Raw genomic sequence first — 570,413 nt, 5'->3', positions numbered from 1 at the left:
GCCCTGAATCATTAGAGGGCAGCCGTGAAATCCTTAATTCCATGTATGTGCTACATGGTAAAAGTCATTCGTTCAAGGGCTCAGGAGAATATTGCCTGTAGTGGCAGCAGTGTTGACATCAGTGATTAACATGATAATGATGGTGATAGTGGCATTGATGGAGTTATGTCCGTTACAGTAGTAGTGACAGTGATTTGGGTGTTTTTCTTCTTCTCCCAGTGGGATGGAAAGGAGGGAACAGGGTCCTCAGTACCAGTCTGCAGTTTTCTGTTTCCACTCCCATAGGAAGGGGCAGATAATGAAGGAACACTTCTCCTTTCTCCACTGACTGTTCTTCTTACTGGTTTTTGGGTAAAAACAGACCCAGTCCCATTCATGAAAGAAATTGAGAGACTTTCCAGAAAAGAGATCCCAAAAAAAGGAAAGCCAAATTATTATTTTAAGAACAAACATATGAATGAATGGAAGCAAAATGTAAGTCTGAAAGGATGGAAGAAGGATCCTGCACACCTTTTGTAATAATATCTGTTGAGGTTATCCAAAGTAGCCCCTGGACATTGTCCTAGGTGTTGTCTCGATGCTTGGTGTTGGACCTTCTCAGGTACATTCTTCCTGACGGAAACATGATCACACTTTCGACTTTGAGCAAGTGGGTGACATATAGGTGCTGTGCCACCTTATCTGCTGGACAAACATGGTAAAATACACCCTTTGTCACGAACTGGCTGATCTCCTGCTTGGGAGGACTGACCAGGTCCATCCTTCTGTGCTGTGAGAGCACTAGAGAAACATCTCTATCTATACACATGTAGCAATAACTTCAAACAAACTGCTTGGGAAACAGACTCCTGGAAAGAGGCAGAACAATGCACATTGACCTTCAAATGAGACTTGAGTTAATAAGAAGTTGAAAAGTGACAGAACAAAAGACAAAGGAACCCCCAATTTCACTGCAAAAATCCCTAGTGAGTCTGCATCATAGGGACCACGTGCAGCTACAAGCACCTGTTTGATAAAGATATAATAAAAGTAGAAAGAACAACTGAAAATGTGAGCTGTGATCTCACCTATCAGAGTGCATATAAATGAGACAATCAGCCTGAGCTCTGGTCTTCTGACCTAAAATATTGATCCTGAGTGACTTTTGATTTAACCCAATACAGTTGTTCCTATTCTTTTTCTCAGTCATGGTTGGGAAAATAGCAGCAGTTTCCAGCACCTGAATATTCAGATGTTTGCTATTGATCAGATTCTATGGATTTTGAAAGACACACTTCTATAGCAAAATTAATCTGAACAGCCCTCTTTCTGAATACTAGATCTCCTCAGAAATGAGGCCAAAATAATGTGGATTTTACCTAAGCCTATTTTGAACTTTGAATCATTACTTGTCTGTAATGTTCCAGATACAACAATCTCAAGCACATATGTGATAGGCAAATGCCAGCCTAAGTGGCTAAAACTGAAAGAGTTTTAAGCAATTTATGTAAGGCAGTTGTCCTGGGAGATGAGGATACTAAACCTGGGTCTGATGTGTATGGAGAAGAACCTCTGCTTTGTGCAGGGCAGTTGGACATCTCTGTACTGCCTGTAGGAAGTCATATGCAAAACTCACAAGTTTAAATGTTCTGTGTAATAATCTAAGACAACTGAATTTTGAGAACAACTGGTTACTGAACTGCGTCCTCAGGAGTGCAATAAGGGAAACCCATTGCTTATAAATTAGGTATACATTCCTTGAATGTAGGGTAAAACAACTGAAATGTAGTGGAAGAACCAAATATAAACCAGTAAGTACCAATAAGACCAGCCATAATCCCATGTGTGAGGTCTCCAGTCTTCAGGACCAAGATTTACTGTCATTTGAAATACAGTTGTGTACATCATGTGAGCAACCATACCCAGAAGACCTGAAAAGTATAATATTATAATAACATTAGAAAATTTATATTGAGAGTGTTCTTCTATGACAACTGTTTCCAGTTATCCATTGAACTCCTGCAGAATATTTTATGAACTATCTGAATTCCATAAAGCACTCACAAATACTGGACACTAACACTATAATTTAGATGTATTTAATGTGTCATGTATTTGCCACTATATTCATTCATACATTCCCTTAACACATATTCTCTATGGTAGAGGAATCTAGGGGCGCAGTGGGACATGCAACTCATAGATTTTAAAAAGCAACAGACTAGTTGGCTCTCATCCTCTGAAAACTTCTTAATTATATAATGCTGAGCAAGGATCAGCTATTACAGAAAAACATTGCTCAACTGCATTGTGCTGGACACATTTCCCACAGTTTTCTGTCATTCAGTGGAAAGATTTGTCAAAGCTGTATGCCATTCCCACTGCTGTAAATGCAGTCAGATTTATCAGTTATGAAGGTGAATAAAAAAGTGGACAACACTTACTAAAACGTCCTGAAAGTCTAGGTTGTGAAAGAGGCTTATATTGAATAATTTAATTTTCAAAATTACTACTAGGCTACTGGCTGTTTCTAGGAGTATCTGTTTTCCCTAAACATTTTGTCTTCCGGTAGTGAACTTCCCTGTAAACACTGATGTTTTTTGTTTCCAGTTTCATTTACAAATTGATAAATACCCTTGAATTATCAACTATCCCACTGTATAAAACGTATGAGCTTCTCCAAGCAGACGGTCCCATACCAAGCTCGCAAGACCCAATTTGTTAGGTGTTCTTAAAGTAGGTCTCTTTCATGAATTGCACAGCTCGCGCTCTAGCACACAGTATCCCTGAGGCTCCCGGGCATAACAAATCCGTGCAGATGTGGCCTGGCTTCGGTAATTGCTGGGAAATGGCCTTCCCTGAAATACTGGTGTTGACTGAAACACCACCCACAGGCAGTTAGGAGAGCCTTTGGTGTAACACCGAGCTAAGAGGCTTCATGTTTTCAATCTCTGCATCTGGCACTGTATGGCAGACTCCTTACTGAACTGTTTGGAAAAGTGGTTTGACTGTTGATGTGGCTATCAGCATGTGGGATATTCTTTAATGTGGGTTTTTTTTCAATGTGTGGGAATGGAGAGTAGAGGTGGTGTGTCATAGCTATTGCTGAATTACACAAATTTCTGTCCTGATTCCTCCAGTCTGGCTGCCTAGAAATGCATATAACTGGAGTGAGAACATGAGCTCCTGTGCTGGAGCTCTCCTGTTAGTTAGCTCTTGTACAATCCTGAGTCAAGCTAGCATCTCAGCTGTGACTTCAGGGCAGTTTAGTGCCAGAGAAATGGTGAAAATGTTACTAATATAGATATAAAAGGCAAGCATAGTTATATGCTTGCTTAGTCACAGTGCCTGTCAAGCTCCATTTTCATCAAAGGCCACTGAGGGATAAAGGACAGTGTTATCGATAATCTGTATTTCATAGCAGGGTAGTTAACTAGCAGTGCTTATATATTTAAGAGAAAATGCTCACAAATTAGAATAGTAATTTCTGTATAGCCAAGAGCCGCATATGGGACATCATAAATCTACATACCTATGGTCAGAAAATGTCACAGAGAGATTCTTCTTTAATTGACTTCTTCTTCAGTTAGAACATACATTTTAGAATTTAATTTAGTCTGAGCTAAAGACTGAGGGAACTGAGAAATCAAATAGTAGCTTTAATGTGGTTTTTTTCAACAGTTAAATATTGTAACAGGATTTTTTAATTGTATGTTTTCAATATAGCTAATGTTTCCAGTAGCAGAAGTTTAATTTGCATAGTCTGGAATGAAAATAAAAATTATAAAGTTTAAATAATTGAATTAAAAATGGCAAAAGCTATATATACAAAATACAAAATAAATAATATTAAAAAATAATTAATTGAAAATAATATTTTCCCATAATATTTTTCTTCATCTTGTATTGTTAGTGTCTCCATAGGCATTGTAAGAGTTTTGAAACTTGGACACTGTTATTAATTTTCAAATGGAAGATTATTCTGGATGCAATTAATTGAGATACTTAACCGTACCTGCTAATACGGTGACTATTGCAGAGAAGGCGTTGATCTTTAGCCCGTCAATGACAGAACTGTAGTAGCACATTTCTACTGACATAAGAATGTTTCCTGTCAGAAGCAAAATGACGTAGAGAAGCTCTGCTACAATAGACAGCCATAAAACCCCTGGAAACCAAACCAATAGCACTAATATTATAAGCAGTCATTTAGTATTTTCACAATTTCCTTCTTCTTCATTTATATAGTTCATACAACATTAAACAGAAGTTCAAAGGCTGTGAGGATGCCATGATAAGATCTATGGGAAGACTTCAATGTCAATGGACACCCTAAATTATAATTTCTTCTACTGACTTGGCCATTTAGTGGAAGAGCAGTTGCATGTTCCTGTTATACACTTAGAAGCTTACAGTATAAAATGGGGCAGTATGGTTTAATACTCAGCAGCTACCCTAAAATCACAGTGAACCAAAGTTAATATAAAAAGAATTACTATCCAATTGTCTAGCTGTCATGGTTTTGAGTCCAAAGAGAAGTGTACAGGAACAGCGGACCATGTCACCCAGCTAACAAACTGTGAGGTCATGCACATAGGGACACTGCCTGTGGGTCTAGTCATTAAATAAAATCTGCCCCATGGGCTTAACTTTCTGCCAAACAGGATTTTGATTTTCAGACAGAGAAGCCTTCATGAGCCCAGGCACTCTCCAGGTTTCAAGGGGATTCATTTCTCTGCTTATCTGCTAATTCATCTCTTTTTGGATATCTGGTAATTACATCTTATGCAAGAAATTAATCCTGCCATTAAAGTCTCTCAACCAGCTGTTTGACCTTCGGCATGCTGATGTCCCACAGCCAGGAGCTGGAGGCCAGATTCACAGTAGCGAGAACTGGTAAATGACCTTCCCTAAACTTTTTAAAAAACAAATAAATGTGTCCTGACACAATTGGTTGTACATTCAAGTACATTCATTTCATATGAAGATATATACAAACTATCATAACTTAAAAACAAAACATTGCTAAGATACGTCCTTGACTACTAGACACCATTTAGGATAGCAGACAATGTGTGGTGAATAACCTCTACTGCTGGCTTTGACAATGTCTGTGGGACTTCTTTGATTCACTGGCCATTTAGACATCAAATTCTTGGACCAGGCTATGTGTGGGCATTCTTGGGCAAGGTTTATTTCTCCAGAAAGTCTTTGTCTCATTAAAAAATCGTGATTTTCTTTAGAAACTCCAGATGTTACATTTCCCAACAGTTTTGGCTGCTCCAGCTGTGGAACTTGCATCTTAACACTTTTAGTGAGTGAACCATCATTCCATATGCACTGACCAACGGTGATCATCCCTGCGTATGAGACCCACAGGTGATAAATTCAGGAAGAGTGAGCCTGCTGAGTTTTGTGCACACAGCAACCATAGGCATGTGCAGAACACAACATGGCTCTTCTCCTGTGCAGGGCAGGAGCCTATTTCCACACAGGATTTCACTGCCCAGGAAGAGCTTTTAAGTTTGGTGTTTAGGTACATTTAGCTGTCTAGGTCTAACCTGCCAGTGCCTGTGATGCTTGCTGGTGCTGTTCACAGAGTTAGTTTCACCACTGTGTCCAACAGTAGTTTTCCTTGTGAGGATCTCTCAGGGCAGAGCCTAGAATACACCCATCATTTCTGAGGACCATGTCTGTGTGACTACACCCATATCTCATTTATATTTTTTCTCATGCTATGAAACTCTTGAATTATTAATACTCAGTGACAACCTGCAATAGGTGGAAGGAAGACTAGCCTTCAGAGACTGAATATTTCTTCTTGTCCAAGGGGCTGAAGTTGCATATCCAGGAAAATACTCCACTCCCAGTATCCTGGAAAGAAAGCCTTTTTTTTTTTTTTCTGGATCAACCACTTGCAAAGTGATTGGTGTAATCAGACAAGTTTTTACACTGTTTTTACACTGGAGATTGGGCAAGGGAGGGGGCACTTCACAGCATCTGCAGGGATGTTTTATGGGAATATGAGTCCTTCTTTGGAGGAAGAGAATAGAAATGTCTCCTCACAGCTCTTTGCAAGGCATGGGGAGGAGATTCTGACTGTCATCAGAGAGCATAACTCCCTCAAGTCCCCTCAGCATACAAGAGCGAATGTTCACACACTGCCTGTCCCTCTGCCCTCTCAGTTGTGTGGTGCAGGCCACAGAATTCTTGCCTGGGAATATGGAGTTATGATGAAAAAGAGTGCAAAATTTACAAATTTATTCAAAGTAATTTCAAAAGCAATTCATATTCAAATGATGTGTCTTCAAAAAGACATAGATTGATATTTGAAGTCATATGGACCTCATTTTGAAGTTGGAAAACTAAATAAAGGAAAAAAAAATCTGTGTAGGATCAAAGCTAATATTTTTGAAAGTAAAATGCAGAATACTTATATTGGTAAATGTGATCAAGAAAGTTTTGATTACACAAAAAAATATGCATACCTACCTCGATCAGAAGCTGGAGTCAGACTGATAAAGCTTCTACATTTCTCACCTAAAAAAAATCAGGATTACTTTGTATTCTGTAATGATCTAAAGAAATAGATTAATAGAAAGAGGAAAATGCAAAATCTATCAGAAAAGCAGAAACTGGGACGATCAGGAAAAGCTATTTTTGATGTATATTTGTACACAGAGTGCCTGGTACATCAATCTACTTCTGGGGCTTAGTTAGAGAATCCTTACAGGCTTTTTCAAGGTGGAATCAGAGCCTAGAAGACAGAGAAAGGCTATGAACTGAGTTCCAAAAGGTGGTACCTGTGAAAGCCAGAATAGGAAAATTATCAATTCCTTTGGAAGATTGTCAACCTGGGTGCAATCTTCCCTGTGAGAGGAGAGCTGCTGTCCTTACAGCAACAAGGCTGCTGCTCACTCAAATTACTTCTAAGCTTCATTCCAATTTCTTTCTGTAAGCTTTGATTTTCAAACCCACGTGACCCCCTGAGCCCCACACAGATGCTGTGAACAAAGCTCTTCGAATTAATTCCTCTCTGCTCTGGAAATGCTGGGTGTTTTTTTCGAGCTCCTAACTGCACCAAGTTGGAAAATATGGACTGGTCATAGCAGATGCACAAATTACACAACCTGGTATTCATAGCAATCACCACTTGAAAGGTATCTTTTGGACATGTAGTTTGCTCTGATCTTTGAAATTTACCCCATTAAAACTGCATAATTTACAAGACCTTCTGGTAGAACTGGATCTTCAGGACAGGTGACTGTGAAAATATTTGCATTTTATAGCACAGGTGACAGCTGATTTGATTTCTCTGAAGTTCTGTTCTAGTTTTCATTTGTACAGTGATCAGGACAGCAAGGGAAAAACTTAGTGTTGATCTGGATTTACAATAAATGTTTGAATTCTTGAACCAACAATCCCCTTATACAAAGATCCAAAATTGACTGGAAAGTTTCTGTAATTGCAAGCTAATTTCATTCTACAGATATTTACATATGCAGAGTGAGTCTCAATTACATGCTACCATTTTTGACAGGTAAGTCTTTGAATCATGTTTTATCAAGGTGAAAAGAATCGTCTTCTGCTTTGATTTATGAAAGGTGAGATGACAGTAAGAAAGTAGAAATACTTGTGGTCAAGAGGAAATCCAGGAAATAACTGAGATCCCACAGATTTAATAGTGCAAATGATTTTTAAAACAAAAAAAGTCAGTTTGTGCTTTTTATGTTGCCATAAAAGCAAGGATCAGAAGCAATTATTTAAGGAAAGTATGTTCATTTTAACTAAGGGAAAATGGAACACTTCCCTGTTAAAGTAATTTAACTTACTGTTATGTTTAAAAGAATAAAAAATAAATAAATCTTCATCTGTACCACAACCTATCACTAAACCAGAAAGACAACCTGTCACTCTAATGTACTTTGCAGAATTCGTTACAAAATCTTGACTAGACAGTACCCTCTACGGTCCCCTTTGCCAGAGAAGAGCAACTTTTTAAGGATATGAGCACAACAAAATACATACATGATAATGCTGCAGATCAGAAGAGGACACCAACTAAGTAGGAAGAACTCTGATTGCTTTCTTGAGTAAATTTGCATGGTTTTACTCACCTTCTTCATTTATCATTTCTTCACAGGAATACCAAATCCCAGCATGAAACTTTCGCTCAACGAATTTATCATCTCCTGTCTCCCAAATATACTGCACAGCTTGGCTGTTGTTGGCATCAGGGCTGTTGAAGCGGATGCAAAGATCCCCCTTGCTCTCTCCTGTACAGAAAGGTTTGGCAACTTTTCTTGTCCCTTCACACCAGTAACTGCTACTGAATGCTGTAATAGAGAAGACTAAGGAGAGAAAACTGAGAGAAAATGCTGCTGAAGCTCTGTGCCGTCTGTCTGTCTCTGGGAATGAGGCTGGCATCCTCCAGGACTGCACTAGCAATTATTCTAGAAAAAAACCTTTTAGAAATTTATGCATCTATCTGCCTGGTGAAACACCTACCCGTCTTTACCATCATATTCTTCATTCCTCTCAGAAAATTGTACCAGCTTAGGAGTTAAGACAGAGAGCAGAGGCATGACCAGAAATCATGTGGCAGGAAGGATTAAGGATGTAGGACAGTGTTGTTTGGCAGTAATTTGTTGTGAAAGAAATATGAGGAATAGGGGCAATAAATTACAGTTTGCCCCACGAATCACAGGAGTAAAAATACACAGAACACAGAAGCATTGGAAGTACCCCAGGATGCAATCAGAAAAGTTTTATTTATACAAAAAATGATGCCTTTTTACCTTGGTTGGCAGATGGAGTCAGACTGATGGAACCCTTATATTTCATAGCTAAGAAATAAATAAAACAAATAAATGCTCCTGTTACACAGTGTTTAAATTGAATACAGTTGTGACTCTTACTGTAAAGAAATTATTAAGGAGCTAAAGCCAGTTGCTAAGCATTTCACAGCCATTGCAGCACTGCTCAAGAACACTGGAAAGGCAAATGCATAATGTCGAAAGTTCCACCAGTGACAAATGAAAGTCATAAGTTACCTGACTTTGCTATTGACAGGTTCCTGGGTGCTGTCCAGTCTGCCTCCATGAACACATAATACAAGTTTTGCCCAAGTTAGGTGAAACAGTAGAGAAAATGCTGAATTATTCTCATTTTGGCTGTGCATCTGCTCTCTCTGGAACAGCATTTCTTTTCTCTTCATCTAGGAAACATGTCCCACCTTGACATGTTATATGTATTGTTTTTTCTGCCTGTTTGATGATGCAAATAAGTGATGCAAAGAACCAAAAGGAGCAGGAGTGTTGGTAAGTGACTATTTCATTTTACAACTGTAAAGTCAAAACACACACCATAGGGGAGAATGATACCAGAGGACAGTGAAATTACATGTATATCTTTTAATGAAAATCTTTTGGATTTTTAAGACAACTCTACCCAAAGATATCAGAGTTGGAGAAGCATGTGACTAGATAAGTCCCCTCATGAAACTCAAAGGAACAGGATAAATTCCTGCTTTAGGTTGTTACGAAGAGCTCAGTTTATAGGGCTGACCAGCAACAGAGTGAAAGACCAAGCAGGTCTGGACTAAAAAGGCAGAGCAAATCTCACAACCCTGAAGTCAGATGTAGATTGAGCCAGGAGTTATTATTTTCTACATATTTGTCTTACTGCATCTTCACAAGGATGTAACATTTGTGAACCACTGAATCCACTGAGCATTGACACTGCTTCTGGACAGCTTTATCAACTGCACAGCAAGTATGAGGGGAATGAAGGAGGGAAGTCCTCCTAAAAGGATTACACATTTATCTATTTTTCCTGTAAATAATCTGCATATGGCTGTATTCAAACATATTTTGAGACCTGTGAAACCACTGATACCTTCTGGTTGACAACTGCAGTCTAAGATGTTTCACGGAGAAAATTTTCTGCTCATGCCCTAGCAATGCTGGTACCACAACTTTCAAATCAATTCTTCATATAAGAATGCTCTATGTAATAGGAGAAATATATTGCACAAGCATTTATTGGTTAGTTTTGTCAAACTGTGAAAAAAGAAAGAAAATAAGAGAGGAGCAAATTCATTACCTGGACCCTCCTTCAAAGTGTTATATGCAGTAATTTTTGCCAAAGTTGAGAGGGCACAAGGGTGGGCAGCTGTGGTGAGCATTCAGCAGTATGACTTTCCTTGCTTACAGTGTTCTAGTAAAAACTGTAAACAGTAGCTCAGAAATTCAAACTTCAGCTCTACCTTCTGTCTTTACCACTTTCTAGGTGGTATTAGTGGCCTTACAACATACTGTGGGTCTCCTGCTCTGACCTAGTCCTGAGGAGCATTAATTCTAGACAGGGACCACAGAGTTCCTTCATGTTTAAACTTCTGATGATTTTAAGAAGTGAGCATGTAAAAACCAACAACTCGTAGATGTCAATAACTAAAGAACAGACTCAGCTGCTGAGTGATAGCTATCAGTGGAGAAAATGAGGGGACTTGCATGCTTGTATGCAAGTGGTGCAGTGCAGTTCATGCCCTCACTGAATCACAGAATCATAGAATGTCCTGAGTTGGAAGGGGCCCATAACTACCAGGCTGCTGGAGTAGGCTGGATGCATTTCCACTGTGAAGAGCACTTCCACATCCCATGTCCAGGTACTCTTTTTTTTTACCACATTCAGACTTTATGTAAAGATGAGACATGGGTGTACATCACGCCCTTCCCCACTCCTGGATTCCTGCAGAAGAGAGTTTTGTCACATGTGTAGAGGAGGGAGTGGGGTCACCCTGGCAGTCAGGCTGATGGGGTGTGTTGCAGGGTGTATCTGCCACACCGTTTGGGTTTAGCCTAGGTCTGTCTTCGAAAACTGAGCTCCTGCTGGCCTCCACAGCCCCAGGGTGACACCTCTGCCTGTTCTCCAGCTATGTTGCTCACACCTTGAGGTCTTGACCAACAGCAAATTGAATATGAGTCAGCAGTGCCCTGAAGGTAGCGCCACATGAAGGTGGTGAAGAGCCCAGAGGAGCCTTATCAGGAGCTACTGAGGGAGCTTGGGTTGTTTGGCCTGAAGGAGACTGAGGTCAAACCTCACTGGGGTCTGCAGCTTCCTCCTGAGGGGCAGCAGAGAGGCAGCTTCATCTCTGCTCTCTGTGCCAGTGACAGAATTGGAGGAAATGTCTGGAGCTGTGTCAGGGGAGGTTTAGGTTGGATATTAGGAAAAGGTTCTTCCCCCAGAGGGTGGTTGAGCACTGGAACAGGAAATGATCACAGCTCCAACCCTGCCAGAGCTCCAGAAGCATTTGGACAACACTTCTATGATTCTCTGATTCTGAAAAGGACACGAGCATTCCTTCAATAGCCACAAGTTTCATTTCTCTTGGAAACAAATGACACAACATCCTCTTGACTCTCCATATTCCCAACTCAAAATATGACAATTATAAACTAGACCCTAAAATTATTGTATTATAAATTATTTTATTCTCTAAAACTAGATTTATTAATGTATTCAGGGTTTTTCGACAACTGGAAAAATTTTTTGAAAATTTAAACTGAAATTCATTGTCAGTTTCTACAACCTGGCAACTGAAGCTGTGAAGAAAACACTAAATGTCACAATAATTGTAGCAAAACTTTAACTGCTGGTCCCAAATTTTTTTGCACATTTAGATTCTCCCTGATCCTGCACTGGCATATTTACAAAACATAACAGTTTGCACATTTGCAAAACATATTTGACAAAACATGATCAGAAAGCATAAACCCAGCTATTATTTAGTTGCTTTCTAACAACCAACTAGAGTCAACAAGCTTCCTACAAAAAGTTTTTCTTGTGTTCTTAAACATCTTTTAATGATTTCGTGTGTGTAAGTATACATGTGAATTTATGGAGCTGGATTTCATTCTGGCAAAACCACTGGCAAAATTCCCATGGAGCTTCAAGGGAACAGCATCAGCCCCTTAATGTTTTAATAGTTTTCTGACTTCTTATTGGCTAACGGACAAGCTACAGTAAGCAAAATTGCTGTGAAGTTTAAAGTAAGCTCTCTCTGCCTTTAATCAGAAAAAACCAAAACGTAGTTGGAGTCTGGCAAGCCTAGACAGTTTAGGACACTTCCTCACTTATTTGTAGAGAAGATTCATGGAACAGTGGCACTCATAAAAGAAGACTTTATTTTTATTTTTATTTTTTTGTACAAGACAGAGTGAAAAAATTGACCTACAGTAGAGTGAAATACTGGGACAAATTTAATAGAATGGGCATGGTGACACTTTTTGGTCTTGATTCCAGCATGGGACTCTGGACCAGAATATCTCCCACATCTGCCAGCTCTGTCATGATATTCTTTCTCGTGAAACAGGTAAGCTAATTCAATAATTAATAATGGACAGTATGAAAGCAGATTTCTACCTTATAACATTTTAACCTTCACAAACAGCATGTTTGTTTCAAAAATCCTTCTGATATAATAACTTATTTTTATTACAAATTAGTCATGAGAAATGTTAGCTGCAAAGCTGTAGAGTTTTATATTAGAACTCAATTCTACTAGGTCATTTATTACAATTTACTTCTATTAATACTCATTCACACTGTGAATAAATTGTGTTTACAACCATTTATATAATCTCTTTTCCTACCAAGATTGATCAGTATTGAATTATATTTGTTTTTCAGTTTTCCTACCAGATATCATTACTATTGTGAATCATGTTTATTTTCTACTGTTTTTACTCTGTTCTAAAACCAGCTTTGCTTTGTTTCTGACACTACCTTTTAGCTTTTCTCTTGTATGAGGGGTGAGCATTGAATCTCCCATTTGTGAAATGTGGCATTACTGGTTTCATTCAGCACCTCCCTCTCCTACGGAGGGCTAGTAAATCTGTGTACGAGTTCTACCTTTATTTCTTGTAGAGGTCCACTAAACTCTTAATTTCCTTTTTTTTTTTTTTTACTAAATAAAAAAAATTCGAATTCTTACTTCTTTCTTCTATACTGTCTTATAATTTGGAAGAATTTTAGGTATTTAATGATAAAACATCTCAGTGTAATTCACTTCAAGGAAATTTTCAAGTAGGTTTTTAATAATCATTATTTATTAATATCAATCTTGATTTGAATAAATTTTCAAAATAATTAATAATATGTGGTAAATTTCAATTCAACAGAATAAAATTCATATATAGATTTAGGGTACATTTCTTTGAAATGAGTGTATATAGGCATTAGCACAACCGACAGATTTACTCTAAACTGAAAACAATAAGGTATTTCTATTCACTCCTTCTCCATTCTTTTGACTTTCTAAGGAAGTGGGTTTGCATCTCTATGTGCTGGAGAGCTGATAACTGTGTTTCTAGCTGTTTTGTGAAGAAAAAGCTACCAGGAAACTCAATTTATTTTTTTAAAAAGAAAATATTCCTAATGCTTTTCTATAATTCAAATCTGGGGCTTCTCTGTTTGGAGCTTCTGTTTATAGAACTGAAACAACTCTTAGGCTTGTGAAACACCTCGACCAAAGCACTGGTTCCATCAATGTTAATAGAAAATCTCCCAAGTACTTCTGTGAGATCAAAACTTCACAAGACTATAAATCATAGTGAATTATTTTGTCATAGTGGTTCTTGGAACTTGTTTAAAGAAATATGTGCTATATTTCTTTATATTTTATTTCATAAGGAAGAAAAATTTAAAGGAATAAGAGTCATACATCACTATATCTATATTTTCTAGCAAAAACTTCTATAAATATGAAAAATAATAAACCAGGACCATGGCTGAAAGAATAAGAAAATATTTAACCTTCTATTTCTAGTTTACACATACACTGAAGGATTTTTTTCTGTCCATTATAGCCTAGTCTCAATAAACAGAAACATTTCATTTCACCAGTAGCTTAGTACAAAAAATTAAAAGCATGAAATCCTGATTATACTGTGGTCAGTTATGAAAAATTTAAACTTAAACCAGTCTGCAAATCATATATAATCCATTTCCTAAATGAAAACTTCAGGCAGCACTTTCTGCTGCTTCCAACATATTTTTAAACAGAGGTGTCATTTTGGTGCAGTTTGTGGACTCTGAGCAAACTAAATAAATTGCTGATTTCTTTTGAGGTATGACTATCAGACTTAGTCATATTATCCAGACGGAGTTGCACCAGGGGCAAGTACTACTCATTAATGTTGTCCTGTACTCCTTCTCAACATCCTCTCTTGTATGTACAACTCCAGAAATGTCAATATTTCCCCATACTGCAACATTTAGGACAGTAGGAAGAATTTCTTCACAGAAATGGTGATTTGATTTTGGAATGGGCTGCCCAGGGAGTGGTAGAGTCACTGTCCACAGAGGTGTTTAAGGAAAGACTGGATGTGGCACTCGGTGCCATGGTCTAGTTAACGTGATGGTGTTTGGTCACAGGTTAGACTTGATCATCTCAGAGGTCTTTTCCAGCCTAATTGATTCTCTGGTTCTATGATTTTCAACAGATGGTTCATGTAACTTCATTTCTACAGCTAAATACAAATTTTCAAAAAGTCCTGACATATATCCTCCAACTGTGGCTCCTACAAGCAAAACATTGCATTAGGTTTATCATGGTGCATGCTCTGCCAAAGGATTCATGTTTCTCTGTGATCTAAATGACCCTTATTTTCTCCTGCCATGTCCAGGGACACCTTCCACCAGACCAAGTCACTCCAAACCCTGTCCAACATGGCCTTAAACGCTTCCAGAGGTGGGGCATACACAGATGCTATAGGAAACCTGTTCCATTCTGATTAGTAATTTAAATCTTTTATATGTTCTTCTAAGTATATTTAAAATTGATTTTTCAGATCAGCTGACAGCTCAACTTTTTTTTCAGCTGCAGCTCTGGTTTTACATAGACTTGATGTTTTTTCATGAGAAAGTTTCATGGTAGAAAACCAAGCAACTCACAAGTATTTACATCAGTAGTGACCAGGTATTGGCTATCTGACCATGCCTGCAGCTTAGAAGAAATGGACAATTCCATAAGGAAGTGATGTGGTTCATTTAGGCTTAAACTGCTCCTCACTGTGGTTGAGTGAACTTCTTCACGACTGTCTGTCAACCTTGACTCCAGGAATGGAACCAAACAAGCAGTCATGTAGCAGTGAGGCTTTCTTTGTATTTCCTTGTCTGTTTAATGCATTTGTTTATCAGAAATTGAAGTGTTCTCCCTTAAACACTGTCTTAAAGTCCTGTCTCCAAATGCATCATCTCCATGTCTCTGCCTCTTCAAATGAGGTTCACCGACCTCTGAGTGTCTGAAAAATCTCCCATGGTTCCCAGCATTTTGAGGCCTGCATGAGGGAAATGTCAAGATGCTTTTTATTTTGGAAACATGCATTCCTTTCTCATGGCTGTTGTAAATATTCTCTCCTTATCTTACAAGCCCATCAGAGGAAGAATAATTATAGTCTTTCTACTCCCTGTAACTTAAGGTAGAATGTCTGGAAATTAGCTGAGAGACTAAAAGCAGAGCACTGAGTGGGTAACATTTTACACAGTAAAAACATGCATGAAATAGTGGTCCTAAGGAAGACCTAGCTCACAGTCTCCATTGTTCTTGTTTTGAAAGTAAATAAATATGGTTTTCTTTTCTTTCTTTAAAAAAAAAACACTCCATAGGTTCAAAGGAACAAATACAGGTGAAGTTCACAGCCATACATTGTTCTGGTTATAAATCTCAGCCCTTAGCACATCACAAAGCTCAGACAAGTTCCGGACAACGATGCATGTGGGAAAGGTAGTTTCAAAAAAAAGAGTCTAGTCCTGACAAAAGGAAATTGATTTTTCCTGGAGAACAGAAAAGCATTCTTTTGGTAGAAGGATTGTTTTAGAAAACTTACATTTGGTTTGGTCACCAAAATTTACTGACTACAATTGGTAACATTTTAAATTTTCATTTCAATTTTCATTTTCGGTAACTTACAGTGACAGTGTTTTTTGACTGTTGGCCTGCCTCTGGCCTCTCAAAGCCCTGGTTTCAGGAGACCAGGGTGCTCATTGCACAGAGACTTCTTAGGCTGGTGTTCTTTTCCCTGGATAAAAAATGATCAAGTCATTGTGCTAATATTGGACTGTAAGCAGCATCTAGCATTATCCTTTCTCTGCTGCTTGGATCCTAATTGGGCATTTCTTCATCAGACCAAACTACCAAAATTATCAATTTTGCATTTAATTCTTCTATTTTTAGCCATTGCTTTTCTAAACAGTTATTATCAGCTATGGCCCTCTTAAAGGCCTCTGCAGTCAGTGTTGTAGGATAAAGATGTGCCAGAAAATATGAATATCCATATATTTAGGGAGGGTATGTTAAAGTATGAGAGTCTCCTTGGGAAAACTGCAACCCTTACATTGCTAAAGGTATATGCCACAGATGTCGACACCGTCCTAAACATTTCAATCACTGTATATAAAATCATTACTAAAATTTGCCTATAACTGGGAATTTAAATTTTTTTTTAAGAGTATAGTAGATTTGATATCAGAACTAATTTTATCATTGGAGATAAATTTAATTTTTTCCTCTCTGCTAGCAGCTGTTGATTTACATCCCTGACTTCACCTTTTCATGCTAATGTCTAGGTCTCTTTCCTTTCTGCCTACAGGCTTCCCAGTGCTAAGGGGGTAACTCAAGCCAGCACATCCAAGCAGGGCTCCTAAGACTCTACTCTCAGTCCCTTTATCAATCAGCACTGACAATCCCCTCAAGCCCTGTCATCTGTGGCCACAGAGTTATCCACATCTTATAAATGCTGCAACTCTCTCCCATGCAACATGCCAGAATTTGTCTGTCAAAGCAAGTACCTGTTCAGACATCAATGTCCTTTTTTGCTTTACTTGCGGTCTCAGCCCATCTTCACCCAGAGAAGAAAAGAGTGGGTGATAGGCCCAGTATGACCTTGTGGGTTGAGGGTGGATTGTTCTTGCTTTTAGGAGCAGCTAAACATGTTTGGGCACGGAAGATTCCAGAGCACAGCACAGGGTGAGCAGGCAAAGAGAAAGAATCAGAGCAAGTGTTCTGGTTCCAGCCATGGTAGGGACAAAGAGATTATTCCATGACACCTCACCTCATTGCTGGGGGAGGGGGAAGGGACTCTCTTCCAGGGGGAAGGGGTTACTTCCAGTCAAGCAAATGTGGAGGAAGGACCGGTTTGGTACTGTCTGTTTTCAGTGGTTGATTTCCATGTGAGTAATTTCTTCTCTTGTACCCTCTATCCTTAGTACTGATGGTGTTGCTGTTCTCTTTCTTATCTCATTGCTGTTTCCAGTAAATTGTTCTTATCTCAACTTGTGATCTTTGCCTTTATGCCTCCAGTTAGAGAGGAGAGGGGAAGTTGCTCATGGTTTTATTGGGAGTACTAAACTGGAGAATACCATTCCTAAACCATGACAGCCTGGAGCCAGGAGCCTGCCAGCATAGGAGCAGCCAAGCAGTGGAGACTGCTCTTGTAATCACAGGATGGTGGCCTTCCAGAAGGGACTCAGTAGAGTCTGCTATCATTAGACTGACTAAATACGAAGTTAAGACTGTCTTCAAAGCTTCACTACTAAAAGGGAGATTTTTCTTGAGGTGCTTTTATTTCTATTCTTTCTAAACAGATCACATCAACATATCATATTCCAGATTAAACTGTCTTCAGAAATGTAGCTTTTCAGAATTTAAAAATTCTTGATCTCCTCTGGAAGAGGAAGATCAGACTGGAAGGTGTAGAAAAAAACAGCTTTGAAAATATCTAAAACATAGATATTACATAGTAATACTAGATATTATATATTGATATAAGGTATTAGATATAACATTAGATATTGAAAATATCTAAAACAAAAAAACCCCAACGCCAGTAAAGCCCCCCAACCATGCAAAAACATCTCATCCTAAAAAAGAAAAAAAACCCAAATAAGAAAAAAGGAAAATAAATGTACTTATAAAAGTTCAGAACATAAGAAAATCCATTTGTGTGAGATGTTTTATATGGAGAAAATTTTGAAAAGGGGAAAAACAATTCTCCATTTTATTACATGGATAATCTTGAGGGCAAAGACTCTTCTCACCTATGGACACAAGAGGAAAGCAAATTAGTGTCCTGTCCAGGCAAAAAAGGGCAGCACGGTGCAGATGGGAGAGTAAAACTAAAATTTACAAAAGTGTTTCTTAAAAAAAAAATAAAAAAAGAGGAAAAGAAATATGTCTAGGGCACAATTGTGCAGCTGCTAGTGAAATAAGTGGTCTTTGAAATGCTGGACAGGAGTACAGAACACACCAGAGGAAAGGTGGTAGTAGTTAAATAACAAAACTTATTCATTACTCTTATATTCTTTTTTTCTTTTTTTTTTTCTGTACTACTCAACCAGGTGTGCTTGATTATCTTTAAAAAACTGTAAAAATAAACAGCCATCAAAATTGTCGTCAGTCAGATTCCTGCATTAAACTAGCAGAAACCTAAATCCATGGCTGACCTTGGCATAAGTTAACTATAAAAAGACTAGAAAGACTGTGAAGTTAGTGAAGATCAGCACACATTTTCTACAGTAGAGGAATGAAATGACAATATTTTTAGTGCACCCTCACAATTCCTGGCATTTAAATGTCCATGTAGATTTTTTAAAAGGGACTTTACAGAAGTTGAAAAAAAAATGTGGTAATATAGCACTATGGCAATACATTACTTGTTTGGGCAGAGAGAGCAAATGAAGAAATTTCAATAATAGTGTGGTGAGGCCCTGGCACAGGTTGCCCAGAGAAGCTGTGGCTGCCCCATCCCTGGAAGGGTTCAAGGCCAGGTTGGACGGGGTTTGGAGCAATCTGGAATAGTGGAAGGTGCCCCTGCCCATGATGGGGAGTTGGAACTACATGATCTTTAATCTCCCTTCTAACCTCAAGCTTTCTGTGTTTCTGCGATTCTATAATTTCCAGAGAAGGAATGTCTGTCTTTATCTCCCTTTTTATCTACCCTCCATTGTCCTCTCTGTCCTCTTCTTTCCTCTTCTCTGACATTTCTTATAATGGAAAGAATCCTGCCATTAAAGACCACAAGACTCTAACTGATTTTCCTCATGTACAGTATTTTCACTCCCAGGCCAAAGGATCTCTGCTGGAAAAAACCACTACTGAATGGAATAAATATAAACAGGAATGCTTGAAAATGCTACAGGAATCAACTATAGATACTGGTAAGGAATTAAACAGCACAATAAAGAATCATGTTAAGTAACATAAATGAATATGCAAATCATGAAATTAATGGCTCTCTTATTCCTGAAACATATTAGGTTCCTACACATAAAACCAGGTCATATAAAGAAAGGAAACATTGAACAGATGATACCACTGTGGTGTGTCATTGAGTGCCTGGTCCAGAGGTATCTGCTAGCCATTTTTTGTAAGAACCTGGTAAGACCAGTTTTCACTTCCTGTTTCAGCCTGAAGGAAGTCAAACCTGATTCCTGGAAACTATGCTAACCACAGGAGAACAGAGCACCCAGGGAAAAGAATATGTCTCCCATTTCTGTACTTTGAAACCTGAACCATGGCAAAAAAGGACTCAAAACACTTGGGACATGACAGAGGACAGAGTCTGTTTTCTGCCTGGTCAAGGCAGCTGAGGAGCTGCTACCTTCTCACAGGACTGCTTGTGCATTTTGGGACACAGTCATTAGGATAATAAGCTGAGATACAGAACCAGGTTTCCCCATGTTCGCTTGACACAAACATTAGCTTTATGTCCCTTGTTTATTCTCTTGTGTCTATGGCTCTTGGATTCTTGGATAAAGAGCAGTATAGCTTCAGAGGACAGTGTCTTGTCCTGAGTCCATACCTCCCACCTTTGGTTAGGTGCTCAAAGTTTTATGCTGTTTGGCAAAAAAGGATTTTATAATCTGTCATTCTTTCACTCTGCTCATGTGTAAACTCTGCTCAGTAGAGTATAAACTCGGCTCAGCTAGGTGTTTTGTCTTAAAGAAAAGATAGAAAGGATTTGGTTACAGTAGTTGGAGAAGTCCAAGAAGCAGCTGGGAGAGAGGTGATTGCAGTTCACCAAGGAAAGATTAAAAGTGAATCTGGCTATAGGTAGGTATTGAAAGCACCCTCACCAAATTTGATGGGGACTCCAAATGAGGAGGTGAGGTGGATGTGTCAGAAGTCAGAGTCATCTGTGGAAAATAGGACAGAAAACACAGAAAGGTCAGAGAAAGAAGCTTGCATAAGTTACACACTATGTGACTACAGTCAAAGAGGCAAGAAAGTGGTGAGGACTGCAGAGAGGACAAGTGTTTTTCTGAAAAGCAAGGGAAGCAAAGCACAGATCAGCTCAACCAGTACACGTACAGTATGGTTTACAACTAACACTGACAGGAAAGAAAGAGAAAGAGTAGTGAGCAGCTAGAGATCAATGACCAGTGGTGACCTTAGTGTGCAGAAACCCTCAGCATGATGCAAAAGAAGAGTATGTTTTCCTGCGAAGGCAGAGAATGGTGTCTTTGGTGGCAATTACAACTAAGCCAGATGACCCTGGCAAGATATTAGAGGGAAGTAGTTTGTAGTAGGTGATGAAGAGAACTATGGGGACTCAGAACTCCAGTTTTCATGAAATCAAAAAAAAAAAAGAGGTATTTATCTGGCAACCTACCCAATCTACACTTGAACAAACCTTGATCAGAAATTGGGGAAAGGAATAATAAAAATGCAGCTGTAAATGTTAACAGCTACACAGGTCATAACACAGATGGTGCCACAGATGTTGAGCCTCAAAGATAGAATGGAATTTGTAAAAATGCACATACTGTGCTCTGTATTTGAGCAGAAGCACCCCACAAAATATGCTAGTGAGATAGCACACAATATATTTTTGCTAAGTGAGAAGAACTTCAGTGTATCCCAAAAAGAAAGACACTAGGGAAACCATTAATGCATTTTATTTTTTGTTACCGTCACCTGATTGCACCATTTCAATTCTGCATTATCAAATGTTTTATCTTTACCTTAAGTCCTGGGAGTGATATGATACCTATGAATCTTAAAACTGAGTTAGTCTGAGATATTACCAGTGATACCACCTCTGTTAATATCTCTTGTAATATGAGGTATTGCCTAAAGACTAAGAGAAGTCACTGTGAGAAGCTGGCAGAGGTCTGAGCTAAGAACAGTTGTCACAGGGTTTGGGAAAGGTGAAATATCTTCCATTTACCAGTCTGCTGCATGTACCAAAACCAATGAGTGATAGCATGCCCAGAATCTGACTGTTATATTTGGACCACAGAGGCCTCAGGATCATAATCTCGTAAAATCACAGACACATAGAACTTCCTGAGTTGGAAGGGACCCACAAGGATCATCCCATCCAACCCCTGACCCTGCCCATGACACCCCAACAATCCCATGATCTCCCTGAGAGCATTGTCCAAATGCTCCTTGAGCTCTGGCAGCCTTGGTGCTGTGCCCACTGCCCTGGGGAGCCTGGCCAGTGCCCCACCACCCTCTGGAGGAAGAACCTTTTGCTGAGATCCAACCTGAGCCTGCCCTGACACAGCTCCAGCCATTCCCTCAGGTGCTGTCACTGGTCACAGAGATCAGAGATCAGTGCCTGCCCCTCCACTGCCCCTTTTGAGGAAGTTACAGACCACAGTGAGGTCTGACCTCAGTATCTGTGAAGAGCAATACCCTTATCTCTTAGTAAAGTGTGTAAAACCTGCAGCTGTTGTGTGGATCCAAGGAAGAAAGGCAGCAGCTGTTTCTGCCCTGTGCATGGAGCACTGCACAGTGAATGCACAATGTTTATCTGCTACATCTTGTTACTCTGGAGTAGCTTGCAGGTTACCTGGAACAGCACACTGGTTTGTCCATTGTCTGGACAGCTTTTTGTAAAACTTTTATTTGCTTCTCTCACCAGGAATACATTGCAATGGGACATTCGATCAGTTTGTTTGCTGGCCTTACTCACCCCCAGGAAATGTCTCTGTTCCTTGTCCTTCATATTTGCCATGGTTGGAAAATGGTAATGTGAAAGTGGTAACTTGTCTTCGAGTTTGTGCTGGGAATCCAGCTAAAGGACAGGTGATGCTTGTCTACCTTGTCCCTGTGTCCTCTGAAGTGTCTGAGTGCTCTCTTGGCTCTTTCTACCCCTTTTCTGAATTGAGGTACAAAATCATTGTTGATGTTTATTTGCTGTTTTTTCCATTTGTGCTTACCACATCTCCATATTGTCTGCTCTAAAGCAACATTCGCAAGGTCACATAAAGATATTGTCAGGACTTTATTGATAGTAACTGATCAGGGGCTCAGCTTCTGAAGTTCAACTTCTGGAGTCCCCACTGACCCCCAGACATGAAGTTCTCTCCCAGAAAACTGTAAGAGCCAAACCAAGCAGCAGACCAAGCAGTCAGCCCTCCAGTAGGATATAGCACATCAACAGCAAGTGGTGTGGTGAACAAACAAGCCTTCCAAGTAGTGTTTTCCTGGCAGGAGTGGAGCAAGGAAGTTCTTAAGAAGGGAAAAATAAAAACATCTTCAGAAGCAAAATTGTTGAAGAGCAAACAACATTACATTTCTCCTAAAGAAATGAAAAGCTATTCCTACCACCACAGACCAGCATTTGTGAATCCTGCTACACAGCCTTTCTTAGCTGCATTTCTAATACCACTTGGAGGGACCAATTCTGCCTGAGTTTTTTAACACTTGGGAGACTACTATAGGTTGCTTATCTCAGCTTTCTCGAGCTCACACCACACATAGTTTGTTCTTTAATATCATTTATTCTTTTTTATGCTGATAAGCAGAAAGAGATCAAGCTTCTATCTAATCTTCCAAACAACCGCTTCTACCAACAATTTAGAACAGATCCAATTCTTCACAATAAACACAAAAACATCTTCCCTCCGTGTAACAGAGACTCTTTTTTCTCTTTTTCTGTCTGAATTTTCACAAAAACTAGGACAATGCAGTGAAAACCAAGAAAGATTCACCAGTTCACTCCAGGTGCTGAAGGGGCCCCGTAGCACAGAACTGAAACGCCAACCTGCAACACTTACCATACCAGGTGTTTCAGGGAAATATTATTCCTTAATCAAATTCTCCTACAGTTTTGACTGCACAACCTGGGCAATGAATTACCCATATTTGATGGAGCTTAGGAGCTTAATGAGGAAAAAGAATAAAGTGAGATTTAGGCTTTTTTTTTTTTTTTTTTTGGATGTAGTAACTGTGTGGAGTTGTTTGTAAAAATCAGGTACTTTCTGGGAATTTATTTCTACTAGATTACATTCCTACTTTGTCCTATGTAAATATGGAAAATATATTGTCCAAGACAAAAGAAAAGTGGAGTTTATTGCTTTTTTGAGTGGGGGTGGTGTGGCATCTATTGTGGTGGTACAAGGAAGAAATCTTTCCAACGTGTATGAAAAAATGAAATCTTTATTTTGATCTTTCTGACTAAACCTCTGTTTACTTTCAGGAAGCATAGGACATGTATACAGAGTCTGCTTGGATGAAGGGATTTGGCAAACAAAGGAAAATTCCACAGACATTTGGCGAGATAGTTCAGAATGTTCTGAGCAAAATCATTTCAAAAAAAAAGTAAGTATGTTTTATATTATGGTTGAATACTTTAATCTTCTTAATCCCTTCTTGAGTAACTGACAAAACATTTCCACTGAATACCTGAAATGAATGTTCAAATTTCGTTTAAATTACCAAATAGAAAGCTGTTATTTTATTTAGAAGCAGCAGAAGAGGAAATATTAAGGAAGGGGATTCCTGCTTTAGATGCCACAAATTATTTTCTCTTCAGAGTCTAGTGTTCACATATGCTGTTTTTCCCTAATAAAATAGAAAAAGACTGCAACCTGTCAAGCAAATAAATGCAAACATCCCAGCATCTCCACAAATCATAATAGTCTATCAAGTTCAGACAACTTCCTCTTGAGCCCTTCAACATTTAATAAGCCTTTTAGCACTTAATGAACCATTAATTGGTCATTTCAAGTTTAGTTGATCAGAGACTGGAGGATTCTCTCTAGTGCTGATGCCTTCCATCCTGTATTTTCCGTATTGCATCAGCCCAAGAGCTGGACTTTGTCAACAGAGGGGAAACTTCTTTTGCCATGGAATTCAGCTTAGCTGATGTAAAAATTAATCTTTTAGATGAGCACTGTTATTTTTTACTTTATTGGATGAGTACTGTTTATTACTTTATCTAGTAACATTGCTTTATTGATTAGTAATGAAACACTATTAGTTCAGTATCTCCAGGCACTACAACTACTAAGTTTTTCATAAGTTCTTTATATAGTGAGTACATGAATTTATAAACTTTCAGTTTATTTAGTGACTAATGGCTGGGAATCTCCTGCAACCACACTGCTCTGCCTGGTCATTTTCACCCTCTTCGAGAGGCCCAGCTCACAAGCATAAAATCATTAAGGACAACTACTAGCAGAAAGACCGTGCTAAAATCCCTGGTGCTGAGAAGGAAAACAAGAAAAACAGCAAACTCACGGAGGAAAAGACACAGGTTCCAAGAAAATCTCTGCAGACCAGATATGGATTATAAAAATTGCATATATCTCACATTCCCTCTGCAGAGAAGCTTTCATTGAGCTAGAAAAGGAGTATGAATAGTTGAGAGGTAGACATAAGCAGCTAAAATGGAAAAACCTAGCAAAAAAAAAAAAGTTAAATGAAGTAAATTGGAAGGAAATTTGTGGTGCAGGGCCAGGAGCTGAACTTGGACTCCTTGTGGGTACCTTTCAGCTCAGGATGTTCTATGATAATCTATGAAAATGTAAGTGCTTTTCTTCCTCCTCTGGGGTCTTATTTGTCACTTGAAGACATTCTATAAAGCTCCAATTTAATATTTTTTATTTTTTTTCTTTGAACTCGAGGCTGAAGTCAGGCTATTTCAATACCTCTCGACAGAGCTAACTCTCAAAATTGTACAGCACAACTGATCTATAACTGTGTCTCCAGGCCACACACAGAGTAAGTGTACTTGTGTGTGCAGGTTGAGTGTGTTGATCTCTGCAACTGTTAACCCACCAGGATCTATTTGGTGCATGGAATCATGGCAATGAGTAGCTGTGATTCAGACTATGAATGGTGTTTGTGCAGGAGAAATTTGAAAAGAGTCTGAGAGTGCTTTTGAATTTATAAAGAAACTAAGGCTGGCTGCAAATGTCTCTGTCATACACTGGTTTCACAAGGCAGTGCAGAGGGCAGGCACAAGAACTCTACCCTGGCTCCTTGCAACTCGAAGGTGAACATGAAAGTTTCTGAGCTGTGTTTGTGATCTGCCTGCCTACCTACATAACATATTTTTCTTCTTTGTTTCTAGGAAGAAGAACATAAACTACTTACCATATTACAGCTGTTATACACTATAGGATATTACTTTTCTCTGATCTCACTTGTATTAGCTCTGCTTATACTTTCTTTACTCAGGTTAGTACAAATTTACATGCATTTTAGAAGTACAGACTCCTGTACACACATTCTCCTTTTTATGTAATTGAATGTATGACTTAGATTGCAATGCTCTGGTACATTCCAGCCTTCCAGTACCTAAAGGGGTTACAAAAAATGCTGGAAAGGGACTTTGGACAAGGGCATGGAGTGACAGGAAAAGGCTTTAAGATGAAGAGGGTATATTTAGACTAGATATTAGGAAGAAATTCCTGTTAGGCCGTGGCACAGGTCATCCACAGAAACTGGTCTCCCCATCCCTGGACGTGTTCAAGGCCAGGTTGGACAGGCCTTGGAGCAACCTGTTCTAGTGGAAGGTGTACCTGACCATGGTAGGGGGTGGAATGAGAAGGGGATTATGGTCCCTTCCAACCCAAACTATTCTGTGATTCTATGTAAATAACTTGTTTTCCTAATAAGCAATACAAAAGCAATTCCTAAGCAAAATCCACTCATGACAACAATATGAATACAACAGCTGTTTTGTTACTTTTTTGTTGATTTTTTAAAATTTTATTTCTGCAAATTAAATATATTGCAGAGGATTCATACATTATTTTTTCTCCCACAGAAAACTTCACTGCACAAGAAACTACATCCATATGAATTTATTTGCATCTTTTATCTTGCGTGCCACAGCAGTTCTTATAAAAGACACTGTATACTACAATATTTACTCAAAGAGACCAAATGATGAAACTGGATGGATACTATACCTCAGTCCAGAGGTAATGAGTTATTTCATAGCTAATAGTAAATATGTGCTGCTAGTGGCCATAACAGTTACAGTTTTGGAAATTTACCATCATCAGGTTTTGAGGTATTTGTTGATTGAACTTAGGATGTTGAAATTTTGCTGATAAAATTTGGCATAATCAAGATAAAATTCTGATTTGACAAATTGTAATAGATTGATTTTATAGGAAGGTTCTTATAGAAAGAACATATTAATGGAGTGCTATATTTAGAAACAGACACCTAAGTGAAACAACTCACACCTGCAACTTTCAGGAAGAAATCTCGGTATTTATTTGGCACCTATTTAACACCACATTTATTCACTCCTCTTATGCATAGCATAAAGCAGTGCACACAAATCTTGCTTTTCCGACAATAGTAATTGTAGTGATTTAGGAATGGTATTCCCCAACTTGGTGTTCACTGAAACACCACGTGCCGCTCGCTCACTCCCCCCATCCCCCTGCGGTGGGAAGGAGAGGAGAATTAGAGATACAGAAGGCAGAGATCGTGGGTTGAGAAAAGAGCAATTTACTGGAAGAAGCAATAAGATAATAAAATGAACAGTAATATCCACAATACCAATGACAGAGGTAGGCAAACGATTCACACCAATCACTCACCATGTGGAACTGATGCCACCTGACTGCTCACCCAGCAAACCGGAAAAATGCAACTGCCCTGTGCAGGGCTGGGGTGGGATCGAAAACCCTGGGGTCCTGCTGTACATCTCCTGGCTGCTGCAAAAGTTACTCCTGTCTGGCTGGAACCAGGACAGTATCACACAGTGTATTTCTTCCCTGTGAGAGTGGTGAGGTCCTGACACAGGCTGTCCAGAGAAACTGTGGCTGCCCCATCCCTGGAAGTGTCCAAGGCCAGGTTGGATGGGGCTTGGAGCAACCTGGTCTAGTGGAAGGTGTCCCTGTCTGTGGTTGGGGGGTGGAACTAGATGATCTCTAATGTCCCTTCCAACCCAAACCACTCTGTGATTTTCTATGAAACAGCACTAAGAGAGAGGAAAAACAGTATAAAGGCTTTTCTGTACTAGGAAAATGTATTAATTTTCTTACATTTGTTTAGAAAATGGAATAACAACACCTCATTTGTGACCACTGTGAATAAATTATACTTGCAGAATGTTGTAAGAATAAAGCTTACCCATGTCAACAAGCAAAATTAACTGCAAGATGTTAATGGTGACTATTATTTTAATAGTTCATCAGTAAAAATTCTGATATGCGGATTATGACATCTATATTTACAATGATTCCTGATCTCTCATTCCTACAGATTGTAATAATTTGCAGGACTGCCCAGTTTTTCATGCATTACTTTGTTGGGGCAAATTACTTTTGGCTATTAGTAGAAGGAATTTATCTGCACACATTATTGATAACTGTGGTACTCTCTGAAAGACGACTGCTGCAGACATACATTGTGATAGGATGGGGTAAGTCCTTAACTATTTCTAAGTACTTGATTATGTGATGCTTTGTTGAGTCAGTGGAGGATATTTTGTAAAGAAGAAAGTAAAATCTGAACTCTGCTAGTTTTGAAGCCAGCAATTGTAAATGAGAGTATGCCAGTAGTGGTACATTCATGGCAGCTCAGCTGGACCTGCACGTAGAGGACTTAGTAAAATTGGTTCATAAGAAAACAGGAACCTGGTGGGCAGAACAAGAAGAAATTTTACTATATTTGACTGTATATTCTGTCGTCACTGAATATTATGGTACCACCAGCAACTTCATTTCCTTCTTTTGTAATAGAGCACCTACGTAACAAAAAATGTCAAAACATAAGCAATTTTCTTTTAAATGTTCCCCTTCCAACCTCACCTGAAAGTTCTACAGTGTGCTTTAAGGTAGAGGACAATCTGAAACACTGCATGAGTCAGGTCTTACATTTCAGGCATTTTTCGTGAAATAAAGACAATGTAATGTTAGTTACAAGCATTTAAACAATTTTGTATATACTATGTCCTGTAGTCTGACAATTTTTTATTTTTTTTTTGCTTACTCAGTGAGTGTAATTCTGTATCTTGCCTGGACAAAGGAGAAAATCAAGGTTTCCCAATTACAGATAATCATCTAAAAGCTACCTGTACAACTTGCTGGCCTCTGAAAGTTTAAAATTATGATTAAAAGTGTCCTCTTAAACAGTATCTAAGTTTGTTGCAAGAGCTTTTCATTCAAATCTGGGGGCCTGAGCTAAGAAGTAGGATAGAAGGGTTGGCCATAAGAAGTTCTGACTATAAAACTTTTATCAATGTATGATTTTACAAGATGGTTCACTGTCACTCCCGGAGTGCGTCCTTCACAGCACCGCGGCCCCGGCCTGGCCCCGGGCGTGTGTGCACGGCTCGGCCCCGCGTGCGGAAAGGAGCGAGAGAGTGGGAGCTTTGCCGGTGCGGACAGTGCCATCGTGGGACATAAGAGGGGGAGCTTCGGAGCGCACAGAGGAGAAGGACAACTCTAAACCCGGGCAGATGGAGCTCGATCAGCCCTGTAAGGTCATCCATCTAAGAGAAGGTCATTCTAATTAAACCTATGTCCTGAGGACCTCGCTGCCACCGTCCAAGCTCGCTCGGCCCTGGCAGATGAACCTTAGGATTAAAGGGTGGGTTCAGTCCAGCGCATGCTGCGTCTCACCTAAAAAATCCACTGCGCAGGCTCGAAGGCCTTACCCGCATTTGCAAAGCCCTGTAGTGACATCTTCTACAAATGCAGTCACACAAAGATCAAAAAACAAAGGCATACACCTGCCTCCAAAGGTGTACCCAAATTAACTCTAGCATGCTGGAACATCAGAACCATGCTCGATTCGGCAGATAGGGGATGTCCTGAGCGTCGGTCTGCCCTAACTGCCCATGAACTGTCATGTCTCAACATTGGCATTGCTGCTCTCAGCGAAGTTCGCCTTCACGAGGAAGGCAGCCTCAGAGAACATGGTGCCAGTTACACACTCTTTTGGTCAGGTAAGTCCAGAACTGAAAGGCATCTCTCAGGAGTCGGCTTCATGATCAAAAACTCTATTGTTCCTAAACTCAAAAATCTGCCAACAAGTCATTCTGACCAAATTATCTCCCTACATCTTCCACTACACAACAAGCAACACGTTGTCCTCTTTAGTATATACACCCCAACTCTCCAAGCTGACCCTACTGAAAAAGATAAATTTTACACGAACCTGCGCCGCCTTACCCAGGAGGTTCCTGCAGATGATAAGATCATTATCCTTGGTGATTTCAACGCCAGAGTAGGAAAGAATTTTGAAGCCTGGAAAGGAATATTAGGCAAGCATGGTGTTGGAAACTGCAACGATAATGGTCGACTTCTGTTAGAATTCTGTGCGGAGCAACAGCTCACCATCACTAACACTATCTTTCAGCAGAAAAATAGTCTGAAGACAACCTGGATGCATCCCAGATCCAAACATTGGCACCTCGTCAATTATGTCTTGGTGCGTCGGAGAGATGTCCACGATGTCCACCACACCCATGTGATACCCAGTGCAGAATGCCAAACAGACCATGGGCTGGTGCACTACAAACTTAACCTCAATCTTAAATTCAAACCTAAAAGGGGCAGTATCCCAAGGAGGAGACTCCAAGTTAACAATCTTCAATCAACCACAGTGAGAAACAAATTCCAGACTAATCTTCAAACTAGGCTCAAAAACCATTCCATGGATTCTACAGATACCTCTCCTAAAACACTTTGGCACCATATTAAAAACAGCATCCTGCAGTCCTCTGAAAAATCCTTAGGGTTTTCCCTCAAGAAGAACAAGGACTGGTTCGATGAAAACAATCAAGAGATCCAGGAATTGTTGAGGAAGAAGAGAACTGCCCACAAGCACACCTTGCACTGCCATCGTGGCACATAAGAAAAGGAGCCTTTCGCCTTGCATGCAGCAAGCTCCAACAGAAACTCCGTGACATCCAGAACAGTCTTGCTGAAAAAACCCAATTATGCACAGACACAGGTGATCACAGAGGATTCTATGAAGCCCTGAAAACAGCATACGGGCCTACATACCAAGCCCAAAGTCCTCTACTCAGCACTGATGGTCAAACTCTTCTGACACATAAAACCTCCATTCTGAATCGATGGTCTGAACACTTTCAGACTCTTTTCAGTACTAACCGTGTAGTCCAAGACTCAGCTATTCAGTCCATCACACAACAACCGGTGAAGTATGAATTGGATACTGCCCCCACTTTAGGAGAAACCCTTAAGGTCATACAGCAGGTGAAAATCGGCAAGGCAGCTGGGGTTGATGGAATTCCACCTGAAGTCTGGAAACATGGGGCCTTGCACTCCATGCTAAATTTCACGAGTTTGTGGTGTGCTGTTGGGAACTAGGCGAACTACCAGATCTGTTCAAATTACCGTGGTATTACTCTGCTCTCCATTGCTGGCAAAATCCTGGCAAGAATACTCTTGAACAGACTAATACCCACTATAGCAGAAGGAATTCTACCTGAAAGCCAGTGTGGTTTCAGAGTCAACAGGAGTACCACAGACATGGTATTTGTTCTCAGACAACTGCAAGAGAAGTGTAGGGAACAAAACAAAGGTCTCTATGTAACCTTTGTTGATCTCACCAAGGTTTTCGATACTGTGAGCAGAAAAGGTCTGTGGCAGATTTTGGAACATTTAGGATGTCCCCCCAAGTTCCTTAAAATGATCGTCTCACTCCATGAGGATCAACACGGACAAATCAGATATGGCAATGCACTTTCTGAGCCCTTTCTAATAACCAATGGTGTGAAACAAGGTTGCGTTCTCACACCAACCCTATTCACAATCTTTTTCAGCAGGACGCTCCAAAGGGCCACTGCAGACCTTGATGATCAGGATGGTATCTACATTCATAGAATCATAGAATTGATTGGGTTGGAAAAGACCTCCGAGATCATCCGTACTGATGGAAACCTTTTCAACCTAAGGCGACTGAAGGCCCACATTAAGACCTTAAACCATCTTGTCCAGGAGCTGCTTTATGCTGATGACGCCACCCTCGTGGCTCACACAGAAGCAGCTCTGCAGCGTTTAGCATCCTGCTTTGCAACGCTGCTGAGCTCTTTGGGCTGGAAGTCAGCTTAAAGAAGACAGAAGTTCTCTATCAACCGGCACCTCAGAAAGTCTTCCATCATCCCCATATCACCATTGGTGAATCAGAGCTCAAATCAGTCCAGCAGTTTAATTACCTAGGCAGCCTCATCTCCTTGGATGGTAAGATTGACGGGGAGATAGACAACAGGTTAGCAAAGGCATACAGTGCCTTCGGAAAGCTTCATAAAAGAGTTTGGCGAAATAAACAGTTGAAGAAAAGTACAAAGATCAGTGTTTACAGAGCCATAGTGCTGTCTACTCTTTTATATGGATCTGAATCTTGGGTCATCTGCCTCCACCACCTGTGACTCCATCAACGTTGCCTTCGTACAATCCTAAACATCCACTGGTCAGATTATGTGACTAATACTTCTGTTCTAGAACAAGCAGCAGTCACAAGCATTGAGGCCATGTTGCTGAGAACACAGCTGCACCGGGCAGGGCACGTCTCAAGGATGAAGGACCAACCACCGCCTCCCTAAGATCTTGCTTTATGGTGAACTTGCCACTGGTTGCCGCATGAGAGGAGCCCCGAAGAGGAGATACAAGGACTCCCTGAAACAACATCTCAGCCTTGGCCATATTGATCAACATAACTGGTCTACTCTGGCCTCCAATCGGGAGGTCTGGAGACACACCATCTATAACGCTGCTGCTTCCTTTGAGAACGCATGCAGGATCACCCTTGAGGAGAAAAGACAACACAGAAAGAATCGTGCCCTGCAGAATTTACCACCTAAGGAGTCCTTCTGCTGTGCCTTTTGCAACCGGACATGCCTGTCTTGTATTGGCCTTTTTAACCACCAGCATGCTTCTAGCAAACGTGGGTAAAGCCCTTTCCCAAATCTTCGTTCACAAAGCCTGGCCATGATGATGATCACTGTCACTACATCTGTGTCTATTAAATTGTGCTGAAAAAAGTAAAACTGTGTGTCCAGGACTGTGGGACTATAGTGTACAGCACACTTGAAAAAAAGGAAAAGTGATTTTTAAAAGGATGGTGGATAATTTTTCAATTGTAAATGAACTATTCCATATTTACTGTGCTGTACTTCTTGCTAAAATTATCTAATAAATTGAGGTCTGATTTTAAAGAGGTGTTCAAACTTAAATGTAAATTGATGAAGTTGAAATTATTGAAATTTTAATCATTAAGTTGGAATGTTACAACATCTAAATATTTGAAGGAAATTTTTGGTTCTTGTTATCAAGACTGTGACAGTCTCTCTGTCACTTTGACAGTCATTCATGTAATTTAGTTTCAGGTATCTAAAAGCTGTACTGAGCTTGCTTTGCAAAAATCACAGGGAATGAATACAGGTAGACTCTTTGATGTCTGCCTTATCTCAAATTTACTTAATTCTAGAAATTTCTGCAGTAGCTTGATTTAGATGCTATCCAATTTTCATTTTAAAATTCAAGGGATAAGACCATTTTTATGCTCTTCTAATATGACTATTCATTTATTAATAAAGAACCCTTGTAGAAAAATGTCAGTGCTTAAGGCAAGATTCGAAACAGAACTTCAAGCATCCAAATAACCACACAGGGCGAAACCTCAGCGAAACATAAAGTCCTCTTGAAGTATACCAGATGGTTTTGCTTTAAATTAACTATCTTGCTGGAAAGAATAATGATCCGTTAAAGAAAACCCAGAAGATTTAGATGTCTCTTACAGAAATGGCATGTGTTTACTACTACTGATCAGATTAAAAGGTACCTAACTTATGTCTCTTAGAGTGTTTGAACCAGGTTTTGAACACACATGAGATAGTATCGTATGTATTGTTCTGAGGATGTCAGTAGAATGGACACTTAATCTTGTGCATTGTGTAATCTTGTTATTGGGCACCAATAAAAAGTATTTGGACCCAGCAATGTTAGCAGTGGCACATTTAATTAGGAGCATTAAATCAGTTAGTTATCAGTGAACATAAAACTTATAGTTGGCATTGTGTCAATTTTTCCTTTTGTTAACAATTAGAACACTTCTGTTCTTTTCTCCTTGTTTTGCAGTTTTAAATCCCAAATAAGATTTTATTTAGCCGCTTGTAACAATAGAAGAGCTCTAACAGACTGTTTCACATCTCATGCCTCTTAGTTCTTCAAAGACCAACTAAAAACTAGCTTATCTCCAGACGTTAAGAAACTCAGGTTGTTTTAGCGAGGCCCATGAGAAGCAAAGGAGTTCTGAGGTTCAGATGACAAATGCAGAGTCCTCACTACTGAGCACCATCACAATTGAATAAAGTGGAAAAGCTGAGAGGACAGAAGGAGGATTAGACAGAGGTGTTTGCATTTTGACATCACATGAGAAGGGAGCTTCAGGGAAAAAAATCATTACTTTTTATTGAGGAATCATGTACAGTGGGGAAAGGGGGGTTTACTGCATAATTGCAAAAAAACTGATTTTTTTTTTTCACATTTGAAACACGATGACTGTTCTTCAAGTTAAGCTGAAGCTTACCTTAATCAAGTCAACATAGTAAACAATTTGATGAAAATTGTTATTTAATACCTATGATGAAGAGATAAGGAAAGCCTAAGCAAAGCAATCATCAATCATTTGGAATGCAATTCCGCAAAGTTAATATTAAAGTTTTTCCAGGTTCCAAGGCAGAAATTTGATACATGAAATCTTTTTTCACCAAATATACTCATGTATTTAAGCTGAGAAGGACATCTACATCTATGGCACTATATTACAACTCAGACTTGGGGACTAAATCTAAGTACATATTGAGACATCTCTGTGGAGGACAATGTTTTGTCAGGACAAATACTAAGAATAAACTGGAATATTCAAATATTGCATTTTGGCGCATGGACAGAAATTTGATGGTTAAAATTGCCTCAGAAAGTTGGTCTTGCCCCAAAACAACTGTAGTTTTTTAGAGTAAAGGCACTTGACAAAAAAGAAGATAAAATACATTCCTGTATCCTTTTCTGCACAGTCGGTACTGAGTCCTGTGTTCCAGACCAACTTTCTTATGTTTACAGGGAAATCAAATAGTTAATATTAAAAAAAAACCTCCAACTTTTCTGATTATCTAACTATGAAGTCAAGTTTCATATGATTAAAGCAGAATTCCTAATTTTTTCATCCTCGTTCCATCTCCCACCCTCTGTGCCTCCTCTGCTCCCCCAGTATGATTTCTGCTGTGTTCATCAAGTGCTCTGAGGGGTGTTTTCAGATCACAGAGTTCCTGTGTGTTCTTAGAATCAGGAAGAGCTTAAATCTTTAGTTTAGTCTACCTGTGGAGGAGTACGAGGGTCCAGAAAGCTAAGATGATCCCAGATATGGAGGTAGAAACTGGAATACTTTATTGAACACATGAGTGCAATTTAAGGGTCTTGGGGGTTGGATATGTTAATGAGGAGGATGGTTTATGATAATTAGGGGACTGACTATGGTAACTAGGGGATTACACAGGTTTCTGCTATAGTTACACAATTGATTAATATTTTCCTTAACCAGGATTACATGGGGGAGAAGAAAACAAAGGGGTTTCAACATGGTTTGATAACTTCATCTCAAAGTCCTTCCTTATCCTGCTGCAGGAGCCAGGTTAATCCACATGACTGTATATCAACAGGTCTCGTGAGGAAGGTCCAGTCCTTCAGATGCAGGGATTTCTCTCAGCCTCTGTCGCCCAAAGTTTACTGCATAGGCCCACCAAGCTCCTTTCTGCTGACAGCTGGGTTTCAGATCCTACAGAGGAGGGATTTAATTTTATCTAACAAGGTTAAATTCAGGTCACTAATACTGAGATTCTCTCTAGAACCAAAGTAAGAAGAAAAGTACCTTCGTAGACTGAATTATTTCAATGTTTCAGTGAAGTGGGATATTACCTTAATCTTTTATGCAACTCTATATATAGGCACATTAGAACTTGTCTTATTTCCTACAGCATTTTTTTTCTCTGTCTTTCCTGTATTCATCCATTATGCTGCTGCGACAACTATTTCTCAGGCTTGTAGTTTTGAACATGCTACCCCATTTTTGGCATCTCTTCTTTTGCTCTTTTGCTTCTTCCTTATCAGATATAAAATACTTTCCTTCACTTTCACACTAATTCCCATCCTTCCTCATCTATCGAAAGTTCCTGTCAAAGCCTAACACCACACTCCATTGCCCGTTGCCAAGCCTCTAGGCTTTGTCCTCTGTTGTGCCCTACACTTTTGAGGGTCCTTCTCACCACCCATGCCCTGATTTCTCTGCTCCCCTTCAGATTCTTCTTTAAAGGACCCTTGTGCTCTACCAGTATGGCCATATGAGCGCACAGGTTGCTGATGCACCAAGACCACTGTCTTTCACGGTGCTTAGTGTTGTTTCACCATACTTCCGTATCTCTCTAAATCACTTTGTTGCTTTGATCACCAGCTTGTTGGATGAGTGGTGACTAGTTATTTTATTCCTTGTTCAAACTGCAATAGACAAGTTTGTTAGGAAATTTTCTCACTAGAGTATAAGTAATAATGATCCTCCTGATTATTATTGTTACTATTATGCCTGTTGGTCATCCTCTATTGCACTCCTATCTGCACCATATTCACTGATTTCCTAAAGGCTTTCCTCACTAATTAGTTTAATCTCTTATTTATATTTATTACCATCACTACTAAGATGGGCCATCTGGCAAGTGTCTCACAGACATGCGTCAACAGGGCTGAACTGCACTCACACTGACTGAGACATTTCCTCAGCTACTGTACAGGAACTGCCTTTTGATAACATCCCCTCATCATCCTTGGTATCACCTTTCCTCATGAGACCACGTCATACTCCCCCGGATCTATTGCTCCGTTAGCAAGTTCTCCATGCCCTGATTGTTCTCTGAGACCCGCTTGTTGCACCAATGCCATCTCCCACCGAAGTGAGACCCCTTTCATCTCTTTCCCCCTTTTTACCTGCTCAGAGATCTATTTTTTAGAGAGTATTTTGGTTTTGGACCTTTCCCTGCATCGCCACACTCCAGCTTTCCCCCTGACCTTAGCTAGTGTCCCAGAATACTGAATAATCCCTCTTCTGGCCCCGGCGACCCACATCTCCTTTCATTTCTGCCACATCCACCACAGACTCTCCCATGTGTTATTGGGCTGAGAATGCAGTGGAACGCCTGCTTGTTGTAGCTCACATGCCTTCTGCTTCTGATTGAGACTTGTGCCCGGACATATGTAGACCATTGCAATAATGCACTAATCCTTTATTTCAGGGTGTTTTTTTTTTTTTTTTTCCCAACCTGAAGCCTATGACTTCCATGAAGGAGTGAGGGTAACAATGGGGGAAGGGGGACCACAGATCCTCTTGATCCAGGACAACAATCCTTTATCAGCTCTTTTGATTAGGCAGAGTTTCATGCCTTCACTGAAAACTCTTTTAAGGTTCAACAACTGTTGCCTAAGGTAGTCTACGAGGCCTCATGTGCCAGTTGCTTTGAATTCCCAGGGTCAGAAATTTAGAAAATTTCAAAAGGCCGGCAGTGTGTGTTTGTGTGTGTATGTATATGTCAGTCTGAAAATGAAAGATTCAATTACACAATGAAGCTTCATTTTGTATTTGAACTAGAAATGGGGAAAGCCAGGATTAGGTTGATTTTTGTACATTTCTAAATAGAAGACTGAAAAGCACATATCTCTGCACCACACACTTCTGCAAACTTGGCTGTAATTGATGTTTTTTCCTTTCAGTTGTCCCGATCCTGTTTGTGGGTCCTTGGGGAATAAGCAGATCCAAACTGGAGAACACTGGGTAGGTTACTAAATAAAAAGAACCTTAGCACACTGTCTTTCTGTTTACTTAACTTTTCTGAAAGCCCTTGACAGTACTTGACACAAGTACTGATTACTAGATTATAAAATACATACAGCACCTATAGATACTTGTTACATTTTTCAGGTTCCTTTTAGTACTTTTACATTAAACTACTTCTAGGAATTCTCAGATTCACTTATGCATGAATCAAGAAGTAGAATGAACCTTCACTGTTCCTGAGAGGAAAGGTATCACATCCAGTGTTCATCCACTTACATGAAGCAAGTTGTCAGCACCACCATCTTTATGGAGAGCATCCTTGGAGACCATCTACACTTTGCATTTAATTACTAACTATTCCCCGTCATTTTGTAAAAAAACAATTATTATGAATTCTAATGGCAAAATCTTATAGTCACTGAAAGCTGATACTAATGAATGTGTTCATATTTGGTGGAGGAATTAGTGACAGTAATGTGCACTAGTAAGCATCACTTTTCCAGTCTTCTGGTCTTCAATGATGCTGTTAGTAGCATCACATAAACTTTGTGAGTTTTGTATGATTTCTCTTGTTCTCTTTTTATTATTCATGACTTCTAGAGAATTTAATGTGGAATGCCAATATAGATAATAAGCAGCAACCAAATAATAATTACAGGCTCATAGAGTTAGATGTTATCTAAATCGTAAATGACAAACCAAGATAGTACAGAACCTCAGGCAAGAGAAAACATGTGCATAGGACAAATTAGAAGGCTAGAGCAGGATAAAAGGACATAGATTCAAGGAAACAGTATGCATATTTTTTAGCAAGACATGAAGCAATTCCTGTTTACTACACAATTCTTAGTTTACTCATTTATAGTTTCCGACAGGTAATTTAAGTAGGATGAATTTCATTATGAAGGTTTGATGTCATATACAGTTATTTTGTGGATTTGAAGATTGAGTTTGCCAGATAGTTCTGAAGTTTGTGGTCCAGGGAAACAGCTCTCAACATTCACGTGGAAAGATCTTCAGAATAAATACAACTAGAGTTGTTGATGAGACTCTTCATAGTTTTACTCTGTTTCTTCTGAGGACCACCTGAAAAACTTGTACTGCATCAACTTCCTTTTGAAATATATACACAGGTTATGTAAGCTTCCTAATTTTTCTATGAAAAATTATATATTCAATTATTATTAAAATTATGTATTATATGTACATATATAAAATGTAAATAGATAAATATACAAAATGTATATTATATAAAATTACATATTATATTAAATTATTAGTAAAATTATATATTAAATATTAATTATACTTCAAATTATTCTCCAGGTGCTGGGGAACAAATGAACACATGGGAATCTGGTGGATCATCCGAGGACCAATGTTGTTTTCCATTACAGTAAGAATTATATAACCCATATTTTTTCCCCTCCTTGGTCTTTTTAATTAGTACCTGTTTTGTCCTTCGATATTTTGGAACAAATAAGATACAGTTTCCTACTACAGAAATATCATGGGGCTATAAAGTGACATAAGGGATAAACTACTGTTCAAATAATGAGGAAGCAGAGTTCTATGTTAAAAAATTAAAATATAATTTTGTACTGGAAGATCATGTATCACAAATTATACGCCAATCAGGCTGAATAAGGCAATGCAAAGTTCCTCAATTTTGCAACTTTAGTAACTTTTTTGCATAGGGCTTTTGGTCTGTGAAAGATAAATAGTTCATGACTCATAGGCATTGGCAGGTCTCATTAGAAAGAATTATTTGCAAATTTTTCTGGCTCAAGTCAGGACAACTTAATTAACAGAGGAGATAATCAGTTGTAAAAAGAATGCCCAGGGCTTTTTGGTCTGCCTACATCCTCTTTATCTGAAGAATTGCGATCACTGTGGATTTTTACTACATCCTGCTTACCTGTCATGGTTTGGCGAAGCGTTGCATGACCTAAAGGTAAATAAACTGTTAGCTGCTTTGTTTGGAGAGAGTTGATACCAGCAGAGTCTGTCACTGCTGCTCTGTACGCTCTGCTGCAGATGTGGCAAAAACCTGCTTGAATTCCAGCCTCATCACAACTGCATTCCAGTTATTTGGTGGCAGGTTTTGCAAGTGTTTAATATCAATTTTGCATTTATTTAATAGTTATATGATTAGTGCCATAACATTTATATTAAGTAATCCATATGTATTTTTGTTAAAGGTTAACTTTGGCATCTTCTTAAAAATTCTCAGGATGCTGATTTCCAAACTAAAAGCTCAGCAAATGAGCTTTCATGACTACAAATACAGGTATGTAATAAGTAACACAGAAATCTAGGCCCTTTCTTTTTATTTTCTCATAACATCAGAAGATTGCCTGTTTGTCCTTAAATATTTACCTACCACCACCAGGCGTAACAGATACTTAGAGTATGATATAGGAAAACCATCTGGGAAAAAAGGCTCCACAGACATTTCCTTATCTGAGAGGTAAAGACAGGTCAGCACCTATGTGCTGAGTTTTGTGGGCATTTTCACAAAGGTTTTGCAATGCAATGACATCCCTGCTCTCAGGTATCTTCACTCACACCTGCGGCCTCTGCTGCTGTGATGCATTTTTCCCTTGAATGTGACAAAAGGTCCTCAAAAGAAAAGGGTGTGAAGATTTGTTAGACACTGAAATGTCTCAGTGTTTCTGATATACCTTCTTCCTTAGCCTGCACTCTTGTAGGCCTTGGTGTGGGCTCTTTTGGAGGAGTCTCAATGGTACATCATATTAAAGTCTCGGAGCTGACATTTTCACAAATATCTTCTCACTTTGTGGGAACTACAAGGGCAGGCTGCTCTGCAAGAAGCTAAGGCTGCAGTGAAAACCTGGAAATGATGGAAACACGAGGATTTAACTGCTTTCCATATGCCAGTCCTTTCCTGTTCTTAGTATCTTTTAGTATCATTGTGAACCCCTGGTTGCTACTACAGTCCTGCCTTACTAACACTAATTAATTTATTGTCAAAAAGAACCAGGTAAGGGGAGGGGGGGGATGGAAATTTTGCTACTGACTTCCTCTTAAACCTAGTATTACATCCCTAACAAAATAATATTTCCATTTTCCTTCAACAGTCAATGTCCAAAGGATCTCAGCTATATTCTGCAGAATGATGCAGGAAGGTGGTTGTGATGTACAGACAGCAATGCCTATATTTAACATTGCCTAATGTTTTGTATTATATTCCACTTTCTACTGTTTATAATTTTGCTAAACTTTTAAAGAGTCAAGCTATTCTTCATAATGCAAATCATCCTCATAATTCACTTTGTTTTGAGAGCTCTTCTTTCATCCATATAAATATGTCCCCAGACTCGTTAAAGAAGATTCTCTTCTAGCAAATTATTCTAGTTGCATTTTTTAGGAAGCAGATGGCTGCTGACAGTACCGCAGGATGTTCTCAATGCAGCTACACAGAGCTTTCAGCAGTGATAGGAAGGTCTAAGGACCCTGTTACTAGACCACTCATATTTAGCTACGTAAATATTTTTCTGTTACCTAACAACATGTTTGATGATAGCAGCCTTCCTGTTCTATTTCTTGTCCCTAACTTTTCACCTGAAACTCAAAACCAAGATTCCTTCCTGTTCATACCTTTATGATAGTATGTTTCAAAACTCATATCTGAGGATTTATTTCCAAAATCACTAAACTGCTAATACCATTCCAGAGTCAGAATATTGGGGGAATGTTTCTGGAATCATTTCTTTGTAGCTGAATTTTTTTATATTTGTACCAAAGATACTTAAAAATATAATAATCAAACATTTTCTTTTTTAAGATTGGCAAGATCTACGCTTGTGTTGATTCCATTGTTGGGCATCCATGAGTTTGTATTTACCTTCATCACTGATGAACAGGTGGAAGGACTTCCAAGACATATAAGACTTTTCATTCAGCTGACAATGAGCTCATTTCATGTAAGTACTGTTTTGCAAGTACTGTTTTTAGGGGTCATAGATCCATGTGCATATGCTGCTCACCTATATATACCACAAATATAGAGAATTCTTATTTAATATTACACTCCAACCTAAAATGTCTCTAAATACACTATTGCAGTGACAAGATAAAACATTCACAAACTGCATATTCAAAATATAGTAGTCCCAATCACCAAAAAAGGAGTCAGACATCTTCAGAAACAGTGTATCCTGTATTCTTTGATAGTAGGTGACAGTTCATCACAGACCCCTGAACACAGGATTAAAGCGATCTATTTAAAGTAATCCCCACCAAAATCATAACTATGAGAATGTCTGTCCTCATCCAAGGTTTGGGTTCCATTTCCCTAAAGGATCTGTTCATTCACCTTATCTGCAAAGTGACACTATGGGCTCCTAGATGTACACTCACAAAAGTACTGTACTCACAAATTTTTAGAGCTAGGAGAAAAATTTTCAGAGCCCTTACATGGATGGAACAGACACACAGACCAGTGTCTGCAGGTCGAAAAGAAGTTTCTTACCTATACGGTCAGCAGCGTTTTACAGATGTTCGCACACTTGACTCCTCTTCAGTCACCCTGCCTTAGTCTTGTGAAAATAGGCAGAAACCTGAGGTAGGAAAGGAAGAGAGTTTGACTGTAGCAAACCTGTGGCAAGCCTGAGGGGGTGAAGGACTCACACTCCAGTTAAATAGCCAATCCTAAGTAGTCCTAATTGTAGAGTGAGCTGTCACTGGAACTCTCAGATGGCCACTTATGCACAGGTATAGGTGTGCTTCCCCATAACTATTTGCTCTTCAGTTTGCAAAGCCAAAGAACTGGACACTGGCACAAAGCAGTGCTGTCTGCTTCAGTCTGAGTTCTGCAGAGCTGCTGAGTAACGGCTCTTCCAGGTAGTAGTAATGAACCTGCTTAGAAAAGTTGTCCTTTACCCTTATCTTCCTGTCTTGACCTTCTTAGGGCAACAGAACAGCGATTTCCAGGCCTCCTCTCTTTACTGAGGAACCCAGCAATCTCTCTGTCTACAAGTCCTTGCTCCTCACTAACTCAGTGCTCTGACACATGCTGCCCACTTCTGCAGCCTGAGGCATGAAGTCATCACAGCATTGCTGCACTTTTCCCACAATTTATGATGATCCTTGGTTTTGACCTTTATGTATGCACCCACACTACGGTGTACGTATGCATCAGTGTTTTGACACTGTTTTTGAGGCTCCAATTAAAAATTTCCACTACAGTTTGAGGGGAAAAAACTCCCAGAGAGTTCCTGCAGAGCCACAACCCTGAGAGGCTCGCTGACATGGTGTTCACAGAATCACAGAATGATTTAGGTTGGAAGGGACCTTAGTGTTGGAGCATGCATTCCTCAGTTAGACGTATCCTTACTTGGAGACGTTGCAGTGGCTAGATGTTATTTTAAAAACACAGAAAACACTTAAAATTAAGTGAAAATTTCATTTACTGGATTGTACAGAGAAATCTGATATATAAACCAGCTTACTCATCCTTGCTAGAGAACACAAACTTCATTCCTTTTAGAGAAACATTCATGTGCTTGGCTGCATGTCATGCTTTAGAAACAAAATGTCTTTACAAAATACCCGAAGTTTATTGCAGACTCTCTCTTTTAGCTATGGCATTATTTGTGAAGGGATTAGCCAAAAAGCGCATCAACTGTACACAATTACATTTGTTTAGTCTGTAAATCTTCTCAATAGTTTTAAAAGACAGTTAAACTGTTTTGTTAAAGAAAAACAATTACCCCTGTGATCTTATCTGGAGGTTTAACTCAAACATTTTGAAGGAGCACAGAATTAAATTCTAAATAGGAGTTCTGCTGTACGTATGATGCTGCTTTGTTTTAGAAAGTGGAGCAATCCAAATACCTTGGCTCCCTGATGCATGCAAACTGCTAGCCACAGGAAAACCTACTGTTTCTGGTGGAGAGAACACGTTATTTAATGAGTAATTTATCATGTTGCCATTGTCAATGGAACTGAAAAACAGTTGTGAGGTTTACGTGTGCATCTATTCTTTTCTATTGGTGTTTATGCTAATGAACATTTCTTCTGAATTTCTGATTCTTCTTTTTCACTCATACTAGGATAATTCTGAAATTGTGTGCTTGAGAAGTCACAGCATATTGGAAAGATTTCTAAGTGTGAAATTCAATTTATTGGGAAAAAATGAGTAAGCATTAAAGAAATCAGGATATAAAATGAACATCAAACATGAATAATCAGCAGAACTTTCCACCTTCTGGTATGATTTCACAGTGCTTCTGCCTGTCACTGCATGCTCTGGTCCTGCAGGAGCAGGGAACTAGATTCACAGAGGGATTTACAAACTGAAATCAGCACAGAGATGTCACTCGTGTTCACACAGGCAGCTCCTAATCTGGTGAGTCTCTGCTTTTCTGGCAGTGGCTATCACCAGGCTTAGCAGTCAAAGGACTCAACAGCACCATGTAGTTCAAATCCTGTTTCTGCTTGCAGTGCCCACGAGGCTAAATTTAGAGCTCATAAATAAAACAAAAAAACCCCCAAACCACCCACCAGGTAAAGACATTTTCATGAACTTTCTACCTAAAATAATGAGAACTATGTCCAGGTGCAGGAGCAGTTCTGCATAAAAAAGTTGCTTTTTAAGCTCTTAAATCTGTACTTAATATCATATGTGAGAATATATTGTAATTATAATAGTTATAAGATACAATTATTATAATGTATTATAATTGGTATTTAATATCATCCATTATTAACTCTAATGTCCACAGTATTTTGTGAATTTTTTTGCATATTTCCATGAAATAATTCAGATGCCAAATATTATTTAAAAGTTACGCTGATAAATGACATGCCAAAATTAACTATATCTTGCTAGCATAACCCAGGTGAAGCACGAAAAATGATAGAAATAAAATACATGGAAAAAGCAATTGTCACTGGTATTTCTCCTGTCCCCGTTTCCACTGGTGTGGCAGATAAACTGCTTGTTTTCATACTTACTGCATATATGCTTAAGGTATTAATGACTCCAAGCCTTTCAGGATTGCTAGACAATTAACAGTGGCCTCAAAATGCTATTGGTTAACGCTAGGTATAATGAAAAATATTGAAGATTCTGGGTATGTGAATTTCTTTTTAAGCTTTTGTCCGAGAAAAGCAGAAACATTTCTGGAAAAGTATGAGTGTGAAACCAATTGAATGCTGTCAGCTGCATTGTATATGGTTATAGTACCTTTGTAGTTGTGATATAAACATTGCCTTGAGACTGAGATTATTTTTCTCTTAATCAGCACTTGTGTCACAGATGCCTTTAGACATACCAAAAGAAGGGCATTTCCTGAAGAACTGGGAATAAATCTGCATGTCTGTGCCAGCCTGTGGAGTTGAGATGCAGCCTGGAAGCTGCTTTGGTCTGAGATCAAACACAGAGAGAAGGCAAATGGAAAAAATAATTTTGGCGTTGGTTTAAAACAAGTTCTATTTCTAGGATTTTTTTAAGGTGTTTATTTATATCAATTTTGAAGGAACAATAACAATTCAAAATAGCTGTAACACTCAATACAGCTGTACTTTGAATTAACACTGATCACTTAATATAGAACTAATTTGTAAAAAGCACCCAAATGAGATCTGTCTCAGTAGTCTCATATGCAAACCCCAATAAACACATAGATGGTATGACAAACCAAGTAGCACTTTTTTGCCTTAGCATGTTTAGAAATAGCACCAGTTATAGCAGTAGTGGTTTGGGAAAAAAGTATTATATGCTAGTGAAATGAAGTTCAAACTGGGTTGTATATAGTCTCTTCTTCTCAGTATCTGCACAAAATGTGCCCTGCATTTGCCAAGGCACTGCACAAAAACAACCGACTGGGTACTTCAATAATAATAATAAGTAAATTGGTTGCCTTTTTGAAAATTAAGCAGCACTGTTTATATTTATGGTTTTAACAATAATGTCATCCTTAAAGTAAAGCTTCACGTATTTCCTGCACGCTGATTTTTTCCTCTCACTTTCTTTCTCTTACAGGGTTTTTTGGTAGCAGTTCTGTATTGCTTTGCTAATGGAGAGGTAAGACACAGTTTATGAGAAAAGTTTTTAGTTTGTTAGTGAAGTATATTAATGACACTCAAAAGGATGAACACACTGACCAGCTCTGCTTATTGAGAACATGTGTGCATTCTTTTGAGCTGGTAAAATTTTGTGAACAGGACAGCAAGAACTCTCACAGCTTTGGGATTCAAATGCAAAGTATTTCCACTGAAGCCTGAGTGGTGTCTGAGATACCATGATATGAGATAACCATACTGGAGGTATGGTTAGCCTGTGGTGTCTGAGATACCACCAGAAACTTATGGTCAGTCACACACCTAAACCCCACTCCTTTATTCAGCTGAAACCCCAGACTGCATGGTTGGTCAGGCTGAACCCCTTAGTTTACCCCTGAACTCCATGTGAAGTGACCATATTTAGGGTTCTATGATATCTTAGACAGCAACATGCTGAAAAAATAGTTTAATAGAATCACGGAATGGTTTGGGTTGGAAGGGACCTTAAAGATCATCTTCCAATCTCCTGCAACAGTCAGAGACACTTTTTAATGTGTGCACATCCCTAAACTTGCTGTAAGGGATTCCTTGTCTGGAAGTTGTCTCCTGCTGTGCCTCAAGGGACAGTTGGGGGTTCAATTTGCTCTGCACCAGGATGTAGACGGAGCAGAGATGACAGCAGAGAAAGCTAACCTCCTGCCAGTATGGGGTGAAGACTGAAATCACACCAGGTTACTCAGAGGTTTGTCCAGCTAAACTTCGAACCCCCCAGCCCAAGGACAGAGGTTCCACCACCTCTCTGGTCCTCTGTTCCAGTGCTTCTCCATACTCAGGAGGGAATATTTTTTCCATATATTGTCATAGAATCGTGGAATTGTTTTAAGTTGGAAAACACCTTAAAAAGATTGAGTCCACTTGTTAACCCAGTACTGCAAGTCTGCCACTAGACCATGTCCCCAAGTGTCACAACCACATAAATGTCTCCAGGGATGGTGACTCAATCACTCCCCTGGGCAGCCTGTTTGATATAGAATATTTTGCTAATGTCTAATATAAACTTCCCCTGGTGCAACTGGAGGCCATTTTTTCTTGTCCTCTCCCTCGTTCACCGGGAGTAGAGCCCTATTTCCCCTAGTTCCCCCATCCTGTCAGGGAGTTGCAGAGCCAGAAGGTCCCCCCTGAACCTCCTTTTCTCCTGGGTGAGCGCTCACAGCTCCCTCAGCTGCTCCTGCTGCTCCAGACCCTTTCTGTATATATTTCAGTTTGTAATCACTGTCTCTTGTGTCCCTACCAAACACCTCTGCAGAGTGCCTGACTCCACCTCCTCCATGATCTCCTTATAGAAAGTATCTGGGCTTTGAAGCGTAAATACATCTCCTCATAGGGCAAGTGCCCCAGTGCTGATCTCTGCCGATAAGTTCAAGCTTATCAACACAGTTCCTATACTGGGGGTTCAAAATTAGTCACGGTATTCAAAGGTGATCTGAGTAAGGGAGAACAACTGCTTCTCTTGAACTACTACTGGCCCTCCTCCTGTCCATACAGTCCAGTGACAGCTGCATGCTACCTCTGCCTTATCACTCTGACTGCACAGAATCATATAATCACAGACTGGTTTGGGTTGGAATGGACTTTAAAGCTTACCTCATTCCACCCACATCTCATCTAAATCTCTCCTCTTGTTGTTTAAAACTGTTCCTCCCTCGTCCAATCACTATCTGCACATGTGAAAAGTGGCTCTCCCTCTTTTTCTATGTCCTGTTTGGGCACTGGAACGGGCTCTGAGGTCTCCCCAGAGCCTTCTCCAGGCTGAACACCTCAGCTTTCTCAGCCTGACTTGCTACAAACTGCCTTGGAAAATGATACTGTGTAGGCTGTGGAATTAATCTCACTTAATTTTAAATGTTTTCTAAGTTGAATCTTGCTGTCTGTACTTCCCTTGTATTTGGCCTGGGTGCAGACTGCCACAATTGGAATAAACAGACACATATCCAGCATCAGAACACTGGCACAGACAGTTGTCATGGGACACACTACACAAACAGGACTACAGGAATTGGACACCTTTCTAAAGACATCAGTGAAACAAATGGATGTGCTTTATACAGAAGGTAGACCAGATGTTCCTAATATCTATAAAGGAAATGTGCTGTAATTTCAGAAGTACTTAAATGAAAAAGAGAACTGGCACTTGTCTGCAATAGAGGAGTGCTTGTCTGACACTTGTGAAGGGCACAGAACTGCTATCAGCTCTCATCAGCAGTTGAAAGTTGCTCTTTTGGCCTTCTACCACCTGGTCCAGCTGAGTTCTCAGGCCAAAGTTCTGCTGGTTAGAGCCAGGGGAAGTCCTGGTCCTCCACATGGGGCTGGAGCCTGCCCTCCAGCTGCAGCATGGGCTCAGGGGGTGCAGGCAGTGGGACATCCAGTGCTGAGGATTTCAGTCAGGCTGCCAGATAAACAGCTTTAACAAAACAAATCAGCTCCACGAGCACAACATTCTGGCAAAACTGCATGGTCTTCATTTCCACAGCGCCTGGGCTTTCCTCCTCTTCACTCTATCAGGCTGTAAACTGAGAAGTCACTTGAGCTCTCCCACACACATGCATAAGATTTGCAGAGGAAAATCCTTCCTTAGAGCGCAGAGGTTGGACTTTTCAGGTTGACTTAGCCAACAAGTCTGTTCCTACCTTAGAAGGACCCCACCAGGTACAAGTGAAGCCCCAAAGAGACAGGAAGCTCAGGACTGCACAGTTCCTCTCATTTTACATCTAGTATTTGTGTTAGTGAACTACAGGGTGGTCACAAGCCATCGCTATGACCAGACTGTTTTCTCCTCCACCCAGGTGAAAGCAGAACTCCAGAAGCAGTGGTCCCGTTTCCTGCTGGCAGATCCCTTTGGCTGCAAACTCTGCTTTCTTGGGGAAAACATAAAATACCTCAGAAAATGTTCACAGAAGCGAAAAAACCAGCATTTCAGCAGCAAACACCGCTTGTGCCTGGAGGTGAGCAAACCCTGGGGCATGCAGCTGCAGCAGGTGCTGGTGAGGCAGAGGACAGACTTCAACCTGGAGCCCTGCTCCGCACTCCCATCCCACCCACGGACAAGCATGTCAGACAGCAGCGAGGGAGAGGTCACCACTGGAGAGACAACTGAGGAAGTCTTTGAGGAAAGTGAGATTTAGAAAGCTGTCCACTGGGACAGCACCTGCCAACAGCCAGTGCTGTGAAAGATCTTCTTTCACCTCCAGACTGTTCAGAGTTCTGGGATGTGCAATGCAAGGAGGAAGGAGTTAATATCCCAGATGTTCCAGTTTTCTTAATCTGAGAAAAATCGTATCTGCATGTTGCTAACCTGTGTGGTTGGGTAGAAGAGGTCTGAATCAAAAAATGCTCTCAGCTGACCAGTCTGGAAGGTAGCTGATGCTGAGAGTGATGTGCACAGGAAAGCAGGATGTACTCTGGAAACAAGTAGACTCTGAACGCGCATTGTGTCCCAGCAGCTTCATCCATACATGACTGCCCTTTGACTCACATAATAAAGAAGTTGTTAATTTTTCTTTTTCATAGGATTGTTTCATAAATAAAGATATGTGTGTGGAAGACTCTTCACAGATTGAAATCATCCCCCATCTCAAAAAACCACCCCAATTTCAGACCAAACCAGACATGTTTTGTTTAAGCAAAATGACATGAGATACTTATATACATTAAATTCCAAAAAACAAACTTGAGTTGAACCAAACTTCTGCTTGCATTTTAATTCTCACATACAACTCATCCAGAGACCTATGAAATTCAATTGTTTGTTAAGATCCAGTTTCCAAAGTGGTGAACACGAGCCAATTGGCATCCTGAAAAGAAAAAAGAAAAAGGTGGCAGAAAGGTTAGCAGGTAATATTTATCTGCAATATAAATGCCTACCCTAGGTCTCACGTGTTCATTCTCTAGCCTGCAGCCAGTTACATAGCACAGTTATTCATTTTCCCTGTACTTTACTGGCGAGCATTCTATTTTAACACAGATGCCTGCAAATGTAAAAATATCCATAACCTTGGCAACTGACTCCAAGTTTGACCAAGTGACCTCTAGAGGATCCTTCCCACCTCAACCAGTCTGTGTTTCAGTGAGAACACCACATGTCAAATAACTGCTTTTAAGGGCTGCTTGTGGGTTCTATTCACATGGCTTGTCCCCATCAGGTGCCCATGCTGTGCCTGCCCTTCTAGCTTTCCCTGCTCCTACACTTCTCTATGGGGAGACTTTGTTCTCTGACCCCTGCTTCTAGCTTTGCAACCCCAAAGGACACTTTTTTAAGACAGGGGGCTTATATCTTCAATGTATTGTTTGAGCAGTATGATTGTATGCAGCTTATGTAACTTACCAACGCTTTCAAAATTATTTATCAGACTTAAAAGGTTTAGCCACGTAAACTTTAGCAGTTACGATATGCTGTTTTGTTGCAAAGAACAGACCAATTAATTGACTACCACTAGGTCAAGAACATATTTGAGCTATCACATTTCTGGCACCTTAAAAAGTATTTCTTTTACTGTTCTATCTGTGTTTAACAATCTATTTAATCAATACAAAGTTTGTATTTCAGTAATATATTAATAAAGTGTAAATATTTGATTCATTTAAAAATATATGTGCAGTTTTAAAATGCTTTTTATTTAAATGTGCATTCTGTTTATATAGCATTTTACTGCAATGGATTTCTTCAGCACCCACTGGAAACACCAGACACCACACGTATGTCGTGTCTTCCCCAATTTAAAATAGACGGATTTCTTCTAGAGCTGTTGTTTAAGATATTAAAGAGCTTGAACTGGTTTAGAATGTGTTTTACTTGGGTTTTTAAAATGTGTGAAAACTGTAAGATTTTACTTCACCTCAGTGAAATAGTTTACTTTTAATTGCATTGTAAAGTGTTTCAGATGATCAAGAAACCAGTTTTCTGTGCTCTCAACAGCAGTTCCTGTAGCTGGATTTTTCCTTTCTATTATGTGTTTGGGCTTTTTGCCTCTTTCAGTTTATTAAAATCAACTGTTGTTATATAAGCAGGCCCTGGAGGCCTGAGGTCTGATAAAAACAATCATCACATGGATTCCTTCAGAAAGCATGTTTTAAGTAGATAAATCAGCAAGATTCATCATAAGATTATAGCATTATTTATTATACCATTAAAGTACAGAAGTTGTTAGATCTAGATGGCCACACACATGAGGTCTTTTTAGAGAATTATTACAAGCTCCTCAGTTCTAAATAAACTATTTCTAGAAGACAGCAGGGAACTCCACAATTCAAATATGTTTAGTACAGTCAATGTCACATCTGTGGAAAGTCTGTAGGAATGCTGACTGTCCTCCTGGGGAGCTGAACGTCTGTATCCAGGTATCCTCCTGGGATCTTCCTTCCAGTCTTCATGGAGCCCCAGAAGGGACAGTACAGCCCAAGGAGCTGATAAAACCAGCTGCAGTGGGTCCCTGGGCTGTGACAGAAGCCAGGGGACTCTCCAGGGATCCTACAAGCGCACAAACTGGACAGTCAAAAACAGTTGGAAGAAAGAACAAGAAATATGATCTTGCTTGGACAAAAAAAGTGGAGGAGACAGACTGACCTAAGCTGGTATTTGTTTACAAGTGACATTTTATGTAAATTACTTATCCAATTTGCACATAGACTAATTATCAGACAACGGAAACTTCAACATTCCCCCAGGGGTTTATGCTTGTGTAGACCCAGTAAGGCCTTTTCTCTTTATCAATTTATTGCTCCCCAGATTTTCACTGCCCTATGAGAAAGCCTGGTGAGAGTCTGTGTTCTTCCCTCTTGGTGAGAGAGCCCATCCTCCCACAGTCCTGTTAAGTTTGGGTTCTGCGGAGTCAGTCCATTAAGTAAGGCAAGTGACATATTAACGCTTAGGTCATCAGAGACAACCCATGCCAAAACCTGATTCCCACAGCTTTGGAGTTGTCTTTGCCAAGGATTTTGCTTTCCATCAAAACTTGCATGACAAAAAACCAAAAAAAGCAAAAACAAACAAACAAAGAAGATAGAATTTCAAGCCTATAATAGCTTATGAGGTTCAGCAGAGTTTTCCCATTAGATGTAATGTGATAATGATCCAAGAGGTGCAAATAAGGTTTATTCAGTCTCAGTCATCTGCTATGAGACATGCTATAAATCTTTATGTTTTAGTACACCTAGAGCATACCCTTCCAGACACAATGGCTCCTCCTACAGCCAGAGATGTCAACTATACGCTAATTATTCATGCGTACTTACATTCTTTGTTAAATATACTGCTTCTACATGACAGAGTCTGTGCCTCAAAGGTTCAAAAGTAAAGCACAAACATTCCAATCTGGAGAGCTCTGTCAGCTCTGCCTTGGAATCAATAATACTGGTCCTTCCTTTCAGGACACAGCTGTTTCTTTTCATTTACTTCTGGAATTTTATCACTTTTTCCTATGAGTCTCAGCTCTCAGTAAAGGAAATCCTATGATCTGTAAAATTCTTCCTGATGTTAGTAACTTTTTTTTTCTTTTAATCAAGTATATTTTACTGACATCATCATTTTTCAGCTTTCATAGCAACAACAGCTCTGCATTTTTAACTATTTCTTTTCAACCTGCCATTCAAAATCTCACAAACTCCCTGCTGAGCTAAAATGTCATCTTGTGTTTAGGTATCTCTGCAGTCATTCCTGGACCCACATAGAACTACAGTGAGAAGCAGCTGCTTGTGAATTGTGTCATTGCAATTAGCTCCAGGAAATTAAAGTTCAGCTGCCACATAACCAGTCCTCAAAGTCTCGAAGGCTTGGTTCCCTTGTGCATTGTGTTCATCACATTGTAATAATTATTTTCTCCCATCACAGCTAAATACTTTCCTTGTTTGCTGTTCAGCTTGTTTCTTTGCCTTCTCTGGAGTCAGATCTGATTTTAAGCCCAGCATCACCCCTGCAGACAGTGCCCAGTAGAGCCCTTGGGCTGCTCACTCACTCCCAGAGCCTGGCCTCTTCCCTGTGTGCATCTGAGTCCCTCATTGACAGCCCTGTCCACCCAGCATTTCATCTCTGCCCCAGATGCCATAATCCTGATGATTTTACCCTGTTCCACATGGGCCCTTTCCTCTCAGGACCCTAGTTTCCCTGCCTGGAGGACCGTATGATTTCCAGAAAATGGTTGGATTTGGAGGGAGTATGGTTTGCCGCCGTGTGGAGACCTGAATCCATGTGATGTGTACCCTAAACCAGAGACACCACATGGGCCACATCCACAGCAGTGATGATGAGGCCGATTGAATGCTCCTGGCTTCCTCTCCTCCTTTGTCTTTAAGGGGTAGTGCTTAGGTCTGGCTCAGTTGTACTGCTCTGGGGTTGCAGTGTGCCCTGCTGCAGTCCCTTCCTCAGGTAGACAGCAAGGCTGAGCAAAGACAGTGTAAAACACTACCTAGAAGAACCTAAGGAAAGCAATGACAACAACAAAAAAGCACTGTGGGAATTCTTTAGCTTTTTCCATTCTTCTTTGTCTCTCAGAGAAGGAAACAGGTGGATTTATTGAACTTTATTTGTAAAAGGTATCACAGAAGATCACTATCTATCTATCATCTATCTATCCCTTTATCTGGTAACTCGAGTACAGTCAGAACATTATGCTGCCTAGAGCACATTAAATGTGGAAATCCCTGAGGTGTCCAGGAAAGACTGATGTTCTGCCTGGGTGCTGCTGCAGCTCACACAGAGGGATAGTCCTATAAGGAGGTAGTGAAAGTCAGCACAGAAACAGCAGCAGTGGTAGATAAGAGTGATGAAGTCTGGTGGAAATGAAGAAAGTGGATTTGCGGACAGGACTTATGGAATTGAACACTGCCAGGAACAAGAAAAGGTGTTGCAGGATAACAAAGCAGACATACCATTTAGAGGGAAAGGGTGCAGAGTGGAGAGGGAGACAGCAACTGTAGGAACTCAGGGAATAACCATTATGAACTGCATCAGCAATCCGGGTGGGAGAAGAGCTGGCTGGAGAAGCGCCTGGATGAGAAGATGCCCTTGGATGACATGTGTGGTGGGAGAGAAAGCAGGAAGAAATGGGGAGGTCAAAAGGAGAATCATTTACTGGAGGCATAGTGGGAAGTTAAGGGTTTGACTCTGAAATGAGGCAATGAGATAGAGGAGTGTGTATGGTCAAGGCAGGAATTGAGGGACCTCAAGGAAGTGCTTGTGTCCAAGGGTAAAGGGGAGATGCTGTCTTTACTGGGTGAGCAACAGGTAGGTGTGATTGTAAAAAAAAAAAGCACAGGTTAAAAGCAGCACAGGCAGTATCTGTGCAAGAAAACCATTTAAACCATTTGTGCTGGAGCCATTGCCTATTGCCATTGCCGATACTTCAGTGATTACTGATAGCTCCACACATGGATTGTAGAGACGACTTGGTATTTTCACTGTTGTAACCACCTCATTTGTAAACCAAGCCTGTGCCCAAACTGCTTCTCTAGGTCTTCTCTCCTGTACCATGTCATAGAGGTAATGCTATGGGAAGGTTATATGAGTTCCAAAAACTCATGGGAGACAAAAAAATCTGTCAATTGCTGTTTAACTACAACATTGACACTGCTGGGGAAGAGAGTACCTCAGCAGAGGGTCAAAGTGTAATCTAGGGATGAATCACAACGTATTTCATGTGTTCCTTACAAAGCTTTCTTCTCCCACCCTTCTCTAAGAAACTGGTGCGTACTGGTCACTGGCATGCCAGGACACAGGACTACATGGACCTTTGTTCTAATCCAGATTTTTACTTTTCACAGACTTGGGAGGTAAGAAATGAGTTTGCTTCAGCAATAGAGAAGACTGAGGAAAAGCATAAAGCAACAAAGACCAAAAAGGCATTGAGCACACATCTGCCTGTGATATATGTAAGCACCACAGCAACCAGACTGTTAACTATGCTCTTAAGCACACAGCTGCACACATTTGCAGGCATTTTCATGATAATGTGAGCCAACATGAAGGATCCCTGGGAACTGTGAGCAGTGCTAAGACGGCATCCTGACTAAACTCCCACATTTTCACATTTCATCACAGTGTCATCCAGCAGCCTTGCTTCCTTTTACATAGACTTGGAGAAATTGAAAGGGCAGTGGGAAGAGCCCCTGAAGCCTGTACCTGTGATCAGAGCCATGAATGGTACTGAGGAACTCAGCTTAAAGAAAGACATACAAGAAGTTGATATAAAAAAAGAGTCCCGGTCTCTGAACAAACAAGCAGACAAATGATACAGTCTTGAAGCATTTGCTAAGTCTACCAAAAAAAAAAAAAATCATAGCTCTGTAAATAAAAAGACTGTAACTTCTGCTGTAGCTCACAGACACTTGAGTGTTTGGTTTTCTACTTTAGAAAACAGTAAGTCAAAATCAAATCAGAAATGGATGTTTTCATCCTCCGCTTTCAGGGACTTGTGAACAAACCAGTGCAAACAGCCTGGAGCACAGACCAGTGAGGCTGGACTGTTTGTGCCTACAATAAATACTTCACTAGAGCATGTTTGTAATTTTTTTTCATTTGTATAAGGACTGAGACAGTAATTTCCAGAAGTGAGATTGAGTAAGAAATGTGACATGAGTATTTCTGTGGTTTGAGTCGAGCTAGAAAATTCTGACTGCTGAAACCTTCCCTGTGCATGAGGTCAGTTCAATATAAGATGTGCAAACAGCATTCCTTGGGCCATTTGGTCTCAACCATCAGTTCAGAAATTGCCATATATAATGAAACCAGATGACAGAAATGGTGGTTGGAACCTGTGTAGCAAACCAGGAAAGATTACAAGAGTTGAGTTAAACCAATTGCTTTAATTTTGCGCATAGCTTTACTTTTTAAGGGCCTCATGCAGGACACATTGACCTCTAAGGGTTCAAAACCACTTTCAGCCCATTCAGCTTGTAGAATAAGTTTAACTTCTTCAACTGACTCACAGTAGTAGCTATGACTTCTCCTATGCCATGACCTTGTGTGAATCCTTCCATGAGCACTGCAAATCATCATAAGCATCTGCGACCTTCCGCAGCCTGGTTCTCTGTCCATCCTAAGCACTGCAAGGCAGTTGTCTCTTCTTGTGTTTGCACAGTGGCCAACACAGATAAAGACAGGCCCAACAGATCATTGTTAGACCTCTAAATGCACCAACAGGACTTACCTGCCCTATGGCTGCCACCCATACTCTCCACCCACGGTTCCAGGAACACTGCTTAACTTCAGCCTGAGCCATGTTGTAGGTGTCTCAGGTATGTTGTAGGTGCAGTTACCTGCAGCTTTTCCTCTTGAATGGACCTCAGACCTTGCTTGTAGCCTTGTTTCTCAGTCCTGTCTGTCTCCCCCTGACAAAATTCCATGGATGAACCATGGATGAATTCCTTGTCTTGGGATGCCGATGAACCCAGTTAACAGTACCCTGTTTTTTCCACACTTTTCAGACCTGATCAGTGAGGGTTCTGCCTGTGCTGTGGTCACTGAGCTCCTAGTTTGTTCCACCCTCACAGAGCAACCCTGACTCTTGCTGCTTCCTGACACCATTGCTGAGCACATTTTTCATCAGGAAACATGACGATCTGCAATGGTTATATAAATGAAACATCAGAAGATGTGAGTAGGAACTGCATTGGATTCCATCAGAGAATTGTCCAGCATAGGATTAGGTGGCCCCTTTCCAGGTTGGTCATCCTGTCATCCATCTGGTAGACATGCTGGTTGCCTTGGTGCTTCCAAAATTGCAGCCTCCCATAGTAAAAAACTTCAGCATTACTTCTTTCTAACTTCAGGTTATGCCTTGCTCTTTAAGCAAGGTGTCATGTGGTGCCTAACCTCTGTTTTGCCCTAGAAAAATGCTGTAAGTGCAAGGCTTTTCCCTGAAACCCCATCAAAGGTTTCAGGTTAGGGTTAAGAAGTAATGATTGAAGTAAGGTAAGTAATGTGGCTGCAAGTGTCATGTTGGCCTCTGATGACCATACATCAAGGTCATATATGAAGAAAATGATGCAGTTAGAAATATGTCACATGGCACATCACAGGACATGGCCTGTCACCTCCTCTTTCCTGGCCCTGTTCTGAATTGGGCCACACTGAGGCACTGTAGACTGACAATGATTAAGAATGAGTCAATTGTGGCAACAAAGTCGGATTTGAAAAAGCAGACGGCTTTCACTTTTGTGGCTGAGGGGATGATCTCTCTGCTGTTGGCTCCATCACCATTCCTGGTAATACACCTTGCTATTTTCAACTGCCACAGATGCAGTTCTTTAACATCCTAATCTGGAGCCCTCTTAAGGCAAAGAGCGAGGCACACTGACATCTGCTGTGGAAGTTTGTCACTTGCACTCCAAAAACTGCACTGTGAGGCTTTGAAGTGTAGGGGAGTGAAAGGGCACTGGACACATAACCTCAGGGTTTCTTCTCAGGGAGCAAGCTGCTTAAAAAAAAAATCATTAAGCTATGTTCTGACATAACACAGAATCACAGAATCTGCTGATTTGGAAGGGACCCACTATGATCATCGAGTCCAACCCTTAGCCATGCACAGGACCATCCCCACCCAGGAGTCACCCCCTGTGCCCCAGAGGATCAGCCAAACCCTCCTGGAGCTCTGGCAGCCTTGGGGCTGTGCCCACTGCCCTGGGGAGCCTGGGCAGTGCCCAATCAGCCTCTGGGGGAAGAACCTTTGGCTGAGATCCAACCTGAGCCTGCCCTGACACAGCTCCAGCCATTCCCTGGCTGCTGTCCCTGATCCCCCCAGAGCACAGCTCAGTCCCTGCCCCTCCTCTGCCCCTCCCCAGGCAGATGGAACTGCAGTGAGATCTCCCCTCAGTCTTCTCTAGCTGAACACACCAAGTGCCCCCAGCCACTCCTCAAGGCTCTTCCCCATCTTCATTGCCCTCCTTTGGAGACTCCCTAAGAGCTTAATATCTTTTTTATATTCAGTGCCCAAAACTGCCCTAATATTGCAGGTGAGGGCCGCCTCAGGGCAGAGCTGGCCCTCCTGGTTGCCAGGGCACTGCTGACTCAGGGCCAACTGGCACCCATCAGGACCCCCACGGCCCTTTCCCAGCGCTGCTTTCCAGCATCTCATTCCCCAGCCTGTCTGTACATCCCAGGAGCAGAATCCAGCACTTCCCCTTGTTGAACTTTCTATGGTTGGTGATTCCCAACCCTCTGATTTGTCGAGGTCTCTCTGCAGGGTCTCCCTGCTCTCGAGGGACTCAGCAGTTCCTCCCAGTTTGGGGTCATCTGCAGACTTGCTCAGTGTCCCTTCCAGTCCTGTGTCCAAGTCATTTATGAAGATGTTGAAGAGCACAGGGCCCTGTGGAACCCCACCTAGTGACAGGTCCCCAGTCTGATGTCATCCCAGTCACTGTCACCCTCTGTGCTTGACCCATGAGCCAATTGCTCACCCACCACATGATGTGTTTATCCACCCATGGGCTGGACAGTTTGTCCAAAAGGATCTGAGAGAGACTGTATTGAAAGCTCTACTGAAATCCAAAAAGATCACATCAACCAGCTTCCCTTGATCCAGGTGGGTTACCCTGTCATACAAAGGAAATCAGGTTGGATAAGTAGGACTTTCCTCTCATGAAGCCGTGCTGGCTGTGACCAATGACTTCATTGTCTTTCAGGTGTTTTTCAATACTTCCAAGGATAACCTTCTCCATAACTTTACCAGGCACTGAAGTGAGACTGACAGGCCTGCATGTTCCAGGGTCCTCCTTCTTGCCCTTTTTGAAAACTGGGACAATGTTCACCAGCTTCCAGTCTGCCAGGACCCCTCTGGATTCCCAAGACCACTCAAAAATCATCAAGAGAGATTTTGCAATGAAATCAGTAGATCTTTGAGAATTCTTGGATGAGTCCCATCAGGCCCCAGAGATTTGGTGGGATCCAGCTGGAGCAGCAGTTCCCACACAGTTTCAGGGTTGACTGGGAGCTGACCATTCTGGTAGTCATATTCCTCCAGCTCAGGGCACTGAGACCCCCTTGGCCCATCATCTGTGTTGAAGACAGAGGTCAAGAAAGCATTAAACACGTCTGCCTTGTCTCTGTCCCTGTTTGTAACAGGATGATGATATTTCTATACTGCCTATTTCCATTAACGTATTTGAAAAAACTCTTTTTATTGTCCCCCATATTTCTGGCAGCTTCAACTCCAGTTGAGCTTTGGTCGCACGAATTTTCTCCCTGCAGTGGTCAGCAGCATCTCTGTGTTCCCAGGCCACTTGACTTCGCTTCCACTGGGCACACACCTTCCTTTTTTGCCTTATTTACAAGAGAAGATCCCTATTCAGCCAAATCGGCCTTCTGCCACCCCTGCTTGACTTCCGACTTTTGGGAATTGTTGCTCCTGTGCCCTTAGGAGGTGATGTTTAAAAAGTGGTTGGCAGTGATGGACCCCAGCACCTGCAAAAAAATTTTCCTAGAGGGCCTTACTTACTACTTACCTGAGCAGCCTGAAGTCTGCTCTCCTCATGCCCAGAGCTGAGGTTTTGCTGGCACTTTTCCTCCTGTCAAGAGATTTTAAACTCGATCGCTTCGTGGTCGCTGTGGCCAAGATGGCCCCCAATCTCCACTTTGCTCACAAGATCCAATCTGTGGACAAGCAGCAGATCAAGGGGAGTATCTTTCTGAGTCGGTTCCCTTAGGACCTGTTCCATAAAGTTGTCATCCAGGTTTTTTTAAGGATCTTCTGGCCCGGGTTGTACCAGTTGTGTGGTGCTCCCAGTTAATTTCTGGCAAGTCTCTCATAAGGACAAGGGCAGTTGACTTGGAAGTGTCCCGTAGTTCCTCAAAGAATAATTCATTGGCATCATCATCCTGGCTGGGAGGTTTATAACCAGACTCCCACGGTGACATCTGTATTATTTGTTTGCCTCTTGATTTTCACCAGAGGCTCCCAACTGTGCCATGGCCAACTGTGAGCTCCACAGATTCTAACCCTTTTATTACACACAGTGCCACCCCTTCACCTCTTCTGCCCTAACCATCCAACAGGGCACTTCACCCATGGGACTCATCCCACCAGGGCTCACCTATGCCAGTGATGTCAAATCTCTGGGATTGGGCCAAAGCTTGGAGCTCCTCTTGTTTGTTCCTCATGCTGTTGCAGTGGTGTAGAAACATTTCGGGAGTGGTACATAGTAGCCAACACCTCAGGAGGCAGATTGAGGATCCCATTAGTGCTGGTTTTCTCAAGTTTTGACATCCCATCGCTCATCACTGGCGAGCCTGGTTTTGCCCCTTTCCCCCTTCCGAGTTAGTTTAAAGCTCTATCAACAAGCCCTGCTAGTTCCTGAGGTAGAACTCTTTTTCCCCTCTGAGAACGGTGCATCCTGTCCTCTCGCCATGATGTTTTTTCTGAGCACTGGCACTATACCAGCACAGCAAATGGCTTGTTCAGTAACTCCCCAACCTGCATTTCAAAGTCATATCAAAGACCTCTACAACAGAAAGCGCTGGTAAATCGCAGTTTAATGTACCACAGCACGTGGAGAGTATTGACCAAGCTGGTCTATACCATGCACCAGGATTTGAAACAGCATTCTGATATTTTTTTAACAGATCTGGGCTACTCTGGGCAAGGTGCAAGACTGCTGTGAAAACCAAGCTTCTACCTGGAATTTTTACAACATCTTGCCTTCGGTGTCTTCTTCTTTCTGAGAAGAGTGTGCAATACCTCTGCCACTCTTCCTACCTCTGTGCACAAGCACTGTGGGATGCCCTTCTGCAGGGGGTTGCAGAAACAAAATTTTTACATGAGTTCAGAACTGGAAAAATTCTTAGAAGGAATCTCCACTGAGGTTTACGAGATGTGTGGATGGGCTATCTCCAAGGTGCCCGAGTCACACTTTGCTGGAAGGTGGGCCTGTGTTCTGCAGAATTGCAACTCCTCCGTGCTCTCAGCTCTGTTTCCACAGCACAGCGCAGCACAGCAGGCTGCCCATGTCAGTCACTGCTGCAGGCAGTTGTAGGATTAGACAGGATTTTGGCAGGGCCAATTTTGACTTTGTCAGAAAACCTGTCAGCATTCATGTTAATTCAAATATTCAAAGGAGAACAATTTTTAGTAACAACATTTTATATCAGCGTTTTCAACTAAGCTTCAAGCTGCACGTGAAACTTGCAGGTAAAGGACTGACTGGTTGAGGAAGACTTGCAGATCACTTAAAGCATGAAAGCATGCCCATTCCATGGCAGCTGCTATCAGGCTGCTCATGGTCAACTTGCCTTGCTTGTTTAAGAACCATTTAACTGAAGGTAGTTTCTGAAATTGTACGGACAGAAGGGACCGAATGCATCTGACTATCATGCAAAGATCTGAAAAGGATAAGTAAAAGTAGATTACACCCAGTGATGTGATTGCAAATTCAAGCTGTGCTAAACTGGTATCAACAAAGCTGTCCGTATGCATGTGGCACCCCACAGAGTGTCTTTGATCAAACTGCACTCACAAAGTGCAGGGCTGTGGTAGAAGAAAAAGCAATTGGGTAAAGACAATTCCATGCTCAATGTGTCTCTGTACAGTTTATTTTACAGGAGATGAGATGAGCACTATGATGCATATAAACTCGCAGAACAATATAGGAAAATACAGTTTAACCATATGAAATTGTTTTACAGTAAGACAGAAAAATTACATATAGGAAATGCCTTCAACACTGAAGGACAAGATCCACAGCTGACATCAAGTAGCTTCACTGAACTCTGGCAGTTTACCCAAGCTGAAGATCTGCCCCTTAAATCTTTTCTTCATTCAACTTAAGTTCAGTAAGTGATTCCTTCATGTATCCTTAGGGAACAAAAGCCATCCTATAATTTCCACAATGATCCAAGGTTTACTACTTACTCAGACAGAGGCTGCATGATAAATAAACTATTTAAGGGGTCTATTCAGCCAAAATTTATGGGAAGTTATAAAATTTTGGTTAAGCATCTTTAAAAACAAGTCATTAGTACTGGCAAAAGACAATTTTCCTAGAAATTTAGAAGTATTTAGGAAAACTTACACAAAAAGGACCAAATAAGCAACTTTATTTTAGTAGAAAACTCTGATTTAGTGTATGACTGGTGATCTGGCCTGCCTGTGAATTCCTGCTGTTACGTCTGCAGAACCGCCCAGTGGAATTCTCACTGTCTTGGGCTGCAGAAAACATGGAAATCATCTAAAGAGGAGAAGAAAATATTTGTCCAGTACTAGTACCTGCTGTTCTCGTAACAGATAGAGGCTTGCTGTCAATGTTTTTGACCTGCCAGAGTGGTAAATGGACATCCAAATTCCTTAGGTTATTCTGATAATCTTAGCCATTCAATCAAAAAACTCCAAAGGAATATGGGACTTCAGGTCAAGCATTCCCAAATTCACATGACTAAGATTATCATGTCAGCAGATATGAGATCCCTAAAATCACTATTCAGCTTTAGAGTTCCAGGACCAGAACGTTTCTTCTCAGCAACAGGTGTAAAAAAAAATGTGGTGGCTTTTTTAATTCTTTTTTTTTATAATTACTATTTTTATTTATTTATTTTACACAATAAAGTGGATAACTACTCGACTCTTTTATTCAGAATTATCACTGCAGAATTTCCTGCTTAGTCTACTGAGATCCCTACACTGAAGGATGGGCTCGAAGATTAGCCCATCTAATGGGCTAATGCAGTTGCCCATCTAATGCAGTTGCTTTTAAGTCTAAATTTTCCTATTCTATTTTCAGCATTGAGAATTTAGGATGCCTGTGTTGGACAGTAAATTATCAGTGAGACAAAGGCAGGTGTCCTGGAGATGTGGATGTCTGAAAAGAGTGAACGACTCAGAGCAAGGAAGGGGGGCTGAGAATCCTGCACAGATTTGTACACACTGGCTGCTCCTGAGACTTGGAAATTTGTAGTGTGAATCTGTGTATTTTACATGCTTGTAGCAGATACTATTTAGAGAGGCACTTCAAGGGGATCTAGTAGCAGAATTTTAATTTGTGATACAAGCCATTACTCAATTACTTGTTACATCAGTAGCCCTAAAAGACTGCGTATACTCAAAACTATAGTCCTATCCAGTCACTGAACCTGAATACAGCAGCTGGAAAGCTTTTGTTCTGAATATCCACTGAGTTTGTTTCTTATGAGACACCTGAAATAGTTCAACTTAATGTAAGTTGAGGGAGTTAAATTTGAATAGTTCAAATTTATACATATTTTTTCTATAATTATTATTATGTGGTTAACCTAAGACTTATTTTTTTAATGGTCTATGAAAGATTTTATCCATGTACAGTTCTTAGATTCAGATGCATCATTAGGCACAAAAGGTTTCTGCCTTGAGGAATGCCTGGGATTAGCAATTTAAGTCAAATTGTGCTATGTGTTGGTCCCTTCAGAAAACAATGTCCAGGAATAAAAACGAAACTGTGGCTAGCACAAAAAAAGTCATTACTTTCAAACCTGGTGGCTGATAGGAAAAATCCAAATTAAAAGACAAAATAACCTCTCCAAAAAGCACTTACAACTCCCAGAAAATACCCAAAAGCATGAAGTTTGGTCAGCATGATGAAACAACAGATATGTTCTATGAAAATTCAAAATTAAAGAAAAGGTTCTGAAAAGTGATGAAGGGCTTGCTACAGTAACAATGGAGAGGGAAAAATAAGAGTTGAAAGATGCACCATTCATATGAATAAAATCTACTGTAAGACAAAGTAATGGATATTATTTACACAATAACGCTTCTCAGGAAAAGACAAGGATTTACTGCAAGGAAAGACTTCCTCACCATTGTGCAACAGCAAGGCTGTGTACTCCAAGCTCCTGGAGCACAGCAGGCTCGGTACACTTGAGCCTGGTGTATGAGCAGTGCAGTGCGAGGGCGCCGGATGTCACTGTGCCGCTAAATGACAGACCCGCTCTGCGGTTCCCAGGGTGGCATTGGTAAGTACTGGTCTCCCACTGGCACAACCAGGTGCAAGTTGGAAAGCTCTGTATGAAGCTATAGATACAAGGGAATATTTCATCACTGATTTTCATGTGCTAAGCAAAACTGGGAGAGTGATGGGTCTCTTACTAGATCCATCGAGGTCTGAGAGAGAGGTCACCCGGGAAGCTAAATATCTTCCTGCCCTATGTGTCTGTTTTTAATCTGAATTAATCCCGTGACTATTGCCCACCTGGTTAAGGTAAATGTGACCAGTAGGCTCCTCTGGTGACGTTAGACACCTCTGCTGCACACAGGATGCCTGTCGGCCGTTCCTCATCCTTGTGCAAGGACGGGAGGAATGTTCACATACCAAGAACCCCTCAGAGCCATGGTTCAGCAATCCCTTGGACCTCATTCTCCTACTTCAACACACACTGGGGAGCAAAAAGCCTACAGGCTTTCTGAAAAGGTCTGTGATCAGAAAAGCTCATTATTTTGAAAACTGCCTTTTTGACATTGTCTTTTGAAGGCATAGTTCTCGCCAAATAAGAAATGTAAGGGTGACCAGGATTGACCCCAGGACACCAGACTGTGCCTGGATCTCCAGGAACAGACACAGCCAGCTGCACTAGTGCACAAGAACATATGAGATACTATGAAACAGTAAATCTGTTTCCAGTTCAGAAGGAAACGATCAAATAATCACACCAAGAAGTCACTACTCATTCCAGGGGGACCTTCAAGGTGCTGGTCTGGATTTCTTAAGGTGCTTGGTAGTGAAGGACCAACCTGGGTAAGCAATGCCTTTTCTCTCCGCGTGTGACTGAAGAAATAGATGGGCAGAGCTACTTTGTCACTGAATTTTGGATTTGGGTTTTCACAGCTGCATCAGCGGGTGACCTGTGCGGTGTGCTCTGACCACAGCCTGCACGGGGACACTCCTAGAGCCGCAGCGAGCTGCACAGAGAGCAGCAACGTCTTATCCATTAAGTACTTGAGGTTCGCGTTTCTTAATGTTTACTTTACCCATGTATTGAGTTCAACTAAGGAAAAAAGAGGCTTGTCCATTTCTGTTTGTTAGCCTGATTTTCAAAGACTCTTATCACCTAACAGCTCCCTGTTATATTCCAAGAAATCTCTGAGTGTTGAGCGGTTCCAAAGAAGAGGTGAAGAGTGCACATTTCTATATAACAAGCCTAACTTGCAGTGAATAGTTAAATAATGACATTAAAAACAGGGACAAATTTAAGGCGGTTCTGACAAAGCTCAAGAAACTACGACTGCTACTGAGCATGTGAAAGTTTCCTGAACAAAAAATTCCAGTTAGGAAAAAAAAAAACCCAACCCGATTGAAAAAAAAAAAAGCAAGCTGCATAAAGGGTAAAGAGAAGCAGAACAAAGTTTGCATGCTGCCTGTTAAAAGATCAAGAAAAAATGTTTCCAGTGCTTACTGTCCCTGTGCAACACAAGGGGGAACACAGCTGCCCCCCAGCAGCTCAGACAGGCCTGCAGAGGGGGAAAGGGAGTCTAGAAACATAACAGGAATTTCCATATGATTTTCACTGCTGTTACAGTACTTTCACATTAAAAAAAAAAAGTGAAGGTATCTCTAAAGATTCCAGCATGCAATAATGAAATAACATTCCTATAAGGGAACAACTAAAGTCTTTCAAAAGATGTTCAAAAGATTTCAAAACAGAGAAGCGATGAACAAATGTGAGTGAAAGACATGACTTAACCTGGAGCAGACTGGAAATCTGCATTAGGCCTTTTTGGATATTGCTCCATGAAAGCAACTGGAATCTTGCTGCTGAAGGAAGAAGGGTGCATTTGGTCCACATGGTAAAGGAGTGACTGCTTTCAGTTCATTAACTCCAAAAAGAATCAGACAACAGCACTGGAACCAGAATGAGTTCTGGTAGGAAATAAGCTGAAAGAATACCACGGAGAAAGAAATCCAACTGTGCCAGAAGATGGCTTTGAAGATGCAGGCAGGCTGGTATGGATGATGAATAAAAAGTTCTCATTCTGTATGGCAGCTGAAGGTACAGTTGGCAAGCACCTCACCAGCTCTGGCACTGGTGTCAGGACATCCAACAGATCCAAAGCCATAGGAATTCAGAAAGCCCTTTTGTTGAGACAAGGGCCAAGAGAGTCTGGTTGGAGATCACCAGAGAGCCATACAGCATGGAACAAGTGTGTGACAGCATTGCTCAGACAAAGAGGGAGCTCCACAGGGGCGGCAGGACAACACCCAAAATACAGGTGGCTTCAATAGACCTGGGTAAGCAGAGCTACCAGAGCTACAAGGACCAGAGGTAAATTTCCACTTGTACCTCTGCAGGTGAAACCATACAGTACTAATCGAGCACTCACCTTCTGCTCTGTGACCCCAGAGCCTATGAAGATGCAAGACAGTCCTGTAAATCTGATACCCATAGTGACTAAACCAGCAAAAACTCACACCAAGTGTGTGAGCCCATCTGCCAGATGAAACGAGATGATGCTTAAGCTCAGCACGTATGCAGGTAAGAGACTCACTTTGCTATTCTATTAACAGTGACATTGCAGCAACGTCATGCAGCATCAACACATGCTAGTTATTTTAACTTAACGCAAAGCTTGATCTTGCTCTGGAGAAGCAGCTGTTTAGGATAAGAACAAGGAAAGACTGGGTTCCACTGCATTTTTGAAACTAGATGGAAGATGAACAGAGTACTGCTGAAACTCCCAAAGTTACATCTTTACCTTCTTAGGAATGAACATGAGGCCAAACACCCATGTTTTCCTTCAAACATGTCACTACCTTCTTTGAAGATGCTGTCACTTCAGAAGCACAGGGGCTCCAGCATTCCCCGATCTCTAAGGTGCAGGATCCATCAGCCAAAGAACAAAGCCAGATAACACTGATCCCACTGTCTACAGTGTTGAGTGTTGTATCATGAAGGAATATCATCTTTTGAAAGAAATATGCTAGAAATTGTCTAGAAGCAACAGCAAAACTTCCTTATCACTTCCACCAATTACAGATGGAAGTGTTGCTGCAGAGGAAGCATCTCACCTGTCACAGAGCAGCACCGTGCATGAGTCTGCTGGAGCTGGGAAAGATCAAGAACCAGGTACCAGTGCCCTCCTCTGGTTACTGAAGTGGAGATACAGACTCCATTAAGAGAATTACTGTTCTGTGCAACTCACACATCCCTAAAACATTTCAAATGGACCAAAAACTAGAATCAGGAAAACTGTCTGGAAAAAAAAAAAAAAGTAAAAAAAGAAAAATTACCAGAAAACACAACTAGGAATTGAGAGCGGCTTAAACACACCTTAGCAGAGGAACCAAAACACATTTCGGTCCTCAGAGAAACCTGTGCTAATGGACAGCATTTCCAGTCCAAAATAACATATATCTTTATGTATAACATACATCTTTAAAGAAAGAGGAAAAATAAAGTGTAATTGATAACAGATTATTTCAGGTATTTATTAAGGAGAATACTGTATAAAGTGCACAACTAGTTTGGTTTTGCAATTGAAACAAGAATGTGCTTAGGTGTTGTCAAGACTGCTCATTTCAATTTACAATACAGCCTAGAACACTGGGGCAACCTGAGATGCAGCTCTGATGTACTCCCATTATATTGGGTCATTGAAGTTTTAAAAGCTCACCCTGCACTTGTGGTTTAAAAAATAAAAAAGTGCCTGTCCTCCAAAGTGCAAGGTAAGAGTTAGGAAAAGTATACACTGGTATGCCCAAAAATTAATAGGACAGCAAGTGAATCAGTAGGAAGACTGAAAATGAGAGCTCATCTGGAAACTATCCTGCTTGAGGGAAGAAGGCAGAATGAAAAGAGGAGTCTAGGGAAGCATATGTACTCTGAGCTCAAGGACTAAATGACGCTCAGGCAAACCAAACACTTCACCGGTGTTGCGATGGTCTCTGCAACAAGCTCTTCCAACACCAAGAATAAAATATTAGTCCAAATTCTGAAGCGTGCAGTGGAAATGGTGTCACACCAGGAACAGTGATCCTGAGCACGCAGTAGTCATGACACTATACCTGCCAACATGCAAAGGTTTATAAAGGTTAATGAGGCAGCAGAGAAGTGGGTAGCAGGAGTATTTGCAAGACAGGAATGAACCTGTACTGATAAAGAGATGGTTGAGAAAAAGGGAACAATAGGAAGAAGCAAGAGAATTCAGTTTGATATAACAAACCAGAAAAATAACCACTGCAGCAATATTATAAACGTGCCTCAGATAAAATTTTACTGATTCCCAGTGATCTAATCACAGCGCTTTGAGGCCGGTGAACAAAAAGTTGGAATAGTAGTGGAACAAAAGAAGGATGTAATTCTGGTGCTGGGGAGAAAAAGACAATAACAGTGAAATAAAGTGGAGCGTAACTGTGGATCAAATGAAAGACTATGGTTTGGGAAATTGCAGCTAACACGCCATTAAACACTGAGTAAAGGCCACAGTGGTGAGAATCAAGGTTTCTGCTGAATCTATATCAAGAATCTGAAGAATCTTTGCATTGTATGAAATGCTGAAAAAAGATATTAACACCAACACTGAATAATCAATCAGAAATAACAGCAGGAGAATAAAATAAGTGTCTGTTCAAAACCAGTCTCCAAACTACATAACACTGTTTGCCAAGAGTAGTATTGAATTCTTGGTGGTTTGCAGTAAGGGTAACAAAGGAAAAACCTCAGGATAAGACTGATAGTACAGAAGTGCTGGCCACCTACATCTAGACTGAGTGCAATCTAGCAATCACAGATTCATGGCACCTTTGAAAATCAGGCTTCAAAAAGATAAAAGCCAAAATTTAGCTGGACAAACTTGGTAATTAGAGATATCTACGTCTGTGATATTCACCTGAAGGAACCAACAAAGGGAAGTTTAAACCTAGATCCCAAGTAAACTATAAGGACTGTCTTTAAGAAGATTCTGTGAAAAAAACATCTTGCATGAGCAGGAAAGGTTTTGAACATCTCATTAATTCCTTGGTATATAACCTCCCGTCATTGAGGGCACTCCAACAGCTAATGAGGTAGGTATAGCACAACCAAGTCTTTCCTGATAAAAAAATTGTGATGGTAACACTTTCAACCTTATCGATTGGCCTACAACAGAAATCATAATAATGGGTTTATGTATCCCTGAGAGGGAGTATAAAACAGGAAGAACAGGAGTCTTCTCCACAGATTTTGGGAGAAGGGCCATCACTTCACTGCCATGGTGAAAAACAGTGTTATATGAAATCAATGTATTCACACAACATTGCTGTGAGATACACGTATTTTATAGATAGGGCAGCCAGGAAAATTAGTTGACTTGCCTGTGGCCATGAAAGCAGCCAGTGATAGACCTGGGATTCATGATCAGGACTTCCTTGCCTCCTGCATCATGTTCAGTTACCTAATCGCTGGCCAGAGGCTCACTGCATGGTTGTTCTAACATACTGTATAAAGATAGTCATGCAAGGGGTGGAGAACAAAGTCACTGAAGAACAGAGCACTTTCTGTACCAGAAAGCAGATTTCTTCTCGAAGCTGCGTGCAATCGGGAGCCTCTGGAGGGAAGCACACATCTGGTTTCTTCACCCTGGAATGTCTGGTGCTTAAGGCTTAGCACAATGAGGACCATTGTAATGACTAAATGGAACAGAGATAGCCCATAGAGGCATAAATTACAAGGTGTCTGGTAGTAAAACCACCTCTTCCCTATGCTCTTCTGAACCTTAAAAAACAAACATTAGCCTGGTTAATTCAGTGGACTCATCACATACAACTATAGATCAGTCTATATTTCCATGTCCACGGGTCGGATATCTCCAGTTTTGTGTTCTTTTACCCACAGTTCCCTGTCTTTGGCAGGATCCACTTTCCGAAGCAACTGATCCACAAGTTCTACTGTCTAAAATGAAGAAAACAAGAATCCAAATGTCAAGGGCACATTTCAAGCAGAGTCATTGCTCTTACACGTAGAGCAGCTATAGGCATGCCAACATGGCATTCACAGACAAGTGAGAGCTGCACATACACGAGACTTGGCGGACAACAGCCAGATCTGAATGTGCAGCCTTGTAGTGGGAAGCAGAGAAGAAGGATATTTAACATCAAGCAGAGACAGGCTTCCTGTGCCAGACATTGGCCAGTCGGTCTATGACTCCTCTCCTGCAATCTGTGCCTTACACCAGATACAACTGTATTGAGGTCAGCATGCATTTCCCATATTTTAATATTTGATAAGTAGCCAGTTTTTAATAAGAAAAATATATCTACTTCCATCTCAGTGAAATCATTTACCATCCTCCTTGCACAAAGAGAAGACCTCAAGCAGCAGTGCTTCATGCTGGGAGAGCTAATAATGGCTCATACTGGCCAAATGTACTTCAAGCAGTTGTATCTCTCCCAGCAGAGCTGTGATCCAGCAGTATGAACTGTGACAAGGATCAGAGTCCTGGAGGAGCAGGACTGCAGGGAGGCAGCACAGTACTGCTGCAGACTAACAAGCTGACTGCAGACGCTTCTCACCTGTCCTTCAACACAGGTCAGTCAGGTCAGGAGGGGCTGTCCTGCTCAGCTGAAGGGCAGTGAAGACCACAGAAACGGAACAAAAAGCAGACTTACACTTTGGTTGAACATGTCTGTCTCATGCCGCAGCTGTGTGTACTGGCACAGATGCTGCCGAATCATCTCCACTCTCTCAACTTCTAGTCTCTCAAGCTCCTAGACATGAAGAAAAACAAGTCCGTATTTTTACTTGAACCTGAGTTTGAAGACCTGGAGAAAGGATGTCACACAAAAGGCTCCCACTGAGTTCAATACTGCCCCAGGGTCATGCTTTGGAGCTGGACTCTGTGGTTGCACATTCCTCTGCTCTGCAGAGAATCAGAAACAGCAAGCAACAGCAGTCATCTCAGCCTGAACCTAATGACAGGTAAAAAAATGTCGAAACCTTTCAAAAGGCTAAAAAACTGAGACAACCAAGGCAGAGAGCGCAGCCACTGCCTTCAGAGAGGGAAGCAAGAGGGAATCTGCTTCTTGCAAGAGGTTCTGCATGCTGCGTTGCTAGCTCTAAAAGTTACAGTGATTCCTTGGGGAAGCAGGAAGCACATTGGGGTGTATGGGTCAGACTGCCCCCAGTCCAACCAGATATTGGTCAGAGCACTTTTATCTGTTCACTGGGTGATGAACTGGGACAAATTTCTCCCTTGCCCAGCTGGCGGTAAGCAGACCCCAGCAACACTTTAGTTGGAAAGGTAGGTGATTTCTATCTTTCCTTCTGACATTTTTTGCCTCCCTCTTCTGGATTCTGGTTATACTATGATTATATCCCAAAATCTGCATTTAGTCCCTCTGGTGTGGCCTCACCTTGAGTACTGTGTGCAGTTTCGGGCACCACAACATAAAAAAGACATTAAGCCATTAGAGAGCGTCCAAAGGAGGGCCAAGAAGATGGCAGAGGGCCTTGAGGGGAAGCCGTATGGGGAGGGGATGAGGACACTTGGTTTGTTCAGCCTGGAGAAGAGACTGAGGTCAGACCTCATTGTGGTCTTCAACATCCTCACGAGGGGCAGCAGAGGGGCAGGCACTGATCTCTTCACTCTTGTGACCAGCACAGGACTCAAGGAAATGGCTGGAGCTGTGTCTGGAGAGGTTTAGGTTGGATATCAGGAAAAGGTTTTTCACCCAGAGGGTGGTTGAGCACTGGAACAGGCTACATAGGAAAGTGGTCACAGCACTAACTCAATCGGAGTTCAAGAAGCATTTGGACAGGCACATGGTGGGATTCTCGGGGTGTCCTATGCAAGGCCAGGAGTTGGACTTGATGATCCTGATAGGTCAGTTTCAACTCAGCATATTCTATGGTTTTATGATGGTTCTATCTATGGTTCTATGATTCTGTGATCTAAGCAGCAGCAGTGGAAGGGAGATGCTATGGAAGTCTGCCTTTAGAGACAGACACTGTGGGGCCAAATCCTACAAACCCCGCCTTCAGAGGGCATTTCTGGTGTCCACTTACTGAGCATTACAGCAGAGTGCAACTGAAACATACAAGCCGGCAGGCTGCTACATGGCCTTCCCAGTGCTATCTGCAACTTGTTAAACTTGGGAAACATTCTTCATTACAGCACAAAAATCTCAGGTGGCAGACTATCTGCTTGGGGACGAGGATGAGCAAAGGAGCTTATGGAATGGATGGGCTCCTATTGCTGTTGCAGCTGATGTACTGCTGTTACGGAAAAAAAATAGCCCACTTTAAACTCAGACTCCCTTTTTTAGGGCACAGATATGCAGGACCATAACACCAAACCCAGTATGCTGGTGCCATATGCAGACCATGCACTGTATCTCCACCAGAAACTTCAGCGAGGAAGCAGAAATCTTAAGACCTTGACACTCTCAACTTGGTATTATTCCATATGAACTAATCTGTGTCTTAGCTGATCAGACAAAGACTGTTTTCAATATAGATTTTATATTCACGTGTATCAAGAGTTGCCTTCGAATGCTTGTCAGCCTGAGTTCCACAAATGACAAACCTGCTGTGCAGCTGCAGGCTATGGCTGCCCACTTGAGCCATCTACTAGTGCACCTGCAAGTTGTGCCTTCTCTGGGAGCAAATACAGAGCTCACATATACAGTGGAGGGAGGTGATCCTCCCATTCTGCTCTGCTCTAGTGAGACCCCACCTGGAGCACTGCACACAGGTCAGGGGGCCGCAGCACAAGAAGGATGTGGAGCTGCTGGACTGAGTCCAGAGGAGGCCACAAAGATGCCTCCTCTGGTAGCTTGTAGTAAGTTAGGCTGAGAGAGTTGGGGCTGTTCACCTGGAGAAGAGAAGGTTCCAGGGAGACCTTAGAGCCCCTTCCAGTGCCCAAAAGGGCTCCAGGAGAGCTGGAGAGGGACTTTGGACAAGGGCCTGGAGTGACAGAACAAGAGGGGGTGGCTTTAAGCTGAAGGAGGGTTAGGTTAGACATTAGGAAGAAATTCTTCCCTGTGAGGGTGATGAGGCCCTGGCACAGGTTGCCCAGAGAAGCTGTGGCTGCCCCATTCCTGGAAGTGTTCAAGGCCAGGCTGGATGGGGCTTGGAGCTACCTGGTCTAGTGGAAGGTGTCCTTGCACATGGCAGGGGGGTAAGAATGAGATAGTCTCTAAGGTTCCTTCCAACCCAAACCATTCTCTGATTCTATGACGTATCTGGCCACAGTGGCACAGATGGTCAGTGTCATTTGCATCAGTGAGAAAATGCCAGTGAAGGTAAAGAGGAAATCAGGTCTCTTATGTACAGGAACAGCCAATTTTTTCTCTCTTCTTCTGTTTTTGGGAAAATATCTGCTTCCTGGTACAACAAAGCTGTATCTTGGTGCCTAAACCCAAAGGTCTATGACAAAGGTCTGTGAAGTGCGTTACCTTCAAAAAAGCAAAATAATAACCAAATGGAGAGTTAAGCATGCCTTGTCTGAGGTGGCAATACTGCACAATAAATTGTAAAATCATGGAATACAAAAATTTATTAAGTGAATTCAGTGATTTATTATGTGTTTTTCCATGTTTTTCTTGTGCATTACTTCATCCTTCCTGAGGACAATTCTAGTGTCCTGGCCCCTAAGCAGTCCTGAACTGGTTTAATGCCTTCTGCAAAGAAACAATTATTTCTTCCTTCCCCTAATAATGAGTTTTTCTTAGCACTGAGAATGGGAAATATAATGGGAGAGATATCACCCAGTTTTCCCCACTGCATTGCACTGAACTAGCTGTGAATGAGGAATGCTGTAGGCCATTACAATTTTGCAATGTTACAGTGTTAGATGCTATGTACCAGAGTGGTGGTCACCATCTCCTCAAACCACTTTGACTGGGCTTGATTGTAAAGATCCACACAGCGCATCAGGTCATCTCCTGAAAGAGTCAAGATAGCAACACGTTAGCCTTCTCTAGCCAGACCTTAGAAGGAAACTGCAGGTCAGGTTTTGTAGAACAGACCCCGAGGGTTTGAAGATCAGCCCTGGTGGAGCTCACGGCAGTTCTGTCACATGACATTTGTTACATGCACCAGAATTTCATCTTGCATGCGCTTGATGTGAGGCAAAAAAGCAGGTGATTGGGGTGAGAAAGAATGAGGGGGAAAGACAAACAAATATGAGCATTAAGTAGTATTTTACAGAATGCCCAGAAATAGGAAAGCAAGTTACTTCAGTTAAAAAAAAAAAAAAGTCATAGACAGGAAGTTATATCTGAAAAATAAAGTAATTAAAATGGGAAATCAATAATAACATGAGTTATGGAGCTGAATGGTAGCACTCTGTAGGTGAGACTGTATTCTAAGAGGTCTCTGTTTCAAAGGGAAGCAATGCATCAGGCTCCAGCTGTTAGATGAAGTGATGCTTATTTGCAGCCTCATGCATTCTCCAGCCTCTGGAGATGCTCGATTCCAGCCGAGCTTTGGCTGCCTCCTGCATTCAGGGCAGTAAGACAAGAAGTTGTTGTTCTTTCCGTTTTTTTCTTTGTTGCAGGACTCTGCTTTGACAGAGGGAAAGGTGGGTGGAAAATCTGGAAGGCGTGTCTCAGAGATTGCTGCTTTTCAGCTAGGAAATTCTCTTAGTTCTTTAAATGAGGTTCAGTTTCGCTTTCCCTAATGGTTTGACGTCTATGTCCAGGGCTCAAATACATCTTACTATTTTAGGTGCAAAATGGTCTTTATACATAAACTGAGGACGAACCAAGCTTTAAGAACAGGACTCCATAGACCAATCAGAGCCAACGATGTAAATGCATCTGGAAGTTTCTCCTGGGCTTAGAACTTTGGGTGGCAACCAAACTCTACGAAGAAGCCAGGATTCAGGGCTCAAAGCTTGGCAATAAGCTCATCCACCCAGGAAGGGGGTGCGAAGTCCAACATGACTATGTCTAGTGGAAAGTGGTGTCCCTGCACATGGCAGAGAGGTTGGAATGAGATGACCTTTAAGGTCTCTTCCAACCCAAACCATTCTGTGATTCTATGACAAGTCTGAACTAACAGTTCCCACACTCTAGGAGGTTCCTCAGGGGCTCTTTGACATGGGGTTACTCTCCACTCGCTCGAGTGAATCTGAGCCACTGAACAGTCAGGAATGAGAAAGCCATGAAACACATGAACAGTCCATGGGAGCAGAAAGGAACACCACCTATCAGTAACCCATGGGATCATAGAAGGGCTCTGCTCTAGAGCTTTCTCTAGTCCTATCACCCACTCGCCAACAGGGCTCCTTTCAAAGCCAAATGACCACATGCTGCTTCTGGGAACCACCACCTGTGGGGGTGGGACAAGACCTCATCTGCCACGTACCAGAACGGTGGCACCAGGTGGAGAGCAGCAATGGGAAGACTCACAGTAAACTTTGATCTTCAGCTCTCTCTTGCTTGTTCAATAAGTATCCATTATAACCAACTTCTAAGGATGCAAGGAACACAGTGTCTGTGAATTTGCAGGTGAATAAAGAACATCTCTCACGGAGCATCCTGTCATGAACTCGTAACTTTTATTTCTCCTCAAATGATTGCCTATACACATGGTCACACTGTCAGTGACTCTCCTCAAAACCCAGACATGCTATCCTGAAGTTTTAAAAACCTCAGAACTCTGAAGGACCACTCTACCAAGGAATAGCTCTATGAAGGGATGAAACATGGAAGCCCTAGTTAAAACCTATTTTCAGCAAAGGTACTAATGGAGCTGGACGTATCAGCTTTGCAGATCTCAAAAAAGTTCCTGAAGGATCATGCAGATGTGGCTTGAGCCTCTGCAAAATATGCACGGGTCACAGCAAGTAGCTGTGTCCTCAGTGCAACACAGCACACACTACTATCTCCTCAGTATTCCTACAACAGAAATTATTTTAATCACTGAGTAGTAGTGGAAAAAAAGACAAAAAATTCACTTTCAAGGAAAAAGACAGCAATGGCAAGTATAATAGGCACTCACATAGTTGTGGGTGACTGTGATTTAGGAAAGAACCAAGGAACAAACTATGATTTAAGGAAGAAACATCCTCAGCTGAGCTTCTCTGAATCTGACTTGGAAAGTTACACAAACATTCTGTAATCTAAGGAACCTTCACAAAACAGAAGGAAAACTCATCCTGCTTTTACTGTTCTCACCCCAGTTATCAACAGTTTGTGACATGTGAGTTGGAAAAACTAGGCTTGTTTCTTCAGAGGATTTAATATCACAAATTTGTAGCATGGTTCACTTTGCCTTTGTAGCTACAATATTAAAAAACAAGAACCACGTGGAGGGATGGGCAGCTGCATCCCATCTTGTTCTCGTGGGGCCATGCTCATTCCCACCGCGGACGGACATAGGTACTCACCTGCCTGAGTGGACTTTCGTCTCGCCTTCTTGATTTCTTCTTCTGTCTTGTTGCTGAGCTTCACCTCTAGCTGCTGTGTTTTCATTTCCAGATCCTTCTGTCTCTCTGTCAAGGCTTTCCGGGCCTTGGAGTAATTAAAGAAGAGCAACGTGTTTTAAAGGAAAAGAACTGCCAGCTGCTTTCAGCCATCTAGGACTCCTTCACACAAGTATTTGTCAATAAAGAGTCAGTGACTTTGCATGAAATTGGATCCTAACTGGGATTCAGGTTCTTACAGCATCATGTGGGGCTCAAAGAAGTGTCCTATGACCACAGAGAAGTCGGCACCAACAAATCACAAAAGCATCTGAACTCATCGTAGATTCTTAGAAAGGTACAGGACAAATGGCATCATCAGACTCTCATGTTTCCTAACAGCTTTCTCACTATTTCTGGAAGAAAGGAGAACTGGAGCTTCTTCCCAATGTCTTAAACAGCATCATCACCAAGACACCTCTTCCATTCACTTTTCTTAGGACCTGAATTGTTGAAATAATTTCAAGTATCTTACAAAATTAGTCTTTAAGCAAGTTCTGGATTCATTATACATCTATCAGAACCTCTAACAATAGGAACTTATTTAGAAAAACTTATTCAGGTTCAGGCCAACAGTTCATGCTGTAGAAATCAAGACCCTGAGGTCTAGTTACAACTGATTACTTGAATTACCTTACTTAAAAGTTCTTCAGGCTGTTAAACATTACAAGCCTCTTAAGGCATTACTGGGTTTTTTTCCATTTGCAGTTCTGCAGGGAGAGGGAGCTGCAGGACAGCAATTGGTGAGGGGCTGAGCTCTTCTCACGCACTGCAGGCATGGCTCCTCCCTGCTCTAATTCTTTCTCCTCAAGGCTACTCTAATTCACTCTTCCCAGTGTCACTACTGAGTTTCTTTGCACATATGAGTGTGAAGAACTTACTGTTTCACAGAAAAATGTCTTCCCTGCATACACACAGCCCAATGACCTTGTGTATCCTGCAACAATTCTGTCCCTGGGCGAACTCCTGCTGATCTTTAATGAAAGCACAAGCAACCTTTGGTTTGACTGAGAATGGTATGTTCCTTTCCAACTTACACCCAAGAGCAAACCACATGAGGATACAATTTGGCAGCCGAGGCAGAAGCATCCCAATTCCTGCCAGCTGCTGCTGAGATCTTTTGTGGGTCAAACTCCCTACACCACAACCTCAGCCACCTCCTGGTTCATGTTGCTACATTACGCAGCCTATTACTGTGTGCTGCTGCTGTTTGGATTTTCTGGGTGAGGATGTTTCCTGTGAAGGATTTGTGATTTGCTGGGCAGGGTTCGAGCTGCCTTCACCAGCCATCTGCTTTTAGCCACCGCATGAGAGGATGTCGAGCCAGGTGAGCATTTTGCCTGACTGCTGCCATTCTAAGGCAAGGTATTTTAAATTTCGAGGGCAGTAGATGTGACTTCCAGATGTACACAAACAAGAAGTATTTGCATCAAATGTATTAGAAATATATCGTCCCAAATTGGAAAGGGGAGGATGAAACAAAAAGCCAGTTCAGCAGTAAGATGGTAGCCCTGCTGTAGCCCCCCATTTCCCAGATCTCAGCTAAGCAGTGAACTACGTCTGGGGCCCAGCAAAGCACAGCTAACAGCAGAAAGCCCTCAGCAGGAACAGCTGTGGTTCTTTGTGGCAGAACAGAAACTTTTCACGGGCAGCTACTTTTCTGCCCAAACCAGCAGTATCTCAGAAACCCTCCAGTTTGTTCCCTGTTCCCACCTTTTCAACTGCTGTGTAGCGGCTGGACAGGTGCTTCCGTAAGTCTGCAATGTGGTGATCACACTTCTTCATGTCTTTCTTAAAGTTCTCTCTGAAGTTGAGCAGGGGTTTCTCTACCTCACTTTGAAGCTGGTAATGAAAATAAAGGAAGAAACTGCAGTAATGAGGAGCTGGGCAGTAAGTCCTGGCTCTTCACAGAATCACAGAATTGTTAAGGTTGGAAAATACCTTCAAGATCATCAAGTCCAACTATGAACGACCATGTTCACCCCTAAACCATATCCTCAAGTGCCATATCCACATGATTTTTGAAAACTTCCAGGGACAGTGACTCCACCACTGCCCTGGGCAGCCTGTTGCAATGCTTTAAAACCCTTTCTGTGAATTTTTTTTTCCCTAATATCTAATCTTAACCTCCCCTGGTACAACTTGAGGCCATTTCCTTCTGCTGAGCAGAGCTCAAGACAAAGAGGAAACAATACACACTCTGCAGCTAAAGGCAATGACAGACAGTAACACTCCTCTTCCCCAAGAGTGCTCTGAATTAAGCTACTACAAAACTCATCCCTTTTTAGGAGACCTCTGTTAAGGGAATATTAACTGAAGGGAGCAAAAGGACAGAAATTTTGTCTTGCCCCCTCTCCAATAGATTCTCTCTTTTTACACAGAACATCAAACAACAGGCAATATCCAGAGCACTGCTTTAGGTGCTTCGATTCTGGCCTAACTGATATAACTTGCTTTAAAAAACCCAATGTACCCAAACTAAAGCCACTAACCCTGGCTGCAGTGAGGCAAGTCCATGGGCAGCGGTGCCACATCTGCATTTCTCGTATGGCGAAGTGAGATCCAAGAAGGCCACATTTTATTTATTTCTGTCAAGTATAAGGGAGCCTACAGAAAAGCCTGATTATTTAGTTGAAGCTTTTTAAGCAGTGGCAAGAAACCACTGCAATGAACTGCATCAAGACCAGACACATGACTTATCTTGACAGCCAGTAATACCCAGCTCTGACAGAGTTTGCATCATGTTCCTCTTTGGCCTTCTGATACACAGTTTTGACAGCCAGAAAACGTGCTCTGGAGGGATTCAGACATTTCATCTCCTGTCACAGTTCAGTACAGTCTTTTATTGGACGGAGGCTACAAAGTCAGCCAAGACACTACAGCACACATTCTAGAAAGGTTAAACAAGTGGAGTCTGTTTAGGCAGATGAAGACTGGCACCTTGGTGATCTAATATGGTCTACAGCTATCTGAAGGTCAGATACAAGGGTTACTGAGCCAAATTCTTCTTCATAGGGCCAGGCAAAGTCACAACAGAAAATTGAGCTTTGAGACGTGCAGGAAGAATACAATTTAAAAAAACCCCAAAAACATCACCAGAATGGTGACTGGGCACTGGAGAAGGCTGACCAGAGAGATTATGAAATCTCTGTCCTTAGAGATACTCAAATCTCAGGTAGACAGAGATGTAGCTGACTTGATCCACTGTGGGTGATAGTCCTGCTCTGACTGGGAGTGCTGGACTAGAAAATTCTGGACAAGGTTTTTCTGACAGTATCATCAGCATGGCCCCAGGCAAAAAAATAAAGACCTGAAGTGGTCATTGCCATGACAGCCTTCTTGAAGGTCTCCTCGTGTGCCTGTATTTATAGCTGGCATGCCAGGCTGTAAAGGTAGCAGTAGTGCAATAATATTTTATGTTCCAAGTACTGTGAGAGTGCTGTCACCTTCTCTGTTCTGTTCCTGACTCTCCATGTAGCAGTGGTATGAAGGACTGTCACAGAGGCTGTTCAGTGTCTTCAAGGTTGGTGTTTGTGTCTGAATACTCTCGGTGTGCTCTGCATTGCACTGCCTGCTTGTGCCAGCACTGACTGGGTTTGGTCGACTATCAATGCGAAACAGAATTACTGCTTCTAAGAATAGCTCCTCTGAAAGTAATACCAAAAATCAATATGTTTAAAAACATATTATGTTAATAAAAGGAAGCCAAAGCTAGGAACTCCCAAACAGGTATGGGAATATAGAATCATAGGATTGTTAAGGTTGGACAAAACCTCCAAGATCATCAAGACCAACCACTAACCCAGCACTGCCAGGTCCAACACTAAACCACGTGCCACATCCACATGTTTTTTGCACACAAACAGTGGGGAGGGTTTACAGGATGCTATTGGAGTTTCTGTGCAAGGCTTAAACAAAAGTAAAATAATGAAAGAGCTCCTCTACATGGCCTGCCCACATGTAAACACCACACCAGGGTGCATTTCTTCCTCTTGGAAAACAATACAGGAGGACAATGGGGAGCAAAAAGTACTTCACTAATTACAGCCCTGATGTCGAAGTTTGAGGCACAGCAGCAGGTTACCAAGGCAGTAGTTAGTTGCCTGAGTAACCTCTGCAGAATCACTTATGAACAGTGCAGAGCTATAATTTTCCTCCAGAACATGGCTGTTGTGCTGAGATATCTGCCACTGTATTGAACTTGACCACCCACAGAGGTTAACATAATGTAACAGGAATCAAGAGTGTGTCACATGTGATGGAAAAAACCCAGATAAATACCATAATTTGTAAAAGAAATCTCCTTGGGCATCACTTGAGAGAAAACCCAAAAATAACATGACATTCCCAGTGTGCTTTTCAGAAAGGCTAACGATACAAAGAAGTCAGAGTTCTGGTTCTCTTAGAGAACTTAGAGCTCCGGTGAACAACCTTTAGAATCAGATTTTCTCCTTTTTTTATGAAAAATTAAGGTTAGATGTGTTCTAATTTTCTCATCAGATAGATTAAATACACTAATTTGGGGAGCAATAATAGACAGTTTCAGTAAGAGTGTTCACCAACTTATTAATTCTTCTAAATTTGTACCATATGCATGGTGTATGCATATGCAAATGTATTTCCCCCACTACATATACTGAAGGGAGATCCATATCAATTCAGGGCAAAAGTCTTTGGAAAAGAAAGAACTACTTACCTTAGAAGAAAATTTGAGATGAACTTCTGCTTCATCAGCTAGACTCTTCTTGAGCTGAGCCCAAGCCTCTCCCAGTGTGCTGGAAGAACAGAGGGACAGCAATCAATGCCCTTTCTCTTACCCATCCTTCCCATGAGATCTGTCAGACAGATCTGGTACAATGCTTCGTACTATGTCTTGCTGAGCAAAATCATGGAAAAGGGATAACAGAAACCTGAGAAGACAACCAACCCTTGTGACCAAGGCAGAACTGTATTGGCACTGTATGTAGCAGATTTTTGAAAACACTGTTCATAACGATCTCCAGTTACAGAGATGCCACAGGCTCCACAAGCAAGATCCTTCAGTATCTTATCCTTACCATAACAAAGTTTTCACCAACGCCGTTTGTCCATTGCCTCTTCTACTTTACACTCTACTTTTGATGAACAGATTATTCTACTCCTCCTCAGAGAAGCTTTTCAGTATTCGAAAATTTCTGAATTGTCTTTTTCTTTTGGACAGATTATTTCCGAGATGATGGCAGCTGAGGTACACTCCTCCAAACCCTCTACAACAGCCTAGACTCCTCTTAAAGCATCATTACCAAAACTGCACTGTCTTCCAGTACAGGTCTTCCGGTTGCTAAACTGGTGACAGATTATTTTGTATCAGACACTCTTTCTTCTACATATCTCAATATGATTGCTTTTTTTAGACAACAGCATGAAGTTGTTGATGAATAAGCTTGTGATTCACTATAGTCAGACCCTTCTCCCACAAACTGTTATGTAACTGTATCTTTCACATCCTGTAAAAGTATAAAACCTGGTGCTTTATCCTCATTAAAATGCATTATTTTTTTTTCCAGTTATTTACTCCAGTTTAACAAAACAATTCTGAGTTGCAATCTTTTCTTCGAACTATACATACTAACCCTCCTAGCTTTGTCTCATCCCTGATTATAGTCAAGCCATTATTTATTCCACCATAGGCCATTCATTAACAAAAACATTGAAAAAAACCCCTGGACTTGGGACAAACCTTATTTGATCTCAGCCCATAGCTACTTTCTCTACTTTACTTTTTGTAAATAGTGGATATTTCTTACCTAGTTTTTTTTACTAGACTTTATTTAGGCCACCATTTCTCGTCTGCCTACAAGAATCTCCCACTGCAAAAATTTACACTAAATTAAGGGCTGTGATGCTTGAGTTACTCTTTTATTCCATCACTGAAGGAATTTAGGTTGGTTTGGCATTGTTCTGTATGCATCTACGACAACTGCTCATCACCTTAGTTTTCCAATAAGTGCTTCTAGGAAGTCTGACGGTTTATTCTACCACTTTGCAAAGGTTAAATAAAGCTGAGTGATCTACAATTCCTGGCTCCTTTTATCTCCTCCCCACACCCCTTTCAACAACAATGATATCTGACCCTTCCTGATAGCCTGAAAAATTGCCTGTCATGTGCAATTTCAAAATAATGGTCTGTCATCTCTGAAATTCCTCCAAGGAGTTGAGTTCTCAAGTATGGTGTTCATCAGCTAAACAACTTAGATTCACCTACAGAAGTGCTCCCAACATTTCCCCTAGACCCACCCTGAGATCTCCTCCCAGTGCCCAGTTATCACTGACAATAACCATTTTATCTGATCTATTTAAGAAAAGGTGGTATTTCAGCCTGATGAGCGTCTTCTACATCTCCTGTCCAGCTCCAGTGACTTCAATGACCATGGATTGTATCACCTCCTGTGCACTGTGCTCACAGCAACCCAGACAGAACCATCCCAGTACCACCAATGGGTCCCATCTAGTCACCCATCACACATACATGATGGAGAGTCTGCTTATCATCAGAGGAGGGCAGATGACCCGGGAGGGACAGCCCATACTTTGTGTCAGTTCCACAGACTGCTGCACAGAAAAGCTGGAAAATGCTCAGTGAAGTGTGAAACCAGCAGTGGTAACTGCTGCTTGCACAGAGCAGTGCATGGGGTCCCCCGACTCATACCTTCTTGTGAATGAGAAGACTTTGGTGAATGTTTACTGAGTATACAAGGCTGCAGTCTCACTTTTGGTTCCTTCAAATCCTCCTGTTGGCTGACCTCCCTCCCTCAATTTTTTAAGTGGAACTTTTCCATTTCCTGGGCCTCATCAATTCCCACAATCTTCTCACTAGCCTCTTCCTGGCCCTAGCCAGTTTGGCCAGGAGGAGAAATTTCAGCACAACCTCCTTCCATTCTATCACCTTACAACCCCTCCGGGCAGAGCACCACTGGACAGTGCTCTCAGCACCCTGCACTCTGCACGGTGTCCTCTCCAATTCCCTACTTCAACATTTCTTATGATTTGGTCCTCATTTGCTCTCTTTTCATCTATTCTCACCTAGTTTCCTTCCCCTTAATTTTTTCAGGCATTCCCTTCTTCTCCTATTAGTGCTAGGAGAAAGTAAGAGGAAGATGTGGAAGAAAGTGGTTTTAGCTTTGCTTGGATCAAGTGAGCATCCACCCCTAAGGGGAAAGAAGGACGGAAACCATTGTCACTGTAGGTGCTTAGAGCAGTAATAGTCTAGTTAGCCTTCAGCAATTTCTGTCCTTGTATCCTGGAAGCTGAGGAAACACCTTGTGGAGCTTCAGTGCCAGCAGAAACACACTGTGTCAAAGCTATGGTGAGGACACTAATTTCCAGCCTTGGCTTTCAATGCTTAGAGGGTTTGTGTTGGAACAGACAGAGCTAACAGTCTCTGATCCTTCAGAAGTGTCTTTTCATTATTACTGAGAACTGCAATCTAGGCTGAATTGCATTGTCTAATACCTTCTTAAGAACTTCCAAAGTGTGAAAATAAGTGTTGTAAATAAGGGACAATCTGCTGCTTTTCTTGAAGGGTCAGACCTCCAATGAGAAGAGACTTTCTGTCCTTCCTCTGTCTGTGCTGCTTGATTGTACTGGCATTGACCTTACAGATCTACTCTCAGCAGTATATGTATTCTACATATTCTTCCATTTTCTAAGTAATTTAGCATGTATACACGCCAGTCCTGAAAGGACCTAGTCCTGGCTACAAGGACAGCATAAATACGATTGGAAATGCAATGTTTCATACATATACTCCTAAAAAATTTATCATTAACAACTCGAAATAATAAAACCAATTCTGAAACAATTCCCCCTTCCCCAACACATCCGGGGTGCTAATCTAAATAAACCTCTACTCGGTGAGAGAGCTGGGGGAAATTATATGTACCTGCGTGGGAGAAATGCCTTTTATGTTAAAATTCATCTTCTGTGAAAGTCACAGAGACACACTTACCCTTCTTCCTGAGCAGCCAAGGAATTCTGAGACAGTTTGGACAGGTTCTTAGCATATTCCTCCTCAATCTTTATCCTACACTCACATACACACAGAGAGAAAATAAAAAGACAGAAGTAAGTAAGCTTTAAGGCAGAAACCCACACACATAATTTGAAGAAATTCTCTGCATTTTAACAGATTTTGCCATAGGAATTTTTCTTTCAGTCTCCAGGGCTTGGTAGCTGTCTTCTCTCCTCCATATGCTAAAATGCAGTGGCAGGAGCAGGGCTATATGCAGGACAGCATGTGCGATAAAATTAGAATAAGCAGCTACAGTTCTGGAGAGCAAATAACAAGGACAGAGTGTTTCTGCTGTGGAACATGGACTGTCTGCAGAACCAGAAGCATGTGGTTCAGTCTGCTGTGAAACGTGAGGCTGCACATCCTTGAAGAAAAGATGAAGGAATGCAGTGATCCAGGAAAAATCCAAATGAGGTTTGGGGTGCTGGATTGCGCCTTTCTTAGGGACACAAAATGCTTCCTGCTCTGTTACAGGTGACACAGCTGGAGAAGATGTGGCAGGGTCTTCTGTCATCAGCACGTGGTGGTACAGCCCCTTCCCCTCATTCATTCCACTCACTGCCCTGTCCTTGTCTCCACTCACTCAGAGGCACCACACCAGGAACAGGACCTGAGCTCGCCAGTGGCAAGGGTGCAGAAGAGGAAAGGTATTGACACACAACCACTGTGGGAGTGGTTGCAGAGAGAATGAGTGCAGTTGTGGAGTGTGGGGACAAGGGTATGTGCTGATGGCCCAGCAGGGTGAAAAGAGCAGCTGCTGGTCCAGAGATGATGTGCATCGTGTCTGAAACCATGTTCATCTCCTCTGAGTTCTTCTTCCAGTGAAACAGTTGCAAGGCACACATGCTCCCAGGCAAAGCAAACATTTGTCTGTTCACTGGTTTTTGACCCAGCTTGCTTAATATAGCATTTTGAGAGAGCTGTGTGGCCCCTAGGTGGAACAACTCCTGATTATATGCCAATTATGTACAAACAGGGGCAAAACCTGGTTTGAAATCCATTTCTGTCCAGTGAGAAGTCAGGAGGTGAGATATTTTTGGCATGTCTGTTTGCAGTAACTAGTTGAGCAAGTGCTCTTTTGTGGAGCACATTTGAGATAAAAGGGGTCCCCCGAGATACCTAAGAGGGATCTGATATTGTGGGCTGCTGAAGTATTCTGGTGGATAGTGTGGGAGTGAAAGTGCCACTCACAGACGTTCAGGAGAGGGAGCAGGTATGTGTCCTGCAGCTGCCAGCCAGCTCCACAACAAAGCAGTTGATTGGGCAGGCACTCTGGGGGATGCAGCTGGCTGAGGCCCAAGATGATACTGAGCTTGGTATGGCACAGTACAACTACAGACCTTACTCAGGAGCTGGGGGTCCTCTTCTTCTCCCTCCCATGAGGACAAAACCAACCAGCTCCCCATGCCTGCTCTAACAAGACCAACAAACTGTCTAGTACCCAAGGCTACGCTTGGTTAGGACCTATGGAAAGAGCTTTATTCAGACACATTTCACCTGACACACTCTAAATATGCTCCTCACTGGTCCCGGCCTTGGCCTAGGCTTCAAGTTTTTCTAGGGATTTCAAGTGTTACTTGCACTGCAAGTGGATTGCACTACTAAAAGGGTAGACTGCCTGGCAAGGAGAAAGAACAATAAAAAATAACAATAAAAAGGTGAATTGTCTATTGCTTAAGAGCCCCAATTATAAGACATAAATTATCCTACCCCAGCCTGGAGTCCTGTCACCATCTGCGGCCAGAAGAGGCTAAAAACCATGATAAACCTCAAAGAGGGGAAAAAAAAATCTGCCCCTTGGCCGTGCCCAATATAAATACTCTGCAAACTCTGGATTGTGGTGACTGTGAAACACCAACATGCCATGACTCCTGAGTCCTGTGAGCCCACCTCCAGAAACTCATGTGGCTGTTTGGCAGTTATCCCACCTTCCCACCAAAAAAGCTCCAAGTTCTTGTTTCCACTAACTTGTTTGAAAACCTTCAGAATTGCACTCCCTGTATAGTCAGAATCGTTACAGGTTATAAATGCATTTTGATCCATACTGTTCTTACTTTATTAGTTCTAGTTGCTATTTGGATGTTTATTTCCTGTTCTCTTATGCTTTTTTTTTTTAAATAAAGTGCTTTGTTTTTCCCCCACTCAAACAATTTTAGTCATGCCATGTTATAATGGATAAAGAAAAATGAGAGAACTATAAAGGGAGGCAAAGATGATCTGACGTGACTGCCATGCAAGAAGAAACTAAATAAATTAAGACAACAGGGGGAACAGGGAGAAAAGGTGGTAGAGGATATATGACAGACAGCTACACAACTGCCGCTGTGGGAAGACCGTGATGATAAGTCTTTTTACACTATTTCTCCAGATTAGAAGGGAACAATGAAATTTTCAGACAACAGAAGTATAATTACTTTTCCTGTAGTGCATAGCCTGCAGAAGTATTCCACAAATTGTTGCAGACAAACAGTGAAAGATGTATACAAGTATCTGCTGAACATGGCAGAAGCTAAATAATCTGCTATTGATTTTGCACTTTCTAAACATAGCACAGCATAATTAAAAGTGAGTGGCCAAAAGCCTAAGACAGTGGCCAAAGCCTAAAACCCTCTTTGCTAATAAAACCACTACTTCTTATACTTGGAGAGACTGGTGCTTCTCAGGGCAGTCTGCAGATTTTCTTGGCTGTTTTGGAGTGCTTCCTTGCATGCAAATACTGGACCTTATTTTCACTTTAGATTTAAGTAATTCTTTCCTTCTTTCATACCCACACTCTTGATCTTTTAGTTCAGTCAATTTATTAATTACTTTCCTCTCTTTCTTGAGGTCTGTCATTAAAATTCAAAGTCTGTATTATAACCCTAACTTTGTCAACAAGAACTGAATGAACATATAATGGCTCAGTTTATGATTGCTATTTACAAGAAGCTCCTGTAAAGCATCTATTTGATAAACTAAATTTCAGTTACCTTGCCTCTTGTTGTATATTTGATGAAGAAATCTGGTTATCAACTCGTATTCCAGTTTCCCATTGAAGGGCTGTTTTTATTAGCTGGCTGAATCTGATCTCCAGCAGGTTGATTGTACAGATGAAGAGAATTTTTCTGGTCAGGAAAACCCCTAGTTTAAATGTGGGTCTTGTATTCCCCAAGGCACCTGGTGGTCATCATGAAAATCTTATCAATAGTTCTGCCCTCTTAGCTGGAGATACAGATGGTCTGAGCTCTATTTCCATGTCTAACCTCTCCAGCTCAACAGCATCCTCCTCCTTTTCCACATAGAACAATCCTGGTCCTTTGTTTCAAACAGATGAAAAATATATTCATCTTTCTATAACTCCCATCTAGACCCTCTTCACACTCAATTCCAAACCTTCTTTGTTTCCAGCACATAGCGAATCTTTTCTGTTTCTCCTCTCTAACATGTCTGCCAAGGACACAAGACATGCCCCTCCCCAGAGTCAGGGCTACTCTCCTTGCTCTCTCTAATTTTACACCAACTTTCCTTCCTCTTGAATGCACTTTGCTTTTATTTCTGTCAAATTTCATTATATATTACTTTCTTTGGAGCAGCTTTCCCCCTATTTTCCCTGGCCGCAGCTATCATAATTCTGCTTGCCTTCTCATCTTCTCCCTTAGCAAGCCTATTTCTCAATTGCATTTTTAATGTGCCAGGTAGTTCTTTCTTCTACCTCTGGTCACACCTTCTCATGGATTACAGAGGTAACTGTCTTTCGGACTGTCTTACGCCAAAGGCTGCAGAAACCACACATGAATGCTCAGCCGTGTATGTGACCACCTTTATTGCCCGTGCTACTTTCCATTTTCCCACTGCTGCCATATCCCTAGTATGAAAAAAAAGACATGAGGGAGAAAGAAAACAAACCACAAATGAAGCAACTATGTGCAAGTTCTTCCCAATCGAACTGCACACCAAACGCCAATAGAGGGGTCTGTTTTGTGGCCTAGTTCTGTTCTTGCATCAGTGTTTATTCTCATCAGCACAATCACACCATGTCTGCAGCAGCAGACAACTCAGCACCAAGTGTCAACAGAGAGACAATAACAGAGGACAGCAGCTCCTTCCACTGGTGCAACTGCATCCAGGAGAGAACATCCATCAGCGTCAATGCCCTCCTCCAGAGAGCAAACACTGTTTGTTCCCTATGGAGTGTTCTCAGGTTTTGAAAAGTCATTCTCAGGATGACTTACACTGGCTTGAACAAATGACAAACCATTTCAAATAACAGTGACTATATTTATGAGTAATGATGTCACATCACCTGCTGTACGTCTTTGAACTGAGCATCTATGCTTGTTTGGTGTTCAGTGCAATTCCCATGTCAGCAGAGCAACAGCCCATGAACAGCACTCCAGCATCTTCTGGTAGCAACATCTGTCTTTATGACTGTGGGTTCAATCTAAGTGGATCTGTTTTAGTGAGTCCAGAGGAGGCCACTAAGTTGATCACAGGGCTGGAGCACCTCTGCTCAGGAGACAGGCTGAGAGACAGACTGGAAAAGCGAAGGCTTCAGGAACACCTTAGAGTCCCTTCCAGTGCCTAAAGGGGCTCCAAGAGAGCTTGAGAGGGTCTTTGGACAAGGGTCTGGAGTGACAGGAGAAGGGCGGGCAGGATTAGATTAGATGTTAGAAAAAAATTCATGGCTGTGAGGGTGGTGAGGCCCTGACACAGGTTGTCCAGAGGAGCAGGGGGTCTGGAACAAGATGATCTTGAAGGTCCCTTCCAACCCAAACCATTCTGATTCTGCAACTAGCTTAAGTCCCAGGTGATGTCTTTTTACATCTTCCTCTAGGAAACTGTGTCTATGCTCCACGTGAACAAATTGCTTCTCTATTTTTCAGACAAAATACTTCCCTTCTAAGTATCATGACCACTCTGGTTCTTCCATGTTCATGTTTTTTCCTTGAAGCTGCAGTTTAAAACCTCGGTTCCCTCTAAACAGACAGCCTGTGTGCAATACAACTGAGACAGACAGAGCAGGAGAGACAAGTGAGAGCTGGGGAAGGCTGGAGAGTGTGGATAGACATTAAAGAAGTATTAAATGTTCATTAAGAATTGGTAGCATACCTTTTATGCAGTTCAAGAGATATCATTAATGTACTGAAGGAATATCTAAATCAGGAAAAAACAATTGCCATAAATATTTGGTAACAAAGTGCTAGTTACCTTTCTCGAACAAACTCTGCCATTTCTTTCTGCATTTGTTTCCCTTTAAGTTGCTTTTGAAGAAGAATTTCAAATCCTGACACAGTATTGTTCCCTTGTGAGTCCTTCTTATCTGCCTGAAAGAAATAAAAGGAGGTTCAACAAAAAGCTATGGGGACTAAACCCAGAAAGACGTGGTTCCCAGCAGCAGCTGCCCAGCAGTGGGGCCTGAGGAACCCTCCTATGAGACCAGCTGATGGCCACAGCACCTCAGTCCCTCTGAAAGGAGTAGCCCAACACTTTCTCTTTCCCCCTCCTCCGATTCCTTTTCTTTCTTTTTTTTTTTTTTTTTTTAATTTAAACAGGGAAGTTTACAGTTATTTTTAGCTAGCATAAAATGATGTGGGGGTCAAAGCAGTAGCACTGATGTCCTTTCTGCCCATGACCCTTCATAGCTGGTAATGTCACTGGGCAAGTGTCAGCCCCGAGGGCTCAGTTTGCAAAAAGAAGGGATCTTGGAGCCAGCACAGGGGAACTGCTGGGGCAGAGGGGGGACACTGCTGCTCCTTCCAGGGGGAACGCAGCCCTAAATGACCTTTAACGACTGCCAAGTTCGACCCTGATTTGTACTCAGAAAAATACAGCCAGTCTGCATGGATCTGCTGTAGAACAGGGTAAACCAGCAACTTGTCCCATAGATTAGCATCATACACCCCATCCTTCACCATTTGTTTCCTACACAGCCCAGCAGACCCTTTGCTCCACTGACTTCAGTGTTGCTACAAGGACCAACAGAGTTTTCTCTCTGCTGCCTCTTTTCTCTCTCCTCTCTATGTTCATATTTCAGTATTTCATTTCCTACCCCCTTCCCAACAAACAAATTCTCAGAGAACATTTCCCTAAGTACTACAGTTTTGCTGCAATCCCTTAGGTGCTGCACAATTGCCTAGAGAAAAATGCCACACTAATCAAAGCTTGAGACTGGTAGGACGCCCCACTGGTGACCAGCCAGCTGAGACAGCAGGAGGAGTGGAGCTGATGGAACAAGGAGGGCGAGCTGTGGGCATACCATGGATGACAAGGCCAAAGCAGAGGAAAGTCCTGGGAGTGGAGTTATGGGAGGATAAAAGTCTGCTGAAGAAAGGCAGCTTTAAGTAGAGTTTCACTGAGAGTGAGATTAACCAACCCAAAGAGCCAAGCAGTGGCTGAGCCCTAATAAAGGCAACCAAGAAAGAGAGGGACTTCTGTAAGACACATGCATAAAATCAGTCTGTATGCCATTAATGATTTAGGGTTCACTGGGATTAGAAGATTGGAAGGAACCGAGGAAGTTTTGTGATAATGTGACCATTTGCAAGTATGACAGTGTATTGTAGCAAGTCCCTGATATCAGCCATCACGCCAGCATTGGGGAAGCCCAACAGGACGTGCTGCTGAGCATCCAACACTGACACTTTTTTTTTAAGACGGAAACGTTTCAATAACTTAAAACAGAAAACATACAAGGAATTCCTAAAATCTTCATTGTTGACTTCTTTTGTAATATTTGTTTATTTGTAGTATTCTTCCCACCCCAAAAAAATATTTTCCAGTAGAAGAAAAGTTTTCCAGTAGAAGCCTTTTTCTATCAGCTCCACACTCCAAGGATTATTGCATCATTTTAATCTGATTTAGGAACCTGAAAGCAGAGCTGAGCATGAGAGGGCACACTCAGAACCAGACACTGAAGACTTCTCATGCTGCAGGCTGTCTTAAAACTACTCAAGTTACAAATAGGCCTGTCCTTCACAAACCTCATCCTTTAAAAACCTCATTTCTTATCTGACCTCCAGAATATCCCATGGGAGGGAGTTTTAGAATTCAAAATACAGTTTGTAACTATCTCCTTGTTTTAGAAGGGACATCCCCTGCTTCCTTGTGTATCCGTAGCTCTTGTGCTCTGGGAAACACTGAAATAATATTCCCTGTCAGCCACCTTGCTATCCCATGGACCTATGGATCTGGTGGAGTGAGCCCGGAGGAGGCCACTAAGTCGGTCACAGGGCTGGAGAACCTCTACTATGGAGACAGGCTGGGAGAGTTTGAGGTGTTCAGCCTGGAGAACAGAAGGTTCCAGGGAGACATTACAGTTCCTTCCAGTGCCCAAAGGGGTCCTAAGAGAGCTGGAGAGAGACTTTGGACAAGGGCCTGGAGTGACAGGACAAAGAAGAATGGCTTCAAACTGACAGAGGGCAGGGTTAGATCAGATATCGGGAAGAAATTCTTCCCTGCGAGGGTGGTGAGGTCCTGGTACAGGTTGCCCAGAGAAGTTGTGGCTGCCCCATCCCTGGAAGTGTCCAAGGCCAGGTTGGATGGGGCTTGGAGCAACCTGGTCTAGTGGAAGGTGACCCTGGCCATGGCAGAGGTTTGGAACTAGACAAGCTTTACAGTCCCTACCAATCCAAACCATTCTGAGATTCTGTGATTCCATCCCCTTCCTGATGCACAACCCTTCTGCCTGAGGTATTTTGAGATGTGTGGTTTGTCCTATATCCTCCCCGTTTCCTGACCCAATCCATCTCCTGACAGATGTGCTTGCCTTTCTGAACACTTCTCTGATGATCGCCCACATCTCAAGACTGGTCAGATGGTTTCCACAAGATCTTCACTGGCATCGCCAGTCTCCCTGGTACTGCCCTTACACACTGTATCTCAGCCCAAATTCTCCTTTACCTTGTGCCACAAATCAAGCTGTTTGTTCCACTTTTGTGGAAGCTCTGGAGCTTCAATATGGCATGTGGCTGGCTGCCTACTTACCCAGAAATAATCACAGTAGCTCCACTCTGAAGGTTTCAGCAACTGCTGCTCTGGCATTACGTCAGGGTGGGGGAAAGTCACACAGTTGATCTGTTAAAAAAAAAAATAAGAAAAAAAGGGAGTTAGACAGCAATGAAATTTAGCTGTTGATGAGAAATATGCAAATGAAAGTTTATATCCATGCACTTCCCATCAGAAAATCCGCAGTGAATGCATGCCAGTGAAGAAAAATTCCTTGTTGCATGGAAACAGCAGCTAAGTATTCCCAGAAAGCTCTTCTATGCAAGCAGGAGCGTCAGCTCAGAGGAAAATAAACTACCCGTTTCACATGAGGGAAACCTACTGGATTTGGAAAGCACCATGTGGGGAGTTCTCCCAGATCCCTAAGAACTGTGGTAAAAAACTTGATGTGAAATACCCTGAGCACACCCTCAACACAGAAACACAGTGAGCATCAGAAAGCACTGCAGGCACGAACGGCGTATCTCAGCAAAAAACCTCGGCTATGCCAGTCTCCTATAGGATTACAAAAAAACAGGTTATTTTTTCAGTGCACAGCCCTTCCATCTATCTCAGAGACTTTTTCAGATGAAAGTGATGGTCCCTGCTACAAGGAACAGGGGCTCTCTGAGGTCAGCGAGCCTTCAGTCTGCAAAAACCACAGCAATCTGTGAGGCAGGACTCATCACATGGTCATTAAACAATGGCATAAAAAAGCCCAAGTGCTCATTAAGTTATCGCAGTGGAACATGCAGCCTGATAAAAGCACAGTGAAGGCTAAGAGCATGACAGCTACTGCAGAACATGCTGCAGAACAACTCTGGACACAGCCAAGCCCTTCAGAGGATGCACCAGTAAGAGTCAGAGCTCACTGCCAGTTTATAATGCTTGCCCCAATTCCCTGCTGAGCAGGTCCCTAAGATCAGTCTCTCTCAGTGCACCCACAGGGTCACAAGACACTAAGAGTACTTGGGTATTAATCAAGGAACCAACAGATACTGGGGATGGGAGACTCACAGATATAATTGTATGGGTGTGGGGTTTTGTTTTGGATCAGTTAATGCTCACAGGAAATCCATACACAAAGCTGTGGGCAGGGTTAGCACAGCTGCATAGGCAGACCCAAAGGCAGTGCTTACAGGCAGTGAGTCTGCCTTTGGGCTATTGAGAGAGGATCAGAAAGGATGCGGGTGCTGACACAGTGCAAACCCCCCATGCCAGAGCAAAGCAGACAAAGCCTTTAGCTGATACAAGGCTGCTCCTACAAACCCACACTGGCTCTGCTGCCATCTGCCCAGGCTGGAGGTTCAGCAGTTTTCCTGTAAGTGATGCAAGAGCTTGCTCTACATAAATCACTCTGCCCAGAGCACGCCAAGTCCACTTCAAAACAGGCTGAGGACCCTGCACCTACACTGTCTTTGGTTGTCACCTCAGCTAGATCCTAAACCATGAGTCTTCCCTTCCAGCTTCCATCAGGCTTCAAAACTGATCTGCAGGAGGTCAGAGATCAAGGCTTTGCAGGCAGCAGCCATGCACTAGTGACCCTGCACCTCCAACCAGAGCCAGCCTCTCCAGCCAGAGCCTGTATCATCTCCAGCCAGAGCCAGCCTCTCCAGACAGCACCGGCCTCCACTGGCCACGGGGTCTCAGCAACAGACAACACTGCAAACGCCCTCCCTGTTCCCACATGTTCCCTGTCAGAAGAGTTACATCAGGAGTTACAGAACATCAGCTCAGTTCAGAGTGAGATGGCCATGCAACAGCAGCGCCAGTGCTCCCCATCACCCAGACATCTCCCTGAAGACAAGCCAGGGGACATACCACTGTAGTCACACTCAGCTGGGCTTGCCTGTGCTGCTGCAATGAGCCTCTCAGCCCCCATGCTGACTTCTGTCACCACTGCAGCCTCTATGAGAGATGTTTCACTGACGACACCTTCTATCTCTGCTGAAGTTTTCCTCTCCTGTCCCTTCCCTGCCAGCAAAGTTCTCTCAGGAAAACTGCAAGCCCATCTTGCCCTGTTTTTTTTTAGATAGGTAGGGTTACCTTCCCTTCTCCATTCAGGGATATCATGACCAGTCTTCGCGAACAAAGATTTGGGAAAGGTCATTACCCTTCGAGCCTGCGCAGTGGATTTTTTAGGTGAGACACAGTGTGTGCTGAACTGAGCCCACCCTTTAATCCTAAGGTTCATCTGCCAGGGCTGAGCGAGCTCGGACGGTGGTAGCGAGGTCCTCAGGACGTAGGTTTGTTTAGAGTGACCTTCTCTTAGATGGATGGCCTTACAGGGCTGACGAGCTCCATCTGCCCGGGGAAGTCCCCTGACCGGGAATCAAACCCGGGTCGCGGCGGTGAGAGCGCCGCATCCTAACCACTAGACCACCAGGGGGCCCCATTCAGGGATAACCAAAAAACTAAAAGCCCATGAGCAGATCTCCCCCAGGAGAGGAGCTGGCATCTGTCCCCCGGGCACAGCTGGTGCAAGCGGGGGGGTGCAGAGATGCCTGCAGGCTCTGCAAAGCTCTGGCATGAGCCAGTAAGCGCTGGCTCAACACCCCATTAGGGGACTCCTCTCTCCCCTGCCAGGAGGCTTCAAACTGATCATCCCAAATGTCTTAAAAATACTGTCTGGATACCTTCAGCAAAACTATTCCTTTCAGGCAGTGTCTGATAAACATTGGCCTGGACCACTACTGGGCTGGTGAACAAGGCCTGACAGAACACAGGCTTCACCTCGCTTCAGAGATCATCAGATCCAGAGAAGCTGTGACTGCCCCATTGCTGGAATTGTTCAAGGCCAAGTTGGATGGGGCTTGGAGCAACCTGGTCTATGTCCCTGCCAAGGGAGGACAGAGAAGTGGAACAAGATAAGCTTTAAGGTCCCTTCTAACCCAAGTCTTTCTATGACTCCTCTTATGATCCTATGAAATCCAGTGCCACTGCTGAGCATGGGCTGCACTGGTACTTGGTCATGCCTCTGTGCTGGCACAACCATACACCAGTTCTCAAATAATACCACATATTGCAGTTAGTTTTGCCTCAAAAAAATGAGATGGCCTCCAGAACCCCTGCACAATCACTGTCACATATCACAGAAGGCAAACTGACTCCCGCGAGTGAGTAATGCTGCAGCTCATCCTCACGGAGAAGGGGAGATGCAGTATTGTCAGCAATGGCAATGTTACAAGGAACCACATTAAGGTACATGGTGTCAAGACAGGTTTACGCAGCTTCTGGATTTGAGGATTTCTGTCTTTGATGCTGTATTTCATATTCACTGAATAAAAATCTGTATGATCTCACGACACCTGCATGCCAGCACTTTCAGCCACTCCAGTCCCTCCTACCTGGCAGCCTGCACGAAACATTGCCCTGAGCACAGCCATTCTGTATGCTTACACAATACAGAGCACCCAGGACAAGATGCTGACTCTCGAGAGCAGACTGCCAAGCTACAGGAACTCAGGATTTAGCTCAAGTTAAAAACAGTTAGCAGCACAAGGCAAAAGAGTTAAGGAGACTGCATGAAGTTTTAGGATGCTGGAAGTGATTCACATCTCCCCACCACAAGCACCAATACAGCACTGGTGAAAGGACAGCTACTCTGGTTTCCACTATCCTCATACTGGTGGTCTCACAAAGAATGGCTGGGATGTCCACTGTGGAAACACAGTGCTGAGTGTGCTTTGTGTTGTCCGAGATGACTTATTTCAACTGGGAAATGACCAAGTGCTTCCCATGAAGACAGCAGTGTTTTCAAGGCAGATTTCTAGGGCCCAACATTTTCACACTGGATATTGAGAAGGGGGAAAACAAGCACCTCCTAAGTGTATTTTGCAAAAGACCAGAAGACCAGGCATCACAGAATCATAGAAACATAAAATATCCTAAGTTGGATCTCTGCATCATGGCACTGTGCACCAGGACAGGGAGGTGATGTGCAGTGGGGAGCACATACAGTGGCACACAAGTTGTTCCCTACAGTGTAAAAATCTGCATAGACAAACAGCAAGGGAAATTCCTATTCTCTGCTAAAGGCAGTGCCTGTTTCACAAAAAAATAAATCTGTGTTAGTTGGAAACTGCTGATTAGTGATATCACAGTGAGTCTTAAAGTTAATTTCCTGAAGCACTAACCACAGAGTCATTGGAAATGCCCAGGTTGGGACTCGTGATGGTGCCCCACTGCAGTGGACTGAACTCCACGCATGCAGCAGGAAGAGGAACAGTGAGTATGCACATCAACAGGTGATGAGAGTAGGATTAATTCATATGTTTCTCAAAGAATGTCATCAGACTCAAAGATTTAGGAATAAATCAAACATTCTTCACTTCTCAGAAGACTATCTAGAAATGATGTTGAATTGTCTGGACAGAGTCCTGAGGCCATTTGGGTCTAGTATCACTTTTAAAAGGGAACTGATGTCAGAATTAGAAAACTAAAATGCAGAAGCTTTTGCAGTCTTACCAAAAAAAAAGAAAGAATTATTTGTGCGGTAAACAGAACTTAACCAAACTTATACCTTTCTACACTAAGTCCTAGCAGGGGCATGGAAAGTTTCAAAACTCTAGAAATATTACTAAAAACTATATATGACTGCATAGGAAATCTCGCGATCTTTCTCTCCTTTCATCACCACAGATTTGTTATATTTAAACAAGAGCTCTTGGATTTGTATTTCCTAACAGTTCTTAAACCTCTCAGGATTTCCCAGCAGGAGGGGAACACCAGGCTGGTAGTGAGCAAGACACAGCCACACACTAGTAGTGGTGAGAGAGCATGGCATTCCCCCTCTCTCTGTTCTCCCTCTGAAATGCTACTTTTCTTTTTTCTAAAAGCAAAGATAGTTGAAAAAAGCACTCTATTTCACCAGCTTAGTCCCACTGATGAGCTTCTTGACTGATGGTAAAGACAGCCAAAGCATCTCACAATGATGTCCCCATGTCTGACAGCACTAAAAAGCTTGATCAGTCCCACGAACAGTGACGTTCCCTCCACATAAGGGACCACTGCCCTTACTAATCGTGAGGGACCACACTCTCACTAGTCACATCCCTGACAGCTGGGCAGGCGCTGTGCAAGTCCAAATTCAAACCCATGGCAGTGCTAATCTCTCAACAATGCTGACTCACCAGCAAGGCCTAACAAAAGCTTGCAGAAGTTGACTATTGCAGGCGTAATTGCCAGTAAAAAACCAAAACAAATTAAAACACATATCTCAGGTAATGATGGAGTCACAGAACATGAAGAGAAAACAAGGTGTGATGACCTGCATTACATTCTCACAGACTCCACCGGGACAGCCAAGGTGATAATCAGCTTCACCATGATATTAAGCTCTCATCCAGCCTCTTCACTAACAAAAATAATGGCTGTTGTCAGCTTGCAGCAAAGGGAAATTTAACAGGGCTAATTCCCAAATATGAGCTGAGCAAATCTTCCCAGCAGCTTGTCCTTCCACCTGCCCCTGGCCATGCTTGGCACCAGAAAATCTGTGAAAGAGCCACTGGATCATGAGGACAGAAAAAGGTACAGAGTTAGAGAAGACATCCTGGTAAAAACATGGTGACAACAAAGCTTGGTGGGACACACACACATATACACACATACACACACAGAGGATCAGAGAAGCAGCACAAATTGATACATTTCTCTTGACAAGCTGTATGCCAAACTCAATGGATTAAAATACTTTTGCCTGTGTACTGATCATAATCAAATGCAATTATACTCTTAACAGCTAAATATTTCAGCTCCTATTCCCATGAGTACGTTGGTAGTCATGGCAAAATGAGCTGTTTACATTGTAGGTGACTCTTCATTATGTTTGAGACACAAAAGGGTGACAGAAGAGGAAAAGACACAGGGAGCCAGGTGAATGCACAGGGTTTGCACAGAAGCAACAAACTTTTTTGGGTTGGACATGCATATTAATCTCCTGGATTTCAAAGTCTCTGGAGGCTTTGAAGTTGCTACCAGCACTCACCAGTAAACGATACATTGCCAAGCAACATGAATAAAACAATAATAATTTGATCAAGGCCTAGATAATCAACTACATGTTTATTACATAAGATACTACATAAATAAATTAGTAGACAGCGGGTAAGCTTACTGTGCCATGGTGAACTGACTAAAGCAGGGCAACATTTTTGCTCATTTCTTCAGCTTAAAAATGCACATTATTTTTCCTGATTTCTGCACATTCACAGCACCTTAACACAGCAAAGCTGTGCCAGATTGCCTCACTTCAGTATCTTCCTTACAATGTCATCTGAGACCCCAAAAGTACAACATCCAACTCCACTAAGTCAGTTCATATTGCAAATGGAACCATTGGGGTAAAACAACCAAATGCAAAGACTGGAAGAGATCTCATAAGAGTTTGGGCACAGATAGAGGCTTGGGCAGTTTGAACTCTCCCCAGACAGGGAAGCCCAGGAATGCCTAGGCTGTGTCTAGGTAGCTTCAACATCATTATTTTGCCTGTGGTTTTAGCGCTGGCAGGGTGATGCTGCAGCTACGGTACAACAGGAGGGAAGAACAGACAACCAAAGTCCTCATTGTTAACAAATGCGTTGATTCCTTCCTATTTCAAAGGGAAGATTCTGCCAAAAGCGTTCAGGAGCCCTCTTTACTTGGTCTGTCTGTAGAAAGGTTCAGAGGTGATTCATCCCCCTGCCAAGCCAAGGGGTTTCTGACAGTATCTACCATGCAGTCAGCCCCAGGGCAGAGGGGAGAACCGTGCTGAATGTGCAGCCTCACCCTGTGCTCATCACAACCTTGCATTCATTAACGTTGTGTCAGATGCAGAGCACAGCAGCAGGAAATCCAAAGTTCCTGCACGTAGGCTGCCCCTCTTCCCATCTGCAGCACGTGTTCATTGATGTGTCCAACACATGCAATCCGAACACCAGCACTTTCCAAGTCTTGCACTATCTTGACAAGGTACTAAAGAATTCTTCAGAAAGAAACCCACACTCAGGAACACCTTATAATCAGGCAAGTTTCTTGCTCTTCAAGCGATACATAGATCTCTTCCTGAGATGATATCCCCCTGCATATTCTCCATTTAACTCTCCCTCGCCTATCGTAAATGATCTCTTCTTCAGAAATCAGCTAGCAAACCATCCAGCCTAAAAGTAGTGAGTGCACCTTGAAACTCACTGCAAAACCAGCAGACCACACATCTGCACTGCTGCTTCTTAAGTAAGCAGCCATATTCTGTGCAACCAGCAGCTTCCTAACACCTCTGATACACCCTGTTGGGGTTTCCCTTCCAAAAAAATGGAAGACTGTGTTGGTAACATTCACTCACCAAAGAGGAAACACCAGATTATTCTTCTTATTGGGTGCACATAGATGGGAAATACTCCAGCTCACACCTGCCTTCAGGATTTCCAGAAGCTGGATGTAGAAGAGGGAGATGCATTCTGAAGAAGATGGGAACGAGCTCCCACTCCTCTGCTGAAGGCAATGACACAGTGATAGTTTGGCTGCAGCCGCTGCTCAGAGTGAACATCACCTGATGTCCACAGCTTGTGTGCCAAAGGATTCCAGTTTGGAGGGAGGTTTGATGGACCAAGAGCCTCAAAGCTAACCATAAAATTCCCCTCTACAAGAAGAGGTTCTGCCTGAGCACAGCTACGGACCAAGGAAAAGCATCTGACAGCATGCTAAGGACATGCCCTGCAGCTCTGCTAACTAGATCATCCACACATCAGCTCGAGAGGCGCTGAGCAAACAGAACCTCCTAGGAGACAGGGGAAAACCTTATATTGTTTTACAGTTTACACTCCATATGAGATTTGTTTTTCACAATGCTGTCTAGATGGAGGCAATGGCTTGGAGCAAACAGCTGTTAAAATTAGCTTATTTTTCTCTGTCTGATGCATTCTACTTGAAAGCTTTGGACTTCTGCTGGAGAAATGCACGCTCAGTGACCCTGACATAACACACACTTTCTTGCTTTGCAGATGTTACCTGATGGCACGTGGGCTAGCAAATATGAAAAACCACCCTCAATGAACAGCCTTGGAAACAATGGGGATTGCAAAAAACCAAGCACTCCTGCACTTGTGCTGTGCCCTGTAGCCCAGTCTAACCCACCCTGTAACGATGTCTAGTCCCTCTGGTCACCATGTTCAGCCTATGATTTGCTCCTACCCCACTGATTTGAGTAGGCAAGGGCTGCATTTGGGGGCTTGGACATGCCTCCTCCTCCAGCCACTGTAGCCCCCAGGAGCAGCTGATTCTCCAGGAGATCTGCGAAAATGTCCAAACCAACAGATTTATACTTATTTCAAACCATACCACTCTCCCAATATGCTAATTACAGTAATAACATTTACAACAACTGATTTTGATAATCAAGTATCAAAATCACTCAAGTGTTTTTTTTCAAAAACTGTTCAAGATTTTTTCTCCCCATAGAAAACTGTACCTGCATGGCAGTGACTGACCCACTCTGCAGTCAGAGACACCTGCATGTGCACCTTTCAAATCCTGGTCTCTGCCACCAGCAACCCAGCCTACTGATGAATAAATCCACAGGTTGAGTGTGATAATATAGACAATTATCTCCTCCTTGTAGTAACATTAACAGGGATGTATAATACTGAATTATTCCTTTTGCTCTTGTGGATCTGATATCCTGACAATGCTTGCAGCTGTAAGTATGGTTATTGCCTCACCTTTATCACTGTAATTAATTTATCTATTCATTTGTTTGGATTTCCATTTAAATAAAACTTTCTTTTCCCAGCCACTTTCATTCATCTATTTTGTTTTCCTTTCTGTTTTTAATCGTTTGTCCTACATTGAGGGGCCCAGAAGTGCAAACTGTGTTCCAGATGAGGTCACCAAGCACAGAAAAGATATTAATGTCTGTAATCATGATACTGAGAACATCTTTATTCATAACATAGAATCATAGAATGGTTTGGGTTGGAAAGGACCTTAAAGGCCACCTTGCTCCAACTTCCCTGCCCTGGGCAGGGACACCTTCCACTAGACAGGTTGCTACAAGCCCCATCCAGCCTAGCCTTGAACACTTTCAGGAATGGGGCAGCCTCAGCTTCTCTGGGCAACCTGTGCTAGTGCCTCACCACCCTCACAGGGAAGAATTTCTTCCTAGTATCTAATCTAAACCTATTCTCTTGCAGTTTAAAACCACTGTCCCTTGTCTTGTCACTATGTGTTCTTGTCCAAAGTCTCTTCATTGAGTCAATTATATTTAATCAAATATTAAAAGCAAATGTAAGATTAACTTCATACTGAAACTTAAAACCTTTTCTTATACTACCTATCAGAAATCTTCATTTGGACACTGGCACACGAAACCTTCTGACACCTCTTTGAGAAAAAAATACAGATTCTTTGAGAAAAAAATAAACCTCCTGCCCTGGCAGAGCAACGATCAACCTCCGCTGTTTGTATTTCTCCAACCTTTCAGTGCTTTTCCCGATACAGAAGCTGTGGTTGTGGGGGAGGTGATCAGATGAAGTTTTTTCAGGACACCTGGTTCACAGTCTGAGGTACCGCGTTCCCTCCCGTTCATCCTAGAACCAACGAAATCAACGGGAAAATGCGCCTGGACTCCTGCCTAGGACACCGATCCCAAAGCCTCCCCAGGTTTCTTAGGGTTTAAACACCAAAATGCCGAGTGAAGGATGCTCTCTCCGCCCGCCTCCCCCAGCCCCACTGCTCGGGGAGCCGCACGGAGCCCCCGGCGGTTCCCCCCGGACCGGTCCCCCGCACTCACCGTCAGGCTGCTCTCCTTGCTCTGCCGCCGCGGTGCCGCCGGGGACCCCGGGCTCTGCGAAGAGAACCGGAGCGCATCATCACGGCCGCTCTCGGAGCCCAGCATGGCTGCGCGGGGCGGGGGAGAGGCGGGTCCCATGGCACGGCCCGGCTCGGCCCGGCTCGGGAGGGGGAGCTGGAGGAGGCACCGGCCGGCGCTCCGCCCCCCGCCCCCGCCGCGCGGGGCTGCGGGCGGCCCGGGCTGAAGCGCCGCGGGGACGGAAACCGGTTCTGCTGTGCCGTGCGACGATGGTACCCGCTGTCGGGGACAGGGATGGAGACAGTGTCCTCCTCTGCTATGGGATGAGGCGGGGACATCACACACCCCTGAGGACAGGGACAGGGGTTCTGGTGTCCCGTGGGATGGCACTTTGCCCTCCTGGATATGGGGACAGGAACAGGAATGGTGGCAGGGTCTTGCCATGCTGTGGGATGGTGACATCCACTGCTAGGGACAGGAATGGTGACAGTGTCCTGCCGTCTCGTGGGATGCCACCGTACCCCCCCTGGAGATGAGGACAAGGGTCCTGGGGTCCACAGGGTGCCATTGTGCCCCAGTGGGGACAGGGATGGTGGCAGTGTCCTGCCATCAGACAGTTCCTGCCTGCCTGTGGAATGGTGGCATTGTGCCCCCCCTGGGGACAGGGACACAAAAGTGCCCTGCAGTCCCCCCAGGCTGACAGTGCCCTCTGTCCCTGTTGCAGGGTACATGCTGGGATCCCTGGTGGAGCTCAGATGCTGTGACAGCTGATCTGCAGCACACAAGTCGCTCCTGGCATCATCACTGGGCTGTGTCGGGGACTCCCACCCCATATCCCACTGCCCAGGCACCCAGTGCTCATCCTGGGACTTGATGCCCAGCAGCAGCATCATGCCCAGCACCACACACATGCAGTTCCATGGCTGTTCTGCTGTTCCCTTGGTGGCAGCTGTGACAACCTGAACAGGCAGCACTTAGCTGCTCTCTAGGAAGCCATAAACAAGGGCTGGCCTTGCGCCCAGCACAGCACAGCTCTGCGTTGTTCTCAGTTGTGGCTTTTTCCCCCCTTGACCTGTTTCCAAGAAATGTAGCTGAGCTTGCCAGAGGGATCTTGCCAGCGTTTGTTTGCATGGTGGCTGCTACCCAGGTCTAAGAAAGCACCCCAGCAAATGCCTGGGAGCTGCTCCACAGTGGGAAACAGCCTGTACTGGGAACACACGAGGCAGTCAAAGTAAAGCAGTTTGGGATGGCCCAAAATACACAAGGAAAGGGACGGGCCAAAAAGACTTTGAGGGTGTAGAGCACAGCTTCTTGCAAGCAAGAGTTTATGATCAGATGTTTTCCCTACTAAGGACTCTTCTGCAAAAGCTGCCACAGCTTCCAGGAAAAGCAGGTTCCCAAGTGGGCGTGGACACAAGCTGTTCTGAGAATTAATGACACCGACAGCCAGTTAAAGATTCAAAACTAGTTCAAAGCAGGTTCAAAGTAGGGATGAAGCCAGGACTTCCATTTGGAAAAACCTGTAATAAAGGACCAATGGAAAGAAAATATCATGGAGACGATGAAGGGAATGAAAAAAGTCATGAAAGGGATTTTTGACAGGTTGATGGTTGAGTCATTTGAGCAAAGCAGTGCATAGCACTGAAGGGCTGAGAGCTGGAGTTGTTCAGCCTGGAGAAGGCTCTGGGGGGATCTTAGTGTGAACTTTCAGTACCTGAAAGCAGCATACAAAAAGTTGGAGAGGGGCTTTGGACGAGGGACTGGAGTGATAGAACAAGGGAGAATGGCTTCATACTGACAGAGGGCAGGCTTAGATTAGTTATTAGGAAGAAATTCTTCCCTGTGAGGCCCTGGCACAGGTTGCCCAGAGAAGCTGTTGCTGCCCCTTGATCCCTGGAAGTGTTCAAGGACAGGTTGGACAGGGCTTGAAACAACCTGGGATAGTGGAAGGTGTCCCTGCCCATGGCAGGGAGTTGGCACCGGATGGTCTTTAGACTCCCTTCCAACCAAAACCATTCTGTGACTCTGTGACTCCCCACATATCTCAGATGTGAATTTGACTAAAAAGATGTCTATGAATTCGAGTGACTCAACATTGTAAAAACAGAAGGTGGCAAATGTTGCTACAAAGGAAGTTCTGGAGGAGTCAGTTAATCTGACCTGTGTTTCAAGCCTACTGAAAAACCATGAGGGTTGGATACCATGAGAATTTTTTTCTGCACAAGGATTAACAAGGGTTTTTTGAAGGAAGTCACACCCTACAAGTTTATTTGGGTTCTCTGAGGGAGTCACAGCAGACATGTGGACAGGGTGTCTGATAAGTTTATAAAATGCTTTTGCCCTAGTTAAGGTGCTCACTCTGTCTCCAGCCTGGGCAAAGTGCTGAGAGAAGCAGCAGCATGGGCAATTAAGTGCAAGATGTTTGATGTGGAACAATCAGGGAGTCAAAGTGCTGGACTGTATCATGAGAGATGCCATGAACCTAAACCAGAAATACTGACCTAGATGAGACAGACCACCTGAGGGCCAGGCTGAAGGCCACCAGTTAGAAGGCAGTGTTCGAGAAAGGGGGTTGAGGCAAAGAGGGGCATTCGGCAGACAACACACGAAACAGGGAACATCAGAAAGACATTGATAGCACCAAAGCCACACCCACGTGGCAGCAGCACACCAGTCAAACATGCATTTCCCCGTGGGTATTTAAGGAGTTGCACTGCAAAGGAACTGGGGGAACGAGTGGGTGAGGAAGCACAACCCAACTGGAGTGCAACCCACCAGCTGTGGTAGTCACATGGTAATATGGTGATGGCAGAGACCGAAAAGTTTCATGGGAGGAGCTGGAAGAGGGCCCTGTGCTGCATCTGCAGACCTGCTGGGAAGACTCTCGCAGGGACATGATGTGGTGCAAGAAAAAGTGCAGAGATATTTATTGGAAATTTGGACAAACAGGCTGGGGGAGGCTGGCTGTCCACGGGTTGTAGGTTAGCCCAGGGTGATGTGGTGGGTGAGGTACTGAGGAGGGGCTGTGAAAGGACAGGCCGGAGTAGATGAAGTCATTGAGAAAAAAGCTTTGGACAAATTCTTTCTGTATACTGTCTTTGGGACAGAAAGCTGGAGCTGCAAGAAAATACAATGAGGTACAGACATGGGCAGACGTGGGAGTGTAGAGAGAGGACTGTGCTGGACACAGGCCCAGGCTTCAGGCTGGAGCGGCAGGAAAATTTGTAGGGTTGTTACTAGTGACTGAAGTGGCCTCGTGGATTTTTCAGAAAGGAGTCATGGGACAGAAAAATCCAAAGGGTCTTGGCATTTTTTACTGTTTTACCAGCTGGACACAAAGACTAACTATTCCACATGCAACAAATCTGTCTGATCTGACAGGTTCTAAAAGAAGATGGCTCTTGACCACCTGCTCTGGGTGGATTCCTAAACTACTTAAGTGAAGACCCATTTATTCTTGGATACTGTTGTTTGGCTTTTTCCCAAAAACTTACCTGGGGATCCCCACTGGCTTTTCGGAGGCTCATATGACCAGAGTCAAGCTGGTGTACCGGAGTCCCAGAAATGTAGTAGCCATTCACTGTAAGAACAGATGGAGAGTCATCAGGATTGCTGCTGGTAGCAAATAAAAAATTGCACATTTTAAAAACCTATCTCATAACTCAATATGCAGATCTAGATCACAGTGCCTTTTCTGATTCAACAGTGTTCACTGCCTCCAGCCTAAGAAACTATGGATGCTTCCCCCCATCCCAACAGGCTGGCAATGTGAGCCAGACAGACCCCAGAACCAGACTCTGCAGAAGGACAAAACAGGCAGTTGCCCATGGGCCCACTCTGTGCTCAGGACCCTGCAGTGGGCTCTTATCAGAAGTTATGACAGGAGTTACTGAGCTGGAAAAAACCAAGAAAAAGACACCTCCAGACTCAAACCAGTACCCATGGCACTGTTTGGTAAAATGATGTGTTTGAACAAATGGGATATGTTGCGCTGGTTTTGTGCAGCCATGTTTTGCTAGGGGGCATGCTACAGGGACAGTGTCTCTGAGGAGTTGAGGACCCATGGAGAGAGGAGTCCACACTGGAGATGGTTTGCTGGCAGGACTTGTGACCCATGGGAGACCAATGCTGGAGCAACTTGTTCCTGAAGGACTGACCCCATGGGAAGGACCTATGCTGGAGCAACCTGTTGCTGGGGGACTGCGCCCTGTGGGGACCAGTCTGTGAAGAACTGCAGCCTCTCACTTTGGAGAAGTTTGTGGAAGACTGTCTTCTGTGGGAGGGACCCCATGTTGGAGCAGGGAAGAGTGTGAGTCCTCCTCTCCTGAGGAGGAAGGAGCAGCGGAGAAAATGTGTGATGAACACATCCTCCATTCCCCAACCCCCTGCACCACTGAGAGGGGAGAAAGGAGAGAATTGAGGAGTGAGGTAGAGCCGAGGAAGCAGGGAGGGGTGTGAGTGAGGTGTTTTAAAATTTAGTTTTATTTCTCATTACCCTACTCTGATTTGATTGGTAATAAATAGGATATTTTCCTGAGTGGAATCTGTTTTGCCCATGACAGTGATCAGTGAGTGATCTCTCTCTGGCCTTATCCTGACTGACAAACCTTTTCTCATAGTTTTTTCCCCCATTCAACTGAGGAGGAGAGTGACAGAGTAGTTTGGTAGGCACCTGGCATCCATAAAAGGCACTAGTTTAATGGATTTGGGTTTTCACATCAAGGTGGCAAGCCTTGTAAGATGTTTATGTTTCATGTATGCAGCTGTAGGTTGCCATTTCTTTTTTAATATACTGAGCAAAGAATAATGCTCAAAGTACAGTTAAAACAAGATACTCAACTACATTACAGATCCTTTGTTTACAGCAAACTGCACAATTTTCAAGCAGATTTTCCACTCAGATCTGCTGATAAAGAGGGACATCGATTTGAAAATTTCTATGGAAAACATCCTCTCGCCTGCATTATTTACAGTCAGCTGGCAGCAACGAACTTTACATATAATACTTTTTATTCCAGAGTAACTTTTGCTTTGCTCTGTCATTCTGCAGTACCCAGAGCTTTTCAGTACAGTTATGCACCTGATTCTGTTACTTGATTTCCTGCAATCTCCAGTCAGAACAGAGGTGATGTGGTCAGCCCTGTTGCTATCACATGCTAAAACACTTCTCTGTGTATGGAAGAGCATCAGCCAGCCCACGTGCCTCTGCTGCTATTTAATTTCCCTGCCCCATCAGAAAGCAGGACTGGGAAAGGGCTTGTTGGGCTACCTTTTGCCTCTGTGTTCTGAGGGGGAGCCACCTCAGCTCTTAAGCAGACACTTCAGACACCCAACCAGAAGATGGACTGGCACGGAAACAGCAGTCAAGAAGACATATCAGAAGGGAAAGCCCCACCATGTTTGCTCTGCTACACTCTCATGACCATGTAGCCTGGAGAAGAGAAGGGTCCAGGGAGAACGTAGAGCCCCTTCCAATACAGAAAGAGGCTATAAGAGAGCTGGAGAGGGACTTTGGATAAGGGCCTGCAGTGATAGGACAAGGGAGAATGGCTTTAAGCTGAAGGAGGGTAGATTTAGATCAGATATTAGGAAAAAATTCTTGGCTGTGAGGGTGGTGAGGCCCTGGCACAGGTTGCCTAGAGACACTGAGGCTGCCCCATCCCTGGAAGTGTCCAAGGCCAGGTTGTATGGGACTCGGAGGAACTGGTCTAGTGATAGGTGTCCCTGCCCATGGCAGAGGGGTAGAACAAGATGGTCTTTAAGGTCTCTTTCAACCCAAACCAGTCAATGATTCTATATGTACATCAAGTCTACATCCCACTGTATCACAGCATTTTCTTTTGCTTCGCTGAGTAGCAGAGAAGCAGATTCACATATTGCATAGTGGTCAAGCACATCATCAAACACTACCTGCAGAACTCTTCTGTGACACAGGGCTCTTTGGAGTCCCAGGCACACTACTTGGCCGCTCCCAGGTTGTTTCTGTTGAAGGGAAACATCAGCGTAAGGGTGATGGAGGCCTTGCACACATACCAGAATTATGACAATTACATACATACCTGTGAATCTGACCCTTAGTGTCCTCTGAACCAGACTCTCACCCTGTGAGGAAGATGCCTGCACCTCCCTGTACTTCCTATCTCCTCTCATCTCTTCCTGCTGTAGCTGCCAGCTGGGATGGGTGGAGACAGAGCAGACTGGAAGCTGCATCACTGGTTCTTCCAGTGCAGGAATGCCCAGGGCATCACTGCACTGACAGCCTTTCCAGGTGGCGTTAAATCCAGCCCAGAGTGGGCCCTACCTGGGGCCTACAGCAGCATCGTGATGTGTGGCTGCAGCAGCCGCAGCACAGTCAACCTGGTCCTCAGCCTGGGCACAGGGACCAAGTAGTGGCACTGCCTCTGCCTGCTCTCCACATGAAAGGCAGGTGTGAGTGACTCACAGATGTGGTTTCAGTGACATATACACAAGCCGAGATGCTTTCCCCCCAAAAAAAACTATTTCCTGTAGGAGGCATGTCCAAGGCACGAGGGACGTGCCAGGGCAGAGAAGCCCAAAGGAGCATGCGTCTAAATGGATAACGCTACTGGTTAAGAAAGTCACATGATACCAGGGTATAAAGGGAAGCGCCGAATTTGAAATAAACCTCTTTGTTTCACCACCACCACGAAGAGTGTGTGTTTTCCTTATTACATAAGGACCCGTGCCCCTACATATGGCGCACCCAAACTTGGGACTTTGGACTTATATTAAGTCAGTTTAGCATATCCTGAATCAGGTAAAAAACTCAGTAATTCCAGTATCATCTCACTTATTTCGAGACGGGAATTTTCACCGAAAAAAACACAGACATCTTTAAGTCGTTGTCTCAGAGCGTCTGAGAAACCCAATCCTAGTTTAGTGAGCTCCAAAAATATTAGGAAAAGTGCACAGGAATGAAAAGAAGAAAGAAGAAAAGAAAAAACCAACAGATCGAGGCAGTCAGAGAGGCAGAGTGGGGTCCAACATACACCGGAGCGGTGAGTCAAGCTGAGAGGCAGCGCCAACATCCCACGCGGCAAGGACGTTTCCCTAAGCGGTGCCGTGTCCGCAGCTCGGAGACCCGGGCGGCGGAACACCTTAAAACTGCCGGGGAAGCTCCGCTACCCACTTCTTGCCACGGCTCGACCATGTGCATAAAAGCGGCTCCGCCGCTGCCACCTTCTAACATCCTCAGCGCCACCACCAGAAACTGCTGCAGCTCACTGCTGCAACCTGCTGCTTCCTGCCGACCCCTGCCTGTCTGTGACGACAACGTAGACCCTCCAAGCCGAGGAAAAACCACTCAGAAGCAGCGGAGACCCCAAAGGAACTTTTCGCTGCTTTTCGCCGCTTTTTACTGCCAGACCAGCGCTAGGACCGCCCGCCGCCACGCACCCGCCACAGCCACCCGTCGCAGACGCCACGCGCCCGCAGCCACCGCAGCCCGCACCGACGAGCCTGCCGCAGCCGCCAAGAAACAGCGCCTCCGCCACCCACGCGCACCCAGTCGACCAAGAACCGGGAGAAGCCAGCAAATAGACAAAGACTTTCCAGCAGAGTACGTCTACAGCTCCGAGACTTAAAGGTAAAATGGGAAATTTTTTCTCCACTGAGATATCACAGGACACAGATGCACTGGCTATCCTGCTAAAACCATATCATATACAAACCACAAGGACGGAATTAACAGAATTGTACGCTTTATTAAGGCAGCTGTCCCTGAACTGCCATTAGTTGAAGCCCTTCACATAGCAATATGGGACAAAATAGGAAACCTTATAAAACTGAAAGCCCAGGGGGGAGACCCCCAAGCTAACAATGCTTTTCCAACCTGGCAAGTCATAATGTCTGCACTAAGCAGAGCACACGAACGGACAACACATGCATCCAACGCCAACACACACACACCCCCGCTCACACTGCTGGCAGCAACCCGACTTTTAGGTGTAGGAGCTCAAACACACAAAGTCCAGCGAGGGGAGGGAGAAGAGCTGTTCGTAACTTAAGTTTCGGGTCAGGGACCGGGAGCCAAGGGGACGCAAATCGGCAGGAGAGGACGGGGCCTGTGATGTGATATCCCAGCCCATGGGACCAGCGCAGAGGGCCCCGTAATAGCGATGGGGGGGTAACCCAGCATATTTACCACCCCACACCGTGGATGATCGCTGACCACGTGCCCAGGGGTGGGTGCCACCGTCTTGCCCGCCACATGGACCAGAAACTGACTTGTCTCTCCCGGCCCCAGCGCCGCCCCACCCATAGGCACAAAGGGGGAGGTAACCCCGTCCCCTCGCTGCCTCCACCACCCACCACCACCCCCCCACAGGGAACCGGGTTCACTGGGGCCACAGGGGGGGAGGAATGGGGGGATGAGGAGGAGGAATCCAGGATGGTTCTGCCGGGAGGGAGTAAAGTAGCAAACAGGGAAGGATCAGTTGATAAGTATGCCACACGATTGGAAGAAAACGTGTGGCTGGCCGATTTTAGGGAGAATTGCTCTGCTTATGCCAGTGACCCACAGGCAGGTGTAACAGCACATCTGGGGAGGGCTTAGTTGCTTAGCAACCTTTGGTACCCCAAAGCAGATTAACACTAATAATAAATCGGTTTCACTTCCTATCAAATAGGAAAATTCTCACGTCACAAGCATTCCACACTAACCCATAAGACAGGCAATTATTGCAAGAGCACATCACACACTGAAACACATGTTCAATGAACAACAAAAAAGGGGGAGAATCTGTGTAGCCATAGTAAAAAACTATGTATGTTATCAATTTTTTAAATTGTGACAGCACTGAAAGAAGTGGGTATGAAAAGCAACACAGGCCTCAGGCTTGTGCCTCCCCCGAACCACCGATCATGGTAAGAAACTTGAATTCAGGGCAGTGGACAAGACCGTTAGATCTCGTCACTTGGGGATGAGGCTACACCTGCGTGGCTACAGGAAAAGAACTGGTGTGTTAAACCCTATTTAGGTACACAATCCAGCAGCAAGAACCAGAGTAACGCAGAAGTTATAAAAGAGTTATATTTATGTTTCAGGTTTCAGGTTTACATTAAGAGATGACCAATGTGGTAAAAAGCAGTCTGTAAAAAATCTGTGAATGTGTGTGAGATGTATGAGTGGCAGCCGCCAATGAATGAGAAGAGTGAATGAATAAAGAGAGTTGTTTGACTGGAAAAATATTAAAACACAAAACACCTCACAAAATAACATTACCCCCGCCACAAGGTCACTTTAAGAAAATTTAGTTTTGCTAAGCTTATCCTGTTTCTTAAATAAAGTTGAACTCCCCAGTTATTTAAAAACCCTCAGATTAATAAAGGGTATAAGTTCATACATAGTTGGGCTAAGGCCTTTAGGTTAATAAAGTTATTTCTCCAAGTTGCACTACCCTTTAGGAATATAAGAAGGTTTTATAAAGTTTACCATAGAGATATAAGAGGCCAAGTAAGAGATGTGCTGGGTCATTGCAAGCTTTGGTGGTTTACAATGTACTGTTCTAATTGTTTGCACTGTTGTTTTTGCACTGTTTTCGTGACTTCCTTAGATATTTAAGAGGGGGGTGATGTAGGAGGCATGTCCAAGGCACGAAGGACGTGCCAGGGCAGAGAAGCCCAAAGGAGCATGCATCTAAATGGATAACCCTACTGGTTAAGAAAGTCACATGATATCAGGGTATAAAGGGAAGCGTCGAATTTGAAATAAACCTCTTTGTTTCACCACCACCACGAAGAACGTGTGTTTTCCTTATTATATAAGGACCCGTGCCCCTACAATTTCCCTGGCAAATTTCCTTTTTACCACACAGGTCATTTAGCAGCTGGGATATGCAAACGTCTGTCACACCAGTGACACTCCAAAGACTGCTACTGCTTCCCTCCCTCAGTTGCCTCTGTAGTTTAATCGTTCTGCTCGTTTGCTCACTGAATGGAAGGTTATTTTTGACCATATGCTAAAGACAGAAGATTTAATTGCAAATCTTTGTAAAAGTTCTGAACAGCAGACGGTGGAGTGAGAGCAGCAACTTCTGTAGAAGTCCAGCTAGAAAGCCCAAGCCTCCATTCCTTTTGAATTAACATATCAGTTCCAAATCAACTAAACAATACTGACTGCCAGATGGTATCAAATAAGAAAATAAGCAAGTCATTGTAATCAAGTCCAAGGACTACTTTGACCACTTCATGTGAAACATTTGATTCCCCAAATCTGAACCAACGACCATATAACCCTGCCAGCGTCTGAAATCTTGCATCTCTGTCAGTATTTTGGATGGCCATGGTCAAGTGGTGATGGAGCAGGGGAGGCTGAGAGAGCTTTTGGTGGTAACAGTTTAGGACTGGCAGTCAGACCCTCCCTCAAGGCATATAAGGCTTCCTGTCCTGGGTCAGTGCTTATTTGGGCTCCAAAAAGGATGCTAACATGCTTCAAGAACCATAAAAGGCCTATTTTTACATATGCATTCATGCACATATGTATATACATATATGTATATATATGCTTATATATATCTATATATCTACATGTATGAATGTATATACATACATAGAGATGTCCTCAAGGGTTGCATTAGGTTCCTTATTTCAGGAAAGGAGTCAGGATACAGATTCCAAATGGAAGCAGGTACCTTCCCCCCCCATCCATGATGCCCCTGGGATACATGCCCAGCCCTCCCCTCACCCCCTCCCCAGGTCACGGCACACACACAGAGCCACAGCTTGCAAAGAAAAATACTTTGAGCTTTTTTTTCCCCTACAAGTGCATAACCTGGTGAACTAGAAGCTTTAATGAATCATGAAGGAACATTTAAATTTTAGTCTGTTTTTGTGAATTGGGTAGTAAGTAAATAAATTCCATGCTAGGTCAATGAGGAAGAATTGGAATGTGTTTTAACTAAACAGAAGCAAAATCAAATGCTAAGAATTGTCTTTTATGAGTCAGCTTGTCTTGCCTTAAAATCCACAAGTGCATGGTTAAATAATGACAAATTCCAGTTTACTTTTATTGTAATGCAAAGATAAACAATGCAGTATGCTACCCATGTTTCTCATAAAATTTTTCTAATGTAAATTGCTGATTAATGAGTAATAACAATAAATGAGTTGACTTGAAGACAACTGTTTCAAAGACTGGTTTCTGGAGATCTGTGGGGAAGGGCTGTGATGCCCACTGATGCTGTGCCCCAGTGCAGTCAGTAAAGTAATGTGTTTTTGTCAGCACTAACTTTGACATTAGCAGTAAAGAAAGTTACTTTCATATTTGGCTTGGGGCTTTTATGCAAGCGTATCTGCCTACAGTATTTTTGTGACCATACAGATGAATGTACCTAAAAACCTACCAAATATATTTGAAATGTAATTAATCAGTTAAAATTACCAGCTGCTTCTTGTAACTGGTCTCTGTGTTGCCTGCTGTGGAGCTGCTGTGCAGTGCCTCACTCTCCCCCTCTGCCACACAGAAAGCCCAGATACATAACTTGAGGGCAGAAATTTCACACATCAAAGAGCAGTGCCCAGTGGTTAGCAGATTTGTGAATTCAGCGTCTTGACAAATTTTCCAAAATAAAGTGATCGTGGAGTTAAGCACATCAAAAATAAAACAAGAAAGTGCTATAAAATGCATAAAATAGAAATAACATCTTTTATTGGGTAGGAAATGAAAAGAGCGAGAGCGTTTTAACTCTATTTATTTTGGGTGCTAGGAGAAAAAAAAGTCCACTTCTGCGCACAGGGTAACAGGATTATTTCAGCAGCCCAAGCAGGGATAATCTAGATCAGGACTGCACTGCTGGAATGCCATCTACTGGAAGCAGCTAAATTTACCAAGGTAGAACTGCAACATTACAAATTTCTCTGCAGCTTAGTCACGACTAGAAGTGAGAGTGGGGATTACAAGTGAGTGGGGGGATGACTTTCTTCCACAGCAACACAGGAAAGGCTTGTTGAGAGATAATGCACTGTCTGACACAACCAAGGCAGAGACTCATCTTGGAGCCTTTGATCCTGGTGCTTGGAAAATCTGAAGGCTACTTGTAACCCTGTGGTAAAACAATGATCACAGCTATTAGGAATAGATTCAATATTGGCCTAGAATTTTATATCCCTCCCAATTTTCCAGAGAGCATGCTGGAGTCAAGCTAAAGCCTTGTACTCTAAGAGCGCAATTTAGCACTGGCAGACCAACACCAACAAGTTCTGCCCTCTCTAATCAGCCACATGTTAATTAGTTAATTTAGTTGGTGAGGGGAAGGAATGACTAGTAGCTTCTTTGTCACCCTCTGGACTGGGAAGGAGGTTTGTCAACAAAAAGAAGTCCTACAGCCCTGGGAGATATTCAAGGCCAGGGCTTGGAGCCATCTGGTCTAAGTGCAAGGTGTCCCTGCCCATGGGACACCTGCAGCTATCCCCTGCAGAGGCTGGTACAAGGTGCCTTCCAAACCAAACCATGTGGAATTAGGTACTGAACAGTAAGGCAGAAGAAAACCACTTGTGCAAACTGAAATGACGTAGTAAGAGTTAAAATGGTTACATGATCCAAGCTACACTTGCCAATGGAACCAGAGAGGGTTTTCACAGATGTGGTTAAACATTTCCTACCAAAGGAAAGTGAAAACCTCTGGTGTTTGGGGGAAGAAAGTTCACTTTGCATCTCTTTGGCACAATGAAAAATGACATGATGTGTCAGGCCTTCAGAGAGCCACACATTTTGGGATGTCATGTTAGTCAAGAAACACAGTTCGTGAGGAGGTCTTGAGGCAGACGATTTTTGGGATCAAAGTGTAGCATATGAAGTGTGGCAATGGATTTGCCATATGCAGGATGGAAGAAGTCCTCTCAGAGATGGACTAGTGAAGAAAAAGAAAACAGCTCAAATGTTATAGAAACAGAAGTTTTTAATGTGGTTTAAACATGTTTCAAAATGGTTTCTAGTATTTTCTGCAAGATCACTGCTTCTTCTTCCCGACACCCCCTGTGAGGGACTTGTCTCTCATACAGGAGTATCCTGGGAAGGTGTCCTGAGGTGTTTCTCATTGGTCCTTGTTAACCCCTTCCTATTGGCTGTTGACCCCTTACCTGATTGGTTTTTTCTGTGTGCCCTTGAACTTGGGATTGGCCCCCTTTTGACCCTCCCAAAAGCCTTATAAACCCCTTCCCCACAATAAACTTCCTCTTTCGTCCTTCCCTCCCTGGTGGTTTGTGTGGGCTCCTTGCGGGGTCGCCGGCCACGTGCGGGGCCGGGGGGAAGGGCATTCCCCTCGCAGGTAATGGGGCTGGCAGCCTAAGGCCTGGAGGTCTCCCCCATCCAACTAATCTGCCGTAATGAAGAAGAAATTTTTTGTCCTCTTTCCATGAATCCAGTAGGACTGAGGTCAAAGCAGCTGCTTTCCAGTCTGAACATACAACATCAGCCAAACATCAAGGCTTTCTGTTCCAGCACAATCCCTCACAAGTGTGCTTATATTGCTTTCAGGAATGGATTTAGTACCTCTTCCATAGTGTCATGTGTAGTTCTATTTTAGGAGCTAAATGCTCCACAGTTTCATTGTCTAAACTACAAGAATGGGGCAGATCAAGCCAGAGGACCTCCGAGTCTCCTTACTGTGCAGACCTTTCCTGGTCTTAAGGATCTGTAGCAGCTGCCACGTGTCTCCCAACTACTGGTGCTAACTCATGGCTTTGTAAATAGGTTTGGAGCTTGTTTTGGCTTTAAGAGCAATAAATTTGTGATGCTGAGCAGCTCCAAACCCAGTTTCTGCCCTGAATAACCCGAAGCTATGCAGGCTGCACAGGCCAAGGATGAACATGCACAGACAAGGATGAATAACAGCAACAGAACATGTCCCTCATCCATGCCACAAGAAGAAACCCTGCAAACTTCTCCCAAACTGTTCCTGAAAACAAGAAGAACTAGAAGTCACGTTTGCAGAAGGGTAGAACAAGTCTCCACAGCCTTACATCATCTCTTTTGGGTTCACTTTGCTCTTGCCAATGGCAGAGAGGAAACACCTGCATGTGCAATTTGCAAACCTTCCATAGCCCTCCTCTGCTTCTCCACTGCATCTCCATAGGCTCTCAGCAAGGTCTGGGGCCTGCCTGATTGGTTGGCCTTGTGAGTCAGAGGGGAGGGCAAATAGCCCTGCTTTGGAAAGGTTTCCTTTAACAGCACAGTACCACACTCCCAGCCCAAAACCTCCCATTTGCCTAGAGCCATGACACTCCCAACCTCACCTCACCAGCCAGGAGCAGAGACCTGTCAGGGGTCCTGCACCTCATATCCCCTTTCTGGCTAAGATCTTCCTGACATTTGTGATAAACTGGGGTTTCATGACACTTCATCTCTTGATATTGTGTGTGGGAGAAAAGAGCCCAAAGGAATGGCCAGTGGAGCATGGGGGTTTGGACATGTAAGGAGGGAACATCGCTTGCAGTGCCCTGAGACTGGTGTGAACCATACAAAACTTTTGAAGCAGAGGAGAGTACAATGAAAATGTTTTCCTCTTGTTCCAGACGATGAGTAGCACAAGGAGATTTTGTTTCTTGGAATGAGGAGGCCTCACCTCTGCATCAGTTCACAGAACTGACTCAGACCAGACCTGACCTCCTGCAGACCCTATAATATACCATATGGGATTCAGTACTGCAGGGCTCACTGAACCAAAATGTGGGAGCACATTTTTGTCTCACAGCTTCTATGCAATGCCACAGCTGAGAGCACTGGAACATTATGATGTTGCAAGCTCAACTATTCTTTCCTAAGACACATAATACTTAAGCATTGTAATCACATAAAAAGGATTAAATTGAGAAGCACCAGGTGCAAAGGAAACCTCCCTACTGCACCACTGTAAGCTAGACCTCAATCAAGAATATGAAAGCAATTTTCGTAATACTGCAATTCACTGGAGGATTGGAGGAAGATGACAGACTAAGTAGGAGAATTTTCTGCTCTGTGATCACTCAGTGATATTTGCATTTTCACTGGTGCTGTTGTGAATGGGGAAGGCAATTGGGTGAATGGTCAGAGAGTGGTCAGTTCTCCAGAGGAAGTACATCCATCCTGACAGCCCAAGCACAGCCTGGAACAGTTCTAGCTAAGGATGGCACTAAGGCTATTAATTACAGTTGGTCATTTTGTAATTAATTCCAACCTTTACCAACCAAATCTTGAGCTCTTTATTTTCAGAGAATAAACAAGAAATTTTATCTTTGCTTGGTTAGAAAGTGACCTCAAAGTGAACTGAAAGCTATTTCATTGAGAGAGATGACCCAATAATTTGGCTAGACTGGCAAGTTCCTGGAGCTCCTGCCCAGCACACCTCAGAGCTGGGGTGCAGGTGTCAGCCCGGGGCTCAGCAAAGGCAGATGCCTTACAGTGACTCTCTCTGTGAAGAAAACCAGTGCCGTAGTGCTGAAAAGCAGTGAGGAATTTCACCACTTGCAGACAATTCTTGACTCTTTTCGATTACTTGCTGGACCCAATGTGGGAGATCAGTGGATAGAAGGAATACAACCACAGCCTACTGTCTAATATTTTCTATCTCTCTGAGTTAGTTAAGAAACTTGGAAGGATTTGGTCTGTGTGATGATGGGTTTTTTTCATGCCTCACCAGCTACAGTAAACCCCTACTCCAACTAAACTTATGAATTGCAGCTCAGAGTAAGTCATCTATGGAGACACAAAAGAGATGTCAAGCATTTTTATTACATGTTTTTTCTCATACAGATAAAACTTCTAGTAATGGTTTCCCTCTGCTACAGGATGCCCTAGCTAAAAGGTGATATAATAACCTGTCCTGGTAAAGTGGCCTAAAACCTAGAAGAACAAAGTGTGTCTCACAAAGTGCTGGAAATAGCATTATTATCTCTGCTAAGCCTGCAATGAAAGCTTTGCTTTTGTCACATGGTGTTTGCAAAAAGAAGGGCATGGCACAGGTCCCAGTAATCATTTTGAAAGATCAAGTGAGGGCTCTTGCCAGCAGCTTTTCCTGTGCAACAAGCACCTCTATGTTCAACACACAGACAGAAGAATTCAAGAACTCTTGGATGGTGCCTGTCTCCATGGTGTGTCTTTCAGGACTGAGGTTAAAAGCTGTATGGCAGCCTCAGTCTCTTTTTTACTGAACTGCCTGTGGGATGGAACTGCATTTCAGTTCTGACACCGCAACTCCAGCTGAACTAGTTCATGCAGTACCCGGTACTTTGCTTTCAGCACTTGTGAGCTTGACTCTCATGTTTGATGCAGGTGCAGAGAGATTTGCATTGGTCACTTCTGCCCACTTTTCTTGTCTCTTTTCATTAGGTATAAGGATGGAGGTAAAGGCCAGGGTCCTGGGAGGCCCATGTCTGTGAGGCCACTGTGCAGATGACCGTGTTGCAGTTCAGAGGCTCATGCATGAGCTGGTTGTTTGGGCCTTTTGAGATGATACAGCTATAGGTGACCCATATGGGATTCACTACTGCAAGGCTCACTGGACCAAAATGTGGGAGCACAAGGACGAAGGAGCTGCTGTCCTGAATCAGGAGGGCCCTAGGCCTCTAATGGAGAACCTCAAAACATGCAGAAGTCCCTCTGAGTCTCCGTGCATATTCTCTGACCCAGTGAGTGTCCTAATGGCAACAGTGTCACATACGAGCTGACTACAACCACTGTTACCTGCCCAAGCGGTGCCAGGCACTGCTCATGACAGCAGCCATGGACGAGGAAGAAGAAGGATGAAGATTGGTGGAGTTTCCAGCTGTGGATTCCAGAGGGCCTTCGACATGTTAGGGCTTAACCACTCAGACCTGCATGTTTTAGCAGATACTGGTTTGAGAAATTTACTTGCAAGACAAAGACAGCACCATGCTGAATGGAAAGAACGTCCCTGGAAGTGTTTAAGGCCAGGCTGGATGTGGTCCTAAGCAAGTTGGTGTAGTGGGTGGCATCTCTGGCCATGGCAGGGGATTTGGAACGAGATCCCTTTAAGGTCCCTTCAAACCTACACCATTCTGTGATTCTATGACGATGCTCACCAGCCATAGGATGTTAGGAACTTCAGTGAAGAAAGGTGAAGGGTAAATTAGGATATGATGGAAAGGGCACCCAGGAGTACAGAAACAGAAAAGCTGACTGGTGATACCAGGAGGATACTATGTAATACATATTTTCAGGCATATCACGAAAATTTTCCTAAAACTCTGAAGTGCTGGACTTAAGATTCTTTTCAAGGAAATGACCACTTTTAGCTACACATTTCAGGACTGCGCCAGAACTTACTGTTGCAGGTGGCATTTTACTAGTGATATTTGTCATTATAAGAATATATGGACCTTAATTAGAATCAAGGCAACGTGAAAGCAGAATTCCTGCTTTACAGGAGACAGAAAACTGTTTAGTAAATGGGAAGGACCTAACACCACAGACAAGAAAAGGCTGGAAATAAGAACACATCATCTTAGGTTAACCTCAGCTGTGAAAGCAAGGTGGCAGCAAGCCACACACACACTAGTGTCATAAGTACATAAATCATCTTTAATGTGACAGACAAGGTAGTTGGAGTGCTATTGTTTGACTAATGCAAGAGGTATTACAGCTGCAGCCCATCACAGAATTTCTTCAGCATAATCAAATATTTTCCTGATGAATCTACCACCCACACACAATTGTAAACCCCTCCCACAGACACTGAGCAACTTGTTAACCACATAGTAGCTGTGCATTCTGGGCACGTGGTGCTTTGAACTCAGCAGGGCAGTGTGATCCTAGGGTTCCCCTTTCAGAAAACATACAAAGGGCACCCCTGCCAAGCAGGCTTGAAGCTTTTTCTTGTTCTTTTACGATCCAGGTTATGTGCGGTATCATCTGCTCTGTCCGCTCCCTTCAGCGTTACAACAGTCTCATATCTGAAAAGAGGATTAATGGGGTGTCAAAGCAGAGGAGATTGCTCACCCCAGCTGTCTTAAAGATGGGTAAGTATTGTCCATGCTCAGAAGATGGTTTTAAGAGGCTATGTGAAGCACACAATTCTTTACACCTTTCAGAGACTGGAGAGCATCTTCACCTTTCCACCTTGCCTGCTTCCCACCTTCTCTGCCCCTCTACTTGTTCTACCCGAGGTCTTTACGTCCTTCCCCATCACTTGTGCCCATGCATTCATGTATCCTCTCAGTTTCAGTCACTACAAAGAACTACAACTATTGTCAATGAGAAAATGTCATACTAGGGAGTTACTTCTGAAATATGTTTCAGATGATGTCAGTGTAACCCTGGGAAAGGGGAGAGGCTCTGCAGGGAGTTGCCAGCAGTTCTGACACTACCTGAACCAAATATGAAGCCCTGTAAGGAAATGCAGGCAGGGGAGAACAGTGCTATTTTTCTTGCTTTGGGTTAGAAGCCCACTGCCAAACCCCCAAAACAGCAGCAGGCAAGTAAACATAGTTATTTCACAGGAACTGGCAGGTAAGAGATTTCCAGGGCAGAAATGATTTCACCTTACCAGCACCTACCTCCAAAAGACCCACAGATTGTCCAGATGTGCTCAGGGTTGAATGCAGATGTCCACACTCTCTCTATCTTCCCTCTCTCCCAGATAGGATTTCTTCCTGTTCACAATCTTCCCATCAGCTCACTACATGAAAGGTTTTGAAAACTTCCCACATAGTGATTTTGCAACACAGAGCAGCCTGAGGACATTTATTTCTTGAAATTCCAGCAGAACAACAAAGCTTCTCACTGACTTGCTGCAATGGTACCTGTCTTGGAAGGGGACGGACAGGGACACCCCTTTGCACAGCCAGACACAGGCAATCTCAGCTGGATGGTGACAAGGACACAGGCCCTGAGGGGCCCGCAGCACTTCACATAAACACCAGTTGGCTTTTCTTTAGGAAGATCACACACAACATCACCTCACCAGAGTCACAGGTGGAGATGGAGGAGTGTGCAGAAAGCACTGGGACATTTATCAAGGACTCAAGACAGCTCACCTGAAATATGAAGGTCACAAGAAAACTGGCAGCTTCTGGAGGCCTTATTTCACAATTGTTCAAACAGGTCAACATCAGGCCTGACCTGAAAGCCCAAGGAGAGGGTGGTGGGCAGCTGGCCTCAAGAGATGAAGCCCACCACTGTCTGCTGGGGTAAAGTCAACACAAAGGGCAGCAAAGTTCTGGTGAGGGAGGAACAACAAATAGCCTGTGTTCATATTTTTCCTGAGGCAAATAGGGGAATTAAATGGGCAGCCAGCCTGGCTCAAAGGAAGCATGGGAGCTGGGCATAAGGGTGACTTACATTCTCTCCAATCTGTCTGTGCTTTTCTTCCCCTGGCCTGCAAACAGGACCCCTAACCCCCCCCTGTCAGGATGTACAAACCCCCTTTTCCCTCAGTCCATCAGCTGCCATCACGTCCAGCTGCCAACATGCTCCCCCAACCTTGGGAAGCAGGAGCAGCCACCCCTAAAAACCCCTCTTGGCCACGGGAGGGAGTCAGCCAGGGAAGGGTGGGCTGCACACCATGCTCCTCTCACCCAGAGTCACCAGCACCACGGCTACAGCCCCAGATTCCTCTGCAGGACAGCGGGAGCTTCAGGAGATGGGGACAAGGGGGTCAAGCTGCTTACACACTTCAAACAACCAATTCCTCTTCCCTTGGCTATGCAGTGGATGTGGGAAAACATGGACTGAGCACATGTCCTAGAGGGCTTATGGTAGTGCAAGGTGCTGTGTGCCTGTGGGTGATGCTGTGACTGGAGAAAGAACGGAAGCATGGGCTTGGAGAGAGCCAAACACTGGCTAGGAGGAGATTTTAACATCTAAAACTTGATGGGTAAAATAGCTAAGGCAGAGTAGTATTGTTCCCTCCTCAGAGTAACTACTGGTCTCCCATTCATTGCAATAGGAGCAGAAAAGTATCACCCCCCTCTCTCTGCTCTCTGCTCAAACAAACTGCACACAAAATGCATTTTTGCATTTTGGCATAGCTCAGACCTAGTAGTTTCTATCACGTAGAGAAGCTTTCTGTAGGGCTGACAGCTTTGTAACAATGAGCTGCAGCTCTGGCCAGCTCTAAGCCATATGCTTTGGCTACCTTGAATGAGGCCAAATGTGCTATGGGGAAGGTGGTCTCCTCCCTGGGACATCCCCGAGGCTGTACTGGCAGAACCTGCCTCTCCTTTCCATTGCCTCCCTCCAGGCTCCATGGGGGCTCCTGGGTTATTATTAGGACTTATGCAATGCAGGTATCTAAACACATATTTCTTTCCTCAATCATTAGGATGCCAGCAGGTCATATTTCTTGGGGCTATCTCAAACCATGACAACCTGTCAAGACTTCCTGCTTCTGGATAAATACTTTTGCCTTGGTCTTTACAGTGTAAAACAGAAACTTTTGCCTGTGAGGGTGGTGAGGCCCTGGCACAGGTTGCCCAAAGAAGCTGTGGCTGCCCCATCCCTGGAACGGTTCAAGGCCAGGTTGGACAGGGCTTGGAGCAATCTGGTCTACTGGAAGTTATCCCTGCCCATGACAGGGGATTGGAATGAGATGTTCTTTATGGTCCCTTACAGCTGAAACCATCCTGCGATTCTATGACTCTGTGATTTGCAGAGCTGTTGGCCTGGCCTTCCAGCTCCTGCTATTCAGGTAGCCCCCCAGGAACACTGCAGCTTTCCAGACACTGAACCTCCCCCAAAGAGATGCCCCTCTTCTGAAGTAGGAGTACATGTGCAGATGTGTGGATGCATGAACATACAGCTGGAACTGTAGAAATGAGGTGTGGTATTTTACAGGTGTCCCATTCATCCTACACACTGATGGGAAAGAAAACCAGGGTGGATATTTTGGATGTGAAGGGAGGTGTGTTCACCATATGACCTGACACAAAGAGGCTGTTTGTTCAGCCCTCTCTGTGCCTGCTGACACCATCACAGCTTACTTCTCTGGAGCAGTAAGGGGCGATAATCCCATACAGGGAAACTGAGGAAATTTCTTAAGTTCTCCTTCAGTTCTTGGCTGTGAGCTCAGGTCTTTGTTGAGGTTCATGCCAGAGCCAGCTTTACCTGTCTGGGGAATAGGTATTGTCACTGAGGCTCTCCCTAAAGTCAATGAAGAGAGATTGGCACTTATAGGGCAAAGTTCATGTTAGCTATAGTAGACACCTACATCAGGAAAACAATTGAGAGGTAAAGCTAACTGTTTCTTTTCATGGATAAATGGTAAGACTGGAAGATCCTGTTCAAATGGAGTTGTCTACCCTGCAGTTGGTACCTTGTCAGGTGAATCAAACTCCACCCTGCTCAGACAGCAACAGAGACGGTGGAACCTATCTAAGGGCAGTGAGTATCCAAGAGGCCAGTCAGTGCTCTGGACTTTGGTGGCAGAAGCCTGACAGCTCATTATCCTTGCTTGATGTAGTGCCAGTTCTCAAAAGAGAGTGCAAACAGGCACTTAACCCTCCAAATCCCGGTAGAGGGATCCCAACTCTTCTTCTAGACGGCACAGCGCTCCTTGCAGAATTAATGATGCACAATGAGGCCCATAAGTGCTACAGGGAAGGATCTGCCAGACGTTTGAGAGTGGCTCGCCATCTCACTCCTCTTTCTTATGTTTTGACATGACAAGCTGGGATGTCTCTAGATGTTGCACAAGACAGATGCCAGGCATTCAGCTATAATGTAACTGGTGCAGACTCAAACTTCCTCAGCAAGGTCATACTGAGAAAACCTAAAGTATATTGAAATTGTCTTGGGATTCATTGTGCAGATTGTATACAGGTCAGAGGCCTTCACAATGGTTTTAGGATTGAACCTGTTTCAAAGGATAATAAATGTGGAGTGCTTATCTGGTGGGACCACCAAGTGGAGATAGACAGGAAAGTGCTGTTTGTCATCTGGCTTATTTACCTATGGAAATCTGTTTGTTCCACAGTCACCCCAATTCTTTCATTACTGATTTTCCTAACTTCTTTTTCCCACATAAGAACACTGTCTCATAAATTCTTTTTCTTTCTTATTAAAAACCAATTCCTTATGTTTTCCATGTAAAGACAATGAAAATTAGACCACACAACAACTCACATGGTGGAAATATTATTATGGTCAGGTAAGATGTATGGATAACACAGGCAGATAATCATAATGTGGAAAGACACTAACTGCTGGAAACAGCTGACAATAATAGCAATGCCTCACAAGAAGGGAGGGTTCTGTTGTATTTTGAAGGCTCAGAAGAATCAAAATGTTACTTGGTCCTAAAATCCCATTTCCCTCCCTAGGAAAGGGAGCACATACTTGAGTTCAGATTTATGAATAGCTCAAGCACAAAGAGAAAAAAACCAAAACCTATTTCATTCAAAAAAAAGAATTCTGCACTGCGTGACGAAGAAAGGAAATGGTGAGGTAGAGATGATGCAGCACCAGGCATGGTCCAAAAGGTTAGTTGTTGGACAGACAGGTCCCCCAACACCTCTTGTCTATAGGAGGAGGGAGCAGAACTACACACTGAGCTGCTGGGGAGCCGCTCAGAGCTCCACCAAAACTTGTACAGCTTTTGCTTGCTGACCTTCTTCAAAGACTGTGTCCCCTCCCTGCTCCCAGCCACACTCCCATCCCAGCCGTTGGGACTGCATGGTGTGGAGTCTGTCTGCTGCTGCATTCCTGGCTGATCCTGCCTTTCCTTGGAAAGCTCGAGGGCAGGACTGTCCAGGGAGGAGCAGGACCTGTCCCAAAACATAGTGGGAATATTCAACAGAGCTGCACATGAAAAGAAGCAAACTAAATGTTCCTCTGAACTCATTAAGATTCTTCGACTTAGACAACCAGAAAAAGTAAACCAGCAGATGAGTGACAAGAGCCTAGTTAGATGTGTTGAATGTAAAAATTGGGGAAATATAAAGATACCAAATAAAGAACAACTCCCATGTGAGTCCCAGACATTTGTCATTCGCTACATTGATAAATATTTTTCATATAGTTTAGGCTTTACGGACTGAAAAAACAGGCTCGACAGGGATTTCTGTCCCTGCTGTGTGCCCCAGAGCAAGGCAAACATGAATTTTCATGGTTTTGCGTAACCTGCTCTTAGAGACCTCCAGTGATACAGACTCCCAGGCAACTCCCTACTCCCACACTCCGCTATCTCAGAGAGCTTGGAAGGGTTAGTTGTTGCAATTGAAGTGTGTTACTGCATCTTCTAGTGATGACAGGCATTGCATACAGTCTTCTCCCTAACGGCATTTTATGCACTTAAAGCCTGCCTTCACATTCTCATCCACATCTTTGCTTTCCCAGGGCAGACACCCCCAATCTCTCAGCATTTGCCCACAGGCTATGTATTCCACATTTCCCATAATTTTTCTGCTCTCTTCTGGGCTTTATCCAACTGACTACCATCTTTCCTGAAGTGTAGAGTCCAAACAAGATAAAATATTCCAGCTGAGGCTTTATAATTTCCTTGTAAAGTTGGAGGCTTACTTCATGCCTCACAGACAGCACTCCTATTTATATAATGGAAAATGCTAGCTGGTTTGTACTAGAACAACACTGCTGGCTTGCACTCAGCTTTAGATCCTCCAGAGCCCTGACATCTTTGTCTGTAAACTGTTCCATTGCCTGTCTTTGTCACTTAATTATTTCCGATGAAATCTCTGATCTTAAGTGCATCTTTACTGAACAGCATCCTATTCCAGTGTGATTGTGAATTCTGAGCCTGTTCTGTGCAGCACACCATGTTCTTCCCAGCTCCAGCTAAAAGTTATTGTTTGAGTAAGTGCTCTCAATGTCAACATGCCATTCATTACTGGAAATACTGACTAGAACGAATTCTCAGGCAGATCACTGCGGGGTTCCCTTCAGTACCAACTACCCTTTGACAAGGGACCATTGATAACTATGCTCTGAGAATGATCTGCCAAACAGTTTTGCATGAGTTTACTATAATTTAACTATGGTCCCCTTTTTGTTTTCCCTCCAACCAGCTTTCAAACTGCCTTTGCTGCTTTTAAGACCTTTTTTCCTAATCAATGAACTGTCCTTCCTTCATGCAGGGCCCTGCTCACAGACCCTGGCCAGAGGCTGGATAAATGTTTAGCCACAGTCCTGCCCCATGAGAAGGCCCATACCTCCTCTCACCCTTGCTTTTCAACGATGGAGGTGCTAAAACTACCACGAACCTGCCAAGAAAGGCTGCTCTTGATAGCATCCCCTCCGTAGAAAGACAGTGGGTGCCGGCAAGGCCCCAGATTGGGGTAGAAGGATGTTGTGCTGTGCTCTCACCCAACCCAGGGCTCCACCACAGTCCTGAGCTGGATGAATCCCCTCACTCTGCACCGGAATATGCCTCCCACTGACTGGCAAGGCAACTGGTTGGGCACCCAGGACAGCTGGAGTGCTGCATGTGAAGGACATGCCACTCTGAGGATGTCCAAATACATCATTTACATGAACAGACAGTGAACCCAATGCCTAGAGCTTCCACATATGCTTACCAAACCGCTGTGTGACTGTCTTCCACCTCACGCATGAGAGGCCTATGATGGAAGGGACAACCAAAGAGAGGATGCATGATAGCAATGCCTAAGGGATATGTATAAAAAGAAAGCAAGAGTATGGATCTGTGGGTTCTAGGAGACCTTGCAGAGTGCTGTTCAACCTAAAATGCAGTGCTATGTTTGCTGTCTAACAGTAGCCCTAAAGGAAAAGCCAGAGTGGAACACTCCAGCATTTACTGCACTAACTGCATTTAGTGGCAGGTCCAGACTGGGGCCATGCCTCTGGACTCTAGAAAAAGTGGAATCAGAAACAGCGGGCAGTAGGACGCTGTTAGTGGGGGCTCAGCAGCTGCATCCATGGATGGAAGCAGCTGGACAGGATCCCCAGGGTGCACACAGCACATGCGCAAGGCAGAGCACGAAGGAACTTCTGGGGAGGCTCCAGCTGAGAGCTGAGGATACTGCTGGATGCTCTGTCATGGAGAGGAATTCCTTCCTTCCTTCCTGCCTTCCTCCCTCCCTCCCCCTCAGTCCACTGGACAGCTCTGTGCTGCTTCTAATTATTATTAGTTTCTCCTCTCAAATTTCCACATGTTAGAGTAGAAGTAGAGCGCCTCCTACCTCTACTTCAGCTCCACTGCCTGGCTTAGCCTCAGTAGGGAGGAGAAGCACAGAGAAAACAATACAGAAAAGCTTTGATAGGAAGGATATTCTAAGTTATTTAAAATAAGAAGGGAAAAATGCATAAAACCAGTCTCCACAGCAGCTAGAGAGACTTGCTGTAAGCTAGAAGAATAAACAGTCATATTTATTAAAAAAAAGGCTACTTAAAGTACAAGCCACTGTAACAAAAGCTGAAGTTGTACAGTCTCTTTGGACAATTTGGTACTTCAGCACCTGGAGAAGACACCCTTGATTCGGCACAGTGATTCTGATCCACATTCAGATTCTGCACCTGGAAATGGATGCAAACTCCGTAGAGCATTTCAGAGGAGCCTGGGAGGAGCTTTGGTCGATGACAGATACAGGACCCTTCCACGACAGTTTCATGTCTCTTCTTGCTGAATAGGAAGTTTTCTAGATCCTGACAATGGGAGCCAAGATATACACAGGGACATGCCTAATCTGCTCTGAAGTCAGAACCTCCTTCCACTTTGGAACTGAAAACCAAAGTCCTCTTTGACAGAAGGCTCCAAATGGAGAAGAAGAAAACCTCATTTTTCAGTGTACAGCAGTGTAACAGGGTCCCTGGAAACCCTTACAGCCCAGTGTGTCCCAGTGTTTTGCGATATGTCAAAGTGTTCACCCCTCTGAGCCACTGCTCCTGCTACTCAACGCAGCAGAAGGCCCTGGTAGGGATGAGCAGACAGTGAACTGTCTGAGGTCCCTCCACTGAAACATCTACCCTAACCTTCATGAAACAGTGCCTTGCTGTTATCTAAGTTGCCCTGAACTCACCTTCCAGTGCAGCTATGTTACTGTACAATTCTAATAAAATACTTTATACGCAACATCTGTTTTCAGCAAAGCAGATACAGATGCTTGTGGAAGCCAGAAGTGAAAAAAAAATAAGAGAACCACAATTAAACAACTTATACTGAAAATAACCAGAAAGTTCTTTCTCGTTCCCTTACTGCTCTGAAGTGCAATCATCTCCTGGCAGGGTGTTACACAGAGCTTCCTTCTCCAAGCACACCTTGTGCCTTGTTGCATCTGCTAAGGGGAGCCCTTGCATGAGAACACATATTCTTGGCTGGAGAAGGATACTTCTCAAACCCTTTTAAGGGGCTTCAGACAGATTTAATCTTTCACTCTGAATCTCACAGTATTCATTCCTTATCTAAGAGACAGTCTGGTCATTTGTCTTCATTAAAATAAGGATGCCTTCACTCCCTTGGAGATGCAAATAAGTCTTCCTCAGATAGGAGGAGAAGGTCTAGAAACACTTTTCGATCAACCCTCTCAGTAAAAGAGTTGCCTGGTTCCTGGGAGATCTGAGAAGTGGTTGTGACCTTACAAACTGAGAGTTTTGCATCAACTGCTGTTGGTGGGTAATGATGAGCAGCAGACCTTTAACTGCATGGATCACACTGAAGGCTAGCCAACTGGCTTCACCTGACCTCTGAGTGTCACTAGACAGTGATACCTCTCTAAAATGCTTCAGCATACTTTCATCATCTGGTGATAGCTATGGTAAAGAGAAAGCATCCTAGGAGTACATCTGCACCTTGAAGGAGAAGAGACCTGGCTCCTGCTGCTGAAACAATGGTGCTATGGAGGCAAAGCAGGATGGAGGCCCATGAAACCCTGGGACAGAGATGTCTGCTGGCACCATATCCTTGTGCCAAACATTGCCACTGTTTATCTTGGTACTCCCAGCAGCAGCTGCAGCAGTGACAGGACAAATAAGCAGTTCAGACAAGTCAGCAGGTGCAGTCAGAGAGCTGTCCAGTCTTTGAGACTGGCAATAAACATTACCCATGCCAATGCAGCTCTACCACAGGAAAAATGGGGACTGCAGGTTTATAGTGTATTGTCTTTGACTTAGAATACATCTTGAGTGTCAAAGTGCAATCCCACTGTTAGCCTCACATGCCAAACTTGACTTTAAGGTGACTGCATGTCTCAGTAGGTCCAACTCTGCAGCACAGTCAAGGAAGAAAGTGCATCAACATGAGATTTGACCAACATGAGCCTACAGATAGTCCTGAACTACAAGTTTTGCAGGATCAAAAGTCAAAGCCAATTAGTCAGATTAAATCAAAACAGTGTCCAGACAGCTGCCCATGGCAGGACTGGATAAGGCTTCATCACACACTTCAGCAGAGAGGTCTGAAGGTTGCATTCTGCTTTGTCTGAAGCCTAGATGACACCACAGGTGATACTTTTTTGGCATATAATCCACTTTGAGGAAGCACAGGCATTTGAGATCCGTCTGATCATGCCATACAGCCCAACTAGAGCAAAAATACTCTCAAGTGATATCACCAAGCCGATAAACTAGCACAAACCAGTCTCTACACAACTAGAAGACTTTGAGGCAGCAGCATATTCTAACTGAACAGGCTGAGAGCAACTGAGCTTGCCAGGAACGCTAACTAAGCTGGAAGTAGTCGAGGGGTCAGAGTGCCCCTGTACATGCTGCAGGAGATTCCTATTGTCTCGTGAAATGCTACAGCCCTCGCGGAAGTATGGGAGGCTCAGAAATGCTCAGAAATTCCCTATGCCCAGAATAGGAAACAAGAGCACGCGATAACTCCAAAGCCAGTTGGGCTGAGGATTACTCTAGTGAGAAGATTCTCATCTAAACAGGATTTGAATAGGTGCTCCCTAAAGCAAAGATCAGAATACAGAAATCCCACTTCTACCCTCTCTTACATGCTGTTATTCTGAGAACCATATTTCCTGCTGCACAACAATTCCATTGTAGTAGCTGAGACCACAACCAAAGGTTTGGGCTGAGACCACAACCAAAGGGAAAGACTGGTTGGAAGTGATCTCTGGAAGTCTTCAGCCCATCTATTCATTCTGAGCAGGTTCACTGCTAACAACAGATCAGCCACAGCTCTGTCCAGGCAGCTTCTGAGATTTCCCAAAGATGGAGATTCCACCACCTCCCTAGTCAGCCTGTGCCAGGGTTATCATCCCTTCCTAGAGAAAATTGCTCTCCTGATTCCTGGCCTGGAGCTCCCAAGCACAATGTGGCTATTGGCCCTTGTTACATTTCTTGTAACTTTTATGAGGAAAGTACAAAGCTACCTGACGTTATGGAGAAACTTAGTCCAGGCCACCCACCTTTCTGGGGTAGGGTCCCTGTGGCAAGAGCTCTTATCACATAAAAAAGTCTCTGCCTCTCACTGCTTTTATCTGGCCTCAACCCAGTGAGTAAGGGTCCATTCCCATGATGTCTTAGGACTGAGTTTAATCACCTCCTCTCCTCACCCACCTCTGGATTGCAGTGGGGATGGGGTATCTAACTCCTGCTGATCTCCTCAGCTGTGCAGAGGATGCTGCCCATCAGCCAGAGCAGACTGTGCTTGAAAACAAAGGTAGGGTTAAATTGAAATGTGCTTTCTGGAGGGAGGGTCCTACAAGATGTTCATGCATTGAAATCTGGTAAATAATGACTTGGCCAAGTTCCAGGCCAAGGGCTTCTGAAATAAAACACAGTCCCAGAACAGACCATGAGGTGCACTGGGACAGCCCATGGCTCTCCTTGTAAGCCAGGAAGAGTAATGCGAATGTCATTTCTGATGGCTGTAACTCCGTTGTTAACAACTGTCCTCTTCTTCCTTGTCATTCTGGCATTCTTTTTGCTAAAGAAACCTGGTTTTTGCTGGTCACAAGTCCCTGTTTTGCAATGCTGCTTTGAGCTCATAATGAGAAAAGCAGGTAGACACAGAGTCTTAGGTAAGCCAGAGGTGGTACAAGTTTGACAGGTCTTGAGCAGTTGATAAGATCGTGAGTTAAGTCTGCTTCTCTACCAACATGACAGTGAATAAAACACACAAGTACAGAACTGAAGACTCTGTCTGTGCTGTCCCATTACATTTGTTTTTCTTCCCTTGTCTTCATGGGCAAGCTGAGTCTGACCAGTTCACTATTTCTGTTTTGCTCAGTGGTGCTTTAGTGCTAGTGCTTTAGTTCTATCAAGCTACTTCACATGTATGTATCTATAGACACAGAAATATCTCCAGCTAAAGGGAAAGAAAATAGGGAATGTGGAAAAAATTATATCCTCAACAGTGTTTCAAATTCTAAAACATTAATGATGGGGGTATTTCTACTTTACATTCTCTGTCTTTTGTAAATGCTTCAGATGTCTTCTGATGGTCAAAATTAAGATGACAGATGATCATAAAACTAGATCTTATAATTATTTTCTTCCACATGGTGCCAGGGTCATATTAATTCCTTTGGCTCTGGGCCTACTTTGTCATCAAAATCAACTTGAAAGACGATTTCCTGCAGCAGATTTGTCCTGCTAGGCTGAAACATTTACTGAACCCCCACCCTCACTTACCATTTGTGAAGGTGTTCACATAGTACCTGCGGCCCTGGGGAGACATGTAGCTCTGCCAGCCGGGGGGAAGGTGGCCATTCAAGGTATCTTCTCCTGGCTGAGGAGTTGCCTTTCCGGGTTTCTGATGAGAAATGAAAAAACCCAACCATTAAGTCAATATGAAGATAATGTAAAGTCTAACCAGACACACATCTGGAAAGGGACCACCATGTGGTTTGGCATTCTAGAGATTCCAATACATTCAAAGACTTTCAGTCCATTTCTCCCCTCATCTGTCTTAGCTTCACCCAGAACATGAAGCAACAGTCCCTTGAAGCACTGACTACACAGACCACCCTTTGGGACAAAAATGAACCCCTCTGTATTTGATGTCCCAAGAGCACCTGGACTTGTCCAAGAAAATGGCTCTCATTAAGCAGTAAAATGCAAAGCATAAAATGATCAAGTGTCTGAGAGAGAGAGGCAGGCACCTGGTCCTCATTTACCTTCATGTGGATATACCGGTGGGTCAAAAGCACTGGTCATGGAAGTGCATTCCCAATTTATTTTACAGGGGCACCATCACCTTCAGACAGTTCCAAGACTGCAGAGCCATTCAGCCTACAGGAGTGCTGAAGTAAATTTATCAGGATGCTGACTGTATACTAATAATGCATGTAATTAACAATGATCTAATGTAATTTGGATCCATATCATCCAGATACAAGACCATTAGGATCCAGATTACTAAGAGTGATCCATATAATTAGGAACAGCAGGAGATGAGCACCAGGCTGCCACCTGTTCTCCAGGCACACACACACTGCTACAAGGGTTCAGGTGCCACATCTCAGCTGTACATCTCTTCATCAACTCAGCTTCAAGTTTCAGTTTAGCTTCAGGGTGCGGGAAAAGAAAGAGGTGAAGCTGAAGTGCAGGTAATCGTCTGCACTACATCGCATCACTTGGATTATTCCCTTTTCCAAGTAATTCTACTGGTTCCTTGGTAGCTTGGGATTTAAAGCAGCTGCTTGATATGAGACTGGCAAAGAGGGCTTCATTACAAAGGAAGCGTGAACCCGGTCTCTTCACCCAGGAGATAAAGTGGATGGCCAAAGATTGCCAATTGCAACCCCACAGGGCTGCAGCTATGGAGACAACAGCCTGCTCCTGGTTCACACCCAGGGAGCTCCAGTTCACCTTTCTATATTCCCTATGGCACACCAGGCATGTGAGGCACTCTCTTTTGTCTCTCTGTTTGTTTCCATTGTCTTCAAAGGAAGAAATGCAAAATAAGAAGGAAAAATATGTTAAATTGAATATTTATCCCACAGAAGCTAGTCTCTATCCAGGAAATGCCTTCCGACATGGTGGGAGGCAGGTCTGAAGCAACTGCATTACATTCACAGTCTCTCTCCATCTTTCTTGCAGGTTCCCTTCCTGGAAGGCCACAATGAGGTCACCCCAAAGCTTCTCTTCTCCAGGCTGCTAAGATATGCAGAGAAAGTAATATCAGAGGGAACAGGGTAGCCCCAAGCTACTTTTTGAGCCATAAAACTAGTCTCTCTCCTAGCATGTTCCATTGGATAGCAGAGTGCTGGAACAAATCCTGAACTCCTGAACTCTCTCCATCACAGGGCTAATGGTCCTCTGTTATTGTCTGCTAAAGCACACTGAGGAAAAGTAAACTCTGCAGTAGCAGTATACCAGCTCTTGAAGGATATGGCAGCAGGTTGGGTCCCTTATATTCCCTGCATGGATCTCTGGCCTTGAAAATAACAAAGTTATTCCAGAATATCTCTGTTCTGCATGAAAGCCTCCTAAAGAAGAATTTGGGATAATCCAACCCTGGGTTCTGTTTCAGAAGATCTAGATTTCACACATTTTTGCTGCACACTCACCATTTCTGTACTTAACACATATTTTCCCTTCTGGAACTGAAGTCCCTCCATTCCCACTACCCTTACTTCTTAATGTGATCCTAGAGCAATCCCATGTGCCCAGGAGGTCACAGCTAGGCTCAGCTCACTTTAGGGGCCCATGGTATTCCTCCATTTTGCACAGTCAGCACCAGTGTCCTGCAAGGACAGACACTACCAGTATGCTTAAGGGAAGCTCTAAATTGCCCCTACATCCTTTGAGTCACATTTTCAGTGTTGCTTCATGTCTCCCTGACCGACTGGAGGAAAAGCAGAGGTCTTTCACAGACAGGTGCCATGGCTACAAATGTTGGATGGAAATAGTGTAAAGAGCAATGTTTTAGCTGTAGTCCCTGCCAAAATGTGTATCACTTGAAAAAGCACACAAAGCATTATGTTTTGCAATTGATAATACTATATTTTTTAGTTACTAATACTTTTACCTTTGCTTCTGATTCACCAGTCAAGAAGTGCCATGAGCACAGCGATCTCTATCAATGATGGTCAAGAGAACTGAATATATAAGGGAAATATCAGCACTGCCAAATGCTGAAGCTCTTGAAAGCAATGGGGAAATAGTTTGCTTGTATGTGCGTGTGTTGTGGTTTAACTCCAGCCAGCAACTCAGCACCACGCAGCCACCCACTCACTGCCTCTCATCCCTGGGATAGGGAGGAGAATCAGAAAAAAAGGTAAAATTCATAGGTTGGGATAAGAACAATTTAATCATTAAAATAAAAGACGATAATGAAAAACATAATAATAATAATAACAATGATGATGATAATAACAAAGAACAGACAGATAAGAAAAAGAGAGAGGAATCAAAACCTAAGAAAGACATGTGATGCACGGTACAATTGCTCACCATTTGCTGACCCGTGCCCACCCTGTCTGCCAGCAGCATTCAGCCCCTCCCAGCTAACCCCCTCATTTTATACACTGGGTATGATGTGCCCAGTGTGGAATATCTATGGTGTGGAATATCCCTTTGGCCATTTTGGGTCAGCTGTCCCAGCCATGCTCCCTCCTGACTCCTTGTGCAGCTCCTTGCTGGCACAGTATGGGACACTGGAAAGTCCTTGACTTAGGAGTCATCACTACTGAGCACCAACTAAAACATCAGTGTGTTATCAACATTATTCTCACACTAAATCCAAAACCCAGCTACTAGGAAGAAAACTAACTTAGCTGAAGTCAAGACAGCATGGAGTATGGATGTGTGAATCTCTTCTCTTTGATTTAGAAAGGAATGTGATCCTAAATACCAGCTCACTATTAGATTGGACTTTATCATCCCATGGAGACTGCAGAGGAAGATCCACTGAATGCTGGGACCACTTCTGTGTTAGAGCCCCTAACTTGTCCCAGTGCAATACTCTCTCAACAACAGTTGAACTCCGATTCCTATAGCAGCTCTGGGGGGGAAAGAGGAACTGAAAATGGCATAGGGGAGAAACTGAAGAAGAAACAAAACTTGGCTTCATGCAGGTCTTCCCACCACCCTGCCTGTAGACAATCATAGAATCATAGAATGGTTTGGGTTGGAAGGGATCTTAAAGATCATCCCGTTCCAACTCTCTGCCATGGGCAAGGACACCTTCCACTATCCCAGGTTGCTTCAAGCCATGTCCAATCTGGCTTTGTCCACAACTTCTCTGGGCAACCTGTACCAGTGCCTCACCACCCCCACAGTAAAGAATTTCTTCCTAATATCCAATTTAAATCTAAGTTTAAAGCCATTCCCCCTTGTCATATCACTATAAGCTCTACGCTCATTGTGTAGGAGCCCAGGGGATAGATAATGTGGGATGATGGGATTTGGGATAGATGCATGTAGGACTGGGCTCTATAATGCATCACAGACTAAGTACCTCATAGTTATGGCACACGCATGCATCCTTTCAGGCGTGAGAGTGCCACAGAGGCCATAGAGGCAGCACACTGTCCCTTCTCTGCCAAAAGAGGAGATCTGAGGAAAAGGAGAGACTTTCTTGCTCTGTTTTTCTCGGTAGATACAATCATCCCAGCCAGACTATCTGCAGTTCCTTCTTCTTATATCAGCACAGTAAACTGGAACCATGTTTGTACACCCATATGGGAGAAGTTTTGGCTAAGCTGGCATGTGATAACAGGCAATCCTGTTGCAGGGACACACCAAGGACAGGGGCCATGAGACTGCACAGGGAGGGGAGGTAACTGGGAGATGGTGTTCAAGAGCCCAGTTCCACATCTGGCACAGCTCCACATCCAGCACAGCTCCACAGCTGGCACAGCACCACCAGACAGGCTTCAGAGCTCTACCAAACCCAGCTCCTACCAGGGTACACCCTGTGCCCAGCCATATATAACAAGAAAGTGCTTAGAGGGACCTGTGCATAGAGACATCTCTTCCTTAGACAGATCAGCAAGACTGGGCTATTACTTCTATTTATTGCTCCTATTTTAGGAGAATTATTGCCAGGATAGTTTATGAGAACAGTAAATCCCAACAGAGGACATCTGTATGGAGAAGAGGTTCCCTATCAGCAGAGAGCATTGTGAACCAGCAAAGAGAGACCAGCAGACAGGCACTGGAAGTTGAAACTAGACAGGGTTGGACTGAAAAGAATCTGCTGATCATGAGGGTAAGTATCAAGTGGAAGAGTTTACCAGGGAGCTGTGCACTTCTAGTTCCTCCATCGAGATTAAGTGACTCTTTCTGTAAGTTCTTCTCTATTCCAATAAGAGAAAAAGTCAGGACCCTGAAACCCCTGCCCCAGCTCAGGCTGGGTGAGCTTGCAATCTCTTCTGCTTTCCAAACCTTCCAACTCCCACAGTGCCTTTGAGCTGAGAAATGCTCAGAGCACTCCTCTCACTGTCACTTCTGGGAGTGTCACCAGCTGCTCTCACCGTGGTGGTGGACAGGCAGATCTGGACACAAAAAGGATGTCTGCAATACACTGTTGAGAAAACAGGAAACTTGAACAACGTGAGAGCAGAGGACATGCAACCCCAGTGAAATCCTCCTGCATCTGTGTTTGATGCCTGGAAAAGGGATCAAAGTGTCTCTCAAAACATTCAAATCCAACAACACAAGCACTTCCCTCCTACAAGATTTCCTAGAATCAGAATTCCATGTATCAGGGGTAAATGCAGGGGTAGACAAGAGCCAGCCACCCAACAGGTCGCATTCTATATGACAAACAATGGTTTTAATTTGCTGTCTTCAGAAACACAGGCATAGGATTCTTCTGATAAATGCACAGCGGAGAAGAAACAGAAATGAGCAGTAAATGCAAAAGACATCTCAAAGCAGAAAGGCACTGGAGCTCTTCAGCACGAAACCATGCAACAGAGAGGTGGCAAAGGTAAGCATGTGGAATAAGAACAGATCTGTGGGATTAACTCACCTAGTCCAGGTCAGCAGCACTGACAAGAGGCAGAAGGATGGGCTGCTTAGGGCAGGGCACATGAATCTGACCACTATCTGTGCCCCTTCCCTTGCATCCATGGGTACTGGATTAGGATGTCAGGAAGAGGGGGACAACCCATGTGGGCAGGAGAGCCACCCCACAGCATCACAACCCTGACCAGGGAACAGCGTTTCATCTCTGGGCTGCTAAAAACAGATGGTCTAGAAGCATATCTGAAGAGAAGGACAACTGAATCAGACATCCCAGATGTTCCATGCAAAGAAGAGCAGCAGCCAGGGCCTGCCTGTAGGAGCCCTGACACCTGCTGCCTGGTTGGGCTGGCTCAGAAGAGGGCAGAATGGCCAGTAGGGAGGCAGTGGGGTGCCTCTCCCACTCCTCCTCTTCTGACTTTCTGACTGTTTTCTTTTTCTTCTCTTTCTTGGTCTTCTTAAACAAGTTTATAGCAGCCCAACTCATCCTGTTCCTTTGGAAGACCACCTGGCAGTGTGATCCCCTCCCAATGGTGGAAAAAAGCCAAACAAGATTTTATGCAGCGAAGTGAGGCAACAGGGGATTCCACACATCAGTTCAACGCAGGCTGACTTGACCCCCTGAGGCAAGTTCTGCCTTGCTCAATAGAGGAAAATGACTTCCCATTTTCAAACTGCAGGAAATCCCCCTTCTCCTTCAAAGAGGGGTCCTGGGGAGGAAACATCTGTGCTAAGCTCCCTTGAAGATGTGTCAGCTTTCACTGTGCTCCAGCAGAGCTCAGCCCAGGGTCACTTTCCAACACACAACCCAAGGAAAAGTAAAACAATCCCAAACCCAAATATTCAGGCCCTGAGCAGTCTGATCTAACTCTGAACAAGGGGTTGGACCAGAGACCTCCAAAAGTCCTTCCAATTTAAATACTCCTATGATTTTATGATCCTGTTTCAGCAGAGCATGCAGCCTTGGAGCAACTGAAGAGGAGTATCTGGGTGTGGGAAAGGACTGGAGTGCAGTGTCAGCACACTCACCTGCTGCTGGCACCGGCTCAGTCACACTTGCTTCTGCTGCAGACCCAGAAGCACAAGGAAAGGCCACATAGCCCAACTGAGCAGCTGCCCTGCAGTGTCCTGCCCAGTGCTGGAGGATCATCTTGGACAGAAAGCTGGGCAAAATATGCAGGGGAAACTCCCTCTAAGGAACGATACAAGGACAAAGAAGGTAAAAACGACCACAGCATGAACCTAGCCCAGAACAGCCTCTGTCCTGTGGGGAAAGGCTTTCTCTGCACTGATATTACTGAGCTTATGTTTCTGTCTAGCTGCCATTTGTATGAACACTGAACCTGGAAAAGGTGTGTGTCAGTCCCAGGGTATGGAGCAGAAAAGGTAGACATAGAATCATAAATCACAGAATGGTTTGGGTTGGAAAGGACCTTAAACCAACCTCATTCCATCCCCCTGCCATGGGCAGGGACACCTTCCACTAGACCAGATTGCTCCAAGCCCCGTCCAACCTGGCCTTGGACACTTCCAGGGATGGGGCAGCCACAGCTTCTCTGGGCAACCTGTGCCAGGGCCTCACCACCCTCATAGGGAAGAGTTTCTTTCTAATAATTAATATCTGTCAGTTTGAAGCCATTACCCCTTGTTAATCCAGGCCCTTGTCCAAAGTCCCTCTGCAGTTGCCCGGGAGCCCCTTCAGGTTCTGGGATGTGCTGTATGGTGCAGTAGGGTCTGTCTTTGACCTCAGCTGATGCTGCAAACAGGATTTGCTAAGTGAAAGATGTGCACGAAGACCTTTGGTGACAGGGATGCCAACACCAACACTCATATCCATCCCAAGTCTGGCATAAAGATCTCAGCACTGAGAAGTTCTCAGAGACCCTTCCAAGGCCGGGCACGGGCATGCCCCCACCAGCCTGTGTCCTGGCTCAGGGGAAGGCCCGGGGCCCCTCACAAACCCCTCAGCACTACCCGCAGCCTCTCTCTCCCTCATACTTTGAGTCATTCTGTATTTTTTTCATTTTTATGCAATCTTTCTTGCTCAACATTTGGTTTCCATGGAGTCATATAAACTGTGAAACAGATTTATATATAGAAAGTGGAACAGGCCATATGACCAGTCTCTGTTGTCATGGCAACCAGCACGGCTCCCCTTGGGCTGAATTGGATGGCACATGGTTGATGGGGACAAGTCACCCCCCCTGGGTGGCCCTGCGGGCACCACACTGCCTGTGCCATTGCCCTCCAGCCCTGCTGTGCCATTCCTCTGCTCCAGGCACTGGCCTTGGCTCCAGCCTCCTGTGACACCAGCCCTTGTCCCCACAGAGGACAGTGCTTGTGCCTGTGCCAAGTATCAGGGCATCTCAGAGCACTGCCAGGTTGAAGCTGTGGGCTGAGATATGCCCAGCACATACCCACATGCCAGTCTAGCAGGACAGCTCTCATATTTCCCAGTCTTAAAAATCTCCTTGCCCTAATAAGTCTCCTCTGTGCCATGCAAGTCTTCTTCACTCCTTCTTCCTCCTAAAAAACTTCAGCATCTCCATGCAGCTGCTGTTTCCTTGGATGCCATCTCTGCCACTTTTCTACCAACCCACTGTGGCTGTGACCAGGAGAACCTGATGGCCAGCTGTCCCAGAGCTTGCACCCCTTTCTCTTCCATTTAGTTCTGGAATACAGTGTGTATGCTTCCCACCCAGCTCTGCCTGCTCTCCAGCCAGATCCACAGCTGCCAAAACCCTCCCTCCTCTCCCGCCCAGGTCCCTGGCTGTGGTGCAGGCATGTGTCCAGGACTTTGCTTTAAGGTAATATCCATGAATAGCACCGTGTTAGCAGAGAATAAGCCTTCTGGGACTTGTATACTTTTCTCTGCCAGTATCCTAAATGAGAGAAAAACAAACTGTTTCTGAAGCATACGTGACCCAGGGAGACAGACTGGGTGATGTTTTCTGCCTTGGTGCTGTGTGAGAGACCAAAATGGGTGGGAAGAGAAATTCTCTGACCTGTGAATCCCACCTAGACCCCTTCAAAACAGGGGCTGTCAAGCCAGAAATTAAAAATCTGAGTAACTCCAGTGCAGCTCAGTCCTCTCCCTTCCTTCCCAACGCATGTCTGGTACACAGAGTCATGTGCCAGACTGGGAGAAGCCACAGTGCTGAGTTGCAGCTGAGCCTGGCCCATGTAGTGGCTAGTGTGGGACTCGTGGCATCAGGTCTGGTCCAGATCCTACCCAGACGATGCTCACTCCCTGGCAAAGCAGCAGCTCAGGGAGTGCTTGGCAATGGCTACCAGCGGGTTTTGGCTGAGGAGGGAAGCTATAAGAAGTAGGAAGGGTAAGAAAGATGGGCGAGTTTTTAGATTCAGTGTGGGGAAAGAGCATGGGAGTAGGGCCCTGATGAGTGGTTAGCAAGAAAGAGAATAAAAAGCCTTTGACAGCAGGGATTTGCAGAGTGGCAGCTGTGAGAACAGTCTGCAAAGGACAGCCCAGCTGCCAGCCTTCTTACCTCTCACTCTGCCTGAGCTCTGCATGGTCCCAGTGAGTTTACCCCTTTCCTGTGCTCCCTCCTCTGTGTGCTCTCAGGGGTGTGCAATCCTGTGACAGCATTCAGCACTATCTGACAAGGGTGCAGAGACCTGGTGCTGAAAGAGCAACCAAGAAAGGGGAAATGAAATACCACCCTCCCAGCAGGTGCCAAAGACTGTGGGTAGCCAGCTGGAAGTAGTGTCTGTTCTGAGTGAGAAAGTCCATCTAGAACACATGGCTGCATGCACATGGGCATACCTACAAGGACAATACACCCACAGGGAGCCCAGGAATCACCCTCAGAAAAATACACATTTGTTTTCCCTTTCTGTGCTAATAGACAACAAGTCATTTAATGTACAAATCTGTCTAGTTCCCTTTGAGCAGCCCCTCTCCTGTTATCCAACTGAGCCATGCATGGACAGGTGATGGCCAAAGTGAGACTGGACAGGAAAGAAGCTGCAGGTGACAATATATGGCAGCAGCAAGGAGCTGGCACTGCTGGGTGGATCTTCTACAGCATGGCCTGGGAAGGCCAAGGAGAGGTCAACTAGACAGATTGCTGTGATATTAGGAAAATTTTCTTCACTGAAAGGGTGGTCAGGCATTGCAACAGGTTGCCCAGGGAAATGCTGGAATCACTGTCCCTGGAAGCGGTCAAAAAATGTGTAGATGTGGTGCTTAGGGAGATGGTTTAGTATTGGACTTGGCAGTACAGGTTGGACTTACAGGGCTTTTCCATTCTCAAGGAATCTGTGATTCTATGAAGGGCCCAACACAAAGGAGCACAGAGGAACAGCAACAGAATGCAGAGGGAGGATGGGAATTGAGATATCCTAATCCCCCAAACACAGCACTCTGCCTGGAGCCACCCCTGTGATGAGAGCCATCAGCCCCATTGTCTGGGGTGAAAATCATCACAGTGAGTCACAGAAAATACTCTCTAGAACATGCAACAGACTGATACTGGAATGCAGGGAAAGAGTGTTTTGGTATTATACAAGACAAGGGATGGTTAGGGGTAAAAACAAAGGCAAGGGAAGGGAGGAAACCAGAGAAGGGTAAGAGGATTCAAGGAGCCAGTCACACGTAAATAGGCAGTTGGTGATCAGATTCCTCTGTCCATGCCCTGACTGATGACTGTGGTCCGTCCTGTCTAAGGCACCATGTACTGAGAAAAGGCAGATCTCAGCATCAACACCTGGCCTTGGAGATCTCTGTGGGATGCCAGCACATGAACCATACAGAAGTTAAGGGGCCAGTGCAAGAATGCCAGGAAGGACTGGGTTGGTACCTTTTACCCGTTCCCAAGCACATCTGTGTCCAAATGCCCCCCTCAAACCTGGAGTAATCCCTCCCAGCAGCCAGTTTCTCTGTAGCAGTCAAGGAGTTTTTTCTGAATTCTCTTCCCAAAGAGAAATACAGGAGTTAGCACTCTCCCATTCCTCTGTTTTCCTTTCAGCACCACTGTTTCTTGCTGTTCAGAAAGTTAACATTTGGAATCTGATTTGCTAACTAGCAGAGCAGGTATAGGCTCTGGAAGCCTAGGAAGGTTCATGTGCCAGAACACAGTCAGCTTGGGTTACCAACAAGCAGCACACTGAGTGCCCTGCCCTGCTACCTTTCTATCATCAGAAAATGAAGCCATGCTGTCTCCCTACCACAATGTCTTGAAATAACAGGATGTGGCCAGCTGAGACAAAACTGATTTCTCAAGAGATCCAGAGCTGCCACGAGCACAGTTTCATGTTTCTATGCCAAAGCTCTGCATGCTGCTCTGTACAGCCCACTCGGATATGACAGTTTGACATTAACTACATGAGTCATAGCCCCAACCCCTCAACGGGAACGGAGACCCAGAGCTCTGTCACAGGCTGCCATGAGCTGGTTCTCCTGGACACTAAGAATTCCCCAAGCAGGACTTATCATGTCATGGCTTGGTAGGGTAGGAATGGGCAGAAGAAGGTGAACGGCTGGGGATGAGGCAGCACCAGGCCTCCAAGAACCCTAGGCTGGATGTGCCCTGTGCCAGGGCAGCCTGGGAGCAGGCAGGAGCCTCCTCCCCTTGTTGTGGGACCCCTGTGCTCCAGCTCAGGGGGCAACTGCAGTGTGCGATGCAGGTTGTGCCCAGGGAGGGGCATGGTTGGAGGCCCTGGCAAGGGGGGACCCTGAGACTCTGCTGGAGCCAGAGAACAGCAAGAAATCCTGGACCCAAAAATAACCATGGGGTATGTGGACTGTAAGGTAATAAAAGCCCAGGGATTCCTTTGTTCAGGGTCCCTCCCCAGATCTGTTCCTGTTGCTGTACCCCACTCAATTATAAAGTTATTTTTTTCCCCGAAATCACATGCTTGGGACTCTGCTGTGGAGAACCCGGGGTAGAGAAATTTCTTTACAAGCCTCAGCCTGCTCAGAGGGAATGTCTCTGACACCAGGATCTGGTACGAGGCAGAGCACCAGGGCCAAGCACTCTGAAGGGCTGTGTTGTGCTGGGCATCTGGGGACAACAGGGCCATTGTTGAGCAAACCTTGTACTGTCAGAGTCACCCACAGAAGCACAGAGAGTCACAAGGCCAGATCAGGCCAGCTGCAGCATTACTGCTTGTCTCCAGTTTGAAATGACCTGCTGTGGGGACAAATTCCTCCCTAAGTGACTGTGGAGTGTGGCACACTAGCAAGATGGGTCAGAGGCCCGAGAGGTAGCCAAGAAGCTGCTTGCTCTAGGTGCTCTGCCCTGGAAGGGTGACTGGAAGCAGTTAAAAAAAGAAACTTCCCACAGACACTTAAATTCACTGTCTGACCCCTCTCCCTGGGCTGTGGCATGGAAAAGGTGGGCAGAAAAGTCACCCGCAAAAGGTTTGGGGGCAAGCAAAGAGCTGGGCAGCACTGCTGCCTTCTGGAATCCTCACGTCTATGAGTGCAGCTGGGTTTGCAGAAATGGAACATCTGGGAATAATGCCAAATGTTTTTCTGTGGGGCCTCCAGCCCATGCGCTGCAGGAAGCTGGGCCTAGCTAAGCGCTCTCTCTACCTGCACTGACACAACACACTCTCACTAGCCCAGGACGAAGACCAAGGCCCCCCACACTCACCTGCATGCAGGAACATGTCCCCTCCCTCTGGCCAGGGCCAAGAAGCACTGATGGCTTCTTGGGATTAGATGCAGTGTCAGGCTTGGGTATTTCACGAGACATTGCAGTAAGCTACCAATCACATGCACAAAGAACTGCAAGGGAGCCCCAAGCCACTCTGGAAAAATTTCTTCACTGAAAGAGTGGTTAAGCACCGAAACAGGTTGCCCGGGGCAGTGGTGGAGTCACCATCCCTGGAAGAATTCAAAAAATGAGTAGACATGACACTTCACGATATGGTTTAGTGGGTACGGGGGTATTAGGTCAAAGGTTGGACTTGATGATCTTGGACGTCTTTTCCAACTTTAATGACTCTGTGATTCTAAGTATCTGTTTAAATAGGACAAAACTTGAACAGAAGCCTAGCAGAAATGAAAGAATGGTAAAGAAACCTGTGCCTTGCTTGCTTTGCAGGTCTTTCAAGTCCACTCATGATCTCATGCATGGATCTTCTGTGTTGTACCACACCGCGCATTGCTCTCCTGATCCCTAGAATAAATCCCTCCTGGACGTGTGGGCAGGGGGCCCTTGCCCCCGCCCCCGTGAGCTCCTGTGGGCTGCCTAGTTGTTTGCTGACCCCTCTGCCAGCCCTGGCACTCCTGGCAACATGGCAGCCTCTGGCGTTCTCCACAACTCCCAGGAATCACAGCATCTCTTTCTGCAGCATCCTCTGCGATTCCAGCAATTGGATGCAATTCCAAACAATGCAATTCCAGAATCCTCTCTTCCTGGTTGTGCCAGTGCGTGCCTTTACGTGCTTCATTTCTCATACATCACTGTGGTTTTAAAAAGCCCAGTTCTACTGATGTGTTCTGCAGTTTCCCAGACACAATAAAATCACTTTATAACAACTAATAATTAGTATTCTTTTAGGAAGGAAGGGATTCTCCCTCAAATTATAGAGACTCTCCCACATGCACACACATGCATGCATAGCAGAGCTAAGGTGCAGCAACCTCCACCCTGCTGCAGACATCTGCAAAAAATGTCTATTTACAGAAACATTCTGGAGCAAGTAACATATCTGTAAGTTAGAAAAGCAAGTAAAAGCATAATAGATAAGTTTCTGGTCAGCTCTCTAGAGCTACTGTGTTCTCCTTCTCAAGAGAATTTAATGAAAGTACATTCTGAGATTGTCCAAATAATGATCTCGGTTTCTTGTCTGTACTTATCATAAAATCACAGATTGCTTTGGGTTGGAAGGGGCCTTAAAGCTCATTCCATTCAAACACTGCTATGGGCAGGGACACCTTCCACTAAACCAGTCCACTCCAAGCCCTGTCCAGCCTGGCCTTGGACACTTCCAGGGATGGGGCATTTAATTATTTATCTTTAACTACTTTTAATATTACTTTAAATATCATTCTATCTTTTAGGAAGAATGTTAGGACAAGGTGCCTGAGAATCAATGATCTGCATTTATGATAAGATAATTTTATTATAAATATTATCTCAAAACCTATGCAATTAAAAAAAACTGGAGTAGTTAACTCAGATTCTGTTTCTGGGCCCAGGTCCTAAGCAAAGCAATTAATGTTTTGGCATATTACAGCTACATTTTCCTCTACTTTAAAATGAAATTTGCTTCCCCCTGTTGCTGTCGTAGGGCAGATTCCCAAATAACACTCCTTGCTGCTTTTGCAGGCAGCCTGGATGGGAACCTTTTACTTACAACCACCCTCAGTTTTTCCTGAATGATGTTTTCCTGCAGAGGAAATATGTCCTGCAGGCCCCAACCTGATATTGCCTGGATTCAGTGGCCCTCCATGACCAAAACTTTGGGAATGTCAGATGCAGAGAAAGCAATGAAACAGCCAAGATACTAAGTGCTGCCAGATGCACATTCTTGCGCCCTCCCTCGTAATCTCTCTCAGGCATGGGGAATGTGACTGTTGTGCCTGTAACTCCGCAGCACAGCATACTCACACAGACATACCACCGTTATTTTCTAGTTTTGCTGCTGCTACAAATCTTAATAAATGAGCAAAAAAACCAAACAACAAAAGGAAGCATGGGCAGAAGGCTATTCCCACAAGTTGGCAAGGCTGAACAAGGCTGCAGGAGCCCCTGTGTGGAGGCATGGCTCACCCTGGATCTCCCCCCGCCCACTGCTGTGGTCAGATGGACAGACAGTCAGATGGACAGGTAGATGGACAGACAGCCACCACTGGTCCAAAAGCAGGGCCATGTGCCCATCCCCGCTGGCAGGACAGGGTGGCACGGGAAGGACTGGGGGCTTTAGGAGCAGTGCAGAACACTTGCTCCCCCTTGCAGCTGGGACACAGACTCCTGTTGGGCTCAGCATCCTGCAGGGTGAGCTCTGCTGACACCTACACTTGCTGCGTGTGCAGCATTTTTCCAGTGGCCCCCTCTGTAAAAATGCCTTTGTACCCCAACAGAGGACTGAGATATTGCTAAGGAAAATCCTCCTTCTGCACCAGGCTCAGCAACTCTGGAGGTTGCTCAGGCAGGACATGTTGAGCATGACCACAAGCATCTTTGCTTGGCTGCCCCAACCCTCTCCGACTGGAAGGAATGGAGAGCCACACCAGAGCTGCCTGCTGGCACCACTGAGACCAACTGGAATGCGACATACAAGTAATGCAGCACCCTGAAGATGCCCTTAGTGGGCAGAGCAGCAGACGGTCTCCAATGCTCTGCAAGAACCACATGGTGCCCTCTCCCCCCTGCTCCTGGAAAGGACCAAGCTGGTTCACATCAATCCAGCAGCACCAAGTGCTGTCTGCAGCTGCTGCTCCCTCTTCAGCACTCCTGCACAATGGGTCTGCTCCTTTTTCTGGCCTTTCTGTCTTGGAGGAGGACACCTGCAGAGGACACCTGTGTGTTTCTCCCTCATGGAACCTTCCCAGGACTGTAATGTGAGCAGTCATCTCACAAGACAGGCGGTCCTCGGTGAAGTGGATGCCTCTTATCTCTGGTGTACATTAAAGGGTATGTTCATTTTTACCTTCTAATTAGTGGCCTACCTCTGAGCATTTGAAAAACTTCCATTTCTTGTCCTCATAGCTACTGCTCCCGGCACTCTGCATGCTGAAGGGAGCTCAGGTCTCATTTGCCCAGTTTACCTCTTTTTAATGAAACTCCACCATACAAACATTTCATCTGAGAAGAAGAATATCCAGGTCACTACATCTGTGCAGTGAAATTCATTCAGTCCTGGGATGGCCCATATACAAGAATAACACCTAAAGCAGCACACTGCCAGTGGAGAGCAGGACTGAGACAAGGGATGGCAAAGGCAGACCTCAAGGAAAGTGGTAGGAGACAGCGGCAGCTGAGCAGGTCCAGGTTAGGGAGACCCACTGGTGGGAGATGATCAGCTGCAAATGGGACAGACACGTGCAGAAAAATGGAGCAGTCAGAAACATACAGGAAATATCAATTCAATATTCAGCTTGGAAAAAATGCAAGTAGGAGAAAACCCAGAGAGCAGGGGCAAAATCCCTGGTAACAGTTATTGATGAATTTTAATTCACTCCATGCGGTAACTGAGCATCCTCGGAAGAACACAATGAGTTTCACTGGGTCCTCTCCATCCCCTCTCTTTTCCCAGTCCGCCTCCTATCCCACTAACAGTGGTTTAAGGAAAATGAATAAATTGGCCATTTTAAAACTGCCACATTTCCCTTCTAGATCCTCTGTTCTCTTCTGAACTTTACTAGACTTCAAACTCCCAATTGGATGTTTATGAGGATGCATTTTTGCATCACCTCAAATTTGTTTATGCAGCAAAAAAGGATGGAGGAAGTTTTATTAAAAAGTTCAGTGTTAAAGCATGGTTATACCAACGGTCAGTTAGTAGGTGAGTGGTGTGCCTAGTAACGTGGAAGTTTTGTAGGAGGTGGTGGTTGCTCCTGGCATGACTTCCATGGGCCCCGGGAACAGCAGCCCAGATTGTAAACTGCATTGTGGACACATCACCTAAGGTTGCCTTTCTTTCTCAAGCCCAGCTTTTCTGTTGGTGACCTGCTAGTCAGTGACGTGCACCACTGATGAAATATGTGACTACACTATAACCCTTTGACACAGGATGAGACACACAAGTACAGAACTCAGTGCTGAACTCACCTCCAAATATCATGTTTTCTGTGCAATTCACAACTTTTGCTGTTAGAAGATAAGTGAGCTCCAGCCTAAGCGCGCTACCTACAAAACCAACAAGCAAAGAAACTGCCTATTACCATAACAACAAAGCAGAAATGTAATTCTAGCTTTGAGTTTCTGCAGCTATACCAAGGGCACCAGAGACACCAAGCCTGTGGGACTTAATTTCTATTAGAGATAAAGCTCATCACAGAGCAGAGACCAGAGTGTACTCGTTTGGAGGAAGGCTGGCAACTGAATCCCTGGGACTATCCTGCCGTGAAGATGCATTTCCAACATGGTCCAGACACTGTGACCTGCTGCATACTCCAGACTCATCAAGCCACAATGTCTCTCAAAGCAGATAATCTATTTGTTTGATTGCTCTACATCTAGCAAGTAAATCTTGTTTATGGAATTGGGCATTTCAATATCTATCTTCCTCTTACATCCATTACAGGACATTCCTTCAGCACTAAATCTGAATAATTATAATATGGAAACATCAGAATTCATTGGGACCGGGAAGCCCTTGTGCCTGGTGCTATGCATGTAATGGAATGAACCTTTTAGATTGTTTTCAAATTAAAAAAAGCTGTCAGTTATTCTTATAACAAGTACGGAAGTGTAGGTACAAATGCAGACAAAAATCAGCAGAAAAGCATTAACAGTAACAGGAAATATTCTGTAAATGTGCATTAAGAGGAAGACCAAGTAAAGGAACCAGTTGTAGCTCAGCAGAGAAGGAGAGTACCCATAGATGTTCAGGATATTAAAAAAAAGTCGTCCGTTAATAAAGAAGTCATCCATCCATCATCAAGTGGCTGTCACAGTTAATATCATCAACAAAGATCTTAGCCTGCAATAGGGAAGGAATAAGTTGGAGAAGTCTGAGATTGATAGATTCATTCTAAGACTTGTGAAGAATTGGCTAACAAATCTCAGAGCATTTGCTCATCATCTCTGAGAATTCATAGAAAATCGGAGAGGGAGAATTCTGGCAACACGGATATTGTCTAGCTTGGAAAAATGGGAAAAGAAGGACACAGTTGTGGAACAACTACTTGAACTCCAGTTTCTAGAAAAATAACTGAATAAATTATTTAACAACATTTTTAAGGACCCACAGCAGGTAACAAGGATATAATTAAAAGCCTACATCATTTTGTCCAGAATATGTGTATTAAACCAATCTGATCACCTGCATGTGGTTGAACACCAGCCCCCAGGTGAAGATGGGGCTGTAGAGGCGTCAGTAGTCGTACACTCTCCTAAGGAGACACAACTTACTGGGAAGGAAAACAAGGCAGCAGCCCGAGAAACATGGACTGGGTGAGACCTCAGCTGGAGCTACCTGTCAAGTTTTGAGCTTCACTCTATAAGATATGAAAAAACTGTCTAGTCCGGATGAGAGTGAAAACCAGAGATCTAGAAAAAATACCTGAAAGGAAAAAGTTGTTTAGTACAGGCCAGGAACGAGTAAGAGGGGAGTATCTCAGATATGTCATCAATCTGCTGAAAAGAAATGGGGTGGTTTATTTTCCCATCCCTCATAGGAGCAGGAGGGAAGGTTCAGGATGGAGGTGATACTGAAGCCACGCTATAGGTTGAACTTCCTTAAGAAAATACCAGATAACTATTTATAAGAAATGATCTAAGTATTATTGAGCCTTTCTGGAGCAAAGGAGTGAGCCTGGGACTATGGGATGAAGAACATCTATGTTCCCTAGGCAGTTGTTTCCAAAGATCACACTATGCTGACATTCCACTGTGAGGTGCTTGGAATAGATGCATTTGATATGAAAATAGAAATATCATTTAATGTATGACATCTTGTATTAAAAAGAAAACAAAATCTAATCTGAGAAAATGCTACTTAGCAAGGGTCAACACCTGGAGCTGTAAGTTAAGAAGAACTGGGGTGGGGATGATGCAATCTTTCTGAAGGCATTCCCAATTAAATCTTTAATAACAGTATCACAAATCATTTTCATCCACAGGTCTCTGATGCTTGACTTATATGATTACTGAGAAATGGCTTAACTCTACCTCATTTCTGCTCTATTGAGGGGAATTTCTTATGATGGTAATGGGCTCCGATGTCAGAGCAACAATTTAGACTGGCAGTGATTGGGAAAAAGGTTCTAGAGACCCCCGTGATGTGGTGATCCTGGTATTTAAGAACAAATACAAGTGATTCAATTACCACCAACTAAATCAGTAACAGCTCCCTGCAGACACCCAAACCAGACTATTTCCAAACGGGTGTGGAAGACCTGTGTTTGGTTTTGTTCATCAATCAGTTCTCAGATCAGCCGTGTTTCCCTTGCATCCAGACAATTTTCCATACATAACACAAATGCAAGAGGGTTTTTCCAACTCACTCTAAATCATGAAGTCAGACAACCTTCTGGGCTTGTCCTGCAGCCCTTCAGAAATGCCAGTACTTGACTCACACAGATGCAACGATACTGTTTTTGAAAAGACCTGAAAGAACTCAGACAGAGGTCAATGGGGTCACAAATAGAAGCCTGTGCTGGATTATTCAAAGGATTCTGTGGATCAATGACCTTGGATCCACACTAAGTATGCTGGGCAGAGAGGTCTCTGTCAAAGCCCCCAGGTACTGCAGCACACATGTGCCTGCAACATCTGAGGGTTTCTGCAAGAGGCTGAGATGTGGAGCTGCCCATGTCCCCTCCAGCCCAGTGAAGGCACTGTCCTGCTGCCCTGCACTCCCCCATCATGCTCCTCATCTCAGCACTTGGCACTGCCTCTGGCCTCACATGCACTTACCTGGACATCATCACCTCAAAGAGGCATAAAGAAATCATTCCTAGACTATAAACCCTCTCCACATGAACTGCTGCAAACTTTCACATGTGAAGAACAGCAGCATTTGCAGTTGAGGTATTTTGCAGTCTGGGACTGCAAAAAAAAAATTAAACCTAGGCAAAACAAGAAAGTTCGATCGAGTCTGCTGATTACATCCCACTGCTTTAGATGGGATTTTTAAGGCCATGGGATTTTTAGTTCATGTGCTTTGGTGAAAAAACCAGAAGCCCATTTTTAACCTAGATCTGATGCAGAAATACATGGTCAGAAATTTCCTGGTAACAAACTGCTACCCTGTGGAGAGCAGAACAAAAACAGAGTATTGCAGCACAGCTTTTGGTACAGCTAATCCAGGAGTCATGGAAACACCCTCTCAGTATTATCCAATGCACCAAACTCCTATGGGGTCCCCTCTGTCAGGAGCCTGTCCTGCTCACGACACCTCACCCTCTGTACCACTTCCCCTCCGAGACTTCCTGCAAAGTCCCCAGGCCAACCTCTCTATGGCATCCGTGGGACTGCACCCTGCTGCCTGAACACTTGTGTTGGGCTCAAGCTGGGGAAAAAAAAGCTTTTAATTCTGGGAAAATCATTTTAATTCAAACCCAAGAGCCACTTTCTGTCTTGTAAAAACGTATTTGCACCTTCCTGCTCTGTTGCAACAGTGTTGTTTGTGGAGGAAGGAATGGGGAGCCTGAGCACAGCCTTGCATTTGCAGGCAGGTCCCACCTCCTGGACACCAAACCTTGGCCTCATGTCTAGGAAAGAAGCAGGATGACGCAGAACAGATGCTGGATTCAAACTACAGATTGATAACAACACCCCCAGGCTCCTGCTCTCTGACTTAGCAAGAGAAGAACGGTTTGGCAAGACATGAAAACTATATCTCAGTGCAGCTCCTTGTGAGGATTGCCATACAGCCTGTTTGAGCACAAGGCTCTTGCCTCCACTCAGGACTGCAGACCTCACCTGAGCAGGTGCCCACAGCCAAGCCAGATGGGCTGGTGCTCTGATCACTGGGGAGAAAAAAAGGACCCATCTCCTTCAGCCTGGATATCTGAAAAAGCATTGGGAGACTCTGATCTCAGAAGTTCCTCCTCCTCAGTTGGCTACAAAGGAATCGAGTGCTTTGTCTTTTTGAAATAAAGATGAACTTGTTCTTCAGTGTTTGCATGTTGGACTGAGAAGTTCCTGCTCCAGGACTGCTCACCTGTCCACACTGGACCATCACAGCGGAAACAACCCTTGAAGCTTATGGGAAACCTGCTGTCCCCCTGGACACTCTGTGCTGGCTCTTCCCCTCTCTGACAGCTCCCTAAGGCAGCAGGACAGTCATGGCACAGCCCAGCAGTTCCCATGCTCCCTGAAGAATGGAGAGGTGGTGCTCGACTCCACTCAGAGGAAGAGAAAACTGAGGCCATGTCTATCAGCCTTTGAGCTGCTCACCTGCCCCAGGAAGTTGGTGGTTAATCCTTCTTTCCCATTAACTATAAACGAGTTGGTGGACATCAAACACATACAGCCCTCCTACACAGCCCCATCAGGAACAGTGGCTGCCAGGAGGAGTCCTTGCCCACATCACCCCCAGGACTTGGCCTTTTCCACGGGTGAGCACTGGGCAGCTCCTGCTAGGTTTAAACCAACTCTCATCCCCTTTGGAGAAATCAGCATCTCTGGCATCATCTGTACAGAAGGGCTGGATAACTCTCTCCCGAGAAGTGGAGATGACCTGCCTTAGTAGAACACCTACATGTTAGAGACCAGGTAGAGGTCTGGCTCTGATGCCATCTGCAACACCTTCCGATCCGTGTGTCCAAACTGCTTCAGCCCCCACCCAGAGAAGAACAGGACATATTCAGCATCCTGGCTGCTGTAGCCACAGGGGAAAAAATCCCAGGGGAGTCACTGAGGTAGCTGACAGCAGTTCCTGTCCCCACCCTCAACGTTCACTCTGAACAGGCTCTGGTGCTCAGTGTCCCCATGAGCTCATCCCACACAGAAGCCACCCCAGGAAAATATCAATGCTGAGAGCTGGACTGGTGCCCAAAGGGAGGTTCAAAAGGGCCTTCATGGGGCTGCTGCTGAGTGCGGATGGGGTTAAGGAGGCACAGGAGGGTTGAAGGGGAGGCCAGAGCAGCTCAGCTCTCCACCATCACCATAGGCCTTCACCTGTCACATCCCAAACACCCTTCACATGGCTCTAAATATCACTGTGCCTGTTGCTGAACGGTAAAAGTGAAAGCTTCCTGACAGCCTGGGATCTGCAGGATCACTGTGCCTGTGGCATCTGTACATGAGCTGCCCTCATGTGCAGTCCCCACAGACCAGTGCCTGTCTCCCCCACCCTCACTGGCACTTCAAAGGTGTCAGCAGTGCAGCGGTGCTTCTGCCACAGAAGCTTTGTGTTGTTCATTCCAAGTTTCTGTAATTGACTGGATTAAGGAAAAAAAGTTGGTCTCATTGTAGAAGTAATTTTTTTGGTGAATTTTGCACAGCTGCAGGATCTCACTATGTGAAGAAAAATAAAACCTGCTTTATGTGTGGGAAATGTGGGAGGTTATCCTGGTTTTGGCCTGATTCTAGTAAGTTGCCGTGCATACTTAAACGTATTGAATCCATGGCCTAACTACTCAGTATGTTCTGAGTACAATAATGAATGTAACATTTCGTGATCTCCAATGAAAGAGAAAAGTCTTCAGACACGAAACAGGGCTGAGATCAAAATTAGTGTTACAGGAACAACTTCCAGATCTTGCTTGCTCTTTTCCGGAGTGATATATTTAACTCCTTCAGCTGAAGATATTGCCTTCCTACTGCTGGAGCTGCAGCCTAGCAGAAACAGGGGAAAAAATAAACAACAATGAAGATTCATAAATTTTATATACTTTAATTAGCTATTAATACGTTTCTCACCTTGAGAATAAAATGTGGAAGTTGTCAAGGAAGGCATCATCATAAATAAAGGAAAAAGCTTACAAAAGAGGAAAAAATTGTGTCCTACATTCTGATGATCAGTAATTCAATCATACTCCTTGGAAATACTCTCACAATCACCACTCCCCGTGGAGCAGAATAAGACATCTTAGAGGTACAGGCTATCAAAGGTCAAGCTGCAACCTTATTTGTTAAAATTAGCAAGAAGAAGGAAAAAGTAAGCATTTTTAAGGATTGCAGTTGCACTGCATTTCAGATCATAAGAAGCTGGAGGATGTCTGCCCTTCAAGCTGCATGCCACCCAAACACAGAGACAATGACAAACTGTTACCTAAAAACATGCTATGACCCCGTCCCTGGCAGGCAGAACCCCTCATGGCAGCTGTCCGATGCATCTAAGCCAAACAGTCGTGGGGCTATAATGCTGCGTTTCTCTGGGAGGGTACAGGTGTGCACTCCAGGCAGGTACCACCAAGAGGTGCACTGCTAAAACGAGCAATGCAAGAACCTCCAAGGCCTCCCTCACTGAGAGCAATGCAGAGGTCAGTAGCTAGCATCACTGCTATTTCCAAGCAAAGGACTAATGACTCAGATTCATTTTGACTCTTCCAACGGTGGGATGTGTTGGCGGATGAAGGTGCACAGTGGTTATAGTGTGAATCCTCCAAGAAAAGACAAAAACAGCAGAAGACTTGGTGGTGAGGAGGAACCATCCCATCCCAGAACAGGGAGCAGAAAGCCTGGACTCAGTAAGTCACATCAACCTCCCCAAAACACTTCCCTCCCATGGGGAGGAAGGAGTAAAGAAAGGGCTTTCAAACTCTCTTTAACCATAGCTGAACACTGGATCCTCCAACACTGAAAGCAAAAGCAGAAGTGAATGTTGGGATTTGTTTGTTCCAGGGCCTGACTCTGGGCTGGAAACAGGCTGGAGATTATGAGCATCTCTGTAAAGGCTGCCAGGACACACACTCTGACCCCAGTGAGGAAATTGGAGCTTGGAGCACTCTTGCCCCTAGAAGGCAGCAGAAGAGCCCTCTGGCTCTAACAACATTGCATAAATCAGGAACACACACACAAAGCACTAATCAGTGCTAACACAGAGACTACAGCTATCCCTGCTAGTGTGTTTCTGATCCTAGAGTCACAAAAGAGGCATTTCCAGAGATCCACATCTTGCCTAGCAAAAAGCCACTTTGTTCAGTGCAGCTAGCTTTGTTCCACATGTCACCAAAATCACTGTCTTTCGGCTGTAAGTCTGAGAGCTGTGATGCTGCACTAGACCCAATGCCTGCCACTCAGTGTTCCCCTCCCACCAGCCCTTCTGGCCAGTACCAGCAGAAAATCCCACCTCTGAGATGTCCCACCTCCAAACTGACAAGATTCTTGAGTGGGCTATCATGGACATGGTGGAAGATGCCCTGTTCTATCCTACCTCCTATGATGAGGCAGGCAGTATCCTGCTTGGTTCGCAGCGGGCAGCACAGAGCACTGGCCACAGTGATCACAACATGCTGGGAATGGTGGTTTGCACCAGCAAAATCTCCTCACCAACATTTTCAGCACTGCCAGCAAGATGCACAGCAGAAGAATTTGCTATGGTCCCATCCCTGAGATGAATTAGAGCCCATGATTATGTTTCTGGCAAGCACCGAGAGAAAGCTTTGTCCCTCACCAAAGATATTCAGCCTCGGTAAATGGTGCTGGCCAAGAGCAGAGGAGTGAGCTGGACTGAGGCAGTCCCCCAACCCTGGGGCAACACAGCTCAGAAGAACTGTGCACAGGGGCTCACTGACTCATAGTCACTGCAAAATTATTTTTCAAACGAGACCCATTGATAATTTACACATGATTTCTTTTTGGAAATATCTGAAGTTCTATTTTTCATCCCATAACAGACTGAGGTTCAACTCCAGTCTTCATCTGGTGCCAGTTATCACTGTGATCATCAGCAGTTGCAGTGCAATGCGACAAGTCACAGGCTCTCCTCTATATCTTGCTATTGAGAATGATTACTTGGCCTTGGGTAATGAATTAGTCCTATTATACAGCAGCTGGTACAGGAGAAGCAAATCTGCTGCTCAGGCAGCTCATTACATGGGCAGGGCTGGAACTGCTCAGCCGTGTGCTGCACACACAGACCTCAGCAGCATTTTTAAACTGAATTCTGCACACAGTTCTCCAGGACTGCAAAACAAACTACATCCATCAACCCAGTTTCTGTCTGTTACTTTCTGAGTTAAGCATTTGCTCACCCCTTGGAAATACAATTCCTGTTCTGTGCAATTTCTGCACAGCACTTTGCCATATCCGTATCAAATCCAAACTCTGTTAATTCTTCATTTGCTGTCACCCTTTGCAAACTCCATCACTTCTCATCTACATTTTTTCTCCTCCAAACTCCTCCATACCAATTATTCCTTCTACCCCACTACCAAAATCTTGCCAGATCTTGACACTGCCTCTTCTGTGACCAAACCTCACTTCTGTAGCAACTGGAACTGCTCCTGTGCTGCACCAGCTTGTTGCTGTGGGTCAGGCTTTGTGGCAATGGCTCAAGGAGGAGCATGTGGGCACACAGCAGCTGCAGGGTTTTGTTTTGGAAACATGACTAAAGTGCTAAATAAGTGAATTAGAAAGGATCAGGAAGACAAAGCAGATCCAGTCAGCCAATTTAAAAGAACATTCTGAAAGTGCTTATAGAGACCACAGTAAAACTAAGCAGAATGACAGAATATACTCAATTAGCAATGCTATAGCCGTGGTGGCATAAGCATCTGTGTTCGGTACTCTTGGGAGTGCTGGTGATACCTGCTGTTACACCAACTATCACAGGTATGCTTGTGAAAGTATAAACTCCTTTCTGTGAAGACTGTCAGGAGAAAAGAAGCAGTCAAGGAGTGAGAAAACTACTGTGCAAAATAAGAAATAGGTAAGCCAAAAAGACAAGGAGCAGAAGCAAAAAAGAGTGAGTCTTCCTCTAATCAAAGGTCAGCCACAAAGGTCAGATGATGGCACTTGCTCCTCAGACAATTCAGGAAAAGGAAAGTGAGGTGTGTTGAATATATGTTCAAGTTATACATGACTATTTACATGAACTCTGGTAAGTCTTCAAAGAAGAGGTAACAACACAAGAAACAAAATACACTAGTAATAAATGTGAAATATTACATATGGAGGTAATAGTTGGAATCTGACAGGTACTTTTTATGTCCCAAACAATATCCACCAGCCCAAAGATTCTTGTTCCATCCCTCAGTCTTCCACAAAAGCCAGTCTCTTGTAGCCCAGGTTGCTGCTCCACATTAATCCCTTCCATGCTCCCCATTCCACTGCTGCATTTTCTCAAGCAGTCTCAGGTCTGTCCCTGGCTGAAGGGCTCTGAGGACCAGGAGCAGTGCCGAACTGCCAGAACTACACTGCAGGTGCAGTAAGCAACTGCATTTAATCCTGAGCTAACAGATATTAAGGAAGTTTTTATCGGGATTCCAAGTAAAAGATAGGGGCAAATCTTGGAAGATGAAAGGAGCGGCTTGGGACTTTTAATTATGTTGTGATGTGCCTCTGATCCCTCCTCACCCTCACACCTTTCTACCTTTTTCTCATTGCTGGGCTCCCCGAGAGTGAAAGAGCATTTCAAAGACCAACATTCAGTGCTAATGGGACAGCCTGACAATTCCAGGCTGCATATCCAGCCCAGAGGAGCTCCTGCTTTTCCTCTCTGTGATGTGCTAAAGCCTTGCAGATTGTCCCTGCTCTGGCAGCATCACCCACCAGTGCTACCCAGCTCTGGATTCAGCAGCTGGGCTGGGCAGATGCTCTGCAGCTTTACATCAGCTGTGCCCCCTCCTTGCTTAAAATCATAGAATATCTCATCAGAGCACTCTGTAGAACAGCCATGGAAAACTCACATACCTTCATTACAGACCTTGCTCTGATCCATTCTATGATACAAAATCCCAGGTGCTCCCGAGACTTATTATTTCTAATTACCTATTACTGAGGGTTTTTTCCTCCATGGAAAACCAACTTACAGGGCAGAAGAGAGGCACAGAACTGATCAATAGGGCATAAGAAGTGATAGCAGGCAAAAGAGTTAATGTTGAAATGATTCTGTTCCCAGGGACTGCAGAAGCAGAGGTCCAGGAGGCCACTGCAAGTGCCATAGACCTGGGAAAGCCCCGGGAGATCTGTGTGATAAACAAACACGGTGCTCAAACAAACACTGGAAGATCACAGTGCTTTTGCTGCCAGCATCGCAGCAGGAATATCTGTGGCTCAAGAATAGTCTGCACAGTCTACTCTTACCAACTATGAATGTAGGAAAAGTGCCAGATAGGTCTCAAATGATGTCAAAGACAGATTTTTCAACCTTTGGGTCTGCACTTGTTGAGGACCGCAAAGATCAGTGACCAAAGACATCTAAATGTACTCCAAATGAGCCTAAATGAACTCCAAAGTGCCTCTACTGATGACTGAGTACTGAGGGGACTGCTCACAAATGCTGACAAAGGTGTATGTGAAAAGACACTGGCCTGTTCCACTACCAGATATGTTCTACAAAATGCAGAGTGGCAGATTCTGAGCAAGCCATGGCACCCCTTTCCAGAATTTATCAGCAAAAAAGCAAACCACAAATGTACTAGGCTAATACAAAAGCTATTTTGATAACACGATGTGGAAAACTGGATTACTAGTACAAGCAAAAAGCTTTCTCTGCTATTCCATACACCTGTAAAAGGAGTGCCTCCCAGGGTGGTCACCGTGGCAGGTACAGAGAAGGTACCATGGCAGGCAGTGCTGCCAGGGAGTCTATATCCCAGGGAGCATACAGCCTGCTCTCCCTCTCAGTCACAAGCGCACTTTTGCAGGTATGGCAGGTATGCAAGGTGCTCTCCCTAACCTCTGGCTGCAGGAGCTCTGCAGGTACAGTGCAAACCTGCTTACAGCCCTGCCACATACCAACCCTGTACAGCAGGTCCTCTCAAAAGGTAATGTTTTACACAGTGGTGTGACATAAAAAATTCCAAATACACTAAAGCATACTTATATTTTTCAAGATAAACACTCGTTGAAGCACACTGTTCTTGGAAAACAGTGGCTGAGCAAACAGTTGCCCCTGGTTTCACGCTGTTCTGCACACTAAGGGGCTCATACCAATAAAAGGAGTGTGACATGTAATTAAATACGGCCAATGACACTTTCAAGTAACATGAACTGATGACAACATGCAAAGCACAGTGTGGGGACCACCAAATCCATTATGCTGCTTTCAGGTTTCCCCAGGTCCTCTGTCCCTGCCTGCTAACATGAGCCATGCAGGATTACTTGAAATGAGCACACAGGGAGCAGCCACCGTGCCACAGCCCCAGATTTTGGGAAGCTTCCAGCAAACCTGCCATGTGTGCTCAGGGAGCGAGGCACAGCTCAAAAGTGCTGGATGCTGAAAAAGCTGCCCAGAATGAGTGCTCCCTGGAAGCACCAGAAATCAAAGACAGAAATATCAGCGCCTTATGTCAAATATTCCAAGACACAAGTTAGCAGTGCCTGGCTCCCTGCGCTCTGCTGAGAGTGGGAACAGGATGAACACAAGCAACGTGAGAAACTTCCACGGCCCCAACTTGTAGTGTGGTCACAGTGAAAACAACCACAACAGTCCCAAACACTTCCAAAGACAGATACTATCTGCAATGCTGCAGCACCACATACTTGCTGCTGTTGTTGTGGGACTTCTCCAAAACAGAAGAATGTCCTATCTTTGGGATTGCACTTGGTGTCAGCAGTCAGTGAAGTAACGAAACCAACTCCTGAGCCCATAGTCAGACACTTCAGATTCTGAAAATGCAGCACCAGGGTGCATTACCGATAATAATGGGTTCCATATGCATAAGCAATCATGGAAGATAAGGTATCATAGAAAATAAAACAAAGGTTTAATCTGGTTAGTTAAATGACCAATTAATTCTATCTGATCATTTATTATCACAAAAGTAAAAGTGAAATAAATAAGTAGAGAAAATCAAATCCCATCAAACAGCCAGAACCTTCTGGTCTTGTTTCAAAGCCAAATTTTCCATACTGGACACCTAAATAAAGTTTTGTTTTTAGAAAATAACAAGTATCTGGCATCTTCTCATTATTCCTATTGTGTCTTTTTAAACTACATTTAGTATAAAGTGCTGTGTTTGTGGCACAGTACTCAAGGCACTAAAGGTGCATTTTGCACCCAAGCTGGAAAGGGAGACTAGAATTTCCTGCACACATCGCTGTGTGTTTTTCTACGGGACATGTGCCCCATTCAGAGCACAGAATGAACTGGGAATTCTTTAGGAAACTGAGAAATCCTCAGGTAAGTCTTCAATGATCCACATTTTTCACTGTCGCTCTATATCCACCCTTTCCATGCAGGTGCACAGTAACTCAATCTTTCACATTAGAAGGCAGTCATTTGCAGGAAGATTGTGTTTAGACTCTCTTTGAAACCACCAGGCTGTAAGATGTCCTCCAGTTTAGGCCTCCCATGAGGATATCTTTTAGCTAAGGATAAAGAAAAAACATCTTTATAAATTCTGTCCTGTGCAGTTTCTGTAAGGCCAACAGTGTGACTGTTCTCACCTGCTACAGGTGCGGCATCCATGAGTCCAGTTTCTGCAACACCCCAACTTATGCAGCAGACAGAAGAGCTCACAAAAAGTGCCACAACTATCTTTGTAAGACCCTTCCGTTCACAAATTTTGGCTATTTATGGCACTACTCAGTTTTTATATTCTACTATAACTTCAACAGTTTGAGACAATTATCACCAGATACATAACAGACATCACTCTTATAGGAGAGGGATTGTGAACTGCAGCATCACATCTCCTTCACATTCTCCTGGGGCTTTAAATTCCCCCAGAAAACTTGATTGAAGAGTGATTTTCTGGCAGCACAACATAATTTCCTCCCCCTTTTATATTTGATTTCATTCACATTTGCCAGAAATGTCAATGGTCAGATGACCACAAGTTTCAAACTCTGAAAAATACAGTTACAGAAAGTCAGAGATACAAAAAAGACACCGTAAAATTAAACCGCAAGGCAATCCCACAGGATTCTCACTGTCACTCCTGTCTCACAAACGCCTCACTTTAGACAAAGATTTGCTTTTAAATCAGGCAGAGCAAACCACCTTCAGCACCTTTGAGTACTGAACTTTGAAAACTTCGCCTTTCCCTTGAGACAAAACCCACAGCAGCCTGCATCTACAACAATGCCAATCTCCCCCTCTGCCTTCCTTAGGGAGTCATCCCTGCACCAAAAGAACAAAAACCATCCTTCTGCACACCCACGGGAGATGCCATCCCCACTTCAGCCATGGTTGCTGCCCCAGCACCATCTCTCAGGGGCAGCAAAATGGCCAGAACACTCAGGAGGGTGCCACAAGCGTCCCTGGGCAGGAGACAGAAGTACCAGTCCCACCTTAGCAGTGATGCTCTTCCCCAGTGCCACCTCTCAGGGGCAGCAGAACAGCCAGGATGCTCAGGATGGTGCCACAAGCATCCCTGGGCAGGGAACACCAGTTCCAGGCAGCACCAGTTGCTTAGCTTGTAGCACCAGAACAGGTGTCCTGAGCACAACACCGTGTGCACTCCCTGGTTGCAAAGAAGGGTTCAGCACCCACAGCCTTATCCCACTGGATTAAAGACCAGATTTCCCTCCCATCAAACAAGACTACAGATATGAACATTACTTCCTCCATGGAGTATCCTTAAAAAAAAAGCATCCCCTTGGTCCTTGTGGTTCTCCATGAATTTTATGTTAAGCTGATTTTTGAGTGGGGAGATGAAGGAATGAGAGAGCCTGAGATAACAAACTCCAAGAATGTAGAAGAACCTTCTGAGAAAGCAAAGTACCATCACTGTGTGCAGAGGATACGGGCATCCAGGTGCTCTCCATACTGTCCTTTGTACAGTCACCAGGAAAAGCTGTTGCAGCAGCTACCAACATCTCCTCCCTTTCAAGTGTATTATACACATTATACAGCTCCCATGATGGCAGACCAGCTCCAGCAGCTGCCTGTTCCAGCACTTGCTGTGGCAGCACAGCCATCCCATCACAACACTGGTGCAGCAATGCTTGCTTCTGGGACTGGTTGGATATTTTCAGACAAAATGGTTTGGGTTTTTTCTTCATGAAAATATGCTTCCATCACTAAGGTGAAGAAAAAAATCTCTCTAAAAATAGGGGTTTCTTCATAACAGTGTTTCACAGAAATGTTCAGAATGTTGTCATGAAATGGAATTCTCCCTGCTCATCAGCTGGCAGGTTCTTGTTTCTCCCTTAGGACACTGTCTCCTTGGATCCTATCAGCATATGACAAGATACAATTTGGCACAGAAATCCTCTACACATTATCTGCTATTACAAAATAAATTAGAGGCATTATAATTTCTATGTATTCCCATCACCCTTTTTCTCTGACTCCCTGGGCACAACGAAGGAAGCAGTCTGTGCTATGGCAGGCCATGCCTCCTGCAGCTGGATGTGCCTCAGCCTCCAGGTTCAAATGTTTGCGCATCTGCGCATCTGCGCATCTGTCCATGTGGCAGCTGTCCCAGGCTGGGTTAGGTGAGGTGCATTACCCCTCGAGCATTACACAGTCGTGGAAGCAATGAACACTCTGTAGAACATGCACAGGTCAAGCACAGCACAGGGAGAAGGGCACAATTCCTTCCTTCCTAAGTGCCTCATGGTTCTGGTAAATCAAGCTGTGTAAAGTGCAGACAAGATCAGTGGCAGCTTGCAGTCCTACTCAGTCCAGCATGTCCAGTCAGATTCCAAAGCCACCTTCATCCATGCTGGAAGTGCACGCTGTACTTCGTACAGAGACTTACATCTGTGGGATGACTGAAGCTATAAAAAGTGCTGACAATTTCCAGCAAATTTGCATGTGTTCCTGCTGCTGCTTATGTAAGTGATTTCTAGCTAGCTGCAAATACAAAAAGCAAGGCCCAAAATAGCTTTAAAACAAACCACTTGCAAATGTGACTGAATGACACATCTCCCCAGCCCTCCAAAAATCACTTGTCTAGAAAAGGCAGCCGCAACAGAGATTTCTCCAGAGGGTCCCATGCTGGTCCTCCTGTAATACACACCCCGGAGGTCTAACACCACCTCACTCTCTTGACATCTATGTTGCCCATAAAGTTTGTCACAAACTGAAACAACTGAGCTTTGCCCTAGGTTGCTTTTAGGTCTGGATCTTTCTACACGTATCATCATCCCAAGCATCTGTGATGCAGGTGGGGTAAGGAGGCAGCCAGTCTTGGGGTAGGAAGCATGAGCTATCAAAAAATCCCTCAGTGTATTACGCACCACACTCCATTGGCTCTACATCAGTGTTCACCACAGCAGTGCTGGCTTCTCGCCTGCATCTGCACAGATTCCCTCTTGCACCAGGCTGGGAAGAGCAACTACTTAACCTGGGACTGCTGACAGTCTGTAGCTGTTAATCACCAAAGGAGGGGTGAGTGTTGAAGCTGATGGTATCTACTCAATGGGATTCCAAGCATTGCAGATCAGCTTGCACAGACCAAGATCAGTCAAAGCAAAACCAGCTGAATTTGGCAGCAGTCTTCAGGATTCCTCTGGTGTCCACAGATTCTCATGCTCAGGAAATACTGGTTAGGGACCATTTCTCCATTAACCTACTATCTGCAAGAGCACAACAGTATAAGGAACAGTTACTTGGTTTCCCAACACAAGAAAGACAAGGATATACTGGAGAGAGTCTGGCAAGAGGCCACAATGATGATTAAGGGACTTGGAGCATCTGTCATACAAGGAAAGGCTGAAAGAACTGGGACTGTTTAGCATGAAGACAAGAAGGCTCAAGAGGGATATTTTGAATGTGAATAAAAACCTATAGGGGGACACCAAAGAAAGCAGAGACTGACTGTTCTCAATGATATCCAGTGAAAGGATGAGATTCAATGGGCACAAATTAAAACACAGAAAATCCCTTTAGAGGGACACAAGAAAAAACTGTGAGGGTAGTCAAACACTGGAACACATTATCCAGAACAGCTGTGGTGTCCACCCTTGCACACATTCAAAACCTGACAGACATGTCCAGGGAAGCCAGACTAGCTGATCTCTGAGGTTCTTCCAATCCAGTGATTCTGTGAACAAAACCACAGCAGCCTCCCCAACTTCTCCCAACCAGCCCAGCCTCAGGGAACCCATTCGGAACCCCACCATGGAGCTGATACCCTCCCTTGCTCACTTTGCTCTCTGTTTTTGATAGTCTTTTGATTTATGCTAGCCCTTTTGCTTCATGACAACAGTATCCTCTCCAGAGCTCACAGAGACATGTCGTTTCTGGCTCATCCTTACCACATGGTCCTCCAGCTCTCATTGTTTCCATCACTGCCCTGAGCACGAACCTCCAGCCATCATTGTTTTCCTATAACCCATCACTGTGGGCTTGCAGCAGCCACAGGAGCAGGAACCAAAGGATGCCAAATGTCTTTACCTCTCTGTGTCTTGCTTGCACCACACTTCCAACATTTTTGGTTCTTTTCTTGATCTTCTGTGATGAATGAATTGAAAACACATTTTTGCTAGCAAGAGAACTCGGGAGTTGGCAAAGGTAACAGCTCTCAGGAACACCCATCTCTGACACTGGGTTTTGTTTCCTGCAAGCCATCTTCACGGTTTTCTCAGAGCTGCCCAACTCTTCATTTGCTATTACAGCCTCTTCAGGTTACCCACCAGCCATGCCTATCCAGTTGTCTTTGCAAGAGCCAAGAGCTACCACTCACTGTGAGGGTACACAGTGGAGTTGCCCCATCCTCAGCTCCTGGAGGAACCAGCTGGATGATCAGTGCTGACAGCTCCAAAGCCTGGCTGCCTGTGAGGAGACGCAGGTGCTGTTGGTGCATCAGGTTCCTCCCAAATCAGTGATAGCATCGGGAACAGTCATTTCTCCTCCTTCATCCGGCAGGAACCAGCACGTCTCAGACTGGCTGCTGAGCCACCACTCGAGGGTGGGAGAGAGTCTGCTCTCTGCTGTTCTTCACACCTTTCTCACTTCCCTCTTTCAGCTCCGGACCAAAACTCAGCACAGACTTTAGACCAGCTTTGTCAGAGGAGATGCCAGTGCTGATAAATGTGAAGACCTATGAATGAGAATATCCAGCCTTTCTGTCTAAACGCAATGCACACTTCAAGTCACAAAGGCTCCAGAAGGCCACCTCCTTTTGGTAGCTCCCAGTCACTCAACAGACTTTACCGAGAGTAGAAAGGGTGTGTGCCATGTAGGGCAAACACTATCAGCCCTGGTAAGCCTTGGACAATGCCGCAAGCCACATTCAGTCACTGCTGTGGCAGAAAATGCAGCTAGTTCTCCTTTGGGCTCCAGAGAGAGCACAGGTACCTTCTGGAGTGAACTGGGTGTAGGGAAATGATGGCAGGACAAAGGGAGGGAGTAACATCTTCCTCTTTCAACAACAATGTATGGTTAAGTTCAGCTCAGGACATAGCACGGAACCTTACTGAAGGGCCAGGGCCACCCAAAGCCAATGCAAGGGCTGGCTGGTACAGAAGGGAGACTCATGGCCATGGCTCCATCTGAACATGCACTGTCATCACCTCCCTGAAGCCAGCTCCAATGTCAATGTGACTGGGTAGGGACTCGGATCAGAGAACAGAGAAGAACAGTATTTCTATTGTGGTGTCTTTCAGCTGGATCAGGTCCCTGAGGAAGCTGCATACCTGCACACAAGGGAAAGGCCACCTGTACACAAGGGAAAGGCTACCTGCACAGAGCCATGATAGACAGACATACACAGAGCTTCCTTCTTCTATGTGCCAAGTACCTGTGATCTACTGTGATGTGTGCCAAGCACCTCTGATCCCATAAATTTGATAAATTTGGTTAATTAGCTGTCATTTGACATACTTATTAACTCCAGCTTATAGTCCTTATTAGGTACCATCTCCGGAGTAAAGGAAAACATGACAGAGCGAACATACTCAGCACTTGCCATCTTTCTTGCCTTCTTCCTGAAGGTTTGCTCAAGAGAAAAGAGGCCAGGCTGTATAGACAACTGGTCTTCAGCAACGTTTTCACTGGTACCTGAGCCAAGGGTCAGAAGGGCACATGTGCGGGACTGCAGGCACTGATCTGAGAACAGTAGAACTTGCTCAGACTTAAGCAGGGAAAGGGGAATTTCCGAGAAGATGAGAAAAAAGCAAAGTTATGGTGTTTGCAGAAGTGATTCCCCCCTGCCTTTGCTTAGCAGAGTTTGTCACATCTCATGATACACTTTGCCTCAAACAATTCCTAAATTCCTGGTTAGATGTGCAAATATTTCATCATGGCCAGGCTTCGCGAACGAAGATTTGGGAAGGGCTCTACCCACGTTTGTTACAAGTGCGCTGGTGGCTAAAAAGGCCAGTACGAGACAGGCACGTTCGGTTGCAAAAGGCACAGCAGAAGGACTCCTTAGGTGGTAAATTCTGCAGGGCACGATTCTTTCTGTGTTGTCTTTTCTCCTTAAGGGTGATCCTGCATGCGTTCTCAAAGGAAGCAGCAGCGTTATAGATGGTGTGTCTCCAGACCTTCCGATTGGAGGCCAGAGTAGACCAGTTATGTTGATCAATATGGCCAAGGCTGAGATGTTGTTTCAGGGAGTCCTTGTATCTTCTCTTCGGGGCTCCTCTCATGTGGCAGCCAGTGGCAAGTTCACCATAAAGCAGGGCCTTCGGGAGGCGGTGGTCCTTCATCCTGGAGATGTGCCCTGCCCAGTGCAGCTGTGTTCTCAGCAACATGGCCTCAATACTTGTGACTGCTGCTTGTTCTAGAACAGAAGTATTAGTCACATAATCTGACCAGTGGATGTTTAGGATTGTACGGAGGCAGCGTTGTGAATTTGTCAAACTACAAACATTCACATATCTCAGTAAATGATCTTGTAGGTGGCAAAACTGCCAAACAAAAGGACTCCCACATTCTAAAACTAACAAAAGAAATCCCAAGTGCTTCAGTGGTGCGGGAAATCCCTGGACTCACTCTTGTAGCACTAAGTGGGCAAGTTTTACTCCTACTTTCCTGTCTGTCCAGGTAATAATGACAAACAGGCACCCAACAGAAACATCACAGATTTTTTAATTTATTTGGACATGAGAAACCAAAAGACAATGCCAGATCTGTGGGCAAAACGTCCTTTTGCACAGAATCTTTTACTCAAAGAACATTGCTCTACATGCAACTGGTGGGCAGGTTCCTGCCCCTCTGGATTCCCTGGAAGGTATGCATGGAAAATCTGGGATGAGCACTGCCAGCCTTGCATACAAGCAAAGCAGGCTGGTCCTTAGGAACCTGGAGGACAAACAGAAGCTGACCTGAGAAACGCTGTGCTGCTAATGGCTTCAGCCCAGTCACTGCATGGAGATGCTCCCAGAGACTGTTGCCATACCCATATCCTCCAAATGACAACAGGGCATGGCCAGTGAGGGAAGGACTGAGGGGATCATGGCAGGTTCTTGCTTTGGTGCACAAGATGTTTCAGATTTCACATGCAGAGATCATGAAGGCACCCTTCATGGACATATATTTTACACTCTCATTGTGTCTTGTTTGCATGGGACAGAAAACAATAAATATGTTCAGGTACAAGCAGTCCTGAGGTGGGAATCCAACTGTCACCCCAACTGTTAGGGCCCTGAAAACAACTAAAACCAATAGAACTTCTCAGCATTGTGACAGAAAGTCCATGACTTTTGGGTCTGAGTGTCTGACCCTAACTCTGCTGGGGCTCCCTGAGCCATGCCACACATATGGTAGCAAGGTTTCTGCAGCCAGCTGGGGAACTGCTGCAACAGAAGGGGAGAAGAAAATAAGAAGACTCCACAGAGATCTTAGAGCATCTTCCAGTACCTAAAAGGGCTCCAAGAGAGATGGAGAGGAACTTCAGACAGGGGCATGGAGTGACAGGACAAGGTGGAATGGCTTTCAACCGAAGGACGGTAGATTTAGATTAGATATTAGGAAGAAATTCTTTCCCATGAGGGTGGTGAGGCCGTGGCACAGGTCGCCCAGACAAGCTGTGGCTGCCCCATCCCTGGAAGTGTTCAAGGCCAGGTTGGATGGGGCTTGGAGCAACCTGGTCTAGTGGAAGGTGTCCCTGCCCATGGCAAGCAGGGTGTAATGGGATGATCTTTAGAGTCCCTTCCAACGCAAACCATCTTGTGATTCTATGATTCTATATCTGAATTACCTCTTCCACAACATAAAGCCATGAGACTTTCAGTGAAAAGAAATGAAAGGGAGCGGGCGGGGGAGAGAGAGGGAGTGTAACTTGCCCAGCATCTGGCCCTCGTGAGTGACTGGCAGGGGCTGCCTCACCGCAGCCACTGACTTCTGCTGCTCTTTACCGATTGTGAAAACCCAAGTGTCCGGACCATCCCACAGCTCGCCACGCACCTGAGCCCTGCTCACGGCTACGACTGCGGGTACCAAATGCTCTACCTGCCGGAGCGGGACCGGGCAGGCGGCTCCCCCTCCGAGCGCCGCAGATTCTTACAGCACCCAGCAGCCTCAGCCGGGGCACCTGCCCGGGGCACAGGGCACAGCGATGCCGAGGGGGTCCCCAAGAGCAGCGCCGTGTGGGCCGCGAGGGCCCCCCCAGCACTGCCGGCACCCCCGCGGGACATCCCCGGGCCGCCGCTCCCCGCCGCCCGCTCGGCGCGGCCCCGGTCCCGGCCCCAGTCCTACCTCCAGCAGCTGGACGTAGCTGGCCGGGAACCAGCCTCGCAGCCCGTCCTCCTTCTGTCCTTCCCACCAGCCGCCGTCTGGCACCTGCAGCACCGTGATCAGCTCCCCCGCGGCGAAGTGCAGCCCTTGCCGGTGCCGCTCCCCGGAGAAGGGGTACAGCGCTTGGCAGCGGGTCCCCGACATCCCGCCGGGACGCCCCCGCCGCCCGTACCCCGCAGGGCTGCGGGAGGGTCCGGCCCCTCCGCTCCGGAGGGCCCGCTCCGCCTGGGGCCGCGGCGGGCGCGGGCAGCGCGGGCAGCGGGAGCGGAGCAGCCTCGGCGCCCACGGGCACCGCCGGCTCGGGGTGGGGCGGGAGAGGCGGGACGGGAGGAGGGGGAGGGGGGAGGAGAAGAGAGGGAGAAGGGGGAGGAGGGGAGAGGGGGAGGAAGCAGGGGGAGGAGAGGCCACGCGGGTGCGCAGAGCGATCCGCGGTTGTGACATTCGTGTCGGCAGGACAGAGAGAGAAACCGTGTATGACTCTGAGAGACAAGGGAGAGACACCGTGTGTGTGCGAGTGCACAGGAAAAATCTCATGCGTGTGTCTGTGTGTGACAGATACTGTCCGAGGACCACTCTGTGCGTCACCGGTGTGCTCGACACACCTCTGTGTGTGTGCGCGCGCGTGTGTGAGGGATACTGTGTGTAAGGGACAGACGCTGTTTCATCCCGTGGGTGCGTTGGTGATACCCACGTGTCTGTGAGAGGCACCCGTGTGTATGACAGTCACCATATCTGTAACAGTAAGACACTTGTGTGTCCATGAAAGGTGCCACGTGAGACACTGTGTCTGAAGAGTGTGAAACACTGTGTGCCTGTCTCCTGTCTGTGAGAGATGGTGTGTGAGGCACCATGCGTGTCATAACACCAGCGGTTATGACCCCCTGCGTCTGAGACACTGTGTCTGGATTTGTAGAGACTCATGTCTGTGTGAGACATCTCTGAATGTCTGAGACACTGTGTGTGCATTTGTTACACGCACTCAAAGGCGTGAAATCCGTTTTGCCTGAAAGACATTGTGTGACACATCCAAGCATGTGTGAATTGTGTGTGTGACACATCCTCAAGTGCATGTGTCTCTGCAACACTCGGTTGAGTGCACAACTTGCTTCATGTGTGCATCTGACTGCAGCACATGAGACACCTCTGTGTGGCACTTCTGTGTCTGTGAGAAATGCACTGTCGGGGGATGTGTGACATCCTCATCTGGGTGACACTTGTACATATGTGTGTGTGAGTCACCATCCTGTGTGAATTTGTTTATGAACACCCACTGTGCACAACCTGCTCTGGGTGTGCCTGCCTGCCTCACTCTGCAGCATGTGTGACTTGTGTGTTTGTCTGGGTAAGTCACATCTGTGTGCGTTCACGTCCTGATTTTGCTCTTTACCAGTCCTGTGTTTAGGTGTGTATGAACACGTGTGTGTGTCTGTCCAGGTATGCACATGTGACTCACTGCATAGATGTAATCTATACCTGTACAAGGACAGGTATAGATGCGTGTGTATGAAGCCCAGGCACATATGCATGTGTGACCTGCTGCAGGGTGGGCTGCCTGACCCACTACACTTCCTTGTGTGTGTGAGAGAACATGTGCATGTTGTGAAACTTGCCCACAGAGTTCTTGAGGTCTCCATGTGCGCAAAGGCATACCTGCAAGGCAGAGTGCCTGGGCTACATCTGGTGTGTTCTTTATGGGATATGTACCTGTGTGTTTGTGTATGAGAGTCTCACAAAACTTTATGTGAGAAACTCAACCTTGTATGAAAGTGTAGAGATGTTTGCTTGTGCAGGAGACACCTGTGTGCATGTGAGAGACTCCTTTGTGAGTGTGACTCACAGGGGTGCATGTAAGCACACACCTTGAGGCTCAGCTGCCTGTGCCATCTATGTGTGGCTTTCCCTGAATGGGTAGGATTTGCTCACACAGGAGACTGACCTTTATGTGTGCTTATGGGACAGCCATGTGAGATCCAGCTGCATGTGTGCATCTGTGTGGTTGTGTGTAAGCTGGCTGTATGTGTGTCTGTGTACACCTGTGCACAAGACACTTGCCCCTGATCTGTAAGTATCAGTGACTGGTGTGACTCACTGCACCACAAGTGTATATGAGGGTCTTATCCATGTTAGTGCAACCTGCTGCACGGTGACCTGCACACATGGAACCCATCAGTAGTATGTGTAGCATGTGGAGGACAGGGAGAGTCTTGCTTCAGTATGTGCAAGAGTGTCGTGACATACCATGACATAAATGGTAGCAGAGGATGGTTGCGAACCATTGGGGGAAAGAGATAAGAGCCATGAGGCTTGTGATAACAGAATTTTCCAGACAAAACACAGACTGTACCATTGTAGTGAAAGTAAGGCTATAGTAATGTAAGTTAAGTATTAAGAGTAGAGTTAAGTTTGTGATAATACTATATTGATATGTAGTAGAGAGATTTTGGTTATATTTTAGTTTATTGAAGATTGCATGTTGATTAGAATTTTTTTTTCAGTTGTTGCGATATGTTGACATTTCGCAGGAGCGAGGGGTGGAGTGTTGTCGTGGTTTGAACCTTGTTTTCCCCCAGAGGCTAAGAAAAGTGGTAGACCCCAAGGGGTGGAAACCCCTGGAAGTTTTGGAGTTCTGTCCAATGGGCACTCCTGCAAAAATGTCAACGTCCCACAAGCTCACCGGAGGAGCTGAGTTGTAGTTTTGATTGTTGTTGTAGGAGAGGTGGCCATGCTGTAAAGCCACGAGGAAGGGGCTCTGAGCCCCTTGGGCCCTCTGGGGCCTCCCAGCCCCTGGCTGGGGGGCTGCGGGGACCTGGAACAGCATAAAGCTGGGCTAGGTGCCTGTAGTTATGCCGGGAGATGTTTTCTCCATGGGCGCAGAGCAGCAGCCGGCACTGACCAGAGAAACGGTGGCAGAGAGCCAGAGATAAGAACCTGAACTGAAGGAGCAGCAGAAGCAACATGCAGCACCAGAGAAAGGACTCCTGGAAAGAGAGCTGGGAAAAAAGAGAGCCAGCAGCCTGAGAGACAGAGTTCTGGGGGTAAGACTGTACCAGCCCCCCAAAACTCCTTTGAAACCTCCTGGAAGTAGGAAGATGATGGACTCTTACTTGAAAGAGCCTTGAAGTGCGACATGCACTGCAGAAAGGAGCTAGAGAACTCCGAGAGGAATGCGAGGGGAGTTGACCTTGGCTCCCCCCCTTGCACTGCTGCCACGGTGGCAGCCTGAGGCAGGGCACAGAGGCCCTGCAAGGAGCTGAGTCTCCTGGAGATACCAGACCGTCACGAAGACCCTCCTGTGTCTTCGTGATATGACGTGGTGATACGACCTTGTCTGGGGTTACGAAGCCCACGGAAGACCCCTCGGTTGGAGGCGATGGGGCCGAGAGAGAGGCTTGGATACCTCCCTCGTGAGTGCTGGCAGAAATCCAGCTATCAGCTGCCTCATGCATGTGAAGAAGACAGGCTGCTGCCTCAGAAGATGCTGCTGTTCAGAGACTGAAAGGGATCTGTCCTTCTTTCCCTCCTGCACTTTTATTTGGAGGGGAGAAGAGATCTGATCATTGTAAATACATATGTCATGGTAGAGATAGTTTGTGATCATGTGTATAATGTGATATGGTATTTATTTGTCATTGTAATATATTCCCTTTCCCCCACTTTGAGTCTGGTGTGTTTTGTCTGGAAAAACCCATCTCACAATAGGTTGAGATGTGGGAGGGGGGAATGGAGCTAGGGAATTGGATTTTGGGGCTATCTCAAACCATGACATAAAGTCACACCAGCATACGTGTGGCAGGGATGGATCTGCCTGTCTGACAGCCTGCCATCCATCATCCTTTTGTAGTCAGTTAATGGAGAGGGGAACAAACCTTATGTTGAGTTCCAACATCAGTGAGATGAATGGGTCCTTCTCCCTGCTGACTGATGGGAGCCAGCCATGCCCAGCAGATAAGTCCATGTCTCCTCTAAAGCTCACTCTGTAGATTGCCTCCAGGCACTGTGTGTCTGTGGAGGAGCAGGAAAACATGTGTCTCCTTCCAGTGCATTTATGAGACCCTTTGGAGCATCACAAGCGCATGAGCACTGAACTCAGTGTGCATGTGTTTGAGAACCTTGTTGGTCCACAGGAGAGGCTGACTGCAGTGCAGGGGTTGTGACTGACTCCAGAATACACATGGGTAGGACGACACTTGTCTGTGTACACATCACTCACTTCACTGTGTGTGACAGTCCACTGGAAATGTGACAAAACCTAACAATGTGTGCAGCTCACGAAACTTGGGATGCATCATTTGCCTCAGTCCAGTGTGTGTACCTCCCGACAACAGCAGGCACTTCTCTGCAGGCTGGGGAGATCCTCCATTTGACAATGTGTGCTCCTGTACAAGCTACAGTGTATTCATGCATGCTGCTCTGGAGAGCGTGAGGTCTGTGCCAGGTATTCTCCCTGTGTACATTACAAAACGGTCTCCATATTCCATCATGGAAACCATTCAGTTGTTGTCCCGTTCTATTACCTGAGAGTCCCGTTTGTATGCTGCACATTTGGGTGTACAGCTGTTCACGTGACTGCAACCTCTGTGTGATGCTCCTTGCCCATCTGTAACTCTGTCACCTTACACGTGTCCATGACCTACTGCAGTGCGTGACAGTCAGGTGTTCACCTGCCTGTGGCTGTCTGTGTCTGTGCAACTCACTTCAGGGAGCAGGTGCTGGGGCAGGTCCTGCATTTTGAGGCACCTGCATCAGCTTCTGTCCCAGTGGAAAGGTCACAGGTGCCTCTGTGAGCCACTCCACAAGTTCTGCAAAATTTTGTGGTGTTGTGCTGGGAGATCAGTCCTTTTCACAGACCCCATCTGGCCACTAACTGCTGTTCCTAAGATTCAGATTTGTTTCTCTTTCACCTTTTTTTTTTTTTTTTCCATGGAGGAAGAGCCTCCAGTTTCTCCTTTTGATTTGTTCTTGCTTTGCAATCACTAATGAGGTGTGAGTTCAGAATTACCATCTTTGTGCCCATAATGTATTATCATGTGTGTATCTCCCGGCTTGGGGCTGTACAAGCTTTTTATTAATGTAACACTTTAATGAAGTATTTTTATCTCTATCTCCTTCTGGAATTTTAGAAATTCACAATACCTGTTTCTCTGAAATGAGCACTCAGGTAGCCTGACTGTAGCCTTTCTCCTATATCTTTCAAAAGGTGACTTTCAATGTAGCTGTCCTTCATTTAGACAGCAGCAATCTGAGCTGAGCTCTTCAAGGTTTTTTCTTTCAACAATTTTCAGACAACTTTCCACAGTTCTATTTTTGATTCTCTGAATTGTGGTAAATTGTTTAAATCATCCCCTTTTGATAAGCATTTAAGCTGATAACTGCTGATCTATGATCCATTATGTGGTATTATCATACCAGCTGTGCCTTGCTTGGCAAAACCTCACACACCTGATATCATGGCACACATCCAGGTACATCTATCAGCGGTATTCTTAACAATGCCATTTACAGAAGGCAAGAACTGAAACCAAAACAAAATCTCATATTTTTCTTCAGCATATACAAACCCAGCTTTGTTATATTGCAACTCGGATCCAAATAGGTTAGAGCTTTCACGTAAAATAATGAAGTTTAGTTTAAATTTCGCTTTTCTTATGTTTGATGTTAACAGTTGATATGGTTTGAAGCTGGCTCCCTGCCAAATCTCCAAACCTTACCACCAGAAGTCCCCCCCCCCTCCAAACCTCAGGGAGAAGAGGGAGAAAAAAAAACTAAGAAAACCCGAAACGAGAGAGAGACAACCAAAGTGAGATATATAAATATATTTACACTTATATACAATTAAAATATACAATTTCACAAGGGAAAGGGAAGGGGGAAGGGAAAGGGAACAAAACTAAAATAAAATATATATATATATATATATATATATATATATATATATATATATATATCCCAATTAGTGACCCAATATCTAACAACTAAAAAGGTTAGCAAAGAAGATAGCTCACTACTCCCCTGGGACAACCGAGAGTCACTCCAGAACGATCGCCGGCAACCTCTGTCTCCCAAGGTCGGCAAGGCCTAACCAGGCCTCGCTCCCCAACACGGCAGACCCGACAGCAGGGAACCTGCCCCTCCAAACCGCCAGAAGGAAAGAGAGCGAAGGCCTCTCCTCCTTTCTTCTTATAATCTGGCTTACGTAAAAATCGTAGGGAATACTGGGTAAATCTGGGCCCTTCCTTGGTTACAAACTGGTCACCAAGGAAGGCCTAGCCCAAATCACCACAACAGAATACTTCAATGATGTTTTCTTCAGTTTATTCTCTGATATTTTTTCCTCTGCTTCCAACTTGTTGTTTTTTCTTACTGTCTCCCTTTCTGATATCTTTGCAGGCTCCTGTCCTGCTTTGCTTAAACTTTCTTGTTGAGAAAGCCTCTAGCAGAGTTGCAGTCCTAGTCCACTCCCTGAAGCAACTACAAACTTCAGCTTTTCAGTAGGCAAGCCCAAATGTAAACACTAACTTAATTTTTATTTTAAAATTTCTTTCTAAACCTGTTACTACAACTTCACTTTGGCTTGTGTATGAATGTCCTGTCTGTAGGAAGAAGGGCTCTGTTCCTCTCAGAGGATGCCTTTTAGCCACTGGAGGTAAATATCTCTTGAACAGATCCTTATTTCATTGTGCAGATGATTACAGCTGTTGGTTTCTCTTGAGTCACGTCTGGTCCTTCTCCTCAACTTGCAGGATGGCTTTACTTCCTGCAAGAAGACCAGCTCTTGCCAAAGGCTTGGATCCATGTTTGCTTCTGCAACATGAAATGTCTGTATTGTGAAGGATGTTAGAGGGGGAGAAGTTTGCTATCTATGAGGAAAATTATTTCTGAGCATAGGCAGCTTTTTTATCTAGCATAAGATACCAGAGCCAGAGTCATGATGGGATGTAGAAGCCATCCCAGAAATATGGAGATTTACCACTTCAAGGGTACCAGGCACTGGGACGGACTGGTCTGCTTTCAGTCTCAGCCTTGTTTCCTACCTTCTGTTTCAGCTCAGCTAAAGCATTCAGCGGGATGCAGGTGTTCCCTGGGCAGTACACAGCAGGTCTGACTGGATATTCAAAACAATCCCTCTGTCTGCAAAATCTTTCTGAATTTATTTCCTGAGCCATCACAACTGTCATACTCACTCTGCCATCTGTTCTAGGAGGGTATTCCACTTAGCAATAAGAAACCAGTTCTGAATTATCATATTCTGTTTTAGGGTGAGATCTTGAAAGGGCCATTTTCTTCCTGTCTATCACCAAAGAGCCCTGGGTGAAGACCTCAGTCTTGGCCATCTAACTTTTTAACAAACCTTAGTGTCAAGAAATGGTTATCTATGAATGAGAAAGAGCCAACTTCATATAACACTGCAGAGAGCCTCTGCTATGGTCATCCAGTCAGAGAGAGCCTATTCCATGATTTCACAGCTTGTACCTGGGGCTTAAAATGACACCACTAAAACAAGCCCTGTACAGATGGGCAGATTCCCTGAGGAGGGACCTAAGAACATCTTGGGAGTACCAGAAGAAGGTTCACACCTGACAGCTGTAGGAAAACATTTGACAATCTGTCTAGCCCATGAAAAAGATCTGAATTACTCCAGCTGTCTCCACTGAACAGATCCTGCAGAGTGCACAATGAGAGAGGGTTAGCATAGGTGCACGGAAAAACTTTTTAACCATGATGAACTGGAGATTCGCATGAATAATTGACAGGCTATACCTGTTTGCAAGAGACAGCAGCTTCAGGTCTCATGAGGCCAGCAACAAGGAAAGAAAGAGACTAAAAAGAAACCACATGTAGCACTGGATCTTTAAATTACCTTAAAAGTCTAAATGAGTAGCAGAAATTAGTTCCATTGTTGGAGAGGAAATGTTCTGAACCTGTACACAAAGCATACTTTCAGTTGTTAAAATTCTTAAAAGCTCTAGCTTTTGGGGGAAGGGGCCATTTCGATGCTCTGAACGGCCAAGATACAAGAACGGATACAGGAGCTCAGAAGGAAATTTCATCTGGTGTCCAGTCAGCGACTCCTAGAGAATGCATGGGCTGAATGAGAGCAGGACAGCACACAGCAGTGCTTCCTGTGGATATTCGCCAATCATCCACAAATTGCAGGTCAGGGATTTCCTAAACAGATATCTCGGGTATCACACTTGGAAATTTAGGCATCCAGGACCACAAATATTCCAAGTAGAGGACTCAGATTTATGAGTCATGTTCATATGATCAAATATGTGATTCAAACATGAATTTTAAAAAGTGCTAAAGGATACAGAATGGTTTTACCTTTGACTTCTGCCTTCAGAAGTTTTTCAGGTGGCTTTGCTGAACTTGGAACTCCCCCAGTACACAATCAACTCTGAAAATGAGATCAGACGCACGGCATCCTGCCTGGCTGCGGTCATAGTAAAACTTTGTGGTATTCCAGGGCAGATTTAGTCATCTTTGTCTTAACAGTGCCCAGAGCTGTATCAACTATTTTAGAGTCAGACATAAATGTAGTCTCTGTCTATAAATGGACAGTGATATTACATGAACAGCTTGTGGTGATTCACCTGAGAATAAACTGGATTTGCCTGCCAGGATAATTCACCTGGAGAGATGACTGCTTCCATTCACTTCCTTTCTTGGAAGTAGGTTGAGAATAACAAACCGTTCCAATAACATCAGCCTACTTCCAGTCAACATATTTCCTACTGAGAGGCAGGGCAGGTCCCACCCTGTTACGTGACAGGCACATACTTGGTCATAGAAATGTGACTCATAACTCTGACACTTCGCCTCAGAGTTAGGCGTCAGCAACAGCCAGTTGTCACAAAACCCTGTTTGAAAGGGTGATGCCAAGCCTTCTCTCCAGCAGTTCAGTGTTCATCTCTCTTTCCTTGAGGCTCTGAACAGCCTCAGTTACAGCTGTTACAGCTCCTATTAGCTACCTACAGAATTTCAAATGAGAGCTTCCCTCTGTCCATCTCGCTGCTATTCCTCTTGCTGCAAACTAAACATGCAGGACACTTCATGGTGGTCAGGATGCTCACAAAGAAGAGGACAAGCCTGACTTTAGACCACCTCAATGATTCCTAAACATTTATTTTTGTTAGAGCAGATGCTGTGGCCTTGTCATCTCTTCTTCCAGATCTATAAACAGTAGGTCATTGAATGTTTAAGGTTTTTGGGTTTATTGAATGTTTAACTTTTTCATGCTAAATGGAAAAGTCATTGAAAGGAAGAAATTATCTATAAATTGTATAATTACAGTATAAAATAACAAGCAAACCGTGACCACTTGGATTTCAGCTTCTAAGTGTTATACACCAGTGTAAGACAAATAGTTCTGGATAGGACTGTACAGTTTATTATCCCGTTTCCAGCAATATCTTATAGCAGAAGTCTAGGGACAAGGACAGTTGCAGAGACACATTTCTGAGAACATCCTCTTTATTTGCAGCAAATGATAGCTCAGGTCTTCTGCCATTAGAGGAGGTATCATTTACACTATTTAGGGTAGTTATTTTAGGTTTTGAGCCCATGCAAAATTTTGGCACCCATAAAATTCTGTAGCAAGGGTTTCCAGTGCAGGTACTATATTTTAGAACCTGTCCCTTGCCTGTTTTATCTGTTCAACCCACCCCCAATGACCTAAGAGTTGCATTGATGTCCAAACCTAAACCATTGAACAGAAAATTATGTGCATATGAAGATGTGGGCATGACCTACTTTCAGGTCCCTTTTGACCTGTCCAAGATTACATGGAGAGGCACTGGAAAAGCAGGAAAACATCCTAAGAGGACTCTGATGAAAGCACCCAAACCAAACATCCTTCTCTCTGGCTTAATATCAGTCTTAGTGGGATGATCTGGGCTTGCCATATAATCTGCAACAGCTCGCTGGGTCCAGAGCATCTGATCTTCTCTTTTGATCTCATGGAGAACTAGGCTTCTGGCCATTTAAGAAGAGCAATCCAACCAGGCAGCCCTCTGGCCAAACTCCTTCAGGGTGTGCTAGTTTGGACATTGGTATTTCCCTGACACTAAGCTTTCCTCTTCGGCATGAATTGCTCATTACTTGAATTCCATCAGGGATTTCTTATGTCATGAAAGAGTAGAGATTCTGCCTGACCGCACTGAGCAGGACTGACTGCTTTCTGTGGATAAAGTTGTTGATCTGTGTGTGTGTGCGCGCCTGTATCTGCAGGACATAGATGTCTCCGTGTTTGCCTCTCAATGGTGTCTCTGTTCTACAACCATCTGTGTATAAAGCTGCTATTCTCTCATGAACAATAACTCATACAGGAAAGTCTCTAAGAATTAGGCAAGAACTATGTTCATCCCAAGTAGTACTGAAGATGAGGATCCAATCTCATAAAGTCTTGGAAACTCAGCATTAGTTTTCCCTTGAAAGCTTTAATCTTTAAAGTCTGCTGTTGCTGACACATTTAGAATCAACAGATTGGCAGCAAACTGTCTCTGTAAAGGGTGTTGCACATCCACCACTTGCCTCAGACAAAGACCCAGCAGAGCCCTGTTCACTGTGGCCAACCTTTTCCTCACTCCATTTTCCAATGAGGATCCAACTAGCAACTCGTCCATCTCCCACATTCTTCTCAGCCTGCACAGAGGACTCTCTCCAGTCCCTTTGCTTATGTTTCCAGTATACTCTACTTCTCTGCCAACAGCAGTGGATCAGTGGGAAAAAGTAAGGTCACTATTCCTGACCCCCTGCAAGCTACACCTGGACCTTGGGCTGCCCAGAAGACTCTGAAGCTGGCTGTAGGGAATATCTGAGGCAGGGATCCATACTGGTATCAAAAAATCACAATGATATTCACTTCAAATATCTAGTGAGGTTTGGGTACTCAGTTGAGAGGAAGGAAGTATCCAGAGGATTTTATCAGACAGTCTCCTGTGGTCAGAATAAGTGCAGAAAGAAGAGTTTCTAAAAATTAAGTGTGTTTTTCTGACTAATAGGGATGGTTCTAATTTGTGGCTCCTTGTCCAACATCACAGAAAGAAAAGATAACAGGGTTCTCATACTCCAGTGCCTCAGAAGGGCAACAATCTGGGGCTGAAGATGACCAAGAAAATTTAAAACAAATGGTGACATATCCTAATAATGTAATTGTAAAAAAACTCCAGATATGTAAACCGTACATAGAAAAAATACATAAAATAAACAGTTTTTCAATTGGATTAAAATTTACTGGAAATTTTATTATCAGATATTGAAATTTCTCAAGGATTTTGGGTGTTTAAGCAAGGGTCAGAAGTACCAATAGATGAAAGGAAGCATGCTCCTGTGAGTGAAGCTGAGTGGTTGGAGATGGACAGAATATTAAAATTAACAGATAAAATAAGAATCACAGAGTGGTTGAGGTTAGAAGGGAATGCTGGAGATGACACTGCAGGTGATCTGGTACAAATACCCTGGACAAGCATGGCCTCCTAGAGCAAGTTAGCCAGGATCATGTCCAGACAGCTTTCAAATGTTTCCAGTGATGGAGATTACAAATCTATGCTGTAAAAATGTCACGGAAAAAAGACGTTGACACTGGAATCACCACTTTGAGGACTTACAGGCTGAAGTAGGTGATTTGAAGTAGGTGGCTCACTTGGACAGTGTGTGAAACAGAGGCTTCATTCCCATGCTGTCCTTCCCTGACCACCACCCTTCCCGCTCCCTGCATGGTCCTGACCTTCATGTGCCTTGTACCACATCAGTGGCCTTTCCAGTGAATTGATCAGTCCCTAAACAGCAGAATGCAACTTGCTTCCTGCTACATTAGTGAGTCCAGCTGAATGAGTGAAAAATGTACATTGAGGTCCCATCTCCTACTCCAAGCAGGGCTGACTTCAAAGCTGGCTGAAGTCGCTCAGGGCTTTGTCCACATGTATCCTGGAAATCCCAACGATGGAGATTTTACAACTTCTCTGGGCAGCCTCTCCCAAGGCTGCAGCACTCTCCTGGTAAATAATGTGCTCCTTTTGTTGAAAAAGAATTTCCCTGGTTTGCAGCACGAGACCATTGCCTCTCATTCTTTCACCTGCAGGAGAAGCTTGGATGCATCGGAATTCTCACCTCCCTTTTCAGTAGTGTCTCTGCAATGAGATCCCCCAGCCCTCCCTTCTGCAGGCCAAACAAACCTAACCCCCATCTCATCTCCTCACACGGCACATGCTCCTGCTCATCAATACTGGGGCTGTTGTTGGAGCCTCTCCAGTGTGTCAACATCTCCCATGTAATGGGGGAGTTTTCTAAAAACTGCACAGAATACTGCAGATGCAGCCTCACCAGTACCAGGCAGAGGGGAATAATCACATCCTCCATTTGCTGACCACTTGTTAATGCAATCCCATGACTGTTGTTGCTGCAGGGAAGCACTGCTGACACAGGTCCAACTTGTTTTCCACAGGAATCCCAAGGCCTTTCCTGCAGGGCTGCACCCTACAATCAATCCCCAGTTTGAACTGACGCATGGAGTTGTTTTGTTCCAGGTAGAAAAAATAAAGCGATTTTATTTTTCAGAGAATAAAAACAAATATATGAGGTGAATTAGACCAAATTTATCATGTCATTAAACAGTTAAACCCTCATTCCTCTCATGCTGAATGTGATACTAATACAAATATGGAGCAGTGGTGGTACATGGTAGCCCTGTTTCATACCTGAGAAATCTTAACTTTCTGCAGGAAGTTCTGATGTCAGTCACAGACATAAGCAAAGGGGCTGTAACTCAGCACAAATTACCCTTTTCCTAGCAAAAGGTCCTGCAGGCTTGAAAGAGAAGCTGGTAGGCCACTGGAATGAATCCCACTTCTATCTGTTCCCCTAGGACCTCAAAGGAGGAGCAGGCACCATTCCTAGAGGGGATGAGCTCTGTGTGTGCATGGTGTGGTTTTAAATCAGCATTTTAATCCTTCTTTTGACTTTGCAGATAGGCATACTAGCAAGAATTATCCTTTGTATACATTGAGGTAGGACACAGCTCCAGCTCTTGTAATCAACTAATTTGTTACTGTTCTAAAATAAAGAGTTTTTTATTTCCTACAAGAAGAGATAATTTATATCTCATGTTACCTCTGGTTCAACTAAATGAAAAATGGTACATTTCTTGTTCTTAAAGAAATAAATAAAGTTTATTTTGAAAACCCACCAGTTATCCTATTTCAATTTCCTTCCAGCTTTCCATGTTTTTTTTTGAGACAGACTCTTTTTTTGTCCCCTTCTGTTTTCCAGAATTGCCTGCTTCTCTTCAGAATGTTAAAACACACCTGCATATCCTATAAAGTGAGTGCAAAGAACTAAGCAGAGAGATATAGAAAAAAAAACCACTGAGCTGGGTACAGTCTAGAGTTGCTACTGGAACAGCTGAGCACAGACCTCTGTTCAGGCCCTTGCCAGGCTCTGGAGGCTCCACACCTCTCTCCTGCCTTCTCATTGTCTCTGTGTGGAGATACATGGCTGAACAGGGAGCAGTTTCTGAAGAACAGATGACACGAGTGTGTGCTGTCATTTTTAAGGTGGCATGGTCTGTGGTCACAAAAGGAAGCCAATGAAGCTAACAGGCTTCTATACTGAAACACTCCTACAGTGAGACAAGTGATCCCACAGACTGCTCCTTCCTCCTGCTGCCCAGTGTGCCAAGGCACAGCCAGTGCTGGCTCCTGGGCCATGCTCATGCATCTGGGCACCCCACTGCCTCTCCCTGGGGTAGATATACTGGGACAAGCAAAGGACTCAGAGGGCTCTGTAGATCTCATGACAACTACAAAGCACATCTAGAAGCTTCTGGGAATGCAAAGAAATTTTCAGACAAAGGCTTTTCTTTCAGCTTTATAAATATGTTTTCAGCCATCATCATAATGGATCAAAAAATAGCCCCAAGAACACTCCCACAGAACAAAACTCCCATGCAAGAGCTGTTTCTCATTCTTTCCATTTTTTCTTGCTTTATGTACAAATAAGATTATTGAGAACAGGTCTGTACTTAACAAAAGGATAAACCCTGCTAATCTACTGATTTGTCAGCTAGCATTTTGCTTATCACAGCACTGTTTGTTGGCTGGGGCAGACGTGGCCCCAATGTGCACAGCTGCGCAATGAAAACTGCATCGTGTCATGTGAGAGTGTGGGCAGAACATGCAGTTTGGGGGGCTGGAAAAAACGACTGTTCAAATCACAGACTGCTGTGTTTGTGATCTGGCTGTCCACATCCATCTCTGACAGCACACAATGCCATGATGGAGAACATGTAAGCCAGAGCCAGTGATGGCAGGTAGCCACGCAGCTGGGAAATGAAACAATGGGATGATTTTTGTTAGCTTGACAGGCAGAGATGGCAGACCACTGTCTGATGGGGCGTCAGCAAATAACACACCGGAGAGCCTCGACCAGCACAAAGGACTCTGAATGCGAACAGGACGAATGGCCACTCAGGATGCACATGGACTACAGCCAGCAGTGATGACAGGGTATAAAACACAGGAGGATGACAGAAACTCAAATGGAACACAGTGTAGGGGAAAAACTGATGCAGATCCATACACTAGGAGAAAAGAATGACACAGAAGGAAGGGCCACTGAGTGCTGAATGTGAATGGGAGAAGACAGGAGCCTTGGCTGGGGTGACCAGTGGGTGTGGGGTGATGGTACTGGTGCCTGGAGACAGAAATGGGACCGAGAGCAGCCAGAGCCACTAGCTGTCACTTGGGCCACCCAGCTGAGCACAGCCACCCGGCACAGCCCGGCATGACCACGGCCCTGGAGCCAGCACTGGCTGTGCCTTGGCACGCTGGGCAGCAGCAGGAAGGAGCAGTCTGTGGGATCACCTGTCACAGTTCAGGAGCGTTTCAGGACACTTCACAATGAGCCCCTGGAGCTGTCGGTGTGCTTCGAACACTGTGTCCTCTCCGGGACAAGGAGGAGCACCTCAGCAAAAGCCTGTGCTGGGCACCGCGGCCAGACCATCCCCTCCCTCCCTCGTTCCGCTCCCGGGGCGGCTCCGCCCATGGGGCGGCAGCGCCGGGGCCTCCCGGCGGCTCCGGGGGCGGGCGGAGGCTCGAGTCTGACCCCGCTTCGGGCGGAGCCGCCGGCTGCGACCCGGGCGGGCCCACACCCCCCTCATCCCGCACACACCCAGCACACCCCTTACCCTGCACAACCCTCACCCCACGTTCCGCACACACCCTTCACTCCGCACACTCCTCCCTCACGGCCTCGGGCCGGCGGTGCCGCAGCGCCCCCGTCGCCGCGCTCGGGCAGAGCGGTTGCTCCTGGCGGGGCTCCCGCCGCGTCCCGTCAGCCCCCGGGGCGGCTCGTGGGGGGCTCGGCCGGGCCGAGCCGCGCTTACGGCAAAGCCCTCCCCTCATCTGCGTGTCGAGCAGGTCGCCTGACTCGCACTGTATGGAGGAGATCCGCTCCGTGCCCCCTTCTCCCGCCCCTGCATGGAGCGGGTGCTCTCCACTTCCCTCCCTTCCTCAAACACACCACGGCCCGCAGCGCGTACACACACGCATAAGACACACAGACACACACACAGACATACAGAGACACACGAACAGGCGCACACAGACACACACAGACACACACAGACACACAGACACACACATACACACACAGACACAGACACACACACACACACACACACACACACACACAGACACACACACACACATACACACACAGACACAGACACAGACACACACACACACACACACAGACACACACACACACACACACACACAGACACACAGACACACACACAGACACACACACACACACACACACACACACACACACACACACACACACACACGCGCGGTGTCGGGCGCTGATCCCCACTCACACCCTCCGCTCCTGCCAGATCCTCAAATACGCGCTGCCCGGAGGAGCCGCTGTCCCAGTCCCCGCAGGGTTATGCCAGGGACTGCTGCAGAGGCAGCAGGACAGAGCAGCTCAAGACCCTGGTTACAGCTTGACAGAGATCTTCTCTGTGTTTTCCCTAATTCACCGTTAGCTTCCCTCAACCAGGAGAGTCAAAACTGAGGAAAAAAACCAGGAATGGGCTCCCCATGCCCTAGTGAACCACTGGCAATCCTGCTGCATCCAGTCACAAACTCTCACTGTCCATCTTGTAGTGAATCAATACTCCTTACAGTCACCTGAGCATTACTCGGGTTTATTTTTATTTCTCACAACTTCTACTTAGGGTTGGCTAAATGTATTAGCTACACACACACCTGGTTACTTGAAGAAAGTAGTGAATTACTTGAAGAAAGTAATGGGTATCTGCTGGATACACAGAAGTCCATATCGGGAGGGAGCCTGCCACAGCTCTGGTCATGGACCTCATTTCTCTGATTTCTAAATATAAAAAAAGGAAAATAATGTAGAGGATATTGGAGCAACTGAATTATTTGTGGACTTGTTTCAGGTTTGTGGCTATTGCAAATGTACTACCATTTTCCTGATGAAGAGCTATTATCTCCCAATTCTGCTGAAAGACCTGAATTCTTAGAGGTGATCATATTTGGTCTGACTCTTGGGAGTCACCAAAAGGACTTTCAAAACACACTGGTTTTGAATAAGTGCCAGTTTTTGGCCTTGAGGTCACTCCAGTGAAAGAGTGGGAGGAATACAGCTATGGCTGCATTCAAGGTGTTTGGGCAGAGGCCTTTGTGACACTGGCTGCATAGGAATGGTCCCTTTCTGCATCTCTACAACTCACCGGGCCTTCAATGTCACGACTTTTGGCTCGTAACTTGTTAACCTGACATTCGGCAATATCAGCTCGTTCTTCGGCCTCTTCCAGCTCGTGCTGGGCCTTGCGGCATCGCGAGAGATTGACGTTTGCCTGTTCTTCCTGGAAGTCAGACAGCACTGTCGGTGACACAGACACAAATGACATTGCCTTGTTACCATTAACACCCGTGGCTGTGCCACAGAAATGTCACCTGGTTTAGCCTCACAGGTACATACCTGCATGGCCAGTACCCTGTGCATTTCTATGTAGTACCCGTTGGAGGGCAGGCAATTAGTCCTGCTCAGTTCCAGCTGGGAAAATTGGCTTGTGTGGCTCCAAAGGTGCAAGAGTTCCAAGATAATTATAGCTACGCCCACTCTGTTCTGAGCTGTCTTTATAAAATAAAGGATATTCAAAGGCAGTGGCCATTGTTGCCCTGTCAAACTGAGTATTCAATTATTTTAATGAGCTAGAGAGCCCAGACCTTTTGGAAATCTGTACCCAAGGCCACTGAAAAAAGACCTGCACTCACAGCTTCCTCAGCCTGTTTCTTGTATGCTTTCACTTTTAACTGCAGCTTGTCCACCAGGTCCTGGAGCCGGAGAATATTTTTCTTATCCTCTTCAGACTGTAGGAAGTGAAAATCATGTCAGCTTTGGAACATGGACTGAGGTCATCCACATAAGAGGGCAGAGGATTTGCAATACCTGGTAAGTGAGCTCCTTCAGCCTTCGTTCGTACTTGCGAGCTCCTTTCAGAGACTCTATTCCTCGTTTCTGCTCAGCATGAAGCTCATTTTCTAACTCATTAATCTGAAACACAGAATTATGGTGAAGATAGCAAGCTGCCGAGAATGGCTGCTGATCCTGCTGCAGGATCCTGGGAACCAGAGTTTTGCAGATGAAGGCTGCAGAGAAAGTGGCAGACAGAGCAGGGCAGATTCCCATAATTGCTTCTTGGGTCTAGACTAGCTAAAAAATGCTCACCATGCTATGTTAGTTGTGACATAGTGTATGAATCCATAGTTATTTATAAAAGGATATAGAAAGGTAAATTGTGCATACTTAGAGCATTTATAATCACAATTAGGCTTAAATCTGTCAGAGAAGAGGAAATTGAAACAGAGAAGGGAGGATCTATCAATATTCACCAGGTAAATGGTGAAAATCTGTTTCATTTGTTATCTTTGACTCCAGCTCATCCTCATGAATAGTCCTTAACAACCTCCCAATGCTCCATCCCTCTTCTGCAATGTGTATGAGAAAAACCTGAATTCCAGTGTTTTTATTTCTGTGTGGATGTTTCCTTTCAAAGCCAAGAGCACCAAATTCCCAATCAGTTGTGCTATATTTTGAAACAGAAACAGCTGAAGAGCACAATAAGTGGGTCAGGCAAGTAGTCCACCTAGCCTAATGCTCTACTTCTGAGAGTGGCAGCAGCATATACTATTTAGGGACAGCATGGGAACCTGGCTGCTGTCTACTCCCTTCACACTTGTCCAGTTTCCGTAGCCGTTAGATTAGAAGTGTAAAGTGTGGCATATCTATGCCTGTTCCCTTAAGTATGTCTGTAAACCTGCTGATTTCTACTCCCTTTTTGAGCCTTTTACCACCTGCCTCTATAGGCTCTCATGGCAGCACATTCCAGAATTTCACTGCCTACTTTGTAAAGTACTTCCTTTTTTTTTATTTTAAACTAATCTCCAGGTGAAGATGTCCTGGTCTCTTCAAATAGCAGTCCTAGTCTTGTTTGTCAATACTCATAAGGCTTCACCCCCAGATCCTTCTTGAGCTGCAGAGAACAAAACTACACATGGTATATTTAATATAGTGGCAAGGATGCTCTCTGTCTTGTTCTCAGCACCTTTCCTAATGAAGCCCAAATTATTTTCTCTTTTAGGTCTTTGCTTCTACTGCACATTGAACAGTTTCTGAGACCTGTCTTGGATGAGACTGCAATCTCCTTCCTGTCTGGGCAGTATTTTTTAGTTCCAAGTTCATTCCCAAGTAAGTATGCTTTAAATTATTTTTCCCTAGACAAAAGTTACTGTCTATGTCCACCTTATATTTATCTGCCCCCATTTTTGCCCACTCAGTGTTTATGAGGTCATTCTCAAGTTCCTTGCCCACAGTGCAATGTTTTTCTACTCGGCGTAGCTCTCATCAAACCTGCTGGGAATACCTGGGGCTGTCCCTGTTGCCACCCTCACAAGAGGTTCCAGCAATCAAAAGCCCAGTCAGAAACTTCACCTCAGGCTACCCAAGTCTTCACCATACCCTTGCTTCTAGTTTCTGGAGTTGCTTCTTTCCACCCTTCAGAGCCAACTGCTCGGCTTCATCCAGACGGTGCTGCAGGTCCTTCACTGTCTGTTCCAGATTCCTCTTCATCCTCTCCAGGTGGGCACTGGTGTCCTGCTCCTTCTTCAGCTCTTCTGCCATCATGGCCGCCTGGTTGTAGGGCACAGTTGTGTTACAAATACGCCTCCCCATCCTGGCAGTTCTGTGTCCCTGGAAGCAAGACCCAGCTTCTCACTGGTGTGTGGCCCTGCAAGTTCTCAGTCAGGGCCCACAGCTGTGCTAAGGATCTGTCATACAAAGAGGATCATTGTTCCTCAAAGTCTAAAACCACTTCACCTTGGAGAAAGGCAGGGTTGACATAAAGAAAAAATTAATTAAGGCATGCAAATGGCTTGGTACCAAAGTTTTATTTTTTAAGTCATTGAAAATTAGGGATTTTGTGAAGTATCACCAGCTAGCACTCTGTGTCTCTGGGCTCCCAAGTGATTATGAGTGTCTGGCTATTTGGTGCCTAAATTTGCCAGAGGCAGACTACTAAGCAGTTTTTGCCAATGAAATGACCCTGAGTACCTCAAACTGCACTGAAAAGCTTGTGCCTGCTGAGATCCTCAGGACCCAGGATGGGTAGCTGTTCCCAGTGTGGCAGAGCAGAGAGGTCAGGGGGACATGCAGCACTGCAGGACTAGACACTGGTGCACCAGGACTTGATGCAATAGTGTCACTATTTTCTGTTTCATTTTCATATACCTGTCCTAGATGGTCCTAAACGTTGGTAGTTCTGATGCTGTGAAACTGTAGTCTTATTTAAATGAAACATTTATATTCTCTCTTTTTATTTCTTACATGTCTAGCATTTGTATAGAAGTGTGTATGATTTTTGTCTTAATTTCTGCTTTTCTGTACTGTGTCTAAACAGGCCTCAGTCCAAATAACTCTTTTCCTATTGCAATTTTGCCACCATCTGTTCTATCCTGTCTATTACATTTATTCTGGAAGCAAAAGTGAATGGGTTTGGGAAAGGGGAGAGGAGATGCCTCTTCAATACAGACTGCTAGCAGGACATGAGGACCATTTCTGAAGGGATGTTCTGTGGCAAGCAGTGGGGCAGGGCTGTCCATGTGGGAGGAATTGTGTGTCACAGATACTTTCTGTTGAAGAATTGGTTCTCCTCCACGTGATTCATACCTTTCTAAAGTGTAAAAGTGACTATGGTAGTATAAAATGAAAGGGAGGCAAGCAAGAGGACTCACATCTGTGATCGCTTTCTTTGCTTTCTCCTCTGCATTTCTGGCTTCCTGAATGCTGTCTTCGACTTCATTCTGTAAATGAGTAATGTCCACTTCCAGTCTTTTCTTGGTGTTGAGGAGGCTTGTGTTCTGTTGGGACAGTCAGAAGACAGGTCATTCCCACGCCATTTGTGCCACTCCCATATGCCTATGGTAATCTCCTTTACTAGGAGATGCCAAATACCTGCGAGTGGAGCAGCTGCACTCGCTCACTGGCATCTGTCAGCTCCTGCTCAGAAACCTTCCGGGCTCGCTCGGTCTGCTCCATAGCAGCTCTCATCTCCTCCATTTCTGTTGTCATCAGATTGTTCCTACGCTCCACCATGGCAAGCTGCTCTTTCAGGTCATCATTCTCTCTCAAAGCATCATCTAAATGGAGCTGGGAATCCTTCAGAGGGGAAAGCACCATGAGACTGAGAGGCAAGCAGAGTGAATGGCAAAGACCTGTGGGACAGAAGCCTTGTGATCCCTACCTTGAGTTGCCCTTGCACGGCTTTAAGGTGCTTCTGTGTCTCTGCTACCTGACAGTTGGCATGCCTCAGCTGTATTTCCATGTCATTCAGATCTCCCTCCATCTTCTTTTTCAGCCTCAAAGCATCATTTCTGCTTCTGATCTCAGCATCCAGCGTGGTCTGCATAGACTCTAATACCCTCTGGTGATTCCTCTTCAGCTGTTGAATTTCCTCATCTTTCTCTGCAATCCTTCTATCAATATCTGACTTCACCTGGTTCAGCTCCAGCTGAACACGTAAGATTTTTCCCTCTTCGTGCTCTAAAGAGCCCTGTCAGGGTTGAAATATCATTTGTCTCTGCAGTGTCCATTGGTGGGAAATGCCCTTGCAGAAATGTGACTCTTTGCAGCCAGCAGGGCAGGTGTATTTGCCTTACTGTGGACCTTTAGAAAAGGCCAAGTACTGAAAAAACTGCTATCACATACTCAAGAGTCACTGTACCTCATCTGGATATTAAATGGTAATTTAGGAATAATACTCCTTAGGGAAATGCCTCCAATACCACAAGGTCTGGGCACTGAGGGCTATTTTGACACTGCAGAGATAACAAATCGTATGAAAACATAAAATAGGACAGCCAAGCCTCCTGCCAGAAGCAGCTTGCCTTCTCTTGCACCTCCATGATGAATTCTGCTTAGGGACTCTACCCTTAGTCCCATTCCAGTGACTGTGTGGGCATGTTCCCCTTCCACACAGCCTTTTCCCTCTGGTACTGGTGTCATCTAGCTTCAGCTAAAAGGAGTTAAAAGCCTGAAACTGGCTCTTTACAACCAGTGGACAGAAATAAGACATCCAGAGAACGAAACAGTTGATGTAGCCCTGGCATCCCTTTTAAGAAGAAACTCTCCAGAGATGCCTGTTTCTCCTTTTTGCTTCTAGAATCAGCCTATGGTGACTAATTCAGGATTAGATTGATGACATTTAGATGCATAAATTAGAGCAGATGGATTTCATGCCCAATACCTCTTTCTCCTACTGCCCGCCCATCTAGTGAGATCTAGAGATGTGCCAGTTGTTTTATACTTCTTTTTCTACCTAAGGGAAGTTACAGAGAAAATAAAGTGAGGCTCTTCTTAGTGGTGGACAGCAAAATGACAAAAGGCAACAGTCAACAGTTGGTACAAGGGAAATCCTGACTGCATATGAGGATAAAAGTGTTTTCCCATGAGAATGGTGTTGCACTGGAGAAGGCTGTCCAGCAATAGTATGACATATTCATCCTTAAAAATTATAAAGATCAATTACACAAGGCTTTGAGCAACCTAATGTAAATTCAAAGTGGGCCATGTTTTGACCAGGAAGTTGGACTAAAGACCTCCAGAGATCCTGTCCAACTTAAGTTAATTCTGTTTTTGAGGTATGCCGTAGGCATACCGTGGACAGCTCATGAAGTGCTCTCAAAGACATTTTGTGGAGAATCAGATGTGGTCATGCAGAAGTATAAAATGTTTTCCAAGAGACAGGCAGGGCAGATAGGGAATAGAAGGCAGAACCCAGACAAGAGGGAACTGAAGGAGCTACAATGTGACCTGGAATGGCAAAAAAAAGTAAGATTTGAAGCAATGGAGAACTGAGGGATAGCCAAAGACAGTAAGGAAGACAGAAATCATGGAATTGTGGGACCTGGCATACAGCCTGTGCCAGCAAAGCATGACAGTGTACCAGTGTACTCCAAGATTCAGCTGATCCCCAGCAACCTCTTCATGTTCATCAGAACGCATGTCCTGTGAACTGACTCCTCTTTAAACATGTTACTGACTCCCACTCATTCGAAGTGGAGGAGCTCAAGAAATATTGTCTTAATTTTCTTCAACATTCAGCTTGCTTTGAGCAGGGGGTGACATTGAGAAAACTTGAGTATTGGTTAGACCTTCTTGGAATACATCCTTGATTAATCTGACTAGAAAACAAAAATTATCAGTGTTTTGAAGTACAAATTACTTTTCTTCAGCTTTCTATGGGAGCAAATTCAAACAGATGATGTAAAATGAACTCAATTTTAGACTGGGACTGAGGTTTTTTGTGCATGGTAGTACAGCAAGGAATGCCACATTAATATGGAAGAGAAGCAGATCCTGAGCTATTTGGTCTGTCTGTGCTTTCTTGCTGCACCTTTGGGACAGTTTAAGGATATCAGGAATATAAAATATATATTTAAATTTTCCCCATTCTTGATTTCTTTGAAAGCAAGCACCTTATTGAGGACACTTACCTCTGCTTCTTCTAATGCTGCTTGTAGGTCACACTTTTCTTGCTCAATTTGCTTCTTTGCTTTCTCCAGCCCATGATTTGCTTTTCCAGACTCAGCAATCTGTTCAGTCAGATCAGAAATTTCCTCTGCAACCAGAAAACACATACTCATCTCATCTTAGATAATGTTATCAGTGGCACCTGCAATTGTTCTTTGGCAACGGGAGTGACAGAAGAGAGCTGATGTAATGGGATGAAGCAGTGAGGAGAAATCACAGAATCATGAAATCACAGAATATTCTGAGTTGGAAGGGACCTACAAGGATCGAGTCCAACTCTTCAGTGAATGGGTAGGGTATTGAACCTGTGACCTTAGAATTATTAGCTCCAAGATTTAACCAACCGAGCTAATTGCACACTTCTCTCATGTGCAATCTTTATTTCTGATAACCTGCTCAGTGTGCAATTTGAACACAGTTCAGTGTGCAGTTTGAAAATGAGAGGGACCAACTGGAATGAGCTCAGAAAATAATGTCAACTTCCTCTGGGTAGTGAAATTACATCTCCAGAGACAGTCCCCAGTGACCATTCAGCTCACAAAAAGGATCTGAGTTGTATTTCCTTTGTATAGATAGTTTGCTTATTAAATGCCAATCCCCTGTGCCACAGCTGCATAAACCTCCAATAATCAGGAGACAGATAACAGCCCTCCAGATTTTTTCTAGTGGCAGTGACTGACTGAAGTAATCTGAAAAAACTTAGAATCATCATAATTTCTGTCTATTCAGTTAATTTGGTCCCTATCCATGTGTGGGATCATGACGGTGTGAAGGAGGAGGAAGTAGGATGCTGTAATGAGCTGTAGGCATGTGTTTGCAGGTGACTTTATGATCAACTGAACAAGAAAGAAACTTGCTACCTTTATGGAAAATTATAAGGAACAAAACCTTGGGAAGAGGCAGAGTTCTGGTAGTCCAGAGATGTGGAAGCACCTTAGGGCTCATGGTGAATTCCTGGTGACAGATATCTGAACTTACGCTGGAGGTTCTTGTTCTCTCGTCTGACAGTCTCAGCCTGGTCAAGCATTTCTTCATAGGCATTCTTCATCCGAAAAATCTCAGTGCTGAGAGAGCGAGACTCCTTCTGGGCAGCTTCCAGCTCAGCCTGACTCTCCTGGTACTTCTGCTTCCATTCAGCCACGACCTGGAGTAACAGAAGCATAAGAATGACCTGTTCTGCAACACTCCTGTCTCTGCACCTTTACAAGAACTCAAGAGGCATGACCTATCTTGCAGTCTTTGGCTTTAGACTGTTCTCTGCCTGTGACAATCAACTCGCTGTGATACATACTCTGGCTGTTTTGGTGGAATCTACTTAAATGTGCCTCTTCATCCAGCACTAGTGCATGCCCCAGACTCTCAGGCAGGAGTTTGATGGGACACCAGACTGGACACTGTGGTTGGTCTGAATAAGGATGTGTGAGCCTTTGTATTACTGCAGGAGCCAGTGGTCCTGTACTCAGGAGAAGACTCCAACAAGAAAGGCTGGAGTCTACTGGTTCTCTCCTGAGTTTGATACCATGGCTCTGTAAGACATCCTTTTTAGTACAGTCACTTAATTCTCTCACACAAGGCTAGACCAAGGCACAGGGGTATGCAACATCCGTAACTTGGTCCAACAGTGTAGATTCTTTTAAATATTAGTAAAGGCAATGCAGGCTGGAACATTACATGACTGAAGCTCTGCCTCACCCAAATACAAGGCTGGCAGACTAGCACCAGGCAAAAGTCAGGGCTTGATAGCTGACGTGTGAGTACTTGCTCAGTCTGCTTGACCAAAGACTACATATGGATCCTGCCAGTCTCCCTTGCAAAGATTTCATGCTTTCAAAAAGCTATCAGAAGGCTACTTCATCATTTGTTGCAGTCATCTGGGTTTACTTACACAGTGACTTTATCTTTACCATATGTCATATTATGTGGTCCTTACCATAACTTTGCTTTGGGTAAGATGCAATTTATCTTACTGTTAGTGTAGAACTTTGATAATTTCAGAATTTGTCCTGGCCTATCAAATATCTAATGATGTTCAGATCTGGCATGGTCTTTTGAATGAACCTTGTCAAAATTCTTCTGCTTTTTATCAAATGCTGCACAGACTGCATTTGACCTCTCCAGGTCAATCATCAGGTCATCCACTTCCCCCTGCAGCCTCTGCTTTGTCTTCTCCAGTGAAGCACACTTTGCATTGACAGCCTCAATCTGTTCCTCTGAGTCCTGCAGGCGCTGGGCCAGCATCTTCCTGCAGAACGAGAAAATCACCACTGAGAAAAGGAAAATTCTGACCTCAGAAAACGGACATGAAAGGCATTGGAAATGGGAGAGCAACATAGAACGCTGTGGTGCTAAGGGCCTGGGGTGACACAGCACTCTGGAGTGGTGCATAGGAAGGGAGAAAACGTACCCAAGTACATACTGTACCAATGTGGAGAGGGACCAGAAATACACTTTCGATATTGGCAGTGTAAAGAATGTGATTTTTCAACTACTATGGTTAGTTCAATAGTTAATGCATTGGAATTCTCTTATGTAGACACTCTTGAGCCTCGACCTCTACTCCTCCCTTAAATGTCTACTCACTCTGCTTTTCACTCCTAATACATTACAAAGCACACTGCTCTACATATTCCCACTACAGGTGTATTCTGTATTTCCTTCAGTTATACTCATTTATACTTAAATATCCTTCTACTTGTTCCAGGCCATCCCACTCCCCACATACTTGGCCTCCTCGAGCTCCTCCGTGCGCTGAATCGCGTCCGTCTCGTATTTGGTTCTCCACTGGGCCACTTCGCTGTTGGCCTTGGACAGGGCGCGCTGCAGCTCCCCCTTGGCTTCCTGCTCCTCCTCATATTGTTCCCGGAGCAAGTCACAGTCGTGGCGAGCGGACTGCAGGGCGTGGGCCAGGGCGTTCTTGGCCTTGATAGTTAAAATGATACAAATTGTCAAAACGCTAACAATGTGTGACTGCATTTTTTTTACTACAGTTTGATCAAAGCTTCGCTTCATATCTCCCTGCTACAGTTGCTAGAGCAACAGAAGGAACAACATGAATAGCATTAGGGACTCTGTGTTTCAAACTTGATGCTATTAAACAAGGTCAGATGCTTGTCCATCTTTTCCTGGGACACCACCTCTCAAACATATCTGCACCAAATGCTTCAGGAAAAGATAGAATAAATCCAGCGACAGATAAGGTGAAAGCACTCCTGCTCTATTTCCTTTTTTTGGCTGCTGCTGTTTGCTTTGCCTCAAGGATTTTCCAGTAGCAGTAAGGCAGACACACAGAGCTGATTTTATTCACTTCTCTCATGTTTTTGAACTTCAGAAGTCTTGATGAGAAGGACTTAAACTTTCTTCCTTATTTAATTTCTGATGTCTCTTCTCTATATTATACCACAAGGCACAGTTCAAAATTTTCACTGTTCTGATGTCACCACCTTTCTCTGAGGAGAAATCTAATTTGTTTTTTTAGTGCATTTATTTATTTTACAAGTTGTCGGTCCAAATGAAAGCAAGTCACCTTATTTTCTTCCTCTAGTTGCCTCTTCAGCTCTTCAATCTGCTGAGTGAAAGCATGTTTGCCTCGAGTCAACTGAGAAATCAAGGACTCCTTCTCCTCCAGTTGCCGAGTAAGTTCACCTAACGAGAAAAAGTTGATTTTTTTAGACAGAGATATGAGACATAAAACAAATGAATGAGAGCAGCTAGCCGTGTGGAAAGTGATTACAAGATATAATGTGGTAAATTGAAGGGTTAGAAGCAATATCATTCCCACCGATAGGAGAATCTGTCAAAGAGAAATGCTGTGCTGGCATCAGAGGAAAGAAGATAAACTGATCACAAACTCACACATTCATTTTGATTGACAGTTCTTCTTTTGGTTTGGTTTTATGTTTCCTTGGGTGGCATTTGTATGACTGCCACCAGGAGGAAATTCTACATTGTGAGTTTTGTTCAGATCACTGAGTAATGAACATGTTACAAAATACACAGGCATTCAGGCAGCATATTTAAGTACTTGACACGGGAGTATTACATCTCATCAGGGGACATACCATTCTCAGTCTGTAGGCGTGTTTTCTGTGTGTTCAGATCATTAATTAGTCGCACATGTTCGTCATCTTTTGTTCTGACTTCACTGAACTGGTCTTCGAGAGCTCGGCACATCTTTTCCAGATTGCTCTGTGAAGAGACAGAAAGCATCTCCTTCAGCTCATCCAGTTGTTCAGAACAACAATGGTAATGATGAGAAACATTTCTTCCCGTGCAGCAACCTTGGCTTTGGAGACAGACTCCACGTTACTGGCCAAGTCATCAATCTCCATCTTGAGCTCGCTCTTCTCCTTCTCCAGCTTCTGCTTGACGCGCTGCAGGTTGTCGATCTGCTCCCCCAGCTCAGCTGTGCTGTCCGCGTGCTTCTTGCGCAGGGCGGCAGCCGTGGCTTCGTGCTGCAGCGTGGCCTCTTCGAGGTCCCGGCGCATCTTCTGGAATTCTGCCTCCCGCTTCTTGTTCATCTCCACCTGAGCTGCCGTCGCCCCTCCTGCTTCTTCCAGGCGCTCGCTGATCTCCTCCAGCTCCCTGGACAGGTCAGCCCGATGCTTCTCTGCTTTAGCGCGAGAGGTTCGCTCGGCCTCGATTTCCTCCTCCAGTTCCTCAATACGGGCCTGAGAGAGTTAATTGGTTAAAAGAGGACTTCTGAATAAACAGATTTGAAATTATTATTAAGGAATAAAGAGCAAACATTCACATCCATTTATAGAAGCGTAGAAAGAAAAGCACCATTAGAAACTTCACTGAATTGGGTCCTAGGACATGCAATATTCAGCTTTGGAACAACAGTGAATGTAAAATCTGATACTTCATTTTATGTTACAGCTCAGAATGGATTTATTGTTTTGTGAAGAAATTAGAATTGCACTTTTCTGAAGAAATAGATGTGGTGTCACTGGAAAATGTAAACCAATGCAAATTTCTTGAAAATTTTCCGAAGGGCAAGCCAGAACAAAACAGTGTCCCTTCTCCATCAGCAAACAGGATGGAAGAGACTTTGAGATGAGCAGTCATGGCATAATAGCACTGAAGAGAGCTGTCTTCTGGCTCTGCATTTAGAAGGTGATCTTTGTCCTGATCATGACACATTATGTCACAATCTGTTGTTTCCTTAGAAAAGCCATTCTCAGTGGCATTTTTAAAGCCTATAACAGTCTTCACCTAAAACATTTCCTACCTATTTATGTATGATTAGAGACCAGAGTCACTGTAAAAGTGCCCTGAGATGGGAACAGCACACAGAGTCCATATTAATGGTTATTCATTTGAGAGAAAATATTTTTGTAGAATGGTGTAAGAATAAATATCAATTAATTCTAAGAAACTTGTTCTTGCTATTAGAAGTATTAATAACTCTTTAGACTTTACCTGAAGCTCCTTAATTTTCTTTTGCAGCTGAGAACTTTGAGCCTGTTCATCTTCAATTTTACTTTGCAACTGGCTAATTTCAAAATCTTTTCTGTTAAAGAACAAGAGGGCAAATGCAATACAGTTAAGATAAAACCTGAATTTCAGAATTCAGAGCATAAGAAGTCAGTGCAATACTTTTTTAGCCTGTCATCCATCTGTTGCTTGTCATTTTCCAGATCCATGACGGAATCCTGAAACATTTTCAGATCACCCTCCAGTTTTCTCTTTGCTCTCTCAAGGTCCATTCGCAGTTTCTTCTCTTGTTCCAGAGATGCTTCAAGCTAAAACACATATAATATACTTTGAAACACATAAATTTTACTTTGAAAGTAACTATTCTTGTTTTAATAATCTAACTAAGTTGGAAATCGATGCATAGAGAAAACAATCAGATTATCTCCACCTGTGCTACACTCTCATTGTGAGATCAGAGCTGCCATGGTGATTTGATTTCAGTCATTGAGCTGTCCACAGCTTGGCTGTGCACAGTAGAAATAAAAGTTTTTTAAAAAAACAGAAATTAAAATTTTCCAGTGGCTGCAGTCTCTAGCATACAGACCGCTAAATATGGACGAATTCCCAGTATTCATAACTTCCTGGAGTATATGCACACACAAATAACTGTGTAGCAACTTTCAAACTGTCACAGGTGTCCTGCTCCAGCTAATGGTTTAAATCAGGTTACAGAAGTCTACAATGCTGAAATGCCCAGTGATGAACATGAAAAATGTACTGCATTCTACAATTCCCTGTTAATTAGCTGAAATTATTAGAGCTGGCTCAATTACTTTAGGTGTTGCTTATACTCCCAATTACAGATTTCTAGTCTCTTCTAATATGTTAGAGCATCTATATACAGGAGTTGAAAACTTTTACTTACATCATCTACTTGCTGCTCCAGTTTGGTCTTGGCTTTGGTGAGTGTGCTGATTTTGTCTTCCTCAACTTGCAAGTCATCCAGCGTCTGCTGGTGGGCTTCCTGCAAGGCCTTTTTCTCCTTAGTGAGTTTAGAAATATTTTCATCCAGAGTTGCCATCTCTTCAGTAAGATTCTTAACCTGTCAGACAGCCAGCATCCATACTATGAAGGGATGCCTTGAGAAATGGCACACCAAGAACACAGTGAGTGCATCCTTGCAAGCTCTTGCATGAATGTAGTCAACTCTCCACAGTATGTTTATATTGATTGTGATGAGGGCAGCAGCAAGTGTCATGCCTGAGGGTCTGACCTCTCTGGTTCTGCTTGTAGGAATTCTTGCTTTAGTTATCTTTGACTCCCAGCCCTATCCTACTGAATTCTGTAGTGGAACATGTTCTGGATCTTCACTTGCCTCTGAAAGCATTTCCCACTGGGATTTACAAAAGCCCTCTGAATTGCTCTTGCTCAAGAAATGTCTCTCCTGCATGTGATATTTTGCTATGAAAACAGCTGTAAATTCTCAGCAAGTCAGGTTCTTTAAAAAGATATGATCAAGTGGCAAACATAACCAAAGATATGTTAAGTTTTCTGTAAAACTGAAAGAAACACAATGACGTGACAAAAACCCTTATGCCTGTGGAACAAGCAATCACATGTTTAGGGGAGGGGCTTCTAACTGGGCTTTGCTAGCTTTATCTTGGAAATTCCTTGTACTTCAATAGAGCCTTGCACATCAGCAACCTTATCTCAAATGCATCAGGTCTGTGCATTAGCCTGCCTAATCCTTGCTTCCCATTTGTCACATTTGAATGGGAAAGCCTGACAGTAAAGATAAGGAAAATCCATGCTGCTAAGTGTGGAAATGGCCCTGATATCCTATAGGACACTCCCTCATCCTAATACACACCACTAGCTAGATTTTCTCTAGGCATTAGTGTAGCAATGTTCAACACATCTGTAATTGCAAACAAGATCTGGTATTGATCTCAGTAATGGCAGTGGAGGGAACTCAACATTGTAGCTACAGCTCTGCCATCATTGTTTCTACAGCAGGGCAGAACACTGTCCCCACACACATGGACTTTTGAATTCTAACATATATAACTCAATTCTGTTTCTTCATATTGATTGTAGAGATGTACATGTGCATTTCCTGGGAGATAAGTGAGTTAATGACCACTTGATATAGACCGTCCTTGCTACACTGACAGTATGAACACCACAAATCAGGAAGGACTCTCGTTGTATCATCAGGTCAATGGAAGGGAAGGATATCCTAGCTGAAACCTGGTCTTCTTAAATACATCATAAGAAAACATTTAACATCTGCAAAATCAGTTCTTGTGCATGTGAGAAAGAACCAGCATAGCTGTTCTATGCTGAGTTGCTCACAAGCATTGTAGTCCTCCATTATGCACAGGAGACACAAATATACTGATTCCTTAAGACTGCAAATAGGCAAATATGAAAATTCTCTATAAAGCACCATAACAACCTCTTAACTCTTTTTGAACTGTCACAGAAAATACATTGTTCCTAAGAAAAAATTAAAATTTTAACAGAAAAAATTCTGGCAGCTGATTTAGTGAGAATACCTCTCACCCATGCCTTGGGCGCATCTCACTTCTGTTCAGAACACTTAAGAATGACTACAACTTTCCACAAAACTGACAACTGTCTGTGAAAACTGTCTGGGGAAGAATAATTCCCCAATTTCTCTGTCACCTTATTCTCTGTTGCATGCTTCTCCTTTTCCACTTTGGCCAGAGTCATTTCAAGATCATCAATATCTTTCTTCAGCTCGGAGCACTCATCTTCAAGTTTCCTCTTCTTTGCTGTCAGTTCAGCATTTGTCTCCTCTTCATCTTCCAATCTTTCATTCAGTTCTTTAATTTTAGCTTCCAGCTGGATTTTACTTTTAATGAGTCCTTCACATCTCTCTTCAGCATCAGCTAGATTTTCACTCTCCTGTCAGAACATATTGAATGCTCATTATATTTATCATAACAATGACAAAAGGCAACAAGTTCAAGTTCCATATCCACAAAATTGATTGCACAAGTCAGGGCAGTAATGCCTGTGATTCAATCATGAGGAAATTATCCTGTTCAGCCATGGCTAGGAAAGAGGAGTATAATCCCATGGTAGAGACACTTCCTTTTAGCTGGTCAAATAGTTTGACTACAATATCATACAATAGACTCACAGGGTTCAGTCGTAACAAGGAGCTTGCAAGGATTTAGTAAGATAAATAGGTGGACAGAAAACTGGAATACTACCATCATGGAACCATCGTCTTAGATGTGGATTTGTATAACATACAGCATTCAAAGTCAACTTTCATAGAACAGTAGATGAGTCTGTCTTTAATAAGCTCCTTTAACTCTAATGATATGTCAGACTGTCTTTCCCCAGTTTATTCACATGAGCCTAATCTGGTTCCCATCATTCTTTAATCTCTCAGCCAAGATGGGTCAAGCTCAACCTAGATTGTAGCCTGCAACTTTCACTATAGCTAACATTTTGTGACACATGATTAACAGATAAAATTTTGTCTAAATTAATGCTACTTTGATGTATTCTAGGCAGAATACGAGGACAGGTATCTGCTGTCTCCTAGGACGACAGAGGGCACCTGCAGCAAGGTCACAGATGATATCAAGTTGTGTGGGAGTGTTGAGCTGCTGGAGGGCAGGAAGGCTCTGCAGAGGGATCTTGACAGGGTGGATCGAGGGGCCAAGGCGTGAGCTTCAACAAGGCCGAGTGCCCGGTCCTGTTCTTGGGTCACAACAACCCCACAGAGTGCTCCAGGCTAGGGGCAAAGGGGCTGGAAAGGTGGAAAAGGACCTGAAGGTGTTAGTGACAGGAGCTTAACATGAGCCCAGGTGTGCCCAGATGGGTATGAAGGCCAGGAGCACCTGGCTTGTGTCAGCAATAGCGTGGCCAACAGGACCAGGGCAGTGACTGACCGCTGTGCTGGCACTGCTGAGGCATCTCAGATCCTGGGGTCAGTTTTGAGCCTCTCACGACAAGAAAGGCATTGAGGGGCTGGAGCATGTCCAGAGAAGGGAATAGAGCTAGGAAAGGGTCTGGAGCACCAGGAGCAGCTGAGGGGGCTCAACCTGAGGAAAAGGAGGCTCAGGGTGGACCTTATTTCTCTCTCCAGCTCCCTGATAGGAGAGGGGAGCCAGGGAGGGTTGGGCTCTGCTCCTAAGTGACAGGACAAGAGGAAACAAGCCTCAAGTTGCGCCAGGGAAGGTTCAGACTGGATCTTAGGAAGAATTTCTTCAATGGGGTGGTCAGCATTGGGACAGACTGCCCAGGGAAGTGGTAGAATCACCATTTCTGGAGGTGTTCAAAACTTGTGTGGATGTGACACTGAGGGACATGGTTTAGGGTTGAACATGGCAGTGCTGGACTTACTATTGATGGACTTATTTGATGATCTTACAGGTCTTTTCCAACCTCAACAATTCTATGAATTAAGGTGTTAAATTGAAGTCCCAAATGCTTGTAAACTGGGTGGGTTTGGGAGAACAGAGCACTGAGTACCAGGAAAGGTACAAAGAAACTCAGAAAACTCAGTGAGGTTAAGTTCTGAAGAAGGATTCAGATAATGAATCTGATGTTTAGCAGATACAGGTAAAAGCTTTGACATGTGAAACAATATAGGACTCTTGCTGAAACTCAACTGATTCAAAAGCACATGACAACAAGTGACAGGTCCACTTGCACCAGACTGCCTTTGGCCTTGGTATTACCTATTAGAACCTGACATGTGCAATTTCAGTCTCTGTCAAGCAGTATTCCAGAGAAAAGCAGTTTGCACAGATTCAGTCCTGCCTTTGACAGAAAAGCACCCCTGTCCTGGCTCCATGTTTAATGATCAGCAGATGTGGAAACAGCATATATTTCATCCAGAATCAGACACCACTGTGAGAATCACATTGTATATACTGTGGGACGTCTGATTCTTCCACTGGTGATTGCTTAATGGTAAAGTAGGTTTATCTAGGAGTCCAGTTGGAACTTCCTGTAACTGGTGTTAATTTATGTGCTTTGTGCTCACTTTGCTTAGATGTAAGTGAAAAGACCAGATACAAAGCATTGTTCCTTTTACATGTCTATTTATGAAGGACAATGGAAAAGGGAAGGGAAAGAGCAGCAGAGTAAGAGGAAATGGGGTGAATCTGAAAATGGAAGTTACTCACAGACTGGACCTGAAGCTGTAGATCATTTTTCTCTTGCAACAGGGTCACCATTTTTTCCTCCAGTTCTTTCCTTTTTGCCTCAGACTTTGCAAGCTCCTCCTTGGTTTTCTCAAACTCCTCCTTCATGTTGGCCATCTCCTTCTCAGACTCTGCACTCTTCAGCAAGGGCTTGATCTTGAAGTACAGCTTCATCCAGGGCCAGTGTTTGACATTCATGAATGCACGAATGTTGTACTGAATGATGTAAATGGATTCTCTGAAAACACATGAAAACAGTTCATGAGAGTGTGAGACTTTAACTGGAAACATACTCTCATTATTTACCACAAAGACTTTTCTTCGTCACCTCCCTCGCTTTTATTAAAGAGTCATTTCTAGGCCCTTATTGCAGAATGGCTGGTTTGGTAACTTGAATGACAACTATGTCATGATACATGAAGGAGAAATACTCCAAAACAGACAAACTTCTCTGGCATATTGGCTGGCAGTCTCTGAGACTTTCCTCAGTCTTAAGGAAAATGCAAGTGCTCAGGTATATACCAGAGTGAAAACTGAATCCTTGAAGTACTCCTGCTGAGATTACAAATCTAGCAGTTTCTGTCAATTGTAGAAACAGTAGCTTGATGCTTTTGGGGTTACTCAAAATAGCAAATGTCATATTAGAAATTATTAACAGAAACTGAAAAAAAGAAATTTTTTAATGGTATTGAATGCAAAAAGATGTTGATGCTCAAAGTTCAAAGGGAGATTTGACAAATCCTTGCAGGGAAATTCAGTAAGTTATTGAAATCTTAGAAACTATGTGTGGCTCAAGAAACATCTGAGCTAAATATATGCTGCACAGTATTACAAATAAAAGCAGCTGGTTGGCAGAGCATCCTGTACATTTACGCAAGCCTTACTCCCCCTAAAGCTTTCACTTGTCGACAACATTTGAGAAAGTTTGCTTGACTTGCCTAGTGCTGCCGCTCCTGCACTCTAAATTTTGCATGTGGAATAGCTGAAAGTATGGAATTGAAAGGATGAAGTACCTTCTCTGTACAAGGTAGAATTGTTCATCTTAGATGATGGAGACAGGAAAGGAAATTAAAGAAAAGTAGAGCAGAGTGGTCGTATGTCATTCCTTACAAAACCAATGTGATCCAGTGAAATGATGAGACAACATGTTCAAATCAGACAAACCTTAGCCCTTGTTCAGTTGTCTGTTTCTGTCACAGGGTTCTTTAAATGTTGAAAACAGTAAGTGCATTTCTGGAGAAAAGGTTTCTAGTTAAATACTAAGTATCATGGTCCAGCTGCATGATCTAATTGCTAAACAGCCACTGCTAGAATTTGTGAGGCTGTTGTGAGGAAGCTGTTAGTTTATAATTGCTTTGTTCCCACTTTCTAAGGTTCTTCTCCAATGACAGTTTTTTGTCTGAGACCATACACTGCATTGATGGACCCTTGGTCTGACACAGTATGATCGTTAGTGTTTTCTTATATTACCTTCTTGAATTCATCTTTTTAAATTCAATTCTCATGAGGTACCCTCTGCACATAGCTTGTGTGTGAGTGATCAGGCTCACGAGCTTCTCATCTCTCATCTCTTCTAGGAGTCCCAGAAGACCTGCCTTGAAAAACACCTATAACATAAAAGAGAGTCAAATAGTTTGAGGCTTGGGTGGATACGTGGCTATTGACAGCTGATGCAGGGTAGTACAAGTCAGTTTTGGAAAAGTAAAGGTTTAACAGCTGGAGAAATTTTGTGTCAGTATTCAAATCCTCAGTGTTCCTGTGATTCATGACAAATCGCTCTGTATGATCTAATCACATTATTGCAGTGTTGTTTAGTGGCTGCTCCAGTGTAAGTCATGAAGATCTAGCTCATCAATAGTTATTAAATTAAAGAGTCAACTTTCAGCTTAGTACTATATCCTACTCTGTCTCTTTGCTGTACTCCACCCTTCTCTGTCAGGCTCAAGATTTGGTCTGTAACTTTCTTAGAACTGGCTTGAGAAGCATACATGGTGATGCCATCTAGAGGGATCTGGACAAGCTCAAGCAGTGGCCTATGGGAATTTCATGCAGTCTAACAAGACCACCTGCTGGTGCTGCACTGGGGTTGGAGCAACCCCCGGGATCAATCCAGGCTGGGGGATGAACAGATGGAGCCCAGCCCTGGGAGAAGGACTTGGGGGTGCTGGGGGGAGAGAGGCTGGACATGGCCCAGCCCAGAAACCCTCCATGCCCTGGGCTGATCCCGCAGTGTGGGCAGCAGGGGAGGGGGGGATTCTGCCCCTCTGCCCCTCAGGTGAGACCCCCCTGCAGAGCTGCTCCAGCCCTGGGGAACAGCACAAGAAGGACATCGACTTTTGGAGTGAGGCCAGAGGAGACACTGAGATGATCAGAGGGGTGGAACACCTCTGCTTTGAGGAAAGGTTCACAGAATTGGGTAACCTAATTGTGGCCTTCCAGGACCTGAAAGGAGCCTACAAAAAAGATAGAGAAGGACTTTTTACAAGGGCCTGGAGTGACAGGACAAGGGGGGAATGGCTTCAAACTGAAAAAGAGTAGCTTTAGAGTCGATATTAGGAAGAAATTCTTTCCTCTGAGCATGATGAAACACTGACACAGGTTCCCAAGGGAAGCTGTGGCTGCCCCTTCCCTGGAAGTGTTTGAGGCCAGGTTGGACAGGGCTTGGAGCAACCTGGTCTAGTGGAAGGTGTCCCTGCCCATGGCAGAGGGGATGGAACCAGATGACCTTTAAGGTCCCTTCCAACCCAAACCATTCTATGATTCTGTGTGTGTTTAGTAGCGGAGGTGGTTGGGTTTGTGTCCAGAGATAGCACTGCCTTGGTTGTGCTGACGAGAGAATCAGTGTCTCACCTAACACTGCTTTGGATATGGAAGATAGACTTTGTGTACCTAAATCCCCTGAAAAATAGGACTGTCCAAACTTGTCTGAGCCTGTCTAACATGCACTGATATAAATGTGTTCAACTGGCAGGGGAAAATCTAGTTGCAGCCATGCTGGATCATTCTGGTAGTGTGTTTCCGAGGGCTGGCATTACTGCCTCTCACACAGGAACCAGACAGGTTTTCTGTACTCCTTCTTGCTAGTGGTGTACTTTGTTTATAATCATCATGAAGGCTGGTTTTGTATTCAATAAATACTTTCAACAAACAAAATATTTTGCCATTAATTATACCTACTCTTCAACAAGGGCTTTACCTTGGTGTGGCCAAATTTATATTGGTTGTGGTCAACATCAATGGAGGAAAGAAGCTTTTCTGAAGCCTTTTTGCTGTCAATGAATTGGCCTTCTGGAATGGCTGAGGCATTAAGGATCCTGTACCTATAATGAGAAAGGTTGCAAGAATTGGTTGCAAACAGGGTGAGGAAAATAGGATTCATTGTATAGCATGAAATATACGGAAACTGAGCTATCTCAAAGCAGCTGAATATGTCATCTGAAATCTAGACCGTGTTTGCTGGCTAAACAGAACGTGATGAAAAGGGGACACATCTATAGAGGAATCTGTCGGGTGTGTATGCTGTTACATATAAAATTAAGGCACATACTTAAAAGTGTCTGCAGATCCAATTAGGAAGAAATTAGTGAGAACTAGTCAACCTCTTCTCAACTTGTTTTATTAATCAGAGGAATGCTACTCAAATTAGAGTTGAAGATGAATTAAAATTACTGACAAAAATCAACTATATTGCAAAGAGAATGCAGATTTGCACATCTCACAGCCTCTACAGTTGTACCAATGAATCCTTGAGTGGACTGAAAATGACACAGTATTGTTTTCTAAATGCTAACAGCAGTCAGCATTTTGCAAGGTAACTTAATGATTAAGGTAATCCTGTGTCATAGACAGGACCACCTAATCCTTTTAAAGGGGTTTCTCAGATACATCAGTATGGATTTGTGACTGTACATGGGAGCACTTATTCTCAAGTCTACCTTGAAAAAAATATGTAAAATCACGACAAGGATAATAGTGCGGTGAGTTTATTCTCCATTTTAGGCTTCCATTGTCATTCCTAAAGTACTTTGTCATTCTGGACCATAGCCATTATGGATAGATTCCTTCATTTATCACATCAAATTGAGATTTGACAGTTGAGACCAGCTAATCCCTTACTAAATATCAGGGTGAGGGCATTTTCAGAGAGATCTTGGGTCCTTTTCACACCAGTGCAGCATAGAAGATTCTACTGTTACATTTAATTATAACAGCAGTCAGTTCTGATTTAGCACTTTATAGCAACTGAGCCCACACGAACCTGTTTAGTTGTCTCCATTTTAAAGACGAGGAAAACAAGGCACGGGATGCAGGCCAGGGACACAGCACCGGCAAAGCCTTGGGTTTCTGAATGCTCAGTCAGTGGGGTGAGAGGAGGCTACACTGACATGTATTGATATTGTATCTGCATTCTGTGAGACTTCAAAGAGCAGCCTATAATGGCACTTTATTCTTTACACTGCAATTGTTTTGCATCTCTTTGAATCATAGGGCATTGCCTTCAGTTTAGAAATTCTACTGGTTCTGACGTATCAAGAAATCTCTAGTCTGGTCAGAGAGGGAAACGCTGGAGTGACCTCTGACAGTATTAACAACTTGGTTCCCTCCAATGCCACTGATCTAGTCTGATTCAGAGGGTGTCTCTCCTATCATGTCACCTGAGCTGTGTGTTTACTCAGGCCTTATCTTAACAGGCAGTAATAACTGAAGACCTACCGTTGCTTAAAGTCCGCATAAAGGATTCTGCTTGGAAAACCCTTCCTGCAAATTCGGATGCCTTCTAGAACCCCATTGCACCGCAGCTGATGCATCACCAGATAATGGTCCATTTGACCTTAAACAAAATACATCCATCATAATTCCCTTTTGCTTCCAAAAAATCTTCATACGTATTAGCATTCCAGAATGACCTTTCTTTTTTTTTTTAATAAAATTCAAGCAGCTCTTGGTTAAAGATGCAGGAAGTGCAGACAGAACATGCCTTCAATTCATATAAGTTGCAGAGAGTTGCTTCACTGAACTTTACTAAGAATGTGAGGGCTACCAGTGCCTGTGTAAAAGCATAAGGCCACATTTTTTAAAAATGGTATGACAGTGCTTTAGGAGACCAGCTGAAAAATCTTCAACAGCATCAGCCTTCTCACTGGATGTAGGCAAAGATGGCACCGCGTAGTGTAGTGCCCTCCGGACAATTGGCTCTTCATGTTCTTTAAGATTTTACAGCTAGATTCCCACACAGGAGTGGAGAAATAGGTTACTTAAAGCTCTTAGTCCTTCTGTGGACTTTAAAAATGGAATAAAGTTCCTTCTGCTAAAAGATCTATTGAATATAATAATCAAGTGTATTACAAAGTACAACTGGCAGAATAAACTCTCAGAATCACTTTGTTATGTAGAAATTCCCACCAGCTTCATTATTACAGAATGGTCCATACACTTAACTTTATCTTTTCTGTGTAATCAATAAAGTTTTACCCAAAGAAGCTGTTAGAGAAGTCAATCATAAGCAGACTAAAAACAGGCAAAAATCAGAAGATGTCCAGTTTTCTTTCCTTCATGTCACCATCCCTAATTTGAATCAGATAGTACTACTTTTCTTTTAAAAGGCAAAAGTCAAGATTCCCTTTGAGTCACATCTGTCAAAACAACCAACCCAACATTAAAATGATAGATATATCTGGCACCATCATCCATTCAAATATGCTTTTCTATTGTAGTTGGTTTCCTTAATTCCCTCCTTGCACCTTCTTGCCCGTCAAGACCCTAGTGGGATTCCTCTTTCTTCACTTTTGGATATGAAGTGTGGACGTTTCCATTAGGGCTCATTTGTTGTCAGTGGAGTGAAACAGTTTCTTCTAGAATGTGATTCATCTCATCCTAAGATAGATGTATATAAGCAGCCAGATGAGTCATACTTTAAAATGCCAATTTAAAAGGCCAGCTTCTCTCCACTGAGTTTGTATGAATATCTGAAATGTGAATGTTACACATGTGTGTTGCTTAAACCTGCTTGTAGTGTTCAGGGTTACAAAGAGAGACATAAACAAGAAAGGTAGATATTCTCAAATTCATTTTTTGTTTCCTGAGCAGATGCTAAGCTCCTGTTTCGGGCTACTCCTGTTGCATCCACTACATTCTAACAGTGTCTACCTTATCATTCTAACACTATCAGGTCTCATAATGGTTAGGCTCCTATAACTCACCCTGGCAAACTCTTTGCAAGTACTTCAATTTATTGAACCACATGACAATACTCCCAAACTTGACTATTCTCAGAAACTAAATTATTTGTGAGTTAAAAAAAAAATAACTTTATATCAAAATGCTTTCCAAGTGCTAGCAGCACACAGCAGCTTGTACATGGAATTCTACAAATGACATATGATTTCTTTGACAGTTCTCCTGTTCAGTGAATCAGATCCTAACACTGGATAATTAGGAACTGTTAAGTGGTCTTGAGCTGAACCCAACAGTTCTGAATGATACAGTGGTCCCTTAAACTAGGCATTTGTTAGGGATTTTCTAACACTGTTACCCACAATAGACAATTTTATCAGTTGTAATCAAGCCCATCTTTATCACCTTCAGTTCTGTACACACACTAGTAAAGATGGCTAAGTGTTGTGGACCAAAATTTTACAGTCACAGTAGACAACACAAGAAAGTTCCATTGGTTACTGTCTCGCAGGCCAACCCCCACAAGGACTTCACATGCAAAGGAAGCTGTTCAGAAGTTGGTTTGGAAGCTAACCAGGCTATTTCCCATCAGTCCCACATTTCAGAGTATAATGATGGACTTACCAGGTGTCTTGGTCTCATTAGGAATCAGGCAACGCACAAAATGAGGATGGGTGCTTCTCAGGTTAGTCATCAACTTGTTTAGATTTTCCTGTGATAGCACAAAACAAGGGTTTCAGCTTCAAGCTACAGAGCTTTTGCATTCTTATTCAAATGTCAAGGAGTTATAGCATCACAGAATGGTTTGGATTGGAAGGGGCCTTTGAAGGTCATCAAGACCAACATCACTGTCCTAGGCAGGGACATTGTCCACTATCCGAGGTTGTTCCAAACCCCATCCAACCTGGCCTTGGACACTTCCAGAGATCCAGGGGCAGCCACAGCTTCTCTGGGCACCCTGTACCAGTGCCTTACCACCCTGATAGTAAAAAAAATATCTTCCTTCTATCCAATTTAAACTTATCCTCTTCCAGTTTAAAATCATTGCCTTTTGTTCTGCCACTACAGCCCCTGGAAAAAAGTCTTTCTCTGTCATTCTGATAAGCTCCATTATATGTTGAAAATCCAGAATAAAGTGTCCCTGGAATCTTCTCTTCCCCAGGCTGAGCAACCCCAACTCTCAGCTTTCTTTAAAGGACAGATGTTCTAGCCCTCAGATCATTTTGTGGAATCATGGCTCATATAAAAGGAAATTCACATACTCTGAACACAGCAGACACTGTCTGGAAAGAACCTCCTTTCTTCTTAGCACCTTTCTTGCCACCACCAGCAGTATCACCTTGGAAGAAGTAGATGGGAGGTGAACAGTTAGAATTAGCAGCATGTTTTGTAGGCCTCACCTTTCTGTCTTTGGCCATAGGCTGATAAAATACTCTAATTTTAAATACTGAAACATTGCTACATGAGAGTTTAGTGAACCAGTGCTAGCTAGTTGTTGATCAGTGTATGGTGTATTAGATTTCAATGTAAGATTTATGTTGCACCACAGTGTATATGGCTTTGCTGGTATGGAACAGTGCGGCCTGACATAAGTTTTCTAACAGTGTACTCTGTGCTACTAGTCACATTGCTTTTACTATTACCCATAGCCCCATTTTTAAATTTTTTTTTGATTAGGTGAAAGACCACAAGAATGTGACTCAGCAGTGGACATTCATTTATTAGTGCAGTGAAGTCTTCTTTAGAAAAATCTGCTAATCCAATGTTCCAGGTGAAGAATACAGTTCTATTGTGAGTTATGGCAGACCCGAGATGGGAAGCAAATTATAGTCTCAGGAATTCAAGTCCAAGTCTCAGCAATTCAAGTCCAAGCATCTCATATTTGCTACACCCTTGAAGCCAATTAAATTGAGATTTAATGGAATCTTTCTGCTCTGAATTTCACACCTTATCCAAAATTTTATCTGTACAACCTATGTTCTTGTCTTCCTGATACTGATGGTACCTGCAAGGTTCAGAGCTGACTCGTCCCCAGTATCCCCTAGGGGCTCGCTCAGGCACACTATATGTCAGCCAAGCTGTCCCCAGGGAAGCCTCCATGCACTGTTGTCTTGAGTCTCAAACCCTGCTGTACCTGTGCCTGACTTTTTGCTCAGCATCCAGGCTGCCAGAATATTGGGATTTTGTTGTAGAAATCTGGGTGGCCATTTTTGGTAATGCTTACTGACTGTCCGACTTGATAGTCTTCTAAAACAAAAAAAAAAGGCAAGATATTGGACTGCTTTCTTATGCCCATAGAGAACTTCTAAATTATATTCCCCGTCTCTCATTTTCCCTTGCAAAACCAGGACTGCTCAACTGGATATGAAATAGTTCCATGGTCTCCTTTTAGTTCTTCCAGCTCACCTCAAGAAACAAAACTCTGTCTCCAAAGACTATAAAGTGCTTGCACTCTGCACATGTATTTTGCACCTGTCTAGTGGCTGGGTAAACATGATGTGATTCACAATGCAGTCAGGAAACATACACCTCCTGTCACTTGGCGTCGGACTTGCTACACTTTACTTCTCTGCAGCACAGCTGGTGTCTTAGTGTTGGCATATTTGGATAGACACCAGAACAAGGTCACATTAGGGGATGGTAGCCTACGGTATATCAAGAGAGAAGACTTTAGTTGATTCTTCCCTTATTGGTCATCACTGAAAAATCACTTACCTGTTTCTGCACCAGCATAATTAGAAAAAAGGAAAGACAGCAGCTTCAAGGATGATTTCTGATACAGCCCCACCACCGTTTCGTTCAGGGGGTCCTTGTTCTTGTCAAGCCAGCCACAGATGTTGTAGTCCACTGTGCCAGCGTAGTGCACCAGGGAGAAGTGGGCCTCAGCCTTGCCTTTGGCAGGTTTGGGCTTCTGGAAGTTGTTGGACTTGCCCAGGTGCTGGTCATAGAGCTTGTTCTTGAAAGAGGTGTCAGTTGCCTTGGGGAACATGCACTCCTCTTCCAGGATGGAGAAGATACCCATGGGCTGGGAGAAACATGAATACATGAAGCAAATAAGGGTTGGGGAGGGGAGCCATTATTGCAAGGAGTAAGGGTTGAGGTTCACCTTACTGTTAAAGGCAGTCATTAAAGGCTCCAAATTAACATTGTGTTAATGTTAATTTGTGTTCCTTCCAACCCAGCAATGATCATAAAAGAAGTGTGTTCTCCTACAATGAAAAGATTACTTCTACCTTCTCAATGAGCTCAATGCAGGCAGCCAGGTCCATCCCAAAGTCAATGAACTCCCACTCAATTCCCTCCTTCTTGTACTCCTCCTGCTCCAGCACGAACATGTGGTGGTTGAAGAACTGTTGCAGTTTCTCATTGGTGAAGTTGATGCACAGCTGCTCCAGGCTGTTGAACTGCAAATTCAAAATATAAAGAAAAGCCAGTTAGTTTCAAGCAGTCCTCAATAGGCAAGGGTACCTAGGGTAACTCACATCAAAAATTTCAAAGCCAGCAATGTCCAGGACACCAATGAAGTGCTGCCTGGGCTGCTTCGTATCCAGCTGTTGGTTAATGCGAACAACCATCCACAGGAACATCTTCTCATAGACTGATTTAGCCAATGCACCCACTGAGTTGTACACCTGTAAGAAGTGCAGCCATGGCAGTTACAAATGTTGAGTTAGCTTTGAAGTTGAAAGAACTGTGTGAAGAAATTGAGAAACCGATCAGGTGTTTATGTACCTGTTGGACATTTTGCCCTTTAGTTACATATTCATTCCCGACTTTCACCCTGGGATAGCATAAAGCCTTGAGCAAATCAGCAGAATTCAGACCCATCAGGTAGGCAGCTTTGTCAGCCACTAGGATTAGAGACAGCAAATGCATTCAAAAGAGACAAAGAAAGGTGTTGTGGTCTGCTGGGATGTTTCTGTCACAAGAAGTCTACTTTTGGCACTACTCAAATGCACCTATTGTCAAGAGAAGCTCCTCTCCAGTCCAATGGAGAATATTCTCCCTGCTCCAAAGGCAGTGTATAAGCTGCAGATCACTCCTGTTCCATGCCTGGAAGCCTGCAGCAATGCTTACGCTTTATGTCTTTCTGTTTCCTTGTAGAGGATAAATTAAATCATTGACTTTGTGGAACTTGCAATAAACCTAAAAAAACTAGTTTCTGGAAGGGAAAATATCTTTCAAAGTTTTGGGCACTTTATGGGACTGTGTTACTAGCTCTCTCCTGGAGCAGGTCACAAGCAAACTCTGCAGTCAGCTCTACCTTCTGTGCTGTCTGGTTCTGCCTGCTCCTCCCGCTGCTTCTGCTTGAATTTCATGTTCCCATAGTGCATGACAGCCCCTGTCAGCTTGTACATCCCCACCTTCTCATCGGGGCTGAAGCCCAGGATGTCCGCGGCTCTCTGCAGAGGCAATGGGCAAATTGGGAAAGCACAAAGGCTGATGCACAGGTGGGGTTTCTCTCCCTGCCCACACCGAGCGTCCAGCACCATCCCAGTCCCACAGCACTGGGATGTAGGCACTGGGCCCCAGCTGGCCAGGCCTGCCTGGCTGCTGTGCTGGTGGAGGGTGCTTGGCTGAACTCACATCTGTTGCCAGCAGCTCCTCACTGTCGTCAATACTGGCAACTGTGATTTCTCCTTGGCTCACGTAGGGGAAGTCATAGGGGTTGGTGGAGATAAGGAGGAGATCTGCAGGGATATGGGCACCTTTAGTGGAACTGGGGCAGGTCACAGTAGAAAGAGAAAGCACTCACTGAGCCATGTCCAGCACTGCTAGCACTCACCAATGAGCTCTGGCTTCTTGTTGGACATTATCTGGTAAAAAATATGGTAGCTCCTTTCACTGGCCAGCTGAAAAGTCACTCTGGATTTCTCCAGGAGATCTAACCAAAAGAGAAGTGCCATTAGTCTCCTGATAAATTTGAGATTGTAAGTGCACAAGTTCTGCTTGCACTGACTTGCTCGAACTCACAGGTTTCAATATCCGCAGAGGCCAGCTTGCCAGTTGCTCCAAAGTGAATCCGGATGAATTTTCCCTATGAAGCAGTGCAGATCAACCCATTGGTTATGACAACCAAGGAATGAGACTTGTATTAAATATCTGTATTCCAACAAATCTGAAATGAACTCACAAAGCGTGAGGAGTTGTCATTCCTCACAGTCTTGGCATTGCCAAAAGCCTCCAACAGTGGGTTGGCCTGGATGATCTGATCCTCCAGAGTTCCCTAGTTACAGGACAAAATGCTTCTTACCAACTTTACTACTGGTTAATAACGAATATTGCAAAAGAGATATTACAAACAGATAATTTTTACATATCACATGTGATTTTAACCTAAAAATTAGCAGAGTTTTTAAGCACTCATCAGCCAACACTCGTGAATATTGCCATTGGTTTCAAAGTAAAGACTGCTGAAAGAAAGATCTGTGTTTTATTTGCTTCTTGTACCTGATATCAGATGTTGGATATCACATACAGAGTCACTGCAGTGCAGCTCAGGGCCATGACAGCTAAAGAAAATGTGAAGATTCTGGAAATTTTTTTTAAGGTTATTTGAGCCCAGGACACACAGAAAGAGGTACATCCTTTGGTAGGAAGCATCTACCAAGGAGAATGTGAAGTTTTGCAATTGCATTCAAACAACAGCAGCCTTTCAGGATGCAGTAATACATCTCTCAGAATGCTTTGAAAACAGTGAGATATGGACAAAGCCTGACACTCAAACACCAAACTTAGATAAGTAGAGAACAGGGACTCTTTGATTCCGCCCCCCCCCTCCCCGTGTTACTTCTGAAGGAATGTTCAATATGTAAAGTTTTGATACTCTATTGTATCTCTCTTTGCTAACTGCAAAAATATGGGTGGAAAAAAAAAGCTTCTGTGACATTATGTCTCTCCTTTTTTGTGAGATACAGTCCAGGAAGCAGAGTCACTGGTGTGCTTAGTCACACTATTGCTACAGGCATTAGTGCCACAGGCACTAGAGTGTCTCTAGCAAAGTCATGATTGATCCTACATAGTCACAGCATGAAAGTGTTGCCAGGGATAATTTCTGAAACATATGGAAAAAAAGAATGAGGAAAAAAAAGATAAATCGGTTTTTATCCAGATGAAAGAGGAGCAGCACTGCTGCAGTTACTGCATCTTTGTGAGTGTACTGCTCAGTGCAGCCTTGAACAAGTTGCAGTGGAGAGGGAGTGCCATTCTCAGCACTGTCTGCAGATGGCACAGCAGGTTTAAATTAGTTTTTGTTAGTTCACCGTGAAGATGGGAACTATAGAATTAAGGCAACACAGTAGAATATGAAGCTCTGTATCTTTTTTTTTTCCCCGATAAAAAAATCCTAAATCCATAGAGTTAATTTCAGCTTTCTAAGTGAACTTTCTCGGGAGAGGGAGAGGGAGAGGGAGAGGAGAGATGTGTGTCAGTGCAGATGACTACACCAACATCAAACCTCTTTTTAGTTCACAGCTGTTAACCAGGGAACTACCATGGGAGAATTGTAAGTGGATAACAGCATGGAAGAAGACATGGCAATTCTTTACACAATTTCATTCTGGAGTCCTGTGTGATGATATGCTGGAGGCTGAGGCAGTATTCTGGGGAAATGCTGTTACATGCATCCCTTATTCCTATACCCCTGCCCAGCATCTGATTTCAGCCTCTATCTGCGATAGAATGCTGGGCTACAAAGAACAATAACCTGAGTGTTTTGTTTAATGTTCTTATGAAGAGGAACGTACTATTGTCACCGAGATTGGAATACTAAAAAAAAATAGAGTATTCTGTGAATTAACTCAGAAGAGGACAGAACAGGTTGCTGTCAGTCTGAGAGCTAGGTGATATTCCTTATATCAGACATGGTCTGCACATCTCTCAGCTGTCTCAAAGCTTTTCTGAGATCAGTCCTGGCATAGTGAGCAGCTGATGAAAGCTGAGCCCAGGAGATTCTAACATGCTGCTGATGGAAAGACTTCTTGTGATGAACTTGCCTTGGCCATAACAACCCATCAATCACAGACACCTGTCTTTGAGTGCGAAAAGAACATTCAGCCTTGGAATCTCCTTAAGTTCCGCTATGCCCTTGGGTACTCAAATAATGTGCTGACACGTGTCACCCCCTTTGATGCACATACCATCTCACAGGCTGTGGGGTCATACACTTGTGCCATAAGGGTGTTTGTTACTTGCTCGGTGCGGGGGAATGAAGCCTTGCAAATGTACCAGTGGGCTCAGATTGCAGCAGCTGTGCTTGCTTTCTTGCAAGGGTTCTTTCTGAGGTTACTTTCTAACTGTCAGGCAAGTAGTCCGAGCTGTCCCAAATCTGTCCCTTTTCTTATGCTGCCCTTCAGGGCTATTCCATTGACCGCAGGCAGGAAAACAAGACTGTGGAAACTACCACCTGATGCAATTGAAATGATTCTTAACTTCAGCACAATCACTCTGGAGTCCAGAGTTCCTGTACTTCCCTTGTCAAAAGAAATGAACCAAGGCCCAGGAATGACACAACTATGTGTCAGTGGGAACTGACTGCTCTCTCTACACCTGCAGCCACTCAAGTGCTGTGGATGTGGCTGATCTCAGAGGATGCTGATGGGTAGGTACATAGATGGACAGCGCACAGCGAAAGTTGCTGTCTAACATTGTCTTTCTCTCCCTGGTGAAGACTCCTGTGTGTAAATGGAGACTGGAGAGAAACTGAGGCTTTGGCCTTTCCTACGTTGACAAAATGGTCTTATAAGTAGAGTTCAGAGGGATGGAGGTTGGGTAGCAGGGGTAAGCAAGCGTAGGTATGCTCAGGCTGTGCATCCTGACAAAGCTGCACACACTTTCTGGCTTTTGACAGTCCTGCAGCCCCAAAATACACATTGGTACTTTTTGCCTGTGGGCACAGTGTGGGCAAATGCTAGAAGGGGGAGCTGATGTCATACCTGCATTTTGCCGGGCTGTGGATCTTTCTTCTTCTCACCAGTAACTGCAATTGTTGCAAAGTACTGGATGACACGCTTTGTGTTCACAGTCTTCCCGGCACCGGATTCTCCGCTGTTGAAGTAAAAATATTAATTATTACAGGAAATATTTTCACTTTTCTGTCAACTCTGTCACTCATACCAAAATATACTCACGTGATAAGGACTGACTGGTTGTGATGATCTGAAATCAAAATCGCAGAAAGAGCTGTTCAAATGAGATGTGGAGGGCTTCTGTTCCTCTGGTACAACTAACTCACTTCAAGGGAAAGAACTATATTGTATCTGTATTTATCACTTTGTTACATGGTAAGGTAAATTCTGCATTAATGTGCATCTGGATTTCTTTTTGTTCAGAAAAGGTGAAGCAGCTCAACATTTAACTTCAAGCAATGATTGTTTATAAGGCTTCCCACTTAATCTTTGGTTTTTTTATATATAGACCTTGGCTTATTTACTTGAAATCAAATTGTTTGCTGTGTTTCTTCTTTACCATTTCTTTATGTTCCTTACAAGGAGAGGTGGCACAAAGCCATACAGCCAGCTACTGCTTTTCCTTCATTATCTGACAGCTCAGAGGTCCTTAAGATGTCACAGGCAGTCTGATCTTGAGTTGTGTTGGAGGACTATGGGACCACTGAGTAGACTCTAAGAGGCCTAAAATATCAAGTGTTCCTTGACCAAATGCATATCAGGTTTTTCCACTCTTGCCAAAAGACTCACCAGTCAGCATGAACTGATAGGCATTGTCAGAGATGGAGAAGATGTGTGGAGGGGCCTCCTGGCGCTTCTTGCCTCGGTAGCCAGTCACCACCTCCGGGTTGTACACGGGCAGCCACTTGTAGGGGTTGACAGTGACGCAGAAGAGACCCGAGTAGGTCTGCGAGGAAGGGACACAGCACGTTGGCTTCCCCTGGGCCTGGCAGAGCAGTTCCTCCAGCTGCCCAGAGGAAGCTGCTGCTGCCACTTACGTAGATCATCCAGGCTGCGTAACGCTCTTTGAGGTTGTACAGCACAGCGGGTTCATGGAGGTGGGTCATCATGGCCATGTCCTCGATTTTATCAAATTTGGGAGGGTTCATGGGAAAGACTTCATCATCCTTTACAGTCACAGTCTGACAAAAATAGAAGGGAACAAGAGGAGGAGAAATCTGAAACAGGGAAGTACCTCAACTGAATGATCACGTATGAGTTACAGTTGGTATCACTTACCGTGTCATCACATGTTTTAACTGTGACTTTGCCACCTTCTCTGCTCTGTATGGTAGCTTTCACATACATTTGCTTATCATCCACTACAAAACAGGCTGTCTTAGCATCAAATGGGCGGTTCTGGGCTTCAATTCTCTCCTTCTCCGACTTCCGTAAATAGGGAGCAGCTTCTCCAAAGACTGCCATCTCTGCATCCGAGCTCATGGCTGCAGTTGCTCTGGAAGAATACAGAAAAGCATCAGTGCCTGTGCATTTGTAATTTATATTTATCCAGTCATGCTGAGTGACTAATAGACAGAGGAGGGCTAATCAGGCACTTAACTTCTGCCTCAGTTTTAAGTATCTGCTGAAGAAGTGCTAATAAAGAAAGTTCCTTTTGTAGACAGAGGTGTATTATCTTTGGAGACATCCCCCTTAGATGGGATGCCTGTGTGCCCAAGAGAGGGCAGAGAGAATATCAAGCTAGAAGTCTTCAAGAGCTGGCCTGTTCTATCTTCATCTGCTACTCAGAAAGCTGCACAGCCACATCCTTCTCAAAGCCACACACACAGGGCCACTGAGATTGTTTCATTAGACATCTAAAAATTTAGATGCAAGTAAGATCTGTAAGTTGCACAGATTGTCTCTCACACGAGATTTCCAAGTGGAGATATTCCTAACACCCTTCTGGTTTTTATGTTGTAATACCACTCAGGGGAAATTCAACTGGTTTCTGTCTATACCAAGCAGGAACAAATTGTGAAGATCAGTCATTGCCAATCTAGAAAGACAAACCTGTTTATCATATATACGAAATATAAAACATTTTTTCAGATCTGTTGCAAAATTAGCCAATAAAGGAATATCATATATTACAATAATAATTAGTTATAATTAGCAATAATCATAACATAGTATTAGGTAATTAACACAATATCTAGGTAAATATGTGATATGACATTTCAAAGAATTTAAATTACAAAGTACCTTTTAGTTTTAACATATTATATAGACTAATATTAGTTATGAATCACTAAAAGATAATTAATGTGTACCAATATGTGTCAGACATTATCATGGATTTGTCTAGTAGAAATATTTCAAAAACTGCTTTATGGTCAGTTTTATTTTACCTTTTTTTAAATACCTAGTAAAAAACTAGAAATAGCAAAAACAGAAATAATGTGGGCAGGAACTAGCTTAAACAGAAGCATAAGCAGTCTAATATACAGGTTAGAAAAAAAGTAATACAAAAATTCCAAACTCCTGCTACTTCATGTGCTGTCTGATGCACTGTGAGACTAAAGAAGAAAAAGGATAGAATTGAACAACTCTGACGTGTTGGCATCGCATTACAGTACTGAAACTGTCAACATGGAGTGGTTTTATGTGTAAGAAAATGATGAAAGGAATATGAAGGCATTTGTAATGCTACTTCTGGACATGTTGTAGAAGTGTTGATCTCTCTCAGCAAAAGCTATCTGCTATGGATCTACACCCTGCAATGACTTTGAGGGACTGCCTCTCACAAGAGCTTTTAGCATCTAGGAATTTCAAAGCACAAAATCCAGAAACTTTAGCTTTCTTTGGAAGTATTATTCTATGTATACAGAGTCCAGAGTCTTTGCCTATTTGAGCCTGCCTCTGAGGGGCTCAAGGAAAGCAACATGAAAGAGAGAGAGAAGTCATTTCACAATGTCCATGCAAAGGTGAAGCAAAGCATCAGAAAATGCCAATACATTATCAGAAAATTCCTCAAGGGGCACAGTCTGTTAAACTACTGAATGTCTTTGACAGGAGATAGTGTAAAATTTAATCTTTCTCCTGAACAGAGAAGGTGGCATTCTCTGGGAGAATAATGCATACTCCATCCCTTTCAGCTCCAATTTCAGTGAACACTTTTTGGTTTTAGGATAGAACGCACTTGTGTGGAGGGTTCCTTCTGTGCTCTGCTGAACTCTCCCTGTCACCAAGTTACTAATCTTCCCCAGGAAACCTAGAAGGAAATGGGCATACTAAGTTCTCTGTAAAGGTTACTCTTTCGACATAAATGGATCTGTCTATCAGGAAGGAGACAAGATAATTCTGAACTTTGTTCTGGTTTGGTGCTTGCATGATAAGTCAAAATCAGTAAATAATGTTCTAGATCTTCCCTCAGAGGCAACTAACACTTGAATTGTACTTTGAGCCTCCTCTTTGAACACAGCCCCAGTTTCAGGCTTCCAGCTGTTGTGTAGAGGGAAGGGGATGAATTTTAATCATCTATAAATCCCAGAATGCAAGAAGATATTGCTGTCTCTGTCTCCCATGCCCTCTTGGCTAAGCTTGACCATCTGTAACTTTTCTTTCCCAATAAATGGAGTATTCCTACCTAGAACTGTGAATATATTGATTAAAATAACATGTAATCTTTTCAGTGACCGTGGTTCTATGTCACTCTCTTTTGCACCTGCCCTTGCCGTTGTCTGGGTGAGCTTCACTCATTGCTCAGGATCAATTAGCAAAGGTATGTGTTATTTGTTAAACCCTTACCTTCAGAGAGCCCACGAGGAAATATGCCTCAGTACCTGTGTGGAATGGTTAAAGAAAGGACAGAGAGAGTTACATCAAAACCAGTCCGTAGTCTTAAGCGTATGCTGTATCAAACATTTCTACACCCTCTGTAGTCTCTCCAGACAGCTGAACTGCACACAGAACCCTACAGCTCCTTAGCTGGAGCAAAATCCCACAAAAAATCTTATTTTCCTCCCCACATAACTGTGAGCTGCTAAAAACAAATCTAATGTCCAGGAAAAGAATGACTACTTTACATATATAATCCCAGTCAATTTCATCTGCCTTCAGAGTTAGTTTTCCTGTGCTTTTCATAGGACTTTCAAAGTTTGTCTAGAAGGCCCTTCCAAGAAATGGCATGCTATGGTTCTTCTGCTTCTGCTTGTGCTGCCACACTGGAGTGGTTTGGGTTTTATAACCTTGACATGGCATGAAAAGCATGACCTGGAATGTTAGAGGTGAAGAATGAGAAGAAAATCCCCCTACATATTCCATGTCTTTGTGGAGCTCTAGAGATATGGTCAGAGTATGAAGCAAGCGGATGGGACTTACCCTGAGATGCTGAGGTAACAAATGATAAAGCTGCCTTCAGCTGTGGCTCTTTATATGTAACCTCCTGCCCACGCAGCATTAGAGTGCTCTATTTTTGGTCAATAATAATTTACTCTTTAGTTGTAAACGTGTTGAAGCTCTGATCTCTCTGCTAATTACTCAGACACAGGATTGGTTTTAGGTTGTATTGAGTCAGCTGCATGACCTGTTCTTTTCACATTGCTCTGTGCCAGGACAGAGGATGGAGGCACCAAAGACAGCTTTGATAATGCCAAGTAAGGCAACACTTGGGTCCACGCTGCCAGAGGTTGCTTTAACCAGCAGAATGGGGTTTTTCTAATTGTACACCATTATTTTTTTACAGATATAATTTTAACGGTTCCCATCCTATCCTCTCTGTCTATCTACACTGATAGAGAAGGAGGAAGATTTAGTGAGGGAAAATTTTTCTCTCATTCCATTTTTATACCACTGTGTGAGGCACTGACAAGCCTTGAATTTGGAACAAAGTGAGACAACTGCCAGCTTATGGAGGACAAGACAGACTTGTAGTTCTGGCCTGTAGGTTTGCAATATCTGGGGACTGCAGACATGCTCAAGGTCTCAGCCTTCAGGAAGGAGCCTGACTTCTGTGCCACTCCCCCATCCTGCAGAGGATATCATGGAGCAAGCTGAATGTCAAATCGCAGTAACTTGCTCTGTAAGGGGATGTAGAAGGAGAGTGTCTGGTGAAGGGCTGGTTTTTGACACCACAAAGGACAGTAAGAAAGGGAGGAAGCCATAACTGAGAACATACTGGAATACAAACCTGCCTCACAAATGGTAAGGAAGGAGGTGATGTGGACCAAACCTGGTCTGTCACACTGCTTGATGAAGGCATGTGGGAGTGTAAAAATGTTTATTTCAGCAAGCTTATCAGATCTGGGACCTTGTCTGTAGGGAAACTAAGGTAAAAGGGGAAATGCTAAACAAAGTATAAAGACAGAACAGGTCTGTCAAAACAAATATGGAGACAACAAGAAGAAACAAACTTCACCAGTAACACTAACTGATAGGCTATCAGGAAACTACAGATGCCACTTCCAGAAAGGTCAACTGGGCTTCACCACTGATAAAACTGTGAACGAGGGGAGATCCCAGACAGGGGTGGTGTGGGTACAGGAACTGACAGAACTGTATAAACCCTGAGGGGATGTGCAGGACAAGGGGGAGCAGAAAGGAAGGAAGAGAGGAGTAAACAGGAAGGGTGTAAACAGGAGCCAGTCAGTGTACTTGTCTGAGCACTATACCTGATCAACATGGTCTGCCCTGTCTTCTTACATATCAATAAATCTTTTTTTAACTATCTCTTCATATGATCTCACTCTCTGTCCTGCATGTGCATGCATCAACTAAGTGCCGGCTACTGGTGAGGCCTCTGTGTATGTGTGAGTAAAAACGGGTGCTATCTGCTGGAGCCAGGCTGGGGACCTCCATGGCATGTGGTGTTAACTGCTGGAGCCAGAGAGGTCTCAGCATCAGCTACTGGATCAAGTGGGGGTCTTTAACCTCTGGGCAGTTGTGTGGGTGTGTTACTAAAACCAGTTTACTGGGAAGCACTGAGGTGAATGAGGGGTTTAATGCCATGGCTGGAATGGGACCAGAACTAACAACCCCAAGTGCCTGGTGCTGGCTGCTGGGAATGGGTGGTGAGCATCTGTTCCTCCTGAGTCCTGGTGTGTATGTGTGCACTCACCAGCAAACCTTAAGCTGGACCATCTGGTCAGTAGGGGAGCCTTGGGCCTGAGCTGGGGTATCGGGCAGGTGGGGAGCCTGTGCTGGTGTGTCCAGGGGAATCTGTGAATAGGAGGTGCCTGTCGGATGACTGTGGGTGCTTGTGTGTGTAAGCATCAAGCTGGACCAGCAGGCAAATAGGTAACTGGAAGGTGGGTTAGAGGGCTGAGGTCTGAGCCAGGACAGAGGTGCTGTGCTGGACCTAAAGGAGCTGCAAATGTGCATGTGCTTGGGAACCTGGTGAGTAGGTCTGTGTGACTGTGCTGGTGACTCCTGTGTCTGCCAGTCCCTGAGGAGGAGGGGATGTATCTGCGCCTGTGTGATGTAGGTGCTGTTGGCAGCATCTGGCTGTGACAGTCTCTTTGGCTGCTTGTGTCAGTGTCCTCTGTGTGTGTGTGTGTGTGTGTGTGTGTGTGTGTGTGTCTAAGTCTGTGTGTGTCTCTGGGGCACTTGCTCAGCTTTGCTACTGTTTGAACCCACTGAAGAGACAGCTGTGTCCCTCAGCCTGAGCAGAATCACTGGGTCCATGGGCACTAGTGGCCAGGCAGGTTTACTGGGCTGGAGTGGCTGGAGGATGTGGCTATGTGTTCTAATGTCACTTAGCATCCCCCATCACAGAGATGCAATGGTTTTGGGAGCATGTGTGGGAGACTTATGCTTTTGACAAGCATTTACTGGAGCACAGCTGTGTAGCAACTTCCTGGGTTAGGGGTGTTCAGGTGGAGACTTCATTCACAGAAATGCGCTTGTTAGACATGGTGATGGCTTTTGAGTCAGGATGTGCTGCCTGACAAGTCATAATTGTAGAGGAGGAAATTCCATTGTCAGGAATGGAGGAATCTCCCCAGACAAGCAGTACTTGGCTTAATATTTTGAGAGGAAGAGCTATTTTATCTGTATGATTTCTTCTGACCAGTGATAGTCAACTTGGACCCCATTTCTGTGTGTAAAGTCTGTGTGGGATTAATTTTTTCTCATGGGCATAATTTCATGTTTATTATTATTAATTTAGCCTGCAACTTTAATTAAAAGATAGTTAAATTGAAGAAAGCAAAGAATGAATCTCTCCTCCCTTTCTCTTGAAGCTGCTTTGATATGAAGAAAAAGATTCCATAGTGTTATGAGTTAGAACAAATATGAGAAAGCCAGAGATAACCATGGCTCTGTAGAATCACCACCAGGGAGGTCCATTTCTGATATTTAATCTGCAGATGCTTGCTATAAAATATACATAGAGGCCTTTGAATAAGGTTTAGGATGTAGAGCTGAACAGTAGGTTGCCAAGTCATCCTGTGTCCTAAGCACTCCTGGAGAGTACTTTTTTTTTTTTTCTTGGACATTAGCAGGCATGTTGAGAATGTTTAGCTGTTCCCACCTGGGCCCATGCAGAGGATGAGAGCCCTATGGCTACAGGAATGAGCGCTTGGGATCTGCATTCCTCAAGCAACATTAAGAGTTGATTTCAGGACACTCACAGCTTAGGAAAATACTCTTACCATTAGATTATTTTGTACAGGAGATGAGGTTGGAAAGTAGATTTGTCATCATTACCTCTTCTTTATTTTAAAGGCAGAGGAAACATTTGTCAGAAAATTGTTTAAACATTAGAGACCATGAAATCTAACCACCTCTTTCTGGAATGACCCAGAAAGAGAATGAAATGTCAGACGCATTGTTGTCATCGCTTTGTGTTGGCTGGATCTGGGGAATGTCCTTGCTGCATTTACACAGTTCTTGTTGGCAGTTTGTTTTGGAAATGATCATGGTGCCTATGATTTAGCTACACTGTATAGGAAGCAAAAGCATCTATATTGGATTCTGCTGTAGAAAATGGATTCCTGGAATGTTGAGATGCATCCTATTTAGGCCTTTTCTCTTGCTTCTTGAGTCTTTTTTAGTGTGTTTTTCAATGTTTTTATTACTTTTTCTTTTTAAAACAGAGTTGTTTTCAGTCTCTCACAGTCTGACCTGGAGTGTGAGCACAGACCCTGTCTGAAATGACAATGACACACTTGGATGTGGAGGAAATATTGTTATTGTATTTCTCTTACCAATCATTGGGTATCAAACATTCAAATTAGCTGTGCCGGTTGCAGCACCAAAATTAAAGGCACTTTTTACTTTTTAACAGTCTCAAGACCTGGTTTTGGTACCCCACATCTGTGTTACAGACTGTGTTCTTCATTATTTGCTACACGCACTTACATTTGCATTTTAATTATGTGCTCTTTAGCTTAAGTATACTGGAACCATGATTGCTCTTTGTCAGAGACTATCTAGTCTTTTATATCTGATTCTTTTGTAATTAAAGTGATTTTGCATTTTCTCCTGGGTAAAAAACCCAGTAAAACAGTATGTAATGAAGAACCAATTCTTTCCAAAGGCACTGGTGACCCTATACATTCAGAATCATTTTGACACCTATCAGTTCAGCAAATTTGAATCTGTGTAGTGTGTGCTGATCTAGTCTTGTGATGTTCCAGCTTACCAAAATACATACAAATGAAAATTAGTAGCAGATATATGTGTTATTATTATTAATGCTTTTAACAAGAAAGTATATAAACTCAGGTGGTGGTGGTAAATGACCCATGATTCAGACCCATATAAAAGAGTAGACAGCACAATGACTCTGTAAACACTGGTCTTTGTACTTTTCTTCAAGTGTTTATTTCGCCAAACTCTTTTATGAAGCTTTCCAAAAGTACTATATGCCTTTGCTAACCTGTTGTCTATCTCCCCGTCAATCTTACCATCTGAGGAGATGAGGCTCCCTAGGTAATTAAACTGCTGGACTGATTTGAGCTCTGATTCACCAATGGTGATATGGGGATGATGGAAGACTTCCTGAGGTGCCAGTTGATAGAAGATTTCTGTCTTCTTTAAGCTGACTTCCAGCCCAAAGAGCTCAGCAGCCTCAGCAATGCAGGATGTTAAATGCTACAGAGCTGCTTCTGTGTGAGCAACAAGGGCGTCATCGTCAGCGTAAAGCAACTCCTGGACAAGATGGTTTAAGGTCTTACTATGGGCCTACAATCCTAAACATCCACTGGTCAGATTATGCGAATAATACATCTGTTCTAGAACAGGCAGCAATTATGAGTATTGAGGCCATGTTGCTGAGAACACAACTGCGCTGGGCAGGGCACATCTCCAGGATGGAGGACCAACCACCGCCTCCCTAAGATCGTGCTCTATGGTGAACTTGCCACTGGCTGCCACAAGAGAGGAGCCCCGAAGAGGGTCCCTGAAGCAACATCTCAGCCTTGGCCACACTGATCTTCATCGCTGGTCTACTCTGGCCTCCAGTCGGGAGGTCTGGAGACACACTGTCTGTAACACTGTTGCTTCCTTTGAGAACGCACGCAGGATCACCATCGAAAAGACAACGCAGAAAGAATCGTGTCTTGTCGATACCATCCAAGGAGTCCTTCTGCTGTGCCTTTTGCAACCGGACTTGTCTGTCTCGCATTGGCCTTTTTAGCCACCAGCGCACTTGAAGCAAATGTGGGTAGAGCCCTTCCCAAATCTTCATTCACAAAGCCTGACCATGATGATATAAACTCATAAATATCAACACAGTTTAAAGCTACCTTAAAGACAGTGCAAATTACTGGATTTAGTTTGTCATATCAAGTATTCCAGTGTTTGTCTCAAATCGACATCAATATGATTAGTCTATTATTTACAACACTGTTATAAGTGTTGCAAATATGCATATTATTTGTAGAATTTTAAATTGCTAGCTGCCTACTGGGGTTTTCCCAATATTTCAAGATTTACTGAAAATTGTTATCAGTTAAGCTTCTGCAATTTAGTGTTTGCTTGCCAGGCTGTGAAACAAGTTATTTCAGAAGAGGCATGCCGAAGGAAATGACTTGAATGGAATAAGCTCCACCTGAGGAATGACTAAGTACACTTAGTCACTTTCCAGTCTGAAAAAGATTCAGTGGAGAAAGTAATATATCTGAAATATCTGAAAAATCCTGAGTGCCATAGTCATATTCAGTGTCTCTTTTATGTAAGAACTGTGCAATGGCAAATGAAAGCAGGATGACAGTTCAAAGCAGGTGAAAGTTGTACCAGAAGGCATAATGGATGGCACCTACACAGGGCATCTGACTGCAAGGGTCAGTGAGAATGGTTTCCCCAAAAGAATGGGGGAATGAAGGAGAAGCAATAAGGATAATCCTCCAGCATGTCTCAGAAGTCACAAGTGTTTGGGAGAGGACCTGGGCTCATGAGAAGCAAGGGACTGGAGGGGGTGCAGATGATGAGTTTCAGGGATACTATCAAACCACAGATTGTGCATTTCTCCCCCAGCCAAAAGGAACTACCCTTACAGGTGATGGCAGTCCCAGAGTTGTGATTGCTGCCAGCACACACAAAGAATCTTTAAATAGAACCTCTTCTGTTGTTTTGACAAAAATTCATTCTCTTTTCTTCAAAAGTGATGTCTGGCACTGTCTCTCACAGGACTGCTTTACTGTCTGTAAAGCAGTCCTATACCTCTGCACACTATTTATTATGCTTCTAGAATACAGAAAATAAAACATAAGTGCTTCCACCAAACTAGAATGGTAGGGACAGGTCCATGACATCTTCAGGGCACACTGTATCTTCTGTCTTTGTCTTAGGTACACTCTTGTCTGAAAACTAGAGCAGGAAAACCAGAAGAATCCTGCAAGGAAAGAGAATAAACCAATAGGAACACATTTGTCCAAAATGGCCACAGGACATTGAGTTGGGGTCTGGAGGCACAGAACAGCCTGGGCTGTACACTCCACTGTGGCCCCAGAAATCAGCAGCCTCCTTGTTCTTGGGACTGTCCTTGTGAGGGACTCTGTAACTGGTTGGCAGAGCATAAGCAGGGTTTTCCAGCACTTCTCAGTATCTCTTCTGACCCAGGGTTAGTCATTCATGTCCTGATGAAATTCAAATCTGGTGATGCTGAGAGAATGTGGGAAGTCATGTTTTGGGGTACTCTCCTTACACGGTATATTACAGAGCAATGAACAAACTCGGAAGCAATCTCAGGAGGAAAATTATTTTCTAGATAAGACAGATCCACATTTGCTGCTTCTTTTTGTTTTCCAGAGCATATAGTTGTCTTTTAAGATTGCTCCCAAGTTCCTGGATATAAGTGGGCATCAGTGTTGCTCCCAAAGAAGTTTCCCCTCTTGGTAATCACCCAATGGCCCATTATCTTATAAGAACAACTCCAAAGACAGGGAAAGGCTGTATGTGTGCCCTTGAGCTTGCTAACTTTTGGGGCCATCCCAGTAAGGCACTGAGGAGCTAAATGACTCAGGGATCTCAATGTCTACCTTGCTTCCCATTGTATGAGTGGGGGAATAATGTCTCCTTTGGGCAAACAAAATATAAAAGACTTCTCTTGTGGTCAAGTAAAAATTTTCACTTCTAGTTAGATAAGCTGAACCTACAAAGTTTAAGATGAAAAAAACAATCAACCAAACCTGCTGCATGTAAAGACTTGGAAAACATTAGTATCAGGAAAATTCTGGAAAGCGCATTTTAATTCAGGTAAACACACAAGGTAAGTTCTAGAAGTAGTGGATGAGCAGATATAGATAAGATATTGATGTGACTGGTCTATTGTCTATCTTGTTTAATGTATTGTTGATACTACTTACTTCATATATATGTATCACAGAATCACAGAATATGCTGAGTTGGAGGGACCCACAATGATCATCGAGTCCAACCCTCAGCCCTGCACAGGACCATCCCCAAGAGTCACACCCTGTGCCCCAGAGGATCAGCCAAACCCTCCTGGAGCTCTGGCAGCCTTGGGGCTGTGCCCACTGCCCTGGGGAGCCTGGGCAGTGCCCAACCAGCCTCTGGGGGAAGAACCTTTTGCTGAGATCCAACCTGAGCCTGCCGTGACACAACTCCAGGCCATTCCCTGGCTGCTGTCCCTGGTCCCCCCAGAGCAGAGCTCAGTCCCTGCCCCTCCTCTGCCCCTCCCCAGGAAGGTGGAACTGCAGTGAGGTTTCCCCTCAGTCTCCTCTTCTCCTGCTGAACACACCAAGTGCCCTCAGTGTCCTCACACACCTTCAAATCAAGGCCCTTCCCCATCCTCCTTCCTTCCTTTGGACACTCTCTAATGGCTCCATCTCTTCCTTCCATTGTGTCCCCCTAAACTGCCCCAATGTTGAGGTGAGGCCGCCCCAGGGCAGAGCAGAGCGGGACAATCCCCTCCCTGGCCCGGCTGGCCATGCTGGGCCTGATGCCCCCAGGACAGGGTTGGCCCTCCTGGATGCCAGGGCACTGCTGACTCAGGGCCGACTGGCCACTGACCAGGACCCTCAGGGCCCTTTCCTGGCACTGCTTTCCAGTCTGTCCGTACTTCCAGGGTTGCCCCATACCAGGGGCAGGATTCAGCACTTTCCTTTTTTGAACTTCATATGCTATGTAGATGTGAATTTATCAAAAGCATGAGTATGGATTTTTTTACAGCAATTTCTCTGTCAAGGAAAGGGCAACATTTATTGTGGCAGTCTCTAAACATGCGTTGTACCAACTGATTCATCTGCAGGGTTTCTGTAAATTCTGCTATTCATGAAATTCTGTAAATTCTGCTATTTGCAAAGGTTGGCCAATCACAAACATCTTCACAAGTTCTCATAATTCTGGCTTTGTCAAACAATATATGATACATAAATGTCAGTCTGTTTCAGGAGCTGAAAGGTTAGATAGCATGTCAAGCACAACCTCACAAATTTTTGCATTTGATTATCTTAGGAATTCTTTGCTCTTTGTGGATAGAAGAGTCTTTGTTTTCTCTGTCCTGTGTGTCTGGCAGGAATCTTCAGTTCCTTGCAGTTAGTGCAGGATGCACACCACACCTGTTCATAGCACTAAATAGCTTTGATCCCATGGCTGTTACCCAGGATCTTTTCCATGGGATGCTCATGAAGAGATCATTTTTCTGGTACAAGTGGCCAGGGAAGCCAGCCTGCCATACCAAGTCCCTGAACCACTAACTGAGAAGCTTCTGTGTCTCCAACTGTCTGACACTTTGGGGACAGATAGACATCTAGGTCTAAACTAGTGTACCTATTTACATGTTTCATACCCACAACCCTTTCCCTGGGCCTTTAGGCAGATACATATTTGTTCCCAATAGCATCACCTTTCAGACCTTTTGTCTTAATATTGTGTTGCTTTTATTGCAGTACACCAGGAAGAATGAAAGGGGAAGAGGGGAAACTATCTTCTTGTTGTCCCCCATCAATTTACAAAGCTTCTGAAAATGTAATTTTTGTTGTGGCTTTAGCCTTCATGTAGGAGTCTTCTCTTACATCCTCTGTGATGCAAAGTTGCCTGGCCTTCAAAATCATTAATCTGTATTAGTAATTCTGTAAGTTTGGACCATATCCTTCACTGTTCATATTGGTCTCTGAAAGCCACAAAGGTATTCTCTCATACACATTATTAATGTTCATTATGGGATAAAGACTGTTCCATGTGCTTTAAATTATGTGTCTGCAAAGTTGTAGGGGACTGGTTCATTCACAAGATGCAAAACTGTGACATGACCCACTGTGATTTATTGCCATGGTAAGCCCACAGATTAATTGGGTAATGTTCTGTTTTATTGAAAGCTTTTTGGTCTTCAGTGTACTATTCCATGGACAAAAGAGAAAGAATTTCTCCATTGCTCTTCTCAGGTTAGAGTGTGATTTTTAAGCTCAAATGATCAGTGTTACCAGAAAACCTGCATATACATGGAGAGATGCATCTTCAAACACATTTTTGATCTCAGTAAGGGTTCCTGAATTTAATAGAAACAAACGTTTTGAGTTTTGAAAATATGTGTTAAAAAATCATATTTTGAGCGTGACTTTAAATGATACTCTTTTCTAATGAAAGTACAAAGATAGTTTATATAAAGGGAACAGAAAGATAATCTAAACTTGTGTCACAGGTTTGAAAAGAGTTGTTGGAATTTTTCCCTAGAGTTCCCTCCCCCCCATCTGTTTCTTCCGAAATGGGGGCGTCGGGTGGGATGGAACAGGGCGAAGCCGCATTTGCGCGGGAGCGGGGAACGGGGAGGTTCCCTGGAAGGGCGGCTGCCGGGGGCACGGCGAGGGAGTCTTTTACTGGGAGGTTTTTGGCTTTGTCCGCCGACCGGGCACAGCGGGGAGCCCGTTTTCGGCCACCTCTTTTTCTTTTCGTGAGAGGAAGTTTTTTTGTCCCACGGGACACCTCGCGGAGGATGACTAAGAGACAGAGAGCGACCCATCTCAGAGCGATGTATTCTGCCTTCGGGACTGCCTGTGGGACAAAGGACTCCATCGCTGGCTGTGAAGCCATCGGCAGCTGCGGGCACACGTGGCTGTGAGCATCTCTTGAGCTCCCGGGACATTTTGCCTTCAGTTCCGCCCCCCTCCCCGGGTTGCCGCGGGTTTCTCCCCCCTCGCCCTCCTCCCCCCCCCCATCCCCCGGGGAATTTGGACTTTGTTTTGTTTCTTCTGAAAGTTTTTGATTGCACTATTTGTTGTTTATTCAGATTTATTAATAAAAAGCTGTTCTTTTCCTTTTCCACACTTCCACCTGAAGTTTCTTAATTTCTAAATTGTAATCTTGTTAAACTAAGACAACTTGTCAAAAGTGTCTGGTATTGCATGCTGATTTTCTGCATCACTGAACATGAGTTTGACACTGCACCAAGGCCAAGTAGAATTAATGATAATCTTCGAGGCATTCCTTTCTAAAAATATATTTGCAAGGTTTTTTCACAGTTGTCACCTACCCCCAGCCTAGGAAAGCTGCTCTTGTAATACTGAAACATGGACTTTGAAGATGCCTTTCAGCTACTACTGCAAAATGATATATACTGTCTATTTGAGGAGAAAGGAGATCTCTATCCTAAATTAATTTTTCTATCTTTTTTTCCCCAGCAAAAGCAGGGATATGATCATATCTTCAGATTGTTTCAGCGGTTGCAAAGTTGGCAGCAATCTATATTCTATGCAAGTTCCTGGCAAGAACTGTTTATTACCCTGTGAACTGTGGGGCTATTTCCCCTTAAATGACAGACCTTCTACTTCCTTATGCCCTTTCTGAGGCAACCAAACTAGAAAACAATTCATTACCAAGCCATCCTTTGTACCTTGCCACAGTGAAGTCAAGAAAACACTTTTTTTTCCTCCAGGCCATTCTGGCAACAAAAGCAGAAGTAGAGGCAGGAGCAAATGAAATAATACAGGTTGTTTGCTCCCACTTACAGCTGGTCCCATACCTGTACTGTCTCCTTCTTTAAGAGCAAATTATATTTAATATTTGGGATGTTTCGTAGTAGCAGCAGAAAAAAACCCAACCAGTGTTGAGATAAAAATGGCTTGACTTCCATGCCAGAATTTTTCAGGTACTTGAATGATGAGGGTTGTACATTCTGCCTGTTGCCAAGTAGACAACATGAATAGTTAAAAGTGGCCAAGACCAGAGGGAACTTACGCAAGATTTCAAAAAATGCATGGGAATGTAACATCTGAACTGTTGGCTGTGATGTGTGAACTTTTACTGAAGCTGCCTTGCTTTTGGAGATCTGGAATTTGTCTAGTAGAATGCTAATTTTTAAAGTGTTTTAGAGAATTATGACCGAGTAAACCTGGTACCAGTACTGGAAAAAGAGTAGAAGCTAATAATGAGTAGAATTTGAAACACAGTGATAATTATAACATACTGAGAAAAATAGCATTTATAAAGGGGAGTTGTACTCTACAAAGCTTGTAGAGAATCCAAATATGTGGGTAGGTGGGAAAACCAGCTGGTACTGCCTTAATGAATTTTAGCCATATGAGAAGGTATATCACCTTTCTTAAAGAAGCTAAGTTTGTGTCTGTGTTGTTATATAAGACAGTTTTGAGCAGTGATCCTGGACAAGGACAGGCTGATAATCCTGCTGCAGACAGTGTCCCTGGGGATCGTCTCTGAGTGTCCAAAGTGGCTTGATCTGAAGCAAATCCCATGAGCAGCTATGGGGGAAGCTTGGTCCAGCAGCTCTATTTATACATATATTGCATTAGGGCCCAGCACAGTCCTCCTGTACTGCCCTCAACGGGCTTGGTGTCCTCACTCTCCTTAATTAACCTCACAGGCCTCCCAGGTACTGTCCCCTATACCCTTGCTGTCCTTCTCCGTAGGACCTGCAAGCAAGTTATGAAAACAGATATCGTTGTGTACTGAGTAAGGATTACCAGGGTGTCAGAAGGACCTTGACTGGTGTTAAAGACTCCTCTGTTTTTTGTAAAATATATTCTACGTCTGGGACATCAATGTTGTGCTTTGCTTGAACTGTTTCAAAGTAGGCAGTGTAGAGAAGTGACCTTCTGACACAGCAGGATTGCTTCTCCCTGTTGCTCTTTCACCACCCACACCTGCCTCACCTCTCCCTTCAGTGTGACAGCAGCCAGTGCACAGCTGCTCAGGTCACGGGGCTGAGACCAAGGCCCTGCCGTTCTCCTGGCCACTTGGACAGCCATCCAGTCCAAAGCTGCTCTCCAAGGCATCTCTGTGGAGCCAGGCTGAACCCAGCTCCCTCTGGGACTGCTACTCTCCTTGCTATGAAAATAGCTGGGAGGATGGGTATCAAAAAGAGTGGCATTTGTGAAATGTGCTATACTTTTCTAGTTTTCAAAACAAACAGAAAACTCCATAATGTCCTTTCCTTCTACATTTAATGGGGAAGAGCCTGCACCAACTCTTTTTAGATCCCTTCCTGGTCTTCCCAGCTGAAGTATTTTGAAAGGACTCTTGGATACTCTTGTAGCAGCAATATAGCAAGCTCAGGATTTTGGAGAAAGATATAACATGCTCATGCAAAATATAACATCACTCTCAGCCTGAGAGTGACACAATTGGTGCAGTTCCATGCCCTTGGGTCCTGTGGATGTCTTCCCAGAGCATGTGTGTACACCCCGTGGGGCAATTGCAAAGCTACACTCCGCACGTTGTTGCCAGTGCTCACAGGCACTATCCCCACATTTGCAGTACTTACAGCTCCAAGTTTAATTGTAAAGAAAGAATTTAAAAGGTAGGGTGTAGAGACAAGGGAGGTCAGAAAAAGGCAAAAGCCACAAAATCCTTTATAAGGAAGGTAATGATGAAATTTGCACCTTTCGTCCCTCCTATAGTGTCCCTATGTGAACTGAAGCCCTATTACTCTATTTGTGAACTTTGTGAAATTAGAAACTCTTCTGTAAGTTGAGGACACTCATTGGCAATTGTTAGTACCTCTGTAACTCAGCTTCCAACACACGGTTTGCAGAGAACCTGGCCTCAGCTCTCTGATCTCTACCTGCTTTGTAGTCAAGGTACTTAGGACTTGATCTGTGGTGGGCCAACAGTTTTTCAAAAGAAACCAACTCATTGCAAAGCCAATTTCCACACCAATCTTCACATACACAATATTGTGCATGTATTTCTCAGTCCATCACCCTGGTTAATCCAGGATTTTCCCTCACAATATTTCAAAGGTTTGGCAAATAATTCTGACAGATAGAACACATTTCAAAAAGGATCTATTGCCTTCCTCTATTGGGAATACTGGATCTGCTGTTTTGGAAACACTCAGAGCCCAGCTGTCTCTTGTTGTCTGTGCCAGATGTTAAAGGAAAATACATCATGCTAGATCCAACAGTCTGAGAGAGGTTAGGCTTCAGGAACTCCATGTTCCCTGTAGCAAGGCTCAAAATGTGCTCTCAGGAGGCACAAACACACACAGAGCAAATGTATGTGCCCTGTACGTGCGTTTGCATACATAAATACATCTATCTATATAAAAAGAAATATATACATATATAAATAAGTGGAGGACAGTGCAATGATCAGGCACAGGGCATGGTCACAAAGGCATGCTGACCAGCCTCTACTTACACATCATCAGTCCTTTTTATCTCCTTACACCTCTAGTTTTGTATATTTGTTCCTGCCCAGATCACCTACCCTCCTCCTCTTCAAACCTTTGGTTTATCCCTAAAATGTCCCATGACTATCTCTTTCTGCTCCCAATGTCTCTTCCCCTGCACCCCTCGGCAGCAGCTCTCCTCAGTCAGAAAGGAGAGCTGCTCCCTGTGGCTCATGGGAGTGGGTTTCACACCTTGTGTTGCGTCAGGGCATCCCTGGCCAGGGTGCTTGTTCCTTGGGAGTCCCCACTGTACCCTGTGCTCCCCTGGACTACAGAAGTGCCTTTGATGGGCTGATGGCCTCCTGTGATGGGCCTGGGAGTAGCTGGGCAAGGTGTTATTTGGGCTTCTCCTCTTGCCGTGGTCTTTCAGTGTTGCTTCGTGGGTGTGCAGACAAGTTGTTATCACATAACCAACACAGATCACCCAGATGTTGCCCCCAAGCTCGCTGGGATTCCTCTGGGGGACAACACAGCATGGAGGTGGAAGAGAGACCTTAGGAGGCACGTATAGATCTTCCATGATATTTTGGGATTCATTCCTCTGACTGTCCTGCTATAAGAAGTTGCTGGGGAAGGGTCTGGAGCACAGGTCTGATAAGAAGCACCTGAAGGAGCTGAGGGGGCTCTGCCTGGAGAAAAGGAGGCTCAGGGGGGACCTTCTCACTCTCTCCAGCTCCCTGACAGGAGGGGGGAGTCAGGTGGGGGTTGGGCTCTGCTTCCAGGAAACAAGTGACAAGAGGAAGCAGCTTCAAGTTGTGCAAGGGGAGGTTCAGACTGGATATAAGGGAGTATTTCTTCCCTGAAAGAGCGGTCATTAGAAGGCACTGGAATGGGCTACCCAGGGAAGTGGTGGAGTCACCATCCCAGAAGTGTTAAAAAAACATGTAGGTGTGGCACTTAGGTACATCATGGTGGTGGACCTGGCAGCGTTAGGTTAATGGTTGGACTCAATTATCTTAGAGGTCTTTTCCAACTTAAATGATTCTGTGATGCTATGGTGTAAGATATTCCAGGGGTGGGATCAGCTCCTCAGTCAATCCCAGTCTCTGCAGCCCATCATACCAGTGGGGATGAACCCTAGCTGCAGCCTCATGTCTGCAGAGGTTCAGCTAAAGTCAGCCAGGCAAAGAAAATGTCACAGCTGAAGCAGATTGAAGCCTTATTTTCTTTTTTTCTGTAAAAGCATTTGTAGAACTGAACCTTTTCCACTCACTGCTTTTGCTTTCCTTCAGACTTAGCTGAGGCATGTTGGTTGTGGGGCAATGGTTTTAGCTATTTAATGTTTGTTGTTGGAAATGTTTGTCCAGACTTACCTCGAGGTACTGCCTTGTCCTGCAGTGTTCTCTTCAGGGAGTCTTGACCAACAGCCCCTGTCAGTCTGCCTGTGGTGCACAGGGGCAGAGCCAGGCTGGGGTGGAGGTGGAGGTAAAAAATTATCTGCTTGACTCAGGCAGGAAAAAAACATCGTGAAAAGGACCCCAAATGCTCGAACGGTTCCTTGGCAGATTAGAGGGTTTCTGAGCAAAGAGGCTCCTACTGCTTTTCTTTCCATGGGATGCATTAAACCAGGACTTGTCTGCATGGTACAAAAGCTGCATGCTGATTTGTCATCTTTTTCTTTCTCCAAAAGGAACTCGATAGCAATCCTTTTCACAGGTGACAATCAATCCCACAAATGTCCTTTCTCAGGTGTCTGACATGTGACTCTGGGAACACATTTGGAGATATTGTGATGCTTAACTAGAGGACTCCTTCAGGGCAAGCTGTCCTGTACAGCTGTAAAGTCCATATCAAAGCCTTGAAATTGAATACTAAGAAAAGTGACTACTTTTGACCTTGATTATATATCAGTAATGAAACAGTAACCTACATTTTCATGTTATTGGCTTGGTGCTCACAAAAATAGTTTTGGAAATTATGAGTGTGTGTATGTGTATGTATGCATGAATTGCCTTCAGTAAATACATCAGTATGTGATCCTGGGCACATGTACAGGCTGGGCAGGAAATGAATCAAGAGCAGCCCTGGGGAGAAGAACTTGTGGATGCTGGTGGGTGAGGCTGGAAAACCCCTTGTGTGCTGGGCTGATCCCCCAGTGTGGACAGCAGGGGAGGGGGAGATTCTGCCTTTCTGCCCCCTCAGGTGAGATCCTCCTGCAAAGCTGCCTCCAGCCCTGGGGGCCCAGCACAGGAAGGACGTGGAGCTGCTGGAGCGAGTCTTGAGGAGGCCACAAAGATGTTTAGAGAACTGGAGCCCCTCTGCTCTGGAGCCAGGCTGGGAGAGCTGAGAGTGTTCAGCCTGGGGATGTGAAGTCTCCAGGGAGACCTCAGAGCCCCTTTCAGTGCCTAAAGAGGCTCCAAGAGAGCTGGAGAGGGACTTTGGACAAGGGCCAGGAGTGACAGAACAAGGGAGAATGGCTTCCAATGGAAAGAGTGTAAGTTTAGATTGGATATTGGGAAGAAATTCCCTGTGAGAGTGGTGTACCGGGATGCTCTGTCTTGATACGTCTTATCTGCCTTGGGCCTAAAATACAGTGTCTGTGATGAGTTACTGCTTTTAGTGTTGAATTGTGTTAAAACCAGCCTGGTTCACCAGACTGCAAACAACCCCCCTGCTTTTTGAAGCAAGATTTAACAGATAAGCTGCTGGCTGGCCTGGGAATATGTGACTGGCAGTCAATTACTTTATAACTATAAAAGCCCAGTCCAACTTTCATATGGTAGATTCTTCCATATACTTTTTTTGAGTGTGTGGAGCTTCTCCTGTGAAGCAGAGATACCTCTTCGTGGTGAGTCACATCAATCTCTACTTACTGATTATTTCTTTTTGCCAGCTTTGATACAATTGCTTTAATACAATTGCTTTGGTACAGTGCACTATATCACTTTATGCTATACTATACTCTACTAGTAGTTTTTTGCTTTTATACTGTGTAGTAAATAATTCTGATTAAGATATTTTATCTGTTCATTTATCATAATAAATAATTCATTTTATATCAATATATCTGATTTGCCATCATTAAGACCTGTGGGACAAAAGTGGTTTAATCGTGACTCTATAATTCCTTAAATTTAAACTGTGGACAAAATCTGAGGCTGAGATTGGATCCAGACACACCGAGGCTCCTCTCTGAGAAGGAGTTTGGAAAGCAAAGGGGTCCTTTCTGCACCTCATAGCTCAACAAGAGGGCTTCTCTAAAAAACTTTGTCTAAGCCTTCCACTCCCCTGGGACAGGTGGAGAGGCCCTGGCACAGGTTGCCCAGAAAAGCTGTGGTTGCCCCATCCCTGGAAGTGTCCAAGGCCAGGTTGGACGGAGCTTGGAGCAACCTGGGCTAGTGGAAGGTGTCCCTGCCCATGGCGGGGGTGGAACAAGATGACCTTCAAAGGCCCCTTCCAACGCAAACCATTCTGTGATTCTAGTAATTCACACATCTATCTTAAAACCTTGGAAAGCCTATGAGGAATTTAGTATTTCCATCTTCAATCCTAGTTTGAATAATACTCATTAAATAGAAACTAAAGGGGAAAAATTACTGAATAGCTCTCAGTCACTGAATGCTCTCTTTCATGTGTCAAACTAAGAATCAGAACTGCGGAAAACAACTAGAAGTTATATAAACTAATACATAATCAGAAGTGACTGTCAATTGAACACTAGTCATAATTCTCTCTGTTACTCACCACTCCATGCTTAGAAAGCTTAATAACTTTTTTTTTTTAAATAGGAAACAGGAGGGTGATGAATGACTGACAAATTATTTGGAATGATGGTCAGTTCTGAGACCTGCAATACTCTTTAGTCCATCATGGGTCATCTACCGCCACCACCTGCGACTCCTAGAACGCTTCCATCAATGCTGCCTCCGTACAATCCTAAACATCCACTGGTCAGATTATGTGACTAATACTTCTGTTCTAGAACAAGCAGCAGTCACAAGCATTGAGGCCATGTTGCTGAGAACACAGTTGCGCTGGGCAGGGCACGTCTCAAGGATGAAGGACCAACCACTGCCTCCCTAAGATCTTGCTTTATGGTGAACTTGCCACTGGTTGCCGCAAGACAGGAGCCCCAAAGAAAAGATACAAGGACTCCCTGAAACAACATCTCAGCCTCAACCATATTGGTCATCATAACTGGTCTACTCTGGCCTCTAATCGGGGGGCCTGGAGACACACCATCTATAACGCTGCTGCTTCCTGTGAGAACGCACGCAGGATCACTCTTGAGGAGAAAAGACAATGCAGAAAGAATCGTGTCTTGCTGGATATTCCACCTAAGGAGTCTTTCTGCTGTGCCTTTTGCAATTGGATATGTCTATCTCGTATTGGCCTCATAAGCCACCAGCGTGCTTGTAACAAACGTGGATAGAGCCTTCCTAAATCTTTGTTCGCGAAGCCTGGCCATGAAATGAAGAAGGATGAAAAGTTCACTGAGAAGTGCAATGGCTTTAATGTTGGTCTGAAACAGTGGTGTCTCAATGGCAAATGCAGATGTGTTGTGGGCTAGATCACTTCTCTCAGAAAAAGCCAAATGAAGAAACTACAAACAGATGTCTACTGTGAGGAAAGTTGTGTTGTTTATCATAGCCTTCAGCTCTGGACTTCAGCTCCTGTGTCTTTGGACACAGCAGAGAGCACCATAGCCTCATTGTCCAGTTAACACTAAGGAATGAAAGGAAGAGATGTAGAAGAAAGTTTTAGGGTATGGCCCAACTCAAAAGGAAGATAATTGAATATTCTTGGTGCTTGTGAACTCTGACAAGTCATCAGGTTTATCAACTAATCAAACAAAGAGAGGGACAGGCCCATGTCACAGCAGTGAATTGCCAGCCCTTCAGTAATGCAGTCATCCTTTGCCAGATTAGCATTTTCTTTGGTATTCTACAGAGACTATTTTGACATTTTTCATTGTAGACAACTGATTTTATTTTTGAAGGCATAGCTGTGGATCTGCAACAGGAGTAGTTGATTTGGTTTCTTCAAGTATCTTATTTCCAAGTGGAATATGAAAAAATCTTGAGAAGGTCTCACTGGTTCAAATATCTTCAGACTGGGGAAGGACAAGTCCTCTACATATTAGATTATGACAGAGAAAGTGACACCTATTTCTCCTTGTTTTTAAGAGGTGACCATGGGTTTCTCTGATGTTTAATGATATTTGTTGTAGGGATAGGTACAATTTTGGAAGAATTCGTGATGGAAAGCTAGAACTCAATTTCTCTCAGGAAGACTGTAAAATGCCTTCTCAAATGGGTTAAATGTTTTTTTTCCTTCCTTCTGTATTTCAGAGAAAGTCACAGGGAGAAGCTGTAAGATATCTCCCTGGTATGCAGGGAGATAACATGTTTGCAGACACGTACAAGGCCTCGTCAAGCCAGAGAGTGTGAGGGAGGAGAGAGAGAAGATACAAAAAGAAGGTGGGGCATTGCTTTTTTCCCTGGGGGCCCGGTGCATGCAGCATGTTAAGAAAGGGTCCTTGCATCTGAAATAAACCTTTTTTTAAATTGGTCCACTGCCTTGACATTTTTGGGAAGAATACCTGCATATGTTTTACTTTATATTGTAAAGAATGAAAACACATGTTTTGAGTGATGCCAGGCTGGGCAAAGTTATCTGGATTATCCTGTAGACTACATAGGAGGTAAGTGTCTGCCTGGCCAAGTTAGAAGATTCAGGGGAGTTTTGGGAACAGAATATAGACAAGGAATGACTGACTATATAAGGGTGCTGGTGTGCTGCCCTGGGAATGTTGGTTTGCACATCACTTTCATGAACAAAAGATGAAAGTAGACCTCATTTTAGGTTTAAATGTACTCTAAACTATGTTCCAAAGTGGCTTGAAGGATTGAAAAAGCTTAACTTGAAATAATGATCAAAGATTAAGCTGGATTAATGGAAGATGCAATAAATTCTTATTCTTTGGACAGAGCAATTGAGTTAATATCTATTGTATTCCTAAAGCAACTGTTATAAGGGATTATTATATTCTCTTGCAAAGAAATAATGACTTGCCACATTAGGAAGTATTAGATGAAATTCTATGGTGAGAACAAAGCAGGATGTCGGATTAGACCACTTCGACAGTGGCTGAAACACTTTGAAAATACCTGAAGCAAGATTTTTAATTGAATAAATAAGTTTAAATAAGTAAGGAAAAATGTAAATATAGAATAAGAATAAGAAATAAGAATAAGAATAAAAAATAAGAATAAAAAATAAGAATTCGGGGTAATGATTAAAATACAACACTTCTCATTATTTAAATGGGAAAAGCTCTACAATTTTTATTTTCTAGGCATTATTTATCTAGATATTGATGAAGGACTAAGCAGTGATTACAAAATAAAAGTGATAGAATGTCACATTTTTGCAATTCTCTCACTTTACAGCACTGGCGTCATTTACTCTTCACTTTCTGCCCTCTTGCCAATTTCCCGGCTCTTCACTCGGAGCTTGTTGACCTGTGACTCTGCAATGTCAGCCCGTTCCTCGGCTTCCTCCAGCTCGTGCTGGATCTTGCGGAACTTGGAGAGGTTGACATTGGAGAGCTCCTCCTGGAGATATGAAGAAACATAAAATAGGCTTTAAAACATTTAATGATAGTCCTACTGTAACACTGCCCTTAACATGCTGTGGCATTTTCCTTTTTAATAATGAAAAATACCCCTAGGACTATGAGTTAGTACGTAATTATCTCTAATACTTCTAGAGGAATCCAAGGAAATAGCTTAAATGCTAAATGTTTAGATGGTTAGTAAGACATACCAAAAACCTAGCTCTAAATATGAAGTGCTAGTGCACTGTGGAATTTTTGAATTATTATATATAATTGCAGTTATTTCCATTAAATCATTTTCCAGTTATTTACTGCCATAAAATTATATATTACAATTTTTGAAGGTGATTTGTTTTCTGCTAGGCAGAAATATGAAATAAAGAAAATGAAAGGAAGCAGAGCCCTACTCCCACAATGTTGAACATGGTTTGAACAGAAGGGAAAACAACAACACACAATTCCACATCCACCTAGAAAAAGACTGACTTCACACATCAATACTCACAGCCTCTTCAGCTTGTCTCTTGTAGGCTTTCACCTTCATTTGCAGCTTGTCCACCAGATCCTGCAGCCTGAGAACATTCTTCCGGTCTTCCTCAGACTACAGAGAATGGCAAGTAACAGAAAACCTTGTTTACATCATTCTCTAAATTTCATAAATGTGAAACAGAGGGAATAATATAGTTTATGGAACACTGCAGTCCAGAAGGACAGGTGTCAAAATCCAGTTAACTCCGTCATTGTCTGAGGTATAGAAAGAAATCCCTCTGGAAGGCAATGTTCCAACGTTTTGAGACACTGTTCTACCAGGAAGGCAATGCAAAGAAGCCTCCAGCCTTACCTGGTAGGTGAGTTCCTTCACCCTCCTCTCGTACTTGCGCACACCCTTCACGGCTTCAGCGCTGCGCTTCTGCTCAGCATCAACCTCCCCTTCCAGCTCCCGCACCTGCAATGAGAAGCCCGTCCCTGCAGCTTCCCTGGGGGTGTCTCTCCAAGAGATGGGGTCACTCATGCACCAACACAGCCCTACTCACCCTGGCCTCCAGCTTCTGGATTTGCTTCTTGCCTCCCTTCAGAGCCAACTGCTCGGCCTCATCCAGACGGTGCTGCAGGTCCTTCACTGTCTGGTCCAGGTTCTTCTTCATCCTCTCCAGGTGGGCACTGGTGTCCTGCTCCTTCTTCAGCTCTTCTGCCATCATGGCCGCCTGAGCAGAGCAAAAGGTCAAAGCCCTTGTGGGGCTGGAGACATTTTGGGGAGAATACATCCCCATCAGCAATGAAAGGAGCCCCGACTCACATCTGTGATGGCCTTCTTGGCCTTCTCTTCAGCATTGCGGGCCTCCTGGATCGTATCCTCCATTTCACTCTGAATCTGAGAAATGTCTGTCTCCAGCTTCTTCTTGGTGTTGATCAAGCTGGTGTTCTGTTGAAGGGCATGAACATCACAGTTTTGGTTTTTTTAGCTTGCTTGATATAGTATCATATCAATGTTGCTGTGGTCTCAGAATTTCCTGACTGTTTAGAGCATTTGGAATGTCCCTGTGACTAAAGTGTCTCCCCTGGAGACTATCTGAGCACACAAGTAAGGTAGAAGCATGGGAGCCATCGTATGCAGCTTGGGAAAAAAATCAGCGCACACACTTTTCCAGCAGAGATCTCTTTTAGTAACTTAATGAATACTTCAGAAAACAGGACGCTCTTTCTCGAAGTTGAGCCTCCAGTGGTGACTGAAATAAAGCACACAAGTGTTCTCCCACTTACCAAGAATGCCATTTTTCACCAAAGGACCTCACCTGGGTATGGAGGAGCTGCACACGTTCACTGGCATCCATCAGTTCCTGCTCAGCCACTTTCCTCGACCGCTCCGTCTGCTCCAGGGCTGCCCGTAGCTCCTCAACTTCAGCCTGCAGCAGGTTTGCTCTGCGCTCCACCATGGCCACCTGCTCCTTCAGGTCATCCTGGGTCCTGAGAGCATCGTCCAAATGGATCTGCGTGTCCTGTAGAGCCATTGAAAGAAATTATAAGCAGATTTAGAGGTGTTGGGGACTGAAATGATCAACCACAATGTTTCTCCCTAGGCAATTTCTGTTTAACAGACCTTGAGCACAGCCTGTGTGTTTCGCAGGTTCTTTTGTGCCTCAGCAGCCTGGCGGTTGGCATGGCTGAGCTGGATCTCTATTTCATTCAGGTCTCCCTCCATCTTCTTTTTTAGCCTCAGGGCTTCATTCCTGCTCCTGATCTCAGCATCCAGGGTGCTTTGCGTGGACTCCACAATTCTGAGATGGTTTCTCTTCAGCTGGTCGATCTCCTCATCTTTCTCTGCTATCTTCCTGTCAATCTCAGACTTCACCTGGTTGAGCTCCAGCTGCAGGCGCAGGATCTTCCCCTCTTCATGTTCCAGGGAGGCCTGGACAAAAATAAATCAGAATACTTTTCTTGTGACACATGTTGAACCTGAAGCTTTGAGTAAAAAAGAATGCCGTGATTAGATAATATCTCTACTTTTATACAACCTCTTTTCCTCTTTTGTCTGGAAAGAGATAAACAAGATAGAAATCCAAGACACGTAAGAGAGCAATAAATAATGCTGTATACCTCAGCTTCCTCCAGAGCAGCCTGGATTTCAGATTTCTCCTGCTCAACTTGCTTCTTGACTTTCTCCAGCTCATGAATTGCCTTTCCTCCCTCCGCAATCTGCTCCGTGAGGTCGGAAATCTCCTCTGTGGGAACAAAGACCAATGGCTTGCTCAGGCCCAGAGCAGAATGGGAAGGGCCCTGTCCCACCAGGGTGACAGGCATCTTTGCAGAGCTGCAGGCACAGACCCCGCAGCAATGCTCAGCTGGTGAGAAAGCCCATCCCGGAGCAGAGGGCCAGGGACTTACGCTGCAAGTTCTTGTTCTCCCGCTTCATTGTTTCCAGGTGGTCCAAGGACTCCTCATAGGCATTCTTCATCTTAAACAGCTCCGTGCTGAGGGAGCGAGACTCCTTCTGGGAGGCCTCCAGCTCAGCCTGCGTTTCCTCATACTTCTGCTTCCATTCTGCCAGGATCTGAAGAGAAACGGGGCGTGAGTAGGGATGTGGCCATCCCAGGGGGAGGCTCTGCCCAGGAGTCCCAGGGCTGGAGCCCAAAAGACCTTGTCAAAGTTCTTCTGCTTCTTGTCCAGAGCAGCGCAGGCAGCATTGGATCGCTCCACATCAATCATCAGGTCCTCCACTTCATTCTGCAGCCTCTGCTTTGTCTTTTCCAGGGAGGCACACTTGGCATTGACAGCTTCGACGTGTTCCTCTGCATCCTGCAGGCGCTGTGCCAGCTTCTTCCTGGGAGGAGATAAGCACAGTGGCAGCTTAGAGCTTAGAAGAGAGTCAGTTCTGCACTGCCATGAGAGGGCAGTTGATCACTTTGGGGGTTTTGAGCTGAGCACTTTTCACAGATCCTAAAGGATCTGTCCTTTCTGTGTGCATTAGGCCTGTCTTTGCACTTCTAGCCCTAAAGCCTATGCCTTCCCTTCCAATATACACTTTTTTTCTCCTCCCTTCTCTCCCCTTCACCACAAAGACAGTATACCCCTGCCTTCATCCTAACCCTGTCTCAGCCCACTCAGAGACTCCCATTTCCCTTGACCGCTCTCAGTCTTCTGCAGTCATTTCTCATCCCACTCCCCACGTACTTGGCCTCCTCGAGCTCCTCCGTGCGCTGAATCGCGTCCGTCTCGTATTTGGTTCTCCACTGGGCCACTTCGCTGTTGGCCTTGGACAGGGCGCGCTGCAGCTCCCCCTTGGCTTCCTGCTCCTCCTCATATTGTTCCCGGAGCAAGTCACAGTCGTGGCGAGCGGACTGCAGGGCGTGGGCCAGGGCGTTCTTGGCCTTGGGGAAAAACAGCAGTGTGAGAGTGAATGGAAATATCCTGCAAAATTTCCTCACTGAAATGTTGATGGACATTGATTCTGTTGTGAGTGATGATGAACTACTGAATGAAAATGGAAAATCTGGGAATCTGTAGAAGAATTTATGGATAGACTACAGGGAAGGGGAGCAAAACTACTATGGGAGGACTTGGACTGAATTAAACAAGTGTTTTTTTCCTTCCTCTCATCTTGTTGATTCTACAATTTCATATGTATCTGAAGCTCCTCCTAGACAGAAGGAGTCCAATGGATAACTCAAATTTGTAAAGCCTTCTCACCTTTATCTCTTCCTCTAGATGCCTTTTGAGTTCCTCAGTCTGTTGGGTGAAAGCCTGTTTGCCTCTTGACAGCTGAGAAATCAGAGCATCTTTCTCCTCCACCTGGCGTAAATATTCACCTGAGAGAGTTCAGATGAGTAAAACAACCTTGTTATGACTTATGTAGAAGTGTTAACCTTGGTAATTAAATGCACATATAAAATATTTTGAGTAAAACAAAATTTTATTTATTTCATGTATTCCTAATCACTGATATCTACCCACATCTCTTACTATGCCATAGTATTTACTTAAAGGCAAGAAATGACCCTGTGTGTAAAATCCGGCTAGTCTTACTCTTTGTTTGCACTAAGCCCTGTGTTCAAGCGTTGAGCTTACAGATTGAGTACTACAGTGCCATCCAGAGGGCTTATGGCCCATAGTAGTCTCATGAGATTTAACAAGGCCAAGTGCAAGGTGCTGCACCTGGGTTGTGATAACCTCTAGTATCAATCCAGGCTGGGGGATGAACAGATCAAGAGCCACCCTGTCCTGGCCATATGTGCTGGGAGCTCAGAAACCAAACATGTCCTGGCCTCATCCCACAGGGTATGCAGCTACTCCGCTCTTTGAAACTTCACCAGGACTACTGCATCCAGCTCTGGGGTAGCCAACACAGGAAGGACATTGACCTCTTGGAGTGAGTCCAGATGAGGTCATGAAGCTTCTTAGTGGGATGGAGCACCTCTGCTATGAGGAAAGGCTGAGAAAATTAGGATTGTTCAGCCTGGAGAAAAGAAGGCTCTGAGGAGACCTTATTGCAACTGTTCAATACTTGAGAAGGCCTATAAGAAAGATGGGGACAAACTTTTTATCAGGGTCTGTTGCGGTAAGACAAGCTGAAGGAGGTTCAATTTAGATTAGATACAAGAAATAAGATTTTTCAAATGAGAGGGGTGGCACGGTTTGCTTAGGGAGGTGGCGGATGCCCCATCATTGAAACATTCAAGGTCAGGTTAGATGGGGCGCTGAGCAACCTGAAACAGTTAAAGTTGTCCCTGCTCACTGCAAGGAGGTTGGACTAGATGACCTTTCTACCTAAACTATTTGACGATTCTACAATGTGGTGTACATGCTCAGGTATATCACTGTCCTCTTCTGAATGTCTCCTGGGAAGCAGAAGGTTATGAGATAGATGAATTCTTTGAAACACCAGTCATATAATCATAAAACAGTCCAGGTTGAAAGGGACCCTGAAAGGTCATCTGGTGCAACCTTTGACGGGAAAGGGAGTCTAGATGAGATTATCTAGCATCCTGTCTGGTCGTGTCTTGAAACCCCCTAGTGATCACTTAACCAGCCCCTGGGGAGTTATTCCAGGGACTAGTTGTTCCAGTCCCTTAAACATATTATTGTTCCTGTTCCAGGATGACTGTATCTCTCTGGTTCTGGGGAGCCCAATATTCAGCACAGCAATCCAGGCATGGCCTCACCTGTGCTGAGTAGAGGGAAGGATCACCCTCTGTTAATCTGCTGGCAATACTCCTAATGCAGCTCAGGATTCTCTCAGGTTTCTGTTGGCTGTCTGCATCACAAGAACGCTTTTCTGGCTCGTGTTCAACTTAGTATCTTTCAAGAGCCCAGGTGATTTGGACTCTTTTTTAAAGGAACCAGGTCATATAACACAAATATTCTCTTAAAAACACAAATATATTACCAGATTCAGTTTGTAACCGAGCTCTCTGAGCACTAATGTCATTAATTGTGCGCTGCTGTTCCTCCTCCTTTGTCTTAATTTCACTGAGTTGATCTTCTAGGGAGCGACACAGCTTCTCCAGGTTTGTCTATTTGCATGAAGAACAGAAGGAAACATGATTCAACTCAAGTTAGTCAGAATCTCAAACTGAAGCCAGACAAGGCCCAGAAAGTAAGTAGAATCAAAATATAGGTATAAAATGTAAATATAGGTCAAAATATAGGAATAAATGAAAGCACAAAGAACCTTGCCAAAACTTAGCTAGGATGCACTGCCAGCACTTAGAGATAGAGGAAAGATGGTACTGTACACTAGAAAAATGCTAGAAAAATGCACACACGCCCAACCTAAGTAAGATAAGGGGGCAAAGTGGGGCCTGAGTCCAAGAATCTTGCACAATACACCATTAAGTCTGCCAAAATCAAGAAAGTTGAAAAGTTCAGCCAAGGATGAGGAGTAAAAACGACCACCAGAGGATGAAAAAACAGGAACGACCATCCTGAATTCTCTGCCTAGACTCCGCCTATTATGAATATTATAATCAGATGTTGCAATTATATGAATATGTATGTAAACATGTTGCAATCACCTGTAAAAATAGTATAAAAACCTGTAAATTCACTGGAGAGGCAGAGCAGTTTTTGTCCAATGCGAGCTGGCTGCTCTCCAACGTTGCTCAATAAATATACCTTGCTGCTTAAAGACTAAAAATTGTCTCTGAGCAGTTCTCTGCGCCTTTTTTGGGGCAAAATTGGCATCAAAATCTTACAAATGAAAAAAGAAATCAATGATTTAGAAGTCAAAATATCTCAGTTAAATTACAGACATTTCTATGAAATTTATGTCCTCGATTCCAACATTTGTATATGCCTTGCCCCTTGCGGGGGGATGAAATAAGATGATCACTAAGGTCCTTTCCAACCCAAACCATTCTGTGATTCTATATTTAATACATATGCAAATTTTTATTAATATTATTACTGTACTAGTATTATACAATAATCTATTTTCAACAGATAAAAAGGATGACGGGACACTGTAAAATGAGGAAGGAATTTAAAATTCTATACGCTGTTTAAAAATTATGTCACTGAAGTATTTAAGGGAGGAAAAGAAACATAGGAATAAAAAGGAGAGGGTAATTTCCACTCTATGAGCAATTTCTGTTTTAGGGGAAATTAAAAAGCAATAAGGTCAATGTCTTTCATTTCTGTTATAATATTCTGAACTAAGAAATGAGAACCCACAGATCCTTAGATTAGGTGTTACAGTTTTTTAGATCTCACCCAAAGGATTAAAAAATTATTATAAAAACACAGAAAAGTATAAACACAAAGTCAAGCTGCAAAGTGCAATTATTTATTCTAAAGTATGACTTCAATTTCTATGTTAAAATATAAGTACTTCATTATGTTTGAATTAATGAGAAGAAATATTTGTGTACCTTGGCTTTGGAGACAGACTCCATGTTACTGGCCAAGTCATCAATCTCCATCTTGAGCTCGCTCTTCTCCTTCTCCAGCTTCTGCTTGACGCGCTGCAGGTTGTCGATCTGCTCCCCCAGCTCAGCTGTGCTGTCCGCGTGCTTCTTGCGCAGGGCGGCAGCCGTGGCTTCGTGCTGCAGCGTGGCCTCTTCGAGGTCCCGGCGCATCTTCTGGAATTCTGCCTCCCGCTTCTTGTTCATCTCCACCTGAGCTGCCGTCGCCCCTCCTGCTTCTTCCAGGCGCTCGCTGATCTCCTCCAGCTCCCTGGACAGGTCAGCCCGATGCTTCTCTGCTTTAGCGCGAGAGGTTCGCTCGGCCTCGATTTCCTCCTCCAGTTCCTCAATACGGGCCTGGAGAACACGAGGGACCCTTCACGCCCGTGCCCTCCTCCTCCCTGAGCCGAGCCTGGGGCAGGCAGGGGAAGGGCAGACACTTGCCTGCAGCTCCTTGATCTTCTTCTGTAGTTGCATGCCCAGGGCTTGTTCATCCTCGATTTTGCTCTGGATCTGGCTGATTTCAAAGTCTTTCCTTTGGGCAAAGCAAAGTGGGTTACAGCTCAAAGGAAAAAGACAAGAGCTGCAGCCCAGCACTGAGGTGTCCCAGGGCCACACTTACTTCTTCAGTTTCTCATCCAGCTGCTGCTTATCATTCTCCAGATCCATGATGCTGTCCTGGGCCAGCTTCAGGTCTCCTTCCAGTTTCCTCTTGGCTCTCTCCAGGTCCATGCGCAGTTTCTTCTCTTGCTCCAGGGACCCTTCCAGCTACACAGAACAAGGCCATCAGTGCTCCACCAGCCAGCTCAAACTCCATACCTGTCTGTTCCTGCTGTGTGTCCGTGGGCTTACATCGTCCACTTGCTGCTCCAGCTTGGTCTTGGCTTTGGTCAGTGTATTGACTTTGTCCTCCTCTGCCTGCAGGTCATCCAGGGTCTGCTGATGGGCCTCTTGGAGGGCTTTCTTCTCTTTTGTCAGCTTGGCGATGGTCTCGTCCAGGGCTGCCATCTCCTCTGTGAGGTTTTTCACCTTTAGGAAGAAGGGAGCAAGTGTAAATCAAGGAAGTAGATACAGAAGTCCTGGAAGAGCACGGGGCTCTTTTCTGGAGTGTGGGTGAGATTTTCTGCCTCGTACCTTGTTTTCAGTGGCGTGCTTTTCCTTCTCCACCTTGGCCAGTGTTAGCTCAAGGTCATCGATATCTTTCTTCAGCTCTGAACATTCATCCTCCAGTTTTCTCTTCTTGGCTGTCAGCTCAGCATTGATTTCCTCCTCATCCTCAGCCCTTTCAGTCACTTCCTTAATTTTGGCTTCCAGCTGGATTTTGGTTTTGATGAGTTGGTCACACCTTTCCTCAGCATCAGCCAAACCATCAGCTTCCTACATGATTCATTTAAATGGAAAAATTTTCAAATAATTTATTTTTTTCACTTATTTTCAAACAGTGACATTATATTCTCAAAGCAGCTTTACAATCTACTTTGTAGGTAAAACTCAAAACTCTGAGAGTACCTATTTGTTTTACACTGCCTCCATCCCCTGAAATGAAGGAATATATTATCAAACATTTTTAAAGTCTTTAACTGCTCATTCAATGCCAACATTCATTTGAAGATAGAGCCAAAAATCAGGTCTGGCAGTGTGTCCATTGTATCCTTGCATCATTACACTTCTGTTGCGTTTTAGTGGACTGGAAACTGGCAAAGAGCTCCACTGCAGAGAGCCATGTAGGCGCATTTTTTAAGTTATGGTGTATAAAAACTGAATGTTAAACCCTCAAACATTGTCTGAGAAAATCTTATTGAACTCTTCCCAAAAGATTCTCTGAGCATGAATTAAATTTTTGGTTTTGGCAAAATTTTGTGATAAGATCACTGTTTCACAGGCATGTTTCTAGCACTTGTGGTCAAGAAGAAAAGTTTGGAAGGGCAAAAGATATTTACTTAGGGCAGTTCCAATCACCTGCATTTAGAGGCATTCTAAGATGTAAGCTACTTAGAAGCAGTCTCTGTTTTCTACATACCACCTGTTCTTTTTGTCTTTGCTCTAGTAAAGAGCAGTGATGCCACCCGAGCAGAAGAACTTTTAAAGCTCAGCAAAATAGCTAGGTTGAGTTTTGTCTCCTGCAGATTTAGGTATTTGCCATGATATCAAGTTGCAGTCCATTTAAGCAAAAATTTTTAATTTTTGGATTAATTGTACCATACTCTAAAAGAATGAGTTTCTTGGTGCTGAAGATGAAGAGCACCTGAAGGTACTGGTGAAGATGTTCTTTTAGGCTATAGACATCAAAATGTCATCACATGAATCCAAATCCTAGCTTGTAAATACAGTTTTAAGGGCATTATTGTTGCTACCTTTTTATTTCCAGAAAAAAAAGGAAAAAGTCCACTTTCATCACTGTTTTTCCTGAGGAGGTAAGGACCATAAATGCCAGAGAAATTTCTGACATTTTCAGCCCCTCCTATTCCACCTGAATCCACTTGTGATTCTCCAAATAGAAGGTGTTAAGAGGACCTCCAGACTACCTTTATTGGTCAGGTGATAACATACCACAATTAAGTAATATATAAAGTGATAATTTATATATATATGTATATATAGGTATATACATATCTATATACATGTATAGATGTATATATATACATATATACATCTATATACATGTATAGATGTATATATATACATATATATATACAAATGTGATAATATATAAAGATGTGATAATTGCTTCTGTAAGTCAACAAGTACCATTTAAAATGACATCCTGTAAACTGTGCTATTTGCTCATTGGAAATTGATTATTTCTCTCAATTTAAAAGTGTAAGGAAGCAGCTGCAAGAGTTCATTGTAAATGTATTATTATTATGCAGATTTTCTATGTGGTTTTCCTTCCTATTTTATAAAATACATGTATGTTTCTACAATAAATACTGGTTTTGGATAATGTGTCTATTACTGAGACATTTGGGATGATTTTGCATAGGTTGCTAAAAGACAAAAACATGAGCAATGCTCACAGCCTGCACTTGGAGCTGCAGATCGTTTTTCTCCTGCATTAGAGAAGCCATTTTCTCCTCCAGTTCCTTCCGCTTTGCCTCAGACTTTGCAAGCTCTTCCTTGGTTTTCTCAAACTCCTCCTTCATGTTGGCCATCTCCTTCTCAGACTCTGCACTCTTCAGCAAGGGCTTGATCTTGAAGAACAGCTTCATCCAGGGCCAGTGTTTGACATTCATGAATGAACGAACATTGTACTGGATGCAGAAGATGGACTCTCTGAAATGTAATAACAAAATATATTATGGTACATATTTTAAAATCTATAGAACATATTTAATTGTATATATTAAGATGGATAATGTGAAGTTCTACATATAATACTTTATAGTTATCATCCCATATATATCTCTGCATAAAATATTTATCAAGTATTATTAAATATATATTTCTTAATAATATTTAGTGCACATTTAATATATAATATATATATTTCCACAGAAAACTTTCTAGTGTTATGTAAAGTATCAACTTATATGGACAGTTTTGGAGTCCAGGTGTTTGTTTCACTTTCATGACCAATGAAAAGGAACACCTACAGAATTTTACTCAGGCCCTTCCATGAAAGTTATCAAAGGGAAGAGAATACTTTTCTTGTGATAGAAATATATGTTTCTCTTCTTTGATTAAAGCAGTGACCTAAAATAGTTAGCTTACACTAGATATTGAATTTCTGGACATACATACAGTGTAACCACTTACTGAATTCATCAAAAATTAGTACAAAGTGTTTAAAAAATATTTATTTCCCTAAATTGGGATTTTACACTGTTTCATCTATTTTCAGGATATACATCTGTATTGGTAAACTGAATTAAAGGGAAATAAATAAGATTTGATGTGAAGAAGCTTATTTTCAATTTTGTACATGCCATTAGTATCTGATAAGAATCGTCCCAGAAGGCTAAGTATCTACCTCCTCTCCATCATTTTCTTGAACTCCACCCTCATCAGGTAACCCCTGCACATGGCCTGTGTGCGGGTGATGAGCTGTGCCAGCTTCTCATCCCTCATCTCCTCCAGGAGCCCCAGCAGCCCAGCTTTGAAGAACACCTTAGAGAGGGAATGTTGCAGCACATCACTGTCAGGCCGGGCAAAGCACAGGCACTGAGTGAGTGAGGGAATGGGGGGTTTGTACCTTAGTGTGTCCAAATTTGTACTGGGTGTGGTCCACATCGATTGAGCCAAGGAGCTTCTCGGAAGCCTTCTTGCTGTCGATGAACTGTCCCTCTGGGATGGCACTGGCATTAAGCACCTTATACCTATCGCAGGAAATTGAATATGGAGGTCAGATTTCTGAAAGCTCAATTAAACCTGTACCAACCAATGCCATCGTTAAAATTCTCTGAAGGGGGTTCAAGAGTGGAAGAGAGGTGAATAAATCTGAACACTTCCATTCTCTAGAAATCACACTTTCATGGCTAAATTTGTTTTTAGGAAAAACTCTGCATTTCCCTTAGTCCAGAGATTTTTTGACACAGAACAGATAATGATTTCTGTGGGTAAATGCTGACATATTTCTCATGTTATCTAATCTCTAAATGAGAACTTTTTGCGCAAGAACAAAATACGTGGAGAGGTGAAGAAAATCTCAATCCTAAATAGTGGCAGCGCATGTTATCTGAGTATTTTCCAGCTGGTATAGAACAAGAAGCAAGATACTTTCATTTTAGTTGGTTTTCCAACAAGTTAGTCTAGAATGACTCGTAGTGTCTTTATTCATATTTCTGTGCTGATGGCTGAAAGTCACCTTACTTTGCTCTCCGGGTGCTTAAGTCTAAAATAGTCAACTTCATTTCTGGATAGTTACTTAAAAAAAACTTTATCTCATACCAGAATATGAATAAAGGACAGGAATAAATAATTGTCCTTTGAAAATATCTGCTTTTATCATTAGCTATAGAAAGAAACTGGATGACTAACTTAGACAATTAACTTTTGTATACCTAAAGGTAGGTATAAATGATAAATGATCCCATAATCCTCACAGTACTTAGAACAATTAGGAAATGCACATTACTCAGCATTTGGGGATATGGTGGAAGGTGGATGATATTTAGTCTGACCTCTGTTTGAAATCAGCATAGAGTATTCTGCTGGGGAATCCTTTCCTGCAAATCCTGATCCCTTCCAACACACCGTTACAGCGCAGTTGATGCAGCACCAGCTCATGTTCCATGGCACCTAATAAATCACAGGATGAATCTGTATTTCATTTTACTGCACAGAGAAGAACAGGTATATCACAACTTTGAATTTTAACAACTTACCAGGTGTTTTTGTTTCATTAGGAATAAGGCATCGCACAAAATGGGGATGTGTGCTTCGCAAATTGCTCATCAGCTTGTTTAAATTTTCCTTTGGAGTAAGAACAAAGCCACAGGTTTAAAAATGTCACTTACACAATCTCAATATTAGATGGAGTAAAAACACTGCAATAAAACCATGATAAGCATATTTTTTATAGAGCTTTTTGGCAGTTCTGAAATAATACTTCTAAGGATTCAGTAAGAATCCTTTATTAGAAGCACATGTGTTTATCCTTCTGAACATAAAGATTTTGTATATTAGATCAATCTAAAGCTTTTTTGTATTAAATTTTCTGTATTTTTTTCACAATGTGGTAAAATTAGAATGATTATTCTACAGTACCCGGAAAAGAGCTGAGACGGTCTGGAAAGAAGAACCCTTCTTCTTGCCACCCTTCTTGCCACCACCACCACCACTCTCTAAAAAATAATATATTTTTTAGAAAGAAATGAACAACAAAAGCACAAAGAATCTGAAAAACCTTGTGTGTTCATCTTAAAAAATCTAGTAAAAGTAATAATATGATCAAAATTTGCAAATGCATACAGTGGTTAAAGTTATAATGGGAGACAATTTTTTTCAGATAGAAGAATGAAAATCAGTGACTTAAAGCCGAAGTTCAGAAAATGCAATCAGGAAACAACATGTAACATTTTGTATAGAATGACATTTAAGGAATTAAATTAATAGCTAGTGAATACACCAAATGCAGTATTCATGTATCTTTACAGCTAAGGGTATGCATATATTCAGCAGCATGCTGATATATTTGACTGTATTCCCTGAAGTATTTGGGAATGGCCCATACTGCATAAATCTGGTTTCTCAGCTAGTCTGGGTAATGTTGTAGTAGAGCGGTCTGGTTTTAAAACCTACAGACCTATTAAGGTCTCTAGGGAATTGTAATATCCTTTGTTATACTGAGTTCCAAAAAGTAGATGAGGTTTTGGGTTTTCAATTTTAGAAATGTAAGTATTATTGTAAAATATTATTACTTTTTTTTTTCCCCTATACATTATGGGAAAACTGATTTTAAAGAAATCACCTGCTTCTGCCCCACCAACAGAGGCAAAGAGTAAGGCCAGGGTCTTCAGGGATGATTTCTGATACAGCCCCACCACCGTTTCGTTCAGGGGGTCCTTGTTCTTCTCCAGCCACCCAGTGATGTTGTAGTCCACTGTGCCAGCGTAGTGCACCAGGGAGAAGTGGGCCTCAGCCTTGCCTTTGGCAGGTTTGGGCTTCTGGAAGTTGTTGGACTTGCCCAGGTGCTGGTCATAGAGCTTGTTCTTGAAAGAGGTGTCAGTTGCCTTGGGGAACATGCACTCCTCTTCCAGGATGGAGAAGATGCCCATGGGCTGGGGGAAATAGCAAGATGTGAAGAAAGTGTGTAAGGAAGAAATGGAGGCAATGTATGTAAGAGAGAGGAATGGAAGATAAACATTATACAAAAAAACCCTTCTCATAATGTGTAATCTTATGTTTCTCCAGAAAGGGCATTTTGTTAGTGCATATGCCATCAGTTATACAAAAAAAACCAAGCTCCCCCATAAGGATTGGGGTGGTGATGTGATAAAGATCTAGCATGTAGAAATTCATTATGTACATGTTAGGTGAAAATGGAAAACAAAATGAATGAAAGTAGTAGCATTCAGATGTAGGGAAGAGCTTACACTTCCTAAATGCTCTTTCTTTGAAACAAGACAGAAAACAGAGGTTGCTCAGGGTATTTACTCACTCAGCACGCATTCAAAAAATACACACCTTTGTGTATGAACTTCGGAGTGGTGACTAGGACTGGAATTTTTGTCCCATGTAAATCATATATACAACATGACAGAATCCCATAGGCAGTGAAGTAAGAGACAAACGAAAATGTATATGAAACACTTGGAGTTCAGAAAAAATACTGGTTTGTGCTGCATTAAGTGTGTGTGGTCTAATTGGAGCATAGAAGATTCTTGTTACATTTTATATCTGGAAAACTATTAAGTATGTGAGGGCCAATAACCTTCTCAATGAGCTCAATGCAGGCAGCCAGGTCCATCCCAAAGTCAATGAACTCCCACTCAATTCCCTCCTTCTTGTACTCCTCCTGCTCCAGCACGAACATGTGGTGGTTGAAGAACTGTTGCAGTTTCTCATTGGTGAAGTTGATGCACAGCTGCTCCAGGCTGTTGAACTGCAGAATGCAAAGATTTACTTACTTGTGAATTTCCAGGAACATTTTCCATCTTCCAATAAGTTTTATTTTTAACCCATTAAGGTCTCCATGATTGGGATCTTTAAGTTCCAGTGCTGCTCTAATATATCTACCCTTTCAGGCCCTTGCACCATCTGAACATATTTATGAGCTCTGAAAAGATTTGCAGAGCTTAATCCAAGTCCAGCTTTTCTTTTATTTGAACTTTTGTACACCACCAGTCTATTCCCAAGCATTTAGAAGGAATCTGGCTTCAGCATTAACAAAATCTTTCTTCAAGAAAGATTTAACTTCCTCAAAATCTCTGCTATTAATTAGCAGTTGTTCAATATCTTCATATCAATTTTCAATGCAATTTTCACTTCTGCGTGCAACAACAGACATCTACAAAAATCTGCAGCCCTGTGGGATACTATATACTATGGAAAACCAGAAGGATGCCATTCCTACAGGAATAGCAGGATTAACTAGTAAATAAAAATAACCCATAACTAAAAAAAAGCACAACCCCAAACCCAAAAATATTCCAATTTCCTAATGCCTGTTCCAGGAAACTTGTAGGAAGATCCTCCTCTTACATCAAAGATCTCGAAGCCAGCAATGTCCAGCACACCAATGAAGTACTGCCTGGGCTGCTTCGTGTCCAGCTGTTGGTTGATGCGAACAACCATCCACAGGAACATCTTCTCAAACACAGACTTTGCCAGGGCACCCACTGAATTGTACACCTAAGAAATTGTTGAAGGAAAGTTACCATCCACAGTAAAAGAAAAAGTTCAAAGTTTTTAATTCAAGTAATTTGTTTTCTATCATCACTTGTGTCTTACTTGCTGGACAGTTTGGCCCTTGGTCACATATTCATTCCCCACCTTGACTCGGGGGTAGCAGAGGGCTTTGAGCAGGTCTGCTGAATTCAGACCCATCAGGTAGGCAGCCTTGTCAGCAACTAGGGAAACAAGTGTAGAGCAGGATCAGATATTAGCTCTCCAGTGGATGTGTTTTTGAGTAATTAAGAATCATTTCTGCAGAAGCTACATATATATTGTCGTGTTTGCTTATTCTTCTCATTTAATCTATATTATTCATAAAAGCAAAGATTATTCCAATACCTTTATGCTGAAAATGCAAATTTTGAAACAAGTGACTAGACAGACAAAAGGGCTGAGGACCAAGAAAATGGCAGATCAAATAGTCACAATTTCTGAATAAAGAGAATAGGAAAGTGGTTGGTATTGAAATACACTGTACTGAAAATTGTAGTTAGTGAAATTCTACTATCACTGGAGGGGAAGAGAGAGATTAGTGAGGTATTATGCCAAAAGTATGAATCTTGTACTACTTTCATAGTGGGACCATATTCTCCCTAAAGATAAATATCACACATGTAAGTGTTTGCCAGTTCTCATTATATCTGCAGTTGGACTAGTAAATACAAGTATCACAGTACTGCATATATTCTGTCACCACTTTCCAATTTGCTGCCTGTCCTGTCTCACAGTGAAGCTGATAGCAAGCACCAGTACGACTTACAGAGTTCTTCAACGTGAGAAGGCCAAACCTCATTATATAAGGTATATACACAGATGATAATTTCGATCTTTTATTTCATTTTATGTGTTATTTGCGACTAAGTATTTAAAGTACATTTTTCAATAGAAAAATTAACGTATGAAATAAGAACAAAACCGGAAATAATGTTTTGCTTCACTTTTGTAGACCAATTCCTTTATGTGTGTGCATATACATATAAGTGTGTGCATATACATATATATATATACATATAACTCTTTACTGAGGTTATATTCAAGTAATAATTTGTAGCTTATTCTGTTACAATAGAAAAGAGCTGCTCCTGGTTCTGTGTCATGTTTGGGAAGCTGCCATTCAAGACAGCAGCAGAATTTGCTTTATTTCTGCCTGACTCCTACTCTGTCACTCAGTGGAACTGTAGTCACTGGACTTAATATTTTGCATCGCTCAAAATAATCTGCAGCTTCCACTGAGTTGTGTTCCTCCAGAGAACAGTGTGTCTGGTTAGGACACACTTCTACAATACTGGCACTGAGGAAAGGCTGAGTCAAGGATTCTGACCCTGAATTGCTGCCTGTATTTTTGTGAGTGTTTGGTGTCTACAGTGCTTTGGTATATGTTGCGCTGGTACCTTCAGTGCCATCAGGCTCTGCCTGCTCCTCACGCTGCTTCTGCTTGAACTTCAGGTTCCCGTAGTGCATGACGGCCCCTGTCAGCTTGTAGATGGCTGTTTTCTCGTCAGGAGTGAAGCCCAGGATGTCAATGGCAGTCTGAAAAAAGTGTCACTAGAGTAAGTACGCCAGCTGCTAAAGGTCAGAGAAATAAAAGTTCACCTAGAAAACTTCTGAACTTACATCCGTGGCCATCAGCTCTTCCTGGTCGTTAATGCTGGGAACAGTGATCTCACCTTGACTCACGTACTGATAGTCATATGGGTTGGTGGTGATCAGTAACATCTCTGAAAATAGGGACAGAACAGACATGGGTCATATGCAATTGGCACATAAAGGAGTTAAATGCCGTGACCTTTGCCTGGAAGAGTTAGTGATCTTTCCTACCAATCAGCTCTGGCTTCTTGTTGGACATGATCTGATAAAAGATGTGGTAGCTTCTTTCTGCCTTGAGCTGGAAAGTGACTCTGGACTTCTCCAGCAGATCTGGCAAGGATGGCAGGACAGAGTTAAGCACAAGAACTGAGGAAGGCTGGAAGGAAGGGGATCAGGCCAGGAGGGGCTCTTACATGTTTCAATGTCAGCAGAAGCCAGTTTGCCTGTGGCCCCAAAGTGGATTCTGATGAATTTACCCTGAAAGCAGCAGAAAAGTCAATTGAGATCTATTTTACCAATCCCGACTGCAAGAATATTTGAGTCAATCTCAACTGTTGTCCCAGGTAACAACTCACAAAGCGCGAGGAGTTGTCGTTCCTCACGGTCTTGGCGTTTCCAAAGGCCTCCAGCAGTGGGTTGGCACTGATGATTTGATCCTCAAGTGTCCCCTAAAATGGAAATCTTCTTGTCATGATTTAGCTCCTAAATAAATTTGATAGTTTCAGGTTCCTACTCCTGCAGGGACCTCACCTGCATTTTGCCTGATGTCTGCTCCTCCTTCTTCTTGTCCCCGCTGGCTGCAATTGTTGCAAAGTACTGGATGACACGCTTTGTGTTCACAGTCTTCCCGGCACCGGATTCTCCGCTGTCAGAGCAAGGAGAGAAGCAGAGAGCGTGTGGTCAGGCAGGAGGGGCCCTGGCCCTGGGCAGCCCCTCAGGGACCCGAGCAGGGGGTGTACGTACGTGATCAGGATGGACTGGTTCTCCCGATCTGGGGAAGAGGCAAAATGAGAGCTGTGTTAGCAACTGACCTTATCAGGGAAACTCTGTGAACACTTTTAAAATGTCTTTTTGATGAAATCACCCTGAGAGCCACTCACCAGTCAGCATGAACTGATAGGCGTTGTCAGAGATGGAGAAGATGTGTGGAGGGGCCTCCTGGCGCTTCTTGCCTCGGTAGGCCAACACCACCTCCGGGTTGTACACGGGCAGCCACTTGTAGGGGTTGACAGTGACGCAGAAGAGACCCGAGTAGGTCTGCGAGGAAGGGACACAGCACGTTGGCTTCCCCTGGGCCTGGCAGAGCAGTTCCTCCAGCTGCCCAGAGGAAGCTGCTGCTGCCACTTACGTAGATCATCCAGGCTGCGTAACGCTCTTTGAGGTTGTACAGCACAGCGGGTTCGTGGAGGTGGGTCATCATAGCCATGTCCTCAATTTTGTCATACTTGGGAGGGTTCATGGAGAAGATTTGATCTTCCTTCACGGTCAGGGTCTGTCAGAGCGCAGCAAGGGACAAGCATGTCAACTCAGAGCCAGAGTGGGAATAAAAGGCTGTTTACAAATCTTACATGTTACCCACCTCTCCCCCTTCAGTCTTGACGGTGATCTTCCCTGTTTCCCTGCTCTGGATTGTGCTTTTCACATAGGATTCTTTTGCATGTACCACAAAGACGGATGACTTGGCATCGAAAGGCTTGTTCTGGGCCTCGATTCTCTCCTTCTCTGACTTCCGGAGGTAAGGAGCCGCCTCCCCAAAGATGGCCATCTCGGCGTCTGTTGACATGGCTGCTGTTTACTCACTGTCTGTGAGGGTAGAGAACACATTACAATAGTGCCTTATGGAAGAAACACTCCTAGAGTACAGTAGATTGCTCTGCTTTAGGTATTGACTGAATTGCCACTTTTTTTTTTCTGCTGCTTCAGAATTCTCTTAGGAAATTTTATTTCTTTTCTTTTTTTTTGTGTAGTCAGATCTTTAAGCCTACTGGGCAATTGCATTTACAGAGGAATGGTTTCTGTGTTTTGTATTTGATTTTGGTTTGGGATTTTTTTTCATTTGTTGTTGTCATCATCATGGCCAGGCTTCGCGAATGAAGATTTGGTAAGGGCTTTACCCAAGTTTGTTACAAGTGCGTTGGTGGTTAAAAAGGCCAATACGAGACAGGCACGTTCGGTTGCAAAAGGCACAGCAGAAAGACTCCTTAGGTGGTATATCCAGCATGACACGATTCTTTCTGCGTTGTCTTTTCTCCTCAAGGGTGATCCTGTGTGCGTTCTCAAAAGCAGCAGCAGCATTATAGATACTCTATCTCCAGACCTCCCTGTTGGAGGCCAGAGTAGACCAGTTATGTTGATCAATATGGCCAAGGTTGAGATGTTGTTTCAGGGAGTCCTTGTATCTTCTCTTCGGGGCTCCTCTCAAGCGTCAGCCAGTGGCAAGTTCACCATAAACCAAGGTCTTAGGGAGGCAGTGATCTTTCATCCTGGAGATGTGCCCTGCCCAGTGCAGCTGTGTTCTCAGCAACACGGCCTCAATGCTTGTGACTGCTGCTTGTTCTAGAACAGAAGTATTAGTCACATAATCTGACCAGTGGATGTTTAGGATTGTATGGAGACAGTGTTGATGGAAGTGTTCTCGGAGTCACAGGTGGTGGAGGCAGATGACCCATGATTCAGATCCATATAAAAGAGCAGACAGCACAATGGCTTTGTAAACACTGATCTTGGTACTTTTCTTCAAGTGTTTATTTCGCCAAACTCTTTTATGAAGCTTTCTGAAGGCACTGTATGCCTTTGCTAACCTGTTGTCCATCTCTCTGTCAATCTCACCATCCGAGGAGATGAGGCTCCCTAGGTAATTAAACTGTTGGATTGATTTGAGCTCTGATTTACCAATGGTGATATGGGGATGATGGAAGACTTCTTGAGGTGCCGGTTGATAGAGAACTTCTGTCTTCTTTAAGCTGACTTCCAGCCCAAAGAGCTCAGCAGCCTCAGCAAAGCAGGATGCTAAACGCTGCAGAGCTGCTTCTGTGTGAGCCACGAGGGTGGCGTCATCAGCATAAAGCAGCTCCTGGACAAGATGGTTTAAGGTCTTAGTGTGGGCCTTCAGTCGCCTTAGGTTGAAAGGGCTTCCATCAGTACGGTATCGAATGTAGATACCGTCCTGATCATCAAGGTCTGCAGTGGCCCTTTGGAGCATCCTGCTGAAAAAGATTGTGAATACGGTTGGTGCAAGAACGCTGCCTTGTTTCACACCATTGGTTATTAGAAAGGGCTCAGAAAGTGCATTGCCATATCTGACTTGGCCGTGTTGATCCTCATGGAGTGAGACGATCATTTTAAAGAACTTGGGGGGACAACCTAAGTGTTCCAAAATCTGCCACAGACCTTTTCTGCTCACAGTATCGAAAGCCTTGGTGAGATCAACAAAGGTTACATAGAGACCTTTGTTTTGTTCCCTACACTTCTCTTGCAGTTGTCTGGGAACAAATACCATGTCTGTGGTACTCCTGTTGGCTCTGAAACCACACTGGCTTTCAGGTAGAATTCCTTCTGCTATAGTGGGTATTAGTCTGTTCAAGAGTATTCTTGCCAGGATTTTGCCAGCAATGGAGAGCAGAGTAATACCACAGTAATTTGAACAGTCTGATTTAACTCCTTTCTTCTTATACAATGTGATGATGACTGCATCACGAAGGTCTGATGGTAGTTCACCTAGTTCCCAACAGTACACCACAAACTCGTGAAATTTAGCATGGAGTGCAAGGCCCCCATGATTCCAGACTTCAGGTGGAATTCCATCAACCCCAGCTGCCTTGCCGATTTTCACCTGCTGTATGGCCTTAAGGGTTTCTCCTAAAGTGGGGGCAGTATCCAATTCATACTTCACCGGTTGTTGTGTGATGGACTGAATAGCTGAGTCTTGGACTACACGGTTAGTACTGAAAAGAGTCTGAAAGTGTTCAGACCATTGATTCAGAATGGAGGTTTTATGTGTCAGAAGAGTTTGACCATCAGCACTGAGTAGAGGACTTTGGGCTTGGTATGTAGGCTGTATGCGGTTTCAGGGCTTCATAGAATCCTCTGTGATCACCTTTCATCGAACCAGTCCTTGTTCTTCTTGAGGGAAAACCCTAAGGATTTTTCAGAGGACTGCAGGATGCTGTTTTTAATATGGTGCCAAAGTGTTTTAGGAGAGGTATCTGTAGAATCCATGGAATGGTTTTTGAGCCTAGTTTGAAGATTAGCCTGGAATTTGTTTCTCACTGTGGCTGATTGGAGATTGTTAACTTGGAGTCTCCTCCTTGGGATACTGCCCCTTTTAGGTTTGAATTTAAGATTGAGGTTAAGTTTGTAGTGCACCAGCCCATGGTCTGTTTGGCATTCTGCACTGGGTATCACACGGGTATGGTGGACATCGCGGACATCCCTCCGACGCACCAAGACATAATCAATGAGATGCCAATGTTTGGATCTGGGATGCATCCAGGTTGTCTTCAGACTATTTTTCTGCTGAAAGATAGTGTTAGTGATGGTGAGCTGTTGCTCCGCACAGAATTCTAGCAGAAGTCGACCATTATCGTTGCAGTTTCCAACACCATGCTTGCCTAATATTCCTTTCCAGGTTTCAAAATTCTTTCCTACTCTGGCGTTGAAATCACCAAGGATAATGATCTTATCATCTGCAGGAACCTCCTGGGTAAGGCGGCGCAGGTTCGTGTAGAATTTATCTTTTTCAGCAGGATCAGCTTGGAGAGTTGGGGTGTATATACTAAAGAGGACAACGTGTTGCTTGTTGTGTAGTGGAAGGCATAGGGAGATAATTTGGTCAGAATGACCTGTTGGCAGATTTTCGAGTTTAGGAACAATAGAGTTTTTGATCATGAAGCCGACTCCCGAGAGATGCTTTTCGGTTCTGGGCTTACCTGACCAAAAGAGTGTGTAACCGGCACCATGTTCTCTGAGGCTGCCTTCCTCGTGAAGGCGAACTTCGCTGAGAGCAGCAATGCCAATGTTGAGACATGACAGTTCATGGGCAGTTAGGGCAGACCGACGCTCAGGACATCCCCTATCTGCCGAATCGAGCATGGTTCTGATGTTCCAGCATGCTAGAGTTAATTTGGGTACACCTTTGGAGGCAGGTGTATGCCTTTGTTTTTTGATCTTTGTGTGACTGCATTTGTAGAAGATGTCACTACAGGGCTTTGCAAATGCGGGTAAGGCCTTCGAGCCTGCGCAATGGATTTTTAGGTGAGATGCAGCATGCGCGGAACTGAACCCACCCTTTAATCCTAAGGTTCATCTGCCAGGGCCGAGCGAGCTTGGACGGTGGCAGCGAGGTCCTCAGGACATAGGTTTAATTAGAGTGACCTTCTCTTAGATGGATGGCCTTACAGGGCTAAGTGAGCTCCATCTGCCCAGGTTTAGAGTTGTCCTTCTCCTCTGTGTGCTCCAAGGCTCCCCTTCTCATCTCCCATGAGGGCACAGTCCGCACTGGCGAAGCTCCCCCTCTCTCTCCTTTCCACACCTGGGGCCGGGCCGCGCTGCGCCCCCACGTGCCAGGCTGGGCCAAGAGCCGTCATTTGTTGTATTAACAGGATAAAGAGATCCTTCCCAAGGTTCCAAACCCTGCACTCAATAGATACTCCCAATTTTGTAATTGTGAAAGCCTTCTCATATAATTTTTCTTTATCACCTTTCAGAGAATGTGATTTGTTTACAATAAAACACTGTAAGAGGCACAATACAGTGAATATGTACAGAGAAAGTATTATTAGCACTTCTTATTAAGGACATTCCTTTTGGATAAAATAGTACAAGTTGTAAAATATTTCAATTATTTCACACATCCAGCAAACAAAGCTGATTATTCTATTTTGTAATAAAAAAGCTTGAGTTCATTCACTACTTTAAAAAAATCCAGCCAATTAGTATCTGATTGTTATTGCCCAATAATTGTCTCGACTGTATTGTCTTGACTTTCATACAATTGTGAAGCTGGAATTTAGGTTTATAGCGGTCAACATGCTGGAGGGAAGAGAGGTCATCCAGAGGGACTTTGACATGCTGGACAGGTGAGCCTGTACAAACATCATGAAGTTCAACAAGGCCAAGAGCGAGGTCCTGAACCTGGGTCAGGGAAAACCCCGGTATCAAACTAGGCTTGGAGATGACCAGAGGGAAGCACCCCTGGGGAGAAGGACTTGGGGGTGCTCATGGGTGAGAGGCTTGACATGCCCCAGCCGTGTGTGGTGGGACCCAGAAACCAACACAGCATGGGCAGCAGGGGAGTGGGGGACTCTGCCCCTCTGCTCCACCCCACCTGAAGTTTTGCCTCCAACTCTGGGGTCCACAACATCAGAAGGACATGGACCTACTGCAGTGAGTCCAGAGGAAGCCAGGGAGATGCTCTGAGAGTTGGAGCCCCTCTGCTCTGGAGTCAGGCTGGGAGACCTGGGGGTGTTCAGTCTGGAGATGAGAAGGCTCCAAGGAGACCTTAGAGCCCCTTCCAGTGCCTAAAGGGGCTCCAAGAGAGCTGGAGAGAGACTTTGGCCAAGGGCCTAGAGTGACATGACAAGGGGGAATGGCTTCCAACTGAAATAGGATGCATTTAGATTAGATATGAGGAAGAATTTCTTTACAACAAGGGTGGTGAGGCCCTGGCACAGGCTGCCCAAAGAAGCTGTGCCTGCCCCATCCTTGGAAGTGTTCAAGGCCAGGTTGGATGGGACCCTGAGTAACCTCGTCTAGTGGAAGGTGTTCCTGCCCACAGCAGAGGGTTGGAACTAGGTGGTCTTTAGGTTGGAACTAGGTGGTCTTTAGGGTCCCTTCAACCCAAACCACTCTATGATTCTGGTCCAAATGATTTGGGGTTTTTTTAGTCTAATGTTATGTGTGTTCATCACCTACAATTTGGATTTTGAATAAATCAAGAAGTTGACTTCTTTATCAATACTTTCACCTATGGCAGATGTCTAGGTGAAAATCAAGTGACTGGTTAACTTTTCCTTGAGAAACATTTTCACTTTGATTGCAGAAAGGATATTATGGACTTAGAATATTTTTTAAACTTTTTTTCTGGACCCTTTACCATTTAGTAACCTCATTATTGCAGTATGGCCAGCCTAACAGAAACAATAGTTTAACAATGATCACAGTATTTTTGTACACTATAAAATTCATTCTACTCAATGTTCCCCTGCTTACATGTAAAAAAAATTGCTTTGCCTTCTCTGCCAGCAGAGACTTCACGACACAAATAGGTGCTATCAATTCAAACGAATGGTACAATTTCCTGACATGGCTTTGTTTTTAACTACATGTTTTTTCCACTTGATTAATGTGTTATAACTCAAATGAGACCATTTCACAAAATAATTACATATAGTTGAAAAATAGTCCTAGTTTTTCAACTGCAATTTTAATATTGCCTATAATACCTATAATACTCCCATTTTCTTACAAGATTCCTAACAGGAATCATATAACTATTCCTAAGACGAATAACATTACCACATTACAGATATTAGTATATACTATGTCAGCATATATTGTGTTATTATATATTGTAGTATATTAGTTTATATTATGTATATTGCATACATATTGTACATTGTGTTATTTTATAGACACTGTAGGCTTTTATCACAATATATCCTTATGGTATTATTAAAACGTATAATATATATAGTAGGTCAGTATAAATTATGTTAGCATATATGTATGCAATCTGTGAGTATATTGACTTTTTAAAGAATTAAACTATTTTCTTTTGACTGTTTTGAGTTTTCCTGAAATCAGTGCTATGCTAACTCTCCTCCACTTATTCAAAGCATGCTAGTTATATTCCTTACACATGATTGCTTGTTGGTATTTTATAATTTTGAGGGATATATTCTAGTGACAATATTTGACAAAATTAATATAAATTAAGGTAAAAAAAAAATTGTGAGCAGTTTATTTTCCTGGGTGCAAATCTTTAAAACTTCGAATTTAGTTGCTATCCCATCTCTCTTTTTCCAGTTATCCCAGTAGGTATCATCCTTTCTTCAGTTCCCTGTGATTACAAATATTTACCTATATAATTATGTCACAATTATGCAATATATTCATAGGCAGAAACAAGCCTATAAGGAAGCTCAGGATGAAATGCTTGCTTTAATCACTTTGATGTTTTGATATGCAAAATTCTAACCCTGTTCCTCCAGCTTCCATGTGAAAAAAGAAAATATTAACATTATTTAAATATGTATGTCTTTTCCTGTTGCTTCACAGCCAGTGCCAGTTACCCTTGATGTTTGAGGTAAATGCAAAAAAACTCACAAAGTAATTGGAAACTGCTTTCTGATGGGGTATTTCTTCTTAGGACAGTTTCTCCAGGAAACTGGTCTCTACTGAGATTCCTGGGAAGAATGTAGGCAATGCAGCAGTGATCAGTACTTTTAAGATCACTGTCTTTAAGAATCTTGTGATAAAGATATCAGCAATCCAGCCCAGTTCTCGTACTGTATTTATACAGCGGACATAAACATATTGAATACAGGGATTACCAGCATACCTGCATAGAATCCTTGCCTTAGAGCAACTCTGCCTGCCCCTATAGAGTGAATAAATCAAGATCTTACCTTTTGTGAGACAAGCTGAATGGGTTGTAGATTGGAAGCTGGTCAGTATTAAAAAAGAGAATTAGTAACTTCCTTCTTACTGCTGCACCCCAGACAACATTTATAGACTGAAAACATATGGATGCCTTGAAACCAGATTGAAAATCCCAGCTGACACTGACAGACCCCCACTGAATAAATGTGAGCATCTATAGGAATGCACTGGTGCTTGTGGAATGCAGGGCCAGTTTTCCTTCATCCCCCACTTCCCCAGTCCCAAGTCCCTGAAACTCTTACCTTAGAGGTTTTTGAGGAAGGACACGACACACTGATCCCAGAGTACTTTTATAGAATCTGATCTGCATATGTAGCCACCACCTCTTCTTTCTTAGGTCAAAACATTTTTGGCAATCTTAACTCCTAGCAAAATTGCCATTTATATTAGAAGTGAATGGATATAATTAGACATAGCAGGTCTGTGAATCAATGTCCTATAAATAATTTGACAAGAGAGCCTGAGAAGGGGGGGAAGTGGGAGGGTGTGCTAAAAGAGATGAAAGGGGCTACATTGGTTCTGTAATCCATCGGATGCTGACTCAAGCAAAGAAAGTGAAGAGTAAGAGACAGTGTGTTCTAGTAGGAAACTTGTAAGGATGGAGACATGAAGGCACAGGCTTCTGTCTGGTGCAAATGCTCAGAGTCCTCAATGTGGAAAAACATAAGGGGTCCTACTGAGAGGCAGGGTCATTGCTAGAGGAAGAAAATCCCAGTGCAGGAGGAAGCATCTGAAAAGGAACAGAAGTCACAGGAATGAGAATCAGAGGATGATAAGAATGACTGAGGAGTAAAATGGATCAAAGCCAAAGCAAGGGAAGGGGGGAAGAATGAGTCTGAAAGTAGTGATAAGGATATGTGAATAAGGAAGAGCAAGTAAATAGGGGTTTGATTTCAATGGAATAACAGCAAGTCACCATGGACACAAGGAACAATAAAAGAGCAGAAAAAGTTTACCTTGAGTTAAAGATAAAAGCTTCAAAGACTGAAGTCACTGAGTTAGGTGCCAGAGGAAAGACACAGAAATCCAATTGTGATTTTTGGAGCTGAAGAGTTTCAAAGATCACATGAACGGGACTATGGAACCATTATATTGAACTTAAGACCTATATCCCATTGCAGTAGGGAGAGATAGGTGCTGTCTCAACATAGGGTAGTCATTCAGCACTACTTTTTCTGCATAAGTGTACCAGATGGAGGGAAAGGTTTAATAAATTTACAGAACAGAAAGAGTCATGTACTATGTTGGTCTGAAAGAGAGGCAGTTATTGTTAGAGGGAGCTGAACCCCATTCTAGTTTGTGTAAAAAGCCAATGTACTGTGCTGATTCTTGGTCGTTGCCCACCCAGATTAAGGAAGGGGTTACACATCTTCCATATTCACAAGATCAGAGTGGTGAAGAGAGCAGTGAAATCCTTTGCTTTACTGAGAAACAATTTCATCCCTATGCAACAGATCTTGATTTGTGGTTTTGTTTGTTTTTCTTCTGTTTTCTTTCTTTTTTTTTTATGTACTGGTCTTCACCTTCCAAATTACAGTTCCTACCACAAAGAAGTTTGAAGTGAATCACATCTCAGCAGCTTCATCTGGTCCCACAGTGTTTTGCCTCCCCAGCTACAGTACCAGTTGTGCTCCTCTCTCAGCATCTCCTACTCAGAGGTCTGGATAAGAAAGTGAGGAAATTCCTTCCTCCTCTTCTCTCAGCTGATTGTGTCTCTGTGATGGCACTGTAATCCTGGGGGTGGGGAGAAGATTAACAGACATCGGCTTCACATTTGGAGTAGATTCCCACTGAAGAGTAAGACTGAGTCCTATGATTTAACCCTGACAACTAAATCCTTACCTGAGTATAAAGCAGCATTTCTTTCATGTGTTTAATGCAGTTATGTTGTCTGAGAACTGGAATTCAGTATGAGTTTCAGGTATTTCAATGACTCTGTACGTTGTCTCATTTTGCTGGTGCATGCAGTCTTTGACCTGGATTAAAATTGGCTACAAAGAAGAAAAAAAAAAAAAAGGAAAACCTCATGGTTTTCCCACAATCATATATAATACTGACATAAAGCTGATGGTTGCCTAAAAGCCTTGATTTGTAAGATTTTTTCAAATAGAAAAAAAATAACCCATAAAGGTTTGAAGGCTCAAAAGAAAATAGTTTTCCAAAGGATTTTTCAAAATTACATGGAATTGAAAACTTCCACGACCTGTAACATATTGCTTGATCTGTTTTCACTTATATTTTCCCTTTCTTTATTTGCCTTTATAGTCCCAGTCAATATAACAGAATACAAAGTGAGCATTTTTTTCTATCTGTATGTATTTTTGATATTGTTTTTCCTTTCTGTCATTTTAAGAGGAAAGCTTTCTTAATTTGGAAAAAACTTTGTAGTTGACAAAGAAAAATTGAAACTGTAACTTTCTAAATTAGACAAACTTGGACAAACTGCAGATATGTAAAAGCTGAAGGTCAAGAAAAAATGAGTGTATGTGTGCATGTGTATCTGGGGGATTAAGTTTTGTATAAAATTAATTTTACTACCTTTGCTAGTAAAAGAAAAAAGTGAAAATTAAACTAGGCAAATTGTGATAGCTCTTAAAACTGCAGTATTTTTCTCCTCAAAAATGTCAGGAAATCCTTTGCTTTAATATAACAATTTTGTTTCAATCAAGCAGAATGAAAGTGGCCACAACTTTTTAGAGTCTTTCACAAAAGGCATTTTAGCTTTTTTTCTGCCAGCTATAATATTCTCTCAGGGTTTCCTCTTGTCTACCAAATCCAGTGGAGCTCCCTCCCTATGCAAGTATAGCCCTCCTGCTGTATATATGCATTCCCTATTTGCTCAAGTCTTCCATCACCAACAGCCCTTCACACACACCATATGCATATGTTCCTACCTGGGATCCAGGTGTTGTAGATCCTGCTGGCATCAGAGCTCAAGTTAATAAAAACTGGAGAATGACCCAGTTGTCCTAATGTGGTTGTCTACCTTAGAGTGACCCGAAACATGTGCTTGATTCTAATAGTATTGTCTATCAGGAGCTTAAACATTCAGCTCACTTACCTACAGATTCATTTGGGCATGAAGATGACTAAAAGTAGGTATTTGAGTTTGGAGTTGAATCGCACCCACACATGTAATAAACCCAAACCTAGTACTGAGCCTCTATCCATCACCGAAATTCCTCTCTCCCTGTGTCCAGTTCCTACTGATTTTGCCTCTTCTGTCATTCTGAGGGTGTCCACAACGGCAACAGTTACTGAAGCTAAAATTGGTGCACGTCTGCTTGAGAAAGGAGAGGCAGCAGTTGTCTGAGCACAGAGGAACCTATAAATCCTTCTAGAGCGGCTGCAGAGAAGTGGCAACCTGAGCAGCCTCTTCAGTCAGCTCTCAGACCTGTTGAAAGGTGGTGGCTTCTTCAAAAGGAAAATGTTTAAGGTACCTAAAATAGAAAAACTTTGCTTATTGATCTTAATGGCAAAAATTATGCCAGTAAAATTTTCTCCTCTGTATTATAAATAGTTCATACTTTATAGTGTTTTCAGTTTGGGCTAACAATGCAGCTTTCCAAGAAGTCAACATGATAAATTGTTGATAAACACCAGCCAGAAAGCAATTGCAACTGATTGCTGAGGACGTTCATTAAACAAACTAGTGTAAACTGAAAGGACATAAAGACTAATGATACATTCCTGAAAAAAAGGGGCAAAAAAGTATAAAGAGAATAAAATAAATTATTTCACATTTTAGGTATATTCTAGAAGTCGTCTGGGTCTCTACTGATTCACTGATACTTTCCTATCTGCCATCACAGTGCTACATAGGCAATGCCATTTCTCATTGGTAGAAGGAAGGACTAAACAAGTATCATGCCCCAGTATTGTTCTCCATCTACCACCTCTGCCAGGCTCACCCCATGCTCCCCTCCCTCCTCATGCTGCCCTGACACAGAGGGTGCAGCCAATCTGGATGGGCACCACGTCTGAGCAGAGCACCTCGGGGGGCAGGGGGTCGTCTGTGGGTCCCAGCGGTGTGGTCAGCAGTGCAGCACGGCCACAAGGACAGCCCTGCCATAGGGTCAACCCTGGCACAGGAACAGCCCTGGCACAGGGACAGCCATGCCAGAGGGTCAGCCCTGGCACAGGGACAGCCATGCCAGAGGGTCAGCCCCGGCACAGGGACAGCCCCGGCACAGGGACAGCCCTGGCACAGGGACAGCCCTGGCACAGGGTACAGCCCTGCCAGAGGGTCAGCCCTGGCACCGGCGGGGCCTCGGGCCCTCAGCCCGTCCCGGCCTGCAACAGCTGTGCCGCGGGTGAGGCGACCCGGCCAGAGCTCAGGAAGGTGTCGAGGCAAAGCAGGGGGTGACCGAGGCTGAAAAATAGGGAAAAGAGAAAGGGAACTTTGAAATTCCCAGAGAGAGGGACGGACCATCGAAGGAGCTTTTAAAACCAGCTCACGGCTGGCATTCACTCGCGTGCCTTCCTGCACTGCCCCCGCCAGGGCCCCTGCCCTGGGGCGCCGGCCAGGGGTGCCCATCGCTGCACGGCAGGGCTGGCGCGGCTACTGCGGGAGCCTCCCATCCCTCCTGCTTTGCCCGACCGCTCCCGGCGTCCTCTGCTCCCCTCCCGGCCCCTTCCGCTCCCCTCCCGGCCCCCCCTCCGCGCCCTCCCGGCCACCTCTGCTCCCTCTCGGCTCCCTCTGCTCCCCTCCCATCCCCTGCTTTTGCGGTGGAGAAGCTGGATGTAGGTGAGCAGCTACATGGGGAAATAAAAATGATCTATCTCATGATGCACAGCCAAACGGGTAAGTGTATTAGCAGAACAAAGTTCTGCCTCTTCTGCCTTGTCGGCAGAGGGTCCCTTTGGTTACTGCAGCTCCTGAAGCTGGCTCCAGGTGCATTTCCCTCTGGATTATGGCCTGTGTGGTAGGCAGGAGTGTTGTGGTGCCCCAACTCCAGCCGAGATCTGTCCCCACAGGGTTTCTGGCTCAGCACGAAACCCTTGGATGGCAGGGGAGATGAAATGTACTGTAAGAGCAGAAAAGAGGCTTTTCCTGCTCAGCTCAGCTCAGTTCAGTTCCCTTGTTCACCCTGCCCCCTTTCTGAAATGTGATTGATACCAAAAACTGTGATGTGTTCCTGGAGGTCTCTGATGAGCCCTTGGAATAGCAGGGCACATGGTAGTACAGTGACACATCCTGAGATGGGCCATGAAGTGGGGTTGTGTTTAGTGTTATCAGTCACAGGGAAGATGGGTGCTGCTCATACAAATAACCCAAAGGGTTCAAGGGAGCACCAAAAGCCTCAGAGATGCTCAGCTATGGTGGATCCTGAACTGTGGTTTCTAAAACGGGTGGAGTAGTGTCCCTTCCTAACTTCAGCTGTCTTCTGCTGCTCAAATATTATTTACATGTTTTATTAAGAACCCTTAGCATTTTAAAGCAGTGGTTTTACGGCACTTGAAGGATTAGAAAAGATATCCAAAAGGGACACATGAAGGTCAGCTACGGATTGACAATTCTGGTGGGATGGTCGAAGATGTTTAGCACATGCTTTAAATAAACAGCAAGTTTGAGGTAGCTGCTAAAGCTTGACCATATGCCAAAAATACCAACCAAGTCAGTCTCACACTGTGTCTTGGCAAAAACAAATTTATCAGTAATAGGAGTCCCTATTCAGCTTCACTTCTAATTTACTAGGCACTTAGACACACTGAATGTGTTCCAAAGCGTGATCAGTAGTTAGGGACCTTACCTAACCAGGGCTGTACTTTACTTTATGTTACATTTTCAATCAACATGTAATTGTTGAATGTCTAGTTCAGCTTAATGCAAATATTATATTCTAGGCTGTTCTTAGGAAAATGAACAGGCCCAGTATGTTGAAAATGGCAATAAACAGGCAGAAGAGTCAGGCTGTGGACAGAGTGGAAGGGGTGAGCCTAGAAAGGCAAGGGAGGGCTTGACTCAAATTATAAACAGAATCTGCAGCCTTACCTATTTTTTCCTCCATAGTCTTTTAACTGTGCATTCTCATTACTTATCCCACATGTGAATGTGTATGATTTGTGCTATGCATGAAGCAAAATAACTTCAGAGAAAGTGAGTGAGGATATCTCTTCATGCCTCTGCCTCACCACATTGTTTGGACTGCTTGTCAATGCTTGGAGTGAAATTTGAGTTTCCCATACCATTAAACCTAACCAAATAAGTTTATCAATTAATAAAAATGATATATGTATATACACATATTTTAATATATATATATATGTGTGTGTGTGGGTGTATGTTAAATGCTTCAGGAATATTTTTCCTTTTATTTTATTTTTTTTTCCGAAAGTATTGATCAAAATAACTTGGAAGAATGTAGTCTTAGTCCATCAAAGAAGTGCATACTTCTCATTGCAAGAGGAATAAGAAATCTATATAATTGTTACTATTTTTCATGCACTTTTAAAATGCAGATGTAAAAATGTAATGCTCTTTGACATACTTTTAAATGTAATGAATGCTAGAATAAAAAAAGCATGCACTGTTCATATGCAAAGGTCTCTACTGTATTTATTACCTACACATAAATGATAATTACAGAAGAAAGCAACACAGAGGTTTACATTTTATGCATGCCTCAGGTCACTTTTTAGCTTTGGGAACCTCATTCCTCCTCTGCTACCTTCTTATGAAACTCCCGGCTCTTCACTCGGAGCTTGTTGACCTGTGACTCTGCAATGTCAGCCCGTTCCTCGGCTTCCTCCAGCTCGTGCTGGATCTTGCGGAACTTGGAGAGGTTGACATTGGAGAGCTCCTCCTGTGCGGGGAGAGGGAAAACAACAGACAGCATGTGGACATTTAGTATCTGAAAACTGGGCAAAGAAAAATTCAAATGCCACAGCTGGACTAGCAGAGCAGGTTCACAACCAAGACAAGAAGCTGTTCAGGGAAGAGAAAAGAATATTGCAATGTCAAAAAGACCATGGTCACACACAGCATGGTTACACACAGCATGGTCTAGGCAGAGTTCATGTCAGAGTCCTCAATAGGCAGACTGGCAGCTGCGTCTGACGCCCAGAGTAGGGTGTGAAGGAAGAAACAGAGTGGGAAATGAGGCATAGAGCAAAACAGAATTGGAGAAGGATAGTTCTTCCCAAACCCAGAAAGTCTTACTCTCACATTCCGTGTTGTGTCAAAACGTCATCATGTTGCATGAAAGCAGTCAAGGTTTCAAAAAGATGAACAGAAGAAAATATCAAAACAGAATTTGACAAGAAGGAAGTCTGGTTTGCTCAAATTGGTACTTACAGCCTCCTCAGCCTGCCTCTTGTAGGACTTCACTTTCATTTGCAGCTTGTCCACCAGATCCTGCAGCCTGAGAACATTCTTCCGGTCTTCCTCAGACTACAGAGAATGGCAAGTAACAGAAAACCTTGTTTACATCATTCTCTAAATTTCATAAATGTGAAACAGAGGGAATAATATAGTTTATGGAACACTGCAGTCCAGAAGGACAGGTGTCAAAATCCAGTTAACTCCGTCATTGTCTGAGGTATAGAAAGAAATCCCACTGGAAGGCAATGTTCCAACGTTTTGAGACACTGTTCTACCAGGAAGGCAATGCAAAGAAGCCTCCAGCCTTACCTGGTAGGTGAGTTCCTTCACCCTCCTCTCGTACTTGCGCACACCCTTCACGGCTTCAGCGCTGCGCTTCTGCTCAGCATCAACCTCCCCTTCCAGCTCCCGCACCTGCAATGAGAAGCCCGTCCCTGCAGCTTCCCTGGGGGTGTCTCTCCAAGAGATGGGGTCACTCATGCACCAACACAGCCCTACTCACCCTGGCCTCCAGTTTCTGGATTTGCTTCTTGCCTCCCTTCAAGGCCAACTGCTCGGCCTCATCCAGACGGTGCTGCAGGTCCTTCACTGTCTGGTCCAGGTTCTTCTTCATCCTCTCCAGGTGGGCACTGGTGTCCTGCTCCTTCTTCAGCTCTTCTGCCATCATAGCCGCCTGAGCAGAGCAAAAGGTCAAAGCCCTTGTGGGGCTGGAGACATTTTGGGGAGAATACATCCCCATCAGCAATGAAAGGAGCCCCGACTCACATCTGTGATGGCCTTCTTGGCCTTCTCTTCAGCATTGCGGGCCTCCTGGATCGTATCCTCCATTTCGCTCTGAATCTGAGAAATGTCTGTCTCCAGCTTCTTCTTGGTGTTGATCAAGCTGGTGTTCTGTTGAAGGGCATGAACATCACAGTTTTGGTTTTTTTAGCTTGCTTGATATAGTATCATATCAAGCAATTTGCATAACTTTTCTTATATAGTTTTTGCCATCAGGTCACATTCTATTATAATGGAGCTGCTGCAGTAACTGTCAGTATCTTAGATATGATGTGCTTCAGTATTTCATGAATGTCCTTCATAAAGTCTTTCCTAACAGTTTCTTAGGTAACAGAAGAAATTTAGACTGAAAAATTAAAAAAAGACATGATTTTTCCTTACCATTTTCAATCTAGTGATCACAAAACTTTGAGATGGTTCTATTGAATACTTATAACGACATTGTTAAACTTAATGACAAATGTCAATGTATTGCTGTTTTGTTATTGGTCAGCCGATGTTCGTCTTTAAAGTCTCAAATGGAAATGTTGAACTCAATGGTGTTGAACTCAAGTAAGTAATAGAGTAAGAACGTCAGATATCTCTCTGAAATTATTACTTTTAAGGTATCTACGCTGTAGTCTACTGAAATTCATTATATCTATGTCTGAAAAGACAGTCTTAATATTATCTGTTACCTATTACTTCTTATTTACTGTGAAATTACTTCATTTTACAAAATAATGTTACAGTTCAGCCAGTCTTCAGTGGCTGGATATGTAATTTATATGTATGGAGCAAAAGTATAAATACTAAATGTATTTATATACTAACCTGGCTATGTAGGAGCTGAACTCTCTCACTTGCATCCAGGAGCTCCTGCTCAGCCAGTTTCCTCGACCGCTCCGTCTGCTCCAGGGCTGCCCGTAGCTCCTCAACTTCAGCCTGCAGCAGGTTTGCTCTGCGCTCCACCATGGCAACCTGCTCCTTCAGGTCCTCTTGTGCCCTGACAGCATCATCCAAGTGTATCTGGGTATCCTGGAAAGAGAGTCAAGACAGATTGTGAGGTGTGTATTTTCTATTTTCCTATTTTCTGTTTTCCCACCAATATAGAACTGACAGAATTGCACAACAGGAAAAAAATTTAGTTGTGTCAGAAACCAGTCATCGCATGTTTAATTACGTCATACCTTCAGCACTGCTTGTGCATTTCTCAGGTTCTTTTGTGCCTCGGCAGCCTGGCGGTTGGCATGGCTGAGCTGGATCTCCATTTCATTCAGGTCTCCCTCCATCTTCTTCTTCAGCCTCAGGGCTTCATTCCTGCTCCTGATCTCAGCATCCAGGGTGCTTTGCATGGACTCCACGACTCGGAGGTGGTTTCTCTTCAGCTGGTCGATCTCCTCATCTTTCTCTGCTATCTTCCTGTCAATCTCAGACTTCACCTGGTTGAGCTCCAGCTGCAGGCGCAGGATCTTCCCCTCTTCATGTTCCAGGGAAGCCTGAAAAAAGTATAAAACCCAATTAATTTAAAAACAACCCCAATGTCAACAAGTTTACATGAAATATCATAAAGAATAGTGTACAGCAAGAGGTCTGAGACTGCAGGAAAGGAAAAGTATACCCGTAGATCCAAAGATTTTAATGGTATGCAAAATCTCTGCTTCCTGTGCCTGGAGTTAATTCTCAATGTATATCATTTCATAAATGTCACCTAAAGTCACCTAACTGTGTTGTAACTAAACAATTAACAACAGAAGGCTGTACCTCAGCTTCCTCTAGGGAGGCTTGCAGTTCAGATTTCTCCTGCTCAACTTGCTTCTTGACTTTCTCCAACTCATGAATTGCCTTTCCTCCCTCCGCAATCTGCTCTGTGAGGTCGGAAATCTCCTCTGTGGGAACAAAGACCAATGGCTTGCTCAGGCCCAGAGCAGAATGGGAAGGGCCCTGTCCCACCAGGGTGACAGGCATCTTTGCAGAGCTGCAGGCACAGACCCCGCAGCAATGCTCAGCTGGTGAGAAAGCCCATCCCGGAGCAGAGGGCCAGGGACTTACGCTGCAAGTTCTTGTTCTCCCGCTTCATTGTTTCCAGGTGGTCCAAGGACTCCTCATAGGCATTCTTCATCTTAAACAGCTCCGTGCTGAGGGAGCGAGACTCCTTCTGGGAGGCCTCCAGCTCAGCCTGCGTTTCCTCATACTTCTGCTTCCATTCTGCCAGGATCTGAAGAGAAACGGGGCGTGAGTAGGGATGTGGCCATCCCGGGGGGAGGCTCTGCCCAGGAGTCCCAGAGCTGGAGCCCAAAAGACCTTGTCAAAGTTCTTCTGCTTCTTGTCCAGAGCAGCGCAGGCAGCATTGGATCGCTCCACATCAATCATCAGGTCCTCCACTTCATTCTGCAGCCTCTGCTTTGTCTTTTCCAGGGAGGCACACTTGGCATTGACAGCTTCGACGTGTTCCTCTGCATCCTGCAGGCGCTGTGCCAGCTTCTTCCTGTGTTAAGCACATTTCGTTGTATGAGAGCAAAGGAGAGGTTGTTGTGTGTGGTTGATGGGCTTTTCAGAACAAGATGTTTTACCACTTCAATCGTAACTAGAGCTCACAGTCATCAATCAAGGAGAAATTCAGTTCTGTGTTGTTTTTCTCAACAGTGTGGTTAGCCACTTCACAGTCTGTGGTCCACATTCCTTTTCTATTTGTCTACATACTAGATTGTTTCTCTCTGTCATTCCCTGCCTCCTAAACGTTTACCTGTGAATATTTTCCCCAAACCACGTGCATTACAGAATTTATTTGCTACTCTCCTTTTACCCAACCCCAAATCAGAAGACTGACTTCTTCCTGAATATCACAGTGGTCTCCTCAATTTTCTGTTTTTAGTCTCTGCCAGCCTTCCCCACCCTGCCCACGTACTTGGCCTCCTCGAGCTCCTCCGTGCGCTGAATCGCGTCCGTCTCGTATTTGGTTCTCCACTGGGCCACTTCGCTGTTGGCCTTGGACAGGGCGCGCTGCAGCTCCCCCTTGGCTTCCTGCTCCTCCTCATATTGTTCCCGGAGCAAGTCACAGTCGTGGCGAGCAGACTGCAGGGCGTGGGCCAGGGCGTTCTTGGCCTGCAGCAACAAGAGTATTGAGTCACAGACCAGAAAGATCCTGGGAAATCGGACTGAGTATTAATTGGACACTGTATTATTCTTCTGTGCAAAATGACAATGGGGACTGACAAAGAGAATAATGGATAAATTCTAGGGAGAAGCTAACATGAGAAGAGAAGCACTAAATTACCTAAATGGTTTTTTTCCCTGTCTCATCATGATAGCTCAGTAGTCCCATAAGTATCTGAACTGCCTCTTAGAGAGGAGGGATCTGATGGACAGAACAAAGTATGGAAAACCCTCTCACCTTTATCTCTTCCTCTAGGTGTCTCTTGAGTTCCTCAATCTGTTGGGTGAAAGCCTGTTTGCCTCTTGACAGCTGAGAAACCAGAGCATCCTTCTCCTCCACCTGGCGTGAATATTCACCTGGGAAAGGTTGCGGATGCACAAAACTTTTTATTGCCACTGATGACGCTACTGTGGACATTTGGGGCTGTAAAACCAAACTGTTAGCAGTCCTTGCTGAAACTTATGATCCCATTTCAAGCATTTCTTATTCGAGGGGAGACAAAGAATGTTGGAAAGAACATGTGGCCAGAAGAGTAATTTTTGCAATAACTCTCTGAGATTACTGATCTGCAAATGTAGATGTGTGTTTCTCACCTGACTCCGTCTGCAGACGAGCTCTTTGAGCATTGAGGTCATTGATCATGCGCTGATGCTCTTCTTCCTTTGTCTTAATCTCACTCAGCTGGTCTTCCAGGGTGCGGCACATCTTCTCCAGATTTGCCTGTGGAGGTCACAGAGAATGAAAGAAGATTAGGATCTAGACGCCTTCTTATTCGGAAGAGCAGGACTCTAAGCAGAAAAACATGAACAGACTTGCCAGGTCTGGACTGTTCCTTGGTGTTAGAAAGTAAGAAACACAGCTCCATAGAGAGACAGGGAGTTAGATGGTAACCAGGCCATAATTTGAAAAGACGTATTTCAATGGAATTAATTTCCAAGTGGTTTTCAGTCTGTTTTTCCATACCTTGGCTTTGGAGACAGACTCCATGTTACTGGCCAAGTCATCAATCTCCATCTTGAGCTCGCTCTTCTCCTTCTCCAGCTTCTGCTTGACGCGCTGCAGGTTGTCGATCTGCTCCCCCAGCTCAGCTGTGCTGTCCGCGTGCTTCTTGCGCAGGGCGGCAGCCGTGGCTTCGTGCTGCAGCGTGGCCTCTTCGAGGTCCCGGCGCATCTTCTGGAATTCTGCCTCCCGCTTCTTGTTCATCTCCACCTGAGCTGCCGTCGCCCCTCCTGCTTCTTCCAGGCGCTCGCTGATCTCCTCCAGCTCCCTGGACAGGTCAGCCCGATGCTTCTCTGCTTTAGCGCGAGAGGTTCGCTCGGCCTCGATTTCCTCCTCCAGTTCCTCAATACGGGCCTGGAGAACACGAGGGACCCTTCACGCCCGTGCCCTCCTCCTCCCTGAGCCGAGCCTGGGGCAGGCAGGGGAAGGGCAGACACTTGCCTGCAGCTCCTTGATCTTCTTCTGTAGTTGCATGCCCAGGGCTTGTTCATCCTCGATTTTGCTCTGGATCTGGCTGATTTCAAAGTCTTTCCTTTGGGCAAAGCAAAGTGGGTTACAGCTCAAAGGAAAAAGACAAGAGCTGCAGCCCAGCACTGAGGTGCCCCAGGGCCACACTTACTTCTTCAGTTTCTCATCCAGCTGCTGCTTATCATTCTCCAGATCCATGATGCTGTCCTGGGCCAGCTTCAGGTCTCCTTCCAGTTTCCTCTTGGCTCTCTCCAGGTCCATGCGCAGTTTCTTCTCTTGCTCCAGGGACCCTTCCAGCTACACAGAACAAGGCCATCAGTGCTCCACCAGCCAGCTCAAACTCCATACCTGTCTGTTCCTGCTGTGTGTCCGTGGGCTTACATCGTCCACTTGCTGCTCCAGCTTGGTCTTGGCTTTGGTCAGTGTATTGACTTTGTCCTCCTCTGCCTGCAGGTCATCCAGGGTCTGCTGATGGGCCTCTTGGAGGGCTTTCTTCTCTTTTGTCAGCTTGGCGATGGTCTCGTCCAGGGCTGCCATCTCCTCTGTGAGGTTTTTCACCTTTAGGAAGAAGGGAGCAAATGTAAATCAAGGAAGTAGATATAGAGTGGGGCTCTTTTCTGGAGTGTGGGTGAGATTTTCTGCCTCGTACCTTGTTTTCAGTGGCGTGCTTTTCCTTCTCCACCTTGGCCAGTGTTAGCTCAAGGTCATCAATATCTTTCTTCAGCTCTGAACATTCATCCTCCAGTTTTCTCTTCTTGGCTGTCAGCTCAGCATTGATTTCCTCCTCATCCTCAGCCCTTTCAGTCACTTCCTTAATTTTGGCTTCCAGCTGGATTTTGGTTTTGATGAGTTGGTCACACCTTTCCTCAGCATCAGCCAGAGCATCAGCTTCCTATTAGGGAAACATAGTTTCATTCACTAGTCTCAGGTATTTGCAGCTTGGTGTGTCCAGCAAAGGAAAAGAAATATGGAATTACTCTTTTTTTACACAGTATCAGAGTACGTTTTTATTCTGATTATTTTTTTTGCTTTCATTAATTATTCTCTCTTGCTGTTGTTAAAGATAAGATGATAGTATCCAGTATTACTTTTTCCTAAGAGATTTGATTACTTTCTCTGGAAATTAAGAACTGAGTATAATTGTGTACAGATTTGGGGGTTGTTTTTTTTTATCTCCCTAAAATCCTTCTTTGGCGATACTGACTTTGAATAATTTTTTTGTGCCAGATAAATTGATATATTGTCTAGATGCAATTAATAGTTTCGATTTGAACCTGACTTTTTTTTGAATCTGTGAAGACACAAGAATAATGTTTAAATATTGCCCAATCTTTTGATGACAGAATCACAGAATGAGCCGAGTTGGAAGGGACCCACAAGGACCATCAAGTCCAACCTCTAGCCCTGCACAAGACCATCCCCAAGAGTCACAGCGTTTGATCTTCCAATGGAAATTGGAGGCACACATAGGCCTGCCAGAATGCTGGGGGGGTTTTGTGTCTTCCTGGAATAGTGGTTGCAGAAAGACAGGTGACATTACATGTATCATAAGAAATGACATAAAGCATATTTGGGCAACTGATTGAAACCAATGGTGTCAGAGAATTGCTCTACAGACTCTGTTAACTGTATATACTAAATTTCCAGTGATTACAGTTGGACCTTATATTGTGAGCTTTTATGGAGAAACAGACTTATGGGCTTACCATGCTTGAAAAGTCCTTCCCAAGCTGGAACATCATATTATAATGTTGACACTGAGTGGTCTGAATTTTACCTTTAGTGATTCATATTAAAATATTTTCTAAGAAAACTTATTGTGTAGCATGAGAGTTATGTACTGTGAGAATACCTGGAAGAAACACAAATAATACTTACAGATTGCACTTGGAGCTGCAGATCATTTTTTTCTTGCATTAGAGAAGCCATTTTCTCCTCCAGCTCCTTCCGCTTTGCCTCAGACTTTGCAAGCTCTTCCTTGGTTTTCTCAAACTCTCCCTTCATGTTGGCCATCTCCTTCTCAGACTCTGCACTCTTCAGCAAGGGCTTGATCTTGAAGAACAGTTTCATCCAGGGCCAGTGTTTGACATTCATGAATGAACGAACGTTGTACTGAATGCAGAAGATGGACTCTCTGGAGCATAATTCACATGTACAATGAATATTTTCAGTTTGAAAAGTGTCAACACTTTCCCTCAAGCACAGTGAGTTTAACTGAAGACGAGGAATGCGTACCTTCTCTCCACCATTCTCCGGTACTCCACCCTCATCAGGTAACCCCTGCACACGGCCTGTGTGCGGGTGATGAGCTGTGCCAGCTTCTCATCCCTCATCTCCTCCAGGAGCCCCAGCAGCCCAGCTTTGAAGAACACCTTAGAGAGGGAATGTTGCAGCACATCACTGTCAGGCCGGGCAAAGCACAGGCACTGAGTGAGTGAGGGAATGGGGGGTTTGTACCTTAGTGTGTCCAAATTTGTACTGGGTGTGGTCCACATCGATTGAGCCAAGGAGCTTCTCGGAAGCCTTCTTGCTGTCGATGAACTGTCCCTCTGGGATGGCACTGGCATTAAGCACCTTGTATCTGTGGAATTAGAGGAAATGTGAAAGAAGGCAATGTCAAGTCATAAGGTTATAATGTTTATTGAAACCAACATCAGTGTTGCAGCAGAATCAGGCTGAGGAAATTGGAATTTCGTCCCTTGTTTAGAGATACCCTTATCATGAGGGTAACAAAATCAAGGAAACTTTTCCGGTCACAGATGAAAAGAGGACGCCGATCTCCAGTCACTTCAATCTATATCTTTTTTACTTAAACTATGTTGTAGAAAATTGCTGCAGAGGAACATTGTCACTATGTGTATAGGCAGAAAGCCTTGTCCCCTGGAACTTGCAGCTGATACAATGACCAAAGAACTCTGAGAGAGTTTGTAATTTTTTCCTGAGAACATATTGAAACCACATCCCAAACTGCTGGTTTTAATCTTGTAATCAGTGACTTGTGTTGCTCTACTGTGCTTCCGTACTCAGAGACCCTGGCAAAGCTCAGTTGCGTGATGGACAGTGGTCGGTGAGGACACCTGACACTCTTAATTTCTCAACAATTTCTCTTTTGCTAACCATGAATGTTGCCTTTGGTTATGCATTCCAACTTCTTCCTTTCTTTCGGTTATAATTGGAAGGAGTTTGCATTAAAAAATATCCAGAAGTGTTAAAATATTTAAGATGTAAGACTTCTTCAACAAAGAATGGGAAGCAGAAATGAGACTGACCTCTGTTTGAAGTCAGCATAAAGGATTCTGCTCGGGAATCCTTTTCTGCAAATCCTGATCCCTTCTAACACGCCGTTACAGCGCAGCTGGTGCAGCACCAGCTCGTGCTCCATGGCACCTGAGCAAATAAGAAAACCATTTGATACTTCATGATAAAGCATAGAGAATAATGGCTTTATCAGACTATTTCTTCTCTGAACTTGGGGTTCTTACCAGGTGTTTTAGATTCATTGGGGATGATACAGCGCACAAAATGGGGGTGAGTGCTCCGCAGATTGGTCATCAGCTTGTTCAGGTTTTCCTGTGGGTTTATGCGTAAAGATTTTTCATTTAGAAATGGTACTTCTTTAGTTATACTTCCAGATGTGAGTAAAGTCTTGGAAGGTGTTAATGGGTTTGCAATTCCCAACTAAAGCCATCTGAATTTTTCTTCTGCCTTTCACTCTTGAGCATGAGAGAAAGTCATGTGTTTTTATGAGACAGAGGGATACATGCACTGAGCCAGGACATCTATGGAGAATGGTGACTTGTTGTTCATAGCAAAAAGCATAATTTTGAGTAAAAGATGATTCTTTGTAATCTCCAGATCCTTACTGTGTGGAAAACACTATTGATGTGATCAGAAAAAAACAAAAAGAGAAGAGGGACAAGGACCGTGTTTGCAGAGAAGGCTGGGAAAGGGAAGCTTAATGGCCTTAGATGCTACTTGTGAAGATACATTTGACAAAGATTGAGCAGGACATGACAGGAAAGATTCCCTGTTCAGTGAGAATGGGGGTCAGAAATCGTAGAACAAAGGTATGAGTGGCAGGCCCTGCAGCACCCCTTTGTAGAAGTGCTTTTAAAAGCAAATCCAGGAACTATATCTGACTTTAGCTATCAGTTTTACTAACTAGGTCCTAACACATATCAATTTAGCCCTGGTTTGGAGCAAGGGCAAAGCTGTTCAGGCAAACACCTCTTTCACAGTGTGAGAAACTGTTCAGGGTGCTGCATACTAGTTACATATCACAAGTGCAGAAACAAGAGTGTTTCAGTCTGCCTTAAGCTCTGCCCATTGGTAGAAAGGTAATTGGCTTTGGCATTTCTCTATTGCCTTGTCTTCATATGTAGAATCGTGTGAAAGCAATGTATTAGGTATTATGTCTTATATATTATCATGTGCAAATGCACACACATTTGCATGTGCGATCAAGGCTTAAGATTCCCTGAGGCAGGTACCCAGATCGACCATTGTCCTCATATGGCAAAGGGAGAGGATGAAGAGCTCGATCCTGCCAACCAGTGTACTTGTAAATAAATAAAACTGTAGCCTGAATTAAGTACTTTTTCCAGCAATTGAAGAAAGGCAAGATCAAGATGTATCTTCCTCAGCTGGCCTCAGCTGACTTCCTGTCAGCTCTTTTATGAATAACCAGAGATGTTCTTGATGCAAAAAAATTTTAACAGGTGCAGTGAAATGGCTTTGTTGCCAAAAAACCAAAACCAACCAAACAAAAAAACTCAGGAAAAAGTAGAGAGAATGACTTTTGTACTCACCCTGAACAGAGCTGACACTGTCTGGAAAGAAGAACCCTTCTTCTTGCCTCCCTTCTTGCCACCACCACCACCACCACTAGCCTCTGAAGAACACCAAAAAAAAAAGATGATTTTATAACTTTTGTAGAACAAGTTTGTTCATATATACCAGTCATGATAAAAATGGAACCTAGAAAGCAATAGAGTCAACACTCAATCTGAAGGAACACAGGACCAAAGGTATGTGATAATCCGAGGGACGATAATGGCTGAGTGGAAGGCCTGAAATACATTGGATCTTTTTCTTTATTAATAAATTCAAGCGAGGGGAGGCTCTGCACAACGTGCAGTTTCTTTACAACACTAGCTGATATTCATGGCTCTGGTCATCATGGCCAGTCTTCGCGAACGAAGATTTGGGAAAGGTCATTACCCTTCGAGCCTGCGCAGTGGATTTTTTAGGTGAGACACAGTGTGTGCTGAACTGAGCCCACCCTTTAATCCTAAGGTTCATCTACCGGGGCCGAGCGAGCTCGGACGGTGGCAGCGAGGTCCTCAGGACGTAGGTTTGTTTAGAGTGACCTTCTCTTAGATGGATGGCCTTACAGGGCTGACGAGCTCCATCTGCCCGGAGGAGTTCCCTGACTGGGAGAGTGCCGCATCCTAACCACTAGACCACCAGGGGGCCCCTATGGCTCTGGTAGAATCATTAAATAAATATGAAAATATGAATTTCAGAGAACTGACCTGCCTCTCCTCCAGCAGAGGCAAAGAGTAAGGCTAGAGTCTTCAGGGATGATTTCTGATACAGCCCCACCACTGTTTCATTCAGAGGGTCCTTGTTCTTGTCAAGCCACCCAGTGATGTTGTAGTCCACTGTGCCAGCGTAGTGCACCAGGGAGAAGTGGGCCTCAGCCTTTCCTTTGCCAGGCTTGGGCTTCTGGAAGTTGTTGGACTTGCCCAGGTGCTGGTCATAGAGCTTGTTCTTGAAAGAGGTGTCAGTTGCCTTGGGGAACATGCACTCCTCTTCCAGGATGGAGAAGATGCCCATGGGCTGGAAGAAGCACAAGGAAGAAGGAAGATGTGAAAAGGCAGAAAGACTGACAGATGAAATAAATTCCTGAGTGGGACAATATTACTGCTCTCAGGGATTGTTCTTCCACTCAGCAAATTGTAAAATAATCTAAACTTATGTGTTTGCAATATTTACCCTTTCCATCTACATCTATAAATATATATAAAATTAATGCATTTCTGAAAATACTTCACATTGTGAATTACAGAAATACCTTCTCAATGAGCTCAATGCAGGCAGCCAGGTCCATCCCAAAGTCAATAAACTCCCACTCAATTCCCTCCTTCTTGTACTCCTCCTGCTCTAGCACGAACATGTGATGGTTGAAGAACTGTTGCAGTTTTTCATTGGTGAAGTTGATGCACAGCTGCTCCAGGCTGTTGAACTGCACAGTTACAAATAGAGATTACTATTAATGTAAATAGAGTAATAAAGAACAGTGCTGGCTTTTTGTACCAAACACAGGAGGATCTGCCAGTGTTCCTTCTTTACTCATCCAGGAGTTTGGAATTTCTGCTAGTGTGTCTCTTGGCTCAAGCTAAACTTTCTCCATAGATTTATGACCCTAGAAGCTTAGGTCATCTCAATGATTAAAATTTATGAGTTTTGATATCTACTAGACTGAGTTAATTCAGTTACAGGATCGTCCACAGCACAACAGTGTATCCAACATTTTCAAATGCTGATATCAAAACACGTCCTAAGCCTTCTAAGCACAAATTTTTTCTGTGGAACTAGTGTCTCATTATTAGGTACCAAATGCCATCTTAGTCTACTGCTTGTAATAGGTTGAAAAATTGCCCTTAGAGATTTCCACTGGCATATGTGCAACACAAAAATCTATTCCCAATTAAAAACCTGTTGGAATCATGATGCTTTAGATAGAATATGAAAGGATCAAACCATTTATGAAAAAAAAAAGGGAAGTACTTCAACACATAATAGAGTTACTTCAAAAATCACAGTGATAAACTCCTATTCCTTACATCAAAGATCTCGAAGCCAGCAATGTCCAGCACACCAATGAAGTACTGCCTGGGCTGCTTCGTGTCCAGCTGTTGGTTGATGCGAACAACCATCCACAGGAACATCTTCTCAAACACAGCCTTTGCCAGGGCACCCACTGAATTGTACACCTAAATGTAAAACAGAAGGCTTGTAGTCTTCATGCAGCATAGAAGAGAAAGTCTAGAGGATTTGTCAACAGAACGGGGGTTTTGTTACCTGCTGCACTGTTTGGCCCTTGGTCACATATTCGTTCCCCACCTTGACTCGGGGGTAGCAGAGGGCCTTGAGCAGGTCTGCTGAATTCAGACCCATCAGGTAGGCAGCCTTGTCAGCAACTAAAGCCCCAAAAGTCAATTGTTAATGTAAAAGTAGACCTTAGTGTTTCTTAAAAAAATTATCAAAAGGAAATTCGAGTAAATATCAAATTATTAGTAAAGATAAAAAACATATTAATGGAAACATTCTTTAGTAGTCACTGGACTTAATATTTTGCATCGCTCAAAATAATCTGCAGCTTCCACTGAGTTGTGTTCCTCCAGAGAACAGTGTGTCTGGTTAGGACACACTTCTACAATACTGGCACTGAGGAAAGGCTGAGTCAAGGATTCTGACCCTGAATTGCTGCCTGTATTTTTGTGAGTGTTTGGTGTCTACAGTGCTTTGGTATATGTTGCGCTGGTACCTTCAGTGCCATCAGGCTCTGCCTGCTCCTCACGCTGCTTCTGCTTGAACTTCAGGTTCCCGTAGTGCATGACGGCCCCTGTCAGCTTGTAGATGGCTGTTTTCTCGTCAGGAGTGAAGCCCAGGATGTCAATGGCAGTCTGAAAAAAGTGTCACTAGAGTAAGTACGCCAGCTGCTAAAGGTCAGAGAAATAAAAGTTCACCTAGAAAACTTCTGAACTTACATCCGTGGCCATCAGCTCTTCCTGGTCGTTAATGCTGGGAACAGTGATCTCACCTTGACTCACGTACTGATAGTCATATGGGTTGGTGGTGATCAGTAACATCTCTGAAAATAGGGACAGAACAGACATGGGTCATATGCAATTGGCACATAAAGGAGTTAAATGCCGTGACCTTTGCCTGGAAGAGTTAGTGATCTTTCCTACCAATCAGCTCTGGCTTCTTGTTGGACATGATCTGATAAAAGATGTGGTAGCTTCTTTCTGCCTTGAGCTGGAAAGTGACTCTGGACTTCTCCAGCAGATCTGGCAAGGATGGCAGGACAGAGTTAAGCACAAGAACTGAGGAAGGCTGGAAGGAAGGGGATCAGGCCAGGAGGGGCTCTTACATGTTTCAATGTCAGCAGAAGCCAGTTTGCCTGTGGCCCCAAAGTGGATTCTGATGAATTTACCCTGAAAGCAGCAGAAAAGTCAATTGAGATCTATTTTACCAATCCCGACTGCAAGAATATTTGAGTCAATCTCAACTGTTGTCCCAGGTAACAACTCACAAAGCGCGAGGAGTTGTCGTTCCTCACGGTCTTGGCATTTCCAAAGGCCTCCAGCAGTGGGTTAGCACTGATGATTTGATCCTCAAGTGTCCCCTAAAATGGAAATCTTCTTGTCATGATTTAGCTCCTAAATAAATTTGATAGTTTCAGGTTCCTACTCCTGCAGGGACCTCACCTGCATTTTGCCTGATGTCTGCTCCTCCTTCTTCTTGTCCCCACTGGCTGCAATTGTTGCAAAGTACTGGATGACACGCTTTGTGTTCACAGTCTTCCCGGCACCGGATTCTCCGCTGTCAGAGCAAGGAGAGAAGCAGAGAGCGTGTGGTCAGGCAGGAGGGGCCCTGGCCCTGGGCAGCCCCTCAGGGACCCGAGCAGGGGGTGTACGTACGTGATCAGGATGGACTGGTTCTCCCGATCTGGGGAAGAGGCAGAAAAAAATAGGTTTTATAAGCAAAGAACAAAAAAATGCTGAATATTACAATGATAAGAAAAAAGAAGTTGCTTTTTTTATGTCTTTATTTACTCCTAAGGAGATTTTTTTCAATTTCAATTCCTTGCAAAGTTATTTGCACCCTTTTCTTACCTCTGAACATATACTCAGTGTTCATGATCTGAAATTAGAGAGGTATGGATTTGATGGGTGAACTGTTACATGGATAAGGAGTTGGCTGGAAGGCTGCATCCAGAGGGTTATGGTCGAGTTCCATGTCCAAAACTTTAATGAGTGGTGTCCTCCAAGGATTTGCACTGAGACCAATATTGTTTAATACTGCATACATAGTGGGACTGAGCACACCCTCAGCAAATTTGCAGACCACACCAAGCTGAGTGGTTTAGTTTATAAACCTGTGGTAAAGGATACCATCCAGGTGGACCTTGCCAGGATTGTGAAGGTGGCCCATGTGAACATCATGAAGTTCAACAAGGCCAAATGCAAGGTGATGCACTGAGGTTGGAGCAGTCTCCAATATCAGCCTAGACTGAGGGGTGACTGGCTTGAGAGCAACCCGACAAAGAAGGTTTGGGGGTACTGAAGGATGAAAAATTGGACATGAACTGGCAATGGGCACTTGGAGTCAGAAAGCCAATCCGATCCTGGGCTGCATGAAAAAAAATGTGGCCAGCAGGGGAAGGTAGGTGATTCTGCCCCTCTCCTCTACTCTTGTGAGATGCCTCGTAGAATAATCTGTCCAGATCTGGGGTTGCCAGTGCAATACAGACACAGACCTGTTAGGGTGGGTCCAGAGGACACTATGAAAATGATCTGTGATCTGGAACATCTCTCTTATGGAGACAGGCTGAGAGAGTTGGGATTGTTCAGCCTGGGTAGAGAAGGCTCCAGGGATGTCTTATTGCAGCCTTTCAGTCCTTAAAGAGGGCTTATAAGAAAGACAACAACTTTTTACCAAAGTTGTAGTGACAGAACAAGGGGTAACAGTTTTGTAGACTCAAAGAGAGTAGATTTTATGATGATGGATGTGAGCCGCAGTAACAGGTTGCCCAAAGATGTTGTCAATATCCTATCATTGGAAGTGCTCCAGGACATGGTGGACAGAGCTTTGAGCAATGTAATCTAGTGGAAGATGTCTCTACAAATGTCATAGGGAAGGACTATGTGATTTTTAAAGATCCCTTCCAGCACAGGCCATTCTGTAATTCTATAATGCTGTTCCATGGACATTGAAGACCCTTGAAGAACCACATGTTACTTCTCTGTACCACTCTATGGTCTTTTTTTCCCCTGCATACAGTAAATTGTTTTAATTTTCTACTGCACAGACTGGTTTTAGAGCAGTAGAGAAGGGGAGAGTAAGGACCCATGACAAAGGAATCCTGATGATGGGTAATACTTCTGAACTCAATAGCACAGAGAAAGAAATGAAAAGGTGGAAACAATACATAACCTTATTTCATTTTTCGTTACATGGTTTTGTCAAGACAAATCTGAACAGTTCTATTATTGATGTTTCCTGTGGCCCTTTGATGAATTAGATCATTGGACAGAATTTCCACATATTTCTATGTATGTGGATTTCATATCCTGTTCACTTTCACTGCTTCATTACAGACCTAATTATATTCCTTGCTCCACCTAGTCCATTGTTTGTCTTATTATTTTTCCTGACACAGTATCAGGGGTACTGTACATCCCTTTTAGAAATACCGATGTGAAAAAAATCCTGTTTAAATTAGAAGTTAATAATGCCATGGCTGAAATAAACCTTAATGACCTACTTAGATGTTATCATCAGATTTATCAGGGAAACTCTGTGAACACTTTTAAAATGTCTTTTTGGTGAAATCACCCTGAGAGCCACTCACCAGTCAGCATGAACTGATAGGCGTTGTCAGAGATGGAGAAGATGTGTGGAGGGGCCTCCTGGCGCTTCTTGCCTCGGTAGGCCAACACCACCTCCGGGTTGTACACGGGCAGCCACTTGTAGGGGTTGACAGTGACGCAGAAGAGACCCGAGTAGGTCTGCGAGGAAGGGACACAGCACGTTGGCTTCCCCTGGGCCTGGCAGAGCAGTTCCTCCAGCTGCCCAGAGGAAGCTGCTGCTGCCACTTACGTAGATCATCCAGGCTGCGTAACGCTCTTTGAGGTTGTACAGCACAGCGGGTTCGTGGAGGTGGGTCATCATGGCCATGTCCTCAATTTTGTCGTACTTGGGAGGGTTCATGGAGAAGATTTGATCTTCCTTCACGGTCAGGGTCTGTCAGAGCGCAGCAAGGGACAAGCATGTCAACTCAGAGCCAGAGTGGGAATGAAATGCTGTTTGTAAATCTTACATGTTACCCACCTCTCCCTTTTCAGTCTTGACAGTGACCTTCCCTGATTCCCTGCTCTGGATTGTGCTTTTCACATAGGATTCTTTTGCATGTACCACAAAGACGGATGACTTGGCATCGAAAGGCTTGTTCTGGGCCTCGATTCTCTCCTTCTCTGACTTCCGGAGGTAAGGAGCTGCCTCCCCAAAGATGGCCATCTCGGCGTCTGTCGACATGGCTGTGGTTTATGGCATGCAGCAAGGCACTGCGCTGGAGTAGAGGCAGAGTGCTGAGGGAAGGAAGAAAGTCCTTTGTACCAGAGACCTGAGTCTTGGTAGTTTTCTGCTCTGCCTATTCTTACAGTCTACCTCTCTGTCCTACCTGCTTTTCACCCTAGATGTCTTTTAATTTACTTAGGTCTTAAAGAAGAAAGATTTCTTTGATTAAGGTTAAATTTTTTCTCTCTTATTGCAGTTTATGTGTTCAGTTCAGATCTCGTGGTGTTTCAGTAAGCTATACAGAAAAGTTGCATTGATGGCACGGTCAAGACTATTCTGCAGAAGCAGAAGAAATACCAAGAGAAGTCATCTTATCGAAATTATGAAAGCCCACTTGTATTGTTTCTGTCTTGCCCATTTTAGACCATGTAATTTTTATCAACTATAGAGATGGAGCAACATAAGGAAGAAGATGTGGAGTAAGCAGAAGCAGAGGTATGAGTTGTCCATGCAAACATTTTTCCTCAGTTATAAATCAGACTTTGTCTCCTCCATTTGTTCTGCCTTTTTCAGTTCATGCTAATCTTTTAAGATTAACTTGTACCAAAAGAGGAAAATAAAAAAAAATTAATAAAAAACATTCAGAGGGATTTGACAAAATCTTAACTTAAAATGTGCTGGTTTTTCACCTTTTCTTTCCTGGATTTTGTTTGCATTCAATCTGCTTTTAAGAGTTCTGTGCGTAAGAGGTCAATTATTTCCCAGCAGATACCAAACAAATGTGTCCAACCCAGTTATGAAAGGAAATTTGCTCTTTTAGACAGCACAGGTTAGGTAGAATTGCACTGCATTAGTGTGCATAGATGTAAAGGGGTATGGAAAGTGGCCTTACAGGTGCATAAAAAAAGCCAACTTGGAGTCTATTCCTATAGAGTAGGTAAATCAGTCTTACCTCTTGTGACACCAGCTGACTCTCAGGCTGGAAGATGGTCAATACTGAAAAAGAGAAATGCAACTTGCCTCTTATCTTTGCACAGACTCCAAAGGATAAGTCATAGGGGAAAAATATGCTGGTGACTTGAATGCAGTATCAAAATGTCTATTGATACAGACAGTTCTTTAAGGAAAGCAGTTCTACAAGCAGTAGGAATGCAGTGAGATTCTGCCAGCACCCAGTCCTCCATACTCTTACCTTTAATCTTTCCACAGAGACAGAACAGACTTGTCCTATGAGCACTTTTATAGGTTCTGGTTTGCTCATTCAACTCCCTCCTCCTCTTTCGTAGGTCAAAAAATTTTTGGCAAAGCATTGTTTGGCAAAGTAGACTGAGTACATGATTCCCATTCGGGCTCGTGGATATATTTAGAAATATCTGAAGTGTTCCTAGCTATGTGAATAAAAGTCCTATAAATATTTTGACTTGGAATCTGGAAGGAGGAAATGCTGTCCAGCAAATAGAACAGTAGGACTGGGTCTTGGAATTGTTGGCTTCTCTTCTTGTTACTATGAATTCCTGTTTGGCATATAAGATTTGTGTGTCTCAGAACTCAGCAGCAGTGAGAAGGATTATTATTACAAGAGCTTTGGAGAGATTCTCTTCAGAAATATTCTGGAAAGAAGGAATAGGAACAATCCAGTATGGTCTAATTCTAATACTGGACAACCATATCATGCTTGTGTTACTGCATCTATTTACAACTCCTTAGTTTTTTGCTGGGTACTTTCAAAAGATCAGATTATCCCCCTTGCTTCATACATTTATTTACATCGTTTACATTCTTCTGAAGTATTGCCTATTGGCTCTGATTTGAAATTCAATTTTAAAGGTATTATTTTACTGCTCTCCATGCTTGGCTGTGCTGGTTTGCTCAAACGTGTGTCCAGCAGAAATTTCGTAGTGTCACATGAACAGGAATTCCTTAGGATGCATTTTACATCCTTCAGCCTTTAGGTGTATCGGGAGCTTTAACTTGGCAATCTGCTGCTATTGTAGAGATCTTGGACTGCGACTATAGTTACCAAATGAAAGAATGGGATTAAGGTCACAAACACACCTTCTCCAGCCTTCCCAAGCACAAACACAGACTCCACAGAAATGTAGAGAACTCCTGGGAAGATTTTCATTTCCTTTGCAAAGAGGTACATAGGATCTACTATTCTAAGTTCTTCCATGGAGCTTGGATGAGGTGCTGTGATTCTGTACCATATTCTGAAGACTCATGTTTTCCCTCAAACATCAGGGAGTTGAAGCACTGTAAAAAGAGTCAGAGAGAGTGACCAGTCTTCTCAACTCATTGCTCTAAAAAACTTTTGTGTGCTTCCAACTGCATGTATGACTGAGACTTCTGAGATCAAGAATTCTTTTGAGGCTACCAATGTCCTTCTGCAAAATAAATGTTGAGATTTTATAATTTCTGTTTCAAAGGTAATATTGTGTGTCTGTAGAATTTTCTTTGAAGAAAACGCCATCCTTTAGCATACAAAACAGGATAAAGGGAGAGAAAGAGAGATTTTCCTTTCCTCTTTCCTCTTCTACTGCATTATGTAATTGCTTAACAAAGAATAGACTTGGTTGTTCTTTATATATCACATGAAATTAACTCCAAGATGGATCTGCAATTTTTTGATAAACATGATTGTTGACATAATGTGTTCCAAGTTGTGTGGGAACTGAAAGCTTAGCAGCTGAAATCCACATAGCTGAAAGAAACTTCCCATCCAATATCCACTTTTACCGTTATTGCTGTGTTTATGGATCTAGTTGCAGCTGCAAAATGATTGTTTACATTTCGGTTTCCCTCCTGGGTCCTCTGCACATGTTAATTAAAGAGCATGACATGGATGCCAGTACACTGGTTCAAAGATCACACTTGCAGTATATCATTCTCTCTGTCAGTTTGGCATCTTGTATTTTATTTCACCTCCTAGAGTAATGGAAATCAACTGGGAAGGCAACAAATTCAAGAAGTTGTAACAGATAACTTGTTCTTCTGTTTCTTTCTGTGCTAGAAGCTCGATAATGCTTGGGTTTTGTCTGCCTAGTTCAGGAAATAGCACTTCGCATGTATTCTTCCCACAGTGAGAACACCATCAGGTCCCAAAGCCATTCTAGGGCTCTGAGTTTTGTTATGCCTTGCCTCTTCATGTTCTGTGAATTTTCTGAATATTTTTCCGTCTTCTTGACATCTCATGAGCCCGTTAAACTCCAGACTTTTTACAGAATTTGTTAAACTGGGATGGGATACTGTCAACTTGGGCTTAAACCACTTTCTTGGGTTTTCAAATTTTGGAAAAGATTGCATAAAATTTTTTCACTTGTGGATGGAAAAAAGATTCATACCTACAAAGAGGTGATGGTTCTGTTTGTCCTGTGATTGGTTATGAAGGTGGACTTCATGCTACTGGACAAGTCATTGACCTCAGTCGTCAACTCACCTTTCTCCTTTGCCAGCTTCTGCTTGATGCTTTGAGGGTTTTTGATCCCCAAATTCACCAGTCTGCAGTAGAAAAAGAATAATAACCCCATAGGACCACAGAAGTGTCAGTGATAAAGGACCTCTAGGGGTCCCTACTCATGTTTTCAAGTCACAAAATCATCTCATCTCTCTCAAAAATTTGTTGCCATAGTGCACTATCCACTTACTGAGAAAAATTTCAAAGTGAAAAGAATTTTAAAATTATAAATGAAAACTACTTTTAGTCTAGTCAATACTTTGCATTGTGTTTAATGTTGTTTAGTTCACCTTGGATCTAGAGGAGTGAAGTTCACAGATGGGAACAACTACATGGTTCATCACATTTTATGGTTATTTTTTGGTTTATCATTTATAAAAATCTGGATGAGGGGAAGGCTGTGGATATAGTCTACCTGGACTTCAGCAAAGCCTTTGACACCGTCTCCCACAGCATACTCCTGAAAAAGCTGGTAGCCCATAGCTTGGACAGGGGCACGTCTGTGCTGGGTTAGGAATGGGCTGGAGGGCCCAGAGAGTGGTGGGAACGGAGCTGCATCCAGCTGGGATCCGGTCACCAGTGGTGTCCTCAGGGATCAGTGTTGGGCCCAGTTGTATTTAATATCTTTATTGATGATTTAGGTGAGGGGATTGAGTCCACCATCAGCAAATTTGCAGATGACACTAATTTGGGGGGGAGTGTCGATCAGCTGGAAGGCAGGAGGGCTCTGCAGAGGGACCTGGACAGGCTGGAGAGTTGGGCTGATTCCAAGGGGATGAGGTTCAACAAGGCCAAGTGCCGGGTCCTGCACTTTGGCCACAGCAACCCCCGGCAGCCCCCTGGGCTGGGGACAGAGTGGCTGGAGAGCAGCCAGGCAGAAAGGGAGCTGGGAGTAGGGATGGACAGAAGCTGAACAGGAGCCAGAGTGTGCCCAGGTGGCCAAGAGGGCCAATGGATCCTGGCCTGGACCAGGAACAGTGTGACAGCAGGACCAGGGAAGTGATTCTTGCCCTGTACTCAGCACTGGTGAGGCCACCCCTGGAGTGCTGTGTCCAGCTCTGGGCCCCTCAGTTCAGGAAGGCCATGGAGGGGCTGGAGCAGGTCCAGAGGAGAGCAACGAGGCTGGGGAAGGGACTGGAGCACAAGTGCTGTGAGGAGAGGCTGAGGGAGCTGGGGTTGTTGAGCCCGGAGAAGAGGAGGCTCAGGGGAGACCTCCTCACTCTCTGCAACTCCCTGACAGGAGGGGGGAGCCAGGGGGGGGTTGGTCTCTTCTCCCAGGCAGAGATCAGTAAGACAAGAGGGCATGGTCTTAAGCTGTGCCAGGGGAGGTTTAGGTTAAGTATTAGGAAGAAATTCTTTACAGAAAGGGTAATCAGGCATTGGAATGGGCTGCCCAGGGAGGGAGTGGATTCTCCATCCCTGGGGGTTTTTAAGATGAGACTGAATGTGGCCTGGGAACCACGGCAGGGTTGGACTTGATGATCTCGGAGGTCCCTTCCAACCCAGTTGATTCTATGATTCTATGATTTAAGTGATTAAGTGATTTTTCATCTTGCAGTAATAAAATGATTAAGTAGACAAGGCATAACTGAAATTATCAAAAAGTTTCTAACTGGCAACTACAGGTTACAGTGTTGCATGGAGTCAGCAGGAATATGGACTTGATACCACATTTTACCTATCTCAGCAACTTTCTCCCACAGGACTAAGAACGGCAAAATAGATATAATTACATAAATAATTTATTATCATAGTTTTTAGACTAAAAGATCTCAATCAGAATTATTTACTACACAGTATAGAAGCTGTAACTACTAGTTCAATATAGTGCAGTATTTTTGAAGCAATATTGAAGTAATATTAAAGTAACTATATAGAAACTAGCAAAAACAATTATTGAGATTGATGTTACTCACCCAGACCAACAACAATGGCCCAACCTCTTTCACTGAGCCTCGAGGAGTGACCTTGAGGGGCATCCCCACTTGAGGGAGGAATGTCCACACACACTCTGAGAAGGGCTGTGTTAGAAAACCCTCCCACTGAATTGTGGGACTGGGTTTTACAATGTAAAGGGCTGGACTGTCAGTCAAGTGTCTCTGGACCAGCTATGCGAACTCGGTAGGTTTAGGTAAATTGTAATCTGTTGGTTCCTTTTTCAGGTACTTTACCAGATCTGCCACATCTTCACCTCCCTATCAGGATGCTTAACTCTGAGACTGATGACTCAGACTGGTTTCAGCTTTATTCAACACCAAAAGTAGCACAACCTCCCTTCTCCATTCCCCACTGATAGCTTTGCAAATGGGATGTTGTTTGAGATGTTGTTTGAGATGTTTTACCCCCACTCCAGGCAGAGCATCGTGCTGCACTTGTTTTTTTCCTCTAATCTCTATTCCCTTTTCTGATATTTTCTGCAGTTTACTGTTTTACCAGTGCTACTCTCACAACTGGTATTCAGAAACAGTTGTTTTAGTCTTTTAAAGGGAGGTTTCCAGACTTCCAGGGTCCAATAATCTCTGTCCAGGCTCTTTTGGATATTACATACAAAAGGCTTAAAGTTTTAATGTCAGTTTTAGCTTTTTGAAGATATTTGAAATTACAGAGTAATTATGCACGTTTAGCAGAGTGATATAGTAGAATATGGAAATCACAGGACAAACACAATGTAGCAATTACAATATACAGAAATGATTTCCATTTGCCTGACAGATTTGGTGACCATCCATATAGGGGCTGCAGCATTGGTGGATTGGATGCTGCTCACAGAGAGTTGTGGGTAATGGTTCACTGTCCACGTGGAGTGACCATTGGGGTCCCTCAGGGGTCAGTCCTGGGACATATCCTGTTGAACAGCTTCGTGGGGAAAAGGACAGTGGGACACCCTCAGCACATTCAGTGACAACACTGAGCTGGATAGTGCAGTCACACGCTGCAGGGAAGGGATGGATCCAGGGGGACTTGGACAGGCTGGGTCTGTGCTCATGGAATTCAACAAAGTGAAGTGCAGGGTCTTACACCTGGGTCAGGGCAATCCCAGACACACCAACAGGTGGGGCAGAGAAGTGATTGAGAGCAACCCTGTGGCGAAAGACGTGGGGGGGATGAAAAACTGAACATGAACTAGCAGTGAGAACTCACAGCCTAGAAACCAATGGAATCCTGGGCCAAAGAAGCAGGGCCAGCAGGGCAAAGGAGGCAATTCTCCCCCTCTACTCTGCCCTTGTGAGACTCCAACTGTAACAGTGTGGCCCCAACATAAGAAGAACATGGAACTGCTGCAGCAAGTCCAGAGGAGGCCACGAATTTGATAAGATGACTGGAAGGCATATAAAGACAGGTTGAGAAAGCGGGGACTGTTCAGCCGGGAGAAGGTTGTGTGGAGCACCTTCCAGTATCTGAAAGGGCCTACTGAGAGACCAGAGACTTGTTGTCAGGAACTGTAGTGAAAGGACAGGGAGTAATGGGTACAAATTGAAAGAGGAGATAGATATTAGGATAGGAGGAGATGGATATTAGGAAGAAATTCTTTACTATGAGAGAGGTGAGATACTGGAACAGGTTGCCCAGGGAGGTTGTTGACGCTCCATCCCTGCTAGTGTTCAAGGCCAGGTTGGATAAGGCCTTGAACAAGTTGGTCTAGTGGGCGGTGTCCCTGCCCATGACAGGGGAGGTTGGGACTAGATGATCTTTAAGGTCCCTTCCAACCCTTAACATTCTGTGATTCTATTGTTACCAGTCTCTAGATGCTGAGCATCCCCAGTAACTAGGAAGAATTATGTGGGTTGAAGCCAACACAAGCCTATTTAAACAAAATTGTTTGATTTTTATACCCTATGGCCTGAGCCTTATACACACACATACCCCACACCCCCTTTTTCTTCCACCCTGCCTGGTCTGACTTGGGAGGATTATACTTTCTACTGGTTCTTTTAGGGAAGAACCAGTTGTGCCACTCCATTGATACAACCATTAATCCAAAGCAAAGGTTCCCTTAAGGTTAAGTTCAGCTCCCTTTAAGATAGCTACCATCACTTCCTGTGTTCTGCTCTGAGCTTCTTGAGCACATCATCCTTTCTGACTATCTCTGAGCCTTCCTCTCTCTGGGGGTTTGCTACCACTTACACAGACTGTTGCTTGAAATGATATTATTGAATAGCTGTCATGGTATTTTATATGTCTATTCAGAAGGACCTTGACAGGCTGAAGCAATTGGAAGAGAGGTATGTCATAATACTGAACAAAGGGAAATGCAAATAATGGGCACAGGTGGTGTCGGGTAGGTACAATCCAAGGGAAGTTGACAATCCTGGGAGTGAGGAGGGGTGTATGTGTTTGTATATGTAACCAGGCAAGTGGAAGACTAGCAGTTAAATGAAAAAGGAAATCTTTAAAGTGGTGAGGTAATAGCTTTTGTTTGTTTGTTTGTTTATTTTGGTTTTCCTCTTACAACCCTGGAAGGCCACCTTTTTTTGCTCCTGTTCCTCTTGTCCAGTTCCCTTCAGGCTCTGTAACACTCGAGCAATTACGAATTTAGTCCTGAATTATGAGGACATAAATGATATCCTCCAAAAACCACACCACAGGTGAATGCATTTGCAAATCCATGGCCACTAGTTAAGTGATTTTATGACATGGATTTATTTATGTGACTGTTGTGCAGTCATGGACCATATGCATTTTATACAGTGTCTTGTCACTGAAAAGAGCAAGGGTAACTCTGTGTGTACCGGGGTTTGGAGTCTACAGATTTTCATACTAACTGTGGTTAAGACTGAGATGGATTTTAATTGATCCCATGGGGATTAAAACCCATGCTATTAGCCATCCTTTAAGTCACAGTCACCTCAGTTACAAGTACTTATGAGTGAAAACTCAGAGTTGTGCCAGAGATTTGATTTGGGGTCATGGGTTGAAATATAAATCTTAGTAGAGGCCATTTGTCTTTGTGTAAGACAAATATACCTAAGGAGTCAGTTGGTCCTTGTACTGAGGACTTCAAAATCCCATGTTATTGACATAAGCTTTAACTTAAAATATCTATGAGATATGTAAACTGTGTCTGTATCAAGGGGTGGAATGTCTTGATCCTGACCAGGAGACCACTCTAAGTGGAGAAACCAGTGACCACATCACAGTTAACCTGAGTGTGCCCAGGCCCATGCTGAGCTCTACTGCCCATCCAGCACAAGCCTTAGGGCTGTGCTGTGCATCACAAATCTCTTGGCTGCAGGGCACACTCAACCAGGTCATCCCAAGGGAGGACCCTGCGGGCAGCTCCCTCTCCATACTGGTTATTGCACCACCTGCACAGTCTTGTCTGAGAAGCTCTCATGTGGACATTCTTTATGAATAGAATTGTGCTTTTAAAGATAATTGTAGTAGCATGAATGACCTGAAAACAAGGAACCTCTCCACAGATTGGCTCTGTGCCATGCACCATGGGAAAATCCATCCTGGGTCCATTTGGAGCTAGGGTTCCCAGCATCTCAAGGGATTTACTCAGCATCTGAGTTGATTTTTTAGTCTGCCTGTGTTGGTTCTGGCCAAGACAGGGTTAATTTTTGCAGTAGCCATGAGGAGACATGACCAGGACCTAGAGGTTATTCTGTACCACCTAACATCGTTTCTAGGGGCAGGGGTAAGTATTGATGGAAGGACATGGACAGATGCTCACAGACCCTTAGAGTCGGCAAAATGTCGGCTTTATTAGAAGAAAGACAAAATATATAGTGGTTATGATGCTTAGTTCATGTTCACACTACGTTGGTTACATAAGGAAAACATACTCTGCTGTCCACTGCTAATTGGATCACAACAGGTGGTCATAGGAGATGACAAAACTTTATTCACCTGCCAAAACTCCTCCTTGGCATCTGGCCTGAATCCACCTTTGTTCTAACTTCAGGTCCTGTAGCCATCTTAATGGCGTAGTATTTTTTTACTGTCTGCACCCAGCCATGCCAAGGCAATACACACAGAAATGCAAGGGAAATTGTTCACACAATTTCTATCCTGTGACAGGTAAGGGACTCTCTTCCAGGAAGAAGGGCTTCTTTCCAGCTGAGCTGACATGGCAGAGGGAGCTGTCCAGTATTGTGCCTCCAATTCTCCTCCCCAGAGCAGCACAGGGGAGGGCAGGGGGAGCACGTAGTTGTAGTGGGAGCACTAAACTGCAGAATACCATTCATAAACCATGACTCTATCTTATCCAACTGGGCTGTTTTATTAAGCCACTTTTTGTTGGACCTTTCTTATTGAGATCCAGAAAGAAACCTGCATTGTCTACTCCCTCCTGCCTGCCCCCCCATCCTCCTGCAAATCTGCGGCTTGTTCACACCTTCTCACCTCAGGCCATGATTTCATCTTGAGTTACTGTGAAAGTTCTTCTTTGGAGGCTAATTAGAAAGAGCATGTTCTTTCTCAGAGACAAAAATAACTATCTAACTAGGTGTGCTAGGACAATTTACTTAACTACCTACCCTCCTGGTGCAAGCGAGGTGGTATATTAGGAAGTGGGAGCAGGACAAAATGATTTAGATTTACCAATCCAAGTGCAGATAAAAAAGGGGCTATGACTTTTTCCCAGCTGCTTTATGGTCTCTGGAAGATAAACTCAGATAAAATAAACAATGTGACCAGTGTTTGTTATGATGGTCTTCAGAATTTGGAATTCTAAAAGCAAGTAAATTTCCAACTTGGCTTTCTTCAAGTTCTTGTTAGTTCTTTCTCATTCTTGTCTGCTGACATAAGTTCCCAGAGGGATTTGCCTCCCATACAGATTCAACAGTGTCCCTAAGTAACTACTATTACTTAGGATAAGTCATGCCAGTCTCCTTCCTCTCTTTCTACTGTAGGAAGCAACATACTCTCGCCAGCCTCCCGTGACAGAGCCATAGGTGAGTATCTCCTGTGAGATTATGTCAGAGACCAGCTTTGGCACTTTTAGATATTCCACATGTGGAGGGTGTTTAATATTTAATATCAAATTTCCTTATTTGAAGATGTTTGATGTTGCAGGTGATTTTGATTCAGCAGTGTGATGGAATCAGAGTACAAACATAACAGAGAAATTGCGATAGAGAGGAGGATCACAAATCAAATGTGATCCCTGTTACCCATTTCTACATACTCACCATGGCTGAGTGGCACCATGTGCTGGGAAGGAATGACCTTCCCATGCTGCTGAGAGAGTTGTATAAGGACTATCAGGGCAAATGGAGAAGAGCCTGGCCGAGCAGCTGCACTAATGGGCTGGTGGATGTGGCCAAGGTGGGGATGCTGTGAGACTCTCTAAGTTTCCTCTGCCCTTTCCTGAAATGCTGTTCTACCTCAGGTACTCTTCAGCATCACCCACTCACACAGCTTTTCTGTGAGACTTTGCCAGATTTTAGGCTTGCACATGTGCGTACTTTCTCAAAACTTTCTGAGTCTTTCACAAGGAACCAGCTTTGGAGTTAAAACACAGCCTGTAGTTGGATTTGAACTAGTTTCTGACAGTGGTAAATAGTGAGCAGTCTGCTCAGCTCTGATCTTTCATCTCACAAGCTTTCTGAAAGAAGGCTTAGTTAGATGCTGTATTATAAGCTATAACTCAGATTTTTCATTATTCCCTTCTCCCAGCAGTATGTTTCCTGTAGTTCTACTGCAGGAAACATTATTGCAGGCACATTTAGAGTCTTATGGAATGCGTTGCTTGGGAACCTACAGGAGCAGCCGACTTTCTTCTTTGGGGACATCATGTTAGAATAGGTGATGTAAGGGCCCCCAAAGAGTGTAGATTCTTGATACAAGCCCAGTCTTTGTCTGTGTTATTAAACTAAAACTGTGGCACAAGCTCTTCTTTGACCCAGAGGCCAGCAAAGTTAGTCTCTGACATTAAAGAACCGACGGATACTCTGTAAGTCCTGCCTTGTTCTGCCAGAGATACTTGTGTGGGCAGCCCTACCCACTGATGGTTCCTGGCTCAATTATGCTGGTGTTGTCTGAACTGTAAGTGGCAGAAGTCGTATGGCAAGGAGAAGAACATGTAAGAGTTGTGGCCAGTGTTTTTTTTTTCCTCTGTGATACACAGAGACATGAAAATTTATGGAGATGGGAACAAATCTCAGTACAGAGTGTCTGGGAGGATAATGATGTCGCTTCTGTAGACATGGTATAATGAAGATGGACCACTGCCCACTGTCCTAGGAAGTCAGAGCAGAATTGTAAGTCAGCAGTATGACCCTAATATGATCAGGAGTTTGAAATAGTTATGGTACAGCTGAGGAAATGTTCAGGCTGCTATGTGAGCCCCTTCGAAATACTGAATGTGACATTTGCCATTTCTACACAAAAAAAGAGACTTACTTAGGCTGGAACTGATGCAGGGAGAAAGGTGATCTAGAAACTAACTACTGACCTGAGAAGTAGCAAAAAAGAGCTTGGTCTGTGTAGGATAGTCAAAACCAAAACTTTCAGGGAAAAAGGATATATGAGGAGCACTTTTTCTAGTGGAAGCAAAGAGTGTTTTGGTCTAAGGAACGGCTAACAAAAGCACTGTAATACTGCCAAGAATATAACATGGTCACAAATAAGTCTAGGTGAGAATTTGGTTTCTAAAGACTGTTTTGTAGTCTTTGGGGAACCGAGAAGATCAGGGGACTGGAGCACATGGCGTATAAGGAGAAGCTAAAAGAGATGGGTTTATTCAATCTGATAAAAGGAGGCTAAAAGGGAGATCTTACCGATGTCTACAGCTATCTGATATGGTGAGAAAGAGTGGACACAAGCTGGAATGTGGGAAATTCAGATTAGATATAAGGAAAATTATTTTTACCATGATGGTGATCCAAGTCAGGAACAGGTTCAGAGAGGCCCCATCTGTAGAGGTGTGCAAGATGTGACTGGACAAATCCCTGAGCAATCTGAAGTAATTAGACCTACTCTGAGTAGGGTGTTGGACTAGAAGACCTCTGGACATCCTTGCAATCTCAGCTATTCTGAATGATTTTATGATCCCAGCTAGAGAGCAGGCTAAGAAGCACAGCAATAAGCAACATCCATTTGGTTTAGGCATTGCTGCATAACATTGCAGGCTGCAGGACAGACATGCAATAACAGCATGGCACACCCAAGTTAGCTTGTATCTCGTCAAATAGCATTAACTCTGAGGTTATGGGCCAGGCACTGGAGAAGAAACTCAGGATCTATGATGAACTCCAGCAGTTTTGCTTATAGCGCTGCTGGTGTGTCCCACTGCCCATAGCAGCCCAAGTGGGATTTGCTCAGCTGTGAGCAGGCCAGCTGTACTGTGATCACACGTTGGCGTCTGAACCCAGTGAGCTGTGGCTCAGCCCCTGGGATGGGTTGCATGGAGCATTTCACCTCCCAAGTGCCTCTGGCACTGCCTGTGCAAACAGAGGGATGTCCTGGCTCCAGAGCAGCAGCCCGTGGGCTCCAGGCTCTCCAAGTCCTCTTTTCAAGGGGGACCTCCCTGCCTTGCTGCTGCCCTTTGGCTTGTTGTGACAGACATGTCAGCATGGCAGTTGCTCTGTGTTGACCCAAAGGCCAGCCCAGCGCAGTGTCCCCTGGCAGTGACTGTGGGCCTTGGTGGTGTCTGAGGCTGACAAAGTACAGGAATGAGGCAGGAAGATGTGCTGAGGCTTTCCCTGAACTCTGCCCCATACCCCAGGTGCTCCTGGCTGGCACATCCCAATCCTGATGTCTTTCTTGTGCATGGGATCAGGAGTCTGGACCTGGTTCTCCTCCCATGGATTTGTATGGCAGCTTTTTGAATGAATGGTAACATTCAGGAGCCACTGTTGGTGGTGAGGAGCTGTGCAGATAACTACGAGTGGTTTGAAGTGTCCTATCCTTCTGTGTTTGGCCACCAGCGAACTTCACCTGATGCCCCTACTTCTTGTGCAGGGTCATCCATTCACTCCCTCTTGTTGTCCTATCTAGATTTTACAGACCTTATCTTACATCTGCTGGCTGCCTCCTCTCCAGCTTGAAGGACCCAAGGCTGACTGTGCATTTTCAGGTGCTAACATTTCAGTTGCCTGTGTCAGCTGACACTAAATGCTCTTTCCAGAGGGAGGGACAGTGTGGGGTGCTTGAAAATATCTCGCATTGTGATTCATGTTTGTGTTGAAGAATTGAAAAAGTTGTCTGTCTCTCCAGTGTACATAAAATCTATGATGTTCTCAAAATGAACTTGCCTATGCTGGGGTAACCCAGTGGAGCCTGACTTGGTGCGAAAATCTCTTGGCTTAGCAATTCCAGTACAAACACATCTCTGATGACCCCAGCTGAAGGGTCTATTTTTATGACTATTGATATCACTGCTCTCAGAGGTCAAATTTCAGAAGAAAGAATCTAATTTTTCGCTGACATTGTAAAATTTGAGGGGGAGGTTAGAGGTCTCTGAAGCATTTGGCTCCACCAGCTGCAAAGGGAATATGATCTGAGCCAAATATAAGAACTCAGGGATTTATACATTTGTTTTAGATGTTAGAAGTTCATTTAAAGTGATAGTTCTCTTCATAACCATACCCGCATATGCCTGTCCCACACCATTCGTGGTATTCTAGTGTTTGTGCTCTGTATTTGCTTTGCCATTGCTGTACAGAGTCTAAGCCTTCTGGGGAGTGAATATCTATGTGACTGTATAGATGGACTAATTTTTAATCAGAGAACTATGAACACTGTTGATTCTGGCCACGTTCATTGTTTTTTTTAATGTTTCATCCTCCCAGTTGTCACATAAGTATTTGAAACCACATTCATAGGTCTCTCTGATGAGGAAAGAGGCTCCTGTGACCAGAGAGTACATGTTTTCCTTTCCTTAGGTGATCAAATTGGTCCACAGAGAGCGATTTCTACACTGTTGTTTTTGCATTGGGGATGAAATTATTTCCTCCTTTGGCAGCAGAAGTTCGGCTGTGAAACTGCTGAAAAAGAGTCCTTGTATCCTGTTGGACTAACTTCTACTGTTTTCTGTGTAATACAACAGGAGGAAGGTCTCCTATGTGGCATCACATTTCTACAGGGAACCAGGATCATCATGTGTTTGGCTCATGAGAAGTGTTTACAGTATGTTCTCTGAGTCTTCAATATCAGGGGTCTTCAGAGGCACTAACTCAGAAAAAATGTGGGATAAAATTTTATACCACGTATCTGAATGTTATGGAAGATTTCATTTAACAACTTCCTTCATGCTCAAATTCCTCCTGTTCAGCCAGGAATGATCCATCAGTATCAGAGAAAATGGCATGTGCTCCCTGGTCACAGAAACATTGCAGAAAAGGGAGCTGTTGACAATGTATTGCAGAGACTGGAGAAGACTGGACTGTAGTTGGCAGTGTCTTGCATTTAGCTCCAATGAAGGTGCAGGGCTTCCAGAAGTTCACTCTTGCCAGAGCAGCAGTTCCATTGTCCTCAGCTGAGATGTCCATGCAGCACTTCCTGCCAGTGGCAGAGGGCACAATCCACAATCCACGAGGAAACAATCCACATATTCAATGGCCACTTGGATTGTTTGGGAACAGGCTGTGGCATGGCATCTATTACACGGTGGATTATCCGCATAACAAGGAATTTTGGCATGTTAGAGTTTGGCTTCCACATTATGCAAAGCATTCAGGCTGCTTCCAGCACAGGCCAGCTGTGCAGTGTGGTAGCAGGGAGGTATGCACAGAGTTCAGAGCCAGGACATGGTACAGGCTGGGTGCTGACACTAGCCCAGCTTTGTCTTCTGAGAGTGGAAAAGGGAAATTAGTGGTTTGACCTCAAGACTCACAGGAGAAAATGCTGGAAAGGTGCTTCCCGAATTGTGATGGTCAAATTATTAGGCTATATAACTGTGCAGGAGTGTGTGTATGTGTGAGAGTGTGTGTGTCCCTGTGGCAATGAACAGGGTTCTCACATGCACCTGCATTTTCTATTGTCTGGACCCAAATGCTGTACCATCTCTTCTGCTGGGAAATATCCTAAATGAACAAACCTAGTTGGCCTATGGCAAAAGAGTTTTACTAATAGTTCTCTGGGGGCATAGTGGGCTGGACACTTTGATCACAAACCACCCTTCTGGTTGGTTTCTCTTTTATTTTGATCTATGTGCTTTTCATCAAGCTTCCTCCTTGTCAGTGCTGAGCAAGTAACATCTGTGACTAATACAGAAAATAGGGAGGTTGGTGCCTTCCCAGCCAAGTCAGCCAGGGGAACTTGCGAAATATGCTTGTCATTCACTTGTTGTCTCAGACACTGCCAGAATATTTTGAGCAGCAAAAACCCCTGCAGCCCTGCTAGCTGGAGGGGATCAGCTGTCAGGCTGGCTGTCCAGTGCTCAATACTTGACTTTCCCCACTTCCCAGTGCTCAACACCTGACTGTTTTCCACCTTAATAGCAGTTTCCTTGCTGGATTTGTTCCACAGGCTTTCCTGACAGATAACAGGGCTGAGTCTGGCAATGTGACTGAGACAAGTCTGCCACAGTTCCAAATCCAGGTCCAACCAAGTAGCGAGGCTGAGCAAGAATTCCCAGAAGGCACATGCAAAGAGAGAACACATATGCAACTCATATGCATATGTACATATACAACACATATATACACATATCAGCACAGGTGAACACACTCAGCACTCACAGCAATACCAATGGCACAAATGGCACTTGTCCCCTCCAGGGCGGTTCAGGGTGAGAGCCCAGTAGTGTCTATGTAGATGCTCATCTGTACAAGGGGAACCTGCCAGTTCCTGGGCACAGACATTCTGTGTGCCCAGTAGCTGTCCCTGGATCCCAGTCTCCCCAGACCACATGATGTGTTCCTCATGACTTGTACAAAGGCAACTCTGGGAATCCTTCCTGCAAAGGGACTGGAGAGGTGTTAGATGGCTGAAGGAATGGGAGCCCCTTCCTGCTGTTTGACCACCTACTGCCACTGTACAAAGCAACATTTTGCTGCATTGTTTATGAATATCATTTATATAATTTTTAGGGTGTGGCTCAATATTTTCTTTTACTGTTAACAACCATTTTGATTGTTTGGTTGGTTGGTTGGTTTTTTTGTGCAAAATACTAGCTTCACCAGCTCCTCTGAGTTACACCTTGTTAAAACATGCAGAAATCTGCAGCCTGTGATTTTTCCAGAAGTGTTTTGTATGTCTGGGCTCCAGCAGCTCCAGTTCTTTGAGGACAGTAATTTTTTTGCAGTTGTCACCAGATTTGTCATTGTTCTGGGCTTGCCTTTCTAGAGGGGAAGACAGGTGTGCTACTGCTTAACTGTACTGCCTGATAGGTCAGTTGCTGTCATTCACGTGGATAAAACTCTCCCACATTTTTCAGCAAGAGCTAAATGTCTGGCTAATGAAAAGGAGAAATGAATTGGGATTGCGCATTCCTTCCCTTATGTTGGACTTGACTTTGGTGCTTTCCTGATGAAGGTCCCATTTCTGTCATTTGGAGACAGGGTTGGTTCTTGATATGTATTGACATCTGACTTGTGCCTGATACCAAAAATACTATGACATTGCTCATTTCCTCAGTTCAGGAAAGGAATTGACCACTTTGACCCTGTTCCATTCCCATATCTGTGAGTTAGAAATCAGAGCCTTTGGCCATGCATCTAAAGGTATCCTACTGGATTTTCTTTCCGAAGTCTTCTGTGACAATGTTGTCAGGTTGCAGAAATTGCATAGCAAATTTGTGCTGTGGCTGCACTGTGCTAAACAAAATTTTTCTTGGTGTCAGAAAATCACTTGGCAATGCAGGCCTATGTTGCTCTTCAGCCCAGAGATTGTACCTTTAATTTCTGTTACATTTCATTTCATAGAGAATCTAATTCACTATTTTTGTTTTATTTATATGTTTTCTGTTTGAAATTCTTTCCTAAAGTGCAGTTCATTTTGATTTCTTACTGTACCCCATAGTGTGGGATTCTGTTTTTTGTTTGTTTGTTTGTTTGTTTGTTTCTTTTTGTTTTTTGTTTGTTTGTTTGTTTGTTTTTGTTTTTTGTTTGTTTGGTTGGTTTTTTTGGTTTTGTTTTTTGTTTTGTTTTTGTTTTTCAGTTTCTTGTTGGGCTACTTATCCCTATGTCCTTTCTGAGGTTTTTCTGCTGAAAACCCATTCCTACCAATTGTTCCCAGATGCTTATCAGGATAGAAATCCCTGATAATATTAGTAACATTAATTTGAAGATATCTGAAGCTGATCCACACCCCTTACTTTAATTAATTCTGATAATGGCTGTGAGAGGCTTTGGTAACAATATTGGTTAAACAAATTATCTCAAGCTTCTCTGTGTAGAGAAAGAGTTCTTTCTGGTACTGCACCTGAACTGACTAAAGCAACAGACAAAGTTCAAAATAACTTTGCCAAAAAGAGGGAGCCTCGTAGTTTCTCACAGTCTCTTCCACTTTGAATTTTCTTTACAAATGAGCTGCCTACGTTGAATCCTATTGTACAAGGAAAGATCTTAGGCCTGGAATGAAAGTAACAGTGGTGTGGACAAATCTTTCTCATTTGAATAGAAAAATGAGTTACTATCAGTGGGCAATTCTGTTTTCCTTGATAACCTTCTAGATATTTTCTTTAGATCTGATCAAGCACAGTTCTGCACTGGGCAGTAACCTTAACTGAATTTCCCTGCTCAGTGTGAGCACTGCAGTGCCCAGCATTGATGAGGACACTTTTTGGCACACACTTTGTTTTTATTCTCTAAAAGCTGTGCTGGTACTTATGCAGTGTAGTTTTTTTCCTTCTGCAGAAAAAAGAAAAAAAAATGGTGGTCAGATCTTAAATAATCTATGGATTATTCAGTGCGACACTTCATTTGAGGAACATTCCCCATGGGATTTGCAGCTTGCCAGTGCTGTTGTCAGCCATGCTCTCAGTGTGAGCTCTGTGGACCTCTGGTGAGCCCTCTGACAGGGAGTCCTCAGCCCCTGCTGCAGCAGCATTTCTGCTGCCCTCTGTGTAAAAGGAGAGCTGCCAGGAATGTTAACACCAAAGAAACAGAATTGCTCAAACACCAGTCGTTCAGAACATGGCTTTTCATCCCAACACTTCCCAACATTAAGATGCAGCTGGGCACTGGACTCTGGAGATGGCAGGACAGACTTTCCTTAACCAAACCTCCCTTTCTCCTGTTGACTAATAAGATGCATGGATTTGATGAAATACATGCTTCCCTGCAGGAAGGGTCTAATCCTAAGTGGTGTCACAGTGCTACATAGTTCAAAATTTCTGCATAAGACTGGAGGTATTAATTGATTTTTGAGGAAAACAGATTGATGGAACAGAACCACCACATACTTAAAAATATTCAGGGGGAGACATACAGAATATGTACTGGGCAATTTTGGCCATGGCAAAGGTAAGCTAGCATTCCTGGGGCTAGAACTTATTTGGGAAGACTGCCCGGTGCCATGCATCAAAGCGTGGAGGGACTCTGGAGTTCTTTCTTTCTCCTGATTGTACTCTTAAGGCTGCTTCAAGGCTAATTTTTTCAATGCATTTATGGTATAGCTTAATGGTATAGCATAGTCTGTCACATGATTATGTTTGATGTTTCACACTTCTGTCTTTCAGAAAAGAGAGAAGGAAGAGAGCAACTGGGACTCCAAGGATATCTCAGCATCACTTAACTGTAAAATGAAGAAGAAGGTAAAAAATAATACCTGGGCAGGGGCTTAGTGAATATCAAAGTTGCACAGTTACTTAGGCTCCTCCTATCTTTCCAGGAAGCACCCATTGAAGAGAACTGGAGAGGGGGCCCTGGATGAGGACACAGCCTGGATGAGGACATGACCTGGATGTCCTTTCTGTCACTCACCAAAGCAGCTGAAGAGCTCCTGTTACAGAACAGGTGAGTGGGTTGAGAAGGCTGCGTGGTGTCTGGGTAGGATAGTCAAAAAGAGAGACAACAAGTGGTAGAAGGAGTTGAAGATGGAGAATGATTTGGATGGAAAGGAAATCAAGGTTTTTGAGAAAGCAACTAATCCCAACAGCAAATGTCTGAGAATAGTGCTGAGCATTTGAAATCACTGAAAGATAACAAGTGGCGGAAAGGCAGCCAACTAATCTGGTTTTGATACCTTGCTTTTGAATGCCATAAATGGAAGGAACATGCATATCATCCTTGTTTGAGATGTGGCTGAACTCCTCTTAGGAATTGTCACATATTACTTATGATCCAAAACCTGTTTGCTTTTGTGTTCTGTATTAACATATAGAATACCTCCTGACTGAAGAGTAAGGTGCAGGCAGTTACAAGCAGAACTATTGTGCATTATCTTGTATTATGCTTTTCATGTCCACTTCCCCCTCACTTATGCATCCACAGTCTCAAATCGCTCCTAGGAAGAAGAGGTTTTTCTCTGTGTTAATCCTATGTCTTCTTGATTCATTTCAGTGGTTCTGTATTGCAATGTAGAGGCAGGGACATAGTTCAGCCTTCATTAAGGCCAGATTTTTGGCTACCAAAAGCAGGTGTCTTTCAGGATGGGACAAAGACTAAAAGGTGTTTTGGAATACCAAGAGAGGAGGAAATTCTGAACATTTCCAAGAGCACTTAAGGATGGGAAAACTTTCTGCCTAGCTTAAATTCTAATACTCTGTTCACTGACTTATGTGTCTGCCATGAAGACCATCACATTTAGACTCTACCTAAAAGCATTACCAGCTTACAAAGTAGTTGAATGTCAATGGAAGGCCCAGAGTGTGAACCCATTCTCTGCTCTCCAAAGACTCTACCTATACCACACTCTACCTGTTCCACATTCTATCTCTACACTCTACCTGCCCTTCCAGTCCCCACCAGCACTTCTGCTACCCCAAGGTGCCCCTAGTTCAGTGTTTTAAGCTGTTTCTTTCAACACCACTGCTCACAAGGACTTGGGGTGTGAGGATGCACCAGACACAACCTGCCTGCCCCTCCTTCGGTGCCAGGACAAAGCAGAGACTCAGAGAACAGATCTGTTTCTTGAGGCACTCTGTGACCCATCAAGACAGCCATTGTAGGGCAATGGGCATGAAATGGGTGAGTGGACAATGGGTTCACAAGAGCAGGGAGGATTCCCCTTCTGCAGACTGTAGGTACCGCTGCTACAGTCTCTCCCTGCATCCCTTTGTTCTTCTTATCACACCTCTGTCCAATGCAGCCACTTTTCAGCCCCTGGGAACAGCAGCTACTCACGCTGTGACCCAGATACTTGAAGAGGGCTGATGTTGTAACTTGCAAACACTTTCTCAGATGATCAAAAGCAGCAGAGTTGAAGTCCAGGGTCAGGTACCAACAGCCAAACGATGTTAAATTGATGGCTCTCTTCCTTTCTCTTTTTCTTTTTTCCTTCCTTCCATCTCCACTCTTTCTCCCCTCTCCTTCATCCAGTTCCTTGTTCCCCACCTCAATTTTTCTTTCCCAGTCTTGCTTTCTTTTTAATCTTTCTCAATCTCTTCCTCCCTTCCCCTCTTTTCTGTCTTTTTTTGCATTTCATTCTCTTTCTCAATTTCTTTCTCTCAGTTGCTCCTGACCCCCCTCATCCTCTTCTCTCCTCCCTCTCCCTCCTTTGTGTCTCTGTTCCTTTCCCTCTTTTGCTCTCTGGTCCCCTCCTTTTCTGTCACTGGGGAGGAAAGCCCTTTCTGGTCAAGGCACTGTTCCTGTGGCCTGAGGGCACGGACAGTGAGTACCTGGAGAACTGGAAAGCTGGATCTGGCATTATCAGCTCAGTTGGTGAGAGCATGGTGATGGTTAATGCCCAGTTGTGGGTTTGATCCCTGTCCGGGCCATTCATTTAGGAGTTGGACTCAATGATCCTTGCAGGTCCCTTCCAACTCAGAATATTCTGTGATTATTGTAAGGAACTTCTTTCTTAAGGTCAGAGGCACATTTTAGTGCCTCTTCTAAGATTGATGCCTCCTATCTTTCATGGCCAAGCTGTTTAAGGTCAGAGAACTCCATAGTCCACATGAGGCAGCAGCTTTAGCGGAGCTCATCAGCTGCATCTGTTTTAAACCTTCTCTTAGAGATGTTCCTTTATGCCTGCAATGGGCCCATGTTTTTCCCAAGATCAGTTACCTGTGCATCAGCACATTTCAGGGCACAAGCAGTCTGACTCCAGAAATAGTGTGTTGATGCAAAATGACTCCTGTTCTCCAGCTAAGGCAGCAAATCACAAAGTGAGGAGAAACTGGTTTTCCTTAACCCTCCCTTTAATATTCCACTCTGATTCCAGAAAGTCCTTAGCCAAGCTTTCCAGGATGGCTGGTGGCAAGGCCAGGTCAGCCCAGTGCAACGTGTGGGACTCCTCAGCCTTTCCCACACATGCTGTTTGAAGCAGATAATTGGCCCGAGGTGTTGTCATTTAAGGAACCTGCAATGTTACCTTTCATCAGTTGAGCATTTAGGAATAAATCCTTGGACCATCAGCTGAGAGATGAGCCCCAACAGTTTCAAGCGCTCCAAGTGCATCATGATTTTTCCACAGTCAGACCAGGCTGTTCATTTTGGAGGGTCATTATAACATTGTCCAAAGGGAGCAGGGATTTTCGGCATCAACTTATGGTTCCCAAAGTTGTTGTGATATTTGCTAATCAGTCAGCAGGTTTAAAAAGGTATCCAAGGTTTTCCTTCTTTGGTGCCCAGATCTCACTGTCACGGATACAGTTTTCACAGCTTCACACATAGTGATGCTATCTCTGAGGAGCATCACGGTGACACAGGAGTCAACACGGGGCATCATCTTTTCCTAAATATATTTAGTTGCTGCCATTTAGCAAACTGCTTCCATATTTAGTTATAACATGGGAGGATTCCCTGTGTGTAAACCTCAGCGTGTTTAGGAGGAGGAGGACCTCCCAGTCCTGAATGCTGTTGCTGCAAAACAACTGTGTCAGTGCAAAAGGTCGTCTGACATTTCCAGCTCCCTTGCCGAGTTAATTTACAGCTCCTTAAGTACTCCCTGGAAATGCAGTGGTGCAGAGCTGGCCAGGAACCTTGAGGGACCTGTATGTGTTCCTGTAGTAAGAGCCAAGTCTCATTTACCATTTCTTGTATCTGCTTGTAGAATCTGCCCTCAGCAGCTCTGGGATGTGCCAGGTCTATGAATGGCTTCTCTGTATATGCTGTGCACATACACCTGTTCTAGATAAATGAAGCTCTAATGTGAGTGTCATTGTGATGTCCCAGTGGCTGCAATGTCTTTGCTTCTGCGTGGAGGCACTGGTGTTCCCCAGACTTCCTCAAGCTGCACAGCACCTCAGGGCACTGACGAGAACAGTTGGGGCTGGGAGACATCGTTGCTGCCTTGAGGCTCTTCCTCTTGGTCAGCTTTTCCTCATTTTTGTCTTGTTCATACATTACATTCTGCAATGTTACTCTATATGGGATGAATAAAAAGCCAGTGACTGTCAGCTACTTCTTTCCACCCAGTGTCAGTTCACTTATGCAGCAAATTTCCTATGTTGATGCAAAAGGCAGGTAGGAAGCACTGGTTGGCAGTGCAGAGCCATCAGGTTTAGTGATTCCCTGTATTCTCAGGGTGTCAGACTTGGAGATTTCTTTATGGTTTCATGTTACAAGAGTTGTTCTCAATTCCAGTTTTAGAAAAGTAAAAACAAGTTCCTCTTGATATATATCCTTGTAAACTTGTAAAGCATAGGTTTACAATTACTCTTCTTATAGAACTTTATTTATTTAATATTTATTTATTCTAGCTTCAAATCACAATTCTATTGCTAGGAAACACTAATGCAGTGCAAAAAATTTTGTTTGCTCTCATGTCGATAACTGTTACTGTAGTAGCAGTACTGGACCTTCTGAATCTTACTCCAGAAAATTCAGGGGCTTATTCCTGAAAATTAATTGTTTGAAAACAATCAATACTTAAATAACTTTAGAATTAAATTGTAACTACTGAAAGCAGTGCTTGGATGAGCATGTAAAAGAATCTATGGCCTTTATTCTCTACATATGACATGGTTATAAAGACTCATGGCAGAAGGAAGTGACAAAGAGTTCATATTTTTGCGGCCCTCAGGTCACTTTGCTGCCTCGTGGCATCCTCACTCTTCCTCTCCTATTTTCTTGCTGTGAAACTCCCGACTCTTCACTCGGAGCTTGTTGACCTGTGACTCTGCAATGTCAGCTCGTTCCTCGGCTTCCTCCAGCTCATGCTGGATCTTGCGGAACTTGGAGAGGTTGACATTGGAAAGCTCCTCCTGTGTGGGGAGAGGGAGTTGGTGGTGAGGAGCCCAGGGCAGAGATTTCACTCCTCCTGCACCTCGGCCTTGTGGGGCTGCAGCTCTTCCCTGGGGGGAGACACAAACCTCCGTCCCCCTCCCACCACTGCTCACATGTCAGCTCACCCCAACCTCCTCATCCTCCCCTTCCCAGGACCCCTCTGGGAAAAGCATCACCAGGACTGTGTCATACATGAGGAACAGCTTTGTCACTTGGATTTGTCACTCGGATTTGTCACTCAGATTTGTCACTCGTGTACTTATTCTGCCACTTGTTTGGTGCTCATATGTTCGTGGGGTGTATCTGAATGACAAAGACCCTAAATGGTACAACTGGTGGTCCCTGGCATTTTCCAAATTCTGATATTCATCTCCTCAACACCTGTGTGACACCCACAGAAAGCAACACTTACTATTTCTCCAAGCAATACTTACAGCTTCCTCAGCCTGTCTCTTGTAGGATTTCACCTTCATTTGCAGCTTGTCCACCAGATCCTGCAGCCTGAGAATATTCTTCCTGTCTTCCTCAGACTAGAGTGGTTGATAAACAGGAAAGAGTGAATTATTGCTTTCTGCACACCAGAGAATAACATTTACCCGTGGAGTCCAGGTGAAAAGCTTTTGTTTCCTGGAATGAGGGTGCATCAACGCAAGGAGGCCTCCAGCCTTACCTGGTAGGTGAGTTCCTTCACCCTCCTCTCGTACTTGCGCACACCCTTCACGGCTTCAGCGCTGCGCTTCTGCTCAGCATCAACCTCCCCTTCCAGCTCCCGCACCTGCAATGAGAAGCCCGTCCCTGCAGCTTCCCTGGGGGTGTCTCTCCAAGAGATGGGGTCACTCATGCACCAACACAGCCCTACTCACCCTGGCCTCCAGCTTCTGGATTTGCTTCTTGCCTCCCTTCAGGGCCAACTGCTCGGCCTCTTCCAGACGAAGCTGCAGGTCCTTCACCGTCTGGTCCAGGTTCTTCTTCATCCTCTCCAGGTGGGCACTGGTGTCCTGCTCCTTCTTCAGCTCTTCTGCCATCATGGCCGCCTGAGCAGAGCAAAAGGTCAAAGCCCTTGTGGGGCTGGAGACATTTTGGGGAGAATACATCCCCATCAGCAATGAAAGGAGCCCCGACTCACATCTGTGATGGCCTTCTTGGCCTTCTCTTCAGCATTGCGGGCCTCCTGGATCGTATCCTCCATTTCACTCTGAATCTGAGAAATGTCTGTCTCCAGTTTCTTCTTGGTGTTGATCAAGCTGGTGTTCTGTGCAACAGGAAGGACATGGCAAGATTTTTATTCTAAGGTCTGCAATAACAAACCTACTGCCTGAGCCAAGTCTTTCCCGTTCCATCGGCAATCGTGAATGTGGAATTCTTTGTACAGTGGTTGCTTACGTAATGCCAGTGGTGGGCTCGGGTGATGGACACTGAGCATGCCTTTCCTGGCGGACAGCAGTAGAGAGGCCATTCTAGTACTGCCTGTCCCCTGGTATATTCCAGCTCTCTGGGTTTGTTATGTGTCAACACGGCTGCCTTTGCTCCCTGCCCTGACCTGGGTATGGAGGAGCTGCACACGTTCTGTGGCATCCAGGAGCTCCTGCTCAGCCAGTTTCCTCGACCGCTCCGTCTGCTCCAGGGCTGCCCGTAGCTCCTCAACTTCAGCCTGCAGCAGGTTTGCTCTGCGCTCCACCATGGCCACCTGCTCCTTCAGATCGTCCTGGGTCCTGAGAGCATCGTCCAAATGGATCTGGGTGTCCTTGTAAAAAAAAAAAGACAGATTGGGAGGCATATTTTTCCTATTCTTTTATTTTCCATTTTAATATCAATAAATAAATGACAGAATTCTAAAAAAAGGAAATTTTTTAGCTGTAGGAACAAGCTGAACCAGCCTGCACCTGTGGATTCAGTTAATCAGAATCAAAAAATATTTTGATCAAGTATTTTTGGCCTTGATTATGTTTTGACAAAGAGAGTGCTGTGTTCCAAAATCGGAAAACCACTTAATGGTCTGCATGATAATGTGCATGGTTTATACAATCACAGAATGATAGTGTGTGAATGTGTGAAATCAAAACATCAGGTCACCAAAGTCTTGGGAATTATTGTTAACTGAATGGCAACACCTGGTGCTGTTTACCCAAAGAGGTTAATAAAAGGGGACCACAGAGGTCTGTGGAGAATCCTGAAAACTGAATGATGTGTTTGTGCAGTCCCATTCCTTCATCGTTGATATTCAGCTCTGTCAGAAACCAGTGAGAACCTGGTTTGTTGTGCTGTACCTTGAGCACAGCCTGTGTGTTTCGCAGGTTCTTTTGTGCCTCGGCAGCCTGTCGATTGGCATGGCTGAGCTGGATCTCCATTTCATTCAGGTCTCCCTCCATCTTCTTCTTCAGCCTCAGGGCTTCATTCCTGCTCCTGATCTCAGCATCCAGGGTACTTTGCATGGACTCCACGACTCGGAGGTGGTTCCTCTTCAGCTGGTCAATCTCCTCATCTTTCTCTGCTATCTTCCTGTCAATCTCAGACTTCACCTGGTTGAGCTCCAGCTGCAGGCGCAGGATCTTCCCCTCTTCGTGTTCCAGAGAGGCCTGGACAAGTGGACACAAACATGGGGAACACTGATAAACCTACTACTTGCTTTCTAGGGAATTAGAGAATATTCCAGGAAATCTCAGCTGGCTGCCCTCTGCAGCCAGAACAGAGCAGAAGCAAGGCCCTTTTAGCATTGTTTCTGCCTTGCTCACACATTTAGTGCAGACAGCAATGATTCTGGCCAGGTACCTCAGCTTCCTCCAGAGAGGCTTGCAGTTCAGATTTCTCCTGCTCAACTTGCTTCTTGACTTTCTCCAGCTCATGAATTGCCTTTCCTCCCTCCGCAATCTGCTCCGTGAGGTCGGAAATCTCCTCTGTGGGAACAAAGACCAATGGCTTGCTCAGGCCCAGAGCAGAATGGGAAGGGCCCTGTCCCACCAGGGTGACAGGCATCTTTGCAGAGCTGCAGGCACAGACCCCGCAGCAATGCTCAGCTGGTGAGAAAGCCCATCCCGGAGCAGAGGGCCAGGGACTTACGCTGCAAGTTCTTGTTCTCCCGCTTCATTGTTTCCAGGTGGTCCAAGGACTCCTCATAGGCATTCTTCATCTTAAACAGCTCCGTGCTGAGGGAGCGAGACTCCTTCTGGGAGGCCTCCAGCTCAGCCTGCGTTTCCTCATACTTCTGCTTCCATTCTGCCAGGATCTGAAGAGAAACGGGGCGTGAGTAGGGATGTGGCCATCCCGGGGGGAGGCTCTGCCCAGGAGTCCCAGGGCTGGAGCCCAAAAGACCTTGTCAAAGTTCTTCTGCTTCTTGTCCAGAGCAGCGCAGGCAGCATTGGATCGCTCCACATCAATCATCAGGTCCTCCACTTCATTCTGCAGCCTCTGCTTTGTCTTTTCCAGGGAGGCACACTTGGCATTGACAGCTTCGACGTGTTCCTCTGCATCCTGCAGGCGCTGTGCCAGCTTCTTCCTGTGTTAAGCACATTTCGTTGTATGAGAGCAAAGGAGAGGTTGTTGTGTGTGGTTGATGGGCTTTTCAGAACAAGATGTTTTACCACTTCAATCGTAACTAGAGCTCACAGTCATCAATCAAGGAGAAATTCAGTTCTGTGTTGTTTTTCTCAACAGTGTGGTTAGCCACTTCACAGTCTGTGGTCCACATTCCTTTTCTATTTGTCTACATACTAGATTGTTTCTCTCTGTCATTCCCTGCCTCCTAAACGTTTACCTGTGAATATTTTCCCCAAACCACGTGCATTACAGAATTTATTTGCTACTCTCCTTTTACCCAACCCCAAATCAGAAGACTGACTTCTTCCTGAATATCACAGTGGTCTCCTCAATTTTCTGTTTTTAGTCTCTGCCAGCCTTCCCCACCCTGCCCACGTACTTGGCCTCCTCGAGCTCCTCCGTGCGCTGAATCGCGTCCGTCTCGTATTTGGTTCTCCACTGGGCCACTTCGCTGTTGGCCTTGGACAGGGCGCGCTGCAGCTCCCCCTTGGCTTCCTGCTCCTCCTCATATTGTTCCCGGAGCAAGTCACAGTCGTGGCGAGCAGACTGCAGGGCGTGGGCCAGGGCGTTCTTGGCCTGCAGCAACAAGAGTATTGAGTCACAGACCAGAAATATCCTGGGAAATCAGACTGAGTATTAATTGGACACTGTATTATTCTTCTGTGCAAAATGACAATGGGGACTGACAAAGAGAATAATGGATAAATTCTGGGGAGAAGCTAACATGAGAAGAGAAGCACTAAATTACCTAAATGGTTTTTTTCCCTGTCTCATCATGATAGCTCAGTAGTCCCATAAGTATCTGAACTGCCTCTTAGAGAGGAGGGATCTGATGGACAGAACAAAGTATGGAAAACCCTCTCACCTTTATCTCTTCCTCTAGGTGTCTCTTGAGTTCCTCAATCTGTTGGGTGAAAGCCTGTTTGCCTCTTGACAGCTGAGAAACCAGAGCATCCTTCTCCTCCACCTGGCGTGAATATTCACCTGGGAAAGGTTGCGGATGCACAAAACTTTTATTGCCACTGATGACACTACTGTGGACATTTGGGGCTGTAAAACCAAACTGTTAGCAGTCCTTGCTGAAACTTATGATCCCATTTCAAGCATTTCTTATTCGAGAGGAGACAAAGAATGTTGGAAAGAACATGTGGCCAGAAGAGTAATTTTTGCAATAACTCTCTGAGATTACTGATCTGCAAATGTAGATGTGTGTTTCTCACCTGACTCCGTCTGCAGACGAGCTCTTTGAGCATTGAGGTCATTGATCATGCGCTGATGCTCTTCTTCCTTTGTCTTAATCTCACTCAGCTGGTCTTCCAGGGTGCGGCACATCTTCTCCAGATTTGCCTGTGGAGGTCACAGAGAATGAAAGAAGATTAGGATCTAGACGCCTTCTTATTCGGAAGAGCAGGACTCTAAGCAGAAAAACATGAACAGACTTGCCAGGTCTGGACTGTTCCTTGGTGTTAGAAAGTAAGAAACACAGCTCCATAGAGAGACAGGGAGTTAGATGGTAACCAGGCCATAATTTGAAAAGACGTATTTCAATGGAATTAATTTCCAAGTGGTTTTCAGTCTATTTTTCCATACCTTGGCTTTGGAGACAGACTCCATGTTACTGGCCAAGTCATCAATCTCCATCTTGAGCTCGCTCTTCTCCTTCTCCAGCTTCTGCTTGACGCGCTGCAGGTTGTCGATCTGCTCCCCCAGCTCAGCTGTGCTGTCCGCGTGCTTCTTGCGCAGGGCGGCAGCCGTGGCTTCGTGCTGCAGCGTGGCCTCTTCGAGGTCCCGGCGCATCTTCTGGAATTCTGCCTCCCGCTTCTTGTTCATCTCCACCTGAGCTGCCGTCGCCCCTCCTGCTTCTTCCAGGCGCTCGCTGATCTCCTCCAGCTCCCTGGACAGGTCAGCCCGATGCTTCTCTGCTTTAGCGCGAGAGGTTCGCTCGGCCTCGATTTCCTCCTCCAGTTCCTCAATACGGGCCTGGAGAACACGAGGGACCCTTCACGCCCGTGCCCTCCTCCTCCCTGAGCCGAGCCTGGGGCAGGCAGGGGAAGGGCAGACACTTGCCTGCAGCTCCTTGATCTTCTTCTGTAGTTGCATGCCCAGGGCTTGTTCATCCTCGATTTTGCTCTGGATCTGGCTGATTTCAAAGTCTTTCCTTTGGGCAAAGCAAAGTGGGTTACAGCTCAAAGGAAAAAGACAAGAGCTGCAGCCCAGCACTGAGGTGCCCCAGGGCCACACTCACTTCTTCAGTTTCTCATCCAGCTGCTGCTTATCATTCTCCAGATCCATGATGCTGTCCTGGGCCAGCTTCAGGTCTCCTTCCAGTTTCCTCTTGGCTCTCTCCAGGTCCATGCGCAGTTTCTTCTCTTGCTCCAGGGACCCTTCCAGCTACACAGAACAAGGCCATCAGTGTTCCATCAGCCAGCTCAAACTCCATACCTGTCTGTTCCTGCTGTGTGTCCGTGGGCTTACATCGTCCACTTGCTGCTCCAGCTTGGTCTTGGCTTTGGTCAGTGTATTGACTTTGTCCTCCTCTGCCTGCAGGTCATCCAGGGTCTGCTGATGGGCCTCTTGGAGGGCTTTCTTCTCTTTTGTCAGCTTGGCGATGGTCTCGTCCAGGGCTGCCATCTCCTCTGTGAGGTTTTTCACCTTTAGGAAGAAGGGAGCAAGTGTAAATCAAGGAAGTAGATATAGAGTGGGGCTCTTTTCTGGAGTGTGGGTGAGATTTTCTGCCTCGTACCTTGTTTTCAGTGGCGTGCTTTTCCTTCTCCACCTTGGCCAGTGTTAGCTCAAGGTCATCGATATCTTTCTTCAGCTCTGAACATTCATCCTCCAGTTTTCTCTTCTTGGCTGTCAGCTCAGCATTGATTTCCTCCTCATCCTCAGCCCTTTCAGTCACTTCCTTAATTTTGGCTTCCAGCTGGATTTTGGTTTTGATGAGTTGGTCACACCTTTCCTCAGCATCAGCCAGGCTATCTGCTTCCTGGTGGGGAGACACAGATTGTATATGTTTATCATGTTTTGAAGTTCCTCTTCTATATCTTTTATCTTACTAAATTGACAGATAGAAAAGCCATGTCTGAAATTGCCTTTCCAATCAAATAGCTTAATGTTTTCAGGTTTTCTGTCTGGGAAATGGATCTGCAAATTCTCTCTTTGGAAGCCTTCGATTTTTTTTTTTTTTTTTCTTTCAAAATTATTTGTCATGATTTACAATTGTGAGAATATCTCATGCACTTCAAGGCATCACAAAAGTGATCGTCTCTGTCACTAATTTTCCAATGAAATGGAGTTGCAAGCTTTTTGCTTCATACATACCAATCAGTGACTTTCCTTTCTTGAAGGTGTTTTTAATTTTTTTTATATGCTCCTGCAGGGTACATGGGTTATTGTTAATAATAAATCTACCACCTATTGCATATGTAAAAAATCCAGCTTGCAGGTGCAAATCATTGCAGTACTCAGAAATTAAATATTTTGCTCGATTACTCATTCACTTTGTTATTCTGCATTGTACTAAATTATGTCTGAATAATACAGAGTTATGAATTGCCTACTCAGAGATGATGGGTTAATATTATTATAAATACATATGTTCTCCAAATTTTATATACAGGTTTTACATGAAAGGGTTATGGATTAAAGCATGATGGATAGGACTCAGACAGCCGAGAAAGGTTCAATGTCGGCCTGCAGCAGGGTATATCTACCTGTTTCTTTTCATTTTCCAAGGGAAACACAGTCCAATACCTTGAACAGCACAAGCCTGGGACGTGAGACTATAGTTCCAAAGCAGGAGCTCTGGCTTAATTCCTTTTTAGACTGAGGAGAAATTCCAAGCCATATTTCCCATATCCTGGGTGAGCAATTATCCATTTGTTATTAAGTGGCTGAATTTACAACCACCAATTTGAATTCTAGGACTTACTGTCCAAAGTCCATTTGCCCTGGTGAGATAGAGCTACTGCCTGCAGAACTCACCTGCTCAAATGGAGCTGGGGGGTTCAGGTACAATCTTGTCCTGAGTATTTAATCTTGGCTATTTATAGATGGTGTCTATCCCAGAAAGCAGGAACCCTACTCCCACTTGTAGCTCCTTGTTTCTTCTACTAGCTGAGTTCACCATGCTATTGTAAGACACTAGTTTTTCCAGCTTTATGTTCAATATGATCCATAATTTAACAAATAACTAACATCTGTTCATTAAAACAGTTAGGACAAACCTTTCACTCCCTTCTTTTCTGCCGCCCATCTATACTCAATCCCAGGGAAATACCCAGGAACATCCCTTTGTCCTGACCACCCTTTCAGGATGTAATAAATATATCCAAAACATACTGAACCTGGGCAGTAGCTGCAGGTGAGCCAAAACCAAAACCAAACTGTTCCAGCTCCCGCACCCACCCAGGGCTCAGGTGCCTCCCAAGGCCCCAGCCCGGTCGAGACTCTCCAGCCCCCCACTTGCCACTGGCAGCTGCAAGAGAGAAGACCTGAAGAGGAGATACAAGGACTCCCTGAAACAACATCTCAACCTTGGCCATATTGATCAACAGAACTGATCTACTCTGGCCTCCAGTCGGGAGGTCTGGAGAAACACCATCTATAACGCTGCTGCTTCCTTTGAGAATGTATGCAGGATCACTCTTGAGGAGAAAAGACAATGTAGGAAGAACTGTTTCTTGCAGAATTTACCACCTAAGGAGTCCTTCTGCTGTGCCTTTTGCAACAGGACCTGTCTATCTTGTATTGACCTTTTTAGCCACCAGCGCGCTTGTAACAAATGTGGGTAGAGCCCTTCCCAAATCTTCATTCGCGAAGCCTAGCCATGATGATGATGAACATCTGTTCATAAAAGACCTGTCTGACCACCTATGTGTGAAAGATAAGCCTTTTTTCGAGTGGAAAATAAATGGTGATACTCACAGCCTGCACTTGGAGCTGCAGATCATTTTTCTCCTTCAGTAAAGAAACCATTTTCTCCTCCAGCTCCTTCCGCTTTGCCTCAGACTTTGCAAGCTCTTCCTTGGTTTTCTCAAACTCTCCCTTCATGTTGGCCATCTCCTTCTCAGACTCTGCACTCTTCAGTAAGGGCTTGATCTTGAAGAACAGCTTCATCCAGGGCCAGTGCTTGACATTCATGAATGAACGAATGTTGTACTGAATGCAGAAGATGGACTCTCTGGAGCATAATTCACATGTACAATGAATATTTTCAGTTTGAAAAGTGTCAACACTTCCCCCCAACCACAATGAGTTTAACTGAAGACAAGGAATGTGTACCTTCTCTCCACCATTCTCTGGTACTCCACCCTCATCAGGAAGCCTCTGCACAAGGCCTGTGTGCGGGTGATGAGCTGTGCCAGCTTCTCATCCCTCATTTCCTCCAGGAGCCCCAGCAGCCCAGCTTTGAAGAACACCTTAGAGAGGGAATGTTGCAGCACATCACTGTCAGGCCGGGCAAAGCACAGGCACTGAGTGAGTGAGGGAATGGGGGGTTTGTACCTTAGTGTGTCCAAATTTGTACTGGGTGTGGTCCACATCGATTGAGCCAAGGAGCTTCTCGGAAGCCTTCTTGCTGTCGATGAACTGTCCCTCTGGGATGGCACTGGCATTAAGCACCTTGTATCTGTGGAATTAGAGGAAATGTGAAAGAAGGCAATGTCAAGTCATAAGGTTATAATGTTTATTGAAACCAACATCAGTGTTGCAGCAGAATCAGGCTGAGGAAATTGGAATTTCGTCCCTTGTTTAGAGATACCCTTATCATGAGGGTAACAAAATCAAGGAAACTTTTCCGGTCACAGATGAAAAGAGGACGCCGATCTCCAGTCACTTCAATCTATATCTTTTTTACTTAAACTATGTTGTAGAAAATTGCTGCAGAGGAGCATTGTCACTATGTGTATAGGCGGAAAGCCTTGTCCCCTGAAACTTGCAGCTGATACAATGACCAAAGAACTCTGAGAGAGTTTGTATTTTTTCCTGAGAACATATTGAAACCACATCCCAAACTGCTGGTTTTAATCTTGTAATCAGTGATTTGTGTCACTCTACTGTGCTTCCGTACTCAGAGACCCTGGCAAAGCTCAGTTGCGTGATGGACAGTGGTCGGTGAGGACACCTGACACTCTTAATTTGATAGTTCTTACCTCTGTTTGAAGTCAGCATAGAGGACTCTGCTGGGGAACCCTTTCCTGCAAATCCTGATCCCTTCCAACACGCCGTTACAGCGCAGCTGGTGCAGCACCAGCTCGTGCTCCATGGCACCTGAGCAAGGCAGAGCAGAGCACAAAGGAGTGGCACGGATTCCAGTGTGGAGGGGAATGGATGTCAGAGCAAACCCTCTTCCTACTTGAGCATCTTACCAGGTGTTTTGGTCTCATTGGGGATGATACAGCGCACAAAATGGGGGTGAGTGCTCCGCAGATTGGTCATCAGCTTGTTCAGGTTCTCCTGTGGGTTCATCACTTAGTGAGTATGTGTAAAAAATGTGTAAAAAATGACCTTTCTTGTTTTTTGAACTTAACACGAAAGGCCCATCAATGGAGAGGCTGAAAGTTGTCGACTGAGAATACCTCAATCAATAGCTCAGCCTCCTCTGATTCTGAACGTTAAACATCATCTTGTGGGATAGGTATCAATCCAATGAAGGATAGAAAGTGGGCACTTTTTATGAGAAAATTTACGTTTACCGTGAGCGCAAGTTTAGGTCTTTACACAGCCATTTTTAATTCCATAATATTTTTATTTTTATTTTTAATGATGGTCTAAAGAGAAGTCATATGTATTTGGAATCTCTTTTGATTGGTCGATTAGTTGTGGTTTTTTGCTTTTTACCGTGTCTGAACCAGTTAAAAATGCAGAATAATTCTTTGCATAAATGAAAAGAATTTTTTCCATACCCTGAAAAGAGCTGAGACAGTCTGGAAAGAAGAACCCTTCTTCTTGGCACCTTTCTTGCCTCCGCCACCACCACCACTACTGGCCTCTGATAAAATGAAGATAATGAAGATAAAATCTGTTGCTTTGGGAATCAGTTGCTGTGCATCAAAGAGATGACATTTCAGAGAACTGACCTGCCTCTCCCCCAGCAGAGGCGAATAGTAAGGCCAGGGTCTTGACAGATGATTTCTGGTACAGCCCAATGACAGTTTCATTCAGGGGGTCCTTGTTCTTCTCCAGCCACCCAGTGATGTTGTAGTCCACTGTGCCAGCGTAGTGCACCAGGGAGAAGTGGGCCTCAGCCTTGCCTTTGCCAGGCTTGGGCTTCTGAAAGTTGTTGGACTTGCCCAGGTGCTGGTCATAGAGCTTGTTCTTGAAAGAGGTGTCAGTTGCCTTGGGGAACATGCACTCCTCTTCCAGGATGGAGAAGATGCCCATGGGCTGGGGGAAGCAACAAAAAATAACAATGATAAAATACGGATCTGCCTTCAGAAGGGGACTGCAGGGAGACACAGGAAACTGAGAAATTAATGGATTTTTCGGATAAAAAATGGATCAAATCTTTGTCAACTTTTGCACTCTTGGTTCCAGACAAAATGTGAATTTGTGTCTGACTAATCCATTTCGTGACTGGTAGTGTCACAATAATCAAACAACATTTTCTGAGTAATTTTGAAACTGATGAATTGAAAGATGATTTTTTTTTTACATTAACGTTTTGTGATTTGTATAGTCAAAGGTGTCTTACTAAAATTGACCTTATTGCCACAGATTAACAGATCTTTCAACTACGTCCTACTCTTGTTTTTCTGAAAATATATCTGTCTTTCTGTTCCTATACAAGAGGATGTTGCTCAAAAACAGTGTCTGCTTATAGTGATGTTTTTATTGATCCCTGTTAAATCAGTACTTTTTTCTGTATGCATCTATTATTTTTCTTAGAAATTATGTTTCAGAAATCATAGTATTAATATGGAAATCATAATATTGAAATTGTGTCTAGATTCCTCAAAAGAGATCTTTCATCTTTGTAGTCTAGAAAACAAACCTACGGAGAATCCTTGTCATCCAATTATGTGTGATTACATTAATTTTTCTATTGCCATACAAGAAAAATTACAGTTAGCTTTTTTAAAATGCATAGCAGTGCAGTTAATGGATAACCTAAAGGTACTTCATTTGTAGCCTAATTACAAAGGTGCTTAGAACTTACTTTCAGAATACATGCAATATTTGAAATAAAAAGACACTTCAAATAGAAAGAGCCAGAAACATAAATGGATAATAATAGATAGGTTTGTGAAGCATTAGAGCAAGAAAAAGTAAGGCTAAAGAAAAATCCTGAAATTCTGTCACAAAGAAGGTAACTAAATCTTAAATGTAATCAACACACCTTCTCAATGAGCTCAATGCAGGCAGCCAGGTCCATCCCAAAGTCAATGAACTCCCACTCAATTCCCTCCTTTTTGTACTCCTCCTGCTCCAGCACAAACATGTGGTGGTTGAAGAACTGTTGCAGTTTTTCATTGGTGAAGTTGATGCACAACTGCTCCAGGCTGTTGAACTGCCCAAAGACAATGCAAAGACAAGATTTAGTTATTCTCCAGAAGGGCTCCCTGTATAGTTTTCTTCTTCGCACTCAGAATCCCATCTCAGAAACCCATGCAGGGATGCCCAATTAACACAAATATTTTTTTAATGTTAAAACATCCAATTAACTATTTTTGAAGGTTTTTTATTTGGTTGGTGGGGTTTTTTTTTTGCTTTGGTTTTTTTTCTTTGCTATTTGGATGATGTTTAAATATATTATTTATTTTTAAATAAAATTCCCAAATTATTAGGTAGTCTTATCCCTATCAAGGCACAATTTACATCACTATTTTTTCCTCATATTATGTGCATTTTCCTGTTACCCTAACAAAAAAAGTTAGACATTGCCAGTGTTTCCCATTCCTGTCTTGGATTCAGATACATTTCACAAATGTCTATAGAACTTCTCAGTTTCAATTAAAACAGCTGATGCACTCTTCCTGATGGAATCACCCTTTGACTCTTAAGAAGCAAAGGATATATATTGCTCTCTTTTTCCAAAGCCTTGGCAAACTGTGGTGTGAGACTTAAGTCTACCTTTCTCTTCTTACACTCTGTAATATTGTATCTTGGATATTTATGCATTATTTGTCAGTGGATCTTTTTAATAATAAGTTCAAATTATTGAAAAACTGCAAGATTTGTGCTAATTATATAAAAGGCAGATGCTTCTTCCTTGTGTATCGCAAAAAGCTATTAAACGAAGATCCATTGAAGCTCACAGATTGCTCTGGAGAAAAAGCACTGACATATACAAGGAAGGAAAACATTTCCAGAAAATAACAAATTTTCCAAGTAATGCAATACTAGTTTGAAATTGCAAGTGAATGGAATGTTTGAAAAAAACCCCCTACAATAAGCCTCCAGCTTCAGTTGATGCCTAACTGCCTTTTCAAGATTATCCTGTGATTTCTGTGTTCCTTACATCAAAGATCTCAAAGCCAGCAATGTCCAGCACACCAATGAAGTACTGCCTGGGCTGCTTCGTGTCCAGCTGTTGGTTGATGCGAACAACCATCCACAGGAACATCTTCTCATAGACAGCCTTTGCCAGGGCACCCACTGAATTGTACACCTAAAATAAAGAAGAATAGAGCAGAAGGAAAACAGTACACACAGTAAGAGAGTAAATTAAGATAGAGCTTCCCAGGCTGGTTGTTACCTGCTGCACTGTTTGGCCCTTGGTCACATATTCATTCCCCACTTTGACTCGGGGGTAGCAGAGGGCCTTGAGCAGGTCTGCTGAGTTCAGACCCATCAGGTAGGCAGCCTTGTCAGCAACTGAACACAGAGAAAGGGAGACAGTGACAGAGGAGAAGTGATAATTGAAAGTAGATCTCCTGTAAGATGTCACTGTAGGATTCAGCAGTGAAATTTTTTGACATCCTAAAGGGAAATTTAGAATATTTTGGAAGCTGAGATTTATATCTTTGTGAAAGTAAATTATGGCAAAATACCTGAACGCCAACTGCCAGCTATGTAACCGATTCTGTTATTGAGAATTCTAGATTTTGCTGATACCTTCAGTGCCATCAGGCTCTGCCTGCTCCTCACGCTGCTTCTGCTTGAACTTCAGGTTCCCGTAGTGCATGACGGCCCCTGTCAGCTTGTAGATGGCTGTTCTCTCATCAGCAGTGAAACCCAGGATGTCAATGGCACTCTGGCAACAGAATCAGACAAATAAACCTCTAGGCCATTAAAAGGAACTTTCACCACACCAATATGCTCTGTGACACTCACATCTGTAGCCATCAGCTCTTCCTGGTCATTAATGCTGGGAACAGTGATCTCACCTTGACTCACAAACTGATAGTCATATGGGTTGGTGGTTATGAGGAGCATGTCTGTAAAGAGGAATAGGACATATCTGGGTGTGAGAATGAAGATAAGTGTTGAATATATTCAGATTTTATCAAACACTTTATAATACTTCCTACCAATTAGCTCTGGCTTCTTGTTGGACATGATCTGATAAAAGATGTGGTAGCTTCTTTCTGCCTTGAGCTGGAAAGTGACTCTGGACTTCTCCAGCAGATCTGGCAAGGATGGCAGGACAGAGTTAGACCTGACAAGGAACACTGAGGTAGAAAGGGAGGAAGGAATGGGACCAGATCAGGAGGTCTCTTACAAGTTTCAATGTCAGCAGAAGCCAGTTTGCCCGTGGCCCCAAAGTGGATTCGAATGAATTTGCCCTTTAGAGAGGAAAGAAAAAAAGGCATTTTTAAATTTCACCAAGATGTTCTTCACAGACGACAGGCTTCAAACATAGTAGTTGTTTGGATTTTATTTCTTCTTTAAAAAAGCAAAACAGGACAAAAACAATTCCAGGAAACTCTCTATACTGGCAATACTAGGGTAAAGATTGGAGCTTTATTACCAACTATTATTTAATGAATAACTGTGAATACACGGGAACAAGAAAACAACAAATAAAACCTTTTATTGGGTCATTTATGTTGCAATTCAAACAAGATGAATCTAGTGAAGGCCATTTTTTAATCAGAGAGCATGCTGTGAAGGTGGATTTTGGTGGTCTAAATGTTAATGGGATTTTTTTGGTCTTGTGGAAAACAGAAGTGACCTGTTACTTTCTGAGTTGCGGGGATAGATATTATAGATATTTAAACATATTTCAATTATGCCCCTTTGTGTGCTGTATTGTACTTCCAAAGATGTATTTTTAATCTGAGAGTCTAGTTAATTTCTAGTTGTCAAAAATATGAGGAAAATATTAGTTCAATGAATACAGTCATCTGACTGTGACACTTCAGAAGTGACAGTATCTGTTCTGACATTCTTGTTCCCTCATAAATGATGAGTTTTCTCATCAGAAACTCACAAAGCGCGAGGAGTTGTCGTTCCTCACGGTCTTGGCGTTTCCAAAGGCCTCCAGCAGTGGGTTGGCGCTGATGATTTGATCCTCAAGTGTCCCCTAAAATGGAAATCTTCTGATTTAGCTCCTAAATAAATTTGATAGTTTCAGGTTCCTACTCCTGCAGGGACCTCACCTGCATTTTGCCTGATGTCTGTTCCTCCTTCTTCTTGTCCCCACTGGCTGCAATTGTTGCAAAGTACTGGATGACACGCTTTGTGTTCACAGTCTTCCCGGCACCGGATTCTCCGCTGTCAGAGCAAGGAGAGAAGCAGAGAGCGTGTGGTCAGGCAGGAGGGGCCCTGGCCCTGGGCAGCCCCTCAGGGACCCGAGCAGGGGGTGTACGTACGTGATCAGGATGGACTGGTTCTCCCGATCTGGGGAAGATGCAAAAAAACCCAAATTTTATAAATAATGTCGAAAGACTGAAAATTAATTCAGTAAATGTAGGTTATGACATTATACCTTGTTAAACCTAGTCCATTTGGCTTATCATTTTTCCCAGCACACTATCTCTGATACTATATTTCCCTTTTAGAAAGACTAATGTGAAAAAATCCTGTTTAAGGTAGCAGTAATTAATGCTATGGCCAACATAAAAGTCTAATGATGTATTAGGAAAATATTAGCATATTTGTAAGGGTAATTCTGTGAATGCTTTTAAAATGTGTTTTTGATGGGATCACCCTGAAAGTCCCTCACCTGCATAGCATGCACTTAAAGGAAACAAACAAGCAGAATGTCAAAACACCTCACAGAGTGTAGAGGTGTCTTTCATTTCAAACAGTAGAAACAATGTTATGAAGATAGTAAACCCCATAATGAATGTGTGTGTCAGAACCATGAAAGCTTTGAAGAAGTCCCTTCATATTGCTGAGAATTTAATGGTCCAAGATCTCTGAGATAGACAGAGCCACTCACCAGTCAGCATGAACTGATAGGCGTTGTCAGAGATGGAGAAGATGTGTGGAGGGGCCTCCTGGCGCTTCTTGCCTCGGTAGGCCAACACCACCTCCGGATTGTACACGGGCAGCCACTTGTAGGGGTTGACAGTGACGCAGAAGAGACCCGAGTAGGTCTGCGAGGAAGGGACACAGCACGTTGGCTTCCCCTGGGCCTGGCAGAGCAGTTCCTCCAGCTGCCCAGAGGAAGCTGCTGCTGCCACTTACGTAGATCATCCAGGCTGCGTAACGCTCTTTGAGGTTGTACAGCACAGCGGGTTCGTGGAGGTGGGTCATCATGGCCATGTCCTCAATTTTGTCATACTTGGGAGGGTTCATGGAGAAGATTTGATCTTCCTTCACGGTCAGGGTCTACCAAGGAAACAAAAGATCCAAATATGTCAACTGAAAACTCAGAATATGAATCAAATGTTGTCCTTCAGGCTTGTTTTTCGCTCACCTCTCCCTTTTCAGTCTTGACAGTGACTTTCCCTGATTCTCTGCTCTGAATTGTCCCTTTCACAAAGGATTCCTTTGCGTGTACCACAAAGACGGATGTCTTGGCATCAAAAGGCTTGTTCTGAGCCTCGATTCTCTCCTTCTCTGACTTCCGGAGGTAAGGAGCTGCCGCTCCAAAAATGGCCATCTCAGCATCTGACGACATGGCTGCACTGTTTGTTGGAGCTTGTCAGCAGAGAACACTGTGGAAGAGCAGATATGTTACTCAAATCAGTCAGCGTTTTTTGTTGCCACACAGTTATTGATAGGCTCGAACTGAAATAGAATGTGTGATTTAGGAAGACTCTCAGGCAGTTGTTGGTTCACCTTCCTGTGCAATCAGGACAAATGTTGGATCCACATTCCAAGAGCCTTTTCCAGTGAAGTTTTTATTATGCCCAAGAATTGATATTTCTCAATATCAGTCCCTCTGCATCCCAGTGTAATGTCTGATGACCAAGTTGGTGACTTTTCCCCCCTATTTATTACCTAATTAAAATAGCTGTGGCTGAAACCCATGTCTTGTTATTCCTCAGCCTTTCACTCTGCCTATCTGAGAAGACTCTGACTCTTTCTACAATATACCCACCTCCTTTTTGTTACAATGTTAAGATAAGAGTAAGATAAATACTTTTTAATTTCATCCCCAGCTTAGACAAACCTCATCCTCTCCTCATACATAATTTTCTCCTATCAATGTTGGAAGTTCTCCACTAGGCTCACTCCAGAATGTCACTGTCTTTCTTGACACCAGGAAACAGCAAACTGAACACAGTGCCCCAGATCTGGGAGCTGAATGCAGGGAAAGAATTGCTCCTGTTTACCTGATGGCTATGCTGTTCTGAGTGTCTGACCATGTGCTGTTGACCTTCATTCCTCCAAAGGCACGCTCTGACACATGCACCAGGCTACAAGACCCTCTTCTGCAAAGTTGTTTTCCAGACAAACGAAAGCCAAGGTATCCTGTTTATGGGGCTATTCTTTCTTACATATGGGACTTTACACTGCCTTTTCTAAAATTTGTGAAGTTCTTGTTGGCTCCAGGATGAAGTCTTTTGGGGACCTTCTCCAGGATAACATTGCTTTGTAGCATATTCACAAGTCCCTCTTGTAGGAGGCATGTTTAAGGTACAGGGGATGTACCAGGGCAAGAGTGCCCAAGGGAGCATGCGCTGACATAGATAACCTTATTGGTCAAAGAAGTCACATGGGTTTAAGGGATAAAACCAGTGCCGATTTTGAAATAAACTCTTTTTGTTCACCACCTCACAGGGAGTGTGTTTATTCCTTATTATATAAGGACATGTGCACCCCACATATGGCGCACCCGAACTTGGGACTTTTAAATCTATATTAGGTCAGTTTAGCATATCCTGAATCAGGCAAAACACTCAGTAATTCTGGTATCATCTAAATTCTTTCGAGACAGGAATTTTCACCGAAAAAAACACAGACGTCTTTAAGTCGTTATCTCAGAGTGTCTGAGAAACGCAATCCTAGTTTAGTGAGCTCCAAAAATATTAGGGATAGTGCATAGAAGAAAGAAAGAAGAAAAGAAAAAGCTGACAGATCGAGGCAGTCGGAGAGGCGGAATGGGGTCCTACATACACTGGAGGTTTGAGTTACACTGAGAGGCAGCGCTAACATCCTACGCGGCAAAGACTTTTCCCTAAGCAGTGCCGTGTCTGCAGCTCGGAAACCCGGGTGGCGGAGACCTTAAAACCACCGGGGAAACCCCGCTACCTGCCGCTTGCCACAGCTCGGCCGTGTGTGTAAAAGCAACTCCGTCGCTGCTGCCTTCTAATATCCTCAGTGTCACTGCCAGACCCCGCAAAGCCCGCATCGGTTTTCTGCCTAGCAGAAACTGCTGCAGCTCACCGCCACACCCACTGCCCCTGTCGGCCCTGCGCAATGCTTAAAAGCTGCACTGCGACCCGGCTGATCCCCCCCATGCCACATTCAAAACCTACTGAAACCGAGTCAAACGCGTGCCACGCCGCAACTTACCTCTGCAGCACCAGAACCCCGACACCACCCAGCGAACTTCGGGAACCCCAGAGCCGCTTCCCACCGCCATTGGAGAGCCCCGGAGCGCCACCGCCGCCAATTCCGCCCCGCCCCGAGCCCGCCCCGCCCCAAGCCACCCGCACCCGCCAATCGCCTACCACCTAGTGCCCGCCGCAGCCTGCCGCTGACACGTGCTCACACCCGCCGCAGCCCGCGCCCGCCCCGCCGAGCCCTGCCACCGCCACCGACAAACAGCGCCTCCGCCACCCACGCGCACCCAGTCGACTGAGAACCGGGAGAAGCCAGCAAATAGACAAACACCTACAGCACACCTACAGCACGGAGAATTAAAGGTAAAATGGGGAATTTTTTCTCCACTGAGATATCACAGGACACAGATGCACTGGCTATCCTGCTAAAACCATATCATTTACAAGCCACAAGGGCAGAATTAAAAGAACTGTTATGCTTTATTAAGGCCGCTGTCCCTGAACTGCCACTAGTTGAAGCCCTTCACATAGCAATATGGGACAAAATAGGAAACCTTATAAAACTAAAGGCTCAGGGGGGAGACCCCCAAGCTAACAATGCTTTTCCAGCCTGGCAAGTCATAATGTCTGCACTAAGCAGAGCACACGAACGGACAACACATGCATCCAAAGCCAACACACGCCCCCCTGCTCACACTGCTGGCAACAACCCGACTTTTAGGTGTAGGAGCTCAAACACACAAAGTCCGGTGGGGGGAGGGAGAGGAGCTGTTCGTAACTTAAGTATTGGGTCAGGAGCCAAAGGGACGCAGGTCGGTGGGAAGGGATGGGACCTGTGATGCGATATCCCAGCCCATGGGACCAGCACAGAGGGCCCTGTAATAGCGATGGGGGATAACCCAACATATTTGCCACCCCGCACCGTGGATGATCGCTGACCACGTGCCCAGGGGTGGGTGCCACCGTCTTGCCCGCCACATGGACCAGAAACTGACTTGTCTCTCCCGGCCCCAGCGCCGCCCCACCCATAGGCACAAAGGGGGAGGTAACCCCACCCCCTCGCCACCTCCACCACCCACCACCACCCCCCCACAGGGAACCGGGTTCACTGGGGCCACAGGGGGGGAGGAATGGGGGGATGAGGAGGAGGAATCCGGGATGATTCTACCGGGAGGGAGTGAGGTAGCAAACGGGGAAGGATCGATTGATAGGTGGGGTTTGTGTAGAGAGGAGGCATTACAAGTGGGGGACTTGCAAGTAACAAATGCATGCCCCATTGTTATTGGCCCATGTCAGAACCGTCGATTCCAACCTTTACCACACCAACTAACAAAAGAACTGAGACAACTAATAAGGGAAACTGGAGTGTCCTCACCTAACACCCTTGCATTTTTAGAGACTCTGAGTTCCACCTATATTTTTATGCCACACGATTGGAGGACCCTACTAAAATTAAGTCTTACTAACACCCAGTATAACATATGGCTAAACGATTTTAGGGAGAATTGCTCTGCTTATGCCAATGACCCACAGGCAGGTGTAACAGCACATCAACTCACCAGGGAGGGTAATTACCGTTCAATAGACTCTCAAACTGGGTACAATAGGGAAGTATATGAGGTAATAGCTAAACATGCAATGTGGACTATGAGGAAATTACCTACATCAGACAGAGATACCAATTTATCATTTACAAAAATAATGCAGGGCCCAACAGAACCATACGCCCAATTCTTGGATCAGTTGCAATCTGCCTTAGATAGGCAGATTGAAAATGAGGAAGCCAGAGAAATACTTAGTAGGCAACTGGCTTCTGAGAATGCGAACTCTGACTGTAAAAGAGTTCTACAGACCCTTCCCAAAAGGGAGAGCTGTAGCGTTGCAGAACTGGTTTGTACCTGTCAAGGGGTTGGCTCAATGGCACATCAGACTGATTTATTGGCAGTAGCACTGAGTGCCCAATTAAGAGCACAGGAGGGAGCCAGACCCAAAAATGGTTGTTACATTTGTGGTGCCCCAGACCACTTTCAAAGAGATTGTCCTAGGAGACTCCTAGCAGTGGCACCCTGCAAGCACCCAAACGCAAAGAGGGTGCCAAAAAACTGGAGGTGAGGGGCGCTGTCGCACGCCCCAATGCAGCAAACAAATGCGACACAGGGGAACAGGCTGGCAATTTGTGCCCCCCCACCTCAACCAGCACTTTGTGCCCCTCCACCTCAGCCAGCGCTGGGCTGGACCTATCCAACAGGGACACAGTCTTCATAACTTCCACAGAGGTAGTGCTAATCCCAACTGGGCATTGAGGTCCCCTTAGCCCAGGGGTACACGCAGTACTGATTGGAAGGTCCTCCACTACCAAAATGGCTTTATTTGTGCTGCCTGGAGTGATAGACTCAGATTCTCATAGTGAGATTCTAATAATGGTCTGGACCCCTTCCCCCCCTGTTTCATTCCAAAGGGACAGAAAATCGCTCAACTAATCCCCTTCTACAGTGTGTCGCCTGCAGGGGAGGGGGAGAGGGAGCGGGGTTCAGGGGCCTTTGGCAGCACAGGACACCCACAAGTTTACTGGGCAACAGCCATCACAGCCACACAGCTGCTCATGACATGCCAAGTTAATGGGCACAGATTTACAGGCCTTGTGGACTCGGGAGCCGATGTTTCCATCATAAAGGACTCCGAATGGCCACTTGACTGGCCCACTGTTTGCCCAGCTGCAACTATTCAGGGAGTGGGAGGCACACAAAGACCCAGACAGAGTGCCCAAGTACTCACTGTCTTGGGACCGGAGGGACAATTAGCCAAGGTAGTTCCTTTTGTTGCTCCCATTCTGTGTTCAGTCTGGGGGAGAGACATTCTCGGGCAGTTTGGCACAGTAATGCAAATTCCTCCTGCAAGCAGCCAGGTTTTTCAATAGGAGCCATTGGTCAGCCATCCCAAGCACCGATTAAGCTGGTCTGGAAAAGTGACCAACCGGTCTGGGTAGACCAATGGCCTATGAAAAGGGAATGGCTTGAGCATTTAAAAAAGCTTGTAAGAGAGCAGTTAGAAGCAGGACATATTGTGCCAACAGATAGTCCCTGGAATACTCCTGTGTTTTGCATCCCCAAAAAAAGTGGAGAGTGGAGGATGCTACAGGACCTAAGGGCAGTAAACGCAGTCATAGAATCGATGGGAGCATTGCAACCAGGACTGCCTTCACCTGCTATGCTCCCAGCAAATTGACCGCTAATAATAATTGATTTAAAGGACTGGTTTTTTTACCATCTTCCTACACCCTGAGGATGCGCCAAGGTTTACCTTTTCCATCCCGACCTTGAACAATGCACAACCCATGCAAAGGTATCACTGGGTTGTCCTTCCTCAGGGGATGAAAAATAGTCCTACAATATGTCAAACAGTAGTGGCAAATGCTATTCACCCCGTCAGAAAGCATTTTCCCTCTACCATTATCTATCACTACATGGGTGATATATTAATTAGCATGGCCACAGAACATGAACTGCAAATTGTTGTTACTGCTCTGACTGATGCTGTCCAAGAAGCAGGATTGCAGGTTACGCCAGAGAAAATCCAGTGATCGTAGCCCTGGACTTATCTTGGATGGAGGATCACACAGCAAGAAATTTCCCCACAGCCACTGCAGCTCGAGGTAAAGGACACTTTACATGAGTTGCAAAAACTCCTAGGAACCATAAATTGGTTAAGGCCTATTTTAGGCATAGCCACAGAGGAGCTACACCCTCTATTTGTGCTGCTAATGGGGGACTCCAGCCTAACGTCTAACAGGTCTCTGACAGCAGAGGCAAAGCAGGCATTAGACATTTGTGCCAAGGCAATAGAGAATAGGCAGGGCAGAAGGAGAAATCCTGAACTGCAAATCTGCCTGGCCTTAGTTCCCAGCAGGTACCAGCCATTTGCATTGTTTCAGTGGGATCAAACTGAGAAAGACCCGCTGCTAATTCTGGAGTGGCACTTTCTGCCCCACACACCACCTAAGACTGTATGGACCATTAACGAAATGTTTGCTAAGCTTGTCATTAAAGGCAGAGGACGACTGCAGGAGCTGGATGGAAGGGATCCTGCCATCATCTACATCCCAGCTACGAAGGACAATTTGGATTGGATGCTGGCTGAGGATGCAGGATTCCAAGCTGCCTTGGCAAGTTTTGATGGTGACATTTCGGTTCATCTCCCTAAGCACAGATTGTGTGCAGAAATCGGTAATTTACCTTTAAAGGCCACTACCAGATGCAGAAATGAACCAGTAAAAGACCTCACAGTTTTTACAGATGCATCTGGGAAAACACAAAAAACTGCAGTGACCTGGGTAAACCCTGATACAGGACAATGGGAACGAGAGGTACAGACCATGAACCAAGGCTCTGTGCAGGTTCTGGAACTGGCTACCATTCATATTGCCTAGGGGAAATTTTCTGAGCAACCTGTTAATATTGTTACTGATTCTTGTTATGCTGCAGGGTTAGTCTCACATCTGGAATGTTCGTTTCTTCGAGATGTCTCTAATCCTCATCTTTTATTTGAAATGCGTTCTATTTGGGTTCTTATCAATCACAGAAAGTTTGATTTCTACATAATGCACACCAGATCTCACACTGACATGCCAGGGTCAATAGCTGAAGGGAACCGGGAGGTTGACAAAGCAGCAATGTTTAACATCATACCCAGGGTCCTAGAACAAGCAAAATTGTCCCATTCATTTTTTCATCAGAATGCACGCTCTCTAAAGAGACAATTCAAAATAATGATTAATCAGGCTCGAAACATTATCATGACATGTCCAGACTGTCAGAAAATCACACCCATGCCATCTCAGGAAGGTGTTAACCCCAGAGGGTTAATGGTAAATGAGATCTGGCAAACAGATATCACACATATCTCCGAATTTGGCACATTACAATATGTACATGTCACCTTAGACACACATTCACAATATATAACTGCTGCAGCACACACAGGTGAGAAAGCCAAGGATGTAATGAGACACTGGTTCAGTTGTTTTGCTACGCTTGGTACCCCAAAACAAATAAAAACCGATAACGGACCGGCATACGTCTCAGAAAAGGTAAGAAATTTTCTGTCAGAGTGGGGAATTTCACATATCACAGGAATCCCACACTCACCAACTGGACAGGCAATTGTAGAAAGGGCACACCGCACACTAAAAGAAATGTTAGCTAAACAAAAAAAAGGGGGAGAATCCGTATAGCCTGCAAGAACGTCTGTGGAAAGCTACATATGTTATCAATTTTTTAAATTGTGACAGTGCTGAAAGAAGCAGGTACGAAAAGCAGCACAAATCTCAGGCGTTTGCCTCTCCCAAACCACTGGTCATGGTAAAGGATTTGATTTCGGGACAATGGACAGGACCCCTAGATCTTATGACTTGGGGGAGAGGTTATGCCTGTGTGGCTTCAGGAAAAGAACTTAAGTGGATTCCTTCCAGGTGTGTAAAACCCTATTTAGGTACACAATCACAGCAGCAGGAACCAGAGTAACACAGAGTTATATTTATGTTTCAGGTTTACATTAAGGAATGACCAATGTGGTGAAAAGCAGTCTGCAAAATATCTGCAGTGTGAGTGTGAGTGAAAGACAGCCATCGGTGAATGAGAAGAGTGAATGAATAAAAGAGTTGATTGAATGGACAAATATTAAAACACAAGACACCTCACAAATAATATTACCTCCACCACAAGGTCACTTTAAGAGAAATTAGTTTTGCTAAGCTTAGCCTGTTTTTTAAATAAAGATGAACATCCCCAGTTATTTAAAAACCCTCAGATTAATAAGGGTTATAAGTTTATACACGGTTGGGCTAAGGCCTTTAGGTTAATAAAGTTATTTCTCCAAGTTGCACTACCCTATAGGAATATAAGAAAGTTTTAAAAGGTTTACAATAGAAGTACAAGAGACCAAAGCAAGCGATGTGCTGGGTCATTGCGAGCTTTGGTAGTTTACAATGTACTGTTCCGATTGTTTGCACTGTTGTTTTTGCACTGTTTTCGTGACTTCTTTAGATAATTAAGAGGGGGGTGATGTAGGAGGCGTGTTTACGGTACAGGGGATGTACCAGGGCAAGAGTGCCCGAGGGAGTATGCGCCGACATAGACAACCTTATTGGTCAAAGAAGTCACATGGGTTTAAGGGATAAAACCAGCGTCGATTTTGAAATAAACTCTTTTTGTTCACCACCTCACAGGGAGTGTGTTTATTCCTTATTACATAAGGACATGGGCACCCCACACCCTCTGTTTGATGTCATCTACCCACTTCCTGAGGATGCATTTCACACATCATCTGAGCTGCTAGTGGTGATGATAGATATCAAGCTCCAGCACTGAAATCTTTCTAGTACTGATGTACTCTATAATGTAATTCAAATTTTGGAAGGTAACAAAGGAAAGATTTGTATTTCTTTTTACCTTTCCAGACATATACATAACTTTGGGAAATGGCTAAGTCACTTACACCCTGTCAAGGTGAACAGGGCAACTTCTAAATTCTAGGACCCCCAATTCCTCCTCAAAAATACCTCTTTTCAGTTAGATTGATGGGCCCCAGAAGATTGGAGATTTCACCAGGAAAATTTTAAATGAAAGCATTTGTGGAGGAATGCTGCTGGGATTAAATGCAATAGCAATAGAGCAATTGCAATTTTTAAAGCTCAAAGCTTTAAATAATGCTGTGAATGTTTTGTGTCCTTCTGCAAGTAAATATTAAGTGCTGGGTTCCAAATCAGTGAGGCCCCATGCACAGGAAGAGAACATTCACACCACTAAACCATAAAGATATTAAAAGCTTTGCTTGCATATATACAAAAGAGATAGATGAGTCCAGAAGGTGTTCTGAGGACTATCCAGTGCATAATGGCTTTTGCTGATACTCTGAATCATTTGCTAGAGTTGTTTGCTTCTTGTACAAAAACATTTAAACTGCTCGTCATTGTAACATCAGTCTTTGAAATAAGCTTTGCACCTTTTTTCTCTGTGTCAGTCAACAGGGAGTTTTAGGGACAGAAACAGTAAGTGTGGAAGCTAAACAACTACATCCTTCTAGAAACTGCCATCCTGCTTGTCCTCTAGCCATACTGATGGATGTTGCCTTCTTGGTTTCACACTGGCAGACTTTCCTACTGTTGAAGCTATCTGTTCTGTTGGCTGTTCTAGTCTGTGCTAGCTGGATCCCATTTGCTATCAATTTATGTCCTTTAGATGTGTATTCTTAGAGATACACATAAATTTGTTTTTGGGTTTAAATGGAGAGATACACCCAGGTCCAAATTAGAAATAATCCTGTCTGTGGACAACAGAACTGTTTCAAAGATCTATGAAAGTCATACTGGAAATTTTAGAGTTTTGTTCTGTGTGAACAAAAAAAGACTTCCACCCATCCCCTTCATGTTCCATTGTCCAAAATGTTATTGTTTAAATTATAGTTTACTTCCTATTTGATTTCATGTTTAAATTTTACTGTGGCACTCACCTTAACTCAATTCACTGATATTTCCTTGGCAAAGGTACAAATCTGTTGCAAGTGACTTAACCCCGGGAAGCAGTGTGTGAGCAAGTATAAGGACAGATAATACATTAGATTAAAATACTGCATGAGCAGTTATTTCTTTGTATATTAATTGTTTGTGAAAATAACTACAGGCAAATCTAGAAATCTTAGTTTAATAATTTATAAGTCAAAGCTGGATATCTAAATGCAATACTGAATTTCTAAAGGAATACCACATGTCCAGAAATAGAAAGTATCTGAAATCCTAGGAAGTTAGACAAACAGAGAGGTTTATTAGGTGTCATGTCATAACTTTTAGTTACCTAAATAACCAAAATGTTAACAAACATTTGCAGAAGTCCTAGTAAGGTGCAGAACCTCTGCTTTTCTCTATTTTGTTTCATAGGAATAGGAGAAGTACATCCCCCTCCTTTTTCATGTGTTTGACTAGTTGGTTAGTTACTTTTGCATTTTTTACCAATTTTCCTACTAGGAGGCCCACATGCAGATTATAACCCTGCAGTATCATCTGAGAAGTATTTTCATTTATATTTTTTGGCCAGTTTCATATACAGTAATACATATAATTTATTAAAAGTCTGTAAGATTTTGATGTAGTCTGTTCTGTTGGCTGGCTCTATCTGTCTGGACTTCATGCCAGAACAGATCATTTACCTCACTGTTCCATAATTAAACATGAGGAATCCCCAAGAAACATTTCCTGGCATGTCGTCAGGAGCTAGTGGCTTCAAGCACAGCCACTATGGAAACCTTGTTTGCCATGAGCAGCCTCCCCAGCTATCAGCATGTTTCCTTTGCCATAAAGGAGCAGTGGCCAGGAACATATGGACATACAGCAATTGCCTACAAAATTTTATAGAAATTTGTTACCATGAAGAAATCTGTTTACAGAAATCTTCCACCTTTTCCTCTGTTCCTTAAGTCTGAGTAAATTAGATTCTTACCTCTTGTGCTAGGAGAAGAGCCTTGCAGACTGGAAGATGATCAGTGCTGTAAAGCAAAAATGGCAGATTCCTCATTACTGCTGCACAGAATTCCACAGACAGGTCTCAAAGTGGAAATACCAACATGTTTTATCTTATAGATATCAAATCCTTGCAGGTACAGATACAGGACAGAAGGGCTGAAGCGGGACATCGACTGCAGGGAAACTGTCCCTTTCTGCCAGCCACAGACATGCACTTACCATAAAGTTTTCTCTGGAGACAGGAGAGCACAATTTCAAGAACACTTTTATAGAGTCTGGGCAGTGCATGCTGCAGATGCCTCCTCTGTCTTTGGGCAAAGCATTTTTGGCAAACCTTGTCTTTGGCAAAGCATTGTCTGGCAAACTGAATGAACTGAAAACTGGAAAGTGATGTTACTGGATATAATTAGAAAATTTTGGTCTCTGACTAGCTATGTGAAAAAATCTCCTATAAATAATATGAGAAGGTTCCTAAGACAGGACATGCAGCTAATGATGACCAGAGGAATGAGGGTAACCCCTAGTAACTGTAAGCCATAGATGCTCCATGAATCTGAGCTAAGGGAGCAGGGACAACCATTCACTGGGCAAGCACAGTGACATTTGGGTGCATACCTTAACTTTTTCTGAGGCCAATCTAAGTCTGATGACAGTTATCCTTTCACAGAGCTCTCTACTTACAGATCTTGGATATGATATGTGGATTTAACTGTTATCTGCACTGCTGAACTCAATTAGATTATTAAATACTACTCTGTTTCACTTCGTTCAGTTGTAACATAATATAGCACAGTATGTCAGAGAGAAGAACTACCTTGAACTATTATAAGTGCTCTTTACATTGTATTCCATCTTTGGATATAAATATAAAATAACATTCATCTGTGTATCTTCCAATATTCTGGAAATCCAGAGTTCAGAGATTCATAGCAGGACCCATGACTGTGTTCAAGAGTCTTTGCTAGATTGTTGTTCCTTTGATTTAATCAATTTAAGACCAGTTTTGCTTTTTGGCATTCAAAGATCTCTCTGACAATGCTATTTATAGATTAAATAAATTGATTGAAAAATCTTTACTGTAGTGGTGCTTATTTCCCCGTCAATACTTAATTCGTCCCACACTAGAAAAAGAATCAACAATACCTCTTCACATAACAAGGCAAATAGTACTAATCTATCTTAACTCTCCTTGTACAGAAATCACTATTTAGTTCTCATTATCTCTGACATTATCCTCTATAATTTCTAGTTTTACATTCTTTCTCCCATGATCTGACAACATGCAATGTTAATACTGCACTACCATGAATCTGAACACTGTCCATACTCTATTTGATAGTTAGGGTTGCTTTTCCTATATAGATAACTTTGCACTCATGGGTATTTTTTTCTCCAGTGTAAGTATCACAGACTTGTCTCACAGCTATTCTAAATTTACTTTTTCCCACCAAGAATAATTTTTTGTCATCAAGGATATTCTTGAGATATGTAGACGTGCTGTCTCAGTTTAATGAGACTGAAGTGTTTTGCTAAGGAGGATGAGTTATGAGGAAGACCAAACTTGACTGCGGAGCAGTTTAACCAGTCACGTCTTACGCCATTGGAATGGTGTTTGTCCAGTCCACCAGATGTGGCATAAGCAGTTGGAGCTGTTTCTTATTTTATGTACTTGGACATTTTCTATTACTTGTTCACTGACATTGTTCCAGGCATCACTCAATTATTAGCTACAAAGAATAAGTGCTGTTTTGCAGATCCCTTTGGCTCAAAATCTGATCTAAATGAACAAGAACTTCAGTGTTTTTCACATCTTGCAGCACCTGGCTGTTTTACCCATGAGCATCTTGCGTAACTGAAGGGAGTCAACGCCATTTTTGTTCCTCAGCATGAACTACATGGTTGTAAAGTAACATAAATATGCATCTCCTACCATCTAGGCACAACAAATATCTATCCTTTCAGGGTCAGAAAATAGGGAACAAGAAGCTAGCTCTTGTTAATGAGGGATATATGGATCAATAGCTTCCTTTGCCTCATGTTTTGCACAAAAAGCCTGGAGGCTTTGGAAAGACTGAGAGGCAGAGAGACCAGGTGCTTCAACAGTTTTGGCAGATGGTGTCTTGCAGGCTGAAATAAGCTGAATGGAAGTGGTGACCCTCTCACTGGCTGAGGGAAAGACTGTGGATGTCATCACCTAGACTTCAGTAAGCTCTGGGGCTGGAAAGTTGCTGGTGGGAAAGGACCTGGAGGTGCTGGTTGACATGAGCCAGTGGGTGCCCAGGTGGGCATGAAAGCCAACAGCATCCTGGCTTGTACTAGCCATAGTGTGGCCAACTGGATCAGAGCAGTGACCATCCCTTTGCTGGGCATTGTTGAGGCACCTGCAATCCTGGGGTCAGTTTTGGGCCTCTCGTGACAAGCGAGGCATTGAAGGGCTGGAGCATGTCCAAAGAGAACAGAGCTGAGGAAGAGTCTGGAACACCAGGAGCAGCTGAGTGAGCTGGGGGGCTCAGCCTGGAGAAAAGGAGGCTCTCCCTCTCTACAACTAGGAGAGGGATTTGGTCTCCTCTCCCAGGTAACAAGTGACAGGTCAGGAGGAAACAGCCTCAAGTTGAACCAGGGGAAGTTTAAATTGGATATTAGGAGAAATTTTGTTGTGGAAGGGGTTGTCAAGCCCTGGAAGAGGCTGCCCAGGGAAGTGGTGAAGTCACTTGGAGGTGTTCAGAAAACATCAATATGGCACTTTGAGGTCACAGTTTAGTAAAAACATGGTGATGGTGCTGGGTTGACGGTTGCACTTGGTCATCTTGAAGATCTTTTCCAAACTTCAGGATTCTATGAAACAGTATGGATAAGATGGGTTACTATCACTAGTAAGTTTGAACTATCTGGAATTGCTGCTTTCCAAGCAAAGGGAAATCCTTTAGGTGTCGCCTTGAAAGCTACGGAGAAAGTACAAATATTTCCAGGGGAGTAATCATCTCACCGAAGGCCTTCTGCTGCATGTTGACTGCACCCTTTCGCCTACCAATGGTATATGCTGCCATCAGCATTTACTCCCTGTATCACACCCTGATCATTTATTCACTCTACATAGGAATAGTTTTGCCTTAAGCTTTCCTGCTTTACAACCTCTTTTTCCCCCTCAGAATATTATTGTTGACACCATTTTGCTTAGATGAACCTCATAACCCATTTTTCTGCTTTGTCTTGCAGTGTCAAGCCCAAGGAATTCTCTGTACCTGAAACATGTCATTTCTTCATAAAACATATCTCTACTATTTTGTTTCATTCTTCCCTGGTACTACATGCTATGCCAGGTCAGGTTCCTGTCTTTTCTCTGACATTTTGCAGAAGTTCAGGAATCCCAAAGGCCTCATATGTGAAGGACTTCTGTTAGTTGTGCTTGAAAAAGTGATTGTGGCTTTCTCATCTTTTCCTGGGAAGATTCAGTCAGATTGATGAGCATAGAGCTGCCATAGCTGCTGTCTGTCCCTGCCAGTCACTGTTTATGTCCCTGTCATGGTTTAACCCCAGCCATCAGCCAAACCCTGCGCAACTGCTCACACACTCACCCCCAGTGGGATCGGGGAAGGGAAAAAGGTAGAAAAATTGTGCATATAAAGACGGTTTAATAGGGAAAGAAAAAGCTGTGCATGCAAACAAAGCAAACCAAAGAATTAATTCACTGCTTCCCATGGGCAGCAGACATTCAGTCATTTCCAGGAGTGCAGGGCCCTATCACATGTAACAATTACTCTGGAGGACAAATACCATCACTCCAAATGTTCCCCTCTTTTTTCCCAGCTTTATATCCTGAGTATGATGTCATATGGTCTGGAATATCCCTTTGGTCAGTTGGAGTCACGTGTCCTGGCTGTGTCCCGTCTCAGTCTCCCACGCACCCTCAGCCCCTCTCCAGCGTGGCAGTACAAAAAGCAGAAAAGTCCTTGGATCTGTGTGAGTTCCGCTCAGTGATAACAAAAATATCCTTATATTATTGACCCCGTGTTCAGCATAAACCCAAAACACAGCCTCATTCCATCCACTGCGAGGAAAATTAATCCCCACGAAAACCAGCACACTCCCCATTGGATAAACTTAGGTATTAGTAAGATAACTGTGACAATCTACTGAGAAAGTGCAACAGCTTATGTCTGATGAAAAAAGGAGATTTTGTTCTCCCTATTTTTCCCCCTGTTCTTCATTTTCATTCAGTCCTGAAAAGGGAGGAGTTGGAGAGAAGTGAGGTGTCCCACGGTATGCAGATACAATTTGCCATTTTGGCACGCCTCATCTTGAGGAAGTGTTTCTTTGGGTTCAGCTGGAGTCAGAGAGGTTGAAAGGTCAAGTCAGGGTAATTTGTGACACTGACACAGCAAGCATTTAGGGTTTTTTCCTAAACCTGCTGAAAAAGAAGAAAGGCGTAACATTTATCACTTGAAACTGATTCGTTAATTTGAGCAATGTTACCTTTCATCTTGCAGTTCTGTTAAGTGGAGTTAAATTCTGTTAAATGTTTAGGAGGATCTGCACTGTTATACACAGAAATGTAGCTACCACTGTTTTTTCATGTTTCCACACTTGCATAATTGAGTTGTGTACAGCGGAATAGTATTGGGGCAGCACTGAGTTACCATGTTTATAAAATGCACCTGGGAAAAAGGTGTTTAAAGAGTGCGTCAGTCCTTTCTTATGAAAAATATCTAATAACACAAACTTCAAAGCGAAAAGAAAAGTAAGTGGTTCCTGTCAAATGGCAGACTTTACCATTCCCAGGCCTTCCTCCTCTTTATTTTTCTGCCATTCCTGTTTCCATATATCTCTATAGGGTTGGAAGAAAAACACAGCCCAGCTGAAAGAGAAGAGGTAAAATGAAAGACATGCATGGAAACAGACTGTTATGCTCAGAAATGCAGCTTGGGCAAAGCACTGGCGTGCTGATATTCCCCGTGGGGGAAAGGGAATTCAGGCATCCTGACAACAGATCCTTCATGAGAAGATCGCAGAATGACAGAACCTGATCCAAGCCCTCTCCATGAACAGGGCCACCTAGAGCTAGTTGACACCCGGAGCCAGATCATGCAGCTGCTTCACCTTCTCCCACAGCTTGTAATCCAACTGCTTCTCACCCATGTTCTGTGATTATTGAAAAGAGTGTAAGAGTAAGAGGCCACATTTTAGTGCAGATTGAATTGTGCAAGGAAGTGGAAATGTCTCAAGAGTGCTTGTCTCTGATCCCTTGACATTCCCCTTGGCACACTGGAGTCCTAGTGGTTGTTCACACTATAGGAGTGTGATGAGGAATACATTTGGTGCAGGTTTCTCAGCATGCAGCTGCAGTGGAACTGCAGGTTTGGCTCTGGGGAGAAGGAACCTGAGTCAAGAGGATGTGAACTGCCGGCAAACTGCTGACCAAAGGGCCAGGGAGCTGTGGCCCAGTCAGGTGAGGGACCCTCAGAGGCACAGCAGGAGCCAACAACCCCCAGACTTTCCCATGCTTAGACTGTGAGGGCATAAAAGCCCAGGGGTTTCTTTGTTTGGGGTCCCTCCTCAGAGGCAGCAGCTCAAGCTGTTATTTTGTTATTGCACCATGATTAAATTGAGGATCAGGATGTGTGAGATTCTGCTCTGGGAAATCTGGGGTGGAGCCGGTGAGGTCTGACTCTGTGCATGGGCAGGGAGCAGCTACACAGGGGCCTTGGACCCAGCTCAGGTGGTAGAGTGTGACTGACAGAGGAGCTCCTGGAGGGTTGGACAGGGAAGTTTCCCCAGTGAAGAAACGTAAGAATAGCTGTATCAAGATCTTCCTAGCCTAGAATCTTGTCCCTAACACTTGCCAAGAAGAGATTCTCAGTTAGAATACGTGAAAATAAGTATGTAGAGGTCTTGCTGAGAACATTCCCACAGCCTCTCTGATGTGTTGCTAAGAGATTTTCTGAGTCCGTGACAGTATCTTTATTTTTACGTCTAAACCCAATTTTTACACTATGAATTTGTCGATTTCCTAGCACTGCATAGTTGTATACCAGAGGAACATGTACATCACTTTGGTGCAAAACCTACTATATTCCATAGCAAAAGTTCTGTTTTGTGACCTGGTTAAAAATAGAAAAAAAAAGAAAATCATAGTTCTACAGTTTCAGCACAGTAAAGGATATGGAGATTTGACTGAGATGTAGACATAGGGCTATACGTAGTGTCTTTATTTTTCTAAATCTCCCAGAAGAACCAGTGGTTCTTGACACTTTAAAAAGGCTCTGCCTCTACAGGGACAATGATGGGGCAATGCACACAAGGTCTTCAGCCACCCCTGGAACTGGAGGTCTGATCAATAGTACCTCAGAAGTCATGTAATGGAATTGTCTCTACACTTGCTTAAATCCAGTTCACAAAGTTATTTCTACAAGTCTGAAGTCTACAGACATGTCTTAAATAAAAAAAAAAGAAAAATAAAGAAGAAAAAATAGGGCAGGTGTTGCTGTCGGAGAGCCACAACTAAGCTTCCTGCTCTTAATGACAGAAAGAAAACATAAAGAATAAGGTTACAGATGAGATGAAAAGTAGTAATTATGTTAGGGCAAAAATGCATGGGATTGGTCATAAATATAATCATGATAAATCTGAGAATAAATACTGAGAATGTATTTGCAAAAAAAACTGTAACAAGTTAATGTTAAGAAATGGAACCTCCCAGGCGGGGGCATATTTTCTCCAGCTTGAAATGAGGACATGTAAAAACTGTGTGTTGATTTGGTGTTAATTTGACTGCAATCTCTGGGTAAGAAAGTAGGCATTTTTTTTCTATTTTGAGGAACTGAGAAGTTGCAATCACCAAGCCTGAAGAGCATTCTGGCATAAATAAGGCACAAATCACTTCCTAGAAGCAAAATTCTGATTTTCCTGAAATATGTGTCTACTGAAGGCTAAAATGAGAGTGGAGATGATAACTTGATCCATATGAGCTGTGTGATAATGGAGTAAATACTACTCTCCTATATAAATTCTGAAGTAAGATAAGAACTTGTTAGTAGCAAGGCCTGAGAGAGAGAGTTCAGGGCATCAGAGGAAGTCACAGGAGTGCTGTAGCCTTCACCAAGAGGCAAGATGATGCTGAGTGCATGAGCTGACATGGTACTGGCACAGTATAAGACCCTGATGACACCTCCTCAGAAATACTCTGTACAATCTCGGCCAAATCTACTGGAGGGACAGCCAAGACATTCTTCAGCCTCAAGTGACCTGATATAGGAGCTGCTTGCCAAACCTCTGCTCTGCTTCAGACCTGAGGCAATGTGCTGCAGAGTCACTATGTCTGCCACACATTTGTGCCACCCTGCTTGCTCCTGCCTCTGATAGGATGCTTTGCTGGCCCCTCAGAACCCCCAAAGGCAGTGGAACGTGTTTCAGGTCTGCCATCAGTCCCAGCCATTCATCTCCCCTCTCCATGATGTGCCAGCCTCATGTGCTTCCTCCAGATCTGCTCCTCGCTTCTGGCCTTGGCCAGCACCCAAGGGACACTGGTGAGCCACACACTTGCTTTTAGGTGGAACAGATCCCTGCAAATCCATCCAATGGAGTGTTGCCTTCCCAGACTCTGTCTCAGGCACTTCACATGAATCACTTGCCAAATTCAAAACCAATGTCAGTCTGAAGCAACTCTCAGCTGGAGCCAGCATTACCTGGCGCCAGCATTACCTGGAACCAGTATCACCGAGCCCAGCCTGTGCTGCTTTGCCCAGACAAGGAGAGGCCCCAGCCAGCCCTGGCTCCAGCGGCTTTCCAACCACTCCATGAATGCACAGAATACTTTGCCTGCCAGGTGTGCACTCTGCCCAGAGCCACAAGCAGTGGCTGGGACTGGCACTGCCTGTGCTTGGCTGCTGCCAGTGCAAACAAAGGGGTGTCCTGGCTCTAGAGCAGGAGCCCCTGGGCTCCAGGCCCTGTGTCAATGTATAGCAGTGCCTGCACACACCTTCTACACCAGCTACTGCCTTGAACCAAATGCCCTCCCATCTCTTCTGCTACCTGCGCTGACACCTGACAGTGTGTGCAAACACATCTTAATTTCACTCAGAAAAGTACACTTTACAGTGGTTTTCACTTTGACTGCCTGTTCTCTTCATCTGGACCCAAGAAATGTTGCAAATGAACAAATAGTCTTCTGATGACATATTGGGCTGGACACTTTGATTACAAACCCACTGTTCTGGTTTGTTTCTCTCTCTTTTGTTTTGACCTATTTGCTTTTCATCAAACTTCCACCCTGTCAGCACTGAGTAAGTAGCACATATGGCTCATATGGGAAAGAAATAGGGATGTGGTGCCTTCCCAGCCAGGTCAGTCAGAGGAACTTGCCAAATGTGCTTGTCACTCACTTGTTGTCCAGACACTGCCAGAATATTTTGAGCTGGCAGGCTGGCTGTTGGGTGGGAAGCACTTCTTTCCCCACCTCCCAGTGCTCAATGCCTGACTGTTTTCCACCTTAACAGCAGTTTCTCTGCTGGATTTGTTCCAGATCCTGGCTGTTCTGATTCAGCTAGATCAGGAATGCCACAGCTCCTTTAACTGGACAGTCTTATCTGAAAAAGATATTTTGGCCTGCCTTTGACAGACTGCCTTTCATTCACTTTTCCTTATAATGTGGATTCTGTTGCAGTGTTAGCTCTTGCTGAATGTCATGGTGTGTTTCCCAACCCTCTGGACAGTCATTCCTCCCCCAGACTTTGACATTCCCAGGTCTTCCTCCAGCCCATACGTGATATGCGCTTGTGGTGTATGAAGGCAACTCTTTAAATCGTTCCTGGAGGGGGACTGAGCAGGTATCACCTCAAAGTATGGTCCTACTAGAACAGAAGTTCTCCCCAGCTTGTCATTTGGCCCCACCGAATGTTGAACTCTGGCCTGGTCACTGTAATGGCCACAACAGGAGCACTGCATCAGAGACACTCCAGAAAAGGGAGTTTTCAGTAGGCAGTGCACTGAAATCTTGGGATTCACAGAGGCATTGAAGGCTGGAATGACTTCAGTGATGGTGTGAGAATCTTCTCCAGCCTCACTGAGAATTTCTTGCCATTCTGGATCATTTAGTCAGTCCACATTTGAACAAGAATGTGGTTCAGACAGAATAGGGGATGTAGGGAAACTTTGACTCTTTTGCCTACAGAAAGAAATTACCTTTGTTGTCATGAAAGTTTACTTATATTTTTGATAGAGGGTTTTCACTACATGTGCCTGAGCCTTGGACTTCCTAAATGTAACTCCCAGCCCAGAGAAAACTCCACAGAGTAGAATGTGATTAATCTTAAAGGTTGTCAGGATTTGGTGGGCAGTAATGTTCTGTTTTGATGGGAAGCAGATGCTTTGTCTTAGTAGAGAAGGAACCATGCATGCATGTATGAGTTAGGAGCTGATATCTTGCGTGGTAGAAACGTTAAGGTGTTTAATGTGGATGTGTCCCGAAGGAAGAAGAATGTTTAAGGATACCCTGGGCAGGGTAAGCACTTCTCAGTAGCACACCTCCAGTGCACTGTTCTTTGTAGTCTAAGGTTTGTTCTTGCCTGAGTCGTGTATTTGCATACTCTGCATTATCAATTGTCTCCCATCCTTGGAGCCAAGACCATTAGTAGAAGGGGTAGGAAGTGTCAAACAGTACAAGTGTCAAACCATACCTGGAGTATCATATCCCACTGTTTAATATCTTTCTTCAGTACCTCACCTGGTGACCTAAGTGCCACAAGCCAGCAGGGTTGGTAAGAACTCACTAGGACCTCACAAAAGGAATGTGCAACCTTGACCTGTCCTGTCTTGCTGAAAGGGTGATGCCAGTTTTCATAACTCCATGTGACTCTGGGAAGGAGGGGATGTGTGTTGTCGCCACAATTGCAGAGGCTGCAGAGGTTCTTGGCAGGAGAGTCTCCTGGGTGCAGAGTTGGGCCACAGGTTGGCACAGACATCCCGTTTTGTCTCCCAGAGGCACTGCAGTTAAACACTCTCAACTGTCACACAGGGAGCAGTTTTATATGTAACACATGGCATGGGAAAATTTATGTGCTGTTCCCTGGTGTAGCAGCTGTCAAAGAAATGCAGAAAAGCATGATGGAGTAACTAACATTGTAAGAAGTTTATTGGCTGCTGGTTGCTTTCTATCTATGTGACACAACCTATTTATCTTTTCCTTCTCTGCACAGCTGTTGATTTTATAGATGTCTATCACACCCTCCCTCAGTCATCTCTTCTTCCATCTGAAGAGGTACTTGTGTGAGGGCAGTTCTCTTTTTCTGATATTACTTGAGACCTTTCTCTGCACTGTTTAGTAGTCTGATTACCAAAACTAAATTCATTGTTCAAGCTTTGGGCACATGAAGGAATTATACCATCACATATTCTGATATTTCATCAGTGATTTCCATAAAAATCCTGTATTTCCATCTGTATTGTCAATCTGCTTTTTGAACTGTCAATTCAGAAAACCTTTATAAATATACAGAGATCTTCTCCATGGAAAAACAACAGTTTTGGGATGTAGAGAAATTATTAACTTATAAATCTTAAATACCACTAGCCTAAATTTCAGCTGACCTGTTAGACAATCATCCAATTATTCTGTATCATGACATTCCTTGCAATTTTTGTGTCACATGTAAGACTTGCCATGATTTTGTCATTTTCTTAAGTCCTTTTTTCCCAGACCATTATGCATGTTGAACAACACAGGTCCTAACCCAAATCTCTGTGGGATTCTGCTAGTGGCTTCTCACCTCATCTAGGCATTTATTTCCATAATTCATGTCATGTCTTTTCATTTAAAAGGTAAATATTTCTGTCCAGTCAACTGGCAACTTTTATCCATGTTATGAAGAAGCATCTGTGTGCTTTCCAAAATCTCATCATACTGTATTGACTGGGCCATTCTTTTCCATGTCCCTGTGCGTTCTTTTGTAGTCAAATGCATTGTGAGACATGGCTTTCACTTTCAAATTCTGGTCTTATTCTGGTTTCTACCAGTTTGTCTTACACAGACATCAGACAGATGGATCTACTTCCCCACAATCAGAAGAGTTTCAGAAGTTCAGTAACACAGGTACAACATTTTATTTTGTTGCTACTAAACATGATTTAAATAACAGGTCACTTCTATAAAAATTAAAAAAAAAAATCATGTTTCTCTGTATATAAAATTTGATGCGACAGATGTGTTACTGTTCAATATTTTCTCCTACAATCTGAAGTATCCAGTGAAGAACTTAAGTTAAGAGAGTTCCATGCATTTTTCTCTATTAATAGATGTTCTTTCTGGAAACTTCCTCCCTTCTGAAGTAGAAACCAGCACAAATTATTTAGAATTTCTGCTTATTTTCCTCTAGTGCTATTTTCATACTTCAGTTGTTAGTGTTTCTCTCACACAGGCCTTCTGCTCACAGAATGCTTATAATGGACATATAAATCACAGAATTACATAATCATAGAATGTTAAGGGTCTTAAGGATCTTAAAGGGTTTTAAAGATCATCTAGTCCCAAATCCATGCTGCCATGGGCAGGGACACTTTGCACTAGATCAGGTTGCTCAAGGCCTTACCCAAGCTGGCCTTGAACACTGACAAGGTGGAGGCATCCACAGCCACCTTGGGCAACTGGTTCCAGTAGTATATAGACATATATACAGACATATATCGGTGCTTGAGATAAGACAGCTTTTAGAACCCTTTCTCACACTGCAACAGATTAGTCCCAATGAGGCAGTTAATAGGATCACTCTTCAGTGATATTTTTTGTCATTTTCAAGGTTATTTTTGAAGCTGTCAGAAATATTTGTGCTGAACACTCAAACGACCAGATAATGTGCAATAAGCTGTGCAATAAGCTGCATCAAAGAGTTCACAGACAGCGAAGACAAACATAGCAATATTTCCATTTGAGTTCTGTAGTACTTTGAATTGTCTGATACATCAGATATTTTGTTAAAAAACATTCCCCCTGGGATTTGCAGCTTGGCAGTGTTGTTGTTCCTCTCAGTATCTTCCTCTCAGTTCCTCTCAGCCACACTCTCAGCATGAGCAGGGCATGCTGGAGGCATCAGTGCACCCTGTGGACTCCAATTAACTGCCTGACGTGGAATATTCAGGCTCTGTGGCAGCAGCATTTCTGCTGCCCTCTGTGTAAAACGAGAGCTCCCAGGAGTGTTAGCACATGCTGAAAAGAAATGCTGATGTTCTAATCTGCTAGAGCAAAACTTCTCGTCCTTACCCTTCTGTTAAGACATAACTGGGTACTCGACCATGGCAATGGTAAGGACATACTTTGCTTATAAAAATCAATAAGAATCAGATCAGACTGAAGTAAAGTGTATTTCTTGCAGGCTGTTTGTGTGTCATACTGTGGCTGACATGATGTGTTGCCTGGCAAAGGAATGTGTTTTGGAGATCTATTAGACATATCTAATGGAGAAATCTATGCTGGCCCAGGAAAAAGAAGTAGTGGGAAACACGAACTGCAATCTGGAAGAAAGTTACTAATACTCATTAATGAGGGCCTTGAATGCATCCTCTGGGATGAAAAGCAGCTCAGGATGTTCATTGCATGGGCTATGAGAGATGTGAGATAAAACCCCAAATCCACGGACCTAGAACACAAGCCCCAGGATAGTGCTGTTGGTGAAATTTGAGGGGCAGGGGTTTTTTGTTTGTTTTGGGTTTTATTTGTTTATGTGTTTTCTTTTTGTTTTGTTTTGGGTTTGGGGTTTTTTTTGTGTGAATGTGTGGCTTTTCTCTCTTTAAGTCCTCTCCCTCTGTTCTTTGTGGTTGCTATGGTTGTGACCTTGCTTCAATTCACGGAAATCAAAGCAGTTACCTCTCCTGGTATGGAGTGTTGGAAGTTACGGTTTTGTAAAGGTGATGCTGTTCTTTTCCAACAGGGATTCCAAATGGCTTCCTGAAAAGCTACAGTGACAGGTAATCTGCAGTTAAGGGGAAGGTGTCATTTCACTGAGCAGAGGAAGGTAGAAACTGTGAGCAGGGATGTTGGGATAAACAGTTCTGGAAAGTGCATCACAGTTGTCAAATCATCCTCCTCCTACCAGAACAGCAAACATGAGAGGATAACACCTGAGCATTGTTTTAAAAAAAGATGAGGGTGATATAGAGGATACTTTTTTCACCACACACTGGAGCTCCTGTGACATAGAAGATTAGTAGGGTGGAAAGACTGAGAAGCCAGTGGGAAGAAGAATAATGCCTGGAAATGTCTGTGATGTCGGAAAGCAAAGCAGAAATGACAGAAATCAGTGTTCGAAGTTTAGTATTAGAAAGAGAAGACAACCAGATTATGAGGTATGATTCATGTATAATAGAAATTCAAATATCTTTGGATGGAAGTATATTAGCTTAATTTTCAAGCCTGACTCTTTTGAGGCTATAAAAGGAAGTTAGACAGACATTGCATCACTTTTGCAACAACCTTATGTATGAAAAATCTCAAAAAATCATAGAATTGTAGAACAACTCAGGTTGGAAGGGACCTCAACAGATCATCTGGCCCAGACTTTCATGGGAAAGGGAATTTAAGTGAGATTATCTAGCACCTGTTCAGTCACCTTGTGGAAACCTCCAGTGATGGAGACTGGCCTTAGGCCATCTGTTTCTCTAAGAAGATTGTTCCAATGAATGTTTTTTCTGACTGTAATAATTTCTTTCATAAATCAAGAATAAACTTCTCCCAGTGTAACTTGCACCCACTACCCTTTGTCCTTGCCATGTGGCTCAGAGCTTCTGCCCTCATTGACACACCCTTTAAGTACTGGAAAACTGTGATGAGGGCATGCCCTGAGCCATTTCTTCTCCAGGGAGAAAAGAACTAACTCTTTCAATCTTTCCTCATAAGGCAGGTTCTCCAGTACTTAATCTCTGTGGTCTCCTTTAGACCCACTCCTCTGTCCATGTCTTTCTTGAACTACGGAGATCATAACAGAACACAGTAATGCACAAGAGGCCTGACAACTGTTGAGAGAGTGGGATAATCACTTCTTTAACTGTGCTAGTAATACCTTATGAATGCAGTCCAGGATCATATCTTCCTTCATTAAAATAAGAATTTTGATTCTTTATTAGGTCCCAGAGAGATTTTCGTTTGTATGTTGGAATATAATGTCATTGCTCTGCAGGACACTTATGCAAGTGCTGTGCACAGGTTGGAGCTGTGAGGAGAAGAAGGACTGTGACCTCACTGCTCTGTACTTCAGAATGTATGTCAAAGAGTTAACTGCTTTGGTCTCCAAGGAGTGTCCCACACTCTACCTGCCCTTCCAGTCCCCACCAGCACTTCTGCTACCCCAAGGTGCCCCTAGTTCAGTGTTTTAAGCTGTTTCTTTCAACACCACTGCTCACAAGGACTTGGGATGTGAGGATGCACCAGACACAACCTGCCTGCCCCTCCTTCGGTACCAGGACAAAGCAGAGATTCAGAGAACAGATCTGTTTCTTGAGGCACTCTGTGACCCATCAAGACAGCCATTGTAGGGCAATGGGCATGAAATGGGTGAGTGGACAATGGGTTCACAAGAGCAGGGAGGATTCCCCTTCTGCAGACTGTAGGTACCGCTGCTACAGTCTCTCCCTGCATCCCTTTGTTCTTCTTATCACACCTCTGTCCAATGCAGCCACTTTTCAGCCCCTGGGAACAGCAGCTACTCACGCTGTGACCCAGATACTTGAAGAGGGCTGATGTTGTAACTTGCAAACACTTTCTCAGATGATCAAAAGCAGCAGAGTTGAAGTCCAGGGTCAGGTACCAACAGCCAAACGATGTTAAATTGATGGCTCTCTTCCTTTCTCTTTTTCTTTTTTCCTTCCTTCCATCTCCACTCTTTCTCCCCTCTCCTTCATCCAGTTCCTTGTTCCCCACCTCAATTTTTCTTTCCCAGTCTTGCTTTCTTTTTAATCTTTCTCAATCTCTTCCTCCCTTCCCCTCTTTTCTGTCTTTTTTTGCATTTCATTCTCTTTCTCAATTTCTTTCTCTCAGTTGCTCCTGACCCCCCTCATCCTCTTCTCTCCTCCCTCTCCCTCCTTTGTGTCTCTGTTCCTTTCCCTCTTTTGCTCTCTGGTCCCCTCCTTTTCTGTCACTGGGGAGGAAAGCCCTTTCTGGTCAAGGCACTGTTCCTGTGGCCTGAGGGCACGGACAGTGAGTACCTGGAGAACTGGAAAGCTGGATCTGGCATTATCAGCTCAGTTGGTGAGAGTATGGTGATGGTTAATGCCCAGTTGTGGGTTTGATCCCTGTCCGGGCCATTCATTTAGGAGTTGGACTCAATGATCCTTGCAGGTCCCTTCCAACTCAGAATATTCTGTGATTATTGTAAGGAACTTCTTTCTTAAGGTCAGAGGCACATTTTAGTGCCTCTTCTAAGATTGATGCCTCCTATCTTTCATGGCCAAGCTGTTTAAGGTCAGAGAACTCCATAGTCCACATGAGGCAGCAGCTTTAGCGGAGCTCATCAGCTGCATCTGTTTTAAACCTTCTCTTAGAGATGTTCCTTTATGCCTGCAATGGGCCCATGTTTTTCCCAAGATCAGTTACCTGTGCATCAGCACATTTCAGGGCACAAGCAGTCTGACTCCAGAAATAGTGTGTTGATGCAAAATGACTCCTGTTCTCCAGCTAAGGCAGCAAATCACAAAGTGAGGAGAAACGGGTTTTCCTTAACCCTCCCTTTAATATTCCACTCTGATTCCAGAAGTCCTTAGCCAAGCTTTCCAGGATGGCTGGTGGCAAGGCCAGGTCAGCCCAGTGCAACGTGTGGGACTCCTCAGCCTTTCCCACACATGCCGTTTGAAGCAGATAATTGGCCCGAGGTGTTGTCATTTAAGGAACCTGCAATGTTACCTTTCATCAGCTGAGCATTTAGGAATAAATCCTTGGGCCATCAGCTGAGAGATGAGTCCCAACAGTTTCAAGCGCTCCAAGTGCATCATGATTTTTCCACAGTCAGACCAGGCTGTTCATTTTGGAGGGTCATTATAACATTGTCCAAAGGGAGCAGGGATTTTCGGCATCAACTTATGGTTCCCAAAGTTGTTGTGATATTTGCTAATCAGTCAACAGGTTTAAAAAGGTAATGATGGAGCTGGAAATGCTTCTCCATGTCTTCACTGAGCCACAGTTGCTATATGCTGATTTTTGAATTAAGCTTTTATGGTTGTTTGTTGATTTGTTTTTTTAAACAAATACATGCTTTAGGGCAAACAAAATCTTCTTAGGAAGGATTTGTCTGGAAAGAAAGAATCCCACTTATTTCTTGGGACCATATGTGGGAAGGGAAAAGGAGAGCAGTGATTTCCCTTTTTTGGTGCCCAGATCTCACTGTCACGGATACAGTTTTCACAGCTTCACACATAGAGATACTGTCTCTGAGGAGCATCACTTACAGTGACACTGGAGTCAACACAGTGCGTCACCTTTTCCTAAATATATTTATTTGCTGCCCAGCAAACTGCTTCCATATTTAGTTATAACATTGGTGGATTCCTTGTGTGAATACCTCAGCGCATCTGGGAGGAGGAGGACCTCCCAGTCCTGAATGCTGTTGCTGCAAAAACACTGTGCTCCTTCCCACCTCCCCTCCAACAGCTCCAGCTCCCTTCCCCAGCAGTTTCACATCTCCTTGAAGTATTCCCTGGAAATGTAGCAATGTAGAGCTGTCCAGGAACCCTGAGGGACTCACAAGTGTCCCTGTAGTGTGAGAGAGCCAAGTCTCTGTACAACGGTAAAATGGGAAATGATATCTGCATGTAGAACCTGCCCTTGGCAGCTCTGTGATATGCCTGGGTCCAGTGCTGCCACAACAGTGGTTCCCTGTTTTAAGTCCTGCTTCTTACCTTGCAGGAAATAGCCTCTTGTTTAAGACTTCAGAGCAGCACACATTGTGTAGATTACTTGTTTCTTCTCTGTCCAGCCCTAATGTAGTCAGTGTCTACATTCCACTTACCATTGCTGCAGCAGTCAGACAGGTAGGACACAGTTTGGCATTATTATCTATGTGGTTTTTCCTCTGTAAAGTGTTAGGTTTTGTGGTATCTTTAAAGTGATAATGTTTTCAGTATTATTCCCACTTGCATGATCAAAACCAGTTCCTTTGGCTTTTTGTATCTATACATAACTCTTAATTGTTCCTTAGCACAAAAGCTTATATATTTCAATACTGGAAAACACTCTACTGTACTGAAGCAGTTCCCAGCTCATTCTGGTGGCTCTATATGTTACATTGGTTGGGGTTTATCCTTTTGTTCACACTTCTACCAAGCTGTTCAATAATCTTAATTTCATTTACAACAGGAACATTCTGCATTAATATCGCCTATTCTAACAGAGAAAGTAAGAAACTGCAATGTCCTCTTACAGAAATAATACATTATTAGTTTTGTTTTGGAATTGACTGTTAACAACTTCTGCATGAAGCTACTAACAAGGCTGCCTGACCTTTAAATCTCAGTAACAAGCCACTCTCTAGAGTTCCTGGCCTTCACCTGCCTTGTTCAAAGGGGACAGCACCTCAGTCTTTGCATTAAGTTCCTCCACAAGGACTCAGAGACATCCAGGTACTTCTGGGGCTACAAATGTTTTTCTTATGGGGCAACTTACCTCTGAATACCACTTGCCCAAGTGGTAATAGGACCGGCAATGAGAACCTCTGAGTACTGCAGCCAGAAAGAGGCAAAAACATTTTTGCTGTGCCAAGACAGGAAAAGTACTTGTCCTGCCTTTGTCCTGGTTCTCTCCCAGTATGAAAATTAAATGAGTCTTATTCCCTCCTTGGTAATGTATAAAGACACAGTGGAGAAATACTGGAGATGGGATAAGTAAAGCTCTGCTGCTACCCAAAGGTTAAAGTGAAACAAAATATTTAATTTGAAAATCCCCCGAACTTGTGTAACTGGAGGATTGAATTAAAACAATCAAAACCATTGATTCTGCTGTGTATGCAAAGGAATCTATATTTTTTATTCTCTACATATTGACATGGTGATAAACACTTCTTGCAGAAGGAAATGACAGAGGGTTCACATTTTGTGCAGCCCTCAGGTCACTTTGCTGCCTCGTGACATCCTCACTCTTCCTCTCCTATCTTCTTCCCATGAAACTCCCGACTCTTGGCTCGGAGCTTGTTGACCTGTGACTCTGCAATGTCAGCCCGTTCCTCGGCTTCCTCCAGCTCATGCTGGATCTTGCGGAACTTGGAGAGGTTGACATTGGAGAGCTCCTCCTGTGTGGGGAGAGGGAGTTGGTGGTGAGGAGCCTAGGGCAGGGATTTCACTCCTCCTGCACCTCAGCCTTGTGGGGCTGCAGCTCTTCCCTGGGGGGAGGAACAAACCTCCGTCCCCCTCCCACCACTGCTCACATGTCAGCTCACCCCAACCTCCTCATCCTCCCCTTCCCAGGACCCCTCTAGGAAAAGCATCACCAGGACTGTGTCATAAGTGAGGAACAGCTTTGTCACTTGGATTTGTCACTTGTGCTCTTGTTCTCCCACTACTTGCTGCCTGATTATCAGTGTCACTTATCAGGCTGAGAAAGATCCTGAAGCATTCTGCTGCTGACTATTAGCAGAGATTCAGGAACTTCTCAGTGAGTGAATGTGGCCCCTGGGTTTGTTTGCTCTGACCTCCCATATGAAACAGGCTGTAGAACTTGCCTCAGTTCATCCCCGACTGCAAAGTGCCCAGAGTTCACCAAGGCCTCATGACACAACAGCAAAACAGTGAGGCCAAGGCTGTTGTGTCTCGGGAGTTTCTTTCAAGCCCCTTTCCTGGTGTTCAGCCTCATTCAATGCCTGTGCTGCCCCAATGGAAGGTGGCCCTTGCCCATTCTTCCAGCAATACTTACAGCTTCCTCAGCCTGTCTCTTGTAGGATTTCACCTTCATTTGCAGCTTGTCCACCAGATCCTGCAGCCTGAGAACATTCTTCCTGTCTTCCTCAGACTAGAGGAGATGGTAAGGAGGAAGGAGAATGAATTCCTGGTTCTGCATCACACAGGGTTAGGAAATCCCCTTGGGGATGGTGTGTGCAAAATGAGACTTGCTGTGAGAAAACTCTGTCCAAGCCCAAGGAGGCCTCCAGCCTTACCTGGTAGGTGAGTTCCTTCACCCTCCTCTCGTACTTGCGCACACCCTTCACGGCTTCAGCGCTGCGCTTCTGCTCAGCATCAACCTCCCCTTCCAGCTCCCGCACCTGCAATGAGAAGCCCGTCCCTGCAGCTTCCCTGGGGGTGTCTCTCCAAGAGATGGGGTCACTCATGCACCAACACAGCCCTACTCACCCTGGCCTCCAGCTTCTGGATTTGCTTCTTGCCTCCCTTCAGGGCCAACTGCTCGGCCTCTTCCAGACGAAGCTGCAGGTCCTTCACCGTCTGGTCCAGGTTCTTCTTCATCCTCTCCAGGTGGGCACTGGTGTCCTGCTCCTTCTTCAGCTCTTCTGCCATCATGGCCGCCTGAGCAGAGCAAAAGGTCAAAGCCCTTGTGGGGCTGGAGACATTTTGGGGAGAATACATCCCCATCAGCAATGAAAGGAGCCCCGACTCACATCTGTGATGGCCTTCTTGGCCTTCTCTTCAGCATTGCGGGCCTCCTGGATCGTATCCTCCATTTCGCTCTGAATCTGAGAAATGTCTGTCTCCAGCTTCTTCTTGGTGTTGATCAAGCTGGTGTTCTGTTGAACAATAAATATTTTGTCCAGTTAGTTCCAAAAGAAAACACTTATTTTAGGAATGTATTGTTTCAATGTAAAGTTATCTTCTACATATCTAATATTAAGATTCTCCTGATGCATCTTGTGAGGTCATACACAGCTAGATAGCAGAGAGTTCTTAAAATTTGAAGAAGCCCTTCTGACTTCTGATGCAATCCTACTCATTTACCTATAATCCATTTCTTCATAAAAGTTTACTAATTCTGGTTAAGGTGAAGTTTTTTTATCACAACTGTTGATTTAAGAATTTCCACAGCTGAATATCTGTAAAGGAAAAAAAAGGCTCATGGGTTTTTGAATCTCATGAGTCTAACCTGAGTGTGGAGGAGCTGAACTCTCTCACTGGCATCCATCAGTTCCTGCTCGGCCACTTTCCTCGACCGCTCCGTCTGCTCCAGGGCTGCCCGTAGCTCCTCAATTTCAGCCTGCAGCAGGTTTGCTCTGCGCTCCACCATGGCCACCTGCTCCTTCAGGTCATCCTGGGTCCTGAGAGCATCGTCCAAATGGATCTGGGTGTCCTGTAAGAGAGGAAAGAGAATTTAAAAGGCATCACAGCACTGTCGCAATTGCCACCAGTCCAGTAATTACTATGGTAGTACAATATATATAATTAAATATTTATATGAGGTATTATTGTCAGTAAATGCACAGTATCGAAGAATGTGAGCAGGAAGTTGATTCATGGTATTGCGCTCTGTCCCGGGCTGAGTGACAGCCCTGCCTAAATTTTAGGCTGTGCAACGGGAAGGCAAGCCTGAATTCAAACTCTGACTGACAATACTTCCAAGGTAAAGGAAGCTGGACCTTTGTTCCTGCTTGGGGCAGCAGAAAGAACTTACCTTCATCCTCTGAAGTGCTGCTATGTAACAGATACTATGCTCTGGGGTTGAAAAATGAAGAGCACGTGAGTGACAGGATCCTACTATTCCGTGTAGGCTTTAATGATACTGCAATAAGGCAACTTATAACCATCAAAAGATGGCCCTCAGAGCAAAGGATACAAAGTACAGGTGGCAGAGTACTTTCCTCCAGTCAGAGGAAAGGATTTAAGAAGGAGAAGAATGACTGAAAAGGTGAATGGGTGTTTATCTGGCTGTGTAGCTGATGCCATAATCAAGGTTTTGGCTTCTATGATCATGGGTATACCTTTGAGAAACTCTCTCTGTTGGGAGTTGATGAGATTCACCTGAGCAAGTAGGGCAGGAGGGTGTTCACCAGTAATCTAGCTAGAGCTTTAAACTAGACTTAGTAGGAGAAGAGAATGGAGTTTTGAGTTAGGGAGAAGAGCCAGGGCCTGCTGATGCATTAGGAAGCAACAGGGATATGTTCCAAAGGACTTAGGGTTCATTCCTCTAAAAAAGTGATAACTGAGGTGCCCCTATACCAATGCATGTAGCATGGGTAACAAATAGGATGAGTTAGAAGCCCCTGTACATCTAGAAAACTCTGATCTAATTGCTGTCACTGGAGCCTGGTGGGACGAATCACATGGCTGGAGTGCTGCATCAATGGCTATAAAATGTTCAGAAGGGACAATGAAGGTACAAGGAAGGGGCAAGGAAGAAGGGGTGGGAAGGTGGTGTCTATGGATTGTTTGCACAGAGCTGTCTTTCAAAAACAGTGATTTGTCAGGTTGATAGCTTATGAGTAAAAATTAGAGGCCAAGCCAACAAAGGAAACCTTATGGCTGGTGATTACTATGAGGATCCTGACCTATGGGAGACTTGTAACCAACTATCATAACTTCGACTATTGGAAGCATCGTGTTTCCATGACCCAGTCCTGCTAGGAGACTTGAATCACTTTGACATCTGCTGGAAAAGCAGCACAGCAAGCTGTAAGCAGTCCAGGAGATTCCTGGAGTGTATGAAGGATAATATCTTCATCCAGGGGACAGGCTGCCCCACTGAAGAACTGTTACTGGGCCTGCTACTTACCGACACAAATGAACCAATTAGAGATGTCACAACTGGTGACAAACTTGGCTGTAGTGATCAACCCCTGGTGGTATTCATGATTTTGAGGGGTCTGGGCCAGTTGAAGAGTAAGGTCAAGACCCTGAATTTTAGGAGAGTGGACTTCCTGTTGTTTAAGGAATTACTGGGTGGAACCCTGTTGAGAAACTACCCTCAAGAATAAAGAAGCAGAAAAGAGTTAAGAACATTTTTCTTAGAGTGCAAGAGCTCTAAATTGCCACTTGGAAGCAGTCAGGCAAGGAAGGCAGTAGAACAGAGTGGCTGAGCAAGGAGCTCCAGAACAAACTCCAGTGTAAGAAGGAAAAGCATAGGCAGTAGAACCAGGCACATATATCCTGAGAAGACTATGGAGATGCTGCCTGGATGTGTGAGGACAGGCTTACAAGAGTCAAGGCACAGTTTGATCTGAATTCCTGTTTTTTAAAGTTGAGTTACTCCCATTGAGTACTGTGGGCAATTCTGGGCCCTGCAATTAAGGAAATATATTATGAGACATAAATGCATTTAGAAGAAGGCAGCAAAGCAAGAGAAAGCGCTGGAAGGCATGTTATCTGAGGAGTGGCTGAGGACATGAGGGTTGTCTGCTGACAGGTGACCTCATTGCTCTACAGCTTTCTGAAGTGGGGCAGAACAGAGAGAGGTGCTGATCTCTTCTCCCTGATATCCAGTGACTGCATGTTGTGGATCCGCCACCACTGGAAGTGTTCAAGGTCAGATTGGATGGGACTTTGAGCTGTCTGATCTACTACAAGGTGTTCTTGCCCACGGCAGAGGGGCTGGACTAGATGAACATTGTGAGTCTCCTTCAACCCAAACCATTCAATAAATCAGTGATTCTATGAGATTCCTATATGCACATCCTTAGCTTAACATACCTTGAGCACAGCCTGTGTGTTTCTCAGGTTCTTTTGTGCCTCGGCAGCCACACGGTTGGCATGGCTGAGCTGGATCTCCATTTCATTCAGGTCTCCCTCCATCTTCTTCTTCAGCCTCAGGGCTTCATTCCTGCTCCTGATCTCAGCATCCAGGGTGCTTTGCATGGACTCCACGACTCGGAGGTGGTTCCTCTTCAGCTGGTCAATCTCCTCATCTTTCTCTGCTATCTTCCTGTCAATCTCAGACTTCACCTGGTTGAGCTCCAGCTGCAGGCGCAGGATCTTCCCCTCTTCATGTTCCAGAGAGGCCTGGACAAGTGGACACAAACATGGGGAACACTGATAAACCTACTGCTTGCTTTCTAGGGAATTAGAGAATATTCCAGGAAATCTCAGCTGGCTGCCCTCCGCAGCCAGAACAGAGCAGAAGCAAGGCCTTTTTAGCATTGTTTCTGCCTTGCTCACACATTTAGTGCAGACAGCAATGATTCTGGCCAGGTACCTCAGCTTCCTCCAGAGCAGCCTGGATTTCAGATTTCTCCTGCTCAACTTGCTTCTTGACTTTCTCCAGCTCATGAATTGCCTTTCCTCCCTCCGCAATCTGCTCCGTGAGGTCGGAAATCTCCTCTGTGGGAACAAAGACCAATGGCTTGCTCAGGCCCAGAGCAGAATGGGAAGGGCCCTGTCCCACCAGGGTGACAGGCATCTTTGCAGAGCTGCAGGCACAGACCCCGCAGCAATGCTCAGCTGGTGAGAAAGCCCATCCCGGAGCAGAGGGCCAGGGACATACGCTGCAAGTTCTTGTTCTCCCGCTTCATTGTTTCCAGGTGGTCCAAGGACTCCTCATAGGCATTCTTCATCTTAAACAGCTCCGTGCTGAGGGAGCGAGACTCCTTCTGGGAGGCCTCCAGCTCAGCCTGCGTTTCCTCATACTTCTGCTTCCATTCTGCCAGGATCTGAAGAGAAACGGGGCGTGAGTAGGGATGTGGCCATCCCAGGGGGAGGCTCTGCCCAGGAGTCCCAGGGCTGGAGCCCAAAAGACCTTGTCAAAGTTCTTCTGCTTCTTGTCCAGAGCAGCGCAGGCAGCATTGGATCGCTCCACATCAATCATCAGGTCCTCCACTTCATTCTGCAGCCTCTGCTTTGTCTTTTCCAGGGAGGCACACTTGGCATTGACAGCTTCGACGTGTTCCTCTGCATCCTGCAGGCGCTGTGCCAGCTTCTTCCTGGGAGGAGATGAGCACAGTGGCAGCTTAGAGCTTAGAAGGGAGTCAGTTCTGCACTGCCATGAGAGGGCAGTTGACCACTTTGGGGGTTTTGAGCTGAGCACTTTCAACAGATCCTAAAGGATCTGTCCTTTCTGTGTGCATTAGGCCTGTCTTTGCACTTCTAGCCCTAAAGCCTATGCCTTCCCTTCCAATATACACTTTTTTTCTCCTCCCTTCTCTCCCCTTCACCACAAAGACAGTATACCCCTGCCTTCATCCTAACCCTGTCTCAGCCCACTCAGAGACTCCCATTTCCCTTGACCGCTCTCAGTCTTCTGCAGTCATTTCTCATCCCACTTCCCACGTACTTGGCCTCCTCGAGCTCCTCCGTGCGCTGAATCGCGTCCGTCTCGTATTTGGTTCTCCACTGGGCCACTTCGCTGTTGGCCTTGGACAGGGCGCGCTGCAGCTCCCCCTTGGCTTCCTGCTCCTCCTCATATTGTTCCCGGAGCAAGTCACAGTCGTGGCGAGCGGACTGCAGGGCGTGGGCCAGGGCGTTCTTGGCCTGCAGCAACAAGAGTATTGAGTCACAGACCAGAAATATCCTGGGAAATCGGACTGAGTATTAATTGGACACTGTATTATTCTTCTGTGCAAAATGACAATGGGGAAAGAAGCTGGGACTGACAAAGAGAATAATGGATAAATTCTAGGGAGAAGCTAACATGAGAAGAGAAGCACTAAATTACCCAAATATTTTTTTCCCCTCTCTCATCATGATAGCTCAGTAGTCATTTAAGTATCTGAACTGCCTTTTAGAGAGGAGGGATCTAATGACAATATCCTGGGAAATCTCTTCCGATGAATTAATTTCACACTTCAAACAAGAATGCTCAAAGACTGTTTGCAATGAAGGGCAGTTGGAAGCCTGGAGGACTAAATCCACTAATCACACTCGCTGCAGAAATGAAAACATTCCCCCAGTATGGCTTGTGCTAAGCATATCCTGCCCCCACTAGGTAGTGTGACGTTATGAGTGTTTTCAGTGGCCAGCTGTAGGAAATCAGAAATTACCTTAATTTCTTCCTCTAAGTGTCTCTTGAGTTCCTCAATCTGTTGGGTGAAAGCCTGTTTGCCTCTTGACAGCTGAGAAATCAGAGCATCTTTCTCCTCCACCTGGCGTGAATATTCACCTGGGAAAGCACATGAAAAGGAGGCACTCTGATCGTTATTTGTGACTCAAACAAGCTGTTTTAGGAGTCCCATCACACACAGGGGAGTCTCTCTCTCACCTGACTCCGTCTGCAGACGAGCTCTTTGAGCATTGAGGTCATTGATCATGCGCTGATGCTCTTCTTCCTTTGTCTTAATCTCACTCAGCTGGTCTTCCAGGGTGCGGCACATCTTCTCCAGATTTGCCTGTGGAGGTCACAGAGAATGAAAGAAGATTAGGATCTAGACACCTTCTTATTCGGAAAAGCAGGACTCTGAGCAGAAAAACATGAACAGACTTGCCAGGTCTGGACTGTTCCTTGGTGTTAGAAAGTAAGAAACACAGCTCCATAGAGAGACAGGGAGTTAGATGGTAACCAGGCCATAATTTGAAAAGACGTATTTCAATGGAATTAATTTCCAAGTGGTTTTCAGTCTATTTTTCCATACCTTGGCTTTGGAGACAGACTCCATGTTACTGGCCAAGTCATCAATCTCCATCTTGAGCTCGCTCTTCTCCTTCTCCAGCTTCTGCTTGACGCGCTGCAGGTTGTCGATCTGCTCCCCCAGCTCAGCTGTGCTGTCCGCGTGCTTCTTGCGCAGGGCGGCAGCCGTGGCTTCGTGCTGCAGCGTGGCCTCTTCGAGGTCCCGGCGCATCTTCTGGAATTCTGCCTCCCGCTTCTTGTTCATCTCCACCTGAGCTGCCGTCGCCCCTCCTGCTTCTTCCAGGCGCTCGCTGATCTCCTCCAGCTCCCTGGACAGGTCAGCCCGATGCTTCTCTGCTTTAGCGCGAGAGGTTCGCTCGGCCTCGATTTCCTCCTCCAGTTCCTCAATACGGGCCTGGAGAACACGAGGGACCCTTCACGCCCGTGCCCTCCTCCTCCCTGAGCCGAGCCTGGGGCAGGCAGGGGAAGGGCAGACACTTGCCTGCAGCTCCTTGATCTTCTTCTGTAGTTGCATGCCCAGGGCTTGTTCATCCTCGATTTTGCTCTGGATCTGGCTGATTTCAAAGTCTTTCCTTTGGGCAAAGCAAAGTGGGTTACAGCTCAAAGGAAAAAGACAAGAGCTGCAGCCCAGCACTGAGGTGTCCCAGGGCCACACTCACTTCTTCAGTTTCTCATCCAGCTGCTGCTTATCATTCTCCAGATCCATGATGCTGTCCTGGGCCAGCTTCAGGTCTCCTTCCAGTTTCCTCTTGGCTCTCTCCAGGTCCATGCGCAGTTTCTTCTCTTGCTCCAGGGACCCTTCCAGCTACACAGAACAAGGCCATCAGTGTTCCATCAGCCAGTTCAAACTCCATACCTGTCTGTTCCTGCTGTGTGTCCGTGGGCTTACATCGTCCACTTGCTGCTCCAGCTTGGTCTTGGCTTTGGTCAGTGTATTGACTTTGTCCTCCTCTGCCTGCAGGTCATCCAGGGTCTGCTGATGGGCCTCTTGGAGGGCTTTCTTCTCTTTTGTCAGCTTGGCGATGGTCTCGTCCAGGGCTGCCATCTCCTCTGTGAGGTTTTTCACCTTTAGGAAGAAGGGAGCAAGTGTAAATCAAGGAAGTAGATATAGAGTGGGGCTCTTTTCTGGAGTGTGGGTGAGATTTTCTGCCTCGTACCTTGTTTTCAGTGGCGTGCTTTTCCTTCTCCACCTTGGCCAGTGTTAGCTCAAGGTCATCGATATCTTTCTTCAGCTCTGAACATTCATCCTCCAGTTTTCTCTTCTTGGCTGTCAGCTCAGCATTGATTTCCTCCTCATCCTCAGCCCTTTCAGTCACTTCCTTAACTTTGGCTTCCAGTTGGATTTTGGTTTTGATGAGTTGGTCACACCTTTCCTCAGCATCAGCCAAAGCATCAGCTTCCTTGTGAAAAAATACAGGAAGGATTATTTAATGCTGAAGGAACAGATGTGCATTTCTAAGACCTTTGGGATTATTTTTTGGAAAAAGTTACTGTGCAGTTATATTACAAATTACAAATCTAGAATAAGATTTTCATAAATTTTATTTTTTTTCAGATTTTTAGATTCATCAGTGCAACCCTGTGTAGGTACCTTGCATTTCACCTTATTTATTTCGTGTGTATTATAAAGTCACTTAGGTTCAGTTTTCCTTTCTCTTTAGAAAGTGATTGTTTATTATGATGTACTATATTCAAATTTATGTGGAAGTACTGAGAAATGTAAATAACTCTACCGTTGAGGAAATACTTGAAACTTGAATTAGTAACTTTATACCCAGCTATTGCAGTTAGTTGACAGTAGAATAAAATTCATCTTTCCTCAAAATAGACATTTCAACTCATGGGTGTTGCCAAAATGTTGTCCATCATTCTGAGAGGCCAAACTCATTCTTTAGATTAAACTCCACTTCGCAGTAGTGAGACTGAATGGGGAAAGAATGTAGTCTGAATTTAGTTACCTGGTATTAGGCTTAAAATATTTTATAAGAAAGCTTAGTATGCAGTTTGAGAGTCCTATAGTAGGAAAGAGTTAGATCTTATTTATCTATTTCCGCTATAAAGAAAGGTATAGAAAAATGTTACTCACAGCCTGCACTTGGAGCTGCAGATCATTTTTCTCCTGCACCAGTTTCACCATTTTCTCCTCCAACTCCTTCCGCTTTGCCTCAGACTTTGCAAGCTCTTCCTTGGTTTTCTCAAACTCCTCCTTCATGTTGGCCATCTCCTTCTCAGACTCTGCACTCTTCAGCAAGGGCTTGATCTTGAAGAACAGCTTCATCCAGGGCCAGTGTTTGACATTCATGAATGCACGAATGTTGTACTGGATGCAGAAGATGGACTCTCTGAAGCATAATTCAGATGTGCAATGAGTATTTTCAGTCTGAAAAGTGTCAACACTTTCCCTCAAGCACAGTGAGTTTAACTGAAGACAAGGAATGTGTACCTTCTCTCCACCATTCTCTGGTACTCCACCCTCATCAGGAAGCCTCTGCACCTGGCCTGTGTGCGGGTGATGAGCTGTGCCAGCTTCTCATCCCTCATCTCCTCCAGGAGCCCCAGCAGCCCAGCTTTGAAGAACACCTTAGAGAGGGAATGTTGCAGCACATCACTGTCAGGCCGGGCAAAGCACAGGCACAGAGTGAGTGAGGGAATGGGGGGTTTGTACCTTAGTGTGTCCAAATTTGTACTGGGTGTGGTCCACATCGATTGAGCCAAGGAGCTTCTCGGAAGCCTTCTTGCTGTCAATGAATTGTCCCTCTGGGATGGCACTGGCATTAAGCACCTTGTATCTGTGAAAAGAGGAAGAGAAGGCTACTTTTTCCCAACCAACGCACAGGAGCCACTAAACCCCGCCAGCTCATATATAGCTATTTTTGACAACAGACTGAATGGACCTATGAATGGACCAACAACACTTTTAATGATGCTGAGAAGTGCAGTGCTCTTACCTCTGTTTGAAGTCAGCATAGAGGACTCTGCTGGGGAACCCTTTCCTGCAAATCCTGATCCCTTCCAACACGCCGTTACAGCGCAGCTGGTGCAGCACCAGCTCGTGCTCCATGGCACCTGAGCAAGGCAGAGCAGAGCACAAAGGAGTGGCACGGATTCCAGTGTGGAGGGGAATGGATGTCAGAGCAAACCCTCTTCCTACTTGAGCATCTTACCAGGTGTTTTGGTCTCATTGGGGATGATACAGCGCACAAAATGGGGGTGAGTGCTCCGCAGATTGGTCATCAGCTTGTTTAAGTTCTCCTGTGGGAACACATGATCACATGCTGCAGCTTAGATTAAAGAAATTTGCTTCTGCATGCTTTGTACCTAGATGCCAAGGAACTAATATAATGGATCTTAGGAAAAAGAAGCTTTCAAATTCAAAATTTAGATTTAAATAAATCTTCTATGTACTTTTCATTAAAAAATATTCTCATAAAGGAGTTTAAAATTTTTCACCTTATTTTGGAGTAAGTAAAATAATACTCTGCAAATATTTTATGACAAGCCTTTTGGAGATTAATACTTCCATTACATGCCAGATTCTGAAAAATGTTTTTCAAAAAGAATGTGAGTGAACTCCTATTAGAAAGTCAGAGGATCAAATGAAGACTGGATCCTAAATTTGAACAGAAAACTACTAGAAAAAAGCACTTCATACTTATTATTGTTCTTCATTCAAGAAATGTCAGAAGGAGAACCCAAGTGTATATAGCTCAGATTTGACGCTGTGTTCATTTCACTTTATAGACAATGAATCCATCCTTTACCCGGAAAAGAGCTGAGACAGTCTGGAAAGAAGAACCCTTCTTCTTGCCACCCTTCTTTCCACCACCAGCACCACCACCACTAGCCTCTTAAAAAAAAAAAAAAAGAAAAAAAAAAGAATTTTTAGATATATTTTTTTTTATTGCATCTTTAAGTATCACAGAGCTTGAAAAAGAAAACGAAAAAATAACCTGTTTCTGCTCCACCATAGGAAGCAAAAAGTAAAGCCAGGGTCTTGACAGATGATTTCTGGTACAGCCCAATGACAGTTTCATTCAGGGGGTCCTTGTTCTTCTCCAGCCACCCAGTGATGTTGTAGTCCACTGTGCCAGCGTAGTGCACCAGGGAGAAGTGGGCCTCAGCCTTGCCTTTGGCAGGTTTGGGCTTCTGGAAGTTGCTGGACTTGCCCAGGTGCTGGTCATAGAGCTTGTTCTTGAAAGAGGTGTCAGTTGCCTTGGGGAACATGCACTCCTCTTCCAGGATGGAGAAGATGCCCATGGGCTGGAAGATAGTTCAATAAAAAAGAGAGACTGCCTGTAGAATAACATGACTATGACTTGGTTTCAAAAGGAAGATAGTAAAAGACAGTAAGCTGAGAAACAAACTTTGCTATTAAGAACATTTCTTTCTGAAAAGTGAGTTTAAAAGATTCACCTGCTTGACTCATACTTTGTCACAGTGATTTAGGAATGGTTTTTATTCCAGAAACCATGTTAAAGATCAGGAGGAGAAAAAATATATTGAAAAATAGTTTTCACAAATGTGAACTATTTTGCATATTTATTATGCATTGCATATTTACTTCTGCTTTTGAACTTTCAATCAATTCCCTAAATTATATGGTACTACAAAAAATCTCAGTTTCTTGCTCTCAGACATCAGGCATTGACTGTGTTGGCCTGTCCTTACTTGCTATGGACAGGCTAAGGACTTGCTATGGACTTGCTAAGGACCTTAATGGTCCTTACCTTGCTATGAACCATACAGGAAAAAAATGTATTGTTCAGATAACTTTATTCCAGAATCTTAAGAAAATATTTTCATGTTACTGTAGGAGCTGCTCTGTGTTTTTGGAGATAATATACTTTAATCAAGCAAATGGAGATACCTTCCATGTAGAGAATGTGAAAGAATTACTTCTACAGTTTTCTCTGGACTTTGTAATATCTATTATGCATAATTAGCAACAGATAAAGACATATTTCAACAACTAAAACTAAGAAACTAAAAGGGGAAACTTAAAATAATGTGTTCCTGAAAATGCAAGACATTTACAAGTCAAAATGTACCTTCTCAATGAGCTCAATGCAGGCAGCCAGGTCCATCCCAAAGTCAATGAATGTCCATTCAATTCCCTCCTTCTTGTACTCCTCCTGCTCCAGCACGAACATGTGGTGGTTGAAGAACTGTTGCAGTTTCTCATTGGTGAAGTTGATGCACAGCTGCTCCAGGCTGTTGAACTGCGCGGTGGAAAAACCCCACAACAACCAACCCTCGTCAACATGCACAGTTCTTGATCATGCCTTTATCAATCTTCTCAGTTAAAACACAACTGTATTATCACAACCATACCATAACTGGATCTATATGCAGCTTCACAAAGAAATACCTACATAATGAAAATGGGGGTTTATTTCAGAGCAGATATTCCTAGTGAATCTACTAAAAATCATAAAATACTTTGGCAATTTTTTATTCAGCCAAAAAGGTGTGCTCTTCAGACAAGGTGTGCTCTTGTCTCCAAATTTAAAAACTTGATCTCTCTGGTTCACATTCCTTGGTTCTTAAAACAATTTACACATCTTTAACCTGTTATTAGCTCAGTTGGTTAGAGCATGGTGCTAATAATACCCAGGTCATGGGTTTGATCCCCATATGGGCCATTAGCTTCAGTGCTGGACTCAATGATCTTTGTGGGTGCCTTCCAACTCAGAATACTCTGTGATTCTGTGCTATATTTGTCAATGGGTCTCCTAGTTCTGCTCTAGAAGCTCTTCTATAAAATTATCGTAATTATGTTGGTTTATTTAATCTCTAAAGTTAAGCTCAAACTGTTATATCATAATGCATAAAATTCTTTTGAGGATTTTGCTCTCTGCTATAAAGGAAAATGATGGGATTTTTTTCCCCATAAAGTTGCAAATGACTAGCATGTTAAGCCTTCAGAGGAACATCGCTTGCAAGTCCTCGGATATAACAATCTCTCCCTGCAAGAGTAGTCCTCAAAACTGGAATCCTTACATCAAAGATCTCAAAGCCAGCAATGTCCAGCACACCAATGAAGTACTGCCTGGGCTGCTTCGTGTCCAGCTGTTGGTTGATGCGAACAACCATCCACAGGAACATCTTCTCATAGACAGCCTTTGCCAGGGCACCCACTGAATTGTTCACCTAAAGCACAGAGAAAGGTTTGGAGGTTACTACACACAGCAGAGGAGAATCAACACCAACCATCAAAGCATGTTCCAGATTATTCTGTTTTTCCTACCTGCTGCACTGTTTGGCCCTTGGTCACGTATTCATTCCCCACCTTGACTCGGGGGTAGCAGAGGGCCTTGAGCAGGTCTGCTGAGTTCAGACCCATCAGGTAGGCAGCCTTGTCAGCAACTAAGTAGAAGGACAAGAAGATAGAAAAATTAATATGACATGCAGCACTTTGAGTGATGAACCCTTTGCAAAACAGCTGCAATATTGAATGTCCCTGTGACCAAATTCTGCTTACTGGATCTCAGAGGAGCCATGACATAGTTATTAAAAAAAAAAATCTTTATTTTGAAACTTAAAAAGTCTTAAAAGAAGCATCTAGAAGCAATGTACTTATTAAAATTCATACTAGTATTCATTAGCAATTTTACCCTAGATAATAAGTGGTTTATGAAGTAGAAGTCCTAATACTCAATATAATCCCTCCATTTTCTTTAAAGATCAACCTGAAACAAGTTTTTTAAAAATCTTTCCCTTCTCACTGGGTTTGAACACACTGAGCAGGCTGTGCTAATTCAGAGTGGTAGCTCAGGAGAGATTTATGGGCATATATGCAATTGATATTGCAGATAATGATTAGGCAGTAATCAAAAAAAGGCTGTATTTTAGATGGCAGTTTCATGCCTATATACTATTTCACTTAAACACATCTGTACCATTTTCTTTCTCCATCTTCCAATTATTGAATTACTATTGCTACTTCTATTCTAATAGGTCAGCCAAAGATTTTGCTGATACCTTCAGTGCCATCAGGTTCTGCCTGCTCCTCACGCTGCTTCTGCTTGAACTTCAGGTTCCCATAGTGCATGACGGCCCCTGTCAGCTTGTAGATGGCTGTTTTCTCATCAGCACTGAAGCCCAGGATGTCAATGGCACTCTGCACCAGGAACAGTAAAATAAAAGCTTTGTCTTGGAGAGATGACAATAGGTACAATGTTCTTAATTGGTACTCACATCTGTGGCCATGAGCTCCTCCTGGTCGTTAATGCTGGGAACAGTGATCTCACCTTGACTCACAAATTGATAGTCATATGGGTTGGTGGTGATGAGGAGCATGTCTGAAAGTAAGAGGGGATATACAGGCTTATTTTAGTCAAGCAAGTAACGGTGTTCAGCAGTCTTCCTCCAGTTATTAATTCTTCCTACCAATTAGCTCTGGCTTCTTGTTGGACATGATCTGATAAAAGATGTGGTAGCTTCTTTCTGCCTTGAGCTGGAAAGTGACTCTGGACTTCTCCAGCAGATCTGGAGAAAAAATTTTAGTTAGAAAAAAGAAGAAACAGGAAAAAAAAAGAAAGTAAAAAGAAGACGGGAAGAAAAACAGGTAAGGCAGGATAGATATTTGGATGAAAAGATGTTTTATGGATAGACAGGTGAGTAGATGGATTGTTCAGGAAAGTGTCTTACATGTTTCAATATCTGCAGAAGCCAGTTTTCCTGTGGCACCAAAATGAATTCTGATGAATTTGCCCTTTAAAGGAATTAAAGTGTCTTAGGATTTACAACATAAAAAATATCACTGAAATGAAGAGTTCTTCCATTTATTCCACGGGGCACAAGATTTCTACTTAGAGACATTCCACTATTAACATAAAGTTGTCTTTTTCATTTTTGACCAAAAAATAATCAACAGTGGCAAAACTATATTTTGTGTAGGTTGAATGTACAAATGTGAAAGAATGTGTGGGTTTCATTAGAGAAACTATTCTAACGATATGCTGCACACAGAGAGCAGTTGCCCTAATGATACGAAAACAGCAATTTAAGTAGTTCAGCTGCTTAAATCTGTATTGCTAATAGACAATTTCACTTGTGGTTAAATAAATTTGAGATAAAGCTACTATATTAAATTAGAAACTCTCTCCCATTCCTTCCTTCCTTCCTTCCTGAACAACAGAAAAGGATAACTGACATAAACTTCTATTTCCTATGTTTGAGGAATCATTTTGTTAAGCAACTCACAAAGCGCGAGGAGTTGTCGTTCCTCACGGTCTTGGCGTTTCCAAAGGCCTCCAGCAGTGGGTTGGCGCTGATGATTTGATCCTCAAGCGTTCCCTGCAGGGGGAAAATTATTGATGGTTATCCTTTCCAAAAATCATGTCAGGAACAGAGGAAAGCATTGGTGCCAGCATGTGTCTATTGATTTACCTGCATTTTGCCTGATGTCTGCTCCTCCTTCTTCTTGTCCCCGCTGGCTGCAATTGTTGCAAAGTACTGGATGACACGCTTTGTGTTCACAGTCTTCCCGGCACCGGATTCTCCGCTGTCAGAGCAAGGAGAGAAGCAGAGAGCGTGTGGTCAGGCAGGAGGGGCCCTGGCCCTGGGCAGCCCCTCAGGGACCCGAGCAGGGGGTGTACGTACGTGATCAGGATGGACTGGTTCTCCCGATCTGGGGAAGAGGCAGAAATACAGTACTTAAAACTCAATGAACAACAGAGAAAGAATGAAACATGGTTAGGTAAGTTAAATGTTTTGCCTTATGTCAGATTGACTTAAACAAAGAAACAAACACCCAAAACACATCACTGTGTGCAGAGGTGTCTTTCCTTTATAAGAGTAGAAACAATGTTATGAAGATAGCAAACCCCACAATATGAATTGTGTTTTAGAACCATGAAAGCTTTTAAAAAGTCCCTTCATATTGCTGAGAATTTAATGGTCCAAGATCTCTGAGATAGACAGAGCCACTCACCAGTCAGCATGAACTGATAGGCGTTGTCAGAGATGGAGAAGATGTGTGGAGGGGCCTCCTGGCGCTTCTTGCCTCGGTAGGCCAACACCACCTCCGGGTTGTACACGGGCAGCCACTTGTAGGGGTTGACAGTGACGCAGAAGAGACCCGAGTAGGTCTGCGAGGAAGGGACACAGCACGTTGGCTTCCCCTGGGCCTGGCAGAGCAGTTCCTCCAGCTGCCCAGAGGAAGCTGCTGCTGCCACTTACGTAGATCATCCAGGCTGCGTAACGCTCTTTGAGGTTGTACAGCACAGCGGGTTCGTGGAGGTGGGTCATCATGGCCATGTCCTCAATTTTGTCGTACTTGGGAGGGTTCATGGAGTAGATCTGATCATCCTTCACAGTCAGGGTCTGTCAGAGGACATGCATGGATGTCAGCTAAGAACCCAGAGTGGGAAGAAAATGTTGTCCTTCAGGCTTGTTTTTCACTCACCTCTCCCTTTTCAGTCTTGACAGTGACTTTCCCTGATTCCCTGCTCTGGATTGTCCCTTTCACGAAGGATTCCTTTGCATGTACCACAAAGACGGATGACTTGGCATCGAAAGGCTTGTTCTGAGCCTCGATTCTCTCCTTCTCTGACTTCCGGAGGTAAGGAGCCGCCTCCCCAAAAATGGCCATCTCGGAATCCGAAGACATGGCTGCACTTTGTGGAGAGGCTTGTCAGCAGAGAACACTGTGGAAGAGCAGATATATTGCTCAATTTTGTCCAAAATAAGCACTTTTTAGTAGAATAAAAGATGTGGGGGGAAAGAAACTATATTGATACCCTTAATAGCCTTTTGGAAGGAATTGAATATTTTTGCTTTGGTGGATTTCAACAGTTATGGAAAATGTGAAAATTATATTCTGGGAAATTATTTGGCTTGTGCTGAAATCACATTTAAAATAACCCATAACTTAGTATTTGGTATTCAGGGAATGTACTGTGTAATAAAGGACCTCAAAAATCCTTTCAACTGCTTAGGTATTCCTAAAATTAATTTGAAATTATTATAATGCTATTTCCTCCCAAGTGATACTAATTCACAAAGCTTAGAATGCTTATACTTCACTGTTTGGAATATCATACTGAAAACTCAAGCTTCTCAGTGGCTTAGTTTCAGTATTTAAAACATTTTTATAATTGTATTAAAAATACAATTTTTTACTAATTTTATTGACTTCTTGAATCCAGGCATAAATTGCAACAATACCAAATGCAAAAAGAAGAGCAATACCTTTTCAGACCACACTGAGATAGCTCCTTTTCTAGTACTTCCTTTTGCTTTTTAAAACACAAAGTTTACAACACAAAGTTTCAAAGCTCAAATCAGAAATTTAAAAATAAGGAATTTTAAAACCAGTATTAATTTCTCTGAACTGTTTTTTTCTTCCCCCTGTCCTTCCCCCTCACTCTGAGAAAAAAAAAAACAAAAAACAAAACAGTAGGCAGCTTAGGAAAACATTTGCATATCTCTTTCTATATGGAGTTAGGTACCTGATATTTACACAATAATATTGTGCTACATTTGTACTAAAATGAGAGAATAACAGGATAATTCTTTATTTGTGTCTGGAGGAACAGGTAGTGGCTTCCAGAGGAGGAGAGCTGCAGCTTCCATTTTTTGAGTCAGAGACCAGGCAGAGCAGCACAGGGGACAAATAGCAGTGCTGTGTTTTACACAGGTGACAATCAGATCTTGGTTGCTCACATTACAGCTCTTTCTACTCTTACTGCTTTAGTGATTCCATGGCAAATTTTGGACAAAACATCACATTAATTCACATGTTCTGAGACAAAATATTGAATTTTACACTTTTCCTACGGTGTTCTTCTTGGTCAAATTCTACTGCTGCACCAGCAATGATGGGAAGGCAGTGCACCTCACTGCCTGCTAGGGGAGTTAAGCAGAAGTAAAGAATGTCCCCATGGGGATTTCCTGGTCTGCCATGAGTAGTCAGAGACTTCAAACACAGCCACCTTAAGAATGGACCAGATGATCTTCTGAGGTCCCTTACAACCTGGGCTGTTCTATGATTCAACGATTCCCTTGAAAACCTTACCAGTCTTAGGTACCCACCATCCTCTACTGTTGACTACAGTGTACTTGAAAATATAGGGTGAAACTATGACCATTCACTCAGCCAAACAGAAACCCCACCTTCTGTCTCTGCCCTCTAAGAATCAGTAAATCAGGTTCTTACCTCCTGTGACACCAGATGGGTGGCTTGCAGGCTGGCAGCTGGTCAGTGCTGTAAAACAGAAATGGCAGTTCCCTCATTGCTACTGCACAGAAATCCAGAGTGAAAACGTCTAGATGCCTTGAGAGCAGGTTTATAATGGAGTCTCCTCCTGGAGACGAACACTGGAAGCAGCAGGAATGTCGTGGCACATAAGGGCACCATCCCTTCCTGCCAGCCTGCAGACCCCCCTCACCTACCTTGGAGCTTTCCCTGGAGCCAGGGCAGACGTGTCGCGGGGACGTTTTATACGATCTCGTCTGCAGATGCTACAGATGCCTCCTCTTTCTTCGGTCAAAACATTTTTGGCAAACATTCTTTGGCTAAGCATTGTCTGGCAAACTGAACTAAGGGCATAATTGTCATTTGACATGACTAGATATAATTAGAAAATTTTGATGTCTTACTGACTATATGAATACAGCTCCTATAAATAATGTGACAAGGGTGTTAAGGAGGGAATCCGGACAAGTCAAAGCACTTGGAGAACTTGGATTCAGGACTTATGGATTCTATTGCTGGCTTTCCCACCGACTCACTGTATGACCCCGGGTGGATTGCTTGGTATGTCTGTGCCTCAGCTATCCCAGCTGTACAATAGGAATGTCAGCTTTTAGCTTCCCCTGTTGATGGTGTGAAGCTTGTAAGAAATGCCTAAGAGCAACACATTAGGCAGGCTACTAAGAGGGAAGTATTACTAAAAGTATTTGACAGATGTGCTGGTAAGATCCTGAAAGTAAGGGAGTAATCTGGGTCCTGCAGTGTGATAGTGCTGGTGACTGAGAGTCACATGCATGGCAAGATGGGACAAGGGACAAAGATTTGGTCACAGAAATAGGAGGGTGGGGTGTAGTTGAGCTACTGGGCTGGGTCTCAGAGAGAGATGTAAGGTCACTTGTGATACATGATGAAGACCTCATGTGCACACTGAGGCAGATATGCCCATCTGTGCACTTGAAATTGCAAAAGAAGTGGGAGATTCTCCAAGAAGGGTTGTTACAAGCCTGTGCATGAATTTGTGCTAAGGGGAGTGGCAGATGTGATGTGATTTCTGCTATGTAGATCAGTGCAGCTGAACAATACATGTTCCTCTTTTCTTAATGATGTTCTAATTCATCAGAAAGTACCCATATTGGCAGCTCAGGAAAGTTGTTTCTTATGCCTTTAATCTGCATCATAGGTAAAAGAAATCCTTGAGGTAAAGATTTGGGCCTGTAGAAATCTATGCCATTTGAATGTTAATACTCCTTTTGACAAGGAATGGTTACAGCACATTACAGAATCTAGAAACAACAAATTTATTTTTTTTCCTGCAGGAATTTCTGCTGCTGCAGAATTCAAGAGCCTTTCCACCATCCCAGAGCTCAGCTCACACACTCAGGGAGCAACTTAGATAGAGATTTGCAGTCTTCAGTTTATCCTTGGTGCTTGACTCCAATTCTGCTAACATATACAAACCATGGTCTCAGTTGAAAGCCTGTCTTCCATCTGTGTGCTCCCACTGTCAAACTACCTAACCAGGAAGAAAACAAAGACCCCTTCAGCCCTTCCCTACCCACAGCTCCCAGAAAACAATAGTTTGCAGGCTGGCATTTTGCTTATTGAAAGAGGCCAGCGACACAGGGCCCAAGTTAGAAAAAGGATGCATGACATACAAGGTAATACAGAGCATCAGGCACTTCCTTGTGCATGAGGAATTTGTTCCAAGAAGGGCTCTGACATTGCAGCACACACATTTTGGGTAGTGGGCCCCAACTCAGAACCCATGTCTGTTCCGAACATATTCCATGTGGTCCAGCACTGCAGAATGTTATTGGTCCTGGCTGAGAAGGGGACAGGAGCACCTCATCATAACAGAGCATAGCTTTAAGAAGGCCACTTGATGACCATGGATGGCCACGACCTCTCCCAGGGTGTGAGAGCAGAGGGTTTTCTCCCATCAGGTTGGGGAGGGAGCTCTGGACTCCCATTCCCAGAAAAGGTGTAATATAGAATCAAAGAGTCACAGAATGGTTTGGATTGGAAGAGACCTTAAAGATCATCCCAATTCCAGCTTTTCTTCCACGAGACTGGCAGGGACACCTCCTATACAGTGTTGCTCCAAGCCCTGTCCAAACTGGCCTTGGACACTTCCAGGGATGTGGCCACCATAGCTTCTCTGGGAAACCTGTGCCAGGGCCTGACCACCCTCACAGGGAGGAATTTCTTCCCAATACCCCATATGGCCGTGCCTTCTCTCACTTTGAAGCCATGCCCCCTTGTCCTGTCACTCCAGACCCTTGTCCAAAGTCCCTCTCCAGCTCTCTTGGAGCCCCTTTAGGCACTGGAAGGGGCTCTAAGTTCCCTCTGGAGGCTTCTCTTCTCCGGGCTGGACGCCCCCAGCTCTCTCAGCATGTCTTCATAGCAAAGGGGTTCCAGATGTTGGAGCATCTTTGTGGCCTCCTCTGGACTCACTCATGCACGCCCACATTGTTCTTATGTTGGGGGCCTCAAAGCTGAATGCAGTGTTCTAGGTGGGGTCTCACCTGAGGGGACACAGGGCCAGAATCCTTCCCTCCCCTGCCAGCACATACATCTAGGACATCTTGAGCTTCTCATCCAGTAATACCTCTAAGTCCTTCTCCTCAGGGTTGTTCTCAATCCCTTCTCCACCCAGCCTGTACCTGCACTTGGGAATGCCCCAATCCACATGCAGGACTTGACCATACTGGTCTTCATAAGAGTTCACATGGGCCTACCTCTTCAGTCTGTTCAGATCCCTCTGGGTGACACCCCTTCCTTCCAGCATAGCTACCACACCATGTGGTTTGGTGTCATTGGCACACTTGCTGAGGGTGCCCTTGATCCCACTATTCCTGTTGCCTACAGAGTTATTAAACAGCTCTGCTCCCAGTACTGACCCCTGAGGAATGCCACTCATCTCTGGTTTCCACTTGGACACGGAGCTGTTGACAGCAAATCTTTGAGTGTTACCATCCCTTATCCACCAAGCAGTCCATCCTTCAAATCCATGTTTCTTCAGTTTAGAGACAAAGATGTCATTTAGGAAAATGTCAAATGCTGTGCACAAGTCCAGGTAGTTGACATCAGTCTCTGTTCCCTCATCAACCAAATCTATAACACCATCACAGAGGGCCACCAAATTTGGCAGGCACGATTTGCCCTTACCAAAGCCATGTTGGCTGTTAGCAATCACCTCCGTATTTTCCATGTTCCTTAGCTTAGTTTCCAGGATGAACTGCTCCATGATCTGCCAGGCACAGGGGTGAGACTGACTGGACTGTAGTTTCCCAGGTCATCCGTAATTCCCTTTTTAAAAATGGGGGTTATGTTTCCCCTTTTATAGTCAGTGGGCAGCCATGACTTAGATATAATGGGTAGTGGTTTAGCTGTTTTCTCTGCCAGTTCCGTTGGGACCTGTGGATGGATCTCATCAGGTCCTATGGACTTGTGCATCTTGAGGTTCCTTAAATGATCTCAAACCAGATCTTCTCCTACAAGGTGGTTCTTCATTCTCCCAGTTCCGCACTTTGTCTTCTGCAACTCAGATGGTGTGGCTGGAGCACTTGCTGGTTAACATAGAGGCAAAACATACCTCAGCTTTCTCTATATCCCAGGTAATGAGGTCACCCGATCCCTTCCAGAGAGGGACCACATTTTCCTATCTTCCTTTTATCACTAACATTCCCAACTTTTCTCTGTGCCCTTGCTCTCCCTGGACAAGTTTAATCCTATCGTGGCTTAAGCTTTCCTCACCTAATCCATGGCTGCTTGGATAATTTCTCTATATTCCTCCCAAAGCTCCCAGTTCCTGCTTTCACACTCTGTAGGCTTCCCTTTTGTGTTTTAGTTTGTCCGGGAGCTCCTTGTTCATCCATGCACACCTCCCAGCATTTTTGACTGTCTCCCTCTTTGTTGGGATGCATCACTCCTGAGTTATCCCTGAAGAGTCCAAAGTCTGCTCTTCTGAAGTCCAGGGTAGTGAGCTTGCTGTGCACCCTCCTTGCTGCCCCGATGATCTCTAACTCTACCGTTTCATGGTCACTGCAGTCAAAGCTGACCTGCAGCTTCACATTCCCCACCAGCCTCTCCTTCTTGGTGAGAACAAGGTCCAGCACAACACCTTTCTTTATTGGCTCCAATATCACCTGAAGAAGGAAGTTAATGTCCATGCATTCCGGGAACATCCTGGATAGCTTATGCCCTACTGTGTTGTCCCTCTAATAGATATCAGGGTGTTTGAAGTCCCCCACGAGGTCCAAGGCTTGTGTGAATATTAGGCCATTCCTATCTGTCTATAGAGTGTCTCATACACTCAGTCTTCGTGGCTGGGTGGTCTGTAGCAGACTCCCACTATAATGTCACCTATCCCTGCCCTTCCTTTAAGCCCTCAGTCAGTTCATCATCCAATTCCCAGACAGAGCTCTATGCATCTGGTTAGTCACTGACATGAAGGGCACCCCCCTACTCATCCCCCCTGCCTGTCCTTCTTAAAGGGTCTGTACCTTTCCAATAGGAGCCATCCCACCATGTTTCCATGATGCCTATAGGATCAGAGCCCTGCAGGTGCACATCTCTAACTCTTCTTATTTTTTGCCTGTGCTGGATGCATTTGCACAGATGGGCCCCTGATGAAGCCAACTAGAGTGGCTAGAATTCCCTTGTGCTGCTCTTCAGATGCTCTCTTGCTGATCTACAGTCCCTCTTCATGCTCTGGGTACCTCTTGCTGGCCCTGGAAAGGCATTATCCTCTGTCGGCAACAGGTTGAGTATCATGTGGAATGACAGAATGCCTTGCATTGGAAGGGGCCTTCAAAGATTGTCTGGTCCAACACCCCTGCTCTGGGCAAGGACATCTTTCACTAAATTAGGTTGCTCAAAGTCTCATCGAACCCAAGCCTTGAACACTTCCAGTGGTGGAACACCTGTAACTTCTCTGGGAAACCCATTCCAGTGTCTCACCACACTCATCCTGAAATATTTCTTCCTTATATCCCCACCTAAGGAGTCCTTCTGCTGTGCCTTTTGCAACCGGACCTGTCTATCTCGTATTGGCCTTTTTAGCCACCAGCGCGCTTGTAACGAATGTGGGTAGAGCCCTTCCCAAATCTTCGTTTGTGAAGCCTGGCCATGATGATGATGATATCTATTTGAAATTTACAGTTTTTCAGGTTAAACCCATTGGTTTCTTATAAGCCTGCTTTAAGTATTGAAAGGCCTCAAAGAAAGTATCTTTGGAACCTCTGTCATTGCCAGGCTGAACAATCCCAATGACCAAATGTGGCACTTAGAACTATGGCTTAGGAGCATGGTGGTGTCTGGTCAAAGGTTGGACTCTGTGATCTTGGAAGCGTTTCCCAACCCTAATGATTGTATGATTCTGTGAAGTATGTCAGCCTTTCTTCATAGGAGGGATGTTCCTGCTCTTGGCCCTCCTCTGTAATCACGCTAACTGGTCTGGGTCCTTCTTGTGCTGGGGACTCCAGAGCTGGATGCAACAATGCAACACTGTAGGTGGCATCTCACAGATGGGAAGAATCACCTCCCATCACCTGCTGGTCGCGCTTCTTTTGATGGATATTGTTGGCTTTCTGGGCTGCAAACACACCTTGTTTGTTCATGTCCAATTTTCCATCCACCAATATCCCTGAGTTCTTCTCTGAGTAGCTGCTGTTGCCTTTCTGTTAGGTCCTGCTCTCAGTGGCACGTAGCAAGTCTGTCCTGTGCAGTGCTGTCAAGCTGGGACAAAGAGCCCTCGGGATGTGCCTGGATCACCAGGGACTATATTGAGAGCCTCTGAGTGTGACTTTGGGGACTGAAAATCTTTGCCTTCCCAGTGGCCAATGACAAAGCCAGTGTACTCAGAGAGCACTTCTGGGTTTTTGCTGTGGTGCTGTGCAGGATGTGGACCCATCCTTGTCACAGGAGTGCAGCACATGGCCAGGCAGCTCTGGGCAGGCTGAGGGAAGATCTGGTTTGAACAGCAAGTGCTCTGTGAGTTGAGGGTTCTCTAGGGGTTGATGGTCACTCAGCACTGCTTTCAGGATGATAATCATGTCTGTTCACAAAAGAGATTAGAAAACAAGAACCTTCTATGGAATTGGTCACAAACCCAAGGTAGCTACTCACATGTGAGCCAGGCTGTGGGAAAGAATTTCTTCCTTGCTCCTTAATGCCCTCTCAGTACTCAGATGACATTTCCTCCAGCTGCAGATCATTCCAGCTTTATTTAGTTGAAGGTTAAGTGGGTTTGGCCAGTGTTCCTGGGTTTGGCCTGTGTACCCTGTGTGCTTTCCACAGCTATATAGCAGAATACATACATATGGAGTTTGTGAAGTTATTGCAGTAAGGGTACATGAAAGATATGTCCAATTCCCAATTTTACTTAAGGAAAAATTACAGTATTGTGTACATTTCTGTGTAGTATATTATGAAAATCAGGGAAGATAACTGAAACAATATTCATAAAATTCTGACAAAATAGTGAAAATATTACATCCTTAAGTGCAGTACGCAACAGTCCTACTATTTCCATATGGAAGTATATATGGATATTCAGGTCTTAATTCTCACATTGCTTTACAACTTTTCTGTACATGAGCAACATGCTATTTCCTGATATATTTCACAGTCCTAAACTCTGGTGACACCTTCTATTGTTACAAATAAAGTTACAGTGGTTTTCTGTCTTTTCAAATACTCAGAATACATTGATTATATTTTACTGAATTGTGTTCTCGAATTCAAACTATAGGCAGCTTTCCCTGCTGTGATTGTCTTATGTTGTTCAAAAACAATGCAAAAAGAATTCAAAGTTATGAAGAAGTTTTGGTTAGCTTATGAAGCCTCACACAATTTCTACACATTGACTGAAATGGATTTGGAGGAAGTAATGACAATTTCAACTTGATGATGTGTATATGCTCTCAGGCACAATGTCAAAGTCAGGTAATTTTCAATGTACAGAGAGAAGAACATAATTATCTGTGCTCTGCCAAGGAGGCTGAGGAAAATGCCTATGTACTGAGCTCATCTCAAATATGAAGGTTTGTCATAAAACAAACTGTTTGTTGCCTGCCTGTTGCCTTTTCCAGAAGCCACATGGTCTAGTGCAGCACTGACCTGTCTTCTCAATGTGACCTTCAAGAGAGCCTTTCAAGGCTCTTTTCAGGTTACATCAACAGCTGAGAAGATCACAGATTCCCACTGCTGCCAGGACTTAGTGGAAACGCAACAGGCAATGGCTGGAGAAATTAATTCCTTTTTATGTGTTTTCTCTGATATTAATGTCTACTGTTCTTTGCCACCACTTGCAGGGTGACATGTATCTGATAAACACAAGGACTGACTCCAAATCCCTATAGCTACAAGTACTTTTTTATGGAATAATGATATGATACATGATATCATTTAAATAATGATGGCTTCAATGTCAGAACAAAGAAACAACATAATAAAAGAGCTGGAATGCAAAGCTGAATTCACTGGTCCAGATTTATCTTATTCAACCTTGTGTGGTTGACAGATGTTAAACTCATCATCATCTATAAGGTCCAACAGACCAGGAAGACAAAAGGCATGTTCAGCAGCATAAATATCCTTCCACTGTGAGCATGATAAAGGAAAAAGGCATTACTGTGTTTTTTACTAGGAAAACTTTCAATAGAAAAGACATTTGAAAGTCTTAGTTGTTTCGGTGGACTATCATCAGTCCTTGCAAATCTGGTCTTCTTGGTCTCACAAATCCCAGCTGACTACTCCTAGTGACATCTCACAGTATATTTCATGTTCTAGAGGAACTCCTTTGCTGACATTAAATTTGAGACACTGTAAAAATAAAAAGAAACATGTTAAAATTTTTATTTTTTAATTTGCCAATTGTCTCCTATCTTCATCTAAATATGAATACACAAAAAGGGATAATTCTTCAGCTGATATTTTAGTACTCAGCTGTAAAACACCTTGTTCATTAAAAGAAAGAGCTTTAGACCATCGAAAATGTTATCAGCTTTTGACATTTTGACTAAACAAAACATAAAGAATAAAGGAAGAGAATTTAGATGAAAAATGTAAGTGATTTACATATCTTGCTTGAAAGTGCATTGGTTAAATCATTCCAAACCAGCATGATTTCATGAATGGCTTAGATGCATATCAGAAGTTTGGCAGATGATACAACCCATGACATTAGCACAGGGTTGCATAAATCTTCCAGGAGAAGATTTATATATTAGCAAAAGCTTTGCATGGACATATACTGTCATTAGTGCTTTGAACTGAGAGAACTCACAAAGGCAATAGAAATACAAGTAAGAAATACTGAAGAGTAATTTAGCAGAAAAAGTCGAACTAAAGCATATGGAAAAAATAACCTGAAAATTCTTAGGTAATCTTTGACAAAATACCAGTGAGGCTTTTTTTTTCCATCTCTGCTCTTTGTTCACAGGATGAGGATTTCCAGAAGTAAGTTCAATGAACAATATCAAATAAAATAGACTAAATAAACTAAACAATACATTCAAGTTTTGAGGCAAAGTGGGCAGGGAAAAGTAATGTGGATTATATTTATAGAGGTCCAAGATGGAAATAAGCATCAGAAGAACATCATGGAAAATCATTGGATATCCAGGGCTTTTGTACCATTGAAAGTATCAGTATAGATAGAATTTCTTTAGTTTTCTGCAGCTTAATCAAAGAATCAATTATAGAATGGTTTGGGTTGGGAGGGGTCTGAAAGAGCCTTGGACAGGGACACCTTCCACTATCCTAGGTTGCTCCAAGCCCATCCAACTGGGCCTTGGACACTTCCAGGTATGGGGCAGCCACAGCTTCTCTAGGTAACTTGTGCCAGGGCCTCACCACCCTCACAGGGGAGAATTTTTTTCTGATATTTAATCTAAATCTCTTCTGTCTGTTTAAAACCTTTATCCCTTGTCCTGCCACTTGGTATGGTGAAATCAAAGAAAATTTGTAACCAGAGTGTTCTTCTGTAAGAAGCAAAAATTGCCCAGACTCATGTTCAGTCACTTGTCCACTCACAAGAACATACCCTGAATAATCTGAGCGATTCATCCTTTGTGGCAGCTTTATCTTCTTTCACAAAGCTGACCTTTCTCCCACTGATGACTAATTTATATTTACTGGCATATTGGCCTATAAGCTTCTTACAAAGAATCCAAAGTCCTCAGTTCTGTTGGTTGTCTCCTCTAATTTAACAGATATTAGTAAATTACACTGGAGAAATGTCCGGTTTGTAATGTCTTTGCAGTGCACTGCACTGTGCCAGGGGATGGCTGCACACAGGGGAGGCCAATCACTTATTCTGACAAACCATTAGCTGATTTCTTGTCAAGCTTTTAACCTGTGCCAGCTACAATTCTTCTAAATAGATTTGAAGGCATAACTGGACAGCTGGCATTTTCTGGGACCATTCCCAATAGACCCTGCATCCAGCCTCACCATTCTGGATACAGAAATAGTTTACTTCTGTAAGTATAAACAGTCCTGTGCCAGTTGACCTAAGTTCCTGGACATGTTTAATTTGCTAGTGTAGCTGTAGTGTTCCTCTGGAAAGCTTTGGAGGAGCAACAGTGAAATCTGTCCCTGGGAAAGGAAGGACCTGCTGGGAGAGGCAACAATACCTTGATGGAAGAAGGAAATTAAAAGTGATTGTGCCTCTGTTAACTTTTTGCCAATGTTTCCATCTCTTCAGGTCTGGACTCCACTAGAGATGAATGCAAAGCAGAGCAGAGTCAGAAGAGAAGAGGCAGAACAAGGGTAGACTCTGGCTACAGGCAGAGCAACAAGGATTGGGCAAGGCTCTGCGGTGCTGACATTCCCATGGAAGAGGAAGGATTTTGTTGGGCTGAAAATAAATCCTTCTTCAGACGGAGAGGCAGCTGCCTCACTCTCTGCCATCCCTTAGCAGTGGCTCCCCCTCCCCCATGTTCTGTGACTGTGAATTCAGGAGTAAGAATCACATGCCAGCAAGGCAGCACAGGTCAAGTGGGAAAGTGGAGGCATCTCAAGACTGCTGATCTGTATCCCATTAGGACACCCCGTCCTGCAGCCCCCATCCATGTTTTTTCTTGGTGCTATTCATCTCATGAACTGGAAGGCTTCCCTTTGTGCGTGGATGAAGAGATAGTGGTGGAAATAACACACATTTTGAATTACTTCAGGCTTTGTAAAACTGTGTTTTCATAATATATCTTATCTCATTTGGAAGCTGAGGATGGGGTGGACAAATGGGTGGTCGTGACCTTTGAAAATCGTCTAAGCTGTTCCAGGAGTAGAAATCATCAGCTAATTAGTATCTGGCTGGCAGTTGTTAACCTCAGTACCCCTGAGGTTCATAACAAGGCATTTATCTTTCAAAATCTTCATCAATACCCTGTGAGTGAGTCACAGACTGCATCTTTGGCAAATTTGCAGGTAACACTAATCCATGGGAGTGGTTGAATATGGCCAAGATTCAATCCAGGGGGACCTTGATAAACCTGAGGATGAGACCAATAGAAACCTCCTGAAACTCATTAAGTAGTGCAGTTTTCCAGCTGGGGCAGAATCACACTGTGTGGACAGGGAAGTGTCTCAGCAGCAGCCCTGCTAGGGAGGATGTGGGGGTTTTGTGAGAAGCAGTTTGACTCTAAAGCAGCAGTGCTTTCTCATCCTGAGGAAAGCAAATCCCAGAGTGGGCTGCATTAGGAACATTGTGTCTAAGAGACTGAAAGAAGTTACCCTCCTGTACTTGGGGCTGCTGCAGTCACACCTGGAATACAGTACTGTATTTTGGGCTCTGCAGTTCAAGTTGGATGTGGAGAAACTGGAGTGTGTCCAATGAAGCGCTACCAAAGTGGCGCGTGACCTAGAGCACGTTACCTGGGCTACAAGCTCCCAACAAGTAGAGGACAATGACCTACCCTTACATGTTCCACCATTTCCTATCTACACTTCCCTCAAGCCCTCTGCTCCTTTGGTCAGAATGTGTCTGCCCATAAAGAGTGGAAAGCAGCATGGAGTTAGAGGTGAGTCTGTAACTCCATGGTCTCTTCTTTGCTAGAGAGACTGGATTCATTCACAACTTCCTGTTGGTAGGTAGAAGTTTTAGGTATTTCCAAGAAAGCAGCTCCATCACAAGTAATGGTGACTTGGGAAGACAAATACCATAATTCCAAATGTCCCCCAACCTTCTTCCCTCAGACTTAATTGCTGAACATTATATTACATACATTATATGGTATGAAATACTCCTTTGGTCAGCTGGGGTTATCTGTCCCAGCTGTGTCCTCTCCCAGCTTCTTGTACCCCCTCCAGCCAATCTACTGGTGGGGCAATGTGAGAAGCAGCAAAGCTTGGCACTGTGTAAGCACAGTTCAGCAATAATACAATCATGCCTGCTATCACCAACACTGTTTTAATCACAAATCCAAAACACAGCCCCATGCAAACTCTATTAAGAAATTTAACTCTATCACAGCTAAAACCAAATCCATAACTTTTGGTGCAGAAAAGAGATGCTAATAGAATAATAGAATCAACTGGGTTGGAAGGGACCTCTGAGATCATCAAGTCCAATCCTTGATCCGCTACCGCTGCAGTCACTAGGCCATGGCACTAAGTGATGTCTCATTTCTTTCTTTAAGGTGCTGCAGTGGAATATCCAAGCCTCCTGTGTAAACACACCTTTTTGAAGCTCAGCAGTTACCACAGTCTGTCCCACCAGCTGAACTGATAGTTGAACTGTAGTCCAACTTGATGCCCGAGGATTATGTTATCAGTAGTTCCTAAACTGTATGAAATTGGTGGCTGTTCCTTGTTTAAACTAATGACAAGAATTAACTTTGCTCAATGAAACAGGTGAGCTGAAGCTTTCTCACCTGTTTGGGGACTTTGTGGTCTATCTGTTTCTTTCACCTAAGTTTCCTATTGCACCTCTTTCTGACAATGTTTCTTTTGTCAAATCACAATAAATTACAGTAAATATCTCTTCAGCCTGTGTGAACCCAGCCTCTTGCCCTTTGTCCATAGATGAGCTCCAGAGATGGTGTGTCTGCACATTAACTTGAATCCAGTTCTAGTCAGCAGAGCAATTTAAACCACTCCCTTCTTGGTTACAGGAAGGTCCTGGTACCAGATTTCTTCTCACTCTGGAAAAAAAAAAAAAAGCCTCAAAATCCCAAACCTACTAAACACAGCAGGCAGACACTCCTGGATTCAGAGCAAGACATAGCCTTACAAGTTCACAGTTCACAAGAACACAGAATGGCAGCTTGGTGCTGATCTGTTCCAGTTGCACAGGGAGACAAGGCTGAGCTCATTGGCCTGCGCTGCCTGTGTGTGAGGATGCAGCAGCAAGTTAAACCTTTGGGTGTGTCCTTTGGCATTGAAAGTTGGAACCAATGACAGGTTCCCATCCCCTTTCACGTGAGAATTATCAGAATGCTGCAGTGGCACAGAAAGGATCCCTGGAGTGCAGTGCAATCCCAGATGGTAGGGACTTGTGCTGGCACCTGACTTAGTGGCACAAAAATAAAAAAGTAATTCAGGGACATGATGGTCTGGCCTCAAAACTCAGACTGTCTCTCTCTGTTAAAATGTCTTTTCTCCATGGACCTTCTGTATGTTTTCTTACTTAAATGGGCTTCTATTTCTAAGCAAAAGCTTTCTGCAGAGCAAATACATCACATACATCCCAACCTCACGGGACTACGCCTACATTCTCTGAAGATTATATAGCAACTACTCTAAAACCTTAGGGGTCACATTTACTCCTGCACCCCACTTATGCACTCATTAATGAAACAGTAAACCATTAATTGCAACTTCCAAAGAAGTTGTCAGTTGTCAGGTAAAGCTTATTGCAGTTAACTGAGTTATTCTCCTCCCCAAGACCAGTTTTGGTGATTCAAAATGTGTTCAGTCTGTCCTCCAGCCCTCACAAATGCATGTGGGTCTTTCGTGCACATCCGGGGACATATAATTCCCAGCTCCATCAGATTTGCTTTTTGTTGCCCTTGCATTCAGATTTCTTCTGCTAATAGCTGTGCAAACAATCCTGTACCTCAGTAAAACAGAGTCCTGGTGTTAAACATGCCATCTATTTAATGCAAGCTGGAGCCAGGTGATGAGAAAACAGACTCGAATGACAGCCATACCTAGCACTGTTCTTGAGGTACTGTAGTCTCAGCTGGACAAGGCAGATGTGATTCATGGTGGCAAGCAAGCCTGAAGCTTTTCTCAGCTGGGAATTCAAGCTCTAACAAGTAGAGAGCAACAACCTGTCTTTACATCATCCACTATTTCCTATCTGTAGCAATAAAATAAACAGATACAGGATCAAAGCAGATATGTCACAGACAAGAAATATCTCAGCTGAGCTCCCATATCCCTCCGAGGTATTGGGAGAGGAGATGCTGTGAGTGTCTAGGGAAGATCGTCTCAGCACAGGTAAATCATGAACCTCTATCATCCAAAGGATGTTAAGCAGCTAAGGAATAGAGGCATTTTAGTGTAAAAATGAGGACACAGGGCTACTTGTTGGAGCCTTTCCTGTCAACTGCTGGCTGCTTGTTACCTTAAGCAAAAGAATATCACACACAAAGAGGCAAAGTTTTTGATGATGTCATCAGTAGGACATGTACATCGCAAGTCAGAGCTACAACCCACAAACTTATTTTTGGGGGTTAGCGGGGAAAAGGAACCAAGAAGAAATATCTTTTTCCCCATCTGATGAGCTTGCTCTCCCTGCACACCCACAGGCACAGTGCTTCTCTAATTACTGGAGTTATTAGTGTCCTGGCCTTAACCAGCCACTGCTCTCCTGAGTGAGAGAAGTCACGCTGGAGAAAAGCAGGCAGAGTTTGCAAACTGGCTGCTGGTAAGTAAAGGGGTCCCTGAGGAACGCCCCAGTATGTGGGTGTTCCTGCCAGGGATGCTGGTGTGAGCAACCCTATTGCTGCCCACTGCTGGCTCTGTTACACTGTGGTTATCTGGACTATAGTGCTGGAGGCTTGTTATGGGTGTAGTCCTGCCCTGACGAGAAAATTTCAGGTCAAGATATCTTTCCTGGTCTGCAATATAGGAGGATGAAAATAGTAATATAGAGGGAGAATAGACAATACCTGTGCTTTTACTGGACTGGCAGGTCAACTTGTCAGTCCTTCAGCCTTAAAACACATCATGGGCATCAGTATTCAATTAGTGTCACTGAAAGCCAGTAAAAAGTGCTAATTAAGGAAACTAATAGGAAACCCCAGGATGAAAGAGCAACAAAAGGTATGACAACACTTTTTAAATTGGCAGAGTTCTTGCAATAACTCTTCTGGGAAAGGTGGAATAGCTACAAACCTTGTGGGAGAAGCCTCTACTACTCATTAAATCCCTCGCATCTAAAGCCAGTCACAGATGTACCAAGATATCTGTGATTGTTGGACAATCTGCACTATAACAAGAACATCTGGATTGAGTTTGTTGTTGCCTTAACAACCTAGATGGTAACTTAATATTTGATCCACATGGGCTGTGTAACACTGCAGTAAATAAAACACTCCCCCATTAGCTCAGAGGTAAGATGAGAGTACAACAGCAAAGGGTGACTGAAAATAAGAGGTGAGAGCATTAGCAAAAATCATGTGTTCAGTGGGTTTCCCAAATAAGCACAATGATGTCAAGTCCCCCAGTTGTGGTACTTTGGAAACTGTTAGGGGAGCACGGATGGCTCTGTATAAAGACCCGGTGGCATCTCGGCTGAAATATTCTGTGCTGTCCCAGCACTATACACTCAGAAATTACTGACTCAAGGGGTACAGAGTAAAGATAGAATTTTGAGACCTTGGGGAAACAAAGAAGCTCCCTTGAGTGCGGAGCCTGGAAGAGTTCAACTTATGGCTCTTGGGCCTTGGCCAGCACCCAAGGGACACTGGTGAGCCACACACTTGCTTTTAGGTGGAACAGATCCCTGCAAATCCATCCTATGGGGCATTGCCTCCCATGGCTCTGTCTCAGGCACTTCACATGAATCACTTGCCAAATTCAAAACCAATGTCAGTCTGAAGCAACTCTCAGCTGGAGCCAGCATTACCTGGCGCCAGCATTACCTGGAACCAGTGTCACCGAGCCCAGCCTGTGCTGCTTTGCCCAGACAAGGAGAGGCCCTAGCCAGCCCTGGCTCCAGCAGTTTTCCAACCACTCCATGAATGCACAGAATACTTTGCCTGCCAGGTGTGCACTCTGCCCAGAGCCACAAGCAGTGGCTGGGACTGGCACTGCCTGTGCTTGGCTGCTGCCAGTGCAAACAAAGGGGTGTCCTGGCTCTAGAGCAGGAGCCTGTGGGCTCCAGACTCTCCAAGTCCTCTTTGCAGGGGGGATCTCCCTGCCTTGCTGCTGCCCTTTGGCTTGTTGTGACAGACATGTCAGCATGGCAGTTGCTCTGTGTTGACCCAAAGGCCAGCCCAGTGCAGTGTCCCCTGGCAGTGACTGTGGGCCTTGGTGGTGTCTGAGGCTGACAAAGTACAGGAATGAGGCAGGAAGATGTGCTGAGGCTTTCCCTGAACTCTGCCCCATACCCCAGGTGCTCCTGGCTGGCACATCCCAATCCTGATGTCTTTCTTGTGTGTGGGATCAAGAGCCTGGTTCTCCTCTCACGAATTTTTGTGGCAGATTTTTGAATGAATGGAAACGATCATTAGCCACTGATTGTGGTGAGGAGCTGTGCAGATTAATTACCAGTGTTTGGAGGAATATGTGACACCAAATGGTCTCCAAAGGATGGCTCCTCTCATAGTGGAGGCACTCTCTGGGGCTGTGAATGTTCTCTCCGGAGCATGTGATTTTTTGTCTCTGTAGCAGGCTGAAATGAGACAGAGTTGTTCCTATTCTGTCACACATGAATCATGCAAGTAACCTCTTCAAATTTATGATATGGACATCTGCACTGTTCTTGCCCGAACAATTCTGTCAGTGATACATCCCTAAGGATCCCAGATCAGTTATTTTTATGGATGTTAGTATCACTGCTCCTTGGAGTTGGGTTTCAGAAACAAGAAGATTGTTTTTCACTGACATCTTAAATTTGAGGGGGAGATTAGAACTCTCCAGGGAGTGAGAGTGGCATTTGACTCTGTCAGCTGCACAGAGTATATGATCTTTTCCTATAATAAGAACACAAGGATTTATACAATTCAAGACATCATAAATTACACTAAAATAACTATTTCTTTCTGCATTTAGGAAATTTAAATAGAAATTCATAGAAATGAAAGTACACCCACATTTGCTCACATACTATTTTTATTACTCTAATATTTTGTTTTTGTGTTGATTCTGCAGTGGCTGTGCAGAGCCTGGACTCTTCTTGGGAAGAAACCTCTGCATGAATGCACAGAATAATGCCTTTTTCCTTAGAAAGTCATGAATGTTTCTAAACACAAATTTCATTATTCCACCCTGTTTCATCTTCCCAGTCATCTCTTTTCTTACTGGCAAGTAAATTCATGCAAGTACTCACAATTTTATTTTTTCTAGGGGGGAGGAGGGGGGGCTAAGAAAATAGGTTCCTTTGTGTCAAGGGGTGAAAACCTTTCTAGGTTGTTGAAACTTCCCAGAAAAGAGATTTCTCCACTGCTGGTTTTCCATGGAGGTGGGAGGACTCCTTTTCTGCTTTGATAGCAGGAATGAGGTGGGAGAAATGTCCCCCTTCTCTGGTTTCCATAAAATTCACCTGGAGAGAGGTCTCCTATGTGGCATGAGAGTTCCTTAGGGAACGAGGATCATCATGTTGGGCACATCACAGGTACCCTGAGAAATGTCTGCAGCAGCTTCTCTGTGTTACCCCACCTGTCCCTGCCCCCATCGCAGTATCAAAGATTGCAACAGGCACTAACAGAGCAAAGTTCGCAGGGAGTTTCCTGAATTTCACCACAGAAGATTCCACACAGCAATATGCTCTGAGCTTAAACATGTCCTGCCCTCCCTCCACTGCAGCACAACTAAACCTTCTGCTGTCATCCCAGAGTCACAGAACAGGGAGGAGTGGAAAGCATGTAACCTCCCCACCACACAACATGGCTCAGTCAGCCCTGGGTCAGAACAGGACTGTCATCTCCTGAGGGACAGGGAGAGAAGGAAGGGAAAACTGGGCCAGAGAGGAGTCTTGGAGGTGCTGTGGTGCAGTGCAGCTGAGGTAACACACCCTCTCCAGACTAGGAAAGCATCACTGGCCCCATGTCAATCTGACAGTTTTTCCCTCCCAGAGGAAATCTCTGGTCCCCTGCCATGACAGAACAGTTGTGAGTCTCCCAAAGCTTGGGGAAACAGGGCTGAGGATGCTGACTGCATTTAGCCCAGGGGAAGGTGCTGGGTTTCCAGCAGTTCACTCCTGTCAGAGTGGCAGGTCCCCCATGTCCTCAGCTGAGATGTCCATGTGGCAGTCCCGACAGAAGCAGTCCTGGCAAAAGGCTTGTTAACATGCCCAGGAGACAATCCATACATGCAGTGGCTGCTTGGATTGTTTGGGAAGAGCCTATGGCATGACATCTACTAAACAGTGGATTATCTGCATAACAAGGAAGTTTGGATTTTGCTTTATGCAGGGCATCCAGGGCTCTTCTGATGAAGGCCAACAAAGTGTTTGGCATGTGCAGGAAGAATGTGATTCCCCTTCTAGTGTCAGTAGTACAATGTGGCATGAATGAACCCTTTCCTAGCATGGTATTTTATAACCGCCAGCAAGCACCTCACCCAGAAGAGAAGGCACATGGGTGCTGGAGAGCACAGGGAGCACTAATCTGCTAATGACATAAACAAAGAGAAGCAAATTAAAAAAAAAAAAAAGGTAATTACGTGCCACAGTAGTTCTGGAAGAGGCCATCACATGAGTCATTTTAGAACAGATGTAAAGTCATAAGTCAGTCCAATATTTCCACCCCTTGTTATAAATTCAGTATTTACAAGGCACAAGGTTCTCCCTCCAGCAATTCACTCCCTAAAGGTGAGAAATGTTTGGCATGTCATGAAGGTTTTTGTTAAATAATTTTTGTGATTTACAGATTACTATTCATGAGTGGGTATTCTGGCATATCCACCTAAGAATAGAGTTTGTGCTCTCCACGTCTGTCCAGATAGAGAGACTGGATAAATACCCCTGTCATTCATTTGTTATCCATGACACAGCAAAAATGCCTTTAGCAGAAGAACATCGTTCTCCTGACAGTCCAGATGGGACCAAAAAGAAGGTTGAGCTTACATTAAAAGCAAGAGTGCTGTCACGTGGAAAACAGAAGCATAAGAACACAGAACTAGACACTTTCCCAGTCTGTCTGTAACAATCATAACCTTACAGTCAATTCTGTAATCTCATCAGGTCCCAAATTATAACCAGTTACAATGAAGAACAATACAGGGATGAAGAAAAATTTATGATATGGTGCTCACCACTGCAGTGACCAGAATTTCATCAGAATTTGATGGCATCTTTCCAGGTCTCAATTTCAATAAAATTTATTTGTTTATCTTAAAAATTCTCAAAAGCCGGATCTAACATATAGGTGTTTCAGGATCAGAAATGTACTTCTAATTCTCAAAAATGATTTAGCAAAGGGACTCTACATTTATTCATTTTACTCCTCATATTTTCCTTCAGCCTAAAGAGATTTTTTTCCTCCTTGGTTTTTTTTTCTCCTCAGTTGAGTTATACAAATAAATCCATCTTGTATCAGCTTCAGCTCACTAGATTATCTTTTCAATCACTCGTCAAGTGTGAACCATCATCATTCAAGCCATTCTTTTCAACTCATAAAGGAGTTCATCCATTCTCATGACCATTTTAATAATTCTGATGGGGTGGAATAGGAGAGACAGAGAAAGAGAGGTGTGCAGTAGGGACTAGGAGGCAGGAGAAACCAAAAAGCAACAGGGAGGTGAATAAAAGGAAAGGTGGTTCGGAGCAGTGTAAGAAACCATTTACTGCTCAGCAGTAGCTCTAATTACCACCTTGTTCAGAGAAAAGTATTTCTTTCTTCCCAAATCAGTTCTTTAGTGACCTGACAGTAACTGACTGACAGCGTTTTCCAGCCCACCCAAGACTCCCCACACTGTTTCTGCACAGGATATGTCTCTTCAGGACTTGGGCTGGCATTGTGAGAAGGACCAGGATCTCACTGCCTCACAGTTGTTTGCATGAAGGTCACACTCAATCTGTGTCTCAAAGAGTTACCTGCTTGTGAAATAGCCTGTCATGCAGTGCCGAGTGTGTTCATCCTCTCTCAGGTCTCCCAGGAGTGTCCTAAACACTTTCTGTCCTCCCAGTCCTCACCAATACCTCTCCTTTCCCTTCCTTTTGTGTTTTCAGCCATTTCTTTTGGCACCCTTGCTCACAAGGACTTGAGGCGTGAGGAGGCATCAGGCACAACTTGCCTGCCCTCCCTGAAGTGCCAGGACAAAGCAGAGATTTGGCAGATGGATCTGTTTCCCAGAGCATTCATTCAGTACCCAGAGAGACAGGCATCAAGGTACTTGGGCAATGGCCATGAAATTGGGTGGAAAAACACAGAATACACACAAAGCTGGTAGATCTTTTCTTCAGACATTTCCCAGCAATTGACCTCTGATCTTTCTTCTGAAATTATACATTTGCCTTAAAGATTGCAAACTATCTAATCCACTCATCACTGCTCAAAAAATATTTATTCATAGTTCCTCTTTATTTTGAAAGAGCCCAGTAACATGTGCAAGTGGTGAACATTACCCACAGTGAAAACACGTGCCAATATCAAGCATCAGATTACATATCTGGAGTCAGATACTGTTTCTTCTTGGGCATTGGATTACTCAGGGTAAAGCAGTTTCACCAGTTAAGTCTTTCAGAACTAAAGTCCCTCGAGAAAAATACTTTCTGTGGAACTGAGTTGTGGTGATCCAACTCTGATGACAGGAAACGTAATGGAGCTCTTATATTCTAAGAAATACCTGTCACTCTTTCAGATCAAGATTATTACAGACTTGGAAGTCTATGCAATAAAAACAAGGTATCAGATGCGTCTATTTTAAACTTTTTCTCAGAGGTGTACATTTGTGCCTATTATGGATCCTTGTTTTTCCCAAGATCAGTTACCTTTGCATCAGCACTTCCCAGCTGACAGGCAGCCTGACTCCTGACTCCAGGAATAGCATGTCACTGCAAAGTGTTGCCCATCCTCCACGTATGGCAACAGATCACAAAGTGAGGAGAAATTGATTTTCCATTACACTTCTATTAATATTCCATTTTGATCCTGATAATCCTCTGTAATTTATAGGGTGTGTAGTGAAGTTCTGCAGAGTGCAATGTGCGGGAAATCTGTGTTTCCCAAATGTCCCATATATAACAGAAAACTCAACTGATACTTCTAATCTTAAAAATTTGCAGAACTTTTCTATCAAAAAAATTCCACAAAATCAGTAGTTTGTGCAAAGCGCTGTAAGACAATAACTTACTAATAAATAAATAAATAAATATCTTTGATTTAAAATATGTTGTGATTGCTTTAAAATAAATATGTGTCATCCATTCCATATTCTTTGTGACATCATCCAAAGCAAACAGAATGGATTGTGGTTAATTGTCCACTTGCTCTTCAGCAAATAGACATAGACTTCAACCTTTTCTACACTTCAGATACAATTTTTTTAAAGGTTTCACAAGAGCAGAATGTAAACTAAAGGTTTCACTTTTTGTCCTTTCTTTTATTCTGTGTCATGGAAGACCGTGGGATGACTCCAATCACTTTCAGTCCCTCTGGCATGCACCAGACTGGTATTCAGATGCCAAATTCTATCACTAGTGCCCAAAAGCCCTTTACAGAGTTGAACTTGCTGTCTTCCATAACTTTATGTAAAACCAAATTATATGAAGTCATGGAGTCATAGAATTATGAGGTCATCAGAGGTGTCAGGGGATTAGATAGTCCAACCATCTTGCTCAAAGCAGGGTCAACCAGAAAAAAGATGTTCGGTGAGGTTTGAGATATCTCCAAGGATAGACACTACTGAAATGCTTTGGGTAACATTTTCCAGTGTTTGAACACTCTCACAGTCTAAAATCTTCTTTCTTATGTTTAAGTGGAATTTCTTACATTTCAATTCATGTCCATTGCCTCTTGTTCTGTCACTACATAGCATTGAGAAGAGTCTGGCTTCGTCTTCTGCTGCCAATCAAATATTTACACATAGTGACATCATTCCCTTGAGGTTTCTTTTTGTTCAAGGCTAACAATTCCAGCTTCTCTCTATAGTTAGATGACCCAATTCCTTAAACAACCTTGTGATCCTTCACTGGAATTGCTCAAGAATTTCCATCCCTTTCTTGCACTGGGGAGCCTAGAATTGGACACAGCACTCCAGATATTGCTTCACCAGGGCTGTACAGAGGAGGAGGAGCACCACACTCAACCTCCTTGAAACACTTCTCACAGTAAAGCTCAGGATCCTGCTGGCCTTGTGTCTACCAGGTCCTTTTCTGCCTTCTGGCCACATCTGTGCTGATACATGGCATTATTGCTCCTCACGTGTAGGACTTTTCATTTCCATTTGCTGAACTTATGTCAACTTGTTTCTCCAGCTTGTCTAGATCCTCCTAAATAGCAACATAGCCCTGTTGTGTATCAACCACACCTCCCAGTTCTGCGTCATCCATAAATTTGCTGAGGTTCACTCTGTTCCAGCATCTAGAATGTTAAAGAAGGTGTTAAAGAATGTGGGTATTTGTTTTGACCACTGGGGCACAACACTGTTTTTCTGTTAAACTTTTCTTCCAACAAGAAAATCAACACATAAAGAACATTAATACAAATCACCTGTGAGGGACTACAAACGTGATAAACAGTTGCTCCAGAGATTTTAAACTATCAGATGCTGGATTCAAGAAGGCAAAACCATATGTCTGCTTCTGCTGTTATGCTGGGGACTGCACACCCTTGCACGATTCATAGTTTTCCTGCAGAAAGACTGATATAAACATTTAGAGCTGGATTTTTATCTGAAGGGTTTAAGACTCAGATCAATCTGACACTTTGTGAGGGTGTTCTATGTTGCTGGAAGGACAGCCTCCTCATTCTTTATTTGACAGGCACTGATATCCTTACAGGACATTATCCTCAAGAGAGGATGTTTGATAACCAGTTCCCAGGCTCATGCAAGCTGGATCCCATATCTTTTAGCTGCAAGTGTAAATTACTGGCTATCACGACTGCCAAGATATTCAGGAAGAGCACTGCAGTTCAGGATAGGTGAGACCTGCCCTGGAAGCATCCAACAGTCCAGCACCCAAGTCACAGCCTTTCGCTCTCTGTCCGTTTGATTAAGTATTTAAACTGTTCTTCAAAGTTCCATGGAGTCAGACTACTTCAATGTTGTAACAAAAATATCTTTTTTGGAATTTTTTTGCTCTTGTCATTGATGCTAACATGGAGAAAATAATTCTGTAATGATCAATACACCAACAGAGAAACCGTAACAGGCTGGTTTCCTGGCACAGCAGACCTTACCCCTTTGCAAGGTCCCACTTTGATGTACACAGTGGGACAAACCTTTGTCCATTCTGTGACAGTGGAAATTGTTGTAACTCTCAGAAACAATCCCCAGGAAAACATTAAGTCCCTGCTATGTTTTCCTGCACGCAGTTCTTCCTTTGGCCATGGGATTCTCTGCCACAGCTGAGTGTCTCAGCTGTTGCCCTTGAACACACATGTGCTCCTAAACATTTTCTCTACTCTTTGCATAATCAGAAGGTATTAGAAGAGTTAAAATGATCCATCTAGATCAAATAGGAAATGAGAGGACAGAAAAAGACTCTGGAGAAAAGGAGTTCTACAATCGATACATTTAAAGTGTGTGCACAGGACCCCACCGCAGAAGGACTTCCTATAAACGCTAGCACTTAATAGCACAGTTCATGCTCTATAGCAAGAGTTCATGCTGGATCAGCAGCAGTCCATTAGTCATGTCATGTTAGTAAATCACAGAAGAAATTCAACACCATATTTGACAGGAACAGGTGCATACACTAATATCTCTAGACTTCAGCAAACCTTCAGGAGTGTTTAATTTCATTTCACAAGATGCAAAACAAAGCTGAGCATTTTCAGACTGTCCAGTAGCTTAGTTCTCCTTTAACAAGTTTCTTTTAACAAATTTTACCTCCATAGTTACACAGTTACTCATACTAATAGTTTCAGAGCTGGATTATGAACATAACCAATAGAATAAAGCAGCTGGCAAAGTACCCAAGCCATTGTCATCTGACAATTCTTCTTCATTTCAGTCTTGAACACAAAAGTGATGCATAAACCTATGTAATGTGTTCTCATGCCACAGAGGGACATATCCAGTCAAGACCCCACTGGGAACCCAGAGATTTTGGGCACAAGATGGCATGTTTATGAAGGAAAGATTATTCTCTGCCATCACCAAATTCTTACTCAGCATGGATACTGATTTAGGAAGGGCATGCAAACAAAGGCATACAAAGGGCATACAAACAAAACTAGAGGACTGAGGACAATCATGAAGAGTCTGAACGCAGAGTTCAGCAGAGAAACAAACCTTGTGGGCCTGTAAAAGTCTCCTGTGAAAGATCAGGAAGGAATCTGCGTGTGGAGAAAAGCTGAAGAACCAGCTTCTGGGGGACAATGAGGGTGAGAGCTCTCAAAGAACAGTCATGAATAGAGAACAGCTTGCAGGAATGTTTTCTAACAGCTAATTCAGGATTTAGCTCTAATTTCAGCTGCTACTTTCTCCTAACTGGACCTAGATGCTTTCAGTTTAGCCTTGGTATGGAGCAGTGAGGGGCTCAGCCACTCGGAAATGTACCCTTTCCCCAGAACACCAGATTGCTGAAGATGCCAGGAGGAAGCAGCTGGATATCACAGGAACTTAAACAGCAGTCTTTGTACCTACCTTAAGCCCTGTCCATTGGTGGAAAGGTAATTGGCCTCTGCATTTCCCTGTTGATTCAGCTCCATGGACAGAATCTCTTGTGCCAGACATTCCCTCAGACAGGTGGCCAATTCACCAGTGACCCATTTGTCTTATATTAATAAGACAAATCACCTGAGAGGTCATAGTAACACTACAGTGAGAATAACTATGTCCTTCCTCGTGCCTCCAAAAACCTCTGATGGACATTTTACTATGCGTTCAATAACTGAATTCTTGGCCATAGTTTCTTCAGATTTTGGTTCCTTTAAATCATTCTTGAAACCTATTAAAATACTGGCATCTCTTTTTTTGTACTTTATGTACTGAGGTAGAATGAAATATTATTCAACAGACTAGTTTTGAAGCCATCAGCTCTTCTGAGAAACCACCTTTCAAAGTTAATGAACACAGGTCTTGGTAAATTATTGGGTTCCAAAATTCCTCTTTGCGTGCCACTGGAATAAGTTAGTGATTGGATCCTCTTTGAGCTTCCAATATCTGAAATTCACATTTCTGAGTCTGTCATCATCACTGCCTCCTTGCACAGTCAAATGAGAGAAATACTGAGACAAATATATATCACCAAATAATCTGACACATTTTGTAGCCCACTCTAAATAAATTGCAAACAGCCAATGAGAGAGTCATTACATCATCAGTATCAGGTATTAATGGAAATTATTATTTACAGTTAAGCTTTCTTCAAAGACCATTCAAATCACCTCACAAAGAAAATGAGGGAAAAAGCTCAGATTTCAGTACACTGGTTCAAAAGAAGAAATGATGGACAAATTGCCATTTTACTGTGCTCTGTTTTTCTGTCTCATTTAACATCTGAAAATGGAAGTCCTTTACCCCAGTCTCCTGTTCTCTGAGCAATATTTTACTTTTTTCTGTAACCAAAAAACCTTAATGATATGAGAAGAGTATACTTCAGCATTTCCATAGGAGGCAACTTCAGATCCTCAAAGGAAATACTTCTCTAGCTTCCCACTGCTGACTTTGAGAAGGTAGAAAAGGCCAAAAGCTATTTGAACCAAGATCATTATTCTAAAACCAGCACAGTCTGGCTGGTGGAATGAAAACTGCTCCTTAGTGGCGCTGATGGATGGTGCCCTGCTGCCAGGAGATGGAGGCAGAAACATCCATTCTCACATTCCTCCACAGTGTTAGTGCTGCCAAACACAATGTGCTGGTCTGCCTGAGAGAGCTGGCACGGACACACTCTAAAGCAAACCACAGCTCCAGGGGAAATGAAGGAAAGGCAAAGAGCACACATACCTCCAGGTCCTGCTCTCAGTTCCACTAGATCCAGTTCTCAGATCCACTTTAATCTACAACTGTAAGTAACTAAGGTAACAAAACTAATTTTGTCTCCTGACAGAGAAATACACCTGATAAGTCTTCTCTACTTAAAGAGGTATGTGGGCGGATTATCTCAATGGAAGTCCACATCATAGATACGTAAATTATACCTTATGATCAACATATCTCCTTCAGCCCCATGTAAACACACACAGCATCATTTAACTGTCCACTCGCTGCTTTGGTCAAACCACAGTCCATTGTAAATCACACTTATCAGTATCACCCACTATCTAGTCACATTGTAAAACAGTCTCAACGGGTCTAGAATACAGTTGATTAATCTATCACACACACACAGAAAAACACTCATTGTAAAGACAGACTTCCCTTTGTCACCGGGTTACAGAGGTTTACCTGCCAAAATCGATGTAGCTGCCATTTCCTTTGTCTCAGAGGGTTTCAGTGTGCTTTTCCCCACTTATCCTGCCTTAACTCAATGCTAACTGGGTGTGAATTGTTTTCTGCTAAAGGATGATTTTCTCAGCAGCAAACAGGTGTGCATTAATCTTTACTTTGAAGATCCTCAGTGAAATAGATTTAAAGCTGAGGTCCAACATAGATTACATAAAATTTTCTTCAGGATCCTGAAGCCAGGCTGAAGTAAGGCTGTTCAGTATATGATAGTCATGTTTCCTAGATATGTCAGCTGATATCAGAAAAGGCTGTTATTAGTTCTATAAAACATCTTTTGTTAGATTACTAGCACAGAAAACTTCTTTAATCTTCATTGCTTAGCTTGATATAAATACAATGAAATTAAAATAATCTAATGAAATCCCACCTTTCTACCACTGAGGAAATCATCAACAAAATGAAAACCTTCATCCCACTAACAATTCTTCCCCTGAATCTGAGTATCTGAGTTTCATAAGATCTTTAATTGACTGGATTTCAATATGTATATAATATAATACACTGACAACATTTCCATTTGACATGAAAAACAATTACCCTTATCTGCTCTACTTGAATAGGAGAAGACCATCCTGCTTGCCTGTGTAGACTCAGACATTTGCAGTATAGTAGGTGTCACTGTCTAAAAATTCAATTTCTGGTCTAACTTCATTTCTAGACTTGTCTTCCTATGGAAAGAAATAGGAATCTCTGTAAGTGATAAACCCTTCTCTACAAAAGATGTCAAGGTCATGGAAAGAAGTGCCTTTCAGAATGACTTTCTTTTTTCCACTCAAAATGAACAGCTTGAACCATGAGAACGACCATTCTGTGCCAGACCAAACATCAAGTCAGAAGGACTCTAAAGCCGTTTCCTAATGTCATCCTATAGCATATTCCATTTTCTGTTGCCATTTCTCTCAGACGACCTGAACTGGCTTAGCAATACAAGGACTCATCAGAGCTTGACTACTTGAGTCTTGAGCCTATTTAAGTTTCTTTAGCTGAAGCAGCGAGTTTCCCAGTAGTTTGGAGACAACTGTCCAAATTGTTATTAGCTTTAGCTGAGATTATATGAAGAAATTAAACCCTATATTATGAAAGATTTAAAAAACCCCAAGTGCTCATTGGATAACTAGAACTACAGGCTTGGGAAAAAAAAATATATATCCACTTGGACACCGAAATGTTGTGGGTGTGCACTCTTTTAGTGCCACTGTCCAGCCAATTTCTTAGCCACCCAGTGCCCCACCCATCAAATCCTGCTCATAGGGTCCTGAAGGCAATGGGGACACACCAACAGGGCTTTCAGCACAGCTGAAAGGAGCCCATGAGGAACTACAACTTGTGTAAAATTACCTTTTTGGTAATTCTATTCTGATCCAAAGCTCTTTTGTTCAATTTCTCTCATTTAGCTCAGAGAATTATTATCTCTTAAAGTAGCCCTCTTCTTAAAACCAGAATCTTTATTCTGAGTTAACTTTGGCTAGTTTATTTAGACAAGCCAACATTCTACATCCAGTGTCTCCTTCAGACAGTAAACATGGATTCATAGGCACAGATGTAGCAGGATAATACTTTCTGGAGTTCACAGGAAGCTGTAGTCATAATTACAGCATGAAACATCCCGTTTATTCAGTGTTTACTGAATATTTCAATCAAGTAATATTTCTCGGTTGATACTCGAGGGACTGCCTGTGCTCCACGCTGGAATCACAGTAGTGGTTTGTCATAATGGAATTTGTTGGCACAATGAGACCTTTCTTCACAGTATTTTCTAGATCAAGTGCTAGTGAATGCAAAAAGAATATTGACATCAGAGCTTCCATTATCACCGTCCTGGACAAAAGCAGTGCCATCTCCACTCCTCATTCCACACCTTTTAGGTATGCACTGGTCTCACACTATCCAATACATCCTTATTAAACACTACATCCCTCCCCATTTTATACACATACACTTCCTATGACAGGGGTGGTCTAGAGGCCACTCTTGTAAAATGTCCATAAAATGCCCCTAAAATATCTATATAGAGGCCATGGCTGGGCAGTTGTGGAATGAATGCATGGAGTGTGATGTGCAATGGCTGCATCTGAACTGCCTGTGCTCAGCCTGCCCAAGCAAACACGGGGGTGTCCTCTCTTCCTGGAGCAGACTCTGCCCAGGCACCAGAGCAGCAGCACATGGACTCCAAGCTTTCTGTGGCACAGCCTCTTCTTGGTTGATCCAAAGCGGGACCCAGAGCCATTGGTCAGTATGATAATGACAACAGTCATTTTCAAAGAAAATAGGTTCTCAGAGGTTCATGTCACGAGTTTGCTGTAGGCAGAAGGTGGGAAGGACGTCCAGTGGAATAGCATGAAATCAGTCATTTTGAGTTGGGATCATAGAGGAACACAAGATAAAGGTGTTTCTTTCCTGTCACATGTGAAGTGAGTAATGACTTCTTAAAGTGGACAAACCTGAAAAAGGGACCTCACAGGATCTTACTTGTTATGAAAATGCCTGTTCTATACTGGGCTCAAGAATCCAAAGCAAACACTGCTTTAAGAATCCCAGCCCACACAGTTATTTTTACGGATGCTGGTGTTACTGCTCCTAGGAGTAGGGTGTCAGCAGAAAGGGGCTAGTATTTCGCTGACATCTTACGAAGGAGAGCTTTGAGCTCTCTGAGGAGTGAGTGAAACATTTCTCTGTACCAGCTGCACAGGGAATATGATATGAGCCAAATATAAGAACCGAGGGATTTATACATTTGCTTCAGACATTCTAAGTTAATTTTAAGAAATCGTTCTTCCTGCACACATGCACACACATTTACTCACACCTTCATGTGCCCACACACCACTCAGTGTGTGCACTAACATTTTCTTTGGGATTGGTCTCTACAGCTGTGTAGAGCCTGAAGTCTTCCTGAGAAGAAATCTCTACACGATGGACAGAGTGGCTGCTTTTTCCACAAGCTTTTCTGAACATGATCATCATGATCACCCTCATCTGCCCTGTTCTGTCACATCACCAGTTCTCTTTGGTAAGAAAAAAAACTTCCTTGGTACAGGAAACTGAAAACTTCTCTCAGCTTATCTGATAAAAAAGGGCCTGGGAGACAATTCCTCCAGCACTTGTTTTGCTCCGAGATGTGGGTTTCCTCCCTCAGCAGCAGGATTGAGGTTGTACATACGCTTTCCACACACACCCTGATCTTTCTTGAATACAGCTGGAGGGAGGCCTCCTACATGGCATCAATGTTATGCAGGGAAGCAGCAGCATCACATGGTAGGCAGGGCACTGACAAATGGGTGCAGCAGTTTCTTTGTCCCTTCAGTCTCTGTTACCAAAGGCCTTGCAAGCCTTAGCTTGGCAAAACTGTGTGGGAAATGTTACTGAATTCCACAATGCAAGATATCACTTATCATCATTCTCAGATGTGCTTTGCTATCTGCCCATTAGAGCATCTTGTAAGTGCAACTGTAGTTTTGGTTACTCATCCCTGTGGAAGGGAGTTCCTCCCCATCAGGGGAGGAACAACAACCCTTTCTCATTGTCTGTAGCAGGAATATTATGGTTATCTGAACAGCTGGTTTTGCTGAGTTCCCAGTATTTGCCCACAAAGATGCTGTTTTTCTGATCAGGGAAGCTAGTACTTTCTACCCTCAGGAGATACTGAACTCTTCAAATTCATGAGATCCAGAAAATTGTGGAGAACACTGCATGTCTACTTTTACCATGAATTACGTAGTTATAATCAAACACCAATAATTACAGACAGATCTGTGATGTCAGACAAGACTATCTACACAGAAAGTCAAAGATAACTCCATTCCAGCCAACAGAAACATGTACAGACTGTTATTTACCCAGTAGTGCCCAGTGGGAGTGAGAGAGGTCTCCCTCCAATATGGAACAAAGAGACAATTTTCTTCCCACTCCAAGTCTTTTCTTCACACATCTTATATGGAGAGCAGAATAGCAAATATCTGCAGGCTGGTATCTCTGTGCTGCTCTCATGCTAGCTCCATTCCACACCTGATGTCTGGCACAGAACACAATTTTGTGCCATACCCTTGCCCACACAACAGTAACTCAGCAGAATGAAAGAATATCAAAGAGCTACATAATTCTTCAGAGGAAACAGCAGAGAGATAAAAAAGTATTACACAATATTTATACCAGTCAGAGACAACCAACGACATGCAGGACATTTGACTGGAAGGGCACGTCCCTGTCCATGGCTGCCTTGGGAGCACACAGACTGTCAAGGTTAAAGGCATCAGGGATAATAACTTGCCATAAAGGTGACTTGCCTCTGAGGAAGGATAAGCAAGGGCTGTTCCGACAAGAGACTTTGGCTCACTTGTGTGTGTATGCAAACAGATCCTGAGCAGTCAACCCTGCTGCTAAACTGGAATTTCTTGCTTCCCAAATGCTGTGCAGAGTCCACCCTAGAACTGCTTATCCCAACAGCAAAAAAAGTACTTCTCCATCAGCACATTTGTTAGGAAATACTGCCTCAATCTATATTGATGGTTGAAGCCAAAACAAATCCCACCACAAGGCCTGTAGTGACAGCATGAGGGGTAATGAACTTAAATTCAAGAGAGTAGATTCAGTTTAGATACAAGGAAGAAATTTATTATGATGAGGATGGTGAAACACTGGAAAGAGATGTGGTGTGTGCCCCATTCCTGGAGTTGGGTTGGACAGGACTGAGCAACCCGATCTGTTGAAGATGTCCCTGCTTCTTGCAGGGGGGGTGGACTAGATGACCTCTAAAAATTCCTTCCAGCTGAAATTCTGGGGTTCTGTAACACTGATCATTGCCTTGTGCTTTCTCACTTTTGGTATCATACACTGTGGGTACACTGGGGAGCACTGGGCTAAAATGTCACCTCTTTATGGTAATTCTGGGGAACTGTTGGTGAATCACAGGACTGGGCCAGGGCCTTCGAAAAACTGGTTTTTGTCTCCTCAGTTATAACCCACAAAGTGCCAGAATTTTCTCAGTTGTGTCTAGTGAGAATGTAAGAAGTAGTGGGCAACAACTGAAACACAGGAAGTTCCTTCACACATTAGAAAAGACTTTTTGCTGTGAGGGTGGTTGAACATTGGAGTTGGGTGTCCAGGTGGTTTAATCTCCATCCTTGGACATGTTCAAAGACATGGCCAAGTCTTGAGCAACCTGCTTTAGTTCACCCTATTTGAGCAATGGTGAATTGAAAACAAATGACCAAGATAGAATGTTTGAGAATGTCTTGAAGACAAAAGTGCTTGAGAATTTAATAAAGGTTTTTTTCTTGAATTGTTTTTGTAACACAAAATTACTGTTGAATAGAAAAGAGCTCTTCTTGACTACATATGTATCTTTTATAAGCCAAATGCTCTTTAGATGTCATCTCCATCTGCACTGATACCTCAGGGAATAGTTTCTAAACATGTCTGAATTTGGCTTAGTAACTCTGATTTTATTCAACAAGAAGACATTAGACTTAGAAGTAGGACAACTTGCCTTTCTGAGTCCTAGCTATTTTGGATGGTTCTTCTTCTTTGACTGATTTACTTTCCAACAAACTTCCTACCTGTCAACACTGACTGGTTAATGAGTGGGTTTAAAATAGACGAGAAATGCTAAGATTTGTGTCTTACAAGCCAGTCAGAGTGTGTAGCCTTTCAAACATGCTTGTCATTCACTAGGTACCTGAGACACTGCCAAAAGATCTTCAGTAGTTGTTATTGCACGTCTGCCAGTCCAGCTAAGGTCAGCTAAAAGGTTAGATTTATAATAATAAAACAAGACTAGAAGAAGAGTGGCATAGGAACACGGAACCAGCAGGAAGTCTCGCTCTCTTCTACCGTAAACCTCAACATTGCAAACAGAGGAAAATACCAACTGCCTAAATTCTATTAAATGCAACCCTGATTGCCTTCTCCATAGCTCTAGTTAAACTTTTTATTGCCTAAATAAGTACAAGCTGTAACTGTTCTTAGATGGTCAGTGTTAGGTGGTTTGTTCATTCAGCAGCAATCTCAGCCTGGGGTGACGAGCCTTTCTGCTGCCTAAATCTAACCTGGGATCTAGGTTAGACAGAATGTTAGCTAAAAATCTCTGCAGTTCCAGGACTTGTGATCAAATGTATGGTGCAGGAATGCCTGGTGGTCACAGCACATGCCGAAACAGGGAACTAGCTTTTCTGAGGGCACTCATTAGCACAACCGACCATCATATAAAACACAGTGGCAATGCTCTAATCATTAGGATATAGTCAGCTTTATGTAGAATAGTATTCAATTTTCAAGATCTGTGGACCAGGAGAGCAGCAGACAAGAGAATATGGTCAGCAGACCCGGGTTTGCAGTCAGCAGAGCTGGGGTATTTTCCTGCTAAGATGCAAGGTACTGTGAAGGAGACCTGAACCCTAAGAATGCCCAGCAAACTGCACCTGTAGTACATAGAGAAAAAAGGCATCATGATGAAAAATTCTGAAAGAGTCAATACGGATCAGATCAATGTTAACACAGCACGGAGCATGGAAAGATTGGAATTGTTAAGTACTAATCAGGTAAACCCAGGTCATATAAACCAGTCACTGGTAGTCCATGTAGCCAAAAGCTTTCAGCCCAGCTCACACTGCAAACAAAATTTTTGGAATAAATCCAGAATACTAAACACTATATTTGAAAAAGACCAAGATAAAGTCAGAAAAGTACAAGACGAATCAGAATTAAATGAAGATAGGGGGAGGTTGCTTACAGATTATCAAAGGAGATCTGAACCTCTGAAGTAAGTACTACAGGCCATTATGCCCAGAGATTTCTTCAAAGAACAGGAAGAATGGCTCTGTACTGGTTTTTGAAGCAAGCTCATGGACTATAGATCTATGTCTTTGATTGTCATAAAACATAGCTGGCCTGCTGGTAAAGAGGGGCTCTTAAAACATCCAATCTATCCTTCTGCAGAATGACCTAAATTCCACAAGAAAGCCAGGTAAATGTCAGGATGCTTTGTTAGTAAAGGGCTCAGGAGCATAGAGCATAGCTCTCTTTGCATAGAGAGAAGGGCAGGTCTGAAAGGAGGATATTCTCTCAAAAACCTGGTGTGTGGAAAAAAAAAAAAGTTTAAAATCCCATTAACTGTGGCTCTAGCAGTACTAAAACTGGACCACTCCTTTTGGAAGAGAATATTCAGTTACTGATGGGGAATATATTATTCTTCCCAGAGAGTCAATTCAGTAAGCTGCCCTGTAGCTAAGAAGACAGACAATGGAGATGATGTTGACCCCTTTGTTCATTCACCAGTGAGTCTCTGCTATAGAAAGTTTTAGATTAGTCACATGATCAAAAAGGTGCAAGGTCAGAGACATCCACAGATCTCGCTGGTAGGCTATGGGAAGGCAGTCCTAAGTACTTATGTGGATCAAGTCATTACATATGTTCAAATGTTATTTAATGATTTAAAATTCACAACAGCAACATGTGCCCAAGACCTGTAAGTTTCAAAAAAGCACTATATGATAAAAATACAAAAATATTATAAAGATGTTAATGCATTAACTTCAATGGAATATTCGAGGATTTGAGAGAGGGAGAGCTTGAAATAGACAATAAAATTGCCTATGATATTAAAAATCCTCCTAGTTCGGTCATCGGCTTTTCTGGACGTGTGGGTTAACACCTGATTGTGGCAAGGGTGGAGAAAACCTTGTGGCAAGGGAGGTGGTACAGGCTATCAACATTGCTAGATCTGTGTACTGACATTTCAGAAGAAATCACCATAAATTAGTAATTTGAGGAGGAATTAAATAGGAAGAGAAACAATGCTTTGCAAGGAGTCAGAAGACAGTTGTTTCCTGACAGGTTAACTGATCATAGGTTCATGTTATTCTCATGGGAAACAGCCAATAGACATTTAAGTTGAGGTGATTTTGAGAGGAGCTCTGTAACGAATGTTGGAACTAGAGATTATGTCTGCTTCTTTCGTGCTCCCTTGTTAATTATGGTATATAAGAAAAACGAGATGCTAAGATTTTGATCAGACTGCCAACCAATATCCCATATAATAACATAGACTCATTTATCACTCCAGGCAGAGCAGAACACTTCACCATGCAGCATTTAAATCTATTGAGAAATCACATTAAAAAACCCCAAAACAACAACAACCACAACCCCCCATGATCTTTGATCTGCAACTAGCAAATACTGCTGTCAGCTCTGCTATCAGAACTGAAAGAGAAGGCTTGGAAAGATCTATATGGCCTGGAAACCTCATTCTGCCGCTCCCCGGGTAAAAGGAGATCTTCCAGGAATGTTGGCAGAAGTGCCAGAACACTAATCCTTCAGAGTAAATCTTGTCATTGCTATACTTCAACTAACATATCGCTGTGAACGCCACCTGGAGATGGTAAGGATAACTTTTTTACTAAACTCATTTGTTAAATATAGAGCTTAACATGCTGTGCTACTTTCTTAATTGTCTTCTAAGAATCTATTTGAATATTCCTGCTGAAGACTTGGTGTGCTGGGGAGGAAAGAGATGTAATTTTGAATTAATTTTTTGAGATAATCCAGTAATTACCATTAGTAATGGAAGTTGTAGAGTCATTCTCTAAGAAGAAAGGCAGTTGGGACCAATAATTTATACACTTATGTAAAAGGCAGTGATTGGGACTAAATATAAATCTCCCAAGAATATTATTGATGAAGACCGGCTTGTGCTACAGTTCATGCGAGGAAGAGCAGAGATGCCCATCCTCTTTCCTAATCTTGCACTTGCCTTCAAGAACCAATATCTGCAATTTCTTGTGTATTTATAATTTAGCCTCACTACATAAAATGGGAAGTAAAAATTCCTTGTCTTCACACAGTGAATTTGGAAAATGGACTTTCATACACATGATGTCTTCTATTTCCAGCAATAACACTTTTTCATGCATAGACTAAAGCCACTTAGTCCCTTGGAGAGGTTCTGAAACGAACAAGTGAGAGTAGAAAGGTGGGTTAATGTGACTGAAAACAGGCAGTACTGCAGATGCAGCCAAGGTGAGCAATGCACACGCCTCCTACTTGCACAGCAAATCATAGGTAACTCTTTGGTAGCATGCAGGATGCCATTTCCTTCACACATCTGAGCAGCTGAGTGACTCCAGTTTCAGAACAGCTCAGTGAAGTAGAAAGGCTTAGAAGTATCTGAGTAAAGTGCAGAAAGCAGAGGGACAACAGGTGGCAAGAAGAGTCAGAGAAGGACAGAGGTGCATGGAAGGGAAATTACAGTTGCTAACTTGACATTAGTATTAGGATGCAAATGAATCAGGAAAAGAAGTCAGCTGGCAGGTTCCTTAGCTGACCCTCATCTGTCACACTGGAGAGGTGTCTGAGCATAACTGAGGTGGGGCTCTCAGACACCATAAGTGGAAAGTACAACTAAACTATGTTTTGCCTGGACTTTGTGAAAATATTTCCTATGCATCTTAAGATGGAAAGACTGTTTCACTCATCACTGCTTCCTCAGGCATGCATCTATGTTTCCAGCTCCCTGATGCTCCCTCAGGGATTTCTCCAGCTCTCCTGTATCCCCCTGAATCAGACTGACCTCTAGAGGCCTCTGGGCAGAGCTGGCACACAATGAGCTGTGTGCCCTGCCCTGCACATTTGCAAACCTTAGACTTTGCCTGTTAGTGCTTCCATCTGAGGTCTTTCTATATATGTTGAATCATATACGCCCAGCAATATGGTCTTGTCTTCCAGAGGGATACCCAGGTAAGTAGAACTAGACACTTCTACAGATTTCTTCTTTTCCTTCTTCCATGAGAAAGGTAGGATCTTCTTCAGTTAGGAGTTTCTCCTGAGGTTTGAATAGACTCGTAGGTCATAAAGAACTGAATTGATAAATGCGGTTTGTCAGAATTCATGGAGTAGAAGTTTCTCTCTGCTCCACAGGAATACTTTCAGTTAATATCATTCTGTCAATGAAATTGTGCTTATTTACTTAGGGGGCACATCACTGATGGCCACATTATTGTAGCTCTGAGACAGCTCCATGGAGCTCTAGGGCAGCTCCATGGGAGTTCACCAGCTGTGACATGTTCCACTGTGGTAATTATGGACAATGCTTTTTTCCAGGGTCAGTGACTTTGCATTACTTACCATCTAGTAGTCAGTCTGAATACAGGGTGTTTGTACAAGCTGATCCTAATCTTCAGCGTATGCCATCAAACTATAAATATATAAGAAATGAAATATACTTTATTTATATGAGTGAATGAAAGATATTTCCCAATACAAATAAGGAACATTTCCAGATTCATAAGAACTAAACAAGGATTTAAGGTACAATGTTGGTATATGCAGGTTGAGTTCTTGATGTTAAGCACCATCACCACCATAAATGTTCAGCGTGTTAATTAATGTCGTTTCATATGTTACTTTTTTGGTAAATAATAAGAAAACTTCTATATTTTAATTCTAGAGTAATCATCTTCTATTCAAGGAAATAATCTGATCAAACATGTCAAGTTTTTGTAAAATTCCAGTAGTATTACACATGAATGTCCAAGGTCTGCTGATTGAATAATTTTTCTGGTCACTTTAAAAATGGAAAGCAGAAGGAAAACAAATACTTTTGGAGCAAAACCAAATACAAATGCTTTAGTTTAGTTACTAAAAAAATAATGTTGACTGACATAGGCATACAGTTTCCCCCCAAATGACACTGGCTATAAACAAACTTTTCTCTACAACTTCAAAACTGTTAGCATACAAAAAAGTTCAGAAAAGTTTTTTCAACAAGAGAATTTTTCTGTCAATATTTTTCTTCATAGGCATTTTCCTTTATCCGAGATGCTTACAGTGGCCTTAAATGCTCTTTAAGAAACCCACAAAGATACGATCTTTCTTATGGGATGCCATTTGCTCAAATTGTCTTTTGCTAGTAAACCAAATAAACATCTACTTATTATAAGGTAAAAACTGTGGTTATAGTTGCTCATATAATCATAATTGTAACTACTTTACATATTTAAAGAAAGCCTCAAGTCTATAAAATATTACAGTAATGCTCTTATCAATTTTTCCCATCTCTTACACCTATTCCCAGAAACACAAAATATCCTGAGTTGGAAGGGATCCACAAGGATCATCTAGTCCAACTCCTGCCTCTGCCCATAACACCCCAACAATCCCATTCTGTCCCTGAGAGCGTTGTCCAAATACTCCTGGAGCTCTGTCAGCCTTGGGGCTGTGCCCACTGCCCTGGGGCGCCTGGTCAGTGCCCAACCACCCTCTGGGGGAAGAACCTTTTCCTAATATCCAATCTAACTCATGTCCATGGAAAATGCCATGGAAGCAAATATCTGGTTTCATAAAAATAGAATCATGACTGGCTTGGTTTTGAAGGGACCTTTAAGTCCTGTCTGGTTTCATATCCTACCTCCCCCCCCGTCATGGGCAGGGACACCTTCCACTGTCCCAGGTTACTCCAAGCCCCGTCCAACCTGGCCTTGAATACTTCCAAGGATGGGGCAGCCACAGCTTCTCTGGGCAACCTGTGCCAGGGCCTCCCCACCCTCACAGGGAAGAATTTCTAATATCTAATATCTAATATCTAATCAGACTATCTAATCTAAATCTCTTCTCTTTTAGTTTGAAAACACTCCCCCCTTTTCCTATTACTATCTACCTATGTAAAATCATTCTTCCACTCTTTTATAAACTTCCTTCAAATGCTGGAAGGCCACAAAGAAGGAAGACAACTGGAAGGTCATTTCCTGAAGCCTTCTCTTCTCAAGGCAGAACAACCTCAGCTCTCCCAGCCTGTCTTCAGAGCAGAGTTCTCCAGCCCTTGCAGCATCTTCATGGTCTCTTCTGGACCAAATCCAATGCATCCACATCTGTCTTGTACTGCAGACTTGTTAAGATCATATTAATGAGAGATGCCTCTGCATGAATTAAGGTTCAAATGAGACCATATGCTGAAGTCCACAGTACAGAATTTATTTAACAGTAAATGTGAGAAAGATAGGAAAGAAACGGAGGGAAAGATCAAGCAGAAGATTGTCACCACCCTGCGGATCCAGTGGCCTCCTGTTGGTCCTTCTTCACCCAGGTCTTCTTGGTGGTGGGGGACCCAGAGTCGTTCTTGTGGAGGTTCCACCTTTATGCAGTCCAATCTCTAGGTATCCATAGGGTTATTGCAGATGTTCCTGTAACTTGGAGTGCTATGTGTATAATTAGCGCCCTCCTGTTGCAAATTTCTCTCTTCTGTGCTTATCTCAAGTTCTTGCTGTGGTGGCCTATCTTATGGTAAGTTCCTTCTGTGGCCTTGATAGTGTTTTAAAACAGGCAACATCATTCTTCAAGTCCTTGCAGAACCCCAGACCCAGACGCATTACTCCAGGTGGGGTCTCATGAGAGCAGAGGCAGGAGAAGGCAGGTCATGTTCCTTTTGATGCTGCCCAGGATATGGTTGGCTTTCTGGGCTGTGAGGGTGCAATGCCGGGTCAGTTCCAGCTTTTCATCCACCAGAACCTCCAGGTCTTCCAACGAGTTCACCTTCCAATCCATACTCATGTCTGGGATTGCCCCGATTCAGGTGCAGCACCTTGCATTTGATTTTCTCATGACGTTCTCATGGGCTTACTTCTTAAGTTTGTCCAGGTTCCCCTGGATGGCCCTGTCCCTCTGTTTGTCAACTGCATCACTTGGCTTTGTGCCATCTGCAAACTTGTTGAAAGTGCACTCAATCCCACTGTCTGTCACTGATAAAGGACGTTAAAGAGCACCAGTCCTGAGACAGAGTCCTGAGGGGCACCACTCATCACCAGCCCCCACTTGGACATAGAGTCATTGGTCACAGCACTCTGGTCATGTCCATCCAGTCATTCCTTATCTACTGAATAGTCCACCTTTCAAATCCACATCTCTCCAATTTGGAAATAAGGATGTCGTGTAGGGCTGTGTTGAAGGCCTTACGAAGTCTAGGTAGTTGACACCAGTCAGGCTTCCCTTGTTGACTGCTGCTGTCATTCCATCATAGAAGGACACCAGGTTGATCAGGCACAATTTGCCCTTAGTAAAGCCATGCTGGCTGCCTCAGATCATCTGGTCTTGTAAGTGTCTTAACATTGCTTCCATGAGGATCAGTTTCATGATCTTCCAAGACACAGAGGTACGCAAGGGAGACAATGGGCAAAATTTCTTCTGCTCTCCATAGTCCTGCTGTTCTTTTCTAGTGAACAGTGAAGGTCAAGTGGGCTTTGCTTAGGTTCACAGCCATTTTGACATCTGTTTCACAAGGAAGAATATCATGATTACCTGTGTGTTTTGAGGTGCCCTACAGGTGGGAATGGCTCATCTGCATTTTAGGCTGCAAAGGCTTTCTCTGTTGCTCCTGCTGATCCGAGCCCAGGACGTGCTTGTCTGCAGCAGCTGGCCCTTATCCTAGGAGGAGTGAGAGTGCTCCAAAGTCCTGGGCCTCTCCTCATACCTGCACTGTGAAGGTCCAGCCAGATCACGGGTGCCAAAAGAGGTGCTGCAGTCGCTCTCCTGAGGCTGCTCTGCAGAGTGTGCAGTGGAGGTGGCAGGGCCCTGATGCTGCGTGTTGTCCTTTTGACAGTCACACACTCCCAAGCAGCTGCGTGGTTCCCTTTCTGGGCAGAGAGCCCAGTGCAGACCTGCACACTGACCAGTGTCTGCTTCTGTCACCTCAGGGTCTTTTCTTCCAGCATCGGTGAGTGGAACATTCCCAGATGTTCTTCGGCCCATCCCACCCGACTTTGTTCTGTCCCAGTGGGGAGCAGATGAAACCGGCTGAGCGCCATGGTTGCCTTTGAACCCTTGTGCTGTGATTTGCTCCCAGTCCGTGGGCCCGGCAGTTGCAGCAGGTTTAAAGCCCCCCGGCTGAGTGAGGCCGAGCGGCTGCTGTGCAGAGGAGCAGCTGCCCAGAGGAGGGTCCCGTGATGGCTCCAGGCTGCCATCCCCTGGCAGTGGGGCCTGGAGCCGAGGGGGAGATCGGGGCTGCCCCGCTGAGCTCCCTGGGACTGACAGGGGCCGGGTGGGGCCGGGAGAGGCTCCCCCGGCTGCCCCCGGCAATAATTCCATCGTCTTTCTGCCAAGGATCCCTGAAGGAACTTGTCTGTCTTCCCGTGTCGGGTGACAAGGCCCAGGCTGAGGATAAAGCTGATGGGGCCGAGGCCGTCAGGGCTGAGGCAAAAGGCACAGCCCGGGCCCAGCTGATGTCTTTGGGCCCTACACCACCACCCACCTGTGAAGGACCAGGAATCAGAATGGGGAAAATCTCAGAAGTGGAAAAAGATGTACAGTGATTGAAAGGACTTTATGATGCAGACTTTATAGTTATTATGTATACACACATTGTATGTTCCCCCAGAATTTGTATCTTCCGGGCATGTCCCGGCCTGTTAACCTCCCTGCTCCTCTGTTTCTCTGCCAATTGGCTGGAGAAGCTGCAGCGAGGGGACAGCCTCCATTCGCCCCTTCTCTCCCCAGTTCCTCCCACGCTCCTCCTCTTTTGCTTGTGTCCCTATCCTGGTTTGTCCTCCCGCTTGTCTGTCTCATGCTCCGCCCTATGTTCTGGCCCTTTCCCCTCCCGAGCTGATAAAAGACCGGGTGCACATGTGAATAAAGCATTCTACCTGCATCCCACCTTTGTGTCCTGGGCTTGTGTAATGCCACGGTCCCCCCCACTTTTCGGACCGCGGCACCCACACTGGGGTGTCACCACATCTCTCTGTGCTTCCTTCACGTGTCACCATCGCCTGGGACACGTGTCAGTGTGGGACAGTGGGCCACTGCCTCATTGCACCCATGGTCTATTCAGGGTCTCTGGGGGTGAACAGACCTTGCAATCTCCCCCCTCTGTGAGCTCAACCTCCACAAAGCTGGTGGGTGCTTTCCTTCCTACCCACTCCCCAACATCCCCTTAGGCCTCCAACCTTGTTTGTACCATTTCACACACCTCCATGCAAACGACCCCAAATTTTAGGTCCACTTACAGGGTTCAAACAAGATTGTTCCTGATAAGGGGAAGGATCTGCTGAGCCATTTTACATATTTTCAATAAATGCAGAAGTGCAGTTTGCTCTTTCCCTTCTATAAAAGGCTATTTTAGAAAACATTCCCAAAAAAAGGTAAACTGCATTTGAGAGAAGCCCAGACCATTCTGTCCTGCACTCCCTCCTAATAGTGAAGGTCCCAAATACTCAGCTGGGGCTGATACGCACTGAAAATTTCACAGTAATGTGTGCATTGTCTGTTGAGCGTGATTTTAAAGTGTCTCTAAAATCTATTCTACATGGAAATCCACACATCCTGCCTAGCAGGAATGGGGAAGAAGTTATTTCCTTGCTAAGGGCAGTTTGGTACTTAACATATATGTGGATCTAAGTTCCCATTTGATGTTTAATAGTAAAACCCATGTCATTGGTACAGAAGAGCCTCATTAAAAAACAGTTAAATTTTTTACATGAAACACTTTCTCACACAAAATACAGCCTCTTTTTTGTGGTATTATACTTACCCTCCCAGTGTCACTTTTTGTCCTAAAAATGACTCTTTAGTCTTGCTTTAGAGTGATGGAGCAGCAAGGAGGCAGCCTGCTGTGAGTTATCAGCGTCTTCCTGTATTTGCCAGGAGGAGTATGGTGATGGAGGATTTCTTCCTACTTGTTCCAGGTTTGCTCAGCTTTTTATTGTTGTCTATTTCCTTACGACAGTCCGCTTCCTTTCACAGGCTCCCAACCAAAGTTTAAAAGGTGCAGAGCAGTTTCTGCTGCCTCAGTTACACGAAAAGCAGTACTTTATTATGCAGTGAACCCCCAAGGCTTGTCAGACCTTTACCATATATATGGTGTTCACAAGCTTAACCTGAAACAGGTTGACTAATAGTTGTGTGACTACTACACAGTTATTAAAACAAGATAAAACCACTTCAGGCTTAGAGAGGCCCTAAGATTGTGCATTGTCAGGTCAATACAAACCCTCAAGGTTTTTATTATTGAAAAAAAAATCACATTTATTGGTCTACAATAAATGCAGGTTTTAAGGAACTGAAGCATCTTAGCACAGAAAGAGAATGGTCAGGTATTCAGAAGTAAGTGTGAAAAGAGACAAACTGATGTCAAAAACTATATCAGAAAACAGTCAGGCTTGTATCTGCCATGGAGAATGAGTGCAAAGAATATAATAGAGTGAAAGAAATCTGAAGTCTACTAGGGAAACATAGGAAGCTTTCTAACATACCATGGGAAGGAAGAGCTAGGCTGGTGTCACTACAAGGTGTAAAATGGATTTATAAGGCTCTTTGTGACTGAAAGCTGATCATCTCTGAAATCACTTTCAGATAGCGATGACAGAGATGCTTTCTCATTCTCACTACTGACAGCAGACCAGGCCTAAAATTACTAGTGTGTTGGTGAGTTTGCATCTTGGAGGCTGATAATTAAATACTCATTTTGATAATTCTTTCTTAGCCATACAGACATGAGCTGTTGGGCGGAAGTTTCCAGCAGAGTGACCAAAGCTCACTGGAAGCTCACTTTTCCCTTTAGAAGGAAAACCCATGCTATGACAGGGATTTCTACACACACTGACTAAGGGACCACTGACAACCTTCAGCACTTCCCAGGAAACCTCAAGACCTCCAGTGGCAGGCTCTCCTTTGAAAGTTTGAAGAAGATAGCTAAAGTTTTTGGAGATCCTCGATCTCAGGCCTGGGAATAGCCATGATCTGCATGCCATGCCTGAGTAAGCAGCTGAGAAATTCCCCTGCATTTGATTTACACACACACACTCCCAACACACCTCACTTTCCCCCATACCCCACTGTCCTCTACCTTCTGCCCTCTGCACTCTCCTGTTTCTTTTCATGTCAGAGCCAGTGAGGACATTGATCCCTCTCAAGCCTCCCCACACTGTGTTGATTTTAGAGTTCTGCTTTAAATGCCCATTCAGTTCTTTCCCTTCCTATCTTAAATCTCTGGGTATGTGCAATTGGTCTTCCTTGACCTTGTTTCTTTTTATATTCTTTTTTTTTACCACTGCTGAAAAATGAGCTGTTATTTTCACACAGTTATGCAGCACATGAGGCAGACCTTCCTCCTGATGGGCAATTGTCAGCTCAGAGTCCACCTCTTCACAAGTGACACTTTATTGTGTTTCTCTATCTGTGTTTTTAACTTCATTGAATTTTGTGTGCTATGTAACGGCACTGTTTTCTGGGTGTCATGGAAGCCTTCTGCAATTCTAACCTATCAGTCATTGTCCCTAGTGCCTGGAATAGCGTAATTTCATTGGAAACATTGTGTTCCTTCCTGTTCAATGCTGCTCTGATTTACTTATTGCTGGAACAACATATGCCCCAGCAAAAATAACTACTCTCTTTCATTTTGTGTCTTTCAGGATTATTTGTGTGAGTGAGAAGCTTTCTTTTGATCACTGGCTAAAGTGTTATAGAAGGGATAAGAAGTTGACAGATGACAAAAAGCTGTACCATGGCACAGGTACACAAAGATTTTATAAGGCAACACTGTACAAAGACTAATGGTGCTACAGAAACAAATGAAGACTATTGCACATGATGTGCATCCAAATGAATCTACTCTTTATTCCTACATATTCCAACATATTGAGGAGGTTGCAAATATCAAATATGGAAGAAAGTGACAGAGAGTTCACATTTTGTGCAGCCCTCAGATCACTTTGCTGCTTTGTGACATGCTCACTCTTCTTCTTCTATTTTCTTCCCATGCATGTCCCGACTCTTCACTCGGAGCTTGTTGACCTGTGACTCTGCAATGTCAGCTCGTTCCTCAGCTTCCTCCAGCTCGTGCTGGATCTTGCGGAACTTGGAGAGGTTGACATTGGAGAGCTCCTCCTGTGTGGGGAGAGGGAGTTGGTGGTGAGGAGCCCAGGGCAGGGATTTCACTCCTCCTGCACCTCAGCCTTGTGGGGCTGCAGCTCTTCCCTGGGGGGAGGAACAAACCTCCGTCCCCCTCCCACCACTGCTCACATGTCAGCTCACCCCAACCTCCTCATCCTCCCCTTCCCAGGACCCCTCTAGGAAAAGCATCACCAGGACTGTGTAATACGTGAGGAGAGGCTTTGTCACTTGGATTTGTCACTTGTGCTCTTGTTCTCCCACTACTTGCTGCCTGATTATCAGTGTCACTTATCAGGCTGAGAAAGATCCTGAAGCATTCTGCTGCTGACTATTAGCAGAGATTCAGGAACTTCTCAGTGAGTGAATGTGGCCCCTGGGTTTGTTTGCTCTGACCTCCCATATGAAACAGGCTGTAGAACTTGCCTCAGTTCATCCCCGACTGCAAAGTGCCCAGAGCTCACCAAGGCCTCATGACACAACAGCAAAACAGTGAGGCCAAGGCTGTTGTGTCTCGGGAGTTTCTTTCAAGCCCCTTTCCTGGTGTTCAGCCTCATTCAATGCCTGTGCTGCCCCAATGGAAGGTGGCCCTTGCCCATTCTTCCAGCAATACTTACAGCTTCCTCAGCCTGTCTCTTGTAGGATTTCACCTTCATTTGCAGCTTGTCCACCAGATCCTGCAGCCTGAGAACATTCTTCCTGTCTTCCTCAGACTAGAGGAGATGGTAAGGAGGAAGGAGAATGAATTCCTGGTTCTGCATCACACAGGGTTAGGAAATCCCCTTGGGGATGGTGTGTGCAAAATGAGACTTGCTGTGAGAAAACTCTGTCCAAGCCCAAGGAGGCCTCCAGCCTTACCTGGTAGGTGAGTTCCTTCACCCTCCTCTCGTACTTGCGCACACCCTTCACGGCTTCAGCGCTGCGCTTCTGCTCAGCATCAACCTCCCCTTCCAGCTCCCGCACCTGCAATGAGAAGCCCGTCCCTGCAGCTTCCCTGGGGGTGTCTCTCCAAGAGATGGGGTCACTCATGCACCAACACAGCCCTACTCACCCTGGCCTCCAGCTTCTGCAGTTGTTTCTTTCCACCCTTCAAGGCCAACTGCTCGGCCTCTTCCAGACGGTGCTGCAGGTCCTTCACCGTCTGGTCCAGGTTCTTCTTCATCCTCTCCAGGTGGGCACTGGTGTCCTGCTCCTTCTTCAGCTCTTCTGCCATCATGGCCGCCTGAGCAGAGCAAAAGGTCAAAGCCCTTGTGGGGCTAGAGACATTTTGGGGAGAATACATCCCCATCAGCAATGAAAGGAGCCCCGACTCACATCTGTGATGGCCTTCTTGGCCTTCTCTTCAGCATTGCGGGCCTCCTGGATCGTATCCTCCATTTCGCTCTGAATCTGAGAAATGTCTGTCTCCAGCTTCTTCTTGGTGTTGATCAAGCTGGTGTTCTGTGCAACAGGAAAGACAGGAATGGTGCTGTCAGTCCAAATGCCTGCACACCAAGGTCTGAAAGTGCAAGTAGAGTTTAGGAAAAATTTTTAATGCAAGAGACTTGCATTAAACTGGGTATTGGAGGCTGGCTGGAGGGACAGCACATTTCATCAGGTGTTTACACAGTAATCACTTACAAGGTGCGGGACAATCTCCCTCTTTTTTGTCCCTTGTGGATGGGATTAATTTCCAGCAATGCCTGACCTGGGTGTGGAGGAGCTGTGCACGTTCAGTGGCATCCAGGAGCTCCTGCTCAGCCAGTTTCCTCGACCGCTCCGTCTGCTCCAGGGCTGCCCGTAGCTCCTCAACTTCAGCCTGCAGCAGGTTTGCTCTGCGCTCCACCATGGCCACCTGCTCCTTCAGGTCATCCTGGGTCCTGAGAGCATCGTCCAAGTGTAGCTGGGTGTCCTGCAAGAGAGACAAGAGGAATTACAAGGCACCAGTGTGTGCTTGAGTGCCAAAAATATCAGGGGTCTCTCTATCTGTAGTTTTGCTGAACAGACCTTGAGCACAGCCTGTGTGTTTCTCAGGTTCTTTTGTGCCTCGGCAGCCTGTCGATTGGCATGGCTGAGCTGGATCTCCATTTCATTCAGGTCTCCCTCCATCTTCTTCTTCAGCCTCAGGGCTTCATTCCTGCTCCTGATCTCAGCATCCAGGGTGCTTTGCATGGAGTCTACAACTCGGAGGTGGTTCCTCTTCAGCTGGTCAATCTCCTCATCTTTCTCTGCTATCTTCCTGTCAATCTCAGACTTCACCTGGTTGAGCTCCAGCTGCAGGCGCAGGATCTTCCCCTCTTCGTGTTCCAGAGAGGCCTGGATATGCATCAGGAACAGTGACTTAGACAACCACTTACTTTCTAAGCCATCTTTAACAGGGGTCTTAATGAAACCTAGGCTTCCTTTTCTGCCACATCTCCAAAACATTTACAATAATTTTTAGTAGTGTATGTACCTCAGCTTCCTCCAGGGAGGCTTGCAGTTCAGATTTCTCCTGCTCAACTTGCTTCTTGACTTTCTCCAACTCATGAATTGCCTTTCCTCCCTCCGCAATCTGCTCCGTGAGGTCGGAAATCTCCTCTGTGGGAACAAAGACCAATGGCTTGCTCAGGCCCAGAGCAGAATGGGAAGGGCCCTGTCCCACCAGGGTGACAGGCATCTTTGCAGAGCTGCAGGCACAGACCCCGCAGCAATGCTCAGCTGGTGAGAAAGCCCATCCAGGAGCAAAGGGCCAGGGACATACGCTGCAAGTTCTTGTTCTCCCGCTTCATTGTTTCCAGGTGGTCCAAGGACTCCTCATAGGCATTCTTCATCTTAAACAGCTCCGTGCTGAGGGAGCGAGACTCCTTCTGGGAGGCCTCCAGCTCAGCCTGCGTTTCCTCATACTTCTGCTTCCATTCTGCCAGGATCTGAAGAGAAACGGGGCGTGAGTAGGGATGTGGCCATCCCGGGGGGAGGCTCTGCCCAGGAGTCCCAGGGCAGGAGCCCAAAAGACCTTGTCAAAGTTCTTCTGCTTCTTGTCCAGAGCAGCGCAGGCAGCATTGGATCGCTCCACATCAATCATCAGGTCCTCCACTTCATTCTGCAGCCTCTGCTTTGTCTTTTCCAGGGAGGCACACTTGGCATTGACAGCTTCGACGTGTTCCTCTGCATCCTGCAGGCGCTGTGCCAGCTTCTTCCTGGGAGGAGATAAGCACAGTGGCAGCTTAGAGCTTAGAAGGGAGTCAGTTCTGCACTGCCATGAGAGGGCAGTTGGCCACTTTGGGGGGTTCCAGCTGAGCACTTTTCACAGATCCTAAAGGATCTATCTCTTCTGTGTCCAAGCACCTATGAAGAATTTAGGCCTGTCTTAGCACTTCTAGCCCTAAAGCCTGTGCTTTCCCTTCCAATATACACTTTTTTTCTCCTCCCTGCCCTGCCTTCCCTTCACCACAAAGACAGTATATCCCTGCCTTCATCCTAACCCTATCTCAGCCCACTCAGAGACTCCCATTTCCCTTGACCGCTCTCAGTCTTCTGCAGTCATTTCTCATCCCACTCCCCACGTACTTGGCCTCCTCAAGCTCCTCCGTGCGCTGAATCGCGTCCGTCTCGTATTTGGTTCTCCACTGGGCCACTTCGCTGTTGGCCTTGGACAGGGCGCGCTGCAGCTCCCCCTTGGCTTCCTGCTCCTCCTCATATTGTTCCCGGAGCAAGTCACAGTCGTGGCGAGCGGACTGCAGGGCGTGGGCCAGGGCGTTCTTGGCCTGTGGGGACATGGGGGTGGGTAACTCCAACACTTGTCTTGAGATGCCTCTTGACACCGAAATTGGCAGCGAAATTAGAATGAACCTCTAATTAGGCAAATAGAGAGCTGGCATCTGATGGAGCCCTTACTGATGTGTCTGGAGGATCAGGACATGTTAGTGACAGGTGCTCTGGGGACAGTAATCAGCTCTTTGTGTAAATGTTTTGACATGTGTGGCTGAATCCTGTCTTAGAGAGGATCATCAGAATGGCAAGAAAGCCTTGTGGAATGCTTCCTCCAGCATCTAAAGCATCACACATCCTTCCCTCTCCAGCTCACGAGTAGAAGTTTGTGTACTATTGGTGTTCCTTCCAGTCCTACAGGTGTTTGGGGAAAGAACATGGAACCTGTCTTGGGTCAGACTATAGGATTCTCCAGATCCTATATCCAGGGGTGATCCAGGCTGTGGACACTAGGGAGCTTCCATACCTTGATTTCTTCCTCTAGATGCCTCTTGAGTTCCTCAATCTGTTGGGTAAATCCTTGCTTGCCCCTAGACAGCTGAGAAATCAGAGCATCTTTTTCCTCCACCTGGCGGGAATATTCACCTGGGAAGGGTAAAGGGAAAAAAGGGAACCAGATTATTAATCCTATCACCCTTTCTGCCTGTAAAGCCATGTAACTAGGAGTGGCCTGAGAGATTATACCAGTTGTCACGTTGCACCCAAAGGCGTGCTCATGGCGTGCAGGTCCTCCCACTGCACTTGAGGAATGAGGATGTCTCACCTGACTCTGTCTGCAAACGAGCTCTTTGAGTATTGAGGTCATTGATCATGCGCTGATTCTGCTCCTCCTTCGTTTTTAACTCACTCAGCTGATCTTCCAGTGTGCGACACATCTTCTCCAGGTTTGCCTAGGGAGCAAACACAGGGAAGGGAAGGAGATGAACGCCTGCACTCTGCCTCATTCTCACAGCAGGGATATTGTCTGTGGGAATGTGACTGGTAGATGCAGCCTTTGTGCCACACCTTGGCCCTGCGAGCATGTTCTACTGCAATTCCATACCTTGGCTTTGGAGACAGACTCCATGTTACTGGCCAAGTCATCAATCTCCATCTTGAGCTCGCTCTTCTCCTTCTCCAGCTTCTGCTTGACGCGCTGCAGGTTGTCGATCTGCTCCCCCAGCTCAGCTGTGCTGTCCGCGTGCTTCTTGCGCAGGGCGGCAGCCGTGGCTTCGTGCTGCAGCGTGGCCTCTTCGAGGTCCCGGCGCATCTTCTGGAATTCTGCCTCCCGCTTCTTGTTCATCTCCACCTGAGCTGCCGTCGCCCCTCCTGCTTCTTCCAGGCGCTCGCTGATCTCCTCCAGCTCCCTGGACAGGTCAGCCCGATGCTTCTCTGCTTTAGCGCGAGAGGTTCGCTCGGCCTCGATTTCCTCCTCCAGTTCCTCAATACGGGCCTGGAGAACACGAGGGACCCTTCACGCCCGTGCCCTCCTCCTCCCTGAGCCGAGCCTGGGGCAGGCAGGGGAAGGGCAGACACTTGCCTGCAGCTCCTTGATCTTCTTCTGTAGTTGCATGCCCAGGGCTTGTTCATCCTCGATTTTGCTCTGGATCTGGCTGATTTCAAAGTCTTTCCTTTGGGCAAAGCAAAGTGGGTTACAGCTCAAAGGAAAAAGACAAGAGCTGCAGCCCAGCGCTGAGGTGTCCCAGGGCCACACTCACTTCTTCAGTTTCTCATCCAGCTGCTGCTTATCATTCTCCAGATCCATGATGCTGTCCTGGGCCAGCTTCAGGTCTCCTTCCAGTTTCCTCTTGGCTCTCTCCAGGTCCATGCGCAGTTTCTTCTCTTGCTCCAGGGACCCTTCCAGCTACACAGAACAAAGCCATCAGTGCTCCACCAGCCAGTTCAAACTCCATACCTGTCTGTTCCTGCTGTGTGTCCGTGGGCTTACATCGTCCACTTGCTGCTCCAGCTTGGTCTTGGCTTTGGTCAGTGTATTGACTTTGTCCTCTTCTACCTGCAGGTCATCCAGGGTCTGCTGATGGGCCTCTTGGAGGGCTTTCTTCTCTTTTGTCAGCTTGGCGATGGTCTCGTCCAGGGCTGCCATCTCCTCTGTGAGGTTTTTCACCTACAAATATGAGCAATTATCAAAATTCAGTTGAAAACTTGCTTGGTGATTCAGGGAAATTCTCCCTCTGCTGTGCTTAGCCACAAGTTGCACTTTTCACTGCTTAGGTCAGGCCCAGCTCATGTGCTTGAAAGCCAACACATCCTTAGGTTGCTCCTTTGCTCCTAGAAACAATGATTTTTTGACCCTTTAATGTGACTCCCTGTGTGTGTACCTTGTTTTCAGTGGCGTGCTTTTCCTTCTCCACCTTGGCCAGTGTTAGCTCAAGGTCATCAATATCTTTCTTCAGCTCTGAACATTCATCCTCCAGTTTTCTCTTCTTGGCTGTCAGCTCAGCATTGATTTCCTCCTCATCCTCAGCCCTTTCAGTCACTTCCTTAATTTTGGCTTCCAGCTGGATTTTGGTTTTGATGAGCTGGTCACACCTTTCCTCAGCATCAGCCAGGCTATCTGCTTCCTGGTGGGGAGACAGAATTTTGTGAGTTGTAGTATTTTGAACTTTCTCTGCTCTGTCTTTTGTATCACTGAGTAGGCTTGTGTTAAAATGGGAGCTGAACCTGACTTTTAAGTCCAGCAACTGGAAGATCTTGACTGGTGTTTACTGTAAACCTCATCATTTAGAATCAATATTTATTCTCTAATTTCTGTCTCCTAAATATGCCTCGCTGGTTGAGTGCCCATGACAATGCTTCATAGTACAAACACAAAAGCACAACCGAACAGCGGTTACTTCCATCACTAATTTCGTCAGGAGCAAGGGCTTAGTGTTTTTTTATTTTTCTGATGGAAAATGCATCTAGCAGCTTTTTCTTTTTAATTGTCTCAACAGAAGTCTTAAAATATTTGGGATGTAATGGCTTTTACATTTCTGACAATAAATTAGTTGAGAAAGGTACTTATCACTTTCCTACAGGCATTAAAATTGCTGCAAGACCAATAAAGTTCTTGCCCTCATCTACCTCTGTGGCTTCTTTAAAGACCACATCAAGCATTTCCTTAACTAGTTGATCACTTCAGTTGGTGTTAAGAAACTGCCTTTTCCTAATTGAGTTTGAATGGGAAGTATCTGTGTTTCTGAAAGTAATCAAGGCCTTCTAGTGTAGCTGTAGATGGGAAAAGTGTGTGCTTCCCTGGTTTGCCTTTACTGCTTTAGACAGAAGCACTTTTTTGAAAGCTGAGATGTTTCCCTTCCAGTTCAGAGCTCTCAGATGTGCAGCACATGTTGGCTGCTGTTTCATGGCTCTTTCCTCAGACAGCAGGAATGGTGAGTGTCGTGTGGGGCTGCCATAGGTCTCACCCTGCCCATGCCAGTGCCTGTTTCCTCAGCATTACAGTGCCTTAGAAGGTGTGATTTAGACTGTTTTCTACTACTCATCAGTTCCTGCGAGTTACTGCATAGGATAAGATGCCTTCTGACAGTTTATCATTCTTTTTCCAGGGAGAAACAAACAGTGATACTCACAGCCTGCACTTGGAGCTGCAGGTCATTTTTCTCCTGCACCAGTGCTACCATTTTCTCCTCCAGTTCCTTCCGCTTTGCCTCAGACTTTGCAAGCTCTTCCTTGGTTTTCTCAAACTCCTCCTTCATGTTGGCCATCTCCTTCTCAGACTCTGCACTCTTCAGCAAGGGCTTGATCTTGAAGAACAGCTTCATCCAGGGCCAGTGTTTGACGTTCATGAATGCACGAACGTTGTACTGGATGCAGAAGATGGACTCTCTGAAATGAAATTCATGTGATTATTACACAACTCTGCTTTGAATAATTTAAACTTCATTAGCCAAATACCATGAGAATTAAATAAATTTTAGAAAAGTCTACCTCCTTTCCACCATTCTCTTATACTCCACTCTCATCAGGAAGCCCCTACACCTGGCCTGTGTGCGAGTGATGATTTCTGCCAATTTGTCATCTCTCATCTCCTCCAGGAGTCCCAGCAGCCCAGCTTTGAAGAACACCTTGAGAGAGGAAATGGTGCAGCATGTCATTGTGAGGTAGTACAGGCTAAACACACAGCATCTTTCAGTATCCTAACAGACCTTAATGGCCATGACCAGCAGCACCTTGGGCCTTCTCCCATGCCCTCTGTCCAAGGGCTTAGAGCTTCCCTTAGACTTAAGCATTCAGTCCCTGTCTGAGCTATGTGTCATGAGTACTGTTTCCAGTTCAGCCACAGCCTCAGCCACCTCCACGCCTGATCATGGACCCCAGTGAGCTCTACCATGACCTGCTCACTTACTTCCTGGCTTGATGTTAAACATATGTCATTGCTGTGTATAGGTCCATGAATTAAAGAATAGGGCCTTGCCTTGTTAGCCTACCTATACCTGACCCTGCCAAATCATGAAAACCAAAGCTTTATGGCTTCACCTCAGACCTTCCTTATTGTAACAAACCTGCCTGATGACCTGGAGTCCTGGTTGAATCTGACTACTGCTCCCAGGTCATCCTCATTTGCCTTGATCGAGTACAGTGGTGCTGGGCATTTCCTGATTGAGGTCTCCCCCTGCCAGCTCTGGTATGTCATTGTGCTGTGCCCCATCCCCCTGGCAGAGCAGCCCACCCTCACTGCTTTTGACAAACTTTTAACACAGGTCTTGTTTTTACCTTGGTGTGACCAAATTTGTACTGGGTGTGGTCCACATCAATGGACCCAAGAAGCTTCTCAGAAGCCTTCTTGTTGTCTATGAACTGTCCCTCTGGGATAGCACTGGCATTGAGTACTCTGTATCTGCAGAGGAAAACATGAAGAAATTGTCAAAACCACTACTGTGATTGAACCCCCAGCCTTCTAAGACTGTCCCATTGAACAAATTCAGGATATGGGGATTGTTTCTGATATATAATACTAATTCTAAGTACAAGAGAATCCTGATCTCAGCAATGCCCTGCCATCATGAACTGATGGCGAAACATTTCTGTATTACTGTTCACTACCAATTTAAAGTATGAAGTTTAAAGTATATCACAACACTCAGGCTCTTCAGCTTGGTCTGAATGAGCAGAAAGGTGCAGTGCTCTTACCTCTGTTTGAAGTCAGCATAGAGGACTCTGCTGGGGAACCCTTTCCTGCAGATCCTGATCCCTTCCAACACGCCGTTACAGCGCAGCTGGTGCAGCACCAGCTCGTGCTCCATGGCACCTGACAAAGACCAGCATTAGTGACTACCCCGCTCTCTGACTCTCAGGAAAGGAGCTTCTGCTGCTTAAGTTTTCCTTCTCTTGGGTGTCCTTACCAGGTGTTTTCGTTTCATTTGGGATGATGCACCGTACAAAGTGAGGGTGGGTGCTCCTCAGGTTGGCCATCAGCTTGTTTAAATTCTCCTGTGAGATTATCAAACAAAGTTTATATTATTAAGTGTGAGCACTGGAATCTTAACAGAGGATGCATCAAACTGGGAGTTTCAGGTTGCAGACTTGTCTTCTCTAAAACAACTCCCAGAAGTCCCAAAGGGAAAACTGGAAATAGAAACAAATTTTTGGTTTTGAAATTCTTTTATAGAATAATGGTTAGTATTACTTTTCCTTGACCTCCTCATCCAAACACAGGGCTGCTATTTCACAGTTTTCCTTTGAGTTGGTAATTCTCGTGGTATATATTTGGGCATTTAAAGTAAATCACACGTACTCTTGGTTAAGCATGATTTGACAGCTAAGTAAGATCTTTCCAAATGGATGCAATATTTCTGCAGCCCATGCAGAGTGACTCTTTTAGTAGTAATTCAGTCTCAAACCTTTAAGACATAACTCAAAACTGACCTCGCAAGTCAATTATTTAGTGTAATTTAACCTTCACTCTCTTTCCACATTGAAATCAAATCATTGCCTTAAAATCTTGGGGTAATTTCATCTTTGCTTTTCATGTTTGTTCTATTACTTTCAAATTTTACAATGAGTCAATACTGAAAAACTGCACAGATACAACAAAACAGGTCAAGGAAATATATCTGAATTCTGTGGAGAGGATTTTAAGGAATTTGGCTGATATGTTTTTCACTTCCATCTAAATAGATGAACTTAGCCGTTTCGATATTTTCCTAGAATTTTCAAAGATGGATGTGGCATTGCAAAGGAAAAGTCTGTAATTTACAAGAATGGAAAAGAAAGGATTTTAAAGGATGACAAGGGTTATGTCCAAAATGCAAACAGACCTTTCAGATTCAGACGCTTTCCATCTGTAAAGACTCAATGAATATTAAACTTACCCTGAAAAGAGCTGAGACAGTCTGGAAAGAAGAACCCTTCTTCTTGCCTCCTTTCTTGCCACCACCACCACCACTGTCTGTGTATCAAAGTAAAAAAAAAAAGTATTAGAATGTGGATATTGCAATTAGGAAATACAGAACACAAAGTAGCTTTACAATTTTAGTGTTTGTGGCTTTAAATCTGAGAAAAATTTGTCCCACACTAAAAATACAATTTTCACTGAACTGACCTGCCTCTCCTCCACCATAGCTGGCAAAGAGTAAGGCCAAGGTCTTGACAGATGATTTCTGGTACAGCCCAATGACAGTTTCATTCAGGGGGTCCTTGTTCTTCTCCAGCCACCCAGTGATGTTGTAGTCCACTGTGCCAGCGTAGTGCACCAGGGAGAAGTGGGCCTCAGCCTTGCCTTTGGCAGGCTTGGGCTTCTGGAAGTTGTTGGACTTGCCCAGGTGCTGGTCATAGAGCTTGTTCTTGAAAGAGGTGTCAGTTGCCTTGGGGAACATGCACTCCTCTTCCAGGATGGAGAAGATGCCCATGGGCTGGAAGGTATCACAGGAAATGACAAATAAAGATGATAATGGAAATGTCCAAGGCCACATTGGATGGGACACTGACCAACCTGGTCTAGGGCAAAGTGTCCCTGTCTCTGGCAGGGGGTTGGAACGAGATGTTCTTTAGGTTCCCTTCCAACCCAGACCACTCTGTGATTCTATGACAGTGACAAGAAGCCTGTGCTACGAACATCAGAGGTACTACTGGGGTGCTTTAGCATCCCAGCCTGGATGAGGGCCTGCCTTTGTCAGGAGTTGTTCTCAGGCAGGGAGCCTATTTCTGCCTTCCCTTTGCCTCCCTGCAGCCAATCTTCATGGAACTGGTAAGGATGTCTGTCCAATGCACATTGGAATTGGTGCAGAATTAGAGGGAGCAGTGCTAAACAGAAACATAATTGGGAAAAGAGCCACAAGAGGCCCTGTGGTTGTGGGAGGTCCAGTGAGATGATACTTATTGCCCAGATTTGTCTGTGGACTTCAGATTTGAGCCTTCAAAGGAAAAAGAAAAGGAAACTGACTTTGCTTTGTTTTAAAAGCACTCTCACTCCTGGTGGGAGTCCAGGCTACTTTTCCAAGCTTGAAGACCAGAAAATGCAGGACTGATGACACAGAGGTGCATTTCCCCATTTCTCTTCCCCAGACGAAACTAAATTTCAGTGCAAAATATTTTGCTTAACTGATGCTGCATGTCTGGCTCTGAGCTGAACCTGCCTCAGAAACATCACATAATTCCAGCATTCATCATACATGTGTATGGGAGAGGTACCTTCTCAATGAGCTCAATGCAGGCAGCCAGGTCCATCCCAAAGTCAATGAACTCCCACTCAATTCCCTCCTTCTTGTACTCCTCCTGCTCCAGCACGAACATGTGGTGGTTGAAGAACTGTTGCAGTTTCTCATTGGTGAAGTTGATGCACAGCTGCTCAAAGCTGTTGAACTGGCCAAAGCAAGGAAAGGTGCACGGGTTCTCAAAGCGTGCCAAACACCACAGGCCTTTGCTGGCATTCTCCTAAGGCTGGTTGAAGTCCCACAGCTGAAACACCATCCCCAACCCTACTGTCCCAGCCTGTGTTTCCTTAGCAGGGCTTCTATTGTACCACTCCCTGGCCTCGAAGGATTTTTTTATCGTTACCTCTGAAATCAAGCTACAATTCTTTTTCCCTGTGCTACTCAACAGCAAATCCTTTGGTAACCTCAGCTGCTCCATTGGGTATGTGTTGCAGGTTTCTGACCTCCTGGACAGTGGAAACCTCCTCAGTGTCCCACCCAAGGATTTCTCTGCCCTCGCATCAATAATCTGGGGGTTTCCGTGCTCAGGAAACATGCTGGGAGCTTGCCCACGGCACAGCCTTTCCTTGGTTTTCCAAGAGCATCCAGCCCTTTGCCCCAAGGCTGTGTGAGCCTTAGTCCTCGAGCTCTCTCTCTGTTTGCAAAGCCTGAAACCTTTGTGAGCTCACGGGCCTCTGTTTGCCAGAAAGGCAATGTTAGAATTGGTGTTTGTCAGCAAAGCCTTTTGAGGGGGCTACAGTGACAGAGAAGAGGGAGGAGTTCCTAGAAAAATCAGATGAGAAGGATAAACTTTTGAATCCTCTCAAAAAGAAGTGTGTGTCTGAGTCCTCATGACCCTTCCTCGCTCCTCGCTTGACTAGGGTGTCAAATCCTTGTTCCTTACATCAAAGATCTCGAAGCCAGCAATGTCCAGCACACCAATGAAGTACTGCCTGGGCTGCTTCGTGTCCAGCTGTTGGTTGATGCGAACAACCATCCACAGGAACATCTTCTCAAACATAGCCTTTGCCAGGGCACCCACTGAATTGTTCACCTAAAGCAGAGGAGACAGGACCAGAGTTCCCTCCCGGGGTCACAGAAGAATGCTCATGTACTCCCTCAAGCCATGCATTGTCAACCTCCAGATTTTACCTGTGTCACGTTTTGACCTTTGGTCACATACTCATTCCCAACCTTGACTCGGGGATAACACAAGGCCTTCAGAAATTCAGCTGAGTTAAGGCCCGTCAGGTAGGCAGCCTTGTCAGCCACTAGAGATGGGGAAAGGAAGAGAAAAGTATTTCATGGATGGTGTTCATATTTTAGGAATGGAAGAGCATTTATCTGATCCCATACAGAAAGCTTGGGAAGGAATGTGAATTGTGCAAGCTAATGATGGCCTTCTTCGAAAGCAAGAAGAGGTATGGCTTAGATAGGAGTAGCTTGAACCTGGAATTTCCCAGAAGAATCCCAAAAGCCTCTAGTAATGCATGAGGTGAGCATGCGGTGGCACATGGATTTCTGGGTAGCAAAGCTTAGGGGAGTTATTTCACCAAAAATACAACTGGACATCATGGTTTCTTAATGGTTGAAGGGTTTCGAGAGAGAGAAAGACTATCACTGGACAGAATAATGGAACTTCCCATGGCTGAGAAAACACCTCTGCATTTAGATGGACTATATACAAAGATGGGTTTCTCGGTGTTGTATGTGGAGACTCAGCCCAACAGAGGTCTGTCTTTGGAGGCTTAACATATCATCTCTGGAGACAGACAAGTGCTTTAAACAAATCAGTCACTGAATTTGCTGATACCTTCTGTGCCATCAGGCTCTGCCTGTTCCTCTCGTTGTTTCTGCTTGAACTTCAAGTTCCCATAGTGCATGACAGCCCCTGTCAGCTTGTAGATGGCTGTTTTCTCATCAGCACTGAAGCCCAGGATGTCAATGGCACTCTGCAGTAAAAAAGCATGAATTCAAATACATGTCCTTAGTGGGTCAGTGATGTCGCCCTCAAGATATGCACAGTAGAGACCTTTTTGCTGTGTTACTCACATCTGTTGCCATCAGCTCCTCCTGGTCATCAATGCTGGGAACAGTGACCTCCCCTTGACTCACATAGTGGAAATCATAAGGGTTGGTGGTGATGAGGAGCATGTCTGAAAGCAGGAAGAGGCAAGGCACAGGCTTAGTTTTGCCAAGCAAGTGACAGAGGGAACTGTTGCTCAGGGTTCATCCTCAGAAAGCCATAATGCTCCTTCCTACCAATTAGCTCTGGCTTCTTGTTGGACATGATCTGATAAAAGATGTGGTAGCTTCTTTCCGCCTTGAGCTGGAAAGTGACTCTGGACTTCTCCAGCAGATCTGCCCAGGAAGGTAGAAAGAGTTAGGCACAGCAATGCACACAGAGGTGGGAATTTGGGAAGGGATGGGACCAGTCCAAGAGAGTCTCTTACAAGTTTCAATATCAGCAGAAGCCAGTTTGCCTGTGGCCCCAAAGTGGATTCTGATGAATTTGCCCTGTTAAGGAGAAGCAGCAGCATTTGAATCTGGATGGTTTTCTCTGACATCTCCTTTACATGGAGACCTGCTCAGGCATCACTTGTCCTGCCATGAGAGGGAGAGATTTTGTCCAAGTCACCAACTCACAAAGCGCGAGGAGTTGTCGTTCCTCACGGTCTTGGCGTTTCCAAAGGCCTCCAGCAGTGGGTTGGCGCTGATGATTTGATCCTCAAGCGTCCCCTGCAGGGGGAAAAATTATTCACCGACTGTGTTGAGTCAACAGGGCAATGACAGCCCAAGTGTCCAGTCTGTTCTTCCTGACTCACCTGCATTTTGCCTGATGTCTGCTCCTCCTTCTTCTTGTCCCCACTGGCTGCAATTGTTGCAAAGTACTGGATGACACGCTTTGTGTTCACAGTCTTCCCGGCACCGGATTCTCCGCTGTCAGAGCAAGGAGAGAAGCAGAGAGCGTGTGGTCAGGCAGGAGGGGCCCTGGCCCTGGGCAGCCCCTCAGGGACCCGAGCAGGGGGTGTACGTACGTGATCAGGATGGACTGGTTCTCCCGATCTGGGGAAGAGACAGAAAAATGATTACAAAAGTGTCATGAATATCCTTGATAAAAATATTCCTGTAACTTTTAGAAGTTGCACTGGCATTAGGCAGCTAATTCCTGTCATAAGCATACCTATCTTCACTCCTACTTCTTTTTTAACATTTTAATGTTCCCAGCTGCAGCTGGGAAGCTGATATGTCAGCCCTGATATGCTTGGCAGGTGTAGCAAATGTGCTTCTTTTTCTGGATATTCTCTTCATGTCAACCTGCTCATTTTCTTTACGAAAATGATTTCAGCTAAGGGGCAGTTTTGTAGAATTGCTGATTAAATGATCTATCAGTCAGCTGAGGTGAACTGGGTCATGTGTTTCTCATAAGCTTTACAACACAAGTAACAACTACTCCTCATCAGTCCGTAAGCCCCCTAAATGTTTTTTATGTCAGTAGCCAGTTGATTGTTGCCTAAAGAAAATCACAGAAATTTCATAGAAATGTAGTAATGTTTACCAGAACAGTCTCCTATGCTCTAGAGATTGAAATTTCTGAGCTCAATTTGATGTTTGTGTGTGCAGTAGCTTGGGCTGAGTTTGCCTTCCAGAATTTTGTCTGGTTGCTTTTTTAATCCATTCTCCCGTTGCAGTTTGCACTATGAAACCTGAAAACATCTGCACAATGTCTGAAGAGACTAAAGCATTAAGGAACTAACTCTTGTGGAAAAGTCTGGGTTTGCACACACAAAGTTTCTTCCTCTTGAAGGTGTCAGCAAGATGACTTACATAAACACGGCTATGATAACACACACCAATCAAACATCAATTTATTATTGTTCTGTTCCCATTCTGTTCCCTACCAATTAATCTTCTAATTCTCTGAATACTATAGGATTAAATACACTAATTGGGGTTAGAAGAGGGAAGGTGATTTATTTTAAAAATTTAAAATATATATCTTTATGGTATATATTTTTATAACTAATCTACTCTTTCTTAAAATTCTGGAGATTTAGGCAATGCTAGAAAAGTTGTCACTACCCTTCTTTGGTGTTGCTTCCATTTATTTTAATGAATGCAAAGGAAGAAATTGTTTCTGAGGGAGGAGGTATCAATTTTCCGAGCTGGTTTAACTGCAAAATCTGACTGAGACTGCTTCCCAAGTTTTCGTAAAGCCAAAGTTGAATGTTGTTTCCCCTTACACACAATGTGATTTAGAAACTCCACTCTAGTGACTTCAAAGAACAATTAAGTTCATTCAAAGAACAATTCTTTCATCTCAGAGAAAAAGCAGAACTTCAAAAGTATATCCAGATTTCTTTGAAGGAAAGTCTGACAATGTATCCAGTGTTAAATCATATCCTCCCAAATATCTTGAACATTAAATTCTAACATTGACTGTTATAAACATGGTCTAAATGACAGTTTTCAGTAAAGAAACTATTTCCAATGATGAGAGAACATCACCCTCACAGCACCATTAAATTGAACTACTTTGCAGTGAAAAGGTTTCTTTTCACCTCTGAAAGTATTCACAGCCAAGTAATTTTAAAGAAAACCGAGTAACTCACCAGTCAGCATGAACTGATAGGCGTTGTCAGAGATGGAGAAGATGTGTGGAGGGGCCTCCTGGCGCTTCTTGCCTCGGTAGGCCAACACCACCTCCGGATTGTACACGGGCAGCCACTTGTAGGGGTTGACAGTGACGCAGAAGAGACCCGAGTAGGTCTGCGAGGAAGGGACACAGCACGTTGGCTTCCCCTGGGCCTGGCAGAGCAGTTCCTCCAGCTGCCCAGAGGAAGCTGCTGCTGCCACTTACGTAGATCATCCAGGCTGCGTAACGCTCTTTGAGGTTGTACAGCACAGCGGGTTCGTGGAGGTGGGTCATCATAGCCATGTCCTCAATTTTGTCATACTTTGGAGGGTTCATGGAGAAGATTTGATCTTCCTTCACGGTCAGGGTCTGTCAGAGCGCAGCAAGGGACAAGCATGTCAACTCAGAGCCAGAGTGGGAATGAAATGCTGTTTGTAAATCTTGCATTTACTCACCTCTCCCCCTTCAGTCTTGACAGTGACCTTGCCTGCATCCTTACTCTCAATTTTCCCTTTCACATAGGATTCCTTTGCATGTACCACAAAGACGGATGACTTGGCATCGAAAGGCTTGTTCTGGGCCTCGATTCTCTCCTTCTCCGATTTTCGGAGGTAAGGAGCCGCCTCCCCAAAGGCGGCCATGTCCGCGTCCGGAGCCGACATCGCTGCACTTTGACAGCAGGCACTGTCAGCAGGGTCCTTGTAGGAAAGAAGATATGTAGTATCAGGGAGTGAACTGCTTTATGTGGAAGAGAGGAGATCTCGCACATTGATCTCTTAAAATATTGAAGTAAGTATTAACAAGTCAAAAGTTGTATTTAAACTTCCCAGTCTTGGCTGAAAGCACTTCTATACTTTTCCAGAATTAGTCCTTAGGCATCTACCCAAGCAACAAAATCCAAAACAGCAGTTTGGCGTGCAGTATGTTGTGAAATTTAGCAGCATTATCCCTTTGCAAACTCTAGCAAATTTGTCTGTTTCCATAACAGACACTTCATACTAAATGTCTGTTTTGTTTTGTTTTTTTTTATGCTACTGAAAGTGTCTGAAATAATTCCTTGTCTGATAGCAAAGAGTGACTTTCTAAAATTTACTTGCTATGGACAATTCATCTTGCATTATCACAGATACAAACGTCACTAGTGCCTGTTCTCCTTTGCAGAAATTTTAAACTCTTGGATTGCTTCCTGTTCCTTAAAAGTTGCTAAATTTTGGTATTAATTCTGGTGGCAGAGGTGAAAGTCAGTCACTGCTGTTTGAAAACATAACAACTCATTTTGTGTTGCAGAGATACCCAGAGGTAATACAGAAGTTGAAGGAAAACATACTGCCTTCAAACCTAGAATAAAATTACTGGTGATAGAGACAGTCCATGATAGAAATGGATATCCAACTCTTATAGGAAGGTAAATGGAATAAAAAGGTATGTTTAGCCCGGAAGTTCACAGGAGCCATACACTTACCTTGAAATTTTCTGTCAAGACTGGGCACAGCACTCCAAAGAGTCTTTTATAGACTCTGGCATGCAGATGCTTCAGATGTTTCCTTTTCCTTCTGTCAAAATATATTTTGGCAAACCATCTTTGGCAAAATATTGTCTGGCAAACTTAACTAATGGCATAATTGTCATTTGATTTGACCTGATATATTTAGAAATGTTTTGCATCTTACCATTCCTGTGGATACATTTCCTATAAATAGTCTGACAGGGCTATTAATATTGGGATCTGGACTAGTCAAGGCACTTAAAGAACTTGGAAGTAGGATTTATTGCTTCTTCTACTGCCTCTATAGGTAACTTAATCTTTGATCCAGATGAGATTCTTTGGCATTTCTGTACTATTACTATTCCAGATGTAAAAGCGAAATAATATAACGTATCTTGTACTCATGGTCCTATGAATTTAGGGTTGCCTTTACAACATTAGAAAGGGAAGTTCTACAAAAGACAAATCATGATTCAATCTCCTTCAGTAATTCATTATATATTATATTGAAATGGAGAAAACCAGATATATTGTGGGCCAAGATTCTGGCCGCAATATCAGATACAAAGGAATCCAAGAGACAGTTTGTGCTTAGAGTGTGAAAGGTGACTCCTTAGATATAAGAGCAATTAAATATCTATGTGAATAAATCTGCACTTTATTTTAAAACTTCACTGAAGAAATTAAAAAATTCAAAATGTGCATACTAGAGGAATGTTCACTATGATGACAGTAGTCAGTCATACGTGATATATGAGAAAAGTCATCCTAGTTTCAAACAAACAAATTGTTCATACTGTCTCATACATGCAAAATATAAAATGCTATTGCTTTTTTGCAAGTAATTTTGTGTTGTGAAAAGTTGATGCTTCATTACAGAGCTGATACAGAAGAAATGTGTAACATTTGATGACTAGCACTTTTATTACCAGGGAAATTATTCATATAAAAAAATTATTTCTGTTTCTCAAACTTTATTGAAGATACTCTAAGGCTTAAGAGACACAAAGAGGCAAAAGTAACATAGACCAGGAAATACCTTTGAGATGTATGCTCAATAAATATACCATGATAATTCCCATTTCCTCTCACACAAACATGAAGTGCTAACATGCCTTAAAGGGCTGAAACCTTTAATGAGCCAATATTCATATGCCCATTTTCAACATATACCAAGCAATGCCCTCAACCAAGTCAGCCCTTCACTACCTACAACTCCAAGAATACCCAACCCTTGCAGCCAAAACCAGCTCTACCCACAATCACACACAGCACACAGTCTGAGATCCCCTACACTCTGATCCACCCTCGGTCCACCACTCCCATCCCATTACAAAGATCTTGCCCTCTTCCACATTCACACAGTTCCAGCAACAAGAGCTCTCAACACCATGCTGCCTATACTGGAGCAGGAGAGCTACAGGCAGGTCCTGTACAATGCTGTACTCTGAGAAAGGGGGAATTTGCCAGTAGTTCGGGAGAGTGACTGGCCAAGTTCTAGGAAAAAGGGCACTGTCACTTGAGCTGTTTAAACAGTGTCAGCTCTAAACATGCTCTTCTCCTGGTCATTGGCATTTTGACTGCTAAAAGAGCTCAGAGGATAAAGCTCAGGGAAGAGCACAGGGGCAAGGTCAGAACAAATGGTGCCTGTGATCCAAGGAGATCCAACACCAAGCAATGGCCCGGGCATGAACAGCTTGTTCCAAGGAAAAGCACACACTTCTTTGAAGTTCAAACCCAGAGCTCACCTGTGGGCTCCCTGTGCGGTGGAGGGGGGAGGCTGATGGAAACACCCTTTGTCCTGCCCAGGAGGAGCCCAGAAACAACCTGTGTAAAACAGTGAGTGCAGGGGCACATCAGAAGCCCTGTCTCTCTGGGCAATGGACTGACTGTCTCTCGGACTGCCTTGGACGTACAGAACTTAGAGAACAGCAGCACAGAATGGTTTGGGTTGGAAGGGACCTTAAAAGAATAATCTAGTGCAAGACTGCTGCTGGGCAGGGATATCTCTGACTAGATGAGGTTGCTCAAAGCCCCATTCAGCTTGAGCTTGCACACTTCCAGTGATGAGGCATTCCTGTAATCTGGGGCCAGTCTGTTCCAGTGTCTCACTGGCCTTGTCTTAACAAATGTCACTCTTATATTTAACCAGAATCTACCCTTTTCAATGCAAAACCTTCTCCGCTTGTCATATTGCCACAGGCCTTGGAAGAAGTCTTTCCCCATCTTATAGGCTGCCTTTATATATTGAAAGCTGCTATATGGTCTCTTCAGAGCCTTCTCATCTCCAGGCTTAGCAGGCCCAACTCACTAAGCCTTTCTTCATAGGAGAGGCATTCCAGGCCTCGGATCTTTTTTTGTGGCTCTGCTCTGCATCTGCTCAACCTGGTCCATGTCCTTCCTTTGCTGGGGATCCCAGAGCTGAATACAACACTACAGGTGGGGTCTCAACTCTTTAAGCCTGTCAAAGTCCCTCTGGATGACATCCCTTCCCACTGTTTATCAGCTCAATCACTTAGCTTGGTGTTGTCTGCAAACTTCCTGAGGGTTCACTCAGTCCTAAAACATATAGAACCATAAAACAGAATCACAGAATGTTTTTTTAGGCAGGAAGGAGGCCAGGAGATCTGTAGAGGAGAACCCAGAAAACTGCAGATGGAAGGTTCCAGAAAGAAAGGTGCAAAGGCTGCTGGACTGCTCAGGGTGCAGAAGAGCTGTAGCACACAACACACTGTCCCACCTAATCCTGCACATACCTGGAAGGTGTGGAGGAGGTTGTCCTTTGGCAGAAGGTTTCTCTGGTCAAATGCTAGCAGCAGATACAACTCCACAGCACAAAGGTATATGCTGTCTACCCTGGGAAAAGGAAACTGCAGTTGCAATGCAGCTCTATCAGGAATTTCTGTGCTCAGCATGGAAGTTGGCCTCTGCATTCTAAGAGCTCTACATTGATACCTCAATCCCCAGGTACATGCAGTAGAAGTCAACATAAAGCAATTACAGCTGTGTGGGCTGTGCTTGGTGTGGTGGAACAAAACGTTCCTTGAAAGATGACTGTAACTAATCAAGTAATAATCAGGAAGATTATTGAAAGCAAGCAAAGATGACATTGAAATAGCAGTTCCTGTGGGATTTGCAGGATGCTGGTGTTGCTGACAGACATGCTGACAGGATTAGCAGAGCACACCTGTAGGGATCAGTACATCAGTGAACCAGCAGTGGACCACATGACATGGCAAATCTAGCTCCAGACTACTGTGTAGCAAGATGGACTTGACAGAGAGCACTGGATGCTGGATTGGCAACTACAACGGAGTTGGGATGTAGTGTGTCATCAAAGCATCAACAATTCCTTCTTCCTTCATTCTTTCCCTTCTTTCCCTTCTTTCCCTTCTTTCCCTTCTTTCCTTCCTTCCTTCCTTCCTTCTTTCTTTCCTTCCTCCCTCCCTCACTCCCTTATTTCCTACCCACAGGGTAAATGGGATGATGTCTCTCATGGGTGATTTTATATGGCACTTCTTCAGTGAAAAAAATAAAGGTATATGTAAACTTCTCTCCAGTAACAGGTAGAGATGGCATTTGCTCAGCACTGAACTCAAGCATTTCCAGCATGAACAGAGATAAAAGTGCAAGAAGTGCAGGTTTCCAATGGTTGTCCGTTATGCTGCATGTATATGCATATATATGGAATACAGGATCACAGAATCCTAGAATATGCTGAGTTCGAACCCTGCACAGAACCATCCCCCAGAGTCACCCCCTGTGCCCCAGAGGATCAGCCAAACCCTCCTGGAGCTCTGGCAGCCTTGGGGCTGTGCCCACTGCCCTGGAGAGCCTGGGCAGTGCCCAACCAGCCTCTGGGGGAAGAACCTTTTCCTGAGATCCAACCTGAGCCTGCCCTGGCACAGCTCCAGCCCTTCCCTGGCTGCTGTCCCTGGTCCCCCCAGAGCAGAGCTCAGTCCCTGCCCCTCCTCTGCCCCTGCCCAGGCAGTTGGAACTGCAGTGAGGTCTCCCCTCAGTGTCCTCTTCTCCAGCTGAACACACCAAGTGCCCTCAGTGTCCTCACACAGCTTTCCCTCCAGGACCTTCCCTATCTTTGTTGACCTCCTTCGGATGCTCTCTAATAGCTTAATTTTCTATATATATATATATCATAGGATTGAAGAATCAAAGAGTCATAGAACCATCAAGGTTGGAAGAGGCGTTCAAGATCACCCAGTTCAACCATCCACACCCAGCAGTACCACTGCAATTCATAAACCACTAAACCACACCACCCAGCTCCAGATTCAGATGCCTCTGGAATGCCTCTGGGGTGGTGACTTCACCACTTCCCTGGGCAGCCTAGTCCAATGTCTGATCACCCTAACAATGAATTCTTTTGAATGCTTTTTTCCCAATATCGAATCTAAATCTCCCCTGTGCCAGCTTAAGGTAATTTCCTTTCTGGAATGTGCTGTCTGCAGTTTTCTGAGTTCTCCTTTACATATCTCTCAACCTCCTTCCCACCTACAAATGGTGTCTTGGGACATTTTTCTTTCTAAATCTGAATGGAAGTCGGCTCATTACCTCTCCCTGACTCTACTCACAGTCAGTTAAGTTCACACCACCAGCTACATATATGCATTCCTATTTGTTAGGCATTCTGAGACCCCATGGGCAGTGTGATATGTAATGCCCAACCTCCACTTGAGCAGTGTTTCTTCAAACAGCCATCCTCTGTGTAAATGAAGAACCCCTAGGAATGCTGGCCCAAGTTGAACAGAAGTACCAGCACCCTAATCCCTTAGAGGAAAACTCTTCCTTGCCCTTCTGCTAAGACATGGCTGATGCTGGAGCCTGTTTGTTTTCCTGATGGGCAGCAGTCATGTGGACTTAAATAGGAAGGGTGCTCTCCCCACACCTAGCATACCATGTCTACTCCGTATAGGTGTTTGTGGGTTATTTGGTTAAGATATATCCTGTCTCAGAATAACCATGAAGAGATCTAAATGGCCTTTTACCATCTCCTCATACTGCTTCTCCACTTGTGGACCAATTTCTGCAGGTCTTCCCTGACCTCACAGCAGGGAAAACAGAAGTGAATTATTTTTTCCTTTAGGGAATTTGATTAACAGCTTTTTCTATTGGTCATATTTTCTCTTTCTAGTGGTGACATTCTTACATGGCTTCCTGCAGCCTGAAAAAGACAGCATCTCAGTGAAGAAGGATCAATCTAACTGGAAAGGTAAGAGGAGTGGACGGAGGACAGACCCTTAATTTGTAGGTGGGCTGTGCCTGAGTGGATGCCCAAGTTGCCCAGTGCCTCAGACACTTCATAAGAAGTTCTCAGCTGACTTCTCTGGAAGCAATTGCTACTGCTGGGCGGTGGGTCTTGGCTGAGAAGGCAACACTCTGAATGCACTTTCCATTAGACATGAAAGCAACCGGACAGCTCCTGTTACAGGGTGGGTGAGGAGGGCAATAGGCCTCGAGTAAGAACAGGGAAGGAAACAGGTCAGAAATGAAGCAATGATGGTGACATATCACCAGGTAGCACAGCTGCCATAGCGTTGAGGTGCTCTAGCAGTGCTTGCATTCCCTGTCCTGAGAAGATTCCCTGCTCACCCCACTAAAGACTGCTGGGAACACACCTTTCTCTCCAGGAGGCTTGTAGCTCAAGGTCTGAAATTAACCCAAGGGACAAGGACATTATTTGAGCTCTAAACAAGGTCAAAGAAGGTGCTACCCCCCCCAATAAACAATGCTGAAAAGCTGATAACAACAGATGAGGAGATGGCTGAGGTACTCAACAACTATTTTACCTCAATCTTCACTGGCAGCCTCTCTCCCCACCCCTCCTGGGGGGATGGATGGCAGGATGGGGACCGGGGGAGCAAAGTCCTCCCACTGTAAGAGAAGATCAAGTTTGTGACCATGTGAGTAACCTACATAAGTCTGTGGGACCTGACGAGAGGTATCCCAGAGTCCTGAGGGAACTGGCTGATGTAGTTGCCAAGCCACTCTCCATCATATTTGCAAAGCCATGGCAGTCAGGTGAAGTCCCAGGTGACTGAAAAAAAGGAAATATTGTCCCCATCTTTAAAAAGGGTAGAAAAGAGGACCCCGACAACCTGTCATCCGCATCGCTGTGCCTGGGAAGGTCCTGGAACAGATCCTCCAAGAATCTCTGCTAAGGCACATGGAAGACAGGGAGGGGATTCAGGACAGCCAGCACAGCTTCACCAGGGGAACATCCTGCCTGACCAACCTAGCGGCTTTCTATGATGGACTAACTACAACAGTGGATAAGGGAAGAGCTACAGATGTAAATTATCTGCACTTCTGTAAAGCCTTTGACATGGTCCCCCACAACAGAGAGATGGATTTGATGAGTGGACTTTAGGTGCATTAGAAATTGGTTGGACAGTCATATCCAGAGGGTCGTGGTCAATGGCTTAAAGTATTGATGGACATCAGTGACCAGTGGTGTCTCTCAGGGGTCCGATTTGGTACCACTGTCAGTGAATATCTTCATTAATGACATAGACAAAGAAATTGAGGGCACTGGCAGCATATTCCTGGAGTTCCAGAGGGATTCATAGAACAGAGCAGCTGAATTGAGATTCTCTGACAAAATTGTCAATGTAATAGATTTCCAAGTCCGGTTACTGATTCTTTTGCTGATACTATTCCTGGAATGTTGCTTTTGTGCTGGGGAGAGACAGTGTGGTATTTCTTTTTCAGATTATCAGAGATCCACAGTCCTCTGCAATCCATATGGGGAACACATCAGCTGCACTTATTTAAAACTTTCTCTGAGAGATCATCCTTTATGGGCTCTTATAAAGCAATTATTTCCTCAATTTGCATCAGCATTTAGCAGGTGACAGCAGCCTGATTCAAAAAACAGCGTGTCAGAAGAAAATGGCTCCTCTTCTCCACGTATGATAACAAATTTTAAGTCAACAAAGAGTAACTTTCAGTGTCTCATTCAATGTTGTTTTACTCAGGTGCTGATTATCTGCTTGCTCAGTGGACATTCTCAGTCTCAGATTCATCAGGAGAGCATTAGTACATGGGACAGATCAGAATTCACTGACAGAGGTGTTATAAGTAACACACCTTGGGATTTATTGTGTAAATTTAAGGAAGTACATGGTTATGTTGATAAAACATTCCTCGGAATGTGTCACATAAGTGCACTGAAGGTGCCTAGGAGTATTTTCGGGGCATTTCACTGTGAGATTAAGTGTTACATGTTTTTCTCCAATTTGTCATTTCCTTTTCTCATATTTTATTTTTCATCCTGATAGTGCCTTCTGAAATTTCTTGGTTGCCTTTTACCTCCACTGGTTCCTTGGCCCTGTGCTATTTTCAGTAAGTGCAATCATAGTATCATGTGACTGTGGCCATCATTAAGCTGTGCAAACAGGCAGTGAGTGACCTGGCAGCTCAACAGCAGAAGGCCTGATGTCCTTGTGTTTCCTGCTTTACCTCAGTCACTGAGGTTCAGCATTCCCAAGCAGACTTTGCTGGGCAGCTCTTCTTCACACCTGTACCTGTCAGTATTTTGGCTGCTGGTTGATGACTATCAGTATTCTGAGTGAGCAGAACACTCACTGCCCCTTAGAAGTTTCTTCAGATCTTTAAAGGTGAAGCATAGCACAGATTGAATTTGTTCTGTAAGAATAACTAGAAATACTGGTTTTTCCAAATGAGCTGCATTCCTCAGAAAATGGAGCTGATGAGTTTACAAGTTTCCAGACTGGACGGAGGTGAGTGGCAGAATGTCCCTTAGCCCTGCTTCTGTGTGTGTACAGTGAAGATCCTAGTGGGCCTTGATTGAGTTCACAGTTCCATTTTCACATCCACTTCAGTGGGGCAAATACTGTGATTACTGGTGTTTTGAGCGAGGTTAAAGGGAGACCATAAGAGTGACTCCCAAGCCCTTCTCCTCAGGGCTTCTGTCATTCCATTCTCTGCCCAGCCTGCATTTGTGCTTGGGATTGCCCCATCACACCTGCAGAACCTTGCATTTGGCCTTGTTGAACTTCATGAGGTTCACATGTGCCCATCTCTCAAGCCTGTCAAGGTCCCTGTCTCAAGAACTCTTCCCTCCAGTATGTAAACAACACCACACAGCTCTCGGCCTCACACATTAGCTAAGCTTAACTTTACTCCTTTGGTCTCCAATTCCAAAGTTTTTGTGTATGCTAGCCTGTGTTTCTCCCAGCTTTCCCAGGGAAGTCCAGTAGTGCTGTTACTGTGGCAACCCACACATCTCTTCCATAAAAACAATGGGATTCAATAACTATGTGTATATACCTGTGTCTTCTTGGGCTACCTCGTTTGGTAGCTGTGTTATGACTGGCAGCCTCCTTTTGGATGGATTTGGAGGTTTTGTGGAGGCACGTGGGTGAGTCTCTGGGTGTGGTGTATTTATCCCTCTGAGCCAGGCCACGTCAAAGGAGGCCTTGTGTGCACACACCCATCAGTCCCCCAGAGAAGGCTCGCTCTTAGCAGAGGGGCCTTGAAGCACCTCCCATCCAAGCCTTATAATGACTGTGCAAAACCCAGCACCTCTAGCCTCTGCAAAACCAGCATACCTCTGCAGAAACAGCACCCACACACACATGGGAGAGGCACCAGGAGGGGTCTGAGGGTATATAAACCCATTGTACTTTATGTTTTGTGGGCTTCTTTCCCCCACCATTCCCTGACAGACCAAGACACCAGGGACAATAACCAACTTTGTCAGAGACATCTGGTGGTGAACATAAACTCTTATTTTTTCTCTTTCTTTCCATCTTTTCCCTTACACCTTTTAACTCTTATTCTCTCTTTCTCTCTTTTCCCTTACCCATTTTCTTGGGTGATATCTTTATGCCTTTAGATTGCCATATAACTGTAAATAATAACCAAAATGGCTACATATCTGTTTTCCTTTGCAACCAAATTGTACTAAAGTAAACCCTATATATACATATATACACATGTATATGTATTTTATATATATATATATGTAAACACTGATCATATAGTATCGATTTGCTTCAATTCACCCCAAGGGATTTATTAGCAGAAAAACAAAAGTTACTTCTGCCTTGTGGGGCAGGCCGTAACAGGAGTAGAGGCTGAAATCCAATCTCCCAAATAGTAGCAGGCTTTTTACCCTCAAGTGCTGTCCTGGGTGCCCTTCGTGCCTGGAATAGTCATGTCATTGGGAAACATTGTGTTCCTTCCTGTTCCCTGCTTTTCCTTGCTTTATCAATAGCTTGAATAACACAGGCCCCGGGCACAAATAACTTTTTCATTCTGTGTCTTTTCAGGATTCTGAGTGAGAAGCTTCCTTTTTATCCCATAGCTTCATCACTTCTATAAGAGCCTTTGTTGGGATACCTTGCTGAAAGGTTTTGGAAATCCCAGTCGATTATATCAGCTGGATTTCTCTGTCCACGTGGTCATCTATCCTCTCAAAGGTTTCTGGGTTGTTTCACATATAAGACTGAGTTGAATTTAACAGAATGCTCCCTTTGGAAGGACATAAACTATCTGTCCACAGTTGCCCATACCAACTCTTTCTGTGAGGTGTTACACGTGCTTGATCCAGGGCTCACTGGGAGTTCAGAAGCTGTGGCTGTGGCAGTGAACTCCAGCCCTAGGAGCTCTGCTCCAACAGGCAGTGACTGAAACTGAACATGAGGGCTTTCTACCACTGCTCTCAAGTCCTCATTGTCAGTTTAAATGGATCTCTGCTCAGGCCCAGAATCAAGCTACCATTTATCTGCCCAGCTTCTTTGTTACAGCTTCTGCACATTGAATGGAAAATCAGTAGTGCAGGCAGGAAATGACAGCTACTAATGAACTGTGTTTCCCTTCCTCTAATGGGATACTGCAAGCTGTCTCTGCTCACTGTCTGCTCTGACCTCTCTTGCCATAAGCAAGTGAGAAAAACTCTAGTCAAGGCCTTGGGTTTCTACACTGTCAGTAGGGAAAGCACCACACTGCACAGCTGGGCTTTCTCACGAGGAAAGAAAGATTCCCCCAGGCAGGGTGGAGTTTCAGAGTAGCGTGCTAGAAACTCAGCTTTTGTAGACATTGATCTGATTTATAGGAATTAAAGGAATTATCATAGAACTGTCACCAACCTTCTCCAGTTTTAGTCCATGGTAATGGTCTTCTAATTAAAATCAAGCAAAAATAGTGGAGATGAAAGAACACCTTCTGTCAGCTTCACAAAAACACATAAACTCTTTTGGTTATCAGCCCTCCACAAGTCTGTCTTGGATAGAGGCCAGCAAGAGGAGCAGCTCACACCTGCCAGTTGCACAGCTGCAAGGTGCTGAGGTGCTGTATGGGTGAATATAAGATGTTGTCTGAGATACAACAGTAGGAAGACTGAACTCACAGGAGTTCAGTCAAGAATTCTTGCCCTTGATTTCTCTTCATGTGATGTTAAATTTCTATTCATAACTCAGCTCCTAAGAAATAAAGAAGGGACAAGTAGTAAGGAACTAGATGACTAAAAGCTGTGTTGTGACATGGGTGAACAGAGGTATTAAAAGACAAGACTTTGATCAAAGACTAATGGTGATACAGATCTAACCTTTAAAACCAGAAACAAATGAAAACATTGCTCATGGTGTTCACAGAAAGGAATCTACAAGTTTTATCATCTACTCATTGAAATGGCTACAAAGACTAATGATTGAAGGAAGTGACAGAGAGTTCACATTTTGTGCAGCCCTCAGATCACTTTGCTGCTTTGTGACATCCTCACTCTTCTTCTTCTATTTTCTTCCCATGCATGTCCCGACTCTTCACTCGGAGCTTGTTGACCTGTGACTCTGCAATGTCAGCCCGTTCCTCGGCTTCCTCCAGCTCGTGCTGGATCTTGCGGAACTTGGAGAGGTTGACATTGGAGAGCTCCTCCTGTGTGGGGAGAGGGAGTTGGTGGTGAGGAGCCCAGGGCAGGGATTTCACTCCTCCTGCACCTCAGCCTTGTGGGGCTGCAGCTCTTCCCTGGGGGGAGGAACAAACCTCCGTCCCCCTCCCACCACTGCTCACATGTCAGCTCACCCCAACCTCCTCATCCTCCCCTTCCCAGGACCCCTCTGGGAAAAGCATCACCAGGACTGTGTAATACGTGAGGAGAAGCTTTGTCACTTGGATTTGTCACTTGTGCTCTTGTTCTCCCACTACTTGCTGCCTGATTATCAGTGTCACTTATCAGGCTGAGAAAGATCCTGAAGCATTCTGCTGCTGACTATTAGCAGAGATTCAGGAACTTCTCAGTGAGTGAATGTGGCCCCTGGGTTTGTTTGCTCTGACCTCCCATATGAAACAGGCTGTAGAACTTGCCTCAGTTCATCCCCGACTGCAAAGTGCCCAGAGCTCACCAAGGCCTCATGACACGACAGCAAAACAGTGAGGCCAAGGCTGTTGTGTCTCGGGAGTTTCTTTCAAGCCCCTTTCCTGGTGTTCAGCCTCATTCAATGCCTGTGCTGCCCCAATGGAAGGTGGCCCTTGCCCATTCTTCCAGCAATACTTACAGCTTCCTCAGCCTGTCTCTTGTAGGATTTCACCTTCATTTGCAGCTTGTCCACCAGATCCTGCAGCCTGAGAACATTCTTCCTGTCTTCCTCAGACTAGAGGAGATGGTAAGGAGGAAGGAGAATGAATTCCTGGTTCTGCATCACACAGGGTTAGGAAATCCCCTTGGGGATGGTGTGTGCAAAATGAGACTTGCTGTGAGAAAACTCTGTCCAAGCCCAAGGAGGCCTCCAGCCTTACCTGGTAGGTGAGTTCCTTCACCCTCCTCTCGTACTTGCGCACACCCTTCACGGCTTCAGCGCTGCGCTTCTGCTCAGCATCAACCTCCCCTTCCAGCTCCCGCACCTGCAATGAGAAGCCCGTCCCTGCAGCTTCCCTGGGGGTGTCTCTCCAAGAGATGGGGTCACTCATGCACCAACACAGCCCTACTCACCCTGGCCTCCAGCTTCTGGATTTGCTTCTTGCCTCCCTTCAAGGCCAACTGCTCGGCCTCTTCCAGACGAAGCTGCAGGTCCTTCACTGTCTGGTCTAGGTTCTTCTTCATCCTCTCCAGGTGGGCACTGGTGTCCTGCTCCTTCTTCAGCTCTTCTGCCATCATGGCCGCCTGAGCAGAGCAAAAGGTCAAAGCCCTTGTGGGGCTGGAGACATTTTGGGGAGAATACATCCCCATCAGCAATGAAAGGAGCCCCGACTCACATCTGTGATGGCCTTCTTGGCCTTCTCTTCAGCATTGCGGGCCTCCTGGATCGTATCCTCCATTTCGCTCTGAATCTGAGAAATGTCTGTCTCCAGCTTCTTCTTGGTGTTGATCAAGCTGGTGTTCTGTGCAACAGGAAAGACAGGAATGGTGCTGTCAGTCCAAATGCCTGCACACCAAGGTCTGAAAGTGCAAGTAGAGTTTAGGAAAATTTTTAATGCAAGAGACTTGCATTAAACTGGGCATGGGAGGCTGGCTGGAGGGACAGCACATTTCATCAGGTGTTTACACAGTAATCACTTACAAGGTGCGGGACAATCTCCCTCTTTTTTATCCCTTCTGGATGGGATTAATTTCCAGCAATGCCTGACCTGGGTGTGGAGGAGCTGTGCACGTTCAGTGGCATCCAGGAGCTCCTGCTCAGCCAGTTTCCTCGACCGCTCCGTCTGCTCCAGGGCTGCCCGTAGCTCCTCAACTTCAGCCTGCAACAGGTTTGCTCTGCGCTCCACCATGGCCACCTGCTCCTTCAGGTCATCCTGGGTCCTGAGAGCATCGTCCAAGTGTAGCTGGGTGTCCTGCAAGAGAGACAAGAGGAATTACAAGTGTGTGCTTGAGTGCCAAAAATATCAGGGGTCTCTCTATCTGTAGTTTTGCTGAACAGACCTTGAGCACTCCCTGTGTGTTTCTCAGGTTCTTTTGTGCCTCGGCAGCCTGTCGATTGGCATGGCTGAGCTGGATCTCCATTTCATTCAGGTCTCCCTCCATCTTCTTCTTCAGCCTCAGGGCTTCATTCCTGCTCCTGATCTCAGCATCCAGGGTGCTTTGCATGGAGTCTACAACTCGGAGGTGGTTCCTCTTCAGCTGGTCAATCTCCTCATCTTTCTCTGCTATCTTCCTGTCAATCTCAGACTTCACCTGGTTGAGCTCCAGCTGCAGGCGCAGGATCTTCCCCTCTTCGTGTTCCAGAGAGGCCTGGATATGCATCAGGAACAGTGACTTAGACAACCACTTACTTTCTAAGCCATCTTTAACAGGGGTCTTAATGAAACCTAGGCTTCCTTTTCTGCCACATCTCCAAAACATTTACAATAATTTTTAGTAGTGTATGTACCTCAGCTTCCTCCAGAGAGGCTTGCAGTTCAGATTTCTCCTGCTCAACTTGCTTCTTGACTTTCTCCAACTCATGAATTGCCTTTCCTCCCTCTGCAATCTGCTCCGTGAGGTCGGAAATCTCCTCTGTGGGAACAAAGACCAATGGCTTGCTCAGGCCCAGAGCAGAATGGGAAGGGCCCTGTCCCACCAGGGTGACAGGCATCTTTGCAGAGCTGCAGGCACAGACCCCGCAGCAATGCTCAGCTGGTGAGAAAGCCCATCCCGGAGCAGAGGGCCAGGGACATACGCTGCAAGTTCTTGTTCTCCCGCTTCATTGTTTCCAGGTGGTCCAAGGACTCCTCATAGGCATTCTTCATCTTAAACAGCTCCGTGCTGAGGGAGCGAGACTCCTTCTGGGAGGCCTCCAGCTCAGCCTGCGTTTCCTCATACTTCTGCTTCCATTCTGCCAGGATCTGAAGAGAAACGGGGCGTGAGTAGGGATGTGGCCATCCCGGGGGGAGGCTCTGCCCAGGAGTCCCAGGGCTGGAGCCCAAAAGACCTTGTCAAAGTTCTTCTGCTTCTTGTCCAGAGCAGCGCAGGCAGCATTGGATCGCTCCACATCAATCATCAGGTCCTCCACTTCATTCTGCAGCCTCTGCTTTGTCTTTTCCAGGGAGGCACACTTGGCATTGACAGCTTCGACGTGTTCCTCTGCATCCTGCAGGCGCTGTGCCAGCTTCTTCCTGGGAGGAGATAAGCACAGTGGCAGCTTAGAGCTTAGAAGGGAGTCAATTCTGCACTGCCATGAGTGGGCAGTTGGCCACTTTGGGGGGTTCCAGCTGAGCACTTTTCACAGATCCTAAAGGATCTATCTCTTCTGTGTCCAAGCACCTATGAAGAATTTAGGCCTGTCTTAGCACTTCTAGCCCTAAAGCCTGTGCTTTCCCTTCCAATATACACTTTTTTTCTCCTCCCTGCCCTGCCTTCCCTTCACCACAAAGACAGTATATCCCTGCCTTCATCCTAACCCTATCTCAGCCCACTCAGAGACTCCCATTTCCCTTGACCGCTCTCAGTCTTCTGCAGTCATTTCTCATCCCACTCCCCACGTACTTGGCCTCCTCAAGCTCCTCCGTGCGCTGAATCGCGTCCGTCTCGTATTTGGTTCTCCACTGGGCCACTTCGCTGTTGGCCTTGGACAGGGCGCGCTGCAGCTCCCCCTTGGCTTCCTGCTCCTCCTCATATTGTTCCCGGAGCAAGTCACAGTCGTGGCGAGCGGACTGCAGGGCGTGGGCCAGGGCGTTCTTGGCCTGTGGGGACATGGGGGTGGGTAACTCCAACACTTGTCTTGAGATGCCTCTTGACACCGAAATTGGCAGCGAAATTAGAATGAACCTCTAATTAGGCAAATAGAGAGCTGGCATCTGATGGAGCCCTTACTGATGTGTCTGGAGGATCAGGACATGTTAGTGACAGGTGCTCTGGGGACAGTAATCAGCTCTTTGTGTAAATGTTTTGACATGTGTGGCTGAATCCTGTCTTAGAGAGGATCATCAGAATGGCAAGAAAGCCTTGTGGAATGCTTCCTCCAGCATCTAAAGCATCACACATCCTTCCCTCTCCAGCTCACGAGTAGAAGTTTGTGTACTATTGGTGTTCCTTCCAGTCCTACAGGTGTTTGGGGAAAGAACATGGAACCTGTCTTGGGTCAGACTATAGGATTCTCCAGATCCTATATCCAGGGGTGATCCAGGCTGTGGACACTAGGGAGCTTCCATACCTTGATTTCTTCCTCTAGATGCCTCTTGAGTTCCTCAATCTGTTGGGTAAATCCTTGCTTGCCCCTAGACAGCTGAGAAATCAGAGCATCTTTTTCCTCCATCTGGCGGGAATATTCACCTGGGAAGGGTAAAGGGAAAAAAGGGAACCAGATTATTAATCCTATCACCCTTTCTGCCTGTAAAGCCATGTAACTAGGAGTGGCCTGAGAGGTTATACCAGTTGTCACGTTGCACCCAAAGGCGTGCTCATGGCGTGCAGGTCCTCCCACTGCACTTGAGGAATGAGGATGTCTCACCTGACTCTGTCTGCAAACGAGCTCTTTGAGTACTGAGGTCATTGATCATGCGCTGATTCTGCTCCTCCTTCGTTTTTAACTCACTCAGCTGATCTTCCAGTGTGCGACACATCTTCTCCAGGTTTGCCTAGGGAGCAAACACAGGGAAGGGAAAGAGATGAACGCCTGCACTCTGCCTCATTCTCACAGCAGGGATATTGTCTGTGGGAATGTGACTGGTAGATGCAGCCTTTGTGCCACACCTTGGCCCTGCGAGCATGTTCTACTGCAATTCCATACCTTGGCTTTGGAGACAGACTCCATGTTACTGGCCAAGTCATCAATCTCCATCTTGAGCTCGCTCTTCTCCTTCTCCAGCTTCTGCTTGACGCGCTGCAGGTTGTCGATCTGCTCCCCCAGCTCAGCTGTGCTGTCCGCGTGCTTCTTGCGCAGGGCGGCAGCCGTGGCTTCGTGCTGCAGCGTGGCCTCTTCGAGGTCCCGGCGCATCTTCTGGAATTCTGCCTCCCGCTTCTTGTTCATCTCCACCTGAGCTGCCGTCGCCCCTCCTGCTTCTTCCAGGCGCTCGCTGATCTCCTCCAGCTCCCTGGACAGGTCAGCCCGATGCTTCTCTGCTTTAGCGCGAGAGGTTCGCTCGGCCTCGATTTCCTCCTCCAGTTCCTCAGTACGGGCCTGGAGAACACGAGGGACCCTTCACGCCCGTGCCCTCCTCCTCCCTGAGCCGAGCCTGGGGCAGGCAGGGGAAGGGCAGACACTTGCCTGCAGCTCCTTGATCTTCTTCTGTAGTTGCATGCCCAGGGCTTGTTCATCCTCGATTTTGCTCTGGATCTGGCTGATTTCAAAGTCTTTCCTTTGGGCAAAGCAAAGTGGGTTACAGCTCAAAGGAAAAAGACAAGAGCTGCAGCCCAGCGCTGAGGTGTCCCAGGGCCACACTCACTTCTTCAGTTTCTCATCCAGCTGCTGCTTATCATTCTCCAGATCCATGATGCTGTCCTGGGCCAGCTTCAGGTCTCCTTCCAGTTTCCTCTTGGCTCTCTCCAGGTCCATGCGCAGTTTCTTCTCTTGCTCCAGGGACCCTTCCAGCTACACAGAACAAGGCCATCAGTGCTCCACCAGCCAGTTCAAACTCCATACCTGTCTGTTCCTGCTGTGTGTCCGTGGGCTTACATCGTCCACTTGCTGCTCCAGCTTGGTCTTGGCTTTAGTCAGTGTATTGACTTTGTCCTCTTCTACCTGCAGGTCATCCAGGGTCTGCTGATGGGCCTCTTGGAGGGCTTTCTTCTCTTTTGTCAGCTTGGCGATGGTCTCGTCCAGGGCTGCCATCTCCTCTGTGAGGTTTTTCACCTACAAATATGAGCAATTATCAAAATTCAGTTGAAAACTTGCTTGGTGATTCAGGGAAATTCTCCCTCTGCTGTGCTTAGCCACAAGTTGCACTTTTCACTGCTTAGGTCAGGCCCAGCTCATGTGCTTGAAAGCCAACACATCCTTAGGTTGCTCCTTTGCTCCTAGAAACAATGATTTTTTGACCCTTTAATGTGACTCCCTGTGTGTGTACCTTGTTTTCAGTGGCGTGCTTTTCCTTCTCCACCTTGGCCAGTGTTAGCTCAAGGTCATCAATATCTTTCTTCAGCTCTGAACATTCATCCTCCAGTTTTCTCTTCTTGGCTGTCAGCTCAGCATTGATTTCCTCCTCATCCTCAGCCCTTTCAGTCACTTCCTTAATTTTGGCTTCCAGCTGGATTTTGGTTTTGATGAGCTGGTCACACCTTTCCTCAGCATCAGCCAGGCTATCTGCTTCCTGGTGGGGAGACAGAATTTTGTGAGTTGTAGTATTTTGAACTTTCTCTGCTCTGTCTTTTGTATCACTGAGTAGGCTTGTGTTAAAATGGGAGCTGAACCTGACTTTTAAGTCCAGCAACTGGAAGATCTTGACTGGTGTTTACTGTAAACCTCATCATTTGGAATCAATATTTATTCTCTAATTTCTGTCTCCTAAATATGCCTCGCTGGTTGAGTGCCCATGACAATGCTTCATAGTACAAACACAAAAGCACAACCGAACAGCGGTTACTTCCATCACTAATTTCGTCAGGAGCAAGGGCTTAGTGTTTTTTATTTTTCTGATGGAAAATGCATCTAGCAGCTTTTTCTTTTTAATTGTCTCAACAGAAGTCTTAAAATATTTGGGATGTAATGGCTTTTACATTTCTGACAATAAATTAGTTGAGAAAGGTACTTATCACTTTCCTACAGGCATTAAAATTGCTGCAAGACCAATAAAGTTCTTGCCCTCATCTACCTCTGTGGCTTCTTTAAAGACCACATCAAGCATTTCCTTAACTAGTTGATCACTTCAGTTGGTGTTAAGAAACTGCCTTTTCCTAATTGAGTTTGAATGGGAAGTATCTGTGTTTCTGAAAGTAATCAAGGCCTTCTAGTGTAGCTGTAGATGGGAAAAGTGTGTGCTTCCCTGGTTTGCCTTTACTGCTTTAGACAGAAGCACTTTTTTGAAAGCTGAGATGTTTCCCTTCCAGTTCAGAGCTCTCAGATGTGCAGCACATGTTGGCTGCTGTTTCATGGCTCTTTCCTCAGACAGCAGGAATGGTGAGTGTCGTGTGGGGCTGCCATAGGTCTCACCCTGCCCATGCCAGTGCCTGTTTCCTCAGCATTACAGTGCCTTAGAAGGTGTGATTTAGACTGTTTTCTACTACTCATCAGTTCCTGCGAGTTACTGCATAGGATAAGATGCCTTCTGACAGTTTATCATTCTTTTTCCAGGGAGAAACAAACAGTGATACTCACAGCCTGCACTTGGAGCTGCAGGTCATTTTTCTCCTGCACCAGTGCTACCATTTTCTCCTCCAGTTCCTTCCGCTTTGCCTCAGACTTTGCAAGCTCTTCCTTGGTTTTCTCAAACTCCTCCTTCATGTTGGCCATCTCCTTCTCAGACTCTGCACTCTTCAGCAAGGGCTTGATCTTGAAGAACAGCTTCATCCAGGGCCAGTGTTTGACGTTCATGAATGCACGAATGTTGTACTGGATGCAGAAGATGGACTCCCTGAAAATGAATTCACATGGTTACTGAATACTCTGTGTTTGGTGAAATTAGACTCAATTAGCCAACTACCAGTGGAACACAACAAATGATTGAGAAGTATCTACCTCCTTTCCACCATTCTCTTGTACTCGACTCTCATCAAGAAACCTCTGCACCTGGCTTGTATCATGGTCATGATCTCTGCTAGTTTCTCATCTCTCATCTCCTCCAGCACACCTATCAGCCCAGCTTTGAAGAACACCTTGAAAAAAGGCAAGATTGTAATACATTGTTCTTGGGTAGTGCATGGCTGGGGGACACAGTGTTTGAATACAGGACTTCATTCTACCTTGGTGTGGCCAAATCTGTACTGGGTGTGGTCAACATCAATGGACCCAAGAAGCTTCTCAGAAGCCTTCTTGTTGTCTATGAACTGTCCCTCTGGGATAGCACTGGCATTAAGCACTCTATATCTGTAGAAGAAAGCAGAACATGAAGAAATGCACATTTCTGAAACTGTAACTGAAGCTCACAGCCTACTCAGCAGTAGCTGAGTAATGTCAGCTTTTAGAGAGGGCATCCTCTCAAGACAGTGAAAGTGAACCTTTCACACCATTATCTCAGAACCCAAGAGAATCCTACAATCAACATAAAATAAATCATAATTTCACAATTAAACATGCCAATGTAAAATGTTTCAAGTTTTTAAGATGATCAGGCTTGGTCTGAATGAGCAGAAAGGTGCAGTGCTCTTACCTCTGTTTGAAGTCAGCATAGAGGACTCTGCTGGGGAACCCTTTCCTGCAGATCCTGATCCCTTCCAACACGCCGTTACAGCGCAGCTGGTGCAGCACCAGCTCGTGCTCCATGGCACCTGACAAAGACCAGCATTAGTGACTACCCCGCTCTCTGACTCTCAGGAAAGGAGCTTCTGCTGCTTAAGTTTTCCTCCTCTTGGGTGTCCTTACCAGGTGTTTTTGTTTCATTTGGGATGATGCACCGTACAAAGTGAGGGTGGGTGCTCCTCAGGTTGGCCATCAGCTTGTTTAAATTCTCCTGTGAGATTACAAGGTAAATTTTAGATTAAATCAAGGAATAATCCCATGCTGACTGTGATGTTCATGTAAAAACTGAGTGTTTCTTTCTGTGTCTTGACATACAAGAAATGCATGATTATTTTGGTGTAAAATTTCTATAAATATGAATCTGGGTCTTCTCCAGGAATTCCTGTGTTATTTCAGAGGATATTTTAATGAGGCAATGGATTCTGCTCTTACCCTGAAAAGAGCTGAGACAGTCTGGAAAGAAGAACCCTTCTTCTTGCCTCCTTTCTTGCCACCACCACCACCACTGTCTGTGTATTAAAGTAAAAAAAAAAAGTATTAGAATGTGGATATTGCAATTAGGAAATACAGAACACAAAGTAGCTTTACAATTTTAGTGTTTGTGGCTTTAAATCTGAGAAAAATTTGTCCCACACTAAAAATACAATTTTCACTGAACTGACCTGCATCTGCTCCCCCATAGTTGGCAAAGAGTAAGGCCAAGGTCTTGACAGATGATTTCTGGTACAGCCCAATGACAGTTTCATTCAGGGGGTCCTTGTTCTTCTCCAGCCACCCAGTGATGTTGTAGTCCACTGTGCCAGCATAGTGCACCAGGGAGAAGTGGGCCTCAGCCTTGCCTTTGGCAGGCTTGGGCTTCTGGAAGTTGTTGGACTTGCCCAGGTGCTGGTCATAGAGCTTGTTCTTGAAAGAGGTGTCAGTTGCCTTGGGGAACATGCACTCCTCTTCCAGGATGGAGAAGATGCCCATGGGCTGGAAGGTATCACAGGAAATGACAAATAAAGATGATAACGGAAATGTCCAAGGCCACATTGGATGGGACACTGACCAACCTGGTCTAGGGCAAAGTGTCCCTGTCTCTGGCAGGGGGTTGGAACGAGATGTTCTTTAGGTTCCCTTCCAACCCAGACCACTCTGTGATTCTATGACAGTGACAAGAAGCCTGTGCTACGAACATCAGAGGTACTACTGGGGTGCTTTAGCATCCCAGCCTGGATGAGGGCCTGCCTTTGTCAGGAGTTGTTCTCAGGCAGGGAGCCTATTTCTGCCTTCCCTTTGCCTCCCTGCAGCCAATCTTCATGGAACTGGTAAGGATGTCTGTCCAATGCACATTGGAATTGGTGCAGAATTAGAGGGAGCAGTGCTAAACAGAAACATAATTGGGAAAAGAGCCACAAGAGGCCCTGTGGTTGTGGGAGGTCCAGTGAGATGATACTTATTGCCCAGATTTGTCTGTGGACTTCAGATTTGAGCCTTCAAAGGAAAAAGAAAAGGAAACTGACTTTGCTTTGTTTTAAAAGCACTCTCACTCCTGGTGGGAGTCCAGGCTACTTTTCCAAGCTTGAAGACCAGAAAATGCAGGACTGATGACACAGAGGTGCATTTCCCCATTTCTCTTCCCCAGACGAAACTAAATTTCAGTGCAAAATATTTTGCTTAACTGATGCTGCATGTCTGGCTCTGAGCTGAACCTGCCTCAGAAACATCACATAATTCCAGCATTCATCATACATGTGTATGGGAGAGGTACCTTCTCAATGAGCTCAATGCAGGCAGCCAGGTCCATCCCAAAGTCAATGAACTCCCACTCAATTCCCTCCTTCTTGTACTCCTCCTGCTCCAGCACGAACATGTGGTGGTTGAAGAACTGTTGCAGTTTCTCATTGGTGAAGTTGATGCACAGCTGCTCAAAGCTGTTGAACTGGCCAAAGCAAGGAAAGGTGCACGGGTTCTCAAAGCGTGCCAAACACCACAGGCCTTTGCTGGCATTCTCCTAAGGCTGGTTGAAGTCCCACAGCTGAAACACCATCCCCAACCCTACTGTCCCAGCCTGTGTTTCCTTAGCAGGGCTTCTATTGTACCACTCCCTGGCCTCGAAGGATTTTTTTATCGTTACCTCTGAAATCAAGCTACAATTCTTTTTCCCTGTGCTACTCAACAGCAAATCCTTTGGTAACCTCAGCTGCTCCATTGGGTATGTGTTGCAGGTTTCTGACCTCCTGGACAGTGGAAACCTCCTCAGTGTCCCACCCAAGGATTTCTCTGCCCTCGCATCAATAATCTGGGGGTTTCCGTGCTCAGGAAACATGCTGGGAGCTTGCCCACGGCACAGCCTTTCCTTGGTTTTCCAAGAGCATCCAGCCCTTTGCCCCAAGGCTGTGTGAGCCTTAGTCCTCGAGCTCTCTCTCTGTTTGCAAAGCCTGAAACCTTTGTGAGCTCACGGGCCTCTGTTTGCCAGAAAGGCAATGTTAGAATTGGTGTTTGTCAGCAAAGCCTTTTGAGGGGGCTACAGTGACAGAGAAGAGGGAGGAGTTCCTAGAAAAATCAGATGAGAAGGATAAACTTTTGAATCCTCTCAAAAAGAAGTGTGTGTCTGAGTCCTCATGACCCTTCCTCGCTCCTCGCTTGACTAGGGTGTCAAATCCTTGTTCCTTACATCAAAGATCTCGAAGCCAGCAATGTCCAGCACACCAATGAAGTACTGCCTGGGCTGCTTCGTGTCCAGCTGTTGGTTGATGCGAACAACCATCCACAGGAACATCTTCTCAAACATAGCCTTTGCCAGGGCACCCACTGAATTGTTCACCTAAAGCAGAGGAGACAGGACCAGAGTTCCCTCCCGGGGTCACAGAAGAATGCTCATGTACTCCCTCAAGCCATGCATTGTCAACCTCCAGATTTTACCTGTGTCACGTTTTGACCTTTGGTCACATACTCATTCCCAACCTTGACTCGGGGATAACACAAGGCCTTCAGAAATTCAGCTGAGTTAAGGCCCGTCAGGTAGGCAGCCTTGTCAGCCACTAGAGATGGGGAAAGGAAGAGAAAAGTATTTCATGGATGGTGTTCATATTTTAGGAATGGAAGAGCATTTATCTGATCCCATACAGAAAGCTTGGGAAGGAATGTGAATTGTGCAAGCTAATGATGGCCTTCTTCGAAAGCAAGAAGAGGTATGGCTTAGATAGGAGTAGCTTGAACCTGGAATTTCCCAGAAGAATCCCAAAAGCCTCTAGTAATGCATGAGGTGAGCATGCGGTGGCACATGGATTTCTGGGTAGCAAAGCTTAGGGGAGTTATTTCACCAAAAATACAACTGGACATCATGGTTTCTTAATGGTTGAAGGGTTTCAAGAGAGAGAAAGACTATCACTGGACAGAATAATGGAACTTCCCATGGCTGAGAAAACACCTCTGCATTTAGATGGACTATATACAAAGATGGGTTTCTCGGTGTTGTATGTGGAGACTCAGCCCAACAGAGGTCTGTCTTTGGAGGCTTAACATATCATCTCTGGAGACAGACAAGTGCTTTAAACAAATCAGTCACTGAATTTGCTGATACCTTCTGTGCCATCAGGCTCTGCCTGCTCCTCTCGTTGTTTCTGCTTGAACTTCAAGTTCCCATAGTGCATGACAGCCCCTGTCAGCTTGTAGATGGCTGTTTTCTCATCAGGAGTAAAGCCCAGGATGTCAATGGCACTCTGCAGTAAAAAAGCATGAATTCAAATACATGTCCTAAGTGGGTCAGCGATGTCACCCTCAAGATATGCACAGTAGAGACCTTTTTGCTGTGTTACTCACATCTGTTGCCATCAGCTCCTCCTGGTCATCAATGCTGGGAACAGTGACCTCCCCTTGACTCACATAGTGGAAATCATAAGGGTTGGTGGTGATGAGGAGCATGTCTGAAAGCAGGAAGAGGCAAGGCACAGGCTTAGTTTTGCCAAGCAAGTGACAGAGGGAACTGTTGCTCAGGGTTCATCCTCAGAAAGCCATAATGCTCCTTCCTACCAATTAGCTCTGGCTTCTTGTTGGACATGATCTGATAAAAGATGTGGTAGCTTCTTTCCGCCTTGAGCTGGAAAGTGACTCTGGACTTCTCCAGCAGATCTGCCCAGGAAGGTAGAAAGAGTTAGGCACAGCAATGCACACGGAGGTGGGAATTTGGGAAGGGATGGGACCAGTCCAAGAGAGTCTCTTACAAGTTTCAATATCAGCAGAAGCCAGTTTGCCTGTGGGCCCAAAGTGGATTCTGATGAATTTGCCCTGTTAAGGAGAAGCAGCAGCATTTGAATCTGGATGGTTTTCTCTGACATCTCCTTTACATGGAGACCTGCTCAGGCATCACTTGTCCTGCCATGAGAGGGAGAGATTTTGTCCAAGTCACCAACTCACAAAGCGCGAGGAGTTGTCGTTCCTCACGGTCTTGGCGTTTCCAAAGGCCTCCAGCAGTGGGTTGGCGCTGATGATTTGATCCTCAAGCGTCCCCTGCAGGGGGAAAATTATTCACTGACTGTGTTGAGTCAACAGGGCAATGACAGCCCAAGTGTCCAGTCTGTTCTTCCTGACTCACCTGCATTTTGCCTGACTGCTCCTCCTTTTTCTTCTCCCCGCTGGCTGCAATTGTTGCAAAGTACTGGATGACACGCTTTGTGTTCACAGTCTTCCCGGCACCAGATTCTCCGCTGTCAGAGCAAGGAGAGAAGCAGAGAGTGTGGTCAGGCAGGAGGGGCCCTGGCCCTGGGCAGCCCCTCAGGGACCCGAGCAGGGGGTGTACGTACGTGATCAGGATGGACTGGTTCTCCCGATCTGGGGAAGAGGCAGAAATGAAGAGATTATTAGTGCACTGGCAATAGGCAGCTAATTCCTTTCATAAATGTCTCTACTGTCACCACTTTCAAACATTTTAATGTTCCCAGCTGCAGCTGGGAAGCTGATATGTCAGCCCTGATATGCTTGGCAGGTGTAGCAAATGTGCTTCTTTTTCTGGATATTCTCTTCATGTCAACCTGCTCATTTTCTTTACGAAAATGATTTCAGCTAAGGGGCAGTTTTGTAGAATTGCTGATTAAATGATCTATCAGTCAGCTGAGGTGAACTGGGTCATGTGTTTCTCATAAGCTTTACAACACAAGCAACAACTACTCCTCATCAGTCCGCAAGACCCCTAAATGTTTTTTATGTCAGTAGCCAGTTGATTGTTGCCTAAAGAAAATCATGGGAATTTCATAAATCTTTACCAGAACAGTCTCTCATGCTCTAGAATATTGAAATTTTGATACTTCCAGACCTCAATTTGATATTTGTGTGTGCAGTAGCTTAGGCTGAGTTTGCTTTCCAGAATTTTGTCTGGTTGCTTTTTTAACCCATGCTCACCTCTTTTTGTGTTGCTTCAACTTTTATCATTCAATCTGCTGAGTTTTTAAACTATTTAATGATGAAGGAAAAAAATGTTCCTCGTGGTAAGCTTGTTTTTTCCTGTACTCTGTCTTGTCTATTCACCTTCTCTATGCCATGCATAACTTTATAAAGTAGCAAAAATCATTTTTCTACAGTTACCAGTGCAGACATCCTATTCTACCTTAGGGAAGCCTTTTCATCTTCATCTTGACCACTTCCATTTGACAATGTTCTTTTGTGAAGAAGGAAGGCTGGAAATGCACACAGCACACAAGGTGCAGATACTCCTTTGTAACAACCATGATATAATGATGCTTTCTGTTTTGGTCTCTACTTCTTGCTCAGTGATCTTCAATTTCCAACTTTTTATCTCATACATTTATTGTCATTGAGACCAAATGTTTGAAGCAGTATTTAAGGATATTTATAACAGAAGCAGCAGTTCTTGTCAATGAGGGGTTTTTTTCCCAGTGCCAATTGTTTTACACTCTTGTTCACAAAAATTTGTTGCACCATCACTGAATAAGAACTTAATGTCAATAAGTCCCCTTGAAATTCTTCACTATTATACTGCATCTTTACTGACCTGAAGGACTTGGTCAAATCAGAAATATTGTCATAATTTCCAGATCATTTTAAAAAATGTTGAACAGCTTAAGGCCTAGGACAGATTCCTGTGTGATTTCATTGATTAAATCTTTGCACTATGAAAACTGTAAAAAATATTTTTACTATGTCTTCCATATTTTTAAGCAGTTCTTTTTGAATTTTCTCAATTCTATAACTATTACTGAATGCAAGTATAAAAAATACGTTAAGAATAGCTGCTTTGCAGCTGTACGGAAGTATTTCATTGAATTCAGATTACCTCGACCAGCTCTCCTTTGCTAAAATAATCAGCAGTTTTGTAAGGCAAGACTTGTCTTTTAAAAGAGTGCATCTTTCTTCTGTATCTTCGTAAGTCACGTAAATTGACGTGCCTGGTAGTTGATTTAGAGACTGCTGGTGGTTTGACTTCTACAGAAATGAATCTTACTGGGTGTACTGCTGGCTCGTGGATATCTTGTTTTCCAGCAGGACCCCCAGGCCCCTCACAGAGCTGCTTTCCCCCCAGATCAGCCCCCAGCTTGTGCTGCTCACGGGGTTCTTGCTTCACAGGTGCAGGGCTCTGCACCCACTTGTGTTGAATTTCAGACAGGTTCTCTCTGCCCATCTCTGTAACATGCACAGCCCTCAGGGGAATCAGCCACTACTCCCAGATTTGTGCCATCAGCAAACCCCCTCATCCAAGTCACTGAGGAATTAAACAGTGCTGGGCCCAGTATTGACCCATGGGAGACACCACAGTTGACAGACCTCCAAGTAGACTCTGAGCCACTATTGAAGCCCTGTAAGACTTGCCATTTTGACAGTACTCAATCCACCATCTACTTGTCCAGCCTGCTCTTCCTGAGCTTGCCTATGAGGATATCATAGGCAACAGTGTCAAAACCCTTGCTGAAGTCCAGGTAGACAACATCCACTGCTCACCCTCACCCCTCCGTGCAGTTGTCCCAATGCAGAAGGCAATCAGGTCAGGTAAGCATGATTTCCATTTGGTGAATCCACGCTGACTACTCCTGACCATCGTCTTGTATTCCTCATTCTTAGAGATGGCCTCCAGGACGAGCAGTTCTAACACCTTTCCAGGGATTAAGGTGAGGCTGACAGCCCTGCAGCTCGTTGGATCCTCCTTTTTGCCCTTTTTGAAGACTCCTGTGACATTTGCTTTTTCTGGTCCTCACAATCCTCTCCGGACTGCCATGACCATTCAAATGAGAGAGAGAGGCCAAGATGTGGTGTCCTCCAGTTTCCTCAGAGTTCACAGGTCCATCCCATCAGGGCCCAGGTATTTGTGGATGTCAGGTTTGACTAAATGGTCTCTAACCCAATCCTCAACCAAGGGAAAATCTCACTATTTCCAATGATGAGAAAGCATCACCCTCACAACAACATTAAACTAAACTGTGCAGTGAAAAGACTTTTTTTCCTCTTCTGCAAGTGTTCACAGCCAAGTAGTTTTAAAGAAAACTGAGTAACTCACCAGTCAGCATGAACTGATAGGCGTTGTCAGAGATGGAGAAGATGTGTGGAGGGGCCTCCTGGCGCTTCTTGCCTCGGTAGGCCAACACCACCTCCGGGTTGTACACGGGCAGCCACTTGTAGGGGTTGACAGTGACGCAGAAGAGACCCGAGTAGGTCTGCGAGGAAGGGACACAGCACGTTGGCTTCCCCTGGGCCTGGCAGAGCAGTTCCTCCAGCTGCCCAGAGGAAGCTGCTGCTGCCACTTACGTAGATCATCCAGGCTGCGTAACGCTCTTTGAGGTTGTACAGCACAGCGGGTTCGTGGAGGTGGGTCATCATGGCCATGTCCTCGATTTTGTCATACTTTGGAGGGTTCATGGAGAAGACTTGATCTTCCTTCACGGTCAGGGTCTGCCAGAGAATAGAGAGGTTCATGTATGTCATCTAAGAACCGAAAGTGGGAACGACATTTCATTTGTAAATCTTGCATTTACTCACCTCTCCCCCTTCAGTCTTGACAGTGACCTTGCCTGCATCCTTACTCTCAATTTTCCCTTTCACAAAGGATTCTTTAGGATGAACCACAAAGACAGATGTCTTGGCATCAAAAGGCTTGTTCTGGGCTTCGATTCTCTCCTTTTCTGATTTTCGGAGGTAAGGAGCCGCCTCCCCAAAGATGGCCAACTCAGCATCTGCAGACGTCATGTCTGCGCTTTACTGAAGGCACGTCAGCAGAGAACCCTGAGGGACAAAACAAATGTAGTATCCACAGATCATTAATGTATCTTGCTTGCAAGGACACCTTTTCCAATGCTTTCAAATGTAGCACATACTAGAATTGCTAAAACTGGCAAAATTTGCCTTCCTTCTATTTAATGATTTAAACCCAGAAGAGAAAAATATTGTTTCATCTTTGATTAATATAGAATAACCTTTTAAAAATTCTTGTTATTTGTTTCTTATGACACTGTGCAGATTGTACTTTGGCTTTATGGGTTGTACCTTCATATTTGAGAATATGAAATACATTAAAGGAACGTTGTTATTCTAATATGAAATAGAATAAAAAAAGAGTATAGATAGAAAATATATGACTGCCTTGAAAGCAGATGAAAAAACTTAGTTCGAGACCAGTTTCAAAGGGAAAAATATATTGCATAATATGCAATAATGGGGGATACTTAATTTCAGCAAATCACTAGACACAGTGCACTTACCTTGAAACTGTTCTAGGAGACGGGGCAGAGCACTGCAAAGACACTTTTATAGAGTCTGGTTGGCAGATGCTCTGGATTCTTCCTCTTTCTTCGGTCAAAACATTTTTTGGCAAACATTATTTGGCAAGGCATTGTCTGGCAAACTGAACTAAGGGCATAATTGTCATTTGATTTAAGGAGATAGAAATGTTTTGTATCTTACCAATGCTGTGAATGTATTGACTATAAATAATTTGTCTAGAAACATAAGGACAGAATCTCAATTAGTCAAAGCACTTGGAGAACTTGGATGTAGGACCAATAGATTATACTGCTACATTTCCAGTAATTTCCTCCTGGACTCAAGGCAGACTTTTGTTGCATAACTGTGGTGCAACTTTGATACATCCTCAGTCCAGCACTTGCACCCCATCACAAGCATCTTGTACTGTCACTTGAGCTGCTTTAAACAGTATCAGCTCTAAACATGCTCTTCTCCTGGTCATTGGCATTTTGACTGCTAAAAGAGCTCAGAGGATAAAGCTCAGGGAAGAGCACAGGGGCAAGGTCAGAACAAATGGTGCCTGTGATCCAAGGAGATCCAACACCAAGCAGTGGCCCGGGCATGAACAGCTTGTTCCAAGGAAAAGCACACACTTCTTTGAAGTTCAAACCCAGAGCTCACCTGTGGGCTCCCTGTGCGGTGGAGGGGGGAGGCTGATGGAAACACCCTTTGTCCTGCCCAGGAGGAGCCCAGAAACAACCTGTGTAAAACAGTGAGTGCAGGGGCACATCAGAAGCCCTGTCTCTCTGGGCAATGGACTGACTGTCTCTCGGACTGCCTTGGACGTACAGAACTTAGAGAACAGCAGCACAGAATGGTTTGGGTTGGAAGGGACCTTAAAAGAATAATCTAGTGCAAGACTGCTGCTGGGCAGGGATATCTCTGACTAGATGAGGTTGCTCAAAGCCCCATTCAGCTTGAGCTTGCACACTTCCAATGATGAGGCATTCCTGTAATCTGGGGCCAGTCTGTTCCAGTGTCTCACTGGCCTTGCCTTAACAAATGTCACTCTTATATTTAACCAGAATCTACTTTCTCTCCAATACATTGCCCTCAACACTCAACACATGGCTTGGTGTCACCAGCAGACTTGCTGATGGTGCACTCAATCCCACTGTCCATGTACGTGACAAATATGTTAAATAATGCTGGTCTCAAAACAAAGCCCTGGGGGACACCACTTATCACTGGTCTCCACATGAAATTCAAGCCACAACTCTTTGAGTGTGATCATCCAGACAATGTACCACAGCATATTTTCCAGGAGGATCTGTTCCGTGATCTTGCCATGCACAGAGGTGAGACTGAGTGGCCTGTAATTCCCTGGGTCTTCCTTATGCCCCTTTTTAAAAGTGGGGGTTTTGTTTCCCCTTTTTCCATCAGTGGGAACTTCATCAGACAGCCATGACTTCTCAAGTGTGAGTGATAATGGCTTACAGGGGGATGCATCTTATCAGGGCAATCTCTCACCTCTTCTTCCTTGACTGTCCTTTCTGAGTAGTTTATAGCTGTCAGTCAGAGCATTCCAATCACACAATCCATCCCAACAAGTTTCTGTGGTAGCAATCAGGCCATAGTGCCCACCTGGGCAGTGGCAACCAGCTCCTTCTGTTTGTTTCCCATACTATGGCACTGGTAGAGAGGTGCTTCAGCTGGGCCACATCCCCTGTTAGAGGAGTTTGCCCTAATTTCTTTAAGACAATATACTGGTGTTTCCCTGCTTCTTGCTAAAGTTTCAGCAGCCCCTGGCTCTTCTCAAGTGATTTCAACTCCATTCTCTTCCCTTGCTAAATAGAGTTCAATATGTCATTAATGAAGATACCAAGTAGTATTGATTCCAGTATGAACCCCTGAGGGACACTACTAATTTCCACTTGGACATTGAGTCTTGGACTATAACTTCTTGGATGCAGCTATGCAGCCAATTCCTTATCCATCTAACAGTCCATCCATTGGTACCTCAGCTCTCCAATTTACTGGCAAGGATGTTGTGAGGGACCATATCTGAGGCCTCATAGAAGTCCAGGCTGATGACCTCAGTTGCTCTCCCTTGTCCATTAAAACAGTCACTCCATCATAGAAGGCCACTAGATTAGTCAGACTCTTCATGAAAGGAGTCTTAGAATTTTCTTAACAACCATTGTTCCTTCCATGAAGATGTTGGGAAAACCCTGTTCCTTACATCAAAGATCTCAAAGCCAGCAATGTCCAGGACACAATGAAGTACTGCCTGGGCTGCTTCATGTCCAGCTGTTGTTTGAGGTGAACAACCATCCACAGGAACATCTTCTCAAACACAGCATTTGACAAAGGTGCACCGGAAGAAAAAGGAAATTGCACGAAGTTACTGCACAGAGAAATATTAACAAATTTTAGATTTCTGAAGAGAAATGTATTCCTAGTATTTTACTATGTATTCCTGTATTTTACTTCCTCCATAGTTTGACCTTTGGTTACAAATTTATTCCCAACTTTGACTTGAGTATAACATAGGATCAGAGCAGCTCTGCTGAGTACAGACCCTTGTCAGCAACTGAAAGACAAGAGAGAGAAATTAAAAATTGATCTTTGGACATGGACTGGAACTTGATCTTTGTGTGTGTATGTGTCAGAAATGCCCTTAATGTTCAAAATTCTTGATTGCAAATCTTTTGATCTAGTGTCACAATCAACGCTGAATACAGAAAAACTATGAAAGCCATGAAAGCCAATATTGGTATTTTTCTGAATGCAGTTATCAGTAAGAAAACCTTCCTTGAATATTTTAACACATTTATAAATGAGTTATTTTAATAACTTTCACTTTAAAAAGTCATTAGGATTACAACCAGACTTCTTAGTCACAGTCTAAGAAAGCTCTTATATTTCAATAGGCCATGGTCTGTACTGTCATTAGGAGAAGGATATACATGACAAAGCAAGGTCTAGAGCCTATGCATGAAACTAGGGACATTTTGTCTTCTTAAAACTTGTCAAAACTCTCTGTGTGCCAAATGGTAAAATGCATTAAAATATCCCATCAAAAAACAAACTGAAGGAGCACCATTTAGTAAGAGATGCCAGGGAGCAGAGAATCAGGTTCACAGATTCATGTACACTAAAAGAAACATTATTTAGTTTTCACATGATTAAGCAATAGCTTTTGTCCTGTCTGGGAAAAAAAAAATATTTCACAAAACTGATTTCTTTATTAAAAGGTTAGTTGCTAAGGATTTTCTGTGCCATGCACTTCTACCTGGTCCTGCCATTGTTTCTGCTTGAACTTCAGGTTCCTGTAGTGCATGACAGCCCCTGTCAGCTTGTAGATGGCTGTTCCCTCATCAGCAGTGAAACCCAGGTTGTCATGACACAATGTTGTCAAAGGTATGAAGTAAAAGCATTGCTGAAAAACCTTAACAATCTCATTTAAAATAATTTCTTTATAGCACTTGTATCTGTAGCCACCAGCTCCTCCTGGTCATCAATGATGACCTCCCCTTGACTCACATAGGATGGTGGTGATCATTAGGGTTGGTGGTGATGAAGAGGAAGAGTCAAGGCTTAGCTCTGCCAACCAGATGACAGAGGAAACTGGCATGGGCAAGGTGCTGCAGTGCTGACATTTCCCATGAAGAAGAGACTCAAGCATGCTAAAAATAGAGCATCTTGAGAAAGACATCAGGCAGCTGCCTCACTCTCTGCCAGTCCTTAAGATATAACTTCTCCTCCATCAGACACTGTGTTAGAAGGCAGAGAGGGAGAGGGAATACTTAGCAACATGTCACACTCTAAGTGAAAATATGTAGACATAGACACAGATTCCAGCCTATGGCCAGGCAAAATCTCACATTGGGTTTTAGATTTGTATTGTGAACTGGAGACTTGAGTTAATAACATTCCAGTGTGGAAGAAATTTCACATTCTGGAAGTGTGATACTTTCTTCATTACTTTTATCCATGAGTTTCAATGGGATCACTAGTGGAAGAAGCCCCATGGTCCTTGTTCAGGTGTCAGAAACTACTGCCAAAAATAAACCTAGGAAAAGAGTGGCCAGATCTTCATATAGTGCTCATCCATTCTGTTTTACAACTTGAAAAAAGAGGATTGAAGAGGAACACTGCTGACTTCTTACATTTGGCTAAGAAGGCCTTTGCATCTTGTCTTACTATAAACATGTTGCCCTCTGGCAGCCAGCAAATTCCACTACGGTAGAAAATAAAATGAGAGGTCCTATTTCCTCTTTCATTATGGTGCAACAGTGAAATTCTGTTCAGTTTATAATTTTTATATGCTCATCAACTACCTTTGACAGTCTCATTAGTTTCCTGTTTTCACTAGTTTCCCAGGACAGTCCTAATAATTTCAGACATGTCTTGGGGATATTTGTTGATCCACTGGGGCATTCACTCAGTGGGCAGTAGATGAAGAAGTCCTAGTTTATAGATTCATAAGAGAACCTTCACATCCTGCCTTGTATTGAGAAATTGTGACTCCTGAGTTTTGAGTTCTGTAAATTTTCCTGAAGATTGGTAGTTATGGCACTTCTTTCATACTGACTGTATCTTTGAGGATAATTCATTCAAGTCAATAAGCATCAGTAGTTTCCAACATAACACTGATTATACTCATATGATGAACATGTCCTCTGATCTAGGCCTTGAAATATTTTACTGCTTCAGAATAGCATGGCATGGGAAAGATGCAGGTAGAAGGAGATTCAGGGGGATAACAAGATGCATTGCAGAGTGAAATTGGGTGCAAATAAGTAAATTATTACTGCCACTAAATGAAGATTAAAAGCATGACTCCAAGTCATGCTTATTTCCCTAACAGCATGAAGCTCATAGGATAAAGCAAACAACCCCTGCTAGTGAGGCTGGAGAGAGCTCAGAGCCACTCAGTTCTGCTCCAGCAGGAAACCTCCTGCTGTGGGTCGATGTTCTGGAGAGCAGGTTCAGGTGCCTACACAGATTGCAGCGTCTCCTGTGCCTGGGGCCACTTCAGCTCCTCCTCAGGTGATTGGGGTCCCTGATGGCCTGACCAGGAACTGAGAGGCACTCAGGGCCATGGAAGGCACCAGGAATATGCAGGATCTGCACAGATGTGCTGCTCCTCTGACAGACCACAGGCCTGCATAGGCTAAGCCCAGGTGCAGGTGGGAGAGCAGAGGAGCAGTGTGTGTGTGTCTGTCCCATCCTGTGCCTGGGCAGGGAAAGGGCTCATGTCCCTCCAAGGACATGTCATGGTGGGTGAGGGCGAGAAGGATGAGAAACACACTCAGTGGGGAAACTGAGAAGGGTTAGGGATAGGGAATGTAAAGAGAAGAAAAACAAATGAGTGAGTAAGGACAGGCAGCAGAGAAAGAAGATGCGGTCATGTGGGTGCATTGTATACGAGAAGTTGATGCAGCAAAAGATTTGCTGGAATGGAAAGGGCTTGAACTAATCTCAGCTGTCACTCCTATAGGAATCCAGGAGACAAACTCATTCATTTCAAAATGGAGAGTTCTTTAATTGCTAACTAACACTTTTCTCTTTAACATTTCTTTTTCAGTCTCGAAGAGCAAAAGTTCCAATGGGAGCTGCATACTTTGGAGATGAAAGTTTAGAATTATGATGAAATCCTGTCCCCTTTCATGCAGATTTGCAAGACTGCTGCAGTCCCACACTTCGGAGAGCAGTGTGTTCTGTGTTAGTGACATAGGAGTGTAGTGCAGGCTGTGCAGTCCCACCTGGTGAGACTTGTCCTGGCACTGCACCTCATTGCAACGAAGTAAAAAAACAGTTCAGGGCAATGAGAAATCCTTGTGTAGTGGGTTTCTGTGGCTGGGTTTTGGTAGCAGGGGGGCTACAAGGGTGGCTTCTGTTAGAAGCTGCTAGGAAGCTTCCACTGTCCCATGGAGCCAATGCCAGCCGGCTCCAGGATGGACTTCCTACCACTGGCCAAGGCTGAGCCAACTAGGAGTGACAGTAACACCTCTGGGATAATATATTTAGGAACAGAAGGTTGTTGCGCAGAAAGAACTCCAGCCAGGGAAGAGCAGAGTGAGAACATGGGAACAGCAATGCAGACCCCAAGGGCAGTGCAGAAGGAGGGGCAGGAGGTGCTCAAGGTGCCGGAGCTGTGCCCCTGTGGCCTGTGGTGCAGAGCAGGGTGGGGCAGCTCTGCCCCTGTGCCCGTGGGGGAGCATCAGGGTACAGAGACCCCCCTGCAGCCCATGGAGGAGCCCATGCTGGAGCAGGTGGATGCAGGAAGGCGGCTGTGACTCTGTGGAAGGCCCAGGATAGGGCAGGGTCCTGCTGGAGACCTGCAGGCTATGGAGAGGGAAGCCCAGGCCAGAACAGTTTTTTCCCAGGTAGGACTTGTGGCCCCTGTGGGGGACACAGTACAGCTCATCCGTCAAGGACTGACCCCATGGAGGAGTGACCCACGGGACAGCAGGTTGGGAAGAACTGCTGCCCAAGGGATGGACTCACCCTGGAGAGGTCCATCGAGGACTGTCTGCCGTGGGAGAGACCCCACGGGAGCAGGGGAAGGACTCCAACTCCTCTCCCTGAGCAGCGGCAGAAACAACAACTGACTGTAACCCCCATTCCCCATCGCCCTGCACTGCTGGCATTGGCATTTCTTTCATACTGACTGTATCTTTGGGGATAATTCATTCAAGTCAATAAGCATCAGTAGTTTCCAACGTAACACTGATTATACTCATATGATGAACATGTCCTCTGATCTAGGCCTTGAAATATTTTACTGCTTCAGAATAGCATGGCATGGGAAAGATGCAGGTAGAAAGAGACTCAGGGGAAAGAGATTGAAGAGGAGGGAGAACATGGAAGGAAGGAGGGGTGGGGAGAATGTGTTTTTAAGACTATTTTATTTCTCACTCTTTGGTTCTTATCCTGTTAATAATAAATTTAGGTACTACCCCCACTTTGAGTCTGTTTTGCCCGTGAAGGTAATCAGCAAGTGACCTCTCCTAGCTGTTATCTCAACTCGTGAATCCTTAGCTGTTTTTTTGGGTTTTTTTTCTTCTTTGTCCAGTTTCAGAGGGAGAGTAAGAGAGTGGTTTTAATGGGTACCTGGTATCTGGCTAGGCTCAACCCACTACACCTTGCTAAAACTCTGTCTGTCTGTGTAATGTCATTTTGCACTGGCTTTCTGCATAATTTTCATATTTGAATGTTTCTTTGTGACTCCCTCACCGAGAAGCTGAGGCCCAAAGGCTTTCTCCAGAGCAAATACAGCCAACAGTGATTTCTGACCTGAATATAAAGACACTCATTGTCCTACATGTATACGAACAGAATCCTGTTCAGATCATGTGTTTGAAAGGCTGTTGTCCACTTTGTGGGATTGAAAACATCAAGCACAAGTCATTCAGAAACATCTCATATGACCAACAGAGTAACATGACTTCCAGAAAAGCCTGCTGAAGGTGCAAGTGCCTCTTCCACTGAGCCACTCAGGCGCAGCTCTAGGGCTCCAAGCTGGATTCAAGTGTGATGTTGGGACATCTGTATCAAAGGAGACCTCTCCTGAATGTGTTCCTTGCAGTAACTTTTCAATTTTTCTGATGTTTCAGATCACCTCTGACAGAACCTCTGCCAACCATAGAGCAGAAAGGACCTGGGGATCTGGAAGAAGAACCCAGTTAGGCCAACAGATACAGATGAGAGGTCTATGTCTGCCACTAAAAAAAAAAAATCGAGTTAAAAAGCATACAGTGCAAAATTCTCCTTGACCTTTGTGTCCTTCTGGATGAGGTTCTTTTCTCTGGTATTGGTTTCAGCTGTGGAAGTTTTAGTTGTCTGGGTTTAGCAAGCTCTGCAAACCCTTCCGGTCTGTTGGACAACCTTCTAGCTGATGCTTTTGAGACCTGGCTGTGTGTCTACTGCCTGCTATTCTGAGCAGTCTGCTGAAAGCCCCCATGTCCAGATCTCTTCCCAATGCTTTACCACCCTTTCTGTGAAGAAATTCCTCCTAATGTCCAACCTGAACCTCCCCTGGCACAGCTTGAGGTCGTTTCCTCTCACCCTGTCCCTTGATCCCTGGGAGCAGAGCCTGACTCACCCCCCACCCTGCACCCCGCTCCTGTCAGGGAGTTGTAGAGCCAGAAAGTCCTCCCTGAGCCTCCTTTTCTCCCTGAGCCCCCTCAGCTCCTTCAGCTGCTCCTGCTGCTCCAGTTGCTTCCCCAGCTCCATTCCCTTCTCTGGACACGCTCCTTTTAATTCATTCTCTCCCTTCTGGTTGTAGCAATAGATCACTTTTAGTAGACTGAACCAAGAAAACAAAACTAATCCAAATGCTACATATACATTTCTTATTGTTGCCAAAATAGGTTATTATCACATATTTGGAAAACGGACAGGGTTACCAGAATAGATTATCTTCTGAATGTGAGTGCAGGAATAAGAGAAGGCTTTAACTGTAGGAATGAAATTATCAACATGCACCAGAAGGAGTTGCCTCATATGCTGAATTGCTCACAAAATGCAAAGATAAGCACCAAGTTTCTTGTTCATTTTTAAAGAAAGATGTTCAGCATTTTTTATTGCTTAATGTTAGTTTTACAGTAATTTTGAAGACAATTCCCAGTGGGATTTGCAGCTTGCAAATGCTATTCTCAGCTATGCTGTTAATATTTATAACACATGCCAAGAGGGATCTTTGTGCCTGTGGACCGATAAGGAATGTGTAGCCTCATACTGAAGATCCCTGGGTAAAACAAGACCTCTCAGGAATGCTGGCATGAGACAAGGAGAAATGCCAGAACACTAATTCTCTGGTGCAAAGCTTCTCATTCTGACACTTTAGCTAAGATGTGCCTAGGCACTGGATCCTGGAGATGGTAAGGATGATTTTCACATAAAAAGTTCTTTTTATTCTATTGAAAGGTAGATGTTGTGTTGAATTCAATGAAATACGATGAGTACTTTCTCTGTTCCTGGTATAATGTATTTAAACTGGGTAATGGTGGTTTATCTAGGTAAGATGTGTCCTTCAGAGACTTGAGCTATGAGTCCAGATGAGCAATGCTAAAAAGGATGGACAGGAAAAAAGTTGGGGATTATGTCTAGGGAAAAGCCAGTGTTAAGACTAACAAATAAAAGACTGACTAACCTGGTTGAGCTAGTTACTGATTTGGCCATTGCAGAGACAGAACACGAGTGACCTTTGTGCCTGTGGCTGTTCAGAACCTCCTGTGTCTCAGGGTAGCTATGGATGGACCGAGGCGGCCTTGTGATCTGATCCTGTTCCTTCCTTCAGAGACTGATTTCTGCAATGCTTGATACAGTTGTTATTTGATCTCACAGCAGGGAAAACAGATGTGCATTCTGAAGTTTTAACAATATATATTAAACTTAAGAATGTGTTTATTTTGCTCTGATGACACCTAAGTATCTGCCTCTGAGGAAAAGTAACAGTCTTCCAAAGTGAAGAGGGAGGGCAAAACTAGCTAGAGATTAGTGACGGTTAACTCACAGCACTTTTAGATTTAATGATTAACAGCTTTTGACTGTGCATGAGATTTCCATGGTTACTCAAATTCCTTCCATCTTGACAGCAAATGTCAGAGAAAGATACATGAGCAGTAGGTTCTGGACGAGGAGGTGACATTCAGGATGCCCTTTACATCACATGCCAAAGCAGCTGAACAGCTTCAGTTACAGAACAGGTGAGTGGGGTGGACAGGCTCTCATGGCAATGGAAGGAGAAGGCAAAAGGAGTTGGAGAGTGGCATGGAAGGAGAAGAAATGAGAACAGCAGCATGAAATAAAATTAGGAGACACTTGATTGTCTCGTTTCTCTGTTGACTGCATTTGCAAGAGAAACAGGGGGAAGCTACACTGTGGAGATAGACTTGTTTAGATTTGCACAACTAACCTTTTGTTTCTCTAAGTGAGTGTTGCAATTATATAAAAAATGTTTACCTCCTTTCTTCAAAAACAAATACATCAGAACATTAAATTATGTGAGACATTCTCAAATGCAGAAAGAGTTTGCAGTATTTTGATACCACATTTTCCGTTGGTAATTACGATGTTCATTATTTACACAGAAAAAACAGGATTCTCAAAATTTGCTTTAATTTTCAAGAATAATAGGATAACACCTCTTACTGAAGGATGGGATATATTTGTATTTATGCAAAATTACCCTATTTTAATAATAATCTAATCAGCTAAATGTGCAGTGAGCACTTCATTGGTCACTGCCATGCCAGGTGGCACAGATCAGTCTCCTCAGCTCAGTGACAAGTCCTTCCAGCCTGCCATGTATTCCTGGAGCAAGGAACTTTGTAGGCTCTGGGACCAGAGCCATCCCATGACCCCACACTGCTCTTGCACTCACACAGTAGCTAAGCTTGGACTTTACCTCTTTGGGCTCTGATTCCAAAACCTTGCTGTGTGCTGGGCTGTGTTCCTCCCAGCAGTCCCGTGCTGTCATGGTAGGGCTGGAGGGGTGAAAGAGCACTATCATGAGAGCTGTGCAGCAAAGCTGAGGGGCCAGGTGAGTTCCTCCTTGCCTGGGGTGTGATGGGGAGCTCACAGATGAACTGGTGAATCTGCCTTTAACGACAAAGTGTGTCTGAAATGTTTATGGCCATTTGTGCTGGCACACAGCATTTGTGTTCCAGAGATCCCCTGCCAATCCCTGCCATGTGGGTCAGAAGCTCTATTTGAGCCCAATAACTGCATCTATTGTAAACTTTTCTCTGAGAGGCTTTTCTTTATGGTCATTATGGATCAACATTTTTTTCAGGACCTTTGCACTAGTACTGATCACATGACAGACAACTGTAAAAATAGTGCATCAATGCAAAGTCATCTCTGCCCCCCACGCATAGCAAATAGTCACAAAACAAGAACAGTAAAACTTTAGTTTTTCATTGGTGTTCTACATGTGTTCTAATAAAGTAATATATTTGATTCTTAATAAAGCTGCACTGTAATTCCCTGGAGAATATGTAGGACCAGAATAATCTATCTAAAGATGACTTCAGGCAGAGCACAAGTTGTCTGAAATGATTAGTTTAGACTGAAAATTACAGCAAGTTGTAAGAATCCTAAAAAACCCCTGCAAAATAAAACATCCAGTAAGTGTGATATGAGTTTAAAATCCCAAGGAATATGATAATTTTCAAGTAAGGCATATAATATATTTAAGGTATTTATAATTTATGGTAGATATTTTAATAATTTTATTTTGTTCAAGATATATTGTCCAAAGTAAAGATACTGTTTTTCTTATTCACTTAATTACCAATCCAATCCAGTTGTCCCTGCTACAGAAACATTCTAGGCCTGCATAACATCCAAACACAAACACAAAACAAAAAAATTCCCTTGAAATATCAAAATAACCTTTTTTTTTATTTTCAATGTTAAATTGTGATGGGTTACAACCTCCACTTCCTTTTCTTCTTAATTCAAGAGCCATAAGCCATCTCATATAATCTTCCCAAAAGCACTTTCTTTCTCTTCATTCAATTTCCTTCTGAAAATCTGAGACAACTGCTCCAGTTTCCTAGAGTTACTTCTAATTCTGATGCCATTTTACCCTGCCAAAGGGCTTGGATGTCCCTGTCCCAAAAGCTCTCATGACCTTCACAAAGTCTGCTGCGTAAGAACCATGTGGGTAATCACAGCTGGTAGTTGTGATAGTCAAGGTGGAGTCAAGAGGGCAGTTCCTGTGGCAGAAATATGGTGGTGGTTACCAAGTGTGGCACTGAATACCCCTGCTCTAAAAGGCAACAAAACTCACAGGACGGGGTGCCCATGTATTCTTTACCTGCCATTGTGTGTTTTATCCCAGAATCTCTTGCCCCTTGAGACCCAGGTCTCTGTCAGGCTCATGCTGGGACAGCCTCTTACTGTCTCAGTAGCTGCATCATGAAGGAAAAGTCACATTCTGGGCACAGAGTCCTCCTTGGAGAAGGGATCTGCAGAACCAACGACATGAAGCACAACTCATTTAATTAAGGCGAGTATCTGTTCTTGGCCTTCCAAAGCCCCTCCCTCCTGCAGAAGTGAGTAACTCACTGCCACATGCCAGGGCAGAAGGAGAGGAAAGGCTTTGCCTGGGTCAGTGGGAGGAAGGAGGTGACTGTCGGGCGCTGGAGCTGGAGGGCACTTCTGTGCCTGCAACCTCAGCTGCACAGACACCCCCAGATGGGACCGTGCCTTTTGGGACAAGAACAGCATCTTTGGGGGTGGGTGTCACCGATGCCCTTCCTCACCTGGGGTCTGCATGTGCTGCCATGGTGCAGTGAGCACTGATTGTATGGGAAGCCTTTGAGCATTAATGCTTAGTGTCAAACAGGGAAATGCCATGGAAGCAAATCCTGTTGTTCCACACTTTCGTTTACATGACAGGTATGCCCCAGGGACACACTGAATGTGCTCCCACTTCAGACTAGCATTCAGCTCTTGGGACTCGCATCCTCTACCCTGAAATCCCACTTAGCCTAGGTGCCTGGTCCTCAGCACGTGCTATTCTGCCCCACTGATCTCCCATTATGCTGCTCTACCCAGCAAGGGAGAGGCAGCCTGGGTTTCAGGTGTATGTGATTACCTGTGCGTTTTGAGGTGCCCTACAGGTGGGAATGGCTTATCTGCACTTTAGTCTGCAAAGGCTTTCTCTGTTGCTCCTGCTGATCCGAGCCCAGGATGTGCTTGTCTGCAGCAGCTGGCCCTTATCCTAGGAGGAGTGAGAGTGCTCCAAAGTCCTGGGCCTCTCCTCATACCTGCACTGTGAAGGTCCAGCCAGATCACGGGTGCCAAAAGAGGTGCTGCAGTCGCTCTCCTGAGGCTGCTCTGCAGAGTGTGCAGTGGAGGTGGCAGGGCCCTGATGCTGCGTGTTGTCCTTTTGACAGTCACACACTCCCAAGCAGCTGCGTGGTTCCCTTTCTGGGCAGAGAGCCCAGTGCAGACCTGCACACTGACCAGTGTCTGCTTCTGTCACCTCAGGGTCTTTTCTTCCAGCATCGGTGAGTGGAACATTCCCAGATGTTCTTCGGCCCATCCCACCCGACTTTGTTCTGTCCCAGTGGGGAGCAGATGAAACCGGCTGAGTGCCCTGGTTGCCTTTGAACCCTTGTGCTGTGATTTGCTCCCAGTCCGTGGGCCCGGCAGTTGCAGCAGGTTTAAAGCCCCCCGGCTGAGTGAGGCCGAGCGGCTGCTGTGCAGAGGAGCAGCTGCCCAGAGGAGGGTCCCGTGATGGCTCCAGGCTGCCATCCCCTGGCAGTGGGGCCTGGAGCCGAGGGGGAGATCGGGGCTGCCCCGCTGAGCTCCCTGGGACTGACAGGGGCCGGGTGGGGCCGGGAGAGGCTCCCCCGGCTGCCCCCGGCAATAATTCCATCGTCTTTCTGCCAAGGATCCCTGAAGGAACTTGTCTGTCTTTCCGTGTCGGGTGACAAGGCCCAGGCTGAGGATAAAGCTGATGGGGCCGAGGCCGTCAGAGCAGCAGCGCCAGGGCTGAGGCGACAGGCACAGCCCGGGCCCAGCTGATGGCCCCGGTCTGGGTGTGCTCTGTCCGGTGACCCCGGGGCCGGAGCTGGCAGGGACGGGCTTTCCGGAGCTCTGCAGAGGGCCCGGGCAGTCGGGCTGCAGGTGGGGCTGGGTCTCCATGAGCACCGTGTCACGGCCACCAGCCTGGCCAGGGCTCCTCCTTCAGCCCAGATGCTGCCGTGGCCCTTGAGGGATCTCTGGGCTTCGGCCCTACAGCCTTCGCTCAGCGAGTGCTGGGAAAGCACAGCTTGAGCAAAGGGATATGGCCCCTGCAGCGCTGCCGAACCTGGGAGCAAGCCCTGCCTCTGCCTTCTTCCTTCTTCCTCACCCAGACTGGGACTCCAGGGTGGAGGCTGGAAAATGCTGCATTTTCAGAGCTACAGCCCAGCCCACCTTTTCCATGGGTAGGTTTACAAGAGGGGGGATACCCCCTCGACCCCAGTGAGCCCCAGCTGACTGCTGGAAGTACCTGGGCAGCTGCTGTGTTCCCTGTGGGACAGCACGTCCCAGGAGATAGGGGAGAGCACCCAGGTGCTGGGTTGGCACAGCACCGTTGCACGGGCTCCAAAGGGGCCACTCTGGATTCAGACTGAGCAGGGAGAGCACGCTCGGGCCGCAGTCTGACATTTAACCTTTCAGCTGGGAATGGAGCTATGCTGGAGCAAGTCTCCCTGGGGTAAGAATAGCATCTGCTGTCTTGGGACACAGCACAGTTGTCCAGCTCCTCCACGGCAGCACATGGCACTGAGACACAGAAGGCAGCCTACCCTCCCAGGAATGTCTCAGGCACTATTAGTGGAAGTGAATCATGCCCACAGACAGGCACGACCCTGAACAGGAGTCTTAGGAGAGCAGGGCTATTTTGGGCCTTTGTCACTGCAGAGGAAAGGAGACACATGATGTCTTCACGTAGCTGCCTGCTTCATTTTCAGCCACATGCGTGAGAGCTGGAGAGATAGCAGAGAGCATGTAACTGTGTGCAAGTGAAAGGGGCAGGAGGCTGGAGGAAGAAACAGTCTAAAGAAGGCTGTGGTAGGTCAGAACAGACACAGTTATAGCCCTTGATGTGAGAGCTGCTTCTTCAGTGACTTGACTGCCTTTTCACACCGGTGCCCTCTGAGACAGCGCTTTTGGACAAGTATCAAAGAAACTCTCCAGGTGTTCCACTTGCCAGTAGGGCCAGGGCTCACTCCTCTCTTCCCTCTGCCTGGCTTTGCTGGCTGCATTCCTTCATTCTGGTGACACATCCTCAAGCTTCCTCAGTGCAGGCAATGGGAGGCAAAGGGTGGTGCAGGGTCTGTAGAGCAGGGTTTCAGAGAGTCTCAGAAGTTAATGCTTGCACCAGCCATTCCAGCTAACAGGGATACTCATGGATGTTGTGTGCCTTCAGACTCTACCCAGCCCCCCTGAAGCTTTGGAGATGCCTGCAGGTGGGACTGCCACCCAAGAGGAGCAGTCAGCTTACAGGTGGGCTTGGGCAGGCAAAGGCTAAGGCCAAGAGGCCCTGCCTGTGGTGGCAGGTCAATGCATGCTGTGAGACATTGTCAGAGAGGACTAGTCTGGCCAGGTGTTAGGTGGCTTTCTTAAGGTCTTTGTGATTGAAGGCTGAGGTTTGCCCCTAAACAACCATCTCCCATTGCTCTCTGCTGAGATACAGCACTGACAGCACTGACAGAAGTTCTGCTCACCAATGCTCACAAGGGACAGTAATGGGAGGAAGGAATGGAGGGCTGCACCCATCTGTTTTCTTCTTTTCCCTTGTCTGAGACAGTGCCATGTGCAGCCTGTTGTGCAGGAGGTGCCAAGGCTGACCTCTGAGGTGATCGTTGAGGAGGTGTGTTGGTGCATGTGCTGTGCGAGAGGTGGGTACTAAGGGAGAGTCCTTCCAGCACGGGGCCCCAGGCGGGGCTCTGCTGTTTGCCCACTAAGAGGAAACTGGGAGCAGGTGGTGGCAGCAGCTGAGGGGATCCAGGGTAAGGGAGATGGCACAATGTAGAGACACTGTCAGTACGCAGTGACCAAAATTGTCTCTTTCAAGGGACTGTTGGTCCTTGATGGTGCAGTGCGCTGTAACCTCTGATTGCTTGGGGTAGGCGTTTAGGGTTTGTGAGTGGCAGCATCAGAAACATGGGCAGGGAAAGGAAAAAGGACAGGAGATCACCCTCTCTTGCCTCTCCCATGGGAAGGAACTTGTGCTGAAAGGACAATGAGAGAAGCATTAGGAGCACGTGAAGGCAGGAGCAGGACAAGGAGCTGCTGGAGACAAAAGAGAGCGCAGGCTGGATTTTCAGGAGTCTCCACAGGAATGGCCAGATTCTAAGTTTGCAGGTCCTCAGTCCAACATTTGCATCAGCTCCCCTTTCCTAACCAGGAAAAAGTAAGGAGTCTTCTTCTCCAATGCAATATCCCGAGTATGGTGAGAAAACCAAACCCAAAGAAGGCACTGGTCATGGTGTGTTTGCAGAGGAATCTACTCTTTATTCACTAGACACTGAGGTGGGTACATTGCAGAAGGAAGTGACAAAGGGTTCACATTTTGTGCAGCCCGCAGGTCACTTTGTACCTCATGACAATCTCACTCTTCCTCTTCTATCCTCCTATGAAACTCCCGACTCTTGGCTCGGAGCTTGTTGACCTGTGACTCTGCAATGTCAGCCCGTTCCTCGGCTTCCTCCAGCTCGTGCTGGATCTTGCGGAACTTGGAGAGGTTGACATTGGAGAGCTGCTCCTGGGAGAGAGAAGGAGTTGGTGGTGAGGAGCCCAGGGCAGGGGTGTCACTGCTCCTGTGCCTTGGCCTGGGGGAGGGCACAAACTTCCATCCACCACCCACCACAGCTTATCCGTGAGTCTCAGTGAGATCCTTGAAAACTCCTCAGTGCCCCTCTCACAGACCCCCCTCACTGAGTCCAGAAGCCTTTGTCTGGGCTGGGCTGTTTGCCACAGTGAAGAAGCCACGCTCAGCCAATCATAAATTCAGGGACTGCAGGATTGCCTCAGTTCCTCCCTGAGTGCTGCACGCCCAGAAACAGGCAAAGGGTCCCTGCACAATTCTAAGAGCTGAACACAAAGTGGCTTGGGAGGATACTTCCAACACCTTCTCTGTCTGCTATCAAAAATTTGAAACTAAGTTATTTTCAAAACTTCTTAATGTACTGTACTGTCCTTACCATTAATAAGACTCCTTCTTACAGGCTGCTTTGTTGTCCTGATGCAAAAAATGCTGTGTGCATTTGCCCTCTTATTAGTCTTGTTAGTGACTCATTGATTTCATTCTCCATGTGAGGCTGATTTAGGAGCCTTTCAGAGAACTTGAAGAACTCCATTATTGACCAGTGACACCTTCCAGCTTTCTTCTATTGGGCCAAGCTTCCTCAGTGGCCAAGCTACCCTCTTGGAAAGTGTTTCTTGCCAAGCACTCAGAGTGATACTTACAGCCTCCTCAGATTGTCTCTTGTAGGATTTCACCTTCATTTGCAGCTTGTCCACCAGATCCTGTAGCCTGAGAATATTCTTTCGGTCTTCCTCAGACTAAAGCAGTTAGCAAACAGGAAAGAGTGTGAATTGTTTCCCCCACTGTGGCAGGTAGCAATTCCCCTTGGCAATCAGGTGCAAACACTTTCAGTTTTTGCAGATGCCCACAGGGGCCATTACCTGGTAGGTGAGTTCCTTCACCCTCCTCTCGTACTTGCGCACACCCTTCACGGCTTCAGCGCTGCGCTTCTGCTCAGCATCAACCTCCCCTTCCAGCTCCCGCACCTGCAATGAGAAGCCCGTCCCTGCAGCTTCCCTGGGGGTGTCTCTCCAAGAGATGGGGTCACTCATGCACCAACACAGCCCTACTCACCCTGGCCTCCAGCTTCTGGATTTGCTTCTTGCCTCCCTTCAGGGCCAACTGCTCGGCCTCTTCCAGACGAAGCTGCAGGTCCTTCACCGTCTGGTCCAGGTTCTTCTTCATCCTCTCCAGGTGGGCACTGGTGTCCTGCTCCTTCTTCAGCTCTTCTGCCATCATGGCCGCCTGAGCAGAGCAAAAGGTCAAAGCCCTTGTGGGGCTGGAGACATTTTGGGGAGAATACATCCCCATCAGCAATGAAAGGAGCCCCGACTCACATCTGTGATGGCCTTCTTGGCCTTCTCTTCAGCATTGCGGGCCTCCTGGATCGTATCCTCCATTTCGCCCTGAATCTGAGAAATGTCTGTCTCCAGCTTCTTCTTGGTGTTGATCAAGCTGGTGTTCTGTGCAACAGGAAGGACATGGCAAGATTTTTATTCTAAGGTCTGCAATAACAAACCTACTGCCTGAGCCAAGTCTTTCCCGTTCCATCGGCAATTGTGAATGTGGAATTCTTTGTACAGTGGTTGTTTACGTAATGCCAGTGGTGGGCTCGGGTGATGGACACTGAGCATGCCTTTCCTGGCGGACAGCAGTAGAGAGGCCATTCTAGTACTGCCTGTCCCCTGGTATATTCCAGCTCTCTGGGTTTGTTATGTGTCAACACGGCTGCCTTTGCTCCCTGCCCTGACCTGGGTATGGAGGAGCTGCACACGTTCTGTGGCATCCAGGAGCTCCTGCTCAGCCACTTTCCTCGACCGCTCCGTCTGCTCCAGGGCTGCCCGTAGCTCCTCAACTTCAGCCTGCAGCAGGTTTGCTCTGCGCTCCACCATGGCTACCTGCTCCTTCAGGTCATCCTGGGTCCTGAGAGCATCGTCCAAATGGATCTGGGTGTCCTGTAAGAGAGACAAGAGGAATTACATCGTGTCAGTGTGCGCTTGAGGGCCAAAAATGTCGGGGATCTTATTGCTCTTTCTGCAGCTCTGCTGAACAGACCTTGAGCACTCCCTGTGTGTTTCTCAGGTTCTTTTGTGTCTCTGCAGCCACACGGTTGGCGTGGCTGAGCTGGATCTCCATTTCATTCAGGTCTCCCTCCATCTTCTTCTTCAGCCTCAGGGCTTCATTCCTGCTCCTGATCTCAGCATCCAGGCTGCTCTGCAAGGACTCCACAATTCTGAGGTGGTTCCTCTTCAGCTGGTCAATCTCCTCATCTTTCTCTGCTATCTTCCTGTCAATCTCAGACTTCACCTGGTTGAGCTCCAGCTGCAGGCGCAGGATCTTCCCCTCTTCGTGTTCCAGAGAGGCCTGGACAAGTGGACACAAACATGGGGAACACTGATAAACCTACTGCTTGCTTTCTAGGGAATTAGAGAATATTCCAGGAAATCTCAGCTGGCTGCCCTCCGCAGCCAGAACAGAGCAGAAGCAAGGCCTTTTTAGCATTGTTTCTGCCTTGCTCACACATTTAGTGCAGACAGCAATGATTCTGGCCAGGTACCTCAGCTTCCTCCAGAGCAGCCTGGATTTCAGATTTCTCCTGCTCAACTTGCTTCTTGACTTTCTCCAACTCATGAATTGCCTTTCCTCCCTCCGCAATCTGCTCCGTGAGGTCGGAAATCTCCTCTGTGGGAACAAAGACCAATGGCTTGCTCAGGCCCAGAGCAGAATGGGAAGGGCCCTGTCCCACCAGGGTGACAGGCATCTTTGCAGAGCTGCAGGCACAGACCCCGCAGCAATGCTCAGCTGGTGAGAAAGCCCATCCCGGAGCAGAGGGCCAGGGACTTACGCTGCAAGTTCTTGTTCTCCCGCTTCATTGTTTCCAGGTGGTCCAAGGACTCCTCATAGGCATTCTTCATCTTAAACAGCTCCGTGCTGAGGGAGCGAGACTCCTTCTGGGAGGCCTCCAGCTCAGCCTGCGTTTCCTCATACTTCTGCTTCCATTCTGCCAGGATCTGAAGAGAAACGGGGCGTGAGTAGGGATGTGGCCATCCCGGGGGGAGGCTCTGCCCAGGAGTCCCAGGGCTGGAGCCCAAAAGACCTTGTCAAAGTTCTTCTGCTTCTTGTCCAGAGCAGCGCAGGCAGCATTGGATCGCTCCACATCAATCATCAGGTCCTCCACTTCATTCTGCAGCCTCTGCTTTGTCTTTTCCAGGGAGGCACACTTGGCATTGACAGCTTCGACGTGTTCCTCTGCATCCTGCAGGCGCTGTGCCAGCTTCTTCCTGGGAGGAGATAAGCACAGTGGCAGCTTAGAGCTTAGAAGGGAGTCAGTTCTGCACTGCCATGAGTGGGCAGTTGGCCACTTTGGGGGGTTCCAGCTGAGCACTTTTCACAGATCCTAAAGGATCTATCTCTTCTGTGTCCAAGCACCTATGAAGGATTTAGGCCTGTCTTAGCACTTCTAGCCCTAAAGCCTATGCTTTCCCTTCCAATATACACTTTTTTTCTCCTCCCTGCCCTACCTTCCCTTCACCACAAAGACAGTATACCCCTGCCTTCATCCTAACCCTGTCTCAGCCCACTCAGAGACTCCCATTTCCCTTGACCGCTCTCAGTCTTCTGCAGTCATTTCTCATCCCACTCCCCACGTACTTGGCCTCCTCGAGCTCCTCCGTGCGCTGAATCGCGTCCGTCTCGTATTTGGTTCTCCACTGGGCCACTTCACTGTTGGCCTTGGACAGGGCGCGCTGCAGCTCCCCCTTGGCTTCCTGCTCCTCCTCATATTGTTCCCGGAGCAAGTCACAGTCGTGGCGAGCGGACTGCAGGGCGTGGGCCAGGGCGTTCTTGGCCTTGGGAGACAATTGGATGGGGACAATTAATTTCCTGTGAGACAGCGGAATGTTAACTTCACGAAAGTGGTTGAAGAGTCTTTCCATCTGACATTTAAAGTCAACCCAAGGGAAAATGGCAGATTGATTTCACATTTAGAGAACTTTCTTATCTCTTCATTCATTCAAATGTAGAAAGTATTCTCAGGAGAGATGATGGATAATTCTAAATGACAACTGTAAATCAGGAAATTGATGAATCCCTTTAAATATACTCTAAATTTTCAGCTTAGAAAAGTAGACTAAGACGCACAATTTTTTTTTAGATATATCTGAATCATTTTTTATATGCCATTATAAATCTGAATAAAGACCTAAAAATGTTTTTCTCTGTCTTAGTATTCAAATTGGAGAGGATGTCTTCCTCAATTTCCCTTCCCACACTAGAGATTAAGGTGGCAAAATTGTCCATCTTGTTTAATAGCTCAAAAATTAAACTGATATTGCTAACATTCTGATTTTTTGTGAGAGTAGGAAATATCCTGAAAGAAAACAGAACCTCAGTCCAAAGTCAACACCCTTACTGGAAGTACATTTACCTTTATTTCTTCCTCTAAATGTCTCTTTAGTTCCTCAATCTGTTGAGTGAATGCCTGTTTGCCTCTGGATAGCTGAGATATCAAACCATCTTTTTCTTCCACTTGGCGTGAATATTCACCTAAGAAAGTTTACAGACAGACTGCAATTTAAAATCAATACTAAGTCAATGTGTCTTTTAAGCACTGTATAACAGATCACAGAGACTAGATCAATTTGAGCAAAGTTTCATTCCTTTTTCTGTTATCATTAATTACAGGTTGTCCCATTCCAGAGGCATGTGGGGGTATGTTACCTGCTTCTGTCTGCAGACGAGCTCTTTGAGCATTGAGGTCATTGATCATGCGCTGATGCTCTTCTTCCTTTGTCTTAATCTCACTCAGCTGGTCTTCCAGGGTGCGGCACATCTTCTCCAGATTTGCCTGTGGAGGTCACAGAGAATGAAAGAAGATTAGGATCTAGACGCCTTCTTATTCGGAAAAGCAGGACTCTAAGCAGAAAAACATGAACAGACTTGCAAGGTCTGGACTGTTCCCTGGTGTTTGAAAGTAAGAAACACAGCTCCATAGAGAGACAGGGAGTTAGATGGTAACCAGGCCATAATTTGAAAAGACGTATTTCAATGGAATTAATTTCCAAGTGGTTTTCAGTCTATTTTTCCATACCTTGGCTTTGGAGACAGACTCCATGTTACTGGCCAAGTCATCAATCTCCATCTTGAGCTCGCTCTTCTCCTTCTCCAGCTTCTGCTTGACGCGCTGCAGGTTGTCGATCTGCTCCCCCAGCTCAGCTGTGCTGTCCGCGTGCTTCTTGCGCAGGGCGGCAGCCGTGGCTTCGTGCTGCAGCGTGGCCTCTTCGAGGTCCCGGCGCATCTTCTGGAATTCTGCCTCCCGCTTCTTGTTCATCTCCACCTGAGCTGCCGTCGCCCCTCCTGCTTCTTCCAGGCGCTCGCTGATCTCCTCCAGCTCCCTGGACAGGTCAGCCCGATGCTTCTCTGCTTTAGCGCGAGAGGTTCGCTCGGCCTCGATTTCCTCCTCCAGTTCCTCAATACGGGCCTGGAGAACACGAGGGACCCTTCACACCCGTGCCCTCCTCCTCCCTGAGCCGAGCCTGGGGCAGGCAGGGGAAGGGCAGACACTTGCCTGCAGCTCCTTGATCTTCTTCTGTAGTTGCATGCCCAGGGCTTGTTCATCCTCGATTTTGCTCTGGATCTGGCTGATTTCAAAGTCTTTCCTTTGGGCAAAGCAAAGTGGGTTACAGCTCAAAGGAAAAAGACAAGAGCTGCAGCCCAGCACTGAGGTGTCCCAGGGCCACACTCACTTCTTCAGTTTCTCATCCAGCTGCTGCTTATCATTCTCCAGATCCATGATGCTGTCCTGGGCCAGCTTCAGGTCTCCTTCCAGTTTCCTCTTGGCTCTCTCCAGGTCCATGCGCAGTTTCTTCTCTTGCTCCAGGGACCCTTCCAGCTACACAGAACAAGGCCATCAGTGCTCCACCAGCCAGCTCAAACTCCATACCTGTCTGTTCCTGCTGTGTGTCCGTGGGCTTACATCGTCCACTTGCTGCTCCAGCTTGGTCTTGGCTTTGGTCAGTGTATTGACTTTGTCCTCCTCTGCCTGCAGGTCATCCAGGGTCTGCTGATGGGCCTCTTGGAGGGCTTTCTTCTCTTTTGTCAGCTTGGCGATGGTCTCGTCCAGGGCTGCCATCTCCTCTGTGAGGTTTTTCACCTTTAGGAAGAAGGGAGCAAGTGTAAATCAAGGAAGTAGATATAGAGTGGGGCTCTTTTCTGGAGTGTGGGTGAGATTTTCTGCCTCGTACCTTGTTTTCAGTGGCGTGCTTTTCCTTTTCCACCTTGGCCAGTGTTAGCTCAAGGTCATCAATATCTTTCTTCAGCTCTGAACATTCATCCTCCAGTTTTCTCTTCTTGGCTGTCAGCTCAGCATTGATTTCCTCCTCATCCTCAGCCCTTTCAGTCACTTCTTTAACTTTGGCTTCCAGCTGGATTTTGGTTTTGATGAGCTGGTCACACCTTTCCTCAGCATCAGCCAGGCTATCTGCCTCCTGTGGGGGAGACACAGATTTTCTTGATTTGTTTTCTGAGCTTTTCTATGTAAGTAGGTGTGTATGTTGAAGCAACTTTAATCTTGTTGATCATTTTGGGGTTGGTTTTGATGTTGGTTTTTTTTGTTTGTTTGTGTGTTTGGTTTTGTTGGTTTGTTTGTTTGTTTCCCTGGGATGCGTTATACAGCTTTTGAGGTGAAACAATATTGATTTCTAATCTATTTTCTCTCTCCTAAAAGTTTCTCAGAGTTTTGGTAGGTGTGAGAATTTCTCATGTACCTAGAGGAGAGGGGGCTTGGAGACATTTTTGTTCATAAACACTGCATTAGATATCTATCCTTCGGCAACGGAATCCTTCTGAACCTGTTATGAAGTTGGGAATAAAGGGTCTGATAGTCTCAACAGTAACTGAAGAGAAATAAGAATCCTCTCTCTATAAATGTATGAATGCTATTGCTTAGGCAAGTGGGGTAAATCAGGTGTGTCCCTTCCATGCTGTATTTGGGGTGGCATGTGCTGATTTCAGCTGATCAGTTCCTTGTCTTACCCTTTGATGGGCTTTTTTTATCATGAATTTGTTTTGTTCCAAAGGAATTTGAAAGGAACATATATCTTAAGATATACAAGAAAGTCCAATGGGATATTTATTTTTCTTATACTAAGGAAAACAGGTAACATAGGGGTGCCCATTTTCTATGGAAATATTCAAATAACTGTAATTAATACAGTGTTCTATTTTTAGTTGGCAAATTAGGTTATTTATAGGGTAGATTTAGATGACTTTGTAAAGTGATATTTAAGTATATTTTTGCTTATATTTTTAAGCAATATTCTATTTTTGTGAAGTCCTGTGTGTCTACAGGGTTCATGGAACTGTGATGGCAAAATTATTAATATTGAGATTGAGAGGTCTAGCCATGAATTTCTTTACTTAGAGAATATTTCTTTCAACTAAAAGTTAAATTGTCCATGATTGTTTCCAATTCCCCATACAGATGTACCATTCCTATAAGCTCCACCGTGAACCAGTCTCTCCACATAGTCATGTTATTTACTGTTTGTTTCCTTAGAATTGCTGTAGTTAAGCTACTTAAGTAGAACATCCCTCCAAATACTTATCTTTGTTAACATTGAGAGGGTTGGTTTTCCTCACCACTTTCTTTTTTTTCTGATACAGTGTGTGAATTGGGTCTCTGCAACCAGTTGGCAGAGAAAAGGGAGCTCAGGGGGCTATATGTCTGAATGTTGGGGAACTGACACAAATATTAATGCAAAAAATGGCTTTTAGTGCAAAGGAGCATCCTTTTAATAAAAATAACTTCTTAGCTAGAACTCTCAATCTTAAATATTAATAATTTTACTACCACGGGATGTTGCTTATACTGGAACTACAATATGAAATCCAGACTAGAAATGCAAAAAAGCCCTGCAATGTTCAAAACCCCCAAGAACTTCTGCTTCATTATAGATTTCATACCATTTAAGTCTAAAACATAGAGTGCCACTTTGAACTCCAGTTTGCATTTATACTCCAAAATTAATTCATAGTTCTCCATCCTGGTGAGATGGAGATCCTTCCTGCAGCATTCACCGGCTCAGAGGGAATTGGGGGTGCATTCTGCCCTGAGTATGTCATGTTTATGAGCTACATCTGCCTCTTTCCTCTGAAGGCAAGAGTACTGACTCCCAGTTTCTCCCTGTTTCTTTGCCCTGGCTGTCAGTGCTCATCACACCACTGCCAGACGTTTGTTTCCTCACCTTCACATACATATGACAGATAATTCCCCAAATATATGACTTTTGGTCTTCTACAGTCTGACCTTCTGTTCACAACGAACAGTCTGAATGTACATATCCATTTTCTGAGTGATAAATTATTGGTGATAAACTCACAGCTTGCACTTGGAGCTGCAGGTCATTTTTCTCCTGAAGCAAAGAAACCATTTTCTCCTCCAACTCCTTCCGCTTTGCCTCAGACTTTGCAAGCTCTTCTTTGGTTTTCTCAAACTCTTGTTTCATGTTGGCCATCTCCTTCTCAGACTCTGCACTCTTCAGCAAGGGCTTGATCTTGAAGAACAGCTTCATCCAGGGCCAGTGTTTGACATTCATGAATGCACGAATGTTGTACTGGATGCAGAAGATGGACTCTCTGGAGCATAATTCAGATGTGCAATGAGTATTTTCAGTCTGAAAAGTGTCAACACTTTCCCTCAAGCACAGTGAGTTTAATTGAAGACAAGGAATGTGTACCTTCTCTCCACCATTCTCTGGTACTCCACCCTCATCAGGAAGCCTCTGCACCTGGCCTGTGTGCGGGTGATGAGCTGTGCCAGCTTCTCATCCCTCATCTCCTCCAGGAGCCCCAGCAGCCCAGCTTTGAAGAACACCTTAGAGAGGGAATGTTGCAGCACATCACTGTCAGGCCGGGCAAAGCACAGGCACAGAGTGAGGGAATGGGGGGTTTGTACCTTGGTGTGTCCAAATTTGTACTGGGTGTGGTCCACATCGATTGAGCCAAGGAGCTTCTCGGAAGCCTTCTTGCTGTCAATGAATTGTCCCTCTGGGATGGCACTGGCATTAAGCACCTTGTATCTGTGAAAAGAGGAAGAGAAGGCTACTTTTTCCCAACCAACGCACAGGAGCCACTAAACCCCGCCAGCTCATATATAGCTATTTTTGACAACAGACTGAATGGACCTATGAATGGACCAACAACACTTTTAATGATGCTGAGAAGTGCAGTGCTCTTACCTCTGTTTGAAGTCAGCATAGAGGACTCTGCTGGGGAACCCTTTCCTGCAAATCCTGATCCCTTCCAACACGCCGTTACAGCGCAGCTGGTGCAGCACCAGCTCGTGCTCCATGGCACCTGAGCAAGGCAGAGCAGAGCACAAAGGAATAGCACAGATTCCAGTGTGGAGGGGAATCACAGAATATGCCAAATTGGAAGGAACCTTCAAGGATTATTGAGTCCAGCCCTTAGCCCTGCACAGGCCCATCCCCAAGAGTCCCCCCCTGTGCCCCAGAGCATCAGCCAAACCCTCCTGCAGCTCTGGTAGCCTTGGGGCTGTGCCCACTGCCCTGGGGAGCCTGGGCAGTGCCCAACCAGCCTCTGGGAGAAGAACCTTTTGCTGAGATCCAATCTAACCCTACCCTGACACAGCTCTAGGCCATTCCCTGGCTGCTGTCCCTGATCCCCCCAGAGCAGAGCTCAGGGCCTGCCCCTCCTCTGCCCCTGCCCAGGCAGTTGGAACTGCAATGATGTCTCCCCTCAGTCTCCTCTTGTCCAGCTGAACACACCAAGTGCCCTCAGTGTCCTCACACACCTTCAAATCAAGGCCCTTCCCCATCCTCGTTGCCTCCTTTGGACACTCTCCAATGGTTTCAGATCTTCCTTCCATTGTGTCCCCCCCAAACTGCCCCAATGTTGAGGTGAGGCCGCCCCAGGGCAGAGCAGAGTGGGACAATCCCCTCCCTGGCCCAGCCGGCCATGCTGGGCCTGATGCCCCCAGGGTTGCCCCACCTGGCTGCCAGGGCACTGCTGACTCAGGGTCAACTGGCACCCACCAGGACTCCCAGGGCCCTTTCTCAGCACTGCTTTCCAGCATCTCACTCCCCAGTCTGTCCATTCACCCTAGGGTCAGAATCTGGCACTTCCCCTTGTTCCCAGCCCTCTAATCTGTCGAGGTCTCTCTGCAGGGCCTCCCTGCCTTTAAGGGGCTGAACAGTTCCTCCCACTTTTGGGTCATCTGCAAATGTGCTGAGTATTCCTTCCAGTCCTGTGTCATTCATGAAGATGTTGGAGAGCACAGGGCCCAAGATGGAGCCCTCTGGAACCCCAGTAGTGACAGGTCACCAGTCTGATGTCACCCCAATCCCTGTCACCCTCTGTGCTCGACCCATGAGCCAGTTGCTCCTCAGCCACATGATGTGTTTATCCAGCTGTGGGCTGGGCAGTTTGTCCAGAAGGAATGGATGTATCAGAGCAAACTCTCTTCCTACTTGAGCCATCTTACCAGGTGTTTTAGTCTCATTTGGAATGATGCAGCGCACAAAATGGGGGTGAGTGCTCCGTAGATTGGTCATCAGCTTGTTTAAGTTCTCCTAGAGGAAGCAGGTAGCAATGTTAGTTTTCTATGTCCAATGTTTGAGGCATCAAGCCCAGGTAATGGCTTCACAATGTCTCAAGCTGGGCTTCAGAACACTTAGATAAAGCCAGAGAAACCAAATATTTCTTCTATTTGAAGATACTGAACACCATTTTTAAAGACTGAAATACTTTTGTGTTGTTATTGGGCCAGTGAAAATAAATATAAATTTCACACATTCACAAAAAGTAATTGACTTCTAGATTTCTCACATTCTGCCTTCAAAAGTCAGGCTATTTAAGTTTTTAAAAATGGGGGTTTATTCCAATAAGATAAATATCCGCTTGGAAATTACTTTCAATTCCTCAACAGAAATGCAGGAATACTCATATTATGGTCATAGTCTGACCCAAAGACATAAAAATACAAAGATCTCAATGAGAGCTGCTCAAAAAAAAAAAATAAAAAAGGGAAATACACGCAGATTATAAGATTTTCATGATTTTGAAGACTGAATACTTATTTTTGGACACGACAAATTAGCAATATTAAAATTGATCCTGGAAAACCTGATGTGGAATTTCTAAAGATATTTAGCACCATTATAGTCATGTAAAATAGTCCTTTCAAATTTAATATTAGCTCACCCCCTTCCTTCCCATTTCAGAGGTAACAGGTGCAGTACTGTACCCGGAAAAGAGCTGAGACAGTCTGGAAAGAAGAACCCTTTTTCTTGCCACCCTTCTTTCCACCACCAGCCTCTGCAAATTAAAGGGAAAAAAATTAAATTGAAAAACCAATTTTAAATGTTTAGTATTTATGGCTTCAATTCTGTGTCAACATTGTCCCATGCTGAAAATACAATTTTCACTGAACTGACCTGCCTCTCCTCCACCATAGCTGGCAAAGAGTAAGGCCAAGGTCTTCACAGATGATTTCTGGTACAGCCCAATGACAGTTTCATTCAGGGGGTCCTTGTTCTTCTCCAGCCACCCAGTGATGTTGTAGTCCACTGTGCCAGCGTAGTGCACCAGGGAGAAGTGGGCCTCAGCCTTGCCTTTGGCAGGTTTGGGCTTCTGGAAGTTGCTGGACTTGCCCAGGTGCTGGTCATAGAGCTTGTTCTTGAAAGAGGTGTCAGTTGCCTTGGGGAACATGCACTCCTCTTCCAGGATGGAGAAGATGCCCATTGGCTGGGAGAGATTATAATAGGTACGAGGGAGAAACAGATTTTGGTTGGAAACTTGCTAGAGCCAGAAAAGAAAGCTGTTCCCACACATTTTATGACAATAAGTCAGAGAAAATTAACCAAGGTTCAACTTTTTTCAGTGTTTCTGTTTCATTTGAAGTGATGGAAATACTGTCGTCTCCATAAAACCTACTTACTGATAGTTGCCTATAGAACATGACTGCCTTTTATATTATTTCTTTTTGTAATCTAGCAGTGAATTCTCTCACCAAAAGTCCTGATATCTGAGTATGATCTCCAAAAACCCTTCCACCCTGTTGCCACAGGGTATGTACTTGAAGAAGCCAAAATAGTCTCATGTGCTTCTTAATTACATCTCTTGGCAAATATAGATCTAACTTATTCAACACAAAGCATACCTTCTCAATGAGCTCAATGCAGGCAGCCAGGTCCATCCCAAAGTCGATGAATGTCCATTCAATTCCCTCCTTCTTGTACTCCTCCTGCTCCAGCACGAACATGTGATGGTTGAAGAACTGCTGCAGTTTCTCATTGGTGAAGTTGATGCACAACTGCTCAAAGCTGTTGAACTGCCAGATATAAAAAGACATACAATGCTTTCAAGGATCAGCAATAATAGCAAGGTGTTTTCTTGTACAATCCTAATTCACCAGGGTTGATACTATAAATACAAGTCATTTTCTTGTGTAGTTTTCCTGTGGTATATTTTTAGGATAGGCTTTGTATTTAAAAAAGAGAGGTTTCAAATTCAGAGCAATTGAAAGATTAGTTTTCAATCTTTTTTTTTTTCAGGATTAAAAATGGTGATTCCAACAAGCCCTACAAATAAATGTAGGAACATACTCCCTTCTATTAAACGTCTCAAAAGTTTCAATAGTTTTTCCATGGAAATGCTAAAAAACTGTGTTCTTTACATCAAAGATCTCGAAGCCAGCAATGTCCAGCACACCAATGAAGTACTGCCTGGGCTGCTTCGTGTCCAGCTGTTGGTTGATGCGAACAACCATCCACAGGAACATCTTCTCATAGACAGCCTTTGCCAGGGCACCCACTGAATTGTTCACCTAAAGCATAGAGAAAGGTTTGGAGGTTACTACACACAGCAGAGGAGAAACAACACCAACCATCAAAGCATTTTCCAGATTATTCTTTTTTTCCTACCTGCTGCACTGTTTGGCCCTTGGTCACGTATTCATTCCCCACCTTGACTCGGGGGTAGCAGAGGGCCTTGAGCAGGTCTGCTGAGTTCAGACCCATCAGGTAGGCAGCCTTGTCAGCAACTGAACACCAGAAAAGAGAAAACAGTAAATATTCAACAATTCCAAAAATTTGGTCCTTGATGGACTGTTCCAAAAGTGCACAACAATATCTGTCAAAGCCGCAAAGCTGATTTCTCTCCTGTCTGCAGGATTCAGAGTCTGCAACTCTTTCTGAGCTTAATTTTCTACAGTTGTTCTTCAAGAAAGCTCATTGCTTTTATCCTTTTTCAGGTGTAACTATGGGTCTTCATGTGTACTTTCTAGTTATATAGCAAGAGGATTCATCACTCAGAGAGATGGAGGCATGAACAGTCCTTCCTGCTTTGACAGAGACTAATCAAGTACACATCTCACATCAGAGTTCACTCCAGTAGGTGAGAGTGAAGAGAAGCAGTTTCCCTTCCTGGTAGGGCTGAACCATTTCACTACTCCACACTACAGCAGAGATTGCAAGATGTATTTCAACTTAAGTATGACTAACAATGGTGTAGGAATTGACATCCATGGCTCCAGTTTCCTGGCAGGGTATGCCAGATCTCTTACTTATGAAGTAGTCACAGATAAAAAGTACAGGTACCATTAGATGAGATACGTCTCAACTGTCATCTAGTCATGGAACAACTACTCTTCTTTTTAGTTTACACATTTGCATATTTAAAGCCTGAAATCTACCTAAGTCCTTCTTGTGACAAAGAATATCTCTTTTGGAAAGAATATCTCTTTTGCTGACTCTGCTGATACCTTCTGTGCCATCAGGCTCTGCCTGCTCCTCACGCTGCTTCTGCTTGAACTTCAGGTTCCCGTAGTGTATGACAGCCCCTGTCAGCTTGTAGATGGCTGTTTTCTCATCAGCAGAGAAGCCCAGGATATCAATGGCACTCTAGCAACAAAAAAATAAATGTACATGTACCAGGGCACCAATCCACCGTATGACCTGTTTGATAAAGTTACTCACATCTGTTGCCATCAGCTCCTCCTGGTCATCAATGCTGGGAACAGTGATCTCACCTTGACTCACATAGTGGAAATCGTAAGGGTTGGTTGTGATGAGGAGCATGTCTGAAAGAAATAAAGGGGAAAAAGAAGATTACTATAGCTTTCCAGATGACACAATGAACTATTTCTCAGTAATCTTCCTTCAAAAAAAGTTACTGATCTTCCTACCAATCAGCTCTGGCTTCTTGTTGGACATGATCTGATAAAAGATGTGGTAGCTTCTTTCCGCCTTGAGCTGGAAAGTGACTCTGGACTTCTCCAGCAGATCTGTCAAGGATGGCAGGACAGAGTTAAGCAGAAGAACTGGGCAGGAGTGGGGGCTTAGAAGGAATGGGACCAGTCCAGGAGAATCTCTTACAAGTTTCAATATCAGCAGAAGCCAGTTTGCCCGTGGCCCCAAAGTGGATTCTGATGAATTTGCCCTGTTAAGGAGAAGCAGCAGCATTTCAGCTCAGATACATTTCATTGCCATGTCCTCATGTGAGAATACCACTATCCCATCACTCTTGTTATAACAAGAAGGGATTTTTGTGTAAGCTCAAAACAACTCATCAACTCACAAAGCGCGAGGAGTTGTCGTTCCTCACGGTCTTGGCGTTTCCAAAGGCCTCCAGCAGTGGGTTGGCGCTGATGATTTGATCCTCAAGCGTCCCCTGCAGAGGGAAAATTACTCATGGACTGTGTTGAGTTGACAGGGCAATGACAGCCCAAGTGTCCAGTCTGTTCTTCCTGACTCACCTGCATTTTGCCTGACTGCTCCTCCTTTTTCTTCTCCCCGCTGGCTGCAATTGTTGCAAAGTACTGGATGACACGCTTTGTGTTCACAGTCTTCCCGGCACCGGATTCTCCGCTGTCAGAGCAAGGAGAGAAGCAGAGAGCGTGTGGTCAGGCAGGAGGGGCCCTGGCCCTGGGCAGCCCCTCAGGGACCCGAGCAGGGGGTGTACGTACGTGATCAGGATGGACTGGTTCTCCCGATCTGGGGAAGAGACAGAGATAAGAAACCTTTTCATAGTATTTATGAATAACAACAAATTTGAGAACTAGGAGAAAAATAAGAACTGAAGCTTCCAGAGAATCCAGGAACAGAAAAAGTAAAAAGACCTGGGAATTCTAGTAGGTAGTTTTGATGCTCCCAGCACTACTTCATCTATTAGCAACTGATTCAGTAAAGACATCACTTCAGAGAAGCTTTTACAGTCTTATGCCTTTCCTGACGTTGTCTCTTCATCAAGCCATTTACCTCTTATTAGCCAAGTAAATGTAATGAAAATATAGAGGTTATACTTTGGTAGTATGTAAGTTGTTCTTAACCTAAAAGTTTCCTGAATAATCTTACGGAAGTTTTGAGGCATCATTAATGACAGAAACATATGACCAAGCTCTTTCACTCTTTTTCACCTCTTCTTTATAATCTCTATAAATACAGAAATTTTTCAGTCTTGAGATCATCCACTGATAACATTTATTTGTGATTTTTCTATTCTGAATGTATTTCCCAATTTCTAAGAAAAGAAGAAGTTCTAAATTCCCACACACCTTTGATTTCAATGTACATATAGGGAAGAGAAAACAAGAAGTGGAAGGAAGAGGAAAGAGCAGAAAGAAATTTTTGAAGTCATTCAATTTAAATGCTAAAAGTTTTATTTTTTTCCTTGACATCATTTTCTGAGGTTTACTTTTCACTATTGCAGTTGATTTTTAGTTGCAGTCACAAATCAGTGTAGGAGTTCCAGATGTTGTTAAAGTCTGTATGTACTTTAGACATCTTTTACATAATGCAAGCCATTTGCATAATAATCAAGTCAGGCTTATGTACCTGTTCAAGGCAGAGATACTCTGTTTTGCTTGTTAGCATTGATGCTTGAAAATTTAAATTGACTTAATGCACTTCATTTATAGGGGCCATGTCATTTAGCTGTACTCTGTAGTCTCTGTCTGAAACTAATTTAGTGGTTAAGATACATAAATCTATTCATATATGTAAGATTCCATTACAGTCAGTAAAGTCTATATAACAAAATAGGTGGTTTTTCCATTGAATTTAGTCTATCTACATTATGTCCAAGTCTTTAGTGATTCTAATGGGAATACAGACACTCAGCTTACACAGACCATTAAAGCTCAGTGCATTAATCTTCCATTAATTTCACACACACACAATTTTTTTTAAGTGGGGTACCATCTTTTTAGAGAATGCCCTACATTTCCCTCTACAGAGAGATGATTGCAAGAGCAGCTCAAAGGAAATCAAGCACTCACCAGTCAGCATGAACTGATAGGCGTTGTCAGAGATGGAGAAGATGTGTGGAGGGGCCTCCTGGCGCTTCTTGCCTCGGTAGGCCAACACCACCTCCGGGTTGTACACGGGCAGCCACTTGTAGGGGTTGACAGTGACGCAGAAGAGACCCGAGTAGGTCTGCGAGGAAGGGACACAGCACGTTGGCTTCCCCTGGGCATGGCAGAGCAGTTCCTCCAGCTGCCCAGAGGAAGCTGCTGCTGCCACTTACGTAGATCATCCAGGCTGCGTAACGCTCTTTGAGGTTGTACAGCACAGCGGGTTCGTGGAGGTGGGTCATCATGGCCATGTCCTCAATTTTGTCATACTTGGGAGGGTTCATGGAGAAGACTTGATCTTCCTTCACAGTTAGGGTCTGCCAAGGAAACAAAAGATCCACATATGTCAACTGAAAACTCAGAATATGAATCAAATGTTGTCCTTCAGGCTTGTTTTTCGCTCACCTCTCCCTTTTCAGTCTTGACAGTGACTTTCCCTGATTCCCTGCTCTGAATTGTCCCTTTCACAAAGGATTCCTTTGCGTGTACCACAAAGACGGATGTCTTGGCATCAAAAGGCTTGTTCTGGGCTGCAATTCTCTCCTTTTCTGACTTTCGGAGGTAAGGAGCTGCCTCCCCAAAAACAGCCATCTCAGCATCTCCAGAGGCCATGCCTGCACTCTATTGAAAACTTGTCAGCAGAGACGTCTGGGGGGAGAAAAAGAGTTGTAGATCACTCAGAAAAATGATATAATCTAGATCAGTGAGAAAACTCCTTGTTCTTTAGCTAATAAATTGCTAACTAATCTCCAAGGTAAGCTCTTAAGAAGAAACCAATTAAATGCACTTTGACTTGAAGTTAAAAATATCTTAGTCTGACCCTAGAGTAAGATTTAGTATTCTACAACATGTAGGTCTTATAACAATAAATAGAGCATCTTCTGAATATTGAGAGCAGCTTGGTAACTCACCTTGATGAATTCTGACCAGATTAAAGTTTTCCACATAAAAGAATCTACAGCCAGAGAAAATCCGTCTCTGATCTGGTCCTTAATTAGAGTCTTCAGGAGAGTATTTTCTTGCTAAAAGAATTATCTTTTGTGTTAAAAATGAAAAATTACTTCACTTTTTATTTCCCCCCTATTTTCAATTATCTAGCCTAAGCAAATTCAGCAGAAATATAATAGGATTTATGAAGAGAACTCGTGCAGCTGTTTAAAAGCCCTGTCCTGTAGATTAGGAATGGATTACTCAGTGTGTTACCTTTGGAGTAGTCCTGGAATCTGGCCAACCCTGTAAAACAGGAATGGCGGTTGTTTCTTATTGCTGAACAGAATTCTACAACAGAATAATTGTAGATTGAAAATACAGACATGCACTGAAATTACACTGAAAATTTTTGTTCACATGGGCACTCCCTCATGGAAATGGTTGCCAGAGGGAGGGGAAATGGAACAGAATTTTTTAAGGATATTTTCCTTTCTTCAAGCTCACAAAATGCATGCACTTACCTTGAAGCCCTCTGTGGAGACAGGCTAGATGTGTCTCTGGAGATTTTATAGCGTCTTGTCTGCAGATGCTCTAGATGGTCCCCCTTTTTTCGGTCAAAATATTTCTGGCAAACCTTTTTTGGCAAAGCATTGTCTGGCAAACTAAGGGCATAATTGTGCCTTGATTTGAATGATATAATTAGAACATTTTTATATCTTACTGACTACGTGAATACGTCTATAAATAATTTGTCAAGAGTGTTAAGGAGAGAATCTGGACTACTCACGGCACTTAGAGAACTTGCATGGTTCTATTGCTGCCTTTCTCAGTGATTTGCTCCTTGACCTGTGGTAGCTTCCTTGGTATGTTTTTCAGTCATGTAATGGTGATGAGAACATCTGTGATGCTTTAGAAACACATGCATTGAGAGGAACAGGGAAAGTATGTCAAAACCCAGCAAATAATTGGTGTTAGGAGGCACTTTTCAGTGGTATTTTCTAAAAAGCAGGAAGTAAAAATGTATTAGCTGGAAGGGTTTGAAATACAGTGAGTTGGAAGTCTGAATCCAAGTAATGGGAGATCCTACTTTGAAATGGAGCTCTTTAATAGATTCTTTAGCTGACTTTTGAGGAATCAAATGTTGCAAAGGAGTGGTTAGGATTGCTTATAGAATCATCAACAAAGATGGCTTAAAGGATTACCATCAAAGGCATTAGTAAAAGGGAGTTCAATATAAATTTGCAAAAGCACAGCAAAGTTTGATGGCAAGGCTTGCTCTATTACTTCCTACAAAGATCAAGGGAAATCATTCTAAGAATCACTTTCAAATGATTTACACAACAACTGGAAATGCAAAGGATAAAGGTAAAATGGTAAGAAAGATCCTTCAAGTGAATCATGAGGCTCACAAAGGGCTCCCTTGCTTTCTAAACTCCTGATGGAATCCAGGTGCAGCTGAATCCAATCTTAATACCAGACCTGGTCAATAGTTTATGTCTAGAGGGTTTTAGCAGCACTTACTCATTGACTAATTTAACATTTATAAAGTGATTCAATAGGATTTACTACAATTACAACAGTGACTTCGTTATAAATCCCAGATGGCAACATTCAAACTACACTTGCAGGAAGGTTGACCTTGAGGAGTGGAGGGTATCGGTCCAGGTCAGCGTTATGACCCACTCCAGAAGGGGAGGGTAACCCAGGTTCTTGTTAATAAATCCCTTGGGGTGGATTAGAGTGAAATAACACTGAATAATTGGTGTTTGTAAACATATATATGTAGGGTTTATTTTAGAACCATTTTGTTTCAAAAGTAAATAGCTATTTTGCTGTTCTGGGTGTTATCTATAGCAATAATTTATAGCAATATTGCAACATTAGAGCATAGCAATATAGCACTATTAAAGCAGAAAGATAACACTTAAGGAAATGCATAAGGGAAAGAAAGGGAAAGAAAGCATAAAGGTGGAAAGATATACATAGTCACCACCCACTGGATCCAACAATGAAACTTGGTAGTTGCAACTTCCATGTCTGTTAGTCGAAGTGGTGGTCTTGATCTGTTGGGGGTGGGGGAAGACCCCCCAAAACTCAAAGATGTTATGAGTTATTATACACTTCTAGCTCAGGTGGGAAGACCTTGTACCTCCCCGGGGTGGGGACTTTTACAATGGATGGTGCCATGGGACATGTCACTGAGTCTCTGACATCTCCTAAGAGAGCTGCAGCTGCCCACTGTGTCAGCATCAATCATGGTCCATTGTGGTCCAACATTTGAGATGCATAGCCCAGGCTGGATGTGCAGTTATCATGTAAAGGGAGGACACTGGCATGAGAAAAGGTTCTCCCACCTTACAGGACTTGCCTCTTCTTAGTCTCTTCTCTTATCTGGAAATACAGTTTGCAGCCTCAGGCAGGCATCTGCACCCCGATAGCTGGACAATGGCATCCACTTATCTAATCTAAAGGCCCCTTGGCAGTATTCAGGGAGAAGTGGGCTTTGCTGGGTGAGAAACTGCTGCTTTTCAGTTTGCAAAAGTCTTTTGGTGATCTTAGAATGTATAAGTCATTAACTGTTTCAGTCTCTGACAGCCATGTCATCAGCTTTCGAGAATTTTTTGAAAATCAGGCCTCCAATTTTCACAAACTTGAGAGTTTGTGAGCTCTGAGAGGCCCCAGTCAGAGGGAGATGCTGCAGTCCAGGAGAGCCCAAAGGGCCTCACTTAGGACCACTGTGACCACTGTTTAAAGGGCTTCAAGATGTTTGGGTTTAGTCATCCATAAATTTCCATCCTGACCACAATCCAGGTCAGGAATTACTGGAGCTTCCAAAACTCTAGTAACAATTCTACTGGAGTTACCAAAACTCCAGCAACAATGGTACCATTCCACTCGGGTTACAATTCAGGTAGGGAAAGTTCCAAGGCTTTAAGCAGGTGATTGATTATTCCCTCTCTCATCCTTCACCTTAGCCAGGCAACAGGAATTCCTGATATGGACAGTGGTGCTCCCACCTTTGCCATGCAAGGCTTCTTGATAGAGTCAAGGGACACTCAGTACACAAACATCAAGGCTTTATGGGAATCCCTGAGATTGTAGATCAGCCCTGAGGAGGAAGGGAGTATGCACTACCACATCAAAACAAAACATATACTTGTACGTGCATAGATAATATATGTATTTACGCAAATTTCATTTAAAAAGTGATTCCTCAAGAAACTTTGCTCTCTCTCACTGTTGACTGTCTTTCATTTTTTACTTGAAATTGATGCTTGCTTTCTCCCTTTATTGTCTGCATAAATAATGAGTTTCCTCAGTCAAATATGAAGTTCCAGTAGTTCCCATATCCCCTCTCTATGTGCAACTCCCCCAAAACCAACATGCCTTTCCCTGCCATGCTCGTGCACACAATCACACTCATCACCTCAACATACAGTTCCAGCTACTATACATTCTGATAAATCCTCAGTCTTGCAGTGCCGTGCCATCAAAATAAGTGTATTTACACATTCACAGTCCCAGAAACACCCAACAACACAAGACTGTCTGTACCAGAGCAGTAGAGGCAGTAGGAAGTTGCAGGAATTCTTGTGTAATGTTGATGGTGTGGGATAAAGAGTGCAAGCAACTAACTGATCTAGTACTGGTCTAGTTTTAGGAAAGGGTGTAATCACAGAATCATAGAATCAAAGAACTGTTTAGGTTGGAAAAGGGCAGTCCAACCATTAGTCCAGCACGGCCAAGTCCACCCTGAACCTTGTCCCCAAGTGCCACATCCACACTTGATCTACACTAATCCCTTAAACTTCTTCAGATTCTCCGGGTCTAAACACACTTGTCTTCTGGTCATTTGCATTTCAATCATTAAAATATCTCAGTGAATATCACAGCAAAGAGGGCAGAAAACCAGTGTCAGTGATCCAGTGCAATATACAGCATCAAGTGATTTCCTGTGCTGTAGGAGACCCTCTGGCACATTTTGGACCTCAGATTGGAAGCCAAACCCAGAGCTCAGCCCTGAGAACACCACACAAGTTATGGGGACAGTTGAATATCTCAGAAGGTTCATCTTTTCACATGGATTAGGAAGAAGAGTTGCCCAGTTGCCCACACCAGAGGACTGATGTGGAAATTTTGAATTCTTGCCTAGTTAATACAGTAATGTGGAGAGCATGTAGCATCTGATTTATCATGTAACCTTCACAAAATAATTCTTCATACAGGAATAGGGACCTGCCAAATTTCTCTGTATCTTCAGCTGCCACTCACAGATCCTTGGAGAAAGACAAGTCACTCAGGAACATATACTGACCATAGCCTTGTCTCTTTTGGTTGAACAGTAGCCTCCTACCAAACAGGCTGCACTCAAGAGAGGTGGAAATTATGGAGCTGAATTCCTTTCTTGCCATGTCCAGTACTGAAGTCTTGTGTAAAAATTTCTCCATGCTCATGCTGTTCAGGGAATTCAGGTTCCTCAAGTTTGCTGCTTCAGGCCCTTCACCAAGTGGCTCCTCCTTTCTTAGCAGCTAAGCTGTCAGGACAGAAATAACACTTGCAAATAAAAGGGGCTACTAGACTGCTAAAGCAACTAATGTAACACACAGAGGAGCCTCCAACTACTCCACACAGAATAGGCAAATGATATTTTGGGTTCTAGTACTCACTGTCAGTGAGTGCTGCATGAAATCACTAATTAGGGTGTAAAAGAAAAGCAGTGTTGACTTACCTGGTTCGAATACAGCTGTGGACATAGCTGAAAATAAAGCTGTTTAAGAATTGATCTATGACAATACACATAATACAGCATCCTTTGAAGGGTTAAAATAACCCCAAAAATTCAATATGATTGTGTAGAAATAAGGAATCAAAGGACAGCAGTTCAGTTTTAGTAGACTAAAGACCACTTAATGATACCATTAAAAATTACCCGGGCAAAAGCCTGCCAATTATCAGAAAAGAACTAATAAAGGGTAGCAGTCGCTTCATCATAGAAGCCAAACAGGTTGATCAAACATGATTACTTTTCCTGATAAATATCAAGAGGACACATTGTCTTTCAAATAAGTAAAGTGCAACTGAGCAGCTTACAGCTTCCCTGGTACAGGTTCCTGCCTTTTTTAAAGGTGGGTGTAACAACAGCCTTTTCCCCCTCATCTGGAACCTTCCCTGGGAGTCATCATTTTTCACCAATGGTAAACATAAGCCTTGCAGTTATGTGGGTGAATTCCTTCAGCAACCTTTGATGAGTCACAACCCAGCCCCATGGATGTGAATAAATTCAGTTTCTCTTAGAAAGTTCAGCTTCACTAAGAAGCAAGGTCAGGACTTCCCCACTTTGATTGTCCCTTTCTTTCTCAAACTCTATTGGAAGATGCTGACGTTGAGGGACAAATTTTGCCAATGAAGACTGACACAGAAAAGGTGCTGCATACAAGTGCTTTTTGAATCATCTCTCACTAGGTGGTCACCCATATTCAGCATCAAACACACATTTTCTCTGAACTCCCTTCTGCATCATCCATGCAGAACTGATATGTTCAATGTTTGAAGCACTCAAGCAATGTTTTATAGTCCTTATTTTGTTGCCAGTCCTTGCCTCCACCTCTTACATGCTTTTGTGTTTTAATTCAGCAAGAAGTTTGCTTAGCTAAGATCCAATTCCCAATCCGCCTGCAGAACAAGATAGTTTGTTCCTGTGCTCTTCATAATCTTCCTTTAAACTCTAACCTCCTCTCCTGGCATTCTCTTTCACAGCTGCTGCCATGTGTTTGCTAACTGGCAGTTCCCTGAATGCAATGAATTCCAGTCTTACGAAGTCTAGAGTGCTAATTCTGTTGCTTATCTTCCCAGCTTTCCACTAGATCCTTCATCCAGTCATCTTGTGTTTGCTGCAGCCTAAGCTGCCATCTGGGATCATATTTATCACTAGTTCATCCTTACTGCCAGCACTCAGCATTGCCTGGCCAGTATTTACATTGGGATGTTGACATTAGCGCTGCCTAAGAATTTCTGGCCCAACTTGCCTGGTGCTGTTGCCTCACAGCAGATGTCCACATGGCTGAAAACCTCTCTAAGGCAGAGGAGACTTGTGACTTTCTACTAGTTGTAGAAATCCTCCTCCACTGCTTTGTCTTGGTCAGGTGGTCCATGACAGACCCCATCACAACATCCCTCATTTTCCTCCTATCTCTGACAGAATGTTCTGCAGCCTCACATGGAGCATTGCATAAGCAAGGAGCACTTTGACATAAAGCATAAATCCTTCTCATTTCCCCTGCCTTTTCCTCCTAAACAGTCCCATGACCATGTTCCAGTAGTGCACATTATCTCCATAATTCTGCTCATGTTCCCCTTCTTCCTTGTAAAATTCCTACATTTGCAGCTATTCCTCTCTTGCTTCTGGGATTTTGTGCTTTTCCCATAACAAAACTGATTTCAGACCCTTGTCATCAGGTTAGTAGTCTCATTGCAGAGATTTCTTTTCTTCTTAATCCTCAAATACAGATGTCCAAAAATCTAGGGGAACTTATAGAACTTATAGTTTCCAAACATAGTGTGGAAACTCCTACTTAAAAATCCATCTAGATATCACAGGACTGCCCAGTGAGTAATGCAATGCCATGGTATTGAAAGGGCTTATGGAGAAATCCAGGGAACTACAGTGCAGTGATGAGTGCACTGGACAAATGTGTGCTGAGACCCAGAAACCTCCCATGCCCTGGGCTGATCCCACAGCGTGGGCAGAGGGGAAGGGGGGGATTCTGCCCCTCTGCCCGCTCAGATGCCACAGGGAGGACATGGAGCTGCTGGAGAGAGTCCAGAGAAGGCACCAAGAGGATCAGAGGAATGGAGCAGCTCTGCTGAGAGGAAAGGATGGGAGAATTGGGATTGTTCAGTCTGGAGAAGAGAAGCTTTGGGACGACTTGACTGGGGCCTTCCAGGACCTGAAGGGAACCTGCAAGAAGAATGGAGAGAGACTATTTACAAGGGAGCAGCAGGACAAGGGGCTTCATGCTGACAGAGAGTGGGTTTAGATTAGATGTTGGAAAGAAATTCTTCCCTGTGAGGGTGAGGAGGCCCTGGCACAGGTTGCCCAGAGAAGCTGTGGCTGCCCCATCCCTGGAAGTGTTCAAGGTCAGGTTGGATGGGGCTTGGAGCAACCTGGGACAGTGGGAGGTGTCTCTGCCCATGGTATGGGGAGATGGAATGAAATGATCTTTATTCCATAGATTTAAAATTCTTGATCATATGGACACTCAGATAAGGATCTTGTAAAAAGCTCTGGGGTACACACCAACTTTGGATTTTTTTTAATTCACAGAGATTATCAGTCCCACTGAAGTGATAAATTGCTGTCACATGGCCTATTGGGCATTCCAGGCTCTTGCAGAGGAATACTCTCTAATTTGAATTACCAGATCCAGACTTCATGAAGATTTAGCTCCATAGTTCTCACAGTTCCATGAGCTAGGCCATAGAAAACCAGCCAACTTCCTCTCTCCAACCATGGGGCAGCCAAGATGACACCTGTCCTTGGGAAGAGGAATCTGTTGAAAGAGGCAGCAATGTCCTCATGCAAAACAAAGAGAGAAATGAATCCTGCCAGCCACTGACATTTTGCCACTTCTGTTTCAGGGCCTGGAGTCCAGTAGAACTAGAAGCAAACCACAGCACAGTCAGAAGAGGCAGAATCAGAGAAATCCCTGGATAAAGATGGTCCTGCACAGACATAAGGTGTGGGCAAAGTGCTGATGTGATGACATCCAAGCATGATGAAAACAGGTCCCATCCCACTTTCTGTAAGTCCCTACAATGTGATTTCCCTTCCGTTTTGTTCAGTGAGCATGAGCTGAGGAGTTCTGGGAAGAAAGAGGGAAACTCATGAACACTGGTGAAGTGTGAAAGTGGAGCACTATCAAAGCTTTTGACTTTGTGGCCCCATGGAAATCTCACTCTCTGGTCTGCTTCTTAGAGCAGCCTTGTAACTTGCCTAGTTAGAAAGAAAGTCCAAGACCAGTATCTCCATGTCATTGGCACAGAACCAGCCATCTTCAGGCCTTCTGCTTAGGTCCTCCTTCCACCCTGGACCAAGCTGATCAGGACCTCCTGTCTAGTTGCAACACCAGAAAAAGAAGCATGAATGCAAGTCTCTGTGCTCCTCTTCAGTCTCACTGATCTTCTTTTCTGCCCAGAGAGAAACAAATAAAGCAAACCCAGCTAGAACGTGCAAAGTTCAAGAAGGTATCTTCATATTTGTAGGCAAACTAACCTGAGGAATTTGCTTCCACAGATTTAAAAATCCTGGTCATGTGGACACTCAGACAGGTATATTGCAAAAATCTCTGGGCTGCACCTCAAATCCTGGTGGCAGTTCTGGGCCCCTCACTGCAAGAAATTCATTGAGGGGCTGGAGTGTGTCCAGGGAAGGGAACAGAGCTGGGAAGGGTCTGGCACACCAGGAGTGGTTGAAGGAACTGGGGGGCTCAGCCTGGAGAAAAGGAGGCTCAGGGGGGACCTTCTCACTCTCTGCAACTCCCTGACAGAGGGGGAAGCCGGGGTGGGGGTCAGGCTCTACTCCCAGGGAACAAGGGACAGGAGGAAAGGGAATGGCCTCAAGTTGTGCAAGGGGAAGTTTAGGTTGGATATTGGGGAAAATTTCTTCACCTGAAAGGGTTGTCCAGCCCTGGCACAGCTGCCCAGGGCAGGGGTGGAGTTCCCATCCTAGAGGGATTAAAAGATGTGTGGGGACATGATTTAGTGGCAGACTTGGCAATGCTGGGGTAAAGGTTGAATGGAATGATGTTAGAGGTCTTTTCCAAATCATATGGAGACCTCACAACAGCTTCACATTTCTGAGAGCACAGGCAGCAGGGAAGAAATTATTCAGTTGGAGGAGCAATTGTACTGATTTCTTTTCCTGCTTTTCTTTCTGCAGGCTCTTTCTCTTTAGGATGCTGAGATACCAGTGTCATCTCTTTCACTTTTCCTATGTCTGCTAAACTGTTTGGCATTATGTCCAGAATAGTGAAGGGCAGTCATTACCAAGTCCTTCCCCTGCTTATCACTTACTATTTGCAGGAATGTTTCAGAAAAGGATGTGATTTCATCAAAGATTGCCTAAATTCACTTCTACTGGGAAATTAGTATTTAGTATCAGTGCCCTTATATTTTAGGGAAAGAAAAAAATTATTTATTTCAGTGCCTTGATTCTACCTTAAAAACATGTATGGCAATGTGAGAACTAGCTATGGAAAATCACTTTCTGGTCTAATGTTTTTTCTTGCCAGACTCTGTAACTCATACAGAGTAGAGTAGTATCCCCCCAAAATAAATGGCAATATTTCAATTCCAGAATCAGGACATTAACATATAGCATTTTTTATGTAAAAAAACCCCCAACACCATCACCCCAAAACAGCAGAGGCTGGGCTAGTGACAGACCCTTTCCTGGGAAATACAAAAATCATGTGGGTTAGAACTACATTACGATTCTTCCAGAAAGTGCAATGATGTAGGAAGGAGTCTGAAGTTTCCTGACTTGGTCATGATTTCCCCACTGCCAAAAAAAGGATCACAAATCCTTGCAGGGCTTTCTCTCAAGTGCTGTTGTTGGCCATGTTGTTGTTAGGGTAGGGCCTGCCTAGAGAGGTCAGTTTGCTCTGCAGCCTGTGATGGACGTTCTGACAGGGAACACTCAGCCCCTGCTGCAGCAGCTTTTCTGCTGCCTCTGTGTAAAATGAGAGCTGCCAGGAATGTTAGCACAGGGCAAGCAGAAACAACCCTCTGTAGCAACACTGCTCATCCCTGTACTTCTGCTAGGATGTGGCTGGACACTGAACCCCAGAGATGGTAAGAGTACATTTTCCATGTTAAAAGGTTATTTATCAATTCAGTGTTGCTCCATTAAGGTGCATGCTTTCAATATTATGTGCAGAATGTGCTCAGTCCATAATTTTGATGTGACATCTGGTTAGGAAATTTGCCACTGAACTAACATTAAATGATAAATGTGGCTGAAGGAACGGGGTGAGAGAATTGCTGAAAGCAATAGATGATTTCCTAGGAAAAACTACTGAGGACCATAACTAATGAGACAAAAGCTGCAGGTTGAAAAGCAGTGTGGACCATTCATTCTTTACCATGGCAAATGTAAGCAAAAATTTCCGTGTCTAAGTGTGAGCACCTGTGAAGACACGCTGATGTCACAGGCTGGCCATAGAGGGGCTGTAATGGCCTTGCTGTCCCCTGCCCCTTCTGCTCTATTCAGAAATTAATTTCTGCAGATCTTAATGCAGCTGTGATTTACCCTCACTACAAGTCAAGGAAAGTGAATGCTCCTGTCCCAGGGGTAATTTTAATGTTACATTTGTTTCCTAAGGAACTTTCCACAGACTGGTATTCTTGGAAGTCCTCAGAATGAGTTAACTGAACATGAGAGGCAAATAAACCCCATAATGTGGGATTAGAGGATGGGCAGCTTTCAAATGCGAACCACAGGTGCACATTACACACACTCCTCCTGTGTCCACAGCCACAGCGGAAAAGCTTGGAGTAGGAGATTCAGTCCAAGGAGATGACCCTTGGGATGCCCTTTCAATCCCCCACCAAAGGAGCTGAGGGGCTCCTGTTACAGAGCAGGTGAGTGGGAAGGGCAGGCTGGAAGATAGCTGGGCAGAAAAAGGTAATTGAAGCAGCAAGTAACTGTAAAATGAGGAAGGAAGGGGAATGAAAAGAAAGTAAGGAAGAAGCATAGTATTAACCCCTGCAGGAAACTGTATCATAATCTAAAATAGGCTGTGCTTGTGAGATCAAAGGTCCACGTAGCCAAACTTTCTGTCTTTGAAAGTGATGGCCAGGAAGGAGCATCCAGATAGAATGGCACTTCTCCCAGACTCTCCCAACTTCCAGTAATTTGTGTTTATGGAGTCCCTGGGCAGAATGCAATGTCTGGGTATTTAACAGCTCATGGTGAATTTTTAACTGCTGAATTTGTCCAAGCACTTTTTGAACCCATGAAGTGTTCTCTGAGCACATGGAATGTTACTGTGATCCTCCACTGACTGAGACTAACCCAGAGAAAGCAAATATCCACATATGCAGTTCAATTCCCTGTGTTCTGATCTCTGACTGACTGTTACAAACTTACATGTTTTTTGCACTTCAGCCAAATTTGCATATGAAGCCACATATTTGAGGAAGTAAAAATAGTGATTGAATTGCAGAGAGATCTCCCAGGTGCCAAGGTAGACGGTGCTATAGTTAATCTGCAGGACATATTTATACTACAAGTAGAATATTTTCAAGGGAATTGTCTTTCCAACCACTAAGGCTCCTGTCACTTAAGAGACTCCACCACAGCTTCCCGTGTAACATCAGCAGATAGATTTCCTTGGTGGTCAGTCTAAACATTTCTTTGATTGCTGTCTGCATCCATCCTAGATACCAAGGGGAGGATACAAATCCCTGCTCTTCCTAAAGGGCAAATCAGTTGTGTAAAGCAGAACAGCTCCAGCAGAAGACAATGACAATTACAGTCATGACAACCCACAGCCAAGGTGCCAAGGAGTGGTGGCCCATGTGAGAGATCAGCAGCTGCAGATTCTAACAGTGCTTACATCTCCTGTCCTGAGGAGACAAGTGCTTACATCTCCTGTCCTGTCCTACTCACCCTACTAAAGTCTACCTGGGACAGACCTTTCTCTCCATGGGCTTATCACAAAGTACTTGGAAATATTTGAGTTTATCCCAAAACAGAAGTGAATGCCTTGTCAAAAGGAGGAGGGGATATTTTTTACATCTTCATCAGGACCATGGCCTGAGAAAACATATCCCAAATCTGCTACAGCCAAAGATGCAGTGCCAACTTCACTTCATCACATTTAGCTGAGCAACACAGGCATTGCACCCCTCCAAAATCAGTTCCTCTGGTCCCTCAAAGTGCCCTTGCTCCCTGAGAAGTGCACTCTCAGGGTGCAAGGTCTCAGAGCAGAGCTGTGTCTTGACTGCACTGCAAAGACTGAGTTTCACCCATTAGTGCCCTGATGTGTGTATGGTGTCCTCAGTCCTATCTGTGTAAAAACTCTGAATTCAAGAGAACTAATACATGTAGAACTGGGAAAAAGAAATGAAGGACCTCTGTGTATGCCCTTTTCCTGGTTCTATGGCAGGTTCATTGGTAAATTCATGGTCAATTCAACTGTTGAGTTTACTTCCTCAACCTCTTTGTCAAGAAGTTTTTTCTTTTAATACAAAATATTTTCAAAATACTGTGTAACTGGAATGGTCAGCTCAGGAGATGCAGATGCCCCTCTAGTGCAGGAGTTCGCAAGTCTGAGACGTGTGTTCTGTTGGAACACAGGCACTGCATCTATTTTAAACTTTCTCTCTGGGATAGTCCTTTATGGCCACTTTGGAGCTGTGTTTCCCCTGGAGTCAGTCAGCACTCAGCAGCTGCCAGGCAGCCCAACCCCGTAGACAGTGTCAATGCCAGAGGCTGTCATCCTCTAGGTATGGCAATAGGTATCCCAGAGGAAGGAATGTTTGCTTTCCCTCTCCTGGGAATGCTATTTGGATCTCAGAAATTTATCATAATTTATGGCCTCCCCAGGTGAATATTACTGTTAGTTCAGCATGAAAGAAAACATGATATTGCTGGTTTTTCTCTATGTTCTAGCTACTTGTGATATGTCTGAAGCTGGCATATCACTAGAGTTCATATTGTACCATTAGAGGGGTTTTTTTACCAGTTAAAGAATTCTGAAAAAAAGTATCATAATAGGCCAATAAAAACAAGAGTTCTCTTTTAAAAAGGGCACTTACAGTATTTCTTAAATTAAAGGCACATTTTTTATTTATCAATTTGGAAAAATCAATTTTTAATATCCCTTAAAATGTATTCCCCAAACTAATGTGATGTTCTGGCAAATAAACAGAACTCTAAAATGAGAACTCTTTACAACTGGAAAAGAAACTTTTAATAGATAAAAGCCATATTTCAGATACTAGAAATTAATATTTCTAGGAAGCAAGAGAGGGATTCTTCATCAGAAATTGTAGTGATAGGACAAGGGGGAATGGCTTCAAACTGACAGAGTTTGAATCTAATATCTTAGATTGGATATTAAAAAGAAATTCTTGCCTGTGAGAGTGGCGAGGCCCTGGCACAGATTGCCCAGGGAAGCTTGGACAGGGCTTGGAGCAACTTGGTCTAGTGGAAGATGTCCCTGCCCATTGCAGGGGGTGAAACTGGATGATCTTTAAGGTCCCTTCCAAACCAAACCACTGTGGAATTCTGTGATTTTATATTAACATGCCTACACAATTTTGGGCATTATGAGGCAAAACCTTCTCAGATGTTATAGCAGGATCAGTAATTGACTATGAAATGCAAACATAAAAATAGATATGATGCTCATCACAGTTTCAGTCGCAAGAAAGTTATTGAATTTTTCTATAGAAGATCATATGATACCATCCATATCTACACAGTCCTTGAGAGGTGCTTGTCTAGAACAGATCCTTAGAAGCACAGATTAAAGGAGATTCTGCGATATTATAGATACTCTGTTTTACCATACAGTTTTCCTCACTCAAATATTTCCTTATTATTAACTCCAAGTCCTTTTAACTTCACATTAAACAGTTATGGTGCTGGTGATAGAACCCTCCATGTATCTTAATGAAACTTATTTTCACTTGAAAAGATTTTTTCATACTTCCACACCCAGACTTTACTTTGCTCATTTCTTGACTTATAAAATTAATTTCTATCCATACCTTTTTCTAAGTCATATTCTTCATACTTGTCATTTTGGCTCCTCTTCTTATTCTTCCTTACAAGAATATTTTCCTTTTTTCAGAAGAGAGCTACAAGGTGTGCTCCATTCAAAATATTTTAGGCTATATTTAAGAAAACCCACTGCCTAAAGGGAGCAAACATTAAGCAGCAGTGCACCACATAAAGAATACTTGTACTAATATTGGCAATACTTAGATTCGATTACTATAATGAATTGAATGACTAAGTAACTTTCACAAGTGCTTGACATTGTTAAGTGTGTAAAAACTCGTGACCCCAATTGCTTTTCTCCCTGGCTCAAGGGACAAACCACATGCATTTCTATCTGCTTTCATCCTCCCAAAGTACTTTAATTCTATTCATTAAATTTCCCACTGAAAATTAGAAATATTTTTTTCCAATTTTCCAGATCTGCCTTTAAGTTTGATCCCATTCCATCCTGATAAAATGCTTGGAAACCCCTTTTCCCAAGAAACACAGCAGCACTGTCTGCTTCTGTCACCTCAGGGTCTTTTCTTCCAGCATCGGTGAGTGGAACATTCCCAGATGTTCTTCGGCCCATCCCACCCGACTTTGTTCTGTCCCAGTGGGGAGCAGATGAAACCGGCTGAGCGCCATGGTTGCCTTTGAACCCTTGTGCTGTGATTTGCTCCCAGTCCGTGGGCCCGGCAGTTGCAGCAGGTTTAAAGCCCCCCGGCTGAGTGAGGCCGAGCGGCTGCTGTGCAGAGGAGCAGCTGCCCAGAGGAGGGTCCCGTGATGGCTCCAGGCTGCCATCCCCTGGCAGTGGGGCCTGGAGCCGAGGGGGAGATCGGGGCTGCCCCGCTGAGCTCCCTGGGACTGACAGGGGCCGGGTGGGGCCGGGAGAGGCTCCCCCGGCTGCCCCCGGCAATAATTCCATCGTCTTTCTGCCAAGGATCCCTGAAGGAACTTGTCTGTCTTCCCGTGTCGGGTGACAAGGCCCAGGCTGAGGATAAAGCTGATGGGGCCGAGGCCGTCAGAGCAGCAGCGCCAGGGCTGAGGCGACAGGCACAGCCCGGGCCCAGCTGATGGCCCCGGTCTGGGTGTGCTCTGTCCGGTGACCCCGGGGCCGGAGCCGGCAGGGACGGGCTTTCCGGAGCTCTGCAGAGGGCCCGGGCAGTCGGGCTGCAGGTGGGGCTGGGTCTCCATGAGCACCGTGTCACGGCCACCAGCCTGGCCAGGGCTCCTCCTTCAGCCCAGATGCTGCCGTGGCCCTTGAGGGATCTCTGGGCTTCGGCCCTACAGCCTTCGCTCAGCGAGTGCTGGGAAAGCACAGCTTGAGCAAAGGGATATGGCCCCTGCAGCGCTGCCGAACCTGGGAGCAAGCCCTGCCTCTGCCTTCTTCCTTCTTCCTCACCCAGACTGGGACTCCAGGGTGGAGGCTGGAAAATGCTGCATTTTCAGAGCTACAGCCCAGCCCGCCTTTTCCATGGGTAGGTTTACAAGAGGGGGGATACCCCCTCGACCCCAGTGAGCCCCAGCTGACTGCTGGAAGTACCTGGGCAGCTGCTGTGTTCCCTGTGGGACAGCACGTCCCAGGAGATAGGGGAGAGCACCCAGGTGCTGGGTTGGCACAGCACCGTTGCACGGGCTCCAAAGGGGCCACTCTGGATTCAGACTGAGCAGGGAGAGCACGCTCGGGCCGCAGTCTGACGTTTAACCTTTCAGCTGGGAATGGAGCTATGCTGGAGCAAGTCTCCCTGGGGTAAGAATAGCATCTGCTGTCTTGGGACACAGCACAGTTGTCCAGCTCCTCCACGGCAGCACATGGCACTGAGACACAGAAGGCAGCCTACCCTCCCAGGAATGTCTCAGGCACTATTAGTGGAAGTGAATCATGCCCACAGACAGGCACGACCCTGAACAGGAGTCTTAGGAGAGCAGGGCTATTTTGGGCCTTTGTCACTGCAGAGGAAAGGAGACACATGATGTCTTCACGTAGCTGCCTGCTTCATTTTCAGCCACATGCGTGAGAGCTGGAGAGATAGCAGAGAGCGTGTAACTGTGTGCAAGTGAAAGGGGCAGGAGGCTGGAGGAAGAAACAGTCTAAAGAAGGCTGTGGTAGGTCAGAACAGACACAGTTATAACCCTTGATGTGAGAGCTGCTTCTTCAGTGACTTGACTGCCTTTTCACACCGGTGCCCTCTGAGACAGCGCTTTTGGACAAGTATCAAAGAAACTCTCCAGGTGTTCCACTTGCCAGTAGGGCCAGGGCTCACTCCTCTCTTCCCTCTGCCTGGCTTTGCTGGCTGCATTCCTTCATTCTGGTGACACATCCTCAAGCTTCCTCAGTGCAGGCAATGGGAGGCAAAGGGTGGTGCAGGGTCTGTAGAGCAGGGTTTCAGAGAGTCTCAGAAGTTAACGCTTGCACCAGCCATTCCAGCTAACAGGGATACTCATGGATGTTGTGTGCCTTCAGACTCTACCCAGCCCCCCTGAAGCTTTGGAGATGCCTGCAGGTGGGACTGCCACCCAAGAGGAGCAGTCAGCTCACAGGTGGGCTTGGGCAGGCAAAGGCTAAGGCCAAGAGGCCCTGCCTGTGGTGGCAGGTCAATGCATGCTGTGAGACATTGTCAGAGAGGACTAGTCTGGCCAGGTGTTAGGTGGCTTTCTTAAGGTCTTTGTGATTGAAGGCTGAGGTTTGCCCCTAAACAACCATCTCCCATTGCTCTCTGCTGAGATACAGCACTGAAGCACTGACAGAAGTTCTGCTCACCAATGCTCACAAGGGACAGTAATGGGAGGAAGGAATGGAGGGCTGCACCCATCTGTTTTCTTCTTTTCTCTTGTCTGAGACAGTGCCATGTGCAGCCTGTTGTGCAGGAGGTGCCAAGGCTGACCTCTGAGGTGATCGTTGAGGAGGTGTGTTGGTGCATGTGCTGTGCGAGAGGTGGGTACTAAGGGAGAGTCCTTCCAGCACGGGGCCCCAGGCGGGGCTCTGCTGTTTGCCCACTAAGAGGAAACTGGGAGCAGGTGGTGGCAGCAGCTGAGGGGATCCAGGGTAAGGGAGATGGCACAATGTAGAGACACTGTCAGTACGCAGTGACCAAAATTGTCTCTTTCAAGGGACTGTTGGTCCTTGATGGTGCAGTGCACTGTAACCTCTGATTGCTTGGGGTAGGCGTTTAGGGTTTGTGAGTGGCAGCATCAGAAACATGGGCAGGGAAAGGAAAAAGGACAGGAGATCACCCTCTCTTGCCTCTCCCATGGGAAGGAACTTGTGCTGAAAGGACAATGAGAGAAGCATTAGGAGCACGTGAAGGCAGGAGCAGGACAAGGAGCTGCTGGAGACAAAAGAGAGCGCAGGCTGGATTTTCAGGAGTCTCCACAGGAATGGCCAGATTCTAAGTTTGCAGGTCCTCAGTCCAACATTTGCATCAGCTCCCCTTTCCTAACCAGGAAAAAGTAAGGAGTCTTCTTCTCCAATGCAATATCCCGAGTATGGTGAGAAAACCAAACCCAAAGAAGGCACTGGTCATGGTGTGTTTGCAGAGGAATCTACTCTTTATTCACTAGACACTGAGGTGGGTACATTGCAGAAGGAAGTGACAAAGGGTTCACATTTTGTGCAGCCCGCAGGTCACTTTGTACCTCATGACAATCTCACTCTTCCTCTTCTATCCTCCTATGAAACTCCCGACTCTTGGCTCGGAGCTTGTTGACCTGTGACTCTGCAATGTCAGCCCGTTCCTCGGCTTCCTCCAGCTCGTGCTGGATCTTGCGGAACTTGGAGAGGTTGACATTGGAGAGCTGCTCCTGGGAGAGAGAAGGAGTTGGTGGTGAGGAGCCCAGGGCAGGGGTGTCACTGCTCCTGTGCCTTGGCCTGGGGGAGGGCACAAACTTCCATCCACCACCCACCACAGCTTATCCGTGAGTCTCAGTGAGATCCTTGAAAACTCCTCAGTGCCCCTCTCACAGACCCCCCTCACTGAGTCCAGAAGCCTTTGTCTGGGCTGGGCTGTTTGCCACAGTGAAGAAGCCACGCTCAGCCAATCATAAATTCAGGGACTGCAGGATTGCCTCAGTTCCTCCCTGAGTGCTGCACGCCCAGAAACAGGCAAAGGGTCCCTGCACAATTCTAAGAGCTGAACACAAAGTGGCTTGGGAGGATACTTCCAACACCTTCTCTGTCTGCTATCAAAAATTTGAAACTAAGTTATTTTCAAAACTTCTTAATGTACTGTACTGTCCTTACCATTAATAAGACTCCTTCTTACAGGCTGCTTTGTTGTCCTGATGCAGAAAATGCTGTGTGCATTTGCCCTCTTATTAGTCTTGTTAGTGACTCATTGATTTCATTCTCCATGTGAGGCTGATTTAGGAGCCTTTCAGAGAACTTGAAGAACTCCATTATTGACCAGTGACACCTTCCAACTTTCTTCTATTGGGCCAAGCTTCCTCAGTGGCCAAGCTACCCTCTTGGAAAGTGTTTCTTGCCAAGCACTCAGAGTGATACTTACAGCCTCCTCAGATTGTCTCTTGTAGGATTTCACCTTCATTTGCAGCTTGTCCACCAGATCCTGTAGCCTGAGAATATTCTTTCGGTCTTCCTCAGACTAAAGCAGTTAGCAAACAGGAAAGAGTGTGAATTGTTTCCCCCACTGTGGCAGGTAGCAATTCCCCTTGGCAATCAGGTGCAAACACTTTCAGTTTTTGCAGATGCCCACAGGGGCCATTACCTGGTAGGTGAGTTCCTTCACCCTCCTCTCGTACTTGCGCACACCCTTCACGGCTTCAGCGCTGCGCTTCTGCTCAGCATCAACCTCCCCTTCCAGCTCCCGCACCTGCAATGAGAAGCCCGTCCCTGCAGCTTCCCTGGGGGTGTCTCTCCAAGAGATGGGGTCACTCATGCACCAACACAGCCCTACTCACCCTGGCCTCCAGCTTCTGGATTTGCTTCTTGCCTCCCTTCAGGGCCAACTGCTCGGCCTCTTCCAGACGAAGCTGCAGGTCCTTCACCGTCTGGTCCAGGTTCTTCTTCATCCTCTCCAGGTGGGCACTGGTGTCCTGCTCCTTCTTCAGCTCTTCTGCCATCATGGCCGCCTGAGCAGAGCAAAAGGTCAAAGCCCTTGTGGGGCTGGAGACATTTTGGGGAGAATACATCCCCATCAGCAATGAAAGGAGCCCCGACTCACATCTGTGATGGCCTTCTTGGCCTTCTCTTCAGCATTGCGGGCCTCCTGGATCGTATCCTCCATTTCGCCCTGAATCTGAGAAATGTCTGTCTCCAGCTTCTTCTTGGTGTTGATCAAGCTGGTGTTCTGTGCAACAGGAAGGACATGGCAAGATTTTTATTCTAAGGTCTGCAATAACAAACCTACTGCCTGAGCCAAGTCTTTCCCGTTCCATCGGCAATTGTGAATGTGGAATTCTTTGTACAGTGGTTGTTTACGTAATGCCAGTGGTGGGCTCGGGTGATGGACACTGAACATGCCTTTCCTGGCGGACAGCAGTAGAGAGGCCATTCTAGTACTGCCTGTCCCCTGGTATATTCCAGCTCTCTGGGTTTGTTATGTGTCAACACGGCTGCCTTTGCTCCCTGCCCTGACCTGGGTATGGAGGAGCTGCACACGTTCTGTGGCATCCAGGAGCTCCTGCTCAGCCACTTTCCTCGACCGCTCCGTCTGCTCCAGGGCTGCCCGTAGCTCCTCAACTTCAGCCTGCAGCAGGTTTGCTCTGCGCTCCACCATGGCTACCTGCTCCTTCAGGTCATCCTGGGTCCTGAGAGCATCGTCCAAATGGATCTGGGTGTCCTGTAAGAGAGACAAGAGGAATTACATCGTGTCAGTGTGCGCTTGAGGGCCAAAAATGTCGGGGATCTTATTGCTCTTTCTGCAGCTCTGCTGAACAGACCTTGAGCACTCCCTGTGTGTTTCTCAGGTTCTTTTGTGTCTCTGCAGCCACACGGTTGGCGTGGCTGAGCTGGATCTCCATTTCATTCAGGTCTCCCTCCATCTTCTTCTTCAGCCTCAGGGCTTCATTCCTGCTCCTGATCTCAGCATCCAGGCTGCTCTGCAAGGACTCCACAATTCTGAGGTGGTTCCTCTTCAGCTGGTCAATCTCCTCATCTTTCTCTGCTATCTTCCTGTCAATCTCAGACTTCACCTGGTTGAGCTCCAGCTGCAGGCGCAGGATCTTCCCCTCTTCGTGTTCCAGAGAGGCCTGGACAAGTGGACACAAACATGGGGAACACTGATAAACCTACTGCTTGCTTTCTAGGGAATTAGAGAATATTCCAGGAAATCTCAGCTGGCTGCCCTCCGCAGCCAGAACAGAGCAGAAGCAAGGCCTTTTTAGCATTGTTTCTGCCTTGCTCACACATTTAGTGCAGACAGCAATGATTCTGGCCAGGTACCTCAGCTTCCTCCAGAGCAGCCTGGATTTCAGATTTCTCCTGCTCAACTTGCTTCTTGACTTTCTCCAACTCATGAATTGCCTTTCCTCCCTCCGCAATCTGCTCCGTGAGGTCGGAAATCTCCTCTGTGGGAACAAAGACCAATGGCTTGCTCAGGCCCAGAGCAGAATGGGAAGGGCCCTGTCCCACCAGGGTGACAGGCATCTTTGCAGAGCTGCAGGCACAGACCCCGCAGCAATGCTCAGCTGGTGAGAAAGCCCATCCCGGAGCAGAGGGCCAGGGACTTACGCTGCAAGTTCTTGTTCTCCCGCTTCATTGTTTCCAGGTGGTCCAAGGACTCCTCATAGGCATTCTTCATCTTAAACAGCTCCGTGCTGAGGGAGCGAGACTCCTTCTGGGAGGCCTCCAGCTCAGCCTGCGTTTCCTCATACTTCTGCTTCCATTCTGCCAGGATCTGAAGAGAAACGGGGCGTGAGTAGGGATGTGGCCATCCCGGGGGGAGGCTCTGCCCAGGAGTCCCAGGGCTGGAGCCCAAAAGACCTTGTCAAAGTTCTTCTGCTTCTTGTCCAGAGCAGCGCAGGCAGCATTGGATCGCTCCACATCAATCATCAGGTCCTCCACTTCATTCTGCAGCCTCTGCTTTGTCTTTTCCAGGGAGGCACACTTGGCATTGACAGCTTCGACGTGTTCCTCTGCATCCTGCAGGCGCTGTGCCAGCTTCTTCCTGGGAGGAGATAAGCACAGTGGCAGCTTAGAGCTTAGAAGGGAGTCAATTCTGCACTGCCATGAGTGGGCAGTTGGCCACTTTGGGGGGTTCCAGCTGAGCACTTTTCACAGATCCTAAAGGATCTATCTCTTCTGTGTCCAAGCACCTATGAAGGATTTAGGCCTGTCTTAGCACTTCTAGCCCTAAAGCCTGTGCTTTCCCTTCCAATATACACTTTTTTTCTCTTCCCTGCCCTGCCTTCCCTTCACCACAAAGACAGTATATCCCTGCCTTCATCCTAACCCTATCTCAGCCCACTCAGAGACTCCCATTTCCCTTGACCGCTCTCAGTCTTCTGCAGTCATTTCTCATCCCACTCCCCACGTACTTGGCCTCCTCGAGCTCCTCCGTGCGCTGAATCGCGTCCGTCTCGTATTTGGTTCTCCACTGGGCCACTTCGCTGTTGGCCTTGGACAGGGCGCGCTGCAGCTCCCCCTTGGCTTCCTGCTCCTCCTCATATTGTTCCCGGAGCAAGTCACAGTCGTGGCGAGCGGACTGCAGGGCGTGGGCCAGGGCGTTCTTGGCCTGTGGGAAAAACATTGCAATAATGACTAAATGTATCCTGGGAAATTTTCTCTTGACACTGATATATATCCACAGAAATAGCAATTAAGTGGCTGCAAGATAAAAAGTTGAGAGTCCTGTGCTGATAGGCCCTAGATTGCATGACCTGGGGAGATGGTTTGAACTTTTAATTGGATCACCTTTTGAAGTATTGGGCATCTCATCAGAATTAATGTTATGTCAAAGATTTTATCTGTAACCTATATATCTTCACCTTTATTTCTTCTTCTAGTTGCCGCTTCAGTTCTTCAATCTGCTGGGTGAAAGCCTGTTTTCCTCTAGTCAGCTGAGAAATTAGAGCATCTTTTTCCTCCACCTGGCGTCCATATTCACCTGGAAAAGTTTGTAGTTGAGAAAACATTTTAATAGCCAAGAAAATAATTTATGGAGTTCTACCATTTCCAAATTAGAGGTGGAAGTGCTGTACCAGATTCTGTCTGTAGACGAGCTCTTTGAGCACTAAGATCGCTGATCATGCGCTGATTCTGCTCCTCCTTTGTTTTATATTCACTCAGCTGGTCTTCCAGGGTGCGGCACATCTTTTCCAGGTTTGCCTATGTATCAGTCACAAGAAAATATATATAAGAAAATATGTAAGTAAATATATATATTACATTTATATATCTCTCTATATATCTATATGTAAGAAAATAGAGAAAATGTCTTGATCCTTCCTTCTTTACAGGAGGAAAATATATCCAGAAGATGCAGTTAACATGTCTGGGGACTCTGTGCATACACCCATAGTTCTGCACATTAGATTTGGAAAAATCACTTATAACCTGATACTAGTTAAAAAAATATAAAATTAAACAAAATCATCACATTGCTCCCAAATTCCTAATAAAAATATTTGTGTACCTTGGCTTTTGAGACAGACTCTATATTACTGGCTAAGTCATCAATCTCCATCTTGAGCTCGCTCTTCTCCTTCTCCAGCTTCTGCTTGACGCGCTGCAGGTTGTCGATCTGCTCCCCCAGCTCAGCTGTGCTGTCCGCGTGCTTCTTGCGCAGGGCGGCAGCCGTGGCTTCGTGCTGCAGCGTGGCCTCTTCGAGGTCCCGGCGCATCTTCTGGAATTCTGCCTCCCGCTTCTTGTTCATCTCCACCTGAGCTGCCGTCGCCCCTCCTGCTTCTTCCAGGCGCTCGCTGATCTCCTCCAGCTCCCTGGACAGGTCAGCCCGATGCTTCTCTGCTTTAGCGCGAGAGGTTCGCTCGGCCTCGATTTCCTCCTCCAGTTCCTCAATACGGGCCTGGAGAACACGAGGGACCCTTCACGCCCGTGCCCTCCTCCTCCTCCCTGAGCCGAGCCTGGGGCAGGCAGGGGAAGGGCAGACACTTGCCTGCAGCTCCTTGATCTTCTTCTGTAGTTGCATGCCCAGAAGTTGTTCATCCTCGATTTTGCTCTGGATCTGGCTGATTTCAAAGTCTTTCCTTTGGGCAAAGCAAAGTGGGTTACAGCTCAAAGGAAAAAGACAAGAGCTGCAGCCCAGCACTGAGGTGCCCCAGGGCCACACTCACTTCTTCAGTTTCTCATCCAGCTGCTGCTTATCATTCTCCAGATCCATGATGCTGTCCTGGGCCAGCTTCAGGTCTCCTTCCAGTTTCCTCTTGGCTCTCTCCAGGTCCATGCGCAGTTTCTTCTCTTGCTCCAGGGACCCTTCCAGCTACACAGAACAAGGCCATCAGTGCTCCACCAGCCAGCTCAAACTCCATACCTGTCTGTTCCTGCTGTGTGTCCGTGGGCTTACATCGTCCACTTGCTGCTCCAGTTTGGTCTTGGCTTTGGTCAGTGTATTGACTTTGTCCTCCTCTGCCTGCAGGTCATCCAGGGTCTGCTGATGGGCCTCTTGGAGGGCTTTCTTCTCTTTTGTCAGCTTGACGATGGTCTCGTCCAGGGCTGCCATCTCCTCTGTGAGGTTTTTCACCTTTAGGAAGAAGGGAGCAAGTGTAAATCAAGGAAATAGATACAGAAGTCCTGGAACAGCACGGGGCTTTTTTCTGGAGTGTGGGTGAGATTTTCTGCCTCGTACCTTGTTTTCAGTGGCGTGCTTTTCCTTCTCCACCTTGGCCAGTGTTAGCTCAAGGTCATCGATATCTTTCTTCAGCTCTGAACATTCATCCTCCAGTTTTCTCTTCTTGGCTGTCAGCTCAGCATTGATTTCCTCCTCATCCTCAGCCCTTTCAGTCACTTCCTTAACTTTGGCTTCCAACTGGATTTTGGTTTTGATGAGTTGGTCACACCTTTCCTCAGCATCAGCCAAAGCATCAGCTTCCTGGTGGGAAAATGCCATTGTTAGGGATACACTTTTTGAGGGAATATTGAGATTCTTACCTGCATAATTCAGAGTCCTGGATAGCAGTTTTGTATTTAAAAATTTGATACATGTTCCAATAAAATGACATATAATATATAATTGATTTTATATTGTTAGTTTTGAAACAGACTGGCTTTAAATCTTAAACCAAGTAAAATCCTTTTCAATCTACCTCAAAACTTGAGTATTTATATATTTGCGCAGGGTACAGAATCCAAACTTATCCCACAGTATCAAACTCTGGAACAAAGTGCATAAATTCGGTTTTAATCATAGGAATATCTCCCATGTTTGTGAAGTTCTGAGTGATAATTATATGCCAAGATGCGTATAAATACTGAAGACACAATTATCTTGACACCATTCCTGTATTTATTTTTTTTCACCTTACTCTCTTCCTGGAGTAACTGTTTCTGATTTATATTTTCAACACCATTGGCCCCAAAATACTCAGTATCTGTCAGCCTTGTCTCTTCTCTGTGCTACTGTCATCAGCTAAGAAGAAAAAGACCTGCTGGAAAATTTGCCTCCAGGCTTCTTTTCTGCAACATATGTCCTGTGTTATTTGTTATATTTTGTCTCAGGTTTCAGTCCAACAGAAAAAGTATGAAAGAAAAATAGTAATATTAGCAGTGCGTGGATTCTTTCATCTTTTTACAGCTTAAGACTCTTTAAAAAGTGTGGCTTTTTCTATATGTCACGTATGCTGCATAGTATCACTTAGAGGAGTCAGTCTTTTCTATTCTGTGACTGATTTAATTTAGAAAGCACAGCACTGTAACACCGCAGATGTAGCATGTGATTTTGTGTAGTGATTCCCCGTGATGTAGGACGGTGAGTGAGAATATTAAATTCTCTTTCCTCTTAGTTAGTTCATTATTATACCATAGTAAAGTCTGTTACTATCCTGACTATTCAAACCACCACCTAAACTATAAAGAAACAAGTTATCTTGTTCTAGTGGAGAATAAGGAGAGGAAAGTAATGTCTTCTTAAGTTGTCCTGAGAATTCTTAATTATGAGTGTGTAAGGAGAGGCACATTTAGTTTTGGAGACATAGGAAAAAGTACTAGCAAAAGAAACATTTTACAAAGGAAAGTTTCTTGATTGTTCTGATATAAGCAGAAGGGCAGTGAAGGCAGTGGAGGATCAAAAAACAAGTCCTATAAGGAGTGGCTGAGCAAGCTGGGTTTGTTTAGTCTGGAGAAGAGGAGGCTCAGGGGGAACTTCATTGCTCTCTACAACTGCCTGAAAGGAGGGAGTAGTGAGGTGAGGGTTGGTCTCTTCTGCCATGTCTCAAGTGAAATAACAAGAGAAAACAGCCTTAAGTTGTGCCAGAGGAGGTTCAGATTTGATATCAGAAAAAAAATTTTCACTGAAACAGTGGTCAGGCATTGGAATAAGCTGCCCAGGGAGGTGGTAGAGTCATCATCTCTGGAAGTGTTCAACAGGAGTCTGGATGTGGCACTTGGGAATACGGTTTAGGAGGGATTATGGTGGTGCTGGGCTGATGGTTGGAGCAGATGATCTTGAAGGTCTCTTCCAGCTGTGATTAGTCTGCGACTCTGAGAAATGCTAAGAGAGCTCAGCATACACCATAGAAAGTCTCATCCAGGTAATATGCTGGCAGTCCTTATTAAAGCTTGTAAGAGCACCACTTAAAGAATCAAAATTGAACAGAGCTAAATTGTAGTTTCTATGTGTCTTTTGAAAGTGTAATTGTAAATATCAACTTGATAGTCACAGCAGAGTTGGGATAAAACACGCTGGCAATACTCACAGCCTGCACTTGGAGCTGCAGATCATTTTTCTCCTGCACCAGTTTCACCATTTTTTCCTCCAGCTCCTTCCGCTTTGCCTCAGACTTCGCAAGTTCTTCCTTAGTTTTCTCAAACTCTTGTTTCATGTTGGCCATCTCCTTCTCAGACTCTGCACTCTTCAGCAAGGGCTTGATCTTGAAGAACAGCTTCATCCAGGGCCAGTGTTTGACATTCATGAATGCACGAATGTTGTACTGGATGCAGAAGATGGACTCTCTGAAAGGTAAGTCAAATTATTATTCAATATTTATACTGTGATGACACAATAAGCCAAGTAGGGTGAACCTGATTTGAAGAGAAGCCTACCTTCTCTCCACCATTCTCTGGTACTCCACCCTCATCAGGTAACCCCTGCATCTGGCCTGTGTGCGGGTGATGAGCTGTGCCAGCTTTTCATCCCTCATCTCCTCCAGAAGGCCTACAAGCCCAGCTTTGAAGAACACCTTAGGTAAGAACATGAAAATAGGTGCAGTGTATGTGCTTGTTCAGGGTAACCTGGTGCCCTTCCCCCCATGACAGACACTATGGGAAGTTAAGAGAAAGAGCAAAACCACAAAGAATACATGTAGTGCCCGACTCTTTTGTAACTCCAAGCTTCTGGTTATCTGCAGTTGAGGAACTATAATAGCCAGATATTTTGCTTTGATTCTTTCATTCTGCAAGTTTGTCTTGAATTAGAAACACTTATTTAACCCTTAATTAAACCATCCTATGGCAATGAATTTCAGTTTATTCAAATGTTGAGTAAAAAACTACTTGATTGATTTCTTTTACATACACCATTGGATCATTTCACATACTATCTGGAGTAACTGAGTGTCAGTCTCAAGCCATGCAAACCAAAAACCCATGGTACTTGAAGCAAGTAGATCTTATACCTTAGTGTGACCAAATTTGTATTGAGTGTGGTCTATATCAATTGATCCAAGAAGTTTCTCACAAGCCTTCTTGCTGTCAATGAACTGTCCCTCTGGGATAGCACTGGCATTTAATACTTTGTATCTGAGGAAGAAAATAGAAGGATTTGCTTTGGACTCAATGATCTTAAGGGTCTTTTCCAACCTAAATGATTCTATAATTCTATGAATATGAAGAGGTCTGTTGTTGAGACCACCTGGCTGCTACGTGGAAAGAAAGAGTCTAAGAACAGTTGAGAATATAACAGCACTTATTATACTGAAACTATAGGGAAGGCTTTAGGCACAGGAGGGAAAAATTAAATTTCACAAGCTACTCAAGATGGGCAAAGTGATCCAGTAAGGGGATGAAGTCTGACCTCTGTTTAAAATCTGCATACAGGACTCTGTTGGGAAATCCTTTCCTGCAAATTCTGATCCCTTCCAACACGCCGTTACAGCGCAGCTGGTGCAGCACCAGCTCATGCTCCATGGCACCTGAGCAATGCAGAGCACAAATACACACCATGTTCTGTAACACACAGAGCAAGAGCTGCACCATACTGAGAATATTCAATCAATACACATGTAAACCTCTTACCAGGTGTTTTCGTTTCATTTGGGATGATGCAGCGCACAAAATGGGGGTGGGTGCTCCTCAGGTTGGTCATCAGCTTGTTTAAATTCTCCTGGGAGAGTCATTAAGAAAAGTTGATATTAGCAAACATAATTTCTTCTGTAAGCATCAAGCCCTCTGAAATGAGATGTACACAAGTGAGCAGAACCCTGAACTGAAGCCCTCTGCATCAGGTTTTCTGACTTTCCACAGATCTTTGCTGTTATTAACTTAATGTATGAAGTTATTCTGAGTAATCTGTAGAAAATATTGTACTCTTAAACATAGAATTGTAATACATTTCACTGACTCTAGTGGAATGCCTTTATCAGAAATTATATCCACAGGATGTACTCAGAGAGATAAAGTAGTATTCCTATGAGGCAATGAGTGGGAAGCATTCTGCAGGAGGCATCAAAGCTGGGTCATATGGAGCACACTACATAAAACCTTCTTTTTTTCCCTACTAAAAGCTGAAGGAAAAAAACCAGTTTTATATGTCTAGAATATACATTTATCTTGTATGGCAAAGTGAGATGAATCCCATCCGTTGTTTTGTAATTGATATTTGTATAGTTATTTATAAAAAATTATTGTCTATAATTAGGGGAGGGAAGCAGGTGCTTCTAGAGGACACCACAAAGCATGTAAATAAAACAGAGAAAACATTAGGATGCATAAAAATTAACATATCTAAACAAGAGGGATAGTGGAACAAAATTTAAAAACATAACAGAAATGCAACCCAAATGCACCAAACAATAGTTCTCTTACAACATTACCTCCTAAAGTCTTATGACCTTTAGACATAGACTTTTTGCATTATTTTTAAATGATACAGGCAGTACAGCTATGATAATTGCCCCAGAGGGTGGTTGGACATCGAACAGCCTCCCCAGGGCAGTGATCATGGCCCCAAGACTGCCAGAGCTCAAGGAGTGTTTGGACAATGCTCTCAGGGACAAGATGGAATAGTTTGGGTGTCCTGGGCAGGGCCAGGACTGGATGATCCCGATGGGTCCTCTCCAGTTCAGCATATTCTACAATTCTATGATTATTTTTTGGGGGGCATATGCACATGCCCATGTCCTGTTTCAGAGCACTGCCTAGAGGCTGTCAGGTGATGAATCATATGACAGCAGACCTGTAGAAAAAATTAAGCAATATTAAGAAGGGAGGCATACATGAAGGATGAAAAAGGTAATACCTCAGGAGACAGGAGGTATTTCACCTGGAGGAGATGTATGGAGCAGTCAGGAAGCAAGACTTGGTTATGACAAAGGACTGTGAAGTATCGACATCTTAAAAATCCATAACTCAAGGAGTGATAGTATTTCAAGTATAAGAAATTGATCCTTGAGTCAGACAGAAAAATTAGACATATAAATGGAGTAAACAGGTCAAAAGTGGCCAGAATGTTGTAAAAGGGCAATAACACCTTCTGAAACCAGAGGCGGGCATCTGGAGGAAATCTGGTCTATTTTAAGTATATTTTAGACATTTTTTTCTATGACATTCTTCCATCTAGAAATATCATCCTCGGACAAGTGGGCAAATAGAAAAGCTGTGCATTCAGTGGAATGGAGTATGAGTAGATTACACTGGATTTATTCCTAGTAAAATGTGGCCCAAGAACTTCAGGATCTTTTAAAAGAACTAAACCAAAAAAAGACAAACCATAGTGATTGGTGAGTTTACTCCTTATCTTAGGAAGAAAGAGTGAAGTCTCTACTCTACCCGGAAAAGAGCCGAGACAGTCTGGAAAGAAGAACCCTTCTTCTTGGCACCTTTCTTGCCTGCACCGCTGGCCTCGGCTAAATTAAAAATAAATAAAACAGATTTTAGATTTTTGCTTTTGCCTTTTATTATTCCTTTTTGTAAGCTGTACATCAGTGAAAATATGGGATTCATAGAACCAACCTGATTCTGCTCCACCATAGTTGGCAAAGAGTAAGGCCAGGGTCTTGACAGATGATTTCTGGTACAGCCCAATGACAGTTTCATTCAGGGGGTCCTTGTTCTTCTCCAGCCACCCAGTGATGTTGTAGTCCACTGTGCCAGCGTAGTGCACCAGGGAGAAGTGGGCCTCAACCTTGCCTTTGGTAGGTTTGGGCTTCTGGAAGTTGCTGGACTTGCCCAGGTGCTGGTCATAGAGCTTGTTCTTGAAAGAGGTGTCAGTTGCCTTGGGGAACATGCACTCCTCTTCCAGGATGGAGAAGATGCCCATTGGCTGGGAGAAATCACAAGGGTGACAGATTGTAATTTAGCTTTCAGGGCAATAATGACCTTCATGTAGACACAGTAATGGAACACAGATTGAGATACACATCAGAAAATATTAATATTTAATTACATTTTCTTCTAGAAGGTGGGATTGAATACATTGATACCTATATTTTTTATACAAAATTAACTATAAAGAATAATAGAAATTAATTTAGTTTGTGTGGAGAATGTGCTTTATAATATCAGAGCACTACCTTCTTATGTGGTGGGACTGAGAGCAAAAACAGATGTATTAGACACATTGAACATGAGCCGAAAATACACCATTGCAGCAAAGGCAGACAACTCATCCTCAGCTGCATTCTGTTGCTAATGGGAGTCCATCCTTCCTCTCTAATCAGCTCTGATGAGAAACATCTGGAGTGCTGTTCTAGCTCTTGGCTACTCCCACGGACATAGTAGAGTGAGCCCAGTGAGAGGCCACAGATATATTTAATGATCGGAATACCTGACATGCAAAAATAAGCTGACAGAACTGTCCTGCATGGAATGAGAAGGGTCTGGGAGATCTTATCAATCTATATAAATACCTAATGGGAGGGAGAGAAGAGAGAGCTCAGTGATGTCCTGTGATAGGACAAGAAGAAAGAGGCATGATCCACCAAATTCCATTTAATGAGAAGAAAAACCTTCTTTACTGTGAAGATGGTCCAGAGTTAGAACAAGTTCCCTGTGGCATCTGCACCCTTGGAGATATTAAAAATCCAAGTGGACATGGTCCTGAGTAAACTGCTCTAGCTGACCCTGCCTTGAACAAGCGGCTTGGGTTAAGTGATGCCCAGAGCTGATTCTGTGATTCCAACTACTCATCATTTGCCAGCTACTGAACTTGCCATCTCATGTGCAGTACAACTGCCTTCACACTGTTAGTCAAAGGAGGTACCTGCAAGTGTGATTGTGTACTGACAGTTATTTATGTGTGTCCATCCTCTGCGTCCATTTTGAAAAGATGCAGCTGTTCTGCTGTACAAGCACTCTTGTCAGAGCTGAAAGGTGAGGAGGGTACACTGACCTGGAAATTGGCTCTAGCTGGTTTGGAAGAACACACTTTTGGGGAGTTAATCAAACTTTTTGTGCTTGGAAAGAGATCAGTCACACATCTGTCACGATTTCCTTCATTTCTCACTTAACAGAAAAAGTAAACTATGGGGCAAGGTATTTTGAATAAGAAATACAGAATACTTGCACAGGAACATGGAAGATCCCTTTGAACAATGAGACCACAGAGTTTTTCTGCATGTAACTCATTTGAACAGGTAGGATACCTTTTCAATGAGCTCAATGCAGGCAGCCAGGTCCATCCCAAAGTCGATGAATGTCCATTCAATTCCCTCCTTCTTGTACTCCTCCTGCTCCAGCACGAACATGTGGTGGTTGAAGAACTGCTGCAGTTTCTCATTGGTGAAGTTGATGCACAGCTGCTCAAAGCTGTTGAACTGGAAATAAAATAAGAAGGATACATATTGAAAGATGCAGCAATAATTGCAAAACTTCCTTTAAATCTAAGGAATGGAGTTATCTTGGCTTCATTGTGTGCATTTCTTCAGTCTGCTTTTTGACTACATAATGAAAAAGAGAAAGGCATCAAATTAATTGTCCACAAGGAATTTTTTTTCATTAATAATATACCAAGTAAGTTACAGGAAGAAGAAACACAAGCTTAGGACTATCGTGGTGTACATATTTTTATATTATCTTGTCCCTGACTATATAACCAAGGAATTTTTCTGATTGGACCTTTCTGTACTTTTGAGTTTTCACATCTTGAAATAAGACAAGTCTTTTGAAAAGTCATTTTTTAATTCATAACAAAAAAGAAAAATAACACTAATCATCTGATAATATTATGTCTTCTTTAAAATGTGTCTCAAGTTGATCATAACATTCAGCTGTCACTTCCAAGTAGCTCTTACTGAATCTTACTTACATCAAAGATCTCAAAGCCAGCAATGTCCAGCACACCAATGAAGTACTGCCTGGGCTGCTTCGTGTCCAGCTGTTGGTTGATGCGAACAACCATCCACAGGAACATCTTCTCATAGACAGCCTTTGCCAGGGCACCCACTGAATTATGCACCTATAGGAAAAAATAAATGCCTGGCATTACCATACAGGGCAGAGGAAAATCAACATGATATTAATTCTAAACATGGTTAGAGGCTACAACATGTTTCTTACCTGCTGTGCTGTTTGACCCTTAGTCACATATTCATTCCCCACCTTGACTCGGGGGTAGCAGAGGGCCTTGAGCATGTCAGCTGAGTTCAGGCCCATCAGGTAGGCAGCCTTGTCAGCAACTGAAAAGGCAAAGGAAAAAGGAAGAATTTAACATCCAGTAAATTTTGAATCCTGGAGCAGCCTTCCCAGGATTCAGCCTAAAGGCTACATGGTTCAGATTTCTGTTCTTTGAAAACTTTTGATAGGCTCTCCAAAAGGGAATCTTGACAACTTCACACTTGTCATTATGCATATTGAGCTTTTCTAAAACAATTTATGTTTTAAAATCTTCCCTGGAACATGTAGAAAGTGATGATGTTTCCAAAAGTCTCCTGGCACTGAATTGAAAAATTAAGCTTGTTAGTCTGAAAGCTCGTAGTGCACGTGGAGCTGCAGTGACAACAACCAGGTACTGATCTGCATTCAGGTGATCTAGACCACACAATATTTAGTATGGAACACAGAGACAATATCTCTGTTCTCTTTCAGATCCAGAACCCTTTCTGAGCTTTTGTTTCTGATGTTCAGTAAAACTAATTGGGCTTCATCCTGTTACCTATGGTGCTCCCCACCTCCTGCCTTGTCCTTTAGCAAGAGGAGGTGTTGCTCACAGAATTGGAGACAGAGGTTGTAGGTCCCACGAAGGAGAGGAATCAAATACACCTTTACCGCTGCCTTCCCCTCGTGTTGGATGGGGGAAGACAAATGGGAACGTAGTCCCTCTCATGTTAGAACTGAATCACTGGGTTGTTTCACAGTTGCAAGCCATATTCCAACAAAGGCATGACTAAAGGAACATCCATCACTCCTGACTTCCTGGACGTTTATACTGCTAACTGTTCATAGCATAAGATACATAAATCCTGAAATAAGGGAACTTGGTGTACTAAGGACAAGGGACAGGGTTTTTTCCTGGCTGACTAATTTTCTTGGGATCCTAAAGTCCAAAAATTAACAACTTTTGCTGTCTTCCACAGTGGCTTACAGAAGGGTTAATTATTGAGCTCAATAGTACCTTCTGTGCCTTCAGGCTCTGCCTGTTCCTCTCTTGGTTTCTGCTTGAACTTCAGGTTCCCATAATGCATGACAGCCCCTGTCAGCTTGTAGATGGCTGTTCTCTCATCAGCAGTGAAACCCAGGATGTCAATGGCACTCTGATAATACAATCAGCAAAGTGAAATATTTGTGTGTTATGTGATGTATGACCTATGCCTGTTGACTTGTTTTGTACGTTACTCACATCTGTTGCCATCAACTCCTCCTTGTCATCAATGCTGGGAACACTAATCTCACCTTGACTCACAAAAGGGAAATCGTAAGGGTTGGTGGTGATGAGGAGCATTTCTGAAAACAAATGTGTACGTGGGTTAAATTTAATACTTTTTGTAAGGTAGTTGAATCTTACTCAGAGATCTTCCTTCAAAAAGCTCCGTGACGTCTCCTACCAATTAGCTCTGGCTTCTTGTTGGACATGATCTGATAAAAGATGTGGTAGCTTCTTTCCGCCTTGAGCTGGAAAGTGACTCTGGACTTCTCCAGCAGATCTGCCCAGGAAGGTAGAAAGAGTTAGGCACAGCAATGCACATGGAGGTGGGAATTTGGGAAGGGATGGGACCAGTCCAAGAGAGTCTCTTACAAGTTTCAATATCAGCAGAAGCCAGTTTGCCTGTGGCCCCAAAGTGGATTCTGATGAATTTGCCCTGTTAAGGAGAAGCAGCAGCATTTGAATCTGGATGGATTTCTCTGACATCTCCTTTACATGGAGACCTGCTCAGGCATCACTTGTCCTGCCATGAGAGGGAGAGATTTTGTCCAAGTCACCAACTCACAAAGCGCGAGGAGTTGTCGTTCCTCACGGTCTTGGCGTTTCCAAAGGCCTCCAGCAGTGGGTTGGCGCTGATGATTTGATCCTCAAGCGTCCCCTGCAGGGGGAAAATTATTCACCAACTGTGTTGAGTCAACAGGGCAATGACAGCCCAAGTGTCCAGTCTGTTCTTCCTGACTCACCTGCATTTTGCCTGATGTCTGCTCCTCCTTTTTCTTCTCCCCGCTGGCTGCAATTGTTGCAAAGTACTGGATGACACGCTTTGTGTTCACAGTCTTCCCGGCACCGGATTCTCCGCTGTCAGAGCAAGGAGAGAAGCAGAGAGCGTGTGGTCAGGCAGGAGGGGCCCTGGCCCTGGGCAGCCCCTCAGGGACCCGAGCAGGGGGTGTACGTACGTGATCAGGATGGACTGGTTCTCCCGATCTGGGGAAGAGGCAAAATGAGAGCTGTGTTAGCAACTGACCTGGGTAACCCTAAGCTGAGTAGAAGTAGAGGTGTAAATAGAAGCTGGGGATTCTTCAGAAAGTCTAAGACTACCCAGTTCTCTTCTAGGTCCTAACAGTATTAAGAATAAGCCCAAATGGATATATTGAAGAGTCAGGGGCATCTGGACCTAATACAAGCTAAGTATCAATTTTCCCTTGACATAGTTCTCATCACGAAATATAAATGCATTGCCTACCCATGTTCAAAATACTGGATTATATGGAATAATAAATTTCTTATCAGTGAAAAAATGTAGAAAACTGAGTCAAGCACTATTTCTTGTACTGTGCAGTGGGAGAGTATAGAATTTTGTACAATAAAGTGAAAATAATACATTATAGTGAGTCTATGCATGCTTTTGTGTCACTTTCACTTGAAATTATTTGCTGTATAACTCACTCAAGTTCACAATCATGCAGCTCTGTGGTAGTTTTAACTGGCTTGTCACGTGTCCCAGTGAGATCAGCAGGGTTTTTGATTAGACGGCTGTGAGGGAGGTCAAGCACTCACCAGTCAGCATGAACTGATAGGCGTTGTCAGAGATGGAGAAGATGTGTGGAGGGGCCTCCTGGCGCTTCTTGCCTCGGTAGGCCAACACCACCTCCGGGTTGTACACGGGCAGCCACTTGTAGGGGTTGACAGTGACGCAGAAGAGACCCGAGTAGGTCTGCGAGGAAGGGACACAGCACGTTGGCTTCCCCTGGGCCTGGCAGAGCAGTTCCTCCAGCTGCCCAGAGGAAGCTGCTGCTGCCACTTACGTAGATCATCCAGGCTGCGTAACGCTCTTTGAGGTTGTACAGCACAGCGGGTTCGTGGAGGTGGGTCATCATGGCCATGTCCTCAATTTTGTCATACTTGGGAGGGTTCATGGAGTAGACTTGATCTTCCTTCACAGTCAGGGTCTATCAGAGGCAGGACATGCATGGATGTCAGCTAAGATCCCAGAGTGGGAAGAAAATGTGGTCCTTCAGGCTTGTTTTTCACTCACCTCTCCCTTTTCAGTCTTGACAGTGACTTTCCCTGATTCCCTGCTCTGAATTGTCCCTTTCACAAAGGATTCTTTAGGATGAGCCACAAAGACAGATGACTTGGCATCGAAAGGCTTGTTCTGGGCTGCAATTCTCTCCTTTTCTGACTTTCGCAGGTAAGGAGCCGCCTCCCCAAAAACAGCCATCTCAGCATCTCCAGAGGCCATGGCTGCTATTTACGTCTGCTGAGGATACGTCAGCAGATGGCTCTGAGGAGAAACAATATGGCACTGATTACTTACATTTTTTCAAGATTTGGGAAAATGTTTTATCCTATGCCTTGGTTTCTCTTCATACTCTATTTTAACATGAGATAAGTAGAAATTTAATTTTACATCAACCTAGAAAATAAGGGGCTTTCATGTAGTCTAGGTCTTCAAACACTCATTAATGCCCTTTTCAGAACTATGGTTTGGTGCTTTAAGAATACTGTGCCTGTAAGACGAGTGAATTTGTTAAGGAAGTTTCACTAAGACATCGAGACATCGCCATTAGGCAAATTCATTAAAAGGATGAACAATGAAGTAAAACTACTGAAAAACTGTAGTGCAGGTGAACTACAATCTTGGAAAACATTGAATCTGTGGGACATTTACCTACTAAATGTAATGGTGATGCAAAGGTAGTGAGAAATTAATGAATGTTGCTAAAGAAGTTTTCAACTGAAAAAGAAAAGAAGGGCAAGCTTTGTGACATTTTAATATTCTGCTACAATTTAATTTGCTGTGCACATTTGTTTTCATTCACTACAACACTTAAATAATTTCAGCCCCAAAATTCTGACTTAGGTGAAATAAAATTCAAGAATTGAAATTGGAATTGCCAAGGCTGTGTTAAGATCCCAAATAAATACCTACTGAAAAAAATCCAGGAACAGGTGAGTTCTCAAATGTAAAAAACAAAAAAGAGGGTATTTCTTCAGATGATGTATTAAATGTGTAGGTACCTAAATTTAGCCAAGTGCATTTGAAAATTCTCTAGCTACATTAGTAAAATTTATACCATCTTTGTTCATTAGGTAGTAAATATATTTTTTTGTCAGGAGTAAGAGAATTTGTAAGAGAGTTCTGGCACTTTACAAAGGTGGTTAGAAGGTGCGTTTCCTCAGATGATTTATTAATTAATATATTCTTGGGTAGAATACAGGATTTTGCACTTTTTCCTACTGTGCTTATCTAGTCCCATTCTCCTGCTGCCATAGCAAAGCTGGGAAAGCAGCGCACCTTGATTTCTGTAAGGTCAAGTAAGCAGAAGTGAAGAACGTCCCCATGGGCATTTTCTGGTCTATCATCAGTGTTCAGAGGCTTCAAACGTAGCCTTTGGCACCTCCCCTTTCTACTGCAGTCCCACCAGGTCTGCACATAGGGTGAACCAGTGAGCCTGCCAGAAACCCCATCCAAAGGGATCTGTCTCTGCCCTCTAAGAATCAGTAAATCAGGTTCTTACCTCCTGTGACACCAGATGGGTGGCTTGCAGGCTGGCAGCTGGTCAGTGCTGTAAAACAGAAATGGCAGTTCCCTCATTGCTACTGCACAGAAATCCAGAGTGAAAACGTCTAGATGCCTTGAGAGCAGGTTTATAATGGAGTCTCCTCCTGGAGACGAACACTGGAAGCAGCAGGAATGTTGTGGCACATAAGGGCACCATCCCTTCCTGCCAGCCTGCAGACCCCCCTCACCTACCTTGGAGCTTTCCCTGGAGCCAGGGCAGACGTGTCGCGGGGACGTTTTATACGATCTCGTCTGCAGATGCTACAGATGCCTCCTCTTTCTTCGGTCAAAACATTTTTGGCAAGCCTTCTTTGGTAAAGCATTGTCTGGCAAACTGAACTAAGGGCATAATTGTCATTTGACATGACTAGATATAATTAGAAAATTTTGATGTCTTACCAGCTATATGAATACAGCTCCTATAAACAATCTCACAAGGGTGTTAAGGAGGGAATCCGGACTAGTCAAAGCACTTGGAGAACTTGGATTCAGGACTTATGGATTCTATTGCTGCCTTTCCCAACGACTCACTGCACAATCCAAGATGGATTGCTTGGTATGTCTGTCCCAGCTATCCCAGCTGTACAATAGATAAAACAGGATATTAAAAGATAAATTAGCATTATTAAAAACTTTTGGCAGTTTTGTTGGTAAAATTCTGAAAGCAGAGGTGCAGATGTAGAAGAGCTGAGCAGGATAACAGGCACAGCAGGATGGTCAGCCAAACACTGCAGCAAGGAGAGGCTGGGTCCTACCTGGGCTTTTAAGCTGATGCCTCTGAAGAGATGTGAGGTAGCTTTGGGGATATCAGGAAGAGTGCACACACACACACATGTACATGCATACCTCTTTGCAAATTGCAAATAAGTGGGAGATTCTCCAAGAAGTGTTATTGTGAACCTTGCGAGGGATTATACCTGCTGAGACTTCTGATCTGCAGGTTAATGCCAGTGAGCAAGAGATACTCCTTGCTTTTGCTGAAAACTTCTTAGTTTATCTAGATATTCCCATGCCTGTAAACCTAGGAAGGGTAACTCTGATTTGGAATACCTTCCACAGGTTTTTTCCCTGCCTACAACTGATAGAGGAATCCTCTATTCACTCATGACTATACAAATAATTGGACATACGCACAAACACAACATCTCAGTGTGCAGTCCCAGATGCTCTCTACGCAATATATCCTCAGCCCAGCTCTTCCATTTCATCACAAATATCTTGCACACTTAGACATTTGAACAGTCCAGAACACCACAGTGATGTCTTTACCAGACCACTGGGGGTGGCAGACATGCCTGTACAGTGCTGATGGGGGAGGGGAAGGGGATTTGCTGGTAGTGCTGGAGAGACACTGGTCTAGTTTCTGGAATAGGGCACAGTCACATAAACTATTTTAAACCCTGTCAGATTTAGGCTGAGGAACTTAATGCCTTCTTTGCCTTAGTCATCAACAAGAAGAGCAATTTTTCTCCGGGCAACCAGCCCCCTGAGCTGTTAGACAGGGATGGGGAGCAGAATGGACTCCCTGTGACCCAGGAGCAATTAGTGACCTGCTGAGCCACTGAGACACTCACAAATCCACAGAGCCAGATGAGATTCACCCGAGGGCGCTGAGGGAGGTAGTAGAAGAGCTTGCCCAGCCACTCTCCATCATTTATCATCAGTCCTGGCTCACCAGAGAGGTCCCAGATGACTGGAGGTGCCAATGTGATGCCCATCCACAAGAAGTGTTGGAAGGAGGATCTGGGGAACTCCAGGCTTCTCAGCCTGACCTCAGTGCTGGTAAAGGTTATGGAACAGATCACACAGCAGGTACAGGATACATACACTGCGGGGCCAGGCCCAGCCAGCACAGGTTTAGAAAAGGCAGATCCCGCCTGACCAATCTGATCTCCTTCTATGACCAAGTGACCTGCTGGGTGGGCGAGGGAAAGGCTGTGGATATGTTTACCTGGACTTCAGCAAAGCCTTTGACAACGTCTCCCCCAGTATTCACCTGGAGAAACTGAGAGCCATGGCTTGGACAGGGGCATTTTCCCTGGGTTAAAAACACACTGATGGCCAGGCCCAGAGAGTGGCGGATGGAGTTATATCCAGTGGGGTTCCCCAGGGCTTAGTATTTGGCCAGTCCTGTTTAGTATCTTTACCAATGATCTGAATAAGTGGATCGAGGGCACCCTCGGGAGTTTTCTGATGGACACCAAGTTGGGTGGGAGTGTTGATCTGCTGGAGGGCAGGAAGACTCAGCAGAGGGGTCTGAACAGGCTGGATCAAAGAGTCAAGGTCAGTGATGTGAAATTCAGTAAAGTTCCAGGTCCTGCACTCTGGCCACAATAACCCCTCACAGCACTCCAGGCTGGGGAAAGAAAGTCTGGAAATCTGCTTAGCAGGAAAGGACCTGGGAGTGCTGGTCAACAGCCACTGAACATAAGCAAACGTGTGCCAGGTGAGCAAGAAGGCCAATGTCATCCTGCCTGTATCAAAAATTCTGTGGCCAGCAGGAGCAGGGAAGTGACTGTGCTGGGCACTGGTGAGGCCACAGCTCGAGTGCTGCATCCAGTTCTGGACCCCTCACTGCAAGAAAGACATTGAGGGGCTGGAGTATGTCCAGGGAAGGGAATGGAGCTGGGGAAGGGTTGGAACACCAGGAGCAGCTGAGAGAGCTGAGGGGACTCAGCCTGGAGAAAAGGAGGCTTGGGAGGACCTTCTTACTCTCTGCAGCTCCCTTACAGGAGGATGTAGTCAGGTAGGGGTCAGGTTCTGCTCCCAGGGAACAAGGGACAAGACAAGAGGAAATGGCCTTAAGCTGTGCCATTTGGGTTTAGGGGAGGTTTAGGTTGGACCTCAGGAAGAATTTCTCCACTGATAGGGCTGTCAGGCATTGGAAGGGGCTGTCCAGGGAGGTAGTGGAGTCCCCATCCCTGGAGGTATCCAAGAAACACTGGATCTGGCACTCAGTGCTCTGGTCTAGTTGTCAAAATGGGGATTGGTCACAGGTTGGACTTGATGATCTTGTAGATCTTTTCCAACAAAAAAGATCCTATGACTGTTATTCTACATGGACAGTCCAGCTGAGAGTGCTGGGCTAGATCACCTGACTTTGTGGACTGAAAAATCTTTGCCTTCCCAGTCGCCAATGACAGAGAGCTCTTCTGGGCTTTTGCTGTGGTGCTGTGCAGGATGTGGACCCATCCTTGTCACAGGATTGCAGCACATGGCCAGGCAGCTCTGGGCAGGCTGAGAGAAGGTCTGATTTGAACAGGAAGCACTCAATGGGTTGAGATGTCTCTGGATCTTGACAATCACTCAGCAGTTCTTCGGAGATTGAATTTAGTGCCAGTAAGTCCCCATAAACCAGTGCTAGAAACATAAAGTCTTTTTCTGAAACGGGTCCAAATCGCAGAAAAAGGTTGTGAAACAGGACATGGCAATGAAGGAGATGCTTTAATCCAGATGGCTTTTGAATATCTCCAAAGATGGAGATTTCACAATAACTCTGGGAAACCTGTGCCAGTGCTCAGTCACTCTCACAGGAAGAGTGTTTCCCAATTTTCACAGGGAACCTCCTGTGTGTCAGATTGTGCCCATTGCTTCTTGTCTTGTCACTGGACACCACTGAAAAGAGCCTGATTTCATCTGTGCACCTTCTCCTCAGGTATTTATATCCATGGATGAGATTCACCTGAGCCTTCTCCAGGCTGAGTAGTCTCAGGTCTCTCAGCCTTTCCTTAGGAAAGAGATGCTCCAGTAACTCATTGATCTTACTGGCCCTTTGCTGGACCCTCTCCACTAGCTCTATCTCTCTCTTATACTGGGAAGCCCAGCACTGGACCCAGCACTCCAGGTGTGCCCTCTGTGCTAATCAAGGGCAAGGATCACCTCCCTCTGTCTGCTGGCAACACTTCTGATGCAGCCAGGACACCGTTCACCTTCTTCACAGAAAGGACATGAACATGCCTCATGTTCAGCTTCGTGTCCCACAGGACCTCCAGGTCCTTTTTTGTGAAGCTGCTTTCCGGGTGGTCAGCACCCATCATATACTGGTGTCTGGGGCTGTTCCTCTCCAGGTTCAGGGCTTCATATTTGCTTTGCATTATTGGAGCCCAGATTGACCTCAGACCTCACCAGTCCTCAGCTGCACACTATCCTTAACAGAGAAAGCATTTAACGTTAAATGTATCTCAGCAACTGTAGAATCACAAAGACTCAAATCTTTATTGCTGTATTTACCCGTCTTGCTAACTGAGTTAACTAAATCATATGTGGGTTTCCAGCTAAAGAATCTTTGTGACATTAAAGCAAAGCAACTCAAGTGCACAGATGCATCTATATTCCCCCAGTAACTCCACACTTTGCATACAAACAGGAAGAGGTGCCTGTACGTTCAATAGAATATCCATGGAGACAAGAATATATATGTTGGTTTAGAGACCAAACCATTTGCCATTTACTTCAGAGACTTGGCCTTCACTGTCTCAAATATTGGACTATCCAGTTCATGAAACCAGTCTCTGTTTGATCCTTGGAGAAGAATCTGGATGTTAGGACTACAGCCCAGCAGGACCCAGTTCTAACAGTGGTTCTGGCCCACTCTGACTGAAGCTGTTCTCAATATCATGCCACAACAGCTATGTGGAAATAGGCAGCCTGAGGGCTGAGGGACAGGAGTTTGTGACCCTATTCAGTAGGAGAACTAGCACTGTTATCTCAAAGGTGTGAATCTGGCAGCTTTCCTGTCACCAGAAAGAATCAGCACATTCCTTGGCACAAAGAAATGGCAGCTGTAAACCTAATCCACTGAAATAGAAAGGAACTGTGTCTGTCCCCTGAGTCAACAGGGAAGAAACTCTCTGCCAATCTGTTCTGCCTGGTCTGAGACTGCAGCCCTTGAGCTCTGACAGCCCAGGCACACTCTGGTTGCAGTCCCCTCCTCAGGAGGGAAGGCAGCCTTCTCTTCAGAGGGATGCTACAGGATTCACACAGAGAAACTCAGGAAACTGAAGACAGTTGCATCCTACAAGGAAGATTTGGAATGCTGCCTGATTGCCCAGGGTATAGAAGGGCTGCAGGATATACTGTCCCACCTGACCCTGCATCAAATGTGGCAGGAGATCCTACTTTGGCCAAGGGTTTCTGTGAGCATATGCAAATCCACAGTGTGACTAAATATGCTGGCTGAAATTCAGAGACTATTGTTCCTGTGGATCCCTAATGGGAATTTCTGTGCCCATCACAGGTATTGACTTATGTCTACATTAGTATCTCTATATGAGTACCTCAGGACCAGTATAAATCCCAGCGTTAACATAATGTGATTATGAGTATGTTGGCTTTGCTTGGTGTCTTGGAGTGAAATCCCTGAAAGGTGTTTGGTAGTAGTCATTTGAGGATTGAAGGATTACTGAAATCTAGCAAAATCCTCCAGAATTGTGCGAAGAATAATTTGCATACCAAGTTCAGCTAAAATTACACACTTTACATTAAATAGTACTGCCTCCCCCACCAGCAGCATTTCTAGATGACACTGAGTGTGTTACCCCCCCGTCTGTCAGTTGTACTTCAATGCAAAAACAATCTTGGTGCCACAGACCAGCTGGGGTGACAGGCCCTGATTGAATTCAGTGTTAAATAGTCCAGTGCCATTCAAATTGAATAGCAAGGCTATTCTAGCAACTCCCCTGGAAGAAACAGTATTAGACAAGCTCTTTCAGACAGTCATAAAAAGAAGATAAAATGTTAAAACATCAACTGCTTTCACTCAAAAGCTCTAAATTCAGATCCATTTCCTTTTTTCCTCATTTGCATTAACTAAATAAAACACAGAAAACAAGAATTTCTCCTTCGGTGTTTTCAGCTGATGTTTTAAAATATCTCTTTGAAGGAAATTAGAGCTAAAGCAATGGCAGATGTAAGAGTATGTGTTGTGAACACATAGTACATGAACACTCAGTGAATATTTAGACAAGAAACACACAGGAATAAGTTTGTGGAGGCTGGAAGAGGAGGTAGTAGAAAGTGCAAAAAAGGTTGGGCAAATGACCCAGTATTCAGCGTTGTAGTGTAGGACATAAAGTAGGACATAAAGCTCACTAAAAGAAAAGTGAAGTGTTTGGTCAGCTGTCATGAGCAACTCTGGAGGGCAGTCTAAGCTACTGAGCATCTGCTTTGAATTTGATTTAATTTACACAGCTCCTCTCTCTCACTCAGGTATGTTTACATGACACTGGTATAGTGGTTTTTTACAAAGAGAGAATCTCTAATCTGAAACGGATGATCCAGATTTCACTGTAGTTTAACTCTGTAGATCCCAAAAATTTACATCAGGGAAAACTTTGCCATGTTTCTTATACCCAGGCACAGCAAGGAGAAATCTGTCCAGGAAGGAATCTGTTGAAAGAAGTGCAAGTGCCTCAATGCAAAAAACATGCAATGTTTCCTGGGGGCCATTAACTTTCTGTCAATCCTATTTCCATCTCTGCAGGCCTTGACTTCACTGGGACCAGAAGCAAATCACAACACAGATAAAAGGGAAGCGGCAGGCTGAGAGCCATCTCTGGATACAGACTGTCCTGCACAGCAATGTGGTGTCAGCAAAGCACACATTCCCCTGAAGGAGAAAGGGGAATGTCATGCTGAAAATAGATCCTTCTTGAGACAATTATCAGGCAGCTGCTCCCTTTCTGCCAGCCTTGGAGATGTGTATTTCCTTCTCCCCATCCCAGTGGTTGGCTGAGAGACAGGGGCAGTGAGAAGGCACTTTTAGGTAGGCAGCAGCCAGGCCAGAGAGGGGGAGGGGAAATGCCTGCAGATGCTGTGTGTCGGTTGGTGGGAACCTCCGTCTCCTGCCTGTTCAGAGTCATCAAGATCATGAACTGGAAACACAAGAATGTGCCTGTATGGCAGGAGGTTTTGCAGTAGGAAAAGGAATCTTTTCTTGTAGTCTGGTGATCCAAAATCTTTAACCATGGGAGCTACTCTCAAGCGCTCTGTTTTGTGCTCCCCTAACTAGGACAGAGGGCCCTCCAAGAGGAAGGATGTTGGTGAATATGAATATGAGTGCTCTCACTGCAGTCACAGAATCACAGAATATTCTGAGTCGGAATGGACCTACAAGAATCATTGAATCCAGCTCTTAAGTGAATAGCCCATACAGGGATCAAACATGACCTTGGTATTATTAGCACCATGTTCTAACCAAAACCAGGGAGAATCGAGTACTGTGTGATGCTAGAAGTAGGACCAGTGGATTGTAGAAAGCTGTTCTCCCTCCTGCTTGACTCTGCTGAGTCCTCATCTGAAATTATTTGTCCAGTTTTAGGTTCCCCATTTCCAAAGGGAGGAGAACTAAAAGGCGAGAGTCCAGCAGGTGGCTGGCAAGATGAGCAAGGGACTAGAAGACTTGTGCTATGAAGAGAGTTTGAGGGTATGGTTAGTTTGAGGGGAAAAAGGCTAATGTATATGAGGGGCAGCTACAAAGAAAATGTGCCAAGCTTTTTTCATGAGCAGCAGACAATGTAACAAGTGGCAATAACCACAAATTGTTGCTTGAAAATCTCCACTTAGACACTAGGAAAATTCTCAGACATTAGGAAAATTCTCACTTAGATACTAGGAAAACTCTTGACTATTGAGTAATGAAGAAATGGCACAGGTTACCTATAGAGCTTCTGGAGTCTTTGTCTGAAAAGCTTGGCTCACCAAAGCCATGGCTAATTGGACCAACACCAGTAATAGATGTGCTTGAAGTGGGAGACTGAACTAAAGAGCTCCAGATGGTCTGTCACAACAGCAGCTCTGAGGCTTTAGTGTAGAGGTTTCCTCATCCGTTCAAAGCAGACAATTGCTCAAAGCTAATCAGCAAAGTCATCTGCATCTTCACTTCTTGTGCTAAGAAAACAAAATTTCCCTGGGGTCCTGAAAAACAGTATTTCTCAAGTGGACAACTGGGCATGAGTCTTTGATTCCACTGCTTTGTTGGAGACAGTTAATTTCATGTAACTTGCCAAAGCAAATCCCTCCAGAACACCAATTCCATAATATTGCTTCTTAAGTACATCATCTGGAAATGTCCTCAGCAGCAGGAGGCTTTGGTTGCTTTCAGTCCTTGAAGAGCAGCATGACATGCAGGCAGAGTCAGAGAGCTGTGGAGCTCACTGGGGCAGCAAAATGCATCCCATCACATCAGCAAGGAGTTCCACCAGGTGAGGAGTGGCAGGGCAGGCAGAGTATAGGAGTGTCCTCTTGCTACCACAGGCTGGACACATTCACAGTGGTAATTGTGTGCTGGTAAGCATTTCCTCTGCACACCACAGACAGGGCTTTAGGGATCTGGTACAAACATTTTTTCATTCTGAGACACCAAGTACCATTTGTCAGAAAATATGGGTATGATACAGTGAGCAGCAGCTAACATACCATCTGTGGGGTATTTCTGATCATAACATTGAAGAACATAAGATTACATGATGTCCCTGCCCATGTCAGGGGGATTGGACTAGATGGGCTTTATAGGTCCTTTCGACCCAAACCCTTCTGTGATCTGTGTGATCCTGTGAATGGCAGACTCTCACACCCAAGACATTTGTCATCATCCCAATCTCCTCAGACACCCACCCTCTGCATGATGCTCCACCCAGGTGATGAAGCCTTCTAGAGCACAAACCATCTCAAGCTGGTGAAAAATGTCACGTGACTGAAACAAAATCCAAATAATTTCCACACAGGAAACTGTACTGAAAAGAATGTATTCTCTGTGCCCCTGAGAGACAGAAGAACAAGGACATTCCCATTATCTCTATATAAAGCCTAAGCCTTTGGCCTTCTCAGGTCTCAGTCACCTACTTATCCCCCTCACATGGAGCCTGTAATGCTCATGGGATACAGCAGACATCCCCTTCAACAGGGATTCCCTTGCACACCCTGCTAGTGAGCCCTGGGAGGCTGGAGAGAGATCAGAGCTGCTCAGTTCTGCTCCAGCAGGAAACCTCCTGCTGTGGGTTGATGTTCAGGTGCCTACACAGATTGCAGCATCTCCTGTGCCTGGGGCCACTTCAGCTCCTCCTCAGGTGATTGGGGTCCCTGATGGCCTGACCAGGAACTGAGAGGCACTCAGGGCCATGGGAGGCATCAGGAATGTCTGCATGGATGTGCTGCTCCTCTGAGCACACATTACAGCTCAGGTGAAAGGAAGTCAGCCCTGCATGTGTTAGGTCCCTACTGGTGAATACTCTGTCCTACTTCAACTCAATCAGCTTGCCCGGTGACTGGTCTTCAGACCCTCATAAACCACAGTAGATATTCCATAACATAGAACTTATATACATCTGTTCATTGTTTACAGACACATCAATGTTTGATGTGTTATCAACTGCCTCTTAATACTGTCACACAGGGGACAGGCTTGGTGACAGCGGCTGTGCTTGGACATGTTTCTGAGGGTGGGTTCCTCTCATTTAGAGTGACCGTGTATGACCTAATGTTGAGAAACTCAAAGATTTTTGTTCATTTGCTGCACCTGTTATTTTCAGAGGAATTAGCATATATTCCCTCAAAATCTCCAGAGGAAGAACGTTCTGCCTCATCACTAGTACAAAAGAAATGGTTTGTACAGCAAACCACAAACACCAGTTTTGCTTTTTTTGCCAAAATACAGATGGGCATTATAGCACTAGGATGCTTCCTAATTAAAGACTCTGATGCTGCTTCTCCCTTGCATTGCTCTCTTATCAGAAATAGCGTGTGAGGAAAGGGGTTTTTCAGCCATTTTGATCCAAGCATTGGGACCAGCCTGTTTGCAGAGAGAGAGCCAGAAAGTGGCTGAGCTTAAACAGGTAAGTGTAGGAAGATCACTGACTTTCCAGGCTTGCAGCTGGTGGGCTAGATGGGGAAAAGCTATGGTTGTGGTTACTGGGAGCAGCTATTTAGCACTGCCCCCTGCTTGGATGCCTTCCCACAGTGGGGATCCTGCCTTGCAGAACTCTGGCATAGGCAAAGCCATTTTGCTGTGGCCATTATGTGATTATCATCTCCTGTTCAGTGGATGCTTGGTGAAAATCCAATTTCACTTTGCCTGTACTATTTATAATATTATGTAAGAATGCCATCTCCCCACCTGGTTGTTCTTTTCCCAGCTTGACAACCCAGTAGTCCCATCAATTTTGTCCTTGCTATCTGTACCCTTCCTAACTGCACAGCCCAAATCTGCAGACAGCAGGTGGTCTATGGGCCTGGTACAATGTTTTCTTGTTTGTTCTCAGTTGATCCTGACAATTCCTGATATTTTTTTTGCATTCTGTGGTCACCAGTGAGCACTGACCTGACATTTGGAGGCAACTATTCACTATTCTGGTAGCCTTCCTATCTCCTAATCCCGGTCCTCCTTTCAGAGACTATGGACAGAGAAGTTGAAGTTCTGTTTCATGTGCAAAAAGGGTTTTTCTGACTGATGATTATACAGTCTGCCTCATAAGGACAACATCTTTCTCAGTGGCTTTCACCAGAATGACAGTGAATGAGACTCTAGAGTAGCACAGCCTAAGTAACAGAGCAGTGGAGAGACGTAAAGCAGTAAACTTTTATTTGGGGTGAGAACACTTCAATGAGTGTCAGAGTTGTGCTGTTCCTCAGACTTCCTCATGTTCCCCGTAAACACAAGCAGAAGAGCTGGCCAAGGAGATGACATTCAGGATGCCCTTTCTGTCACCCACCAAAGCAGCTGAGGAGCTCCTGTTACAGAGCAGGGGAGTGGGGTGGGCAGGCTAAGACGCCTCTGGGTAAGATAAAGAAAAAAGAGAGCAAGTGGCAAAAGGGGGAGGGAAGGAAAATCAGGATTAAGTGCATAATATTAGCACTAGCAGCAACTGTATCCTAAAAAAGATAGCAATGAGGTGATATCTTCCTCGGCTGGCACTCATTTGTGACAGATGCACAAATCCCACTTCTGGGAAAATTTCAGTGCTGTAAATGGAAATAAATTGATATGGAATTCCTATAAATCTGCTAACTTTAAAAATTAGACTTTTGAAGGTTAAGACAGCCCAGTGGTTTACCAGAGAATTTTCTGAGTGATGGAGTCACTGCAGCCAAGTTTCCAACAGGATACCTAGCAAAATCTTCTAGTGACATTTTCTGAACTAAATTTTTGTGTTGCAGAAAAGTTCCTTTAGCATCCTTAGGAAATTTATCAACAGTCTCATTATTTTATGTTGGCAAACAGATTCCCTTGGGTGTCAGGCTAAACATGGTCTTAATTGCTCTCTGCAGCCCTCTGAGGTGCCAAGGAAAGGATGCTGCTTCCTAAAGGGCAAATCAGTTGTGCAAAGCAGAACAGCTCCAGCAGAAGACAATGATGACTATGTGACACCAGACAGCCCAAAACTGGTGTGTTTGACATCTCAGTTAGGACTGTGGCCTGAGAAAATATATGTTAAATCTTCCACAGCTCAAGATGTTCTGCCAACTTCAGCACTGCTTTGCTGAGAAACACAGGTGTATATTGTCTTGCAAATCAGTCCCTCAGGTCCCCCAAGTGCCTGCTGCTCCCTGACAAATATCTTCAGGTGAACAGTACCTGTCATGGTGCCTCAAAGGGTCTTGCTGCAGACTCATGACAAGACTCCCCGCTGCTGTTTCCCTCTCACATTGGCTAAGTTTGGGCATTCTCTGCCTGGGCTCTGATCCCAAAGTCTTCATATGTGCTGGACTCTGTTTCCCCAGCAGTCCTGTGTTGGCATCAGGGCTGTGGTGCTGGCACTAGGGGGGAGGAGGATGGGGTTGCAGCGCCTGTAAGACCACAGCTGTGACACCCTAACAGCAGGGATCACATGGTCATAGGACAAGGGGGAATGGCTTCAAAACTGAAAGAGATTAGATTTAGATTAGGTCTTGCAAAGAAACTCTTCTCTGTGAGGCCCTGGAACAGGTTGCCCAGAGAAGCTGTGGCTGCCCCATCCCTGGAAGTGTCCAAGGCCAGGTTGGATGGAGCTTGGAGCAACCTGGGACAGTGGAAGGTGTCTCTGCCCATGGCAAGGGGTGGAACTGAATGACCTTTAAGGGCCCTTTAAAATCAAACCACTGTGGAATTCTATGATTTCTCCTCTCCTGGGGCTCCTGACAGGAGTTTACAATGTGAACTGATGAATTTTCCTTTGCCAACAAAGAGATTCTGAAGAGGGATATTTTCAACCATTTTCTCTACTACTACTGGAATGCTGCATTTAAGCTCTCTGGCTGTCCACGTGGAGCTATATGAGCCCATCAGCTGCTTCTATTTAAAACATTTTTTCAGAGATGATCATTTATAGCCACTCTTTTCTCAAGACCTTTGCACAAGCCCTTATCAGATGACAGGCAGCCTCGCTCCACAGAGTGTCAATGCAAAATGATCCCCATTCCCCATAAAGCAGTGAGGAATTCATCTTCCTTAAATCAGTGTCCTTCTTTGATCCTCATAATCCATCAGACTTCATAGCGGTTGCTGTCAGAGGTGATTTTGTTCCCAGCCTCTGCTCCTTCTGCATGCATCCTCCCCCAGCTGGGAACAGCTTATTCGTTCCTTTCCCCATTACATATCTTCCCCATCCTCCCAGGATGGGCAGGAGCAGCTCTCACTACTGAGAGACACTTGGCTTCTGCTCCCAGCTCCTCCTCCACTTCAAGGTCATTTGGGTTTTCTTTCTTGGATGATTCTTCATAAAACATGTGCCTAGGTGGTGGCCCCTGGCTGGGCTCACACAGAGTGACAGTCCAGGTCCCTGTGGGGTGGGCCACAGCAGCAGCTCAAAACTCAGGCCACTCTGCACCCCCCGCCATCCACTTACCCTCTGTCAGTGAGAACAGCTGCTGGACCCCAACTCAAGCTGCCTGGGGAGCAGGCTGGGGCAGCTGAGGTCTGGCCGTGTTTTGGGGCTTCCAGACTCCAGCCAAGGACTCTCAGAAGTCCCTGAATTCTTCACCCTCTAGGAAGGTCTGTATTTTCACTCCCTCATCCCAGTACAACTTGTGTTCCCGGACTGGGAAAATGCTGCCTGGGGATGAGCTCTGCTCTGCTCAGCCCCATGTACCACCTCAGCAGTAAGGAAAAAACAGACTGTTTCCCTTTGCAGAATAAATACAGTAAATCATTTCTTCAAAACTAAAACTAAGCTCTATAAAGCACTTAAGAGATGGGATACGAGCTAGTCTTTTGCACATTATCATTGTAGGGTTTACCAGAAGTTTTCCCTCAGATTTCATAGGTTGGGGCCTCTTGCTGATCAGCAGAGCAAAAGATGGGCTTTCAGGAACTTTTGTGTTAATTTGTTAGTTTACAAGAGAGTGGATGCCCCCATGCACCACAACTGAGCCCAGTTGACTGCTGGAAGTACCTGGGCAGCTGCTGTGTTCCCTGTGGGACAGCACGTCCCAGGAGATAGGGGAGAGCACCCAGGTGCTGGGTTGGCACAGCACCGTTGCACGGGCTCCAAAGGGGCCACTCTGGATTCAGACTGAGCAGGGAGAGCACGCTCGGGCCGCAGTCTGACATTTAACCTTTCAGCTGGGAATGGAGCTATGCTGGAGCAAGTCTCCCTGGGGTAAGAATAGCATCTGCTGTCTTGGGACACAGCACAGTTGTCCAGCTCCTCCACGGCAGCACATGGCACTGAGACACAGAAGGCAGCCTACCCTCCCAGGAATGTCTCAGGCACTATTAGTGGAAGTGAATCATGCCCACAGACAGGCACGACCCTGAACAGGAGTCTTAGGAGAGCAGGGCTATTTTGGGCCTTTGACACTGAGGATGAAAGGAGACACATGATGGGCTGATACTCTTGGCATGGGCAACCTCCAAAGCCCTCTGCAGCCTTGTCTCCTCCACTAGGAATGTCTCTTTTGAAGGATGAGGGGTGATTTGGTGGGACCTGGGAGCCCAGGAGGTGGGTGTGGAGGGAGCTGTGAGTTTGAAGGGCGTGCAGGGCCACCTGTGCCCAGCCCTCAGTGCCACCAGCACATCGTGCTTACGGCAGGCCCTGTCGGAGGGTGTGCACCTGCCTCTGAGCTTAGGGCACACAGCTGCCTGCTTTATTTTCATCCACATCCACGAGAGTTAGAGAGATACCAGAGAGGAAACACAAATCTTTTGCAGCCAGGAGGATATTTAATTAGTTCCACCTGAAGCTCTCCATCTCTGGGTGGTTCTTCAGCATCAGGAATGTTTGAGAGGCCCCTTTTCTTCTTCCCAGCCATCAAAATTCCCTCCTCAACTTATCCCATCCTTTTAACATCCTCTTTCTTTTTCTAGTATGAATTTCTTTCATTCCACTTTTTTATGTCTCATTTATTTGTTTCATTTTCATTGTTTTGTGAAAAGTTGCACATTAAGCTGTTTGGGGAATAATCCCCATTCTCCCTGAAGAGTTTTCCATCTGGATCAGCAAGCCAAATCAGTCTCCATTTTGCCCCACATTCAGCTGGAGACACAGCAGCAGTGTTAGCAGGCAGGAACAAGTGGTCAGGGGATTGACTGTGTGTTGGGCAGCTTATAAAGTTCCGCCACTAAATGCAATCCCACAGCCCTGGGGATTGATCTTATGGTAGCTCCTGGAAAAAGGATACTTGGTACGGTCCCAGCCTTCTAAGCCATTTCCAAGCACATCCAGCACTCCTGCACATGAAGACTCCATTGGTTCAGTTGGCAGACAAGAGACACAATTCCTTATCCATGGGCAAGTTATTTTTTCCAGCAGCCTAAAAAGTTAAACTGCCTCCTGCTACAAACCCCCCAGTCTGGCTTTGCCAGCACCTCTGTGCTCACTGGGCACCCCCTGTGTCTCTCAGAACACAGTACAACACAGGCTGTGGGCGCTGTGCACAGTCCCCCCTTGGCTGCTCACTGAAAGGTCAGGCTGGTTATAAAGGCTTCCCCTCACCCCATTTGGTGCCATGTGATGTGGTTCAGGTTCCTGCAGAGCACCTTGCCAGGTGGAGACTCAGCCAGGGCCTTAGCACCTGGTCCCTGCTGTGGCAGGCTCTGAGATGGGTTGTGTGCTTCTCTGAGGGTCTCCAGCAGTGGAATGTTCACGCTTGTGCTGCTCTGAACCATCAGCACTGGCTAAACTCCCTCACAGTAACTCGAGCTGTGAAGGTTTGTGCCCGTGGCCAGGCATTTCTTCCAATTTTCTTATCACGCACCATCGGTACAGTTCAAAACGCACCACAGGCTTCCCACAGAGCTGCACTGCTGCCAGCAGGCCCTGAGCCCAGATCTGCAGTCCTGCTCTCAGGATCCTCAACTCCAAACCAGCCAGACCCGCACACATGGCATGTTATGCCAACACAGGCACCATGGTCTCTGTTTATAGTCAGCCTGGGGGCTTAAGCTGCAGGTGGGAGAGCCAGGCTCTGACACTGCCATCCAGCCAACCCCAACATGACCCAGAGCCCACACTTTAACCCCTTTATGAAATGGGGGAGAGCTGCACTGCCAGCAGAAAGGAGCTGGTGTAGTGAGGGTAGGAATTATCCTGCTGAAGTCACATCCCTGCAGAGCCTTGCAGGGATTGCTGAGGCTGCTGTGCTCTGCCAACTCTGCTTGAGCAGGTGGGGGAGGTCTCAGGGGAGCAGGGATGGTATAGCTGGGGCAAGAGCAAACTTAGTACCAAAATCAGGAAAGAGGGTTGGGATTACATGATAATGCCATGCTGATGCCTGGACACTCTGAAATGAGTAATGCCAGTCTCATTAGGGTTGCTAGACTTACCTAGCAGTTAGTAATTTCCCATTGGTTTTGCATGGCTGCTCCTAAACAAATTATAACTCTTTTTCTACAGGTTTATGAAGTAGATTATTGCACTGGGTAACCAGGCATTTGACGTGGTGGAGTAGGATCAGTGACATGGCCTAAGAGCAAAGCAGGACTTGGGATTCCATCTTGAAGCACAGCACTGTGCCATGAGCTGCTGAGAACAAGGTGCAGGAATTCCCCTGGGAAAGAGCTGCTTCCAGGCAACTGAAACAGAAGTCATCCCACAGGAAAGAAAAAGAGCAACACACCTAGATATATCCCAATGGGTGTGAAAACTAACATTCAATTCTGATTCCCCAAAATCACAAGCCCATCATAGTGGATGGAGGCCTGTCTTGAAAGGATCATGGTGTGGGGACAGTTTTTGGGGAAACTATGGCTAGGCTGACTGATAAGGTTTATTAAAGTTCCAGATTTCTCAGAAAAACCGAAGATCTTGCATCTTATCAAGTCAGTATTTCATTAGGTTATTTTCTGGAAAGTAATAGGAAAAGCTGGGCCACTGCATAATAATCATTATCAAATGCTCTCAAGACAATGTAAAAAAATCAATTGTAACTAGGGCATTAGTTCACAGATCTCTGGAGAACAAGGTAAGAGGGGAAATCAGTAACCCCAAATGCTGCTCAGCCTGGCAATAGGGCCATCCTGGCTCTTTGCCAATGAGCATGAGTGCACTGGGTGAAGAGGAAAGAAAAAAAATGTGTCTGACAGGGAGCCATGGTGAAACCTTCAAAGGTGTCATGGGAGGGACAGGTGTCTGCTGATTTTATTAACCTTTATTAACCTTTTTGTAGTTGAAAACTGAGAAAGATGTGACATCCATCACTCTTTTTCAGACAGGAGTGACAGAACATCTTGGGTTTCTCCTCTCCCATCCTCGTTACTTGTCAGCAGAAGCAGGCCAGACTCCTTCCTGAGCACTGCCTGGCTCTGTCCTCGAGATAGAGGACATCCCTTCCAGGGATGTCTTCTCAGCAGTCTGCTGGGTTTTCTCCCTACCTGAAATCCTGCAGTTTCAACTATACCATACATTCACCACAAAGTAGCTGAATGCATCTTTGTCCTTGGGAAACACCAAGCAGAAGTATGGTGCCCAGTGCCACTGGGGAGATGAGCTTCAGGCAGCTACTCAGACTTTGCTGCTGGCACTGCAGAGCATTTGATAACCATTTCCATGGGAACAAGCACAAAAGACACGTAAGTTCAAGTCCTGCTCTGCTTGGAGCTGCAACACTTGGTATGTCAGAATTGGGCCAACTTTCTGACAGGTGGTTTGACTATACGGAGATTCTAAGCACTCAGTTTGCAATGCACACAGATGGCTGTGGGCTCACAGGCTGCACCAGTCTCGTTCTCCCATGCAGAAGTACAGCAGTGTAACTAAGCACGAGCACTGTAATTTTGTTCACATTGCATGTTTGATATACCACATCTGTTTGTACAGTACTTTATTTTCAGCTTCATTTAACAAGGTCAGGATACCTGCTTTCAAACAAAAGGTGAGGAGGAAACCTGTCAAACATCTAGGTTTTAAATTCAGGATAAAATTGGTCAAACTGATCATGGTAGCAGTAAGACTCGAACACACAGTTTTGACTATGCTAAGTTTAGCAACAAAATGACTCTCATTTGAACATCCACATTTGGAGCATCTGAAGTTGCAGGTATCTATTTTATTGACACTGGTACAGCAGCAGTGGCAGAAAATGTTTGTGTTCACAAACAAATAGAAGATTACTTCCTATGAGTGTAGCTCTAGCTACTGCAAATCCACAGCTGGAAAGATACTTTGTGGAAGTTCTGGTTATCCCAGAGGAAGTTCATTTTTCAGTTCCTAACACCACCTGGAAAGGAGAGGTTTTGTTCAGTCTACACATGTCCAGATGAGTCTTTTGATCCCTGAAATCATCCATCCCAATGCACCATCCAGGTAGGATGTGCAAGTGGAAACCAGACCAAGGCAGTGGTGTCTGTAACACATCACCACACGTCATGCTGTTGGACTGATGGGTTCAAATGCACAAACACATCTGTTGGCTTTCCTGAAGCGCTACTTTCATGCTGCATTGCTTAAACAACCCCCACCCTCTGGGATAAGGAGTACACCAGCATTTCCAAAAGTGAGTCTATAGCATGGAAGGGCTTAAAAGATTTAGGCATCACAATGATTAATTTTAGGCCTACCAGAACTTGTGCCATGAACTTATGCTCAGTATATACTGCACAGTATCAGGTAACTCAAAGGAGGATCTAAACCTGCAGCAGATTGCAGAGAGTGGCCCATAGTCAGTCTGCTCAATCTGTCTTTACCTAAGCATATCCAATAGGAGATACCTGAAATCTTGCCACTGTCTAGGTTTCCAATTCAATTAGAGATTGAACATTCCCTTTATAAAGTAGTCTCATGTCTAGAGACACCTGGAAGAACCTAGACTGAACCCTCCTAGTGTGTCCTCTGCTTCTTGGCAAGATATCCTGGCAAGCACTGAGGAGTCAAAGCCTTTTCCTGCTGCAGAGCATTAGGTGACAGTGAAAGCTGGCAGAACCAAAAGTGTCTGTTGAGTCCCAGGCCAGATCCTTCAGGAGAAAACATCTCTTCCAGAGTGAAAATGCTGCAGAAAGCAGTCTGGAGCTGAGGTTCTCCATTTCCTGGATATGTGCTCTAGGCCCTAGTAGTTTTTCCAAGACATGCACTGGGGTTTTTTACCTCCAGCCACAAACTATGCTAAACTAGTGCAGTCAAAAGATCACACTAGGAAAGGTAGCTCCAGATCTTGTGCCAGTCTTGGGTTAGAGATAGACAACTGCCAGGGAAGTTCAGCTAAAGACACAGAGCTGCTGCTCTTTTCTCAGTCAGAATGCTAATTCTGCCTAAGGCTCACAGGAGGGATGTTTTAGGAATGTTCAGAGTTAGGTTGACTTACATTATTTTCACTTAATGAAGCAGCTCCTTAAATCTGAAACTAATCTGATGAAATCAGCCACAAAGCAATGCTCAGCACCAGAGCCTGAAATGCCAGAGGCAGAGAATCATAGTTCACAGAATGTTGTGAGCTGGAAGGGATCATCTGGTCCAAAACTCCTGACATGGCCAGGAACATCTTTCCAGTGAAAGACCAGGTTGCTCAGAGCACCATCCAACCTGAGCCTGAACATTTCCAGTGATGGGGATCCACAACATCTCTGGGTAACCTGTGCCAGGGCCTCACCACTCTCATGATGAAATATTTCTTCCTTTTGTTCAATTTATTTAATTAAACATACCCTATTTCAGTTTAAAACCATCATCCCATGCCCTACCACTAAAAGCTCTCCTAAAAAGTCTTTCACTGTCTTTCTTATAAGTCCCTTTTATATACTGAAAGGCCAGAATAAAGTCTCCTCAGAGCTTTGTCTTCTCCAGGCAGAACAACCCCAACCCTCTAAGCTTTTCTTCAAAAGTCCCTTCCTTCCAGAGCTGTCCTTTTGAATGATGGCTGTACCCACTGGCAAGGCACAAACCTGCTGCTCAACTTGCTTGAGCAAACAGCACAACTATACACCTGCCTCCTGCTGTGAAGCCTTACCTTTGTAGCAGGGCCTTCTCGGGCTTTGGCTCTGAGCTTGTTTACTTGGCTCTCAGCAATAGCTACCCTTTCCTCAGCCTCATCTATCTTATGTTGTGCTTTTCTCAATTTGGAGAGATTAATATTGGCCTGTTCATCCTGAAATTGCAAAACAAAAAAGAAATTAAAAACCATCTGGCAACATTCTGAGGCACAGATCCAGTTTTTAAACTGACGGTACTATGAACTGGTAAATAAGTATTTGCTTCAGTTTAGTGACTCACAGCTTCCTCAGCTTGTCTTTTGTAGGATTTGATTTTCATCTGCAGTTTATCTACCAGATCTTGTAACACCATCATGTTCTTCCTGTGTTCTTCATTCTGAGTAAAGAGAATATGTAATTACATGTCCTTGGGAGACAAAACATCAGAAGAATTGCTTTCTATTTTTACCCACCTGGAGCGTGAGCTCTTTGACATGCCACTCATATTTGCAGATGTTTTTCCTAGCCTCTGCAGATTGTTTATGTTCTTCTTCCAGCTCAGCTTCTAATTCTTGGATCTGGTGAATTAATCAACAATTACCTTAAGCAAGACTCACATAGGACTTGGAGAAGAAAGGTGTCTCTGACTTCCATGTTCAGCTGTGGTACTCACCCTGACCTCCAGCTTCTGGATTTGCTTCTTGCCTCCCTTCAGGGCCAACTGCTCGGCCTCATCCACACGGTGCTGCAGGTCCTTCACCGTCTGGTCCAGGTTCCTCTTCATCCTCTCCAGGTGGGCACTGGTGTCCTGCTCCTTCTTCAGCTTTTCTGCCATCATGGCCGCCTTGAGAGGAAGATGACACAAGAAACCAGAGGAATGTGAAGGAACAGTGCATGCTGTGTACCAGTGGAGCATTTGCTCCTGTTTCCTGATGACCATTCCTGCCACTCCATTTCCTGCTTCATTTTTTTTGCGTGACATGATAGTGGCAGAAACATGACAGGAATAGTAGGAAAAAGGATGGGACAAGACTGTCTTGCTGCACACGCAGAGCTGGAATGACAGAAAGGGTAAATGCTCTGTCCCACTGTATGGTCACACTGTGACCTCCACTGCCAGCAAGGTGCCACAGAATCATAGAATCACAGAATATTCCAAATTGGAAGGGATGCACAAGGATCATCCAGTCCAACTGCTGGCCCTCCAGATACCCCAGCAATCCCACCATGTCCCTGAGAGAGCTGTCCAAACCCTCCTTGAGCTCTGGCAGCCTTGGGGCTGTGCCCACTGCCCTGGGGAGCCTGGTCAGTGCCCAACCACCCTCTGGGGGAAGAACCTTTTCCTGAGATTCAACCTAGCCCTCCCCTGACTCAGCTTCATGGATTGGGAAGAACAGGAACCAGAGGACCTGGGGGGTGGCTTTTTCCATTTTGAGATTCAATTACTTTGGAGGAAGCAACCAATTCTCTTCACCTTAGCAGGAGAGTAGCGGGTTCTTTAATTCTGAAGACAAAAGAGGCTACCAAGTGAATCCTCCTTGCAAGAAACAGCACTGGGAGTTAGGAATTGCTGTCCAGATGTCCGTAGGGAAGGTCAAGGAAAGCCCTTTGCCACTAAGCCAGGAGGCATCTCCTGACACAGCAGTTTGGGATTTCCCAAGTGCACAGAAAAGAGGTCCACAGGGCAGGGACTCACTGATATCTCAGATGGGATTAGCAGAGCAAACCTGGAGTCATTTAAGCAAAATATTCCTCTAAATGCCAACAGAAATGAGGAAAGTGTCTGATTCCTTCTCCTGCACACAGGGCACAGCGAGAACCACAGCAGAGCCTGGGAACAGGCTCTTGTGCTCAACACCTGGAGTGTGGTGGGTGCTGTGCTGTAGTGAGTGCCCTGCTATTTGCCACAACAGCCTGGAGGGCTACTGCCACAAGGCACAAAGTAGTTTAAAAGAATCTATGCTATTTAAGACAAACTAGGATTTAGTTTGCTCTCAAACATTGGACTCCTACACAATAAAACGAAGATTTTGGTGAAATATTGAGTGATGTCACTTACAAAAAATGTAAAATTCAAGAAGTTGCTTTGGCAGCAAAATATCTGAAAAAGTGTATATTGAAAAATGTGAGAATAAAATAATGGTACTAGATATTTTATATATATGTGTGTATAATTTATTGTAATGTTCTATTTCTCTTTTATTCAAACAGAATAGAAGTTATTATAAAATAGGAAGTTCCATATCAAAATGAGGAAGAACTTCTTTCCATGGAGGATGGAGAGCACTGGAACAGCTGCCCAGGGAAGGTATGGAGTCTCCCTCTCTGGAGATATTCCAAACCCACATGGATGCATTCCTGTGTCACCTGCTCCAGGCAACCCTGCCTGGGCATGGGAGTTGGACTGGATGATCTCCAGAGATCCTTTCCAAGTCTAATGATTCTGTGATTTTATCTAGTTTTTTTTTCATTTTCATGAGCAAGTGGAAAAGTTTTCTTTCTATTTTAACTCCAAATAATGTATTTAAGTGTTAAGATTTTGGTTTGCTCCTCTGCATCAAAAATGATTAACAGGTTGAGTTCCATGACATACCAGCCCTATGGCCTGGCTGAGCTTCACAGGCCTTGTCTGGGAGGATTTAGCACCAATTTTGAATGGACATTTACAATTCTCATTTAAAAAGTTGTTAAATAGGATTTTGCAAAGACAACTATTCAAATTCATTAGCCACTGTAGTGGTTTCAATACTGCAGGATTTCTTTGTGGATTACATTTTCTTGCAGCACTGAAGAAAGTTATTTGTTTACGACCAACCAAATGTGGGTTTAGTCCATAAATGAAGGCAACAGCCCCAATAACTCATCTCTCAGCAGGACATGGTCCCTGTTGTTCGAATCCTCTTCTGACAGGTAGCCTTTTCAACCATGCCCACAGACTGGTTCTTGTACAACACGTGACAGAAGTATTTACATTAACCCCTAGCAGCAATGCTTCTGGAAACCCTGAAAATTCAAAGGGAAAAACACAGTAACATCCTCACATCTGTCATTGCCTTCTTTGCTCTTTCTTCAGCACTTTTTGATTCATTAGTAACATCCTCTATCTCTCTTTGGATTTGTGCCATATCAGTTTCAAGCTTCTTCTTTGTATTAGAAAGGCTGGTGTTCTACAAAGAAGAAAGAGAGAGGCTTTGAGTGTCTGGTTTTGGTCTCTTACACACAGATCACGAATTACTATTCATTCTTACTCCATGAACCTCCGGACCCCAAAATATGTCAGTCTTAGCAAAGGAAACTACCTGGGTATGGAGGAGCTGCACACGTTCACTGGCATCCATCAGTTCCTGCTCAGCCACTTTCCTCGACCGCTCCGTCTGCTCCAGGGCTGCCCGTAGCTCCTCAACTTCAGCCTGCAGCAGGTTTGCTCTGCGCTCCACCATGGCCACCTGCTCCTTCAGGTCATCCTGGGTCCTGAGAGCATCGTCCAAATGGATCTGGGTGTCCTAAATTTGAAGAGTCAGTTTTGTCCTAACAAACTTCTCGAATACTGTGTTTAAAAATAAATCAACCACAAGGTAAACAAAGACCTTGAGAGCTCCCTGGATGCTGTGCAGGTGTTTCTGTGCCTCTGCAGCCTGGTGGTTTGCATGGTTGAGCTGGATCTCCATTTCATCCAGGTCTCCCTCCATCTTCTTCCTCAGCCTTAAAGATTCACTTCTGCTCCTGATCTCAGCATCCAGAACATCCTGCATTGTCTCCACAGTCCTTTCATGGTTCTTTTTTAACTGGTTGATCTCCTCATCCTTGTCAGCAATCTTTCTGTTGATCTCTGTCTTAATCTGAGTCAGTTCTTGGTTGACAGCAAGGATTTTGACCTCTTCATGCTCAAGAGCTGCCTTTAAAAGAAAAAGGATAAAAACAAAGATGAAGGTAACATTTTGGAGAACATGATCAGTGACTTCACAGAAAATCCAAAAGTTTGTGGCAATCAATATTGCACACAGGCGGTGCCAGGAAAGGAACAAAAAGCTGCTTAGCATGCTCTATACTTTTTCCAGTAATATTTAAACTAACTCACCTCTGCCTCCTCCAGAGCTAATCGCAGCCCATTTTTTTCTACTTCAACTTGCTTTTTTGCTTTCTCAAGATCTCTGATCATTTTGCCATTTGCAGTAATTTGCTCTGTCAGATCAGCTACTTCCTCTGGGAGAGAAGAATGACATCAACCAGAGGAGCTGAACTCTATGCTCTGTGGCAGCGTTCAGCACCTCTTTTGCATGTATAAATATGTATACACATACATACATGTGTACACAGTCGTATATGTGTCTGAAAATATGTACAGATAAAAACAGACACAGCCAAGTCATGCAGGACAAGTGGGGCATTAGTGTGGTTTCACAGCCCTCCTTACAGGGAGCCTGGAAGAGCCCTGCATGTGTTATGTCTCTGGATAGGCCATCAGTGTCCTACAGGTCCTGTCATTGCGTTCAGTACATCTGTAAATCTCAGTTTCACAAGTTGTTACAGCCTCTGGAGGTCATCACCTTCACCTGGAAATGGCACCTTGATGTCTCTGCAGCAGATACTACAGAGCCAGGACATTTGCTTTATTAGCTTTTTCACTTTACAAACCTGCTTGACAACTTTTGGTGAGACATTGACACTCTCCATTAAGATGGAGAGCACAGTAATGACAGAGTCTTGTCACTCAGTGCACGTCCTGCAGACATGAGTGTCTGCCTTGTTTTGGTAAGGGTGTGAGCAGCTAATCACAGAATAACAGAATGTGCTGAGTTGTAAGGGACCCCCAAGGATCATTGAGTCCAACCCTTAGCCTTGCACAGGCCCATCCCCAAAAGTCAGAGAGGATGTGCCCCAGAGGATCAGACAAGCCCTCCTTGAGGTCTGTCAGCCTTGGTGCTGTGCCCACTGCCCTGGGGAGCCTGTTCCAGTAGCAAAAGGGAAACCAGAGCCAAACACATACGCTCGAGAGTGTGGTTCTCCCGTTTGATTGTTTCAAGCTGATCTAAGTTTTCCTTGTAGGCATTTTTCACTTTGAAAAGCTCCGTGTCCAGCGAGCACGATTCTTTAGAGAGAGTTTCACGCTCCAGCTGGCTTTCCTCATACTTCCCCTTCCATTCTGCCATGACCTGAAAGACATCATAGGATCGTAGAATGGTTTGGGTTGGAAGAGACCTCAAAGATATCTAGTTCCAACTCCCCTGCCATGGGCAGGGACACCTTCCCCTAGACCAGGTTGCTCAGAGCTTCATCCAAGCTGGCCTTCAACACTTCCAGGGATGGAGCAGCCACAACTTCTCTGGGAAACCTCTGTCAGTGCCCTCATAGGGAAGAATTTTTTTCCCAGTTAGCCACCTAACCCTCCCCTCTGTCAGTTTGAAGCCATTGCCCCTTGTCCTGTCACTCCTGTCACTCCAGGCCATTGTAAATAGTCTCTCTCCATCTTTCCTGTCAGCTCCAGTTAGGTCACCCTGAAGCCTTCTCTTCCAGGGCGAACAATCCCAATTCTCTCAGCCTTTCCTAATAGGAGAGGCTATTATGTTTTATTTCCTGCTAGTACTGAAAATATTATTTTATCTGGGGCTACACTTAAAAGATACTGTGCTCACTTATCACCTTATCAAAGTTATGCTGTTTCCTGTCCAGGGCAGCTGCTGATGTGTTTGCTCTCTCTACATCCAGCGTCAGATCCTCCACCTCCCCCTGCAACTTCAAATTCATCTTCTCCAAGGAGGCACACTTGGAATTCACAGTCTCTGCCTGTTCTCCTGCTTTCTGGAGACGCTGAGCAAGTTTTTTCCTTAAGGAACATAAATAAAACACACATATGATTGAAAAAAATCATTGCAGTATGTATGTCATTTTAACTAAGAGTATTGCAAATCCCACTAAAATAATTCAGGTTGGGCTACTAAAAGTAGATCTGTGTCCTGCACAATATATGTAACATCTGGACAGCTCATCCCACTCCCCACGTACTTGGCCTCCTCGAGCTCCTCCGTGCGCTGAATCGCGTCCGTCTCGTATTTGGTTCTCCACTGGGCCACTTCGCTGTTGGCCTTGGACAGGGCGCGCTGCAGCTCCCCCTTGGCTTCCTGCTCCTCCTCATATTGTTCCCGGAGCAAGTCACAGTCGTGGCGAGCGGACTGCAGGGCGTGGGCCAGGGCGTTCTTGGCCTAAACATGACCCATAATATTATGTATTTGTGTTGGCTGTGACCGGCAGGCAACCCCATGACCCTGCACACCTCAAATGTGGTCACTGTAGCTTGGGCAGAGGGCAAAGGGCTGGGGCTTTATAAGTGTTCAGGCAGCTACCTTCAGCTGCCACCAACTTTTCTCAGCTCTACACCTAGAAAAGACCAAGACTGATACTTCCACCTTGGCATATGCTGTAACTTTTCTTCCCTGCAGCTACAGAAGCAAAAGAAATCACATGGACTATGGCTTTAAAATTTAAAAACTTAAATCACTTCTAGCATGTCAGTCATCTGCAAAGAACTTAACACAGTGCTCACTGTACACATCCTTCTCAAGAGTAATTTTATTGTGTTAGTCTGTGGGCAATACTTACAAACTTCCAAAAGTGTTTTTTAAGTGAACTGAGACCCTGACACATTTTGAAGCCTTGCATGTGTTCAGTAGCTCACATTACCTCAATCTCTTCCTCTAACTGCCTCTTGAGTTCCTCCATTTGCTGTGTAAGTGCCTGTTTGCTTCTCAACAGTTGCAGCGTTACAGTCTCTTTCTCTTTGAGTCGATGGTGTAGTTCACCTGTGACAACAGAGGACAAATTCTCAGTCCTGTCCAGATTAAGCATCCTGTAATTTTTTTTCCTAAAGACAAATTTGCTTTAGAAAATTCACTTAATTTTTTCTTTCAAAGCCTAGCTTTCAAGTTAGTAGGATTTTATGCTGTCACACTGGCTGAACTGACAAAAAGTGCTTTAGCAGCTTCCTATAATTGGTGATACAAAAACTGTGATACAAAAGATAAGCCCTAAAGTTTCACTTCATAATATTTACAATAACTGGAAAACATATATTCCATACCACCCTCTGTCCTGTGGGCTGAAGGACACCCGTCCTGTTTCTTGGAGAGGTGCCTATGGGTCATGTCATTATCTCTAGAATTCTTGGAACTTCTTGTAGCCCTCAAATATTGGGTTTTTTCAGATTTTTCCTGAGCCATTTTACATTTCTTCTCCAGTTTTCAGTTTTGTTCTAAGATTCCCCTTGAGCACTATGCTCAATGACCCTACAACAAACTGGTCATAGAATCACAGAATCATCTTGCAAGCACGACCACTTCCAAAAGATCACCCAGAAGAAAATAAGAACAAATTTGGTTATGGTCTATGTGTTCCCACATGACATCTAGAAGTGTTGTACATTCCTTTTCCCTGAGAAGGAAAGGAAATCACATCTGATATTTATTGGAACAACTTTTCTCAAATAAGTTTCTACAGTTAGCGGTCTCGAGCTGTTACTATTAGTGCTAGGCAACTCTGAACACAGCACATCCACGTGTTCCTCCACGGCTCACTCACACACACTCACCCATCTCTCCCTAGAAGGGACAGCACCTGAAGGCCACTCCCAGTTCTTGGCTCAGCAGAGGATCTTACTGAGGGACCAGCCAGGAAGACTCTTGGGCTCCTGTTTTCATCTGATGGGATTTTGGATGTCTGACCCTGTTGTCAACCAGACCAAGGAGTGTTCACACTCATCACTCACACAGTTCCAAGGAGCATGTTTGGTGCAGCAACAAGCTCCATGATGGGAGCACAAAACAGATGCTGCACACACAGTGAACATGTGCACTCTGGGCAGTTCTAACAGGCTGCTCAAATAATTTTGGACTGTCCCAAATTCACAGTTCCCCTGCATGAAATAAGTGAGCTATGTCACATCATTCTGGGAATCACTTACCTAAGCAAATAATGCTTGCAACTGGCACATGAACTTTAAAGTGTCCCTCATGAACTCATTTCCTTTGATTTATTACTAATGTTACCTGGGCCTGTACCAATGAACAATTAGGTCTCACTCATGGCACACACTAGAGAACCTCTTTGCTACTGAAGGAAAAACATATCCTCTCAGCACATCTTTGTGCCTTCCTTACCAGACTCTGTCTGGAGCTGGGCTTTTTGTATCACCATCTCATTCAAATTCCTCTGGTTCTCTTCAGATTTGGCTTTCATCTCACTCATCTGGTCTTCCAGGGTCTGATACCTTTTTTCCAGATTAGCCTGAAAGAGAGTAAGAAAGTGAAACCTGTGTAGGTGTGTTTGTATGGCATTAAATTCCCACCAGACAGAAATATTGGCAATTCAAGTATTTAACTTGTAAAGAAACACCTTGGACTTAGTAATGGTCTTTGTACTCCTGGCCAAGTCATCAATCTCCATCTTGAGCTCGCTCTTCTCCTTCTCCAGCTTCTGCTTGACGCGCTGCAGGTTGTCGATCTGCTCCCCCAGCTCAGCTGTGCTGTCCGCGTGCTTCTTGCGCAGGGCGGCAGCCGTGGCTTCGTGCTGCAGCGTGGCCTCTTCGAGGTCCCGGCGCATCTTCTGGAATTCTGCCTCCCGCTTCTTTTTAAGTTCTGTTTGAGCAGTGGTGGCTCCTCCAGCCTCTTCAAGGCTTCTTCTGATTTGCTCAAGTTCCTGAGCCAGCTCACCATGATGCTTCTCTGCTTTTGCCCGTGTCGCTTTCTCACTCATAGTCTCCTCCTCCAGCTCAGCAACATGGGCCTGAATAATGAGGGAATAGCACATCAGGAATTAAATAGGGAACAGGTAATTCAGTGCTTAGGTTAATGTGTATTTGTCACAGGAGAACACCAAGTCCCTTATTTTATAGATTATAAGCAAAACAAACTCCTTTCAAATTCCATTGTTTTGGCAATGTAGGCAAAAAGTTACTAACAGGAAAGGACCTATGGATCCACTCATGGTAACTTTAGATCTCAGCTCTCTCTTATTGTATGGGGCTTGTGTGGACAGGTTTTGGTAGTGGGGGGATGCACGAGTGGCTTCTGTGAGAAGCTGCTTCCCCCATGTCTGATGGAGCCGATGCCAAACCATGGACAAGTATTGTTCATGGTACTGCAGTTTAAACAAACAAACAAACAGTAATGACAAAATAGTTACATGAAGTATCTTGCCTGCAATTCTCTGATCTTCTTCTGCAACTGAATACCTGAATTCTGCCGTTCCACAATTTTATTTTGCTTCTGGTTAAAATCAAAGTCTTTCCTGTGAAGGAAATGTTCTTTTAATAAAAAGAAAATATGTCCAGTTAAAACCAAATAGTAAATTTGTCACATTTTTTTCCTCGTACTTCCTTAATTTTTCATCTAAATGTTGTTTATAATTCTCCAGATCCACTATGGTTTCCTGTGCAAGTTTCAAGTCTCCCTCAAGCTTTCTCTTTGCTCGTTCAAGATCCACACACACTTTTCTTTCCAGTTCTAAAGATCCTTCAAGCTGTAACAGAAACATATATAAACACAACTGATGGAACAACTGAAGAATCTGCCCCTTCTCCTTGTGTTGAACATGCTCACATGGTTCACTTGCTGCTCCAGCTTGATTCTGGCTTTGGTGAGGTTATTAACTTTGTCCTCCTCAATTTGCAGGTCATCCAGAGCCTGTTGCTGGGCTTCTTGCAGAGCCTTCTTCTCCTTGACTAACTTTGCAACAGTCTCATCCAAACCTGTCACTACTTCAGTCAGATTTTTCACCTATTGTAAGGCAAAACACTTGAAAGTCACTAATAATTTTGGCCTTTATATAATCAATGAACACAGGCAATGAACTCATTAAAAGACTGCCAAAGAGACTTATTTACTTGCATTATATGGTCAAACTATACAATCTCTCTACTTATATATCAACCCTTCAGAAGTCACAAAGCAATGTTGAACTTTGATTTTATGAATTTTTGTATGATTATGGGTTGGTTTTCCAACAGTTGTGACCAAATTCAACACCAGGCCCATGGATTTCCTTATACTTGAACTCCTGTTAGTGTTCAAGCTTACTGAACCTTTACAACCTATACACAGACAGAGCAACTGTTATTAAACATGCAAATAGCAGAAATAAAAAGCACCTTGTTTTCTGTGGTATGCTTTTCCTTTTCAGCCTCGAACAATGTCAACTCGAGGTCATCAAAATCTTTCTTCAGCTCAGAGCATTCATCCTCCAGCTTCCTCTTTTTGGTTGCCAGATCAGCATTTATCTCCTCTTCCTCCTCCAGCTTTTCCATTATCTCCCCTATTCTTGCTTCCAGCTGGAATTTTGCTTTGATCAGCTGGTCACATCTTTCTTCAGCATCAGCCAAATTTTCATTTTCCTTTTACAGAAAACAGAAATGTGTTTCATGGTCACACATTGGCACTGACACTTGCAGAAATCACCTGCTCATTAAGCGACTGGAACATGAAATAGAATTTGCTTTCAGCCCTTTCCTGAACACTCAGATAAAACTTATGTAATCTGAAGAGCCAAATCTGGTTTAAATTACGTACCGTCTGTACTTTCAGCTGCAGATCCTTTTTCTCTTTCACCAGAATCACCATTTTCTCTTCTAGTTCTTTCCTCTTGGTTTCTGATTTAACCAGTTCTTCTTTTGTTCTCTCAAATTCTTCTTTCATTGTGGCCATTTCTTTTTCAGTTTCCACACTTTTCAAGAGAGGTTTTAACTTGAAGTACAGCTTCATCCAGGGCCACTGCTTGACTTTCATGAATGCACGGATGTTGTACTGGATGCAGAGGATGGACTCTCTGAAACCAAAGTGCTCCATCAGTACTGTAAATAAAGCCCATCTTTGAGCAATCAGACCTCGCAGAGGACACACACCTTTGGTCGAACATTCTTTTCAGCTCAAGTCTCCTGAGGTATCCCCTGCACAAAGCCTGGGTCCATGTGATCAGCTGTCCTAAGCAATCATCTCGCATCTCTTCCAGGACACCCAGCAAACCTGCCTTGAAGAACACCTGCAGCCAAGGAACAGAGATCACTCATTGCTGGGCTCACATTTCAATGCAATGAATGATTTCTCATTGCATGGTAAAATTAAACATTTTACCTTAGTGTGTCCAAATTTGTACTGAGTGTGATCTATCTCAATGGAAGACAGTAACTTTTCACATGCCTTCTTGCTGTCAATAAACTTTCCCTCTGGAATGACACCAGCGTTCAGAAGGCGGTATCTGACAAAATAAAGGAAAAAACTTCCCCATCAGTATCATTTTAGTGCACAGGATGCCACAAGAACAGCTGTCAGTTTGAAGATACAGAGAAAGGCTGAGTCTGACTCACACCTCCAGCCTCAAATAGCAAAGCTGTAAGAAAAACAGCAAATAGCAGCAGGTCAGTTCAGTAGGATCCATGGATGTGTTACAGCCCTCACTGAGACTGAGGGCTTGGATGGTCTGTTCTCTGGACCTGAGAGACACTGCTCATGTGTGTCACAGTCATTATCACTGTTGTACAGGGACAGTTCACTGGGTTAGCTGTAAATTCAAAGAATAAATGGATTTTAGGAATAGAGGACCTACTGCAGTTAATCTGACTTCCTGTATAACTGACACATAGTCCTCCCAGACCCTTGTTCATTCAGCCCTCTTGTGATTAAGCTAGTATATATTAAAAAAAAAAAAAAAGAAGAAATTTCTATCTTATCTGAAGCCTTCAAACCTCGGGATTGTCCCAGGTAAACTATTCACCCTCACTGTAGGAAAGGTAATATTTCACTTCTACCTTGACAACATCCTTTTTCAGGTCACGCCTTTGGACTCTTTAAGTTCGTCTTTTAGCAAACAGTTTCCTGCTTTACATCCTCTTTACATCTGTAGGTTCTCAACACCACAAACAAACCATCTGTTAACATTCAATTTCATGAGTTAAATAGAATCACAGAATGGTTTGGGTTGGAAGAGACCTTAAAAATCATGCAGTTCCACCCCCTGCCATGGGCAGGGACAACTTCCACTAGCCCAGGTTGCTCCAACCTGGCCTTGAACCCTTCCAGGGATGGGGCAACCACAGCTTCTCTGGGCAACCTGTGCCAGGGCCTCACCAGCATAGTTTGATTTCAATCTCTCCCTGCACTTGAGTTCACATTTTTCCTGTAGCTCTTTTCTGAACCATATACAGTTTTTCCTGTTCCTCCCAAAGCATGGAACCCAGAATTAGACATAATAGCCAGCAATGGACTACACTGAAAGATTATTCCACTCCTATTGTTTTCACAAATCTGCCCACCCATATCACCCCCCCGGACATTGTTAGTGCTCCAAATACCAGTTCAGCCCTTCTCAGTGTCTTGCTCTCCAGCACACCCTGCCCAGACCTGTAAGGGGGTGCGTGTGTGATTTCTTTGTTCTTAGAGATCTGACCCTACATTTGCCTTTGTTCAAACACAACGAGTAGACAACCCCAGCTGGGTTGCCCTGAATTTAGCAACCATTTATAAATGTCTTATTTGCACAGCAGTTCCCAAGTTAAGATTGTTTGGTCATGGGGTTTTTACTTATAAACTAATGTGCTAATGCTGTAGAAATGTCAGCATGTAGAAATGTTAGCTCAGTACAAAATGAGAGGGCCATGTGGAACTAGCTTAGATGTCCTGCTGAAGTCCCTTTTGTTACTGCAGCCCTATTTGCCAGTCAAACTTGGCATTTCATCAAAAAGTGGTATTTGGTTTAACACAATTTTCTCTCAGTGAAACCACTCTAGTAAGAATTAATTAAACCACATTCTTCAAACCTCTACTAGATAGTGGTTAAATACAGGATGTGCATAGACCACCCTCTGCATTTTTGCTGAAAAAAGCTTGTGTCAAATTTGAGAATTAAAGCAAAGAATACCCAAACATTCAGATGAACATGAATGAACTTGAAAACAGGTTTTGGTGTACAGTATTCAGGAAAGTATTTGGGTGGGCACTGCCCATACAGACCACGCCTACTAGATGTGTCTTCATGCTTTCCATAGTTGTTAAATATTAAAGTAGTCTTTTCCTAGCAACTATATCATTGATTGGTTTAGCAAAACTCTTCTCTCAAATGAATTCGGCTCGATACAAACACAGGAATGCAATTACAGACCTTTGTTTAAAATCCCCATATGGAATCCTGTTAGGAAATCCTTTCCTGCAGATCCGAATACCTTCCAGGACACCGTTACACCGCAGCTGGTGCAGAACGAGCTTGTGATCCATGAGGCCTGTGACAGAGCAACGTGGGGATGTATTAACGGGTTCAGTACTGGTCAACTCCTCTTTCTGCCCCTTTCTAATCTGTGTTTTATGCATTACCTGGGGTCTTTGTTTCATTGGGGATGATGCAACGCACAAAGTGAGGATGAGTTGTTCGCAAGTTGGACATCAGCTTGTTTAGATTTTCCTGTAAAACAGAGATAATGGTCTTTCTTGATCAAAAGAAGTTTTGATCAAATAAATAAATGGATTAATTTCTTGCTTTTATTACTTAGATATATTAGTTACATATATTTAAAATATAATTGAGCTACAAAATCAATGTTTGTCTATGACATCATAAGTCATCTGTTCTGCAGGGTAGTGCAATTCTTTAATCATCTCATGCAAGAATGACACTTTCTGAGTATGGCCCATGTCCCAGCCAGGGGGTGATGCACTCCTCATCCTGCCAGGAAGGGACCAGCCTGTTCCTGGCCTCAGGTGTAGATGCATCACAGCAGCATTAGGGCTGCAACACATAACTTGTGTTGCCCACACTTTCTGCAAGGCACTGGCTGCCACACAGTGTTCTCAGAGGGACACATGCTGGAAGAAGCCAGTGACAGCCAAAGAAGGGAAGGATGTTGGTAGCACCAAAGGGCGAAGCAAAGACAGCTACCCGTGCTGACAAAGCACATCACCTCCCTTCTCCACCACCATCCCACTGGACCTCAGCAGCAAAGCAGAACTCAACCTTTGCCATATCCCAAATGTAACTTGCCACAGAGTGGTCACAGAGAAAGTGGGGCTGGTGATCCTGTGCAGCCAGGGGTGACAGCACTGCCCTCCCAGCAGAGAACACACCTACCCGAAAGAGCACAGACACAGTCTGGAAGGAAGAGCCCTTTTTCTTGGTTTCTTTCTTCTTTCCACCACCTTCAGCTGGAAAATGAGATGACAGTCCAGCTGCAGATCCCTTTCCCAGGGTTATAATTGTGCATCTAACACATGGCACATGAGCACTGGCTCAACAGTGACTCATGTCACATGACAGGTACAGTAGGAACAAGCATGATCCTCTGATCTTACCTTCATCTATGGAAGAAAAGGCAGCATAAAGATGGCATAAAACCTTCACAGATGATTTCTGGTACAGCCCAATGACAGTTTCATTCAGGGGGTCCTTGTTCTTCTCCAGCCACCCAGTGATGTTGTAGTCCACTGTGCCAGCGTAGTGCACCAGGGAGAAGTGGGCCTCAGCCTTGCCTTTGCCAGGCTTGGGCTTCTGGAAGTTGCTGGATTTGCCCAGGTGCTGGTCATAGAGCTTGTTCTTGAAAGAGGTGTCAGTTGCCTTGGGGAACATGCACTCCTCTTCCAGGATGGAGAAGATGCCCATGGGCTGAATAGAAAAAGGGTGTTTTCAAATAAGATAAATTCAAGTTACAATAATACAGAGTAAAAGAAATGCTCAAATTAAAGTACTGGAGGTATTTTATAGAGAATTAGCCTGGGAGGAGCAAGTAAGCAAGATTTGTTGTGAACAGCTAGCAAGATATTCAAAAGCACTCAAAAGATTTTCATGAATAGTTTTGAACTACACAGACAGTGTCTGGAAAACAAAAGAAGCCAAGCAAAAATTGTGTAGTAACTTCTTAGAATACAGT

The 570,413-nt window shown here is 44.4% G+C and overlaps 12 protein-coding genes, 15 long non-coding RNA genes and 1 other non-coding gene across 40 annotated transcripts in view; 13 read left to right on the top strand and 15 right to left on the bottom strand.

Annotated features, from left to right (window-relative positions):
- The window catches only part of LOC127475891 (germ cell-specific gene 1-like protein), an 11,878-nt gene extending 3,378 nt beyond the window's left edge, over positions 1-8,500 (bottom strand). The window contains exons 1-5 of the mRNA XM_051798086.1: positions 8,488-8,500; positions 8,097-8,420; positions 6,472-6,519; positions 3,995-4,147; positions 1,799-1,910 (exon numbers count right to left, since the gene is read on the bottom strand). Of these exons, the coding sequence (XP_051654046.1) occupies positions 1,799-1,910; positions 3,995-4,147; positions 6,472-6,519; positions 8,097-8,420; positions 8,488-8,500 (650 nt within the window). The remainder of the gene's footprint in view (positions 1-1,798; positions 1,911-3,994; positions 4,148-6,471; positions 6,520-8,096; positions 8,421-8,487) is intronic.
- GLP2R (glucagon like peptide 2 receptor) lies at positions 8,157-48,685 on the top strand. 2 transcript variants are annotated; one of them, XM_051798046.1, is made up of 16 exons: positions 8,157-8,267; positions 9,201-9,299; positions 12,192-12,352; positions 19,104-19,197; positions 21,912-22,016; positions 22,953-23,057; positions 23,472-23,593; positions 25,350-25,456; positions 26,049-26,205; positions 27,506-27,665; positions 37,027-37,087; positions 38,417-38,486; positions 39,292-39,380; positions 40,899-41,037; positions 45,102-45,143; positions 47,965-48,685. In XM_051798046.1, the coding sequence occupies exons 2-16, from the start codon at positions 9,269-9,271 to the stop codon at positions 48,301-48,303; spliced, it is 1,782 nt and encodes a 593-aa protein (XP_051654006.1). In that variant the 5' UTR covers positions 8,157-8,267; positions 9,201-9,268; the 3' UTR covers positions 48,304-48,685. The 2 variants fall into 2 exon arrangements, with proteins under 2 accessions (XP_051654006.1, XP_051654008.1); XM_051798048.1 differs by lacking the exon at positions 22,953-23,057.
- Positions 48,686-60,662: 11,977 nt separating this feature from the next.
- GAS7 (growth arrest specific 7) lies at positions 60,663-167,594 on the bottom strand. 2 transcript variants are annotated; one of them, XM_051798049.1, is made up of 14 exons: positions 167,383-167,594; positions 130,810-130,930; positions 107,211-107,282; positions 104,795-104,880; positions 101,283-101,336; positions 91,520-91,609; positions 88,745-88,860; positions 83,495-83,569; positions 80,204-80,282; positions 77,221-77,349; positions 75,433-75,556; positions 72,903-72,982; positions 69,707-69,805; positions 60,663-68,990 (listed from the first exon to the last, which is right to left on the bottom strand). In XM_051798049.1, exons 1-14 carry the CDS (start codon positions 167,563-167,565, stop codon positions 68,877-68,879), a joined length of 1,422 nt encoding a protein of 473 aa, XP_051654009.1. In that variant the 5' UTR covers positions 167,566-167,594; the 3' UTR covers positions 60,663-68,876. The 2 variants fall into 2 exon arrangements, with proteins under 2 accessions (XP_051654009.1, XP_051654010.1); XM_051798050.1 differs by lacking the exon at positions 107,211-107,282.
- On the bottom strand, positions 93,837-93,908 carry TRNAE-CUC (transfer RNA glutamic acid (anticodon CUC)). The gene has a single exon. It is a non-coding gene; the product is annotated as a tRNA-Glu (tRNA).
- A 16,511-nt stretch (positions 167,595-184,105) lies between the features above and the next one.
- On the bottom strand, positions 184,106-216,725 carry LOC127475858 (myosin-1B-like). Its single transcript, XM_051798064.1, has 38 exons — positions 216,509-216,725; positions 216,268-216,411; positions 216,020-216,176; positions 215,453-215,480; positions 215,258-215,369; positions 212,458-212,550; positions 212,298-212,361; positions 212,110-212,208; positions 211,911-212,014; positions 211,588-211,726; positions 211,056-211,174; positions 210,806-210,955; positions 210,557-210,727; positions 210,039-210,348; positions 208,586-208,662; positions 207,948-208,035; positions 205,863-205,980; positions 204,346-204,469; positions 202,620-202,756; positions 201,132-201,387; positions 198,646-198,888; positions 196,883-197,059; positions 196,138-196,283; positions 195,961-196,051; positions 194,817-195,206; positions 194,598-194,724; positions 194,063-194,181; positions 193,262-193,458; positions 192,598-192,781; positions 191,518-191,683; positions 190,503-190,627; positions 188,252-188,560; positions 187,963-188,166; positions 187,743-187,868; positions 186,472-186,642; positions 184,903-185,007; positions 184,728-184,823; positions 184,106-184,315 (listed from the first exon to the last, which is right to left on the bottom strand). The coding sequence occupies exons 1-38, from the start codon at positions 216,710-216,712 to the stop codon at positions 184,106-184,108; spliced, it is 5,880 nt and encodes a 1,959-aa protein (XP_051654024.1). The 5' UTR covers positions 216,713-216,725.
- Positions 210,155-284,385, top strand: LOC127475864 (uncharacterized). The gene is made up of 2 exons (XR_007906360.1): positions 210,155-210,224; positions 284,263-284,385. It is a non-coding gene; the product is annotated as an uncharacterized LOC127475864 (long non-coding RNA).
- Positions 239,559-258,975, bottom strand: LOC127475855 (myosin-1B). The gene is made up of 38 exons (XM_051798060.1): positions 258,757-258,975; positions 258,526-258,669; positions 258,278-258,434; positions 258,141-258,168; positions 257,928-258,042; positions 257,753-257,845; positions 257,591-257,654; positions 257,409-257,507; positions 257,205-257,308; positions 256,982-257,120; positions 255,648-255,766; positions 255,399-255,548; positions 254,629-254,799; positions 253,666-253,975; positions 252,963-253,039; positions 252,581-252,668; positions 252,377-252,494; positions 251,449-251,572; positions 251,227-251,363; positions 250,274-250,529; positions 248,391-248,633; positions 248,109-248,285; positions 247,879-248,024; positions 247,701-247,791; positions 247,224-247,613; positions 245,741-245,867; positions 244,045-244,163; positions 243,529-243,725; positions 242,995-243,178; positions 242,743-242,908; positions 242,455-242,579; positions 241,958-242,266; positions 241,653-241,856; positions 241,157-241,282; positions 240,894-241,064; positions 240,701-240,805; positions 240,365-240,460; positions 239,559-239,857 (listed from the first exon to the last, which is right to left on the bottom strand). Exons 1-38 carry the CDS (start codon positions 258,958-258,960, stop codon positions 239,705-239,707), a joined length of 5,826 nt encoding a protein of 1,941 aa, XP_051654020.1. The 5' UTR covers positions 258,961-258,975; the 3' UTR covers positions 239,559-239,704.
- On the top strand, positions 241,897-275,248 carry LOC127475861 (uncharacterized). The gene is made up of 2 exons (XR_007906357.1): positions 241,897-241,984; positions 275,139-275,248. It is a non-coding gene; the product is annotated as an uncharacterized LOC127475861 (long non-coding RNA).
- LOC127475872 (uncharacterized) lies at positions 267,308-270,385 on the bottom strand. Its single transcript, XR_007906371.1, has 4 exons — positions 270,268-270,385; positions 268,900-269,278; positions 267,681-267,829; positions 267,308-267,572 (listed from the first exon to the last, which is right to left on the bottom strand). It is a non-coding gene; the product is annotated as an uncharacterized LOC127475872 (long non-coding RNA).
- On the bottom strand, positions 272,372-291,070 carry LOC127475844 (myosin-1B-like). The gene is made up of 40 exons (XM_051798044.1): positions 291,048-291,070; positions 290,808-290,851; positions 289,670-289,926; positions 289,439-289,582; positions 289,191-289,347; positions 287,257-287,284; positions 287,044-287,158; positions 286,869-286,961; positions 286,707-286,770; positions 286,525-286,623; positions 286,321-286,424; positions 286,098-286,236; positions 285,632-285,750; positions 285,394-285,543; positions 284,622-284,792; positions 284,080-284,386; positions 283,354-283,436; positions 282,028-282,115; positions 281,815-281,932; positions 281,003-281,126; positions 280,781-280,917; positions 280,424-280,679; positions 279,195-279,437; positions 278,927-279,103; positions 278,697-278,842; positions 278,519-278,609; positions 278,042-278,431; positions 277,672-277,798; positions 277,316-277,434; positions 276,830-277,026; positions 276,226-276,409; positions 275,974-276,139; positions 275,686-275,810; positions 275,112-275,420; positions 274,756-274,959; positions 273,928-274,053; positions 273,665-273,835; positions 273,472-273,576; positions 273,136-273,231; positions 272,372-272,644 (listed from the first exon to the last, which is right to left on the bottom strand). Exons 3-40 carry the CDS (start codon positions 289,871-289,873, stop codon positions 272,492-272,494), a joined length of 5,829 nt encoding a protein of 1,942 aa, XP_051654004.1. The 5' UTR covers positions 289,874-289,926; positions 290,808-290,851; positions 291,048-291,070; the 3' UTR covers positions 272,372-272,491.
- A 21,888-nt stretch (positions 291,071-312,958) lies between these two features.
- LOC127475842 (myosin heavy chain, skeletal muscle, adult-like) lies at positions 312,959-375,501 on the bottom strand. 3 transcript variants are annotated; one of them, XM_051798042.1, is made up of 38 exons: positions 375,283-375,483; positions 329,642-329,785; positions 329,394-329,550; positions 328,822-328,849; positions 328,609-328,723; positions 328,440-328,532; positions 327,729-327,792; positions 327,538-327,636; positions 327,341-327,444; positions 327,122-327,260; positions 326,763-326,881; positions 326,526-326,675; positions 325,404-325,574; positions 324,145-324,451; positions 323,971-324,056; positions 323,434-323,521; positions 323,218-323,335; positions 322,571-322,694; positions 322,349-322,485; positions 321,992-322,247; positions 319,809-320,051; positions 319,541-319,717; positions 319,311-319,456; positions 319,133-319,223; positions 318,656-319,045; positions 318,286-318,412; positions 317,931-318,049; positions 317,445-317,641; positions 316,841-317,024; positions 316,589-316,754; positions 316,301-316,425; positions 315,799-316,107; positions 315,072-315,275; positions 314,658-314,783; positions 314,395-314,565; positions 314,202-314,306; positions 313,966-314,061; positions 312,959-313,509 (listed from the first exon to the last, which is right to left on the bottom strand). In XM_051798042.1, exons 1-38 carry the CDS (start codon positions 375,466-375,468, stop codon positions 313,354-313,356), a joined length of 5,817 nt encoding a protein of 1,938 aa, XP_051654002.1. In that variant the 5' UTR covers positions 375,469-375,483; the 3' UTR covers positions 312,959-313,353. The 3 variants fall into 3 exon arrangements, with proteins under 3 accessions (XP_051654002.1, XP_051654001.1, XP_051654003.1); XM_051798041.1 differs by lacking the exon at positions 375,283-375,483 and adding an exon at positions 329,874-330,092; XM_051798043.1 differs by lacking the exons at positions 312,959-313,509; positions 313,966-314,061; positions 314,202-314,306; ... (32 more) ...; positions 329,394-329,550; positions 329,642-329,785 and adding exons at positions 358,504-358,674; positions 359,295-359,390; positions 359,536-359,640; ... (32 more) ...; positions 374,809-374,965; positions 375,057-375,200 and having other exon boundaries at positions 375,283-375,501.
- On the top strand, positions 318,282-453,674 carry LOC127475866 (uncharacterized). Of its 2 annotated transcripts, none has more exons than XR_007906363.1 (2): positions 318,282-318,322; positions 453,587-453,674. It is a non-coding gene; the product is annotated as an uncharacterized LOC127475866 (long non-coding RNA). The 2 variants fall into 2 exon arrangements; XR_007906362.1 differs by lacking the exon at positions 318,282-318,322 and adding an exon at positions 365,401-365,544.
- On the top strand, positions 352,561-357,785 carry LOC127475869 (uncharacterized). Its single transcript, XR_007906368.1, has 3 exons — positions 352,561-352,708; positions 353,335-353,371; positions 357,747-357,785. It is a non-coding gene; the product is annotated as an uncharacterized LOC127475869 (long non-coding RNA).
- LOC127475863 (uncharacterized) lies at positions 374,378-389,063 on the top strand. Its single transcript, XR_007906359.1, has 4 exons — positions 374,378-374,574; positions 375,297-375,438; positions 386,783-388,097; positions 388,716-389,063. It is a non-coding gene; the product is annotated as an uncharacterized LOC127475863 (long non-coding RNA).
- On the top strand, positions 418,374-420,351 carry LOC127475875 (uncharacterized). The gene is made up of 2 exons (XR_007906374.1): positions 418,374-418,466; positions 420,192-420,351. It is a non-coding gene; the product is annotated as an uncharacterized LOC127475875 (long non-coding RNA).
- On the bottom strand, positions 420,373-437,324 carry LOC127475845 (myosin heavy chain, skeletal muscle, adult). The gene is made up of 38 exons (XM_051798045.1): positions 437,118-437,324; positions 436,888-437,031; positions 436,640-436,796; positions 435,065-435,092; positions 434,852-434,966; positions 434,673-434,765; positions 434,480-434,543; positions 434,289-434,387; positions 434,079-434,182; positions 433,840-433,978; positions 433,179-433,297; positions 432,931-433,080; positions 432,025-432,195; positions 430,937-431,246; positions 430,707-430,783; positions 429,738-429,825; positions 429,526-429,643; positions 429,109-429,232; positions 428,323-428,459; positions 427,965-428,220; positions 426,717-426,959; positions 426,326-426,502; positions 426,096-426,241; positions 425,918-426,008; positions 425,441-425,830; positions 425,162-425,288; positions 424,865-424,983; positions 424,198-424,394; positions 423,644-423,827; positions 423,392-423,557; positions 423,104-423,228; positions 422,656-422,964; positions 422,357-422,560; positions 421,984-422,109; positions 421,721-421,891; positions 421,528-421,632; positions 421,287-421,382; positions 420,373-420,666 (listed from the first exon to the last, which is right to left on the bottom strand). The coding sequence occupies exons 1-38, from the start codon at positions 437,322-437,324 to the stop codon at positions 420,511-420,513; spliced, it is 5,832 nt and encodes a 1,943-aa protein (XP_051654005.1). The 3' UTR covers positions 420,373-420,510.
- On the top strand, positions 437,359-445,106 carry LOC127475871 (uncharacterized). Its single transcript, XR_007906370.1, has 3 exons — positions 437,359-437,451; positions 443,298-443,375; positions 444,875-445,106. It is a non-coding gene; the product is annotated as an uncharacterized LOC127475871 (long non-coding RNA).
- Positions 448,716-465,639, bottom strand: LOC127475854 (myosin heavy chain, skeletal muscle, adult-like). The gene is made up of 38 exons (XM_051798059.1): positions 465,397-465,639; positions 465,166-465,309; positions 464,918-465,074; positions 462,216-462,243; positions 462,008-462,119; positions 461,830-461,922; positions 461,637-461,700; positions 461,446-461,544; positions 461,236-461,339; positions 460,997-461,135; positions 460,336-460,454; positions 460,088-460,237; positions 459,182-459,352; positions 458,094-458,403; positions 457,864-457,940; positions 457,555-457,642; positions 457,343-457,460; positions 456,936-457,059; positions 456,712-456,848; positions 456,352-456,607; positions 455,105-455,347; positions 454,714-454,890; positions 454,484-454,629; positions 454,298-454,396; positions 453,829-454,210; positions 453,550-453,676; positions 453,253-453,371; positions 452,586-452,782; positions 452,032-452,215; positions 451,780-451,945; positions 451,492-451,616; positions 451,044-451,352; positions 450,752-450,955; positions 450,380-450,505; positions 450,117-450,287; positions 449,924-450,028; positions 449,683-449,778; positions 448,716-449,062 (listed from the first exon to the last, which is right to left on the bottom strand). Exons 1-38 carry the CDS (start codon positions 465,601-465,603, stop codon positions 448,907-448,909), a joined length of 5,829 nt encoding a protein of 1,942 aa, XP_051654019.1. The 5' UTR covers positions 465,604-465,639; the 3' UTR covers positions 448,716-448,906.
- Positions 461,538-534,318, top strand: LOC127475874 (uncharacterized). The gene is made up of 2 exons (XR_007906373.1): positions 461,538-461,590; positions 532,967-534,318. It is a non-coding gene; the product is annotated as an uncharacterized LOC127475874 (long non-coding RNA).
- Positions 474,873-528,724, top strand: LOC127475860 (uncharacterized). 6 transcript variants are annotated; one of them, XR_007906354.1, is made up of 8 exons: positions 474,873-474,989; positions 475,707-475,817; positions 507,360-507,458; positions 508,015-508,049; positions 508,660-509,573; positions 510,256-510,362; positions 525,468-525,584; positions 528,584-528,724. It is a non-coding gene; the product is annotated as an uncharacterized LOC127475860 (long non-coding RNA). The 6 variants fall into 6 exon arrangements; XR_007906351.1 differs by having other exon boundaries at positions 507,360-507,523; XR_007906353.1 differs by lacking the exon at positions 508,015-508,049 and having other exon boundaries at positions 507,360-507,523.
- LOC127475867 (uncharacterized) lies at positions 477,490-479,611 on the bottom strand. 3 transcript variants are annotated; one of them, XR_007906366.1, is made up of 3 exons: positions 478,890-479,611; positions 477,935-478,085; positions 477,490-477,833 (listed from the first exon to the last, which is right to left on the bottom strand). It is a non-coding gene; the product is annotated as an uncharacterized LOC127475867 (long non-coding RNA). The 3 variants fall into 3 exon arrangements; XR_007906365.1 differs by lacking the exon at positions 478,890-479,611 and adding an exon at positions 478,718-478,836; XR_007906364.1 differs by lacking the exon at positions 478,890-479,611 and having other exon boundaries at positions 477,935-478,148.
- Positions 479,834-494,028, top strand: LOC127475865 (uncharacterized). The gene is made up of 3 exons (XR_007906361.1): positions 479,834-480,056; positions 490,947-491,352; positions 493,663-494,028. It is a non-coding gene; the product is annotated as an uncharacterized LOC127475865 (long non-coding RNA).
- LOC127475856 (myosin heavy chain, skeletal muscle, adult-like) lies at positions 482,103-499,418 on the bottom strand. The gene is made up of 38 exons (XM_051798061.1): positions 499,197-499,418; positions 498,965-499,108; positions 498,717-498,873; positions 497,406-497,433; positions 497,196-497,307; positions 497,018-497,110; positions 496,816-496,879; positions 496,626-496,724; positions 496,417-496,520; positions 496,203-496,341; positions 495,364-495,482; positions 495,117-495,266; positions 494,601-494,771; positions 493,867-494,185; positions 493,686-493,756; positions 492,924-493,011; positions 491,659-491,776; positions 491,376-491,499; positions 491,158-491,294; positions 490,801-491,056; positions 488,665-488,907; positions 488,397-488,573; positions 488,167-488,312; positions 487,989-488,079; positions 487,512-487,901; positions 487,142-487,268; positions 486,849-486,967; positions 486,074-486,270; positions 485,520-485,703; positions 485,268-485,433; positions 484,980-485,104; positions 484,478-484,786; positions 484,174-484,377; positions 483,760-483,885; positions 483,497-483,667; positions 483,304-483,408; positions 483,085-483,180; positions 482,103-482,380 (listed from the first exon to the last, which is right to left on the bottom strand). Exons 1-38 carry the CDS (start codon positions 499,401-499,403, stop codon positions 482,228-482,230), a joined length of 5,829 nt encoding a protein of 1,942 aa, XP_051654021.1. The 5' UTR covers positions 499,404-499,418; the 3' UTR covers positions 482,103-482,227.
- Positions 506,491-507,430, bottom strand: LOC127475870 (uncharacterized). Its single transcript, XR_007906369.1, has 3 exons — positions 507,339-507,430; positions 507,140-507,251; positions 506,491-506,679 (listed from the first exon to the last, which is right to left on the bottom strand). It is a non-coding gene; the product is annotated as an uncharacterized LOC127475870 (long non-coding RNA).
- Positions 517,019-536,206, bottom strand: LOC127475857 (myosin heavy chain, skeletal muscle, adult-like). Its single transcript, XM_051798063.1, has 39 exons — positions 536,162-536,206; positions 534,676-534,924; positions 534,446-534,589; positions 534,198-534,354; positions 533,597-533,624; positions 533,384-533,498; positions 533,206-533,298; positions 533,013-533,076; positions 532,822-532,920; positions 532,617-532,720; positions 532,392-532,530; positions 531,338-531,456; positions 531,087-531,236; positions 530,425-530,595; positions 528,794-529,103; positions 528,611-528,687; positions 526,859-526,946; positions 526,638-526,755; positions 526,240-526,363; positions 525,668-525,804; positions 525,322-525,577; positions 523,257-523,499; positions 522,975-523,151; positions 522,745-522,890; positions 522,567-522,657; positions 522,087-522,476; positions 521,653-521,779; positions 521,440-521,558; positions 520,990-521,186; positions 520,436-520,619; positions 520,184-520,349; positions 519,896-520,020; positions 519,394-519,702; positions 519,090-519,293; positions 518,676-518,801; positions 518,413-518,583; positions 518,220-518,324; positions 518,001-518,096; positions 517,019-517,296 (listed from the first exon to the last, which is right to left on the bottom strand). The coding sequence occupies exons 2-39, from the start codon at positions 534,880-534,882 to the stop codon at positions 517,144-517,146; spliced, it is 5,829 nt and encodes a 1,942-aa protein (XP_051654023.1). The 5' UTR covers positions 534,883-534,924; positions 536,162-536,206; the 3' UTR covers positions 517,019-517,143.
- On the top strand, positions 521,731-522,251 carry LOC127475873 (uncharacterized). Its single transcript, XR_007906372.1, has 2 exons — positions 521,731-521,818; positions 521,911-522,251. It is a non-coding gene; the product is annotated as an uncharacterized LOC127475873 (long non-coding RNA).
- A 6,768-nt stretch (positions 536,207-542,974) lies between the features above and the next one.
- On the top strand, positions 542,975-561,615 carry LOC127475862 (uncharacterized). The gene is made up of 7 exons (XR_007906358.1): positions 542,975-544,406; positions 545,935-546,035; positions 552,012-552,151; positions 552,826-553,186; positions 556,075-556,310; positions 557,729-557,825; positions 561,188-561,615. It is a non-coding gene; the product is annotated as an uncharacterized LOC127475862 (long non-coding RNA).
- Positions 553,795-570,145, bottom strand: LOC127475859 (myosin-3-like). The gene is made up of 26 exons (XM_051798065.1): positions 569,839-570,145; positions 569,618-569,691; positions 568,867-568,954; positions 568,658-568,775; positions 566,635-566,758; positions 566,406-566,542; positions 566,074-566,329; positions 565,656-565,898; positions 565,108-565,284; positions 564,882-565,027; positions 564,706-564,796; positions 563,903-564,292; positions 563,668-563,794; positions 562,196-562,314; positions 561,521-561,717; positions 561,158-561,341; positions 560,505-560,670; positions 559,596-559,720; positions 559,105-559,413; positions 558,817-559,020; positions 558,559-558,684; positions 556,191-556,361; positions 555,991-556,095; positions 555,819-555,914; positions 555,556-555,693; positions 553,795-553,833 (listed from the first exon to the last, which is right to left on the bottom strand). The coding sequence occupies exons 1-26, from the start codon at positions 570,143-570,145 to the stop codon at positions 553,810-553,812; spliced, it is 4,242 nt and encodes a 1,413-aa protein (XP_051654025.1). The 3' UTR covers positions 553,795-553,809.
- Between the last annotated feature and the right edge of the window lie 268 nt (positions 570,146-570,413).

The sequence above is a fragment of the Manacus candei genome, unplaced genomic scaffold (genome assembly GCF_025592945.1).
Source record: "Manacus candei isolate 608988 ecotype Guabito, Panama unplaced genomic scaffold, ASM2559294v1 h1tg000047l, whole genome shotgun sequence".
Taxonomy (NCBI): domain Eukaryota; kingdom Metazoa; phylum Chordata; class Aves; order Passeriformes; family Pipridae; genus Manacus; species Manacus candei.
The sequence above is the reverse complement of the archived record's forward strand: the minus strand, read 5'-3'. Positions and strand labels throughout refer to the sequence as shown.

Excerpts from the sequence above, each read along its gene's own strand:
- GLP2R (XM_051798046.1), top strand. The coding sequence starts at position 9,269 with ATGCAAAGAACCAAAAGGAGCAGGAGTGTTG. Across the intron at positions 22,017-22,952 it reads TTTGCCATGGTTGGAAAATG|GACAATGCAGTGAAAACCAA; the intron begins GTAATGTGAAAG and ends CACAAAAACTAG. Across the intron at positions 23,058-23,471 it reads TGCAACACTTACCATACCAG|GAAGCATAGGACATGTATAC; the intron begins GTGTTTCAGGGA and ends GTTTACTTTCAG.
- GAS7 (XM_051798049.1), bottom strand. The coding sequence starts at position 167,565 with ATGTCGGGGACCCGCTGCCAAGCGCTGTACCCCTTCTCCGGGGAGCGG. Across the intron at positions 91,610-101,282 it reads GCAAGGAGAGCAGCCTGACG|ATCAACTGTGTGACTTTCCC; the intron begins GTGAGTGCGGGG and ends TTTTTTTAACAG. Across the intron at positions 77,350-80,203 it reads ATCTCAAATTTTCTTCTAAG|CTTCAAAGTGAGGTAGAGAA; the intron begins GTAAGTAGTTCT and ends TTTCATTACCAG.
- LOC127475858 (XM_051798064.1), bottom strand. The coding sequence starts at position 216,712 with ATGAGCTCGGATGCAGAGATGGCAGTCTTTGGAGAAGCTGCTCCCTAT. Across the intron at positions 211,175-211,587 it reads AGAACCAGACAGCACAGAAG|TGGCTGACAAAGCTGCCTAC; the intron begins GTAGAGCTGACT and ends CTCTAATCCTAG. Across the intron at positions 196,284-196,882 it reads TGGAGCAGCAAGTAGATGAT|CTTGAAGCATCTCTGGAACA; the intron begins GTAAGTAAAAGT and ends TATGTGTTTTAG.
- LOC127475855 (XM_051798060.1), bottom strand. The coding sequence starts at position 258,960 with ATGTCAACAGACGCCGAGATGGCCATCTTTGGGGAGGCGGCTCCTTAC. Across the intron at positions 244,164-245,740 it reads TCGGTTACAAACTGAATCTG|GTGAATATTTACGCCAGGTG; the intron begins GTAATATATTTG and ends GAACTCTCTCAG. Across the intron at positions 242,909-242,994 it reads AGCAGAAGAACTTTGACAAG|ATCCTGGCAGAATGGAAGCA; the intron begins GTCTTTTGGGCT and ends GTTTCTCTTCAG.
- LOC127475844 (XM_051798044.1), bottom strand. The coding sequence starts at position 289,873 with ATGTCGACAGACGCCGAGATGGCCATCTTTGGGGAGGCAGCTCCTTAC. Across the intron at positions 285,751-286,097 it reads AGAGCCTGATGGCACTGAAG|TTGCTGACAAGGCTGCCTAC; the intron begins GTACCAGCGCAA and ends TTGGGGCTTTAG. Across the intron at positions 279,438-280,423 it reads TGCAGCTCCAAGTGCAATCT|GAAGCTGATGCTCTGGCTGA; the intron begins GTAAGTATTATT and ends TTTCCCTAATAG.
- LOC127475842 (XM_051798043.1), bottom strand. The coding sequence starts at position 375,486 with ATGTCTTCGGATTCCGAGATGGCCATTTTTGGGGAGGCGGCTCCTTAC. Across the intron at positions 374,172-374,264 it reads AGACATCAGGCAAAATGCAG|GGAACGCTTGAGGATCAAAT; the intron begins GTAAATCAATAG and ends TTCCCCCTGCAG. Across the intron at positions 367,274-367,959 it reads TGCAGCTCCAAGTGCAGGCT|GAAGCTGATGCTTTGGCTGA; the intron begins GTGAGTAACATT and ends TTTTTTCACAAG.
- LOC127475845 (XM_051798045.1), bottom strand. The coding sequence starts at position 437,324 with ATGTCGGCTCCGGACGCGGACATGGCCGCCTTTGGGGAGGCGGCTCCT. Across the intron at positions 434,544-434,672 it reads ACGACAACTCCTCGCGCTTT|GGCAAATTCATCAGAATCCA; the intron begins GTGAGTTGGTGA and ends TCTCCTTAACAG. Across the intron at positions 432,196-432,930 it reads CTGGCTTCGAGATCTTTGAT|TTCAACAGCTTTGAGCAGCT; the intron begins GTAAGGAACAAG and ends TGCTTTGGCCAG.
- LOC127475854 (XM_051798059.1), bottom strand. The coding sequence starts at position 465,603 with ATGACGTCTGCAGATGCTGAGTTGGCCATCTTTGGGGAGGCGGCTCCT. Across the intron at positions 457,941-458,093 it reads CTATGGGGGAGCAGATGCAG|ACAGTGGTGGTGGTGGTGGC; the intron begins GTCAGTTCAGTG and ends TTTAATACACAG. Across the intron at positions 452,783-453,252 it reads ATCTAGAGGAAGAAATCAAG|GCCAAGAACGCCCTGGCCCA; the intron begins GTATGGAAGCTC and ends ATGTCCCCACAG.
- LOC127475856 (XM_051798061.1), bottom strand. The coding sequence starts at position 499,403 with ATGGCCTCTGGAGATGCTGAGATGGCTGTTTTTGGGGAGGCAGCTCCT. Across the intron at positions 499,109-499,196 it reads TCAAGACTGAAAAGGGAGAG|ACCCTAACTGTGAAGGAAGA; the intron begins GTGAGCGAAAAA and ends TTTCCTTGGCAG. Across the intron at positions 494,772-495,116 it reads CTGGCTTCGAGATCTTTGAT|TTCAACAGCTTTGAGCAGTT; the intron begins GTAAAGAACACA and ends TATATCTGGCAG.
- LOC127475857 (XM_051798063.1), bottom strand. The coding sequence starts at position 534,882 with ATGGCCTCTGGAGATGCTGAGATGGCTGTTTTTGGGGAGGCGGCTCCT. Across the intron at positions 521,559-521,652 it reads TCGTCTACAGACAGAATCTG|GTGAATATGGACGCCAGGTG; the intron begins GTACAGCACTTC and ends AAACTTTTCCAG. Across the intron at positions 519,703-519,895 it reads CTGCTCTGGAGGAAGCTGAG|GCCTCTCTGGAACACGAAGA; the intron begins GTACCTGGCCAG and ends CCACTTGTCCAG.
- LOC127475859 (XM_051798065.1), bottom strand. The coding sequence starts at position 570,145 with ATGGGCATCTTCTCCATCCTGGAAGAGGAGTGCATGTTCCCCAAGGCA. Across the intron at positions 561,342-561,520 it reads GAGGAGCTCGAGGAGGCCAA|GAAAAAACTTGCTCAGCGTC; the intron begins GTACGTGGGGAG and ends ATGTTCCTTAAG. Across the intron at positions 558,685-558,816 it reads TGCAGCTCCTCCATACCCAG|AACACCAGCCTTTCTAATAC; the intron begins GTAGTTTCCTTT and ends TCTTCTTTGTAG.